The sequence below is a fragment of the Sarcophilus harrisii genome, chromosome 1, assembly GCF_902635505.1.
Source record: "Sarcophilus harrisii chromosome 1, mSarHar1.11, whole genome shotgun sequence".
In the NCBI taxonomy this organism is placed as follows: Eukaryota; Metazoa; Chordata; class Mammalia; order Dasyuromorphia; family Dasyuridae; genus Sarcophilus; species Sarcophilus harrisii.
In genome coordinates this window covers 77477304-78054019 of record NC_045426.1, presented here as the reverse complement: position 1 = coordinate 78054019, position 576716 = coordinate 77477304, and the positions used below count along the sequence as shown (strand labels likewise).

At 34.4% G+C, this 576716-nt stretch overlaps 2 protein-coding genes and 1 long non-coding RNA gene across 7 annotated transcripts; 2 read left to right on the top strand and 1 right to left on the bottom strand.

Moving 5' to 3' along the window:
- Window positions 1-180335: 180335 nt before the first annotated feature.
- On the top strand, window positions 180336-529986 carry ADCY1 (adenylate cyclase 1). Of its 2 annotated transcripts, XM_003762551.3 has the most exons (20): window positions 180336-181485; window positions 281703-281852; window positions 329368-329486; window positions 359977-360088; window positions 407281-407408; window positions 415727-415885; window positions 421842-421983; window positions 433915-434070; window positions 450338-450532; window positions 450835-450932; window positions 453902-453986; window positions 462129-462218; window positions 468646-468902; window positions 470206-470332; window positions 495518-495634; window positions 497742-497888; window positions 499483-499581; window positions 503262-503376; window positions 504073-504197; window positions 512557-529986. In XM_003762551.3, the coding sequence occupies exons 1-20, from the start codon at window positions 180856-180858 to the stop codon at window positions 512893-512895; spliced, it is 3390 nt and encodes a 1129-aa protein (XP_003762599.2). In that variant the 5' UTR covers window positions 180336-180855; the 3' UTR covers window positions 512896-529986. The 2 variants fall into 2 exon arrangements, 1 of the variants encoding a protein (XP_003762599.2); XR_004232691.1 differs by lacking the exons at window positions 504073-504197; window positions 512557-529986 and having other exon boundaries at window positions 499464-499581; window positions 503262-503373.
- An 18637-nt stretch (window positions 529987-548623) lies between these two features.
- Window positions 548624-562749, bottom strand: LOC116422126 (coiled-coil domain-containing protein 201-like). 4 transcript variants are annotated; one of them, XM_031957284.1, is made up of 4 exons: window positions 562651-562749; window positions 559373-559576; window positions 550223-550711; window positions 548624-548986 (listed from the first exon to the last, which is right to left on the bottom strand). In XM_031957284.1, exons 2-4 carry the CDS (start codon window positions 559460-559462, stop codon window positions 548897-548899), a joined length of 669 nt encoding a protein of 222 aa, XP_031813144.1. In that variant the 5' UTR covers window positions 559463-559576; window positions 562651-562749; the 3' UTR covers window positions 548624-548896. The 4 variants fall into 4 exon arrangements, with proteins under 4 accessions (XP_031813144.1, XP_031813143.1, XP_031813145.1 ...); XM_031957283.1 differs by lacking the exon at window positions 562651-562749 and adding an exon at window positions 559685-559790; XM_031957285.1 differs by lacking the exons at window positions 559373-559576; window positions 562651-562749 and adding an exon at window positions 559108-559209.
- Window positions 562750-563697: 948 nt separating this feature from the next.
- LOC116423297 lies at window positions 563698-566495 on the top strand. The gene is made up of 2 exons (XR_004233853.1): window positions 563698-563880; window positions 565966-566495. It is a non-coding gene; the product is annotated as an uncharacterized LOC116423297 (long non-coding RNA).
- The last annotated feature ends 10221 nt before the right edge of the window (window positions 566496-576716 follow it).

Sequence of the window (576716 nt, the reverse complement as noted above, 5' to 3'; positions counted from 1 at the left end):
AGAATTGAGGTGTGCGAATCCCTTTCTGGTTGGCAAGGTCCTTCATGAAAGAATTTATGAATCAGAAAAATTTTAAGTGGCAAAAAGGGAAGTTTATCATTTCACTAAGAGACTCCCTCTCTCTTAGTGGGATTTCTTAATGAAGAAATCTTGCAGAGTGGGTGGCCAAAATCTATTTTATGAGCAAATCTTGGGTCAGTTTGAACTGATTATCAGACCAGAATCTCCCAATTGAATGAAATTACTTTGAAGGCTTTTTCAGCCTGAATCTGATTGGTGTCTTCCTATCAATGGGGTGTATGTGTGTGATTTGCCTTAAAAAGGCCCAGTTTGGGAATATGCTCTCTCATAGACTCTATGGAGCCTGGGAAACCAGGAATCTCTCTTCTTTTACAGATCAAAATAGACTCAGATACCAAAATAGATCACATATCTTTCCCCATCAGAATATCAAATAACCTTCCCATCTTGGTTGCTTCCCCATCATATTATGCCATCCTAACCTGCTCTCCATTATGTCATTGTTTTTGACTCCCTATAAAGCATCTCTATATCCCACATTCGATACTGGATACTTGGAGATGAGGGTCTGATACAGTCAATTGACTTACTCTCCAATAAATTAAATTATTATAACTCACTAACCTCTATCTTGCCTCAGTTTTTCCAGCATTACAGTCTGGGGGGGGGGGGGGGGTTTTGGAGGGGCAATTATTTAATTTGGCATTTTGCAGTTTATGCTTGGCCCTCCTTTTGAATGGGACTGATTGGATGAAGCTTTTTCAATTTGATACTAAATCACATGTTCTCTATTCCCAAAGTGGAAAGATCAAGTCTTGGACCTTGGGTTGCAGGAAGTCACATGGTCTCTAAAGGTTAGACCCTCAGGAAGTGACATGACCTATGGGAAGCAGACAGTATTGGTGACCATTGGTCAAGGATGGTTATATCCTTTTAGTCTATCCAATGAAAAAGTTTGAGTTTTTTTTCTTTTTAAATCCCCAACAAGCTGGAAGCTTGTCAGATTCCAAGAGCACATGGTGGGATTAGGATGGCTCCCGGTGTGTGTCTGGGTCTCTCCCTGCAGGGACTAAATAAATGCTTTCTCTTTGTACCTGAACATGTCTCTGATTAGTTAATTTAGGAAAGGGGATGTAGCACCCATCCCACACACTTTCTCTGATAAACACTTGTCAGACAGGAGATGTCCTTTGTCGAGAAATCGTAATAAGCCCCTTTTGTTTTTTCTTACTCTGAGAGTCTGATTATTTTTGTGGACAATACTGTCCCACACAATATGGAACTCAAAACTTTAAAAATTGGATGTTAAAAATTTATTTTTACATGTAATTGGAGAAAAATAACTATTTTTTTAAAAAGAGATTAGTTTGGACAAGGGTTTTTATCCTCAGATGAGGTTACATGGAAATAAGAAGTTTATCAAGCATGTAAGGGGAATATTTGATTAAGGATTATATTTTCTCATTGAAATTAACTTTTTACCTTTCTTTGTATCCTCCCTATTTAGCATATTTCCAGGAACATTATAAGTGTTTAATGAATGTTTTAAAAATACTCTCTTATGTTATGTGTTTATATTTCTCATTGACTCTGAAATTTAGTTCTTTTCACGTTGAATAGGGGGCATAGGAAGGTTTATTGAAAGTCAGGGAATATAGGACCAAAAAAAGTTCACATGCTCAGAGCTTGGGAGACTCGGTAGGACAGAAATAAGTACCTCCCTCTTACCACTTAAGTTAATTGCTCAATTAAAAAAGAAGAAAAAGAAAGCAGCCTTTTAGCATTGCCCTAGGGCTGTATCTTCACTTGCAAATGCAGTGGAAAATTGAAGCAATTATACTGATAATTCATTTGCACATTATGGGAGGAAGTGAGACAAAGGCTGTTTTTTTGTTGTTGTTGTTGTTTTGTTTTTTTTAAGATTGGCTTATTTAGATAATTACTTAGCACCTCCTCTGAAGTTTACATGCATAGACTTTACCTAGAAAGATACAAGATGCAAAACATAAAAAGCAAGTTAACATACAAGATGCATTTATTTAACACTTACTATGTACTAGGCTTAATGCCAAGAACACTTGGGAATACAAAGAAAGGCATACAAAGAATTCATATTTTAAAGGAGGAGACAACCTTGCAAACAACTATGAACATAAAAGAGGTGCACTATGTAAATGGAAGTTAATTTCAGAGGAAAGGCTCCTAGGAGGATCTAGAAAGGATTTGGGGAGCAAAAGTAACTTAGGAAGGTTCCTTGAACTACAGCAGGTGGTATATGTGCCAAGTCTTAAAGGAAGCAAGAGGACAGAAACTGAGGAAAGAAATATACTCTCTCACAATTGTATTTACTTCTGTAACCTCTGCTTCTCTCACTTTATAGATGGCTGCTACTGATGGGGGAAAGATTCCAATCTTTGATTCCCAACCCCTCCCCCTCCCCCAGTTAATGTAAATTACCCTTTGACTCACAAATCCTGGTCCCTTTGAATTCCAATAGAAGATCCAGACCTGTCCCAGCCCCACCTGGATCTGAGCCAACTTTGGGGCTACACCCCAAAGCCCCTTGAGCTAAGTCTCCGACTTAAAAGGGCCACACTGGGAACCCCTCTTTGCAGAGATTCCAAACATGGTTGCCATGTGAGGACCCTCTGTCCACTGCACCCTCTGTCCAGTGCCCTCCTTATCTCTACCTTCACCTATCTCCTACTTCTAGACTCAGTAATAAACCTCTTTTATCAATCTAGCTCTCCGGGCCAATAAATGCTTTTATTGGGAATTCCGCGCCACTACTAGACCTCCTATACCGCCGTATCCTTGCGCCAAATCCAAGGGGTTTGCTGGGGAACTCTGTTTGACTCTCTGTACCCCAAACCTGCCACTATACCTTAACTAAACCCTAATTTCATTTAGGTACCCCAAATCTAGACATTTGATCTGCACCTCAACACTACTTCTATAATCCTTAGCCTTGAACTGTGTAAAAAACTTTCCAACTTTGAATGATTTAACATGTCACTGAATAATACTTTACACTTAACTTGTGTAAATATTCTTCTTAATCCTTTTCCTCCCCTTGAAATCAAATCTCTTTTTCTAATACTACTAAGATGTTTTAATTTCTAATATAGCAAACATAATTAGATATAACCTCCACAAACAAAAGTTCTTTGAGGTCCTCAAGAATTTCTAAGAGTGTACTAGTGTCTTTATATCCCCAAACTATTGATTTAGATGATCTTTAAGATCCCTTAAAGAGGCCTAGCTTTAAGTACTGTGGTCCTATATAGAATCTTATAATATAATGGATTATATTTAATTTTGTTGGTGACCTACTCTTTCATTACATTGTAAATAGCATGAGAACAGGTACCATGTCTTTGCTCATGCTTTGTATCTCCCCTGAGGTCTATCTCAGTACTCAGCACATAGTAGGTGCTTTAAAATACTTGTGCATGCCTGTATGCATACATGAATGAATATTTTCAAATGGACTTAATGAAAAGGTCTCTTGCAAGGACAATTCGTGGGCTCTAGAGGGAGCTTTAGTATCAATATTTTCTTCAGGTGTTACCTCCTTGGAGGGATGGAAAAATGGGGCTTTATCTTGAAGATAGGGGCTTTAAAGAGCAAGCAACACCTGCTAGGTATTAAAAAATGGAGGAGGAAGTATGATGTGTAACAGTGATTTTTAAATAAATAAATCATTCATTATCTAGGGGAAAAACTCTGAATCCTCAGAGAGAAAACAAGCTATTATCAATGTTCTTTCCTTGTGATCATGAATAATATGGTGCTTTTGATGTTATAGGGGGAAAATCTGTTATGAACATTTGTTTTTATTATAATCACTTTAGAACTATAGTATGTTGTATTTAGACTAATATTCATGATGATAAAAGCAGAGGAGGAGAAATTCTCTGAACTGAGAGCCTGGAGAAAGCTTTGTTCCAATCTTGGGCAGACCTTCAAACTTCTTATCCCTTAGCTTTTTCATAGGTGTATACAAAGCATTTAAACTAGATTGCCTTGGAGGGCCCTTCCAGTTCTATTATCCTAACAATTTGAGATTCTAAATTTTCATTCTCGATTTTTTTTTTTATTACACATGACGAGTGTTTAATAAATTCTTGGTAATTGATTGGTTAGGCATTGTGTTAAACATTGGGAATATAAAGAAATCTAAAGGTATTTCCTAATCTTAAGCAGTTCACTCTTATGTGTGGAGACAACATGCAAATAATTATGTACAAACAAGGTATAGATGGAATAAATTGGAGACAACAGCGATAAAGCACTATCATTAAGAAGAGAGCATGTAAAGCTTCTTGTAGAGGATACAGTTTAGCTAGAACCTGAAGGAAGCTAAGGAAACTGGGATGTGGGGATGAGGAAGGAGAATTTTCCACATATGGCAAAACAGTCTGCCCAAGTACATGGAATCGTGAGATGGAGTATCCCATGAAAGAAACATTAAAGAAGCTTTTCACTGGATTTCAGAATCTGTGGGCATGATCGAAGACTGCAACGTAGGAGGGTACCAGATTATAAAAAGAAGATTTTTCTTTTTGATCTTGGAGGGGAGAGAGAGCCTTTGGAGCATAGTCAGAGCTCAGTTATAGGAAAGTCAGTTTACAATTAAATGAAGGATGTTCTAGAGTGGAGAAGCAGCTTGTGATAGGCAGGCCCATTAGAAACTACTGCAATAATTGAGATATGAGGAGATGAGGACCTGCATTAAGATAGCGGCTATGTCAGAAGAAACAAGGGGTCATATGCAACATATGCTATGAAGCTACAATTGACAGGGCATGACAACTGAGGGAAAAGGCAGAATAGAATTCACTAATTTTTTTTTTTACTCCAAATTCATTATTCTTATCCCTTACAAGAAACGTCTATAATAAGAATATAAATTTCTATAGGATTAGGGGTTTTTTTTTGGGGGGGGGAAGGGTTGCTTTTATATGTGTGTGTGTATGTATATATACATATATACACATATAAAATTATATATGCATATGTGTATATATGTGTATAAGTATATACTTACATAATTTTATATATAATGTATGTCTCTGTGTGTATGCACATATATTTAGCACTCTATTGCAGTATACTATTTGAAATTGTTCCTTGATAAGCATTTATAAGTGAATTTCTGCTCATTTTCATGAGCAGAACTTTTTTTTTTTCATATACTCATTACTTTTTAGATAATACATACATGTATATATCTGTATTTATGTATATATACATATGTTTTAAAGTTATCTTATCTCTGAAATGGGGGAATCCTAAACTATGACCTCTCCTAGTTTCATTTAGTTTATTATTAATTTGAAACTTTAAAAAATTAAATTAGTTTATTGTAACATAGAATAGAAGGTCAAGTACAAAGCAATCTCTTTCTTTGGGTGTTACTTCTCCTTTTGGTGACATTGTTTGAGAAAACAGACTAGGGCTATTATGTTTCCATTTCTGACACAACCGTGGGTGAGTTTGGGAAGAAATGTACAACTAGAATGAACAAATCTGGCACTTTATGCCAATATTTTCCTTTTGTCTCCTACCTTGTTCTCATAAGGAGCTACTGTGAGCAAAAGATGTGGGCAGAAGGAACAAGAAGAGAAAAAATCATAATTAACAAATTTTGTCACAGGGTTATAAAATTTCATTGTTTTTTTGTTTCTATGTAGGCATGGTACAGTGAAAGGAACACTTGATTTGAAGTTAGAGGACCTGGATTAAAATCAGTATTCTGTTTCTTCCCACATCTATGGCCAAGTTCTTCTTCCTTTATAACTCTCAACTTCCTACATGGTAAAATTATGGGTTTGCACTATATAATCACTAAGGTCCTTCCTATGTCTAAAATTTGTGTTTCTACTTAGACAAGCTGAATGGAATGAGTGTTTTGAAAGAATTTTAGTGGATATTGGTCTAGCCGATGTGGTTCATAGAATAACATATTTAGAGAGAGAAGGGGACTTGAAGATTATCTAATCTACCTCTCCCCGTTTTATAGATAAAAAAACTGAAGCCAAACAAGAGAGATGTGATGAGGTACAAATGATAAGGATAGTGGTAGTTGTGATGAGGTGTGAGAATTGAGGTGGGGAATGCCCTCTGGTCGAGTAGATCCAATGCCAAAGAATTTGCAAACCCAAAATCTGTGTGACAAAAGAGATTTTTATTGGCACTGAGAAGCCAGCCTGTTAAGAAGACAGACTTCTCAGTGGGTAAGGTCCTGTTAGGGAGAAAACAAAGGTTAACACTGAGAAAAAATTATCTTCACCAATGGGCAAAAGTACTGTCAGGGCAGCTTGCCAAGAAGAGAGCTTCCTGGGCAAGCATAATCCTGTTTATGACTTTTGCAAAGAGTCAGAATTGTCTTTTATTAGCCATCTGAGGCTTGGGCTTTCATTCAAAATTGAATGAGATTTCACTCAATGTTCTCAATGCCCCGGGCTTAGATCTCTAATAGAAAAGAGATTACTTATTTTAGGAGTTTGAGCTACTCGGACTGGTTCTGGACTAATCTTCAACTCAATAGAGGGTGAGACCATATTTCTGGCCAGATCTCCAACTGAATGAGACCACTTAAATGGATGTTGTCTGGAAAGGTATGCTTTTCCCAGAGGAGAGCCTGAGACACTGAATCCCTTCTTTTACAGATTAAAGGGGACACAGTTTCAGTTTCAGGGTTCATCCCTGATAGATAAGATGGAGAGATTTGTCCAAAGTCTCACAACCAGTCACTTACAGGACTAAACTTCAAACCAAGATCCTCTGTTCTTTTCATTGAAATAGGCAGAAATAGTGAAACAGTTAAAGCTTTTATATCAGTATTTTCCCATAACTTCTTAATTTTTGTGTACTCCTCTATTAAGAATATCACCTTATCCTCTCTGAAAATTAGAATCCTAATGTCTTATTTGCTCTATAGTCCTTTACACATGAATATTATATAAATTCCTCTCTCCCATCTTATCCGATTTGTAGAGATGTGAGATTTTCCAGGAGTGCATTTTTTTGGGATCTGTATTGTTCCTTTATGAGGGATAAGGAGGTACCCACTACATACAAGGTACTGGTACAATAAGCACAAATATTAAAAACATTCTTGACTTCAGCAACATTCTTCTCTCACTGAATGTTAACAACTTGACATTTCATTTTCCTCTCTGTTAGCCTTAGCACTAAGAAAAAACATATGCTACATAGTAAGTACTTAGGAAATGCTTGTTGATTGATTGAACAGTAGTGAGAGATTTACACCATTACTTACCATTGAAAGACAATGTGCAAAGTGGGTAGAGTACTAAATTTGAACTTCAAAAGACCAGAAGTTAAATTCTATCTCAGGTATCTTCTGGCAGGGTAACTAAATAAGTTATTTTACTGCTATGGTCTTCAGTTTACTACAGAGGACTACTAATTAAGATCACTTACCTTGTTGAGTTGTCTGCACCAAATGAGATGATGAATTTAAGCATATTTTTCAAATTCTAAGTGCTATATAATTGGGAATTGCTCCATTAATAATAATAATGATAAAGAAGAAGTTGAAGAAGTAGTAGTAGTAAAAGAAGCAGAGGAAGAAGAAGCAGAAGCAGAAGAAGAAGAATCAAAAGTAGGAAGAGGAGAAGGAGAAGGAAGAAGAAAAGGAGGCGGAAGAGAAGGAGGAGTAGGAAGGAGAGGAGAAGGAAGAGGAGGAAAAGGAAGTATTGGTTGTGTTATGTAATGGTTATTGTTTTTGGTAGGGGTGATAGTAGAGTTCTAGTAGTAGTAGTAGTAGTAGCAGCAGCGGTGGTGGTAGTAGTAGTAGTAGTAGTAGTAGTAGTAGTAGTAGTAGTAACAGCAGCAGCAGCAGCAGCAGTAGTAATAGTAGTAGTAGTAATAGTATAGTAGTAGTGATGTATTATTCTCCTCAGAGGGACAATTCAGTTCATGGTCATATCCTGAGATAAGGGAAAATTTCTGTTCTTTCAATAATGCTTTCTACTATTTCTGGATGGGAAAAGAATGACAAGTAAAATAAACTTAGGACAAAAGATAATTCATCATTTGGGCATTGTACCAGGAATCACAGTGAATATATATAGCACTATTATCATGAAAGCAATGTGAATTAATTGGGTAAAATGCTTTCAGGTATATGGAAAGTAAAGTAAATTCAAGATATTACTGTTCTAAAGTCAAATAATAGTCATCATTATAAGTAGAGGATTGTAGAGAGAATATCAGGGCATGTTTTCATAATATTTACTTGAAGGCTTCCTTGAATAAAAGAAGGCTGCTAGTGGACAAATCCAAGACTTTGGGGACTTCCTAATGCTTCTAGCATAAAATAAGAAATTTCCAGCCTCACATTTCATGTCATCCACAATCTGGTTTTAACATATTTTTTTACACTTATCTTTTTAAAAAATAATTTTGATATATTTAAAAGCATAATTCCTTTAGTTTTAAAAAAAAAGTTAATAAGTTATTCCCTCACATACTGGCTTATAGGGTACATATACACCCACACCCACATACACATACACACCCAAGATTATCAAGAAGGCAGAAAGTTGTGAACATTGTTTTGAATCCTCTAACAGTATAGTCTGTCATATTCAATATCAAACACAATTAGAAAATATTTGATAACTAAAATTAATTTTCTCATTAAAGTTCACAATATTTTAAATTTAGTGCTATAATGGACTTTGAAATTCATGTAATATAACTTTATTTTATAGATGAGGAAATGAAAGATTAGTGTGGTTAAATGATTTATCCAAGGTCATATAGGTAAGAAATGACCAAACTAGAGATTTTTTTTTACACTTTTTTTCCTGTTCTTTTATGTTCATAAGAAACTTTATTATGAAAAATTTTATACACACACATACACATATATACACACATATATTCCACAATAAACTTTTTTTTATTTTGTGGTACAATTTGTAAGAATTAAATATAATTTTAAATGACTTGACAGAAAGGGTAACATTTTATTAAAGGTTTTGAAATAGATGCTATTTGCCAGGAGAGTCTCCAACAAGGTCCTGACTAGTGCAAAGAATGAATCCTGCAAAATGATTATATGTATTTGAATTTGTACTCTTTGCAATTATAATTATGTAAAATGTGGTAATTGGTTCTAGCACAATGGAAATATGCAGTGCTAATTCAAATAACACTGCAATTTTGTGGAATTCTTTGTGTGCATTATTTGGAATTTAGCCTTATTTTACTTTATATTTGTAATCCCTGTGCCTAGAAAAATGTCTAGCATATAGGATTTTTAAAACTTAAAATCCATTTGAATAAAGATCATCTTTTCAGAAGATCACTGAGAAATAAGAAAGTATTTATGAGTGAAATTCATAAAAGAAGATCAGAAAATATATTAGAGAATGAAAATAATGAGGTAGGAAAGAAGTTAGCATGATCATAGAAATATTGTCCAGATTCAATTCCCTTATTCTCTATGGGGTGGGGGGAAGGAAAGTTCTGCCACCTTGGATCATTAGAATGTTACCTAGTTTTTAAGTTTTCAAAATTAAAAATGTTGTCTGCACTAGAGTTCATGATCCCTTATTAATGTATTCAGTTTTATTAGTCAGCAAGCAAACATAGTTCACCAAAAATATATCTTGGGAAAGCATATTAATAAAGTAGAAAAAAATCAATAAGCCCTGCCCAAGTCTTGGGCTCACTCTCCCATTTGTTTCAATAGGAAAAGTAGGTGTTAATGGGATCATACAGGAGAAATACATGTGACCAAGACCTTTGTATGCAGAGGTAACTCATATATTTAATACTGAAGAGCTGCTGATTTGCTCTGAAGATATCATGTTGCTCTTTAATAGGCATTCTTCTTATATGGGCATTGCATCTCAATAATTAAATTTTAGACATTTTCCAGTGATCTTTATTTTACATATTTTTCAGCTATTCTGCATCTTCAAGGACACCGAATATTCCATTCAATCACCATTAACAAGGCAGAATAAATCTTTTAATCTCCTCTGGACTTCAGGTATTGTCTTTAACTGAGATACTATCTTCAAAAGCTGCTGCTATTTTGTCATTCATTTGCAGGGGATAGTTACAGGTCACCTTTATTAGCTCTCTCAATCAATGGCAATGATGCTCTCAAAGGAGTTTCTCCTAGAAGATAGCAGATGCTCTGGCGACTTATCATTGTTTTGATTCTTTGATTTTTTTTGACATATTTTTCTCTACTATTTCCTTTAAGTGCCTCAGTTCATTTTATGGCCAGAAACTAATTTTACTAGAGAGTTTTTAAATCATAACATATTGGCCAATATCCAACGAACCCTAGTTCCTTATACAGAAAATGAATTGAATACCTTCAGTGAAGAAACTGCTTTTAGTCTCTTTCATCATGTACCTTTTTTCTATGCAAATAACAGAAATCAATATGGTTGTAGGATACTGAGAAAACTCCTATCACCTTTTTAAAAATCAATATACCAGAAACTGTTTGCTCAACATGTTGGTGAGTCAGCAAAAAACCCATGAAACTGAAACAGCTTGGCCAGTCACAATGAATGACTGAATCTGTATTGTAGCATGCCACTGAAAAATTTAATCTCAAAGTCAGAAATTATTTTCCTTTGTTCCTGAAATCTTATCTCCTTAGCAAGAGCTTTTCAAGAATACTTAGAGTTATCTTCAGGGCTTTGTGCCTTAAGTCAAATATATCACTCTATCTTATGATCTATGTACTTCCCAAATTTTTTTTATCTTTGAAGGTTATACTACATCATGGATAGTGATCACTTGCCCAATAATTAAACTAAAATAAACTAACTAATAACTAGGTTTTGGAATTCCCAAAGTTTCAAATTCTAAGTTTCTTCAATCATTCCATGTATATAACTAATGGAGAAAAAAATCCAAAAAAATTACTAAGCCAAGAAGGCAAGATTATTATCTTTGCTAAATGTACTGTTGCAATACCTTTTAATATACAAATATGTTATGAGAGAAACAAACCATAGGAACTTAAAGCTAATTTACTTTTTAAAGATACATATACATTGTAATTCAAATGATTTGATCCACTGATCAATTATTATTATAGTTAATCATTATAAACTGATGTAAATGGACCAATTACATACATAAAATGGCAAAAAGAAGCACAGAATTTGAAGGGACTTCAATTTCTATCTAGTCTAACTCATACAAGAAACGAATCCTCACTATAATATATATTAAACAAGTGGTTAATTGAGTCTCTTTATAAAAATCTCAAGCAAGGGAAATCCAATACCTCTATAGACAGCATTGCTCTAATTGTTAAGAAGTTGTTTTTCTTTTCTTTTCTTGATATTGAATCTAAATTATCCTCCTTGTAATTTTTACCATTGCTCCTGGTTCTGTCCTCTGAAATCAAATATAACAAATCTAGTCCCTCTTCTATATGATATCCCTTCAAATATTTGAAAACAGCAACCATTCCCTCCTGAGTGATCTCCAGGTCAAAATGTCCAATTTTCATCGCTAGTCTTCATATGACATAAATTCAAGGCTCACATAAAATTGCTGACATACTGAGCTTATACTCAATAACATGTTCATATATTTTTTGAAACAACTGATATCCATCCATGCCTCCCTCATCTTATGCAGTTAATTTGTTAAACTCAAGTGGATGTCTTTATAGTGAATTCTGTTAAATATAATTTTATTAGAATCAGCCCAATACTCTAGTCTGTCAAGGAACAAAAGAAAAGCTATGAGAAATGTAAAAAAGTCTTGGCAGAGGAAAAGTTACAATTGACTAACATTCCTCCTTAATAAAGAGATCTACAAGACATATAAATAAGAAGGAATTAATAGATCTGAACATAATATTGCAGAGATTATATTTTATAGCAATAATTGGGAAAATTAAAAATAATTTTAGCATCACATGAGTTTTCCAAAATTAATGATTTGTAAGTTTGTGTTGAACTCAAAAAGAAATTTAATAAATGCAGTAATAATGAATGAACTCCTATAGACCACAATGCAACATAAATAATGATTAATGGAAATTAATAAGGCATATGGATGTAAATGACTAAAGAGGTAATTCTCAATTATTAGTGCATAAAAATTGTTAGAAACAATAAATAATTGTTTTAAAAAATTGTAGCAAGGAAATAGATTGAAAGGCACAGAAAATTCCTGAGGCAGGATTCAAACTTACTCCATGTCCTTATTTCATGTTGAGAATTCTACCTGCAATGCCATCTAACAATTTCATTTTCTGAACTTTGATTAAATTTATGAAATGCACAAATACAGATGAAGATACACCTAGAAACTAGATAAACAGAAATTTAACTAGTTAACTATCTTAGATCTCAAATCGACTAAATAAATACAGAGGGTCCTAAATGACCAAGGTAATAATTTTGATCAAACTTTGATCAAACCATATATGGACTAGTATCTAAGATGACATATTTTGCAAGGAAAATTAAGAAGTTAGAATGCCATTCAGCAAAGAGATTTAGGGGAAACATGAAGCTAGAATTAATATAACTGAAAAGCTACTAGATAAATGAGGAATTGGACAAGATTATGTGGCCTTGAAGGTTAGCTTAGTGCAATGGAAAGAATACTTGTTTTGGACCTAGAAATTATTCAGTTCTCATCTCTAATGCTTACTATCTGTAACTTTTGGCAAGTGTAACCTTCCTGAGCCCCAACTCCTCATCTTTAAAACGAGAAAGTTGTATTAGATGGTCTCTGAGATCCTTTTCAATTGTCAAATTAAGATCATGTGATAACAATGTAAAGATGCAGATTTCAGCTTAACTCAAGGAAAAACTTTCTAATAGTTGCAACTCTCCCCCTCACCCTATTCATCTCCTCCACTTTACTATAAGCTTGAGAGCAAGTACTGATTATATTTAGTTTTGTGTTGTGTTTGTGTTTAAGGCAGGAAAAGAAAGGGAAGGAACAAGATTTTTCTTAGTATCTGTGATGACCGCATAAATAAATCAGCCGGAGTCAGGAATTCAGGTTAGGGGAAAATCGTCAATCTTTATTTTCAGTGAAGAAAGATCGGAGGTGGAAGAGAATTGGCAATAGCAATGTGTGCAGCTGAGTCAAGAAGCTAGCTAGACCAGAAGCCATGAGACCAGCACCACCAGAGAAGAACCCAGGCCCAATCTCTCCCAGCCTTTCTTCCTGTCTCTCTGCCTCCACCCACCAAAATTGTCATTTCCTATACAACACATCAGGACTTGCACAGAGAGTGGGCGGGGGCCATTCTTTATCCAAGCATGTATATTAATAGAGTATAGTTCAATTACTATTTAGCCTCACATGCTTGGGACCTCAGTGCATCAACTCAAGCCTCAGCCCATTACAAGTATCCTCAGTACTTAGTACATTTGCCAAAAGATTTTGTTGTTGTTTAGTTGTTATCAGTTATTTCTGATTTTTTGTGACCCCTTTTGGGGTTTTCTTGGCAAAAATACTAGAATAGTGTGAAGTCTGAGTTAGCCTCTTGGAGGCCTCAAAAATGTGAAGTCTGAGAGTCCCCTGGAGGCCTCAGAATCAGCCAGAGTCAGGATAAGCAAAAGTTCTTGGGCCTTAGGGGGAGAAGGGAATGGACAAGACTGCCACAAGCTCTCCACAACTTCTCTTCTCTTCTTCCACCTCCAAAGTGACTCTGGCTCCTTTCACTCCACCCCCTAATCCTTCCTTACAATTCTCTTAACCCCAAGCATTGAGCTAGCATTAACTGTGAGAAGAGAAGTTCCAAATATGCTAATAGTTATTGTCCAATAGGTAATTAGCCTTAAGTGCTTGGTTGTCTGATTCAAGTGTACCTATTCAGAGTTTCAGCCCTTTACAGAACAGTTTGCCATTTCACCCTCTATTTCATTTTACAAATGAAGAAACTGAGGCAAATAGAATTAAGTGACTTGTCTAGGGTCATAAAGCTAATAAATATCTGAGGCCAGATTTAAAGATCTTTCTGACTTCAGACTCAATGCTCTGTGCTACAGTATCTGCTGGGCTACTAGCTGCTCTGGCTATCACATAGTTGGTCCTTAATAAGTGTTTATTGACTTGAATTCCAGGATTAGTGTTTCCCATCAGTGAAAGTTCACATTGTGACTGAATGGCTATGTTTAAAAGATGTTATTGAGTAAACTCATAATTTTCAGAGATATTGTGCTAAATAGATGAATTCCAAGGCTACCCTCTTAAATCCATTGATTGTATACTCCTCTAAACTTTAATTTTCTCACCTGTATAATGGGTATACTCAGACCTTAAAACCTAACTCATATGACTGCTGTGAAGCTCAAATAAGTGCTTTATATCTGGAAAATACAATGCAAATTCCATCTATTATTGTAGCAAATTAGATAATTGGTACTAGTAAACTCTTTCATTATTTTGATAAATTAATTATTTCTAAAGGGGAAGTGTCATTCAATTTATATGTTACTTAAATAGTCTTAGAGACTTATGTTTTATACACTGTGGCATTGTATCTGCTCACTAGTATTGTAAATACAAGTATATAAATAACATAGGATGAGATATTATTGTTGTTGTTATTAGTCCTTCATTCTTGAAGAGGACCATGACATTAGGAAGGTGATGCCATGACATGCAAGTAAATTGGATTGAAGTGAGGAAAGGGACTCCTGGAAACTTGTCTCACCAACACAGATCATCACCTATCCATTTTATAATATATAAGTTCTAGGTGCTTGAGACACCTAAATATTAAGGAATTTACCCATAATTACATATGTAATTAAGAGTCAAAGACAGGATTTGAATTCAGGTCTCCCTGATTTCAAGCCCAACAAACCCACTATTCAATATACCATACTAGTTCTAATTATATATGTAATCTGTGTAATTACCATACAACAATGAAAATAATAGCAAAGTATTTTGGATCACTGTAATTTTTCTGTGTGACTCTGTGTTTGTTAAGAAGCTTGCTTTGAGACTTCACTAGTATTTTTCTTTTTATTGTGGCTACATTATTAGTCTTTGTACCTCTGATGCAAGCTTGGAATAGTACCCCTAATTACGGGTTGTAAAACCAGCACTTTTGTCTATAACAGTCTGTACTGGGTACGAGGATACAAAGGGAATGAGAAAGTTTGTTGATTCTGTATGATATGCCAAAAACATCCCCCTAAAATTGAGCCAATGTTGATAGCAAAGAATACCTCTGTGCAGTATTTATAACCATCAAAATATTTAAGTTCTAAAGTACAGCTAATGCTGCATTCTTTAAAACTACTCATGTATTTTTTTTTAGAAAAAAGATAAAGTCTTCATTAAATTGTTCAGTAATTGTTTTGTGGGCATATGTTTTCAAACATTGATATTTCTGCATTTAGTGTGTTTCTTTTTTGAAAATTTGTAAATAGATGTTCTCAAAAATGACTTTAATTCAATGCTTCCTTTTTAATCTAAAAAAGTTAAAATTTAGGGATGCTAAATTTTTATAGATTCTTATTTTTACCCTGATTTGATAACTTCAAGATGGCAAAACCATCACAGAATCCAGAGAATCTGAGAATGTAAAAACAAGAAGTGACTCTTAAAATTATATAGGATTCATTACTTACTGTGTAGTCATGGACAACTTGCTTATTAATTACTTATTGTCCTGTTTTTTATCAGTAAATTTAGAATATTAATGAGGATTGATTTCAGTTATAAGTTGAACTTGACCACCAGTGAAGCGCCTCCCAAATATCAAACCTATAATTCTGTGATTTGACAGAATAATAATTATAATATCTATCTCACAATTTTGGTTATTTTATTTATTTGTTGTTTTGTTTGTTTTGAGGATTAGTCCAATGTAAATGTGAGCTTCTAATTACATTTTTATGATTGGGTTCATCTCCTTGGCTTTTACAAAGAAGGAAGCTGAGGTTTAGAGAAGTAAAATAGTTTGCCCAAGATCACATCGCTAGTCATAGGAAGAGCTATAGATAGGACCTAGGCTTTTAAATTTCCATTGTCCAGTGTCATTTTTACTATACCACAGTTATTTATGAGAGAAAAGATTAAAAAATATCAACTGCTCTAGTGACCCTATGGAGGATATTGGGCAAAAAAAGATATATCACAGTGGTATATTAGAAAAGACATGTGTAAGTGAAAAGAGTATTAGATGTGGAGTCAAAGAATGTTTTAGCTGGAATGGATCACTAGAAGCATCTAATTCAAACTCCTGACTTGTATTGATAAGAAAACTCAAGAGAAACTAAGGGATTTCCCCCAAATTTGTAGCAGATCAAATATATTGAACCAAGGGATTTTATGCAATTTTTCCCACTATACTACACTGTTTTCTCACCAGGCTCAACATAGGGCTAAAAAATCTTGTGAAAATAGTTAATCAACCTGTGCCTGTCTGTTCTCATGTCAGCAGCACAATGATTGGGCAACATCAGGGATTCTTAACAATTTTACATGGACCTCTGATAATCTGATGAAGTCTATAGAATCTTACTCAAAAAAGTTTTTAAATACATAAAATAATATAGATTAGAGAGGAAACCAATTATTTTAAAATATGGCATTGTAAAAATAAAAATAAGTTTATGAGCCTCACTTTAAGAACCCCTAAACTATATAATCCTCAATCCCCTACAATCTAATATTTTATTATTCTGTGATATAATATTGAACTTCAGGTCTATGAGACACAGCAAAGTCTACTTGAGAATCTTTAGCTGACAAAGGGCTGAGTTGGTTTTCAGAATATCTCTGGAGATGTAGGTCCATATTGAGTCAGAACCAAGTAAGTCCAATCTAATGTCTCAGACTGAAGCTGAGAGGACTTGAGGGAACCTCAATCCCAGTTATTCGAGTTGTTTATTTTTTAAATAGGTTGCATTATCCAACTGAGTTGTGAGTCTTATTCTGTGAAATAACTTGACATTAATCATTTTCACCTCTAGTTTAGTTATACTTTTGGTACTGAGGAGAGAATGGGCTTTAATGATTTCCTTACTCCATTCCACTCTAAATTTCTGTCATTGCCTAGAACTAATTAGGTTATTCATATTTTAAGTCACACTGATTCTGGATCACTGCCAAATATAGTGTATTATATTTTTGAATACCTTTTGCTGCACAACCTTTCCTAGGGGTGGGTTACTGAGCTCTATCGTCATGGGAATAAGAACTGCTCAGACTTCCTTTTTAAGGGTCCCCATGACCTTATTCCAATACACAACAAAGTCTCACTGTGGAGCTTGGACAAAATTGCAGGAGAAAATAGATCTAACAATAAGAGCTCCAGGCTTCCTTTTCAGAATTAAGAAATGAGGATTACACAAAACATGTTGAGAATTTGAGAGAAAAGTTCATTGGATCACAACCATGTCACAAGTTTTCTTCTATGAATTAATTTATCTGTCCATTCATTTCTGTTCTTTGCCACACACTACATTGTTTACCTCATAAAAGAATGGCTGTTTGGAAAAATGTTCATATACCAGCCAGCACTAAAAGTAGATTGATTTTGTGTAACTTTTCTTTTTTGATTCAAGTTTCAGGGAAGCCTCTAAATTTCATATCAGAGATGTTACCCCAGGTGTTCCTTGTGAATTGCCATATACATTGCTAATATTAGTAATGCTGTTTTGGAGACCCAAATCTGTTATTTAATCAGTGGAGGGAGATATCAACAAGGAGATATGTACAATGCAGATCAACAACTGTTCTACAATTGTAGAATTGAGAAATTAAATTTTTTGTCCAATGTCACTCTATCAGTATCTTTTAAAAGTGACACTTGAATCCATTCTTCTTCATTCCAGTGCAAGTACACTAACTATAATACCTTGCTGCTTCTCAATATTATGGTATAATGGGCTTCTTTTTACCATACTCAAACATAAAACACTATTCCTCCCACAGATTTAAACTTTTTGAGCTTTTTTTGGCTAAAATCTGTCTGATTTATAATAATTGTGTCATTAAATCTTTTTTTTTTTTGGTCTTCCCAGTTGCAGCAGAAGCAACAAGAAATATTGACAGACATTTCCTTGGTTAATGACACTAGAGACCAGTTTCTCAAACTTGCACAGATTCATAGACAGGATATCTGAAAGATCAGCACCATGGCCAGAGACAATGGAAAAGCTAAAGAATATTTTGCTATTTCAGTACCATTAATTAAAAAGAAAACAATGAAACACTGGCAGCTGGGTTGCATCATGAAGTTATTATGACAGTGTATAAAACAGAGTCACAAAAGGGGCATAGCAAGGGAAAATATTAAGAATTAGTCATAGTAGTACATAATAACTTCATTTTCCACTAGTGATTCTACTTCATTTCAACTTCAAGAAACATCATGCCTCCCCCAAGATAAGCTAATCACCTGAAATCTCATTACTTGAAGTTTGACTCCATTCAACATCTTCTCAATACCTCATTTGCCTCTCCATTTTGATTGGAAGACTAGAAGGTGGATCAGTCAATCCCTCCCAAAGTCATCCTTTATAAAGAGCTCAGACTATTCCAGGAAATTCCCTATTTTCAATCAGGGATTCTGTGTGGTTTCAATTTCACAAACACATGATGCATACTGGATATCTTCTCCCTGCCTCTCAATTTATTTTTATTTATTGTATTCCCCTTGTTAGATTGCAATTTTTAAAAATATTTAAAAGAGGATATTATTAAATATTTTTTGATATGTTATATTTATAATTATACTCTATATTAGTGATTACATATAATAGAATAATCAGAGAAATAAAACTTTTGGGGGGGTCCTTGATTTTTTAAGATTAAAGCTTTTTATTTACAAAGCAATTCACGCATAATTTTTCCAACAATGAACCTTGCATAATGTTTTTCCCCCATATTTTCCCTTCTTCCCTCAACCCTCTCCCGTAGCTAGCAGGTAGTCCAATACATGTTAAATATGTTCAAATACATGTTAGATCCAATATATGTATACATATTTATACAGTTATCTTGTTGCACAAGAAAAATTAGTTCAAGAAGGAAGAAAAAGAAAAACTGAGAAAGAAAACAAAATGTAAGCAAATAACAACAGAGAAAATGAGAATGCTATGTTGTGTTCCACACTCTGTTCCCATGGTTCACTCTCTGGGTGTAGATGGCTCTCTTCATCACTGCACAAGTGGAACTGGTTTGAATGATCTCATTATTGAAGAGAGCCACATCCATCAGAATTGGTCATTGTATCATCTTGTTGTTGCTGTGTATAATGATCTGGTTCTGCATCAGTTCACTTAGCATCAATTCATGTAGGTCTCTCCAAGCCTCTCTGAAATCATTCTGCTGGTCATTTCTTACAGAATAGTATTCCATAGCATTCATATACCATAATTTATTCAGTCATTCTCCAATTGATGGGCATCCACTCAGTCTCCAGTTTCCTGCCACTACAAAGAGGGCTGCCACAAACATTTTTGTACATGTGGGTCCCTTTCTCTTCTGTAGGATCTCTTTGGGATATAATCCCAATAGAAACACTGCAAGATCAAAGTGTATGCATAGTTTGATAACTTTTTGAGCATAGTTCCAAATTGCTCTCCAGAATGGTTGGATCCATTCACAGTTCCACAAATAATGTATCAGTGTCCCAGTTTTCCCACATCCCCTCCAACATTCCTCATTATCTTTTCCTGTCATCAGCCAATCTGACAGGTGTATAGTGGTAGCTCAGAGTTGTCTTTCTTTTCATTTTTCTGATCAACAGTGGCTACAAATACTTTCAATTTCTTCATCTGAAAATTGTTCATATCCTTTGACCATTTATCAATTGGAGAATGGCTTGAACTATTATAAATTTGAGTCAATTCTCTATGTATTTTAGAAATGAGACCTTTATTAGGTCCTTTGGATGTAAAAATGTTTTCCCAGATTATTGCTTCCCTTCTAATCTTGTCTGCATTAGTTTTGTTTGTACAAAAACTTTTTAACTTAATATAATCAAAATTATCTATTTTATGATCAATAATGCCTCTAGTTCTTCTTTAGTCACAATTTCCTTCCTCCTCTACAAATCTGAGAGGTAAACTATCCTATGTTCTTCTAGTTTGTTTATAGTATCATTTTTTATGTCTAGATCATGAACCCATTTTGATCTTATCTCAGTATATTGTGTTAGGAGTGGGTCTATGGCTACTTTCCTGCCATACTAGTTTCTAATTTTCCCAGCAGTTTTTGTCAAATAATTAATTCTTATCCCAAAAGGTGGGGCATTTGGGTTTGTCAAATATTAGATTATAGCCATTGGCTCTTTTGTTCTGAGAACCTAACCTATTCCACTGATCAACTTGTCTCTTTCTTAGCCAGTACCAAATGGTTTGGATGACCATTGGTTTATAATATAGTTTTAGATCTGGTACAGCTAGGCCACCTTCATTTGCTTTTCTCTTCATTAATTCCTTTGAAATTCTTGACCTTTTGTTCTTCCAGATGAACAAAATGAATTTTGTTGTTATTTTTTCTAGGTCAGTAAAATAGTTTCTTAGGAATTTGATGGTATAGCACTAAATAAATAGATTAGTTTAGGGAGTATTAGCATCTAAAGATTATATAAATATAAAGATTATATTTGCTTGACCTATCTCAAGCACTTTATAATTTTCCAGTTGCTTAGATCTGACTTTATTTCTGTGGAAAGTGTTTTGTAGTTTTGCTTATATAGTTCCTGACTTTCCCTTGGCAAATAAATTCCCAATTATCTTATATTATCAACAGTTATTTTAAATGGAATTTCTCTTTGTATCTCTTGCTGTTGGATTTTGTTAGTGACATATAAGAATGGTGATGATTTATGTGGATTTATTTTGTATCCTGCAATTTTGCTAAAGTTGTGGATTACTTCTAATAGCTTTTTAATTCATTCTCTGGGGTTCTCTAAGTATACCATCATGTCATCTGCAAAGAGTGATAATTTGGCTTCCTTTGGAAGACGAATTTTAAAAATCAGTCGAGTCAGGAATTGGTTAGGGAAAATCGTCAGTCTTTATTCTCAGTGAAGAAGGATCGGAGGTGGAAGAGAATCAGGATAGGCAATGTGTGCAGCTGAGTCAAGAAGCTAGCCGACCAGCAGCCAACAACCAGCAGCTTGGAGTCTGAACCCAGGCCCAACTCCCCAGCTTTCTTTCGTGTCTCTCTCCGCCTCCACCCACCAAAACGTCATTTCCTTCAAAACAATCAGGACTTGCAGGAGGTTTTGGGACCATTCTTTATCCAATCATGTATATTAATAGAGATAGCCCAATTACTATTTAGCCTCACATACTTGGGACCCAGTATCAACTCAAACCTCAGCCCATTAATCTCCTGCTTTTTTTATTTTAGAACACAGGTGGTCATGTCATCCCGACTCCTCAGGGAGGTCAGAGCCCCAAGGAGGTGATACAGCCTTCCTAACTTCTCAGGGAAGGAGGGGAAAGCAGAAAGGAGGTTATCACAGCCTCCCCTGATTTCAGAAAAGGCGGGAAAGCATAAAAAGGGAGATGATCACGCCCACCTGACATCTCAGGAAGGGAGAAAAAGACCAAAGGGAAATGGGGGGTTGAAGGGTTTCTGGGCTGAAGGGTCTTATTATGCAAAACCCATCAGCATGGGGAGGATTAAAAGCACATAGAATAACGCAGAGGTTTTAGGGATGCCCTCCCTCAGTCAGTGCAGCCTCTGTGGTTAAAAACATGAATTGTAACCAAGAGGGAATAGCAAAAAATAAATCAAATGGTGTTGGAAAAGACCCAAGAAGTCCTAGAAGGAGGGTATTAAACAAAGTCACAATACACCTTCTTCAGCAGCCAAGAGATAGTCCAAATCCAACTGTTGTCCATTGTTTTAGTTAGGGAACCAATGATCCCTGAGTTTTGAAGTCCTGCAAAAGTCTTTTTTATGTGTTAGGGAACCAATGATTCCAGAATTTTAAGTGTTGTAACGTCTTTTCATTTCCAGAGAATCCAATGATTCCTGAGGTTTTCCTATGGCCAGAGAATCCAATGATTCCGAGGGTTTTGAAGTCCAACAACTTTAGTCCATGAGTCAAAGCCATAACTGAACACTCTTTCAATGGTGAGCAAATCAGCAACAGAACTAAGATATTTCTGGGGTCTTCCTTTGTTTCGGCTTTCCTTCTCTCGATGGACAAGGCAAATTCGTTGGCACCCATCTGATTCCTTCCCACCTTAGAGAACAAGCAAACCTTTCCCCAAAGCAGTTACCCCATCTGGTCCTTTCCATTCACCACTTTCTGGGTCTCCACATCACCTGGGATTATCTAAAGATAGTGGAGTGCCTGCACTGACACTGACTTCCGGGGGTTAAAAACCTTCTGCCGGAGCCAGTGCATCTTTGTCAAAAATCAAGAAAAAGTATAAAGAACTAGATTTAGGTTCTCTAGGGTTACCTGTGGCCCCCTTTCTTTTTTTTTTTGAGGAGTGTCTTAATATCTCTGTTTCTCCTTCCACTACCGTCCTTGAGGATTAAAAGGTATGCCGTGGTGTGTAAAATCTATACTGTGCAAAAAGTGTGCAAAATGTTTGAAGTATAACAGGACCATTATTGTTTTTATTGCTTGTGGAACCCATAATGGCAAATGCTTGTGAGGAATTGTAACCGGGGTTCTTTGTGCTGGTATTGCAAAAGTGAATCCCGAAAAGATGTTACCAAAATGGATGAAAGACAGAGACCAAAAGATTTATAATGGGTCAATCCATTTGCCAGATTTAGGGTTCAAACCACGAGGGTTCTTCCTGAGGCAGGTGTGGAGGTGGAAAGGAAGGGTTTTAAGGCTTTTACTATGCCCTAGCTTCTCTTTGTTATTCCAAATTGTAAAACGTAAAGTTTAAGCCGGATGATATTTAGAATGAGATGCCTGAGCTTTAGAACAAAGGGGTATTGACAACATAGTTAAAAGCATATCTTTTGAAGCTCAAATATGGGACCTGAAGTCCATGAGAATGGAATACTATATAGATCTTAATAGTTTTTCACTTGTTTAAGTTTCTTTAAAGAGCTGATATATATTAGAGGTGAAATTTTATTTGGGCTGTGGAATTTTTGTACCACACCTACTGAATAGGCGAATCAGATATTATATTTATTGTCCTGGATATTAATAAGAGCTGGAAATGATGGCCAAATTCTTCTGTGAGGGATAAAGGAGTTCTGACTACCTTTTATAGTTAGATCAAGAGTAACAGCAAAATATTATGTTTGGATGAATCGTGAAGAAGTTGGTCCTTTTAAGAGGAACTTTAGAAACTTTTTTTAAGAGTCATCCCAATTATGTAATAGTTAGTTATCTTTAATGGAACCCATGTAAAAATTTGGGCCTTTAATAAAATTTGACTTGGATGGTTCCCAAACACAATTAATTTGTGTATTGGAAAAAGGGTATATCTTGTGGCTTGTCCCAGATAATTGTATCTGCTTAGTGGCCTTTTAATAAAATTCTAGCCAAGCACTGGTAGGGAAGGTTTGTTCTGTTGTGTGGGAGGTTCAACTTATCACACTGTGTCCTTGATAAGGACCGTGGGTGCCTCTTGTGTGGAAAATGATACTCCAAGGGTTTTGAGTGACTTTTTCAACCAATTGATAAAGCCAGTTCAACTTCTCAAAGCTCTTATTTTTGTAAGCGGGGGGAATTTAAAGACTGTCTCCTTAAAATGTCATATAAGGTTGTAAATAGGTAGTCAAACCTAAATGGTCGTATCCATTGGATATTCCTTTATCAATTTCTGAAAAATCATTAATGTGTTTAGCTTTTCTGTTCTTAGAGAGTTTTTGAACTGTGATTTTAGGGTAATTCTATCCTAAATATTGAAAAGGAGCATGTCTTTGAATTTTTTCTTGTATGTATAATTTGTAATTCCTTAGTGTTTCTATGGTCTTTAGAATGCCTCTAAATTTGTTCCGGTGAATCCCAAATGTCATCCATATAATGTAATAGATAACTTTTGGGAATGTTTTTACTGGAGAAGAGAGCAGAACATAATTTAGACATAGTAGGGCTGTTTTTCATTCCTGTGGAAAACTGTCCATTCATATCTTTTATAAGGCCAGCTGAAGCTGGGCACTGAAAAGGCAAATCTTTTTCTATCCTCCTTATCCAGAGGGATAGAATAGAAAAACCTTTAATATCTATGACCCAAAGAGGCCATTCTTCTAGGCAACTGAGTAGGAGATGGAAGTCCAGGTAAGAGTTCCATAGTTTCCATCTGTTCATTCACTTTTTTAAATGTTAACATCCTCCATTTTCCAGATTTTTTTTCATAAAAACACTGGGAATTCAAGGACTTAGAGAAGGTTTTATGTCCTTTGGTGCTGCTCCTTATATATCTAATAAGGTCTGAATTTTATTTTTTATTTTAGCACTGCCTATCCAACCGGTATCCGTTTTCCATTGATAGAACAGGTGAAAGTGTTGGCAGGCCTTCAAAGCAGCCCTGCTTAAAAAACCGAAGTACCATTTTTAACCTAATTGCTATAAAAGCCTTCCCCACAGATTGATGGGGATTTTTTCAATAAAAGGAGTAAAATCCTGTTTTGCCTTTCAAAAAGTCGATCTCATAGGAGCAGCACTAACTTCAGCTGCTATTGATCCTCCTAACCAGAATGTAGGTGCTGCTTTAATTTTTGGGTGACTGGGCCAGTTGGCACCTCTAATGACCGTCCGACTGCAAGTGCTACAACCTTCCATGGAAATTTATATAGATTGTGAGATAGGTTTGGAGGTTCAGCTGCTTCCAGTAAATTGCTGATTTTGTGATTGAATAGAATCTGGGTGACTATACCAGGCTGCTTTTAGATTCTGTATGGAAACTTGATGTACTATTTCTCCTTGGGGATAAGCATTGTTGCCTGTATTGGTGACTGGGATATTTCAACATTTCCCGTTTCCCACATCAGTATGTGGATGGACATGTTTTGAGTACCTTGAGGAGGTAAAATGGTGTTTACTGTGCCTGGAGGCAAGGATCCATAGGGGGAGAGGAACAGATTTCACCTTCCAGGGGGGAATCTCAGTTGTCTCAGCTGATACAACCTTTCTCCCTAATTGTAACCCTTCTGCCATCATATGGTTCCTGGCCATTGGTCATATTTTTGGGGGGCGTCTAGGAATTTTCTGGGTGACCACTGCCTATGCCCAAGTGTTTTTTGCCGTTTGGGCTGGGCCCCTCATCCGTTTCCCTGAACTTGTCACATTCTGAGGCCAATGGAAGTTTGTTGCATTTTGGAATGGGATACTGGGTCTTGTTTCTACCCTGTTTTCTACTCTGCTCTATAAAATTGGCTTTCAATGCCCTACTTTTACCACACTGAAAGCATTGATGTTTTCTCTAGAAGTCCCTTTGCCGGAAGGGACCCTGTCTACCCATGTTGGGATCTTGGGGTCTGCACATAGTCTGGGTATAAAAGGAATTTGTACCCACTGTGGCACAGCATTTATGAACCCTCTCTAAAGGAGCATCCTTTGAGTCCTAGTTAACCTTTTCTGCCACCTCATTAGATTTTTCCTAGAAGTTGCCTTATTAAAACATCTGTTGATGGATTTTCCCATTAGTTCTTGTGATAGAGTTCAACTTAAAAGTCAGAAAGGTCTTTATCTGGTTTTGATTTATTTTTTGTGAATGCCTTTACCTTTGTTTTTTTTGGAATGAAGCCACGTTTGATAGATTAGAAGATTCTTTTATGTGCTACTGAAAATTAATCTGTGCTGTGAGTTGATATGGACCTTATACCTTGTAGGGTAAGGTGATGGCATGAGCAGCATTTTGACTATTTTGTTGGGCTTGTATCCTAAGAACCATATATTCAGAAAGCCATATGTAATTTTGTCCAGGTTTTAGGATACCCTTGCTATAGATTTGTTCAGGAGTCAAAGATTTCGCCAAATTTGTAACAGATCTTAAATAAGCTGATGCAGCCCCATAAAGAGTGGTTTTTTAAGATCTTTAATGATTTCTATGTTAAAGGGGATCTTTCAATTTTTGTTGACCTGAGGATTAGACGGGAAATTAAGGAAAATATGGCAAGCTCCGGATGTCCACCCTTTTCTTTGGCTTTCAAAGCCCTTGAAGCCTACTCAAAATTGGATACTGGGAATGCTGGGGAGGTGCTGGTACTGTCACTGCCCCCCCACACTGCCCCTCCTCCCTCCATCCCGGAGGGTGGAGTTGTTGGAGGAGAGTCAATCACTTGCTCCTGGGGTGGGGCTGAAGCTGCCTCCTGAGGGGGAAGGTCACCACAGCCTTGTTCACTTAAGTCTCCATGCCCTGTGGGGATATGGTCATTAATCTCTTCATTGTCTTCCTCCTTAATATCATGGCTAATTTGAGGAGTAGAAGGAGCCATGGGTTTTTTTCTTTCTTCTAGGGATAGGGTTTCTTAGTGCTAACTGAAATATATTGTATAAATAAAATGCCTGGATGGAAATTGAATGAGGACCACATTCTCTGAAATGCATGGACATCTCTTGTCCAACCCAGGACCAGTTATCTCGAGAGATCTGCTCCTCCTCTACGAACTAAGGGGAGATGTAATTTAATATACCCACAAATCTCCCTATCTGTTCCCAAATTATAAGTAACCCATGTATTTCTATCAGCTTAAGCATGCTTTCTATAGCACCACTCTTGGGTGGGGTTGGGGGTGGGGATGGAGAGTCTTTAGCTAGCATTTGTCCCATTTTAGCCAAAAAAAAAGATTACTGGTTTAGTTTTTAAGAAAATAAGTTCCTTATTTGTCTATTAACAATACTTACCCAAGTTCCTGGTCACTAGAGCCTTCTTCAGTCCTTGGTTCCCACCGTTGGGCACCAAATATGAAGATCGCGTATTTTAAAATCAGTCGGAGTCAGGAATTCAGGTTAGGGAAAAATCGTCAGTCTTTATTCTCAGTGAAGAAGGATCAGAGGTGGAAGAGAATCGGCGATAGCAATGTGTGCAGCTGAGTCAAGAAGCTAGCTCAACCAGCAGCCACACAACCAGCAGCTCGGAGTCTCGAACCCAGGCCCAATCTCCCCCAGCTTCTCTTCCTGTCTCTCTCTCTCTCTCTGCCTCCACCCACCAAAATCATCATTTCCTATACAACACATCAGGACTTGCACGGAGAGTGGTCAGGGACAATTCTTTATCCAATCATGTATATTAATAGAGTATAGCCCAATTACTATTTAGCCTCACATACTTGGGACCTCAGTGCATCAATTCAAACCTCAGCCCATTACACTTCCTCATTACCTACTCTAATTCCTTCAGTCTTTTTTCTTTCTTCTCTTATTGCCAAGGCTAGCATTTCTAATACAATATTGAATAGCAATGTTTCACCCTGTTTTGCCCCCAATCTTATTGGGAATGGTTCTAGATTATCCCCATTACACATGGTGCTTGCTGATGGTTTTAAATAGATGCTACTATTTTAAGGAAAAATCTATTTATCTCTATACTCTCTAGTGTTTTTAATAGGAATGGCTGTTGGATTTTATTAAATGCTTTTTCTGCATCTATTGAGATAATCATATGGTTTCTGTTAATTTGATTATTGATATAATCAATTATGCTAATAGTTATCCTAATATTGAACCAGGCCTACATTTCTGGTATAAATCTGACTTAGTCATGGTGTATTTTCCTGGGGATGATTATTTGTAATCTCTTTGCTAATATTTTAAGATTTTTGCATCAATATTCATTAGGGAGATTGGTCTTTAATTTTCTTTCTCTGTTTTCACCCTATCTGGTCTAAGTATCAGTACCATACCTGTGTCATAAAAGGAATTTGGGAGGAATCCTTCATTCCTTATTTTTTCAAATAGTTATATAGCATGGGAGTTAATTGTTCTTTAAATGTTTGGTAGAATTCACATGAAAATCCAGCTGGTCCTGGGATTTTTTTTTCTTAAGGAGTTGATTAATAACTTGTTCTATTTCTTTTTCTAAAATGGGACTATTTAAGTAATTTATTTCCTTTTCTGTTAATCTGGGCAATCTACATTTTTGTAGGTATTCCTCTATTTCACTTAGGTTGTAAAATTTTTATTGGCATAAAGTTGGACAAAGTAACTCCTGATAATTGCTCTTGTTTCCTCTTCATTAGTGGATAGTTCTCCCTTTTTAATTTTTGAGACTAATAATTTGATTTTGCTCTTTCCTTTTTCTAATCAAATTAATTAAATGTTTATCTATTTTGTTATTTTTCATAAAATCAACTCTTAGTTTTATTTATTAAATCAATAGATTTTTTAGTTTCAATTTTATTGATCTCTCCTTTTATTTTTATAATTTCAAGTTTGGTATTTGATTGGGGGTTTTTAATTTGCTCTTTTTCTAGCTCTTTTAGTTGTAAGCTCAATTTATTGATCTTCTCTTTCTCTATTTTATGCAAGTAAGCATCTAGAAATATAAAATTTCCCCTTATTACTGCTGCATCCCACAAATTTTGGTATGTTGTCTCAGTATTGTCATTCTCTTGGATGTTAATATTGATTTTGTCTATGATTTGCTGTTTCACCCATTCATTCTTTAGGATGAGATTATTTAGTTTCCAATTTCTTTTTGGTCTATTTTCCCCTGGCCCTTTATTGAATATAATTTTTATTGCATCATGATCTGAAAAAAAATGCATTTACTATTTTTGCCTTTCTGCATTTGATTTTGAGGTCTTTTTGTCCTAATATATGATCAGTTTTTGTATAGGTTCCATGAACTGCCAAGAATAAAATGTACTCCTTTCTTGCCATTAAATTTTCTCCAAAGATCTATCATATCTAGTTTTTTTGTATTTTATTTACTTCTTTAACGTTTTTTCTTATTTATTTTGTGATTTTATTTATCTAGTTCTGATAGAGCAAGGTTGAGATTTCCCACTTTTATAGTTTTGCTGTCTATTTCTTCTTGCAACTTTCTTAACTTCTTTAGGAATTTAGATCCTACACCATTTGGTGCATATATGGTTAGTACTGATATTACTTCATTATCGATGGTACACTTTAGTAAGATATGGTTTCTTTCCTTATCTCTTTTAATTAGATCAATTTTTCTTTTGCTTGGTATGAAATCAGGATGGCTACCTCTGCTTTTTTTACTTCATCTGAAGCATAATAGATTCTACTCCAGCCTGTTACCTTTACTCTGTATGTATTACTCTGCTTTAAATGTGTTTCTTGTAAACAATCTATTGTAGGATTCTGATTTTTAATCCGGTTTGCTATCCACTTACGTTTTATGGAAGAGTTTACCCTATTCACATTTACAGTTAAAACTACTAATTCTGTGTTTCCTGCCATCTTATTAACCCCAAATTATACTTTTCTCTTTCCTTTTTCCCTCTTTCTCCTCCCCAGGATTTTACTTATGAGCCCTACTTGTCTGAAGCAGTCCTCCCCCTCTAGAGACCCTCCCATTTTCTTATACCTTTCCCCTATTATTTCTCTTTTCCCTTCTATTTAGTCTACCTTCCCTTTTCCCCTTTCCCCTCCCACTTTTCTATAAGATGAAAGATGCTTCTCAGTGAAACAAATTATCTAATATTCTTTCTTTGGGCCAAATCTGATAAGATTCATATAATATTCATCACCTTCCCTTCATTACCTCAATTATAATATGTTTTCTTTGCCTCTTCCTGGGATGGAATTTCCCTCATTTTGCCTCCACTTTCCCCCTTTTTTTCTGTTACAATCCCCTTTCCATCTCTAGTTTCTTTTTTATATTATAACAGTAAAATTACATTATACATGTACTCTCAATGCATACCCATAACAGAAATACAGTTCTCAAGAACTTTTTTTTTCTTTTTACTTTTTATGCTTCTCTTGAGTTCTATATTTGGAGGTCAATTTTTTTGTTTAGTTCTGGTCTTTACATCAAAAATAAATGGAATTTACCAGTTTCATTGAATGTCCATTTTCTTCCTGAAATAAAATGGTCAGTTTAGCAGGGTAATTTATTCTTAGCTGTATTTCAAGTTCCTTTGCCTTTTGGAATATCATATTCCAGGTCCTTCAATCCTTTAAAGTGGAAGCTACTAGGTCCTGAGTAATCCTTATTGTGGCTCCTCAGTATTTGAATTGTTTCATTCTGGCTGCTTTTAATATTTTTTCCTTGATCTGATAGTTCTCAAATTTAGCCATGATTTTTTTTTGGGGGGGGGTAATTTTGGGGTCTCTTTCAGGAGGCATTTGGTGAATTCTTTCAATGGTCATTTTACCTTCTGTTCCTGTGATATGCAGGCAGTTCTCTTTGATGATTTCCTGAAAGATAGTGTGTAGGCTCTTTTTTTCATCATGTATTTCAGGGAGTCCAGTAATCCTTAGATTGTCTCTCCTAAATCTATTTTCCAGGTTGGTTGTTTTCCCAATTAGATATTTCACATTTTTTTCCTATTTTTTCATTTTTTGACTGATTCATGTCTCATTGAGTCATTCATTTCCATTTGTTCAATTCTGAATTTTAGTAAATTATTTTCTTCATTTACTTTTTTACTTCTTTTTGTATTTATCCATTTGAATTTTTAAATGGGTTGTTTTGTTCTATGGATTTTTTCCCCATTTCACAAATTCTGTTTTTAAGGAGTTATTTTCTTTTTCTGTTTCACAAATTCTGTTTTTCTGGAAATTACTTTCTTTTTCCATTTTTATCAAATCTATCTTTTAATGAGTTATATGCCTTTTCCATTTCACTAAGTCTATTTTATAGTGAATTTTCTTCAGATAGTTTCTGTGTTGCCTTTTCCAAAACTTCTTATAAATTTTTCATTTCCTTTCCCCATTTTTCTTCTAGCTCTTTTTAAAGATCCTTTTAAATTTATTCTAAGAGAGGCTTGTGTGATGGGGACCAGGTTATATTGTCTTTTGGGGCTTCATCTGGAGACAATCTGCCTTTAGTCTCCTCAGGGTTTGAAATCTATTCTTTTCTTTCCCCATAAAAGCTGTCTATCATTAGAGTCCTCTTTACTTTTTTACTCATATGTTTTTTTTTAAAGTTAAGGTCTGCCTTTAGGCAGGGGAAGTTTTCCAAGTGGCCACAGTTGTGCTGGGTCAGTACTGATTCATGCCTGGTGTTGGGTGGGTGTGACCAGGTTCCATGAAATTCTGGCATTTTGAGGTTCACTATTGATCTTTTGTGTTTATGTTGGATGTTTTATAACTTCTCTGCTTGCAACCAGGGCAGAGTGGCCAACACTGCTATAGATTCCTGTAGATTCCTCCCCATAAATTCTTTGTCATGCGGGAGTCAGCAATGCTGGCAGAGTCAGCAATGTCCCGGGACTCTGTGTTGTCTGTGCTGGTGTTTGTGGTCAGCTGTTTGTGGTAGACTTCCTTCCTCCCATTTCTAATTGAAACAGACCTTTTCTAGTGATCTTTGAAATTACCTTTTGCTGATAATTTGTTGTACTCCCAATATCTGTGGGTTCTGCCAGTCCAAAGCTAATTCAGAGGCTGGGTTTTCTAATTAGTGTGAGGGTTGTAGAGAAGGTTAGAGAGAAACATGTGTCATCTCTGCCATCTTGGCTCCACCCCCAGAAGTCTAGATTGCAATTTGTATCCACAGCACTTAACATGGTACCTAGAACATGGTAAGTGTTTAATAAATGCTTGTTGACTATCTAAAGACCAAATCCCCAAAGCATATGCAGTCTGTGTTGTAGGTGAATCTCTATTTTCCTCTCAAAGATGAATTTAAACTGTTTACAATGTCAGAAACTATTCCGTGTAGTGCTATTTTTTTAAAAAATAGAAAAAAAAAGTCTGCAACGATAGATAATTTTAAAGAATAGTGGAATTTTAAAATTTGCAACTAAGGAAATAACCTAAAGACTTATTAAGAGATGGGCAAAAGAAGACAAATGATAGTGATCTTCTAGTTGTCTTCTTCAGCCATTAAATTCTGGTTGAGATTGTTCAAATTAAATAATTTCTCTCTTGGGGTAGTGATGGGAAGATTATTTCTATAGTTGTGAAAAGAGGTTAGAAATTTGGCAACCTTATCTTAGCTTCTTCAGGGAGTCTAGATGCCACCCCAAGCTAATTTGGGGACAGCCATGAGATGGAGGTGGTATCTGGGGTGACAGAAGAAGTTTACACTTATTTCCAGGGTTGAGGTATCTACAAGAACTGTGGTGAAAATGGCAGGGTGAATGTGATAGGATTAGGAAGAAAGGAGTTATGAACTTAAAGAAGAAATGAATAAAAAGAGAGGAAGTAAGTAACATCTATTTCATCATCATCCTGTACAGGGATCATCAAAAGGAGGGAGAGATGGCAAGATATTTCTCCCCTGAAGTATCATTCACTGTTTCTTCTTTCCCTTTCCACTCCCACCCAAGTTCTTGAAAAGACAAATTTTAATATTGATGTCATATCTTTATAAATATGAATATTAACTGTGAAATAAAACTAAATTCAAAGTGTTTTAAAAAGTTGTTAGGCTGAAAGGAGCTCTCTTCTTTATTGTCAGGAATCTTATTTTATTTTCTTTCTTTGTTCTTGTTTTGTTATTGTGTACCACTTGAGTATTCTGCTAATGTATATCCATTTAATTAAGCCATAATAAAAAGTAAAAGAATTTGGGAAAATCCAACGTCTACTTATTTGCTCATGGCCAAGCCTCTAGTCTAAAGCAAAGAAAGGAAGTTTGCATATACTAATATATGTATTCTATGAACATATATTAAATACATTGATTCAATTAAAAAAGACATTTACAAAAAACCAATAATGCACAAAATTTATTGAGTTCTGTGAATAAAAAGATGAAAAAGAGCAGAGACTGTCTTTAAGTAATGTTATTTATTTTAAATCATTTTTCTTTTTGAGAAGCAATATGGCAAGGTATCTAGAAGGCTGGCCTGAGAAGGTAAGTCTAGTCAAATCAAGTCAAAAAAGCATTTATTAAGCACTTTCTATGTGCCAGACCCTGGGAATAAAAATACAAGCGAAAAGACAGTTCTTGTCTTCAAAGAACTTATATTTTGGTGCTAGACCAAAATGCATTGGTGTTGTTCATTATTCATTTTCAAAGAGATCCAGTAACATGATGTAGTAATGTACTGACCTGCACATATATGGATTTAAATAGGGCAGACTTGTGCAAATAGCCTCACTCTTTCTTCCTGAGTCCAGTGGAAGGATAGAAGTCAAGACAACTGCCAAGGCCCAGGATGGATGATGACCTTTATATCTTTGATGTTTGACCAAGGTCAAATGCTCTACAGCACCTATTTTAGCCACTTTCATGGCAGTTGGAACAAATATTTCTCATTCACCATCCCATCATTTTCCACCTGCTTGGGGTAGACATCTCCCTAACTCACCATCAGGTTTGAGGTCTGTTAGGTATCCTCCACCTGACTTAGTTTGTCTTCTCACTTACGGCCACTGGACTTGTTGCATCTTGTTGAAACCATGTGTTACAAATGGAATTTGAACCCAGATCATCCTGGTTCTAAAATCACTTTTCTTCATTATGAACCATATCATCTAATATGTGCATAGATGAGCTTAATATTCTCTATGCTAAATTTTATGGGTTGCAAATTTAAATGAATCTTCCTACTTAATCTTTTAGCTTCAATTAATGAGTATATTTGATGCCTTTTTAAAATCAAGACATAATTTGTTTTATCTTTTTCTGTGATCATTCTGATTTTTGAAATATAGGACTTTAAGATGGAGTTTAAATTTAATAATAAGCAATAATAGGCATCTTATAATTTCCACTGTTTTGACTTATTCTGACCCTGTATCAAACATATAAACAATCAGTTTCTGATTGCATAAGGCTTCCAGCCAACTTCATTGACTGATGTGCTAATACCCATTCCTGAGATCCCACAATACCAACTTAAACCATAATGCAATTTCTGGTCCAATTACAAAACTTCTCCACCCAAATCTGTTGTTAATAAATGATCTGACCATATCTGGGTCTAATTAGGAATGCCCTTTCTCACATCTAGCATCAATTATCTATTTTCAACCATTCCCATCTTTCAAGTAGAAAACTGCTCTGTTCAAACCCACATATAATCTCCTTCCTTCAAGTGAGAGACTCTGATCTTGCATATATGTCCAAATCTCTGTCATTATGTCTTGCCAAATTGGGTGTGTATGCTCTCCCCTCTCTCTCTTCCTGCTTGCTGCACAACACAGTAATAAAGCTCAAACTTGTAGCTTCCTGAATGCCAATTTTTCTACAAATTCTCAATCTCAGGTTTTTGCTTTAACCTGACCCAGGAGAACAAATATAGATTTTGTGCATTTTTTGTTATTGTTATTTGTCTTGTGGGGTTTGTCCTAAGATCACATCGTATTTGGTTTCAGTGCCAATAAAATAGAAACTCTCCACTCCCCCCCCCAATAAAAATTATCTGGGCAGAGAAAAGGCTTTTGCTTTCATGAACTGCTTGATTAATAACTTTCTCACATTTATTTGAATAATAGTATTAAGTAATAAGAGAACACATATTTAGGCAGCAAAATCCATTTTTAGATCCCTCTCTATCAGAGTTTCTATGACTAATTCTAAAAGAGAACTCAATTCTCCATAAGACAAGGTATATGTGTTGTGTCATAAACTATTTTCCTTTGTACCTTGCTCCTCCCTCCAAAAAAAAAAAAAGAAAAAAAAACTTTTTTTCAAATAAATTGCATCAATTTATCTAAGATAGCATTTATTATGACCAAGTTGGATTTATACCAATAATGATTTCACATTAGGAAAATGATTGAAATAATTAATCATATTAAAAACAAAAACATTTAAAAAGCACATGATTATTCCAACAGATTTAGAAATAGCCTTTGACCAATTGAATCATTCATTTTTGCTTAAATCTTTGCAAAGTATAGGCACAGAGGAGCCTTTCTTAAATTTTTTTTTATTTTTAAAGCTTTGTATTTTTAAAACGTTTGCAGAGATAATTTTTCAACATTGACACTATGTTGACACAACATTGACACTATGGCTATGCAAAGCCTTGTGTTTCAGATTTTCTCCACTTTCTCTTCACTCTCCCCTAGATGGCAAATAATACAATATATGTTATATATGTTAAATCCAATATGTGTAAACATTTATACAATTCTCCTGCTGCACAAGAAAAATCAAATCAAAAAAGAGAGAAAATGAGTAAGAAAACAAAATGTAAGTAAACAACAACAAAAAGAATGAGAATATGTTGTGATCTACATTCAGTTTCCATAGTCCTCTCTCTGGGTGTAGATGGCTCTCTTCATCACAAGATCATTGGAACTGTCATCAGTCATCTCATTGTTGGGAAAGAGTCACGTTCATTAGAATTGATTGTCATATAATATTGATGTGGTCTGGTTCTGGTCATTTCACTTAGCATCAGTTCATGTAAGTCCCTAGGTCTCTCTAAAATCATCCTCTTGATCAAAAAAGCCCCAACTTAAAAAAAAGTTACTTTATGAAGAACATCCTGTTGAGGGTTAGGAGAGATCAAGTTTAGATAAGACATGGTGTTTAGGCTTAAGGAATTTACATTTTGTTGGGGGAGAGGAGGAGAGGTACTTCAAAACAGTACCCAAATGGAAAATAATATATAAAAATTCCTTAGAAGTTTAAAAACAAAATATAACAAGGAAGTCTGAGGAGGAGGTTGTAATTCACTGGAGGAATCAAAACTTATTGGAAAGTTGTCATTTGATTCCAGTTTCTTCCCAGACCTTAGTTCTGGAGTTGGCATAATCTAAGAAATTATCTTGTAAATCTTCATTTTACACATGAAAAAACTGAGGTTCATAGAGGAAGTTACTTGTTCAAGATCATAAAGGTAGGAAGCATCAAAGGTAGTATTTGAATCAAAGGCTCTCTACAGCCACCACTCTTTCCACTACCAAGTTGCCTTCCTATGAATAGGAAATCAACAGGGTATAAGCAAAGGGACACATAGGGAATAGCTTGCACTAAAGCACAGAGATCTATAAGCACAGCATATATTTGAGAACTTGAGCTGCTCACTTTGACTGAAGCATAAAGTATATGCAAGAGAAAAATGTCAGATAGGGCTAGAAAGGTAAACAATTCAGATCCCATAGATCCTAAAATGCCTCAGAAAGAAGTTTCTATTTGATAGGCAATAGGGAGCCACTGGGGATTTTCTAGCAGAGTAGTGACATTGACACATCTATTCTTTTTTAAATTTAATTTAATTTATGGAGTAAAACAAGTATTTCTATGACAGTACAATAAAAAAGATGATTGCATGTGAAACTGCAGATGTACTATGTACAATTTGTTATTCCTTTCAAATATACAACAAAATTATGATAAAAATTTCCTTTCTTTTTCAGAAACCTTATGAATTCGGATTAAGTGGTAGAGCAGAGAGGGGATATGAAAAATCTTACAAGGAAATTATGGGTATGTGTGAGGGTGGTTAATGATAGCAGTCAAAATATAGATAAGGAAATAGATTCCAGATGAGTTTCAGTCCTAGGACCAACAAGATCCAGTAGCTGAATAGATATGAGACCAAGGAAAAAGATGAGCCCAAGATATTCCCATGATAAAGAATATAGTTGATCTAGAGAATGGTGCCATCACTGATAGAAATAGCAGAAACATAGAGAAATAGGCATTGTGGTAGAAAAAATAGGTTTAAACATTGATTTTGAGGATGTAGTGAGCTAACTAGGCAGAAGTATCCTACAGGCAGTTAGAGAGGAAGATTAGGAGTTTCAAAGATAAATTTGAATTTGTCATTGAAGGATCAGGAGAAGAGGATGAAAGGTAGGACTTTTTGATATTAATGGCTGTTCTTGACGAGTATTGCAAAATTTTTCTACCATGAACTTGGAATTCAGAACCCTTCCCTAGGAACCAATTCCTGTCTGGAGCTTGATGACCTATAATATCTCTAACACATGGCCATCAATACTCTTCTTAGAAGCCTCTGTTAATAAGGAGTTAACTAGTTAGGTAACACATTCTACTTTGTGCCAGCTCTTAATAATTATTGGGAAATATTTTCTTATATTGGGCTAAAAAATCATAGTTCCAAATGTTTAATAAGTCGTGTTACTAGATTAAACCAGAGAGAAGAGATATTAAAGCTTGTGTCACAGCATTAAAGATCCATCAGGAAACTATTCCATTAAGGTATATTTTGCAGTTGATTACATTTTTAGTTAATTTTGGCAATTTAGGCAAGGTCTGTATTGTCTCTACTTCTTGTTCCCTCAAGCCCCTATCCTATCCCAAACACATACTTTTGAAATAGCAGTGTGAAACCACTGGTCATATATGGTAGGAAATTAAATGAAACTTTACTTAGTTAACTTACACAATAAGCACATCTGGGTTTCTAAAAAAGCATCAGCTCAAATCTATATCTGGTAGCCTGCAATTGATTTGGATTTGCAAATATTAGAAGGGAATATAGTTCCTTTACTTAACATTATCTCAAATGTGCTAATATATGTGAACCATTTTGCCAATTTTAAAGCACTAGATAAATGTCATTTGCTGTTGTTTTTGTTACTAGGCATAATCTGACAAGGGAACTTAATTTTGTGTGGGAGGCAACCAAGGATTCATATTTATTTTCCTGAACTATTCCTGGAGACAAACTCCTTTGGTGTAAATGATAAAGTGTTGATTTCCAGTCAACACAACAAGGTTTCAATTCCACATTAGACACTTATAAGCCATGCAGTCACAGACAAGTCATTTAACCTCTCAGTTCCCTCATATATGATAATAAATTTAGCATTTATTACTGTTGTATAAATTAAAATTAAATTTAAAAATTAAATGATTTTTAAACAAATTTAAATTTTACAAAGCACTTTATTTGTGTGATTTCGTGTAATCCTCATCTATAAACTTATAAGGTAAGTACCATTATTATTCCCAGTTTTTCAGATGAGAAAACTGAGGCTCAGAAATGCTACGTAATGGGTTCAGAGTCAACAACTTGTTTTTGATGTGAGAATTCAAATTCAGATCTTTCTGACTTCAAGTTACTCATTCTACCCATGTCTACCTTGCCTCATATCTGCCCCTAAAAATGTGAAATGGTGGTGATTGGAGGGGGTGGGAAAACTTAAGCTTGATTATCTCTAAGGATAAACTATCATTTATGATCCAGTTTTTCTAATAGCTCTCTTTTAAATATGTCTTAATGTGTTTCAAGCACCATATCAAAACTTTTTTTATAATAATCTCATCTCTTTAATGATTATTTTCAGTATACATATTGTTATATACTATTGTTTCCAATACTGAATCATCCTCTATTTTGTTTGACCTAGGAAATTTTACATGAAGGAAAATTTTATCAGTTGGCAGTAGGGGTATGCTAATAAACGTTTAATGACCAGCTCTTTAAAAAAAAATTACCTATGATACACTTTTGATCTGTATTCTTCACATTTTCTCCACAGTTTAGATAGGGTGTTTAAAAAATAATGAATATACTTGTTAATTCATTTCTCTATCACTTTCTTAAGTTTAATCAATCAATAAAACACTAATCAAATCCTGATTATCCTGGCAGATCCTGGCATCTGCCAATTTCTGAGGTGTAAATGCTCACAATGATGATGCTCTCATGATTCAGTTCCAGCTGCTTCCAGCAAACTGGCACTATTATACCACATCACCCTTGTCCAAGTAATCAGGCTATCAAGGATGGAACGGAGCCCTAGGAATATCCTAAAGTGGTTAAGGGAAGATGTGAGCCAACAAGATCTACTGCATTTCTCCTAATTAAATGCTGCACTTTAAACAATTGGAGACAAGCCTATTGATTTATTCACTCAGTGATGTTTCAATACTTGCTTCGATTGTCTTCATCCAGATTTACATGGGGATTTAAAAGACTGACAACAACCTACTCTGAAGCTTCTCACAGTACCTCTGCCCACTCTTATTTTTACATGTCTGTCTTTTTTAGGAGCCAGGGCACTATTCTCATGATATTCACAGGGTCAATCTTCTCTGAAGTGAAAATCAGTTCCTAATTCTAGTATGATTAAACTAAAACTTTGACCTCTATATGGTTTTTGTACATAGGATTATGATGCTCTACTATTCAAGAAAAGTTCTTTTATGGTTTCCTATTAACTACTAATGAAAGCACAAATGAGTTATTCAAGGTTCTTTGTAATGTGTGGGATGGCAATCCCTAACTCAAAATGACTACTCAGAGATTTCTCAAAGTGAAGAATAGAAGCTTTATTAGAATCTCACTAGAAGTGGGAAGTCTACTCACTGGAGTCTTAGAGAGAGGAGAGCCAATTTTACAAAGGCCAAGAGATGATTTAAATAGTCAAAAACCACAGGAACCTGTGACTCCCTCCCCTCATCTGGTTAATTTTCACTGCCTGCTTAGATGGAAGTAGCAAAGGTTTGCTTAATTCTAGTCAAGGCAGTATAGTTGACTTATTGCAGGTGTGTTTGCCTAAGTTTAGGGTGGTCAGTTTGTTATGTTTGTGTGTGTTTGCAGGTGTGTTTGAGCTGGTATGAGCACTTTGTTGTAATGTTTGTACAAAGAATTTCACTTTTCCCAAACCCATCAGACCTTCATAAAATAAAATTTAGATTATAGGTTCAATCTATTTTAGTTAATAATTTTATGAGAAACCACAATCCCTCACAATAAGGAGATTTATTTAGAGGTAAGTAATCGATTAAGTCAGAGGAGTTAAGAGGTTTCCAGAATAACCAAGGAGACTTAGTTTATTTCAGGCTTCCTCAATCAACAAATAGAGATTGCTAGTTTGGGGACTTCTAGAATATCTCCAGGCATTATATATTTAGTCAGATTCTTCTCTAAGTAGTTAAGTAAAGGTCAATGGGGTTATCTCAGATATTTCTGGTAGATCAAGTCTTTGCTCATCTTCCCAGAACCTTAATGATTAATAGATCCTTGGTGATGAGTCTTCAATTGCCCCAAATTATTATTCTGAGAAGTCCTCAGTTTCCCATTTCACTCAATAATCTATTTTTGACCTAACCTTCCAGACAATGTATATTGCTCTACGTTGTATATAGAATGTGCTAGACCATTTGGGATCTCCACTTTCTCTGAACACAACTCACACTTCCTACTTTAACATCTTTGCTCAAGCTGAGGTTAGAATACTCACTAGAATACTCACAATACTCACTAGAATGTCCTAACCCATTTCGTTTCAAAGCCCAAATTAAATCCCATCTCCTCCAAGAAGCCTTCCTTATTCCCATCAATCAGAAACACTTTTCTCTATTACTTCCCTTACATTAACTCATGTATACTTGTAATGTTCAGGCTAGCTTTCTGAAGGACCTCAGGATCAGCCTTGATGTTAGTGCAGGTGGCAGGAGAACCATCAGGAGGATGATTAAAGATAGAATATCCCTCTTCCAGTCCTTCTTAGCCCTCATATACCCTATTACAATTACATGATTACAACATACTATGTATGTTTGAACTAGAGAACCATTACATCACCATACTAAGTACTAAGTATATATATGAACTAGAGAACAACCATCTCATCAAGTTACACCTTGTTTCAAGTATACTGCTCCAGAGTTCCAGCTCTCTACATATACTTATCATACTCTTATCATAATATATTTTAAATTATAATTACATGTATAAATACCCTATTTTATCTCCTATATTATAGGTTTCTTTAGAGTTTCTTGTTTATTTTTATTTACTTATCAAAGTTTCTTAGGTGTTATTTTTTTTTTAATTTAATAGCCTTTTATTTACAGGATATAACAGGTAATTTACAGCATAAAATCCAAACCTCTTTGTTCCAATTTTTCCCTTCTACCCCCACCCTCCCTATTATCAGGATGACCAGTAGATGTTAATATATTAAAAGATAAATTTAGATACAAATAAGTATACCTGACCAAAACGTTATTTTTTGCTGTAGAAAAGAATCAGACTTGAAATATTGTACAATTAGCTTGTGAAGGAAATCATAAATGCAGGTGGCATAAATATAGGATTGGAATTCAATGTAATGGTTTTAGTCATCTCCCAGAGTTCTTTTTCTGGCATAGCTAGTTCAGTTCATTACTGCTCCATTAGAAATGATTTGGTTGATCTCGTTGTTAGAAGGGCCTGATCCATCAGAACTGGTCATCATATAGTATTGTGTAAAGTATATAATGATTCCTGGTCCTGCCATTTCACCAGCAGCAGTTCATGTAAGTCTCCAGACCTTTCAAATTATCCTTGTTGGTCATTTCTTACAGAACAGTAATATTCCTAATTTTCTATATCCACAATTTATTCAACCATTCTCCAACTGATGGACATCCATTCATTCCAGTTTTAGCCAATACAAAAGGGCTAACAAACATTCGTGACATAAGGCCTTCCTTCTTTTAAATCTCTTTTTGGGATATAAGCCAGTAGTAACACTGTTGGATCAAGGTATGAGTTTATAACTTTTTAGCATAGGTTAATACTCTCAAAATGGTTGGATTTTCAAACCACCATCATCAATGTTATTTTTCCGATTGGCAATATCATAATTTCTTCCTGTCATTTACAATCTGCAGGTGTGTGGTATCTTAGAGTTGTCTTAATTTGCATTTCTTATTAATAATGATTGGAGTATTTTGCATATGACTAGAAGTTTTCAATTCTTCACTGAGATTGTCGTTCCATTTTTGGACCATTTTCAATTGGAATGGCTTGTTTTTATAAATTTAATTAATTCTCATAAAGATGAGGTTTATAAACCTTTGACTGTAAATATTTTCCTTTATTCTTCCCTTCTAATTTGCTGTTAGTTTTGTTTGTCAAAAACTTTTTTTGGTATATGAAATTTTATGGTGATTAGATGTCTTATTTGCTTTTGTCATAAAGACTTCCCTTTTCCCGGTTGAAGGAAATTATTTCTTAATTTATTTTTTATTCTTACCTGGTTTCAAATTTGGACTATTTGTGTACCGTTAGATGGATAATGCTTAGTTTCTGTTAAGTTATTTTAGCTTTTTCAACAGTAATTCTTTCCAAAGTGGGTTTTGGTTTGTGATGGCGGCTGCCCTTGAACTTATTTTTCCACTGATAACTCGATTATAGAATTTGTTTTTAATGTGTTATAATATTTTTGTTGGAAGCTAAGCCACCATATTGTTTTTTTTTTCCCTTGAAATTTTTGGATTTTTGTTTTCCTATGAATTTGTTGTTATTTTTTCTAGGTATTAAAATAGTTTTTGGGGGTTTGATTGGTTGCGCAATAATGGTTGTTTAGGTTATTGCATTTTTTTTTGCGCCCAAAGAGTTAATTTTTTTGGTGCGATTGGTGAAAGTGGCTAATTTGTTGTTTTGATTTTTAGCGGATTTAAATTTTTATATTATCAGTTGTTATTTAAATGGGCTCTTGTAATCTGATGGTTGGTTTGTTAGGAATGAATGCTGATGATTTGTGGGTTTATTTTATACCACAATTTCTTGAAGTTGTGGTTTTCTAATAACTTTTGGAATTTTGGGGTTCTTAATATTATGTTATCGGCAAAGAGGAATTTGGCGGTTTGTTTGTTTTTAATTCTTTCAGCTTTGTATAGTAGGTTTCTAATACATTTAATAGTAACGGTGATGGTGGGCAACCTTGTCTAGATCTTATTGTTGGTTTGGTTTGTTATTTATGGATGTTATTGGTGGTTTTAAATAGTCTGTGATTATTTGGGGTATTTTTTTTTCATTTTAATGGAATGGATGTTGTTTTATAAGCTTTTGCTTTGGATGATCAATGGTTTTTGTTATTGGTTATAAATGGCCCAATTATATGATGTTTTTTGAACCAGCCTCTGATTTGGTATAAATTTTGGATCTAGTGGGTATTTTTGGGATGATTTGGGTTTTTTGAATATCTTATTTGTTTTGGTTCAATATTTGGGAGATTGGTCTATTTTTCTTTTCTGTTTACAGTATGGTTAGGTGTCTCATTTGTGTTGGAAGGAGTTGGTAGGATCTTTTTTTTTATCTATTAAATAGCATTGGGGCCATTGTTTTTTAAATGTTTGGTAAAATGCAATTAAATTATTGTCTGGGGATTTTTTTTTAGGGAGTTGTTTAATTGTGTTTTTTTTTCTGAAATGGGATTTCAAGCAATCTTTCCTCTGTTAGTTTGGGAAGTTTGTTTTTGGAGGTAGTATCCTTTCCTTGGGTTTCAAATTTATTGGCAAAGTTGAGTAAATTATTTTTATTTCTTTTGGTGGAAAGTTCTCTTTCTTTTTGATACTAATTTATTTTCTTCTTTTTTAATTAGATCCAAAGGTTTTTTTTTTGGCTTTTTTTAGAACAACTTTCTTGTTTTATATTAGTTTAATGTTTTTTATTTCTATTTTATTTCTTTTAATTTTAGAATTCCAATTTAGTATTTATGGGGTTTTAATTGGTTTTTTTTTTTTTAGTTGGCCATTATTAATTTTTCTTTCTTTTTTTCAAGTGTCTAAGGATATAAAATTTCTTTTAGCTTGCTGATTCTCAAATGGTATGATGTTCATTTTGTTTATTTTGAGGAAATTATTAATTGTATTATAATTTGCTTTCACCAATTTTTTAAGATGAGATTGTTTAGTTTCATACTTTTTTGGTCTTTTCTAACTTTTTGTTGAATAAGTTTTATTGCATTATGACTAAAGAAAGCATTTCTTTGTTTTTGATTTATTGAGGTTTTTATGTTCTAATATGGTATTTTTTAGGTTCCATGAATGTGAGAAGAAAGTATTTCTTTATCTCATTCAATTTTTCAAAGATTCCAAAATACTAATTTTTCTATTTTGTACTTTTATTTCTTTTTTTTGTTTTGTGGTTTGATTTGTTAATTTGAGAGTGGGTTGAGATCTCCTACTATTAAGTTTTTGTTGTTTTTCTTGCAATTTTAACTTCTCCTTTGGAAGTTGAGTGCCATACCACTTGGTATATGTTTTTTGATATTGTTCGTTGTTTATTTTTTAGAGGATGTGTTACTTTTATTTTTTAATTAGGACATTTTTATTTGTTGATTGGAAGTAGGCACATTTGCAAATAGATTTTCGCTTTTACCTTATCTATATGTTTGCTTTAAATGTGTTTTAAAAAATATTGTAGGGTTTGATTTTGATGTTTGTATTGCCTTCTTTTGGGGGAGTTTATCCCATTAATTGGTTAGAATTTAAATTGTATTTTGCATCTTAATAACCCAGATTGTGTTTATTTTTTTGTTTCCCAACCTTTTCCCTTTTAAATTTTATGTGTTTTTGTATGATATTATTCCTTTTATAATCCTCCCTCTTTGAGTTTTCCCTTTTCTTATTATTTTTTTTTTTTTCCTTGTTTTAATGAGGAAGGAAATTTTTTTAAAAAAATGTTATTTTTTTTTTTTTGAGCAACTTGATGAGGTAAGATTCACAATGTTATTAAATTTTCAGAATGATGTTTCTCGCCTCTTTGTGGGATGTGGTTTTTTTTATTCCTTCCCACTTTTCTGCCATTCCTTTTCCATATTATTTTTTTATGTTATATAGTACAATAAATTATACATGGTTCTTTTGTATATTCCACAAGAAATACAATTCTCGAGTTTTTTATTTTGCATTTTGAGTTCTATGTTTGGAGATCAAATTTTTGTTTAGTTTTGGTTTTTTTCTTAGAAACAATGGAATTCATTTGTTTCATTAAATTTCCATTTTTCCTTTGAAGAAATGTGTTATGGGTAGTTTTCTTTTGCTTCAATTTTGTTTTTCGGAATATTATTCGGCCCTTTTTCTTTAATGTAGAGGCAGCCAGATTTTGGGTGATTTTTTGGACCGTATTTAAATGGTTTTTTTGCTGTTGTAAAATTTTTTTCTTAATTGATAGTTTGAAATTTTAATTCCTTGGGTTTTATTTTAGGGTTTTTTCTAGGTGTTGATGAATTTTTTCTATGCCTATTTTACTTTCTGCTTTATTACATTGGGCAGTTCTTTTGATGATTTTTGTAAATAGTATCTAGGCCTTTTTTTTTCATCATAGTTTTGAAGTCCAAATCTCAGATTATTCTCCTAGATCTATTTTCCGTTTGTTGATTTTGAAGTAGATAATTTCATGGTTTTTTCCATTTTATTTTTGTTTTTTTGCTTTTGACTGATTTTGCTGTCTCAATGAATCTTAGTTTCAATTTGTTCAGTTCTAATTTTTAAAGAATTATTTTCTTATTAGTTTTTTTACTTTTCTGTATATATCCAATTGAGTTTTGGAAATGTATTGTTTGGTCTGTAATTTTTTTCCATTTCACTAATTTTTTTTAGTGAATTATTTTCTTTTCCAATTCAGATCCTACTTTTGGTGTTCTTTGTCTTTCCAATTCACAAACCTACTTTCAGTAACTTTATTTTCCAATTCGTATTTCAGGAGTTGTTGCCTCGTAGGCTTCTCTTTCCTTTCCCCATTTTCTTCTAACTCTCTTTGAGACTTTTAATGGTCTCTTCTATGAGAGCATTTATGTAAAGGAGGACACTGTGCATTTTTGCTGTTTGATCTCTTCAGGTTTGTTGACCTGCCTTTTCTGCATAAAGCTGTCAATCGTTCTTTTTCATCTTTTATTCATGTTTAAAGCCTTTGGGTAGGTCTCCTAGGCAGGGGTTACCAGCCTCTGCAGAGCAGGGAAAGTTAAACTGATTTGTCGAGGTATAGGAGTGCTCTGAGTGAGGAGTTTTCCCTTCCCCCAACAGGAAGTGGATTCAGCACTGGCCGAGCTATCAAACTGCTTAGTAGGGCTGAGTGGTTAGCGATTGCCCTCGACTAGAGACTAAGGGTGAAAGTGTCACTGCCCCAGGCCGAGCCTCTTTGGGACTGTGAGTATTAGCAGCTGACGAACCGCCCTAAACTCTGCCCCAGTTCTCCCAATGCAAATCGGCCCTGAAAGTTTCTATTCCCAGCCGAGCTCCCCACTGAGCAGACTGAGGCTAACCCTGGCTGCATCCTCCTGCCGTGCAGGATCAAACTGCCCCAAGGAAAAGCCTTACCAGGTTGGGGCTGCGCTTGTGTGAGATCTTGGCTCTTCACCTCGGTTTGAGACTCTCCTCGAACCTAATTTCTCTCCGTTGGCCGATCTTCCCCTGGCCCGAAACCAACCTTTTTTGGACTGCAGATTTCTTCGCGGAGTTTTCCTACTTTATCTTTACGAATTTAGCAGTCCAAGACTATTTTTGAAACTCGATATAATTGATAAAGAGGGTAAAGAAGACTGAAGTTGTGTCTTCCCCATCTTGGCTCCGCCCCTCAGGTGTTATTTTTTAAGATATTGAATAAACTTGTCACTTCATCAAAATTCTCTTGTTCAGAAAACTATAGTTCATAATCTTCTATTTTAGGCCATGTTCAATTTATTTTTAAATGAATGATCTGTATTTTGCTTAATCTCAACTGCCAAACCAAGCTAGATACTTTCCTTTTTTGTACATACATCTATAATCTCTCTCCCTAAACTTCTTTCAAAGGAAATTTTTTTTTCTTGAGATACCAAACTAGTGCATTCCTCTCTTTTGTTTTCTTCCTCCTTACTCATCCTTCTTTCCCTCTTCCTATTCTTCTTTCTCCTCTCTCTCTTATCCCCCCTTCTCTGTATCCACATATATTAAGTGCCCACTAAATATCTTTATAGAACTTTTACCAGATGCTAGGAGAGATATACTGTTTAGATGAGATGTAGTTTCTGCTTTCAGATAATTCAGTTGAATACAAGGTAAACATAATAAAATCGTTCTATGACAAAAGCAATAGCAAGGTACAAAACAGGTGTTCTGGGAAAGTCAGAACATTATCATAATAACATTTATGTGGCAAATGAGAAAACAAACAAATAAAGCACAACAGATTATAGAACCATCTCCACTCTTTTTATCTAATCCTTTTCTCCCAAATGCCTTTCTTTCAAATGGAAATTTAACATCTCAGATGCAATAAGATACTGTGGATTTACATACTGCCTTTGTTAACATCACTTGCTTACCATTAACATCAGAAGGTCTAATTTTGATCAGAGCTGAGCTTGATGTGGTTGCATCAAGTGATTGATGGTAGCTAAACTAATCAGAATATCTTTGATGGTGACCTATATTTTGGAATATCTGCTGAGGATAATTTTGGATCAAAACCTGGATGTTGTGACATCCCAGAACTAGTAGACATTATCTTTAATTACAAGAGCACACTAGCTAGAGACAATCATTTTCTCTATTTGGGTCTCACTTTTCTCGCCTGAAAAATGAGGGGTCTATAAAATGACCTCTAAAATTTAATTCAGCTCTACCAGTCTTGGTGTATATAATCCAATGCTAATCTGCAAATGCAGGCCTAAGGCTGTATACACAACACAAAACACACAATTACCTAGGAAACTAAAGCCAAAGGTCATCTCCTGGTTGAGATTGAATGACTTAAAAGATAAGATTGGAATTCATTTTTATGAGCTAGAAAAGTCCTTGGTGTCTTTTGAAAGACTAGTAATTAGAGTCAAATGGGATAGTGATTGTTTAAAATGTGTATGAAAAGAGAAAAAAAATGTGAGAGGGATATCATTAACCTTTATATCCCAGTATTTCCCTCAGGTCATTTGAAAACTATTCAAGTTACTCATTTTAGGATAGTGATATCAGTTTATAGCCCATGATATTAATATAATATGTTATCAAACAACAGTAGTTTTGTTGTTGTTGTTTTTAACAACCATTTCTAATCAGAATCAGTTGTAAATAATGGTAATATAACAACTCTGATCTGATCTGTATGAGACTCATTTTGAAAAAAAAAAAGTCACATTCTTTCAGATTTTTTTCTCTGTGGCAGAGCCTAAAACATGAGCATAATTAAAATTGTTACTGTTTTTATGATGAGAACTAAATACATGCCAATTTATTTAAATATATGAGTGTCTTTGATTTTAACTTCCCTAATAGGTTTCTGGATAAATAGAGCCCATTTCTTTTCTTTGTAGAAAGAAATTGATATTGACAAACTGAAGCACACCCAGAGAAATGTGACTAGGAGAGTTAAGAGTCTAGAGGATATGACAAAGAAGGATTTGTTGAAGAATTGGGGCTTTTTAGTTTTAAGGAGAAGATTTAGGGGAAAGACAATAAAGTGTTCTTCCACTTTTGGAAGTATTGAATAATGGAAAGTATACTAGACATGCAATTAAAAGACAGGTTTAAATGTCAATAAACATTTATTAGCTGTATGAACATGTACAAGTCTCTTAAATTATCAGATTACCAGGCAATTCTTTGCCATTATAAATTATAGCTGAGTGCCTAATCTGCATTAGTGGAGTTTCCACAGCAGGAATCCTTTACATTGGTGAAATCTCAAGTCCACATAAAATATATCTAGGATCTTGCATTAAAACAATAAATAGAACCACTCACCCAATGGGTCCCTTAGAAAAGGCTACTTCAGGATAAGTGTTCTGTGGATTCAGATCCACTTGAAATCATAACACCTGGGCTCCTACCAACACATTTTCAGGAGAAGACACAATTATGTTCAAGCAAAGGGACAGAATAAGAAATTTACAATAAAAGATTTCCCCTTTAAACCTCAATAATGTTTATGGCTACATGCATCATCAGTGGGAAAAGGGAACACAAGCAAGGAACATTTGTGGTGAGACAACACATCATAATGAACAACTGTGACCAGGATGCAACTGTGGAAGGGCTATTCAGAACTCTGATTCTGCAAATTCACAGCTGTCTTCAATACATATCATCATCAAGCTACCATCACTGGGCTGATTCCCCACTAATCTTACATTGTGTGAGACCTCTTCAGCTATAGTATCTGCATATGACATATAGTCTCTCCCAGGCTTTGCCCCTTGCTGCTCTCTTGTGGTTAATGCTTAAAAGTTGTCCCTCTGATCCCATGGACATTACTGACAGATGCCAGTAGGATTACACCAGTCATAATATTTTAGAGTTCCTCTCTGCTTCTGGGTCCTGACTTTAACTGGAATCCTCAGCTATGGTATTACTTCTCCCTCAAAGTGTGCATGCATGTGTGTGTGTGTGTGTGTGTGTGTGTGTGCGTGTCTGTATCTGTGTGTATGGTTCCTAGAGTCTGTGTCACTATGGCATAAAATCTGGCAGGTCCTAACAATTAGGAAAGTCTTCAAGTATGAATACAATAGAAAACAGTGTTGATGTCATTCAATGGACAATACAGCCAAGTTTGGAGAGACCAGTTGCGACAAACAAGGTAACTAGATAGGTACATATTTTCAGCCATAGCAAACTCACAAAACTTTCAACCACAGAAATGACTACCATTAATTGGCAAGGCCAACCATTTTGTTTTTCAGCCATATTTCAGTCTCTTCCAACTCTTGTGATCCTCTGCGTGGTTTTATTAGCAGAGATACTGCAGTGATTTGCCATTTCCTTCTCCACCTCATTTTACAGATAAGAAAAGTGAGGCAAACACAGTTAAGTGACTTGTCCAAAGTCACATAGCTAGTAATTATCTGAGGTCAGATTTGACTTAGGAAGATTAGTCTTCCTGATTCCAGGCCTAGCCCTCTATTCACTGTGCCACATAATCACCTCAAATTCAATCTAGTATTCCAAATAGCACCATCCAAACACGACTTATTGGTTTGGCTGGAAGTTATGGAAAATCTGTTGTGAACTTTTGCTTCTGGTATCATGACTTGGAACTCTGATATATTTTTCCCTGAAAGACTTTTATACATAATGATATGGTCCTTTTTTTTTTTTTTTTTTTTTTAACAGTTCCAGCTTGTCCATGAGTAAGGTCATAGGTCTGAAGTAAAAGTTACACACTGACTTTAGTTGAGCCTAATTTGGAAATAGAAACCTCTCAAAACCATTCCCAATAGGTGACCAACCATTCAATGGTATCCTCTATATCAAAGCCTTTAAAGAACCACATGAATGTGTGATCATGTGTGAGAAGTCATTTCACCTATTTAAGTCTCAATTTCTCCATCTAGACAACCCTTGTTTGAACTAGACAACCCTTGAGATTATTTTTCATTTCCAAAGCTATGATCTTTGTGTCCGTTATTATTATCTAGAGTTTGCTTAAAGATTCCCAAAGAAGAGGAGCTCTCTATTATGTAGCAAAAGAGTATGGATTTAAATTTTTGTTCAAATCCTGTACGTGATACTACTTATGGAATCTAGATAAATTATATGACTTTTATGGATCTCAGTTCCTTCATCTGTGACATGGTTCAATGATATTGAGCAAAACAAGCAGAACCAGAAAAATATTGTACAGAGCAACAGCAAGATGATCCACTTTGACAGACTTGGTTCTTCTCATTGGTTCAGTAATGCAAGGTAATCCCAATAAACTTTGGTTGGAAAACACCATCTGCATCCAGAGAGAGAGCTATGGAGACTGAATGTAATTTAACACAGATTATGTTCACTTTTTTTCACCTAACTCTTCTAGGATTTTTTCCTCTTGTGGTTTTCCATTTTTGTTCTGATTTTTCTCTCTCAACATGATTCATAAGAATATTTGTAAAAAGAAAAATAATGTACTTATATAATGAAAAAAATGTTTTTTTGCATGTAACTGGGGAAAATATATATTTTTAAATAAATGGATTAGTTGGATCACCACTTAATTTTATAAGGCATATAGGGAATTTCACTTGCATCAAGTTGAAATCTGCCTCCCTCTAAGTCCATTAACTAGGGAAAGTTAAAACAAACCTAATACCTTGTCCTTATGAGAAATCCATCAAATGCTTGAAGACAGGTATACTCAGAGATATGCTGAACCCAGCTTGCACTGACTTGCCAGAGTTGATTGTTAAATTTTTAGTATGAGTAATTACTCTTCAGGCAGAACAAACCTAGTTCCTTCAACCTATCCTTTCATGCCATGACTTGGCAATCTTCTTGACATGTTTATCTATATTCTCAAATAAATTTTGCTTTATCAATAATCTTCCTTCAAGGTAGGACTCAGAACTGAACATGATTAGCCAAATGAAGTATGACTGGAACAAAGTTCTGTGGAATCATCACCTTCCTGAATCTGCTTTTGCTAAGGCAGACTAAGAGCTCATTACTTTTGTTTTATATGTATGAGTTTTAACCAAAGAACACTTTTGTTAAAAGTAAGTTTGTATTGATATTTTTTGTTTTTGGCATTGTCTAAATTTCCCCTACAGTAGTTTTCCTTCTCTCCTCTGAAGAGATCTCTCAAAATAAAGAATTTTTTAACTCAGCAAAACAAATCCATGCACAGAAAAATAAAACTAACAATATATGAAATATTTCTGTAGCTTCAACCTCTATAGTACCATTGGGAAGATGGCTTCTCAAGTTTCTTTGGGGTGATGATGATTGTTCTTCAAAATTTTGCAACATTTCCTTTCCATTGTTCTGTGCTCTGTTTGTCCATTTACATTTTCTTCATTATTTTCTTGGTTCTGCTTTCTTTACTCTGCATCATTCATTCCTATCATTACAGCTGAATATTTTTTTTAAAATGTAGATACTTAGATTGAACAGAAAATCTCATTCTTGGGGAAATTGGAGGAATTATTCCAGATAATTTACAAATTTTATTTAATTCATCTCTGTTGTTATCCTTTCATGAAGCCTAGAGCTCCAACAGCACTTTGAAAAGTTCATCTTAAGCCAAAGTCACCAGCACTGTTTCTTTGAAAAAGAGTATTATTTTTTGTAGATGGAAAAATACAGAGCGGGGCAATCAGTGGAAAATTAAGCATAATGATCACAAGTCCTAGATCTGGAGGGAGGATCTCTATTTCAAGAAAAGAAGCATTGGGCTATTGATAAAGGCATACAAAAAATAAAGATGAGTTAATATAGTTAAATAAGATTTGTAAATTATCTGGAATAATCCCTCCAATTTTCAAAAGAATGCAATTGTTCAATCTAAGTATCTGTATTTATTAAAAATATGGTGTACATTAGGAAGCCAGCTTTGGAACCAAAAAAACCTCTTGTGTATCCTGACTGTAACTTTTGGCAAATTAAAATTTTTTCATTTCTCTAGACAACTATTCAAGTATATATTGTAGAGAAGGTGTTGACCCACTTTGGTAGGAGTTCTTTATGTAGAAATGATCAATAAAAGCATAGGCCTTGTCCCTATTCCCTGTCTCCTACACAGATGTAACACTCTTTGTCAGACTGTGTTTTTTAATGTCTATGAGCATCAAGATATCTGATATGAATTCCCATTCAGGACTAATTGCATCTTACTGAGCAGAAAGTGAGGCTACTGGATATAGCTTACCCTAGAGAGCAAGGAGAAAGAGGCTGTTTTCATCACTCTCTGGGATCAGTACTTGTCAACCCCTATTCATTGTCTTACCTAGTACTCAGAGATAAGAAAGGGAAGTTATGTTTTTTCCCGTGTTACAGTTGAAGAAAATCAAAGAGGAGTAAACATTTGTGAAATATTATATAATACAAAGATTTTAGGAAAAAAAGAGATGTTTATATGTAACTGATAATAATACAGCAGACCACTTAATTATCTATAAGATCTTACCAACAAATCAAAACACTTTTGAGAAATGCAATCTAATTCTTGATTGGATTCAGAAACCTCATTTAATTCATCTGTTACTACACTTTCATGAAGCCTAACCCTCATCCACACTTTAGACAATCTTTCTTAAGCCAAAGCCACCAACCCACTTTTTCTATTTTAGGATTCATGTTACCCTTTTATCTAAGAAGACTCTAGAGGGTATACACAATTTAAAAAAAAAATATATATATATATGTGAACAAACCACTAAACCAAAAGAGGCCCCTCAAAGTAGATTAAAATCTCTAGAAGAAAATAGTTTACACTTGAATCTCATTCCTCTATTGGACTGAGAGGCCAGTTCTAAATGTTTTTTTTTTTTCATTCTATATATGAATATTAGCCACTAATATCTAATTGCTTTAATTCTGGGGGGGTGGGGTAGGAAAGTCTATGCAATGAGAATGATAATATTGAGTCCTAATCTCATCAAAGCCTAAGAGATTTATCTTTTTCTCCTAACTGCCTAGCTTTTCAGGGAATCTGAGTTGATTCTAGGTATTATGGTAGATTTCAGATATACTGACATTTACTCAGTAAATTAAATTTTGCTTAAGGCCAATGTCCCATATGGTTTATTCTCCCCTGTTCTTCCAAATCTATTGAGACACTAATATTCTAATAGTCTTGTACCAGAGTAATAACTTATGAACATTATAAAATGCAGGAAGCAACACCTAGTTATCAAGAGATCAATGTTCATTCTAGTTACTTTTTTGTTTTTAGTTTGGGGGCCCTCATTTCCTTTCATTCACTTTTCATAGCCCTCTCCCTTACAATGCCATCTAGTTTTGAATTAACATGATTTGAATGTCTCCAAGATGGGGGATTAAATATATCTGATCCCTTCTACTGAGGTCATAAATACAATAAATTTCTGTGAAAAAATGCTTCTATTTGCATTTAGTGAGATCATTAAAATGAGAATGCCTTACAATGTGTAATAATCTAGAAAAACCTTTGGTTCAGGAGGATCTACTTTTTCTTCATACAACAGACTATTTGCGTCCTAGCTATACCCTTTCTTCCTGCTCCTTGTTCTGCAGTGTTCTTGCCTCTGTATCTGTATCTGAAATACTCTATGTCCAGAACCTTCCAGATAGAACCTTTAAATTCTCTAATTGATCAGCCCCTTTGCCTGAGATCTAAGTGAGAAATTAGCCAATCCCATCCTAGTAGGTCCAATGAAACACTGTCATTGCTCTGTTCTCTAAGCTGCTCTCTTACAAAGAGATTGACTGATTTGTCCAAGGTTATTCAGCAATAAACAACAGAACTGAGAATCAAACTCGGGCTGACTAACGCCAAATCCTGGACTCTTTCCCATAATGATAGGTCCAAGGTTGTACACCTAGTTAGTGACAGGGCTGTGCCTCTTTCCTTAATTCTATTAAAAAGCAACTCACTGCCTTACTACCAATTCCTGACACCATCTACCCCAGCATGGCTGTCACAATGGGACCTTCTATTGCTTCTGAAGCAAATCCATCAAAACAAATCATGAAGGCACAGACTGTGTTTGCTAGAGAGCCAGGTGCAGACCTGTTTTTAGTTCCCAAGTGCTGATATTTGGCAATTTCTGCCGACTCAGTAAAACTGGGCAAAAACAAAGCTTGCCTTCATCATTCTCATTTTTCTTACTGTCTTACCAAATGGTGCCTCTTTCCTCCTTTTAATTTTTTAGGGAAAAAATGACAATAAGATTGGTTCTTCTTGCAAAAAAATGTGGAAGCTCCCAGAAGTGCATGGAAATCAGACTTTTTTTTTTGACAATGTTAATAAACCCAAGTAAGGGAGTCCAATTCTCACACACAGCAGGACAACACTTCTAAGACTGGGTATTTGTAAATAAATGGTTTCTTTCTTTACAGCACATCCATAAAATTACTTTCAATATATTGTAAGCGTCAGTGTGATAAAATGGAACAAGAAATGGATTTAGAGCTGTAAGAAGACATAGTTTTGACACAAGGCTATTCAGACTGCATTAAGAGAGAGAGAAAGCTTAGAACTAAGGAGTTAACATTCCTATCCTAAGGTGCTCTAACCAGGTGGTGTCTAAAGTATTGGGTCAGCACTGCCACACATTTTAGGATGGACTTTGGAAAGCTGGAGAAAATATATGAGAGTAATTAGGACAATGAACACACTAGAAACTTTGGCATCTGAGGACTGGTTGGAAGAGCTAAAAAATAAATAGGCTTGAAAAGAGTATACTTAAGGGACACATGATAGCTGTCTTCAAGTATTTGTAGAGCTGATGTAGAAGGGTAAGGTTGAATTTTTTTTCTGCTTGCTGTCAGGAAGCAGAATTAGGAACAGTGGGTGATTGTTGCAGAGAAGGAGATTTAAGCTTGACAGAAATCAATTTTTCAATGAATCAACACCATTTTTTAAATGACTGCTATGTGCCAGGCATTATACTAGGGGTAGAAGATACACACACAAAGAATAATATAATCCCTATTTCAAGGAACTTTGTAAAAGGAGAGACAAGAAGTACCTAAATAAATGTAGGCAGAGCAAACATAAAGAAAATAAATATAAAAAAGTTCAATAAAGGGAGATATGAAAGGAGGACAATGGCACTTGGAAGAGGGGTGGTGAGTTAGGAAAGGACTCATGTAGAAGGTGGTTCTTAACATGCGGTTAAAGAAGAAGTCTATGAGTCAGGGAAGAGGAGAAAATATATTACCCATAGGGAGGATGATTAGTACCAAGGCATGAAGGAGAGAAATTAGAGTGAGATGAATGAGAAATAGAAAGAGGGCCTCTTTGGCTTCGCTGAAGAGTTGGAAAGGAGTCATACTGTCCAATGAAGATGTAAAAGATAGCCTAGGACCATGTTGAGAAGGGCTTTAAAAACTGAACAGGATTTCATGTTTTATCCTAGAGACTATAGGAACCCATTAGAATGTAGTGAGTACAGGAGAAACACTATCAGATCAATCCTTAAAGAAAATTCCTTTTTGTAATAATGTGGAGGAAGAGTACAGTCTTTCCCCTTCTGAGAATGAGGAGAGAACTTGAGACAAGGAGGTTACAATCATATTACTGAGAGGTGATAAGATAGATAAGCAGAGGGACAGCTAAGTGGTGCAGTAGATAGAGCACCAACCCTGAATTCAGGAATACCTGAGTTCAAATCTGGCCTCAGACACTTAACACTTCCCAGCTGTGTGACACTGGACAAGTCACTTAACCTCAATTGCCTCAGGGGAAAAAGATAGATAAGCAGAGAAGAGTGGTCATATTTGAAAAATGTGGGGTTAGAAAGATTTGGTGATTGACTATGTGGACTGAAGGATAAAGAGAAGTAGAAGATGTTTGATATTACAAACCTGGGTTACTGTAATGACAGTGGTATCTTTGATAGAAATGGGAATGTTTGCAAGAGGGGAGCTTTTTAGGGGGAAAGATGAGTTCAGTTTTACAAATGCTGAGTTTAAGATGTATCTAGGATAGATCTTTTGATCTATCCCCAATAGAAGTGAAGCTCATGGGGGAGGCTCAGGCTTGATACATAAATCTGGAAGTTATCTGCATAAAAAGTATAATTTAACCAATGTGAGCTGATAAGGCTACCAAGAGAGAAAGAATCTGTAGAAAAACAAGAAAAGATGACTTGGAAAAGAACTGTAAGAAAGACCCATGGTGGGAAGGCATGATAGCCAGCAAAAAAGATGAAGAAAGAGGAAACTAAGAAGAAAATTTCCTAATAGAACTGTCTCAAAGTGCATTTCTTCATAAAACAGCAGTTTCTTCCCCACTGCAGGTCTTCAAACGAAGATTAGATAACTACTTGTTGATTTCTGTTTAGAGATTTGGTGGATTTGATGGTCTTTGAGATTCCTTACACCTTTAAACTTCTGTGATTCTGTGAGTTCTGGATCTTCTATTTACAATGACTTTGCCCATATGATCTTGGGCAAATGAATCAATCCACAAGTATTTATTAATTACTTTTATTAAGTATTTACTTTCTATGCCCTGTGAATACAAAAATGAAATCATCTATGTCTTCAAGGAGCTTATGTTCTATTAGAAAAAATCACAATCTTTTTTTATGTTTCATTTTCTTCATTTATAAAATGGGGATAATAATAGTCCTTACATTATCTAACTTATTAGGTTGTTGTAACTCAAATGAGATCAGTATAAAAAAGTGCTATTTAAACTTAAGCAATCATCATCATTTTCTCTCTTGCTGGACTTGGAAAGCCACTTTTGTTCATGACACCTGACTACACATAGACTAGAGATTAGCAGGAGGAACAAACAGAAGGGCAGTAGGCAGCTATGGTGGTGAAGGTCATGAGAATGAAAGAGAACCTTGAAAAGAGAGAAGAGAAAGGTAAACTTAGTTTGGATAAAGGTTACACTTTGCTCCACTGTGCCTAGAGCTCAACGCAGAGTTGGGTTCTTAAGAAATCTGCAATATGAGAAGGGATAAAATTTAGAAAGCCATAAAATCATAACATTTCCTTTAATTTACTACTGAACTAATATCAATTTATGTTTTTGATAAATTATTGGCCATATCAACTCTCAAAGGCCTTCTGTTTCTCCATAGTCATGAACCAAGTTGTTAGAATGAAAACCCATGCCATCAAAACAGGTCATTGAAGTAATTGGATTATTTATTTTCCATTAGAAAGGGCTCGTGTCATTGTAATGGGAAAGACACAGCTAGCTATACTGGCATGGTTAGAAAAAGTATCATGGATTGGAATTCAAAAGTTTGATGTGAATTTCCAGCATGACCATTTAATAGCTGTGTGATCTTGGGCAAGATCCTTTATTATCTTTGAGCACTGATTTCCTTAATTCTTAACACAGAAATGCCATGGGGCAATTGTCAAGATTTAATGAAGTAATATTGTGAAGTATCAGATACCTCCCAATCAAAGGATTGTTAAATTATTTTGTGCTATGAACTTTTTTGGATGTCTGTCAGGGTGTTTTTAAATACTAAAAATAATTTGAAAAAAATACTAAATTTCATTTAGAAGGTAGTGAAAATAAAGATGTATTTTTTTTTCCTCATCAAAGTTCACAGATCTTCTGAAATCTATCCATGGATCCTTTGGCAGAATGGGAATCCCAAGATCACAACTTCTGCCTTACAAGGGGATTCTGTAAATAATCTGGAGGTTAGCCTTCAGATGACAAGCTTTTGGCATTTAATTAAGCTGATTCTTAGATAAGGGTTTCTTAACCCTTTTCCACTCATGGACCCCTTTTTACCCAAGAATTTTTTACATGATATCAGGTATATAGGTATATAAAATAAGAACACAAATGCAACATTTACTAATAATAAATCTTAATTTTGAAAACCCTGCATTTAGTTACATGACCCCATATTAAATAGTGACTCACAGTTTTTAAATTTTGCCTTAGATGACAAAGCCATATATGAAGGACTAGACTTAAAATCTTTCCCATTTGTGTGCTAGAACTTTGCTTCTATCTAAATTTTAGGAATTCAAGAACACTTCTATGTCACTATGAGATAACAGAGGAAGGTTTTAGGAGATGAATAAGCCACACAAAATTTAATCATTATTGTTATTATTGCTTAATTGTGTGAAGAGAAACTAGCAGTAGCACAGCACCTCATATAAAGTAAGTACCCAGAGATGTTTAACTGGTGAATTGATGAGCACACAAGCTAAACCTGAATGAAATTCATTTTAAAATGAGAAGCATAGAATAATTTTAGTTTTGTAAATTAAAACTTGCTATTTGAAAGCCTTGGGAGAATTGACCTTTATTTTCTCTCCTTCATCTTTTAAAGGATTTTAAGAATTAATCAAATCTGTCTTCAATTGGAATAAACCCTGAAACCTTGCTCATTGATGTCTTTATCTCCATTGGCTCAAAGGACTGGCATTATACAACTTGTGGCAGAGAAGGCAAGGCAAGAGAGGCTGACCTGGAACTGTTACATAATAAAACTGCAGCTCCATTAGTCTTTGTCTTAAGAGGAATTGGATGAGGCCATACAATCCCGCAGATGTGAAATATAGATTCAGGACAAACATTTTACTAAAGCAAGGTTAAACATTTCATCTGACTCAATGAATTAAATAGAACACCAAGGACACAAAATAACCAACCTCGTGGTCCCAATTTGAGACCATTCATATTTCTATATGGCTCTTCTTGGCAGAAGTAGTTGAGTTAATTTGTGTCCAAATTTTACTCTGCTCTGGATTCTTTAACTGGCTCTGCTCCACCCTCTTGCAATTTGAAAAATTAGGAATAAAGAGGGCCAGAGTGGATTTTTCAGAATGACAGCACTGGCTGAAGGAAAAGCAAGGGTCACGTGAACTTATTCAGAATGACTGATTATGCTCAGACAGTCCTGTTCTTCGGGGTGCTCAGGAGCTAAAGGTTGTGTCTGCAAACAAAACAAAGACAGAGCAGCTAAGATTTCTGTTGAGGAACTATATATTTATATGATTCAATTAATGGAAACGACTGTTCTTTCACCTCTTCTCTCTCATTCTGACATAGAGGTCAATAAATTAATCCATCAAAAAGCATTTATTAAACACTTAACTAATTGCCAGGGACTTTTTTGGTCATAGTGCTGTAAAAATCTAAAACTAGAAGTGACCTTGGATATAATTTGGTCTAACTTCCTCATTTTACAGAGAAAGAAATTGAAATACAGAGAAATGAAGTAACTTTCTCAAAGTCATTCTCTTTATGAGTGAAGAAGTCAGGCTTAGAACTCAGTGAATGACCCCCAAGGTTTCTGAGGATTGTCAATGGAGCTTGAGTTCTGACAGAAAAGGCTTCCAGTGTGGGTCTAGTGAAAGACTGTATCTGCCCTCAAAGTTCCAGTCTAGCTAAGAGTGCAGAAGATTGCCAAGGGATGATTGTTTTTCATCCATCTCATAAAGGTAGCCTTCAAAGGGTTTAAAGAAAGGGATTGTCATTCTGACAAAAGCATAGGCTTTTAAAATTATAATGCTCTACTCAGATAATTTTCAAACAAACAATGCCCTATAAATAATAACAATAGATCAAGTGATCAACAAAGTGACAAAATCTATCATGTGTCTCCAATTAACAACTCAGCAGTTTCTGACTGAAGCAATTTGAAGTAGGAGATGACTAAAGGACCAAACTACTCCATGTCATATCCATTTGCCCTCAATCCTCATGCACAAAATCAGAGGAAGGGAGGGAGGATGTAACATTTTATTGATAGGTTAAGGGAAAGAATTAGGTAAATTTATTGAAAAACACCTAGTAAAATGGCCAAAGTATGGGCAAAGTAACACTTGCCAATGATAAACTATAGATTAATATAATTAAACCTTCTCTATTAGGATCATTAAATGCTAGAGGTAGACAGGATTTGGAGATTATAATTTTGATTGCCATCAGTGTTATATGACTGCCAAAAAAAAGTTAATGCAGGTTTGGGCTGCATTAAGAGAGGAATAGCTTCCAGGAAGGGGAAGATGATCATCGTGTTATATTTTTATCTGTCCTGTGACATCTGAAGTATTGTGTTCAATTCTGGGAAACACATTTTAGGAAAGACACTGCTAATCTGGAGAGATTCCAGAAGAGGGCCACTAGGATAGTGAAGGGTCTTGAGGTAATCCCATATGAGGGTCACTTGAAGAAATTAGGTCTCTTTAGTCTGGATACTACTCATAAAGGGACAAGAGCTGTCTTCAAGGAGGTGAAGCAATAACATGCAGAAAAAAAAAGCTTGTTCTGTTTGGGTCCAGAGACCAGAACTAGCAGAAATGGACAGAAGTTACAAAGAGACAAATTTAGGCTTAGTGGAAGGAAAGGAAAGAAAGAAAAGCTTCCTAAACAATAAAGCAATTTAAAAATGGAGTGTACTGACTTTGGAACAGATAAGTTCTTTCCCATTCCCCAACTGGCAGTTGCCAAAAAGAAGTTGGAACGCAATGGATCACAAATGTTGTAGAGAAGATCCAGATGTAGGATTGGACTAAATGATCTCTTCTGATGCAAACATCCTATGATTTTTATGCATTCTAAGACTCTCATTTGGCAAATTAGAAAATTCATGTTCAGAGAGTTTAAATTTCCTATGAGCATACAATGATAATGACAGAGCTAGAACTTGTACTAAGTTTATGAACTTCTAAAAATTGTTATAATTAATTTTAATATTAGTCTTTTGGTGATAATTTACCTTTGTCCATTCTGGGTCTTAAACAAAGGAGTAACTTTGATGATAGGAATTTAAACCAAAGTAAGATGTATAAAGTGTGGAGGGATGTTCATTTTTGAAAAGGACCATTGACATCACAATGTGATGTTTTGACTTGTATGTGAATGGATTTAAGTGAGGCAGAATAGCACAAAGTTGGCCAATCTCACTCTCTCTTCCAAATACAATAAAATCCAGTGGCTACACAAAAGTCAGGATGACTGGTAATGGCCTGAGATGCAATGAATGACCTTGATTTCTCTGATATCTAACAAAGTTCTAAGTACCCTCACAATATCTACTTCAGCTGCCTTCAAATTGTTCTTATTCTGCCCATTCTGCTGGGGGAAGGCTTCACATACTTAAGGTAGACATCCCCCTAACTTACCAATAGGATTGAGACCTGTTGGTTACCCTCAACATGGTTTAACTGGTGTGTTGAGATTTTTTTTCAGGGTGCGGCTGCTGTGCATGCTACAGTATCTCAGAGCCTCAGTGTGAGAGTTTGTGGTGGGTAACATTCTGTCAGTTCATTATATATTGTACTCTTTATTGGATAGGTACCCATTTGCTCTGTTTAGGTATTTAGGCAGCCTTGTCAATATTTCTTTGGATAAAGAATAAAGTCTACTTGAGTCAAGGGTTACTAGAGAATTCTATGGGACAAGTCTACAAACTACATTGAGATTTTTCCACTTTTCTTTGTCTATTTCTTCTCAGAAAGGGAACTTTTGGGGTTGATTGTATTCTAGTCCAAAAAAGATGATAATTACTATGGAAAGATGAAGTTAAACAGTTTCTTTTTATGTTTAGAACAATACAATTTGTAAGCCATTCAGCACCAATCATTGAAATGTTTGTAAAAGCTTTTTAAAATGAAGTATGACTTGAATAGCCCACATTAGACAAGATGAATGTTGCTAGAGATCATGAATCAAAAATAAAGCATCATTTATTATGGTGAAAAAAAATCTATATGTTAACAGAAATTTAAGCTATGCTGCTTTGATAACAAAACAGCACAAACCTGCTTCAAATTTAACAAAAAAAATTATTTTGAAACCAAAGCATATGGAAAAATATGCTGACGTAGTTAGAAGATCTTAGTTTTCTAATCTCTCCTCTAATACTAATTTAATTATGTGTGTGGGGGGGGCAAATTTCTTAATTTATTTTAACCTCAGATTTCTTATTCATTGGATTGTGATTTCATAGGTACCATCCGTCTCTTTGTTTGTATTATACTAAAAGCTACAATTATTTGTTTTTCATTAGAACATTAATTGCCAAGTTATGAGTATTTAGCAAAGCCACAAAGCTTCCCAGTTTAAGAGAAAGAGATGTAATAATAACTGGAATTTTTGAAAGGGTGTGTCCTTTTGAGACTTTCACAGATTTGTAGTATTTAAGGGGCAATTAAGAACAAAATGTAATGACTTTTATGGAAATGTTTGCATAACTTCACATGTGGTTTCTTAATGGGCTCTAGGGAAGGGGTTAATGGAGAGAATCTGGAACTCAAAAGTTTTTTTAAAAAACAAATGTAAAAATTGTTTTAAATGTAACTGGGAGAAATATTAAATAAATTAATTAATTATTAATTTTAAAAAGAATAAGATATAAAAGTAAGGTCTCTTCATATTTGAATGGATCTTCTTTTTCTTACCCTCTAAAGCATAAAACTTGCAGTAGCCTCATTTTTGCTTTATAAAAGATGTGATCTTAGAGCAAGTCATTTACATATGAACACATCAGCAGAAACAATGAATTTGCCTCCAAGACATAAGTGCATTTTCTCTAAATATTCATCTAGCCAGACTAATACAAGAAGGATAGTTTTTTTTTTTTAAAACAAGAAATACTAAACCCCAGAGATGTTAAATGATTATTAGGTGAATGACTTGCTTAAGTATGTCTAGCCTGCAGAGTTGAAGATATGGGAAATATATTTAATAGTTATCGTAAGTTACATTGAGTCTTTTACTAAGGTTCCCCATTTTGAAGAAGAAGCAAAATTTGTGCTCTTTGAATTTATAGCTGGAAAGGAACAAATCTGAAAAGTGAGACCATAGAAGTACAGCACTCTTTTTCTATCCCTAACTCTTTCTAAAAGAGAGCAACACTTTTCTAGGTGAGATTTGCAGCTGAATTGGAGCTAGAGACTAAACAAGTCCACAGGATCTAGTTAAGCAAACCATTCAAAGACATTATTCCTCTCTGAGGTAAAAACCCACCTGAGAAACCATTATTATGATTTTCTTCAGAATTCTATAAAGAGATAAGAGTATATCAAAGACCTATAGTTCTAGACTTGTGACTTGCCTCAGTCATATATGTTCCTTCTACACATATGTTTCACTGTTTTCATACTGTGAGTATGTTTTCAAACTGAGACTACTGTTCCCATAGACATTGCAGATATTTGTAGATGTATCCTAGGTTCATGGTGGGAATTGATAACTACTGTTGTTTTTCTTCAAGTAAATGCTTTCACTCTGAGTTAATTGAATCTATCTACTAATTGAATCTGAAATGACTATATCATAAACTATAGTAGTAGGAGCAGTCATCCACATAAAACCTGAAGTAGCATTCATCCCTCTGAGGATTTAATTTGTGAGTATGAGTATCATATGAGGAAGTTGTCCCTTTAGGGTATTACATATATTAGGCTTGGAGTTTGGTAAATTGCTTTGTATACTTTATCCAATTGATCATCAAAAGCACCTTGTAGTATAGGTACCAGTGTTATTCCCAGAGATGATGAGTTCTCTAACAAGGGATGTGTGAAAAAAGCTCAACGCTGGGAGATGACTAAAAACCATTACATTGAATTCCAAATCCCTATATTTATGCACACCTGCATTTTTGATTTCCTTCACAAGCTAATTGTACAATATTTCAGAGTCTGATTCTTTTTGTACAGCAAAATAACGTTTTGGTCAGGTATACTTATTGTGTATCTAATTTATATTTTAATATATTTAAAATCTACTGGTCATCCTGCCATCTAGGGGAGGGGGTGGGGGGGTAAGAGGTGAAAAATTGGAACAAGAGGTTTGGCAATTGTTAATGCTGTAAAGTTACCCATGCATATATCCTGTAAATAAAAGGCTATTAAATAAAAAAAATATCTTATAGTTACTTAAAGGTCAGCTATTGTACAAATAAATGTAAATACTTCAACTTGAAAAAACTACAAATCAAAAAAAAAAAGCTCAATGACAAATAGTCAGAAACATTATAGAGAAGATTCATTCATTTAAAAGGGAATTCACTGACTGAGCTCTCAAATCCTAATCAATTCTAGGATGCTAAAATTCTAAAGAATGCTCTAAGTAGGAGATCTTTGAGTAGAGGACATTTTAAGAACAAATGGTATAAAAACATCCCACTAAACTCTGGGACATATTCTCCTACAAGTTCATACAGAATCCAGAGAAGATCAAGTTCTAATTTAAAGAGCACAAAAACCCATGAGTTATTTGGTAGCTCTTGGCAAGATTAAGTATTTTCTTCCTCCCCGGAGTCCTCATGAAGTTGCTCAAAGGTAGATTTTGCTGTACTCAGAGATGCAAGGATCAAAGTTCTTATGTAGGCTTGGAGCTCAGTCTTGAAGCTCACTTCTCTATGTCTTACTACTAGATTTTGACATTTGGAAGAGAGAAAAACAAAGCTTTGTTCAACTCCAAGATCTCAAAGAAGTCACATTCCCCTAAACTGGTTTTCTTCCACATTTCTAATTTATCTTCTCTCATCTCCCAACTCGTTTCATTGTTTATTATTGGTTTACTCGCTCTGATGACATGCTCAGTCGGGCAGGGATTCAGGGGTGTTCTGGTAAATATTTAACAACTAGCATCCTGAAAAAATATAATCTTGATACACTTTTAAAGTTCATTATGCATTATTAACAATTTCTCCATCACTTTCTTAAGTTTCGAAAATCAACAAAGCAATAAACCAAGCCCTGAATTAAGTTGTGGACTGCCCAAGTGTACACCCTCATTTTGAAAACTTAACAATTGACTCTTCAAAGTCTTCAAGAGTCAGCTCTAGTACAGCCCTGATGGGGTGGGAAAGTTTATTTTCCAATCATCCTAATGGCTGACTCTCTAGTTATAGGTACAAAGGTCTTACTCCTCAAAATATTTCCCATGCTTAACTCTTGAAGCAATTTCTGGAAAGCCTTTTTGAGAATATCCTTTTTAACATACATAAGCACAGAGCAGAATTTAATTCTTTCTACCATTCCAATATATTTTGTCATCTGATTTCATCCAATGGCTCAACAGATATTTCATTCCCAACTTGATTAACTGGATTGTTTGCTTTGTGTATGCCTTTAATGAACTCATTCTGTAATTCAAAGTATTTCTTACCCAATTATACAAGTTATCTGAGTATTGAACCTGAGGGCATAGATTTTGCTATTTACATTAAAAGGGGATAAGGTCTGCAAATATTCCTCTTATGAAATTTGAATATCTTTTGAAAGTCAATTTTGTGTTGGGCCTAATTCTCTGAAATCAGAAATCAGAGTATCATCTATATGAGAAAATTGTCCACTGATTTACATGATGGTGAGCATGAGGAGAAATCAATGGAAGATTTTCTTCCTTAGGAATTTTTGGAATTCATGGACTCTGCAGACTTTGGCTCTTTTGGTCCCTTTTTTTCTAATGGAGGAGAAATTGAGAGTCAAAGACTATAAAAATGCTATCCACAGAAATAAAATGAAACAATTCACTAAAGAAATCAGGAATATTTCATAGAGTTGTAGATAAAAGCCACAAAGTCTAATTCCCATTTGTAGAGGAAAAGACTGAGATACACAGAAAGGGAATGGCTACTCAAGCAGTAAATTGCAAAAATCAGATTTCATTACATAACACTTCAGATTCATTACTTATTTTCCTACATATTTTTCTAGAAATCTTTACTCTCTATATAACAACAAGAGAAGATGTTGTTAGTATGCTATTTAAGTCAAAAACAAACATAAAACCTCCCAGAGAAGTGTGATATATGGGGAAATGATTTTTAATTAGGGTACTAGGACCAAAGAACAAGAATTTAATATCAGGAGAAAATTAGCAATCAGGAATGTGATAATGAGATGTGAATCTAAATCAGCACATTTTTCTAAGCAAATTCTCTGAGGAATATGGCAAGATAACATTTACATTGAATCAAAAGTGCAACATTTCTACATACTGCCAGAAGAATATCTGTAACACCTTGAGAAAAAAAGGGCAGGGTACTTTCCCCTCTTCACTGTCTATCATTTTCCCCAAATCTAAACATAAGGATGTAAGGTTCTCATCAATAGTGACTGAATAGGAGAGAGACTGCCATTAATGTCAGGGACCTAGGAAGAGCTGTAAATAACCATTTTGGAATTCTTGGCAATTATTTTGATGTTCTAAGATAAAAACCAGAGTACTATTCCATATTGAGTCAGAGAGGTGACAGAGAGAGACATAAAAAGAGTTTCAGATAATTTCTTGTGGAGGCCATTACCAGGAAAAGTGTGCTTGGAATGGGAAAGGGTGGGCCCTAATAAGAAAGGAAGCAATCCACTTATTAGCTTCTCATTTTAGCAAATTACTCTTGCTAAGTAGGTGTTAAATTTGATGTTTATACACTGCAAAAGGAAATTAAGTGCAACTGGTACCCTCTAAATTTCATTTCACTGTTGCAACACCTCAGTCCTATTTACAACTCGTAGAGAAGATGGCTCTAACACACTGAATCTAGAAGACTCTCTTCTCTGGTATTTTATTGGAACCTGTCTCTTTGTTATCCCTGCTGCCTCCCTCCCTTTCCTTCTCTGTCTCTTGCCCAAAGGTGCTACCACCATCAAAATCACAAGTATCCCCATGGAAACATTCTCTGGACATGGTGACATTTCCTCATTGTTAGAGATCTTTGAACAGAGGGAGTATGATTACTAATCAGTGGTGTTCAAAGGAGCTAAAGAATTCAGAAATGTAAGGGATCACAAAAGTCATCTAGCCTGACCTGTAAATGATTTGGCATTGGTAACAAGAAACCATAGAGCCCCTGCTTGATGACTTCCATGAGTGGATGGATAATGTGTGCCCTTCATTCTATTTTGAGTAAACTCTCACTATGTGGAAAGTTTTCCTCACCTTCAATGAAAAACTGTCTCTATGTAACTCAACATATTGCTCCCAATTCTCTCCTAAGAGCTAAAAAGACAAAATCAAATCCCTTTTCTATCTACTTGATGGCAATAAATGCTTGCTAAATATAAATACCTTTTCAACTTTACTTGATATCATACTCCCTTGTCCATCCCAAATGAACTTCTAGCTATTCCTCAGTTGCAATACTCCACCTCTCACTCCTATACATTCAAGTCTTGGATTCACTCTCTTCTTATTCTTACCTTTCAGAATCTGTACTTACTTAAATGATTGGCTCAGTGTCACCTCTTCTGTGAATTCTTACTTTTTTTCCAGTACCTCCCAGCAGATAATATTTTCTCTCTTCTCAAATTACCTTATATTATAGTTATCCATTTACATGATTATCTACTAATTAAAAAAACCTCTAACTGAAGGGACTGTTTTATTTTTGTTTTGAGATATAAAGTACTTTGTAAAAATTTAGAAGATGGTATATGTATTAGTTATTATTATAATACTATTTCACAAAATAATCCTTCTAATACTTGAAAACAATTATCTTGTCTTAATTTTTCTCTTCTCTTATTGAAAAATACTCCATTCCTTTAATAAATCTTTATATGTCATGGTCATGTCACCATCTTGTGGATACATTTCAGCTTGTCCAGTCAAAATATCCTTGGCTCTAGTCACTATGCCTTTTAATGCAATTTCTGATAGTATTATTTGTTTGCCATTTCATTGGCAGAGAAGACTAGTAACTAAGGAGAGGAGAACCAGAAAAAGCTTCTTGGAGGAGGTTGCACTTGACCTAATTCTTGAAAGAAGATAGAGATTATAAGAAGCGGAGATCAAAAGAGAGTACTTTACAAGCATTTCTTGTTTTAATGCCCAGAATCCTGGCAAAAAACTAAAGTATTAACTAACCAGGCCAGCGTTTGGGCTCTTTTGATATCCTCTTTGTGGCATATTGATGGAATTTTTAAAAAGAACTATTGATAATTCACGTCAATGTCTTTGCATTTATCTTTCCCCCATTTTTTTAGTCAAAAAATGTATTTGTTAGTCAAGTTTTTACTGTTTAATTTCACATAGTACCTTCTCTTCTTTATCCCTTCTAATGTGTTGATAATTTTGTTCTAATCAAATGATGACATCCATGTTTCTACATCAGTAGGCAGTCATTGCTTATTTATTAAGATGTAGGAAAGCCATGAAAAGAATGGAAAATATGAAAGACTCAGGCAAAGAGGATGATGAAGGACTCTTGGTCTGTGACATTTAAGGACAGGTTATAGCAAAGCTTCTATTTCCTATATTCTAGCAAATTGTGTTTTGTGATCCCATATGAGGTCATGTAACTGATTGTGGGGGTCACAAAATTATCATGTATTATCATTAAATGTTTGATTTGTATATCTATTTTATATACCTATATATCTGTGGTCACATAAAATTTTCTTGAGTGAAAAAGGAATGGAAAAAGTTTAAGAAATCCTGGGTTAGAGGAACTGGTTATATTTCATCTGGAAAAGAAAAGATTTAGGTGATACTGAATAGTTCTCTTTGAGTATTTAAAAAACTGCCATATGAAAAGGGAAATAGATTTATTCTATCTGACCTTAGAAAGCAGAATGAACAGTAATGAGTAAAAATTGCAAAGAGATAAATTTAGGTTTTATGAAAGGATCAACTTCCTAACTAGAGTCAATGGCTGCCTCAGGATTTATTGTGGTACCTTCCTTCTTAGTGGTGATCTTCAAGATAAGGTTGAATAACCACTTGTCAGATGTTAGAGAATATTTTTATATAGCGATGTATCAGAATTAATGGCTGCTGAGGTCTTAGATTCTGATATTCTTGGATTCTTTGGTATGCAACTTCAACTTTTGTACTTATAGTGTTCAGCACATAGTAGGTCCTTAATAAATGTTTATTGATGGCTTGATGGTCAGTACTCTCCCACATCTAGTACCTTTGGTTCTCTTCTTAAAGAAACTAATCATGTTATAAATTATCAACAGAGGGCATGAGAAGCTTCAAGGTGTGGATCTGGGCTCAGGAAATATAATTTCAAATTAGGGAAGGTGTACTTGACATGGGGACTCTGAACTTTTTAAAAATTTTAATATTTTGATAACTATTTCAATATAACTGCTTTTACTTTAGATGTTTAAAAGTATCATTTTGATAAAGGGTCTCTAGGTTTCACCAGAGTAATGAAGAAATCCATCACGTACATACATAAACACACACACACACACACACACACACACACACAATTTAATCTTAGAAATAACTATAGTACAGGAAAAGGCAACTGGAGCTATTTATCATAGATCCAGTTATTTAGGACAATCATGCCCTATATTAAATATTTGTTTAACCTGGACAAACTAATCTCAAATCTTGTATGAATTACATTTTGTCTATAAGAGTATGAGACAATGGACACTAAGGCTCTGACTTGTTTGTAGTATAGCACACATATAGTCTGTGGTACAAGGTTTTTTTTTTTCTCCTATCTTATTTGATATTTTCATATGTGGGCATCACTTCTATTTCACTAAGATAGGGAGTCACTCAAAATCTCTTGGGACTTTCTCATGGTTTTAAATAGGGAAGAGCAGTTATGCATCATTCATTGTTGAATTTATAATCTGTCTTCTCCATCATTCAGGCCCCCACCTTGAACAGTAACCAAAAAATTAAAAGAAAAACAAAATTCTCAATATAAGCACAAATCATCCATAAAAGCAAAATTCCCACATTCAAAATGTATCTTTCTTTCCACTTTAAGTTTGTCATCTCTCATGGAGTGTTTCATCTTCAAGCCCTTGGACTTTCCATGATTTATTATTGCATTGACCAGAGTTTTAATGTCTGGCAAGATATTTTTCTCTACAAAGTTGTCATTGTAGATTGTTCTCCCAATTCTGTTCACTTCACTTTGCTTCATTTCTTAGATTTCCCCCCGCCCCGCCCCAGTTTCCTCTGAAACTGTCCATTTCAAAAATTTTGTGACTCAATAATATTATATTATATTCATATCCCATAATTTGTTGTCCATTCCCCAATATGAGGACAGCCCCTTACTTTCCAATTTTTGGCTTATGCAAAAAAGAATTGCTGCAAATATTTTTGTACATACAGATGTTTTCCCTCTTCCTTTGATTTCATTGATAGTTTTACCTCTTTGCATAGTTCCAAGTTGATTTCCAGAGTAACTAGGGCAATTTACATCTCCACTAAGTATATCAATGTGCCTGTTTTCCTACAGCATTTGTATTTTCTTTTTTTGTCATCTTTGCCAGCCTGATGTGTGTGAGGTAAAACCATTTCTCTATTAGTAATTTAAAGCTATTTTTCCATGTGGTTGTTAATAGTTTAGTGAATCATATTTCCTAAAATGGTTTTTATAATCCTTTTTTGTGTCTACCTCTGCATTGAAACGTCTAAGTTTCAGTGTGTAGGTTGACTTATTTTGGAACATCTTGTCACATTTTTCAAAGAATGAATTTACTTTATCCTCTTCAATAGATGTTGGTACAAGAGCTGCAATTATCTTCATTGTGATCTATTTGATCATGTTTATCTTATATTGCATAAGACAAGAAGATCAAGTATTCCATAAAATTATTGTTCTTAGTGTCCTCAGGTACTTGAATCAATTCCACTAAGCTCTTCATACTCATCTCGCCATTAAAGGCCCAAGAGATATTTTTCCAATTAGCCCCAAATTCTTTATGTCTTCTGATTTCATTTATGGTAAGAATATAAAAAATGATGTGGTTTAGTTTCTCTGATAATATATCATCTCAGTTTGTTAGTGAAAAAACTTTGACCTTGAGAACAATAAAAATTAATGTCCTTAAGCAGTCTAAAAATTTTGTGATTCCTAATATATTCTTCTCTTTTTTTGTCCTTTGCTCCCATTGCTATGAGAGCTGGACACAGCTGGACACAGGTCCTCTCATCATTTTATATTTCTCTGTGTCTCAGGGGAGCTGACAGCCCAGTGGACAGTCTACTAGTGATGATCATCTTTATACATAACTGAGCAGACACAGTCTGTTGCTAGATAGATTTTATTGGTATAAAGAAATCTTTCGTGAGAAAACTTTTTCTGTGAGTGCGACTCAATGCCTTCTATGAAATCTATAGTCTTAAAGAATTTCCCAGAGTTCTGAGGTTAGGCAGTTTGTCCAGGATCATATAGCTAGTATGTGTCAGAGGTAGGACTTTAATCCAGTTCACTCCACTTGAAGGCCAACTTTCTAGCCTCTAAGTCATACTTCCTCTCTGTTGCTGGAATGGCTCTCCAAGACTTTTCATTGAAGGAAAAATTGTCCAGAGCTTATATTCTTCTTCTGTATTCTTTAAGAACCATAGGCCATCTTTAGTCTTTGATGAAGTATAGGAGACTGTATGAAAGTGTGTGTGTGTGTGCACATAGAAATGTATATGCATACATATACATACATACATATATACATGCATAGTACATATGTAGGCTTGTGTTTATGTGTATGCATGTGTATGCATATATGCATATATTATATGCACAGTATATTTTATGTGCATATATATCCACGTTATAGACACACAGATGTATATGTGTTATATACACACATAAACACATACACAAACTATATATAATTATATATAATTGTATTACTAAATAATAAATACTCTAAAGAGATAAAAACAAAATATTATGAGTCAAAGAGGGAAAATGTCACAAATGGCCAAAGGCAGCAAAGGAAACCTTCATGGAAGAATCTACATATGATTTGCGATTAAAATTAAACTGAAATTCCAACGAAAAGGGAGAGGGAAGAAAGTTCAGGTCTAGGAATCATCATGAACAACATTATAGAAGTCAATATAAATAACATCAAGAAAACAGAAAATTGTAAAATTTTACTGGATAGTGTTAAACCTGTTTTTCTAGATTTTATTACATCTGGACAAGCAGATCATCACTATAATCTGAATTGTATAATCCAAAAATTGCCAGTCTAAATTCTGAGGCATTAAGCAATTAAAGGCATACATGTCAAGTCGGCTGATTTCTGTGAAGCAGAGGAAACAGGGCTGTGGTAGAGAAATATAAGCCTAGAGTCCAAGAATAGTAGATCTTTGTGAGAATTGAAAAGGATCTTAGTGGCCATGTAACCCAATTCTGTCTAAAGTATAAATTCTTCTCTAAGATATTAATATGGAATAAGAGTAATATAATCTCTCTTAAAAACCAGTATGGTGGGGCGGCAGAGCCAAGATGGTGGAGAAGGCACATGTGACTTTCTAAGCTCCTCTCATACTTTCATGACCAACATTAAATTCAGCCTCAAAAATAGTGCTTGACTGATAAAACCCACAAAGACCAGAAGTACAACTCGCCAGCCAAAGATAATCTGGAATTTCATTAGAAAAGGTTTGTCCTGAGGGGCTGGGGAGAAGATCAGCGCAAGCAGGGAAAGAACTAGAGGCTAGCATATTGTGCAGATCTGGCGGGAGTGGTCTCTGTGGTTAGAAAATTACAGAGATGACACTGGCATAGACTGATTGCTCTGCAAAACAGTATATAGCAGAGAAATCAAAGCCACTCTAAAAAAAACGCCGGAGCCTAATAGGAAGTGACAGCATAGATCACAGCACAACTGTGCAACCCCAACTGGTAGTATGGGGCTTTTCCTTGGGGCAGTTACGAACCTGTATAGCAAGGGGGCATAGCCCAGGGCAGCCTCTAATCTGCACAGGTGGGGGGCTCAGCTTGGGGCAAATAGAACTGCCACAGCATGACTTGCTTTGGGGCAGAGACACTTCTGGTCTGTTCCTGGCTATTCCCTGGCCAGCTGTTAATATCCACAGCCCCAGAGAGGGGGTGGGGGGTTGGCCTCAGGTAGTGACACTTTCACTGTTTAGTCTCTAGCCTTAGGGCAGTTGCTAAACCACACAGGAGGGTTCTTCATTGGACACTTCTGGTTGGGGGGAGGGAACTTTTGCCCAGAGCACTCCCACACCTCACTGCCTGAAGCCTGTTTACATCTTTTCCTGCTTTGCAGAGGAAGCTGGTAACCCCCTTGCCCAGAAGACAGATCCTAAAGGCTTTAAAAAATGAGTAAAAAAATTAAAAGGACAATTGATAGCTTCTATACAAAAAAAGAGCAGGTTTGCAACCCTGAGACTAATAGCAAACAGTCTCCAGACAATACCCCAAAGGGGAATGTTACCTGGCCCCCTTTACATAACACTCTCCTAGAAGAGACCATTACAAGTCTCAAAAGAGAGTTAGAAGAAAAATGGGGAAAGGAAAGAAAAGCTTTGCAACAAAGTAACAACTTCCTGAAATACGAATTGGAAAAGGAAAAAATTCCCAGGAAGTGCAGGGAAACAGAATTTGTGAATTGGAAAAGGTAAAAAAAATCTCAGGAAAGTAGGATTTGTGAATTGGAAAAAGAAAATAATTCACTAAAAAAAAAAAAATTAGTGAAATGGAAAAAAATTCCATAGAGCAAAACAACTCATTTAAAAACTCAATTGGACATATACAAAAAGAAGTAAAAAAAAACTAATGAAGAAAATAACTCATTAAAAATTAGAACTGAACAAATAGAAACCAATGATTCATTGAGACAGCAAGAATTCAGTCAAGCAAAAACAAAAAATGATAAATTGGAAAAAACCATGAAATATCTACTTGGAAAAATGACAGACCTGGAAAATAGATCTAGTAGAGATAATCTGAGGATTATTGGACTTTACAAAAATTATGATGAAAAAAAGAGCCTAGATACTATTTTACAGGAAATCATCAGAGAGAACTGCCCACATATAATAGAATCAGAAGGTAAAATAGGCATTGAAAGAATTCATTGAACGCCTTCTGAAAAAGACCCTAAAATAAAAACTCCAAGGAATATTGTGGCCAAATTTCAGAACTATCAGATTAAGAAAAAAATATTACAAGCAGCCAGAAAAAAGAATTCAAATACCGAGGTACAATAATAAGGATCACTCAAGATCTGACTGCCTCCACATTAAAGGATTGAAGGATCCACATTAATGGAATCTAATATTCTGAAAGGCAAAAGAACTTGGAATGCAGCCAAGAATAAACTACCCAGCCAAGCCAAGCATTTTCTTTGAGGGAAGAAAATGGACATTTAATGAAACAGATGAATTCCATTTGTTTCTAAGGAAAAAACCAGAACTAAACAAAAAATTTGATCTCCAATGATAGGACTCAAGAGAAGTAGAAAAGATAAAAGGAACTCTTGAGAATTGTATTTCTGTAGCGGATATACAAAAAGACTACATTTATAATTTGATTTTACTGATATAACATAAAAAAGAGAAGTAGAAATGGAAAAGAGATAATGTCAGAAAAGGGGAAAAGGGGGGATAAAAAGAAGAAAACTACATCCCACAAAGAGGCAAAGGAAACATCATATCCGAGGGAATTTAGAGAGGGGGAGGAACATTGTATGAATCTTACTCTCAACAGAGTAGGCTCAAAGAGAAAATAATTGATATACTTGTTTTACAGAAAATCTTCTGTCACCTCATTAAAAAGGGGGAGAGGATAAGGGAAAAGGAAAAGGGTAATAAGGGAAGAGTCAAGAAAGGGGAAGAGATTCAAAGCGGGGAGGGTGGGATCCTAAAAAGGGTGAGCAGTGTGATACAAGTGGGGCACATGAGTTTAAAACTGGGAAAGAGGGTTGGGGGGGCAAGTAAGAGAAAAGCATAATCTGGGGATAATAAGATGGTAGGAAATACAGAATTAGTAATTTTAACCATAAATGTGAATGGGATGAACTCTCCCATAAAGCGGAGGCAGATAGCAGACTGGATCAAAAGTCAGAACCCTACAATATATTGTTTACAGGAAACACATTTAAAGCAGGAAGATACATACAGAGTAAAGGTAAAAGGCTGGAGCAGACTCTATTATGCTTCAGGTGAAGTAAAAAATGCAGGGGTAACCATCCTTATCTCAGATTGTGATGACCGCATATTTTAAAATCAGCCAGAGTCAGGAATTCAGGTTAAGGGAAAATCTTCAATCTTTATTCTCAGTAGAGGTGAAGAAGGATCGGAGTTGAAGGGGGATCAGAGGTGAAGGGGGGATCATGATCGCAATGTGTGCAGCTGCAACAGGAAGCCAGCCAGCAGTTCCTTTCCCCGCCTCTCTTCCTGCCCCTCTGCCTCCACCCACCAAAATCATCATTTCCTATACAACACATCAGGACTTGCACAAAGAGTGGGCGGGGGCCATTCTTTCTCTGAGCATATATATTAATAGAGTATGGTGCAATTACTATTTAGCCTCACGTGCTTGGGACCTCAGTGCATCAACTCGAGCTTCAGCCCATTACATCAGATCAAGCAAAAGCAAAAAATAATCTAATCCAAAGAGATCCAGCCCTTCTGGAGAGAAATTTGGAACTATGCTCAAAAAGTTATCAAACTATGCATACCCTTTGATCCAGTGATATTACTACTGGGCTTATATCCCAAAGAGATCTTAAAGAAGGGAAAGGGACCTGTATGTGCAAGAATGTTTGTGGCAGCCCTCTTTGTAGTGGCCAGAAACTGGAAACTGAGTAGATGCCCATCAATTGGAGAATGGCTGAATGTGGTATATGAATATTATGAAATATTATTGTTCAGTAAGAAATGACCAACAGGATGATTTCAGAAAGGCCTGGCGAGACTTACATGAACTGATGCTGAGTGAAATGAGTAGGACCAGGAGATCATTATATACTTCAACAACAATACTATGTGATCATCAATTCTGATGGACCTGGCCATCTTCAGCAATGAGATGAACCAAATCAGTTCCAATGGAGCAGTAATGAACTGAACCAGCTATGCCCAGCAAAAGAACTCTGGCAGATGACTAAGAACCATTACATTGAATTCCTAATCCCTATATTTTTGCCTACCAGCATTTTTGATTTCCTTCACAGGCTAATTGTACAATATTTCAGAGTCTGATACTTTTTGTACAGCAAAATAATGGTTTGGACATGTATGCCTATTTTGTATTTAATTTATACTTTAACATATTTAACATGTATTGGTCATCCTGCTATCTAGGGGAGAGGGTGGGGGGAAAGAGGGGAAAAATTGGAACAAAAGGTTTGGCAATTGTCAATGCTATAAAATTACCCATGCATATAACTTGTAAATAAAAAGCTACTTAAAAAAAAACAGTATAGTGGATCTTACTACTCCACCTTATGACTCCATCCTGCTTTTGGATAACCTTGTGGTCCATGGTAATAGCTAGGAATTTTACAGACCATCAGGAACTGAGGCTGAAGGGTAATGTAGAATTCCCTGGTGCCTATATTTACCCAATTTCTTGCTATGTCACGCTACCTTTTCTGGATCTATCATTTATATCTCCTCTCCACCAGTAACCTAGTTGGGTTCCCTCAACCCAAACAGGCCAATTTTTTGCTTATATTGACAGATATCAAGTCTAATATATCACTTTTCTAACCACTCCATGTAATAGTCATCTCTCCTCCTCAGTTTCCCTTAATGGTTTTTCTCTCCTCACATTAGATTGCATGCTCCTTAAGGGCAGAACCTAGCATTTTTATTTGTATTTGAATACTCATTACTTAGCAAAGTACCTGTCATGTAATAATCATTTAATAAATCTTCTATAACTTGGAGAACATCTTTGGGTGTATCTGCTCTGACTGATTAAAATCTTATAAATAAAGTGGTTTAAATGACATTATATGTATATATATATATATACATATATATATATAAAACTACTTTATAAATATTTTATTTTTAGCATCATAGAATCCATTTGGGGTAGAGATTACCACTATTATTGTTCCCACATTATGGATGATGAAACTGTGGATCAGAGTCGTTATGTGATTTTCACTAATCACATAGCTAATGAATGTCAGAACTGAGATCTGAACCCAAGCCAACATGTCTTCAAGACAGAACTTTATCCACTTAAACACAATTCTCCATTTAATTATAAACTGTCTTAGCCATACTTATTATTAAGATTCTCTGGCCAGAGACACCTTAGAAGAAACAAGGGAACCCATTCATTGGGGAAATAAAATTTAATTTCCCCAATCTCTTCTTCATGGTTGCTGTCATCTTTCAAAGGTTGAACAAGAAGTCTAGTTGCCGGCACCCTGATGCCTTTTTTATTCCTCTTGTCAGTACTTGTTCTAAAAATCTCCACTGCTGAACACTAACACTACAAGACTGCTCATTAAAACTCTCCATTTGCTTTCAATAGCTCTTTACAACACATTCAGCTTCCTGATTCTGGCTTTCAAGCAAGCACCTTTGCAAATTTACAACTTGGTAATGTGCCTCTTCCTTCCACCTCCTTTCTCTATCTCTTTGTGTATTAGTTAATATAAAACTCTGCCCACTCAGTTCTATTCTCCAAGTTACAAGAATTGCCACCTGTTTCAGCAAAGCTCTAACTACAAATTTTGGCACTTATGAGGTAATTCACTTCGTGGTAGGAGACATGGGATAGACCGATGCTCAGACACTACCTCATAGTGAGGGAGACAAAGACTTGAGGATATTAGGTCCCATGGATAGATACCATGGAGTCCATGAGACAACTGGCAGTGCTGTCAATGAAAGGGGAAATAGGTTAGATTGGTGGAATAGCTCACCTGGAGGGTAGCCACAAGGGAAAGAGCAAGATATCTGATAGTTTCTAATTTTAACTAATAATTCTCTGTCATATAAGCACTAAATTCAATTGTTTTTCCTCCTACATTGAAGGAATGCCAAGTGTTCTCAAGTCAATCACAAAGTTTATAACTCTGCTTAAAAGATTTCTTTAGTCAGACTTTAGTCCTTTCTTCATTAAGACTCAGGGTGACTTTTCTCCCAGAAACTGTTCTTTGATTACATCAGGAAAGCCTACATTGACAACATATCTCACTATCTAACTCCATCCTTTGTGTTAGGTGCCCAAGACAACTGAGAGCAAAGAAGGTGATTCTCTTGGCTTGCTCCAAATGGTTTCCCCAATTCTATACAGAGACTCATTTATTTCTGATCTACCACTTATCTTTCTAACATGCACAGAAATCCTTGACCTTTTCCTTTTACCCAGGTAAGTTATCCTTAAAAAACTGGACTGAAATATTTCCTCTACCAATATTGTCAGCAGTATCTTTGATCATACTGTCAACATGAAGTCTGCCAAATAATAATAATAATAATAAAACTAAAATGAAAATATAAGCTTAAGAAAAAAAGAATGTCTCCATACGATTCAGTCTGTTGTCCATTTAGCTCAGGGTTTTGACTCTGGAAGAATCATCAAGAGACATTTTGCGATATAGCACAATTGTCAGAAAATGAGATATAGAACTCATCCAAATCTCCACTTCAATTATACTCCATAACTCTAACAAAAACTCTCATTTATATGATCCTTTCAAAGTATTTAAGGCACTTTTAAGGAAGTGGCTTTGTTGAGAATCACTTTTATATCTCCAGTGCTAGACATAGCAGATACTTTATAAATGCATATAAATGTAATTAAATGTACAGGGAGGTAAATAGAATATATCTTATTATATCCATTTTGTGGATTAAGAAACTGAGGTTCATAGAAGTTATAACAATACGTATTAGAATAATATACACATTCTAGATACCTGGTTTTAGATCTTGTGTTATTGCCTACATATCACCATAGATTTTTTTATCCCTAAAGAGGTAAAGAAGTTATTGTTACCAAAGTTGCCCATGTTTTCATGTTCCATATTACCTTCTGTCCTCCTGTAACTCCACGAAGTACTAGAGCTATACTATCACTCTCATCTTCTCTATCCTGATTTCCTTAGTGTGGTACAGAAATTCAGATATTTCTGTGTTTTCCCTTCAAAGATATTGAAGGAGAAATGTACTTATACATAGATACATTTATGTGTATATAGAGAGAGACTAATATATACATATATATATGTGTGTGTGTGTGTGTGTGTGTGTGTGTGTATTTTATTGTGAGTAATGAAGAAACCCAAACATTTCAAAATGCAGAAAAGAATACTATAATAAATTGTGACCTATTGTATAATATTCCCTTCCTCCCTCCCTTCCTCTCTCTCTCCCTCCCTCCCTGTCTCCTTTTCTCTCTCCCTTCCTTCCTCCCTCCTTCCCTTTCTTCCTTTCCTCCTCCCTCCTTCCTTTTCTCCCTCCCTCACTTCCTTCCTCCCTCCCTCCCTTTCTTCCTTCCTTCCTTCCTTCCTTTTTTCTTTCCTTTCATACATAATTGGCAATGTACTAGTATCTAGAAAATACAAAATAATAGTATGAAAGTTATAATTACAATCTGATACGTTGCTCAGAGACTCCCTACCCAGCAATACCACCTCTCAATGGAGATGTGATGTTGAGTTTGGATAACAACAAAGAAGCTAATTGACTGAAATATAGAGCTCCATTTTGATCAGAATTGCAAAGTGACTGATAAAGATGCCACTTGGCATATCTCTCCATCATGATGTCATGGTATGGACATGGAATTTCTTCATGCCTTAATGCACAGCTTCTCCTTGAATGTTGGAGTACTCTCCACAAAACATATTATCAGATGTCTTTGTCTCTCTATATTGACCTGGACTGGAGAAGTGACTCACTGTGACTTTTTTCTGGATTTTCCCATCAGGTTCCAGTCTGGTACATTTTCTAGATTTATTTGGAAGAGTTTTATGGAGGGGAGCTCAGTAACACCAACTAATGGGTTTTTAATAAAAGCTCATTGAATGAATGAACCTAAGGTCTAGAAAGGATAAGTGCTTAAGCCCAAGCTAAAAAGATGATTCCTGTTGAGTTCTTTCCAATATGTCATACTGCTTTCCTTCCTCCAATTATATTTCCTACTATTCAGACCTCTGCATTTCATAAAGAACTGTTTCATTTCTCTCCTGATAATACCCTTGATTATTCAGTGGCGCTCAGAAGGAAGGCAGTGGGCTGATAACCCTAGTATAACTAACAATGAATCATTACTTACCTTTTACCACATGTTACCTCAAAAGCAATCTATAAAATATAGGTAACACAATTAGAATGCTTCTCCATGGGAAGCATATTATCATGTATTAAAATGTAACCAGCTCTCTCTGTGTGCATATGTATAAAGAATACTCATATATAAACTGAGTGACACATGTAAGTTCCAGCATACAAATACAGGCATGGGGAGAACAAGACTGACAGCAATTTCCAAGAGATACAAAAAGAAAACTTAATATGAGGCAGCCATATGAGAGAAATATTTTTAAAACGTCATATTATCTAATAGAACTAGTGTCAAGAAAAAGAGAAATCATTGTTCTCTGCCCCAGTCAGATCATATTTAGGTTATTGTGTTTAGTTCTGGGTGTCACATTTCAGAATGGCTACCAATAAATGAAAGGATAAGGAGGATGGTAAATAGAGAACACAAACATTTATGATGAGGACCCTAGCATTTATAAAAGGTTTTAAGGGTTGTAGAACATTTACAAATATTTTCTAATTTTATCCTCACAACTCTGGGAAGTAAATGCTATTCTTATTCCCATTTAGAGATGAGGAAATTGAGGCAGACAGAGGTTAAATGACTTGTCAAAGTCACAAAGCTAATAAGTCTGAGGTCATATTTGAACTCAACTGTTCGTAACTCCAAGTCCAGTTCTCTATACTCATTGTATCACCTGATTATGATAGCTATCTTCAAGTAGATTTGTGACTAACAGCACCATAATTTGTTCTTTTTTTCCTGCTATTCACCAATAGGTTTATAGGATCATAAATTTAGAACTAGAAAGGAGCACTAAGATAATCTAGTTTGGTGTTTCTTAAATTTTTTCTACTCTATCCCTTTTCTTTGAAAAAATTTTACATGACTCCGGTTATATAGTATGTAAAATAGACATGCAAAGCAAACATTTACTAATAATAAATCATAATTTTGTTACCCCCACATTCTGTTATAAGATTCCATATGGAGTTGTAACCCACAGTTTGAGAAGCTGGGATCTAGTTCACCCCTCCCTCTCCAATGAACAGATTTGAAACTCAAGTCAAGTAATCCATTTTGTAGGTGACAGAGTTAAGAGTTAAAATGCAGTCCTTAGATTTCAGAGTTGCTTTCTTTACTCTAATTATTTATGTTCTACGGGCCTCTCCATCTACAGTATGATTGTAACTGAAAATAATGTCTTCTTTCAACATGACCCCTCTCTATCAAAATGAAAACAAAAACAAATATCAATCCAAGTGCAAGAATTTTTAGTGAAGGCTCCCCATGTAAATATACAAAAGTACTTTCTTGCTATTCATTTCCCACTTTCTTTTACCTACCTCATATTTGTCAAGTTCCACAAAACCGTGTTCCTATGAATTATGTAGATATCAGATATTGTCAAATTATTTTCTTTCATTCACGAAAAATAAGTGACTTAAGTACATGGAGAATATGCAGATCAGTATGCTAGACACTAGGAGAGTTACAAATTCTAGATAGGACTTCATTGCTACTCTCATGCCTGTTTATTAGACAGCTGGGTTTAATATATAATTCCAGAACCCCAAGGAAGAAAGTCATCTATTCAAATGAGGTAGATCACTGAAGTCTATACTGAGCAGGTGGCATTTGAATTGGTCTTTAAAGAATGGATTGGAGTTCAATGCAGTAATAAAAGGAAGACCATTCTAGGTATAGATATTGGTAAGAATGAAAGCATGGAATTTGGAAATTTCAGGGCATATTTGGGAGAAAGTGAGGAGTTCAGTTTGGTCAAAGTCCAAATATGCATATATATATATATATATATATATATACACACATATACATACTTTTAACATGTAATAATACTTTTTTGCTTCCTGAGTACATATATTTTTTCTATTCTAAAACTTCATATTAGTTGTAATAAGCTAATTTGTTATATAAAACATTTAAATGACAAATGTCTTGCCCCAAACCTTCTATATCTTGCAAATTTGAAACTGTATTTTTAATACCCAGATTTTTTCACAGTGCCTGACACATAGTAGTATTCTAGTTCAGGGATTCTAATTTTTTTTTTCATATCATGAACTTCTAAGGCAGTCAGGTAAAACCTGTATACCCTTTCTCAGAATGCATAAAATAAAATATAGAAAATGCATAGAAGAAAAAGAAAAAAAAACATAAAATAAAATACATAGTATTGCAAAAGAAAACTATTTATATTGAGGCACAGTTACCAATTTTTTTTAAACAAGTTTACAAACTCCAAGTTAAAGATCCTCAATCTAGTTAACCATATTTTCTTCCATAAGTCTTGACTTCCTTTGATAGATAGGTGCTTTCTTGGTTTTCCAATTTCTTTATTTTCGTATCTAAATTTCTCTAACATAATTCATATCTCAAACCTAACCCCCAATTTTTTTTTGGTCATTTCTAAAATGAACCATCTACACCTCAGACAGCAAGGGGGTGCATTGGATAAAATGCTTCTCTTCCCAGAGTCAGAGGGATCTGAGTTCAAATGTCTCCTCAGATCCCTACTAGCTGAGTGACTCTGGGCAAGTCACTAAACCCTGTTTGCCCCAGTTTTCCCATTTGTGAAATGAACTGAGAAAGAAATGGCAAATTCCTCTAGTATCTATATCAAGAAAGTTACAAAGAGTCAGATATGACTAACCAACAACAAATGTTTTATTTTGCATAAAAGCAGAATTATATGGCTTTTACCAAAAAAAGAAAGGATTAAGAAGTCAAAGGCAGAAATAGTGTAAATTTTAAAGTCAATTGTAAATATCAAGACAGAACAAATTAGAATGCACTTCAGACTACTGAGATAAAGAGCTGATTTATCAAAAGGAATCCTCAGAACAATATAGTTAAAACTCTACTGCCTAAAATAGCTTTGGTTTTGATTTTTGAAATATCCAGTATAAATAGATTCTAATAGTTATGTATGTAATTAATAGATCTAGAGATCATAAAGATGGGATTCAATCTTGTGAACCATCTCCTAATAATTATTATTTAAGTCACACCTTCACTAATGTTTCACTTAGAAACCTCTGAAAGTGATTTACTTCTAGGTTTTACTTAGGTGTATTCAGTTGCCCTGAAAGTGTAATGTTTAATAAAGCATGGTCTTTAAAAGTAGGCAAAAATAAGAAGAAATTAATATGCTGTCCTCTTTAGAATAGCATCCCATATTCAGAAGAGTAATTTTTTTACCCTCTAATACTAGAGATGCAGTTAAAAAAAAACCATACACTACAAGTAAGCGAAGTTTTTAAAGAGATAAGCATGGTATACTGGATACGGCATTGGATTTGGATTCAGAAAAACCTGATTCATGATTATAGTTACAGATACTTAACTAGCTATGTAATCCTGGGCAAATCACTTGCTGGCATTCCCCTACTACTCAGAAATTGTTTTCTATATATTCTGTGTATGTTATGTTTATGATTGGTAATAAACTTCTGGAAGGTAGGAAAAGATTTATTTTTTCTCTTCCTAGCACCATGTCCATGCTTCATACAGAGGTGTTCAATTGTTTTTCAGTCATGTGAAAATCTTTGTGACCCTGTTTGGGGTTCTTGGCAAAGATATTGGAGTGGTTTGCATTTTCTTCTCTGGCTCATTTTACAAGTGGGAAACTGAGATAAATAGGGCTAAATGATTTGTCCAGAGTCATACAGCTAGTAAGTTTCTTAGATCACATTTCAACTCATGTCTTCCAAACTCCAGGCCAGGCGCTCTATCCACTGTGCCACCTAACTGTCACTTTGGGGCATAGTAGGAACTTAATAGATGTCTATTAAAAAAGTCAAAGGATATGAACAGATAATTTTTAGATGAAGAAATTAAAACCATTAATCATCTGAAAAATACAAACTAAGACAACTTTGAGGTACTATTATTCTCCTCTCAAATTGGCTAAGATAATGGGAAAAGATAATGGTAAATATTGGAGGGGATTTGGGAAAACTGGAATACTATTCCTTTATTGGTGGACTTGTGAACTGATCCAATCATTCTGGAGAGAAATTTGGAACTATGCTCGAAGGGCTATCAGTTTCTCTACTAGGTCTATATCCCAGAGATCAAAAAAGAAGGAAAATAATCCATATGTGGAAAAATGTTTATAGCTGCACTTTTTGTAGTGACAAGGATATGGAAATTGAGTGGATGCCCATTCATTGGGGCATGCCTGCATAAGTTTTAGTATATCAATGTAATAGAATATTATAGTTCTATAAGAAAAGATGGGCAGTCTGATTTAAAAAAAAACTGGAAAAATGTACATGAACTGATGCTAACTGGAGAGATTAGAACCAAGAGAACATTGTACACAGCAACAAGATTATGTGATGATCAGCTGTGATGAACTTGACTTTTTTAATAGTGAGGTGATTTAAAGTAATTCTAATACACTTGTGATGGAAAGTGCCATCTGCATCCAGAGAGAGAATTATGGAGACTGAATATGTATCAAAGCATAGTATTTTCACCTTTTGCTATTTTTGTTGTTTGCTTGATTTTTTCCTTTCTCATGTTTTTTCCTCTAATTGTGATTTTTCTTGTACAGCTTGACGAATATGGAAATATGTTTAGAAGAATTGCACATATTTCACCAATATCAGATTGCTTGCTGTCTCAGGGAAGGGGAAGGACAAAAATTTGGAACACAAAGTTTTGCAAAGATAAATATTGTAAACTATCTTTGTATGTAGTTAAAAAAATAAAATACTATGAAATTTTTAAAAATTCTTTAAAAAATAAATGTATATTAATTCAAACTGAATTAAATCTAGCTATCTTGCTCATTATCAATCTAAATCATAAATCAGTCTAAAAGCCTCTTAAATCCCAACTGACAGCCCCCTTCCTCCACAACTAGTTTCCTCTTCTTTGTGGTGGTAATGACTTTGTACCTCAGACCTTTCACAGAAATCTTTTTAAAAATATTTATTTATTTATTTAATATTTTCCCCAGTTACCTTCAAAACAATATTTTACATTTGTTTTTAAGATTTTTGAGTTCTAGGTTTTCTCACTCATACCCACCCACAATTAAGAAACCACATGTGAAGTTATGCAAAACATTTCCATAAAAGTCAAGTTGTGAAAGAAAACATAGAACTCCCACCCTAATGAAAATTTAAACCCTCAAGAAAAATTAAGTTAAAAATAAAGAGAGAGATAGAGGGAGAAATAGAGAATGCTCCAATCTGTATTCAAACTCAATCAGTTCCTTCTCTGGATATGGATGAGCTTTTCATCCTAAGTCTTCCAGAGTAGTTGCAGATGATTGTACTACTGAGAGTAACAAACATTAACAAAGAAACAAACAAAAAATTTACATCATCCCAGAACATTGCTATTACTTTGTATACAGTATATTTCACTTTGTTCATGGAGGACTTTCTAGGTTGCTTTTTTTTTTTTTTTTTGGTGAAAGCAGCCTTCTCATCATTTCCCAGAGAACTATAATATTCCAAAAGGGAAACTTGTGTTGAATTTTTTTTTTTACAATTACTATTGCTAGTGGTACTTCTCTCCATTTATTGTCTCTCTCACTTCACCCTGGCCCTCCTCAAAAGTGTTTTGCTACTTACCACTCTCTCCCCAAATATGCCCTCTCTTTTATGACCTAGCCCCAATTCTCACATCCCACCCCCCTCCTATTTTCCTGCAAGGTAAGATAGGTTTCTATACCCCTCTTGAGTATGTATGTTATTTACTATTTGAACCAATTCTGATGAGAGTTAGGTTCACTCACTCACCCTCTCCTCCCTTTCTTCCTCTCCAGTGTAAAAGCTTTTTCTTGACTCTTTTTTGTGGCAGATAATTTGTACTTCTCCCTTTCCTTTTCTTCCCTTATATTTCTCTCTCATCCTCTAATTTCATCATTAAAAAATATTATCCCTTCATATTCAACATTCATGTCCTCTGTCTATATATACTCTTTCTAACTGCTATAATAATGAGGATGCTCTATTGAGTTACAAGTATCATTTTCCCATGTGGGGATGTAAATAGATAGGTTCCTTATGATAACACTTTCCTGATTACCTCTTTATGCTTCTCCCAAGTCCTGTATCTGAAAACCAGATTTTTTATTCAATTCTGGTCTTTTCATTATAAATGCTTGAAAATACTCTGTTTCATTGAATGACCACCTTTTTCCTCTGAAGGATTATACTCAGTTTTGTTGAGTAGACAGTTCTTGGTTGCAGTTCTAGCTTCATTGTTCTCTGGAAAATCCTCTTACAAGCCTTTCACTCCTTTAATGTAGAAGCAGCTAAATCTCGTGCTATCCTGACTGTAGCTCCACTATACTTGAAATATTTTTTTCTGGATGCTTGTGATATTTTCTCCTCGACCTGGGAGTCCTGAAACTTGGCTATAATATTCCTGGGAGTGTTTTTTTTTTGGGGGGGGGGAAGGGATCTCTTTGAGGAAGTGATCAGTAGATTCTTTCAATTTCTATTTTATCCTCTAGTTCTAGAATATCAGGACAGTTTTCCTTGATAGTTTCTTAAAAGATGATATCTAGGCTCTTTTTTTTTTATTATGACTTTCAGGTAGATCAATAATTTTTAAATTACCTCTCCTGGATGTATTTTTCAGGTCACTTATTTTCCAATATGATATTTCACATTTCCCCCCAATTTTTTTCATTTTTTGTTTCTGTTCTCTTGTATCTTGATTTCTCATAAAATCCTTAGCTTCCATTTGATAAATTCTATTTTTTAAGGAATTGTTTTCTTCAGTGAGGTTTTTGTATCCCTTTTCCCAACTGGCCAATTTTGCTTTTTAAGGTATTCTTCTGCTCATTAGTTTTTAAAAATTTCCTTTTGCATCTCAATTCTTTCCCTAATTTTTCTTCTGTCTCTATTAGTTGATTTTCAAAGTCCCTTTTGAGCTCTTCCATGGCCTGAGCCCAATACTCATTTTTCCTGGAGGCTTTGGATATAGAAATTTTGACTTTGTTATCATCTTCTGAGTGTATGTTTTGATCCTCCTTGCCACTATAACTTTCAATGGTAAGAAACTTTTTTCTTTATTTTCTGTTCATTTTCCGAGTCTATTACTTTGCTTTTAACTCTTTGTTAAGTAGGGCTCTGTTTCCAGGGTCCCAAGTTTCAGAGGTTTTGTGCAGCTGTTTTCAGAAATACTTCTAAGAATCTGACAACAAATGTTCTTTTCTGCCCTAAAGCTGTTAGGTATGTCTTTCCCTCACTGCAGATTGAAAATGTAGTGTGCTGAGCAGGGCTGGGGCTCTGCTGATCAGAGTTGCAGTTGGACTGCACACCAGACTCCCATCTCATTGCCACAGACCTTCTGAGCCCTCTCTGGTGTCCCTGGGCTGAGAGGTCCAGAAGCTTCCAACACTGCTGCTGATTCAAAGCTCCAGACTCGCTGATGCTGTGTTGGAGCCTGGGCTGGGATTGCCTGGTAGGCTCCTATTCTGGTTCCACAGACCTTTTCTGCTGACTTTCCAGCTCCTTTTTGGTGTCTTTGGGCTGAGAGGTCTGGAAGCCACTAGTATTGTTGCTGATTCAGAGATTGGATCTGGGCTGGGACCAGGGCTGGAGCTGGGGCTGGGGCTGCACCCACCAGGGCTACACAGCCAGATTCTCACCCTGGTGTCTCAGACCTTTTCTGCTGAGCTTCTAAGTTGCCTTAGCTGGAAAATAGTCTCCTCTGCCTTTTGGGGGATCTTATACTTCAAAATTTGTTCAGAGTCATTATTTAAAGAAATTTAAAGCAGTTTGGAGGAGAGGTTGGGCAAGTTCCTGTCTTTACTCCATCATTTTGCATCTCTCTCATTTCACTGCTGCATTTACTTTGCAATGTAGAAAATTATTGTTTTATAAATTGGTGTCTTCTTTTCCTTATTAGACTTTAAGTTCCATGAAGACATGGATTATTTTATCTAAATCCTATTTCTTCTCTCTGTGTCTATCACAGAGCTCTGTACACTTTTGTTATTTGAAAATATTTTCTAAATGCTGTTGATAAAAGTTAGCCTGTTGGTTGTATTATTTCTACCCAAGTTCTTGTCATGTAGATTAACACCTGCTTAAGAAATGATTTGTTATTAACAATAAATTAATAATAATTAAAATAATAATTAATATTAAGAAATAATCTATCCATGAGCCTTCAAGGATGGGGAAAAACTGATGTCCTCCATTCTATTTATGTACTCATTTCTCATAGTTCTGTTTCTGGCCACTGAATTACTTATATGAGTGATCCTCATGGGAAACTCCTTGAGGAAAGTACTTTTTACTTTGGGTCTTTGCAGCCCCAGCTTTTTGCATAGTATCTGGTTCATAGTAGATAATAAATACTTGTCAAATACTTAGATATTTAGTCCTCTATGTAGCATGTGAGCTCTTCATAACTTTATGTCTTCTTAATTTCTAGGCTTTTAATACATTCCTCCCCTCCTCACACTATAATTTAACTTCATTGCTCTTTTGTTATTGTTGCTCATTCAATTCTGACTCTTAATGACCCCACTTGGGGTTGTCTTGGCAAAGATGCTGGAGTAGTTTGCCATTTCCTTCTCCAGCTCATTTTTCAGATGAAGCTGAGGCAAAAAGAGTGAAGTGACTTGCTTAAGAACACACAGATAGAAAATCAACTAATAGAGACAGAAGAAAAATTAGGGAAAGAATTGAGATGCAAAAGGAAATTTTAAAAAACTAATGAGCAGAAGAATACCTTAAAAAGCAAAATTGGCCAGTTGGGAAAAGGGATACAAAAACCTCACTGAAGAAAACAATTCCTTAAAAAATAGAAAAGTTCTGAGACTAGTGCTTGCAATTTTTTGAGCAAGATATTTTTTATCCATCTTCATACCTTTTTATTGACTGTCTCCCATTTCTAGAATGTTCTACTTTGTCACTTTTACCTTTTCATTTCTTTGGCTGTCTTCAAGACTCAGTTTACCTCATCTTTTTCAGGAAAAAGGCCTTCCTTTCTTATATCCATAATTACTTGTGCCTTTCAAATTATCCTTTAATTACTCTATCAATGTTTTATATGTATCTAGTTATTTGCATGTTTCCCCCCATTATAATTAATTTGATTCAAGGGCAGAAAAATATTTTCTGCCTGTCTTTATATTTCCAGAGCCAGATATACTTAATTAATGCTGGTTGCCTGATTATGGTTAATAGAGTATGGGTACTCATTGAAAATAATCCATGTTATTCCTGAATTAGGTTTACCAAGGTACTGGGAGACAATGAAAAGTGTTTAGGAGAAATGATTCTGGAAAATATACAGATCTGGGATCTCATATTGATTTTGCCAGTGTGCTTCCATTATATAAAGAATTTCATTCATGTTTTTATCAGGGAAGAAGTTTAGGACTGAAGCAAATGTTCATTTCAAGTGTGATAGAAGAAAGGGTAGCTCAGTGTTGTGATTGACGGCTGATCTTAGTGGAAGAAAGATTTAGATTCCAGGTCCTGCCTCTGACACAAATTAACTATGAGTCGATCTCTTAATCCCTGGGCAATTCCCTAAAATGTAAATCTCACTTGAGCTATTGAACTTCTGGTGAAAGTCATTGCCAAACAACTAGAATTAAGTCATACTTACTTTTAAGGGTTTAGTAATGTGGTCCTTATTAATTTGATGAGTTCCTTGAAAACATTTCATTGAAACAGGCACATATAGCTATTTAAATAAATGCTATTGTTTGGTTAATTATTTATAGCTTATGAAAAGCTACTGGGATAATAAAAAACATCCATTTGGTTTTTAAATAATTAATATTTAAAGATACATTTCTACAATTGTTATTAATTATAGATTTAACTGAGAAACAGTCTCAAAGATCAAGTCCAATCCCCTCGTTTTAATAGATAGGGTAGTTGAAATCCAAGCAGATGAAGTGACTAACTTAAAATCACAGAGATAGAAATCATCAATTAGTATTCAAACTCAGACCTTTTGACTTCAGAAGCAGTGGGCTTCCCATTATATCCTAATTCTTATGGATACACATGAGCAAAGGGTAGGTTCCAGAAGGAATAAAAAAGAGGTGCTGGCTCTTAATTCTTCTCCAGTTGTCATATGTAAGGAATGGATTTTAATAGCATTTTGTTTTTCCAAATTCATGCAAAGATAGTTTTCAGCATTTGCCTTTATAAAATCTTGTTTTCTAAATTTTTCTCCCTCTTTATCCCCCTCAAGATAGCAAATAATCCAATATAGATTAAGTATTTAAAATTCTTCTAAACATATTTCCATATTTGTCAAGTCGCACAAGAAAAATCAGATGAAAAGGGGAAAATATGAGAAAAAAAAGATACACAAGCAAACAAACAACAAAGGTGAAAATATTATGTTCTGATCCACATTCAATCTCCATAGTTTTTTTTTTTTCTGAATGTAGATGACACTTTCCAGTCTAAATCTATTGGAATTGCCTTGAATCATCCCAATGTTGAAAAGAAATAAGCCCATCACAGTTGATTATCACATAATCTTGTTATTACTCTGTACAACGTTCTTTTGGTTCTGCTCACTTCATTTGTCATCAGTTCATACAAGTCTTTCCAGGCTTTTCTGAAATCAGCCTGTTCATCATTTCTTATTGAACAATAATATTCCATTACGTTCATATACTATTGTGAAGACCGAGTTAGCACCCTGGATACCTTAGAACCAGTCAGAGTCAGGATAAGCAAAAGTCCTTGGTCTTTATTCTTGGTCTTTAGGGGTAGGAGTGAATTGGATGGAGGCAGGATCTCCACAACCTCTCCTCTTCATCTCCCTCCCATAAGTGACTCTGGCTAGTCTTACTTCACCCCCTAGTCCCTCCTACAATTCTCTGTATACACCAATTATTGAGCCAGCATGGAATAGTGGGAAGGGCCATTTTCCAAGCATATGCTTACAGAGTATTGTCCAATCGATAATTAGCCTTCAGTGCTTGGTTGTCCAATGTCAGTGCATAAACTCAAGAGTTTCAGCCCTTTACATACTATAACTTATTCAGCCATTCCTCAACCAATGGGCAATGTATTTTTAAAAAAGCATTTGTTAAGCACATACAATATGGTAGACTCTATACTAAGTGCTGAGAATACAAACATAAAAAGGAAAATGGTATCTGTCCTCAAGGACCAGAGAAAAAGGCAGAGTATATGCACTCAACCAGAAGATAGTACAACAGCCTTGATAGAAACCTAGGTGATTGGATGGGGTATTAAGGTGAAACAGAGTCTGGTACTAGAGCTAGCTAAATCTGATAGAAAAAATAAGGTAGTTTTATACTCAGTCACAAAACAACTGGATTGAGTCTTAGAATAGGAATTCTAAAGAGAAGTGGATACATTTCTTGAGGGATGGAATAGTCTAGTCAGAGCCCCAATAATAATGAAACAGAAACCTCACCTTTTCTGTCAGCCAATTTCAGATATGACCTAGTCTAAAGCCAGGATTTTTCAGGGACAATTTTTTAATTCAAGTAGTGTTTATTAAGCATCTACTCTGAGGCCAGCAACTAGGATTAAGGAAACAAGAACAAGGAGCTAACATTCTAATGCAGGGGATGCAATTTGTGCACAGGTAAGTTACTATAGAACAATAATAATGCTAGCTTGCATCTACCTAGCACTTTAAAGTTTGCCAAACACTTTACATAGGTTATCTCATTTAATCCTTACAACAACCTCAAAATATAGATAAGAAAACTGAGACTGGGAAAGAATCTGAGGCAGACTTTAAATCCAGATTCCTGGCTCCCAATTCCAGCACCAACCACTGCACCATTGGATTCTTCTGTATATACATTACTCCAAGAAGAAGAGTGTTCATTATTTGATCCATGGAGATTATCTTTCTGCCTGCAGATTTCTAAAGATACAAATGGAGTTCTCCTCAGAAAAGTCTCCATTTTTCAGAGAACAAATTGATATACCATATCTTCCTAGATCCAAAGCTGAAAAGGCCAATTCCAGAGAAATCAGAATGGCTTACACTTATGAATAACAGCAACTAGCAACCCTCTCCATACTCTAGGGAGAAAGTTTTCAGTTTCCCAGTCTTAAAACCATTTCACTTATATCAGAGAAGGCAATGTGGAAGAAATTAAAGTTTTTTTCTTGACAATTATTAGTGATGTAACTTGAAAGATATCTATCTAATAAACCTATACCTGTACATGTGTGTGCATACATACACATGTGCATATATGCAATATAGACAAGTGCCCCATATACACATATAAAGAGAGATAGCAGTTATTTTGATCTTTATCTTCAATATTTCAAGGAACTGAAATTTTACTAACATGCTTATAATACCTACACACACACACACACACACACACACATACATACAATGCAGAATACAATCACTCAATAGCTCTCTAAAATGGTCTTTGAAAGTTGCTAAGGAAGGGCAGCTAGGTGGGGCAGTGGATAGAGCATCAGTCCTGAAGTCAGGAGGACTTGAGTTCAAGACAAGTAACAATTCCTAGTTGTGTGACCATGGGCAAGTCACTTAACCCTAATTATCTCAGCAAAAAAAAAAATGTTGCTAAGGACAACCTACTTTACTAAACAGTTACCTAGGATGATTATTGAAAAGTAGACATATAATGCCCAAAAACCTATACAGAAAGTCTTTCCAACTCAATAGGACCTTCCCCACCTTTCATAATGGGTGAAAACTAAAGTGGCATACACACACAAATCACAATGAGACTTTAGTGAGGTTCCAGTCTCTTACCATTTAAAAATACTATGAAATAATAACCCTTTCTCACCAGTAGAAATATCCTTACACTGTTAATCTGTGTGAACAATTAAGGAAATATCAGTAACCACTAGGCAGGAAATGATTTTAATATATTTGGTAGCAACACAGTCTTTCTAGTTATTTGCCTGAGGCCATCAATTTCTACAGTTGGGAAATGGAAGTCACTGAGGTAAGTTGGTTATAGATACTAAAAAAAAAAAAAATGCTATTTGCTTGCTCAAGACATAGTCTTCAGAATCTTACTGTAATTAGGTGATAAAAAGCTGAGCTAATTGACTGGAACTAGTCTTGAAATTCAGTTCTATTCCTGATTACGTGGCATTTTTTTTCCTTTTTCAGGCTGGGTGGTTCTACTGTTTAAACAACCTTCTAAGGAGAAAAACGATTATCTCATAGTGCCTGGGTTCAACCTGAATACATGTTGGGTTTTTTTTTTTTTATCTATACCTTTCATTTCTTCTAAATTTGATCTAGATTCTCTCCCAAGAAAGTGTTCACAGCCTCTATGTAGAGTAAAGGATTCTGTGGATGACCTTTCACTCCCCTTTTTTATTTTATTTTTTCTCCATCTAGTGATCAATTGGTGTAGGGGAGGGGATGGATAGTGGTCATGTTGGTCTCTCATGCCTCATTTATTTTAGTATCTTAACTAGCATTCTCTATCTACATGGTCTCAGAGAGAAAAAAATTAAAAAAATTTTTGATCAAGTTTGTTCCTCCATGTCACTGCCCCCTGGGATATTATCTGAATTCTCTAAAGCTCTCCAATAAGCTCTCTGTTGACTGGACTCTAATGGCTCTCTGATTCTCTTTGTGTCTTACCAAACCCTTTGCTCTTTTCACCAGATTTTCCAATATGATTTCTATAAAAGCTTATAATCAGCACTCAGTATTTCTAGTGACCAAATTCAGTTTTCAATATTCACTTTCTCTTCAAATGTGCATACCATTTTTTTTGTCCTCTGCTTTTTCTTGTGTGTTGGTCTAGTAACTTTTAACCAGCGTCTTCCTCAGAACAGTTTCTCAAAAGTTTGTTTGTGTCACTATCAAAACCTTGGCAATAAGAAGTCTTCAAGTCCCTTGAATTGTTTTCTCTTTTACAACTTGACTGTATTGCTCTTGCTTCACAATATGGTGTTATCTTTTCTTAAATCAATTATTTCTTTCTTTATTAATGGGTACCTGTTGTGATCCCTTGTTGTTTCCCTTCCTTTTGTACCTTCTCTGGCTCTAAGAGGTCAAGATAAAGAGGGAGAGTATCCCAGCAACAAGGGACAGCTTATCCAAGGCTCTAAGGCTAGGGAAGATGGACCTAAAGTGATCACTTTTGAGAATAATTTTAAGTGATATGCAAGAAATGGGCTGCTTTGATCAGGAGTGAGTTCCCTGTTATTGGAAATCTTCAAGCAGAAGCTGGATACCTGTACCACTTGTTTGAGTACTAAAGAGCTCAATTAATAATTAGATTGTCTGGATGGTCTCCAAGCTTTTGGAAGTCTGTAAATTTCTGGTTATGACCCAAATATAGGTCTTCTGAATCCTCATCCAATGTGCCAAAGCTTTCTATTTGTAATATTAGAGAAAGTTAGGGAAAAGATTCAAACTTGCCTTATTTCAAATTACTTCCACTCAACAATCTCTCATCATATTTCATTGCAAACAACAACAAAAATAACCAGCAACCATCTGTCTGGAGCTCCCTCTTGACACCTGTTCTATATTCCATATCATTCTAACATCAATCACTGTTCACCCAAATTCACCTCTTTTTCCCCATCTTGGAGGATTCTTTGCTTGCCAATAATTTTTACATTTATGCCCTTGATCCAATACCTTCTCATATCCTCCAGGAACTAACCTCTATGATCACCCTTCCTCCTCTTGCTTTTCAATCTCATCTAGGTACTGACTCCTTCCTTTCTCCTCTAAACACATCCAAACTTTTCCATTCTTTAAAATAAGAACAACAACTCTCCATATAATCTTACTATTCTTTACTATATTTCTATCCTATGTTTCTTTTCCATTTTATAGTCAAACTTTTAGAAAAAGTATTTATATTCCTTGACATTATTTTCTTGTCTCTCACTTCTCAATCGATAATTGCCTCAGAAACAAACAAAAAAACAAAAAAATTAACTTTTTAAAATTTATTTTTATTTTATTTAGAGTCTTTGATAATTTTGCTACATATTATTGTTCCAGGTTGATTATTTATTGCTACCAATATATTCTATTCCAGAAAATTGTACCGACATAAAATAATTGAAGCCAACAATGTCCTGCTTTCATGTAGGATATAAAATTTTGATCCCCACGTTGACATGCCACCACACATGAAAGTATAGACTACAAAATTGAGCCACAAGTGGTAAAAATGGAGGTTAGTTAACAGCACATGCAACGAGAAAGTTTTTAAAAAATATATGCTTAATTGCTACCAAAAAAAGTGCTGTGAAAATCAAAACTAAATTTGGACTGCAATTACTTATCCACAAAATATTATGGCAGATGTTAGAGGGGAGATTAATTGAATGAGTAGACACAAACAGGTCCTATCAATTCTATGCTTACTGGGACTTAATTAGCAATAAAATCTTAAATGAAAAGGTATAGTATGTTTTATACTTCAGTCACAATTCTAAAAGTGCTTTAGTGACATTTCTCATTATATGAGTATAGGCCTTTGTTCAGTTATTCATTTCTTTTTATATAACTATCCTTTTTGGGGGTGAAAAGAAAAGTATATTCATTAAAGTAGGAAGGAAGAAATGAATATGCATATCTGTGAAAACACTTGCTTATTAATGCTATTGACACTTCCTTATAAAACTATAAAATTTCTTATAAAATTCTATGAAATTCTAATCTTTTTTTCAAGAGGAAAAAGCCAACATTTGGCTTAAGTATTTGCTAATAATGTCCTATACCTACTGCTGGGGGAGGGAGCATTTAAGAGATTTTTCATTTCTGTGTGAAAAAAATTGGTTCTGACCAAATCGTTAATTACCACTCCTATAGAGATTTGCCAAATTGCCCAGTTTTACCAGATGTCTCTTATATATCATTTCATCTTCTCCTAAAGGTAATCTAGGGCTCTATGAACTGTGCCATGTGTCATTAGAATAGAATCTCCTTAAGGACAAGGTCTATTTCATTTTAGTTTTTTGCTCCTTTTTGCCTGGCAAAATAGGCACCACATGGTAAGCTCGGTGAATTATACACATGAGCATGTTCAACCTGTAGAGGAAAATAATTAAGAAGTTTATGATAGCTGTCTGCAAATATTTCAAAAGCTGTCTTGTTGAAGATAATTTATTCTTTGTGGCCTGAGACTTTCTAGTGGAAACAGAAAGGAACAATTAAATGGCACTTTCAGATTCCACGTACATAGTGCTATAGCACACTGGAATTAGGATTCAGATGCAAAGGTTTCAGTCTCTTTCCAGTTCTCTTCCCATCATACCAAAAGCATTTATAAATTTTATATAATTTCCTTTTAAGTGTTCAAATAGACTTTGTGGCTGATTATCGAGAAAGGACCATTAAATAGAAAAGGAGTCTGGGAGCAGTATTATCTGACTTTTCTTCTAATGCTGAGATTCTCTCATTGCTCAAACAGATCTATAATCTCATCTTTTTGATCATGACCTCTTGGACAAATTTTATTTATCACAAGAGATCCACCTAATGTTCTACAGGCTTCCTTGTTTTCTTGAGACATTGGATCAATAGTAATGGAGCAATCAGGCTGTCCTGCTATCCCTTCCTCTAATTGTTATTCAGTAATTTTAGTCATGAACAACTTTTTGTGACCCCATTTGGAGTATTCTTAGCAAAGATACTAAATCAGTTTTTCATTTTCTTCTCCAGTTCATTTTCTAAATGAGGAAACTGAGGCAAACAAGGTTAAATTATTTTTCCCAGGGTTACTTAGCTAGTATCTGAATCTAAATCTGAAATCAGCAAGCAGAGCTGATATATATATATATATATATATATACATATATATGTATATGTGTGTGTGTATGTATATGTATATACATATGATATACATATATATAACAGCTCAGCTTGCTGATGAAGTATATATATATATGTGTGTGTGTGTGTGCATATCTATCTATCTATCTATATATACTTATTTATCAATTTTAATTCTTCAGAGGCTAGAGTGTCCCATGATGCTAATAGAATTAGAAAATAGTAATAGAATATTGGTGTTAAAAATCATCTTTGGTTTGGGTCAAAGTTTAGGATAATTAAAGGAGCCTTGCATTCCCCAGAAACTATCTAATCCTTTTTTTTTCCTCTTACCTATCTTCCCTCCCTCCCCCCCGAAGCAATTGGGGTTAAGTGACTTGCCCAGCATCACACAGCTAGGAAATGTTAAGTGTCTGAGGCCAGATTTTAACTCAGGTTCTCCTGACTTCAGGACTGGTGCTCTATTCACTGTACCACCTAGCTGCCCTTTCCTCTTACTTATCTTATTTAGTTCTGTAATAATTTGCTGTGTATAACTAAGCTACTAATGATAACTAAAGGATAAGCTTTGTAGATTGTCCAAGCAATTGCATGTCAAAATTGAGTCAATAGGCATTCTTTATCCACTTGTCTTGTGGGGATAATCAGGTCATACTTTTTTGACTGATTACAGATTTCTTCCAGAAGACATTGTGGTGTTCCAAAAATTGATACAACTGGTACAATGCCATTGACAATTTATAATACTTGGAAAGCCTAACCAACCAAAGGGTCTTTTTCAACTTGAAATCTGTAGATCTATTCCTTAACAATGATGAACAATGAACAGTGATGAATTTTAGTGGGCATGGGTTGACTTTTTAAAATCCTTCTTCTCATATAAATGATGAGAAGCTAATCATATGAGGTTTCCTTTTTATATCATTAAAGAATTATTTTGATGTATGGGTAGGAGACAACTTGATGAAAAACAGATTTTAAGGCCTATTTTTTGCTACCAAATCATTTTTATAAGGAAAAATTCAATAGGATTTCTAGTCTCTAAATCTTTTAGCAAATAATGTGAAGATAAAGATATTTAAGAACACAGGAACACCTTATTCCTTTCTAATGTATTCATACATCATGCTTTTAACACATTTATAGACGATTTTCATAAAAATGTTTTACAAATGGAAATTCAGACATATAACTTAATAATTGTTGCTATTCTCTTATTTGGTTCTTTTCATTACTACTAAAGCCTGAGACTTTTCCCCATGCTTTTGGTCTATTTATACATCAATGTTCTCACAATTATATTGCAAACTAAATAAACTTGTCTTTGCAAACGTGATGCTGTTGGACTGCTTTCCCCATCTTTTTTCTTTCTCTTTAATGTCATTCTAAATCCTATATAAACATATCTAGTATTATTATGTTAGAGAGCAAATGCTGTAGATCTACTCTCCATGACGAAATAATTTTTATAATAAAAATCTGGACATGTCTTCCATTTTCTTCAGTTTTTTTCCTATTTCCTTTCCCAAATGATTTCAGAATGATTTTATATTTTATAAAGTATAACAACACTTACCACATAGTAGGTACTTAATAAATATTTATAGTTTAATTGATTATTGGATCTATTACAAACTTTCTAGAACTTTTCAAATCTTGTATTTTAACCATCTTACTGCTTTTCTGTTTTTCTACTATCTTTTCCATAAGATATTACAAATAAGTTTATATTTTTATTTGGCATTGCCCTTGGATGACACATATTTCTGCTTTGTAAGGTTAGTGCTAACTGACTGAAGCTTTTGAACTTCATGTTATGGTAATTGTTTTATGTAGATTACAGATACAGATTACATGCACTTGCAGATGAGGTCATTTGCTAGTTTTACTTTCATAACAGACTTCTCATGGAGTAGAGGAGTAATATAGAATTCTTTTAAATATAAAAACAAAACACATCTATAAAACCCTAAGAAGATTTGCAAAAGTTTAACTTTTGTATGACATTATTAGGATAAAGGAGAAAAAGATATTTGGCCATGATGCTTTTACTCAAGATTATGTGATTATATAAATAAAATTATTCACTTTCAGCACTTCCTAGGATGTGTTTAATTTGCAATTCAAATACATGTTCTATTCAAATTCTTTTGTCATTATCATTTTTACAGAATTTATTTGGCTTATATGTGTTTTATGAGATGTATATTTTATAAAATGCTTTATATAGTTATCTGTTTTATCCTTATTTATTTATCCTTATCCTATTTTGTCTAAATTTTGGATCATCCAAAAATTTCAATTAAGATAAAAACATCCTTTCTGCATTTCTACAAATGCTGATTGTTTATCCCCAAAATATCCAAAATATCAAAAAAGTTTTCTCTCTGCATGTGTGTTTTAATAGTTAGGTCTGATTCCTCATGATTTTATTTTGAAATTTTTTTTGGTAATATATGGAGTGGTTTGCCATTTCTTTCTCCAGTTCATTTTACAAATGAGGAAACAGAGGAAAATAGAGTTGAATGACTTGCCTGGGATAAAAGAGCTAAATATTTTGTAGGGGATGCCTTTGTTTGGGGTGCCATATTTGAACTCAGGGCCCATCTCTGTCTCTGTCTTTCTGTCTCTGTCTCTGTCCTTCTCTCTCTCTACACATATATACATATACATACACACATACATATTTGTATGTGACAGAGATATACACACAAAAATAGGAAAAAAAGAGAACAAAACTAATAAAAATCTAAAAAACACAGATATTTACATGTTAAATGGTTAAGAAATACAAAAATACTACGATCAGAGGCCTAGGCTGCTATTTAATCTGTGGCTTGAGCAAAGTCTGAGCAAGTTGGGCAGAAGGCACTTTTAAGGGTATATCCTCAGTCATAAGAGACCATGGTTGTTCATGGTGTGGACAAGCCTGGATCCTCATAACAACCATAAGAGGTAAGTGTTATCATTAACCTTATTTTACAGTGGAGAAAACTGAGGCAGACAGAAGTTAAATAATTTCCCAAAGTTACACTAATAGTAAGTTTCTGCCAGATTTGAATTTAGGATAAAATTCAAAATCCTCATGCTGGCAATAAAAAAAAAACATTCACAATCTCCCACCTACCCAGCTTTTTAGTCTTATTTCATATTATGTCCTTTCTGGCATTCTTCAGTGCAAGCAACCAGACATATTTATCGTTCCCTATACACAACATTGCGTCTCATAATCCTGTAACTTTAGAGAATCTGCCTCTACCTCATGTTTGGAATGTACTCTCTCCTAACTTTTACCTTTTCTGTTCCTTAGTTTCCTTCAAAATACCATTCAATTGTCTTCTCCAATAGAAAACCTTTCCTCTCCTCTCTCTCTTCCTCCTGAAAGTATTTAATATTGCTCTTTTAATAGGTTATATATTTACTTGTTATCAAATTTATAAATCTTCCAATAGAATATAACCTTCTAGAGGGCAGGGGGCATTTTCTTTTTTCTTTTTCATCCCCAATGTCTAGCACAGTACCCTGAATTTAGTAGGTGCTTCACACAGGTTTTGTTGGAATTGACTTTTATTTTCATATTCCTTTTCATTTTGGACATTAACTCCCAATTAGTTTTTCCACCCATTCTAGTCTAAAATATTATTTTCTTTGACAAATACAGTCAAAACAAGAGTTGGGCAGCTTTGCCTCTCTTATCATCACATTATCCACCATTGCTGTAGTTCTTTCTATCCCTTCTTTGGTCCTACACTTCTCTTTAATACAACTTAAAAAAACCAAACTTTCTTTTTGTTACCCTTAGTTTTCTTAAATATGCTATTATACATTCTAAGTATTAGAACTCCCAATGTTGTGCTTTTAAGACTTGGTCTTACTTTTCTCTTCATCCCATTCCTTGAGGTTTTAATTTCCTGCATTTCTTCTTAAAATCTAAGTTGACCCAATGAGATGATTCAAATCAGTTTCAATTGTTCAGTAATGAAGAGAACCAGCTACACCCAGCAAAAGAACTCTGGGAAATGAGTGTGACCACAACATAGCATTTTCACTCCTTCTGTTATTGTCTGCTTGCATTTTTGTTTTCCTTCTCAGGTTATTTTTACCTTCTTGCTAAATCTGATTTTTCTTGTGCAGCAAGATAACTGTATAAATATGTATGCACATATTGTATTTAACATATACTTTAGCATATTTAACATGTATTGGACTACTTGCCATCTAGGGGAGAGGATGTGGGGAAGGAGGGAAAAAATTGCAACAGAAGGTTTTGCAAGGGTCAATGTTGAAAAATTACCCATGTATATATTTTGTAAATAAAAAGCTATAATATAAAAAAAAATCTAAGTTGATCATATTTGCTGCACCTACCTGACAGGCATATAGTGAGAAAAGAAATTTGTTCTCTGTGAAGTGCAATATAAATTTCAGTTATCATTATTATTGACTGCAAATTGAAAGTGATAATTATTGAACTCCAGTGGGACTGAATGTTGTCATTTAGACATCTGGCTTCATGATTTAATTAGTGTACAGAGAGTTTGTGTAACCAGTAGGTTTCAAAGTTCTTTCATCACAACAACAAATTGGATACTCATCATAAAAGGTGTTATCCTGTAGAAGAATTTATGGGGAATAGATGGGTAGAGAAATGCATCCACTTTTCATTATTGATAGCTCAAGGATATATAGACAATTCATTATTTTGGAGAAAGAAGTAAAGACTATCTGAATAATAATTAATGCATATGTCGTGTTGCATATGTTATCTCAATTCATTCACCGTTATTCTCTGGCAGGTACTTTAGGAATTATTATCTCTATCTTGTAGATGTAGACTTCCCATAGTCCCATAACTGACAAATTTCAGGTTGCACTTAAATGCAGGTCTCTCTCTTGATTCCTAGTCCAATAAATTGATTACACTTATTTTAATTTCCAAAATTTTCATTTTCCAGGTCATAAAATCCAAAAAATTATGTTTTTGCTTTTTAAAACTTTTGGTTTGGGAACCCTGAGCTATTCTCTTAACCATTTCAAGACTCATTTTTCTGTTCAATTAAATGTTCATTCACTACTTCCACCAATTATTGTGATTATCTAGAATGGATTTAGGACATAAGGATCAAAATGAGATCCAGTCACCTCAATTTGCAGATGAGATGAAGAAAGCAAGGCAAATGGTCTAAGGAAACATGAGCTGAGAATGGCAGAGCTGAAATTAGAGTTTAGGGCCTCTGCCTCTCACTTTAATTCACTGTTCATGTTCTGATGACCATTGTACAAGGAAGGCTACCCAATTCCTAATTCTCAGTTTGTTTCAGCATCATTCTGAACATGAACTTGATTGACATCTGTGATACACAATATCATAGAATCACAGAATCTAGGAGTCTGAAGGGGTCCTCAGCAGACATACAGTGCAACCAGTATCTGAACATCATGGAGTAGTAAAAAGTGTACTTATACTGGTATTCAGGAGAAGCTTTAGTATTCACTATCATTTTACCATTCCAAATTTTAATTTCCTCAACTAAAGTAAGGATGTAAAGTGAGTATGATCATGCATGTAAAACCTCTATCACTTTATGGAGTTGTAGTAAAGTGAAAAATTTTTTGCAAATCTAGCACTGTGCAAAAGTCAGTTTTGCAGGCTCTGTTTAAAGTCAGTTAGAAAAAGGAGAAAAATGTATTTCTTTCCCAGGGAGTCTGTTCCATTTTAGAGAGCTCTAATTGCAGGAGATTTTCCTTTACATTGAGTCAAGATTCACCTTCCTAAAAATTTCTTCCCATGTATTGGATTCTTCAATCCAATGGGCTTGGAAAATTTTGAGGATGGCTTCTCTCTTCCACATGAAAACCCTTTGTATATAAGGTCACTTGATTTAGTGGCTAGAAGACTCTATGTGGAAGGAGAATAGACTTGGGTTCAATGACTGCTTTAGATACGTCCTAGCTGTGAACTTGGGAAGGTTACTTAATTTCTAAAAGTCTCATTTTCCTCTTCTGTAAAAAGGAGGGTTTTAATGAAGTGCCTTTGAAGGTTCCATCCAGTTCCAAATCCATGATACTGTATATTTGCAGACAACCACTATATCCTTCCATTTCCAGATTGAGTATTCCCATTTCCAAATGATAACCATTGTATGGAATAGTCTCCAGTCTCTTCATCAATGTAAATATACTCTTGTGCATTTACTGCAACTTCATCATATCTATTTCATCAAAATAAACCTCAGATGGGTTTGATCCCAACTGCTGGTTATTAAATTACAGTCATAAAATTGAGAACTTGGAGACTCTGACCACTGAACATACCCATACATGTCTCTCTCTGTCTGTTTGTGTGTGTGTGTGTGTGTGTGTGTGTGTGTGTGTGTGTATGTATTAGCAGATTGCTATAAAGTTCTGCAGTTTTTATTTGCCCTAGGCTGATGGAAAATAGTTTTCATTGATTTCAATTAAAAAGGAAATAGAGACACCAACGAATGACATTTGAAGGACATTTAATATTGTCAAAAAGAAATAGAATTTTTCTAACCCTTTGGCAAAGACCACACCCAAACAAGAATGTGAAACAGATTAATTTGCATCTTACTATGGCCCATATAAATGTAAGGCATATTCACTGTGTCCATACTATATTCTCATTGTAAATTAGGCACCTTGGGGAACTTCATTAACTCTTTAGGGCACTAAGCATATTTTAGCTTTAGTTTTTTAATCTGTAAAAGAACTACATCACCTTATAAAGTTATGGTGAAATTCTTGAATTTTGGTTCTTTTCATTGCCTTTTAATAACCAGGACATGCCCCTTATTTATGCTTTTTTAAGCACCTTTATGTAGTTAGCCCAGAACAACCTTTTGGAGAACACTTGGATTGCTTGATAATCTTTAACTACTTGATCTGAAAGATATAATGAATTCAACAAGCATTTAATTACTTACTAAATTCAAGTGAAGTAAAGAAATTATTAACTACTCTATTTTGTTTAGAGATAAAGCTCCAGAAGATGTTTGAATAATTGAAATTTTCAGATACATTTATATTCTACTAGTGACATCCCTATACAATATAAATAGTACATTTCTCAGTTAGATAGCATGAAAATAATTCTCCCCTCAAAAAAATGGACTGAGAACTATTTCATTTTTAGTCATAGAAACATTTGTAGGATTCTCCTAGTAAGCAGATATGTGTAGTATCATGTATATGTCCATTTGGGCCTTATATGTATAATTCTTTAAATCTTCAAATTATTGAGGTCACTACAAACTAAAACAGATTCTGAAGGAAGTATCTTGGTTTGGGTAGCATATGCCTGGTCAGAAACTTTTCTTCACTCTTCCTCTGCTCTGATCCTGATTCTCTGAGCTTCTGTACTATATCCCAGAATCCTTTTCAAACTGGAAGATCCTTCCACTTTTATATCTTTTCTTGGTGATTTGTTCCTGATTCATTTAAATCCAAAATGGAACATATATTTTGAAGAACTGCCCAGAACAGATAAACTTAATTTTTCACTCCTCTCCTGATTTTTCCAGCCCTATAAAAGTACCTTTTCCAAATCCCTCTTCTGCTTTTCAGCTCCTTTTTACATATTGTCATTTCACATTAAAATGTAAGCTCCTAGAAGGCATATAACATCTTTTTTCCTTGTTTCTGTATTTCTAGGACTTATTATAATATCTGAAAATAGTAAGTGCTTTTGTCATAAATTCTTTCCTCCTCCACAGATTTGAGAGGTAAACTATCCTATGTTCTTCTAATTTGTTTATATCATTCTTTATGTCTAGATCATGAAGCCATTGTGATCTGATCTTGGTGGGGTCAGTGCCTAAATTTTGCCATACTAGTTTCCAATTTTCCCAGCAGTTTTTGTCAAATAGTGAGTTCTTATCCCAAAAACTGGGGTCCTTGGGTTTGTCAAACACTAGATTGCTATAGTGATTGACTATTTTGTCCTATGAACCTAACCTATTCCACTGATCAACTTCTCTATTTCTCAGCCATTATCAAATGATTTTGATGACTTCTGCTTTATAATATAGTTTAGTTCTGGTACAGCTAAGCCATCCTCATTTGTTTTTTTCTCATTAATTCCCTTAAAATTTTTGACCTTTTGTTTTTCCAGATGAATTTTGTTGTTATTTTTTTTTAGGTCAGTAAAATAGTTTATTGGGAGTTTGATTGGTATAGCACTAAATAAATAGAAGAACAAGAGATCATTATTGATCACAAAATAGATAATTTTGATTACATTGAGTTAAAAAGTTTTGTACAAACAAATTTAATGCAGACAAGATTAGAAGGGAGGCAATAAACTGGGAAAACATTTTTTAAAAGGTTCTGATAAAGGCCTCATTTCTAAAATATATAGAGAATTAACTCAAATTTATAAGAATTTAAGCCATTCAATTGTTAATGCTGTAAAGTTACCCATGCATATAACCTGTAAATAAAAGGCTATTAAATAAAAAATAAAATAAAATAAAAGAATTTAAGCCATTTTCCAACTGATAAATAGTCAAAGGATATGAACAGACAATTTTTAGATGAAGAAATTAAAACCATTTGTAGTCATATGAAAAGGTGCTCCAAATCATTATGGATCAGAGGAATGTAAATTAAGACCACTCTACACAACTATCAGATTGGCTAAGATGACAGGAAATGATAATGACCAATGTTGGAGGGGATATGGGAAAACTGGGTCACTGATACATTGTTGGTGGAACTGTGAACGAATCCAACCATTCTGGAGAACAATCTTTACTATACCCAAAAAGTTATCAAATTGTGTATAGCTCTTAACTCAGCAGTGTTTCTACTGGGTTTGTTTATATCTCAAAAAGATCTTACATGAGGGAAAAGGCCTCACATGTGCAAAAATGTTTTTGGCAGCCCTTTTTGTAAATGGCTAGAAACTGGAAACTGAATGGATGCCCATCAATTGAAGAATGGCTGAATTACGGTATATAAATATTATAGAACATTATTGTTCTATAAGAAATGATCAGCAGGGTGATTTAAAAGAGTCCTGGAGAGACTTACATAAACTGATGCTAAGTGAAATGGACAGAACCAGGAGATCATTATACATTGTTGGAATCTTTACAAAGTGTTAAGCCATTGGAGTTGATTTAATCTTAGAAAGAGTTATTTTGGGCCAGAACTTGAAACAAAGTACTAAGTGGAACTGATAGAACAATGCTTGTGTTCACACCTTTAGAGAGCTCATAAGTATCTAAGTACTCAATGGAGTTCACAAGTGTAGGGCTTAGTCCAAATTCATACCTCCCTTGAAGTTCTTAGGACCAAAGAGCACTCTGGGAGATAACCCAGAATCCCTCTCCCTCCAGAAGGCAGAGTTAACCTTTGGGAGATCACATATATAGGGAGCTTTTGAAGCTTGGGCTTTAGTTCTTCTTGTGGGCCTGAGGAGAGAGACTCTGGAAGAAAACCTACAAGCCCTATCTTCGAGGCAAGAGAGATCCATCGTATCTTCTACCTTGGTGCTGGCTGGAAACTAAAGAAAGGAAAGTCAGAAGCCAAGGACAAAGCTGCAAGATCTCTTGGACCAGGCAGAGAGATAGGCCTCAACTAACCTGGCTGTTTTGGAAGGAGAAATAAACGTTTGCATTTTTACCAGCTGGTTGGTCAAAAGTGATTTGTCCAATAGTTCCTGTTTGCCTATTGTGTTGAGCTTGAATCCTACATAATTCATGATACTCTGAAAGCCACAACAAATTTTGTCCGGTTCTAAGCATGTTTTCGCTATGGATTTCCAATCATTCGGGGTTAAGATTTCATAAGACAAATTATCTAGCAACATCTTCACATAAGATGATGTAGCCCCATAAAAAGTGCAACCCTTTTCAAATCTTTAAGTTTTTCCAAATTAAAAGAAGTGTATTGTCTTTCTTTTTGACCTGAAGAGTCAATCTTTTCCATCACAGGATATACATTTATAAAATCAGATATATCTATACATGACAACAACAAGACTATATGATGATCAATTCTGATGGACATGGATGTCTTCAACAATGAGTTGATTCAAATCAGTTCCAATTGTTCAATGATGAAGAAAACCATATAGACCCAGAGAGAGGCCTGTGGGAACTGAGTGTGGACCACAACATAGTATTTTCATGCTTTCTGTAGATATTTACTTGCATTTTGTTTTCCTTCTCAGGTTTTTTTTTTCTAGATCCAATTTTTCTTGTGCAGCAAGATAACTGTATAAATATATATACATATTTTGGATTTAACATATATTTTAAGATATTTAACATATATTGGACTACCTATCATCTAAGAAGAGGGAGTGAGGAGAATGAGGGAAAAATTTGGAACAGAAAGTTTTGCAATGGAGTGTGTTGAAAAATTACCCATGCATATGTTTTGTAAATAATATTACTCAATTCAAATATAAGAAATTATAAATCTAATAGTCTATGAACTTCCACAAATTTCATTCATTTAACAAACAAAAGAGTTCTTTAAAAGATGCATAAGAAGACTGGTCAACTCCAAGCAACATTGTGAAATAGATCTTTCATCTCCTAATTCATTATCTTATGACTATTTTGCAACATAAAAATATCCTACTCCTCTCCCTATTGTTCTAGAAGCAATTGCTTTTCCATGTTGTACTTACTGTAACTTTAAGGTAAAAATAATAGTGAAATAGGTCAGAAACAAAAATCATGGTTTTAGATGTCTATGCATTAATGCACTAGGTGAAAATAGTTCTGAATATAATTTCCCCTTCTCAATTCTTCTACCTTTTGAAGAATGAAATCATTATAAAGTGAAGAAATTATTAGCTGCTCTATTTTGTTCAGAGAAAATCTCCAGAAGATATTTGAATAATTGAAGTCCTGCATCACAATTACATGAAGCCTGTGTCAAATGCAATTTATTTCCAAAATTCCTCATCTACTTCCTCATTCTGTACATAGAATATATAGTTATATTAATGTTAAAATGTTTTCTGCTTATCCTTCACTTCTCTCCTCCCCACCTTGATTCCTGGATTTTATCAAATGTTTCCCTTCTTAATATATCCAATTCTTCTTTTGCTTATCCTATTCTTTTCTAAAAAAAAATATAGTACATATTTATTTTTTAATATTTTATTTAAACTGAGTTCCAAATTCTCTCCCTATCTCCAGAACCTCCCAAGCCATTGAGTAACCAAACAATATAATATCAATTAAACTTATCAAATCATGCAAAATTTACTTTCATATTTACCATGTTACAAAAAATCAAGAAAAATAAATTAAGTGAAAAAATATGCCTTGATTTTTATCAGAGTTTATCAGTTCACTTGGAGTTAGAGAGCATTTTTCATCATAAGTTCTTTGAAGTTGTTTTGGGTAATTTTATTTGTCATATTTATTATATCATTCATAGTTGATCACCATTACAAAACTACTGTTACCATTTAGAACATCCTCTGTTTCTGCACAATTCATTTTGTATCAATTCATATGAGTTTTTCCAAGTATTTTCTGAAACCATGCTCTTCATTATTTCTTATAATAAAATAATATTCCATCAACAATAATCAAACACAACTCATTCAGTCATGTTTAATTGATAGAATTTTCCCTCAGTTTCCAATTCTTTGCCACCACAAAAAGAGTTGTTATAAGTATTTTAACACATACAGCTTCTTTCCCCTTTTCTCTGATCTCTTTGGGATATAGACTTGATAGTGATTTTGCTGGGTCAAAGGATATGTACAGTTTTACAACCTTTTAGGTTTAATTCCAAATTATCCTCCAGAATGATTTGATTTGTTTGTAATTCCACCAATAATGCATTTGTATTCGTATTTTCCTAACTCCTCTCTAGTGTTTGTCATTTTCCTTTACTATTGCATTAACCAAAGTGATAGAGGTGAGGTGGTATCTCAGAGTTGTTTTCATTTTCTTGACTCAACAGTGATGTAGAGAATTTATTCACATGACTATGGATAACTTTTATTTTTTTCCTAAAAATACTTATCAATTGGGAAATAACTAATATTCTTATAAATTTGGCCCGCCCTATGATCATTGAAAAATAAGGCTTTTATCAGAGAAACTTACTGTAAAAATGTTTTGTCAATTTCCCATTTTCCTTCTAATTTTGGCTGCACTGATTTTGTTTGTACAAAACCTTTAAAATTTTTTGGAATCAAAATTAATCATTATATTTCTTGAGATTTTCTATAACTACTTATCCATAAATATGGCAAGTACATTTTCTCATGCTCTCCTAATTTGCTTATGAAGTTATCCTTTATGTCTAAATCATTTATAAATTTTTACCTTATCTTGGTATATGGTATGAGATGTTGATTTTTCCATAATTTCTGCCAAACTGCTTTCCAGTTTTTCTAGCAATTTTTGTCAAATAGTGAGTTATTGCTCCCAAAGCTTAAATTTGTGGCTTTATTGAACACTTGATTGCTATGGTCATTTATTATTTTATATTATATATCTAATCTACTCCATTGATCTACCTCTCTATTTTTTTTTTGCCAATACCAGATTTTTTTTTTTTGATGATTACCAGTTTACCTTCTTTCTTTTGAATAATTTATACCCGTCCAAAGGAAGCAAGAAAAGAAAAAAAGCATTTACTAAGTGTCTACAATATGTCAGGCAGTGTGTGCTAAGTGCGTTTACAATTATCTCAATCTTTATAACAACCTGAAGAGGTGATAGGTATTGTTATTTCACCCATTTTACAGTTGAATAAACCAAAGTTTATTATGCCTGGGGTCATATAACTAATAAGTGTCCCATGTCAAATTTGAATTCAGGTTTTCCTGACTCCAGTTTATCTACTGTGACATCTAAATACTTCTGACAAGAGCTACCTTCTATTCATAAATCTTATCCCAATAGGTCTCAGTCATAGTCATGGTGTCAAATGGGCCTCCCTTTGTTAGAACCTCTATTATTATCTTTCTTGTTAATTATGAATTAATGAATTGGGTACCTAAAGCACTAGACTTCAAATATTCCTTTTTTTTTAAAGGTCAGAACTTTTAGCTGCCAAACTAAAGGTAAATTGCTAAACATTCTATATTACTTTTTCTTATGTAGGGAGAGGGAAAATAGACTGAATGGCTTCTTCTAGCTTTTGTAGTTTATGATTCTGTCCTAGCTTTGCCAATAGCTAGCTTCTATGATCTTTGTTGTGATATGGGAGCCACCTGCCAGTAGCTGCTGAGGATCCAACTTAGACCAGCAGAATGATGATGATGATGATGATGATGATGATGATGATACAAAGAACTGAGAGGCAGGGGTCCTCAAACTTTTTAAATAGGGGGTCAGTTCACTGTCCCTCAGACTGTTGGAAGGCCGGACTATAGTAAAAACAAAAACTTTATTTTGTGGGCCTTTAAATAAAGAAACTTCATAGCCCTGGGTGAGGGGGATAAACATCCTCAGCTGCTGCATCTGGCCCGAGGGTCGTAGTTTGAGGACCCCTGCGGTCTGACCTCTCTCTTCCCTCTGCCTCTAATTTATTTCATTCCCAGTTCACAAGCAACACCTGTGTCAGTAAAGGCTACTTTGCAACTGCTTCAGATATTATGATTTACAGCTGTGGAGACTCTCAGAGAATTGACCTGCCCCTTTACTTAGGCATGGTCCTTAACAGATCTTGAACAAGCCTCTTAACATTTCTGAACTTTAACGTCTTCATTTTTCAAACAAAAGTGTTGGACTAGATGATCTTGAAGGCTTCCTCTTTCTCAATAATTCTATGATGCTTTCTATAACTTTGCAAACTACTACATGGAATTATTCAAAGGATTTCATAGTTTTACCTTAGTCTCATGAGAGATCTTTAGATTTTCCTGGGGTATTTCACTCCCAAAGATACTAGCACCCCCCTCATCATTAGCCATTAAAAATCTGAATGGTAGCATCAAAAAGTGTTTGGCCGATTGTTGTTATGGAATAAGTCTAGAGGTAAGATAAGATGAAATCATATTTTTTTCAGGTATAAAACATCATATAAGAGCTTCCAACATCATCATTACTGATGTCTATAGGATGAAATGGATACTTTTCTATTCTTTCCACCATCAACATATACAGACTGCTAGGAGAAACAATTAGGATAGCTAGAGGGATTTAAAGGCTATGAGTCCTCTGATGTTTTTTTTTTTAATCAATTGGGCCTTGTTATGCTCAATAAAGCATTGAACTAGATCCCACAGCACCAGGATTTTCCTCCACTTAAGAAATAGGACCTAGTAAGGGTGAGTATCTGCTTTGTAAAATAGAGAACTATTTGCTTAGCAATCTCCTCCATTAGGGTGGTGAGGACTGCCCTGGTACAGCCTGTGTACTGTCCAGTTCAAAAATCAGAATGTTCCCTTGGAGTGGTATGTGGGGAGGGGATGGGGCAGAAGTGGATAAAAATGTGTCTCAGCAGGTAAAGCAGTAAGTTATAGCAGATCCCACAACCACCAAACCATAGACAAAATTTGCAATCCTAGCACAGTTAGGATAGTGTCTCTATCAGGAATCAAGTGCTATGGTATGTCAGATTTATTGTCACTGCAGTAGAATTGAATGTGTCTTATAAAGATATACAGCAAACAAAAGGAATCTTTTGCTCTTTAAGGAGGGAGAAAGTGGGGGATAAAAGAAAGGAGAATTGTTTACTAAATGCCTACTATATTCCAGGCTCTGTTAAGCCCTTTGCAAATATTATCCAATTTGAACCTCACAATAAACCTATGAGGCTGGTTCTATTATTATTCATATTTTACAATTCAGGAAATTGGTGTAGAAGTTGTGACTTGCCCAGGATCACATGGCTAGTGTCTGAGAGCAAATGAGGTTTTTTGTGACTCTAAGAACAGCATTCTATTTACCATGCCATCTAGCTGTCAGTATCATAAGAATCTCATTTTTGCCTTGATAACATATTACCAATTTATAAAGAAGTCAATTATGATTTCTCTGAGTTTTTGAAAATACTCCTTACATGAGAAATTTTTATTTATATTTCTGTAAGTATTTAAGATGAAACTCAATGAGGAATCTGATACTTGCCCCACTGAATTTTTATTTTTTTCCAAGAATCTGAAAAATATACAAAGAAACTGCAGGGAAAATAGGAGTTCATTGATTGGGAGATCACTGAAGAAATTGTGACATTAGAATATTACTATATCAAAAGTAATAAATGTGAGGAGCTCAGAGAAACAAGCTAAAGTTTGTATGAACTAATGAAAAGCAAAAAATTAAAAGAAAAACCAGGAGAACAATATACATAACTACAATAAAGATTATAAAAAGAATACTCAAAAAAGTCTGAACTCTGAATAACTATTAACCAGCCTTGATACTAGAAAAAAGATGATTAACACTTCCTTCCTTATGATCTGCTGGGGATTGGGAACTACCTTTGTGAAATGATGCAAATATTGTCAGTTGGAACTACTGTGTTGTCTTATTCTACTTAATTATTTTTATTTATTATTGGGAAGGATTTAAGGCTAAAGCATATGGTGTACATTCGGAACTGATTGTGATGTACCCACATCAGTAAAACTTAAAAAGCCAAGCAAAATAGAAATTTATTTTTATAAATGCTACATTATCTTTTGAAATAACATTTTCTATGTATGGTAATGTAATACCAGAGAAACTGAGGCAAGAGAGATTGGTTTTTAATCTTTTAATGTGGAGAGTTTTAGGCTAACCGACTGGATGGGACTCATATCCAAATCATTCCCACCCCAAGGAACTGAGGCAGAGAACTTATATAGGATTTTAGTTAATTAGGGTTTGCAAACAGAATACATAATGTGGGTATATAATCTTATAGGGGAAACAAAGGCAAAGAAGGGGGGCTGAGAACACTGGATGGGCGGATTCCAGGACAGGGGGTTAAGATAAGAAGGTTGAGGGCAGAAGACAGAGAGTCAAGGAGCAATACTCAAATGGAGGGGGAATTATGAGAGATAATGTACCCGGAGTTTATGACAGTGGTATGTAAAAGTGATTCGAGCTCCAATGTTTTTTCTGACTCAATTCTCCCAGTCCTAATGGCAAAGAGGGGGGAGAGAGTGGCCATAATAAATTTTTTTATTCAGGGCATATCAGTAGAAAACAGTTTATTTTTGACCTATTAGTTAACTCAAAATGCCCATATCCTTTACTGATGCTATTTACTTTGTACATAGTGCACGTATGTTACATATTTTAAATGCTGTCTTTCTGCTGAAGTTTCTGTAACCCAGAAAGCATTTCATTAGCTCTTATTTTTCTCATAAGAGATAGGGAAGATTTCTCCTGCCTCTGCTGGACTCATGCTTTCCCTTTATCTCCTTCCTACTGGGATCTACTGTCAACTAGGAAAAGTTTCACCTTGAAACAATGACAAAGCCTTAAGGTCAAGGTCATCAATGCAGCTGTGCTTCCCCACCCTATGAGAACCAGCCCCAGTAATGAAAACCATTTGTTAATATGTTTTCTCCTCAAGCATAAGAAGCATAAAAACTTCTTTGAGACATACAGTCAAAGATAATGATCCAAACTTTTAGAGAACAATCCTGTTTGTTCAGTTGTCTTTTCCCCTTAGGCTTAGAGTAATAAGTCTGGGATGATGCATGACTGGCAGAGGCTGCCAGGCCAGGTGCTACAGTGAATTGTACTCCTTGCTGATGGAGCTGTTGGTTGATACCTGTTCTGGTTTATATTAAAGATAAATTTCTTTGCTTCATAACTGTTTCCTTTGTGGTCATTTTTTTTTCATTGGAATCCAAGTGCTCATGAACTAATACCATTAGCAGCACCAAGGATTAAACTCTCTAGGATTCTGGGGGGAGAAAGGAGGTTGTGCAGTAGTATACAATTAGAATCTGGAGGATGTAGACTAGTAGAAGGGATTACTTATTCTCTTTTTGGAAGATACAGAATAAAATATAGGTTGAGCTTTGGTCTGCTTTCTTTTGATCTTTTTAGAGTTTGGTGCCAATTGAGAAGAAAGAGCATCTCCTCCACTTATGAAGAGTTCTCCTACTGTGGAGACAGGATGGCCTAAGCTGAAGATGAACAAGGCAAGATTACTCCTAGGGAGGAAAGGACAGAGCAGATGAAGAAACAAAGGAATGAAAAAAGGAAATTATTTCTCTCTTGGACTTAGGGTCCTAAAGAAAAGGGGGTGGGGAAAGGGAATACACTGAGATAAACAAAATCAAACTGCTATAGAATTTTGGGACAAACAAGGTGAGGTAATAGGTAATAGCTAAATGTAAATCTTGAAATCTGTGATATCTTTGTAATCTGAATGTTTGAAACATTGTTAAATCCATTTTGTGCTGTCCTGATACATGCTTGCATTAATCTGCCATTAAAAAGTGTGTTGACTAGTTTTAGAGTTAATTTGGATTTACAATTTGCTGTTCCTTTCTTAAGTAAACTGCCAAGGCTAAAAGGCTTTGAGAGGTTGGAGAAATTTGTTGTCAGGTTTCTGATAGTGAGTAAGGAGTGGAGCAAGTTAAAAATTTCCATGAAAGAAAGACTTCCAAAAAGTCTAACCAATTAGAATCATACCCTTTGAAGGTATTTGGATTGAGTTAAAAAACTTCCTTACTCTATAATTTATTCTATAAAACTTCCCATTTTAAAAGAGTTTCTATTTAGGTTCCCCTTTTCTACTTAAGGGCAAGTAGGTGGAAATATGGAGGTAAACTTCATCAAAGGATTCTTTATCAAAAATTGCGTAGATTTCTGTGAATTTGTGAGGACACATATATGGCAATGTAAAGAATTGCAATCCTACTTTCAGATTAAAGATTAACCTATGAAAGAGATTATAGTGAACAATTTGTTAATTTAGAGAATTAATGAAAATTAAGATGGAAAGGAAAATTCTAATTTATATCAATTGTATATTGTATTACCCTGAATTTTTGTTTTGTTCTTCTGGTAGATTTCTAGATACATCTATTATGATTATTAAATTGGGCATCCAGACACTGAATAATCTTAAAATATAACCAGGCTATATGGGAATGGGGGATAGTAGTGATATTGAGAAACAAATCTTCTCTTGATATCTTCTTACTGCTACTTTTGCCTTAGAAAAAAGTGATATACACATGGGTATGTGTATGTTTACATGTAGCCATTTTTATTTACATAAAAACACAGGTATATACCAGTAAGTACATATGTATGCACATGTACAAACATGATTTGTTACATATACATGACATATATATTTATTGCATATATTTTTATATACCTGTATATGTTTAAATATAAATATGTGTATATGTATGTATGAGTTGTGAGTACATACTCACAACTTTCAATTTAATTCAATTATTTGAATATTGAATGTGAAGTGTATATTTAAGCTTGAAGCTCGATCTTTTATTAATGCAGTTATCTACTTTTCCTTCCCTTGATGGAGAATAACAACTACTATTTTGTTTCAGCTGACATAGTTTATGGTCAAGCATGCACAAAGGCATCCCTACCAGAGATACAAAAAGATAGGCTAGGAAATGTTTCTTTTAAAGATACTAGGACAAGTGCAGAATACAGAACAGAATGTGCTTCTTAGAAACAAAGTCAAGTTCAAGAACTGGGAGTTTCTGGAATGTAAAATAGGCTGGGACCACACCTATGATTTCACTGGTGAAGGAAACTCTCTCTGCCAAGTAAGGTTGGGAAACAGCAATTTGTAGTCTTAAAGAATTTCCTAGAGCACTGAGAGATTAAGTAATACAGCCTATATGTGTTGAAGAAGGTAATGAAAAATCTAAAAGTGCTAAGTTTGAACTGGGTTAATTGATTTTTATCCTTGCTAATTATACTGTCCAGAAGTACTTGCCTATGCCATGCACTGAAATGTACACTGTGATGAGCTTTGGGTTTTGATTTCTAGACTACTGAATGCAGATTAGATAACCCCTAGTCCTTTTTTGAATTTCATAAACCATTGAATCTAAGGACCAAGTAATTGCAGAATTCTATTTTTTGATTTAATTATTTTAGCTTATTTTAAGTTCTATCTAGTTCATATTGGCAGATTTTATGATGCTATTGTTTTTATTTTGTGATTGTGTTTATGTATACTTATTGGTTGATTGATTATGTGACATATAGTATTTGAATGAAATTTAGAGATAGATTCAAAGAATCACAAAATCTCATATTTGCAATAAATTTAATCCATTTATTCTAATTTCTACCTGAATCAGAATATAAAAGAAATATCTAGAATTTAATAGTTGCAGTGTATAGAGCATCTGACAGCTCCATGGTCAATTAAAGGTACAAAGCAAATAGACAGCTAATATTGATGTAGAAATATGAGTTAATTCCATTACTGTTCTGTAAGAAATGACCAACAGGATAATTTCAGAAAGGCCTGGAGAGACTTACATGAACTGATGCTGAGTGAAATGAGCAGGACCAGGAGATCATTATATACTTCAACAACAATACTATATGATGACCAGTTCTGATGGACCTGGCCATCCTTAGCAACGAGATCAACCAAATCATTTCTAATGGAGCAGTAATGAACTGAAATAGCTATGCCCAGAAAAAGAACTCTGGGAGATGACTAAAAACCATTACATTGAATTCCCAATCCCTATATTTATGCACACCTGCATTTTTGATTTCCTTCACAAGCTAATTGTACAATATTTCAGAGTCTGATTCTTTTTCTACAGCAAAATAACGTTTTGGTCAGGTATACTTATTGTGTATCTAATTTATATTTTAATATATTTAACATCTACTGGTCATCCTGCCATCTAGGGGAGGGGGTGGGGGGGTAAGAGGTGAAAAATTGGAACAAGAGGTTTGGCAATTGTTAATGCTGTAAAGTTACCCATGTATATATCCTGTAAATAAAAGGCTATTAAATTAAAAAAAAAAAGAAATATGAGTTAATTCCATAATATATGTAACTATTTTTGATATTTCATGAATTGGCTATATATAAATAGTGGAACTTACTTTGAAGGACAGAATACATGAAAAGAGAGTTGTAACTTAGTATTTGTTAGTGATCTAAGTGGCAAAGTATATAGAGGACTGAGCCTAGAGTTAGGAAAACTTGAATTCAAATGTTCTCCCAGATACTTACTAGCTGTGTGATCCTGGATAAGTCACTTTATTTCTGTTTGCCTTAATTTCCTTATCTGCAAAATGGGGATAATGACAATACCAACTTCCTATGGTTGTTCTAAAGATCAAATAAGATAATGAAATCAAGGTGCTTAGCACAAGGCTCGGCACACAGGAAATATTGGTTTTTATTGCTGTTCAGTTGTTTTCAGTCATGCCCAATTCCTCCTGACTTCTTTTGCAGTTTTCTTGACAAAGATATTGAAGTGGTTTGCCATTTCTTCCTTCAATTGATTTTGCAGTTGAGGAAACTAAGGAAATCGTGGTTGAATGACTTGGCCAAAGTCACATAAGTATCTGAGTATCAGATTAAGTATCAGATTAAGTATCTGAGATCAGACTTGAATTTAAGAAGATGAGTCTCCCTTACTCTGGTGAAGCATTCTCTATATAGTGCCATCTAGCTGCTCCCAAGTGTTATGTAAATATTAGCTATTGTTATTTTTTGTTCTTGGGATTATACATTTGATAAGGAGGTATATTAAATTAGAAGGCCAAATTGGTGCTCTAAATTATTGTTGAAGTGTGGAATCAACCATTCAAAAAGGGGAGAATATCAACAGACTTTCCACTGGGATGTTCATGAGAGTCATATTGTAACCTTTATAATAATTCTAAGAAAGAGAATTGAATATTGAATCTATTGCAATTAGAAGCATGATAATAGAAGAAGAATCAGTCCCATGAAGGTAGCTATTTTAATTTAATTTTCTTAAGACCTCATTATCATGCCTTCCTTAAAAGAGTACCTCTTTAATCTGATTAACCACAAATCTATCAATCTGAGGACTTGGATAGCATGAAGACACATTGTATGAATTAAGAACTTGGGAATCAGTCTCTACATGTCATCAAAATGGGATTACAATAAACTAAGTCCAGACAAACTCCACATTATCATTCTAAAATTCCAAGACCAAAACTTGGGAGAATATAATTACAATTACCATATCTATGTGTTTCTTCTTCTACTACCCTACATCATTAATTCCTAATAAGTTCTTCTTATCCTTTCAAGAGGAATCCAAACATTCTATAAATTTTAGTTGCTATTTAATTTGCTTATAGAGAAAAAGATGCAATTGTTTTTAAGGGCAGAAAGACACAAGATAGAACAAAGGAGTATTTCTAAAAAAAAATCCTACCAGGGGAAACTTAAGGAAACATGAATAAAGGTTAAAGGCATGATTTTTTCCATAACAATATCTTCAAAATTCTATCAAATTTCCAAAATTTTCTTCACCCCTTTCTAATGCCTTCTAGACTTTCTAGTTTAGTCTAGTCATTCAGCAAATGGGATGAATCCCATGTGATTAGATATGATTGTTTGCTTGTTTTAAATCATTGGAACCCAGAGTACTCACAGTAAGAGAAAGTCTGAGTTCTGGGTAGTACCAGATTGAATGGGCTTCTGTTCAATGAATTGTGCTTGATTCAGACAGGACTAATGGTATAGATCTGTACCTGCCTATAATAGGTCTTGCTTTCAGAGATGTATCTTGTACAGCCATTTCGTACAACTCATAAACCATACCCAATTCCTGATTAGTTTGTACATCAGGCTAATTCCCAAAGATCCTACCTATGCCTTCTCCAAAAAAATGCATTTTTCTGAAAACTTTTCAGTAAAAGCACCTAATAGTATGATAGTGAATGATGAATGCTTCATGTTATTTTCATAGCTAGTAACAGAAAGGCAGAATGTGTATTTTTACTTTGTATGACATCAATATTATCCATCTTAGCTCAAGTGGCACAATGGATAGAGCACTGGGCCTGGAGTTAAGAATACTTGATTTCACACTAGTCTCAAAAACTTGCTACTTGTGTGACCCTAGGCAAGTCCTAAACCTTTTTTCCCTCTCCTCTCAAGGTTGTTGTGTGCATCAATCAAATGAGACAATATTTGAAAAGTGCTTATCACAGTGCCTGGTATATAGTAAATGCTATTTTAAAAACTTAATTTATCATCATCATCTGACCTAAGCTTTGTTATCTCTTAGTAAGCCTTTATTTACCTTTTAAATTGTCATTATTATCACTTTGTCTTTTTTCATTTCCTCTTTTTTTTTCCATTCTGCCTCTGTACACATGAGTGCTTCTAAAGATATTTCCTTTGCTGATATAATAGGTATATTTTAAAAATACTATTTTATTTTTCAAATACATGTAAAGATAGTTTTCAGCATTCATTTTTGTAAAGTTTTGTGTTTTAAATTTTTCTCCCTCTCTTACATTCCTCTTCCCCATGACACCAAGCACTGTGATGTAGGTTAAATATTTGCCATCCTTTTAAACATATTTCCGTATTCGTCATGCTGTGCAAGAAAAATCAGACCAAAAGAGAAAAAAAATGAGAAAGAAAAAACCAACAAACAAAAAGGTGAAAATATTGTGCTTTTTTCCACATTCAGTCTTTATAGTTCTATCTTTGGATGTGATTGGCATTTTCCATCTAAAGTCTATTGGAATTGCCTTGAATCCTCAATTGTTGATTATTGAGAAGATCCAAGTCCCTCATAGTTGAACATCACATAATCTCATTGTTACTGAAAACAATGTTCTCATGGTTCTGTTCACTTCACTTATATCATCAATTCATTTAGATCCTTTCTGAAATCAGCCAGGAGCATATTCTTTTAAATATTCTCTATGTGGCCCAGTGGATAGAGTGCTGGGTCTACAGTCAGGAAATCTCATCTTTCTGAATTTTAATCTGGTCTCATATATTTACTAGCTATTGGAGAATCACTTACCCTTAGTTTCTTCATCTGTAAAAGAAACTGGAGAAAGGAATGGTCAACCACTCCAGAATCTCAGTCAAGAAAAGCCTAAAAGAGGTCATAAAGAGTTGGATACAACTGAACAACAATAGACTTTCCTAAAATTCTTCTGTTTTTAGGTAAAGCGCCATTCTTATTTAGGCTTTTTTTTCTTCTAATTAAATAAATAAGATATTATAAACGGTTTCACATTTAAAATTTAGCATATGTACATTTGGTTCAGAGTGATCAAATAATCAGTTTTTACCTCAATTGATTCACATGAAATTATTGTGAGAGGAAAATCTTTTTAAAATTTTGTCATTTAATGAATGTTAGTTATTCCATAATTATTTAATCATAAACAGAACAAATTGTTCTATCTCAATTGGATTGTTGATTTCTTTTCTTGATTATTTAAAAGAAAATGTAAATTTATAAGTGACTTTGAAAACATGTTTTCACTAGCTTTGTAATCCAAAATTGGATGTTTGCTCTATCTTCACAGATTGTACCTTCTAGTTGAATGATAGGAAATATAAATTCCACATAGTAAATAGAAAATATTTCTGCATATAAATTTTTCTTAGTATATTTGAGAGCAAATAAAACATGACAAAGAATGTTTGGGCAATCTGCTTAAATTTAATGAATAGTAATAAGAATAATAATAAGACACATGCTAGTGACATGTCCTTATCCTTTGGCATCCATATCCAATTAGTTGTCAATTTCATTCCTACCTATCACATCTCTATCGTATCTCTCCCATCCTTTATTTCTCCACTTAGACTGCCATTGTTCCAGCTCAGGCAGTCAACTCCTCTCACTTAGAAGACCATAATGGCCCCCTTTGGAGCCTCTTGGTCTCTTTTCTTTCTAATCTCTCCCTCACATAACTGTTTAAGTAATCTTTCTAATGCAATAATCTGACATTATTCTCTTATTACAAAATCTTCAATAGCTTCCTATTGATTTAAACTAGAAAAATAAACTCCTCAGACTTGTATTTAAAGCCCTTTATAATCTGTTCCACTACTTTTCAAGAGAATCTTGCTATAATTTCGTCTTTTTCCTCTCCCATGAAGCAGCTAAGTGGTGTACTATAAAGAGTACTGGTCTGAAATCAAAAAGACCTGAGTTCAAGTCTTGCCTTGGACAATTACTAGTTCTGTACCCATGGGTAAATCCCTTAATCTTTGGATGCCTCAGTTTACTCAATTGTAAAAAAGGATAATAATAGTGCCAATCTCTTACTATTGCTTTGAAAATCAAAGAGATAATATTTGTAAAAAATTTAGTACAATGCCTGGCTCATAGTAGGTAGTTAATAAATGCTTGTTTTCTTCTTTTCTCTCTCAACTTCCATTCATTCACATAGAACATTCTCAGTGCCCAGAACACACTCCCTCTATTCTTTTGTATGTTGAGGCTTTGAAGCCCTTTTTAGATAATATATCTATCTCTTCCATAAAGCATTTCTGATCAGAATATAACAAATATTGTAATAAATAAAGGTCTGCTATTAAAAGATATTGAAATTGGAGATGACATAATGTAATCCTAAAGAATCTGTATCTTAAAGAACAAAAAAATTATATAATAGATACTTTTATTAAAGATAATGACAATATTGTGACAACATATCATAATTTTGGAGATGCAATCAAAGCAATCCTTAGGGGAAATTTATATCTCTAAATATGTACATTAAGCAAAAAAGAGACAGATAAATGAATTTGGGATACAATTAAATATTAGAAAATCAACATATTTTAAAAATCCAATTAAACACTAAAATAGAAATTACAAAACTGAAAACTTAAAACCATTAAATCAGTAAAATTAGGATTAGGTCATTTTTTAGGAAAATGTAAACAAAATGTGCTTGACCAATGAGGTGGGAGCAAAAGCAGATTTTTGCTTATTTAAACAATAGAGAGAGGTATGACAGGTGTTTTAGATGTATCATGTGAACATTCAGATAAGGTCACTGTATTATTAGTTATGAGTCCTTTCCTGGGGTGAGAAATAATTTCTGCAGTCACATCACACTCTTGTCTCCTATTAAATGCTGTTTTCTTAAATTTGATATTTGATATGATATTCATAAATGAAGAGACAAACCACTAAAAGAAATAGACAACTAAAAGGAATAAGCAAATAATTTTTGCTAATAAAATCAAAATGATCCAGAAGTAACTTTTGTACAATGATATAAATGTTTGAAGTTTATATGATATTTAGGATTTCATGATTAACTAATCAGTCAGTTAATAAGTATTTATTAAGGACCTACTATCTTCTAAGTCTAATGCTAAGGATTGAGGATAAAAAAAAGAAAAAAGAAAAAAAACTTTAAAAAAACATAAAATAATTATGCATTTTGATGGAAGAGATATTATGCAAATAATTAAGTACATATAAAATATACACCCAGGACATGATGAAATGAAGGTAATCTAAAAGGGAACCCTCTGCCTTCTTTCTTCACTGGCTTTTCTCCAATTCATCCTATATATCAAAGCCTGGTAATTACCTGTAATTACTGCCAATAAGGGGTTAAAGAACCCTTTCTCAAAAACCTCCTACTTCTTCCTATAAGGAAAAAAGTCCTAAATCAATTGGCTTTATAATTTAAGACTTTCCAAAATGTCTTTATAATCTTTTTTTTTTACCATGGCAATAAAAATTTGAGATATGAAAATTTGGAGACATCTCTTTTACAAATGATCACAAATACTATTTGTGCCCACCCTGCTGTAGAACCTTCCAAGCTCATATGGATCTGATTAGCCATAATCTGACACACTGTACACTGACCCCAATATAGTGATGTTATTTTAGTCCTCTTGGATTATGAAAGACAACCATCAACCATGACAGTTCCTCACAAACCCACTTCTCTAGTCAGACTATTCTATTTCCTGCCTTCCAGTTATGTCTTGACCATTTTCACCTCTCTTATTTTATTCATATTTGTTTAGATAGAGCATTTATTAAGTATTATGTTTCAATAGATAAGCTAAGTGCTGGAGGCATAAATGCAAGGAAACAAGAGGACTAATAGTCTCAAAAAACCCCACAAAAGTGTGGAAATTATTAGAGAAGGAAGAATGGTCCATTCTCCATTGCCCCACCTATTCTGTAAATATTAACCTTGCCTACCCACATATGGACATTATGACTATTTCCTTTAAATGCCTATAGAATTCACCAAACTTTTTTCATTCACAGAATTACATAGAATCAATTATGTTATTATTATTAATAAAATTATGATTTGATTATATTGACAATTGGCTTTCATCATTTATATCTTGTTATCTTCACTAGAATGCACAATTTTTGATGTCAGGGACATATGAAAAGACTATTGTCACTCATATTCAGTTTTTTCATTCCACTTTGGCTTGAAATTCTGACTCTGTGGACTTCCTCTCCTTCCCTTCCCCACAATTTTTCCCCCTAAGTTTTTCAGTTCCCTTGAATATGTTTTCTCCCTTTTTTATAATGTAAACTCTCTGAAGGGAAGAAGTATATTTCTTTTCTGTGTTCTCAGTGCTTAGGACTGGTATCAGGTCTTTAATGTGTACATAGTAAATACATAGCAAACACTTAAAGAATTCTTTTTGACTTTATTTCCTGAGCTCTGTGTTCTCATCATACATTGATATATACTATTCACTCCATTTTTGTCTAGTTATTTATTGATCACTTAATTATCCACTTCACTCAACTTATATACATATACATATTTTTGGTGCAATTTTTGAGGAAGAAGGATTTAGCCTTTCAGGGAACCTGGTCTCCAAATTGAGTTTAAGGTACTCCCTAATTATTATTCTGATCTTCTCTTACTTTCTAGTACTCAAATCCATGATAAAATACTTCTCTAATGTCACAATAATCAAGTATCCCCTGTCAAAATGAAAGAGAAAACAAAAGTGACTATGTGGTTGATTTTTCACAAAAAAGTCACCATCAATATAAAAAGAAGAAAATACTCAAGAACCTCCTGAATAAATGATGGATTTTCCTGAATTCTCCAAATATTTTGTCTTTTATTTCCTCTTTGGGAGTAGAAGCCTAATCTGCTATTTCTGGTGACTGACTTCATTCTGGCATGATCACAAACAGAAATATGCTAAATACTTCCATTAGCTATCATCTTTTAGGTTCTTCCCTACTTGAGCAGTCCTTTTCAAAATAAAGAAGCAGCTGGTACACACTTAACCAAATATGAACCCATTTTCAAGTGAGGAGGGAAAAAATAAAAATATTGATGCTTAAATTTGTTTGGCAATGATGGTTCATGTGATGCATAACTTCAGAGAGAAGGAAGAGTGGTACACTCAGCTTTAGTCCTTGCCAAATTGTGTTGCCATAAAGTGTTGGAGGAAAATTTGTGAAAATTACATAGTTGACCAATGTCAATATGTTTATGTAATGTAAACTTGATAGGCAGTAACTACGACTATTTTGAGAACCCCAGACTAGTTTTAACAAACTCATTCCTATTTAAAATGACCAGAAAACAATGACGGACAATAGAATTACCAAATGTAGCAATGTATATATCTTAAATATACCTTTAAAATTCATTGTAAAGGTGTTTATTAAATACTTGATTATATACAGAATTCTGAGCAAGGCTTCAAATAAATACAAAATTTGGATAAGACACTGCCCCTGTCCTCATGTAGTTTAGAATCTTTTGGAGGCAAAAGATGTGCATGCAAAGAATTAAGGATAGAAACTAGAATTGATTTTACTGATACAGAGATTTCCTGAATAAGGAAATTTCTTTTAGAATTTCAAGTCAGCACTTTCTCAGTAATGTATAGTGCCTACCTCACTGGGAAACTGTTACTCAAAGTCCTATAGATGGTGTCAGAAGCGTGACTTGAATATAGGTTTGTTATCTCATCCTGAGACCAACTTTATTCCATATAGTCTCTCACATACATATAATTGATTGAAAATACATAATTAGTTCATTAGAGAGTCTTAGAATAAAGTGCATTGTGAGGTCGAAGAATAAAGCCATTTTTTCATCATAATTGGGAAATCACTTCTTGGAGAAGTGATAGTTGAGTCCAGTTTTAAAGGATTATTGGGAATTTGACAGATTAGGTGAAAGAAAGACATTCTAAGCACAGGCAATTATTTGAATGAAAGTATAGAAGCATATAGCACATAGTTTGACTAGAGTGTAGAATATGTGGGGGAGAATAATAAAAGATAAGAATGAGAAAAGCAGGCCATAAGTTTGTAGAGGGCCTCCAATGTCAGGTGGAATTCTAACTTTATCCAGGATCAATAGAGAGTCAGTGAAGATTTTTTGAGTAGAGAAAGGACATAACTTGATCTGAAAATAAAAAAGACAAATTTATAGTCATATGAAAGCTGGATTGGGGATAAAGAGAAACAGTGGAGATGACCAGATGCTTTTAGGAGGCACTCACAATAATTTAAGTGGCTCATAATGAGTACCAGGATTAACATGATGACTTTAGGAATAGAGATTATGATGGACATGAATTATGTTAACAGAGAAAGAATTAGCATTAATGGGTGACATAAAAAAGAGATAAGGAGATGGAAAAGTCAAAGATAACACCAAGGTCCTGAATATAGTTAGAATAGATTAAAGTCATTGACAATCAATTCAGAGAAAGAAACAAGTTTTAAAGGATTGGAGAATAATAAAATAATAATAATAGCTAACCTGTGTACAGTGTTTAATATATGCCACTTTAGATTTGTTATCTCATTTAATTCTCAAGTAACCCTATGAGGTAAGTGCCATTGTTATCTCCATTTTACAGATGAGGAAATTGAGGTAAAGTAACTTATTTAGGGTCACAGAGTTATTAAGAATCTAGACTGAAGTTGGATTTGAACTCAGGTTTTCTTGAATTCAGGTGATTGCTTTATTCACTATGCTACCTAGATTTTGCTAACAATCTTGATGTTGGATAGGATGAATTTGAAGTGATGGAAGGGCATCCAGGGAGAGATGTGCAAGCAGAGGGAGATTCAGCTTTAAAGCTCAAATGATAAGTCAGGATTGGCAATGCAGATTTAGGAATCAGATGCCTTGCCAAATTAAGCATTGTCCTATGCTTACACCCTTTGAAGTGGCAGCATGCTTTAATGAAACCGTTTTTAAATGGTGTATCCAAGAGCTGGCAAGAACACTTAAAATGAAATTTAGCAAAGATGAAATATGAACACTTGGCGTTGACATAGTGCCTTTCTTCCAAAGAGCTATTTAAAAATAAATTCATGGATCTTCACAGACTCCTGTAAGTTAGGTAAAAAAAAAAAATCTCTTTTGTGCAACTGAAGAAATTGCAGTCTAAATGATTAGAAGAAAGTAGCTGAACAAATCTGCATGAACTTGAGGTTGGCACTCTATTTTGCTTCATCAATGCTAGCTTACTCCAAGGAAACCATTGTGATTTGTGAAAGGTGACTTCTCGGGAAATGTATTGCAAGTTTTCAGGGATGTAACTGAAGAAAAGAAAATAAGAGACAGCTTTGTGAGCTGTTACTCTGTGGTTTCTGATCAGCTGATAAGAATCGGACATCTGTTTGTTTTCTCTATATACAAGGAACCTGGTACTTTTATCTGTGGAAAATGAAGCATGCATTATGTTGTGTTCATAGATAATGTAAACCTCAGTTGCAAAGTCTCTTGATTTTTGGCAAGTGACTATAAACAAGAAAATAATACATATGAAACAATTTGCCCCCAGAATTAATTAGACTAACATTTTGGAGTACTTTTCTGATAATGAGCAGGGTAGAACCAGTATCTAGTAGTAATAGCTATGTGACAAGGTATGATGATTTGGGAGAAAAGACAAATTGATCAGAGATTTTATTTCCATCCCAAGGAGCATCAGTAGGTAGACTGCTCACTTAATCATATGTTTCTAGTCTATTCAAGAAACAATACAATAATTAGAATTTACTTTGCTCTTTCTGGGCCCTGATCTAAATATTTGAAATTTTCTTCAAGTTGTAACCAATCAGGCAATATATCTCTATGGTTCAATACAATTTTAAAAGTACTTAATGAGCACCTACTGTGTGTAAGGCACAGTATCAGGCATGGAAGATTATAAAGATGGATGAGATATTCTCTGTCTTCAAGAAGCTTATGGACTAGTGGAAGGAGCAAGTCTTATTTGTGAATTAATAACATGGATATTTAGATATATTTTATTGTAAATAATTATGAAAACATGTTTAATTTATTTATACAAAATAAAGTTTGAATAAAAATTCATTTTTAAGTGAGGGAATTTCTAGGGTGGTACAGATATCTCTAAGTTATATAGTCTTTGACAGTTGCCTGGGATGCTGAGAGTAAGTGATTTGTCTCTGGTCACATACTTTTATGTAAAAATGGTATTGTAGTACAGTGGAAAGAACACTTGATTTAGGATCAGAGAACCTGGGTTTAGACATTTAATAATCGTGTGGCCTTTGATAAGTCATTGTCTCTCTTAGGCCTCAATTTCTCCTTCTATAAAATGGGATACAGAGATGATCCCTAAGGTTTTTCTCTAGCTCTAAATCTATGACAATGGGCGAACCAAATCTTCTTGACCCCTAGGCCTGTCTTCTATACTTTATTCTACACTTCCTTTCATTTATATGTACTCATTCCTACTATCCTGCCTGGCATAGGTGTCAGCTTGATTAGTATTTTTTCCCAGGATCCCTTTCAGTACCGTTTTTGTGAATAAATTCATAATGTCAATCCTGCAGACCTTTAGCATAAGATCTGCATATAACAGAAGTCATGACTTTTGTTCAACAGTCCTATATTTTCATTTTCAAATTTCTTTAAAACTAGTAAGTAGAAGCCAATCATTGCTATTTAAACTTCTTGTGTTAAAAGGATTGAAGTTGTTTTGTATAATGATTAAAAGATAAAGGTATTTGAAAAATTACCTACATACAAAGATAGAAAGGAAGGAAGGAAAGAAGAAAGAGACAGAGAGACAGGGTCACAGAGAGCAACAAAGACAGAGAGAGAGAGAGAGAGAGAGAGAGAGAGAGAGAGAGAGAGAGAGAGAGAGAGAGAGAGAGAGAGAGAGAGAGAGAGAGAGAGAGAGAGAGAGAGAGAGAGAGAGAGAGAGAGAAAGAGAGAGAGAGAGAAAGAACTGGAGACAGAGACACAGAGAGATGGAGAGAAATATGGTGGCTGGGTGGAACAGTAGATAGAGTTTTGAACTTGGAATCAAGAAGACCCCAGTTCATAATCTATTTGAGATTCTTACTAGCTATGTATCCTTGGACAAATTTTGTAACCTTTTTCAACTTCATGTAGAATGTAGATGATGATGATGATGAATATGAAGGCATGAGATAATAACAAATAATAGTAGCATCTACTTCACAGGATTATTTTGAAGATGGAATGAGATAATATGTATGAACTGCTTTGTAAACAATAAGGCCCTATATGTTTGCTATTATAATAGAAAGATTAAGTATTCATTAAGTGATCAATATGTTACAAGTACTGAACTAATACAAAGCACCTTAGAATTCATTTAGGGTCTATTTTCTCCATTTCATGATTTGAATGAGGTTGACTCACTACAGCTTCTCTAGCTAGATTCATCTTAGGGATTTATCCAAAGGTAACCTCATTATTAGTTTTAGCATTTTTGCAAGGTGATCTATTTGGCATTCTTTCCTTTGTTATCATCTGTCACACTGGTGATTTTTTTTCCGACAATAGAATAAAATTTTAAGGATTCATAATTTCTTTGCTGGGAATGGATCCTCCACTGATACAGATTTTTAGCTCTCCTTCATAGATAGTCAAAAAGAGGTGATGTAGTTGAAAAAATTAATTATCCTCTGGCCTTTCTGAATTTAGCTGAACTGATTTTGAGACAACCAGCAAGCACCCAATTCATTATTGACATTGTCAAAGGTCATAATGCTGGGGTAATCTTTGAAAATCCAGAATCAAGTCCAAACTATGCGGAGATAACAGAGGAGGACTTTATTAGAGGGTGTTCTGCAATGACCTCTTTGATTTTGAAAGCGCTAGAGTTTTAAACTTTCCTTTGAGTCCCAAATTATTTTTTTATCTGTCTATCATAAATGGGATTTGGACGGCAGGAAATAGTTCATATTAAAAACGGCTAGATCTGTGAGTCCAAGCAGAACAATGAGATCAAAGGAGAGCCCAGTATTAGAACCTGGGGTCCATTTTTTCAAGTGATGGGCAAATGGAGATATTACTCGGAAGGGAAATATATAGGCTAGAACATTGCTCTATGGGGCAGGATGTATTTATCAATGGCAACAGTTCCAAATTGAATTCAAAATCCAGGCAGTCTAATTCTAGACTCAGCAGTGCAGATCATTGGCAGAGATCCAGGAAAGTTATCTGACAGTGTATCAGCCTCTATACAGTCTTTAAATGAGTATTGAGTACCTAATTTCCCAAAGGGTTAGAAATTCAGTCACTAGGAATCAGAATATCTAAGAAGGACTGGGCTAGTAAATAGAAAACCATATTGTGGATGAAAATATAAGGCAAGCTCAATAAAGGCAGGAACTAAATAAGGCTTATCTTGCATTCTCTCCAAATACCGACCACATTGCCCCCTTCACATAGCAGGTGCTTATCCAAGGCCTATTAAACTAAATTACTTGGAAATTGCAATACTAACCAGAATGGGACAACATCATTAACCAATGCTAAATTACAGCATGTCAGAATTTTAAGGTACCTTAGAGTGTGTTAGGGACAGTATCTTCAATTTTTGATAAGGAATGAATTATGGATCTTCAAATATGTATATTTTCCCTATGTAGTATATATGTCCTGCCTATAAAGTTTCTGGCACATAATAGGATTTAACAAATGCTATTTGATAATTTATTGATTGAATAGGCCTTATTGATCCCTGAGACTTGAGATAACTGTGCTTATAGATAATTCTTAAATGATTTGCTCTAAGAGTTAAGGTTATATATAAACATAAAACCAGGCATACCATTGCATTATCCAAAGATTTAAGATGGAGGAAATTGAAGGGCCTTTATAAGAGAAGATAACCTTCATGCTTTACCCATTAACCAATGTCCCTATTCTAAGTTCAAGGAGTGGTCTTGTACTTTAGACATAACTTCCTGGTTTTGCTTACTGCTAGCTCTGTTTGAGTCAAAACAGGATTAGAATAGTGTCCATGGTGTTCTCTTCCTTGTATACTGGGTGTTTGTGTCTTACATCTAACAACTATCTGTCACTAGATATATGACTAAGCCAGACTAATATTTAAATTTAAATGATGTTGTTGTTGTTCACTTAAAAGCATAATGAGAATTTCTTTTTCAGTGTCATTTGCTGGAAATCATTCATCTTTGAAATTTCTTTATATCTGTCATAGGGTTTTTGCACAAGTAGTTTGATTTTTCCAGAATGTGCAACCCAAGAGCTAATAATCATTGATTTATATAGCATGTCCCAAAAATTTTAGTGTAGTTTTAAGTTATGGAATATTAAAACTGTGAAGCTCAAGAAAATATAAAGCCTACATCAATGAAGAGGAAATTAGAGCAATAATTAGGAACTATTTTGCCCAACTGTATGGCAATAAATCTGATAATATAAGTGAAATGGATGAATACTTACAAAAATATAGATTGCCCAGATTAACTGAGGAGGAAATAAATTACTTAAATAGTGCCATTTTAGAAAAAGAAATTGAACAAGCCATTAATCAATTCCCTAAGAAAAAAATCTTCAGAGCCACATAGATTTACATGTGAATTCTACCAAACACTTGAAGAATAATTCCAATACTAAGCAAACTATTTGGAAAAATAGGAAAGGAGTCCTACCAAATGACTTTTATGACACAGATGTGGTGCTGCAAAAACAGGTAGGGTCAAAACAGAGAAAGAAAATTATATACCAATCTCCCCAATAAATATTGATGCAACAATCTTAAATAAAATGTTAGCAAAGAGATCACAGCAAGTTGTCACCAGGATAATACATCATGATCAAGGAGGATTTATACCACGAATGCAGGGCTGGTTCAATATTAGATAACTATTAGCATACTTGACTATCTCAATAGATGCAGAAAAAGCATTTGACAAAATCTAACACATATTCCTATTAAAAACACTAGAGAGTATAGGAATTAATGGATTTTTCTTAAAATGATCAATAATATCTGCTTATTTATTATTATTACATCTTTTTTATTTACAAAATATATGCATGGGTAATTTTTTCAACATTGGCCATTGCAAAACCTTCTGTTTCAAAATTTCCCCTCCTTCCCCCAATCCCTCCCCTAGATGGCAGTTAGTTTAATACATGTTAAATATGTTAAATTATATGTTAAATCTAATATATGTATACATATTTATACAGTTATCTTGCTGTACAAGAAAAATTAGATCTAGAAAGAAAAAAATGAGAAGGAAAACAAAAATGCAAGCAACAATAACAGAAAGAGTGAAAATGCTATGTTGTGGTCCACACTTAGTTCCCATAGTCTTCTCTCTCTATTTGTAGATAGTGTTCTTCGTTGCTGGACAATTGGAATTGGTTTGAATCAACTCATTGCTGAAGAGAGCCATGTCCATCAGAATTGATCATCCTATAGTCTTGTTGTTGCTGTGTATAATGATCTCCTGGTTCTGCTCATTTCACTTAACATCAGTTCATATAAGTCTTTCCAGGCCTCTCTGAAATCATCCTGTTAGTAATTTCTTATAGAACAATAATGTTCCATAACATTCATATACCACAATTTATTAAGCCCTTCTCTAATCGATGGGCATCCATTCTGTTTCCAGTTTCTAGCCACTACCAAAAGGGTGGCCACAAACATTTTTGCACATATGAGTCCCTTTCAGATCCTTTAAGATCTCTTTGGGATATAAGCCCATTAGTAACACTGCTGGATCAAAGGCTATGCACAGTTTGATAATGTTTAGAGCATAGTTCCAAATTGCTCTTCAGGATGGTTGGATTCATTCACAATTCCACCAACAATGTATCAGTGTCCCAGTTTTCCCACATCCCCTCCAACATTCCTCATTATCTTTTCCTGTCATCTTAGCCAATCTGACAGGTATGTAGTGGTATCTCAGAGTTGTCTTTATTGCATTTCTTAATTTTCAATAGTGATTTGGAGCACCTTTTCATATGACTAGAATTGGTTTCAATTTCTTCATCCGAAATTTGTCTGTTCATATCCTTTGACCATTTATCAATTGGAGAATGGCTGGATTTCTTACAAATTTGTGTCAATTCTGTAAATATTTTGGAAATAAGATCTTTATCAGAACCTTTGAATGTAAAACTGTTTTCCCAGTTTATTGCTTCCCTTATAATCTTGTCTGCATTAGTTTTGTTTGTACAAAAACTTTTTAACTTATCGTAATCAGAATTAGATATTTTGTGATCAATAATGATCTCTAGTTATTCTTTGGTCACAAATTCCTTCCTCTTCTGCAGGTCTGAGAAGTAAACTATCCTATGTTCTTCTAATTTATTTATAATATCATTCTTTATGCCTAGATCACGAACCCATTTTGACCTTATCTTGATATATGGTGTTAAGTGTGGGTCAAAATAACATCTCTTTAAAACCACCAGCAACCATCCATATGCAATGGGGATAAACTAGAACCATTCCCAATAAGATCAGAGGTGAAACAAGATTGTCTCCAATACCATTACTGTTCAATATTGTATTAGAAATGTTAGCTTTAGCAATAAGAGAAGAAAAAGAAATTAAAAGAATTAGAGTAGATAATGAAGAAACCAAAGTATCCTTCTTTGCAGATGATAAGATGGTATACTTAAGAGAATCCTAGAGAATCAACTAAAAAACTACTATTAACAGTTAATAACTCTGGCAAAGTTGTAGGATATAAATAGACCCAACATAAATCATCAGCATTTCTATATGTTACTAACAAAGTTCAACAGCAAGAGATACAAAGATAAATTCTACTTAAAAGAATTGTAGATGATATACAATATTTGGGAGTCCATCTCTCAAGACAAAGTCAGGAACTATATGAATGCCATCACAAAACACTTTCCATACAAATAAAATCAGATCTAATCAATTGGAAGAATATCAAATACACATGGGTAGGCTGAGCTAATATAAATACAATTCTACCTAAATTAATCTACTTATTTACTACCATACCAATCAAACTCCTCCCAAAATTGTTTTACACAGCAATGATAACAAAATTCATCTGGAAGAATAAAAGGTCAAGGAATTTTGAGAGAATTAATGAAAAAATTCAAATGAAGGTGGTCTTGCTGTACCAGATCTAAAACTATATTTTAAAGTAGTGTTCATCAAAACCAATTGGTACTGGCTAAGAAATAGAGTTATTGATTAATGGAATAAGTTAGGTTCATAAGACACAATAGTAAATGAGTATAGTAATCTAGTGTTTGATATACCCAAAGACCCCAGCTTTTGGGACAAAAACTCACTATTTGACAAAAATTGGAAATTAATCATAGAAATTAGGTATTGACCTATACTTAACATCTTATACCAAGGTAAGGTTGAAATGGGTTCATGATTTAGATATAAAGAGTGATACTATAAGCAAATTAGAAGAACTAAGGATAGTCCACTTCTCAGATCTATGGAGAAGGAAAGAATTTTTGTCCAAAAAAGTAGAATACATTATGGAATGCAAATGGATAATTTTGATTTTATTAAGTTAAAAAGGTTTTGAACAAACAAAACCAATGCAGAGAAGATTAGAAGGGAAGAAGTAAACTGGGAAAAATTTTTTTTACATCTAAGGGTTCTGATAAAGGCCACATTTCTAAAATATATAGAGAATTGACTCAAATATATAAGAATACAAGCCATTTTCCAAATGATAAATGGTCAAAGGATATGAACAGATAATTTTCAGATGAAAAAATTAAAACCTTTTTAGTCATATGAAAAAGTGCTCCAAATCTGTATTAATCAGAGAGGTGAAAATTAGGACAACTCTTAGATGCCACTACACAATTATCAGATTGGCTAGGATGACAGGAAAAGATAATGATAAATATTGAAGGGGATGTGGAAAACTGGAACACATTGTTCATGGAATTGTGACCCGATCCAACCATTCTGGAAAACAATATGTAAGTATGCCCAAAAGGCTATCAAACTGTGCATACCCTTTGATCTAGCAGTGTCTCTATTGGGCCTGTATCCCAAAGAGATCATAAGAAAGTGAAAACAATCCACAATGTGTAAAAACGTTTGTGGCAGCCCTTAGTGTAGTGGCAAGGAACTGGAAATGGAGCATATGCCCATCAGTTGGGAAATGGCTGAATACATTATGGAATATGAATGTTATGGAATATTACTGTTCTATAAGAAATGGTCAGCAGGATGATTTCAGAGAGGCCTGGAGAACATGAACTTATGCTAAGTGAAATGAGTAAAACCAAGAGAACATTGTACACAGCAACAAGATTATATGATGATCAATTCTAATGGACATGTCTCTTTGCAACAGCAAGATGATTCAAGCCAGTTCCCATGGTCTTGTAATAGAAAGAGCCATCTGCATCCTGAGAGACAATTATGGGTATTGAGTATGAATCACAACATAGTATTTCCACCTATTGTTGGTTTTGTTGTTGTTTGCAGTTTTTTTTCTCAATTTTTCCTTTTTGATTTGAATTTTCTTGTGTAGCATGATAATTGTGGAAATATGTATAGAAGGATTACACATATTTAACCTACACTGGATTATTTGCCATCTAGAGGATGATGTGGGGAGAAAGGAGAGAGAGAAAAAATTTGAAATACAAGGTTTTCCAAAGGTGAATGTTGAAAATTATCTATTTTTGATAGTTTTGAAAATAAGAAATTTTATATAAAAAAAGAAAATATAAATCCTAAAAGCAGACACTATATCTCCAGACTTAAGTTTTAATTTTTTTTTGGGGGGGAGGGTTTAAACTATTAAAGCTTAAAACTATACTAAAACTTTTGGTATACCTTATATAGAGAAGTTTAAAGTTTGTAGAATACTCAACATATATGACCTCATCTGAGCTTCATGATCACCTTGAGAAGTAGATACAAAAGGTATTATGCCCTTTTACATACGGAAAAAATGCTAAATGGTTTATCCAAGGAAACATAGATTATTGATTTGTCGGAAGCCAGATTTGAATGTAAGTTTTCTGCACTTTAAGTTCAGTCCTCTCCACTGTTCCTTGCTGCCTTACAGACATTCTAATGTGGCTCTTATATTATCACAGTTTGGAACTTCCCCTGTCTCCTTAGTAACTAAGTTTGAAAAGTATTTAAAATACTCGATCTACCTTTCTCTAACTTAATGATCTGTCTTTCTCTATTTGATCTATATTTCTCTACTGGCAAATGAAAAATATTTGTAAATTATTTAGCATATAACAGGTGCTTAATAAATTTTTGTTCTCTTCCTTTTCCCCTTTCCTCTTCCCTCTAGAAAGCATGTCTCATTTTCCCCCTTATCATTTCTGATATTTATCTTTTCCTAATGTCTCATTATCATTCGCCATATAATACAGAAGTACTTCCCTCCTTCCTCCCCTTTCCCCTATTGGTTTTCTTCTTCTTGTAGGGTCACTTTTCAATAGGACATGACCAACTCTCCTAATTGCAACATCATATTGGTATCAAAGTTAACAACTGGGTGAAGGATAAATAACATCATTAAGTCTAGTCTCAAAGCTTCTTAATGAGCTTTCCCCTTCAATGACTTCTTTTTACTAGAATTAGTTTTTACTTTTGCCCAGTTACATTTAAAACAATTTTTACATTTGCTTTTAAAACTTTGAGTTCCAGATTCTCTTATCTCCATCCACAGCCCCCATTAAAAAAGCACATATGAAGTTATACAAAACATTTCCATAAATCATGTTGTCAAAGACAATATAGATTAACTCCTCTAAAAAAATCTTCAAGAAAAAGAAGAGAGAAAAAAAAAGAGAGACAGAGAGTATGGGTAGGATTTTTCATCACAAGTCCTTCAAAATAGTCATGATCATTGTATTGCTAAGAACAGCAAAGTCATCCATAGCTGATCATTCCACAAAATTGTTATTACTTTATACATAGTATATTCCATTTTGCTTGAGTTCATGAAGAATTTTCCAGGTTTTTTTGAGAGTAATCTGCTCATCATTTTCTACAGAATAATAAAATTCCATTATAATCACATACCACAATTTATTCAGCATTCCATAATTCATGGGCATCCCCTCAATTTCAGATATTTTCCCTGAGGAAAGAGTTGGGATAAATATTGTTGTACATATAGGTTCTTTTACATTTTAAAAATCTCTGGGGATTCATGCTTAGTAGTGATAGGTCAAAGGATATATATAATTTTATAGCCCTTTGGACATAGTTCATAACTTTTGATCATCTATCAATTGGGGTATAGCTCTTATTTTTTATGTTTGATTTAGTTTCCTATATGTTTGAGAAATGAGGCCTTATCATAGAAACTTGCTTCGAAATTCTTTTTACACTTACAATTCTTAACTATATTCCTCTATTAATTCTATTCTTTCTCTCTTCTTTTAACCTGCCTGTCCTCAAAAAGTACTTTGCTATTGACTATTCCCTCACCCAATGTGTCCTCTGTTGTATCATCTTCCCTGTCTCCCTCTTACTTTCCAGCAAAGTAAGATAAATTTCCATACCATATTAAGTATGTATGTTGTTTCTTCTTTGAACCAATTCTAATGAAAGTAATGCTCCCTCACTCACCCTTCCCTCACCTTCTTCCCCTCCATTGTAAAATATTTTACTTATCTTTTTTATGGCAGATAATTTATACCATTTCATTTCCTACCTTTTCCTTTCTCCCAGTACATTCCTCTCTCACCTCTTAATTTTATTTTTCTAAATATTATCCATTCATATTTAACTCATACCTGTTCCCTCTGTCTATACTACTTCCAACTGCTATAATAATGAAAAAGTTCTAAGGAGTTATAAATATCAAACTCCCATTTAGGATTGTAAACAGATGAGTCTTATTAAGTTCCTTATGACATTACTTTCCTGATTAATTTCTTGTATTTTTTCTGAGTCTTTTATTTGAAAATCAATTTTTTATTCAGCTCTGGTCTTTTCATCATAAATATCTGAACATCCTCTATTTCACTGAATTTTCTCTTTTCCCCTGAAGGATTATTTTCATTTTTGCTGGATAGGTGATTCTTGGTTTTAATCCCAACTCTGTTGCTTTTTGGAACATCATGTCCCAAGCTTTTGAATGTAGAAGCTGCTAGATCTTTTGTTATTGTGACTGTGGCTCACTATACTTGGATTGTTTCTGCAATATTTTCTCCTTGATCTTGGAGTTCCAGAATTTATTTATAATATTCTTGTGAGTTTTCATTCTGATATCTCTTTCAAGAGGTGATCAGTGGATTTTTTCCAATTTCTATTTTACCCTCTGGTTGTAGAGCATCAGAACAGATAATTTCTTGAAAAATGATGTCCAGGCTCTTTTTTTGATCATGAGTTTCAGGTAGATCAGTAATTTTAAAATTATTTCTACTGTATCCATTTTCTTTTTTTTAAAATAATTATAACTTTTTATTTACAGTACATTTGCATGGGTAATTTTTTTTACAACATTATCCCTTTCACTCACTTCTGTTCCGATTTTTCCCTCCCCTTCCTCCACCCCCTCCCCTAGATGGTAAGTAGTGTTATACATATTAAATATGTTATAGTATATCCTAGATACAATATATGTCTACAGAAATGAACAGTTCTCTTGTTGCACAGGAAGAATTGGATTCAGAAGGTAAAAATAACCTGGGAGGAAAAACAAAAATGCTAACAGTTTACACTCATTTCCCAGTATTCCTTCTCTGGGTATAGCTGCTTCTGTCCATCCTTGATCAATTGGAACTGAATTAGTTCTTTTCTTTGTTGAAGACATCCACTTCCATCAGAATACATCTTCATCCAGTATCATTGTTGAAGTGTATAATGATCTGGTTCTGCTCATTTCACTCAGCATCACTTCATGTAAGTCTCTCCAAGTCTCTCTGTAGTCATCCTGCTGGTCATTTCTTACAGAACAATAATATTCCATAACGTTCATATACCACAATTTACCCAGCTATTCTCCAATTGATGGGCATCCATTCATTTTCCAGTATCTAGCCCTACAAAAAGGGCTGCCCCAAACATTTTGGCACATACAGGTCCCTTTCCCTTCTTTAGTATCTTTTTGGGATATAAGCCAGTAGTAGCACTGCTGGATCAACGGGTATGCACAGTTTGACAACTTTTGGGGCATAATTCCAGATTGCTCTTCAGAATGGTTGGATTCACAACTCCACCAACAATGTATCAATGTCCCAGTTTCCCCACATCCCCTCCAACATTCATCATTATTTTTTCCTGTCATCTTAGCCAATCTGACAGGTATGTAGTGGTATCTCAGAGTTGTCTTAATTTTCATTTCTCTGATCAATAGTGATTTGGAACACTCTTTCAATATGAGTGGAAATAGTTTCAATTTCATCATCTGAAAATTATCTGTTCATATCCTTTGACCATTTATCAATTGGAGAATAGCTGTATTTCTTATAAATTAGAGTCAATTCTCTATATATTTTGGAAATGAGGCTTTTATCAGAACCTCTAACTGTAAAATGTTTTCCTAGTTTGTTGCTTCCCTTCTAATTTTGTTTGCATTAGTTTTGTTTGTACAAAGACTTTTTAATTTGATTAATCAAAATTTTCTATTTTATGATCAATAATGAGCTGTAGTTCTTCTTTGGTCACAAATTCCTTCCTCCTCCACAAGTCTGATAGGTAAACTATCCTATGTTTCTCTAATTTATTTATGATCTCATTCTTTATGCCTAAATCATGGATCCATTTTGATCTTATCTTGATATATGGTGTTAAGTATGGGTCCATGCCTAATTTCTGCCATACTAATTTCCAGTTTTCCCAGCATTTTTTGTCAAATAATGAATTCTTATCCCCAAAGTTGGGATCTTTGGGTTTGTCAAACACTAGATTGCTATACTTATTGACTATTTTGTCTTGTGAATCTTGTGATCAGCTTCCACTGATCAGCTAATTTATTTCTTAGCCAATACCCAATGGTTTTGGTGACTGCTGCTTTATAATATAGTTTTAGATCACGTGCAACTAGGCCACCTTCATTTGATTTTTATTTCATTAAATCCCTTGAAATTCTTGACTTTTTGTTCCTCCGTATGAATTTTGTTGTTATTTTTTCTAGGTCATTAAAAATAGTTTCTTGGGAGTCTGATTGGTATAGCACTAAACAAATAGATTAGTTTAGGGAGTATTGTCATCTTTATTATATTCTCTCGGCCTATCCAAGAGCACTTAATATTTTTCAATTATTTAAATCTGACTTTATTTGTAGGGAAAGTGTTTCATAATTTTGCTCATATAATTCCTGACTTTCCTTTGGTAGATAGATTCCCAAATATTTTATGTTTCGACAGTTATTTTGAATGGAATTTCTCTTTGTATTTCTTGCTGTTGGATTTTGTTGGTGATGTATAAAAATGCTGAGGATTTATGTGGATTTATTTTGTATCCTGAAACTTTGCTAAAATTATGAATTATTTCTAATAGCTTTTTAGGAGAATCTCTGGGGTTCTCTAAGTATACCATCATATTATCTGCAAAGAGCGATAATTTGGTGTCCTCATTACCTACTCTAATTCCTTTAATCTCTTTCTCGACTCTTATTGCCAAGGCTAGCATTTCTAATACAATATTGAATAAGAATGGTGATAGTGGGCAACCTTGTTTCACTCCTGATCTTACTGGGAAAGGTTCCTGGATCCATTTTCCAAGTCAGTTGTTTTTCCAATAAGCTATTCCACATTTTTCTATTTTTTCATTGTTTTAGTTTTGTTTTATTATGAATTTATTTTTTATAATGTCATTAGCTTCTATTTGCCCAATTCTAATTTTTAAGGAATTGTTTCCCTCAGTGAGCTTTTACATAGCTTTCTACATTTCCTTTTGTACCATTCTCAATTCTCTTCCTGATTTTTCTTCTATTTCTCTTACTTGTTTATCAAAATCCTTTTGGAGCTCTTCCATGACCTAAACCCAGTTCTTACTGTTCTTAGAGGCTTTGGATGTAGGAACTTTGACTTTGTTATCATCTTCTGAATGTGTATTTTGATCTTCTTGTCATCATGGTAACATAATTATTTTCTGTTGTCTGCTCATTTTTCTAGTCTATTACTCAACTTTTAACTCTTTGTTAAAGTAGGGCTGTGTTTCCATAATGGTGGGTGCTATGTTCCAAGTTTCAGAGATTTTGTGCAACTGTTTTCAGAGATTCTTGTAGGGACCTGATTTACAAGCATTTCTGCCCTGGAATTCTTAGAAGTGTCCCCAATTCTCTGAAGCTGTATGATCTAATGTGCTAGAGCAACAACACAGAAGGACATTTATTGGATCTAAATGACTTGAAGGAATAAAAGCCTGTGTAAGGAAGCATTTGTGGAGCTTTTGGGATAATTTTTGATATATCCATAGCAAGCTACAGAGCCTAAGTTATATATTATATAAGAGAGCCCCAGGAATATAGGAAGAATTTACTGGAGACAGAGTCAAGGTTGAGAAGAGCTGGAATGGAGGAAATGAGGTTTAAATATTTGTCCTTTTTAAATTCCTTCTTCTACACATATTTCCCTTTGTATCACAGCTTGCAAAATTAATTGTCAGTTGGTCTGTACTGGGGAAATAGGCAGTGTGTTGGTTGAGATTTTGAGAAATTTTGGGATTCTGATGAACCCTACAATTTCTGAGTCACATTGTACCCTTCATATCCTCAAAAGAATGTGATCCTTAAAAAGCAGAAGGCTGAATTGGACTTAATGTTAGGACTGGGTCTACAAATAGGCACAGAGGATCAAGTAAAGTCCAGGGAGCAAGATATACCTGGGAATAATATGAAGGATCAGCTATTCTAGAATAAATATATGAGCCATATATGATAGGTCTAAAATCTGGATATGGTTATGGTTATGGATAGAAAGAGAGAGGTAAACATTGAAAAAAGCAAAATACAAAAATTGATTGATTTCAAGAAACAGAATATCTAACCAACCAAAGATAGCAGAGGCAAGCCGCAGAAGCTAATTAGACAGTCAAAAGAAAAGTCTTACTGCACATATTAGGGATGTAGTCATGGGGAACTATGACTGGGACTATAGCCCTGGAGAAGGAGGAATGAATGGTGAGAGACTAAAGTACCATGTAAAAAGTAGTCACTATATAAGTAGTTCTAGTCAGTGAGAAGCCAGATATAGCCTAGGAAATAAGTTAAGAATCCAATTATTAGAAAATCAAAGCACTTAGGTTATAATAGAATCAATAGCAAGTCTGTCAGAAATAATAATAACAATATAATAAAATAACTAACATTTATATAATACATATTATATGCCAGGCACAATGCTAATTTACAATTGCTATCTTATTTGTTCTTCAAAACAACCCTAGGTTCTATTATTATCTCCATTTTGCAGATGAAGAAACAGGCAAACAAGAGTCAAGGGACTTGCTCAGGGTCACACAACTAGTGTCTGAGACTGGATGTGACACACTCAGGTTTTTCTAACTTCAGGCCCAGCTCTCTATCTACTGATCTATTGACATCTAGCTGCCCCTTAGAAATTGAATAGGTGAACATCTTCCTGCCAGAGAAATATTAATATCTTTTCCTTTTTCCTGTTGGAATTGATCCTGTAGTACTAGAGTTGGAGAAGGGTCTCTCTTTTTACTTATGGAAATTATGAGAATAAAGACTGGTAGAGTTGGAAGAAACTGAAGATTTCCCCCTTACACTTTCCCTGAATACAACACCCTCATTTTCCAATTGTTTCTGACTTGTGGGAACAGGTAACTCAGTCCCTAACACCCTACTCTCAAATCTGCTGAGTTTTGTGTCTGCATGACTCTGCTTACCAACATGCAATGTGGTCTAACACTCCTACAACACATTAATTAAAATGTTTGTGATGTGCACAGCTGATATATTCAGTGGGTGTTTTTTCTTTTTCTTTCTATTTTTTTTTTTTTTTTTTTTTTTTTTAGCACTTTAGGGACATTAGGCTGTGAGCAGTTTTTTTTTTTTTCTTCCACAAACATTTGCAACAAAGCTCATTTTTTTCCTTAATACTGACATTTGTGCTTAGAATTGGACCAACTCTTGGCATAAACTTCCATCGGCACTGTGGATCATATATTCTATTTAGAGATGCAGCTGGCTCTGCTTAGTCTGACATGTCGTGTGAGGAACACAGGTGCTTTTATGCTATAATTAGCAGCATTTTTTCCTAATGGTCAAGTCACAAGTGAGAAAAGGGGAGATCACTGAATTGAAAGTCAGAAGACCTTGAGGTGGGAGGCAAGGCAAACCAAGGCTTGATAACTGCCAAGAAAAATTTTAAAAAATCAAACTAAAAAATCAAACATTAATATTAATTAAAGTTTTTTCAAAAGTAAAATGTAGAGCCTTAGGAAACAGTATGTTGTTTCTTTCTACAGCTGGGGCTGGATTGGTATGAATAAAGGATTTTGCAGTGATTGTGTTATTTGAGTTTGCATCTCCTATTTCCATTAAACTAGAACCAAAGGCAGAGGCTGTTAGAGTATCAGTGAATAAAACACTGGGGCTGGAGTCGAGACTATCTGAGTTCAGTTCTGGCCTTAGTCATTTATTAGCTGTGCCACTCTAGGCAAGTCACTGAATTTCTTTGGGTCACAATAGATATAGCACTGGTTCAGAAGTAAGGAAAACCTGAGTTTAAATCTTGCCTCAGGTATTTCTGTGATCCTGGGCAAATCACTTATTCCTTTTTGTCTTAGTTTCCTCATCTGTAAAATGAGTTAGTCAATGAAATGACAAACACTCCAGTTTCTTTGTCAATAAAACCCCATATGAGATCCCAAAGGATAAGACATGACTGAAATGGTTGAACATCAACAAAGCAACCAAAGATCATATTTCATAAATGTTGCAACTTTGAATCATGTAAATTCAAATTAGTGTTACCACTTTCCATGGAACTCAGTATTCACATTTATCAGGAGCTAGCTATTATCCTTCAAGCAAAAGCTAACTAATTAACTGATCTGTAATAATGAAGATTTTTTAAGAGTATGATTATATATCTATAATCTCTGAGGTCCCTTATTAACTTTGGGAGTCTGTGGTTCTGCATCATATTCTGACCCTGCCCTTAGAAACTGGGCAAGTCACCTAGCCTCTTTGCTCCAGCTATGAAATGAAAGGACTAGACAATATAGTATCTTACAGTTTTAGATTCTATAAGCTCCTACATTTAGCTTGCTTACCTTTTTGAGAAATTTTAGCAAAACACTGGGTTGTCTTTCACACATTTGCACTGTGAATAAAAATAGCTGCCTGATACTTTCCATAGAGTATCTAATTTGCTCCTTATAGCAACTCTTTAAAGTAGTAGATTATATTTCCCAATTTACAGATAAAGAAACTGAGGTTCATAAATGTAAAATGATTTTTTAAAAAATTGATTTCCAAATTCTCTCCCTTTCTTTCTCCTATTCCCCACCTCTTGGGAAGGCAAGACATATGATATCAATTACACATGAGTCCCATAAAACACATTTCTATTTTAGTCATATTGCAACCAAAACACAAAAAAAATCTCAAAGAAAACTTAATCAAGCAAAAAAAGTAGGCTTCAGTCTGCTCTCAGAATTCATTAGTTCCCCACCTCCATTGCTCAGAAGTGAATAGTATTTTTCATCATGGAAACTTTGGGATTATCTTAGAGCATTGTATTGAACAGAGTACTAAATTATTTACATTTAGCCATTAGACAATATTGTTACTCTATACAATGATCTCTTGTCTCTTCTCACTTCATTCTGTATCAGTTCTTATAAATCTTCCCAGGTTTTTCTGAAATGATTATGTTCATCATTTCTTATACCTTAACAGTATTCCATCACAATAATATACCAGAATTTATTCATCCATTCCTAAACTGACAGGCATCCCTTCAATTTCCATACTGATAGTTTTCCTAATATTCCCAAATTCCTTGTATAAATCCCACCTGGTCATAGTGTATGATCTTTGTAATAAATTGGTGTATTCTCCTAATCAGGATTTCACTTAAAATTTTTACATTGATATTTATTAAGGAAATTGCTCTATAGTTTTCTTTCTGTTTTTGCTCTGTCTCATTTAGTGTCATGAAAAGAATAAGGTAGAATTCCTTCACTTTTTTGTAATAGCTTATATAATTTTGGAATTAGTTGTTCCTTAAATATTTATTAGAATTCACTTATGAATTAATCTAATCTTGGGGCTTGTTCTTAATTTTATTTTTAATTTGTGGAATAAAACAAGAATTTTTATAACAGCACAGTTAAAAAAAAAAGATGATTCTTCATGAAACTACAAATCTACTATGTACAACTATGCTATTCCTTTCAAATATACAACTATATTACCATGTAAATTATTCCTCCTCCACCCAGAGTATGGCCACTATTGGACAAAAATAGGCATATGTGTATGTATGTGTGTGTATATATGCGTGTTTGTATAAATTATTCTAGATATACTTCTGTTTAGCAGTTTTTTCTGTTTGCAGATAGCATCTTTCTTCCTGTGTCCTTTATAAGTAATTTGAGTATTTATAATTAACAAAATGACTTATTTACTCAAAATCATTTTAAAACATTACTGTTGCTATTTATCAAAGCTTCTTAAACTGTCATATATGGTCATATAACTGAATACGGGGATTGTGAAATTATGATTTATTATCAGCAAATATATATACTTATCAACCTGGGGTCATGTAAAAATTTCTCAGGTGAAAAGGATTGTGAGGGGAAAAAGGTTAAGAAGCCCTGCTGTATACATGTACTCTTGATTCTGCTTATTTCATTCTTCATTATTTCATACAAGTCTTCCCATGTTTTCCTAAAATGATTGAGTTCATTATTTCTTATAACACATCAGTATTCCATCACAATTATATATCACATTGTGTTCAGTCATTCCTCAATTGATAGGAATCCCCACAATTTCTAGTTCCTTGCCACAACAAATAGAGCTGTATAAACATTATAGAACATATAGGCTCTTTCATTCTTCTCCCTAATAATCTTTGGTGATAGACTAAGTAATGGTATTTCTGGATATAGATAGTTTAATAACTCTTTGGGATCAATTCTAGATTGCTCTCCAAAATGGTTGAATCATTTCATAATTCCATAATGAATTAGTGTTCCATTTTTTCCACATCCTCTCCAACATTTGTCACTTCCCTCTCATATCATTTTTGTCAGTCTGCTAGATATATAATGAAATGTCATATCCTTTGCCCATTTATCAATTGGGGAATGATTTGTTTTCTTATAGATTTGGCAAAATTCTAACTGCTATTTATAAATTTTCTCCATTTTATTTTTACTCACTATTTTCCTTTTCAGCCTCTCTTTTTTCCTCATCCCTGTTGCTTTATCTTTTCTTCTTACCCTCTTATTTCTTATTTGATTCTTATTTCATATTATTTATATGTTATATTATTATACCTTATTTTATTTATGTATTTTTTCTTAGGGAGCTCGTTGATGGCTCATCAATATCTTTTTCTAAAATAAGGGCATTTAAGTATTCTACTTTCTTTCTTGTTAACCTACGCAGTACATATTTTTGTAAAGATTCATCCATTTCATTTCAATAGTCGATTTTGTTGGATACTATTAATTGCAGTAATTTCATTCTCATTGGTTGTGTATGCATCCTTTTCATTTTTCATACTATTAATATGGTTTTCTTTTTTAAAAAATAAATTAAGCAGTAGCTTACTTATTTTTTAATAGAAATCAGTTCCTAGTGTATATATGATTCATTATTTTTTCTTTCAATATTATTAATCTCTCCTCTGATTTTCAGGTTTTCCATTTTTCTGCATAACTGGGGATTCTGAATTTGTTTTTTCCCCCAGTTTTGTTGCTGTTGTTGCATACTGAATTCATTTATCTTTTTTTCTTTTTTACTAATATATGAATTTAGAAGAAAAAAATTTCCCCCTAAGTACTGCTTTGATTGCATCCTACAAATTTTATGTTGTCTCATTGTTGTCATTCACTTTAATCAAATTATTGCTTGTGTCTATGATTTGTTCTTTGACCCACTCATTCTTTAGGATTAGAATATTTAGCTCCTATTTAATTTTTAATTTATCCTTATGTAGTTCTTTATTGAAAGTAATTTTTGTTGTATTGTATTCTGGAAAAAGTGCATTTAATATTTCTGCTTCTCTTCTGTGAAGTTTTTCTTTCTAATGCTTGGTCAGTTTTATGAAGACACCATGTCAGCTGAGAAAAATTACCCTCCTTTCTGTTCCTATTAAATTTTTTCCAGAGGCTTATCATATCTAATTTTTCTAAAATTCTATTCCTCTTTTTCACTTCATTCTCATTTATTTCATGATAAAAGTTATCTACCTCTGAGAGAGAAGAGTTCAGGTCCTCCATGAGTATAGTTTTATGTCCATTTTCTCTTGTAATTCCTCTAATTTTTCCTTTAAGAATTTAAATAGTATGCTGTTTAGTGCATATATATTTAGTATTGATATTATTTCATTGTCTATGGTACCTTTAAGCAAGATACAGTTTCTATGCTTATATCTCTCAAGTAGGTTTATTTTTGCTTTTGCTTTGTCTGAGTCATGACTGCTACTTTGCTGTTCTCATTTCAATTGAAAAATATAAGATTCTTTTCCAGCCTTGTTCCTTTTCCCAATTTTTTTTTTTTTTTTTGGCGAGGCAATCTGTGTTGTGACTTGCCCAGGATCACATAGCTACTCTGTATCTAATATTTAAACCTGATTTGAACTCAGGTTTGAACTCAGTCCTCCTGACTCCAGGGCCCATGCTTTTCCATTTTACCACGTAGCTGCCTCTCCAGCCTCTTATTTTAAAAACTTGTTTCAAATGTGTTTTTGGTAAAAAAAAATTATTGGATTCTGGTTTCTCCTCCATTCTTGTAGAGGGCTGAAACTCTGAATAATTGTATTTAAATCAGACAACCGAACACTTAAGGCTAATCACCTATTCGATATGAGACAATAGTCTATTACCAAAGATTATTAGGGAGAAGAATGAAAGAGTCTATATGTTCTATAATGTTTATACAGCTCTATTTGTTGTGGCAAGGAACTAGAAATTGTGGGGATTCCTATCAATTGAGGAATGACTGAACACAATGTGATATATAATTGTGATGGAATACTGATGTATTATAAGAAATAATGAGCTCAATCATTTTAGGAAAACATGGGAAGACTTGTATGAAATAATAAAGAATGAAATAAGAATGAGACAATGAGACTCTATTTGCATATGTTTGGATAAATGGCTCTTCTCACAGTTGATGCGGACTCAATGTTTAGTGCTAAGATAATTATAGGCAAGGATTAGAGGGTAGGCTGAGAGAGGCCAGATTCACTTTGCTACAGGACAAGGAGCAGAGAAGTTGGTGACATTGGACTGGAGAATCCAGGATACATCTTTGAAGAGCCTCGTGGCAGCTTGCCTGCTTCTTTCACTTTCATTTCTTTATTCATTTTTTCCTCTACTGCTCTGATTTAAAAAAAAAAAAAATAAAGCTTTTCTAGGAATTCTTGTTTGGCTTGTGTTAGATTTACATTTTTTTTTTGAAGCTTTGTGTTTGTTCTTTTTTTAAAACAGCATTGCCTTCTTTTGAGTTTGGGTGTTGACATTCCCCATTAGAATAGAAGCTTTATAAGTTCTTTTGTGAATATTGTTGGGTTTTTGCTTATTTTCCCAGGCTATTTTTTTTACTTTGAAGTTTATAATGAAGTTGAGCTCTATCTCTGGCTTTTTTTTTTTTTTTTTTGGTGAAGGTGTGGAGGTGTGAACACTATCCCAAGATCCCCAGGATTTCTTGAGCAACCATTTTCAGATATATTTCTGGGATTTGGGGAGTTTTAAGTACTTCCAAGGTGGTATAATTTATGTAGGGTTCTAATCTTTGCTCTCTTGGTCTGAGCTCTAGTCCTTAGGCAGGAAGGGTCCATTTTTCCTTGCAACTTTCCTTGCAACTCTTCCTCATAGTCCCTTCTCCCTTGGAATGGAAAGTGATAATACTCATCAGCACCTCTTACAGCCTAAAGTGATACTGCTCCTCAGAGCCCCTGTTCCCTCATGAACAAAAAAACTCCTTTCTTTCCTTAAACTGTGACCCAGATGTGGGTTTGAGCAATGGAGTTGCTAAATGATATCTGGTTCAGTGCTAGCACAGGAGTCCCAGTAAACTGATTAGTTGCCCAATTTTTTAAAGTCTCTGGCTTGACATCTTCCAAAGCAGTTGCTTCACTACTACCATATCCCATAGCATATATTGCATCCATGTGGATTCCAGGCCAATCTCCACTCAATGTCACTGAAATATCCTTCTAGCCTAAGTTGCCTTGGGCTGGGTTAGAATTTCATCCTAACCTTTTGTTGGCTCCACTACTCCAAAATTCTACTTGAGACACTATTTTAAAGTTGTTTGAAGGGAAATATTGAGAAAACTTGGCTATGTGCTTCCTCTATTCCCTCATCTAGGCTCTACCCTCACTCCCTCCCCTTTCCCTAGGCCTAATCTTCTGTATAATGTTTTATACTATCTCTATAATGAGGTATTGCTAGTGATATTGACCCCATTTTATAGGGAACCAGCTCAGAGAACTTCCCAAAGATCCTAGAACAGTGATGGCAGGTTAATTAAAGCTAATTTTATAAGAAGAAACAGCATACTAGGTAAAAATTTTGCAAAATACCATTATATAATTTCAAATGTTTTGAGTCCCATTTCTATCTCTGAAACCAAGCCCCATGTTGAACTTAGTGAGTAAGCAAATTTATAGATATCTACTTTAGGGTCTCTCAGCAAGTAAAACCATGCTTGTTCTATCTGTGCCTTTCCTGTGGCAGTGACTTAGCCTGAACCTTCAGTGGCAGCAGGTATTGATTCTGCTCACCTATGTGATGGAAATGGAGGGTAGCTGAAAGAAGATAATAGGAGACATAGGCATAGAAGCCAGGAAACACAGGCAGCATGAATCATAGAAAAAGCAGCAGGCAGATGGGCTTTTACCCAAGGGAAAGGGAGCTAGAAAAGGAGATGAAGTGGATATATTTTCCTCAAAGTGTACTTAAGAGCACAATCCATTCTAACATTTGGGTCAGTTTTTCCTCCTCAGACCAGTAAAGCCTTAGGAGATAGGAAAGAGGTTGAGTTCACCACTTAACTCAATTCTTATATAGCAAGTCACAGGTTCCAAGTATAAAGCTTCATTTTCGGTTCAAGTCTCAGGCACCTGGATTTTCAGGTCTTACCTGATGAACTGGCTGGCTGTAATACCCAATCTGGAATCCTGGCTTCAAAGTTTCCATTTGGGTCATGTTAACATTTAGAAATGAAGAAAGACATCAAAGAAGGAAAAAAACCCAGGATGGTTTCTCAGAACCATAGGGTACAAGGGACTGCAAGGAAAGGAAGTAAATCTTTTCCCTTTACTGTTTCAATTCATCCTATGAATTTCTCCCTTTGTGGCTAGAAGGAGAACATGGGGGAAAGAGGGAGAGAGAGAAAGAGATACAGAGACAAAGAGATAGAGAGGGACAAAGACAGAGAGAAGAAAAAAGAAAGAAAGAAAGAAAGAAGAAAAAGAAAGGAAGGAAGGAAGGAAGGTAGAAAGAAAGAAGGAAGGAAGGAAAGAGGGAAGGAAGGAAGGAAGGAAGAATAGGAGGGAGGAAGGGAGAGAGGGAGGAAGGAAGGAAGGAAGAAGGAATGGATGGGGGAGGAAATGTGGGAGAGAGGGAGGGAGAGAAGGAAGGAGGAAGGAGGAGGGAGGAAAGAAAAGAAAGAAGAAGAAAAAAGAAGAGGAAGAAGAAAAGAAGAGGAAAAAGAGAAGAAAAGAGGAAAGTAGGTGGAGAGGTGGGAGAAGATAAAAAAGACATATAGAAAGAGTTAGAGATAGACAGATAGATAGAAAAAGTCAGAGTGATGTAGAGAAAGACAATTGCAGTGGGTGATTTTAAAGGGACATACTGTTATAGCTTTGTAGCCAATCAAAAAAGGATACTCATATCCATGTGGTAAGGAAATGCAGTATGCCTTCTCTCAGATATAGATATTTCCATGTTAGACATATCCAAAGGCATATGTTGAGCTTAAGCAAAACAAATTCTAGTTTCTTATATATCAGTGGAAGTAGGAAGGCAAAGAGAGGAGAGAAACCAGAAACATATGAATAGAAATCTAAGAGAAATAAAAGATCAAACGATGAAGGGAGAATATCTAAGTAAAACTCTAATTAGTAAAAAAAGGTAAGGAAAAGAAACTTATAAAGAGAAAATAAAAATAGAGAAATATTCAAAGACTAAAACATTATGAACAATTATTGTATCTTACAAGAAAATAAATTTAAAGGAAACATATGACCTCCCTAAAGATTATGAAACAACAGTAAAAGCTCAACAAGATTGAAAGAAAATATTAGTAATGAAATTAAATCAGAAAATAACAGAATAAAGAACTTAGAAGACAGAATGGAGAAAAGCTCTGAAAGAGAAAAATGACAAATTATAACAACAAATGGAGAAGTAGAAGAAAATTACACAGAAGCAAAAGGCAACAATGTTAAAGGAATTCATAAATTCTATACAAAATAGGATATTGACCTTGAAGAACAGATAGGCAGAGATAACTTTCAGATCATAGACTCTTGAGGAAAAACATGCCAAAAATATGAATGCCACAATGAAGAAAATAATTCAAGAATGTAGTCCAGAACTTCTTAAATTTTTAGGCTTATTAATGGTTAAAGTCTTAAAATTTCAACAAAAGATTTTTGTGGGCAGCCAAGAGAAATATCTTTAAATATGAAGGAATAGCCAATTTGAAAAATCAAGAACTAATCTATATATATGAGTTTAAGTAAAATGGAACTTCAACAAATATGAATCTTTTGGTGAGGTGGAAAAAGGAAGAGAGAATGAAACAGAATGACAGAAACAGAGACAGATATAGAGACAGGAGGAGGAAAAGAAAGTAGAGTAAAAAGAGGTGGAAGAAGAAGAATAAGAAGGATATTTGAATTGCAAACAACAGAAACACAAGAAAAATACAGAAGTACAATTATCAAGAAAAGATTAAATAATGAAATAAATTGTCCTGTTTATATATTATATCCTTTTTTAAAAAAAAAATGGAAGTGTAGTATAAAAGAAAGTACAAAAAGAGATCATTAGGGGTTGAAAATAGCCTAAAAAGCCAAAGATTTAAGAGGAATTTTAAAAATCAAGAAAAGGGAAAGAAGAGGAGGAACATAAATAATACTCCAGGACCTAGGAATTTTCCTAAGCTTTGACTCACTAATATGTTTATGTCCCAAGAAGGTTAAGAATGTAGAGAAAGTTCTAATATATAACAAACTATTGACATCATTACTTTTTGTATTATCTAATAATTGTAAACAAAGCAAAACAATTGAAATGTCTAAAATAATTGTGGAACATTACTTGGATTGGAGCTAACCTTGGCTATTATGGTTATATGAAAATAATATATACAATTTCTACAAACAGTGTTAGTAGAAAGAACTACAAAATAAAAAGTGAATCCTGTATCACTATAATAGCCAAGGTTAGCTCCGCAAAATAGATTTGAAAATGTTCCTCCCTACCTTCTTTGCAGAGGACTATAGACTATGAATATGAAACATCTCAAATGAACTTGAATGATGTGTTCATTAGTTTTTCTAACATACTTATTCTTCAATTTTCTTTTTTATCCTTTGCTATAATAGATGGCTCTCCTCACTAGGAGGAGCCAGTAAGAATTAACTAATTATAAATTTTCAATGGACCCGTTACCTCCTTTCAGTGATCATTGTTTTTTGTGAAAGAGATATATCAGTAGGAAATCATTTGAATAGGGAGAGTGAAGGTAAAAATCATAGGGAGATGAAAACGCACTGTTATCCAGTTCATACAGATAAGAGGAGTGGGACTTCTATAATGAAGGGACAGAAATGGAATATAGATATTAAATGGGAAGTATTAGTCAAGAAAGGAAAAGTAAAGAGTGCTGTTAATGAACATTTCTATGGGGGAGGAGATAATATGTCCATGAAAAGAGTTAAGGCCCTGATAAAAGATTTCATCTGAGGGTAATGTTCATTAGCAGAAAACTTCTTCTGAGAAAATGCTGTATCTCTCAAGAATGCATCATACTCTAGGAGAAGAGATATACGAACCTCCAAGAAAAGCCAGAATCCAGAGTGATACAGAAATAGAACCAGACAGGTTAATCTGGCCCTAGGAATGATGAATGGTACCCCTTAAAGGAAAGGGATAGGACCCAGCCTAGAGACATAGAATGATACTCACCATACAAAACTATTTCCATTCAACATTACTTCTTCTTGAATTAATATTTGTAAGGGGAGGGAGGAGGGAAGGATAGCAGAAAATAGAGAAAATGTGGGTAAGTTCTCTTCATATAATAACAGAGGAAGAAGGAGAGAGTTCATTCTTCATAAGTTCTATCTTGATGGAGAAAATTGAGAACAAAGAAACCATCTAAGTCTTATAGCTTAATGATTTGTGAGTAAAATTCAGAAAAGACAAGAAAAATGATGAGGAATACAAAGCAAAGGAATACTTGGGCAGAGAAGAAACACAAGAACTGAGAGTCAGGGGAAGTAGTGGTTTTTATCATGTTTAATTGGTTAGAAAAAAAAGAAAGGTCATAAGAGGCTGAGATGAAAGAAAGTAAAGGAGGGAGGGAGAAAGGAAGGAAAGAAAGAAGGAAAAAAGAATGAAAGAAAGGAAGGAAGAAGGAAGGAAGAGAAAGAGGGGGAGAGAAGGAGGGAGGGAGGGAGGGAAAGAGGGAGGAAGGGAAGGAGAGAGGAGAAAAGACAGAAGAAAGGAAGAGAGCAGAAAACGAGAAAGGAGGAAAGAAGGAATGAATGAAAGGAAGAACCATCTGGATCCAATGGCCAGATATCAATTAGGATGACTGGAGATGGCTCAGGATGTAGTGGGAAACCTAGATCTGTTTAAGTTAAGGTCTTTAATATATGATTAAGTTTAGGTAAGAAATGAGGCAGATTTTACCTAATTTGTTTTAACTAATCAAAAACAAAATCAATCTGGGAGAGGAAAACCAGCAGGTTCTCTAGACAAAAGAAATAATTTCTATTGTAGTTTATGATAGGAGAGATAAATGGGAAGTGAGAGGAGAGCCTGTAGGAATAACTGGCATCAAAAAAGTGTAAGCAAAACTAATTGCTGGGACAAAGTGCTGACCTAAAAAAGGGGGAAATCAATAGAAAATGAATAAATGTAGGAAAACGAAAGCCTAACAAACATAATCTTAAATGTGACTAGAGTAGGCAATTTGGTAGAATGAAAAACAATGGCAGAATAGATTTTTTTTTTAATCTAAAGCTGGTAAGACGCAATCAGAATTTAAATTCATTCCCCAGTTCTTGATGTAATGTACTTTATACTAATAGATGATGCAACCTTTCCAAGCATAACCTCTGGAATTAAATATCTGCTTCATATGTTTGTTAGGATCTAATGAGTAATGTATGTGAAAGTACATAAAGTGAATAATATATTATTACTTTACCTGAAGACAATAATTTTTAAATTACATATTACTTTCCAGACCAGCCTTATGATATATTGTTTTTTATGACTAGAAGATTACTACTGGGCTTGTATCCCAAAGAGATATTAAAGAAGGGAAAGGGACCCATATGCGCAAAAATGTTTGTGGCAGTCTTTTTTGTAGTGGCTAGAAACTGGAAACTGAGTGGATGCCCATTCATTGGAGAATGGATTAATAAATTGTCGCATATGAATGTTATGGAATATTATTGTTCTGTAAGAAATGACCAATAGGATGACTACAGAGAGACTTCAAGAGACATGAACTGATGCTAAGTGAAATGAGCAGAACCAGGAGATCGTTATAAATTTCAAAAACAATACTGTATGAGGATCAATTCTGATGGAAGTGGCTTCCATTTGTTCCAATTGATCAGTAATGAACAGAAACAGCTACACCCAGTGAAAAAACACTGGGAAATGAGTGTGGACCAGAACATAGCATTTACACTCTTTCTATTATTGTTTGCTTGCAGTTTTGTTTTCCTTCTCAGGTTATTTTTACCTTCTTTCTAAATCCAGTTTTTCTTATGTAGCAAGACAACTGTATAAATATGTGTACATATATTGTATTTAACATATATTTTAACATATTTTACAAGTATGGGACTACCTACCATCTAAGGGAGGGGGTAGAGGGAAGGAGGGGAACAGTTGGAACAGAAGTTTTTGCAAATGTTGAAAAATTACCCATGCATATGTTTTGTCATTAAAAAGCTATTAAAAAACACTGTTTCATCAGTCCTAAGCTCAGCTAACCTAGTAAATTCATTAGAAGAGGGGGGAAGAATAGTAAGGATCACAGTTCTTTAGAGGACATACAACCCTTGTCTAATGGAAAATCTCATGTTTCTAGTTAAAAAGCAAAATAGATCCCTAAAGCATCCTCTTAGTATTATTTTTAATTGATCTGGAAATATTGTGGCTAATAAAATGAATAGAAAAGTTTGGTTTTAGAATGAAATGGAGAAATTAGTATGTATGTTTCACTAATTCTTCAGAAATGTGTACTTTTCATTTTCCATAAGAATATTCTAGCGCCATGCAAATATAACTACTTTAAAAGAATGTGAACCCAGCCATGAATAAAGTTATTCATTTCAGAAATATTTTTAGAAAAAAACTACAGATTCCTGATCCCCCAAATCCATTTTATAATCTACATTATCCTACTCTTGTCTGTAGTATTAAGAGATTACTATTACAGATGAATCTAGGGTAATAAAGATTAAAGAATCCATATTAATATCTCTATCTATTTATATCTCTCTATCTCTGCACATATAGACTTCAGATTTGCAGATCCTACTACTGAGTCTCTTAATTATCCTTTACCTTTGTGTTGAACTATTAGTCTATGCATATATGAATCTATATATTTATGTGTATATATTTTATATAATATAGTCTGCAATGTCTGCAAGAATCTATATATCTATCTTACTCTGTCTTTCTGAGATTGTTCTCTGCTTGTGTTTCTCTGTGTGTGTTTATTTTTGTGTCAGTCTGTCCCTCTGTTGGTCTTTGTCTTTTCTGTTTCTGGTTATCTGTATTTCTGTCATTGTGTCTATCACTGTCACTCTCTCTGCTCCTGTGTCTATGTTTCTGTCTGTTTCTCTGTGCATCTTTATGTGTCTGTCTGTCTCTTTCTCTGTATGTAGCTGGCTTTCTGTCTGTTTCTTTGTCTAGTTAGGTATGTCTTATTTTGCCTTTTTTCTGTTTCTCACTCTTTCTCTTCCATTTTGTCTTTGTCCCTCTCTTAATTTCATTCTCTTATCTCTGTAAATTCTTTGACAGCAAGGATTGTTTCAATTTTGTCTTTGGATCTCTTGCTCCTAACATAGTATCTGGCACATAGCAGATTATAATAAATGTTTACTAATTGTTATATATTTATAGAGCAGAGATCTAATTAGGTCCAAGTCTGAGCTCTTATAATTATTACCTATATAATTTTAGTGGAGTCAATTTCTTCTCTGAACTTCATTTATAGTGACTGTAAAAAGAAAGAGTTAGATTTGATGCTATTTATTTCCATCAATCTATAATCTCAACCTTGAGCTACCAAGTCAGACATATTAACCATGTTGCATGTGTGTTTTTTTCCATTGCTTGGTCATTCTTTTATTTATTTGTTGACATATGTGATTTTGTTCACTGTGTGTGGGACAGTGATCACTAAAAAATAATTCAAATAGATCATTCTCAGAACCAGAGCAGAAAGCAGTTTATACCAATATCTTAATGAAGGAAGGCAAAGCACAGGCAGCAAAGCTTGTTTTTTTTAAATCCTAAAACAATTTTTACTTCATTTGGGGCTCTAGCTATCACTGACTTCATATCAAGGTTCACAGTCTATCACGGGAATCCAATCCACCCTCAGGTACAAGAACAGAAGACTATAGATTATCTTTTTGTGTGAGATTAATCAAGGGTACAAGCAAGGAGACATTTTCCTGGAATTGTAGCCCTAAACTATGGCAAGGGTCAGTTTTCTGAGAAGACCTCCCATCAATCCCACTTAATCCTTCCTCATTTGGGTTCATTTGAGAATTTTTCATACCAGTGCTGATACAGTTCCTCAACCTCTACATCCACTTTGCTCTCAGGACTTCCCCTATCTTCCGGACTTATGAGTTCCCACCCTAAACTTTTAAGGACCATCAGTTTTATGGATTCTTTGGCCATACCTTCTAATGTGATCATTTTTGAGAGAATTTTCTGGATAATGTTAGTAATTAATTGCATAATTTACTGGAGACATATAGGAAGCAAAATGATGCAATTTAGGGCAATAAGCTCAAACCATAGTATCTGTCTCCACCAAGTCCCTTCAAACTAGGATCACCAGGAAGCATTAAAAGGAAATGACCAAGTCTGAACAAGGATATAGGCTAGTTTTCTGATGTTCTGGGTAGTCTTTTTCATTGGTTTCCCTACATCATCTGTTTTCATACAACAAGTAGACAAGTTGAGCCTTCAGCAAACTCAAATACCTGCCTCTGCTAGGAGATAGTCTAACATCAATTGGTGTTGCAGTATAGTTTCCGTGTTCTGATCTGCAGTTTCAGAGGATAAATTGAGCACTTCAGCCATTTGAGTTGCAATAATTTCTACTACAGCCTACAGTCTTATCATTCTATTAAGCATATATATTGGAGTTTAATAACCTCTGCTACCATCCTATACAAATGGCAGGACCATTCTCCTTTACAATTTTCTCCAGAGGCCATGTATCCCCCTAACCACTGACTTGTCTGGTATTGGTAAGAGATGTATCTACACTTCTTTTACTCCTTTTTAAGTCATTATATAATTGGACACCTAGACAGTTTCCTTCTTGTCCATAAAAAGAAAAACTTGGGCCAAATTAATCCTATGTAACAGGACTCCATCCAATTGTGTGTAAGCAGTAAGGCCACAAATCCAAAAATGACCTTTCAGGGCTGCTTGGCTGATGTGAAAGATATAGGTTTGATTGGGGACTCTCAGGTAGTATTGTTGATCTTGGTATCCCAGAGGACTACCATGGTGAATTTGATAATTCCATTGGCAGCCTCAAAATCCTACTATATTGTTTCATTTGTCTCTGATCGGCCTAATTAATCTTATTCCTAATAATCCAATAGGTGGGGAAATGACAAGTATAGAAGCTGTTAATCCAGCCTCACTTAGTTTAGGGTTTTCTAATTATTCCTGGTGTTTGATTGGCACAGCTGCCCATGCCACTCAAATAGGTCATTAGGCAAGATGGGGTTCTGATTGTGTGGTGACACCCAAAGGAATTAAGTATTCTGACATTTGACCCAAGTGCCATTCTGGAATTGCACATGGGTTTTATTAACTTTACTATCTATGTCACTACAGTTATAGGTAATCATATCTTCTTTAAATTAATAATTCCATTTACACTTACTAATCCCCCACTCTGTTTTCCCTTCCTCCGATTCAGATAGTATTCCCCCTTTTCATTATTCTGACAACCACCATGAATGTTCCTCCCAATCTCCCCAGAATCCCATTCCATTATGTACTATTTCCCTATTACTCAGGATCCAAGCTGGACTTAGTGGGCCACTGGTATAGCCTCTGAGCCCCCCACAAATTCAGCAGTTAGACAGATTAAAAGTTAAATCCACAGTTTCCATCAACTGCTCAAAATTATTCCTCTGAGGTAACCAAGAGATGGGAGCCTAATGGTTAAAAGGTATAAGAAGGAGTACAGAGGCTAAGGAAATCCCCATGGTGTGGTTCTGGAGTTACACTTCTGGAGGAGAGGCGGGCAGCATCTCTTAGAAAAGTATATAACCCTATACAAATAAAAAGGCTAATGAACAAAATCAGCAAAGTAAGGATTACAAGAATTAAACCACCCAGAAATTTCCAGTCACAGTCCTTTGTGGATCATAAGGCCACCTGATGGGAGATCCTGATAGGAGACATGGGGTTTCAGGTTCTCAGGCTTAATTGATTCCACTGTCCACTCTTAGGTAGGTGGGTTGACAGGTCCCTTTACTTGGGTATGGTGAGTCCAGCCTCTCTCTCTAGTCTGGAGGTCAGCAGGATCTGGAATGGCCCTTCCCATACAGGATGAACTTCTCTTCCTTATAAGTCTTAATCAGGACCTACTCTCCTGGTTGGAACCTATGGACTGGAAATCCTAACAGTGGCATTTGGGGAATTAATCCTTTAAACTACAAACTCCAGAGGTGTTTAGCTAATGAGGCAACATATGTCTTAAAGAACTTATTTTTCTGATCATGTAGAGGGTCATATTCCCTCCCACTACTCCGAGTATGGGTGCCCCAAAAGGAGCTCATAGGTAGAGAGCCCTACATCCCTTCTGGGTTTCACCCTGATTCTAACCAAGGCAGAGTCCAGGGGAGTTGAGTTTCCAAGGACAATTTTGTGAGCTGTCTCTTAATCTCTTGACTTATCCTCTCAACTTTGCCAGATGAGGGAGGATGCCAGAGAATATGAAACTCCCAGGTAATGTCCAAGGCCTAAGCTATGGACTGCAGAACTTTAGCTATAAAATATGTCCCTTGGTCTGAGTCTAACTGTTGAGGTTGGGAAGGGGACCTAAAAAGTTTGGGGTCACAGATAGATCTCATGAGGTGTCTCAAAAGAATTTGTAGACTTGAGCCCATATCCTAGTCAAGGGGCAAAGTTTTTTGTAATTGTAATGCCATTACAAGTGGACTAAGTCCCAAAAGAAATTAGCAAGGAAACAGAAGCAAAGAAACACATTTATCCAGCTTTCTATCTCTGACAATTCTATGGCCCAGAGGAGTGGTCTCCAGAATTTGGTTATTACTGACCAACAGATTATCTATGTTGCTGACAGTCTATTATCTGTGAGTGCTGACAATCAGCAATGAACTGAGGAGTGGTCTATTCACTATTGTTTCAGGAGTTTGATCTGTGGGACTGTTCTGAAGCCAGAATCTATTTGACTCAGGAGTGGTCTATTCAGAATCAGACAGGTTGGGCATGGGAGTTTTCTGAGGCCAACTCTAAAGCAAGAAGATTTCCCAGGACCAAAAAGGAATCTGGTTTTAGGTTGTTATCCTGGAGAGGATCAAACCATCCTTTTCCAATAATATGTCTTATATTTGAGAATCTGTGAGCCGCCTCCCTGTCTTCGGGTTTAGAATGATTTGAACTTGATGGGGGTTATTGACAATCCAACTCCCTCCCAATGTCAGTTTTCTACTTTCCTCTACCAGGAGGGCAGTGGCTGCAACAACCTGAGCACAAGTTGGCTAGCCTTGAGATACTGGATCCAATATCTTGGATAGAAAGGCAATAAGTCTCTTTTGTCCTCCTCTTATTAGTGCCAGAATCCCTAACACCACTCCTTTGTCCACATTCACTAATAAATGGAACAATTTCTCAAGGGAAGGCAGCGCTAAAACTAGAGAGGAAGTCAATACCTCTTTCAATTTATTAAGCCCATCCCTGCTTTCAGGCTCTCACTCTATCTGGTTCAGCTTTTCCTCTAATAAATTTTGATACATTAGTTTTGTGAAAGCAGTATAAGGGTCAATCCAATTTCTATAATATCTCACTAATCCTAAGAATTTTCTATGCTTCCATTTGGACCGGGGCAGGAGTGTTTGAAAGATCCCTGCTAACGGTTCAAGGGCTAATTTCTTCTGTCCTTCATTAATGAAGTATCCTAAATACTTAACTTCTCTCTCCACAACTGTAATTTATTCTTCCAGATCCTCAAGCCATCCTGGCCCAGGTAGTTCAACAACTTGATTGAAGCTTTACTAACTGCTTCCCTTTTCCTCTCAGTAACTATTAAGTCATCTACATATTGCAACACTTGAGTTTCTCTAAAAGACTTGAATACTTCCAGTATCCTTTCAAAGACTTGGCCAAACAATTTGGAAATTTGATATGTTCTTGGGGAAGAACATACCAGAATATTGCTCCTTTCTTTCTGTTTTAGGGCGCTTCCATTCAAATGCAAATATGTCTTGTCTTTCTGGGTCTAAAATGCATCTTTGAGATCTATCACACTAAACTATTTGCTTCCCTCAGTTATCTTCCTTAAAATGGTATAAGGATTTTTCTCAGGTTTTATACCAGTTTCTATGTCCCTTTCAGATTGGCAAAATAGAAGTATTGTAAGGAGACATACAGGGTTCAATGAGTCCTCCTTTCAATAGTCCCAGAATCATAGGTTGAAGTCTCTTCTTTCTCTTCTAGGGAAATAGTAATTGTTTTACCCTCACTATGGGGATGGGATCCCTGAGTTGATTCTAATGAGGGTCATTCTGACTCTATTTTGGTTGATTGAGCTTATCCATATATCAGGCCAAATTTGATCCTGTTCCTCTTCCTTCAAAATCAGCATCTTAGCAGGGATAATTTAGGTTCCTTCTGTAGTCAATTATATGGTTAACTTAGTAATCAAATCCTTCCCAGTAAGGGTGGAATCCCTGAGTTTGATTCTAATGGGGGTCATTCTGATTCTACTCTAGTTGGTTAGGCTTGCCCATACATCAGGCCAGATTTGATCATGTTCCTCTTCCTTCAGAATTAGCATCTTAGCAGGGATAATTTGGGTTCCTTCTTTAGTGAATTATATGGTTAATTTAATAATCAAAGCCATTCCCAGTAAATTTGTCCTTGCCTCAGGAATCAGAAGTAATCTAGTTCCTTCACATTTAAATTCTAATTCTTCAGTGAAAGAGACAGTAAAGTTTTCACTCAACTGAGATTATAAAACTATTTTGGGAGAGTTTAATTCCCTGGGGTAACCAAGACGGGCATGAGCAGACTGCCCCCATGTCCATCAAGAATACCAGCTCTTGTCTCTACAATTCCACTCTCCAATTTATCAAGGGCAGGGGGTAGGGTGCTTCTACAAGCCCCTGACACCCCTAATCCTCCAATTCCAAGAGCAAAGTAATTTCCTTTTCTACCTGTTGCTGGGGGTAGTCTCTCATAATGTGTCCCTCCTTTTTGTAATTCTAATGAGTGAAGAGTCCTTTTTCCTTTTTCCCCACTGTCTTTGTGGTATTCTCTTTTTCCCTTGGTGGGCCCCTTCCATGGTTCCTTTTGTCTCTTTTGATCCAGAGACTGGGTGACACTTTGCATACATAGTTTGGACCATGATTTTGATTTTTGCTTTTGCTTCCCATCACCTCTCCTTACATAAACTTTTGTAGCTTTCTCTATCACTTTGTAAGATCCTATTGTTCCATCTTTCTATCTTATCTTCTTACTTATGTCTGGCCAAGCACTAGTAATGAAATTTAACTTCAGCATGTCCTGTGTTGCAAGATCAGACATATCCAGGCCTGAGTATTTTCCCATTTTTTCTTTTAATCTTTCTAAAAAAGCTGAGGGGGATTCATCTTGTTCAAGATTGAAGACTTTTTTAAGGTTCTGGGGTATTGGAGCTACACTTTTGATCCCTGCAATCATTAATTCTCTTAGGTCCTACATATGAATTCTATGGCCCTCATTGTGATCATTCCACTGGGAGTCTTGGGAGGGATATTTTTGATGGGCAAGAACTACTCCCACCTCGGGAGGTTTCTCCTTTCCAATTCTGCCATAACAGCCTTTCTTATTATTCTCCTCTCCTCATGGGATAAAAAGGATGTTCAGGATGGACATACACTTACTCCAAGTATAAATACTGGGCCCCAAGAATTGGTCTAGCTATTCTGATAGTCCCCCTAAACCTTGCATTAGTATTCCTTTCTAAAGTTTCTTTCCTTAGTAGTACTGAGGGAAACATTAACAAATCTATTTTCCTCAGATCCTAGGGGCACCTCTTGGAGAGGAAACATTCCAAAGGTTGTTTTGTTCTAAAACATTGTATTCTTTTGGTCCTGTATAAGTTGCTTCAATTTTCTCCTGTGGGAACCATGGGGAGACTCTCTAAGAGTAATTAAAATTTCCCCATTCTCAATAGGGGCCTGGGAGGCAGGAATTGCTGAAGCAGAAGTTGGGGGTGCTTATGTAGGTGGGAGAGACAGAAGCAGATCCCACAGTTGGGGCTTCTGTTCCTCTTTTTTTTTTCACCTTCCTTCTGTATCAGCAGCTGCTGCTCTCCCGGCAACAAAAATGCTACATAGGAGCTTTCTTTTGGATTGAAAAGGATTTACATATAAATTTAACTTTTGACATACCCAATTTTTGGAGGAGCCATACTTTAGCCAAATGGTGCCCCCTCTTTTATCATGTCCTCCCCATGCAGAGCAACAGTATTTTACCATTTTCCTTTTATCTCTCCCCTTTATTTTTAGGAAGCCTATTCAAATTCTGAAGTTTACCCCAAGGAGCTTTCTGCGGGTATCTTGGGTTTAGACTACGACTTAATGGGCTTAGATTGTTCCTTGCCCATCTTATGAATTTGGCACAAGCCAATTATGGAGAGGTCATCTCCTCCCTCAGTCACCTGGAGAAGCTTACTAATTATTGTCCCTTTTACTGGATCACTATTTTTAATGATCCCAGGACCCTTTCAGCTTGGCTTGTTTTTGGATTATAGGAGTATATTTTGTGTAACTTTTCCTCTCTCTGGTCAGCTGGGCTTTCTCTTTCTTAGTCTGTCAGAGTCTCTTTTGGTTTTTGCTCTTGCGAGGACATCTCTTTAGGTTCCTATTTTCCCAAAGCAAACTCTCCCCTGTCAAGTCTAAAGATTATCGCTGTTTCTCCAACAGGTACCTGCCTTTGGAAGTGATGAGAAAGAATCACCAATGAGAAAGCATAAATGCCAGACAAGCCCCCAGAAAACTGTGTGGGACAACAACTAGGAACCCCAAATAATTCAAATAGACATTTCTCAGAGCCAAAGCAGAAAGCAATTTATTCAATTTCTGCAAGGAAAGGGCATCACCTTCACCAATATCTTCATGAAAAGAGGCAAAGCATGTTTTGATTTTTTATATCCTAAAGCAGTTTTTACCCCATATTGGGTCTCAGATATCTCTGACTTCATATCAGTGCTCACAGTCCATCATGGGAATTCACTTCACTCTCAGGAACAAAAACAGGGGTCTATAGATTACAAAGCTGTTTGTGTGAGATTAAGCAAGGGTACAAGCAAGGGGGAAAGAGGATTCCTAAATCTGTAGCCCTAAACTATATGGCAGGGATCAGTTTTCTGAGAAGGCCTCATGTTTATCCCACTTATTTACTATAAATGTATGATTTCTCAAAAACCTCACTTATGTCCTTTTAATCAGATTTATCATTGTTACTTTTTCTTTCCAGGAGTTCTTGTGAATAGGTTATTGCTTTAAGTTTGCCACTGGATATTTGTAACATTTTACCAGTGAGCATTTATAATATTTCTTTTGTCCATTGAGCCCTCAAGTAGAATCATTCAATATTTTCTTTCATCTAGATCAGATCTAAAGAATCCCTGCATCTTAAAAAAAAAAAAACAAAAAAAAAAAACAAAAACAATCTTTCCCATTGCTAATTTAACAAGTTTGAATAATGAAGGTGGGGGGAGTGTATCCAATTATTTAAATTACATTTAAACCAAACTCATGGATTAGTTTTTTTGGATTCTTCCTCTGGAACCACTCTGAGTTCTCATAGGCTGGTTTTCACTTTGTCTTCTCCAGGACCAGGCCTTCTTGTAATTTAGCAGCCACTATCTGCAAATCATGTTCTATAATTAATTTTGTGCCCCAAGGGTACTCCCTTTTACGTATTGCCTTTCCTCTTTAAAATACAAGCTTTTTGACGGCAATGATTGTCTTGCTTTCTTATATTTGTATTCCTAGGTTTTAGGACGTTCCCAGTTGGTACATAATAATTGATTATCTTAATTAATGCTTTGTTTATATATTATATATATAATTAAATATATAGATATAAATAAATATATAATTAATTTATAATTCTTTAAAATATTTTAAATAATTCCTTGTGTTTTTACACTATGGTTATTTGTCTCTAATCCTAATCCCACCACTCACTAACCCTTGTAACACAGAGTAACATTTAAGCCAAAGCAACAGATAACATGACTGGGTTTGATTTTTTTTAATCATACTCTGCTTTATAGCTCTTATCATCTCTAGCTCCCTGCTGTAAGGATCACAGTGCATTTTATCTGTAATTCTCCAGAGGGGAATTGGTCATTGCAATTAATCAGATGTGTCATTTCTTCACTTACATTGTTGTAGTCATTCTGCATCAGTTCACATAGTTCTTCTCAAGTTTCTATGAATTCTTCATAACCATTGTCTTATGGCATCACACTCTCCTATTTCTTTCATAAAACATACTTAACTCAGACATCGTCTAGTTTGCGAGCATCCCATTTATTTCAGACTTTTGCTGTCACCAAAAAAAAACTGCCAGGAATATTTAAATGCACAGTGGAATCTTTCTGATTTAGAAATCTTTAAGCTTCAAGCAGTTTTCCTTCCCCCCTACTCAGAATCTCACTGCAATGTTACTGTTTTCCACAGAAGAAATTAAAAGGATTAGAATTATAGGTCAGAGCCTTAACTGCAGAGATAAGACAATTGCTGGAGGCTCCCTTTTTTGAATTCTATACTCTCAACTAGGCTATGCCTAGGGCCATTGTCCTGTTTATTCCATTCTAGTTATATCACTTCAAGTGAATGGGAAACCTGCTTTCAGATATTCTCCACTGTTGTTCAGTCATACTAAATTTAGTTATTACTGGTATAAATATAGATTAAAGGATGTATGATTTCTTCAAGTTTGGGAACTCTCTCTACCAAAGCAGATCTCAGCTAATCAATCAATCTATTAACAAATATTTTTTAAAAAATATTTTATTGAAGTTTTTTATTTACAAAACATATGCATGGGGAATTTTTCCAACATTGACCCTTGCATAACCTTTTGTTGCAAATTTTCCCCTCCTTCCCCCCAAACCCTGCCCTAGCTGGCAGGTAGTCCAATACATGTTAAATATGTTGAAATACCTGTTAAATTCAATACATGTGTATTTATTTATATAATTATTTTGTTGCATAAGAAAAATCAGATCAAGAAGGAAGAAAAAGAAAAACTGAGAAAGAAAACATAGTGCAAGCAAATAACAACAGAGAGAGTGAGAATGCTATGTTGTGGTCCATACTCTGTTCCTATGGTTCTCTCTGGGTGTAGATGGCTATCAGCCATCTGCAGAAGTGGAACTGGTTTGAATCAACTCAATATTGAAGAGAGCCACTTCCCCCAAAATTGATCTTTGTATAGTCTTGTTGTTGCCAGGTATAATGATCTTCTGGTTCTGCTCACTTCTCTCAGCATCAGTTCATGTAGGTCTCTCTAGACCTCTTTGAAATCATGCTTCTGGTCATTTCTTATAGAATAATAATATTCCATAACATTCATATAGCAGAACTTATTCAGCCATTCTCCAATGGATGGACATCCACTCAGTTTCCAGTTTCTGGCCACTACAAAAAGGACTTCCACAAACATTTTCGCACATGTGAATCCCTTTCCCTCCTTTAGGATCTTTTTGAGATATAATCCCAGTAGAAACACTGCTGGATCAAAGGCTATGCACAGAACAAACATTTATTAAGTACCTAATGTGTGCCTGGCATTGTGTTAAGTGTTGAGAATACTGTCTCCCTTCCTCTACCCATACACATACAAGTAAAAGAAAAAAAAAAGAAAAATCCAGTAGAAATACATGTTCACATGTAAGCAAAGAATATATATGTACACATACATATATATGTATATTAAAGTAAATGGAAGATCATGATTGTGTAGGGGTTAAGGTATTTCAGTTAAGCTTCTAAAGAAGTTATAAATAAGGGTGGGGAACCTCCAGCCTGAGGGCAGTATAAGACCCTTGAAATTATTTGTATAATCAAAGGTAGTCAGTGACATGCTGAAAACTAGATAGAAAAATCTCCCAGTCCTTGAGTTCTGTAAGTTGATCATTTTGTGTGACTTGAGAATGATGATATACATATGCAAATGGCCATTGGCAGAAAAAGGGTTCCTCACTCCTATTTTAAATTCTAAGAGCCAGAGCTAAGGAGGAAGTTCATTCAAGGAACAGAGAAAGACATATAAAAAGTCTATGAAAAAGGATATGAGGAATGTCAGAAAGGAGAGTATATAGGCACTTTGGCTACAACTGAACATAAAGGGGAGTTTAGGTAATAAGTCTAAAAAAGTAGGCCTTAAATGTCAAACAGAGGACATAGTTAATATAGAGGGAGTAGGTGCTTCCTGAAGGGAACAGGGTAATCAGGCTTGTACTTGATAAATATCAATAAGGTTGTGGAACACCAACTGGAAAAGGAGAAACTGGGGGCAAGTATGCCAATGAAGTGGCTATTACAATAGCCCTGATGAGAGATAACCTATGTTTGAACTATATTGGAGTGGAGAGGAAGTAGATATGAGGGACAATGTGATGACTGAAATAATACCATTTGGTAACTGACTGCATATGGGGAGTGTTGCTGGAGGGGAAAGAATTAAGGGTGACTCTGTAGTAGATAGCCTGGGTAATTGGAAAAAAGATGGTACCCTCAATAGAAACATGGAAGAAGAATGAATTGGGATAAGGGTGAGATTTTCTGAATAAGTTCTAGGGACTTGCCCAAAACCACTTATTAAGTATGAGACAGAACTTGAACTCAGGTCTTTCTGACTGACTTTCCATTCACTATGCTATACTACCTTTTAAAATAGGACATCCCAAAAATCTTAGTGCAGTTTAAAAAAAAAAACTATATTAAACCTATATCAATAATATAGATACCCTATATTATTGTTAATCATGGAAAATTTTCTATTTATAATTTTTTAAAGTTTCTTATTTTAACCCATAATTTATGATATATTTAGTGTCATACTATTTAGCATACTTTCTCTGACATATCACTTATGACAGGGGGGAAAAAGGCCAAACAAAAAGAAAGAGTAGGAAAGAAATAATTTGTTTCCCTAAGCTGAAGATTTAATTCATTTATTTATAGTAACAGTGGGGCATAAGGTAAATAGCATTACATGGATTTAGGCAAATCACTTAGGGTGAAAGACAACAGGAAAAGATTAAACAAAAAGCCTCACCTTGGAATCCAATGGAATTATGCCTTAGGTATGAAGAGTATGACTAAGGGAATCCTGAGCATAATTTAAAGTGAGCTTTTACTGTCATTGCCTGAAAGGCCAGGCTAGCTCCATCTGGAGGACTATTGCTGAAAATAGAAGTGATAGCATATGTGCGGTTAACTTGACCCAATTAGTTATTAACAGTTTCAGGAATTACTAGAAAAAAAACTTATTAAATATGTTATATATAGTCAAAAGCAATTTAAAGGGCCATTAAAATTCAAAAGGAATCTCAACCTTTCAGAGAGATCACTTGCACTTCTTAGATGAAAAGATGAAAAAGGCACAAATGGTAGAGTAGTGGTAGGTACCCTTATTGTCTGAATTTCCCATGTTTCTTAAAGAACTACTATTACTATTAGTAGTAGTACCACTACTCTTTCTACTACTATTACTTACTCTTCCTCCTCCTCTTTTTCCTTCTCCTTCTGCTACTTGTTCTCTTCCTTTTCTTGCTCCTCCTCCTCCTTCTCCTGTGTCTATCTCTTCCTCCTTCTCTGCTGCTTCAGAGAAATAGTGGTACTACTAGCACTAGGCTGCTGTTGCCATTTCTATAAACACCAGCTGCTATTTGTCAAGCCTTTAAAGATTTGCAAAGCACTTGACCTACATTGCCTCAATTGAACCCTGACTTCTTTCATGACCTAGTTAAAAATTTCATCTTCCATAGGGAGCTTTTCCTGATGCTTCTTATTGCTAATGTCTTTCCTCTGAGATGATCTCCAGTTTATCCTGTATATAATATATTTATGTGTAATAGTTTTTCATGGTGTTTTTTTTCCCTATTACTACCATGATATCTTTGAGAACAGGGACTTTTTGTCTTTCTTTGTCCAGCTCTTAGCACAGTACCTGGCACATAACACTTAGATGCTTGTTGACTGACTAATTGACCGAGACACATAAGTTATTTTACATATATGGAAACTAAAATTTAAACTGTTCAAGTGACTTGGTCAGAGTCATAGAGCTAATAAGTATAAGAGATGGTATTCTAACCCAGGAATCTCCTGATTTCAAGTTTAATACGTATTTCACTATACCATGTAGTTATATGAGCAATAACTATAAGAAATGACATATTACATTTCTACGGTATATAAAACACTTTCCTTCCAACAGCCTCATAAAGTAAGTAGAACAACTCAATTCAGTTTAATTTTTAAAAAATTAGAGATATACATAGAATATCTACATACATAGAATGTGAAAAATTCTATGCTAGATGGGTAGAGATCCAAAGATAAAAAAATAGTCCTTTCCCCAAAAGACATCACATTCTATTGGAATAATCAAAATATACCTAGGTTTAAAAAAAACAACAACAACAAGATGATTTGAAGAGGAAAAAAGAATTAAAAAGTAGGGCAATCAAAGAAGGCTTCATGGAGGTGAAAATACCTAAGGTGAGTGTTGAAGGATGAAGATTTCTGGAGACAAAAATGAAAATTTTGTGCATTTTAGATATGGGAGACAATATATAGAGAAGGAATATTGGATTTGGTAAATAGTAGTTTGGTTGGTTGGAATTTAGTGGTTGCGGAGGAATGAGGTGATATGTGACTGGAAAGGTATTGGAGTAGGAGGAATATCTACCAGAGTCTTATGATATGTATTTCTTTTCCTTACAAGATCTTCAAGACTTACTTAGCTAAAGAAACTAAAGGCTTTTAACAAAGCTTTCTAGTCTCCTAAGTACAAAAAGTCAGAATCTTCTTTCTGATGTTTGATCCTTAAAACTTTATGGCCAACTTAGAGGTACTGGAAGTGTGTTCAGCTGAATCAGTGTGATATCTTCACTGACTATACTTGTTGAGTATACTTCTGCTGTGGTTAAGGAGAGCTCCATTTGTTGTCTATTAGGATGTGTTACAAATTTCTCATTTGATTACAATCTTCAACAATCTTTAAACTACCAGGGATTGATCTAGGTAGTCAAGGTGTGCTTGGCACATCTGGTTAAAAAAGAAACAAAAACAAAAACATTATGGAGGACCTAAGGTTTAGTTTTTTTCCCCCAGAGACAGTTGGGAGGTATTGAAAGCTTTCGAGCCTTCTGAGTGACAGGACTAGTCCTATGGACAAACTAATTTGACATCTGTGTAAAGAATAGAGAGAAGAGGAACACAGCTTTACCAGTTGCCTTGACAACTAGATCAATGACTATGGTTTAAGATTTCAGTCTTTTCATTTCTTGATCTTCTTCCCTGGGGCCCTAAGATTTGGCACTGGAGATTTCTTTCCTTGGCCTACTATCCCGGGAGATGCAGACAGCTGTCATTTCACACTCTATTCCCCAGGTATCTCACCATCCATCTTATCCATTCTTAATTCCCTTCCTCCCACTTCAATTCAAGAACTACAATCAAATCAACTCTTCCATTATTCTTGGAAAGATCTTGTCTGTTTACTACTCCATGTAAATTTCTGGACAAAAGTCTTCTTCAGAGCTATCATTTCAATTAAAATGAAAGTTTCTTGAGGTAGAGTCTCTTTTTGCTTTGATGTTTATTTAATCTCCAGTACATAACTCAGTGCAGAGTCTGCACTTAATAAATTTGTTTCATTCACTCATTCATTCACCCATCTACTCATTCAGTCTAGTTGGGAAGTGAGAAGAGTCTAAATTAGATTAACTGTCATTTGAATGGTGTGAAATGAGAGAAATATTGCTGCAACAAAGCAGACAAGACTTGGCAATTTACAAAGCATTTTATATAAAGTGTTCAGGTAAATTTAAATTTTTTACCAGGTTGGAAACCTATACCACTTTTACCAAAAGTATACAACTTTTAGTAAACTCTCCTTTAGCAGTTAATCATTTGGTATGTTTCTGCCCACACTGATTTGGTATATGTCTCTATTTCTCAGTGAGGTGAGGAAATTGGATTGTTGAGGAAAGAAATGGCACTATTCTCTCCTTAATTTTTCCCAGATCACTTTGTGTGGGTCGCCCTTTTATGGAGTAGTACACATGGTATCTCCTAAACAATTACTTCAGCTATGATAACTTTCTGAGCTCTTTTGAGGGATGCTTATCTATCTTTGGTCTTAACTGGTCACTTACTTCTCTCCTGTAACTCTATTTTTTTATTATAGCTTTTTATTTACAAGTTATATGCATGGGTAATTTTACAGCCCTTGACAATTGCCAAACCTTTTGTTCCAATTTTTCCCCTCCTTCTCCCCACTCCCAATAGATGGCAGGTTGACCAATACGTGTTAAATATGTTAAAGTATAAATTAAATACAGAATAAGTATACATGTCCAAACAGTTATTTTGCTGTACAAAAAGAATCAGACTCTGAAATAGCATACAATTAGCCTGTGAAGATGTGAAGAAAATGCAGGCAAAAATATAGGGATTGGTAATTCTATGTAATAGTTCTTAGTCATCTCCCAGAGTTCTTTTTCTGGGTGTAGCTGGTTCAATTCATTACTGCTCTATTGGAACTGATTTGGTTCATCTCATTGCTGAAGATGGCCATGTCCATCAGAATTGATCATCATATAGTATTGTTGTTGAAGTATATAATGATCTCCTGGTCCTGCTCATTTCACTCAACATCAGTTCATTTAAGTCTCTCCAGGCCTTTCTGAAATCATCCTGCTGGTCATTTCTTAACGAACAATAATATTCCATAATATTCATATACCACAGTTTATTCAGCCATTCTCCCATTGATGAGCATCCACTCAGTTTCCAGTTTCTGGCCACTCCAAAGAGGGCTGCCATAAACATTCTTGCACATAAAGATCCCTTTCCCTTCTTTATGATCTCTTTGGGATATAAGCCCAGTAGAAACACTGCTGGATCAAAGGGTATGCACAGTTTGATAACTTTTTGAGCATAGTTCCAAATTGCTCTCCAGAATGGCTGGATGTATTCACAATTCCACCAACAATGTATCAGTGTCTCTGTTTTCCCACATCCCCTCCAACATTCCGCATTATCTTTCCCTGTCATTCTAGCCAATCTGACAGGTGTGTAGGGGGATCTTAGAGTTGTCTTAATTTGCATTTCTCTGGCTAATAATGACTTGGAGCATCTTTTCATATGGCTAGAAATAGTTTCAATTTCTTCATCTGAAAATTGTCTATTCATATCCTTTGACCATTTATCAATTGGAGAATGGCTTGATTTCTTATAAATTAGAGTCAATTCTCTATATATTTTAGAAATGAGGCCTTTATCAGAACCTTTGACTGTAAAAATGTTTTCCCAGTTTATTGCTTCCCTTCTAATCTTGTCTGCATTAGTTTTGTTTGCACAAAAACTTTTCAATTTGATATAATCAAAATTTTCTATTTTGTGATCAGTAATGATCTCTAGTTCTTCTTTGGTCATAAATTCCTTTCTCTTCCACAGGTCTGAGAGGTAAACTATCCTGTGTTCCTCTAATTTATTTATAATCTCATTCTTTATGCCCAGGTCATGAACCCATTTTGATCTTATCTTGGTGTACGGTGTTAAGTTTGGGTCAATACCTAGTTTCAGCCATACTAGTTTTCAATTTTTCCAGCAATTTTTGTCAAACAGTGAGTTCTTATCCCAAAAGCTGGGGTCTTTGGGTTTGTCAAACAATAGAGTATTAAAATTATTGACTGTTTTGTCCTTTGAACCTAACCTATTCCACTGATCAACTAGTATATTTCTTAGCCATTTCCAAATGGTTTTGGTAACCACAACTTTATAATATAGTTTTAGCTCTGGTACAGCTAGACCACCTTCATTTGATTTTTTTTTTTCATTAATTCCCTTGAAATTCTTGACCTTTTGTTTTTCTATATGAACTTTGTTGTTATTTTTTCTAGGTCATTAAAATAGTTTTTTTGGGAGTCTGATTGGTATAGCGCTAAATAAATTCATTAGTTTAGGTAGTATTGTCATCTTTATTATATTTGCTTGCCCTATCCTCTCCTGTAGCTCTAGAAAAGCTGTAGAATGGATAGTACCACACCTTAGTAAAACTGCCTTGGAAGACAGGCTAAACCAGGTGGCTAATAACTGACAGACCTCAAACATATTGGTAAGTTAAAGGGATGCCTACCCCAGCTATGTAAAGAATTTGCCAACCTCCCTCTACCTTCTTCAGCACAATGAATGGATGAGAACAATCTGTTCCAAAGACCATGAAGGTAGCTGAAGCAAGTTCTATGGAGATTTAGGTTTGGTTAGACATGAATTAAGTCAACATCATCCACTACATCCTGGGCTATCATTAGTCATCTTGGTGATTTTTGTCCTTTAATGACTCAGGGAGAAAAAGTAAGGTGGACAATTTGTGCAACAATACCTCACTTAAGTTCAATTCATAAGAACATCAAAATATTATGTTGTAATATCATTGGTTCTCTTTGAAAAAGAACAAAAACAAAACAAAAAACAAAAAAACAAAAAACCAACATAGCTCCCACCAGTGGAATATAATTGATGGCAAGAACTCAATTATTTTGCATCTTTGTATTCAGACCACCAGACACAGTCCCATTCACATAGTAAGTGCTTAATATTAGCCTGCTGTTGCATAGATGAGCTTTTAAAAAACTCAAATTGGGTATGCTTGTAGCTTCCTACATAGGAGACTGACAGTGGTGGATTGCTTGAGCTGCAATAGGCTAAGCAGATGGCATGTTATAGAAATGTTTGTTTTATTTGATAAATTAAAAATTAAATTAAATTTAAATAATTCATAATCAACGTTAAGTTTTCATAATGGATAACCAGGCTGACTAAAGAGGGGTGAACTGATCCAGGTTGCAAACAGAACAGGTCAAACTTTATTACTGATTATTAGTGGAATTGGGTTTAAAAGTGGTTGCTGTTCTTTCTACCTGAGTGAGATGGGGGAAATAGAAAAACTGGGATCAGACTTCAAAAATTGTATCACATGCTGTGACCATATGTCCCAGATTTTCTGGGATGGCCCTGATTTCAGTAAAAGAAGAGAAAGTACACTTTTTAATGAGGTTTTGCAAAGGGAATATCCCTTGTCCCTATTTTCTTTTCCAAGAGTGTTACCATGCTTATATATCATTAGTAAAAGTCACTGCTGTGAGAGAATGCTTCCTTTTGGGAAGTTAGTTGGATATGTAAGATATATAAGATGTAAGATATATAAGATATACAAGACAGGCTCACCAATGAGTAGTTTAAGGTTGTGTCTTTTTTTCATTGTGAAAGAATATGGGTCACCCCACTTTCTACCTCACCCAAAATAGAAAATTTATATTTTATATTCAAATAGTGTTCTTATATCTTGAGTGACATTCTTACTAAAACAAAAATAAAAAAAAAAAACTTCTAACTGAAATGATATACAATACATCAACTATTTTCTCCTTTTAAATTTAGGCATATACTTATACATGAATGTCAGAATCAAATTTTGGAAATATCAGATGAGTAAAGTAGGAAGGGCACAGTGTTAGATGGCTCAGTGGATAAAGCACTTGGCTTGGAGTCAGAAAAACCTGAATTCAAATGTGATCTCAGATATTTGCTAACTGGGTGACCTTAAGCAAGTCATTTGCCTCACTATTGGCCTTAGTTTTCTCATCTGTAGAATGAACTAAAGAAGGAAATGGCAAACCACTCCAAAGTTTTTACTAAGAAAATCCCAAATAGGGTTATGAAGAGTTGGGTACAAAACAGCTAAATAATCACTAGGTAGTAAAAAGAATACCTTTGGGAAGCAAATGGTATTTTTATGATTTACTTCACATTAATAATCAATAAGATGTCTATATATCTATATCTATATCTATATAGATATAGATATAGATATACACACACACACACACACTCTCTTGGGGGAGAAATTTAAGGTGGTATTTTGTTTAAACAATGAAATATATCTTTTAGAGTCAACAAACAATAAAAACAGTAGAATTTTATATTTTCTATATCACAGGTTTTTAATCTGGGGTCCACAGACCTCGAAAGAATATTTGGAATAGATTTTAGGGGAACAAGGAACTAGAATGGAGAAAAAGATACTGCATCTTTATTTTTACTAGCCTCTAATTGAATTTTACCATTTCTTTCAACTATGAATTAAAAAAAATATTCTGCTAACTGGTTTATAGTTTTTCCTTGCCATAAATCTTTCAGGCAATTATGTGAATTTAAAAATGTACTTTACTGTAGAATATCATTTATTAAAGGCTGGTTGTTTCCTTTTCATACATTAATCAAAGATATTCACAATACATTTTATATAATTATAATGAAAAAATTATAGAAATGGAAAATAGTCATATGGATCAGTAGCCAGGGAAAATATTTCAATGAAAAACCTGGAGATGAAAAGAACATGTGTTTTTTTAAAAAATTAACAAAGGTTTTGTAGATACATATGTGTATGCATGTATATATACATATCTATATCTATATCTATATTTATATCTATCTGTATCATAATATTGTGATAACTTAACTGGAAAGTGCATGTAAAAGTTCCCTTCACTCTACCCAAATCCAGAGAAATTTTAAATTAAAAATAACAACTTTTATATTGTTGAATCAGTAATACCGTATCTTTGTATTTTTATTTTCTATTATGAAAACAATAGATAAATGTTGTATCAAAAAAACCCAACCATCTGAGAAATCAAAGTATTTCTGTCTTTTTGGTATTTCTGTACCACTTTCATATACCTATTATATTGTCTTTATATACTTACCAAACTATTGAAAAGAGCTATTAGAAATTAAGCTAAACTGTGTGAATCTGGGCAAACCATTTAATCACTTCGTGCTTCAGTTTTCTCAACTATAAAATGGTAATGTTTGTGAGAATCAAAAAAGTTAGCACATACAAAGAGTTTTACAAATGTTTACGTGCTATATGAAGACTATTATTATTATTATTATAGTTTATAAAGTTCAAATATATGTATATATACATATAAAGAATCTGAAATAAAAATGCATCTATGTATATATATATATATACAGAATTTGGAATATATATTTAGAATTCATTGTAAGAGATAATTAGGAATTCATGGAGTTGGAAAAGTTATCACAAAATAAACCTAAGGCAAGCCATATAAAGCACCCTCGGTTAATTTTGTCTGGGAGTAGAAGGAGTTGGTGTAGAGACAGAAGTCAGAATGTTAGTGTGAGGCTGCCTTTAGGGATGCTTTTAGAATAGGGACAGAGCAAAGATGGAGATCATTACACTCCATTCTCTAAATGTCACACCCCAATGCATAACTCTGAAAAAAATTCTATATATTGATACCTAGTTATGGCTCCTTTTTATGTTGTTCTTTGTAAAGAATTAATTATACTTTATAAGAGGTATTCACTATACAAGGTAGTATATCAGGCATAGGATGTATTTGTATTTCCTCTACCATAAAATAGGTTTAAAACATAAAACAACTGATAAATGTGCTTTAACAAATACTTAACTATAGATCAAGAATCCATCATCTCTATTCTTTTCTCTTGAGAGATAAGACTCCTGGGAGATGGAAGACTTGTTGAATTACTAAACAAATATTTTACTTTCAAATTGGATTTGTAACTTTCTGAGCAATTCACAAAGTCTCAGTCTTTTGATAACTAAGAAATAGTTTAGACTTTTATGGGTTTTACATCTGTAGCAACCTTCTGGAATCTATCTTTTCCTAGAAGAAATATGTAGTTGCCCCACATCCTTAAGGGAAAGCAACTCTACCTCAAGAATTCCAAATATCTTAGACTAACAAGATAGCCAATGAGAACAGAAACTTTCTTCTTTCTGGATTGTTGTATGGTGACCTGTTTTCCAGGAAGAAGAAGTAAAACACAAGAGGCAGATAGGGATTTAAGATCTATTTTAGCCATACCCAAGCAAACACTTATTACTATTGCCATATGTACATATGTACAATGAGGGCCACTATGGTCACTGCAGTGGGGCAGGGTAGAGCATCTCTTAGAAGCAAATGAGATATTTCTTTTCTCCTCTTCCTACTGATCCATGGGAGAGTTGAATTTTATGTGTCCTCAAAAGAGCCCTGAACTACCCAGATGAATTAGAGCTTTTTTATACCTTTTGTTCTTGGCTGAGGGAAGTGGTTATTTCTTATTTGGTTGCCAATTATCTTCAATATGGTCCTCAGTTCCGGAAACATATAGTGACTAAGCAGGAGCCATTGGTCACCCATACTCTTTAGCAAAGGACCAGAGTATGCTACTCATTGGAAGGGGTCAGAACTCAAGTCCTGATTTAAGTAGAGCAGAACATGGTGGCTCCCCCGATTACCTTTTTGTAGGTGTCTAGAACAATAGATTAAGAATTAGTAGACTTAAATTCCAATCCTGGCTCTACTCTTTAAGGATCCATATAAAGTTGGGCATATCATTTAATGTTCAGTCTATTTGCTCGTCCACAATTGTGTGATATACCTTTCCTCTCCTCAAAGAAACAAATAACACCAATCACAACAACTTAGTAACACATTTTTCAAAAAAATAAGAAAAACTACAAAATGTTTCAGTACTATTTCTGCCTATCAAAAATATAAAAATAAAATAAAGCATCCATAAAATTATACAAAAAAGCTAAGTTTTTTCTTTAAGACAAAATCCCAAAATAAAAAACAAAACCCACATGTTACTTGCCCTCATATGACTTAAATGAACTATAGAGGGCCTATCACTTTAGATTTATCATAATTTCTATGGACCATGTTGCTGCAGAGGGCTACTACAGTTCCATTCCATTTTTCGAGTAATAAAAATTCACATTCCTGTTACACCTCATGTGAAGTTTCTTCACAGCAGTTCTGTGAAGAAAGTGATACTGGTATTATTACCCTGATTTTTTTTTTAACAGATAAAGGGATCATAGATTTGGAACTGAAAGTAGAGTTAGAAGTCTAGTGAGTCCAACAACCTCATTTATGTATATGAGGAAACTGAGTCCCAGGGAGATTAAGTGACTTGTTGCTTTTAATAGTTTACCAATATCTGATATGGGTTTCCAACCAAAGTCTCCAGTGTTCATTGCTCTCCCTGGTGAGCCACAATAGCTCTTGGTAAGTAATTGTATGGGCAATTCTTTCTTAAATTTATTCTTATCCGGTACTTCTCTTCCCAAAGAAATTTTTTTCATAAGATATTACAGAAAAATGAGCTAACAATTCACCAGTCAAAAAGACAGTCCTAGTGTAGTCACAGCAAAAAGTTCATTGGATTAAATTCAACAAAACTAAGGTAAGCACCTACTGTGTATGCCAGGCACTGCTATGGCCTGCTCTTCCTATATTAATTTTTAGCATTATCTAGATACATGTCCACAATAACTAGATTGATACATTTAGTTCAATTCAAAAGATTTAATAACTGAAACAAATCTCTAAGGCTAAAATGTGTTTATGCGTTATACTGTTATTACTTCAATTTATTAAAGGAAGCATACAGCCTTATTTATTCAAGTTGATAAGAGATTATGGTTCTCCTAAGTCTTCTAAATTTATGTGTCAAGATTATACTGCTTATTGATTTTTTTTTTTAAGCAAAAGGACCATGTATGTTATAGTTACAGAAGTGAGCCAAATTTAATTGTTGTTGCCGGCAATGCATGCCATAATGCAATTAACAATGATATTAATGCTTTTATATTTGTTTAATCTTTGATAGCAAGAGCAGATGGTTTCCCCAGTAAAGCAGAACACACTTGTGATCACGTATAGCATGTTTTTTTTTTTTCTCTTAAGGGTTGTTGTTATTCAACATTTACTGACTGCAGGCACCGGGTGTGTATTCTCCTGGACAGGGAATCCAACAAATATAAACTCTTAATTGTTGTATGTAATTGCATTCTAATAATTTTGTATTTTAAAGGAGATGAACCAAGTAGTTCAAAATGAATTGGCAAGTTCTTCTGGCTCTTACCTTGACCTACAAAAGCCAGATTTACCAAATTTCAGATACTGCGGAAATCTAGACAGCTATTGTTTACTTCGTATATTTTTCAATTCAAGATTCCTAAAGAGAAGGCAAATTCCTAGAGAATCGGAACTATTACATTTTAAATTTTTGTATCTATAGGTCTAGGGCTTTAAACATAGCACATAGTAAATCTTTGATAGAACTAAAGGCATAATTAGAGACAGCAAAATCCCACTAAAAAAATTAACCCTATCTTACTTATAAGACCTCTGGAATGGGGGGGAGGGAAATAGTAAATACAAGTTTTTTGAGAACAGATATTATACATACATGTATATATGTGCATGTATGTATGTATATGTGTATATATATGTATATATATATATATATATATATATAGTCATAGTCATAGTTTTTGTATCCCTAGCTTCCAAGTTACTGTCTTGCACATAAGTGCTCAGTAAACATTTGTTGAATTAAATTGTAATAAAATATATGGTTTTTGTGGGGGTTTTGGCGCATTAATTTTTGTTCAGTATTTTCATCTTTGTGTTTTAAATATGTTTGGATTTTTCAGCTTTGCTTTTATAAACACAATTAGAGCAGAGTATTATATTTTATGATTTAATGAGAGGATGTAGCCACAATATAAAATAATGAGGAAGTATTCTTCCTTATTGTTAACATTTAGGAATGCATGTACATAAAAATTAAACCATGAAAGAATAACATTGCAGAAATAGCTAGAGCTAAATGATATTTAGGTAGTCTTCTTTCCCAAAAGAATAACTGTATCTCAACTTCTTAAAACATTTGAGTTTCCAACCAAAGTCCCCTGACTTTAGGTCATTACTCTTCCCAATGAGCCTCTGTAACTCCTAGTTAAGTAATTGTATGAAAAACTCTTCATTACATTTATTCTTATTTAGTACTTCTCTTCCCAAAGAAATTTTTTTTCACAAAATATTACGTAAGATAATTACTGTTAGGCCATAATTTATATGCTGGCTTTTCTTTTGCGGGACACGATATCATTGGGGGACTGATCTGTTCTCATATTCAAATAATCATCTTTCTGATTTGATAGTCGAGACAGGTAATGATGTCTAAGAAGTTAGGGAATATGTGAAAGTAAAGAATCTTGAAGTGTGTGGAATTTATTTGAATATTTTCTATAATTAAATGGAGCATTTCCTTCCTTTCTTTCCTTTCACTCCTCATAGGGCCAATGGAGGGAATACTCCATCAGTACCACACCTATCACTGGCACTTGTTCTCTAAGATGAGACCATTAGGACTTAGGTGGTCTGTCTTCTTCCGGGCCCAAGTAAGTTATACAGTCAAAGATCTTTTTGCATTTGTCCTCTGTTTTGGATATTCTTCGGACCTCCGAGTTAAATTTTTGTTGCTTCAGAGAGTGAAGGCACTACAATAACTTTCCTTCCTCTTACAGAATTCTTGTCTGAGTAGATTTTGTGCTTTTCTTTCCCGAAAAATCTAATTTATTGCATTCTTTTCTTTCCTTTCTCTACTTTTCATTCTCCCTGAATTTCCCTAACTCCTCCTAGGTTCAATCCATTCATTGCACTAGGAGAACCATTTTCATTTAATGGTCCCTCCACTCCCCTCCCACCTCCCACCAACCACTGGCACCACTCTAATTTTCATCTCCCCTCGTAGTCCAGGGAAACGAAATTCCTTGAAGGTCTAGACTCCTGAATAAAGGAGACTGGACTGAGGTGTATGGGGGTAGTTTTTTGCGCTGCCCCGCTCAGACAGGATAGCTTTAGAGACCGCACGCATGCAAGGGCATTTTGCTGACTTCTTCCCCTTTATTGGTATGAAACGCACAAGACTATTTACAGTAGGCGCAGAGCTGCTCCCGTGGTGCAAATGCTAAGTGGAAAGCGAGGCAGCTGGAGAATGGGGGTGTGTGGGGGTAGAAGGTAGCCTAATATGTGTAGCCGGGAGTAGGTAAGGGAGGAGAAAGAGGAAAAAAAGGAGGAGGGGTTGGAGATAAGAGCCTAAAACGGACTCCAGCGTGGTCCTGTTGTCAGATCTGTGTTTTTCTTTTTTATCTGCTGGGATTGGGGAGACGTGTCTGGGTTCTCAAGCAGCCAGTGCGCAGGCGCAGGCCAGTCGGCGCCCCAGAGAAATGCTCTTGAACGTAGGAAGGAAGGGGATCACCCTGTCTCCCTGCTTCCCTCTCCCTAGCTCCTTTCCTCTGTCCTCCTCCTCCTCCTCCTCCTCCTCCTCCTCCTTCTCCTCCTCCTCCTCCTCCTCCTCTTCCTCTCTCCGCTTCTTCCTGGTCCTTGCTCCTCCCGCTGCCCGTTTTTCAGCCCTCGCCCTCTTTGCCTTCCTGACGCCCAGACTTTAGCCTTGCCACGGTTAGCGCGCAGCCCGCTGCCCGGAATGCTCCCGGACGCGCGCCTCTTCCTCCGCAAGGATAGGATAGGATAGGAGCGGAGAGGACAGGGGGCAGGCTAGGCTAGCTCCGTCTGAGCTACCCCGACTCTCGTCTCTGTATGACTTTTTATCTGTCTGGCTTTGCTCGATTCCGGCTTTTTGGATGGTGTTGGGGATCACCGGGAGCATATTATCCTTTGGGTCCCGGGGAAACAAGGGGGTGACTCTGTAGCCCTGGTGCTTGGCTCTTGGAGAGGCGGCGGCGGCGGCGGCTTTGGCAGCGGCTCCTACCTCGGAGGCGCCCTCGGAGCCCCTCTATGAGCTGGAGAGGAGCGGGGGAGGAGGGGCCCTCGGAGCATCTCTTCCCTGGGGTTTATGCATGGCACTGACATGGAGGAAACACCGTTTCGGAAAGTCAAAACGAAGAGGAGGAAGTGTCCGCCCTGCGGCTGCGCCCCCCCGGGGGGCTCCCCGGTGCTTTTGGAAGCCATCGCGTGCGAGGATGAGTTCGACTGCACGGAGCTCGAGGCCCTTTTCCGGAATTACAACCTGAAACTGGAACAGACCTCCACGCTCAAGGCGCTGGCCGTTCTCATCGTCCTGACGGGCACCCTGGCCCTGGGGGAGCTCATGTCCGGTCCCAGCTTGACCATCTCCAAGGGCTCGCACCCGGTGCACTGCATCATCTTCCTCTCCCTCTTCATCGTTACCAATGTCAAGTACCTACAGGTCACCCAGCTCCAGCAAATCGTCAAACTCATACTGCTCTTCAGTTTCACCTTCGCCTTCCTCTGTTGCCCTTTTTCACTGGGGGCCTACGGCATCGAGCCTCCCACCTCCCCAGAGGAGGGAATGTGGCAACTCATGCTGGTCACCTTCGTTTCCTATTCCTTGCTGCCTGTGCGGAGCCTGCTGGCCATCATCTTTGGGATAGTGGTGTCCGTCTCCCACCTCATCGTCACGGCCACTTCAGTGACTGCCAAAAGACATCGACTCTGGAGGACGGTGAGTCCATAGCTCTCCAAGTTGCCCCGACCTTTCTTCCCCATTTCTTCCTTTCCTCTCCCTTTTCTCCCCAATTATGAAAGGGAATAGACACCATGTGTCCTACTGTAGGGTCTGCGGAGCCCACTGAGGAGACAGGGTCGTGTGTGTGTGTGTGTGTGTGTGTGTGTGTGTGTGTGAAGACTCGACAAGAGACTCGTGCGCGCGTGTGTACACACATTTAGGGGAGGTGGTAAAGAAGGAGTGACTATGTGTGTAAGTGTGTAGGTGTGTTCCTAGAGGCTTCCCACTAGTCCTAGAATGGTAGCGTGTCTGCCGCGCGGCAGCTTTAGTACGTGTGTACCTGTGTGCGCCTACTCGTTGCAGCTGGATCGCGGTCGGGCTGCTGCTTGTCTGCGTCGAAAGCGACTTTACAGAGACCGCAGACCACTCGTAGGCTTGGGGAGGTTGACTTGGAGGTTGCTCTGACAGTGAATAGACTGGTTGCATGGAGTCAGAGACCATCGGAGTTTAGGCAAGCAACCCACAAAACCCAATGAGCCTACTTTCCTCTGAGAAGTCAGAGGAGCAAGGTTGGCGAGTTTTGGCAGGCTAACCCCACATTGGGATATATGCGTGGGGAAATGGCCTCGGTGAGGTCTTGAGAAAGGGATGGGGAGGGGACTCCCCGAAGCTTGTGGCGGGGGGGGGGTTGGAGAGCCAGTGAAACTCCTAAAACCTGGTCCGGGTATGGCAGGATCCGAGTTTCATGCCTAGAAGGAACTTTAGAGCTCATTTTGTGAAAAACCTTAATGTTTTTACACATCTGGAAACTGAGGTCCGGAGCGGCAAAGTGAACTTCTGGGACTTTCCCTTGCTCTATTCCTCCTGTCCCGGCATTTGTTTCCTCCAGTTCAATTGCGCTTACTCCCTCATCCTTCTGGCTTCACGCAGCTCAGAGCCCGCGACTTAGCACGCCTTCCAACTTTCCACCTGCCCAAGAACGCGAGAAGTGTTTCCTCAGCTCTGCACCATCCCGGAGATGGGCCCAGCTCGGTGGTGGCAGCTACAGCTGTTGTGGATGTTGCTGTTGCCACTGCCTCAAGTGCGGGGGCAGCCTCCACCACAAAGTCCTTTCCCCTTACCCCCAAGAGCTGCTACTGGTAGCTCTTCTAGACTTTCTGGATGGAGAGTCTGGTGTGTGTGTGTGTGTGTGTGTGTGTGTGTGTGTGTGTGTGTGTTGGGGGGGGGGTGTCTAAGGATTGAAGAAGTAGACGAGGAGCGTGTATACTTGTTTGCTTGTCTACAACCAGATGCTAAATCTGTTTTGATCTGCGTTACACCCTTTCCAACTCCCTTACCCTCAGCTTCATTTTGCGTTGGACATGCTCCGCAGTTGGGAGACATTAGGGGCTTTTAAAAGGGGCGGTGTGGAGAGTAATGGGTAAGAGTGGAAAAGATCTAAATCTTTTCCGATCAAATGTGATGCTTTAGGAGGGGATCTCGGCGACGTCCGAAAAGACAAAATGAAGAGTAATCAAGAACTGGGAGGTGGATCTCTCGGGTTGTTGGCTTTGCTTTCTTTGGCGGGTTTGCTTGAACCCTTCCAAGCCAGTGGGTCGCAGTCGCCCTGGCGGGCACTGGCCAAGTGACTGACACCGAAACACTAGTTCAGACATAGGAAGTGTTGCCCACACTCGCATGCAAGAGTGAACTGAACGCATTCACTACAATTAACCTGGGAATCACAGCTGCAGAGACTTGCCTAGTAAGGATTATTCGTGGGCACACGGCCCTGAGCTGGGACCGAAATACGGTTTTCAAGTGGGGGCAGGGAGAAAAAGGAAGGGATAATCTGGCTTTATAATGCACCCTAATAAGCCAATGCTCTATTTTTAAGTGCCCGGTTAGCATTTGCCTTTTAGAACATTAGAGACACCATATGTGTAAAATGAAAAGCATTTTACTCCTCTAAGAAAAAAAAAAAAATCTCTAATTCAGCATCCCTTTTACTGCATCAAAGATTCCAAAATAAGGAAAAGATAGGACTAAGAAATTTATCTCCTGTATAAGAGAACGTTCCCTAAATGGCATGCCTAGGACCCTTGGTGTTTTTGGTATAGGTGAAAATAAGCAAAAGCTATGGAAGGTAAAGCAGCCTGGTGTAATGTGTGTGTGTGTGGAAATCATTGCACAAGAAACCAAAAGGCTTTACTCCCAGCTGTGCTGCTGACTAGCTTTTTGGCTGTCCCTTAACCTCTTTGCAACACAGTGAGTCCACTAGAATATCTCTCAGGTTTCTGCGTCCTTTGGAATTCTGTTTTTAGTGATAAAACGAACCCCCTTGTTCCTTTACTGTCACATCAAGGTCCTACCTATTAGATCTGTAGCTATTAGTTGACCCCAGGCTTCAAAGCCTTCTCAACCATTTGACAGTTATCTCCACTTATACTTCCACCACCCACCCCTTTCCCAAACCATATGTAGCTTTTTTTTTTTTTTTATTCCATGAAAGAAAGTGGCCTACTTGCATACGTAGTTAGTTTGATAGTGTGTTTCTCAAGAAAAAAATGTTAGGAACTAAGGCAGATACCCAGTGAACTCTGTATTTCTGAAGTTGAACAGAAATTCAATTTAATTGTCAATGTAAAGGTTCAATATGTGTGTGAATTAAAGTAAACATTTGCTTGCATATAGTATCCCTCTAAGACAAAACTCTGTGTTGAGTGAGCTTATTGAATAAATAGATATTTCTTTATATAATGTTTTGGGTGGTATATAAAGGCAAGATATTTTCAGTGCAATTTTTATCTAATGTAATGCAAAATTAGGATGGTTATTAATGAGTTGTTTATTAGATCTTAAAACTGCTTTCAATAGGTTTCACATAGAAAACAACACAATAAAAGTTGCTATCACCATTGGATATTTTTGAGTTTTTAAAACTGCTTTATTTGTGAGATTTTCATTTATTCCTTTCCTTGATCTTTGGAGTTCCTAAAGGAGGAGAAGGGAGGAAGTGGATGTTGTTGAATGTAATTATTCTTAATTAGCTATGTAAACCTTGTATACTTGAGATGAGATCTAGTCCATTAGTATGACAGAATATGATGATTGAGATGTAAAATTAGCACAACTGCAAATAACTCTGCTCCCTCTTGCTGTTCTGTTCCCCTATCCTATTTCTTTGTGTAATTTAAACATTTGGAGTCATTAACTGATTCGTGATTGTTTTCAGAATAAAGGCGTATATCTTGGGGAATCACCTTTAAGGAGAGGGAAGAATTGGGGGGGAATCAACTAAAACCATTTGACTCAGTCGCTTACGTCTATCTCCTCCCATTCTAATCCTCTGTGAAATTCAGCAGTGTGTGTTTATATATACATGTACATACATAATACATGCATGCATATACACTTGTATAACTTTTGTTTATATAACACACAATACATGTGTATATATGCCCCTATGTATAGTGCATGTCAATACACATATTGAATATATGTATATATATATATATATATTAAATATATATACACATATACTTTCAGTGGCTTGAAAAATGGAGATTAAGTTAAGAGGTCTTATTACATAGAGGAAAAGTCAGTTGTTTTGGAGTTGAAAGACCTAACATTGAATCTGATTCTGAAATTTGCAAGTTGAATGATCTCACAGTAATCATTTTATTCTTTTGGATCTGACCCTGCCTTGCCCCATCCACTGCTGGCTCTAAATCTATGAATCTGTGACAACACTCATAGACGGTTTAAGCTAGAAAAAACTAGTTTATTTTGTCCCATTTTACAAAATGAGGCTTAGAAAATGGAGTCACTCTAACTTGAATCAGAACACTAGCCTGGGTCTCCTGGTTTCCAGTTCAGTGCTCTTTCCATCATATCACCATGCTATCTCTAGTAGGGCTATTATCTCTTTGGATCCTAGGATTTGGTGTTTTGCCTCAACAGTGATGGTTTTGCTATATGGTTACTTTCTTTTCTGAGAATAGGAAGATTGACTTTTTAGGGTTGCTTCCACCAATTGCTTGTGTGGCAATGAATTTGGATCCAGATAATGTAGTGCCAGTATTTTTCACAATCTCTGATGGTGGGGTCAAGTGACACCCTCAGATTGCTTTTTCAGTTGGTTATGACTCCTCTGTGTTATACAATACTGGATAAAGCTCTGCTTTTAGATATGCAGATATCCCAATATGCCTGGGGTGTGGCAGGTGTTATATTTGCAGGATTTTCCATCTTATTTAGCTCCAACCCCATCCAGAAACTTGGAAAAATCCCTCCAGTGCATAAGCTAAGTGGATAAAACACCGCATCTGAAGTGAGGAATTTCTGAATTCAAATTCAGTTTTAGATGCTTCCTAATTGTGCAATGCTGGGAAAGTCATTTAATCTCTGCTTTAGTTTCCTCAAGTAAAATGGGTATAATAATAACACTCACTGGATATGATTGTTGTGAGGATCAAATTACATAATATTTACATATAGCAGGCACTTAGAAATACTTGTTCCCGATCTCCCGAGGCATAGTAGTTATTCTGAAGATATGTCTTTTGTTTTCTAAAACAAAGAAAGCTCATATACCATAATACTCTGTCTGACAAGTGAATCATGATCTCATAAGGATTATTGCCTTTTTGCTACTTAAAGTCCCTGCATAATATGTCTTCCAGAAAAGATACTGCCCTAGGGAATTTACTCTTTTGCCTCCGGGAGGTGGCTTTAAGGTCTGAAGAGCAAATGTGGCCTATTGTTCCCTCATTATTTCACTGCTTGCACTGCTGTATTGCATGTGTTGTCCTAGCTGGTAACTCCAGTCATCCCTCATGTTCTCTCTGCATTCATTCTTGTACACTAGGAGATCTCCAGGTAGAATTCTTTAGATGCTAGTGGTAGTGATAAGAAGTTGGGGGGCTTTAAGGTTTCCTCACCTGATGGGGCAGAGGTTTAATTTGTACACCAGTCTCTAGGAGAGCTGATAGCTCTTGTATCATGGCCTAAGGTAAAGAATAGTGAATTTGGGTTTGAATCCTGACTCTATTGCTATTACTTTTGTGATCTTAGATGAGTCATTTCATCCATTTATCAATTTATCTATAAAATTAAGGAATTGGCTTTCAGGTGGCTTTATATGGTCCTTTGAACTACGACTGTTTGAATCCCAGAAGTTGCTCCTAGGGATTCTACCATATTCCTTCCATATAATCACAGAGATTCATCAAGCATATTTTCTTTGAAATGTCACCCTAAGGACTCATTTCTGTATTTGGTTGGATGAGGCTGGGGAACACTGACTCTATTGAACAAATGAGGTGGCAAATGAGGTAGTTGCCCTTTCTGCAGTGTGAGGTCCTTCCCAGCTCTAAATCCTACAAATTTATGATCTTTTCTCCAAGTCTTCTATCTGCTTTACATCTAAAAATAAAATTGGAGAACCTTTCCTGGAAAGTGTTTCCTGCCCCCATTAGTTCAGAGACTAACAAGAAATTTTCATTCTTCCTTGATTTACTTCCCCAAAATATTTAGGTGATTTCAATGCTTTCCCACAGACAAAGTCCATGACACCTTCTGCCATGAAGTCCTTATCTCTCTCTTACCTTTCCATCATCTTTCTCTCTCCTTCATTCTTTCTCTTTCCCCTCAATCCCCCAACTTTCTGGTACTGTGCTTCTTCCTTAGGGTTTCAACTCAGTGTTATCTGAGTGATAACATTGTCCTTTGTACTGATTGTTCTCTGTACATCTGCTTGATCCCATAACAGAATTTACCCATGAATGTATTACTAATTATGGCTTTGAGACAGAATAAATGTGTCTCACACAGTTATTTTCTCAAATACAAACACACACAATGTATGATTTTAAAAAATTCAGATTCACTTAAATCAATATTGAATTTCTATCCTGTTTTTGCCATCATATATTTTCTCAGGCCATAGCCATTAATATATACATACTATTATGCGAGATCCTTGATAATGTTCACTGTTAAACATGTGATCCTTATACTTTAAAATGTTAGGAAGCACTGACTTGGTTGCTGCTCAGAAATCAAGATTTTCCATTGGATAGTCAAAGGGATATGAATGCAGTTTTCAGATGAAGTAATCAAATCTATCTATAGGCATATGAAAAATGCAGTTTTCATTATTTACTACAGAAATGCAGATCAAAAATAACTCTGAAGTACCATCCCATATCTATCAAATTGGCTAATATGACAAAAAAAGGAAAATGAAAAATGTTGGAGGAGAAATGAGGAATTTGAGACTAAAGTTAGTAGAGTTGTAAGCTGATTTAGCTGTTCCATAGAGCAATTTGGAACTATACCAAAGGGCTAAACCATGCATACCACTATTGTATCTGTATCCCAAAGAAATAAACAATAAAAAAGACCTATATGTACAAAATTATGTGTTGCTACTATTTTTAGTAATGGCAAAAAATTGGAAATTGAGGGGATGCCCCACAATAGGGGAATGGCTAACCAAGTTTTGATATATGATTAAGTTGGAACATTTTTGTTATTATAAGAAATATGAGCAGATTGCTCTTAGAAAAACCTGGAAAAACTTATATGACCTGATGCAAAGTAAGCAGAACCAGGAGAACAATGTACATATTAACAGCAATATTCTTTGATGATCAATTGTGAAATACTTAGCTATTATCAGCAATACCATGACCCAAAATAATTTCTAATGATGTAGTATTTAAAAAATGCTATCCAGTTCCAGCAAAAGAATTGATAGAATCAATGAAGATCAAAATGTGCATTTTTTATTCTCTTAATTTTGGGGAGGAGGGTGAGGGGTATCAATGTCCTTTTATAACATAACTAATATAGAAATGTTTTGAATGATTGTACACTTATAATTTATATCAAATTGCTTGACTTCTCAATGATGGAGGAGAAAAAAGAGGGAATGAATTTGGAACTCAAAATTTTAAGAAATGATTTTTAAAAATTGTTTTCACATGCAATTGGGGAAAAATAAAATAAGATTTTCCATTAGAAATGACTAAATAAAATCAAATTAAAACAACTTTTCGGCACAATCCCATCCACATGCAAACCCAGGTAAAAAGCAATGTAACTCATTGTGGAGAAACAGATAGTATTATAAAATTTATATAATTTATTATGGAGAATAATCTAATTATGCCCAATCAAATTAGAAAATAATGATACACTTTGTCCCAACAACTTCACTGTTCAGTGTATGTTCTGAAATTGTGATTAGAAACAAATAATTTAAAGAGTAGTTATCTATTTGTGGAAATTTATAGTAATTTTATTGCAAAATTTCAGAGGGGGAAACTGGAAGCAATCTAAATGTCCAGTGATAATGGAATGATTAAATAAATTATGTTATATTGATGTAATGGAATACTATAATGCAATTAAGACTGCATGCAAATAAGGTAAGAATGAGGAAGATAAAGAATCTTTGAAAGTTCTTTTTGAAATAATGTAGCATAATAAAAGAATCTCATTAATATCATATAAGATGGAAATAAAAAAGATTGCATGGACAAAGCACTGGAGACATGAAGGAAATGCTTAGAGTTTACTGTAATACTTTAGGTCTTGAAATTAATAATTTAATATGTAAATAGTTACAAAAGTAAATTTAATTAGTTCCATTGATGTTCAATGTTCAATTTATAAGTAATTTAAAATATTTTCACAGTGGAACAGGTCATTGTGACATAAGTATTAGGATAGAATTTAATGCCAGGATCTTTGGGCTATGGGTTTTAATTACATTTCACTTCCTATGTACTTAGATAAATGATATTTCAGTAGAAATGACAAAATCCATACACATTCTGGTATAAACTGAAGGTCTAGTTCAGCCCACTCCTTACCTCTAATATATGTGGTAGAATCATTCAGATAACTAAAGCAATTGAGCAGGAGATGTCTAGTGTAGTGTTTAATAGTAATGTAGGAATCTACTTCCACATCAATCTAGAGGACATTTTGGAGGGTTCTTAATTGATATACTAATGATTGGATTTATCAAACATTCTAATGTACTGGAAAAGATTTTAGCTTAAACCATTATTCATAGGATCCATAGACAGCAGATCTTGGTAATCTAGGAATAATTCAGTCACTTTTTGTATTATGAAGTTTTAAGTCCTTCTTCATAAAGGACTTCTATTGGAATATTAACCCAGCCATGATTTACTGAAATATTAATTGATATCATGAAAAGGATCTAGAAAATATTGCCTGAATTTTAGAATATAGAGTAGAATTACCTCAGTGCTAAACTTCTTATTGGGGATAGTCAATTGTATGAATAAGATGCCTAATATGATATGCTCCAAGGTACCATCAGGGTCCTCAGACTGAGCAAAACCCTCGAGTTCCCTGGTTACCTTTATGCCTTAGTCTTTCTCCAGGTACACTTTTATGATAAATCTGATTCACGAACTGGTAGAAATCTTTCTTGTTTTCACTTTGATTTATACCCTGAGGACTAGGCCAAGACTTGGCCAGTATCTTTGGGAGTTGGATTGGAAGGAAACCAATTGCTCTACAATATTTACTGTTAAACTTCAACATTTGCATATTCAACTTTTGTGACTTAAAGCATTCAAGTGATTTTATTAATAATCCCATTTTTATTTTTGTATTGGTAACTGCACACATTTATGTTGGCAATTGTGCACCTGTGAAACTGTGTGCAATAGAAAAAAAATGAGAAATATGATGCATGCATGTTTGTGGAATGGCTTGTGTCCTAATAAGTAACAAGGTTAATTTGTCTCTACTATGCTCCCATCCTTGAAGATCTAAAAAAAGCACACAAAACATACATAGCTAGTGTATTTTTTTCAAGATGGTTCTTCTCTACTGCCAAACACCACCATCTCATTGTGGTGGTTTCCTAAGTCGATTCCTGCTTGAAAGCCCTTGTATCTTATTAGCACCATTGTTTCATCCATGATACTTCATGGCAAGAAATCAATAGAATATCAGGATCCCAGCAAAATAAAACCCACAAGTGACCCACAGTATGATAATGTGATGAATGTTGAGTATTAATAAAAAACAATATATTACCAAATTGATTTACATGTGAAAAGTATTGTAAAAGACTTGCAATTACCCATATTGTTAAATTGGAGATAACACACGAACAGCTTGATGTGCTGGCATTCACAAATTATCAAAAGAACCAGAGGAAGGCCTTACTGGGGAACTCCTTTACGCAGGATTTATTGAAAGACATGGACAAAACAGAATTAGAAGGTATGGGTCAATTGTGATCTGAACTGATGGGAAGAGTAGTTGGAACCCATGAAACTTTTTCAACTTTTATGAAGTTCATTAATTCATCATAAGACTCCTATTTTCTTCTTTGATATAAAGGTGATCAAGTGCTCAGAATCAATGCATTTCAAAGTTACTTCAAAGTCCAGGAGATTGCCATGTTTAAATGACACTACTCTATAAATTTTTGTAGATAGACATAGCAGTCACCTCATCCACTTTATAAGGTAAGAATGGATCTTATGGACTGATTTATTTATGGAGAACTTCATAAACTTTAGCGTACCTAATTTGCATAGATTACCTCATTTATCTTCATCACCTTCATCTGAAAGTGTGATGTAGTAATTTCAAGTCTTTTACAACATATGAATCATTTTGTTAATATGTTGCTTTGTATTAAAACTCAACATTCATCCAATCATCATACTGTGGGTCACTTATAAGTTTTATTTTTCTGGGATCACAATATTCTATAATTCTTTGCCATGGAGCATCATGGATAAAACACTGGTACTAATAAGATACAAGAATGTTCATAGAAGGACTCAGCTTAAGAGTCACTAAAAACATAGGGGCTTTGTGATACTTGGTATTGGAGATTTTGAAAGATGAAGCCTGGAATCAGAGGACATGGATTCAAGTTCTTTCTCTAATTGTATCTACCTGTGTGATCCATGGCAAGAAATTTCTCTGAATCTTACTATCCTTAACTCTAAAATGAAGTAATAAGATGAGATATCCTTTCTAGCTACAAACTGTTCTCTCATCTGGAAAATGAACAGAATTAGATTTGAAGTTTTAAGATTTGTTAAATCTTTTTCTTTTTAAAGTCTTATTGATACTATATTTTTTTTTTACAAAATAAACATTTATAGATTACCTATGAGTAGGAACTTAAGACTTGCTTATCCTAAATTTATAGGTAAGGACACTGAAGGTCAAAAGTTAAATGACTTGTCCATGATCACATAGTAACTATTCAAGGAAAAGTTTGACTTTTGATCTTTCCTGACTCTAATCCCCATCATCCTTTTTGCCTTTCATAGCTCTGTTGTTTCTCAATACTCACATTAAATGATTGATGGTCATAGGTCACAAAAGCATATAAAAACTGAAGTTTTGTCAGCACTCCATCTCTATGTATGTTTATAAGTGGCAGCTTGAAAAAGCATATTTTTCAGCCTTGACTCTGTTCCAAATCAGATCTTGATTTTGGATAATGATTTTGGGTGACAGAATTAGTAAAGAAACTATATTTGTCTTATGGTCATTTTAGTGGGGTTGATTTCATATGAAATGTTCTAAATGTAAAATATCTTTTAATCTTGCTCTATTAACATATCTGTCTCTAGACTTTGGAATTTCTGTATTATTATGCATGGGTGGACAGGAAATGTTATACTTTCCAATTGTGTTCCCTCTCTCCTCATTTTCTCAAAAAATATTGGTATTTAAATACTCTCAAATGTCCACCATTTCAGGTAGAATTTTTAATATCACTACATATTTCTGATGTTACAGCTTTCCCGTGGTGTTCTTATACATTTCTACAATTAGTCAGGTTTTGATTTCTGGAGGCTTGGATTAGATTATGAGATTCTTGAAGGTGAATACATTAGGATATTCCTTTTTTTCTTTAAATAAGTTTAAATTCATTTTATGTCTCCTAATATTACTTAAAATATCAAATTCTAAGCCTTCTTATTTTACAGTTTATATGCTTTTTCTTTTGATGTTGAATCTGGGAAATATTCTTTTGTGATGACATGGCGGTATGCAGTTGGTTGCCTATCTGTGTCAATAAACTACATTTCCATTATGCTGAGTTCTCTATAAATAGTAAAAATCAGATAGCCATTGGCAACATACAGAATTCATAATAATAGGAAGAATATTTTAAAAGAAATTCCAGCTAAGTTCTTGTCTTAGAAATGTGAATTTTGCTGAGGCAAAGATAATTGAACTAACATTAAAATAGTGACCTATAAGAACATTTGGCAAAATAAAAGAAAATTGCTTATTTGTGTTATACAAGTAAGCTTGAAACTCATTCTGAAAAAAAAAGTGTGAAAGAATTCAACTCTACATTTGGTGTCTGGGGACACTGACTGGAATTCTATCTATGTTGCTTATTCTGAAAACTAAAGCCTAAAGTTGCTTAAGGTTGAGGTTTAAACTCTTCTAATTGTGGGCTAAACCATCATCCCCTGGACAATATAAGTATCCAGAGGGCTAACTACCTGTAAGAAAACTCCATGTGTGCTGGTGTGCATATATGAGATACCTAGATAAGGGGTGTATCATTTATGCGGGTACTGATAATAGCAAAAATATGGTAGGTAAGTAGGTAAATGCTGGAGAGAAGGGGAAAAACTCCTTATCCATAAGCTAATAGAACAATTGGTTCAACACCATGACATATCTTAAGCTTCTACAAGTAGGAAAGTCATTTAAGCTCTTTGGTTTTTAGTTTGCTCATCTTTAAAATAAAAGAGTAGGACTTGATCTCTAATTCCGTTTTATTATTTAGCTTCTAGTATTGGAGACAGAAAGATAAAAATAAACACCAACAAAAATTAACCTTGTATTTAGGGAGTTTGCATTCTAAAGGAAATACTATATATATATATATATATATATATATATATTGATGAGAACATACCACATACTTGCAGGAGAGAGAAAGCCATAATAACTAGGGTGATCTGAAAAGACTTTGGAGAAAGGAGTATCTGAGTTGACCCTTCAGCAAAGCTAAGAATTGAAAGAGGTAGAGGGAAAGGATGAAATCAAGTGGTACAGTGTTTTCCAAGCATAAGAAACCACTTGAGCAAAGGCATAGAGATGGAATACTCTCCAAATATGTTGATTTGGCTGGAGTGGGGAGTATGGGAAATAGTTTTGGTTGAGGGAAATAAAATGAAATATTATCTGGGAAAGCAAGTTTGAGTCAAATTGTGAAAGGCTTGAAATGCCAAGCTGAGGAGTTGATATTTTATCCATGGCATTATTAACACAACTGAAGATATCTGATCAAAGAACTGATACAATAGGACATATAGTTTAGGAAGACTATTTTGTCAGCTTGATTGAGGGTGGATTAGAAGGAAGAGGAAAAACAAGAAACAAGAAAAACCAAAAGGAACGCATTGCAAAAGTTCTGGCAAGACCTTTCAGACAGGGGTCTTGTCTGGTACCTGGATAGGACATGGGACCCAGAGTCAGAAAGACCCGAGTTCAAATATGACCCCAGAAAATTACTGTGTAACTTTGTAAGAAGGATGTGAAACTCTTTGTTCTTCTGTTTAAACATATAATAGTATCTCTGGTCCACCAAAATTTTTGGTCAGTTTGTTTGTCAGTAGATGTAGAATACAGTAGAAATTACATGAATAGAAGGATCTCATAGGCTCTTTAAGTCAAAGGGTTCACTTGCAGAGATAGAAATGAATTACAAGTAGCCATGGTACAGGGAGGGAAGGATGAGGAAACAAACCAGAAAGAGATCCTTCTGGAGCCTAGGAAGTACAAGAAGAGAACATTTTTTAAAAGCCATATTTTGAGTTTGAGCTCCTGCCCTCTTTCACATAGTTGTTATAGTGGTGCTGTGCTTTATTGAATAGTAAATTCAAGTTTCCCAACCACAAGAAAGTTTATACTGTTGCCTACCTGTGCTATCCAGGAACAAAAATATTAAATATTAAATGATAATATTCATGTTTACAATAATTTCAAAAGAATTTATGTTTATTCTGTTCACTACCCAAACTTCCTTCTGACCTGTAAAGGAATAGGATTTTTTCATGTTTATAGATGAATACAAACATTAAAAAGTGAATTTACTAGACAGTAATTTACTAGACAAATTTAGAGAGTTTATCACTCTGATTTTAAGATTATATTAAAGAATCATATTCTTCACAGTATAAGAGAGGGCTTAATCCTTTTGACAGGTACAAAATTTAAATAAGAATTATTGATATGTAGGAAGTTTTGAGATAAGTAGCGCTATAACTAAGAATTCTGGGGCTTTTGGTAGAAGCCCTAAGTGAAGATTGGAGCAGTTGGTTATGTCTGTGCTAGGAAAGATTGATGTTCCAATTCCTGTGGCACAGTTGACTCCCAACCTCCCCACTTTGTTAGGGACATTATAGTGGAGGAAATCAGGTCCTTAGAGAAGAATAGAACCCTTTAAGGGATTGTATAAAGGTTGGGGCAGACAGAAAACTGTCAGGGAGCAAAATTTCTGACCCTTCCCAAAGTTTTCAGGACAAAACCCTACTTTCTATATCCTAGTTAAGACTAGTTAAAAGTAATATTCTGATTAGACTACTTTCTTGCTTTATATAGCTTCATTCAAATATTGAATCAGAACATTTTCATCCTTTCAAAATGAAAATTACTCATGAATGTTTCCATAAAGATGAAATAAAAACAAAAAACAGTGTAAGTACTGTTATGTACTGTCAAACTAATAAGTATAAAAAGAACATTCTGCTTAAAGATCATTTATCTTCAATGTAAAGTATTATTTTTGTAAAATTATTCTTAAGGTTTTCTTCTGTCTCTTTCAAGTATTGAGGCAGAAAAATAATATTCTGACTTAAAATTTATGAAATTGACTATAATTAAAATTGTAAGCATACTTTAATGAGGATGTGTCTTTCTAGTGGTTTTATTCATGGAATATTAAGAGCTGTTGGACTGTTTAGAAAAAATGGCTCGTTCACTTAAAATTATTAGTAGGATAAAGGCAGATTCAATGGTGCTCACACATTTTGTTTTGTTTAAACCATAGTTGTTTTGATCAATTTATCTTTCAAAAATCTACTCAGATTTTGAAATGATACCTATTACAGGAGAATACCATATTCAAAAATGCATCTTTTTTAGAATATTTATTGTTGCCCTGTTTTTTATTGAAATGAAACATAGGGAAATCAGTTTCAACAAAGGTGGATTTAGATGTTTGTAGGAAACGTTTACTTATAATGTATTTACTATTATATGTCCTCATTACTCCATAGAATTTGTAATTACTTTGATATGATATTGAAAAAAATATTTCTCAAATGGTATTTTGCATATATACTGAAATTCCCATTTGTTTCTATTGACTATTTTTTTTTTAGCATATTTGAGTTTTACTGGTTGTAGGAAATTCTTTTCATTTCAATGAGCGTTTATGAGATAGACACCACTTTCAAGGCACTATATTCTAAGTGTTTGGGATGCAAAGATGAAATCAGACTTTATACTTATAAGACACAGTATAACCACAACAGAATAATAGCATCAATATAATAATTGCTATCATTTTAAAATATTAAATAATAATTTACTAATGTTTATAGTTCATATTTACTCACTAAATGGCACAGTGGGTAAGTAGAACATTGCATCTAGGGCCAGGAATATCTGACCCCAAATCCAACCACAAACACTTACTAAACTGGATTTCTTTGGGCAAGTTTGCCTTGGATTAATTCATATGTAAATTGGAAATAACCATTATGCCTACTTCCCAGGGTTTTGGTGAAGATCAAATAAGGTAATATTTACAAATGCTTTGAAAACTTTAAAGCTCTCTATAATAGCTAGTGATTGTTATTAGCATTTATGTAGCCCTTTAAGATTTGAAGTGTGTCTTACATTTGTTAGGAAAGAGGATATAATATATGAGACTATCAAAAAGAACTGTCTCTTGCCTCCCATTACAAAGTATCCCACTTTCTAAAAAAGGGTTTTTATCCTTTCTGTGCATCATGGATCCCTTTGGAGTCTGGTCAACCCTATAGACTTCTGTATATTGTCTTAAAATTCATAAAATAAAATATATAAGATTATAAAGGAAATTAATAATTATGAAATATAGTTATCATTGTTAACAAAAAATTAGCTTACAGATCCTAGGTCAACAATTTTTGAATAGTATCCTCTCTTTGTCGTAGTCAAAACTAACCTTTCCTCGGTGCTAATGTTTCAACCACAAATTATGAGAAAACAATCTCCCATGGCCCTTAATAGATGCTGACTTGAATCAAACTAAGTAATATTAATATATGAATTACTGATTCAATCCAAGAAGAAATATTTGTGTTTTTAAAAAGAAGGTGTGTTAATACCAATCATATGCTAATGTGTGGAATTTTGAACAGTGAAAACAAGAGCAGTATTTAGGAACCAAGTTTAGGCTGTCCTTGGGGTCAGAGAAATAATCATAAGTAGGTCAACTGTTTTTAAGAGACTATGTTTGGCTGTCCCCTCAAGTAATCTTGCTTTTTTCAGTTTTCTTCTGTTCTTGGACTTTTGAACCTATAGCTTCTCCAAAATTTTCTAAATAATTTTCTCAGTAGTATTCATGGCAGTTAAGTCATGGTGACATGAAAGGGATGAAACAAGACTGGCAATAGCTTTTTATGTAAATGTACTACTTCCAAGTAAGGAGGTAGATATTTTGAATAAAGTTCTATGAAAATAAAATGAAATTTTGCCTTCTAGTAATAGGAATCCACTCTGATTGGGGTCATTCACATTTTAATCTTGGTGAAATTTTTCTTTTAGAATCAGACTATTCGAATATTCTTGAACTCTTCCCCCTCAGAATGGTAGAGAATAAAGATAGCTTATATAATTTAAGTCCTATTTCTAGTTAGGGATTTTAGCTTTTTTCTTATTAAAGTTCTTTTAAAAAATAAACAAAATATTGACTCTGGTTGTCATCATTTTAATGGTAGTGCTAGACACTGAGTGAATGATCTAAGCAGACAAGGAATAGATAGAGGAGAGGAGAACCATGAAGCCAATTTTGGCTGATCAATGAACATTGAACATGGTCCTTGAATCATTAAGGGTGAGTTCTAGTAGTTTTGAATGAACAGAGAATTATTAGTGAGATTTCCAAAGTGGTCATCATGGCATAGCATAAAGAGCCTTAGATTTGCAATTGAAAATGTGGTTTGCTGCCCAACTTTTGTGCTTTCTGCCCATATGACTTGAGGAAATTTCTTTTACAGTTCCAGGGTTCAATAATATGAGTTTGACTAAGTATGCTATAATGAAGAGTCTTTCTCTAAATTCTATAATCCTATGTCCTCGAAATCATCAGAAAATGTATGGGCTTGTTTGAATTAATTCTAACTTCGTGGATCCTAGAATTTATTAACTGCTTTCTATATGTTAAGTGCACTTTAAGTCCTGAAAGTACAAAGAAATACAGTAACATAGTCCCTACTATTAGGGAATTTGTAGCTCAAAGGAGGTGATTATATCCAAGAAATATGCAAAGAAGGTAAATAGAATGCTATTTCAGAGGGAAAGCACTAGCTCTGGGGGTGGGAGACCAATAAGAAGCATCTTGTGGACATTTGAATTTGAGTAGAACTTTGAGGGATGCTAGGAAGTAGAGATAAAGAGTCAGAAAATTCTATGTGGAGAACAGATGATGAAAAGATATGGCATCAGGAACTGTATCGTGTGTTATTAGCAATAGCAAGAAGACCATTTAGATCTTATCCCTTGTAGAAGAGAAGAGAGTATTATAAAACTGGAAAAGCAGGAAGTGAACAGGTTATAAAAGTCCTTGAATGTCAAGTTTAACATTTTATGTTTTATAGCATATGTAATAGGGAGCCAGTGGAGTTTATTCAGTAGGGGTGTGGCATGGTGAGATTTTAGAAATAGCACTTTGGTGGCTATGTAGAGAATGGGCTGGATTGGGGAAGAGACTTGAGAGAGGAAGATCAACCAGAAGGCTATTATAGTAATTCAGGAATGAGTTTGATGAAGTTGTTCAATAGGATATAAATAATGAGTGAATTGAAGATAATCCATATACAAAATATGATGATGGTAGAAAGGGCAAGACTTAACCATAGTTGGCTATGTGGAGTATGAGAAGCTGAGCATGGCACTAAAATTCTGGGGAGAAAGATAATGAGTTCTGTCAATTTTGCTATATTTATAGGGCATCTAATTTGAGATGTCTAAAAGACAGTTGGTAATGTGAGATTAAAGATTGGGAAAGACTAGGATGATTATACATACATACACACACACACACACACACACACACACATATCTAGAAGTCATCTGTGTAGAATTTGTTATTAATCCCATGGGAGCTGATGAGATCAGCAAGTAAGATAGTACAGAGGGAGAAGAGAAGAGGATCCAGGAAAAAGTCTTGGGGGACACCCAAGATTTGTAGATATGATAGGGTTGAAGAACTTGCAAAGAACCCTGAAAAGGCAGGGGTCAAGTGGTCAGAGAGGAACCAGGAAAGAGTAATGTCACAAAACATGGCAAAGAGAGAATATCCAGGTGACATGAATAATTGATTGTATCAAAGTCCAGGGAGTGGTCTGTTACGGGAGCCACCTGCCAGTGACTGCTGGGGATCCAACTCAGAGCAGCAGAATGGATCCTTTCATGTGAGAGGATGATAACGATACAAGGAGACTGAGAGGCAATTGCATTCTCTGACCTGCGGTCTTCTTCCCTCTTGCCTCCACTTTATTTCATTCCCAATTCACAAGCAACATCTGTATCAGTAAAGTCTGATTTGCAATTCCTTCAAGTGTATTATGATTCACAGCTCTGGGGGCTTTTGGAGAATTGACCATCCCCTTCACACTTAGGCATAGTCCTTAATAGAGGTCAAGAATGATTAAGATTGAGAAAAGGGCATTAGGTTTGGCAGCTAAAGTATCATTAGTAATTGTGGACTTGAATGAAGTCAGAAGCCAGATGGTAGTGGATTTAGAAATGAGTGAGAGAGGAACTAGAGGTACCTACTATAGAAGGTTTTTTTGAGGAGTTTAATAAGGGAAAGAAGGAGAGTTGAAGGATAATACTTAAAAGTGGGGATTGTGGGATTAAGTGAATTTTGCCTCAAATGACAGAGGCCATAGGGAAAGAACAAGTAGATAGGGAGAGATTTGACCATTAGAGAGAAATAAAGTGGGAAATATAGAAATGTTAGAGAAGACAGGATGGGGTGGGATTAAGGGTATATGTTCAGGAATTGCCTTGGTGAGGAGAATTTCCTTTTCCTTTTCATCATGGGTAAAGAGGCTAGTGGGGAATGATACTTGAGCACTATGAAGAGGAAATGAGAGGACCCTCTCAATCAACTCTCATTTTTTTGAAAGTATAAAATAAGGTTTTTATCTATGGGAATGGGAGGAATAGTGCCATGGGAAACTTTAGGAAGGAAACAAAGATTTGAAGTAGCCATAGTTGCTATAGCAAGGAGGCCCAGTTGTGATTATATAATATGTATTTATAGTGAATCCAGTACATATAGGTTTATCATTTTTTTTCTAGCTCTGTTTAATAGTGGGCAAAGGTTGAACAATGGTAATAATCCAAGATTGGAATTTGGCAAAGTATGATCAGTGGTAGAACAAGGAGACAATGGATTTGAGTGTAGAATTAAACTGATTAATCATGGTATTGAGATAAGAAAAGGAGAAGAGTGTTGAAAGTACAAAAGTGGTGGCCTTTGAAAGAGCTGAGGGATTGGAGGTTGCCATGAAGATAAAAAATAAGATTAGTATTCAAAAGGTATAAGGAAAGTTGGAATAATAAAGGATAACCAGATAAAGGAATTGTGTAGCTCACAGACATGGAAATGGCACAATTGTGCCAATGGCAGTATCAAGGATCTGATGATAATGTTTGTAGGTAAGATGGAGTGGACAAGTAAATTATAAGAAATGAGAAGTCTGAGGAACTACCAAGTTAGGGTATTTGAGGAAGGTTGAAATCTCCTAGCACGAGTGATGGAATTGGGGTAGAGAGAAAGACTCAATTATTCCTTGTTACAGGACCAGTATTATGGACAGGCTGAGAGTGTGTGGGGGGTGATAGTTAGGCATGAAGTGCTAATAACATAAGTCTTTGTCACAGAAGAAAAAAAGAATACATATAAATCTCGACCAAATTACTATCACTAATTATCATTGCAGTGGGACTAAATAATTTACATCTGCTATACTCAAGGTACTATAATAAATGATAATACAAAGACACAATGAAATCATTTTTGCCTTCAAGATGTTTAAAATACATTGAAAAGAACCAACTGCAAGAGATGTGAAAGATCATAGCTAATAGTTAATATCAAAGATCATAGCTAAAGATCTAATATTCCACATTTTACAGATGAAAACACTTAGGTTTAGACAATAAAGCAATTTGTTAAGGAATCTTTACCTTGTTAATGGTTTTCCTAGGACTAGAACTCTAATTGTCTGAATCTTGCTGCAATATTCTATTCTTAGGTTCAATTCTGCAGACTATTAAACTGTGAAAGTACATCCATTTTACAAAAACTTTTCAAATAGTAAAAGATGATCTGTTCAGAAGAGATATGAGAAGAGAGATCATACAATATTACTTCCTCCAAGGGCACCTTTTAACCTAAGATTGGTCTTGGCTGGAAGGAGGAATGCAGTAAGTAGAAAATGAGGAAAGAAAGAAGGAAAGGGTTAGGAGGTTTAAGAGTTGAATAATGGCTAAATCATACTCAAGCCCAAGAAAATAAGGAATAACTTGGGCAGTATTACAAGGCAATAATATAATTGATGTTGGGGCACAGACACATCATTATCATCACCCAGTCTGTAGGTATTTTCTTTCCATTAGACCTAAGCAACTGCTACACAAAAGGAAGCCTTTCTGGAACCTCACAAACCCAAAGCCACATTTCTCTGTCCCCCAGAACTGAGTTCAGTTCTTTACCTTTTGTAAAGGTTTTGAATAGAGACTCACACAACACTTAAATGCAGATGTAGCAGGAATAGCTTACCTTACTTAAACCCAGAGCAAAGAATTAACTTACTTTCTCACCATCATCCAAGCTATTGTTCGATCATTTTAGTTATGTTTGAGTCTTCTGTGACTCCATTTTGGGGTTTTCTTGACAGAGATACTGGAGTTCTTTACCATTTCCTTCTCTAGATCATTTTCCAGATGAGGAAATTGACCAAAAAGGGTTGAGTGACTTGTCCAGGGTCACACAGCTAATAAGTATCTGAGGCCAGATTTAAATTTAGGTCTTTCTGACTCCTGCTCTGGCAATCTCTTTCTTCACTATGCCATCTAGCTGCCCAAGTGTCTATGAATTTATTTTAAATTTTTTTATTATTATATTCCAATATAATTATTAATTAATTCAATATAATTGATTTCCTTTGTAATATTCTGTTTTTGTTTTCTGCATTTAAAAACATGATTCTGAGAAGAAAACCATGCGCTTGGCCAGACTTCCAAATGCAAGAGTTTGTTGGTATTGGCTCAAACTGGCCATTTAATAGTCAAATGTTCAGTGTGAACATTTATACGTTGGAAATGGGCAAACAAATCAGAGCTTGATTTATTGTTTTGATATTTCTAGTATTGTGAAAATATTAGAGAAAATGTTAATAATGCATATCATACTTTAAAGTGCATTAGTATATTTGTGAGAACTGATAGTTAAACATTTTCCTGTATACTCCTGAGCTCACATCACAGAAAATAGGAAAATTTCCTGTGTTAAATGGAATAGATAATTTTTTATACCTTTTAAAAATATTGGATTGCTATTTGTCAAGGCACAATGTACAAAACTGTTTCATAGTCTCTTCATATTAAAGTGATTTTGTAGAAAAAAATTGGGTGTTCTCTTGTTATTAATAATTTCTTGCTAATCATAATATTGGGGACAGTCTTTTAGACTTTAGCTTTTAGCTTCTAATGTATCAACTAATGAAATGGCTAGACATTGCCTAAGGCAAAGAATAGGCTTAAATTTTTTTTTTTTAAATAAGGATTTTTTTTCTTGGTTTCGAAGGCCGAAAAAGCTGAAATCATCATTTTTTTTTCTTTTTACTCATAATGTTAAGATTACTTCCTATTACTTCATAGAAGCATAGGATTTCAGATTTGGAAGGCACCTTTATGGCCTTTTAATCCATTATACCTTTAATCCAATGCCTGAGAAAACTTCCCTTTACAATGCACTCAGCAGCCTTTTCTTGGAGGCCTTCAGTGATGGCGGGATCTGATACCTTCTGTAGCAAATCATTCCACTTTAGAAAAGCACTACTTATGAAGGATTTTCTTTTTGAATCAAACCTAAATTTGCCTCTCTGAAACTTCTACTCTTTGACCCTTCTTCTGCCTTCCAGGATCAAATATAACAAATCTAATCCCCTTCCCATGTGATAATCTTTAAAATAGTTGAAGACAGTTATTATTTTCTCTCTGAATCTTCTTTTCTTCAGACTAAATAAATAAATAAATGAATACCTCCACTTCCTTCATCTGCTTCTTTTGTGGAATGAGCTATAGGTATTTTCCTTTCCTGGTTTCCTTTTTCTAATATGCTTTCTAGCTTATCTAGATCCATCTTTTATTTCAATGAAGTTTGGGATAGGAAGAAGTATCATTTCTGTCAATAGAAGCACCAACTTATTCAAATTATTATTAGTAATTACTTGCCCTCTAAGCCAGAAAGGCCTACATGCAGATCCTGTCACTGCCATATTATTGTGTATTTGTGGACAAGTTTCTTAACTTTTCATTACTTCAATGAACTTTTAAAGGCTATGTGATTTGTTGTTGTTGTTGTTTAATTTTGTCTGATTCTTCATGGCTCTTTAAGATGTTTTCTTGGATAGTGGAATGCTTTGCCACATTTCCTTCTCCAGCTCATTTTACAGATGAGGAAACTGAGGTAAACAGGATTAAGTGATTTGCTTAGGGTCTAGTAAGTGTCTTACTAGTTTTAGAATAGTTAAGTGTGAAATGCTAGATTTGAACTTAGGAAGGTGAGTCTACTTACCTCCAGACCCAGTGCTCTATCCATAGCCTCACAGAGCTGCCCTATATAAGGGAATTTCCTTATGTCAATCAATCACAGTTCCAGTGCTTATGCTGATCTCTAATCAAGAGAGAATATGCATTCTTATGAAAAACAATGAAAATAATTCCAATTTTCTCATAGAAGAGAATGTCTAAGGATGCCTCAGGATCTGGGAGACAAGAAAATCACCAGAAGGCTACAATGGTGTAAACACAGAAGATACCTGATATGAACTCATTTTGTGCCAAAAGGTTACAGTTATGGTTCAGTGTCCTCAGTGTCATGTTTAAGATGCTTTGAGTCCCTAAAGGTCAAAGTCAGAATTCTCAAAGATTTATTTCAGTCCTTTGTTATCCTCTGGAAGATAGTTACCATTATGTTGTTGATGGCACTGGAATATCATGGTGAGTTTAGGAAGTGACTAATATGAAGGTATATGTGTACTTTCCTTTTTTTAGAAGTTTATGGTTAAAAGATCTTTTAATGTTAATTTTAGCACACTTATATACTATGTATTTACAAACATATAGAAAGATATTTATTATATAATTTTTAGAGTACAGATACTACTGATTATAAAGATACTATAAATGGAATAAAGAAAGGTGTATGACATCTGATAATTTGGTCAGCTCCCTGACTCCCCTATGTCATGTCTATTGAAATGTGCTAGACATTTTTACATGAAAAAACAAAAAGCAAAAATCCCCAAAACACAAGCAACAAAACCCATCACTATTTATTATTTACTCACTGAAAACATAATAACATATGGTACTCAGTGAAGGGATATCAGGAGTAGTTTGAAAGGGAACTATTGTGTTTCCTTTGATGTCTCAAAAGACATCAAAGGCACTATTTACTCAAACTGATCACAAGTGAGGGTTCCCCAAGAAGAAAGAGATGAGTTGATAAGGGAGCCTTTCTTTCCAAGGCTAGCTATTTAGCAAACAAACCTCTTTCTTTTCCTTATAGTGGAGCATCACTGTTTGATGTAGGCTCTGACTCACTGGAGTTTGCCCTCTTTAAGATAAAAAGCTAAAGTAATACATTCTGAGAAGTATATTCCAAAGCTTATATGAACATAACTAAGGTCATTACTTTGTCTAATTCCTCCCATTTGGAGGATATCATCACTATATTATAATTTGACCACAAATACAGATTAAAATTGTATAATTGTCAATGAGCAGAGCAGGCTGTTGCCTATATAATATGATTGGAGTAATTTTCCAGGGAATTAAAGCTTTTTAAAGAACTTGAATGCATTTTCTTCCTAACAACTCTTTAGAATGCAAATATTTCCCCAGGGATGGAGCAGTAGAAAAAAAAAATCTGGACTTGCTGTTTTATTTTGACTCTTTTAATATACTAATCCAGTAATTTTGGTCAAGCTAATTTAGCCTCTCTAAGCTTCGATTTCCTCATCAATAAAATGGGGCTAATACTATCTGCTATCTCCTTTGCAGGGTATTAGGATAACATGAGAACAGGTGTATTGAAAACATTTTGAAAACATTTAATGTTAAATAAATATGAGTTGTGGAGTATTTTACCTTTCCAAAAGGCTTGATATCATATCACCCACCCACATATACTAGGCCTAAATTCCCAGTCTTTAGAGTATCATCAAGAAAAATGAAGGCATTGTTTTCAGAAGGCCCTAGCTGGGGAAGGGTGATTATTGGGCGAGTTCTCATGTTTTATCATATTAGATAATAGCCTTTCTTGGCCCTCAGAGTGATGAAGATACAGTTAAGCAAATTTTAGTATGTCTGTTTGTGTATTTGTGCGTTTAGTAACTTTGTACATGAGGGGGATTTGGAAGTGTCTTTTAGAAATTCAAACAGCTACCATTTGAAAGTGGTGAGCCAAAGACAAAATGATCACTTCACAGTTTTGGTTTGGGGTAATCCTTTATACTGGACAACTCTTTTAACTGGTGACTAATCAAACTATTTTTAAATGTTATTTACATTTCATTGACAAAAAAAAATATAATCAATATCTTTAAAGCAACCTCTGTTTATATTAATCATTAAAGTAGAGTAAAAATAATTGGCAGATGTCATTGGCCAACCATCCAGAATATCCCCAGGAAGCTGAAGAACCATTAGACACGGACTCTGGGCAAGTTCTCTGAAAAGATATTAGCTTACACAATTGGGATATTTTTGAGACATTGAATTAACCCAAATATTTTAGAATTAAAATTTAGAAAGAAAATGAGCAGGCCAATTACATCAATTTGACATTATATATACCTATAGGTTTAATCTAGAAAGGAAATTGAATAGATATTGTGTAGAGCGCCAGAACTCTGGAGAAGTATACTTGAAACAAAGATATTTACAACAAGGTGTTAACTCAGTAGAATTGATGAGATGATGATTCTTTAGTATACTTATACTTAGTACTTAGTATGGTGATGTAAGGGCTCTCTAGTTCACACATACGTAGTGTGCTGTAATGATGTAATCATACCAAGGTATTTAAGGGCTGAGAACTCGGAAAATGAGACATTCCATCTTTGGCCATCCTCGTGGTGGCTCTCCTGCTTCCTGCACTCCTCCACTCAGACCAAGATTAGGTCAGACTGAAACAGACACTGACTGTGAAGGAGACAATAAAGACTTTAGACTATCCTGACTATCCTCGTGGTGACTCTCCTGCTAGACCAAGGCCCGTCTGGAGGACCTCTGGAAAGCTAGCCCAAACATTGCAATATTTAATATAAATAATTCATTAAAATTTTGTTATGTCATTTAGTTTTTTGATACACAACATATAGTATAAAATCCCATTTTATAAGTACATCAACTATTACTTATTGAGATAATAATGGATCTCAGAAGAGGCCTCACCTTGAAATAGACTGAGCAAATGTTCACTACTTCATTTGTTCAGACTTTCACATAAAATATTCATCTGTAGAATTAACTTTGTCTTTTGTTAGTTGACATTGTCAATATTAATGATTTCATAACCTAGGCTGTTTTTAGAGCAAACTCCCATTGTGCCTAAAGGTATTCTGCAAATGTACTCAGAGATGTTGAGCAACATAACCTTTGGGTTTTGTTTCATTTTCCTATACCACTCTTTAGAATTCTAAAAAAGTGGATGTTAGAAAAGAAAAAAATTGGAAGTCAATTATGCTAAAAAAATTCATTACATACATAATTATTACTTCAGATAATCAGCTAAAATGACAATAAAATGAAAGACTAGAAATATCCAAAGTTTAAGTACTACTTGTCCATGTTGATTCTGGGGCATTAGAGCAAGATCTTACTCTTCTCTTTGTGAATTTGATTTGATCAGTGCCCTAGTATGCTTCGTCTCCCAATTGTGTTTCCAAGGTAGGTTTGCTATAGAACTCTACAATTACTTGGAGGAACCCCATAACCCAGAGTCATAGCTACTACATTTACCCTTTCTTCTTTCTCTCTTCAGGCTTCAGGGACTTTAAGGAAGGGAAAGAAGACAGAAATTTTGTTTTGGACATTAAGTGCATCTGTCCACATATTTAGGCTATAGAGTTCTTAAGGCACCATCAGGCACTATGTTTGAGATAAGAGGCTGTCATATAAACTGAAATATATTCTTGATGTGAACCTTGTTATGTGTGATTTTCAACATATTTGTTAAAAATAACCAATAGGTATATATGATTTTTTTTGATGAGGCAATTGTGGTTAAGTGACTTGTCCAGGGATACAGAACTAGGAAGTGTTATGTGTTTAAGGTCACAGTTGAACTCAGATCCTCCTGACTTCAGGGTTAGTACTCTATTCACTGCACCAACCAGCTGGTATATATGTACTTTTTTAGAATTTTTCCTACTCTCTCTTATCTTCCATTCTTCCTATCACCAACAAAGAATCTCAGATTTCAAAGGATAGTCACCTAATCAAGTTGAATTTAAATCTTCTAGATGCAAGTGTCCTCAAACTACGGCCCCACGGGCCAGTTGCAGCAGCTGAGGACGATTATCCCCCTCACCCAGGGCTATGAAGTTTCTTTATTTAAAGGCCCACAAAACAAAGTTTTTGTTTTTAACTATAATCTGGCCCTCTAACAGTCTGAGAGACAGTGAACTGGCCCCCTATTTAAAAAGTTTGAGGAGCCCTGTAGAGGGTAGGAACTATTTTAGCACACCTCTTAGCATAGCATTAAGCACATAAGTATATGTAATAGGGAAGTGTAAACTCTAGTTCAAACTTTTACTGATTTAGGAATATAAAAACTTTTCATAGGTGATTATTTAGTTTTTTATTTAACACATAAAGATCTCTCTATCTCAGAGGGCCCATACAATTTTTGAATGATTACACTCATGAAGAATTCTTTATTATATAAAATTGAATAGTTCTTCTTTTTAGTAGCTTCTACCTGTTAGTGTCAAGTAGGGTACCATAAAGAGTAATCATTGCATAAGGAGCTTGGAACTATATATGCTGAGTTCAAACTAATTTTTTCTCCATTGTCTCCTTCCCTGGAAGGAAAAAAAACAACAAAACAATAATTTAAAAAATTATGACAAATATGCATAGCAAAAAAATCACCAAATTGTTATGTCTAAAAAAAAAAGTATACCTTATTCTCTATATTAGTCCATCATTTTTCTGTCAGGAGGTGGATTGTATATTGCATATGTATCTTCTGGAATTATTATTGGTCATTATATCAGCCAGAGTTCTCAAGTCTCTTAAAGCTGTTCCCTTTTTGCAAAGTTGTTTAATTTTTGATTTTATATATTGTTTTCCTGGCTTTTCTCACTTCGGTCTACATCAGATTGAAACTTTCACCTAAAGTTTCAGTTCTTATTGAGACTTCCCAGGTTTCACTTGACACATATCCTATTGGACAAGCCAATGGAAGTAATATTTTTGAATGGGAAGAGGGGGAAGGGATGGGATCTTCCCAGTATCTCTCAAATAATTTTAAATAGCTGACTATCTGCTTTAGGTTCTTAAGGTTCTGATTCTTTCCATTTGAGATGTCGAACTTTACATAAAATTGATATTTTTAATTTGATGTTCATAAAGATAGTTTTATATGCTTTCTATGCAGCTGCTTTATATGATAGTTTCAAACATGAGGAAATGGCTGGATGTATGCAGTTTTACACATTGTTCTCAGTAACACATGTCACTGTTTATGAACCTATCAGAAAGCCTGATGGAATTGCAGTAAGGTATAATAAAAATTAATATTGTACATGGAGACAGAGCAAATCCTGAGTCTCAAAGTTTTGTGCTGTGTGGCCATGGGGAAATTTCCTAACTTTTTGAGCTTATTCCTTTTACATTTTCTGGATAATGGAGAATAGTAATGCTTGTAATGTTTCCCTTATATTACTGTGAGATTCAAGGAAGATGAAATGGATTCTATGTTTTGCAATGTTAGGGACCAGAGAAATATCTGCTCATTATTCTATTGAATAGGTTCTTAGCCTGGGGTTTGTAGATTTGATTAAAAAAAAAAAGATTGATAACTATTTCAGTGCAATTGGTTTCCTTTATAATTTTTTAATGATTGGGTGTTGTAGTGGAAGGAGTGCTAGATGGGTAGAGCTGAGTTAAAATCCAGCCACAGACATTTTTTGGCTGTGTGGTCCTGAGCAAGTCATTTAACTCTGCCTGCCTCAGTTTTTTCATCTGTAGAATGGGAGTAGCAAAAAACACACCAACCTTCTTAGTTTTGTTGTGATGATCATAATATTTTAAAGTGATTTTTCAAACTCCAAAGCACTATATAAATACTAGATTATTATTATTGTTGTTATTTCAGTATTTAAAAGTATTAGTCAGAGAAAAGGTCAATAGGCTTCACTATACTGCTAAAGGGATTCCTGGCACAATAAAGATTAGGAATCTGTCTTTTTCATTGATTCTTGTCACAGTTCCCAGGATTCCAATATTAGTTCTTTATTCAGTATCATTGAATTAACATTCAAACTCTCTGTTGAAACATAAAAATTATATGACCGACAACACATCGAGCCATTTTCATTTATTAAAAACTTAGTTGGATTTTAAAAAATCAAGTGGAAGAGCTCATTGCCTGGCAGAACACAGTGAAAGTAAGACACAGGATAGATAAATTAGGATGAGGGAAAGTAGGGCATGATCAGTCAAAAACATAAAACATTTCTAAGGAAGCCAGGGCCAGCGTGTTACACAAAGGGATGGATGTGGAAAGAAAAACTTTCTGTATTTCCTAGTTTTGCTTTGCTTTCCTTGCTTTGGCTTTCCTTGTTTAGAGTATATATGAAAATATGAAAAATGATAAATATCAGGTTGAAGGTCAGTTCTTAAAGGTAGGAAGATTATTAGCATCCCAAAACTGTCATGATTGCTTGTCTAAAAGAGACAGAGGAGCATTGTTGTCCATCTATCTGTCAGGACCTATTGTTTTACTTTGTGGAACCTTGTTATTAAACATTTCATGACTCATGAGACAATGAGATTTGTGTTGTGGTTAAATCAGGCTTGCTAATGAATTTCTTAGAAATCATTAGTGCATTTTTCTTGATGGCTTTACTTTTCAGAATGCAAATATAGGTTATGGTTGCCCTTTTTGTTCAATCAAAACCATTGAGGATTAAGGAGAACTATCAGAATAGTAATCCCAGCCTAACAAATGTGCTTTCCATTCCTCTCAGTGACTACTTATATAACTTATATATTTACCTTTATTTATTACATTTGAAAAACATTGTTCATTTTTTAAAAAAATCACACCAGAAATTATTAGATTCATGAAGGTTAGGTTGAAGGTCTATAGCTTAAATTCCAAATTACCTTTATACTTCAATATCATTATATATTATCAGGAGAAGACGTGGTAATGGAGAGAAACAGAGATGGCGACAGAGAGAGAGACAGCATGAGCACACACACACACACACACAGAGCCAGAGCCAAAGAGTCAGAGACAGTGAGACTGCAAGAGAGAGATATACAGAGAAAAACAGAGAGAGAGAAAGAAATTATAACATTAAAAGGAGTAAAAGAAACATGAAGTAGAGAAACTCAGGAATTATTGTAAAATTATGAGTGACAATATGAGTTTGTCTCCTTCCTAATTTTAATGTTAAGAAACCATTTATTCAGACTGATTGACAAGTATAACCTATTTCTTATTCTTAGATATTTATTGATGTCATTTTGGCATTTGCAGAGAATAAAGGGGTCTTTTGGGGAGGCATATTAACTCTAATGGACAAAACATCATTTAAAATGCTGAAGCAATATGTAAAATTACCCCTAGGTGATGAGAAAGAATTAATGTCTCTACAATAAAAAAGAAATTACCATGTCAAGAGAAATAAACAGAGAAGCTATATTATGCTTAAAGGCATAATAGACAATGAAACAATATCATTATTAAATATACATGCATCAAATGTCATAAATTCTGAAAGTGCAAACTAAGTTAATGGCAAATAACATAGAGCAAAATGACATAAATATTGACACCATCATTGTAGGAGGCTTTAATGACATTTAGGTAGCTGAATATTTACAAGAAAAGAGCAAAAAAAAAAAAGGAAAGCACAGTTTCAAAGATTTAAAAATAAATATGAAAGATTTGTGTCATCTTTTGACTTAGAACATTAGCGACTATCCATATAACAAAACATCAATTATATCTAATCTTTAGAAAACTTGATAGTGTCAGGACATTAAGGAGCAAAAAAGGCAGAAATATTAAACATTTTCTACAAGACATAGCACAGTACAAATTGCAATTAATCTAGCAACTATAATGAAAAGACAACCTTAAGTAGAGATTAAGTGAAAATATTTTTAATGATGAAATGTGTCAAAAATCATAGAAACAATAATTGGATGTCCATGTTAAAGAGAGTGACGAATTCTTGTTATTCAGTCATTTTAGTCACATCTGACTCTTTGTAACCCTGTTTGGAGTTTTCTTAGCAAAGATGCTAGAGTAGTTTGCCATTTCCATCTCTAGCTCATTTTACAGATGAGGAACTGAAGCAAACTGGATTAAGTGACTTGCCTAGGGTCACTTAGCCATTAACTGACTGAGTCAGATATGAGCTCAGGAAGATGATTCTTCCTGACTTTAAGCTAGGCACTTTATCCACTGTACCATCTAGCTGCCTTAAGAACAGGCAGACAGCATTACAAATTTATGGGCTGCATTTAAAGTAGTCTTTAGAGAAAAATTTATATCTCTGAGTCAATGAACTTCCAACCCCAAAGTAAATACACAAGAATAAATTTCAAAAATTAGAGGTGAAATAACTACAATTAAACAGTAATGGTACAAAATAAATCACATAACTCATTAGCATTTCTGTATAATACTGACAAAGACCAAGAGAAAATTATAGAAAAGGAAATTCTACTAAATTAACTACAACATACACAAAGTATCTGTAAATATGCTTAGCAATATATACCCAGTACTTACATGAATACAATAGAAGAAGCTTTATAAACATAAATTATATTTAAATAATAGGACTTTATTGTCAATTTAATTTTTAAAAATATTAATTACAGTGTTATTCTTATTCAAATATCAAGTTGTTGCTTTATAGAAGGAAGCACAATACTAACAAAATTAATTTTAGGGAATTGATAGTCTCCAATTAGCTCATTTGTTTTAGGTAGTTTTTATTTATGATTTCTTGAAATACAGTTCTGGAAAACTAGACTTTGATAAAGCCCATTGGGATTCAGATGGAGATGTGGACCTTGAAACACAAATAACTCTGGTTCTCACAGATTGGCATTAATAGCTCTGAGTCAAAGGCTCACTTGCCCATTATTTGGGTTTTGGTGACTCTGAATGAGTGTAAATAGCAATTGTTTCTGTTCTGGACAGAAATCCTGAGGGTCTTCCTCTCCCAGATTGATTTTTTTTTTTTTGGAGTAAGTTAAAAGAGCCATCTTTTGCCTCAATTCTTATCTAGTCCTAAATCACTGAATGGGTGTTGCCTCAATAACTGAGACTTGGGAAAAGACCTTTGCTTAAAAATGCCAAGGTCTCCCACTGTATTCTGGGACATAACCAGTTATCTTGACCTTTGTCTTGCCACTAGAATCAGATGACTCTGAAGGCGAGAATGAAGCATAAGTCTTGCACAGCCCTACATCACTTAAATCCAATTCACTTTCAAATCAAGACATCACCCTCCTGAGGTCCTTGGTCCTTTTTAAGAATAAAATAAAAACAGTTCAAATAATGAAAGCAAATAAATAAACCAAAACCCAGAGGTTTGCCATTTCTAGATTTCAAGCTATATTATGAAGTTATAATCTTACAAACTAATCCTTTTTCTTAATTTTCTCATTCTTTTGTCTTCTCAATGATTATATCTGGCCAAATACCAACCTGGATGACCCCCACTATCTTACACCTTTTCTCTATAGTCTGCATAATGGATCTGGAAGAAGCCAGAAAATTACATATCTGAGTCTATTGTCAAATTGTTTTCCTGTGCTCACAACTCTTACTTTTGTCTCTTTTTCCTCCTTCATTCAGCTATCATCCTAATTCAAGTCCTTATCACCTCTTACCTGGACTATTAATACAAGGGTCTCCTCCCCTCAACCCTCTCTCCATACTATTACTACTCCTATGAAGTGAATTTCCCTTGAAGCATAGAACTAACTGACCATATCATATATACAATTCTTTGACCATTCAATAAAAGAGTGACTTTCTGCTATTTCAGGAATCAGATATAAACTTAGCTGGTGAGATTTTAAATCTTTTTGCTCCTTCCTATTTTTGTAATACTTTTAAGCATTATTTTCATCATACTTTCTAGATCTAATCTCACTGATCTACTTGCTGTTCCTCAGTGTTCTATCTCTTTGTGCTTGCTATTCCTTGTTCATGGAATAGCTTCCTTCAAATCTCAATACAAAAAATTATCTTCTGTAGGAGATCATTATTGGCCATCTGGGTCCTAAAGCCTTCCCTTCTAAACTTATTTTTTATCTACCCTGTATGTACCTTGTATATAAACTTATGTATGTACATGTTGTCTTCCAGGTTTTTACTTGGTATCACCAGCTCTCAGGATGTGCCTGATATATAATATGAACTTAAATGTTTATTGACTAATTTCTCTTTTCCTTTCCCTCTCCTCTTCTCTTCCTTTCTTTTTATTTTCTTTCCTTCCTTCCTTCTTTCCTTTTCCTTCCTTCCTTTCTTCCTCCCTTCCTTCTGTTTTCCCCCCCCCCACAGATCAATGGATGGAGGATATATCAGAAAATGACCATAGTTAAAAACAAAATGGATCAACAAGAATTAAAGGAAAACAAAGGGTTATTAACTGATAAACATAGGCATCTCAACTAAGGGCATTTACATGTATTTTAAAAGCACTTTTTTCTATTTAAGATTATTCTCTTCAAAACCACATGGCTAATGAGAAACAAAAAGTCTTTAAAGTTAGATTTACAAGGAATCGAGGCATTAAGAAGTACAATTAAAAAGGGGACCTTTGTGTCAAAATTATCACAAATAGGATCCCTGGGTCAGAAGAATGATACTATATTCCCCCCGCCAACTGAATATTATTATTATCTTGAGTAATGATATGGACAGATCGTCATATTATTTTCTTGCTTGCTTGCTTGCTTGTTTTCTTTCTTCTTCCCTCCCTCTCTTCTTCTTCTTCTTCTTCTTCTTCTTCTTCCTCCTCTTCCTCCTCTTCCTCCTTCTCCTCTTCTTCCTCCTCCTCCTTCTCCACCTCCACCTTCACCTTTATCTCCACCTCCACCTCCTTTTTTATCCTAGATGGGATCCTACCTGAGAATCATTTTCCTTCTGGAACTAACTAAAAGTATGACTGTATGTAGGAAAAAGAGAGATTGACAAGTTGAGATATCTATAATAGAATTTATTCTGTTGATGAATTAGATGTTTAGTTCTCTGGTCATAAAACTTTTGTTACTTTTTAAGTTTTGCTAAAGCAATTGTAGTTTCCTTCAGTGTCAGAAAAATCAGATCAACATTTGCATTTGTTAAATAACAGATTAAATGAAAGAAGACTTGCCCAAATTTTTGCCCAGAGAACTATTTGTTTTAATCAAGGTTGTGTTCCAAGGGAAACTCTGAATATGTCCATTGACCTGTGGGATAATCTGCATTCTTGACATCTCTTGGCGAGAGTAGAGGAATGGAATCAGCCTTTACAAAGCTCTTTCAACTGACTTGTCATCATGATAATTTGCCTACCTAGCTTAATGAAATTAACCTTATGTTACACCTCTAATATTTCAATTTTAACTCAAGGAATTTCAATATTACCTTGCATTTGCAGCTAAGTTGTTACGATTTTCTTTCACCATCAGGCATCTGCCTCCATCCACTAAGACGTTAGCTCTCCAGGTTAATAGTACTGGAGAGTGAGCCCCAGCAGCTTTTACTAACATGGAAAGGTTTTGAGTATGGCCTAGCAGTGGATTGTACAGCTATCATTTGAGGGTGAATCTAGTTGTTTATAGAGAGATTCATCACTAGAAGATGGGCCACCAGGGGATAATTTTGTTGCACTCCAGTAAATTACAAAGACCAATTACCAAGGTCTAGTGGAGTTTTCATTTGTGGTAGTGGTGGAAAGACGGATATGGATGAAGTGACAGATCCTTAAAGGTTAGAGGTAGCAGTGATTCACAACTATTCAGGACAACCTTTTCGGTACAGTGGGAAGCTTGTATTCCTTACCATAAAGGAAAATTGGACTCTTGGGTTTAGAATGGCTTAGTAGAGAGAGTGTTCTACAAAGAATGAGGAAAACATCAGTTCATATATTGCCTCAGACACTTATAAGCTGTAAGACCTTGAGCAAATCATTTAGACCCTGATCGCCTCAATTTTCTCATTTATAAAATGGGAATAATAGCAGTACATTCTTTGTTGTAGAGGTAAAATGAGATACTTTATATGCAAAGCATTTCACTAACCTTAAAGTGTCATATAAATATTAGATATTGTTTTATAGATGGATGGCTTAGTATAACACCTTAGTATGTGTTAAGTGGGGGTTCCAATCTAGCTATCTCCTTGCTCCAAGTTCATGAATGTAAGTTTATATCAGATAAGCAAGTATTGTATCAAATTTGTATTCTTTAGATTATGTAACATTATTGGAGTTGAATAATCAATGAATTATTATTGTTGAAATAATATTACCATTAGTAATAACAATAATATCATTTATATGGTGCTTTAAGATTTGCAAAGTACTTTCCTAAAATTCTGTCATTTGACTTATATGAGTATTAGTTATTGAGACATACTGAAATTAAATGACTAGTTCAGGGTCATAATGAGTATCTCAGGTTGAATTTCAGGATTTTCCAGCATTCTATGCACTCTACTGTTTAGCTGCCCAAATCTATGACTAAATACTGAACCAGTACCTCTATTTTCATCCCAGCCACTGTATTTATGAGGTCACTGGAAAGTTACTTGGCTCAGTGGATAGAAGGCCAGGGGTAGGATCAGGAAGACTCCTCTACCTGTATTTAAATCCAATTCAGACACTAATTGTGTGGCTCTAGGCAAATCACTTACTCCCATTTGCTCAGTTTCCTCATCTGTAAAATGTAGAGAAGGAAATAGCAAACTATTCCACTATCTCCTTCAGGAAAAACCCAAATGGTGTCATGAAGAGTTGGACATGACTGAAAAATAACTCTATGGAGTAAAACTAAACTTTTCCCTCAAGATCTGGAAGGGTCTTGGAAGGTCACTTACTCCAACTCCATCACTTTGTAGATGAGTAAATTAGACATAAAGGTAAAAATGATGTGCCCAAGGTCACTCAGGCAGTAATTATTAGGGTAACTATTCAAACTAAGATCCTATAACTCAAATTCTTTCCAATGAGCCATATTGTCCTTCACCCCAAAGGAAAATGTTCACTGGAATAACACATGTATGCCTAGATCACGGGAAATAAAAGCATTGTTTAGATGTGATTTTCACAATCTTCAGTGTGTTGAAAAATGAAAAGTTCAATTTAAAGCTATATCACTTGAAATAACACTACTTCTAAAAGGATCACTGTGTTCATACTATAAAATTATGAAATTTCTAGAGATGTTCCCCCCACTAGTACTATTTTAAGAAAAAATTCTTCTTATGCTTTAGTTCCAAAATAAAGATATAATATTACATAAGAACTGAGTAAGATATAACATGGCATTATTTGGCACAGGAACACTTGGTGAAGAAAATTGAGGAGAGAATGTAAGAAGTACATTCAATGACTTTAGTCCTCTCCCCAAAGGATACTTTAGTTGATATATTATTGACCAATTTGGGATTTTTCATGGTAGTATCATTGTTGTTTGTCACACAATCATAGCAAGAATATTATGATTCATAAAACATAGATCTTATTAGCATTCTTCTGTGGGAAGAGTTTACAAGTTTCATTGTGTTTCAAATAAAAGACTTTTGTATCCAAAGTAATAATATACAGTTCCTAGAAATGCATCTCCTAGAGAACTTAGTAATAAAAACACAGAACTTCTTTTTTCATATCACTCTCAGCACAGGAGCAATGATAATAGTAAATCTGTTAAATTTTAAAAATGAAAGTAACTTTACCTGACAATGTAATTTTTCAGTAAGAAAAACACAAGGCTCAAAATTCATTTCTGTGTATTTCCTAAACTTTAAATATGATTCTTTTTGGTCTCTGTTAAGTTCCTTTGTGAGGAGGTACTGCTTCATTCTTTGTATTTTTATCTCTAGTTCTTAGTACAATGCCTGAAATGTTGTAGGTGCTTAATAAAAAAAAGTTGACTGGTTAATTAGCAAGCTTAAAAATAACTGATAGACAACATCCTTTTGTTGTCAAGATGATTGAAAAGGAGGTGTGATGATAAAACGATGTAAAGATATTTGTGAGTATTGTTCAGTTTTGATTTCCTTCCCCTTACCTTATGCAAATACTTTTTAGAATTAAGCCTAGACATCAGGGGTGCTACAAAAGGAATCTTAATAATGGCACACGTACATAAACAATGAGAATAGGATGACCGATAGTCATGGCAAAAGATACTTACTATAGGGGAAACTTATCTTTGGCAAGGGATAGTTTGCTAAAGTGCTTCCAGTTCAGAAATGTAATGATTTTCTTGACGTCAGTGTTTAAGGGTACTGAGGATTTCCACTTTCTTTAATTAGAGTCATTAAGAGTACTGTGGAAGATAATGATAGAGCAATGATTTCTAGACTTTTTGTTCTTAGAACCTTTTACAATCTTAACACTTTATTAAGATTTTTCTCCCCTTCCAAAAGGTTTTATTTATGTGACTTATATTTACAAATACTTAGTATATTTGAAATCAAAACATCTTTGTATTATTGTGAAAATAGTTTTGATCTCATGGACGCCCAAGAGGGTCTTGGGGGCCCCTAGGGATGTGCAGACTAACTTTAAGAAATGCTATGTTAAGGAATGGTAGTGTCAGTAAAATAAAGGACATCAGTATAAACAAAACAGTTTGGAATTATAGTCATTTAGTTGAAGGCCTTATTGTCAGATCACATCTCTACATATACTAAGAACGTTGCAAATTCCTATTTCCATTTTCCCATGTGCTCTAAATTCTTAACAAATGTGTAACCTCAAAAGTTAAGAGATGACTTAAAAGCTACACTTTCTTAATAACTGCTATTTGTAAAGTGATAAGGGAAAATATTTCTAAATAAATTATGCTGCCCATCTTGAGGTGATAAGCTTGAAACAAGTTTGCATTCTTTTTGTCTGAGGCAGCTGGAGGGAGAGTATATATGAAGTTATTTCTCATGACGAAATATTCTCAGTTATAATATTCATTGTGTTCTAGAATGATATACTGCCTTCCAGTCCAGCCTAACCACTTCCTTCCGTTTTTTGGCCATATTTTGCTTTATGAAACAAACAAACATTATTGTCTTATCTTAAATTCTTCAAATAAATGCTGTGACAATGCTTCATTTTTTAGTACTTTAGTAAGATCAAGATTACATCATTATGGACTTCCTTAAATATACTTTTTTCCTTTTTTTATACTTTTCCTTATAAATTCTCCACAAAGAGGCAACCTGTATAGTGGAGACACCTTTTAATTCAATCTTTTGTCACTTTGTGATTATCAATACAACATTCAGACTATTCACCTGTTCTCCCTTACCAGGTGACTACTTGGAGGATCTATAGATTCCCCAGATGATGTCTTTGAGGTTATTCCTTGTATTTTAATTGCACACTGGTTATATGCCACAGTCTATTTATATAACCATACATCTAGATTACCTTTTGAATGACTGAATGTGTGTTTGCATCCATACACATACATATACAATTACCCATTTGTGTTACCCACCATATCTACCATATATACTTAAAATAATCATATAACTGTGATCTTGTTAATTTTGTAGTATTTTCTAATAATGTAGATACAGTTCATCTTTGTCCACCCATCATGTGATTTTTTTGTCCATGCCCTGCCATAAATGTAACGCAGGTGGTCCCTTTCTGTGCTAGAAATTTTTGATTTCTCCCAATTGGATGAGATTACCAATTGATCCCTTGAATTGTCTGCCTGTAATCCTTCCTCCTTACCATGTGACCATTGCATGCTCTCTCTCTAAAGATATATTTTCAGATCAGACCTATTTTCACAAAAACATTAATTATAAGGGTTATAGGACTTAGAAATGGAAAGGACTCTAGAATTTATAGATTTAGAACCAAAAGAGTTCTTGGATAGGAGTTATCTATTCCTCTTAATTTTAGAGGCCAGGAAACTGACTTGCTTAGGATGATATAATTGGCAGAATGGTAAGGCTAGATTTGAAGTCACTGCTCCCAGGGTTCAAATCTCATCTCTTTCAGGTACTACTAGTATAGTCAGTCATTTGCTCTCTCTTGACTTCATTTTCTTCAATTGTAAAATGAAAGGATTGCACTGGTTTGCTTCTTTAAAGTTTCTTTTGAACTTAAATCCATTATTTAAAGACTGATTACTTATTTGTTTCACAATTTAGTCTCAGTTAAAACCTTTTTGTGTCACCTAGTGAATAGTGTCAACTAGTGAATAGTGTAGGCACCGAATTGGGGGCTCAAGTCATATATTTTCTCCACATTACAATTGCATATGAGATTATAAGTAGTACAGCCAGATTTGGAATCCATCACTCACTCTTCCATATGATGCTGCCTCTGTTCCAACCTCCTATCACTATCCAGGAATCCCTTATATAAGAAAGAGTAGAATTATGAAATCTTTGAATGGGACAGGATTTCAGAGATGAGTAAGTCCCATCCCTACCTAAGTCATGAATCATGTGTACCATATCCCTGCAAATGGTTAATTCTTTTCTGGATGAATGATTCCAGAGATGGAAGAATTACCACCTTCCAAAGCAACAAATTACATTTTCAGATAATTCTGATTATTAAGAAAGTCATTCCTGTATTGACAGCGAACTATTCAATTTATTTGTTCCATTTTTTCTTTTTGGAGCCACAAAGAATGTTAAATCTTGCTTCCACAGGATAACTCTTAAATTATTTGAACATAGCTACCATGCTTCTCACAAAACTTATTTACTGCTTAAACATTCCCAATTTCTTCTGCTTTTCCTCATATGACATGTTTTCAAGTCCCATCAAGATTTTGGTTCATTCCAGTTTGTCAATGTCTCCCTTAAAACATGATTTGCAGAGACACAGTTCTCCCTATGTAGTCCAAACCAAAGCTTCTTAAATTGTGGATCACAATCCCATAGAGAATCATATAACAGTGTAAAAATTACAATTTGTTATCAGTAAATGTTTTCTTTATATACCTGTACATCTAGGGTTGCACAAAGTTTTTTTCAACAAAAAGGGGTGGCAAGTGGGAAAAAGTGGTCTAAACAACAAGAAGAGCCTAAAAAGAAAGATTGGATCCTAGATTTCTGTTTGGAAGGACCTTAGAAATCATATGGACAATGATTTTCAGGTTACTTGCTTCATCCCATACCCTACATTTCTATTAATGCAGTCTATTTCCATTATTGTCTTCTGCAGCAATCATATTATATTGCTGACTCTCCAATTCCAGTCAAATTAAACTTCCAAGTATCACCTATATGAACTGCTTTTAAGTCACATAGGTTAATCCTATACGTATATAATTGAAGTTTTAACCTAAATACAGGATTTTGCATTTATTCAAGAATGTGTGTGTTTTGTTGTTGTTTTTTGTTTTTTTGTGTATTTTTGTTAAAAGACTGAGTCTCTCTACCTCACTCAGGCTGGAAATGGAGGGGCTACTCAAGGGTCCTGTCCCACTCTGATCATCATAAAAGCTTTTTTCCTATTCTTCTCAAATTGGGGAATCTAATAATCCCTTATGCCTAGATGCTAATCAGATTAATAGTTAACTAATGTGGACACTTGATTGACTCAGCCCATTACAGATTGGAATTCCCAACCTCAAAAGATCTCCCAGTCTCATCTTCCCAATCATTGGACAGTATAGAAGTTTACCACTGACCTGGCTTTCAATTTTGTCTTGTTTGATTTAATCCAATATTCCAGATTACCTCATTTCCTATATTTAATTGTTTTCTACCTTTTTTCCTCATATATGAGTGGGTCTAGACTAAAGTTGTTAATTGTAGGTAGAAGAAAATTCTAGATAAATCTTGGTTCTGGCTGGAGATAAAGATATATATATTCTAATAAGTCCTGAGCAGTCCTCATCACAAACAACCAGGCCTCTATAATACACATAGTTCTTTGCCTCTCAATAGCTTAATATACTTTATCAACAACTAGAATATTTTTTTTGGAATAGGGATTTTAAAAGAGGGAGAGAAAAATTTCCTCTTTATTTCTTCTAATTCCTGCAATTTATATTTACTTTCACCAAATTCACCAGTGGCCCAGTCAGAAATTCGGAGGGTTTTAGAATAACAAAGCTTCTTGTAATCTGTCGCAAGAATATCTAATCACAAACTTTATGAAACGAGTCCTTCTTTAAAATATATTCTAGAAGCTTCATACTTTTAAAAAAGATGAACTAAAAATAGAAACATACAATTAAAATAAATTAATTTTGCTGTGTATATGCTACGGTATAATGTAGTAAGAGTGATTGCTTTGACTTCCATTTTTGGGTAACTTTGAGTCACCTTAGAGGAAGGTTGTAATATGATTCAGAGATGGGGTTTTTATCAGAGGCGTTCTGCAATAATTAAGTCTAGTCATGCTGAAGGCATGCTCATTCCTTGCTTGACAGGGATACCTGATTCAGCATTTATTTTGGCAACAAGGATGATATCCATGCTGTAAAAACTGCAGGCAATATAACTATTCTCACAAATCTGATATACAATTAAACATGGTTCCTATTCTAGGGAAAAATGAATTGTTATGGGATATATTGAAAAATTTTATGTCAGTTATTGCTTTCTGGAATCCGTATGCAAAATAGCCATTCTTTTAATCTGGAAGCAAAGTAAATGCCCGAATAAAAGCATATTCTTCTGATGATCAGGATGGACATTGTTTAAACATATGGTACAATAAAACCCGTTATTTAACTCCGCTTCAAAGTATAAATCATTTGATGAACATATGGATTTATTGGACATATATCTCAATAGTCCAAGTTTTCAGACATTTGAATTTCATGTTAGAAATCCACACTTTTGAGAAAATTTTGTTGCATAGAGCTGGGACATCTGTTTCAATGCTAGCATTTCAGATGCTAAATGCTAGAATTTTTCGAATATCTTAAATGACATGTTTTAAGACACATAAATGGAGTTTAAGTGTAAGTTTTCTAATAGTGCCTTTTTGTTGCATTAAGTTGGATATTTAGAATGTCTTAAGAAAAGATGGTAGACAGTAAGAAAAGGTCACTATATTACAGAGATTAAAGGAGCATCATTTTTGTCCTTAACATTCAGGCAGTAGTTATGCCAAAAGGCTCAGCAGAACCCAGGAGGAAATCCATGTTCTACACTGTCTGCTCAGGCCTAGCTCCTTTTTCTTTCTTAAAAAATTTTTTAAAGCTGCAGGGGAGTGAGAAAGTGGGCAGAATATCACACAAATTAATGAAATGCAGAAAATGGGCCACCTTGAAAGCATATGACATTCAGGAATCCATCAGAAGAAAGGCCAGGAACTGTCATAGGAGTTTATATAATCTGGGATGAAATGATATTGTTTACATATGACAAGAAAATCCTGCAACTGTATGGAAGGATGCCTCAGGATACTGATTCTACTACTTACTGGATGATCATTTAGGTCCCATCTAGTCTAAGGCTCTGACCCTGAAGGAGAATTTCTAGATATAACTGGTATATTTATGGCTTCGATTTTCTGGCTCTTTTGCAGGTAAAAAGAACTAAAAATACAATTGGAATTTGAAAATGAAGTATTTTAAAGTAAGAATTTAAAAATGAAAGAAACTAAGTGGAAAAGCATTTTTAAGTGCTTATTATATAGCAAATACTGTGCTATCAGTGGGAGTATGATAACAATTTCTGCTTTTCCTCCCACATATTTCATTTATTTTTATAATATATGCAAAGATAGTTTTCAACATTCACCTTTGCAAAACTCCATGTTCCAGATTTTTTTTCTTCTTCCTCTAGAAAACAAGCAATCCAATATAGGTTAAACATGCGATTCTTTAAAACATATTTACATTTATCATGCTGCACAAGAAAAATTAGATTAAAAAGGGAAAAAATGAGAAAGAAAAAACAAGCAAGCAAACAACAACAAAGTAAGTCTTTTGGAATTAGTCTAAATCACCTCATTATTGAAAAGAGCCATGTCCATCATAGTTGATCAGATATTTCATTTAAAGAAAGGACCCAGGCTAGCCATCTCTTCATTTTCTACCCAGCTGTATTTGTCTTGCCTTTTCCACATGCCCATGCATTGAGTCCTTTCTTTGCCTTTTACCCACTTTTTCAGTTTCATTGTGTATGTGTGTGTGTGCGTGTGTGTGTGTGTGTGTGTGTGTGTGTGTGTTTTCCTCTGTTGAATTCTAAGCTCATTGAGAGTAGGGATTGTCTTTCTTTTTTATATTTATAGCTTCAGTACTTAGTGAGGTGCTTAGCATATGATAGGTGCTTATTATTGTTCAGTTGTTTCAGTCATGACTAACCCTTCATAATCCTGTGTTCAGGGGGTTTTCCTGGCAGTGATATGGGAGTTGTTTGCTCTTTTCTTCTCTGGTAGCCCACAGAGGTTAAGTGGCTTGCCCAAGTTCATACCAGTATGAAGTCTTCCTGACTAAAAGCCCAGCATTCTATCCACTGCACCACCTCCACTGTTCCTGATAGAGCTTAGTAAAAATTTCTTAACTCTTTTCAAGGAGTTCACATTCTCATTAGGGGTATCCATATTTGTTGGAGTTTAGCTTCAGGACATATGAAAAGAACTGGCAATTCTAAGAGTGCAGAAATCTGGACAGATGACAAAGCCCAGAAGTTCTTATGTGTAATAACAAGTGAGGAGGCAATGATTAAGAATTAGAAAGACATCACAACAGGAGAAATAGTAAAGTCCAGTGAGCCTTATGCAACAAAAGCAGGAGAGATGGGAAAACCCAGTTGTCCACCATTTTACCAGAAGGATTATAGCTGCTGATTTCTTGTTTGTCTATTTTTCTTGCGATGTCAAACTCCTCCCCTCCCTTTAATTCCTGTCTCCTCATTCTCTTTCTTAGAAACTTTTAATTTCCCATGTAATCTATTCTAGGACTTCTCTTTCTCAACTTTGCCTGTTTCCACTCTTCCCTAAATTCAAAGATCTCTTTTTGGCTCCATTTCTATGATGGCTGGTTTCAGTTTGTTGATACTCATTGTTGTATTTCAACAGAATCAAAGCTATCATGGTTTTACCTGAGGCTAAGTGGCCTCATTGAAATTGTAAGTATGACCTGGAAAGCCATATCTGGTTGTTGTGAGGTTGTTTACAGAGCACTGAGATCCAAGAGATTGAGACAGGCTGCTGGAACAAAGATTCAGAGTCAGGGCATTCACACTAGAATAGGGATTCCAAACCTCCCAGAATAAGAACCGTGAAGTGACTAATTCAATTAGCTTTTCTTAATTTTTAATCTTTTTAATGAATATTTCTGTTCACTCTCCCTTTGAATAGAAAGTTGACCTTGACTTTTCAGATTGTAAGATATCAGAGCTTATGTAGCAAAAGGGTAGGACTATTTGCAAGGGTCTTGGATCAGGGCTCCAGATAAACAAGAATGGCTGAGCAGCTACTCTAGCACTAGGGATGTATATCCACACAGGTCAGTGAGGCAAGAAGAATCAGGTAGGTGTTTTAGATCTAGAAAGATAAAGTGCCAAGAATAATGAGCTAACAGCAGGCAAGGAGGAAATAGATATTGTAGGCGGATGAAGTCCAAAGTCCTGGAAGTCAGGTATCAGAGGTCTGAAAGATAGTCATCATATCCCTTCTAATTCATATCTTATCCGGAACAAACTCTTTTCAACCAATCTCTACATGATGTCATTTTGAGTTATTTTCTCTAGATGATCCCTATCCATTTATGTCCTTCCTGTTCATCCTCAAAACTGAATGCAAGTATTGTAGGCATTATCTTACAGGGGAGAAACATATTAGAACAATTACTTCACTTGTTTTATATATGACATTTTTATTAATCGAAAGACCCCATTGACTTTTTGGAGAGCCCCATTATATTGTTGATTAATATTGAGCTTTAGATCAACTAAAACTACCAGTTCTTTTTTGTTGGACTTGAGTAAATCAACAATCAAGTCAACAAGCATTTATTGAGTACCGGCTATGTGCCAGATGCTGTGCTAAGTTGGGGGAACAAAAGTGAAAGCATGAGGTAGTCCCTACCTCAAATAACTCATATTCTATTGGGGAAAGACAACATGTTAAAGGAAGCTGGAAAATGGATAGAGGGGAAAGTCAGGAGTATGAGTTGGAGAACAATTAAGACACATATGACTTAGGAACCCGCCTTAAAAATGGAGGTTCTAGAAGGAGATAGTAAGAGAGAGAGCATCAAGAGTAGAGGAAATTTTCATTATGTGAAATCAGGACTAGAGTGGGCTTTCAGAGTGGAGTGCTTTTTGTGTCATTATAGCCTGGGGCTGAAAGCTTTTGTGCCTCAGTTTCTCCTACTAGCAAAATGGAAATGAGACTCATTTTGCCCTTCAAAAATTCTATTCTTCAGCCTTGCTCTTTCTCATACACAATATTTCATCTTCCATTTCCATATTTCTACATAGACTGTTCCCTGCTCTTTAAATAAACTCCTTCATTCTTAGAATTTTCAAGTTCCTTTAAAGTATAGCTCAAATATTATCTCAATGTTAGTTCTTTTCCACCAGTCATGCTTTCTTTTACACTCTCATTCACTAAGTTTGTATGTATCTGTTTTGCATATCATTTGTAGGTGTTTTTTTGTGTCCATGTTGTTTTCTCCAGTAGAATGTAAGCCCCTTGAGATCAGGAATTGTTTCATTTTTGCCTTTGCCCTCAGATTCTAGAACAGTAATCTGCACAAAGACAGTATCTCTCTTCTGCCTAGGTTACAAAGTGGCTACAGTGTTTGAAGGAAGGAAAACTTAATTACAAATCTTGCATCAGATATTCATTGACTGGGTTACCCTGGGCAATCATTTAACCCCTCTCAGACTCAGTTTCCATCTCTAAAATGAGGACAATAATAATAGCTATCTCCCAAAGTTGTTGTGAGGATCCATTTGTGAGAGAACATATGTGAAACACAATTGTAAACTTTATAGTGCTATATTAATATGACCTCTTATTTGTAATAAATTCTTATGAATTTGATTGATTAACCATCTTCATGGCTTGTTTATGAAGAAAGTTTTTTGTCAATATCCCATTGCTTTAGAAACATGAGTTATGAGTTATTATCACAATTTCAAAGTCTCAAACTTATTTTAGGAGTATGAACCCCAAATGGTATAAATAGTGATGTCAGAGGAGAGGAGTCCCCGACTTTCTGCGGGGTGCCAATTGAAGTAGTAGCAATTAAGAAGAGAACACAAAGTTCTCTCTTTTGTTATTTGCTGGGTAGCCTATCCATGTAGAAAGCTGCAGCTCAGCTCTCTGACCAGCAAAGACCTCAAGCTCAGCATCTTTTATTGTTCCAACTTGAGACTTCTAAGAAAAATGTGGTTGTTGGTGACACAGAGCAAAGATGCCCATGGTGGTGACAACTCTCTTGTTAATTAAATGAATAATTGTTTTCATCTGCTAATTCTGGGGAAACTTGATTTTTACAAAGTGAATATTTGAAGGTGATAGGTCAACAGTCCTGAACACTGTATCTTTTCCCAGAGAAGTCATGGCTTAATCCGTTTTGCACTGCAGAAAATGCTACTCTGAATTTTGTTTCCTTCTACATTTATAAACTCTGCGTTATCAAGAAAAATGTTCTTACTTCCAAACTAGAGGCTTTTGTTACTGTCCATTATTTTGCTATTAAATAACCGAAGAACATGAATACTCAAAATTATATAAGTGCTTTGAAAATACGGGCTATTTTCTAGTGGTGATTTTTAACTCTAACAAAGACTACTTTATATTGACCTATGCTAATTACATAGTTAGGGTGAATGAAATATTCATGAGTGATATTTTTTTTCCTAGAAAGCTTACATACTATTATTAAAAGCAAATTTTTTTCTATACATCTAGTTGTCCAATTAACACAAGCTGGATTCTTGTTGCCTTAGAAACCACTTTTCCTTTGTCACATCAGTGCAAATCAACCCGGATGCTTCTACCAGCAAATTCTAGATCCAAAGTCCAAGCAATGGAGGACTTAGGCATTTGAAATTACTGAATGTATCTGGAATTTGTTTTCTCCCCTGGTTAGTAAAAAGCTTGGTAATTTGGTGTGCAATGTACTATACAAGAACCATCTGTTCTGTCAAGTTTCTATCTCACTCCTGATGGGCAAGGGATTAGTTCAAAGTTTTGAATAATCTCTAATTTAAATTTAGATATCTTTTTCTTTTTTCACTTCCTCTCTGGTTTGTCTACCTTTCACTGTTACCCCATTAAATGATAAATTCTTTGTTCACAATGCTGCCAGAGTAATCTCACTTGGGCAGAGGCTGGATCTTTTCATGCCTTTGCTCCGAACTACTAAGGGCTCCCTTTGTTGCCTAGTGCATTGTCTCAATTTCTTTACTTAGGATTCAAGACCTTTAATAATCTGACTGCACCAATTTTTCCAGTCTTCAGGTACCCTTTATTCTAGCAAATAAGGATATCCTTTGTTTTTACAATATTTTTCTATGCTTTGGAAACCTCTGATTTTTACTAATGTCATTTCTTAATTGATTCATTAATTTTATCTCCATGACTGGAATCTGCTTCTTCCAAATCTACCTTTTGAAAATTGCTTGAGAGCATGGACTGACTATTTCCTTTATTTGTTTTTTTGTCCTTTACATCCCCTGCACCTAGCCCAGTATTATAGAAAGAATTTAACAGATGCTTGCTGAATTATTATGGAAAGACACAATTGTAATTCCACATCTTCCAGGAAAATTTTCCTGGTTCTCACAATGATCTTTTCTCCTTTAGAACTTTTTTTAGAACCAAGCTAAATATAAAAAAGTTTCACACCTTCACTTATCAAAAATTGAATGTTTCCTAAAAGATTTATTGAAAGAATCAGAAAATGTAGAATTTTAAATATTAGAGATATGAAGAAAGCTTTCAACTCATCATAATTATTTTAGTTTTAGCAATTTGGGGAGAGTTCCTATTTATTAAAATTTCATAAGTAGAGATTAAATAAAGCCTCATTAATTTGAATTAATTGGGCAAGGGCAGTCTTAATTAGTGAACAGTGTGAATTTCAGGACATTTAAAAAAATAGAAATGTCACTTTTATTATTTTAAGTTCATATGGTGTCCAAATAAATAGGGTAGTCATAAGACATCCATCATTGAATAATAATCTATGCAATTATAAGAATATAATAATCTATATAATTATAAAAATATAATAATCTATGTAATTAGTATGTCAGGTTTGTATTCTTGAAAACAGAAGGTGCTAATTTAGGAGCAATAAAAATACAGCTCACATTTGTATAATGCTTCAAGGTTTATAGAATGCTTTTTCTTACCCATGCCTGAGATGGGTATTGAAAGAATTATTTCCCATGTACAGTTGAGGAAATAGGGAATGGTCATCCAGACAGTAGACATAAAGGCAGGAGTTTATTTATTTTGACTACAGTTCTAGCATCTATTAAATTGAAAATTTATTTGCTTTTGCCCTCTTCTCTCTGTTTCTTACTTTCTGGACTTCCCTACATTGTTATTTTAGCTATCTCCTCACTATGGAACTTTCCTTAGAATTTAGGATCCCCCCTACCCTGGAATCTTTCTATAATGTGGCCTTTCTCTCTTAAATAAATTAAAGATGTTGACTGTCCTTCTCTCATTGCTAAGTTTCTCTCCTGGCTTCTGTTATGGGGAGGGGACCAAGCTGAACAACCTGCTTTTCTTTTTTGGCTCTATTTCTCACTTTCAGGTTCTCTATGTATGTTATCTTCCTCCATTAGAATGTAAACTCCTCAAGGGTAAGACTTTCTTCCTCCCACTACCTGAATTTATATGTCTAGCACTTAGCACAGTATAGCATATAGTAGTACATATTTATTGTCTTGCCAGTCTCTATATTTTCTTAGTAAATCTTTTATTTTTTCATAAAAGGTAAAAAAAAAAAAAAGTAGTATAGTCCTTGAATGAATAACTCAAAATTGTATGGTCTCTGTATTTTTGTTCCATTAGTGATATCTAAAGTATAATTAGTGATTCAAAGAATTGTACACATATACTATCCATGATTTTGTATTGTATGCAGTTAGATTTAATTTCACTTAATGATATCTTGAAAACAAAACAAAATACAGATAAAATAAGACATTAATGGGCTGAGAAACCATTGATTACTTGAAAATACCAAGAGAAGTTTAACTCTAGGTATAATCAGCTGTAATATCTGAGACTGGGGAAAATTATAGTTTATTATTATTCTAGATATTCTGGAAGTGTACCTTTGGAATCTCTGGCCTTGCTTAGGATATACAATTTTTCTATTTATTTTTTTATTTCTATATTGCTTAGATTCTTTCCTTGTGTTCCTCCCCTCCCCCTTTTCAGAGAGTAATTTTTATAGCAGGTAAATATTTTTTAAAGTAAAGAAGAAAATTATAAAAATTAACAATAAATGCCAACAGAGTCATTTTTTAAAAAAATTATCACTATATAGCGTTTCACACTTGTGGAATTCAAGAATTCAAGGCAGTACCTTCTCATAACCCTGTATTGGGACCAGTAATTTTTCAGACTTCATTTTTAATGTTTTGTTGTTGTTCTTTCTATTTATAACATTATAATTTTGTGTGTTGTTTTCCTGACAGCTCACTTTTACTTGGCATCAGTTCATGTAAATCTATGCATGCTTCCCTATATTCATCAAATTTGATTTTTCTTATACTAAATTTGTGTACCACAGATTGTCCAGCAATTCTACAGTTGATAGACATTTAACACTACTTGAAATTTTCTCTTTTTTTACTTTTGCTTTTTATTTACAAGTTATATGCATGGGTAATTTTTCAGCATTGACAATTGCAAAACCTTTTGTTCCAATTTTTCCCTTCCTTCCCCTCACCCTCTCCCCTAGATGGTAGGTTGACCAATACATGTTAAATATGTTAAAGTATATGTTAAATATAATATGTATACATGTCCATACAGTTACTTATTTTTTTTATCAATGACCTATTTGGGGTATATAACTTGTAGTAGAATATCTGGATCAAGGAGTATGAACATTTTAGCCCTTTATTTAGATCTCAAAGAGCAAAATGTCTTCATTTTGGCAGATGAGATTCTCTTGTCCAGAGAAAGGACCCACTCCCACTCCCTATCCCAGCATGACTAATCAGAGGGTAGGATGATGGGGTTTGCTCTGTTCTTTCTGTAATTTCTCTTTACAGTGGTCATTTATGGTTTGGGGGCTTATCTATAACATGATCACATCTACTGTTATCCCTCAATACTCCATCCCCTCCATTTGATATGGAAGCTCCCAACCTCCCAGCTTATTAGAGTGTCAGACTCTCAGGATTGGTTTAATCTTATCCCAATCTGGTTTTCCATAGCTTCGGAGGTTTCAGTGGGAATCTCTCCCTTCCCCAGCTTATTATCTCCTGCTTATAAGTCAACTTTTAGTCTATATCAGGCTCTTTTGAAAGATGGGTTCTGTGGTGACTGTCAGAACCTTCCCTCTTTCTCAAACCTTTGCTTTTGGTGGAATATAGTGAATTAGCTGAAATGAGTAGGCTTGGAGGATTAAAAGTCATTATTGCAGATCTTGTCACATTATCTTTTCACAAATCCACCCCTCTCCTAAATTTCAAGTTTATAACTGTCCTTCCAGCCATCCAGATTCAGAAACTCATTGTCATCTTCAGCTCTTCATTGTCCTGCACTACATATATCCAGGCAACGTCTTGTCATTTTTGCCTTTGAAGCATAGCTTACATCTCTCTGCTATCTATCCACAAAGCCAATAATCTATTTCAGACCTTCATCACCTTTACCCTGACCTATTATTATCAGAATCCTAATTGCTTTCTCTGCCTCAAGCCTCTTCTCTCTTTAACCTATTCTGCTCACAGCTGGCAAAATGATTTTCCTAAAGCCCAGATCTGACTTTGTCACTCCCCTGTTTAATAAACCTCAATGACTCCCTGTTGATTCTAGGATCAAATATTTCATCTTTGAAATCCTGTAAAAGAATTCTAGTTTGTGTAAGCTTAATAATGTATAAAATTATATATATGGGATTATGTGCTCAATTCTTTTTTTATTATTAGGGAAACAGAATAAAAATGTCAGATATCATTAGCATAAACACAGGTCCCCAAAAGCCTATGCGATATCTAAATTTTAAAAAGAAAACTGGAAACTACTGCTGTTGCTGCTATTACTTCAGAAATCCATTTATCTGATCATAATCTAATAGGCTCTCCCTTCCTTACAATTCCTTTGTCTATACTTTGACTTTCAATCTCTCCACCTCTCATTTCTCTCCCAGGCTATCTTTCCTCTAGTAGGCACTCTTGTCTCTTTGCCCCATCTTGATTCCTTGATGAACCAATTGAATTCTTCTCCGTCCTCCTGTCTTAATTTCTTAAGTTCTTTATATCATGGATAACTTCCGGTGAAACCTCAGGCTTAGATAATTCTCACTATTTGTCACCTTCACTCCTGTACTTAGATTACAGAAGAAAAATGGAGAAAACCATGCAATCATTCTGAGTGTGTTCATTGCATATTTATATTACACAATCTCAAACGGGCCCTCATTATCAAGAGGTAACCCTACTACATTTTGCTTATCAACTTATTTTCCCACTGTCCACAGCAACTCTTCCAAACCTTTTTTTTATGCTCACCCTACCCCCGCTCGCTCAGTTGAGAACCTTGATTCATATATTACAGAAAAAAATTGTGATGATATATTATTATGAACTCCTTCTTTTATTATCTTCTTCATCTGTCACTTAGGTGCCTTCTGCCTCTTTCTCTTCCTTCCCCCTTGTATTACATGGTGAAATGACCTTCCCTTGACCAAGGCTAACCTCCCTACCTGCCCAAGCACCTCCATGCCATCCCATATTTTTCAGTAGATTGTCCCCCTCTGTCGTTCCCACTCTTTCATTTATTTTTAACTCTTTTTGTCCACTGACTCATTCCCTTCTGCCTACAAATATCCTGTCTCTCCCATCTAGAAAAAAAATCTTACTTAATCATTCTATCCCCACTAACTACTGCCCTATATCTTTTCTGACCATAAAGCTAAACTTCTTGAAAAGTCCAATTTCTCTCCTCTTAATTTCTTTTTAACCCCTCATAATCCAGTTTCTGGCTATATCATTCCACTGAAACTGCTTTTCCCAAAGTTATTAATGATTTCTTAGAATTAATTGATCTAAAGATCAAACAGCATTCATATCCCAGGGCTATTGTGAGGATCAAATGAGATAATAATTGTAAAGCACTTAGTACAGTGCCTGCAACACAGTAAGCATAATATAAATGTTAACTATTATAAAACCTACTGGACTTTACTCTATCCTCATTCTCTTTGACCTCTCTGCAACCTTTGACACTATTGATCACATTGTTTCCCCCCTGAAAACTCTCTTCTTTCAAGTTTTGGGAAACAGCATTCTCTCTTGGTACTCTTCTGTCTATCTGACTGCTCCTTTTATCTCCTTTGCTGGGTCTTCTTTTAGATCATGCCCTCTAACTGTAGCTGTTCCTTTAGAATCTGACCTGGCCCTTCTTCTCTTCTTCCCTTTTTATCTCATCAGTTCACTTGGCTGAACTGATTCAGCCATCATTTGTGCTGATGATTCTCACATTTGCCTATCCTACTCCAAACTCTCATCTGACTTTCAATTTTACATTATATCCTTCCCTTCCCCTACTCCCACCCCAACACTTCACACTTCTATCTTTCCTATTCCTGTAAAGGTCAAAACTATGTTTTATTCTTTGAGCCACCTAGGTACTTCCTTCCCTTCCTTCTCTATCTCTGTCTCTGTCTCTGTCTCTCTCTGTCTCTCTGTCTCTCTCTCTCTCTCTCTCTCTCTCTCTCTCTGTGTGTGTGTGTGTGTCTCTGTCTCTGTCTGTCTGTCTGTCTATATCTCTCTCTCTCTCTCTCTGATCTCTTTGTGTGTGTGTTTCCCTCTGTTTATTTCTCTGTCTCTGGCTGTCTCTTTCTCTGTCTTCTGTTTCTCTTTCCATCTCTGTCTCCGTGTCTCTACCTGTGTTTCTGTGTCTCTGTCTTTTGTCTCTCTGTCTCTCTCTTTCTTTGTCTCTGTTTCTCTCTCACTCTTATTTCTATACATAAATATGCATATATGTCAATATCCTACTATGTTCTGGCTCTGTATTAAGCTTAACAAATGTTCACTGACTGACTATAACTATTTGAACTTCATTATTTTCTCTCTCCTCTACATCTGTTTAAAGTGCCCCACCACCATTCTTTCTGTTATTCAGGTCTAAAAATTCTTCCTCAACCTGAAGATCCTAGCACTTGCTAAATTGTGTCACTTCTAGCTTTACCATCTTCTTAGCATCTCTCCCTTTCTCTCCCCTCCTCTGACCACTCTCTGGCTCTTCTGACTTCAGTCTCACCCCTTTCTAATTCATTCTCGACACATCTACCTACTTTATATCAGCAAAGCATAAATCTATCCAGGTCACACTCTTGCTCAAGGAATTTTAGTGACTCCTTTTTACCTCTAAGATAAAATACTGACTCCTCAGTTTGGCATTTAAATTTCTTCATAATCCCACTCCCATCTATTTCTCAAGAATGATTTTGTAGCACTCCTCCTTAGATGCTTAAAGGCTTCCTTACATATATATTCCACTTAACCTGGTCTGTTTACTCATCTCTATGCACAACATACTATTTTCCACCTATGAGCATCTGCCAAGCTTTCCATGTCTAAAATCCACTCCCTCTTCACCTTTGCTTCTTAGAATTCCTAAATCAAATACCAACTTTTTAAAATAGTATGTCTCCTAATATCTTTAGTTGTTAGCTCCCTTCTTCCTGGAATGCTATTATAATGTAAGTTGTATTAACCGATATCAATATATCTTTTCCCCTCTCCCATCCCCATCAGAATGTAAGGTCCTGTATGGCTGTTTAGTTTTTGCTTTGGCATCTCCTGCCATGCTATAGCACTGTAGGCAATTAATATATGTTCACTGAATGAATGGATGTTCTTGAAATTCCCTTTTTTAGTGACCAGCCTTTTGAAATACAATACATTGTCAGGACATGTCCCCAGGGTTTATAATGCTTACTAAATATTACATACTAGAGTAAAATACTTTGAATATATTGCCAAAGACAAGACTTCCCTTTTATCACATTGTACAAAGAAAATCCCATCTATTCTCTTTAAACACTCTAAACCACCTCAAGAAGGATCTCAGTGAATAGTCCTTAAAAATTGTCCAAATGTAAGGTCTTTGTGCATGTTGTCAATTGCCTACACAAAGGAGTCGTATTCATGCTAAAGATGAGTGGAGCTCCACAATAGAGATACTCTTGACTCTCTTTCCAAGTGCAATCATATTGTACTTCAAGTTGAGTACAGTTCAATCCCAATTGACATTCTTTGAAGCCTTGGGTTTATGCCTAGAAGACTCAAAAATAACTCAGTAGCCCCTGAAAAATTTATTATGTACAACTCCTCATGAATTTTACAAAAGGATAAAAGGGATGCTAATGTTTCTTAGAGTCTGTCATTGCTTATTCAGGCTTGATGAATGTATATAGGATTAATGAATTGAAAGCATCACCTGAAGCTGTGAAGAGAGTTTTCAGGCTGACCATTTAAGCCTGTTGAGAGGATCTAAATCTTTTTCAGGTCATTCTAGAGAAAATGTATTTGAAAGGAGGTATGAAAAAAAGCTAATCAATTTAATCTAGAAGTAAGCAGCTAGGAAAAAAAAACGGAGGAAGTACTGACTTGAAAAGAGACTAGAATTGTAAATAACTGATCAGTTTAAATTAGAAAAATGGAAAAGTAGGTATTGATTCTTGTGCTAAGAAATACCTTTTTAATATGAATAACAACAGTAATAAAATTAATAATAATTTGTCCTAGTAGAGGAGTCTACCTTATAACTAAATAATTGTTCTTGAGTATCAGATATGGGTTTGTAAAGAGATAATGGAGTAAAAATGGGATATATGTAAAGAGCTTTGCAAACATGAAATTGCTATGTAAATTATGGTTATTATTTTCTTAAAATGTAAGCGTTAAAATGTACGTGTTTTTGGCCATGTCTTCTATGAGATTAAAAAAAATAGCTAATAAATACAGCGATCTAGTCTAATCCTGTTAATACCCATATTTTCAGGTGAAAAAAATCTATAGATTTACATGTGCTTAAATTTATTTCCTAATAATTACTCTTATCTTTGGTGAACTCTTCCTTTTTCTGAAAGAAGCAGGGTTAAATTTGCTGTGGGTATGTGTAAAGGGTGGGACTGTGGTCAGTGGATAGAAACTGAAATCTGATAACATTCATTTTAAGGACAAACTTTCTAACAAACTACTGACAGGAATGGTGATCAGAAGTCATAAATTATGGAATGTAGAGTTTGAAGAAACAAGAGGGGACATCTGATTCAACTTCCCTCTGAATTTTACACATGAGGGAAATAAGATTGAGTATAGTTGTCATTTGCTTAAATTTATAAATGAATTAAGTTGCAAAATAAGGATTTGAACTCAGGTCTCTTGTCTTCAAATGTGGTGTTGTTTTTTTTTTGAATCATACTTTGCTATCATAAAGGGGACTTACATATCAGATATGTTTACTCATATATTTGCATAATTATCAATTAATTTCTCTGCCATGTTTAAGAATCCATGATTTTGGTAGTATACCTCTTCACCATGGCCCAGACGCCAGGTTCACAGTGAATGAACTGGGTCTACTCATTCCTGACTCACTGTATTCCTAGTACTGGAAACTTTGTGACTGGAATTCTCATTGGGCATCATAGATCATAGCTTTGCAACTCCCTGTATTTACTGATTTGTCTGAAGACTTATGGTATTCCCCAGTTAAAATAGATCTCCCACTGTCTTTTGTACCTAGTTTGACTTCTGTTCTTTTCTCATTTCTCCTGCTTGTTACCTAAATCCTGGCATGGAAGTAAGTATTGAAAAACTGAATTTTTTGATCAGTCCAAGAGTGGATAATCCCAAATATATTTCAGCTTTAAAGTTTTACCAGGTTATAAATATAAGGTAGCAAAACTCATCATTTATCAAAGAAGGCTAAATCCTTGAGGCAACATTTAAAGATGATTATCTTGTCAGTCAATAAGCACTTATTAATTTCTTGATAGGTAACTTTTTTCTTTTCTTTTTTTTTTCCTTTGGCAATTGGGGTTATGTGACTGCCCAGGGTCACAGAGCTAGGAAGTATTCAGTGTCTGAGGTCAGATTTGAACTCAGGTCCTTCTGACTTCAGGGCTGGTGTTCTATCCATTGCATCACCTAGATGCCCCTGATAGGTAACATTAACAAAAAAAGGAACTAGTTTTTGACATCAAGGAGCTTACATATGAGCTGGGGAGACAAACAGGCATACCTAAGCATCTGTAAAAGAGAGGAAACATATTTGGATATGGGGATGGAATAGCAGCTAGTGATAGTCTGGGGAGTATCCTGAATAGGACTGGGAACAGTGATGATGTTATCTCAGAAGAAGAGAAAGGAAAAAGTTTGTGGAGCAGGTGATATTTGAAGGAAAAAAAAAGAGAGTGTAAGATGGAAAAATGAAAAGAATTGTTTTACATTCCAGGCATAAATGAAAGCCAGGGCAACTGGTAAGTTGCAAAGGACCTAGGTTGTGGTGGGGAAGCAAAAAAAAAAAAAAGTACTTTGAAAACCTTAAAACAGCAGTAGTGAGAAGATGCAGAGTGGAGCTTCAGCAGATGGCAGCCAAAAAGCTGAATAGCAGAAGCTGCTCACTCGCCAGAGAAGCAGTAGAACAGCAAGCTTCAGAGCCTCAAGTCGGGGCCCAGTGGAAAGCAGCTAGAGAATTCTGGGCCATGCCAAGAAATGGCAAGAGACAGATTTGAGAAACATCTAGGCAATAAGAAATGGAAGATGGAGCCATGGCGAATCAGGCAGAAGACAATTTCCTCCCATTTCACAGGGAAAATGGTGCTGAAATTGAAACTCTTCTTTGCTAGTGGAGTATGGGCTTTTCTGAGATTTGTGGCCCTCCTCACCAAGGTATATACTCAGAAATTATATTCAGTTGCATACAAGGGCAGAGAATATTTGAATCCAATGCTTGACTTTTTATTTATCAGAGGATATTGTAAGGTATGGAGGCAGCTTAGGTCTCAGTCTCAGTCTCAGGAGTGCCGAGTTCAAACACAATCCTGGGCAAGTCACTTAGTCCTGTTTGCTTCAGTTTCCTCATCTGTAGAATGAGCTAGAGAAGGAAATGGCAAACCATTCCAGTATCTTTGTCAAGAAAACTTCATGGACAGTTTTTGTTTGTCTGTGGTTCATGGCATCATGAAGAATCAGACACAACTGAAGAGCAACAATCACAATAGTAAGACATAGTGAGAAAGGTGCTATAGTTGGAACCAGAGGCCTAGAATCCCCATATCCTGAATCAGAGGAAAGTAGACTATAGCCCAATAGGCCAAATCTTGGTCTGCTTTACTAAGTCATGAGCTAAGCGTGGTTTTTACATTTTGAGGTAATGTTTACCCCTGTACTAAATTAATTCTGAAGTTCTTATATCTACGCCCATTGTAAGACTGGTTGCTTATTTATCTCATTGTTTTAATTTTGTCTCAATTACTTTTTTTCTCATCTACCTGATTTGTAGATAGAGTTGACACTGAATGAAGGTTCAAGGTCATTAGCTGTCACCCCACATTATTCCCAAATAATATTTTAGAATTGAAGGGATAATGATTAAATTTGTTTCCCCTCCCACACTTTATATTTGAGAGGAGAGCTATTATTGCTAAGATCTTTCCTTAACCCTCTTCCCCATACCAATAGTAGCCCACATAGTGTCCATTCCTTATCTATCCTCTCATGTTTCCTTCCTCTTTTTTTTACTTCCTGCCCACACATTGACTTCTCCATCCTCACTTTAGTCAGAGGAACCCCAGTTCTTCTCTTTACTCTGATCCTTAAGTCTACTCTCCTTTTCTCACTGGTGGTAGGCTGATTCCCTTGAGAAAGGCAGACACCAGAATATACCCTAAGAAAAATTTCTGTCTTACCTGAAACTAAATTAAGCTCTGTTCTTGGATCAAAGAGTTAGAAATTATGAGAGTGAAAATTGCAATTTTAATTCCTCCTGATTCAAATTGCTACACTCTTTCCAATAAACTTCCTTGTTTTATAAATATGGGTATATATATATATATATATATATATATATATATAAAATAGATTGGAACTTTGGGCCAAATGTAATAAACTTTCTAAATCAATAGCATAAGCCTTATATTTGAGTTCATTTTTTTTTTCACAAGTATAAGATAGGTGAGGCATAGGGCAAGATAACAGTTTTCCAAAAAGAATCTGGGAATCTTAATGGACTTAAAGCTCAACTACAGTTGGCATTATGGTATAATAGCCAAAAAAAAAAAAGCCAATATAATTTTGTTCTTCAGCCATTTCAGTTGTTTCCAATGCTTAGTGACCTCATTTGAGATTTTCTTGGCAAAGAGACTGGAGTAGTTTTTCATTTCCTTCTCCAGCTCATATAAGTAAATAAATAAGTAAATAAGTAATAATAAGTAAAGTGAGGCAAACCGGGTTAAGTGAGTTGTTCAGAGTCACACAGCTCGTAAATGTCTGAGACTAAGTTTAAACTCAGGAAGATAAGTTTTCCTGACTCCAGGTCTTCTACTCTATCCCTTGAACCACCTAGCAGTCCAAAAACAGAGTGACTGTCTTTAAATATTTAAAGGTCTATGACATATCTAGATGTGTTCTTCTTAATGCTAAAAGGCAGAAATTAGAACGGTGGATATAATTCTAGGACAGTGTGAGATCCTTGAGGGAAGAAACTATGTACTATTATCCCTCTTAAACTGAAACTTTCAGTATGCTGTATTTAGTCTTACACCTAGTCAAGACTTAGTCGAGTCACTTAAGTTTTTCAAGGAAATGACTGCTCAATTCATTTGATTTGTCAGTCTCTTTTATCATTTTAAATTAAACAGAAATCATTCAAACCTAAGATAATTGCATCCAAGATTATAACAACATGATGATGAATCAAAATCTGTGTACTATAGCAAAAGAAATCCCTGGGGGGGTGGTAACATATACACCTAAATGAATTTATCAGCAAAAAGGAAAAGCAACACATCAGTGTAAAACATCTAACAAAAAATATAAGTGCAATAAATCAGAAAACTTTAGATAAACACAAAAATAGATATCCTAAAAATAAGAGATGAATGCAATTTAAAAAAGGTATCAAATTAATAAGTACATAATTAACTTTAGAAGACCAATAAATTAGACAAACTGTTGTCAATTTGATTTTTAAAGAAAAAAAACAAATCATTAATATAAAAACAAACAAGGAATAATTATAATAGAAGTTGATAAAATAAAGTAAACCCCAATCAAATATCCACAGTACTAAAAAAAACCCATAATATTTATAGAAATTTAAGCTATACAGATTAATGGGAAAAGAAAGGTAGAATTCAAGTAACCCAGTCTAAAACAAGTAATAGAACAAGACACAAATGAATTCTCTCTCCAACCCATAAAGCAACAACAACAACAAATCCATAAATAAATAGATTTACATGTGAACAACCAATTGCAATACTAGACAAATTGTTGAGGGAGACAGAGAAAGAAGATATTCTACTAAATTCTTCCTAGAAAGTAAACACAGTTTCCATATTCAAAGTGAATAGAAACAGAAAAAACATATCCCAGTATCTCCAATGAATTCCTAAACAAAACTATTTACTAAAAAGTAAGCAAAGAGATTTGCCCACTTTTTGAAAATATCCTTCATTAAAAATAAGTTAGATCCATACCAAGAATCAAGAATGTTGGAAAATTCTGAATATGCACTGGAGTACTGAGAAATCAAAGGTCACATAACCAAGAGCTTTAAAGGGCAGGTCTTGAAGCCACATCTTCCTGCCTCTACATCTCTCTGTCTGCTATATGACCTGATAACATTCATTCAACTATTGCATTCCAGCTGGGAAGTTTCATCTGCTATATGATCTTGGACCACTCATTTCAATTCTCTGAGTTTTAGTTCCTTCATTTGTCAACTGAAAAGATAGGGATGTACTCTCTAAGGCTTCATATGGCTCTTAATGTTTCTATTAGTATTATTTTATTATATATACAGGCTTTCCACCATCTGATGAGTTTATTTTGTCTTTGAAAAACCCCTCATAAGTCCATTTCTCATAAATACAAAATACAATTAGCATTTATGTAAAAATGAAGTTTTTTACACATTCCAGATTCCCCGGATTAAGTTATTTAACACTCACCCTTGATATTTATGTAATTGAGTTTTTAATGAAAAGAACAAAAAACAACAACACAAAAAGAGCAGAACAGTAAAGACAGTGAAAGCAATACAAATCAAAGAAACCAATGTATATGGCATCACATTTGTTTTTAGGAATTACTCATTTTCCTTTTATTCAGTTTTATTATACCATTCCTCCTAGAACATTTGGCTAATTGAAGCCTGTTTCCTTTTAATATTAAACTTATCTGGCTAAAATCTATTTCATGGAAATTTAATATTAAAGGAAGACCCAACTAAAGGAAGAAGGGAATATCCCTTAAGAATTTCCTTGCAGGTAAAACTTTGGTTTTGACATGTAAATAAATCCACCCAACCCCACCCCAACTAGTTGATTATGACTTCATTAAAATGTAGCTTTGTAAATATAAGACTTTGAAAACTCAGTGTTTAAATATGTATTTATTCTGTTTACTAATTTATTCTAACTTTGTTCAACCTTAATTGAAGGAAGCATGACATAATAAATCTGTTTGACTAGACTTGGATAACCTAACAGATCATAAAGATTGTTATATATTAAAAAATAAATATTTCTCTGCTCTCTGATGTAATTTTTTTCTATAAAAGCTTTGTCAGAAACTCCAATGTTTGTTCAAGGTTATTTTTTTGCCTTTCGAACCTATGCTTAAGTATAATAAAACCTAGATTTTTAGCTTTATAATTTTTGCATTGTGGTTTTACTCAGCAGCAGTTACCTGCTGTATGAACTCAGTGGAAGATATTTTTCCTGTAATACATTCAACAATAAAGTTGATTTGGCATGAAAAAAACAAAAAGACAGGTGAGGAAGACTTGAAGGAAAATCAGTTTAAGCATTTTTTTTTCCATTTTCTCATATGATGGATTTCTATAAACTAAGAAATCATCAGTATTCTGAGGGGAAAGTGACATAATATATGCCAATTATGCTATTTTGAACATGACCTCAAGGTGATTCTCTAATCCGTTCAAAGCTTGGAGGTAGGATAAAGTACAAATTAATCCCTAAAAATATAAAGTCCTAATAAGCCTAAATAGAGATATTAAATGAAACTACAAGAAAAATCAAAACTGTAATTTGAATGGATGTATTTTAGGATATGACTAGATACATGTATATGTGAATATATATGAATATACATATTCATAAATAAATGCTTACTAAAATAACACAGGTGAATGAATGAATGCATATACTACATGTACATTTATATTCACATAGGCCAGTACTTATACATACATACATATTTATATAATATAGACAATAATAGGCAATTAATATCAGTTAGTTTTTACAAGGAGATATTTATTGGGAAAATGTAGTAAAAATAGAAATATAAACCCATCCCTGTAAAACAAGGTATACTTTTTTCTTTACTTCCTAAATTCCTGAGAAAAGTGGGCTCAAACAACATGACTGCTAATACATACATATATATATATATATATATATATATATATATATATATATATATAATTATATATAGCTTATAAATAAAATATATAAATAATTATATATTAACATTAATATATAAATATATATTATAAATGTATGTAATTCCTGCCATTAAGTTAATTTCCAGATGTGGAATAAAGTTATTCAATTGCTTGGAAGACAATGTCTCAATTATCAGGTTCATTCACTGCTAGTCTGAGCAACTCTTTCTCTCAAAATTAACTGACTACTCTCCCAGATTGGCTATGGTGACTAGGGGAGTCTCTTCTAGGGACTCTTGTCACCGGTCTACAAGTGGTTTCTCAGCTTTGAAGTTCACAACTTTGTGTCCAGGTCTGATCCATCCCCAGTGATAATTTGCCTAAAATCAAAAAAGAAGGAAAAGAAATAACATCATCTGTTCACTACCAAGTCTCAGCCCTGGTGGAAAAAAGAAATACAAAGAGTCTGAAACTCCTCCCCAAGCTAGGGCCCCTTAAAAATTCTTCTTTCTTGTCACTGAACAAAAGAGAGAAGGAGAAACAAAGTGAGGGGAAAGAGAAAGGGAGGGAAAAAGGAAGGGGGGAGCGAGACAAAGACAGAGACAGACAGAGAAGTAGTAAGATAGAGACACAGACACAGAGACAGAAGCAGAGACAGAAGAGGGAAAGGAGGAGGAGGAGGAGGAGGAGGAAGAGGAAAAGGAAGAGGAAGAGGAGGAGGAGAAGGAGGAAGAGGAAGAGGAGGAGGAGAAGAAGAAGAGAGTTACATAGAAAGAAACAGAAAAAAACAAAGGCATACAGAGCCAGAAAAGCAAAGAAAAAGGAAGGAATGAGAGAGAGACAGGGAGGGAGAGAGACAGATGAACCAACAGAGACAGAGAGACACACAATTTTAGTTTGTTAGTGCAAATGAGTTGACAGAAATTAGATAATCCCTGATATGTTCTTAATTGGGGGACAAATCTCCTTTATATTAGACATTCCCAGACTTTTGGAGCTGACACATTAAGCCTTTCTTTACTTAAGAGCTGGCCACTGGCTAAAATCATAGCACATGCTCTCAGGATTGGATTCCCATTAGTTGTTCCTGTTACATGAGTGTTTGTGTTGTAGTGTGTTCTATATTTTGTTGGTAAAATCTTTTATGAGCTTCCCGAGGTCAGCAAGAATGCTAAGAGACTAAATGATGACTGTATCTAGTGGCATAACTAGGGCTCAGTGACTTGGGGCTTTATCCTAAGGCAGGCAAATGACCAAGGGTGAGAACTTTGACTTGGGGCCAGATACTTAAAGGACAGTTGGCAGGCAGCAGCTGCCCTTCTCTAAGAAGGAAAGCAGGACAGAGCCTGGTGGTGGGGCTGTGATCAGGCAAACCTGGCAATAAGATAGTGGTTGTGGGTACAGGAGTAGCTTTGCAACTAGGATTTCTCTTTTTGAGTTTCTCAGGCATGCCCAGAGTGCCTAAAAACTGCTACAGTCCAAGAACAGGAAGGGATGTGGTAGGCTTACCCAGAGAGCCACTTCCCTCTGTGCCAACAGGCTTGCATTCTTTTGCAGTTTACTCTGGGAGAGGAGACATCTTAGATCCTGAAAAGGGTTCCTGCCCCCATTTGCCCATGAAATAGGGAGACCCTTTGGGTGAGGGTCAATTGAAGATGTGCTGGTAAACATTTAATAACTATCTCAAAAAAATCTCCCCATTAACACATATTTGACATGTTTTTAAGTTTAATCTGCATTATTTCTCTGTCATTTTAAGTCTAGATCATCTACAGAACAGTAAATCAAGTCTTACTTTGTAGCATTGATGGATTTATGAGGTGTAAATACTCACACTGAAAATTAAGCCATCTGTGTGAGCCTGTTTAAGTTGGCTTCAGTGTAGCCTTCTCAAAAGAGGGATTGAGACAAGGAGGAAAAATGTCTCTATCCATCCTCTTTTCACATCTTGACATGTCTTCTTGTGAACCTCCCTTACTCCCCATCCCAAGGACCTTGCCCTTGCCCAGCTTCGCAAACTTTGCCAAGTCCAGGTTAAAAACATGGCTGGAATTTGGAACTATGCTCAAAAGGTTATCAAACTGTGCATACCCTTTGATCCAGCAGTGTTACTACTGGGCTTATACCGGGAAATGTATGTGCCAAAATATTTGTGGCAGCCCTGTTTGTAGTGGCTAGAAGCTGGAAAATGAATGGCTGCCCATCAATTGGAGAATGGTTGAGTAAACTGTGGTATATGAATGTTATGGAATATTATTGTTCTGTAAGAAACGACCAGCAGGATGAATACAGAGAGGATTGGCGATACTTACATGAACTGATGCTGAGTGAAATGAACAGAATCAGGAGATCATTATATACCTCAATAACTATACTGTATGAGGATGTATTCTAATGGAAGTGGATTTCTTTGACAAAGAGAAGATCTAACTTAGTTTCAATTGATCAAGGAGGGACAGAAGCAGCTACACCCAAAGAAAGAACACTAGGAAATGAATGTAAACTGCTTGCATTTTTGTTTTTCTTCCCGGGTTATTTATACCTTCTAAATCTAATTCTCCCTAAGCAACAAGAGAACTGTTCGGTTCTGCACACATATATTGTATCCAAGATCTACTGTAACCTATTTAACATGTATAGGACTGCTTGCCATCTGGGGGAGGGAATGGAGAGAGGAAGGGGAAAAATCGGAACAGAAGTGAGTGCAAGGGATAATGTTGTAAAAAATTACCCTGGCATGGGTTCTGTCAATAAAAAGTTATTAAAAAAAAAAAAAAAAAAAAAAAAAAAAAGCATGGCTGGTTTAAATGAGAAGGCAGAGCCCTACAGGGATTCTGGTATGTCCTTAGGAGGGAAAATGCTCCCCCCAAGTTCAGGGAATTTCCTAGCTTCAGTGTGTTATTCTTGCCAGGAGGCCATAAAGATATCCGGCCTTCAGATAGGGCAAGTTCTCAGGAAAGGGACAACCTCTGGGTGCCCCATTCTCAGACTTTTTCTTTTTTTTTTCTAAGCTCTGTACACCAGAGTGGCCAAAAAAAAGTGGGGCAGTGAGCTTGGGGCCAAGTTGAGCCTGGAAAGGCTAGTACCCATCTCCCCCTCCCTTCTCCTGTTTAGCTTCCTGTGCTGCATCCTAGCCTAGTCTGTTGACCTGGCAAGGCTAACTGGAAGCAATAGACTAGGGAGTTGGGTGAACTGAGATTCTAGTTCTTGCTCTTATCCTAACTTTGTTTCTATCTCTGAGAAATAAGGGAATTAGACAAGATTTTTTCTAACTAAAGTTCCTTAAAAATCTGACAATTTGCCTTCTCAGAAAATGGGAATCCATCTAATCGTGCCTTAGGTTAGCCTCCTTTTTAGTAAGAGGACTATGAGCCAAAGTTGATTTTTGACTTTGGGACTACAGTTTTCTCTTGTGTAATCAAGTTCTTATACCGACTAAGTGATATCTAAAGAAATGCTAGCTCTAATATGTGTTAGCTGTAGGATTTTTTTTTGCCATTATAGGGGGACAGATAGTAGAAAGAAAGAGGGAAGGAAGGAAAGAAGGAAGGAAGGAAGGAAGGAAGGAAGGAAGGAAGGAAGGAAGGAAGGAAGGAAGGAAGGAAGGAAGGAAGGAAGGAAAGAGAGAAAGAGAAAGAGTGAAGGAAGGGAGGAAGGAAATAAGAATTTAAATAACCCTTACTATGTGCTAGGCACTGTGCTAAATTCTTTCAGATACATCTCATTTGATCCAAACAATCCTCAGAAGTAGATATTATTATTATCCCCTTTTACAGAGAAAACACTGATTAAGTGATTTGCACACTAGGGTCACACAGCTAGCAAGTATCTGAGTCTGAGTTTGAATGCAGTTCATCCAAACTCTAGGCCTAGAACTGGGTCTACTCCTTACTTCTTGAATCCCCCTTCCCAAAAAAGTGATTTGTTCTTTATTATAAGGTTTACCATTCCACCTCAGCTTCATGTTTTCCAGGGGTCTCTTCTCCTACTCACTATGTCTGTCTCTTCCAAGTGTGGGTGATGTTAGTGCTTTTGGCTTTAGCACTTGTCCCACTTTAAAAAAAAAAAATCTCATTTAAGACTCTATCTAAAATTTAGTGAAGGCCATGTCCTTGATATGGACATATCAAGCCTTTTCTGCTCTCTTATTTGTGATTTTTAGAGGTCATGAACCTCTAAATGGCTTCAGGATCTTTACAATTTTTCCTGATCCTGGAAACTATTAATTATGTATTTTTAGTTGATATCTCTATGTGGGGAAATCCTTACAGGAGTTTGAGGTAACTTTCAGTGACATGGATAGCATGGTACAGTGGTTATTCAACATGTTTTAGGGTTAAAAGACCTGGGTTTGAGTTGAAGCTCAAGTACTTAGCTCCTTGTAAATTGCTAGGCAAGCCCCTTACTTCTCTTTTGTAATGCCTGAGATAATAGGACTGTACTAACTACTTCCCAGAGTCATTATAAAGAAAACAATCATTGGATTAATCAACTACATTTTTTGCCAGACTAATTGTCCACAATTTCCTTTAGGTCTCCAGAGGTGATGGAGAAGGAGATTTTTTAAACTCTATTTTCCTAGAAGCTTTTTCCTTAGAGTGGTCAGTCAATTTTAGAATCTTACAAGAAATGATCAACTTCTCAATTGAGTTTCCAAATGATCCATCTGACTTCCTTCCTTCCTAAATTGACCAAAAGATCTTCCCTGTGAATTTCATTTTGATCTAAACCCAGTGGGACTGTTGACTTCTTCTTTTCAGTTGATAATAATTGGTCTTAATTTTTTGCCTGGGTAGTGAATTGAATAGATGGAAAAGGGCAAATATTTTCCAAACACTAATAGATCTTGTTCCATTCTAAGCTTTTTAGCCTTTTGATAAACAGGCTATTAAGTAGAGTTTTTTGTTCATTTATTTTTTGGTTTTAAAATTTCAAGTTTCAATTTGCTACTGGGAGAAATAAATTAATGTTGTAGGTTGCAGTTGTGGAAAGCAGTGGTGGCTATTTTATTATAAAAAAAAAAAGAAACTGATTCTTTTATGGCTCATTATTTTAATTTGGAACCTATTAGGTAGCTCTAAATGCCTGCTATTTGCTTTTCCCTAGAGTACAGATTTACTGGTGAAATGATTTGGTGATCTCTGATTTCCCTGGGTGATTTCCCTGACATTCAATTCAATTTAATTGACCATTCTCCTGTACTAGACACTGTAAACTAGACATAGAATAATCAAAATAAAATTCTTTGCCCTTGAGGAATTCATTTTTTCTTGGGGCACACAACTTATCTACAGGTAACCAATACAGGGTAATTTGTATTTGACTCAGGTGGTGTCCCCTGAACTGAGATTTGAAGGGAACTATCATTTTTAGGAAACAAGGGTGAAAAGGAAATACATTTTAAGGCACAGGGGATAGCTTATGCAAAGCCACAGAAATAGAAGATGACATGTTGAGTTTCTAGGAATAGCTAGGAGTATAGTTTGGCATGTGAAAAGGAGTGATGTAAGTCAGTCTAGATGGGTAGGTGGGAGCCAGAATGTGGAAGGCTTTAAATATAATATTGAAGAGCTGATATTTTATCCTAAAGACATGAGAGACATTGAAGATTTTTTAGCTAGGGGAAAGATCTGAATTTTAGTATTAATTTGGTAGTTATGTTGATCATATTGCTGTTGTTTGTCCTTTGTTTTCAAAGGGGACCATGACATCAGGGAGGTGATGTCATAACATGCAAGTAAATTGGATTTAAGTGAGGAAGCGTTGTACAAAGTCATCAACTTCATTTTCTCTTCCAGAGCCATTTGGATCCATTGGCAAGATATTAACCTGCTTGAAGATAGATTAGAGGTGAGAGGCTGGAAGCAAGGAGACAAATTAGGATTCAGTTGTCTTCAAATGAGTCACCTTATCTATAAAAGGATTAACAAGGCTGGAATTTACTTTGTATTACAAAAAGAAGAAAATATTAAATATAACAGACATGAATAATTCTATTTGAATAGCTTAACTGGTCAGATAAAACTGTTTTACAAAGCCTTCACCATATCTAGGACCGAATCTGTACTTCTGGAAGTAGATGTCTCCTAGACATCTAAAATTCATGTCCAAAACAGAAGTCATTATCTTTCCTTCTAAGCCTTTTTCTTTTCCTAACTTCCCTATACTGCTGAGGACACTACCATTTTCTCAGGCACTCAGAGACAAGCATCTTCCATGTTGTATTGGATGCCCCACTCACATTCACCCCATATTCTTAATATTGTCCAGTTCTATTGTTTAGAGCTTTACAAAATCTCTCATGTATGTACCCTTCTCCTCATTCCCACAGCCATCTCCCTCAAGTACAGCCTTATCACTTCATACCTGGTTTATCACAATACCCTTCTGGCTCCCCCCTCAAGTATTACTCCATTCCAATGCATCTTAAAATAGAGGCCTGACAGTATCACTACACTCTTCCCTGCATAATCTCTTAACTCTAATCATCCCAGTTACCTCCAGAATAAAATAGACATTTCTCTTTTTGTCTTTTAAAGTGCTCCATAACCTATCCTCTCTGTACCTTTGCACTTATTGCACAATGACATTGGTCTTCTTGCTGTTACTCTCTCTTTCATAAGCAACCCTCTCCTAACCCACCAAGCTCCCCCAAACTTCTATATCTCCCAAACTTGGGATGTTTTTTCTCCTTTAATTCTGTCCCTTGACTTTTCTGGTTTTCTTTTCCTTTCTCTCTTAGTCATTGTGAGTGATCTTGGGGGTTTTGCTTCTAAGAGGCATGTTAAAATGCTCTTTCCTGTTTGAGAGTTCTGGAATGTTTTAAAGACCTTTTCCACAATTCTTGTCTTTATTAACCTCTCTATATCCTCCCACATTGTCAGCAATAGTCCATATGTTTTGGACTCTCCTGATTTTCTTCTTACCTGTCTGACCATCTTTTTTTCCCCACTTTCCTTTGCTAGATCTTCATCTAGGTCATACTATTCCTCTATACTCTTTTACCTTGTTATCGAATTTCTCCCTAAAACTTGATTTTCTCTTGCTGCCGTCTTGATTTAGACCCTCAACATATTACCTAATGCCTGGACTACTGTAATAGGCTTATATCATTGTTTGTGTTCTTGGAGACTCTATATTTATCTAGTTTGCAAGGGTATAGCTGTGGCTACCCTTTGCAGCTGCTTTTTCCAAGGTTTCTGGAATCCTCTCTTATAGGAGGACTTTTTGGAATACTTGATAAACTTTGTTTTAAGAAGATCTTCGGAGGGTCAAGGGTAGTTTAGCCATATGAACTTTATTGTAGTTACTGCAATATGAGACAATGATAGAATGAAGGCCTTTTGGCCTGGGGAATAAAGCTTAGGACCCCAGAAAATGAACATTGATGCCTTGTCCAGGATGCAGTAGAAAGGATCTACTCATAACATGTACAATATTCTCTTGTCTAAAAATTATTTCATATATCTCATTCCTTTCTTCTCTCTGGAAGAGATCATGGAGATCATTTAGACCAAACACCTCCATTTATCTTTATTTATTTGTTTATTGTTGAGGCAACTGGGGTTATGTGACTTGCCCGGGGTCACAAAGCTAGGAAGTGTTAAGTGTCTGAGACCAGATTTGAACTCGGGTCTTCCTGACTTCAGGGATGGTGTTCTAGCCATTACATAGCCACAGAACACCTCCCAAACACCTCCATTTATAGGCAAACATGATTTAAATTGAGATCTGGTGTTATTTTTAAATTTTTTTAGTTTTTTTTTTTTAAAGGTTAAATGAATCTGATTTGGAAAACAATACTTAACATGCTTTAGAATAACTTCTTTAAGTCTAGATCCATGTCAGTGTAATGGAATACGACAAAATGACATTATTTTAAGCATTAAAATAACTTTGTTTAATTTTAAAACTGTCTAAGATATCCATAACCTTTGATCCAGAAATTTTACTATCTAACATATTTCTCAAGGAGGTCAATAGCAAAACAAAAACAAAGAAAAGTGTAATATATAACAAAATATTTTTAGCAGTACTCTTTTATGATAGCAAAGAACTTGAAACAAAGTGGATGCCAATCTACTCGGGAATGGTCAATTAAGTTGTAGTATATGAAATTGTAGATTATTACTTGGATGTAAAAAATGATGAGTTTAATGAATATAGAGAAGCATGGAACGACCTTCATGAATTGATGCCAAGTCAGTTAATCAAACCAATCTGCTTAATGATAATTATATAAATGAAAAGAAAAATTGCCATAAATTTATAAAAAATAAATGCTGCAAAATTACAAATTGTAAGCATGTCTCCAGGAAAGAAATATGTGAAGACCCCTCCACTACATATACTCCAACTTTTTTGAATAGTTGGGTGATCTTTGGTGTAAAACATTGCATATCTTGTTAGTCTTTTAAAAATATATATTGCAAAAACAAAAAACAAAAAAAATATTGCTCAGTTTTATTGATTACATTATCTCTTCCTCTTTTTTTCATTTAAAAATTCCTTGCTTTATGGTCTTCTGAAAGGATCAAGAGGGAGGGTACTATGGGAAAATTTAGATGATGAAAAAACATGTCAATAAAATTTATTTTTAAAATAGTTAACTTGAACTTAGGAATTGTTTATAATATACTGCATAATTCATTGGAAAATACAATTTTGACTTCTTTGTGAAGTGATTTGTAAGTAATTCAGAAACATAGAATAAATTTTTTTCAGCAAAAGTGTAGTTGATATGGAAAAAATGCACTTTTATTTCTACAAATAAAAACAATGTGGGGAAAAATGATAAGTGCTTCTGAAGAAGGAAGTCTGCATTTTTTTTGCCTTCACAATACATTTTCTTGGTGACTATGTATGAGATGCCAAGTCCACAGTTTCCTCACCTAAAATCAAAACATTGCATTACTTTTCTAGCTGTGGGTTTCACAAATATATTGCAAGAGGTGAGTGCTTTGAGGTCTTTGGATGATGAGCCTCTGTAAATAAAATACTAAACGAAATGGATTTGGGCATCCCAGGATATTTTATATTAATTTAGACATTTCAATACTGTGCTAATGCCTGGGGTTTATAACACTCTTTGTCCCTTATTGAAATAGAAATGTTGGTTATAGCATTGTATCTCCAAAAGGTTAGCTATTTCTTCATTTTCTTGATACCTTAAGATTGTGATGGAAGAGTTCAATTTCCAGCTAAACATCACATCTCTGCACATTTAAACTGGCTGAAAATGAAATTCCCTTCTTCTCTCCAAGACTGGGGAACCTTCATTCTATCTGATGTAGTCTACCTTTTTTTTCCTAAGAAAAATACTTCATATTAATTTTAGTAATTTCTAATTTTCTACCAGTTTTTTTTAAAATGTTTTCTTGTTGTTAGACTTTTAAGAGACAACATAAGAGTCTCCAAACCTTCACAGCCCTATGGGGCTTCAGTTTCTCTAGCTGTAAAATATGCTTAATTATATTTTTATACCAACCTGTCTCATAGGAATGATGTGAGGATTGATGAAAGAGTGATTGCCAAGCACAATATGATCCTTGGAGGAAAAGTGTTATATAAACACAAGCATTACCCAGTATTCTTTTATGGAAAGAGAAGCTGCTTTTCTAAAGGAAGCAAAAGAACACCAGCAAAGAAAAACACTTAAGTGAGCTGCATGCTTCTTCAGCACTACAAATTGGTGATTTCATCAGCATGAGTACTTCCTCACCTACCCAGATCACAATCATAATAATCACAACTGGCATTTATAGACTTCCTTTTTTCATTTTAAGACTTATGGCAAATAATGTGCTGTAGAAAGACTTTAATATCTTTAATTTACAGGTAGGTAAGCTGAGATCTGGAGAAATAAAGTGATTTGTCCATTGTCCTACTGCTACAAAGAATCTAAGGCTCGATTTCAACTTAAATCTTTCAAACTAACATTGCATTCTATCCCCATTGTTCATTGCTTTAATATATAGTCTTGATGAGCTCACAAGTTAAGAGAAAAATTAATTATGTACCAGAAGGGATCTCAGTAGTCTTAGTTTAATGCCCTCATTGGAAATGTCCAAAGTCATACAGATAGCTAATATCTAACATATCTTTTAACTCCAAAGTCCACCATCTTTCTACAATATACTACCATTATTATATACAAAAAAAAACCCCACAACAAAATAAAAATAACAAGAAAAGAAGATAAACAAAAACCAAACCTGATGGACAATTAATTGATGAACTTAATTACTGTCCATTTTCAAAGAGGACCAAAATGACATCATTGTATTAGAATTGAGTTATAGTGTATCCAACTATGGCTAATCAGACCCAATATGAGCTTGGGCATAAATAGTCCATATGAACATCTGGGGTAGTTTCCCTGTGAGAAGATTTTAAGGGACTTTTTCTATCTTATTCCTCATGGCAGGAGGTAAGCAGTGACAAACTTAAAAGACTGCTCAGACACAGGGGACTGCCAAATCCCATAATTGCTTCCAGTGATACAGCCTAAGACTTGGACCTTTTATGTGCTGTGGGTTTCACAAACATATTGCAAGAGGTTAGTATTTTGAAGTCTTTGGAGGATGACCCTCTGTGAGTAAAATAATACTAAAGAAAATGGTTTTGGGCATCTCATGATCTTTTAATATTAATTTAAGATAGGTAGAAATGATAACATGGTATGGGTGATGTGGTTCGCCAATAAGAAATACCCAGTAGCATGTTAGACTCATACTCAATGCCTTTTTTTTTCCCAAGCTTGGCAGCCTTTTTTCTTTTCTTTTCTTTTCTTTTTTTTTTTTTTTTGACCCGGGGCTTATGTTCTCTGGGCATAACTTTCAAGAATTCAAGGTCATCTCCATGAGACATCAGAATAATTAGAGGAAGTGAGCCACAATATGACTGCTAAAAGGTCAGCCTCAATACCAATAAAGGATCTATTTTCTCAAGATATTATTCAGTGTATAACTAGTACAAGTAACTCAAAGATTAGAGACTTTGAATTAAAAAGTAATTTTATGTATATGTGGCTTTTGGTATTGGTCATGTTTTTCATACTTACAATTTATTCCTTGAGCTTAGCAAATTTTTAGCAGCTTTCTTTAGCAGAAATAAGACTCTTGGTTTCCTCATTATTTATTTGTGTGTCATATGTGTTCTAATTTGATAGTAATGTAGCACTGGCTCCCTAACATTTTTAAGGAAACTACTTTCCATTTTTCAGCCCTCACCAGGTATATATTGGCTACCCCAAATATTCTGATCACAGATATTCCTCCCATTGAAATTATCAATCATTGATCTAACCTCTGGGACTTCTGGCATTCCAGCCATAGCTAAAACATAAAACAGATTTATTTCTGGAGATATTAGATAGCAGACCAAGTGTTAGACAGAAGATTGTCATTAGCAATGCAAGTAAGAAATACTGATAATTACTCATTTCAGACATTATTAGCCAGCAATATAAGTGAAAGTACAAGAAGTTTGAAAGTCATACTCCTATGGAAATTTTAGAATATAGGCTAAAGCCACAAATTGTAATATATTTTCCAACTATTAGATGAATTAATATATATTTTTATAGGTTATAGCAATCAGGGTCTGGTTACAGTTCTAAGTCAAGCGAAGAAAGAGGATTATTCAGAACTCAGAACTAATGTATTGTCTTTGGGCAAATGTCCAGTAAATCAATCAATATTACAGTTGACAAAACCTTAATCCTATTCCACGGTGGAAGACCCCCTATGGCTTTGCTTATAAATACCAGTGAAGAGTTCATGGAATTGCTGGTTAATATCAGATTTCATCCAATATGTTGGAAGATCTTGTTCAGTCATTTTTCAGTCATGTCTCACTCTTCATGGTCACATTTTAATTTTCTGACAAAGATACTTGGATTGGTTTGCTATTTCCTTTTCCAGCTCATTTTACAGATGAGGAAACTGAGGCAAGGATTAAGTGATTTGCCCAGGATCACATAGTTAGTAAGTGTCTGAGGCTAGATTTGAACTCTGGAAGATGTCTTTGTACTCCAGACTTGGCACTCTTTCCAGTCTGTCCACTGCCTTAGCGCCTTGAAAGTCTATCAGAGTGCATTGAGGCATGGATATTATGAATGAGCTCTTGTGGCAGCTAAATTTTCCTGAAATTCCTGTCCTAACCTGTGCAATCCTGCATTGTGTCTGTGTGTAAGGATTCTAACCCCTTTGCAATGTTCTGTCTATTATCTTTGTTCCTCAGAGAAGACATGATTAGCCAGTCCCTCCTTTTAGACCTTCTGCCTTCTGATTTCTGGGATGCTATTTTCTTCATAATGCTCTATCTGACCACTTCTTAGTCTTTCTGTGCCTGAGAATAGCCTATCTTGGCTTCTTTTCTCCTCTCCCCCTTTCTCTCTACTTTCCTCCTTGGAAATCTCATCACTTCTCAGGGGATCATTTATCATTTCTTATGCAGATGACTTAAAATTCTTTTTACAGAGCCCTAATTTGTCTCCTGAAAGGTACAGAAAATACAATATCCCATTGTACTCACTATTTGCTGACTATAGAAAAGTATCTGATTCAGTAGAGAAAAATTCCACTTTTTAAGTTTTCTCTCCTAACAATATCTCTCCTATAAATATGCCAGAATCACATAAGGTTCCTCAGAAGATCTAACAACATGTATAACTCCCTGATTACTAATATCAAGTTATTTACAAAACAAGATGATTGGTGCTCACCAAAATTATTTTCCACTGCAATGGAAAAGGTCCAGCATAGGGTCTAAATAGAAATTGAGTTCCCTATAGATGGTGATTTACTCTAGAGCCTTGTAGATGATGTTATGCTGATTGTATTAGCTTTGGAACATGGTAGAGCCTTCTAAGTAGGATGCATAATCAATAGAGTTTACCTAATTATCTACACAGGGAAAAAATAAAGAAATGAACATTGTAGTTATTTCATCAACCAATCAATAACCATTTATTGAACACCCACTATGTGTTAGGCTCTGTGTAAGTACTAAAAGAATGCAAAGATAAACCTTGCCCTCAATGAGCTCTTAATCTAATGGAGGAGACAACATGCAAATAAATAAATACGATAAGCTATTTGTAGAATAAATAGGAGGTAATTAGTAAAGGAAAGACATTAGAATTATAAATCTTAATCAGAAACAAGGAATGGGCAGTCTGCTGGGCTCTGACTTGAAAAATTAGAAAAATAAATTGGGAAATTGGATGATAACTCTTAATGATCCTAAACTTCTGCTTTATCCAAAGGCCCATATTTTAAAAATAGGTATCCTTGTGCTGGTGTCACGTGGCTGTGAGTTGAGATGTGGGAAAATCTCTAAGGGATTAAACTTGCAGAGTTAACCAAAGGAAAATGATCAGGCTCATGTTGGGTGTGAGTAGGTGTAACATGACCATTGAAGAATTAATTACACATGGGATGATGTTTCAGGGATATTGACAGTAAGAACAGAAAAGACTAATGAGGTAAGTGGTGCAATGGCTAGAGCTACCAGCCTGAAATCAGAAGTACTTGCATTCAAATTTGGCCTCAAATTTTTATTGTGTGATTATGAGTAAGTCACTTAATTTAAATGAGAGAGAAAGAGAGAGAGAGAGAGAGAGAGAGAGAGAGAGAGAGAGAGAGGAGAGGGAGACAGAGAGGGAGAGAGAAAAAGAGAGACAGAGAGAGAGAGAGAGAGAGAGAGAGAGAGAGAGAGAGAGAGAGAGAAAGAGCGCCCAATAGTGTGCTGAGCTTTGAATAAAGAAAAGCTAAGTTCAAGTTCTACCTTAGATACTAGCTGTGTGATTCTAGGCAAGTTACTTTATCTTTCTCAATGAGAACATAAAATAATGGTGCCTACCTCAAAGGGCTCTTCTGAGGATTAAATGAGAAAACACATGTATTATATAGTGTATATAATGTTTTTACATAATGTTTAAATGTATATTGTTTATGTGTGTGTGTGTGTGTGTGTGTGTGTGTGTGTTATTGTTGTATTGGTATGTGACCTCATGTGGGATTTTCTTGGCATATGTTGGAACAGTTTGCCATTTCCTGCTTCAGATCATTTTATAAATGAGGAAACTGAGACAAACAGAGTGAAATGACTCGCCAAGGCTCACATAGTCTCTGAGTGTCAGAGGTCAATGTCTGAGGTCAGATTTGAATTCAGGAAAGATTCTTCCTGATTCCAGACTCAGTACTCTGTGTACTGTGACATCCTCTACTTTCCCTGAATACGTAATGTATTTTGCAAGCCTTGAAATTCTATATAAATGCTTGCTTATTATATATATTATGTGTATATAATAAATGCTTATTATTATTAATTTTGGATGATTATTGGATAGTTGGAGGATAAGATGAAAACTGTCAGAAGACGTACATTGTAATTTTGTTGTGCACTAATGCTTATTACTTCTTTGTTTTCCATCACTTGTAAAATCAGTCCTTAGCTGCCCACATGCCTCAGTGGCATTGGAGAGTGGCAGTGCATAAAAATGAGATGTTTCTTACAAGGCAGTTTCACCAGGCACTATCTGATATTTGTCAAGCAATTCGGGGCCTATTGTTTTTCAGGAAATTCATGTTTGTGAAATATTACTGGGCATTGAAAATATAAAATGAGTCCTAGTCCTGATATTATTCTCAGCAATTTTGGAGTTTTTATCAAAGAGAGGTGGTGATTAGTCATTGTGTAGAATTAGGATCTGTTCAGGAAGAAAGCACATGCATTTCACTTCTCAGGCACCCAAACTTGTCTTAATCATCTTTGATTCGACCTTACCTGGACCGGAGAGTTTGCGTTAAAGAACTTAACCTTTTCAGATCTGTATTTCCTGCCCTGGGACCTTTACCCTGGGGACAGGGAGAGAGCTAACAATCTCTTCTAATCCTAAATCCTATGATCCTTTATTTGGAAGAGACATGCACAATAAATTTATTGATTCAATTCAGTGAGCATTTATTGGGCACTTGTGTGCAAGGTACTCAGGGTACAGAAGAAAAAAATAACCTAGTTCTTGAGGAGCTCACTTTCTATCATTGACTAAAGCAAATTTCTAACTTTCGGCATTTATAAAGTTGAATACTAATATAATTGTAGAACCCGAGGCCTTATGACATCTGTTTGATAGCATCATTGACTAATGATGATTACTGACTAGTCTATTAGACACCACATATGTCCAGACACAAAGAGAAGGGGGTGTGACATCCCAAGAGATTTAGATTTGTAGTTAATGGAATCCTACACTTGAAGAAGATGCATATATGTCAAGATAAAGTAACATATGCAAAGGTAGATTTTTTTTTCAAAGAAAGTTTTTATTAAGATGAATCCTGAGGAGGAAAAACATGGTTAGAGTCAATAAATTCATGTTATATGGATTCATTGCATGTGGTTGGATTAGGAAAGGATGGGGAGGAGTTACCTGCCTGCAGAGGGTTGAGCTAGAGGAAAGAGATACTCCATAATTCTACAAAAAGACTCCTGGAAGTATAACAGTCAGGGTGTTATTACTTCTTTGACAAATAGCATATTAGATTTCTTTTTTCCCTTTGGGAAAATATTTTCTTTACAAGAAGCTTCTCTGAATCATATCTATTCTAAAACATCAAGGGGTTGTTTAAAAAGCTGTCAAGAACAGAGATTTTTCTTTAGATTTAACAAGATAGGAGCTTTTATGCATCTTGAAACAGAAAGAACAATAGATAGACACAGGGCAGCTACATGGTGCAGTGGATAGAGCCCAGGTCATGAGTCAGGAGGACCTGAGTTCAAATGCAGCCTCAGACACTTAACACTTACTAGACCCTGAGCAAATAACTTAATACCACTCGTCTCAGGGGAAAAAAAAAAAAAAAAACACACTCAATAGATAGATGGCTAAATATATACATAACCAGGTTTCAGTTGCTGCAACAGTTCTGTAATATTTTCAACTACAAATAGATTTTAAATAGCTAGAGTTTGGACAAAGGAAGGAATACCTTAAAGAGAGGGGTTAAGGAGTAAAGGATGAGATTCCAAATTCTCTTTAAGATTTAGAATGAGAGGGGATCTTTTCTAATTTATAGGTGAGAAAATTAAGCCCAAGAAAAATCAACTGATTTAATAAGGGTAACACAGATAAGAATTACCAAAGCCAAGATTTGAACCATAAACTCTGCATATGAAATCTAATCCTTTTCCTTCTTACTGTTCTTCCTTCTCTTTTCTCCCTTTATTTAAAAGGAAATGCTTGAGTAGAACTCCAGTTTGCTTTCTATTGTGGTGAACTTATACCCACAATATCACACAGATACATACAAATATATATGTATATGATATATATATACACATATATGTTTGTACTATGTATATGTGTGTATTTATACATATACATATATTTAATCATTAAAAAACTAAATCTCATTTTAGTCAACTAGTTTCTTATTGTTATTTGTATTAGGGGAGGGAATAATCACTTATATAGTGGCTATTATATGTCAAACACTGTGCTAAGCACTTTTACAAATAATATTCATTGTTTTTCATATTAGAAATAAAAGCAAGTGTATAACACTGAAGACTAAGAAATATCTAGATTTAAGTGACTGAAGCCCTAGATAAAAATGACTAGCCCCCAAAGTCTCAATCTTTACTAAATATGCAAAAGATGGTAATTCATAAAATTGATGTAAAATTTGGTTTTAAAACTATAGTTAGCTTGTTCTGGATATGCTTGGATTTTTCTTTTTTGATAGATAGCTATTATCCATAACAATCAAAAGGCATGGTCCTGTAGGATTATCATAATAAACTTAATTTTCATCAAAAACCAAAACAAAACCAAAAAAACAAATATCTCATTGATAGGTAGTTGTTATTTTACAGTTGAATTAACTGATGCAGATAGAGGTTAAATGAATTACCCAAGATATTGCAGCTAGTAAGTATCAGAGGCTGGATTTAAACCCAGTTCTTCCTGACTTCAGACCCACAGGTAAACTTTCAGTACTAGCAGTAACCAACTTGAAAAGGCTGAACCTTTTCAAATACAAATGTAACCATGTACTTAAAGATGTCTTATAAACCTATACATTGGATTTCTACTGAGGATTATTGATTTAGGAAGTTTTGGTGGACTGTGATGTGGGTATTACTGTTATGGACTATTTGGAACAATACATATATATTTATAAGTATATGCATATGTAGAAATATAAATAGGTGTATGGCTATATATCTATCTTTCTATATATCTATCTATCTAGGCAGCAGAATGTAGATTGAGGATTCAATTTCTCCTTTCACAAGCTTGACAAATACATGCTCAGTTATTCTTCATTCTTTTGATTTTCCATACAAATTCTCCCTTTCACATTTTTCAGTCATCAACCTTCATTGTGTTTTACAACAAAAAATTGTTTGGAAGGAAGTTAAAATCATGACCATGAGGCATAGAGATTAGGAAGTTTGGGAGGTTTTTTGTTTTTTTGTTTTAAGTTTATTTTTATGGGCTAGAAACCAGTATTTGCTTTTGTAAAAAGTCTAGTATTGGTTTCCAAATTCAAACTGAGCCATGAAGTTTGAGGTTCAATTACTAGGGTGGGGCCACTGGGGTAGGGCAAGGAATTTAGGGGCTGTGTTGTTCAGCTGTGTAGTTCTTCCTTTTGGCAGTTACATCCTTTCACTTTTTCCCTGCTACCTTCCTTCATTTCTTCTCTCTCAACATTACCAGTCTTTTAAGTAGAATTTTTCCCGCTCTAGTCAACACCTCAGGTGAGGCTCCTCGTCTTACTTGCCCCTTTCCCAGGGGGGAAAATTATTTAAAACTCTTTCTTTGAATACTTGCCACTTTTCATTCAGGGTATTACAAATATTCAGTCTCATTCCCACTGACTTCATCAGATAAGGCATACTAAAACTTTTCATCCTAAACTTTGTATGGGAAATCTTATCCAGGCTTATTGGGGTTTTATGAAATACATCCTGAGGCTCTCTCATTACAAATATGGCCTGTAATACTCCAGATAAGGATTTCTTGGTAAACATCCATCTTGATGCTATAGTCCAATTTGCTTTTTGTCCCTAACCATATCACTTGTATACGATAACTCTTTGTCAGACTCCACACTCTACCAAAATGTCTCTGTTCTCTCTCGACATCTTTTGAAATGGACCAGATGAAGTCACTTCATGTAGCCATTTTAGGCTTTTTTTCTTTTATAAGCAAAATAATTTTTGTGACTGCTTTTGCAGTACAAATGGTATCTATCACCAGACTCCTTGTTCTTATTTTTTAGCTTCCACATGTTTCTTGTCCAGCCTGAGAGATGATTGTATGGAAAGTTAGTTAGTGAAGAAAACCATCTTGCTTTTGGCTAGCATAGAATTAGGAGAAATCAGTTTCCTTTCATATGAGTATCAGAATCCTTTACAAGTAGAGATTATTAATAAACTGACTATTAGATAATTGCGGTAGTTTTTGCATTCTCTAAATAGAAGATACTGGGGTAATTGGTTTCATTCCAAGTAAAAGATGCATGAACATTTATGTTTGAAGAATGTTAAAGATGTTTGTCAGATGTGGGTTAGGCAGGGTGAATTTTAAGTTGCTTTTGGATCTGAGATTTTTGGATTCTAGGAAAAGAATGGATTTTTCCAGAAGTGTAGTTTAAGTTCTGAATCACAACTAAAATGCTTAGGACTACAGCTTTTAATATCAGCAACATATTTGATTAGCCATTTCTACCCAATAAAGATTTAATTTAGTAAATTAATCTTCCTTTCTTCTACTCCACCCACTGTTAAAAGCTTGAACCAGATGTCTTAGGATTTAGTGATTTGAAAATGATGGACAAATATTTATATAATAGTAATGATCTTGATTATGATGATGATACCCTTACATTTATAAATAACCTTCCACTTTGGCAAAAGTAGTGAATAGAGTTGCTGATCTTGACATTTAGAAAACCTGGTTCCATTTCTCACAGTTTTGTAAGTTTGTGAAAAACATTTTAACTGCTTTGAGTCTCCATTTGTTCATCTGTAAAATGAAAAAGATAAAAAATAAAAATAAAAATAAAATGAAGAAGATAAGAATAGCTCTAGTAGATACTTAATAGGTTGTTGTGAGATTTTTTTGGAAGGGGTCTAGATTCACAATTTCATCAGTTAGGGATCTTCCAATGTGGAAATTCCCAGTAGCGCAGGTGGATCAATTCATCTATAACTTTTAGTTTTGAAGAGTTGCCTGGAGGCTCTGAGATGAGGTAACTCTTACCCATAGACACATACCTAGTATGTTTTAGAATCTAGTCTTGAATTTCTGTCTTCCTGACTTGAAAGGTTGTCCTCTATTTATAATGACTTGATTTTTCTTAAATGAAATAAAATATGTGAAACATTGTTTATGTGCCTGTTGCTATTTTCAAGCACTGAATAGTTTGCAAAGCAAACTTTCACATACATTATTGGTTTCAGCAACAATCCTGAGAGTTAGGTTAAATAAATATTATTTCCACCAATTCACAAATTGGGAAATTAGGGTTCCAAGATGTAGTTTGCATAAAATCATGAATTTTCTTCAACCAAGGTTAACCTTCTTTGCCCTAAGCCACATTGTATAGGGGGTATTTTAGCAGGGTGATGAAAATTAGGGCTTTAGAAGGGTTAGGCTAACTTCTAGTGGATTATGTTCTAAGGAGAAGACAGAATTTTTTTTTTTTTTTGCAAAGTAATTGGGATTAAGTAACTTGCCCAGGATCGCACAGCTAGGAAAGTTAGGTGTCTGAAGTTAGATTTGAACTCAGGACTTCCTGACTCCAAGGTTAGTGCTCTATTCATTGTACCATCTAGCTGCTCCAAGCAGAGAATATTCTAAAGATCCAGTGAAGGTACCTTTTGGGTAGGATTCTGGGCAAGGAAAGGCTGGCTCTATCCATTGCTGCTTTTTTTTAAAAAATCTTTTCTAAATGTGGAAATATGAATAGAAGAATTGCACATGTTTAACATATACTGGATTATTTCCTGGCTAGGGTGGGAGGGTGGTAGAAGGGAGAGAAAAAATTGAAACACAAGGTTTTGCAAAGGTGAATTTATCTTTGCATGTATTTTGATAATAAAGAGTTATCTTTTCTAAACATTCATTTTTAAAAATTGAGTTTTAATTTTTCTTTCTCTCCAGTGCATTTCTAACCTATTGAGAAGGTAATGCAAGGTGATACCCATTATACTTGTGAAGTCACTCAAAACATATTTCTTTATCAGCCATGTTGAAAAAAAAAAAAAGAAAGCAAGTGAAAAACATTATGCTTCAGTTTGCATTCAGAGTTTATCAATTCTCTCTCTGGAGGGAGATAACATTTTTCGTCATGAGTCTTTGGAATTGTCTTGGATCATTGTGTTGACTAGAATAGCTAAATCTTTTACAATTAATCATCATTAAAATATTGCTGTTACAGTGTACAATGTTCTTATTCAGCTCATTTCATTTTGTACTATTTCATGTAAATCTTAATAAGTTTTTTGAATTTATCTTCCCTCATTATTTATAGTATAGTGGTATTCCCTCACAACCACATATCACAGCTTGTTCAGCCTTTCCCCAACTTCTGGGAAAATTTCTAGTTCTTTGCTACCACAAAAAAAGATGCTACAAATATTTTTGTAAAATAAATCCTTTTCTTGTTTCTTTGATTTCTTTGGGATACAGACAAGTAGTGGTATCACTTAATCAAAGTTACACAGTTTTATAGCATAGTGCCAAATTGTTCACTAGAATGGTTAGATCGGTTCACAACTGTACTATAGTGCATTAGTGTCCCTATTTTTCTACAGTTCCTTTAGCATTTGCCATTTTCCTCTTCTGTCATGTTAGCCAATCTTAAAGGTTTGAAGTGGTACCTCATAATTGTTTTAATTTGTACTTTTCTAATGAATAGGAACTCAGAAAATTTTTATATGATTATTGAGTGTTTTGATTTATTCTGAAAATTGTTTATATCATTTGACTATTTTTTTCATTAGGGAATGGCTCTTATTTTTCATAAATTTGGCTTAGTTCACTCTATATTTGAGAAACAAGTTTTTTATCAGAGAAAATTGCTATAAATCCCCCCTTTATCAAAACTATGAAAATTTAGGACTCATTAGATCTAACCAATTTGAAAAATATTAAGTGCTCTTGGATAGGTTGAGCAAATATAACAAAGATGACAATACTACCTAAACTAATCTATTTATTTAGTGCTATACCAATCAGATTCTCAAAAAAAACTATTTTAATGACCTAGAAAAAATAACAAAATTCATATGGAAGAACAAAAGATCAAGACTTTCAAGGGAACTAATGAAAAAAAAAATCAAATGAAAGTGGCCTAGCTGTACCAGAACTAAAACTATATTGTAAAGTTGTGGTTACCAAAACCATTTGGTATTGGCTAAGAAATAGACTAGTTGATCAGTGGAATAGATCAGGTTCAAAGGACAAAATAGTCAATAACTTTAATAATCTAGTGTTAGCAAAGACCCCAGCTTTTGGGATAAGAATTCACCATTTGACAAAAACTGCTGAGAAAATTGGGAATTAGTATGGCAGAAACTAGGTATTAACCTACACTTAATACTGTACACCAAGATAAGGTCAAAATGGGTTCATGACCTAGGCATAAAGAATGAGATTATAAATAAATTAAAAGAACATAGTATAGTTTACCTCTCAGACCTGTGGAGGAGGAAGGAATTTATGACCAAAGAACTAGAGATCATTATTGATCACAATATGGAAAATTTTGATTATATCAAATTGAAAAGTTTTTGTACAAATAAAACTAATGCAGACAAAATTAGAAGAGAAGCAATAAACTGGGAAAACATTTTTACAGTCAAAGGTTCTGATAAAGGCCTCGTTTCTAAAATATATAGAGAATTGACTCTAATTTATAAGAAATCAAGCCATTCTCCAATTGATAAATGGTCAAAGGATATGAACAATTTTCAGATGAAGAAATTGAAGTGGCTATTTCTAGCCATATGAAAAGATGCTCCAAGTCATTATTAATCAGAGAAATGCAAATTAAGACAACTCTAAGATCCCCCTACACACCTGTCAGATTGGCTAGAATGACAGGGAAAGATAATGTGGAATGTTGGCGGAGATGTGGGAAAATAGGGACACTGATGCATTGCTGGTGGAATTGTGAATTCATCCAGCCATTCTAGAGAGCAATTTGGAACTATGCTCAAAAAATTATCAAACTGTGCATACCCTTTGATCCATCAGTGTTACTACTGGGCTTATATCCCGAAGAACTCTTAAAGGAGGGAAAGAGACCTGTATGTGCAAAAATGTTCATGGCAGCTCTCTTTGTAGTGGCCAGGAACTGGAAACTGAATGGATGCCCAATAATTGGAAAATGACTAAATAAATTGTGTTGTATGAATATTATGGAATATTATTGTTCGTTAAGAAATGACCAGCAGGATGATTTCAGAAAGGTCTGGAGAGACTTACATGAACTGATAGCTAAGTGAAATGAGCAGGACCAGGAGATCATTATTTACTTCAACAACAATACTATATGATGATCAATTCTGATGGATGTGGCCCTGTTCAACAATGAGATGAACCAAATGAATTCCAATAGAGCAGTAATAAATTGAACCAGCTACACCCAGTGAACGAACTCTGGAAAATGAGTATGAACCACTACATAGAATTCCCAATCCCTCTATTTTTGTCTGCCTGAATTTTTGATTTTCTTCACAGGTTAGTTGTACACTATTTCAACGTCCGATTCTTTTTGTGCAGCAAAATAACTGTATGGACATGTATACATATATTGTATTTAACACATACTTTAACATATTGAACATGTATTGGTCTACCTGCAGTCTGGGGGGAGGGGATGGGGGGAAGGAGGGGAAAAATTGGAATAAAAGGTTTTGCAATTGTAAATGTTGAAAAATTGTATATATCTACTGTATGAAGATGTAATCTGATGGAAGTGGATTTCTTTGACAAAGAGACCTTAATTCAGTTTCAATTGATCAATGATGGACAGAAGCAGCTACACCCAAAGAAAAAAACACTGGGAAATGAATGTAAACTGTTTGCATTTTTGTTTTTCTTCCCGGGTTATTTTTACCTTCTGAATCCAATTCTCCCTGTGGAACAAGAAAACTATTTGGATCTGCACACATACATTGTAGCTAGGATATACTACAACATATTCAACATATATAGGACTGCTTGCCATCTAGGGGAGGGGGTGGAGGGTGGGAGGGAAAAATCGGAACAGAAGTGAGTGCAAGGGATGATGTTGTAAAAAAATTACCCTGACATGGGTTATGTCAATAAAAAGTTACTATAAAAAAAGAAAAATTGTATATATCTTGTAAATAAAAAGCTATAATAAAAAAAGAAAAAAGAAAATTTAGGACTCATGATGCCAGGGCATAGTGTAAAGAGTGCTAGGAAATGGATTGAAATACTGATTCCTCCACTTGCTACTACTTGTTGACGCTGGGATATGTAATTAAAGCCTTAGTTTCCTCATCTGCAAAATGAAAGAGTTGGGCTAGGTAATCCACAGGAGGGGTTCTTAACCTGGACCTAGAAACTTGTTTTTGAAGTTATTTTGATAAGTGTATGTCTTCATAATTGGTTCATTTTGTAGTCCTATGTATTTTATTTATTGCATTTTAAAATGTGACACTGGGAAGTGGTCTGTAGGTTTCACCAGATTGTCAAAGGGGACTACAACATAAAAATGATTAAGAATCCATCCTATAAAATCCCTTTTAGTTCTATGTTGATGATGTCACAATTCTGTGATACTGTTATCCAAGATGATAGAAATGGAGGAAACTCTTCCTGAGTTTCCCAGATCATAGACTTTAGCATAAATAGAGGGAAACTTTAAAGACCATATAGTCAAACCCATGATTTTGTAGGTAAGAAAACTAAACTGAAGGCTAGGAAACTTGACAAGATCACATAGCTAATGAATCCAGGAAAGGATGCAGAAGTTTTCGATTTGTGGTGGTATCTATTTTTTGGTTGGCACATAAGAGTAAACTGAGAGCTTTTCCCCAAGTGATAGGGCTTAAATAAATATCTGGATTCAGATGCAACCATGATACAGCTCTGGTCATTAGAGAGATCTATTTCTCTATCCTAGAACCTTTCTAAACAGTAGGAACATAATCAACTAACTTGGTTGTTGCCATTAAGTAAAAAATAAAAGAATCTTGGAGAGATTTTTTGATAGAACAAACATTCTTTCTCTTCTTCCCCATTCTTTGATCAGGGTATTTTTTTCCCTAGGGGTTTGCATCTAGATAAGAGACTCATTATTCATTGATGTCTCCCCTCAAATTTTGATAGGATATTTCCCATTGATATGCTGTCTTCCCAACATGGGGGAAGGTAAAAGCATCAAAGTAACCTTTTTCAGATATTTATTTGAAACTACTGGATGGATACTTTTCTACTTAAATTCTTAAGGTCTTTGTTTAAATAGTTTCTTTTGGAATTAGATGGAGGAAATATTCTAGTAATCTCCATTTCTTTTTATTATTTATGTTTTTCATTATTCTTATTCTTATTTCTTCTAAATAATTTAGCAGGGCAAAAGATCTATTTCCCTATCTTCATTAAAAACAAACAAATAAACAAACTAAAACCACACTAAATCAAATCAGATCATACTAGAACAAAACAACAAACTCAACCTTACCGTTGTTGGAATGCAGCTCTTGGTTGTGGTCTTTGCTTTTTTTCCTTTTTCTTTTTTTCCTTCTGATTATCCTCATTTATACCTATACATTGCATAGTTTTCGCATGCCATTTCACATTTCAAAATCATAAATTATCAAATTTTCAAATTATTCAAATCTTGAGGGATAGAATATTCCTTGGAGAAGAGAGTCAAGATCTCCCAGAATATGGAAAGGCAACATGGGTATATTTAATGAGGAAAAATTTGAGAGAAAAAAAAAATACAGTACTGTACCTGGCAACCTTCTAAATTAACTACTAAAATATAGGATGGGGGAGGGGAAATGACTAAAAAGTAGTGTTAATAAAAATTACCTTGAAATTTTAATGGACTACAAGTTTAATTTACCACACCCCTGCTCCCCAAAAGCTATAGTAGGAAGAAAGGGAGGGAACAAGTATAAGCTATGGGCTAGGAACTTTATAAATATTATTTGATTTGAACCTAAAAGCAGTCTAGTATGGTAGGTGCTGTTATTATTCCTAGTTAGCAGTTGAGGAAACTTATGCAGAGGTTAACTTGCCCAAGGTCACATGGTAGTAAATATCTGAGTCTGGGTTCAAACTCGGTTCTCTCAGACTCTAGACCCAACTCCAGATTCAACTCTCTATTCATTGTACTGCCTTAACTGCCTCTTAGACTAATGAATTGATGTTTCAAAGAAGTAGACATTCTTGTTGTTAAGTAAAAATCCCCATGCACTTTCTCAAAGTGGAATAAATGGGCCACTGCAAGAGGTGGATGGGTGATCACTGGGATGTAGTGGAGGAAGTTCTTAGGCAAGCACGGGATGGACTTGTTACCCAGGAGTTTCTTTCTAACTTTATGAAAACATGATGTAAGATCTCTAGACTGGGAAAATCACTGGAAGCAAAGAAACAGCTTCTAGTTATGTTTTCTTCACTGCTATAAAGAATGCCTCTACATTGTTAAGTGATCATCAGGTCTCCATGTTATTATACAGAAAAAGTGGTAGTAAGGAACCTATCAGCTCTTTAGATACAAATCTAAGAAATAATCTCGTGCCATAAACTTACTAGAGATCACTCATTCTCCAATTGTGTAATGCATGGTCAGATCTACCTCAGTAGATCTGTCTTTGTTTCTGTCTCTGTCTCTCTTTGTCCCTCTGTCTCTCTGTCTCTCTCTTTGTCTCAGCCTCTGTCTTTGTCTGTCTGTCTCTGCTTCTATCCATTAACAGAGTAGCATAAACAGTATTGTAAAGGATCCTTTTCAAATACCAGCACTGGATATTCTTCTCTCTTTTTCTTGTTGAAGTTGGCTCTAGCAAGGATATCAGATTGCTACATTTCCCTGAGGCACTGGCTTGGCTGCCCCAAGAACCTCATATCTCTGCCTTCTCTTCTGTGCTAATATGTGGCCACCAATATGACCAATTATGACCCAGACATCAGTCTAACAAACATGTTTGCTCTGAAAAGAACCACCACAGTAGACATGAAATATAAGAACAGTCTTTCTATTTCCTACACCATCTTTTCCCCCTTGATATCATAGTGCCTTTCCCTCTCAAACAACAGTAAGAAGAAATTAAAAAAAACAAAAAAACAAACAAAAAAAAACCAATGTATTAAAGAAAAATCTGATCCTAAGGCTCTATTCCCAAATTCTCCCTTTAGCAGTAGAAATTATTTTGACTTTTCATTTGATTTTATGTTTCCTGTAATCTCAACTACCCATTTTAGGCCCTATAATTTTTATCCACAATGGAAACTTAAATTTTGTACTCAGATAAGAGTGATGGTTTGTATGAAAGCTTTAATACAGCTGCATAAGTGCTGAAGAGGAAAACCAGAAAATAATTCATTCAATTATACCTAGTTCAAAATCAATGAGTCAGATGGAGAAGAATATTTCTTATTCATATGATTTGGTCTGAAATGGAGAAAGGAGCCAAAAAAGTGAATTGTTATGTATTTTATTTTGGGCCTTTTTTTTGGAGGGAGAGGGGATGGATTTTAAAAAATACAATACCTGTTTCCACCACTTATGGTGACTTTGGGCAAGTTAAAAATTCTATGAGTTTCATTTTGCCTATCTGAAAAATGGGGATAATAATAATAATATCTTAAATTTAGCAAAAAATATTTTACAATTTACAACATTTTTTCTCATTACACTATAGCAGACAGATAGGTAGATGGTTGCTTTATTTGGTTGTGGATCTGTATGGGGTATGGTCTCTTTACTGGGGCAGATCACAATCCCTCAGCCTATCCAGATCTAGATAATGCTCTTCTGGGTTATCCTTTAACTTCTAGTGTAACTTCTTAGAGTTCCCAGTGTGTTTTTGCCCTGATACTTCCAACATGTCCAGTACCAGTGAACTAGTCAAGCTGCCCAGCTTTTTCCTCTCATTCTTGTTCCATAACTGACTCACTTTTTAATCTATAATTCTGGGTCAGAAATTGTTTTCAAAAAAGTCACCAGAGTTATTTAGCATACTCTAGCCCACTTTACAATTTTCCATTGTATTTTTCCTTAATTGCATTATTAATAATTCTAAGATAGATGGGATGAATATTATCATTTTTATTTTGTAACTGATGAAATTTGCCTATGGTCAACTACCTATGGGATGTAGGCTTCAGTCAGAGAACTCTTTCATTTAATACTACTGTTCTTTATTCTACATCATGGTACCTATAATATTTGTATAAACATATTTTCCGAACTTCAAAGTTCTCTATACATGAAAGTAATTATTATTATTGTCATAATTTTGCTTGTTTGAAAGGCAGCATATCATGATGGATAGAGGGCTAACTTTGGAATTAGTCAGAACTTGTTTCCAGTATTTGCTTGACACAAACTAGTTAGATGAACATGGGGAAATCACATAACCTCTCATTCACAACTAACCATCAACATTGGTGAAGGGTGCTACTGTAGTGGAAGTTCTCTATATTTATGAAATTATAGGTTGACTCCCCACAAAAAGGTCATTTTTTATAGTCTGCTTAATTCTTAAAACAACCAACCCTGTTATAGTAAGTTACTATTATAATTTTCCAGGGAAGTTAGAAATAGAATCCACAATTAATATGATTATAGATCAAGGGATAACTAGGTGATATTAATCTATGACACTTCTCTGTTATTTTCCATAAGGGCACTAGGATCATTAAATTCCCACCTCTTTCATTTGCCTCTTTATCAAATGTTTCAGCTCATTGAACTTTACACATTGTCCTTGTAATATGTATACTATAGAGTACTTCATAATTCTCCTCAAGCAGTGTGATATAAAGGATAAAAATTTTGTCTTAGAAGACCTTAACTCAAATTATGCCTCAACACAGACTAACTGTGTCACCTTGGATAAGTCATTTAAACCTCCCAGTGCTTGGGGTGGCTCACTGTACTCCACATTACAAAGTTGTGAATCTGTAAATTTAGAGAAAGTTTCTACAAAGAAAAAAATTACAAATCTGATCCCTAAATCAATCAAAGAAACAAACTCCCTCTACATTGAGGAGTTTTGCTTTTCTAAGTATATTCTATTGATCATCTAACCAATATTCTCTACCCAATAAGAACAGAGAAGTAAATTTTATGAATCTATTTAGAAGCATGAATAAATACGCGTACAGATAGCAATAGTTATTGTTCAGTTCTGTCTGACTCTTTGTGACTCCATGGACCACACTGTCCATCAGGTTTCCTTGGCAAAGATAATGGAGTGATTGGATTCTCCTTCTCCAGTGGATTAAGGAAAACTGGTTAAAGGACTTGCCCAGGAGTGAGTGTCTGAGACTAGATTTGAATTTAGTTGAAGTCCCACTTTTTGCAAGATGCTTTTTCCATTTACCTTATATATTAGTGCTTTACACCTTAGACTTATACCCAAGTTATCATGTGTTCATATACACCACTCTATATAAATATGTATATATGTATACATATGTGTATTTACATTTATATAGGTATATATATGAGAGAGGGAGACCACTAGCAAGCTAATAAAGTAGTGTAAGCATAAGGTGATGGAGCCCTGTGCATAGCACAATAGCTAGCACATAATAGATGTTTAATAAATGCTTATTGATTTGTGGAATGGTACATCCTGGTGCCAATGTTAGGTAGAGAAGGAGGCATAAATGAGGTTATGAAGGTAAAATCAAAGTGTCTTTACAATAGATTGGATATAGGAAGTGAGAGAAAATGAAGAGTTGAGGATGATCTAACTTTTGAGATGGGGGATTGGAAGTATGATAGTACCCTCAGTACTAAATATATAGATTTGATCATTGTCATGATCTGTGACTTCATGGGAGATGATGAACTCATCAAGTGAAATATCTAGAAAGAAGAAGCTCAGTTCAGAGACTTGCAGGACACTTGTGCTAGTTGGCATGTTAAAGCACTGAGGATATAAATACAACTGAATAACCTACATTTTAATAAAGGAATTATTAATATCTGAGCAAATCTGCTACACTCATTAAATATAATATTAAATTTTTATATTTTTATTTTTACATATATTAATTTTTTTAATTTCATGTAAAACTAAGGTCTTCTCTAGTGGATTCTTGATTTGTAAAAAAAATATAAATTAGGTTGGCATATTTTGAGAATTTATATGCAAATAGGAATCTGAATATTGCCCCTCTTTTCCCCCCCCTTCATTTTTCTTTTTTAATGAACAAGATATAAAATTGGCACATCAAAAAAAGGGAGACATCAGCACAATATTCTATCTTGCAAGAAGCAGACATGACCCAAATAAAAAAGTCAAATTAGTAGGAAAAAGAGATATTTTTCTCTCCAACTTATTCCTGTGTTACAATTGGAAAGGTAAAGTGTAGATCATCTATTTTTTAAAAAAAGTTATTTAGGGAAATCTTTTGGGAAGTGGTCATGAATAGATAGAAAACTGTCAGCAATTCTTAGCCCAAGGAATCAAAAGATACAGCATTCTCTAAAGGTTATACCTGACTAATCTCACCTAATAAAGGCATGTCAAGCTTAAGAACCAATTTTGCTTCTGAAAAGATCTTTTTTGATTCTTAATAGAATGTTATGTATATCATTCTAGTCATCTAAAGTACCTGACAAAAAACTCCTACACATCCTTGCTCTCTCATCTGAGTTCATAATTTTGTCCCCATTTACCAAAGTTCTGAGACACAAAGCCCCATTTTTCTGTACTTCTGTAGTGTGTTCAAAAAAATTCCTTTTTTGACTTGTAAAACACAGATCTTTTCCTACATCCAGAAAAATAAGAAAATATTACCATCACTGATGTGAGGCCATGCTGAGCCCTTTGGTGTCTACCTGATTCACCCAACTTTCACCTCTTGGGGAATGTCTACTCCAACCATACAAAAGACTTTTCTCCAGCAGAATGGGCAGTTGAAAACAGTTTGTTCTAACATTGGCTGAATCAGGTGCCAAAATTATCCCCTGCATCCTGGGCCATCTAAACTCATCTTGACATCTTTGTTGCCATTGCACTTTGATAACTCAGGAAGAAAGATTGAGGCTGTTAGCTTTGTGCAACTCTACATCACTTAAGTTCAATTCATGTATAAATCAACATACCACCCTGAGATATTATCGGTTCTCTTTGAAAATGAAGGACAAACTACAATATTAAGCCTGCATCATGTAGAATGTTCTGAAATGCTGGAAGAGACTAACAATGAGGTAAGACAGGAACTTCTCTTGAAGAACTTTAGGTTTGGATAGGGATTTTAACCTGAAGGTTATGAACTTGTTAAAAAATTGTTTTCCCAATTGTATTTTTTTGTAGTTGGTTTTCTTTGTATTCCTATGTGTTTTAATTCATGTATTTAAAGACATTCTATATTATTATTCTGTAAGAAATGACGAACAGATTGATTTCAGAAAGGCCTGGAGAGACTTACACGAACTGATGCTGAGTGAAATGAGCAGGACCAGGAGATCATTATATACTTCAACAACAATACTATATGATGACCAATTCTGATGGACCTGGCCATCCTCAGCAATGAGATGAACCAAATCAGTTCCAATGGAGCAGTAATGAACTGAACCAGCTACGCCCAGAGAAAGAACTCTGGGAGATGACTAAAAAACCATTACATTGAATTCCCAATTCCTATATTTTGCCCACCTGCATTTTTTATTTCCTTCACAGGCTAATTGTACAATATTTCAGAGTCCGATTCTTTTTGTACAGCAAAATAGCAGTCATGTAAAAAAAAATAAATAAAGACATTCTAGGAGGGAGTCTATAAGTTTTTTCAGACTGACAAAAGGGTTCCCTGACATAGAAAGCAGCCTATAGACTAGGGAGAAATGACAATAACCCAGGTAACTGATAGACAATATTACATGATAAATATAGTAGAGAGATTCAGAAGGAAGGTATTCCACGATGTCTGATGTAGCAGGTACATGAATAGAGCATCAGACTTAGCATCAAAAAGCCCTGACTTATAATCCTCACATATAAACTGTGCAATCCTAGACAAAATGCTTCAATCCTCAGCCTCAGTACTAGTCAGCTAGGTAGTGCAGTGGAAACAGTGTTAAACCTGGAATAAGGAAAACCCTTCCTTCCCTTCTTAGCCTGCACTACAGAAGGCTATCATTTATCATACAGACATATACACTTCTGTGTGTGTGTGTGTATACATATATATATATATATATATATACACTTTTTTGGGTGTATACATACTTTATATACCTCTATTTTTCAGGTCTTTGTCTGGAGGAGTATAGCATCTTCTTCATAGGCTCTTTGTGGTTGATTTGAGTACTTATAATCCCCAGAATAACAGTCATTCACAGTTATCCTTCTAACGATATTGTTGTTACTATATACAATGTTCTTTTGGTTCTGCTCATTTCATACTTCATTATTTCATGTACTATGAATATTTCTGACACCCATTGCTACTCCTGATCAATTCCCCTTACATTAATAAAAGGCCAGCCATTGGAAAAGTCAGCGTTACATTTTGTTCTAGCTATGCAATTCCAAGGGATTGACTGATTTTATCAGTCTAGTCCCCAGTTCATCATTATAGACAGTTCTGCTTTTTGGTATTATGTACCATGCTATGCAAAATTGTATATATGCACATGCACACACAGATATACACACTAAAAATTATAGGGAAAATGGGATTTGAACTTAGTGTTAGTAGGTAAGAAATATGTATACAATGATTTCCTTTCATTTTTTTTTGCCTGTTGAACTCATTAAACAATATTATTCAAATATCTATTAAGCATTTACTAAGGAGAAATCATTGCTAACAAATGTACAAAGATAATTCACTTCCTCTTCTTGGAAAGCTTAGAGCACAATAAGTCAAGATTGTTCTTTCCAACTCTACAATTACGTTGTCTTTCCATCTACTATTATGATTTTCTGTGCTCCAATGAAATCCCCTTCTATTATGAATAGCATCTTCCTTACTTTACCATATCCATTGCTTTTATTTCTTACTTTTTCCTCAACTATTTTTTTCAACCATTGCTTCTTCACTGGATTGATTTGATACTGAAACTCTTCTCCCCTCAAAGATGTTGTATTCCTTATAGTTTTCTCCAGTGGAAGGGAAGAACTCAATTTTACGCTGCCTTAATAAAAGCATAGTATCCAGATTGCTGTAATCTTTTACACATCAAAAAGTGTTCAGTTCTAGCCATTTAGGAAAGGTATTGGATAGATGGAATATATTTAGAGAAGAGTGAAAAGGATGGTGAGGCAATATGAAAGCATGCTACCCATGGAATGAATGTAGGGAAACTATGTAGACTGGAAAAGAGAAGACTTATTTATAAACATAATATCTGGCTGCAATATCATTTTGCTTAGCCCCAAAAGAGGAATTTTTAAATGGTGGGTATAGGCTGCAAAGAGACAGATATTTTGTATGGTATTAAGGACAAGTCTGCTACTAATTAGAGTGACACAAAAGTACAATTTCCTTGGGAAAAGTAAAGTTTCTTTGGGAGAAAATGCATTTCCCAATGCCAGAGTTCTTCAAGCAGAAGCTAAATGACCCTTCTTCAGGAATATTGTGGAATTTATACTAAGTGAATTCTGTTGTCCATCAGAAGTTAAAAATCCGTGTTCCTTTTCAGTCTAATTTTATTTTACTTCACCCAATATACTTCAGTGGTTCTCAAAGTATGTAGACGTGTAGAGAATCCTGGGGAGCTCTGAAACCCTTTTAGAGGGTTTCAAATTCAAATTCAAAAATAGTTTTTATTTCCAATATGGTAAATGTCTATAAATATAATCCAGATAAACAAAAATGCTTTGGAGAAATCCTCAATAATTTTTAATAGAATAAAGATACTGAAAACAAAAGTTTGAGAACCACTGGTCTATATTTTAATAAAACAAGGCTACTGACTATCCTCTACTAATCCCAGTACTTTCCCTACTTTTGCACATTAATTTTTAGGCCTGTGGCATCATCATTTCATCTTTCTCTGTTGGCATCTAACCCATCCTTTAAAGCATACCTCCAATGTTTCATTTCCTCTAATCAAGTCTCCACCAGGGAAGCATCTTTAAAAAAATTAATTTGATAATACTTTCACCTGCATTTATACACTGTTTTATATATTGACCTGTGTATATATGTTACCACTCACTATATATTCCTTGAGACCAGACTGCATTTGTCTTCAATTTTCTCACAGTGGCCGTACACTATGTGTACTTAATAATATTTGCTGAATGGGCAAATATATGATAAATAACTAAGGCAAAATTAGTATGTGGCATGTATATATTCTATCTGGGCATTATTCCATAGTGACTGTGTTCATTATCATTAGGAATTCTTGAAATTGTCAGAGGACTTAACTCATTCTTCCAGAGACCCACCCTTTATACTTACCCTAAATACAAGTAATTCTGAAACTTCAATCACATTCAGAACAAATGTCTAACCGGCTTAGTTATCATTTGATATGAAATATGAATGGGAAACAGGGTCTTCCTGGACTTAGAAACAAATTTTCAATAATAAAATATCTGGCATTCAATTATAGATTGTAGATCTTAATTATGCTTTGGGGGTCCTAAGGGGAAAAAATACTTTTCTAAGATTTTCTCTGTCATTCTACAGGAGTAGTTGAAATCTTTAACTATGATTGTGTGTATGTATCTGTAAGAGAACTCCACTGGTGAGAATAACATCCACAGAGGTAATCTCAAAGCAGCACTTTACTAAAAACAGCACTGACAGTGAGAAAAAAGAAAATATTAAGCAGATTGCTCACAGGTTAAATTTTGTGGATTAGGTTGGGAATGAGAGACCCAACAATCATGATGGTAGGAACCACACTGACACCCATGTTAACTAGGAGAGCTCTTGTGTAGGAGAAAACATTTGACCTGAGAATTGAAGGGAACTAAAGATTCTGAAAAACAGAGCTGAAAGAAAGCATTTCAACCATTGTGGACCTTGTAGGGAAAAGGAAGAACTATGAGAAATAGATTCTCTTAAGTCAGCAAAAGTAAATAGAGTGTGTCTTCTGAATTCTAGGATGGGTAAGAGAAAGTAGTGTAAGAGCAACCTGGAAAGATGGATTGGAGTAAAATCATGAAAGGTTTGATATCCTAAATTTAAAAATTTTATATTTTTTCCTGGTGACATGAAATGGAAGAGATGGTGTTATTCAGTGTAGGATATAATTTACATCCCAAGACATCTTTACAGATAAAGATAATAAGGATCAATGCAAGTTTTGTGCTTAGGTTCAAAATCATACAAGAATAGGATGAGAGAACTTCATTTGTCTTGGGAGTTTTAATTGTTTACAAACTCAACATTATTCAACAATAGACTTCCAAAAATATAAAGTGATCTTTCTTTTTAGACTCATCAGACAAAGAAAGTATCCAGATTGAAGGAGATTATGGTTATATTCCCATTAATTAAACCATGTCTTATTTTAGTTATATTTGTGTCCGTATGCCTATTTTTTAAAAGAGCCTTCAGGAATGTGCTTATGTGAGAGAGATTTAAATGGTAAGATAACTTGAAACCCTACAAATAAGGAATATTTTTATTTAGTAATACATTCCATTGCTCTTCAATCATTTGGGAGTTTATCATGTAAAAAAAGTGATAGTTTTTTGTTTGTTTGTTTCTTTTACTTTATGGAGGGAAGGGGCAGAATTCTTAGAGTCTAGAAGGGAAGATACTACAGAGGCACTGATTTCTGTTCAACATGAGAATTTCTGAACAATCAGAAGTCTATAAAATGAAAACTTCAGTTAGTAAGTAATTTTTCTTAGGGGATAGTGATGTAGTATTAAAAAAAGAATCCTCAAAAATGTCTAAAATGTGATAAATAAATATAGAAAAGACAGAACAAAAATAGTTGAGGAAATTGAATGAATAATATTGTAGTATTATTATGAGAATAGTTTTGACCACTTAGACTCTCTGAAAGTATCTTGGGCCTGAGGATCACCATTTCAGAACACTGGTTACTCTATGTTATATCATTCTGTGTTACTTCCTTTCACACATCCATTGATCTAACACTACTGAACTATTTCCTATTTCACACGTATAATTCTTTATTTTCCGTCTCTTTTCCCTTGCCCTTGTAGTCTCCCAGACATTGCTTCCTAGCATTTGCCTCTCTTAATTCCTGGGAGGTTTTTTGAGTCTTTTTTTGGGGGGGGTCTGTTTTTTTTTTTTTTTTTTGAGTCTCGTAGAGCAAGACTCAGCTCGTGCTCTGTTATCATGAAGACTTTCCTGTTCCCCACCCTTTGCCATGCTGCTTTCAAAAACTAAGTTGTTGTATTCATTTTGTATATATCAGGTATGTACTATTATCCATGTTGTCTCCCTGTTAAAATGTGAGCTACTTGAGATAGGCTCAGAAATGGCTTCTCTTTTGTTTTTGTATTGTGAAAATGTATTATGGTGTTTGATAGATAGTAGATTAATAAATGAATGTTTAATGATCAATTAGTTGATTTTTAAGTCATTTGATCCTCACAACCATACCACATGATAATCCTGAGATAGGCTGTTATTCCCATTTTACAGATTAAAAAGTTTATACTCTGAAGTATTAAATGGCTTTCCCCAGGTGGCATGACTAGTGCTGGAGATGACTTTTTACAGCCAGAACTGAAATCAGCAAATGCTACTAATCACAGCTTGGCTTCTGTTCTGTTCCTTGATTGTCTAGACTTAAGAAGTTAATCGAGAACAATCTTAATAAGTCATACTAAATTAAAAGTATGCTGGGTACACATTTTATTTTATTGCTTTGGGAGAACTTGTCAAACATGTACCAACCCACCCCTGCTAAGAACTGACTAAGCCAGAGCCTTCAGAAGTTAGGTTTTCAGAGCCTTAAACCACTCCTCTTTTCAAATACCTCCAATGGTTAGCTTTTCACAGTATTAACAATTGTTTGTGTGTGTGCGTGTGCATGTGCGTGCATGTGTGTGTGTGTGTGTATGAGGATGGGGCTAGAGGGTGGGGGTGGAGGGAAGTAGAAGGTAGTATGTGAAGGAAACATTTCCTATGGATAGCCAGTGCCCTGAGTTGATTTTGTTTTATTTTTCCTTTGCTGACTAATATCTCTGTCAGATCCTCGCTCCTTAATGAAGAACATTGCAAGACTGCCTTTCCCTTAAGCCAGATTTGATTCCAGACCATAACATCTTCCACGTTTGGCTTCTAGCACTTCAAGAAAGTCCATTTGTTAGGCTGACAACTCCTGGTACACCTTGTCCATGATGAACTTGATGGACAAGGTCTGCCTCTTCTTTGGGTTACTCATCTAGGGATATTTAATAGGGCCTTAGAGCAGCCTCCCAATTTCCTGCTTCCCTTCTTCTGTCATGTCTAAAAGGAGTTGATTTGATGCTTTCAAAGTAACAGATGTTAGTGACTTCTATATACTGGTTACTTCTTCCTCTTCTTCTTCCCCAAATGATCAAACCTATACAGAACCACCTGAGGACTCCTCATCACAGCTTTGTCCTTTCCCTGCCTAAACATTTCTGCTAATGAATATGTAACTCATAGGAATTTCCTTATACATAGCCAACTTCTGGCACTTTGACAGAATACGACACCTTATAAATTATGGACAGGGAGCCTGAAAGTCGTAGCAGCGGCATGTACCACCCAGGATTCTTCTTAGGATACTTAAAAAACAAGGTTTGGGAGAGTGAAACTTATGAACTAGGGAAAGGACTTCTCATTTTTTTCTAACTATCTGAAATGAGACTAGGGCCTGTCCTGAATTTCTTATCCTTAGATTTCCCTCTGCCAGATTTCATAAGCAGAGCCAGTAGGGATAGAATCTCTTCAAGAATATTATTTTTAAATCACAAAATAAAATATATGTAATTAAAAAGGAAGTAAATATTGAAATATAGTTATCAAAATATTTTTAAAACAATAACTTCATGATCACCTCCTATTCTCAGGTTAAAAACCTCTTCTCAAAATAATGTTTTTAAATGAACAAAATAAGATAATTATTAAATATAATTAAAAATAGAAACCAACTATATGGAAACATCAAAATATTTTTTTTTAAAATGCATTTATGCACCCTCAGGGTAAGAACCCTTGCTAATGTGTCTCACTAAGTTGGAAAGTCTTCTAGAAGATTTTCTAGTGTATGTCTGATGACAGACAGCACAACTATTGTTTTAGATCTACCTCTCTGGATGTAAAGAAACCAAGAATCAGAAAATTGTCCAGTAGGAGTTTGGAGGTAGTGTTTTTCAGAAGTAGATGGTCTGGGTTGGACACACACACAATCCTTGAAGTGAACTTGCTGTTACACTATCAATATCATTGCTAATTACATTTATTAGAAAGAAATAAGACCTGTGAGTCTACAAAAGCTTTGGACACAACTCTAAGATCTTATGGGACTAGTTCTTTTCCTCTTATCTATATATCTATATATACCCTCCTCTCTCTCTGGCTCTTTCTCTCTCTCTCTCTCTCTGTGTCTCTGTCTCTCTGTCTCTCTGTCTTACCCTCTTGTCTCCCTCTCTCTCTTTTTGTCTGTCTGTCTGTCTCTTTCAAATAACTGATGTAGGAAATGAAAACTCTTTTGCCCTGTTAACTATGATTTCAACTTAACCATTCCAATATTATTTTGAACTACTTATGTCCCCTACTGATTTTCCTACGATCTTTCCCCTCAAACATATTTTTGCTGTTTCTTGAACAATGTTCTTTTATATCTGTACATTTTGGTGTACTATTTCTTCAATTAGAATTCATATTCTGCCATGCCAGTCCACTTAAAACTATTATAGTAAGTTCTATATCTCTTCTCCATTCCAGTAGAATTTCATCTCTATATACCATTGATTTGGCAACCAGCCACATACTCCTTCTGATCTCATCATTTTTTTTTTTACTGTTTTCATTTTTCTATTACTTAAGTATTCACAAGTTTACGCATTGATCACATTCTAAATTCTTTAAAGTTAAGAGATCAGGTCTTAAAATGTCTTTGTATCATCCACAGAACCTTAAACATAGTATGTATCTATTCTGAGTTGAGCCTGATAAGGTTGTTCCCTTGATACTTTTTAGGTTAAACATTAGATTACAAAGTGAGATACTTGTAAATCATTCACCATTTGCCAAAGGAGATTTACTTACCTATACCATGAGAAAAATATTCATTAAGGATAGGCTCTGTGTACATCTTGAATTGATTCAGCTGAGAGAAGCTCATTTGCCTGCATCACGATCTTCCAGCCACACCATTAAGTACCCCTGGAAGTTCTTTTAACTGCTTTGCAATCAGATAATTGGGAAATGATGTCAAGAGTCTTGAACCTTTGAGCCTACCAATTGTCATGGAATGTTTAAATTCCCTTTAAGAAAAATTAGCTTAACTTGTAAAGAGAGAGAGGTTAGGATATTGCTCCTATCATAGCACCCAGTAAATGCATATTGATTGACTGTAAATCTAAAAGACTGATACTTCTGGATTCCTTATTATTTATGGAACCAGAGAAGGGGGTGAAATAATCACACAACCACTAGAAAGATCTGAGGATGGTCTTTCTCCTCTCAGCTTTGAAAATTATGCTCCATGTGTGACTGTCCACTAGAGGTTTTTAGCCTTCTTTGTAACATGTTTAATTAGACTTATTACAAAATAAACGTTTACCTTTTCTGAGAAGTAGTATTTTGCTGGCATTATTCATGTATCTAAAAAAAAATCTCACCCTCATATTCAAGGTTGGCTCTTGTTTTGGCTTAATGTGTATTATATCCTAGCAGATGGCACACTACCTTATCTACCACTCCCTGGAATCTATTTTAGTGAATCTGTCCCATAAACGGGTATTCCCTCATGCCTGATCCTGCCACTGGGTTGTAGGCTGAGCCATGAAATCATTCAAATGTGAAGGTTTCCTTACAAAACCATAAACAAAGAAGTGCCCTATTAGAATCTATCTCTTTTTAATGTGAGCTTGTTGAATTCTAAGAAAATATTTTGGAAATAGAATTCCTGGGTCAAAATGACCACATTCTTTATGTGAGGAAAGTAGAGGGAGAAAGAACTGAAATGTTGTTAAAAAAAATCTGTACATTAAAATATTTCTTTTTTTTTTCCTTTACAGCTTGGGGCAAATGCTCTGCTTTTTGTCAGTGTAAATTTGTATGGGGTCTTTGTGAGGATTTTGACAGAAAGGGCTCAGAGGAAGGCTTTCCTACAGGCCAGGAACTGCATAGAGGACAGGCTGAGACTGGAAGATGAAAATGAAAAACAGGTCAGTTTCCAATCACTCTTGCTTTCTTAACCTTTTTTTTTTTTGGCCTTAGTATCATGAATGTATGCATTGGGTGCTCATGTCTTAATCTTTAACATGTTAACATGCTTTAGTTTAACTCAGTTTCATGGCTTCTGGGTACAAGATTCACTTATATCCTCTTCTGGAAGAGAATTAATTAAATAATGGAATTAATTTATTCTATGTAAACTTCAGCCATGGAGCATGTATTTATTTTGGATTTATTAATTCATTTATTAGGGTCTAGTTGTGTAATTTTGTGGTAGAAACTTGCAATGTAGAAATGCTCCCCAGCAATATAGATTGATAACACTCCTGCAACTTATATTCTTATAGTTATCTAGGGCATGGAAAAGTTAAGTGACTTACCTAGTTATATGGGTCAAAACCAGCACTTGAGTACCAGACTTCCTAACACCATGCATGGCTAGTCCTTTATCTACTATACGATGTTATTTATTTTATGCTCATTTACTCCACTTAGACTGTATTAGCTATCAAGTTTAAAATAGAATAGAATTGTGTAGGAATTAAAAGAATTAAAAATAACACCTTATAATACAAGTAGTATATATTTCTTATTCTAATAGAAATATGGGTTATCTTTTATATATGCATATATACATATATGTATATATATATATATATACATATATGTATATTTCAGGGAAGAGGTAAAATTTGGAAGATTCTCAACACCATGACATTCAGGTTAATTTTACATCACACCTTGGGTAGGAAAGGGAGGAGGGAATCAGTTTGTCCACTATTTTCATATTAGATGAGTTTGAATAAGAATAAGACAGTCCAATTTTTCAGTATAGATGTGTGAAGGAATCCAAAGGCAAGAATGATTAGAACAATCACTTCAAGATAAAGCTTTTTATTTCCAAAAGTTTAGCTGGATTGCAAGTGGCCATTTGCTATTTGGAGAAATTTATGCTAAGCTGAGAGAAAAGTTTCCTAGACAACTTTTTTTTAAGTGATTATTGCTTATTATTTTCATGGAAAGAAAATAGGTAGCTAAGTGGCTCAGGAAATAGACCTGGAAGTATCTCTACTGAGTCTGTATGTATGTGTGTGTGTATATATATATATATATATATATATATATATATATATAATATATATAATAGAGCTGGAGTCAAGAAGAGCTTCAGATACTTCCTAACTCTATGATCCTGGGCTAGCCTCTTAACTCTATCTCATTTTTTCATCTGCAAAATTAACTGGAGAAGGAAATGGCAACCCCTTCTAGTATCTTTGCTATGTGAATCACAAATGGGGTCATGAAGAGTCAGGTGTGACTGAATAATTTCTAAATAATGTACGATTTCTCTTTATGTTGACTGGGTATGTTTGACTATAAAGGAAAAAGGCCATAAAGCCTGCTCATATGTGAAAGTTAAAATGATGCATATTTTAAGGCTTTGATTTCAGTAGTACACTTCTAATAATAAATTAAAAGTCTTGACCCAAATTCTCATTTGGTGCTTATTTATATTTCATTGTTTTCATTTAATTAATCTCCCCCAGACTCCAACAGTGATATGTGTTTTGTTAGGTTGAGAGGAAAATGGAATGTGAAATATTATAATATATTCTGTACTTTTGCATCGCATTTAATTTGAGAAAAATTGCAAGGTAAAAAAAAAAAGATTAGCATATGCTTATTATCTTATACTTTATTATTCCAAAAACGTAGGGCTTGAAAGAATATTAGTAGCTTACTTATTTCTTGCCTTTGTTCTTTCCCTTTCTCTCTTTCTGTTTCCCCTCTCATTTTCTCCTATCATCATTCTTTCTCTTTCTTTCTCTCTTTCTTTTTCTTTCTTTCTTTCTTTCTTTCTTTCTTTCTTTCTTTCTTTCTTTCTTTCTTTCTTTCTCTCTTTCTTTCTCTCTTTCTTTCTCTCTTTCTTTCTTTCTCTCTTTCTTTCTCTCTTTCTTTCTCTCTTTCTTTCTCTCTTTCTTTCTCTCTTTCTTTCTTTCTTTCTTTCTTTCTTCTTTCTTTCTTTTTTTTTTTGTTCTTTCTTCTCACCTATTATCTTGGCTCCATAGAAGTCATGCTTAGCCTTTCTGCTAATCTGAGGCCCAGAATATTTGACAGAGCCCTTGCCAAGAGGTTAACTCCATATCATAGGTATTTACTGGGAAAATGGAAAACTACCATTTTTTTGAGCTTTCAGAAAATAGTTCATGAATTCACTTTTAATTTACAAAAGCTGAATAGGAAGAAAATAATTTGAGAAAATTATTTTTGTGCCTATGGCAATTCAATTGCTAGAGGTCGAATAGGGAGATTTTGAGCAAGTGCTGAATAGAGGAGCAAGAGTAGGAGGAGCTCATCTAATATATAGCCATGGAACAGAAAAGATTATTCTTGCAAACTCATTGTTAAACTCATTTGTCTTATGTTGGAGAAGATATGTGAGTACTTTGAGTACTTTCTAAATGTTAGTTCCCTTCTACAAAATTCCATTTTTCCTAACTTAGTTATACTTCTACAGAATGTAGCCCTTCCTTTGTTTTCTCCTATTTTTCTTTAATCTTTTATATCCTATGATTGCTATTCTCTCTAGTTGATGTCCCTTGATTATATACTAAGGTGATCATTTATAGTATTAATTGGAATGAAATAAAATAAGTGTATTGATTTGCAACAAATATTATGCCCACATATATAGTTTCCTTCCCATGGTTGATCTAATCTATAGGAGAGTAGTTTACTTCAAAGGCCCATTACATTGGGAGACTAGAAAGAAGGTATATTGAGATTCTATTCATATTCTGTAGGGTTTTTTAGGTATATTTTAGATATTTAGTGTTTTATATATCAAATTCTGTTGAAAAAAATTAGAGAAAAAGTCAATGATTGTTCTTCATGCCATTGCTGGGAAGAGGAAGTGAGATCTTATTATTGTGGTGTGTTTGACTTCTTCACTGCTCATTTCTTGACTCCGCTAAAGCAACTAGCAATAGGACATTTGAAGTCATCTCATTGTGTTGTCTCTACGGTGCTGTTTGTCAGTTTGTTTTTAGGCTGGACTACTGAACAGAGAAAACAACAGAGCATTCCTCTGTCAGCTTGCTTGTCTTTGAGAATTTCCCTTTTTTGCCTTTCTGTAAGAATGAATATTAGGCTCAAAGATCCTGCAGCCAGAGGTGCTTGTGAAGCATGAAAAATTCATGGCCACAGTGCACTGGGGACATTTTTTTTTTTGCTTTCTCTGTGTTTCTCTGCCAGTTTTTCTTTACTTTGCTTTTTTCTTTCTTTTAAAGACTCACAGCAGGAGGATGAGAATAAAAGGGCGTTATGTTATTACTAATTATATTATGTCTACTCCCCAATTAAGCACATTAGCTTGATAGAATATTATCAGAGGACTGTAAAGTTACATCACTCACATAATTTACCTCAAATTAAATCCTATCCATGCAAATACTGCATTTAAAGGATGAAAGTGAGAGTGATAGTGGTTGCATGGGGTGAGAGATATGTTTACTTCATAATTTTTTTAAAAAGTAAGCAATGGAGTTTTTGCTTGAGGGAATGGAGTTAAATCTTGTGATACCATGCTAACATTTTACTTTGAAGGATACATAAGCTTAGTTCAGTCAATAATGAAGCTTTTTTTCCCTTTTCTTTATAATAATGACAAAAGATTTGGGGAGTTAGGAGTAGACGGTCAACAGGGATGTTTGATTTCTTAACTTCATATATTTCCTTACCTATTGGGATTGCCTTGTAATAATGTCCTCAAAAACTTTCCTGAACTGAGTCAGCTCTTCAGGAAGGTCTTCCAAGGAATATCATCTCAAAAGACCCAGAAGTACTGACAAACTAGGCCCAAGTCTTGTATTATAAATTTCAATATGGTCATCACCAATTTCTTACAAATGCCAGTGACAGACATTACAGATATAAAAAGTAGCGAATTTAATGTATAAGCAGAATCCTTCCAAAAATAACCTTAGACATCATCTAGTCTAGTTCATCTATTTAACAGATTAGGAAACTAAGACCTAGAGAGGAGAAATATTTGTTCATCTAATAAGTATCAGTTGTGACTCAAATTTAGATATGCCACACTATTATACAATAATGTTAGCTTTGCTATAGTGCTTTAAAGTTTATAAATATATTATATTCACAACAATTCTGGGAGACAGTGCTATTATTATCCCCATTTTATAGATAAGGAAACTGATTCAGACTGTTTAAATGGTGCCCACAGACAAAACTAATGTTAGCCTGAACCTACTGTCCACTCCCCTACTTCTCTTCTTTTTTATTCCTTCTTTCCTCTTGCCTTTTGTTCTTTTCATTTGCCTGCATTCCTCCCAGAACCTTATCTCCTGGCTTTCCCTTTTCTTTCCCATCTCTTATAGTTTAATCTAAAAAGGAGTCATTTTAGATTATACTAAGTAATATAAAGAATGATTGAGGCAAAGTAAGATTCCAGTCTTAGAAAAGGAAAACAAAGGACATATTTCTTATTCCTAGATTTACTAGAAACTGGTAAGGACAAATAAAAGACATTTATTTCCCCTAATTTCTGCTTAAACAAAGAAAGAAAAATATAGGGAAGGGAATACCTGCAGGGAGGTAGATAGGCTTGAGGGTGGAGTAGCTGCACAGCAAGCAAAAGGCTGATGATTATTGGGCTACTTGATTGTTGTCCTCTGAGAATTGTTATTCCCATTTTATATTGGTGGCAGCAAAGGATCCTCAGAGGAGTTAAATGACTTTCATGCTCATAGAATGAGCAGTAAAAGCAGGAATTAAACATAGATCTTAACTCAAATCCAATACTCTTTACTTTCCCACTCTGCTTTTGTATTTTCTCAAGTGTGGCCAGCTAGATTTCCATTAGGGCACAGGAGAAGCTTAGAATGCTTTTCTGTCAGGGAGATGTGCTTTTCCTTGTGTCCTACTTAATGATTTGTCTCATAAGGAGTGTCTTAAAGTGACAGATGCATATGGAGCTTGTTGATGGCAACCTTTTCTGAATGTCTTGCCAAATGTAGGGTATAAAGAAATGTATTTTTAAAAATTATTGGTTCTTTTCAAACAAATCTTACAGATAAGAGAGCTATTTGGGAGGGGGAAGAAGAAAGATACAGGGGGAAATTTAGGAAATGGGAAAACAAATGGCATTAAAATCTTATTTTGAAAAAGTTTAATTCTTTCAAATCATTCTAGTACAGTGGAAAGTGCACAGGATTTCAAATAAAAAAACTTTGATTTTTGAATAAATTCAAACCTGGCTTTGAATTACCTTTTTGGACCTCAATTTCGCCCTCTAAAATTAAAGGACTGGAATAAATAATATCAGAGTTTAATTCCAGAATTCTATAATTCTCATTGTTTGATATTGACAAAATGTTGTAACTTGTTGGGAGTCTTTTATCAGGCTTTTTTTTTAAAACTGAGGAGTATTTCTTTTCTTTCCTAGTAAATTTATTTATTTTGAATACACATTGCTTTATGAATCATATTGGGACAAAAAAAAATCAGAGCAAAAGGGAAAAACCTGTTTGGAGAGATTAAAAACCATTGGAGAGATAAAAAAAAAAAAAAACCAGAAAAAAGAAGTGAACATAATTATGATTTATATTTGTGCTGATTTATATTTAGTCTCTTTAATTCTTTTTCTGGATGCAGATGATATTTTCTGTGCAAAGTCTATTGGGGATTGCTGTGGATCACTGTGCCACTAACAAGATCTTTTATAGTTGATCATGGCACATTCTTGCTGTTATTATGTACAATGTATTCCTGGTTCTGCTTGTTTCTCTCAGCATCAATTCATGTAAATGTTTCCAGGCCTTTCTGAAATTAGTTTGTTCATCATTTTTATAGAACAATAATATTCCATTGCCTTCATATACCATAGCTTATTCAGCTATTCCCTAACTGATAGGCATATACTCATTTTCCAATTCTTTGCTACCACAAAAAGAACTGCTACAAACATTTTTGTACATATGGTCCTTTCCCCTCCTTTATGGTTTTCTTGTACCCATTTTGACCTTATTTTGGTATGGGGTATGAGATGTAGGACTATGCTGAATTTCTGACATTATTTTCCAGTTTTCCCAGCAATTTTTGCCAAATAGTGAGTTCTTCCCAAAAGCAGGAGTTTGGGGTGTTATCATATCAAATGCTGCATTATTATAGGCCAAGATTATTGTGTGATGTATGTCTAATATTTTCCACTAATCCACTCTATTTTTCATCCAGTACCAAATGTTTTTGATAACTGCTGCTTTATAATATAGTTTTAGGTTTGGTACTGCTAAGCCATCATCTTTTGTATTTTTTTTTTCATTAATTCCCTTGATATTTTTGAATTTTGTTATTATCTTTTCTACTTCTATAAAATAAAATATTGGCAGTTTGATTGGTATGGCACCGAACAAGCAGACCAATTCAGACAGAATTATTATTTTTATTATATTATTTAGCTTACCCATGAGCAGCTAATATTTTCCCAATTGTTTAGATCTAACTTTATTTGTGTGAAAAGTGTTTTGTAACTATGTTCATATAGTTATTGTGTTTGTCTTGGCAGGTAGACCCCCAAGTATTTTATTTTGTCTACAGTAATTTAAAATAGAATTTCTCTTTCTCTTACTGATGTATTTTGTCAGTAATATATAGAAATTCTGATGATTTGTGTGAGTTTATTTTATATCCTGCAACTTTGATAAAGCTATTAATTGTTTCCTAAAGGTTTTTAGATGATTTTCTAGCATTCACTATGTATATCATCATATCATCTGAAAAGAGTGATAGTTTTATTTCCTCGTTACCTATTCTAATTCTTTAATTTATTTTTTCTTATTGATAAAGCCAGTATTTCTAATACAATCTTGAATAATAATAGTGATAATGGGTTTCCTTTTTTCACCCCTGATCTTATTGGGAATGTGTCTAGCTTCTCTTTCCCTGGCTTTTTATTGAGGTAATTTTTATAACATCGTGTTCTGAAAAGAAATCATATACTATTTCTGTCTTTCTGCATTTGATTGTGAGCTTTTTATGCCCTAATACATGGTCAATTTTTATGTAGATCCCATGTACTACCAAGAAAAAAGTATATTCCATTCTGTCCCTATTCATTTTTCTTCAGAGGTCTATCATATCTATATTTTCTAGGATCCTCTTAACCTCCCTAGTTTATTTCTTGTTTATTTTGTGGTTAGATTTGTCTGATTCTGAGAGTAGAATGTTGAGGTTCCCCACTAGTATAGTTTTGCTGCATATTTCTTCCTATATCTGGCTTAAAATCTTCTCTAGGAATTTGCCTGCTCTACCACTTGGTGGTACTTACTACTTCCTTATTTATAGTACCCTTCAATAAGATGTACTTTCTTTATCTATTTTTAGTTTTGCTTTATCTAAGATCAGAATTGCTACCCCTGCTTTTTTTTTTACTTCAACTAAAGCATGATAAATTCTGTTCCAGCCTTTTACTTTTACTATGTATGTGTCTCTCTGTCAAATGTGTTTCTTGTAAACACATATTATAGAATTTTGTTTTTTAATCCACTCTGCTATTTGCTTTTGTTTTATGTTCATCCCATTCACATTCACAGTTATGATTACCAGTTCTGTATTTCCCACCATCCTATTTTCTCCCCTGTATGTACTTTTGTTCTCTCTTTCCACCCTGTTGTTTGTAATGTGTTTTTTATACACTCCACGCACTACTTTATCTTTTATCACCCTTCCCCCTTCTCTTACCTTTTACCCTAAGATTTTCTGCCCTTACTTCTATCCTGTCTCTCCCTTTTTTCCCTCTTTCTCCTCCTACTTCTTTATAGGGTTAGATAAATTTTTATACCCACCTGAATGATAAAGTTATTATTTCTTAGAGCTAAAATTGATGAGATCCAGCTTCAGATAATGCTCATGCTCCTCTCTTCTTTTTCTTGATGATAAGGGGTCTTTTGCACTTTTCATGTGAACTAATTGTCCCATTATACCTCCTCTTTCCTCTTTTTCTAGTAAAGACCTTTTTTTCAACTCCTAATGTTTTATTCTTTGATATCATCACATCAGAGTCTATCTAAAACCATACTCTCAATTTCTGTGATGTCCCTCTATATATACTCCAATGACAGATACAGTTCTCAAGAGTTTACAGATATAATTTTTCCATATAGGGATGTAAACAGTTTGACATTTGAATTATATATATATATATATATATATATATATATATATATATATATACTTTCCCCCATTTACCTTTCTATGCTTCTCTTGAGTCCTGTGTTTGTGTTTTAAATTTTATATTTAATTCTGTTTTTTTAAAATAAAAATTGTCAAAGTCTCTTACTTTATTGAAGCTCATAACTTCCCCTGAAAAATGATGCTAAGTCTCACTGGGTAGTTGATTCTTTGTTGTAAACCTAGGTCCTTTGCCTTCTGGAATATGGTGTTCCAGGCCCTCCAATCTTTTATTGTAGAAGCTACCAGATCCTGGGCAATCCTGATTGATGCTCCTTGATATTAAATTGTTTTTGTCTGGCAGCTTGCAGTATTTTTTCCTTGATATTATAGTTCTGGATTTTCTGAATAAAGTTGGGGTTTTCCTTGTGGGATCTATTTTTGAAGGTGATTGATGGATTTTTCAGTGAGTATTTCCCTCTCTGTTTCTAGAATATTGGGTTAGTTTTCCTTAATGATCTATTGAAGAAAGCTATCTGGGCTTTTTTGGAAGGGCATAGCCTTCAGATAGACCAATAATTTTAAAATTGTCTCTTCTCAATCTATTTTCCAGGTCAGCTGTTTTTCCAATGAGATAGTTCACATTTTCTTCCATTTTTTCATTCTTTTTAGTTTATTTTATTGATTCTTGGTGTCTCAGAGAGTCAATAGCTTCCATTTGCCCTGTTCTAGTTTTTAATGTGTGATTTTCTTCAGTTATCTTTTGTATCTCTTTTTCTATTTGGTTAAACTTTTTTTTTTTTTTGGCTGAGGAAATTGAGGTTAAATGAGTTGCCCAGGGTCATACAGCTAGGAAGTGTTAAGTGTCTGAGACCAGATTTGAAGTCAGGTTTTTCTGACTTCAGGACTGGTGTCCTATCCACTGTGCCAGCTAGCTGCCCCATTCTACTTTTTAAGGAGTTGTTTTTGTCAGATAGTTTTTTCCTTCCTTTTCCAAGCTGTTGGACTCTTTCATATATACCTCTTATTTTCTCTCTCATTTTTCCTTCTACCTTTCTTATTTGCCTTTTAAAGTCTTTTATGAGCATTTCCAAGAAGTCTCTTTGGATCTGAGTCTAATTCATATCACATTTTGAGATTTCATCTGTGAACATTTTGTCCTCATCTGAGTTTGTGTTTTGCCCTGTCACCATAGTAGCTTTCTATAGTCAAGGTTCTTTTCTGTTTCTTGCTCATTTTCTTTCCTTTTCTTTTGGTATTTCCTCTTTTTTATTTTTATGGTTGAACTCTGCTTCTAGGGTAATGGGGGTGCTGTCCTAAATTTTCTGTGCAACTCTGAATCTTGACTTTGAGCACAGGGACTCCTTGTATTTTTAAGGGAGAGCTTTGCTTACTCTTTTCAGGAAGCAGCCCAATTTCCCAAAGTTTGCCTTCTGAGCTAGGACTGGAAGCTGCCCCACTTATTTGCTCCTTTACTGTGCCAGGACTGAGGGTCTTAGTTGCTGATTTGCTGTGATTAAGACCCTCTCACTGGCTTTCTAGAGCTGGGCTGACATCCTTTTCACCACAGTAAGACTGACCTTTCTTGAAGTTTTTCAAATGTATCTTGAGCTGGGAAGTGGTTTTATTTCATTAGATTCTATTCAGAGGCTCGGTTTCATGTGGTTTTCAAGGTAAATTGGAAAAGCTTGAGCAGCTTCCTGGCTTTACTCTACCATCTTGGCTCCATCCTTGAAGTCTGCCTGAAGAGTATTTCTCAATGGATTTGGAGAAAATGTGAGAAAAATCATCCAGCTCTGCATCAAAAGAAATAGGAAGCATATACAGATTTATTCTTCAAAAGGTTTTAGATCCTCAGTCTAAGGGCCTGAACCATGGAGAATTCCTACAAATGGAGTTAATAGAAGGTTCCAAAAAATAAACATTTATTAAGCACTTGCTATGCATGGATGGTCTGCTGGGTGCTTGATGAAATACAAAATAGACATGGATCATTGATAAGATCATACATTTAGAGCTGGAAGGGTTCTTAGAGGTGATCTAGTCCAATATTACATTTTATTGCTGAGAAAATAGTTCCAGAGATGTTAAATTAATTGCACAAGATAGAATAAGTAGGAAATGGCAAAATTAGGATTGAACCCAAGTTCTCTGACTACAAATTGAACTTTTTTTGCACTGTGCCACAGTAAGAAAGGAGTAGAATGGCATGGGCTTATACTATGTCTAAAAGATGAAAGTTTATTGCAATGATGACACAAGGAAGAAGATACATTCTGTTCCATCTTAGCAAATAATATTTATTAATATTTAATTAATATAATATATTTTATTATATTATAATAAAAATTTATCAATTATTAATTAATTAAAATAAAATATATTAAGTTCTTACAATGTGCACTTTGTGCTTTGTGCTTTGTGCTAGATACTTGAGATACACTGGCAAAAACGAAACAGTCCCTGTCCTCTAAGAACCTACATTCTACATGTACATCTCTGGTGTTTTCTTAAAAAAAAAATCCTCTGCTATATACTTTGGGTTTTGGTTGTGGTGTTTTTGCTTTGGTTTTTAAAGTAACATTTTGCTTTAGTGCAGTCGTTCTCAAACTCTTTTTCTCAGTATCTTTACAGTATTAACAATTATTGAGAATATGTTCAAAGAGTTTTTGTTTATATGGGTTACATAATAGATATTTATCATAAATAGAAAAAAACTAATTTTGAATTTTGTAGACCCTCTGAAAGGATTTCAGAGACCCTCCAGGATTCACTGCACCACACTTTGAGAACCACTGCTTTAGTGTATATATCAATGGGCATGGAATTATCATCCTCACAGCTAGCATTTATACTATGTTCCAGACATTGTTTTAAGCATATTTCAAATTTGGCTTCAGAAATTTATTAGCTTGTGAACTTGGAAATGTCACAACTTCCAATTACTTCAGTTTCTTCAATTATAAAATGGGATTCTCTTCCAAATTATCTCTCTCATGAAATAGCACCCACCTTCCATTCCAGGTGAAGAATTAGCAGGGAAGTAAAGTATCAATATGAAGGAATGAAGTATTAAGCAAGCACCAGACAGTGAGAGAGAGGTTGGAAAGTGAAGAATTCACATTAAACATTTATCATAGTCACAAAAGGTATCTTTTATTGACAAGAAAAGGCTCATAGGCTAAATTTAAATGATTAAGCAGCATGGTTTAGGTGAAATGGCTTTGTAAAAGTTCAGAGGGAAAAGGGGCAGGTAGTTTAGAGGGAATTAGGGTGACTCCTAGTCTAGAACAGACTAATATACTAGCAACTGCTGAATGATGAGATTGGATGAGTTGAGTATTCTAATAATTCAGTCTGAGGAATTCTGCTTACCTTTGTGTATGACAATGGTAACTGGATGAGTTCATTAAAATTCTTACAATGGAGGCTGGATGGACTGATTAAAGTTCCTGTTCCACATCTTAGGATTATTGTGAGAGTAAAATGAAAATATGTTTGTAAAGCATTTAGAAGTAACTGACAAATCTGAGTGTTTAATAAATGTTTCTTTCTTTTGCTTTCCCTTGTCAGTTAACACACTAATATTTATTTCTTGCCTTCTTGTGTCTAGCATGGAGTTAGGTATAATCTCTACCTTCAAAGAACTTACAATGCAATTGAGGGGAAATATATTATCAACTGATTAGTTTTCTGTGGACACAGAAGGCACTTCTATTCTACTCCTTCTTCCCTCCCCTGCCCTCAAAAATTTTACATTTCTACACTTCTTTAGTCACATATATTATTATAGAATTATAATATTCGAAGAGATCTATCCTGTAATTTATTCTAACTTTCTGCGTATCTGGATCCCCCCTGTTATAATGTTGATCTATTGGTCATTCAGCCTCTATTGCCATTATATTATATTTATTAAATGACAAAGAACACACTATTTCAAAAAGTAGCTTGTTTCATTCTGGAAAACAAAGCAAAACAAAACAACAAAAAAACTAATTATCATAAGCCTCCCTTACACCCCATATTCCAAGCTATAAATTGCCTCCCTGAGATACTAAGTTATATTCCTTGATACTAGTTTTTGCCACTTGTAAAGCAAATGTAATTCTACTTTGTCTTTATGACAAGTGTTCAACTGTTTAAACTATTATATCTTCCAAATTAAGTATGTCCATGTCCTTCAGTTGTTCCTTACAGGATGGAGGTGCAGACCCCTTACTCTCTAGTTGATTTCCTCTTTGTCAATTTCTGCTTGTCAATGTTTTTCTTAGAATCTGAGCCATAGAATTGGGTTAAATGCTACTAATATGATCTGGCCAATAAAACAAGGAATGTGGGAGTCTGAGTCTTCTTAATCAACATCAGTGTTTTATGGGAAAAACAATGCTCACATACACCTATAGCTTCTAGATTTTAATCAATTTTATTATAAATATGTTTTTTAAGTCAAAGATAACATGACACATTGAATGAAGTGCAAATTTCAGAGTTAGGAAAAAATGGTTTCAAATATTATACCTCTGGCTAAATAAGCTTGGAGCAAATCATTTAATCTGTCAGTATCACAGGCAATTCTCTAAGAGTGTAAATCGCAGAACCATTCTTGATACTCATTATTAGAGGGAATTTTCTCATTTGGAGTTCTGTATACAACGGAAATCAGAGATCTGGACCCAAAACAAAACAAAACTCCCTCATATCCATAATTATTGTGTCTTACTTTGGTAAAGGGTTTTTTTTTTTTTATATCAATGCTAACAACCATTAAAACACCTCTCTCCATCTCTGTCTCTGATTTTGTCCCTATCCTATGTACATGACTTATGGCCTATGATTTTCAATTTTCTTTCTGAAGAGTTTATATTATAAATTATGTTTTCAATATATCATCACCTTCCTTTTTTATTTTTTTATTAAAGCTTTTTATTTACAAAACATATGCATGGGTAATTTTTCAACATTGACCCTTGCAAAACCTTCTGTTCTAAATTTTCCTCTCCTTCCACCTACTCTCTCCTCTAGATGGCAGGTAGTCCAATACATGTTAAGTATGTTAAAATATATGTTAAATCCAATATATGTGATTATATTTATACAGTTATCTTGCTGAACAAGGGAAGTCAGAAAAAGAAGGGAAAAAAACTAAGAAATAAAACAAAATGCAAGCCAACAACAACAGAAAGAGTGAAAATGCTATGTTGTGGTCCACACTCAGTTCCCACAGTCCTCTCTCTGGGTGTAGATGATGCTCTTCATCACTGAACAATTGGAACTGGTTTGAATCATCTCATTGTTGAAGAGAGCCACGTCCATCAGAATTGATCATCCTATAGTCTTATTGTTGCTGTATATAATAATCTCCTGGTTCTGCTCATTTTACTTAGCATCAGTTCATGTAAGTCTCTCCAAGCCTCTCTGTATTCATCCTGTTGGTTGTTTCTTACAGAACAATAATATTCCATAACATTCATATACCATAATTTATTCAGCCATTCTCCAATTGATGGGCATCCATTCAGTTTCTAGTTTCTTGCTACTACAAAAAGGACTGCCACAAACATTTTTGCACATATGGGTTCCTTTCCCTCCTTTAAGATCTCTTTGGAATATAAGCCCAGTAGAAATACTGCTGGGTCAAAAGGTATGTATAGTTTGATAATTTTTTGAGCATAGTTCCAAATTGCTCTCCAGAATGACCACTTTCCATTTTCTAAGGAGAATTTTACTTCAGTTTTTGTGGCAAATTTTGTTTTTCATTTTATTACGACAGTTTTTTTCATTTGGGAACTATTTCACTGGGTCTTGGGGTCTCAAATCATACAAACTTTAATACTGAAACCCAGAATCCCTCTTCTATAACTTTCTGACTAGTTATGTAGTTTGTAGAATATTATATATGCACTAAGCTACTTTACTTTTTCATATCCTGAATAGTATAACTTAAATATTAAATCTAATTTATACTCATCAATGAATGAAATCACTGTTTATCAGAAGTATGTAATTATCTAGTCAGGAGTCTAAAGGTCATTCCCTAGATGACCTACCTTATTCCAGTTAGAGTTAGTCTGGTAATTCTGTCAATTAGCATTTCTCTGGACCAATGCAGGATGTTCTAATATCTTCATCTTGGAGGCAGATCTGGTGACTGCACAGAGGCAGACTGCTGACTGGGGTCTTTGGTGGATTTTTATGCTTTTGGTTAATGGTGTTTACAAGGTACATATAAGTTATGATTGCTGATTAAATACCCAAGTTTATGATGCAAGGAAACTACCAATCAAAGCTTATCATTATCAGTTATCAGTGGTTTACTAGGTTTGAGAAGCACAAGCAAGTATTATGGAAGATTTGGGATAGGGAGAACATAGAAGTTTTAGCAAGAGCTTATTTTATTACAGAAAAATCTCCCACAATTATTTCACCACAAAATGTAGGCTTTAAACAAAATTAAATTGCTCATGCTCAGTTAACTTACTTATTTTCTTTATACATGCTCTTAAATGCCTCAAAGAAAAGGCAGCTCCCTAATTTCTTATAGCACATTCCACTTTGGGACAACATTAATTGTTATTATATTTTTTTCCTTACATGAAGCCTAAATGTGACTCTTAGCAACTTATTCTTAGTTCTGTCTCTGGGACCAAACTTTATAAATCTTACCATTCCACATGTCAGCCCTTGAAATATTTAAAGATGGCAATTTTGCTGCCATCAAATTTTCTCTTTTTCCCAGAAAACCAACCCTTTTTTGCCAAATGATCCCAAAATAGCACAGTCTGCAGGCTTTTGGCAGTACTGATCAACCTCCTTTGAATAGTCCTCAGTTTATCATTGTCTTTTCTAAAATGTGTTGCCTAGATCTGAACACAATACATCAGATGCAATCTGGTAAGGGTTGAATCAGTAAGATTATTACATCTGTTGCTTAGAACAGAAAATCAGTATGAGGATAGAGAGCTCATCAGGAAACAAATTGGGATCAAGTCCTATGATCCTGGATACTGTACTTATTACTCTAATTGTTCTTACTATCAGTTGCTTGAAAAGGTGCAGACTTATATGGGCAAAGGGAAGTGGGAACTCTACCAATAAAATCATCAGTCTAATGCCTATATCTTATTTAGCACACAATCCTCTTTAATGTTCAAGGGGAGGTGCTTTTGAAATTAGTCTTATGAGGCTAAAAGGTAGGAAATATTGAAATATTGAAATAAGTGAAAAGTCCTTAAATACAATGAAATATTTTGTTCCTAAGGGAGGGTAGGAGGTTTGAATAGGTCAATTGCACATTGAAAAGTCCAGTAAAAGGTAAATTTGACTCCAGGGAATAGGTTGCCTTCAACCAAAAGGTTGTCTTCTTTGCCCCTAGGCACTTATTTCCATAATATTGCCAGTGGAATAGGAACTTTTGAGCCAGAAAGGCTTTGTGTAAGAGGAGAGATCATCTAAGGATTTTTACCCTAGCTAAAAGAGTTTTGTGGCATTTCAGTTAAAAAGAACATGGTAACATTTGAGCTGAAGCACAGTACCACACAGCCAAATTTTGAATGTGGAAAAGCTTTTACTTGTCCATTGATGAATGGAGTAATGTAGTGGATAGAGAACAGGCCTAGAACCGGAAAGACACATCTTTATGAGTTCAAAGCTGGCCTCTGGACACTTACTAGCTGGTAATCCCAGGAAAATCACTTAACCCTGAGTCTAAGTTCACTATCTATAAAATGAGCTGGAGAAGGAAATGGCAAACTATTCTGGTATATTTGCCAATGTCAGCGCTAGTTACAAATGAGGTTTTACAACTGTGGTTAATTCCAAAATATCAAAGAGTTTACACATAAGAAAAAAAGCTTTCTTTATTCCATTGGGAAAAGAAATTAGATACATGTGTCAGGGCCTCCTCTAGTAATAGACCCAACGCAAGTGGGGCTTATTTATATTTTTGTAACTAGATAAAGACTCAAACAATGCAGCTAAGTACCAGTAGTGAAGCATAACAGCAACAGTGAGGCAAGGTTAGCTAATGAGAAGAAGCAGGGCTTCATATATTGGCTTGTTGATGCTTTGCTGAGCTCAGAGATCATCAGTTCTGTGATTTAGTTTTAGCAGTGAGCATCCAGAAGATGAGGCACAAAAGATTGTTGTTATGCCAAGCTTAAGGCACAGCTTATTTGCTGGGCTTTAGCTCTGGGAAACAAGTAATCTCCTGAGAAAAAGGAGATTAGGAGAGAGATAAAGAGAGGGAGAGAGAGAAAGAGAGAGAGAGAGAGAGAGAGAGAGAGAGAGAGAGAGAGAGAGACAGAGAGAGAGAGACAGAGACAAAGAGAGGGATAGAGATACAAAGAGAGGGATAGAGATACAGAGAGAGACTAACACAAAACACACAGAGAGAAACAGAAAGAGAGATGTAGACAGAGAGACAGAAGGAGCAATAAAAAGAGAGACAGAGAGAAATATATAGAGAGAAACAGAAACAGATAGACAATTAGAAATAGAAACAGAAAAAGACAGAAATAAACACACATAGAGAGCCAGAAAGAGAAACAGAGATAGAGAAAGAGAGATAGAGACAGAAAAACAGAGAGAAATGAGAGAGAGAGAGAAAGGGAGGAAGGGAGGGAGGGAGAAAAGGAGGGGAGAGAGAGAGAGAAAGAGAGAGGGGGGGGAGAGGGAGAGAACATAGAGAAAGAGGAGTAAAAAGAGAAGGGTGGTCTTTGATGGGGATCCTGATATTAAGAAAAACCCAAATGGAGTCATAAAAATTCACAAATGACTGAAATGACTCAATAGCAATAGCAAAATTGATAAGTGAGCCAGAAAATCTGTTAGTCGATTAGAATTTATTAAGTGTCAACCATGTGTTAGGAACAGTTCTAAGTTCTGGGGGTACAAAAAAAGAGGGAAATAGAACATGTTTTGGAAGAACTCCAGACACCTGACCCAGAGAACAGCTTAGTAACAGAGTACCTTTCTTGGTTCCATGAGAAACCCACTGTTCATCAGGAGTATAACTTACATCTATTAGCAGCCGACCTTGTTGAGTACTATTGTCTTTTAATTACATGCATATTGTCCCTCTCATGGATGCTAGATGTGCCCATGGTGGGGAAAATGCTTTAGAAGTACTGTTCTTACTCTTAAATATATGGAAGAGACAAAGATGAAGAAGACATACTTCCTTCTCTCCTAGAGCTGACAGTCTAATAGAGAAGTGCCCTATGTACCCTTGTCAAAATCAAAATAGTTCTATCTTTTTTATGTTAGTATTTACCATGGCTTTGAGTCGCCAGTATATCATATGACTTACTTTATCACAATCCAAAATTTCTGTGCCATAGAGAATAAAACTCTCTATCATTGGACCTATGTATATTTATAAAAATAATATTAAAAAGGGTGCTCATCATTTTGTATTGGATCCTAGGCAGTTAGTTCCTCCAGTCCCAGCTCTGAAAAAGATCTATTACAAAACAATATAAAAATGATTTGTTTAAAAAGTGATAGAATAAGCAACATGTTCTGAGTGTTCCAAAGAGGGAAGCACAAATTGTTAGTGGGAAAATTTTGATGGTGATTTGTAGCATTTGAGACAAGTATTGATGGAGGGATAGGATTCCAGAGACAGTGACTAGGGGTGAGAGAAATGGGAAATCTGGGATCATTCTAGGCATGGAGAATGGTAATAAAAGCAAAGAAGCACAAAAATACAAGTCATGTTTGAAGAATAGTGAATAGACCAGTTTTGTTGGACATGGAATATATGAAAAGACATAGTAAGAAACAAAGCTACTGGTATAATTTGGAACCATCTTTTAGAGCAAAGCTTCTTAAACTATAGGTTGCAATCTCATATGGGGTCATTTAACTGAATGTGGGAATCACAAAAAATTTGTCGATATTAAAAGCTATCAAATATTTTGCCAAAGTTTTATTCTTTACGTTAAAAATAAATAAGCACATCCATCTCATTAGTATGCAAATTTGCTTTCATTTTTAGTAAGTGGTAAAATTATATATTTACTAAGCAATTGTTTTAAAATAAATTTCTTTACAAGTTATTATCAGTTAATGTTTGATTTGTATACCTATTTTATGTACCTATATATTTGGTGTCTTGTAAAAATTTGTTGGACAAAAAGGGGTCATGAATGGAAAACATTTAGGAAGCTCTGTTTTAGGGGACATAGACTCCTAGGCTAAAGAGTTTGATTTTTCTTTTCAGTAAGTAATAGGGAGACTTGCAAGAATGGTGAATATTGGCCATTAAAATCAGATCTATATTCTGGGGTGACTAAACAGGCAACAGCCTGAGGAATGCATGAAGACAGAAGAAACTAAAGAATAAGAGATATTTTGATATATATGAGTGACTAGTTAAATTAATAAAGGCCTGGACTTCAGCACTAGCAGGAACTTACATGTGGGTAGCAATGCTGTGGAGGCTGACTTGGACACCACAATGCTTGCTGGCTCATTAATATACTTCTCAACTAATTCTTCTTGGCATCCTTAGTAACTGGTTTCTAATCTGAAAGGGATTACAATCAGAAAAGTTCCTTAAATATATGGGACACAACAGCAGAACAAAAATGTGTATAGACTTTAATGGAAAGACAAAAAGTTTTACTAACTAGTTAATTAGTCTTCTAAATTCAAGATTTTTTCTGTCATGATTGAACTCCCAGTTCTTTAGTTAATGCAGTTGATGACCTTAGATAATTTAATTCTCTGAGTTTCAGTATTTGTAAGATTTAGTTTTTATCTCTATATTACTTGATTTTGCAATTTGGGCAAATCCTTTAGTTTATTTGGACCTCAATTTCCCCATATAGAAACTAAAAAGTTGGCTTAAATGATCTGTAAGATTCTTTCTAGATCTAATATGCAATGTCTCCTAAAATGGACAGAGAAGATTGTTAGAATTTCAAGGGGAGAAGGATGAGGGAAATTGAACAACTTCAAGAAATTCTTGGGTCAAGTCCTAAAAAGATAACTTCATAATTTATTTTGAAGGAATTCCCAGTACTTACTTCAGATTCACCCATATCCAAATTTAAAAAAAAAAGAAACTCAAAGTAAAATAGAACTGGAAAATTTTGTATATGCCTTTTGGGAGAATGTATTTTATGACCTTTCATTAGTGCAAATAATTGAGAGCTAATTGTATTTGCTGAGTCCTCTGCAGACATTGATTAACCTAACATGTTTCTCCATTTGCACTCAGATGCTGTGTTATATAATAATCCCAGGATCTCAAGGGCAAGTGAAAGTTTGTTTTGTTCCCATTTTATTATTGTTAGCTAAACCAGGAAAGCAAGGATTTTACTTGGCCATAGTGCTACTGGAGGTTTGGGGAAGAATTTGACTTTGAGGAAAGTTATCTTTCCCTTAAGAAGTGTTTATTAAATGCTTGTTAAGTGAAACACTTGCTAGGTACAGGGAGAAGTACAAAATTTAGATAAGATGTGGCTCCTGTCACAAAGATATTTGCACTTTATAAAAGAGATAGACACAGATAAATATATTATAAATGTATCTGGGTAAGTGCATTTGGGAAGTACAGGAAAAGAATCTGCATGAGAACTAAAGGGGAAATGGTTTCTGGTGGGAAATTAAGGAAAGCTTTGTGGAGGAGATAGTCTGAATTTATCTGGAAAAATTGGAAAATCATTCAATATGTAAAGAAAAGGAGGAATGACATTTTAGCCAAAAGGATTACTATGAATGAATATCTGGAAGAGAGAAAAGGCAGGACATATTTCAGGAGCAGAAGGCTATCCTCCTTAGGTGTAAGATAAAAAATTTGGAGGATAGCTAAATTGGGATAAGACTAGGAGAGTAGTTTGTAGTTGGATGGTAGAAGACTTTGAATGCCAGATAAAGAAATTTGAACTTTATGCTGTAGCCATCTGGGAGTTACTGAAGAATATTAAATAGGAATGCTCTGACAAGATCTGGGTATGAGAAATTATTCTAAAAGCTATGAAGGACAGCAAGGAAGATGTGAAGCTCTCTTAAGATGCCATTATAGAATTCCTGATGGGTGTTAATGAGGACCTCTATATCCTAGGATAGTTACAATGAGGTACAAGTTAGAAAGGGGAGTTATCCCGAATGAATTCACAGGCTCAAACAGTTTTCAAGTCAAGGGTGTAGTTTTATTGTGATTTTTAGCAAGTAGGCAAAGTTCTTAATGAACTTGCAATTAACAAAAGGGAAAGTGGAATCTTTTATGAGAAAACCCCCTAAATAAGGTATGTTAACTATGCTGTTGCATACATCAGCAAAGTAATAGATTATCATAGTATAGATGAGATTTATATGAAATAGCTCTTGAAATTGACATGTATTGCTTGACCTCCTGAATGTATATATCATCGATAGAAGGTAGCTCTCTCTGTATAAGATAATTTGATTAAAATAAGAAATTCTTCAGGGTCAGAGGAAATAGGAGATAGCATTCTTTGCTGAAACCCACTTGGATACTGGGTTATTGCCAGGGACATAGTATTTTGCTTGGGTCCTATTCACCTTGTCAGTAATAGTGATACCTCTAAAGATGTTCCACCTTTTCTACTGGGTGGCAACAGATGATGTTAATAAAGAGACTTCCTGCAAACATTAGGATTTGGTAACTAATTTCATATTGGAGCAATAAGTACAGGATGCTTCATTTGGCAAAATGGTTCAAGATCAACATTTATATGCAAGGTGCTATTCCAAACAATGGAAATGCATGAAACATGTCATTTGCCCCTACCACAAAAAAACATCAAGGGAAAGGAAGATGGTCCAATGGAAAGACAATTGAGTATAAAGTCAGAGGAATTTTATTCAAATCTTACCTCCAAATTTCAAGTTTTCCAAGATTCAAATCTTGTCTGCTTCAGAATTATATCACTTGAAATGAAGCAATTGAATTAAAGACTTGTTGTTTCATGAGTATATAATCCAGGCATAATAAATCATGTGTTGTAAGTATTATTTAAAACAAAATGTGGTAATGTAAAAATCTGAGAACACTTTGAGAAATTTGAAGAAGGACAGATTGATGTTAGGAAAGATTATAGGGCAGAGGTCATCATTAATTCATTCCCAAATATTTTTAAGTGCCTACCATGTTTACATTTTTAAGTATGGGAAACAAGCATAGTATTTTGTCTCTTTCATTGCTCTGGACTAATTTTTTTTTCCTTCTATTTGGTCATATTTTGAGCCTAAGGCCTCAAATGATGAGGGGACTGAAAAAATGTTTTAAAAAAATCCTTTGATGTAAGTTTGGGTTAGTTGAATACTTTTATAAGCTGCAGAGAATCTCTTATCAGAGTTCTTTCAAATTCTGATGAGCTCTCCAACATTTATTTTAAAATACCTGTAATCCTTTTTGCACTGTGTGGGCATTGGCTCTTAGAAAGCTCCTCTTTTATCTTCAAACAACTTCAAAGTTTATTTATTAAATAAAGGCTCAGTTTCCAATGGAATTCCTGAAGGTTTTGCACTGTATATATGAACTAGCATTTGGGGCTTTTAGAAGTTTCTATTGGGACTTAGAGATATCTTCAAATTGCAAACTCTTCATGATAAGATCCTGCTAACATTCAAAAGTTGTCAATATATTTAACTTTATTCTTTGGGAGAGTACATTGTCTGCCTTTGAAACTAGAACTGTCTTATATGATTTGGTTGACTCTTCTTCTACCCGAACAGAAATGACAAGGAGCATCCATAGGATGAGATTTTTATTAAACATTGGAGAAAACTGAATTTACAAGGGTTACTTTTGTACTCTTCATATATTCCATTGCCCTGACCTCTTGTAAAAGTATGATCTTCTCTTTTAATTAAGCAGCAAGGGAACTCCACCAACATATTGCATGACCAGGTCAGAGATTAGAAAGTGTTGTCTTTTTCCCATGTTAGAGGCAATATGTTCCCAGGTGCCAAAGCCCTAGTAATTTGTCAGGAAAAGTGAGTGCTAATAGCATTTGCTTTAGGTCTAGACAGAAGAGAAATTCATAAAAGAAGCTCTCATGTATTAAGTCATTGATGGGAGATGTAGCGATAGGGAAACCACATAGTAAGGATATCAGCAGGCAAACCCATGTTAGTTCAAGCAGGGTAAGCTATTGAGAGAAGTAGTCAAATTTAGAAGGGATAGTCAATGGCACAATCACAATAGAATCATCAGAAATTTTTTTAAAAAAGTAGGAAATAGGCAGAAATATAATACCATTGCTGTCAGTGTAGATAGGGTGGAAGGAATAATTTCCTGCAGCTATCTTTCAACAAAGACTATCTACTCACTATGCCTATTCTCTTTGTTGTTGTTCATCTGTCATTTTTTTAGCTTTTTATTTTCAAAAATATATGCATAGTTTTTCAACATTGCAAAACCTTGTGTTCCAAATATCTTCTCCATTCCTTCCCCCCACATCCTCTCTTAGACAGCAAGTAATCCAATATAGGTTAAACTTGTGTGATTTTTCTATACGTATTTCCACAATTATCATGCTGCATAAGAAAAATCAGATCAAAAAGGAAAAAAAAATGAGAAAGAAAAGAGAAAGCAAGCAAACAACAACAAAAAAGATGAAAATACTATGTTGTGATCCCCATAGTCCTCTTTCTGGATGCAGATGGCTTTCTCTATCACAAGTCTATCAGAACTGGCCTGAATCACCTCATTGTTAAAAAGAGCCACATCTTGGAAACTGAGTGGATGCCCATCATTTGGAGAATGATTGAATAAATTGTGGTATATGAATATTATGGAATATTATTGTTCGTTAAGAAATGACCAGCAGGATGATTTCAGAAAGGTCTGGAGAGACTTACATGAACTGATGCTGAGTGAAATGAGCAGGACCAGGAGATCATTATATACTTCAACAACAATACTATATGATGATCAATTCTGATGGACGTGGCCATCTTCAACAATGAGATGAACCAAATCAGTTCCAATAGAGCAGTAATGAATTGAACCAGCTACACCCAGCGAAAGAACTCTGGGAGATCACTATGAACCACTACATAGAATTCCCAATTCCTCTATTATTGCCCGCCTGCATTTTTGATTTCCTTCACAGGTTAATTGTACACCATTTCAAAGTCCGATTCTTTTTGCGCAGCAAAATAACTGTATAGACATATATACACATATTGTATTTAACTTATACTTTAATATATTTAACATGTATTGGTCTACCTGCCATAAAAGGGTGGGCAGAAGGAGGGGAAAAATTGGAACAAAAGATTTTGCAATTTTCAATGTTGAAAAATTACCCATGCATATATCTTGTAAATAAAAAGTCATAATAAAAAAAAATAAAGAGCCACATCCATCAAAATTAATTATAGAATAATCTTGTTGTTGCTATGTACAATATTCTCTTGGTTCTACTCACTTCACTTAGCATCAGTTCATGTCCATCAGTCCAGGCCTTTCTGAAATCATCCTGCTGATCATTTCTTACAGAACAAATATTCCATAATATTCATATACTATAATTTATTCAGCCATTCTCCCTGATGGGCCATCCACTCAGTTTCCAGTTCTCTGCCACAAACATTTTTGCACATGTGTGCTCTTTTCCCTTTTTAGGATCTTTTTGGGATATAGGCCCAGTAGAGACACTGATTGATCAAAGGGTATGCATAGTTTGATAGCTCTTTGGGCATAGTTTCATATTGCTATCCAGAAAGGTTAGATGAGTTCACAAGTCCACCAACAATATATTAGTGACCCAATTTTCCCATAACCTCTCCAACGTTCATCATTACCTTTTACTGTCATCTTAGCAAATCTGAGAGGTATGTAGTGGTACCTCAAAGTTGTCTTAATTTGTATTTCTCTGATCAATAGTGATTTAGAACATTTTTATATGACTAGAAATGGTTTTAGTTTCTTCATCTTAAAATTGTTTGTTCGTATCCTTTGACCATTTATCATTTGGAGAATGGCTTGTATTCTGAGTCAATTTGGTCAGTTATATATTTTAGAGATGAGGGCTTTATCAGAACCCTTAGATGTAAATTTCTTTCCTAGTTTTGTTTCCCTTCTAATCTTATCTACATTGGTTTTGTTTGTACAAAAACTTTTTAACTTAATATAATCAAAGTTATCCATTTTGCATTCCATAATGTACTTTAATTCTTCTTTGCCCACAAATGCCTTCCTTCTCCACAGATCTGAGAGAAAGACTACCCTTTGCTCTTCTTATAGTATCACTATGTCTAAATCATGAACCCATTTCAACCTTATCATTCTGAAGAAGATAGATGACATCATGAATGATGTTCTTGATTTGCAAAAGAATTACATTTAAGTGAAGCAGAGTTGTGCATAGTCATCAGCCTTACTTTCTTTTCCAGCATCATCTGAATCCAGTGGCAAGACAAAAGACTGGAGATGACCCAGGATTCAGTGGATGATCTTGATCTTTGATATGTGATCAGAGTTCCTACTTCTGTCACCTTCATGGCTATTGAAGCAAATTAGTCTCACCCACTTATTCTGCCAAGGAAAAGTTTCTCATGGTTGCATAGATCATTAACTGATGGGTTTTTGGTCCATAGGTTACCCTCAACTTGGTTTAGTCCATTTGTTGAAATAGTTTATTGAGGTATGGCTGCTGTACATGCTGCAACTTCTTTATATCTGTGGTGAATAAAACCCTTGAGAGATAGTTTCCAAATCATTAATGATCAGTTTATTAATTAAGGTAGCTAATCAGTAAATTGATGGTCAGTGGTTTCTCTTAGTAATCAAAGATGCCAAAAAAGACCGAAATACCTTAAATCAGATGTGTAGTTTTTGACAAGGAACTCCTCTGACAAGTGAAACTCAACCCTGACTGTGGACATTTAATAAGGAGATGGACTAAAAGTCTGCCATTCCTTCTTGGAAAATGACTTAATCACGAGGCTCATCAACCTCAAGTCAATCTAGGCAGGGGAAGCCATTTCCATCCAGATGTATCTGACTAGTTTCCTTTATGAGCTGGGTGACTCTAAACTCCAATAAAAGGGATCAAGGACAAGGAAGCATGTGCCAGGGAAAAGTTCTGTCTGAAGCTGGATTTTTAAAAAAGTAAACAAAAGAAGAGTTCTTGCCTAGATTTGGGAGATTTCCTTACAGTTATACCCTTCTAAAACTTCCTGATCTTTTCAGGATTTGAGTGTTAAAAATAGGAAGAAAAGAATAGATCACAATTTAGTAACTAGTTTTAAAAATAATTGTATGATATTAAGCTCGATTTTATCTTAAAGGAGATATACATTAAGACTTAGGAATCCTACCTGGATCTGGATGATGATTCAAAATGTGCTCATTAGCCCTTTTCTCCCTTTCTCATTCCCCCTCACTTTTCATCACATTGACTTCTATTTTTTTTCTCCCTTCTCCCTTCAAGCTTTTCTCTTCTTTTTTTTTTTCATTTCACCAGACTTTTACTTTCCTTTTCTTCTTTTTCCACTCCTCTGTCTTCTGCATTTCTCATATTTAATTAATGTCTAAATTATGTTCATTCTTCTTCATTAGTATGTCTGGGATTCATCCTTTCCTTTTCCATTGCTATTATCCTATTTTAGAGCTGATGTTTTTCTTTTATAACAAGCAGTAACTTCATGGCCCTTGCACAATTTGGAACAGCTAAGGATAAGTCTATAGCCTTTCTTAGATCAACATTTAGATAATATTGAAATGTTTTGTAGGTCTTTGTCTATAATATTTTGAGATCTTTGTCTATATGATTTGAGGAGCCTTTTTATAGCTATTTAATTTTTATTTTGTTACTGCCATTAGGAATCTGGGCGCTAGGACTGTATCCCTATTATAATCATAATATTATATCATAATATAATATATCATAATATCATAATATAATATAATCCGGGTTATAAGCTAATAATGGATGGATGACCAACAAAACACAAAGCCTAAGGAATTTGAACCCTCAACATGAGTTCATCAACTATGTTCTTTTAGAAGAGGTTCATAACAAATCCATTACCTTGTTTCTTAAAATTATTTTGATGCTGATATGCCAATGTAATTGATTTCCCTTGAAATATCACTTATTTTGTTTTATCCATTTAAAAATATTATTCAGAGAAGAAGTCCATAGATTTCACCAGACTGCCAAAGAGCGATCCATGACATAATTATAAAAGACTAGAGGCATAAAGATTTTTAAAAATAATAGTCATCCACATAAAAAGAGATTACAATATAATTGGGGAAAGGATAGTTAGTCACAAAAAAGTTTTTAAAAATGGGCTTACATTTTGTGTATTAACATGATCAACTGCCACCTTCATATTTCTGCCCATTGAATTCTCTCCTAGCATCAGAAAAGGAGAGTTTATTCTGAGTTTGGTGGATAATAATGAGGAAGATGGTGAGGGAAGAAGGTGTGATAAAATTAGGGGCTTGAAGTGAATAGTTAGACTGAATTGTACAATTATAAGGGATAAGACAGGAGACATATATTGGAGAGAGATTGTAGAAGACCTTGAATGCCAGGATCAGTATAGATTTTATTAGGCAGGCATATTTGAGTCACTGAACTCTTGGTTGTGTCATGATTTCTTCAGCCCTCAGTTCAAAACAAATGGACCCATTTTGGAATAAAAGAACATGGTACAGGGTTTTTTTTTAATGCTGGAATTGGAGCCAGAGAGCTTTAATTAAAATTTCAGCTTTGCCATTTTACTTTGGGAAAATCATATAACCACTCTGAACCTCAATTTTCTAATCTCTAAAATAATCATATTAGACTAGTTTTTTTTCCCCAGAGGAGAGGGTGTCTTTCCTATCTCTATAGTAAAGATGCTATGATTCATGTGATATGACTTTTGCATTTAGAAGAATTACATATAGATTTGATGAAATGGAGTAAATGTTATAGTTATTATTATTATTATTACTTTTATTGCTAGGCACATCAACTTCACATTTTATTATTTTCTGTATATTTACTGTTATTTGAATTTCAACAAATTGCTGTGTGTTAATTGGTTCAAATAACAGTAATTAAACATTCATTAAATACTTACTATGTACTTAACACTGTGGTGAGTGCTGTGAATACAAATCTAAGCAGAAGGAGCAGTCCCTGTCCTTTGGCAGCTTATATTTTAAGGAGGTTAGGCAATATGTAAAGGAAAGGGACAGGGGAGGAAAAAGATAAAGGTGGTAGGGACATGGTAGAGAAAATCCAGGAGAGATTCAGGAGTAGAGAGAAACGAAGACATTTGTTTTTGACTTAGACTTCTTCCTACTGAGAGGAACTATGTTATCAGAGGGTAAAGTCACAGCGAGCCAAGATACTTCTTCCAATGTGTGAATTTCAGGATTGAAGAAAGCTTCCATGGTGGAGATTTAAACCATCATAAATTTAAAAATAACACTATCATATTATAAATCATTCTTTAAAAATTGATTATAGACATCCCAATGCCCTTGGCAGAGATGAAGCATTATCAGTTACTCCAGATATTAGTTCTGATCTAGTTACTTATCTTTTGAACATTAAGAAAATCTTTATTTCAGACAAATAGTGAGGGTGAAATCTTATGTTTTATGCCTCAGGATTTCCACCAAAGTTCCAAGGATCAAGGATTCTTTAGTTGTATATGGGCACAAAAAATCTCTTCTATTTATGTACATTACTATAACCTTTCTGCACTTGAAAAGATCTGTGTTATGTTTATGAGTACATACTCTCAGACTCAGTAGGTTTCCCACTAAAAAATAGAAAGAATGGAACAGTCATGGAATAGTCTTGGGTTGGAGTTCTAGCTACACTATTTATCTCAGAATTCTTGGGAGAAAAGTGAGTGTATGAATGTAATTAATAGTTACTACTAGTTGGGAGAGTCATTAAACATCCCTGAGGTTCAGAAGATCTCAGAAGAGATCCAGAGAGACCATCTACTCTAGTTATTTCCCTTGTCAGAGGAGGAAAATGAAGTCTGTGCAGTTAAAGACTCTCAAATGCCATTAGTAACTGAATTCCCCATCAGGAAAAAATAAATAAATCTAAGTTTAAATCCTATTTCAGATACTTCCTAGCTATGTGAACTTGGGGAAGTCATTTAACTTCTCTCAGGCCTGGTTTTCTTATCTGTTAAAAAAATTATCTGGAATAAAAATCACAGCTATCTTATAGACTTGTGAAGATCAAATGAAATGACATGTATAGCACTTTGCTAATCTAAAAGTGCTAACTGCTAGTGATTGTTAGCTATTGCTACTTCTATTATTTCTACTGCTACTACCACCACCACTACTATTAGTGCTACTATTACTACTACTACTACTACTACTACTACTACTACTACTGCTGCTGCTGCTGCTGCTGCTGCTACTACTACTACTACTACTACTACTACTACTTCTATTATTATTAGAAGTATTATTTGCATCAAGGGCTTTTGACTCAAGAGTTAGTGCTTTTTCTATTACACCCTAGTTTATCTCCTCTCCCCTACCCTCATCCTGCCCATACCCCACCGTTCAACCTGTGGCTTAATGAGTATAGGTAATCCCCAATGAAGAAGCTCCTACTGCCAATGCAGATTGGTGCCTGCTGTGTGATTTACTGTCTTAGAACATTTCCCTGGGCCCTGAGAGTTAAGTGACTTAACCAGGGTCACACTGCTGGCATAGATCAGAGGAGATACTTCATCCCAAGTTTACTTGACCTCCTGTGCCTCAGGGTCCATCTCTAACTAGTCTAACAGGCTGCCCTTTCATTTCTATATCCACTAAATAAGGATAATCATACTTGTGGTACCCCTGTCAGAAAGTATCATGAAAAAGCTGCTCTGCAAGTAGGAAAAACTAATGTGGAGAGGGGGAAAAATCAGACATTATTGTGCTCTGAGCTATTGATTCTATGTTAGCAACAGCTGGGTTGGTCCTCTGGCTGATTGCATCTGTGTCTTTGCTCTGGGCTGAATCTCTCAGGATTCTTCAGGGAAGGTGGTGATGGGAACATGGCCTGTGCAAATCCTCAGCCTGGGCAGTACAATTCCTTGTTTACAGAGAGATAGTGTACAAGAAATGAGGGAGCTGAGGAGCCAGGTTGGTCTCTCAGGCATGGTTGAGCACTGCAATTGCAGCAGGGCAGGGGGTGATGGGGGTGTTCCAGGAAATACATCTCTTATCTATGTCAGTGCCTGCTGATCACCTTGTGTTCTGGGAATGGTTTTCAAGGGAGTGTACAGCATTAGTGTTCCCTGGGTGTCTTGTTATTCTGTGACTATCTCAGGTTTTTTCACATACACTTAGGGAAGGAGCAGTGATCTGTGATAACCCCTGGATCTGGTAGTCAAGAAAAACTACTGATTTTCTAGACTTGCTTTACTTTTTAATTTTAATTTTTAGTTTTAGTTTTTTTATTTTTATTTTATTCTGAACTTAAGAAATAAAACAAGCATTTCTGTACTATAGCAGAAAAGAAAAAAAAAGATGATTGCACACAAAACTGCAAATCTATTATGTACAGCTTGCTCTTCCTTTTAAATATGTAATAAAGTTATCATGTAACTTTCTTTTCCTCTTCCTTTTTTTTCCCTTCTCTTACTGCCTTCTCCTGTCCTCCCCATCTCTTTCCCATATGGTTACCATTAGGCTTTACTTGTGAACAGGCCATTTCTTGTAGACTATCTCCCCCTCCTGTCTAGTACTGCTGACCTTTCCTTTTCTGCCCCTATACGAGAATCTTCCAGGTTTTTAGTGAAATAGCACCTACTTGCATGTGACATCAGAAGTAAAAAAAAAAAAATCAGGTAACATTTGAGTGAAGCCCTTTCTCTAAATATATAATATTTGGCCCTCTACTATATTATGTATCAGCCTTGTTGACTGGGACAACCAAAGAATATCTATGGAGAGGTATGAAAAATAGTTAGTGCTGATTATGGATAACCTGAGTACTGGGTCCAGAAGCAGTCTCTCACAACATGACAAGTCTCTTTTCTGCCTTAGAGTATCTTCAAAATCATGTCATCTAGGGCCAGAATTCCTTTCCTAGACAAGTCATTGAGATAGTCTGCTCCTCCAAGATCCAATTGTACTCTTGGCTCTTGAATGACTGTGTCTCAGATATAGTCTCGCCTTTCTTCCCCACATGCTCCTGGGTTTGTCAAGTTAAAATTTGCCCATGATAAAGGCCTACTGCTTTGAGCATTAGAAGTTGGTTTACTTTTTTGTAGAACTTTTCTAAGTCCCCTAAAGCAAATATAGTATAGTGAAATAATCTTGGATATAAAGAACTATAACTCGCTGGAATATTATGTCAATATTCCATCAAAAAGATACTTCCACTTATGGGACAAAATTGATGACAATATTCAATTTTCTTTTAAACTAAACATTGATAATTTTAAGCCAGTTGGCATCCTTTTCTCATAATGTTACTCTGCTTAATAATATTAATTTTTTTTGGTCATTGCACATTCTTTTTCTTATTGTTATTTGATGAATAGGAGTAGCACATTATCAAAACAAAGGCACCAAAATCCCAGAATGCAAGCAAAGGGTAGCAATTGTTTTCAGATAATAAATTGTTTCTTTTTTTGTTATTCTTCATCCAAAGTTAGGACAAATATTATGCTCAATTATATGTAATCATAGAGCTGAAAATGACCTTGTTGATAATGTAATCCAATCTACTCACTATAAGCAGGGGAAAAATAAGCTCAGAGCATCTGAATTCACTCACTTGAAATGATATATAAAGTAAATAATAGAACCAAGATTAGAATATAGGTTTTCTGACTCCTAATCCAGTATTCAAGCTATTGTCCTAATTTTTCAAATTTCCACAATTCTATTATTCCCTTATGAACTATAGATCAGAATTTCTATGTGATATCTTTGATGCTATGTAGTCTTTCTCATAATGCAGATCATAAATTGTCTATGACTACTCATCTGGAGATGTTATTCTTTTTCATATTCTTCTATTCTTTTACCCTATTCGATCTTTTACCCTATTTGGTGGGAATTCCACCTAATATTCTAGGTACCTTCATAATATTCTCTTAACGTTTTGTTGATTCCAGTGGAACATATGGTCTATCATTAAATATCCTTAACTTACTCTAGGTAACAGTCCCATCTTTGTTTTCAGTTTTATATTTTACTAATAATGTTTTTTTCATGATTTCTCATACATGATTCCTCATTAATAATATGTTGCAGCCTGTTATATTCAATTACTTGTCTGTAGTATTACATGACTCTAGTATGCTAGCTTTATAGCATACACTTCTTCTTCTTTTTCTCTTTTTACTGAGTCAATTAGGGTTAAGTGACTTGTCCAGGGTCACATAGCTAGAAAGTATTAAGTGTCTGAGGCTAGATTTGAATTCAGGTCCTTCTGACTTCAGGGCAGGTGCTTTATCCACTGTGCCATCTAGCTTTCCCTAAAACATATACTTCTGAAGTAATGATGGCAGAATACTGGGAAAATGTTGGGGAGAGGACACAGGATAACTAATAATCATAGTATTTAGACTGTTTGTAGAGATTAACTTGGTCTTTGGTACTCAAAATGAAGGATATTATTAATGCCAAAATTTAAGATGACTACTTATATTAAAGTGAAGATAGTCATGTATAATATCTGTTACTGGAGAAGCTAGAGATGATGGATTACTATCTATCTAGAACTACCCCCAAGATGCTGATCATGGTACTGAAAATAGTACTAACAACTTATTTCAGTTTTTCAGTAGATTTGTGATCGCCTCAATGATGATCTAAACTTTACTTATATAGATAGTAATCAATCCACACTATCTTATTATATATGTTTTTGTTTGTTTTTCCATATCCATAGGAGATCTTATCAAAATATTGATGCTTTCCTCTAGCTCCTAGAATATTTACTGGAGAACAGTTCAATACTTTGACAACCTTATTGCATTTTTTATTCTTATGGCTTTTGAAAGACTCTTTTCAATGCCTTATAGGTGATAATTCATATCAATACTACTTATAACCTAGCATAGCAATCATACCACCAAATATAGCTCCATTCTTACATAGTCTGTCTCTGCCACTTACAACTCATCACATAATTCTCTTAAAGCAATGCACCCACTCCTTCATTCAGAATGGTTTTCTTTTACATAAACTAGAGTTTCTATCTCAGACACCTCATTTCCCAGCTCATAACATGGGGACTTTGGTTGAATTAAGGTTTTATGGATAACATATATAAGCAGTGAGTTTCTGCTGAAATATAAACAGAGTACAATCTCTGCAGGAATTTAGAGTAGCCCATTTAGTTCATGTGCCTTCTGGTTATAATGATTATCTTTAGTCTTTTGTGGCCTCCTCACAGTGCACTCACTGAAAAATGTAAAGGAGAATGGCTTGTTCCTTTTGCTTTTTGCCAATTCATTCCTGATCCTACAGAGAGACCTGGAGCCAATGGCTTTGAGACATGGGTTGTGCCAGCCTGTGTAGGACCCCTATTCCTTTTGTTCCAACCTTGGATCTACTTCATTATTAGCATTGAACACAAATTTACACAAGTCATTTTCTAGTTCATTATTATTCAAAGAATACCATATTCACAGACAATCCAACTAGAACATTTGAAAATCTCTCACCCATATTTTTCTGTGTCTTCTTAAACATGTGATATGTAATATATACTTTGACATAAAACCAAAAGAACTCTAGTATAAAATCAGTATTATGTGGTGGCAGAAAAAATATTAATTTGGGAGTCAAGATACATGAGATAACAGTGCCAACTCTGTCACTAACTAGTGGAATGATCCTGGGCAAATCATGAACTTTTTAATTCTATTATCTCATACTAAACGCTGAATTTCATGGCAGAGAAGTTGGATTTAAATTGCATTTCTGCTACTTACAGCCTTTTAACCTTGGGCAAGTGACCTTTGGGCAAGTGATCTCTGTGCCCAAGTTTTCTCATCTGTAAAATGAAGAAAATAGGACTAGGAGATGCAGACATCCCTTATGGTTCCAAGTTTGTGATCTAAAAAATGTGGGATTGGAATATATTTGCGAAGTTTCTGCCAATTCCAGAGTAACATTTTCATCAATCTAAGGCATATTTGTCCTAAATTAAATTAAATTAAATCCATTTAGTGTTTATTAAGTACCTATTATGCACAAAGCACTATTTTTAGGAGCCAGGGATCTAAAATTAAACAAACAATAGTCCTTGAATTAAAAGAGCCTCATTGTATTGGGGTGGGAGGGACATCTATATACACAAAACTATGATTGCAACAGTTAAAATGTAGGAAGTTGAAAAGGTAGGCATTTTCAATTATTTTATCTTAGCAAGAAACACAAAACTCTTAGAATTATCTAGGGGCAGGTGTTCTCCCCACATGATATAGGAAAGCTGACCTACAGTGAGTGGGTTGGATCCCTCATACAAGGTCACAGTCAGTGACAGAACTGAATCTTGATCTAATTCTTTATCCACAATGCTGCCAAGAAGAAAATTAGGTGGTTGAACAATAGATGCCAACACTGCACAGCAATAAGTAGGGTGATTATGGTAGAAAGAATATTTTATAACTCTGCTGAAATAGGACAGATATTTTTAGGAGGGAGAAAGTAGGGAGGTCAGTGATAAAATTCAAAAGAGAGCTGAACTGTCCAAAAGTGGAATGGAAGTAGTGGATTTGTTACCTTCAAGAAAGACTTGGATGGCCTTGTTTCTTGAAAATCTTGTAGAGGTGTTTCCTGTTGTGGGATGGGTCTCTTCCATTTGTAAGATCTTATGATTCTGTCACCAGGTGGGTTATCTGATGCACCAAGAAGGAGATGCACATTGACACTGCACCATATCTTGAGAGTTTAAAAAAATCCGCTCACCTATTTGATTCATTCTATCTCATAGAAATCACAACATGACTTAAAGCCTCCATTTATCAAGTTTATGAACAGGTGACAAGGAACCAAGTTTCTTATGAGAAGGAAAACTGAATAAGCAAAACCCAGTTTCAAAAAATCAACTCCAAGTCAATAAAGAAAGATTTCAAAAAAACAAAAAAAACAAAAAAAACTATGGCCTAAGCAATTTATCACCACCTTGTTTAATCATTGAGCAGAAAGGAAAGGAGAAAGGCATCTCATCATTTTCACAAGATTGAGGTACCTCTTTTGATTCTTCCTTTTCTTTATCACTTCTCACACTGGATCAGTTGTCAGCTCCTCTAGATTCTGTGATGACCGCATATTTTAAAATCAGCCAGAGTCAGGAATTCAGGTTAGGGGAAAATCGTCAGTCTTTATTCTCAGTGAAGAAAGATCGGAGGTGGAAGAGAATCGGCGATGTCAATGTATGCAGCTGAGTCAAGAAGCTAGATAGACCAGAAGCCACATGACCAGCAGCTACCAGAATAGAACCCAGGCCCACTCTTCTTCAGTCTCTCTTCCTGTCTCTCTGCCTCCACCCACCAAAATCGTCATTTCCTATACAACACATCAGGACTTGCACAGAGAGTAGGTGGGGGCCATTCTTTATCCAAGCACGTATATTAATATAGTCCAATTACTATTTAGCCTCATGTGCTTGGGACCTCAGTGCATCAACTCAATCCTCAGCCCATTACAAGATTCTACCTCGATAAATCTTTCTCATTCGATCAGTGCCCTTCTCAGAGGCAGCATGGCATAGTGGATAGAGGCTTTGGATTTGGTGTCAGGAAGACCTGAGTTTAAATACTATCATAGATATTGAATGATTTTGCAATCCTAGACAAGTAACTTGCCTCTTAGAGACTCAGTTTCCTTATCTATAAATTTATGAGAGTTGTCAAGACCAAATTTTACATGTGTATATATGTGTATGTGTATATGTGAGAGAGAGAGAGAGAGACAGAGAGACACACACACACAGAGAAAGAGAGAGAGAGAGAGAGAGAAGAGAGAGAGAGAAAGAAGAGAGAGAGAAGAGAGAGAGAGAAAGAGAAAGAGAGAAAGAGACAGAGAGAGAGAAAGAGAGAGCGAGCATGTATGTGTGTGGAAATCTGTATGTAAGTGTTAACTATTATTATTAGTCTTATTTCTATTATCCCAATAGTAGTCCTTATTAGGACTTAATAAAATATCTTTCTGCTTTCCCTCTGTTCCTGCTATAATCTATTCTTCTATCAATTCTAAATTAATTTTCTGTATGCATAGATCTGGTTATTTCACTACTATGATCACAATTTTTCTGTGAAATTCACACATTTTGGCTAGGGATACCAGGCCCTCCCTAGTCTGATGCCACTTTCTCTTTTCAGCCTTATCTCATACTATTCTTTGCCATTTACCTCTCCATTGTCAAACTGAACTTGTCTCTGTCATCCAAACAGTCTAAGCATTTTTCATGCCCTCCCATATCCCTCAAATGTCTCCCCTTTACCTCTAAAGTCAAACTTAATGGTTATTTCCACCATGCAGGATTTTTTTCATCCCTATTTGAATGACACTCTCACCTCCCCCATTTCAGACTCCATCGTCTTTTTGCTTCTCTAAAGGTCTTAATGAGAGGCAGTATGGCTTGGACTCAGGAAGACCAGGGTTCAGTTTCTTCCCATGACAAATATTAACTGTGACCATGGGCAAATAACTTAATCTTAATGCCCTAAGAACTCTTAAATAACCAAATGTTCTCTAAACTAAGGAAGTAATGAAATCACAAATCCATAAATTTATGAGTGTTGCCAAGACCAAATTTTACATGTGTATATATATGTATGTGTGTTTGTGAGAGACAGAGAGAGACATAAGCTTTCTCTGCTTTCTTCTATTCCCTACCATGTAATTCCTTATCCGTGTATTTTAATTCAATTTTTATTTATGTATCATATCTGATCATAAACTCCCAAGGTCAGCTACTATTTATTTCTTTCCCAACACTTGAAACAAGTATACTCTCCAAACACTGCGGGCACTAAAAAGTGGACGTTGGATCCTGAAATGCAAATAACACATTTCTGAATGTTACCATGGTGAGCTACATGGGGGTAGGGTGGGGTGGTCAGAGTATTCCACAGAGGAAAAAGAATTCCTAGTGGTCTAGGTCTCCAAGAAGCTTCTACAACTTGTACAAATCCCCAGTGGCCACAGGTTTTTTCAATGTTCCTTTTCTTCTTGAATATATTTTATGTATTTGGTTTTTCATAAGTTTTAATATTTTCTCCTTTCCAAGCCTTACTAAATGGACTGGCAGGAGCATTCTTTTTTCCTTTTAGAATGTAGTCTATAAATAGACCACCAAACTCAAAGCTGGCCTCTTCACAAACATCTTTAAAACATGTAGGTTATATCTGAAGTTGGGGGAAAAAAGATGTTTATTTATTTATTTAGATCTTCAAATTTGAATTTGATCTGTTTCTGTCATAGGATGAAAGAGCTAGGAAACAACCAAGTTAACATTCCTAATACAAGCAATGCTGTTTTTTTTAACTGTTTTTTACTCCTTGCAATCTCAGGAAAAATCAGAATGGTGCGAATGTATCATGGCTTTGATGCAATTTTGATTAAGTATAAATCCATGTTTGTACTTTGTTATCACTAGAAAACATTTGCTCACAGGGTAGGGACAAGACTATATTAGACACATAATTTTGATGTTTTAAGAAATAAAAGAAAAATATATGCATGTTGTATTGCATGTTGATAAAAAATGAAAATCAGAAGTTAAGTTGGAAGGCTAGATCTGCAAAATGTGAACCATCCATGTCTACCATGCTCCTATAATACTTCCTTAGAGTATCATAGAGCTATATGTGACTTTGAGAAATCACCTCATTTGTCTGCAATAGAAATACTCCATCTGCTAATAGAAAGCTCTCCTTGTCTTATTTTTGTATTCAAATCCTCAGTGCTTAGCACAGAACCATAAACATTGCAGATGCTTAATAATCATTTGTTGAATTAATTTAGTTGTAATTGTTGCTTATGTTTTCTTCAAAACTTTACATAGAGGGCATTCTAATGAATTGAAGGCTTTCTTCTCATTCTTTTAATTCAGTATTTCTGACTTGCAAATACATCTCTAAGACTATAAGCTCTTGTCTCTAAATTATTAAATAAAAGAAGAATCATAATGTAGTTATATAAAAACAGGTTTAAATAGCATGATATAGTAGAATGTCTATTGGGCTTAAAACGCCTTATCAATTCCATATCAACATATTATGTTTGGCAGTTATGTAAAATATGAACTGAAGTGAAGAGAGACCTGAAGCAGGGAAACCAAAAAGTATTGCAATAACACAGATGAGAGGAGATAACTTGATCTAATATGGTAACTGAATTAAGAGGTCAGATGTGAGCAATGCTGTTTAGAAATGCAGCAAGATTTGATAGCTGATTGAATATGTTTGTTGAGAAAGAATGAGGAATTGAGGGAAAATATCAAAGTTACGAATGTGGGAAATTGGAAGGGTGGCATTGGCTTTGAGAGAAATGAGTAGAATTTCAGAGAAAGAGTGAGTTTTTGTTTTGAATTATGTTTTAGACATCATGTGTTTGAGATTTCTCTAGAACATGAAATTTAACATTTTCTATAGACAACTGATGATATGGAATTAAAACACAGAGATAAGACTGGAGATGGGTCAAGAAGGAATCATTAGCAAAGAGACTATGATTAAGTCCATAGAAGCTGATGAGGTCACAAAAAAAAAGTTTATTGGAAGAAGAATTGGGAGCCTATGACAGAATCTTTGGAAACACCCACAGTTGGGAGGCTTCTTAGATGATGAGCCAAGAAGGAAGACTGAAAAGTAGTTGTTTTACAAATAGGAAAAGATGTGGTAGAGTGGTGATATGACAGTATAGAGAGGAGAGAGTAAATGTGAGGAAAGGTGACAAAAGAATAAGCAATTAATAACTGCTTAGTGATTGATTAATTCTTGTTTTAAACCCAGTAGACATTCTACTATATTATGCTATTTAAACCTGTTTTTATATACCTACAATATGTGATTCTTCTTTTATTTGATAATTTCATATTTATATAAAGCTTTATGTTTTGCAAAATGTTTTATAGGTGTTAACTTATTTGGTATCTGCAAATACATTTACCTCAATTCATGAAATAATAGGTGGCATAGGATTTATAAAACTGTCCTCTGACTCTGGAAATTGATATGATGTGACACATTGAAATGTTCATTTCCTCAAAGTAGTGTTTTTCCAAAGATGTTAAGATAGTTCTGCTTGGTATATTAATTTCCATCCTTACATTTTTCATAGATTTTCATTTTTAGAGAATCAAATTCTCAGACAACGTAAAAGAAAATTTTATAAATTTTGTAATATAGAAAACAACATTCTTAAGTGATTATTTCCCTTCCATTTATCATTATTGTACCAATCACAGTATTTGACATCTCTGACTAGTTTAGATCAGTTTTTAAGTAAAAATGACTAAAGATTATCAGTAGTTAATTGTCTTTTATTTATTTCTATATGACAAGAGATACAAGCCTTTATTTTCACCTAGGCTATTATTGTCTCTTGTCTTTGCACTATCCTTCATCCAAATCACCCATGTAATGGCATACTAATCTTACATAGATCTGATTATTTCTCTCCTCCAGTCAGAATTCTTCAATGATCCCTTATTATCTTCTGAGTAAAGTTCAAGTTGTCCTGAGACTTGATGATCTTAAGGTCCCTTCTAGGTCAAAATAATATGATCTCTTTCCTAGCATTTTTTTAACAATCTGAAAATACTTCATCCAATTTTATCTCTTACTTCTTTTTTCATATAATCTCTCCTTCAACTAAATTGAACCACTAATCATTTTCATACATATCTTTTATTTTCTAGTGTCCATGTCCAGATACTTATTAGCAATATGATCACTTAATTTTTGTTTATCTGAATTTCCTCAAGTATAAAATGGTGATGATAATAGTACCTATCTTTCAAGGGTTTTGTTAAGATAAAATGAGATATTTGTAAAATGTTTTTGAATTTGTATTAGAACACAAGGAAGGATTGAAATACTGAGAATCTTGAGACAGGAAGACTAGTTGAATGGTTCTTATACTAATAGTTCAGATGAGAAGGATATGATTGTGTGAATGGAGAGACAGGAACATATTTGAGAGAAGTTGTGAAAGTAGAAATCTAGGTTAATAGGTAGTATGGATTGTAAAATCAAGTAAGTTTTGTTCATTGTTTGTTAAAATTGGAGAAAACAGGACCAGCTTGTAGATGGCAGAGAAGCAACTTGCAAATAGAAATTGGAGATAAACTAAAGAATAGAGGTAATAATGGGGAATTTCTGGAGATATGACAGCTAGTTTGATATATGGAGTGAGAGAATGAGGAATCAAAAATGAAAGGAGCAGTTGACTGGAAGAATGGTATTTTATGATAGAGTGATAGAGAAGCCCAGAAGGAAGGATAGTTTAGGAGAGAAAGATGATGAATTCTGTTTTGTTAAGTTTAAGATGTCTACAGAACATCCATTTGGAGACATCTAAGAAGCAGTTGATGCATGATTGTAACAACAAAAAATTGGGTGTTGCATTATAGATCTGGGAATCATTTGTATAACGGTGATGGTTGAATCTTATGAAATAAATCAAAAAGATAAGATAAGGAAAGATGAGGATTGTCAAAAGACCATTAGAATGGACAATTATGAGACCATTGGTAACTTTGGAAACTGTACTTTTAGTTAAAAAATGAGTTGGGAAGCCAGATTTCAGAGAGTTTAGAAGAGAATGAGAAGAGAGTAAGAATTGTACATCATTTTCTTAAAGAGTTTAGCCATGAAAGACCTTGGACATCTTACTCATATTTTTTTGACTAGGTAAAAGAAGCCATTCTTTTTCCTCCTTTTTTACCCAGCCTTAATTACTCCTTTAAACAAACTGGGACTTGTTAAAGACCTTAGCTTAAAAAGACCCCTGCATCCAGGAACAGCTCTAGTCAGCCTAATCTATATTTTACATTGGACCCAAATGGTTTGGGAGGAGAAAATGAGACTGGCGATCTTGCATAACCCTCATTCACTTAAATCTAATTCACCTGTATGTCATGGCATCACCTCCCTGATATCATGGTTCTTTTTGAGAACAAAGGAGAAACAACAATAATAATAGTAGCCAAAAAAGAGTAGAGTCATCTAGGTTAATAGGTAGTATGGATCGTAAAATCAAGTAAGTTTTGTTCATTGTTTGTTAAGATTGGAGAAAATAGGACCAGCTTGTAGATGGCAGAGAAACAACTTGCAAATAGAAATTGAAGATAAACTAAATAGAGGTAATAATGGGGAATTTCTGGAGAAGTCTAGAGAAGCTGCAATCAAGGAAAAGAACCACTCCTTGATCGGAAAGCAGTGGCCGGGGGGGGGGGGGGGAGGGAAGGGAGGGCAGGGAAATGAGACAGTGGAAAATGATGTTTTTTTATGATGCAAGGAGGAAGGTAAAAAGAGGAACTCTTGGAATGATGTCATTATTTTCCTATGAGATATGAAGCAGGATCCTTGGATTAAAGAATGGAGAAAGAGGGAATATATAAGACAAGGATAGATGACAGTGTTTGAAATGGCTTCAGAAATGACTACAGTTGGAAGTGAATCCATTAGAAGGACTGAGAAATTTTTATTTTGTCCTGATATCAATAGGGAACTCTGAAAGCTTTTTGAGCAGGAGTGACATGGTTAGACTTGCATATTTGGAAGCTTATTTTAGCAGTTGTGTGGAGAATAGATTAATGGAGGAATAGCTAGAAGCAGAAAGATCAATTAGGACATTTTTGCGGTTATTTGTATGGTAAATTTTATGGTATATTGAAATAGGGAGGAGGAAGGGTTTCTAGATGGAGTTGCTTATTATTTTAGTTTCCTGGGTTTTAAACTTAAAATCATCCCAATGAAGATAGAGCCTCACTAGAGGCTCAGCAGAGTGCAGATCTGAATTTGAAAGATTTTTTGAAATTTGCAAACATGAGAATAGTTTGAATGTTATTTGCTTTGGGGATTTTTTTCCCTACTAGATGAGGGGGAAAAAACTGTTATGAGAGATCTGAAAGTCAGGAAATGGGTCTTTCCTCAAAACTGACTTTAGAATCCATTTATACCTTGGACTTAATGGAACTCATTTGCATATACACATGCATATAATAGTGTTGCAAAATAGAGACGTGGCCTTGGAACCAGGTCCTGCCTCTGTCAAATATTTTCCTAATAGCCGTAGGAAATTTAATTTCTAAAGCAATTAACTAAATCTATAAATTTCAGAAGATGCCACATTGGTAATGATATTTCTTACATGGAACTTCTACACTGATTTAGCTACATAAGGAGTTTTTTTTTTTTTTGTTTTTGATAAAATCAATCTCTCTCTCTCTCTCTCACACACACACACACACACACACACACACACACACACACTCGATCTATTAATTTGTCTGTTTCTCCGTCCCTACCTCCTTATATACACATGAACATGGACGAGAGTCTTTGGAATGCTCAGGATCAGATATATTTACATTTTTATCATGTATCTATCTGTCCATCTATCTATCTATCTATCTGTCTCTGTCTTACCCATCCATCTATATATCAGTGTGTATGTATGTATGTATGTATATATGTAAGCATCTCTCTCTCTCTCTCTCTCTCTCTCTCTCTCTCTCTCTCTCTCTCTCTGTCTATCACCAGCTCTGGGATAACTTGTTAGCTCTTCCAGACTCCATGCTATCTTATCAATTAAGACTTAACCTGTATCAAATTAATTTTCCCATGTACCACTATCCACCATTGGGTATCCTAATAACATAAGTCACTTATAGTTTGTTGAAGGTGTTTCTCAGCATTCTGCAAACCTTAATTTGTGCACAGTTGCACGGTTTCTTTGAAGAGAATAGAAACCACACCTCCACTTCCCAAACTATGCTTAAAGATATTGTTTGGTTGTATGGTAACTAATGGAATAGCTGATGGAGCTGATGAAGTTTGTTTTGTTTTTTAACTGAGTAGTAGTAGGAGCATGGACTGAAGGAATTAAAGAAGAAATGATTTTGTGGGAAATATTTTATTTGTATTCCTTTCAATTGAAGGGATGTTGAAACAAAATGTTAAAACTGTGACTTTTTTAGCAAGGGAAAAATAATGTATGTAATGGAAAAATATTATTTCTATTTCTCAGCTTGATCATCTCAAACAAAGATTTTTCATATTTGGTTTTGAATGTCTTTGGCATTTATTTAATATTAGCCATTCAAACATTATTTTCATCTAATATTAGCATTTCTTTCTTGATAAATTTCAATTAGGAGACACTTTAATGGTTTTATCTAACTAGTACTTGATGACATAAAAGATGATTTGAAATTCTGGAATTCAATCTAAAACACTTGTCTGAAAAACCAATTCAATGGCAACCTTTTGTAGCTGTGCTCTTGTTGAAAGCATCAATGTCTGGATTTTTTTTCCTCTTCTTTTTGGGCTTTGAGTCTGACTGGGAAGTGAATTTATTTTAGTATGTGAAATAAATGCTTCTTTGATTGGTTGACCTCCAAGTAAGGTTACCAAAATAAAGAAGAAAAACAACTGGACATAACAAATGCCTCAATAAGAAGTGACCAGGTACTGTGATAAAACACTAAGTAAAGTTGGTTGAATTTTGACTGTTTGGTCCCTTCAGCCATACAATTTCTTTTAGAATCCACTGTTTGATTCAGTGAAGCAATCCTTCTATAACATCGAACCTATCCTTGTATATCTCACAGAGGGCACCTATATATAATAACTGGAAATGCTGTCGGTTAGAATTTTCTTACTTAATTGTCATCAGCTGAATAGCTTCAGGGTTTTAGATATAGCACCACAGAAGAATTGTTCACTTATGAGAGTTCTTCAAGCTTCAAAAAGAGGATAATAGTATAAAAAATTTAAAAATGTTCCCAGGGTTAAGAAAAGAAGTTAGTATACTTCGTATGTCTTGATGCCACTTGCAGACATGCTCTGCTTTTGCAATGTGCTACTCTCTCCTCCTTTGAAGTTTATACTATTTTGCCTCCATCTTTACTTTCTCTTCATCTCCATACTATCTTCTCGTTACTATTTTGCCTTTATCATCAATGATTTGAACATCTTAAATCTTCTTCTTCCAAGTCCATGCTGTATTCTAGATCAGGAAATTCTTAATCTTTTTTTTTCATGAACCCCTTAGATAATCTGGTGAAGCCTATAGACCCTGCATCAAAATAATGGTTTAAAATCAGTCAAAGAAAATACAAAGGACTACAAAGAAAACCAATTATATTGAAATTGTTACAGATTATCTCAGAAGTGTTTATGTTCCCAAGGTTAAGAACCCCTTTTCTAGATCAATGCAAAATTCAAAATCACTGTGTTAGAAAAGACCTAAAAGATCATCCAGCATAACCTTATTTAAACCTTGAGTTTTTCAAAATCCTCTAAAATTGATCATCCAGCTTATATGTAAATAGTTTCAATAAATAAAAATCTTCAATGAAAAACTTGCTGCCTCCTGTGATAGCTATCTTCACCTTTATACAGCTTTGTTGAGTTTTTTTTTCCTTTTTTTCCCCCTTAGCTGTAGTATAATTCTCTAACTTTTCCATTTGCTCTTAGTTTTGCCTTTAGGAACTAAGTAGAACAAATCCTATCCATCTTCTACATGTCAGTTTTTCATAAATTTGAAGGTAGTTATTAATATTTCTTAAGCCATCTCTTCCCTAGACTAATCATCTCAACATCTTTCACTGGAGCAGGTTATAGTGGTATCTCCTGTCTTCTCATTATTCTTGCCCTTTTTGTTGTACTACAACTTGTTAATCATCATAGTAAAATATGGTAACTAGAATTACTCTTTATTGTTCAATCCAGATGTAATACGACTAAGGTAGAGGACAAGAAGAATCTTACTATTTTTGTCTAACAAGAAGAATATGGACAAAAACTACATAGGAGTGAAGGATGTGTGGGAAAGGATTAAGATCACAAAATCATTGAATTACAATGTATAAGTTCTAAATTCTAAATTCTTAGAAAAAAGTAAATTGCACTTCTAGAAGATGGAAGAAATCTGATATATTTGTTTCATAGTCCAACTTTGGTAACTTTAGGGAAAGAGTTAATATTTAATGATTAACTTGCTAATAAAATTCTCCTGATTTAGGTAAATTGCTTCAAAGACAACAAATATCCTTTCATTGGGGCTGTAATCACAGTCTTTCTCTCTTAAACCTTTTATAGATTGCATTATATGTTAATAGTTTATAACATTCCCAGGATCAATTCTACACTTTAACAAAATGGACTTTGTGAAGGATTTGTGTGTATGTGTATATATATATATATATATATATATATATATATATATATATGTGTGTGTGTGTGTGTGTGTGTGTGTGTGTGTCTATTAAATTTCATCTCGTTGAATTTTGGCCCAATTTTTTAGCTTCTCAATACAATTTAGAAGTTTAACTTTTTCATTCTTTGTGTTGGCTATTCCTCTGAATTTTGTTTCATCTGAAAATTTTAATAGCTTCATTTCTTTTACCATCCAAATTTTGAAATTACATGTTGATTTGGATAGGGGCAAGTATCATACTACTGGATGATTACTTTTCATTTTTATATTAATCCACTACTCAGAACTTTATGGTTAGAGTAGACTGTTAGATGGCATAGTGAATAGAGTGCTAGGTCTGGAGTTAGAAAGACCTAAGTTTAAATCTGATCTCAGATGCTTAGCAGCTGTGTGACATTGGACAAGTCATTTAGCCACTGTTTGCCTCAGTTTTCTCAGCTGTAAAATGGAAATAATAATAGTAACTACTTTCTAGAGTGGTTATGAGGCACAAATGAAATAATATTTGTAAAGTACTTAGCACAGTGCCTGGCATAAAAAAGATACTATATAAATCCTTGTTATTATTATTAATGCTATTTTTATTAAATTAGCTACCAATATGTGGAACTTTGCTATTATTTAGCCTCTGTTGTATATTTTATGTATAAAAATAATGATCCAAATATGTTTCCTCCCAAATCTGTATTATATAAAATTCAAGTATGGTTTAAAATTGTTTAGATACGCACACACACTTTCAAAGACATCTTATTTAAGGACTACAATCAATGGTTAATAGTTGCCTAAATTCAAAACAGTATAGTTTTTGACTTTGTCAAGTGTCTTGACAACTTTCAGACAATCTCTAGCATTATTCTAGCTGAACATTCTTTTAATCCTGTACAAACAAAAATAAAAGGTACTTTAAATTTGGCTTTAAGATGACTTGGAGAAATGAGATAATGAGTAATCAGTATAGTTCTTTAATAGGACTCAAGGTCCTGGGGCTAAACATGAGGTGGGGAAGTTTGGTGACTATTGTCTTGTGATTATGTTTGGAACCCCATAAAATCAGTTTAATATTTTTTTCCTCGACTGAGCTATGGGAAGGCTACATCTTTATGAGTATCAGGAAATTAACTGCAAATGATTCTCAAAGTTGCTTGTTTTAAAATCCTGTATATCCACAATGGTTAATAGGCTAAGTATTATCTATTTAGTGTATACTTACATTGCATTTTGTATCATATTTTTGAGATTGGTTTTCTACTAGATATTAAATGCACTGAAGATAGGGACTGTCTTATTTGTATTTCTGTCTCTTTCAGAAGATAATACACTTTGTACATGTAGTAATGCTTAAATAATGTATGTTTGCTGCGGCAATTGGGGTTAAGTGACTTGCCCAGGGTTACACAGCTAGGAAGTATTAAGTGTCTGAGGACATATTTTAACTCAGGTCCTCCTGACTTCAGGGTGGTGCTCTAACCACCACGCCATTTAGCTGTCCCAAGAATGTTTGAATTGAAATTAATGCAGGCTCCTTTTTTCCTGTCTTCAAATATTGAAAAACTTATCAGAGATCATAAGAGAGCAGTATACATCAGAAACAGGTCTAATTTATAAGTCCATACCCTCTGGACTGATGTCTTGGCTGTGCCATTTAAACCTGGGTTCATTAGACAAGCTTCTTTTTATTAAAGTAGCCTATATACCCATTTCTTCATCAATAAAATGTTGGGCTTAGACTAAACTTCTCACATCTCTTCTGGCTTTAGATCAACATGATCCTAGATACAAAGATGGGATCACCATAATTCTAGCCCTGGGAGAACTTAGAGACATGCCAGGGATAGAAGTAATGATGTACATTAAAATGTGAAGTTTATATTAGAGCCATATAATTAAAAGGATATGAGAGATTCAAAGAGAAATTATTTCCTTTTGGCAAAATCAAGACTTTATATAATAAGTAGTCTCTATACATAGACAGAATCAGAAGGGTTTCAACCAATTAAGAAAGGAGGAAGAAGAATTTAGCATGACTAGTGGTACAAAGGCACAATTAGATGGAATGCTTTTAGGGAATAGAGGGATTAAAAATGTTGAAGTAATGTCTTGAAGCTCCCATTCATCTTTAACATTCATCTATGAATAAATGATGCTGGTTATGCCATGTTGTCTAGATCCCAGCTTCTTAAACTGTGGGTCATTACCCCATATGACAGGGGTGGGGACCCTTTTTTTATTTAGCCAGGGGCTATTTGGATATTTATAGTATCATTTGGAGTTCATACAGAATTATCAAGTTGTAGAACTCAAGCAGTGGGAGGTTGTTCTACTTAGCTTTTACTTCATCACAGCCTGTAGTTGATAATACAAATGATTTTGTAGGTCTTACAAGGCCCATGGACTGGACATTCCCCACCCCTGCCATATGAAATCTTACAACTAAATGTAGAGGTCATGAAATTATTTATCGTCAGCAAATGGTTGATTTGAATACCTATTTTATGTACCTATATACCTGGGTCACATAAAAATTTATCAGTCAAAAAGGGCAGAGAGTAGAAAAAGTTTAAGAAGCCCTAGTCTGGATGGTCATTGTGTATAATTGTTGACTGCTGAACAAAACAGTCTAGTGTGCTATTGATTTTATTTTTATTATTTAAAAAGTGATATTTATAATGAGATATTCATTTATTAAATGGTTAATATACACAAAGCACTGTGGTAAGTGGGAGTGCAAAATCTTAATAGAAATTTTCTTTATCCTCTACAGAGAAAAGAGAAAGATTAGGGAAGTTACAGTTAAATACAACAGAAATTCTCACATTAATTTGTGTCAAAAACAGCTCAAAATACCTAGAGGAAAAGAGAAAAAAATAAATGCAAGCTAATATGTCTTTATTATTAATAATAATTATCATTATTGTTGTGATTTTTATTTTGGCCTATAGGAACGGCTCCTGATGAGTCTTTTGCCTAGAAATGTTGCCATGGAAATGAAGGAAGATTTTCTGAAGCCACCTGAGAGAATTTTTCATAAGATCTACATTCAAAGGCATGACAATGTCAGGTAGGATCAATCCTGCAAAAAAAGATAACATTTAATATGCTTATACGAATATGCACTGAAAAGTGCTGGGATAGAAATAGGAATGTTGAGAAGTGGGACACTGCATTAGTTTAGCAGTTTAAAAGTCTTGTGTTCATCAGATGAGAAGAGAATCTATGATATCACACAGAGAAAATTTTGAAAGATCCAGGTATGTTGGCCCTTTACTGACAGTGAATCAGCAATACTCCACAATTCATGAATTGCCGTGGCCAACACATTTGTCATCTCATGGGCCAACTTCGTGGTAATGAGCCTTTTCCATACTTAGACTGGTCCTTGGATAAGAGCCATATGATCCATTATAAGATCTTTACTTGAAACTTTCCTAACTTGATCAATCTAGTAATTAAAGCTTTACAAAAGAGGGTTAGGGTTCTACAAAAGGTAATGTGTTCCTCTTCCTTGAAGGTCTTCAAACAAAGTCTGGCTGTTATGGAGGGAATTGAGGTTTGAATGTGTGATTTTTGTGACCTCTTATAATTGATAAGCAAAGCCTTTGAAAAATTGAGAGCACGGAGGCCAGAGAGGATATATAATACTTTAAAAAGAAGTAGATAATGGCAATGGTGATTATGGAATACTTTGTAAATCAGATGAAATCAGCCTTTGAGAGAATGATAACTTTTTTCATTTTTGATAGGAGTGCTTATCTTCACTAAACAATATACAAAATAAATATGGACCAGTTAAACTTGTCTACTAGCTATTTCCTGAACTAAACATTCTACCTTCCATTTTCTTGTACATTTGCATAAACCACTCACTATACCTAGGATGCTCTTCCTCTTTACTCCGTTTCTTAGATTCCTTATGTTCATTCAAGGCTAAGATCAGGTGCCATCTATTCAATAAAGCCCTCTCTTAACTGTTAGTCCTCTTTCTGTACTAGAGTACTGTACTTTTACACAGGAAGATCTGAGTTAAAATCCTACCTCAGTTATTTATCAGCTTTGCAATCATGGGCATGTGATTAAATCTCAGACTCAGTTGCTTCATCTGCAAAATAGGGATAATAATAGCACCTATTTCAAAGAATAGTTAGGATCAAATAAGATATATATTCAGTGAAAATGTTAAAGTACTACATAATTGCTAGCTAGTATTTACTTATCTGCAAATATATTGTTTCTGCCCAATTGATTATAATCTACCAGATGTCCAAGAACATTTTGGTTTTAACTTAGTGTCCCCAACTCCAAGATACTTAAGCACTTATCCAGTAGTAGGTACTTGACCAGGAGTCAAAGATTTATAATTTGAGGCCACCTAGTCTTATTCCCCCAGGAAAATAAAAAAAAAACTCGCCCAAGATCACAAAGTAATAAGTGTTAAAGGTGAGATCTGAATGCAGAACTTCTGACTCTCAAGCCAGTGCTCTTTTCACTGTACCAAACTGCCTCTTTTGGATAATTCAATTAAACAAACACTAATAAAGGACTACTAGGTGTAAGGAAGAGACACAGTACAGTAGAAAAGAAAATTCATATTTGGAAAGAGAAGATGAGTAACTTCTAGCTGTAGAAACTTTGATATCATTTAGTTACTTGGGGACTCAATTTCCTCATATGTAAAATGAAGGTGTTGGACTACATCTCTAAAATTTATCCCAGCTCTAAATGTAAAGAGGGATGAAAAGTGATTCCTGCCTTAAAGAGCTTCTAATAATTAGGGGAATAAGCAAGGGATACAAGTAATCAATGTATATTAGAAAGGTCTAAATGCCTGGGAGAAATAGAGAAAGAGTACTCGCTAAGAAGAAGAGATGTTTCCAGTTGGGAAGGTTTCATGTAGGCGGTAGTTCTCTGTTCTGTTTCTAGCAGAAGGATTAAGGATTTTCAACAGGCAAACAGGGGAAAGAACAGCATTCCCAGTATGAGCTGAGGCATGGGAGTAGGAGAGGGTAGAGAGATTTTTGTGAAGTGGCAGACTGAGAAGCTATTGGATGTTTGGAAGTTAGATTGCCCTAGAGGCTAGATAAGACATTCTGGGAAGAATAGGTCAGGGATGATTTTTTCTGAATGTGGGTACTCTGAAATCCCACCAAATTTTTGCCCCCATATTTTCATAAATTCACCATAGAAACATATTAACTATTTTTTTCTTCTACAAACTTGGAAGTTTGGATTAGATGCTGTCTAAAATTAATTTTACTGTCAAATTCTGTGATCCTATGATTATCCAGTAAGGCACTGTTGTAGCAACGTACTATTTTGAAAGACAATGCATTTTCTGAGTGTGCCTGACTTTCCCTAGGGGACTAAGATAGATTCCGGGAAAATGTGGTGGGACTGATAAAATCTAGAGCACTGTTCTTGAAAACAGCATCTAGGGTTATAGTTTCTTTAAAGCCAAAGACTCTATCTTGTTTTTTATCCCCATGTGATGCCCACTATTGTGCTTTGTACAGAGGGGACATTCAATAAAGAGTCATTAAATAGTCCCTTATCTGATGTATCTGTTGACATCAAATATATCTCATCTCACTTGTGGGACAAGCTTTAATTCTAGGATAGTGAGAAGAAAGGGAAAGCTTAAAGGCTGGAGGGAACAAGGATGAAATGATATGGGGCATGGAAGGAACAGAAAAATCCCTGGTTATTAGAAAGGTAAATAAACTTTTGGTTATGAGTCTAAAAAAAGGAAAAAATCTTATTTGTCATTTTCTTTCCTCCTGAGTGCCCTCTTCCCAGCCTGGAGTTATGGACTATCAAAGACAAAAGGGGCTGTGAAGAACAAATTTTATGCAAAATCATAAGAGGTGTTCAAGGTCACACCAATAGCAAGTTAAGTGGCAAAGCTTGATCTCTTTACTTCAGTTTCAGTTTTCTTTTTAATATATCATACCATCTTTTATCTTTCAATGATAAAATCATTTTGTTGTCAAAGAGGTACAATGTCATAGCATTATTATTATGGTTTTCTTAAATTTAAACTCGTACAAGGAGAAGAAATGTACCTCTCCCTACCTTCAGTGAAAAGATAGTTTTCAAGTTGTTCCCTCTGCCTCCACTACACCCCCATTATCCTGTGACATTATCTTTCTTTAATCATTGCTTTCATTAGTTTTGTATGATAGGAAAAAAAAACACCTCAGCTTTGCTGCTAGTCAAGTAGTATGTTCTTACAGAAGTTACTTGCACACTCTTGACCTCACTTTTCCCCATCTGAAAATGTGAAATTTGAATAACGTCTCCTGTTCTGAAATTTTGTCATGTCCTTCAATTCACTGGATCAAAAGTTTTCATTCCTTACTGATCCAGTTTAAAGGCCACCACATGTTTTTCAAGATATTCATTCATGCTGTTTCTTTTTCATAGAATGTACTTTCCTTTCCTACTCTCCCTCTCACTCGTTTGAATTTTATCTGCCAACTCTCTCATCCCTGTTGAATTCCTTTTTTGTCATTTTTCTTCACAGAAGGAAATGAAATATAGATGGGGAGATAAAGTATACACATGTGAAAAATGAAGGTCCTCAGTTTCCTCTTATATAAACTGAGAGAGTTGGACAAAATGATCTATAAGTCCATTGTGAAAGCAAGAAATATAAGATGAAATGTTAATTTTGTGGTGTGGGCAAGAAGATTTTTTTAAGCCTTACAAAGTAAGGGAATGTAGGAAATAGTATGAGTGTCTCAGAAAGTTTCATGGAGTACATAGATCATAAATTGAGCTTTGAAGAATGGGTTGAATGTGGGAAGGTGGGAGATAGAATAGGTAACAGAAGAAACTTCATGAGCAAGAATCAAAAGAGGGAAAAATAAACATTGTTTATGAGGAATATATTGTGTTGTATGCAATAACTTTTATTTATAGATGCCATGATGATGTAAAATATGGCATAGGTTTATGGTTCCATTCCAAAGCCTGATGGATAACTCTTTTAGAATATAAGCTGGCCTTGCTTTTCTTGTTTTGTGTTTTTCGGAATTGTGTTGTAAAGTGGATTGTAGTAAAGGAATCCTATTTTCCTAAATGGAAAATATTATAACTAGTTGTCTGAGGAATCATCTTTAAAAGAATCATGGCTGTATCATAAAAGCAGATATATAACAGCTATAAACCTCCATAATCATTTAGAAATAGTAAAACTTTACCATAGTCATATAAAATGAACTCCAAATGCACTGTACATATTGATCATAATGGGGGCCCTACTGTGTAATAAAGTACATAGATAGCCATCACATTTTGCTACATCTATAATCTATCATAAATCTTTTGTAAAACACATATGCTAGCAACAATCAACCCTAAACATTTAATAACCATAACTGAACTTGTTCAGAGCATCACGAAGATTCTGATTTACTTGTTTAGAAAGGCTTTTACAGGTTGATTTGAGTAGTTCAAATGAATTTCTCATTATTCAGTGAAATTGAACACACATTTATGAAGTACCTACTATATGCCAGATACCATAGTAGGCACTGAGAATATAAGGACAGAAACAAAACAGTCTCATTCTAAAGGGGCTTATACACTCAAGTGGGGAAGGTAACATTTAAACAGAAAAAGTACATTCAGAATACATAGAGAGGAAATATGAGATACTTGCATTCTATTGGAGAATGAAATGATATGGAGCATGGAAGGAACAGAAAAATGTATATAGAAATAATAATAGAAAATAGTAAGTAGAAAATACATACAAAGGAATGTGAACAAATTAAAATAGGAAGAGGATATCTTTTTTGTGAGGTTATTTTTCCCATTCTTCTTTTCTCTTCCTCCTACTTATTTCTGGTGCATTCATCTTTCTCATGCCTTTGTTATTTTTTTTTTGAGATCATATTGACATAATGGATTCACATCTATGCCCTCCAGTTAGGTAACAACTTTCTAATTTCCCTAATTATGATAAAGTTTTTAGGAGTTACATGTACCATTTTCCCATATAGGAAATGAGGGAAGGAAAGGAGAAAAGGCCTTGGCTAGAAAATGGCACATTTGAATTGTGTTACAAAGGAGACATATGATAAGATAGAGAATGGGAATACAAAAAGATGAGAAAGGAATATATTTCAGATATGAAGGGTCACTTGTATAATATTATGGCAATGTGAGATGGACAGGCATGTATGCAAGAAATAAAAGCAAATTTCAGGAAAGTCAATTAGTGAGTCAACAAGCATTTATTAAGATCCTATTGTGATTTGGGCCCTGTGCTAATTTAGAATTCATATATTCTTTTTCCTTTCATTAATTTCTCTGGAATTACACATAAATGTTTATTTTTTTAAATTAAATTTATTCAGTTACCTACTCCCACTTTTGGGTGAGTTTATTTTATTCATGTTCATACACATAATTCATGTGATTATTAATAGTGTGCTTCCTCCCATCCTATTTTCTTCTATTTATCTTTCTTTTTATCCTGTCTCTCCTCAAAATATCTGTTTTGCTTCTGACCATCTCTCTTAGTCTGTCCTCCCTTTTGTCACTCCTCCCCACCTCACCTCTCTTTTTCTTAACTCCTTTTTATCTTACTTCCCTATTGGGTAAAATGAATTTCTATACCCAAGTGAGGGTGTACGTCTGTGTGTGTATGCACGTGTGTGCATGTGTATCTATATTTGTTTGTCAGTCTGTCTTTCTCTTTCCTACTTTGAATCTATTCTGATGGAAGTATGATTCAAGTTTGTCTGCCATCCTCCCCCATTTTCTCTTCCATTCTAAAAGGTTTTTTTCCCCACATATATCTTTTTTGTGAGATAATCTTTTTCCCATTCTTTCTTTCCCTTGTCCCTACTTCTGGTGCATTAATCTTTCTCATGCCTTCATTATTTTTTTGTAATCATATTGATATAATGGATTTCATAGCTATGCCTTTTATTTATAATAAAGTTCTTAGGAGTTACAAATCTCATTTTCCCATATAGAATGTGAACAGTTAAATCTTATTGAATCCTTTATGATTTCTCTTTCATGTTTACCTTTTTATGAAAACTTTTATACTTTTATACTCAAGAGAAGACTCCCTTGAGTCTTCCATATCCAGAATGTATTCCTTCTTCATTTTTCTGTATTCCCACTCTCTATCTTATATGTCACCTTTCCTTCATAACACAATTCAAGTGTGTCATTTCCTAGCTAAGGCTTTTTCTCTTTCCCTCCCTCCATTTCCTGAATGGGAAAAATGACCCATGTAACTCCTAAGAACTTTATAATTATTAAGGCAAATATCAGATTTTCTATTCAGCTCTTCCTCTTTCTCCCCCCAATCAGGAATACTTGAAAGTTCTCATTAAATATCCATTTCCCCCACTGTATATGCTATTCTTGTTTATAATCTTAGTGCTTTTGGTTTCCAAAATATCATATTTCAAGCTTCTTTAATGTGGAAGCTGCTAAATCTTGTGTGATACTGACTGGTTCCATAATATTTGAATGATTATGTTCTGGGTCCTTGGGAGCTCTGGAATTTGGTTATAATATTCCTGGGGCTTTTCATTTTGGGATCTCTTTCAGGAGGTGATTGGTGAAATCATTCAATCAATCGTTCTCAGACTCTAAAGTATCTGGGCAGTTTTTCTTTATAATTTCTTTTAATATGCTATCTAAGCTCTTTTAAAAAGTCATGTCTAATAATTCTTAAATTATCTCTATTTGATCTATTTTCAGGTCAGTTTTTTTTCCAATTTCATATTTTCTTCTATTTTTTTCCATCTTTTTGAATTTGTTTTATTGTTTCTTAATGTCTTGTGGCATCATTAGTTTTCCACTTTCCCAATTCTAATTTTTAAGGAATTATTTTTGTCCCTCTTTAAAAAATGTGTCTAACTTTGCTTTTTAAGACATTCTTTTCTTTAGTGAAATTTTGTGTTTCTTTTACTATTAGACCAGTTATGGTTTTAAGTTGTTATTTTCTACCCTATCTTTTGTATTTCTTTTATCAAGCTGTTCATATTTTTCATAATTTTCTTACCTCACTCTTACTAAATTTTCCCCAATTTTTCTTCTACCCTCTTTAACTTTTCCATAAATTCTTGGTAGGCTTGTATCCATTTTAGCATATTTCTTGAGGTTTTATTTGCAGCCATTTTTATGTTGTTGTCATAGTCTGAGTTTGTATCTTGGTCTTCCTTACCACCATAATAGTTTATTAGGGTTAATTTTTTTTTCTTGTTTGTTTAGTTTCCAGCTCATAACTTTACTTTGAATTTTATGTTAAAGTTAGGTTCTGTTCACTTTGGAGTATGGAGACACTGTCCCAAGCTGTAAGCTTTTTTTATGCAGCCTTTTTTTTAAAAAGAACTAGTATTAAAATCTATAAGTTTTTTGGTGCTTCCAGAGTGGTATGATTTAGGCAGAGGTAGGGTCATTGCTTTTCTAATCTTTACTTTGGAAGGGCCCCTATTTCCCTGCTACTATAAGCAGTAACGCTACTCTTTGCTTTGGAACTAGGACCAGGGCCCTTTCTCCCTTTTGATTATTTATGGAACTTCAACTCAGAAATGTGACTCAGAATTGTATAGGGAGCAATAGAATTGTGATAGCTCCCAATCTTGTACCCACTGACAGCAAAGGGTTCTCTGTAATCTATTCCTGACCAGTTTTCTGAACCCCATTATGATCTCTGGGCTAAGAGCTTCCCAAATTGTTTCTGGTCACTATTGTAGTGATCTCCTTGACCCACCACTGGTGGGCTGCATGTAATCTAGACTGGATCTCATCCCAATGTTACAATTTGTCCTGCCAAGTTGTTTTTGGCTGGAAAAATGTCTTACCCTAACATTTTGTTGGCTCTACTACTTTAGGATTGGATCTGAGGAAGTATGTTAAAGTTGTAAGAGGGGAATTTTCATAGAGTTCTATTGGATTGTTGCTTCTACTCCACCATTTTGATTCCCATAAATATTCATTGATATAGATTACAGCATTGATGGCAATTCCCAAATTAAACAACAGTTTTAAAATTATAGTTAGGCCCTCATTTCCATCCTATTTCTTTTGCTTTTTAATTCTTGCTTAATTTAATTTAATACAGCATGTACTGTAGCTGTGTTGTAGCAAGTTATGGCAATGCCAAGCAAAGACCTTTGGTGTCCAAGTCACTCACTCTTTGGCAGTAGCAGAGGGCTTACTTGATGCTTTGTTGACATGTTATTTAAACACCTCATCCTTCATTAGTGGACTAATAATAGCCCCAGATTCTTTTTTATATAATGTTGTTTTCTTGTGAAAAAGATGAAGAAATGTGAGATAGAATCAGCAGTCAGGTAGATTTCTAAACTTGTTGAATGAAAGATCTTTAAGAGTAAGATTAGAGATAGATTTTAAAAGGACTTTAGAGGTCATTTGTTCTAACCCTCTCCTTTACCTCTGGGTTTACTAAGACCTAGAGAGATTAAATGACTTGCACAAAGTCACATGATGGCTAAGCCAAAAATAAAATCCAGTTTTTATCACTCCAAATATAGGATTTGGAGCAACACTGATGCACCAAAGCGCCTTCTTGTCAAAAATGGTCTGATGTCAAAATGGAAGGAACTTCTCTTGTGGAATGTCCCAAGATCTTTTTTTTTTACTTTATTGTTTTAAATGCTTTTATCAATGATTTTTATAAAGGCACGGGTGGAATGCTTATTGAACTTATATGTGAGACAAATCTGGTTGGGATTTTTAACATACTGATCTTTGCCCATACTTTATGATGGGCAAGTTATAAAAGGATCTTTATATGCCAGATTTTTTATATTAGACCAAATCTAATAAGATGCAATTTAATAGGATGCTTGTCAAGTCTAACATGTTAAAAAATTAGTTGATTAAAAACAAGATGAGAATATTTTTGGATAGCTTTTCATTTATTTATTTTAAAAATTTAGTGGTTTTCATAGATTGTAAGCTTAGTATGAATCAATAGTCTTTTATATCAACAAAACAAAACAAAACACAATCCTTAGACTATATTGAGAGATATAATATTCAGGACTAGAGAAGTCAGAGTCCCACAGTACTCTCTTGTATTTAGATCAGATTTAGAATATTATATCCAGTTCTTGGCATTACCTTTTAATATGGGCATTAAGGAACTAGAGAAAGTACAGCACAAGTCATTCATGACACTAAAGGACTTTGAGACCATGTCATAAGAATATCAATTTAAGGAATCCATGATGTTTAACCTGGAGGAGTCTTATGGGATTATGGCTATTGTCTTCAAGTATTTCAAGACTGTAAATTGGATGAGGATTTAGAATGATTCTGCTAAGTCCTAGAGGAAAAACAAGGATCAATGGTGGAAGTTACAAAAAAGTCAATTTAGACAGGATAAAAGGGAAAGCATACTACCAGTTTCAGCTAAGTAAAAGAGTTCTGTCTTTATAGTAGCGAGTGACTGGAAGTCCCAAAGGAAAGTTTAGATGACATCTGATAGGTTGTTCCTCTGGAAGTCTTGTAGAAAAGTTTGAGGATTGCTGGTAGTTATTAGAAGGAATTTTTGTTTAGCTAAGATGTAGAACAAATGATCTCTAAAATATTTCCCCCTGTGAGATTTTGTGGTTCTCATTGTGACTCACCATGGCCAAAGAACTTATATTATTCAATCTGATGGTGATGAGCTTATCTGTACTTAGCTTAGTTAGCTTTCAAATGGCAATAATACTTTTCTGGAAATCTTATTTTATAGCTTTCTAGCTTGATGGAAACTGTCACCCAAGACATTGCTCTGCAGGCATAGAATTTGAGTACTCAGGATTATCTGTATGTTCTGATGAATCTTTGAAATTGGCCATTTGTATAGTAATGGGCTAGTTTTGACTTTATTTTGCTAAGGCCAATCCCCCATGCCAATTCCTGGTTCAATGACATTTCAACTAGTATCATCATCCTGCCAAATCCAGGCATCCTTGTCACTCCATGCATGTGCCTGTCTCTCCATTGCTTAAGAATAGTTGCCTTAAAAATTAAAATTGCTCAATAGATTTTCCCTCCATCTCTTTCTTCTTCTCTCTGTCTCTGTCTCTGTTTGTATGAGTATGTCTTTCTTCTTTTTATCTATCTTCTTAACTATCTGAGGCAGGATTTGAAGCCAGACCTACTTTTTACTATTATCTTTCATCTATTTTGTATAAGTCTTGCATTTGCCTGTTTCTTAAGATATTATCTCTTCTATTAGAAAGTAAGCTGCTGGAGAGTAGGAACTATTTTTGTCATTTTTTTATAGGCCCATCTCTTAGCACAGTACTTACCACATAAGAAATGCTTAATAAATGCTTTTTGGCTGACTGAAAATAAGAAGATGAAGATGGTCTAATAGGAAGGACTAGTGTATAATGAGAGATAATGGTAGGGTAGAAGGAATATTGGACCTTAATATCCTAATATCTAGACTTAGATCCCACGTTGTACCCCAACTAGATGTATGCCCATTGGCCAATCTTAGTTTTCTCTTCTGCAAAATGGAGATAATAGTAGCTTATATGAACTGTATTGTCATGTGGAAAACCATTTATGGGCTTAAATATGCTATTAGAATGTACATGGGCCATAGCATCCACCCAAACAGAAAATCTCTTTATACTTTCCCAAACCAGTAATCATTCAACCTCCGCTTGAAAACTTCAAGTTTTTAAGTGAAAATTGCTGCATCAGTGAAGATATACATTTTTGGGGAAGTAAGACTAGAGTTATGATATATTCAGTATTGTTAAATATGTATTTGATACATAATTAATGGACCCTAGTTTAGAGATTAAATAAGTATTTGATGCATAATTCATAAAACTATATTTTAGAGATGGAAGGGAAATATAATTCAGACCTCTCATTTTTCAGATAAGAAAATGAAGACATAAAGAAATGGTTAAGTGGTTTGCCCCATACCCAAAGAGTTATAAGTATATGAGGTGGAATTTGAACACATGCCTTTACTGAAATCCTAATTCCATTTATGCTCGTAGAGTGGAAATAAAAGTGTACTTGACATTTTCTCACAGAAACTCTATTATATCCTATAACATATGATCACTTTGGAATAGATCAGTCTACCTCTAAGTAGATCAGCCTATTCCCAGGAACTCATGGTAGACATGGCTAGTGAAATCGATTTGAAGTGAATTTATTCATTAGCCATTTTACAGAAAAAAAACTTTCACAGGTCTAAGAGAAGAAGGGACCTTATGAAACAAGACTATGACCCTTGCTTTATAGATAAGGAAACCCAGGCACAGAAATTAATAATTTTCCCAACCTCAAATAGCCAATGTGAAGCACAACTAGGATCTGTTGTGAGAAAGACTCTTTAAATCAAGGGGTCTTGTCATTAGACTTGTGCTCACCATATCAATTGACTTCTATAGTCCAAATACTCTGGGGATACAAAGATAAACATCACATGATACCTGCTTGAAAAGAGTCTGCAAAATATGAGGGGAGGGAAGGACAAAGTTATAAATAACCACTATAGGAATACAGTTGAGACTAAGTACACACTTTTAAGGTGCAAAAAGACATGAAGTAAAAAATTATTTTAGATTGGGAAGATAAGGAAAGACATCTATGAATAACTTGTTTCATAAAGCTGCATCAATCTTAAACCTTAGTTTATTGGGTTATCCCACTGGTGACACAGTAAACTAGACCTGAAGTCAAGAGGACCTGAGTTCTAATGAGGCATCAGTGTACTTTCAAGTTGTATGACTTTGGGTAAATCACTTAATTTCAGTCTTTCTTGGTTTCCTCTACTGTAAAAATAGAATTAATAATAGGATTTAGGTTATAGGATTTTGATGAGGAACAAATGAGATTATATTTATAAAATCACTTAGCTATTAGATGTCTTGTTCACAGTAAGTACTACACAAATGTTTATTTCCTTTTCCTCCCCACCTAAACTGACATCTTTGCAAATTCAAATTGTCTCTTTGATAGTACAGAGGACACAATATCCAAATTCCTATTTAATTCTTGCACCTATTCTGGACAGAAGAAACAATGAAAGATGGAGGTCAGATTGTCCCTTTCATTATCTCCATATCATCTAACTCAGCAACAGTCTGAGAAGTTCCTGATATTCCTGATTTGTGATTTTAACATTGTCAAAACCTTTCTTTTTCCAGAGGTCTTCAGCTTAGTTACAAATGCTCTTCCCATCATAAATTTCCTGTTTGATACTTCCTTGGCTCTCTATTTGTAAGCTGTTTACATGTCCCTAAGTACAAATTAGTGAGTATGGAAAAAGAGAACCATGGTACTTGAAATATTCTTTTAAAAACAAAATATCTGATGTCTGTTATATCTAATTTATTTGAACATACCAGAAAGAGTGAGCACTTCATTGTAATTTAGTTCCCTTTAAAAATGACCTTCTTATCCTTAAAATCCTAATGTAATACACACCAGTCCTTTAGTTAATACAGAATCTTATTCCATAATATAATAGAGGCCAACATCTTGATGGCAAAATGGACAAAGTTCCACCTCCCTACCCCCACTCCTCATAAGCTTATTTTCAAAGGAATAATTTCTGCTTATTTCTTAGCCTTTTGGGGCTCTCTTTGATTGTCTACATTTGTACATCTAGTTTTCCAGCTGCAGGTCCCTTAATACTTACTGCTTCAAAGCTAATAGCAGTTAATTCTTTCTGCAGTGCGGCACAGGAAATGCTCACTAGTCTCAACAGGAATTAAGCATGAGGGAAAATGCACTGAAATCTCAAAAACTATCTTTCTCAATTTTCCCCTATCAACCTGTGACTTGTTTTCTGATCTATTTAATAGTTCAAAGAGTTCTAGTTTAGTTAAGGGAAAGAATTTGTCCATCATCTTCCATATAAGTAAAATGAAGGAGTTGGGCTTCCATATATGTAAGATGAAGGGCTTTTTTTTTTTTACTGGGATTCATTATGTTTTAATATTTTGACAAGTGTACATCAGTATAATTTTTTTCTTTTTTAATCCTATGTATTTATGGGAGGGAGGGGCAGCTAGAGGGTACAATGCGTAGAATGGTTAGATGGATAGAGTTCAGCTGTTTAGAGTTCCTCGAGCTCTGGCTTGAGACATTTATTAGCTGTTTGATCTTGGGCAATTAAGTCCCTTAACCCTCTTTACCTCAGTTCCTCATCTCTAAAATGAGCTTTAGAAGGAAATGGCCAACTACTCCAAGATCTTTGCCAAGAAAACCCCAAATGGGATGACAAAAAGTAAGATATGACTGAAATGACTGAACAGCAAAAATACTCAGAGAAGGGGTCTATGGGTTTCACTGGACTTCCAAAGAGGTACATAACACAAACAAATTTAGGAACCTCTTGACTAAATGATTTTTAATGCCCTTTGCAACAGTAAATGGTGTGAGTGCTTGAGAGCCACGTGAACAAATATTCACTCACTGTGGCTGTTTTTCATGTTTCATGCAATGGTTAGGATTAAAAGCTAGTGAAACCTAATTCTATTAGATTCTTCCCAAATCTCTTCTCCCTCACACCTGTCATCTCTTCAGGATAGGAACAGTTTTTGTCATTGTATCCCCAACACCTAGTACAATGCTTAGTACACAGTGAATGTTTTGATGGATTGATTCCTAGTATCACATAAGATACTATTTTTTAAAATTATTTTTATCAATACCCAACATGATTGACCGAAATGTTTTTTAAAGAAATTTTAAAAGGACATTGGCTAATAGTGGTGAAAGAGTAGGCATAGGGGAAATGGAAAACATGAAAAAAGCTGGCAAGATATGCTTGAATTGAATATAGCTCTGCCTTATAATTTTGTTTTAGAGTAGAAATCATCATTTGATACTGTTTACAGGTGACAGATCAAGTCATTGGTTATTTGTTAAATGCTTATGGTGGATCCAGGAATGTTTTATATACGGTAGTGGATTGGAAAGGAGGAAAAGACACAACTCATAAGGAGTTTAAGGCAATTTTCCTTAAAACAGGTAGAAAAACGTAAATAAGATTTGTTTGTTGTTTTCTCACCCATCATGCTATTTTGCCTTCCATCTCAGGATTTCCTGGGCATTATTGGTCTTACTGCCAGGAGAATACATGAGTTAGTCTTTAAAATAAATAGTAACCCTCAATGGTAAGGAGTAGCACAACTTTATGAAAAATGGAAGAAAGCAAAAAAACCTTAAAAACAACAAAAAAACAAACAAAAACAACAAAAAAAAAACCTGGACTACTTCCAACCTCCCTGTTCATGAGAGGTTTTAAATGTTTTTTTTAAAAATTAATATTGCTACTGCCTTCCTTCCTTACTCCAAACAATTTCATGCATTTACTTCAATTTCTCACAGTTAGTCACTTAATGTTGGGGTAAAAGCCTTTGACCCAGGGGCAGCTAGGTAGCGCAGTGGATAGAACACCAGTCCTGAAGTCAGGAGGACTTGAGTTCAAATCTGGTCTCAGACACTTAACACTTCCTAGCTGTGTGACCCTGGGCAAGTCATTTAATCCCAATTGCCTCAGGGGAAAAAAACATAAAAAAGTCTTTGATCTGGTCAGGAGAAGCTGAATTTCAGATCTATATAAGCAAACTTCATCCATAATTTTCTTATAAATAATGGGACAATAATACGTCTAGTATTTTCTCTCACCAGAAACAGCAACATTACATAAGGATTGAGGGCTGGCTTGGCCATAGGAATAATTGGATTTCATTTCGACATATATTAGTTTTGTGACCATTGACAAGTCATTTGACCTTGTCTCAGCAAACTCTCCAAGACAAAACATTCCTCACAAATTGCTGATCTACATCTCTATCAAATTTTATGTTTATTAAATGTTTCAGCAACCTTAAAGCACTCTAAATATAAATTATGATGATGTTCTAGATGATAGGTGGCATAGTGGATAGACCACTTCATCTATTTCTTCCTTCCTTTTTCTTCCTTCCTTCTTCTTCCTTCCTTCCTTCCTTTTTCTTTTTCTTCTTCTTCTTCTTCTCCTCCTTCTCCTCCTTCTCCTCTTCCTCCTTCTTGTCCCTCTTCTTTTCTTCTTGTTCTTATTCTCTTGTTGTTGTTCTTCTCCTCCTCTTTCTTCTTCCCCTTCACCACCTTTCTCCTCTTCTTCTTTCTACTTCTTTATTAAATCTAAAAAAAACATCTCAAAGCTCATTTGTTCAGCTCCTTTATTTTAAAAACAAGGAAACTGAGACATTAAGAGAGGCCAAGGGACCTACTCAAAAGTTATTTAAGTAATAATTGGGAAACTTCAGATTCACCCTCAAATCCCTCAACTCAAATGTAGGGCTCATTCCACAGCACTGATGAGAACAGTTATAATGTTAATTGAATGATAATAAAATTATTCAGTTATAAAGCTCTCTTCTAGATTCCAAAGCAATGTCTTGCATTCTACTATTAGGTATAAAGAACCTTTCTTTGTCAATTTTCTTTTGACTTTTTTCCCCCTAAAACTCAATAGGACATCCAGGTGATACAGTAGATAAGATGCCATGCTTAAAGTCAGGGAGACTTGTTACTTTTTAACTGTGTGAACCTGGGCAAGTCATTAACCCTGATTGCTTTAGTTTCATCATCTGTAAAATGAACTGGAGAAGGAAGTGGCAAACCATCCTATTATTTTTGCCAAGAAAACCCTAAATGTGTCATGAGTCAGACAAAACTGAAATTATTGATCAATAGGACTCAATAAGAGTTCTCTTAGTTGCTTGTTTTTACAACCCAACAGCCTGACTCATTGAGTTCCCTACTGGACTTGCTTGTGAATGATGATTCCTGCCCTTTACTATCATTCTATTCAGTCACTATAATTTCATGTTTAGCTCTAAAACGAAATATATTATTTGTTCCTGATTATATTCAGGATAGGAGAAGGCAGGTGCCAAAGGAGAGGTACTCTTAGCATTCACTTATTTCTGAGGTTGACAGTTAGCCCTAGTCACAGAATCTGAGTTAGCAGGATCTCTGAGTCCATTTAGCCCTCCTGATCCCTTTTACAGTCTCAATGATACATGGCCATGCAACCCCAAAATAAAGAAATCTAGTGTTGGCAAACCCATTCCATCCCAAAGCAGTCTATTTCAATTTTGGACAGTTAATTGTCAGGTTTTTCCTTACAGGAACTAGAAATCAGTCTTGGTGCTACTTTGATGACCTCAAGTTCTGACCCCTCTTGCTAAACAGAGGAAGTCTTCTACATGGTAGCCCTTTATATACTGGAAAATGACTGCCATGTTGAAGCGTGCGAATAATAAGACGTGGGTCAGAAGAAGCAGTGGGATCAGTTAGTGGAGTAGGTAGAGATATTTATTTGTGGGAAGGTTGAAGCAATGAGGCGGTGGTGCTCTCCTCCTTATGATTAAATTAAAACACCATCCCAAATTGAATCAGCCCACCAAGTTTTGAGTTAATGATGCATTTATGATTCAAGGTAAGACAAAGTGGACATGACCTGGGTTCTAAGTTTGTTTCCTATGGCAAAAAACACTTCTACAGCTTTGGTGTTTTTTTTTATCAAATGATATAATCTGTTAATAATTACAACTGATATTTTTGTAGCAAGTTAAAGCTTACATAGCACTTAATATACATTATTAACTCATTTGACCCTTGCAGCAACCCTATGAGCTAGGTAATACAGACATTATTATCCTCAGTTTGCAGATGAATAACTTGGATCTGAATGAAATTAAATGAGTTATTGATGGTCACAGGGCTAGTATGTGAGGTGCATTTAAAAATTGAGTTCTGAATGGGACTGATTGGAGGAAGTTTTCTCAGTTTATGAGACTAGACCTAAGCCAAATGATCCCTGTTTTCAGGGTCTTGGACCCTGGTTTGGAAGAAGTCACATAATGTCTAAAGATCAGACCCTAAGGTATAGGAAGTTATGTGACTCACAGGAAGCAGATAACTTTGGTGACCATTGGCCAAGGATGATTACTTTCTTTTAGTCTATCCAAAGAAAAGGCTTGGGTCTTTTGCTATTTAAATCCTGAAAGCTTGTCAGGTTCCATAAGCACATGGTGGGAGCTAGAATACCTCCCAGGTGTGTGTCTGGGCCTCTCCCTGCAGGGACTAAATAAATGCTTTCTCTTTGTACCTGAAGATGTCTCTGATTAGTTAATTTGGGAAAGGGGGTCTTGCACCCCTCCCACACAGTTCTTAATGACTAGAATTTTACTACTACTTCCATTTAGTGTAATGCTGGAGAAACTGAGGCAATATAGAGATTAGAGAGTTTTTAATATTTTATTTGACTTTCTGGGAGGGAGAGACGGTGCTGGGGGCATGTTGCCCCTAGGGCTGATGTCTCTAAGCATCCAGCAGGGACTGTGAGTTCTCAAATGGCATTTATATATATATATATATATATATATATATATATATATATATATATATATATATACACATGTAATTCCAACTTGGGTAGCTAAACAAAGGGGGAGGGGTGGAGTCCAAACTCTGGTGAGCAGGAATCTCCAGGAAGGGACCATCTTTCTGGTTCTGACGGGTTCGGGGTGGGACCATTAAATTCTAACAAATTGGGAGGACTTAGGAGGTGTCCAACTAGAGCCAGGAAGTCTGAAACTTCGAGATATAGACAATGCCAATTAGGTATCTGAGGTAGGACATCTAGAGCCTTATCTTCTGGAATGTCAGATCTCTATAGCCTTCATTATCTCAGTTCTAATGAGCAGAAAAGGGGGTTTGCAATCAGGGAAACTGAGGCAGAACAATTCAGGGAAACTGAAGCAGGATAATTTAGGAAAAATGGAGGCAAAACCATTTAGGGAAACTGAGGTGGAACAATTTAGGGAAGATGAGGCAGGATAATTTAGGGAAACTGAAGTAGAACAATTCAGGGAAACTTGAGGCAGAACAATAAAAGGGAACTGTGGCACAACATTAGTACAAATGGGAGACTATTTGATTTGTATTCCCAATATCTGTGATTTCTTCAGCATAAGGGGCAACAGATATGGAAGTCTCTACTTAAACAAACTACAAATTGGCTATGACTTAAAACATTATTTCTAGGGCTCTGCCTGAGGCACATTTAGGGTAAGTAATTTATCCAAGATCACATAGTAAAAAAGTGTCGGAAACAAGATGTGAATCAAGATTTTCCTGACTTTAAGCCACATCCTCTCTCCAGTGTGCTTCATAGTCTCTGTTACTAATGGCACAATTTCAAAAAGGAAGATTTGTAAGATATATGGGCTTAAAATAAGCTTCTGCTCAGCTTCAGTGAACATCTTTGACCCCTTGTCTTTCCATGGGATGCTGGTACAGATTGATCACAGTAGTGAGAGGGAAGGAGCTTCAGGGGGAGGAATAATTGTGGGGAGACAGCATGTTGGTGTGAAAAGGATAATGTATTTAGAGTTCAAAATTTAGGATCAAATCATAGTTTCTTCTACTTAGCAGCTATGTAGAACTAGAGAAATCACTTCATTTCTCTGGGGTAGAGTTTCTTCGAATTTAAATTGAAGGACTTCATTTAGATAATTTTTAAGGTCTATTCCAGCTCTAAATCCTGTGATATTGTCTTATCAGTAAAGGACTGAGAGTAAATACTACAGAGAGCAAAGGACTGAGGTAAGAGAAGTTGACAGAAGCTAAGACTGAGGTTCACAATGATATAATTTTCTTCTCTCTCTCTCTCTCTCTCTCTCTCTCTCTCTCTCTCTCTCTCTCTCTCTCTCTCTCTCTCTCTCTTTCTCATGGAGGGAGGGAATTCTGTTTTCATAGAATCATCAAATTCAAGAGTTGAATGGGACCTAAGAATCATCTAGCTCAATTGATATCTGAAAGGAATCCCCATTATTATATACTCAGCAAATGGCCATCATCCAGCTTCTGCTCGAAGACTTGGTGATCTTGAATCATTTGATCTTAATCTCCAATGAAAGGGAATCCACTACTACTGAGGAAGCTTACTCTACTTTTCAGACAGGTCTTTTTCATGGAAAGCGTTTTGTTTGTTTTGATTTCCCAAAAAAAGCAAATTCAAATTTCTTTGCATGTTTGTTAGTTTCACCTTCTCAGTTCAAATAGAACTAGACTAATTACTTTTTTCATATGGAAGACCTTCAGATACTTGAAGAGAATTGCGATTTTCCTTGAATACTTTCCATATCTTTGTGTGAATTTAACAATTATCAACAAACCTTTCAAAATGCTCAGAATGATTTAGAAGACTAGCAAAACTGTTCTACTTGTGTTCCACTTTGAATTTATTTATTTTTATTTTCCTCTGTGTATTTTCTAAATAAATGAATAAATAGAAAAGCATTTATTAAAAACCTATTATGTGCCAAGAATTGGGAATAGAAAAACAAAAGTACAAGTATTTCTTACATTCAAGTAATTTTCATTCTAACAGAGGAAAGCCAGTCAGGACCATGTTATCCAGGGCAAAAAATTGGTTTAGGAATTTGTGGGGAAGATGAAAATAACTCTAGGAGAGGAGATTGACATACCAAACATATCAGTATTGATTTGATTATGATTTCATAATTGGAAAGTGTGTTGGAGAAGTAGGGTTGGGAGAGTATAATTTGAAGTTTTTAGGACTTGGCTAATTTTTCTTTTGTTTGACTATATCTATTATGTGAGAGCACTTGTATAGGCTATAGGATTAAGATAAAAGAGATTTTTAAAAATTATAAAAGAAAGGAAAGAGGGAAAGAAGGAAAAAAGGAAGGAAGGAAGCAAAGCAGGAAAAAAAAGTTTTTGAGTTTACTATTCTCCCTTGTAAAATATGCTCAACTTCTTCAACTGATTGTTATAGGATGTAGATCTTCACCGACCTGGTTATTGTATTCCTCTGAAAAATATTCTACTTATCAGTATCTTTCCTAAAATGTGGTACCTGGGTACATTGAATATAATATTGTCTGATCAGGGCAGAATGCTGAGAATATCACCTTCTTTTTACTGAAATATGTTTATCTCTTAATGTAGCTTGTAATTGTATTAACTGTTTTTGATGGCCACATCACCATGTCCATTCATATTGAAGTTGCAGCCCACTAAAACCCCTAGGGCAATTACTGCACTTTCTCATTTTGTATTTCTGAACTGATCCAACCATTTTGGAGAGCAATCTGGAATCACGCCAAAGAGTTATTAAATTACCAATAATGCTTTGACCCAGTAATACCACTATTAGGTCTACTTCCAAAGTTGTTTAGGGAGAAAGGAAAAGATCCTATATGTTCTAAAATAAATGGCAGCTCTTTTTGTGGTGACAAAGAACTACAAATTGTATAGATGCACATCAGTTGGGGAATGGCTGAATAAGTTGTCATATATGATAATCGTGGAATACTATTGTGCTATAAAAATGATGAGTTCAATAATCTTAGAAAAACATAGAAAGACTTGCATAGAATAATGAAGGGTGAAATGAGCAGAATCAAAAGAATGTTGTGTACAGTAACAGCAAAAGAATGATTTTGAATGAATGTTATCTTGACTATTATAAATAGCTAAATTAAGTATAAATGACATGAAGAAAGATGCTATCTGCCTCAATAGAAAGAATTGATAGAAGTATGTATAGAATAATTACATATATATATATATAAATATACACATTTACACATACTCGTTTATATTTAATGGTAGTCATTTTTAGGTCAAGGTTGGGGAAGGATAAAAAAATAAAAAAATTTACATGATAATTTTCATATATATTTGAAAGGAATAGCAAGTTATACTTAGTAGATTTGTAGTTTTATACACAATCACCTTTTTGTTGTGCTTTGTTATGGAAAGTTTACTTTATTCCATAAATATATGTTAATGTAAATTTTTTTAAAAGAAATTGATTCATTATTCTTAAGTATAAGACACCACAAGGATAGAATCAGACTCCAAAAAAAGAGCTGAACAGGCTAGAGGATTGGAGCCTGCTTCTGTCCTTACCATTTTAGTTATCACTCTCAGCTTTGTTCCAATGACAAATATGATAAAAATTACACCTTTGCCTTAATTCAAATCATAATCAAAAATTTTTAAACAGCAAGTAGTCAAATGCAGATAACTAGGACATTCCATTGAAGGCTTCCTGTCAAGTTGACATAAAAGTATTAGCAGATTCTGAAGTCCCAAACCAGTCTTCAATACATCTAGTTATATTGTTATCCACTTTACATCTCCTGTTTCATTCCCTCCAATAATTGTGTGACTTGAATATTTTATCAACTGTTGTAAAATCAGAGAATTTCAGAGATAGAATAATACTCATTGATCATTCCATCTGATATTTGAATAGTTTTTCTACTATACAACTGACAAATATTTTCACCAAGAGTAGATAATAATGATCAGTAGTAGTAATAATGATGATGATTAATAATAACAATAGCCAAGGGGATGCTGGTAAATGTTTAACTGACTCTTGAAATGACATGACATACTTTTAAGGTTATCCATGTGATTAACATTTTCTCCATCATTTATTAAATCCAGACAATCAACAAAACGATAAATCAAGCTCTTGACAATAAATGAAGTTTGCCATTTTCCAAAGTGCAAAGCTTTCTAAAAATGTTAACAAACTATTTTCCTGAGCATTATGTAACTCCTACATACCCTGATACTTATTATTTTAGTGCCTTCTATTTATTATCTCAGGGTGGCTAGGTAGCTCCATAGTGCATAGATGCTGGGTCTGGAATCAGGAAGATTCACTTTCTGAGTTCAAATGAAGGGTTAGACACTTATTGGGTGAACCTGGACAAGTCATTTAAGTCTATTTTGCTCAGTTCCATATCTGTAAAATAAGCTGAAGAAGGAAATAGCAAACAACTTCTCTTTCTTTGCCAAGAAAGCCCCAAAAGTCAGTGAATAACACCACCTCCTATTATCTGTTATTCCTCACAATAACCATATAATGTATTGTCTCCATTATGGATGGAGAAACTAAAGTTTAGAGTTAGGTTTTGTGACTTGACCATGTGTCATAGTTGGGATTTGAACCCTCTTCTCTTTTGACTTCAAGTCCATGCTCTTTTCATTGAAAATGGAATTTAACTGCCTGCCTACAAAAACCCTTTCAGCCTTATGATTCTGATACTTAATTTAAAAAAAAAATCTTTCTTTGCCTTATAATCACATCCTCATGCAGATATTTTTAACACATTCAGCTGTCACAATTTAGTTCCTTTATGTGGGCCTGCCACTCAGTGAATTACATTACCCTGAATTTAAAATTGGGTAATGAGGATTGTGCTACTACACATTCTCCCAAGTCTCTAGGAAGATATTTTGGTTGAAACTATTTTTAATTCCAAAATGAAGTGCCTTTTTGGCATTTCGATGTTTGCTTACACCATATATCTATATATAGTTAAGAGACTGTGACAACAGGGGGCAGAGGGGGAAGATCTTTGTAAATTCTAATTCTAAATATTTTTGTTATTATGAGACTCTTTAGCTAGGATTACAAATGTGGAATTTCTGTTTCAGAATAGAGATAATAAAAATAACTCACATTTTTATAGCATTGAAAGATTTTCAAAAAAACCTCCCAGCAATCCAATAAGGTGGACAATACTAGTTGATCATCAATCAGTAAACATTTATTAAATACCCACTGTGTTCCAGGCACTATACTAAGCACTAAGGATGCATAGAAGCAAAAGACCACCCCTGTGCTCAGGAAATTCACAGTCATGATAGAAAACAGATATGTACAAACAAGCTCTATATGCCATAAATAAGGTAAATTGTCATCTCTATTTTACAGATAACTAAATTGAGGCTCAACTTATCCACTTGTCCTTTATCATCATGTGAATGTCAGATCCCAGATGAAAGTTATAAGAATTGTGCTCTGGCTGACCATCTCATCATTCAAGATGCAATTTAGATGTATGGGGAAATGGTATAGGGTAGTAGAAATAACACTATACCACGTGTCAAAAATTCACATCTCAGTTTCTTATTAGATCTGTGACTTTAGACAAGTCACAAGATCACAATGCCTCTCTAGGTCTGAAATTAAATCTCTGGAAAAAGAAGAAAATAGATTGAAATTGTGTATATGTATCTATTTATACATACACAAATATATAGATTGAAATTGTGTATATGTATCTATTTATACATACACAAATATATGTGCATGTATATATATATATATATATATATATATATATATATATTAAGTCTCACTTCTAGGGGATAAATCTTTAACTACTGACTGATACACAGGACAGTTTAATCTGCATTATTACCATTTTCTTCTTTACTTCTTAAAGTCTAAACAGTCAACAAAACAATAAATTAAGCCCTGATTTATGGGATTACTGGGCTTCTTTGGTTATTTTATAGAAATTGTAATTTCCTACAGGGATAGCCATTCTGAATTGCCATTTCATTGTCCCTATAATTAACTGATTTCCAAGGTGTGATGCTCATATTGGAATTTTAATTATTTACTAGAATACCTTTAACAATCTATCAGCATCTGCAGCTTCCATGCAGAAAGTAGTTTCCCTCCTGTATCATGCCAGTGTATTTATCTATATACGATTTCTGAATGGTGTTTATTTCAATTTTGAAAATTTGTTGTATTTCATGGACTCATGTAAGTGGCCTTTAGAAATCACCATTATTCCCAATGTTGTATAAAACTTTTACTAATTTGAGTTTGATTTTGCAGGCATGATCAAGATTGTGTGATGCAGTTTAAAAAACTGTGTTAGCTTTGTCTTAGAACTAAGAAAACCCAATATGTAGAAGGGTTAAATTCTCTGGATTATGATAAAATCATATATTCAGAGCAGGTACAAACATTAGAGGTCATTTGTTCAACCCCTACATCCTCCTTGGCAAAAATAAATATATGCTCTGATAGGCTGAAAAGTTTTCCCAGGTTTTTTACCTGTTATAGAAACTGATTCATGTCATGAGTTGCTTTATTTAATACTCCATCCTTTCATTATCTGGGGATTGTACTTTTTTATATTCTACTTGAATTTTAAATCCAGGTAAAGGAATTAAAAATAGACCTTTTTTGTAGGTGAGACTGTGTAGAGAAAAGACCCTACCCAATTATTGGACAGGATATGGAGGTATTGGAATATGCCTATGAATTTTGGTCTGTAAATAATGAAGGCAGCATGGTTTAGGAGACAGAGAGCTGGATTCAGGATTAGGCAGGTATGGGTTCAAATTCTGTCTCTTAATGCTGGTTGTGTGATTCTGGATAGATTAGTTAACATCTCAAGTAAGTCCTAAAGCAATGAATTGTATTAATACTGATGGCCTACACAGAGAGAGGAAATTTCTTTTATCTGAGTTTCCTGAGTTCCCAGAGACCAAGAGCCTCTAGTTCTTGATATACCTTCCCTATTTGGACACTGATACTTCAGGGCAAGTTGGGGAGGGCAGCTGGGGAGACAGGGGAAGGGAAAAGGATCTGAGCCCTGGAAATCTGGGGCCTGCTTGTTGAAAGGTGTCTAACTCTTAGCAGGCTTGAAAATAACCTAGAAGAAGACACCCTTACTGGATACGTTGATCTATTTGATTTATTTTTTCTTCTAATAATATGTATGAACTCTGCAGACAGTTTTGCCTTTGTTGAAGGTCTACACTAACATTTAACTAAGAAACCCACACACTAGGCAAGGGGAAAGTATATTATGGAGATAAGAGCTGATTGGGTAAATTCAGATCAAACCTTTAGGCTAATAACTGTAACCCTACAAAAAATTTAGGGTAGAAAGGCAGCAGGTTCTCTTGAGTCACAGATGGTTTCACAGTAACGCCATAGCACCCTCTGGTGTTATGGGTCATGCATAACACTTGGGGAGAACATATGATTAATTTTAGGTCAGAGATCTTAATCTGGCCTCCATGGACTTGAAAAAATATATATAATGTGTAAATTTAATAAGTTTCCTTTTTAATACCACGATTTTATTGTATGTTTTTAAAAACATTATTCTGAGAAAGGGTCCATTAGCTACACTAGATTGTCAAAGGGTCTATGACACAAATGGGGTAAAAACCTTTGGAAAGGGTTGTTCCATAGTATTTCTAAATTGTGACACATGGTATAGAATTGCTGGCCTAGGTGAAGGGGTATGGCTGCATTGACTCAAACTATACCCAAGACAAAATTTTAAATTTAATTTACTTTGTTAACATTTTCTCCATATTTTTCTAGACAAGTCTAGACAATCAATAAAATAATAAACCAAGGCCTGATTTGTAAGGTTTGTCAATTTTTGAGGTGTACATACTCACATCAAAAATTTAACAATCCATTTGTACTTCACATAATGTTATTTGGGAATTATAATGTTTGGATTTATATATCACTTTTGATATTTACTAGTAAGGCACTTAAACTTTCTGAGCCTCAGTTCCCTCATCTGAAAAAAGACAAAGTTGCAAGAGATCTCTAAGGGCCCTTTCAGCTCAAAATCTTGACATAATTTGGGATCATTTTTTTTAATATAGATTTTCGGTGTAGTCCAGGCATTTCCTATGACCAAACTTCCTTGATTATTTTACAGAAATTGTGGTTTCCTGCTGAGCCTCCCATTTTGAACTGCTATTTCATGGCCCCTCTTATTTTATAATAATGCTTTTTAAACTTATGCAATATAGACTTGCTTATTGATTTTTCATTATTATGGGCTTAAGTACTGATATCTTTAGCATTACTGCATTCACTAGTAATCACACCTTAAGCTAAAATTAGCACCATGTCTATCTAACAATTGTACTGCTAGTGAAAAAAAGATGAAATTCAAACCCCACAAGGGATTTCCGGGAATGGGTTTGCCTAATACACAGAGGGCCATATATGTTGGAGGAAGCTCTTTAAGACATCACATAAAATTTGGCAGAAGAGTTTCTTTCCAGAGTATAGAGAGGTCCAGACACTGTCTATAGTATCTAGATTATTTTCTCTTTCTGTATTTCTTCTCTCTTTTTCCCTCTCACACACATACACACACCTTCCTTCCTTTCTTTTTTCTTTCCTTCCTCTCTTCCTTCCCTTCTTCTCTCCCTCCCTTCCTTCATCCTACCCCCCTTTCTTTCTTTCTTTTTTTTTCTTTTTCAGTTTTTTTTTCTATCTCTCTATCTCTTTCTCTCTCAGCAGCTAGGTAGCTCAATAGATACAGTGCTGGACTTGGAGTCAGGAGGACTTGAGTTTAAATCTGACCTCGAACACCTAATAGATTTGTTTTGTCAGGCAACTAATTTAACCCTATTTGCCTCAGTTTCCTCCTCTGGAAATAATGAAATGACTAATAGCTATATGTGTATATATGTATGTATGCATATGTATATACAAATATATGTACATATACATATGCTCACACTTACTTTATAAGATAAAATAAGACTTGGTTGGGCCTATGACTGCCATGTGTTCGCATAACTATGTCCAAATGGCTTGAATTAGGGCCATAATCTCTAATGCTTCTTTCTAGAAAAAGGAATGGGAATGGCTAAGGCTGCAGAGAGATTAATACAAGTGATCCTGAAGAAAGATTTTTGAGTATCTGGTCTTTTTTTTATTTTAGAAAAGAAATCTTTATTAGAAACATTGTCTGTAGTGATTTTTTTCCCAACTTTGTATTTGGTTTTTAATCTTGTTTCTGTTGGATTTGTTTGTGCAATTTTTTTTTTTTGGCTGAGGCAATTAGAGTTAAGATTTTTATTTTCAAAATATAAGCAAGGATAATTTTTCACCACTGACTCTTGTAAAACCTTGTGTTCTAATTTTCCCCCCTTTCTTCCCATCCCCTCTCCTAGATGGCAAGGAATTCAATATATGTTAAACATGGTAAAAAATATATATGTAAATCCAATATAGGCATACATATTTATACAATTACTTTCCTGCATAAGAAGAACAGATCAAAAAGGAAAAAAAATGAAAAAGAAAATAAAATTTAAGCAAATAACAACAAAAGAAGTGAAAAAGCTATGTTGTGATCCACACTCAGTTCCTACAGCCCTCTCTCTGGGTGTAGATGACTCTCATCATCACAAGATCATTGGAACTGGCCTGAATCATCTCATTGTTGAGAAGAGTGGCTGGTCTTAATAGACCTCTTACCAAGCTAAGGCTAAGACATTTTTCAGGTGGAAGATCCAGGTATTTTTGGGAAGGAAACATTTGACATGAATATGGTGGGCCAATCACTGAATGGCTACAATGGTGGTATAGCTCACTCCTTTTCATACATAACTCTCCTCCCATTTACATGATATTGTCATGGCCCTCCCTGTACCCTAAATGCTCACCTCCACCTCTTAGAATCCCTGGTGTCTCTTGAGAGTCAGCTCAAATGCCATCTGTAGGAAGCCTTTTCTGACCCACCCAGTTCCTATAGCCCTCCCTTCTAAACTATAATATTAGGAGGTTTAAACATTAATAAAGCTAAAGAATTTCTAACAACAACCTACATTCAAAAAGCACTTTGATTAACCATATGAGATGGGGAATGAGGTGGGGAAAAATTGGTATTGTTATCCCCATTTTACAGATGAGGAAACTATGGCTCAGAGGGATTAAGGGAAATAGTTATCAGAGACTGGATTTGAACTCAATGTATTGGTTGGTGCTGTTCTTCATTTTGCAAAGTCATTAAAACTTTGGTCAGGTCAACTGAAAGATTATATACTTATTTTTGGTTTTATCCATTTGTTTCAGTCACCACCATATTGGAGGCTTTCTTGGCAGAGATGCTGATGAGGCAAACAGGGTTAAGTGATTTGCCCAGATTTGAATTTAGGAAGATAAATCTCCCTGACTCCAAGTTCAGCACTCTATACATTATTGCACCACCTAGTGGCCTACTTATTTGTACTGTGATTCAAATATATAAAAATAAAATAAACTGATTCACAGAAATTTGTGTGATAGAAGATAATTCTGATGAAATTGGCAGATTCCTTTTGGAATTGTACTGTAACCTGAAAGGTTTGTGAAAACAGTATCAACTATTTGGCAGAATTTAAATCCCCAAGTTTCTAGTTTGTGTCATTATTTTACCTTTCCTGTAATGAAGCATTAAAGATTAAGGAGACTGTGATTCAGGCCATTTGGACGTTGTTACTGGGCTAGTGTATTAGAAAGTTTTCTGGGTATTAGAATCTGGGAGTTAGAGAGACTCATCTTCCTAGGTTCACATCTTGCTATAGATTTTTCTAATATTGTGATTCTGGGCAAGTCACTTAACACTGTTTGCATCAGTTTCCTTATTTGTAAAATGAACTGGAGAAGGAAATTACCAGTCCCTAAACTATCTCTGCCAAGAAAACCCCAAATGAGTTCAAGAAGAGTTGGACATGATCGAAAAATTACTCAAAGCTCATAGTTATAGGAATCCTTGATAATGGTAAGCCCAAACCAAGCCTTCTTCTTAATCTTTTAAAGTGTGTATGCATTCAGAGATGTATGTATCTATGGGGGAAAAAAGAGCCTTGAATTTGGAGTAAGGGAACCTGAGTTCAAAGCCTTTTTATTAGAATGACATTAAGCAAATCACTTAATTTTCCTGGGCTTCTCACATAAAATGAAGGAGATGGACTAGAGAGACTCCAAACTTCTTTCCCATTCTATTCTGGAATCCAAGAGAGAAAAAGAAAGAGAGATAGACAGACAGACACACACACATAGAGGAAAATTCAGCTAAATAACATGACATCGGGGAAACCATTGGCATTATGTTAATAATAGAACTAGAACTAAAGATAGAAGAAAATGCTAAAAAAAGAAAAAGTGGTATGCCTGTGAAAATAATTAGTCATTTACATAAATTGCTTATTATTTATGCATAATTATCATATGACAGACAATTTTCTTTATCATTAAATATGCCAAATTAACTAGTGTACATTCTACTTAATTATAACACCCAAGCTTATTCCCCATCATTTGTAGCCCACATAACATGGTCATCTGCTCACAATTAAAAAATAACATAGAAAAAATGACAATTAAGGGAATTTAAGAAATCTCCACTTTTATTGACTAGGGGAAGTTCATAGAATTATGTGGAACTAAAGGATGGGGAGTCAAAGACACTCTCCCATAATATAGAATCTGGTTCTGAACAGTTTAAAACTTGGCAATGGATTCACTTAACACGTGCTTATTAAGTACCTGCTGTGTACCAGGACACGTAGATGTGTGGTCTTCACCAAGTGTCTTCACCTGAATATGGCTAGATGCCCAGTTTTTTTGTCGTATTGCTTCTTAAATGCATGAGCATTTATTAAACTTCTATTGTGTGTAAAGCATTTTACTAGTTGATGGGGGTTCAAAGACAAAAAAATATATAAGCTATAGTGAATGTTCTGCTCCCACAGTGGCTGAAGTTTGACATACAGTTGGATTGGGGAATGAGTAAAGGAATCAGTCAAGTATGTCAATATTGTTTCATGATAGTGCCACAGTGTTTCCAAAAGCATGTTGTAGGAATAGAAAGTTAGTATATGATCCTTTGTTTAAAGGTTGGTAGGGCACTGGGTAGAGTCAGAAAACTCTAGTTCAAATCTAGCTTCAGATACTTCTTGGCTGTGTAAACTTGAATAAATCACTTAAATCTCTGATTATCTTACTTTCCTCTTCTGTAAAATGATATGGAGAAAGAAATGGCAAACCATTCTAATATCTGCCAAGAAAACCCCAAATGAGTCACAAAGAGTTGACATAACTGAACAAAAACAACAAATAGATGATTTTTTTTAGCTATAAACAAAATCTTAAGGACTTTGCAGTTTAAATGAGCATAATAATAATAATATGTACTTCCTAATATAAATGAGTATAATAATAATAGTATATACCTACCAGGCTTGTGTTATCAAATGAAATAATGATTGTAAAGATTTAATATAGGGTCTGACACATAGTAGGTACTCAATAAAAATTAATCAATTGATTGACTTTATACATCATTTAATCTAAAGATTCTTACTCTGGGGTCCAAAACATTTTCTTTATGAAAATTAGTTAGTTGTACTTCCACATAATTAGTTTTTTATAATCCAATGTATTTTATTTTATATATTTAAAATTTTCTGGGAAGTGATCCATAGGTTTTACCAGACTGACAAATGAGTGCATCACACACAAACATGTTGACATCTTAACAAAAATATTAACAACCTCTGATTTAGTCCATCCCCCCATTTTATAGATAAAGATAACAGATGAAGAAACTGATATTCAGAGCGATTCAGTGACCTGATCACCCATCTAGCAAGTAGCAAAACAAAGATTTCAAATGCTGTACCTCTGACTTCAAATTTAGTAATTTCCCCAGTATTCCAAAGGACGAAGTTTTCAGAACTTGGAGTAGACCTTCATTTTTTTTTGAAAAAGACTGTTACAAGCATATTGAATTAGAGCTCAGAATCCTAAGTTGTTCAGGATTCTCCAGTGACTTTGTGTGCATTTCTGACTGCAGTTGGGAGTATTTTGAGTATGGAGACTACTTCCGGCACTAATGTTTCCTTCTTTCTCTTTGCAGCATTTTGTTTGCAGATATTGTGGGCTTCACTAGTCTGGCATCCCAGTGCACGGCTCAAGAGCTGGTGAAGCTTCTGAATGAACTCTTTGGGAAATTTGATGAATTAGCCACTGTAAGCATATCTTTTTTCTCCCTCCAATTCGATTTGAATTGCTTTTTGAATAATAATGTCCCAGGTGAATTACAAATGTTTGAAATAGGAAATAGACTGATTGCTAAGCACTGTTGGACAGTAAGACCCATAAATCATGAATTTTTAGAGCTTAAAAACTGCTTAAATTCATTTCCTTGGTGCTGAACAATGCATTTACTGGATAAGAAAAATGCATAGGTTCTGTGTGTGTGTATGTATGTGTGACACGTGCACACACACAGAGAGAGAAAGAGAGAGAGAGAGAGAGAGAGAGAGAGAGAGAGAGAGAGAGAGAGAATGTTGAAAAACTAATGTAGCTTTGATTAAAAATTATTTAAAAGCAAGAATTTTAAATATATCCTATTCCTGATGTGTGTGAAATAGTCCAGTAGAAAAAAATGAATATATTTTTTACCTATAATTGACCAGACAGTAAAGCTATCTAGAGCAATCAGACTCATGGTAAGTAGGAGGATTCTGTTGTCATCTGTTGAGCAAAGTTGGAATTGATACAGAAATATCAGCATCCCAGAGTCTGAGACAGGATAGTCACCCTCCTCCACATTTTTGCTAGGCTTAGGTAAATGTCTCATTGAAATGTGTCTAGTCATCATAAAGACATCATTTTTGATAACTATGATAAAACAGTCCAGTGGCAAAGGGATGTCTAGTTCCATATTTTTTGGAGACAGCTTATTCACTGATTTAAACCATTTGAAAAACAGTGTCTAAAACAGGAAATTAGCAGAAAAAAAAAAAGAGTTCCATGAACTATCAGTAATAGCTATCACAAAGCTTTGAAACTGAAAAAACACAGTTCTTCATTTGGAACTTCTTTTTTTTTTTCTATTTAAGACATAGCTGTAACAAACTTTGTTTTCTGTTTTTTGCCAATTTCTAATATTTTAATTCTCAAACTGAAAATTTAACAAGGGATCTCAAAAATTGTTTCAAGCTGGGTTCAGCACACCTTTGTTTTCGTTCTTTTTGGAGAGTCTAAATAAAAAATTCAAAATAGTTAAATACAGTATTATTTTTAGATGGGGGACATTAAAAGGTGACGGTAGTGTTTTAGGAATTTTAGAAATATCTCCCTCAATAATTGTAATTTTTAAAAAATGATAAATCATGGAAGTAAATTTTATTTATGTGGAAAATTCATTCATATGGAACAGCTTTTTACCCAATAATACTACCTGGATAAATGAGGTGCAATGTTTGATAGGTAAGAAATCCTATTGGGAGGGGGAGTCTATGATTTATAACAATTGTGTGGCAAGGGGATAAGAAACAAAATAAAGGAAAATGATGGATTTATAAAATGGGCAAGTTAGAGTATAATTATTCTTTCTATAAAAAGGGGCTATATAATTCCTTTGAGTAGCAACTTCCTTAAAGCAATTCAAGAAAATATAGTTCAGAATATGTTTGCATGCCTATGATGTAGGCACTCTCAAAAATAGCAAAGAAAAAAAGGTATAAAATGAGATCTTGTGAGGAAGACAAGGTTTAATTAGCTGAAGCAATTGATTATATATTACCTTGGCTTGTCAATAGAATGGCAGAAAGATTAGAAAGTAAAGAAGGGAAAGCTTCATGAATGATGTTGAAATTGGTTTTGAAGAACAGGTAATATTTGGATAGATGAAATACTGATGTTCCATTACTGGCATGAAGAACAACAGCAAGAATAAAGTTAGGGAGGTAGAAATATAGAGGTTAGCACTAAAAAGGATATTAACATTGTTGACTAGTGAAAGCTAAGCCTGGAAGGGTAAGATCATTGAGGTTCTTGAATCCTGGTCAAGAATTTTGTACATTAGCCATCTGGGCAGTCATTAAAGTTAGTAAGGCAGGAAAATATTATAATTTAATTCAGCGAATATTTATTAAGTACCTACTTTTATGAGTCATTGCCATATGCTGAGAAATAAAACCTGGTCCCTAATCTTAGAAACAGTGTGACACAATTTGTATATGAAAACACATTTATCAATAATTAAAGCCACAAATAGAATGTGAGTGAAACAGTTGTACCAAAGGCTAAAGTTCAAGGAAAGAAAAATAATTTTAAATTAATGATGAAAATGGATTAATCTGGGTTAATAAACCAGATGGATTGTGGTGAGCAGTGAAGCGAGTTAGTAGTTTGTTAAAAAGAGTTTGCATGATGAAGGTCAGGAATGAATTGAGAGTGATTGTCATGCAGAATAAGACTGGATATTACAAAGGAATAATATTGATGATGATTTTCAGGTCATGGGGGAAAGATGGAATTAAAAACTTTAATGTTTAGGCTAGGGTGATCAGGAGAATGATTGAGTCATTGATAAGAGATTAAATTAGGATATAGTCCTGGGTTAGGAGAAATGGGATAAGTTTAATTTGAAGCACATAGACTGATGTAGCTATGGAGTCTGGAAGAGGATATGACCAACGTGTGTCTGAATGCAATGAAACTTGATGAAGCTCCAGATTCCAAAGTATAGAATAAGGAAACTCAGAACACATTACAAAGCAGAATCATTAGTGAGAAAATGAAGCAAAATTTCTTTATTGAGGGGGAATTCTTACCATAAAAATGGATAGTCAGAGGATGGGAGCCACAGAGATAACAGGGCATGCTGAAATTGCCAAAATTCAGAAGGTTTGATAGGATTCACATTTGGATCAGGTAGAAATAATAGTGAGGTAAGGGGATAAGCAGCCAGTTACTAGTGCTAACTCATGATGGGGGAGAATGCCTAGAGAAGTGACTATCAGTTGACATTGATTTTCCTGGGCTGCATGAAAGGGGGCTTTCCAGAGTCATTGTAGACCTTATTTTAACAGGGTGTCTCAGGAGATTTGAGCTTCCCTGGAGGAATCTTTATTTAGTCAAGGTGAGGAGTCTTTACTATGGGTAATTGGAGATAGAACTGGAACATGACATCAGAGTGAGAAATATAGTATGTTTTGGTGGAGAGAGAATTGAATTAGAGGGTCTTTTAATAATTGTTGACTTAAAGCGACCCATGTTTTCAAAGTGAAGAGTTTGAAGGCTATCTCTCAGGTCCTTTCCAGCTTAAATCAGATTCTAATAGTGAGTCATCTATTAAGATGACAAGAGAATAGATAGAAGATGATTCTTTTGTAAACTTTCCTAAAGTTCTTATGAATAGATAGAAGATCTGATAGTCATAGAGAAATGCTCAAAGGCAAGGAAAGAATTGAAAGCTAATTCTTTGAGACAAATGAGTCCAAAAGTAACTCATTGTAGTGAGAGAATGATGAAGAAGCAGATGCTGAGGAATGGTCACTAGAATGGAGAGGCATGTGAAGTTTAGCTTTTGAGACAAAGAGATAGAGCAAGAAGATAATTTAAACTTGTAATGTTAAAGAGTACATATAAATGCATTTTATCATCATATATATATGTGTACTACATGTAACTGGGCATATTATTGTGGAGGCTAGCTTTAGAAAAAATGAAAGATAGAAAAACAATCATTTTGGAGACAGTACACTATGTAAATATTAAGAATTGTTATTTTAAACCTCATCTTCTACTATCAACTTCTAACTATTGAATAAAGCTGAAGGTCTTAAATTTCTTATAATTTACTATGTGGATGTAGTTGTGTGTAGGATAAAAGAAAGGAAGATAAAACAGGCACTTGGTTTCGAGGCATCAGTGACTTATGGTAAATGATTAGGAATTTGTATAATGGTACCTCATTTCTATCAACTTTTAAAATAGGCAGAGAAGTGAAAATCTATAAGAATTTTCCTTATAACTTCAATCCTGATCTATGATGGGTCAAATAATAATATGTAAGATGATTAAGGTGTGAGGAAAAATTCATAGTAGAAAACAGGACTGGGTTTAACCATTGATCTTAAAATATGTATGTGATCTTGGACAGTTGACATAAATGGACCTCAGTTTCTTCATTGATAAAATAGGCCAGATGGACTAGATGAAAATCACTAGATTTTCCTTATAATTCAATCCCATGACTCTATGAATGGAGTCAAAATAATTAAATAATTAAAGATAATTAATGGGCGTTGAGGGAAAGAATTCCAATAGAAAACAAGGGTGGGGTCACCATTGATCTGAAAGAATAAGTAGTGTACTTTGTTAAATCAGAGCATCTATAGAAATTAAATTCCAATACAATGTATGGAGAGATGGTTTTACTTATTGATTTTACTTTATTTTTCCTTGCAGGAAACTAAAGCTGAGGGAGCCAGTACATAGTCAGAAAGGACACCCCATAGGAAGGAAAGAATATGCATTGGTGAATTGAGGGTTTCCATTTCATCTCTCAACTTTTCTGTCAGAGGTGTTCTTTTGTGATGGATCATTCTAGCCATGCCCTCCTTGCTCTAGATTGATCCATGGTTCTCAAGCCCAATCACATAGAAGAAGGATCCTAAGTTATTAGTGAGGGAAATGTGATGGAGTGAACCTATGCAGAGTAAAACTACCAAAGATGATGTATAGTTAAGTAGTCTGGAAATTGGGGTGAGGGTGAAGAGCAGATTCAGTATCTTTGGAAAGTGTGAGAAAGCAGTAAAGGGGTTGAAGATTAAGACCTCTCTAGGTAATAAAAATATTGGTTCCTTGGACCCCAAAGAGTAAGATTTATTGCTACATAATACAAGGTAATATAGTATAACTCTAACAAGTAACCATGAGGGAAGCAATCATAGCTATTTCTTGTAATGAATAAAAGTTAATACCTATTAAGATATTTAAGGATCTATCAGTTAGTCAATGTGCATTTGCTAAGAACCTGCTATGTGCCAGGCACTTTAAGTCTTTGAAGATGAAAAGAAGTCAAAAACATAATCCCTGTCCTTAAACAAAGAAGACTGTCTTCTAATGTCTAAAGACATTCTTCATTCTAATGAAGACAATGTGCAAATAATTATGTATGACCAAGATTCTACACTATGGGAATGGAAAGTAGTCTAGAGGGAAGGGAGGAAGGAAGGAGAATGGGGAAAGGTTTCCTTTAGAGGGTGGGCTCTGAACCTAATCTTGAAGGAAGCAAAGGAGACAAAGGAGACCTAAAGGGCCACCTTGTTTGTCTATAATTGAGGAAACTAAAGCCCAGAGAGGTTAATCTTAGGGATACATAGAAGTTGAATCTTAACCCAGACCTCTGACTACAATCTAATATTATTTTTCAAATTTTATTATACTTAAGTAGCACTTTTCTGTTTAAAAGAATGCATTCCACACAAAAACCTTTTGAACAATGCAAGCAGTACCAGATGTTGATGTGATTCTTGTTTCTTTCCTTCTGGAAAGCCATAACAAAGGAGTCTTCCTAATATGCTATGCACATTCCTCTGGATCAAGAGTTGTGAACTTTTTTTTTTTTTTGGTATCATAGACTTCTTTGGCAGTCTGAGGAAGCCCATGGGCATTTTCTCATAATAATATTTTAAATGAAATAAAATCAACTACATTATATTACAAAGGAATCTAACTACATTGAAATAGATAATTTATTTGTACGTACATATGTAAAATATAATATATTTGTGGATATGTATATATATATATATATATATATTTGTATATACATATGTGGATATATTTCTCAGACCCTACATTAAGAATCTTTGGACCCTTTGCCAGTGGAACATGAGTTGTCTTATCATTATTCCCCATTCTTTCTATGTAACAGGCTTATATTTTCCTCTAAACATCCATTTCTCTGACAAAATGTTTTGTACTTCTCCTCTATAGCCTTTCCTTTTTACTGTTTCAGCCCACTCACACCAAGAATGCACTTCTCCTTTGCCCTTTGGATGATGCTGGATTCCATTTATTTGGAGAATGTGGCATTCCATGAGTTATAGTCCAATAATACCACTAGAAGAATATTAGAATTAAAAAGATGGGTTTCTGTTTCAGGGAGTATCTTCAGATCAGTAAAAGAACTATGAACTATGCACTGTCTCAAAGGAAATCTAGGCAACTCTTTTTCTGTTCATTTTTGGGTATATATTCAGTCTTAGATGCATGTACTAATAGATTAGTTTTATGGGCTATCCATCCAACTACATATCATAGATAGTACAAGAGTTATTCCTCATCTCCTTTGTGTTTGGAGAACTTCATGAATGAGAACCGCCATCATTCAGAGGAGGTGGGGGTAACTATCCACAAAGGAATTTTTTCTTAGTGCTACAGTTATTTAATATCACTCTCATTCCTGTGTCTTTGCCAAAAATCACTGGGGATTGTTGAACTGTCAATTTTTTTATAACTAAAAAAAACTCATTGTATCTTTTAAGATTTGGAGAGTTTCATAGTGGGTATGATTACTCTAAAACATCACAACTGAGGGACTGAGTAGGAGAAGCAGTCAAAGGATTTCATTCAAGATCCCTTGATAGGAAATACCTATTTTTAATTTAATTAAAGTGATTGTTCTTTTTTCAAGAATAGAGATGTTTCAAGGAAAGCTTTAATAATGTGTTTCAATGAATAAAATAAAATACAAGGCTTATAAAGGAAACCAATTATTTTTAAATAGTTATCAAACTTCATTTTTAAATAGTTCACTAATTCAGGGGGAATAATCCCATAATGGATTGTAATTATATCAGAAGGAGATGAGGATAGAGAATCCATTTTTTGAGGATATTCAGGCTATTGCAAAAGAAAGGCTTTAGTTTCTCTAAAATTTACCCTCAGCTTGAAGAATTAATGAATGGTTAATGAATAGACATTTATTAAGTACTTACTGTGTATCAGATACAATGCTAAATAGAGAACTGGAAGTCAGTATGGGAATAATATTGGCTTAGTAACCTTGACTTTAAAAACTCCACTGAGCAGAACTGACACACATAAAATAAAAGAGACATGTGGCTGATGGGTCAGTGAGCAAAGCCCATCTTCCTGTGACTAACATTATTCCATTTAACTCTCGTCATTTGAACTCAACCCATTTCACATTTTTTTTCTTGTGATAGCCCTCTTATAGTTTTGGTTGTCTTGCCTTTCTCTTATGAATTATGCTTCCTAAGAGTTCCTTTGTGAAAGTCAGCCCTACTTTATTTGCAAATATAGCCTTAATTCTGTCAGACAGAAAGTTTCTTTTTCTTTGCCTAGTTCCCAAGCTCTATGGATAATAGATGTAAGAAGCAGGAGACAAATGCATACTGGAGAGTAATAGGCCCGCAAATAAAGAATATACCTTGAAGGTAAGGGGATGGTTTCTAAAAGAGATCCAAGCAGGTCAGCAGACCTAGCTAAAGACGAAGCCCAAAGTTCCCCAAAACAAAAGATCCATAAGACATAAAATTATGGACCAAGTCCATAGTGGGAAAAGTCCAAATCTGCAGAGAAGTCCACACACAAAACAATCAGGATAATACCTCATAATGTGCTAAGGATTAAGGACCAACCATTCTCTACTATCTCACTTGAGTAATCTGCCTAAGTTTATTCTTTGATGGTCCTTGCCACTTTCATTGGTGAATGAATGAATGCATGAATGAATGAAAGAACATTTATTAAATGCCTTACTATGTGTAAAGCATCATGCTATGTGCTGGAGATATAAATAGAAAAGTAAGATAGCCTCTGTTCTTTTTTTTCCCCTTTTTTATTAAAGCTTTTTAATTATCAGAAGTTATGCATGGATAAGTTTTCAACAGTAACCATTGCAAAACCTTGTGTTCCAGTTTTTCTCCCCTCTTCTCTCATCCCTTCCCCTAGATAGCAAGTAATCCTATATATGTTAAACATTGTAAAAATATATATTAAATTCAATATATGCATATATATATATATACAATTATCTTGTTGCACAAGAAAAATCAAATTAAAAAGGAAAAAGTGAGAAAGAAAATAAAATGCAAGCAAACAAACAGTCCTGTCTCTGGGTGTAGATAGCTCTCTTCATCTCAAGATTATTGGAACTGGCCTGAATCATCTCATTATTGAAAAGAGCCATGTCTATCAGAATTGATCTTCGTATAATCCTGTTGTTGCTGTGTATAATGATCTCCTAGTTTTGCTCATTTCATTTAACATCAGTTCATGTAAGTCTCTCTACATCTCTCTGAAATCATCCTCTTGTTTGTTTCTTATACAACAATAATATTCCATAACATGCATATACCATAATTTATTTAGCCATTTCCAACTGATGGGAATCCACTCAGTTTCCAGTTTCTTGCCACTACAAAAAGGGCTGCCACAAACATTTTTGCACATCTGGGTCCCTTTCCCTCCTTTAAGATCTCTTTGGGATATAAGTAGAAAAATTTCTGGACCAAAGGGTATGCACAGTTTGATAGCCCTTTAGGAACAGTTTCAAATTGCTCTCCGGAATGTTCACAACTCCACCAACAATGTATTAGTGACCCAGTTTTCCCACATCCCCTCCAACATTCGTCATTGTATTTTCCTGTCATTTTAGCCAATCTGAGAGAAGTAGTGGCACTTCTTAATTTGCATTTCTCTGATCAATAGTGATTTAGAGCACTTTTTCATATGACTAGAAATGGTTTTAATTTCTTCATCTGAAAATTATCTGTTCACATCCTTCTACCATTTATCAATTGGTGAATGGATAATCTCTGTTCTTAAGAAGCTCACATTCTAGTGTAGGAAACAACTCAAATAGTAGGTTTTATCTTCAAGTCAAATGGTCCTATGAACCTGTTATGGTGGAACACTGTGTAGTTAATATTCATATATCAATTTATTTAGCAATGCAAGTAGTTGTAGAAACACATTGGATTTGAGGTTTTGAGTAGCATAAAGATCCAGAACTTTGGTTTCTGCATTTATTATATAACTGAAGGAATTGGAAAACAAGATTATAGGGTTTGAGACACATAATTTCTTTTTGTTGGTGGAGATCAGGAGCCAGAAGTGAGAGTAGTAGTCTTGCAACTTTCTTGCTTTGTGACTTTTCTGTGATTAGGTGACTTACAAAATTTGGAACTTAACTTTTTAAAATGTCAGATAAAGGAAAATTGGAATCACATGCAATTTTTAGTGTAAAATCTCCACTTTGATCCTGGGATTTTCAATTGCTAGGATCACTTATTTAAACACTTTATGTATTAGAGTTTTCTGGACTGAATGATAGTCTATTTTAAGGTGCATCAAAGGGGTGGGCTGAAAAGCACAAAGAGTAGAAGCAAATTAGTAATCTCATAAATATCTTAAGCAGCGAACTTTGTTAAAGCCTATTTAGATAAACTAAGTCAGGCTGCAGGTTAAACAATTTACAGGATTTATCACAGACTCATTTAAGAAGGGAAATTTATGTGTCACCAAAGTGACCAAGAAAATTCAGCAACCATAAAACATCATGAAATAAAAAGCTGAAGCACTACAATGATGATCAACGATGTTCAACATCAGATCTCCTTATAACCTGGCAACCTACTCCCGATGTCCATTTAATCAACACATTTCATCCTGAGACTCAGATGTTCTGAATATAGTTGGTCTAGTCCCTGGAAACATTTTCCTTTGAATATTCTGAAATACAACTAATTCTCAGGATAGTTCTGAAGGGGGTTTCTCCTAGTCATTTGCAAACACTCCTAAGTAATTCTGCTAAAATCTTCCAGTAACAAGACTCAATATAATTACTCCAACCTCCTAAATTTGGTTTTCCAATAATAAATTCACTTGTTAAAAACTAGCTCAAGCCTTATGGAAGGTTCTGATTCTATTAACAATAATTAACAGGAGCTATTAACCGTAGTACTGCAAGAACATCATGTTAGGAATCCATAATTCACAGAAAACAGAGAATTTCAGTTGCCATATACCTCTTGTTTTTATTTTTATCTAGATCCTATGCCTCATATGCACACTGCCACTCAGAGTCTGAAGGAAGAATCTTAAAAAAAATTCCTGAGGGCCTGATTTGGAAACTGAGCCCTTTATCCTTTAAAACTATCCAGGATTTCAAAATAGGAAAATAATTTCACTTTCTTTCCACTTATGAAAACTTGCTATTAAAATATATTTACAGCCTATAATATATCCCATTAGAAAAAAATTGTTTAGTCAATTAATCTTTAAGACCTCATTTGGTGCTTTCTTAAAGGTTAAAGGTATTGGAGTGGTTTGCCATTTTCAGCTAATTTTGCAGATGAGGAAACTAAGGCAAGCAGGCTTAAGCAACTTTCTCAGGGTCATACAGCTAGTAAATATTTGAGAACTTGAGCAGATGAATATTCCTGACTTCAAGTTTGGCAGTTTTAATCCCATAAAACCCTCAGCCTCACATTCCCAATCCCCTTGCTTTGGAACCTGGGAGACGCTAATGGTTGGATTATGCTTTTCAAATGGTCCTCCAAAGAAAATGTTAAGCAAGGCCATTCAAATAATTTACTTCTAAGATTTCCATTTGGTAAATGTTATAACTTGAAAGAACAGTATCTGTCCAAAATTGTGAACAGGCATTTTTCTATGGGATCAAACCTTTCTCAAACCTTTTCCCCAAAACTCTAAACCCTTTACTTTCAACCCTTCTCTGTCTCCCATTCATATTGTTAGTACAAACAGACTTTAAATTATTTCATCTTTTCTACCCCTTCTCCTCTTATCCCTACTTCTTTCTTCCTCTTCCTTTTATATCCCTCCAGTGGTCTTTGATAAAATTTATCAACTTTCAAACTAACCTTTCATTTTATGTTCTGATTCCTTACACTCTTTACCTTCAGTGCTTTCTTAAATCCTTCTCATCTTATTTCTCATTTTCCCTTAAACCAAATTCTACAAAGTGGTATCCCAAATTTCAGTAAGCTATTTCAACAGTTATAAAACTTTCAAACTACAATTTGAAAATTTATGGTAGAAAAAACATATTTATTCTCTAGTTTATGTTGTCACAAATATCTACAGACTAGACTAAAAGATTATTTTCCCTATTTCCTGTCTTTAAATTCACAATCTCCAACCTTCTGAGGATTTTGAAAGTTCCTTAGAAAAGTTTACACTCTTTGCACTCTTCTTCCTTTGGATGATTAGGCTATAGGAATAAGTTAGTTTGATTTATGAAGATGCAAAACACAGACAATACAAAATAGACTTATAAAAACATTTGCTGGTGAAATTTTTCCTTATTTCCCACTGAAATTTTAATCAAAAAGTCAATGTGTACGTTTTTCTAAAAGCAATCTCAAAGACTTTTATTTGCAATAATTTAAAGTCCTTCCTTTAGTCCAAATTTGGGACTTTTTGAGATTCTTATCTATCTTAGAACAGTCTTTACATAATTTGAGAGCGCTAGTTTTTGTTATCCCCTTCTGAGGGGGAAGATTTCCCTGATCCCAGGCTAATAAGAAATTATTTAATAGGATATTGGTTGGCTTACTAGAGCTGGTAACTATGGTATCTTAGTCAGGGACCACTCACCTTTAAGGAGGTAAGCTATGGATATGGTTTGAGAGGAAGAGGAGTTTTGGGCATGAGATGTTCTTGCCAAGGAGGTTCATTAATAGAAATATTATCAGAATGGCCTAGGGTATTCCTTCAATGAAGGTCTGGTCATCATTGGAAGACCCTCAGTCTCAGTCCCTTCGTGGTCACCATAAAAGTTATGGTAGAATAAAGACATAGCCTGGTTACATCTAGACATTCATTTAGCATTGCATGTGGTTTCAGAAACAAATTGGTTCAAGGATCTCAGTATCACAAGGACCAAGAACCTTGACTTTTACAATTATTATATAATTGAAGGGAGTATAAAAACAGGATTGTAGGAATTGAGACAGATTTCTTATTAGTGGAGGGGATCAGGAAGCATTGAGATAAAGTGGGGAGGGTAGCATTTTTGACTTTCCTGTCTTGTGACTTTTCCATGATCGGGTGATTGACAAGAAGTAAGAATTTAACTTTAGAAAATGACAGATAAAGGCAAAATGGAATTAACTGTGCTATTTTTAATGTATTAGTCCTAAGAGTGCAGTGGCAAAGTAGATAGTAATTGCTTTTCTTTAACACCATTTACAGTGGTAAAATCATATCATATTCCTAAAAGGATTGTTTTTCAGGACCAAAAACATTGGTATTCCCAATGCTTTTGAGCCCAGGATGTGGGCTCCATTGAGATTTCCATTGGGTCTGAAGGAAAACAATGTTTAAGGTGTGTGTGTGTGTGTGTGTGTGTGTGTGTGTGTGTGTGCGTGTGTGTGTTTGTAACTCAAATTGCCTAACATGATAGCTCACTATGGCCATACAAGTACTGTGGGCCCAGATAGCTAACTAATTCAAAGCATCACTGATCCATTCCCAGACATATTCAGCGTGAACTTTGAATGACTGTGATCTGTCTTAACTGTTACCTTGTTCTGATTAACTCATGAAAAGGAGAGGATAGATTTCCAAATGTAGATAGCCCAACTTTGATTTTGATCGATTGCTTTAGTTGTTCTTATGTGAATTTCTTTAAAATTATATATAAAATGAAATTTCTTAAAACTACAATGCATTTACACAATGGGGTGCTATCAATAGATAACCTGAAGGCTACAGATACTCATGGTGTTCACTGAAATCCAAATGAACATGAATCAGTTGTCATACTGTGATTTTCCTAGAGCCTCACACCAATGTAGGGGCAGCCCTGCCAAAGATTTACTAATAATAAATCATAAAAATAGTCACTTTTCACGCAGAAAATAGCAGATTCTTTCTTCTAATTTACATATGATTCAGAAAGCTTCTAGGCTTCCTGAAATTTCTATTAAGAATTCCAGCTGTCTCAGTAGTAAAGTTCTAAAACTACCATTTCAGTGATGGTATATACCTTCATTTTTGTGAGCGATTTCAAAAGCTCAGGACTGCCCTAATTTTTATTTGACAACAACTTAGTTGCTTTTTTGGTTAATTCTTCTAAGGTGACATTGAGAATGTCTCAAATTAAATATTTTAAATAAGTAGACATGACTGCTATGAATTCTCTAAGATTAAGGCAGTCTATTCTTTTTTTAAAAAAAATAGTTTCTTTTATATTTCTTTAAGAAACAAATTTAGTCATTTCCCAGTGATTTTTCCTCCTTGGGCTCTAGTATAATCCTTCTTTGTAACAAAGAAGTGCAGTTAAGTAAAATAATCCAGCATATTGGCAGTGGTTGACAACATCTGCCTCATTTTGTATCCATGGCCCTAGTCCCTTATCTTTCTGGTAATAAGAGTGAATGAAAAGAAGTTGGCATTGCTTCATTGGCTTGAGAGTAGAAGAGTAGCAGCTTTGTCCATGAGAAAAATTGTGAGAAGGGTTGCAGCTAGCCGAAAATCAACTTCATATGGTGCAAATTTTCTGTTTCTGCAGGGACCAAGGAAATAAAATCTTGTAGAACAGGATTGTAAGTTGCTCCAGCAAATGGATTTCCTCATTTATGTATTTCTTTTTAAAGTTTCTATAAGTGTGTGGCCACTCTTCCTCAATAACATATTTATTGTTAGGAGAGCATGATCCAGTTTTATGGGGAGTCAGTAATGTGTTAATTATTCTTAAATTTTTCTGTAATAAAGTATTAACAATTTGGTTATTGTTGCTTTTTCATTAGACTGAGTAAATGCAACTATCATGCTTTTGCATTGTCATTAATAATTTTTTCAAAAAATCCATCATTGGAATCATGGTCATGGATTGCTTGCATTGGAATTCAGGAGATACAGGGGCAAATAGGAGTAATGAATCTTCTCTCTCCTTCCTCATCCCCCATAGAAGTATTACTACTAATACTCTGAGAGAAAGCTTGATTTACAGCAATATAGCAATAGCACTTCCCATGGCTCATTGGGAGTAAATAAGTCAGCCAAAAAAAAAAATAGGATATACTATCCAGGATATACTATCTTTCCATAGGCCTTCCAACATTTATCTTTTTTATCTTTTCATTTTTCCAAGTCTTAGAGTTACTTTAATGCACCTTTTATCATTTAGAATATTCTTTTATGTGATTTTTGACGGTTTGAATTTCTTATTTTGAAAAGGTGCAACTCACATCCTTTTGGACATACTTAATAGTAAATCTACCCCACTAGCTTGGGATTAGGGTCTTCAGGGAAAATTAGTACTCCTGGTATGAGGGCTGCTTTCCACTTTTGGTATCTATTTGATTTATTTAACTAATTTGTGGTTCCAAAAACTATATCTCAGTAGCTATACTGAGGTAAAATGTTTTGACAGATGGACTAGCCCTAGTTGAAGGTAACTGAGAGGTCTCACAAGTTTTGGTGAATTAGGGATGTGTCAACCTTAGGTATATCTTCTCCCAGCAGAATGGGTAGGTGAGAACAATTTATTCCAATGACCACAAAAGCAGCTAAAGCAGGTGCTATGGTGATTAGAGATTGGTTAAATGTTGAAGACAGCAGGGTCATCCATTGTGTCCTGCATCATCAACAGTTGTATTGATTTTCGTCTTGTCACTGGGAACAGATGGCTCTAGAAGAGAGAATGGGACCATCTTTGTGCAATTCTGCCTCACTTAAACCTAGGTTATCTGGAACTTAAAAGACACCACTCATACCATTTCACCATTTTTCCCTACGTCAAAGGTCTGCAGGGACATCCAAGTGATGAAGAAGCAGATGCAGATGCATTGGAAACTGTCGTCACAACCTTACACACAAGAGGTCCAGGCCATAAGGTCATCTTCTTACTGAACTGAAGTATCAGTGGGAGCCCATTGGGAGTCTGAACAACCTTTTTGAAGGACCCCACTGCTCACCTTCTGGCATAAGGAATAGGCTAGAAAAAAGTGACCCTAAAATACCTTGGCTTGCTTGTTGTGGCAGGCAGGGATCCAAACCTGAAGTTGAAACACAAAAAATAAAATGTACAAAACATTTTGTGAAGATGATTCCATTCACCATCAGTACATGGAATGTGTGTACACGTATAGACAACATGAAATCCAGTAGACTTGAACATAGGGGATGACATGACATTGTCACTGGCACTTGCAGAAAGCTTCCACACCACCATTATCAGCATATGTATTCTCACAATGACAAACTCTGATGAGATCAAAGAAAAATTTTGTGAAGATATGATGACCCTCATCATCAATTTGCCAAAGGAGGACAAGCTTATAATTCTGGGTGACTTCAATACTAAAGTAGGCACAAACTATCAATCATAGCTGGGACTCTTTGGGAGAAACGGAGTTGAAAATAGCAAAAAGAAGTCACTACTGCAGATTTGTGAGTCTCATGACTTCATCACAAATACTGTGTCTTCCATTTACTTAAATGAAATAAAAAGCTTTGTGGATGCACCCTTACAGCAAACATTGGCATTTAATAGACTGCCATTGTAAGGAGAATAAAAAGATAGTATGTGAGAGTGATAAAGGGGATGTGTGGCAGAATGCTGGGCTAATTGTCAACTTCACCTCTCTAAGCTAAACATTCTCATTCGATAAAAGTCATGGCCCCAAGACAAGATGACTATCAGAAAACATAATGCCAGTAGAGCAGAGGACTTTGGAAATAATTTTTTGATGACTTGGAGAAAAAGCTGAGCCAAGACACAGTTGGCAACAGTGGAGCAGAAAAGGAGTGGGCAGCTTTTAGAGATTTTATGTACAGCACCGTATTTGCTCATCTGGGTCCAAACTTGCAAACACCAAGACTGGTTTGATGAAAATATTGGGGAAATTTAGAAGCTACTAAATGAAAAATGAGAATTCCACAGGGTATACCAGTAGGATAGCTCATCCATCTCTAAGAAGATCGCATTTAATTCCATTAAAAATAAAATACAACTAGACTTAGAGAGAGGCAGGATTTTTGGCTCAATAAGAAAAAAAAAAAGATGAAATTCAGGTTTTTGGTGATAATAACAATCCAAAATGCTGATACCCTGAAGGCTATTTATGGGCCAAAAAACTTGATACACCTCAACTACTCAGTGCTGATAAGAGTCATTTGATTAGTGATAAGCCAAATCTTTAAAAGATGGGCTGAAAACTTCCATAGTGTTCTCAGCAGACCAAGATCAATCAATCAATGCTGAAGCCACTAACTATATACTTCAGGTTGAAATCAGTTCATCTTTAGCTAAACTTCCATCTGAAGAAGAGGTTTTGAATGCCATTAAGCTCCTCTTGTGTAGCAAAGAGTATGGTACAGATTCTATTCCAGCTAAGATTTATAAGGCCAGAGTGGCACTGCTCATACATAAGTTATGAAAATTAATACTTAGTTTTGTGTGTATGTTTGATTCTTGACTGTAGCCCATGTTATTTGCCATTTGGATTATCATATTCTAAGTTATCCCTTCTTTTATACTGGTGGCTGCTACGTCATGTGGAATTCTAGCTGTTTCTCCTTGAATTTTTTCTTTATAGACATATGTGTGTATATGCATTTATATGTGTGTGTGTGTGTGTGTGTGTGTCTGTGTGTGTGTGTGTGTGTGTGTGTTTATATAACATTTTTTAACCTGGAAACTCTAGATATGGTTATAATGTTGCTGATGGTTTTCTTTTAAGATTTTTTTTCCAGAAAGTTACTGGTGGATTCTTTCTATTTTCACTTTGCCCTCTGGCTCTAAGAAATCTTTATATTTCTTGAAATATGATATGTAGGCTTTATTTCTTCTTTTTTTCTGGCATTCAAATCATCTAATTATTTTGATTTTTTTCTACTCAACTTGCTTTGCAGTTTAGTTGTTTCTGCTATGAGATATTTCCCATTTCTCCATTTTTTTTTGTTTTGCCTGTGTTTTAATTTTTTTTTTTTTGGTTCTTTTTGGCTTCTTTTGGGTTCATTATAATTTCTATGCAATGTGTTGCTAAGAAAAGTTTTGTACCTTTTTGTGTCAAGATATTAATTGCCTTTCTAATTGTTTCTTCCATAGCTTTTATTCATTTCTACTTTTTCTCAAAGATTCTCATGTAAATAATTTTTTTTTAATGAACTCTTTAAGAAAAATCTTCCCTGTATTCCTTAGGAATTCTTGTTCAGTTTGTGCCCAAGCTATGGTGTTATTTTTCTTTTCTGGGGGATTTTTTGAGATGTTCTGAAATCATTCTCCTGTCTTTTTTTCTTGAGCACCAAAATAGTTCATTCTAATGAAATTCTTTGGCTTGCTTATTCTTTCAAGCTACTTCCTGACTTTAGTCTTGATGCTAAGGCTGAATTTTGCCACACTTCTTGGATGAAACTCTGGGCTGGTTCTGTTGCTGCTTTTTCCTGTTTTCCCTATTCCCCACCCCCACCCCACTGCTTCCCAATCCTTCTTGGAAATTAGAAACAATTTACTAATCTTAATGATCTACTCTTTTTCTAAATTTACTAATTTATCTCCTCACTCACACTTTCCCTGGTAATTGGAGGAAATTGAAAGTAAGCTGTATAATTACATGTTTTTCTTTGAAAGATATTTCATTTTAGCCGATACTATGTGTGAACCAGTTGGCATGCAGTGTTTATTTTATGAATGAATGAATGAGGAAGAGATTTAAGGTTTGTACTTAAGATATTAAGTGGGAGTCTTACAGAAGTGAATTTCAGGCATTCAGAAAAAGCAAATAGATAAGACTGTCTCTTTTAAATTGTTAATATTGGTGATCTTTCTATGGATGAGCCAATTAAATATAAATAAATACATACATATCTATATAATATTCTTTTTATTTAAAAAGCAGTTCTAAATTCTCTTCAAACATTGGTTCACAGATTACTTTTAAAAAGGGGGCTCTTAATCATTTTTGTGTCATGAGCTCCTGCTTAGAATAATGTTTTTAAATGGAGCAAAATAAAATATATAGTATTATAAAGGAAACCAATTATATTTGAATGCAGTTATCAAAGTATTAAAACATTCAAGTTCATAGACCATAAATTTATAAGGATTATGTTCTTTTTCAGGTGGAAAAACAACACACATTTAATAAGATAAGCAAATTTTATAAATTCATACTGAGAAAAAGCTATAAAAATGAAAGGACTGAAACTTTGACTTCTTTACTAACTACTATTCTGTAATTATATACCTGTCCATACAAATCCTACATTTGTATCTCTCTGCCTAAAATTGCTATATCAAATATAGAGCAAAATAATAGATGTATTTGATTTAATATTCAGGCATCCATAATTTCATCTATGTGAATAAGATTCCTTCCACTTGTGCTGATGGTAATCCAGATATAATTTAGTAGATGGTCTTCAAGAATTTCTATGATTGATTCATTATCCTTCAGCCAATTCTAGAATGAACCTCTTTAAATACAGTTAGCCTAGTTCCTGAAAAATAGTCAGACATTCAATCATGGAGCTCATATTCAAAATTTTCCAAATCAATAGGGTCTGCCAGAGATTATGGTTTACTTTCACAGTCTTAGGGAATACACATCATGACAAATGAATGGAATAAGACTTGCATGAAGGAATAACCTAGCTATAAAACTAACTTGAAGAGTTGGTTCCATGATTTAGGCAGGCTTTTAAAGTAATTGAAGTGAAGCCCAATTATAAGGTAGATAATGGATATAAAGATCATGACCCATTCAAGCAGAATTTCAAGATTCTGTGTTAATTCTTGTCCATGACTTTCCATAAATTCTTCATTGAGTTTCTATAGAATGCTTAATTGTTCTGGATCTTTTTTAAAAAGTGTTTCTGGATTACCAGAGCAGTACTTAGGTTGTTCACATGTATCTCTCTGCTGCTACATGATCAGTTCATCTACTCTTCTGCAGGTTCATAAGATCTAGAACTTGAGATTTTAGAGGTTTCCTAGTTCAATCCCTTAATTTTACTGATGAAAAAACTGAGCCATAAGGTCTCTATGCCTTTAAGACTCCTTTTGGTGTATGAAGCATCATGATACATTTGAGATTGTGTGGGTGCATATGTCTGTGTATATGTATATATGTGCAAGCATATATATACATACATAGTATGTTTATACATGTGATTGTGTATATATATCTATACACATATAAATATATATATATATATACATGTATACCTTCAAATCCCCTTCAAATTTTGTTGTTCTAAGATCATGGTGAATCTAATTAAATTCAATTTAGCAAGTATTTATTAGCTTTCTATTATGGTGAGCTAAATGTTGCAGTGGATAGAGTGCCAGGCTTAAAACAGGAAGACAACTTCCTGAGTTCAAATCTGGTGTCTAATGTTTTCTACCTATGTGATTTATATCACTTAAACATGTTTTCCTCACTCACATTATTTATATAATGAGCCAACAAAGGAAAGGTCCAGCTACTTCAGCATCTTCCCCAAGAAAACTCCAAATGGACTAAAAAAAGAATTGTACAGGACTGAAACAATTGAACAACAACAGTGATAAGCTGTTGTGATTGTAACAGGAATAGGGGATAAAAGTACAAAATGAGAAACAAAAACTGTGTGTTCAAGGAATTTATATTCTATTTACAACATGAAAGATCCATTGAGCAGTAAAGCTAATGATAAAAACTAGTGACATACTAGTAAGGATAGTCTCATTTTGTGCATAGAGGACGAGTTGAGTGGTATACTCTATAGAGTGTCAGGTCTAGACTCAAGAAGATCCGAGTTCAAGTTCAGCTTCAGACAGTTACTAGTTATTTTACTTTGAGGAACTTGTTGCTCAAATTGTTTGCTTTAGGTTCTTCAATTATTAAAATGGGGATAACAGTGGCACTTGCTTCCCAAGATTGTTGTGAATATCAAATAAAATAATAATTACAAAGACCTTAGTATACTCCCTTGACCATAGTAGGTTCTATATAAAAGTTAGCTATAATGACGATGATGATGATATGACATAAGGATCATGAAAGAACTATAGGCTAGTGTGCTTTTAACTCCCAACTATAGATATATTATAAATAATTTAAGGTGATAACTTTATCAAAGATAAGACAAAATTCAAAAGACTTGGATTCAGCTTCTGGCATTTGCTAGCTCTGTAACTATGTATATGGCATTTATAACCTCTCTTGGACTCAGTTTCTTCATTTGTGAAATGGAGATAATTGTATTATCTACTTCATACAGTTATCATGAAGCTCAAATCAAACAATGTATATTTTGGTGTGCAGATTTTAAAATAATACTTAAAATATCAATTTTTTAAAATGTCCATATTTTTTATCTTCATAAGAAATTTATGAAGTAGGTGTTATTTCTATTATGTATATTATAAATATATTCCTATTTTATAGATATGGAAACTGAGGCAGAGAGCAATTAAGTGACTTGAGAATCTTGTCTAGGATCACACAATAAATAAACATTAGATGTGGGATTCAAATTTAGATCTTCCTGACTGTAAACACTCTATCTACTACTATGCCTAGCTAATTATAACAAAAATTTTAAAAGAATTATACCTATTTTATGTATTTTCTATTATTTTATTTTTATTTTTGGTATAGAAGCTCAACAGCAGCTAGGTGGCACAGTGAATAGAATTCCAAGCCTGGAGTCAGGAAGACTCATCTTCTTCAATTAAAATTTGGTTTCAGATACTAGCTATGTGACCCTGGACAAGTCAGGGTCTTGTCTTAATTGTGTCTTATTTTCTCCTCGTAAAATGAGTTAGAGAAGGAAAAGGCAAATCACTTCAGTATTTCTGCCAAGAAAATGATAAATGGGATCAGAAATGCTTCATTTAACAAGTGAGAAAACAGAGTATAGTTATATCCACATGAATCTATTGAAGGATAAATTTGGGACTTTTAAGGAAAGAGAGAGAAGCAAACGTTCCCTTTAATTGTCAGTATTTGTTATTGTTCCTCTCCACTTTCTATGCAGATCCTTGCGGAGAGGAATTCTTCAAGCCCCTAGTTTCTTTTCTCTCTTTTTGGCAATGTGAACTATGAAAAAATGTTGGCTGCTTTATAGGCTTATGAATCTGTTCTTCTAATTCTCCCTTATTGTATGCTACAGGTCCTCTTAATGGGGGTATAGTAGGAAGAATGCTGTATTTTAGTCAGGGAAAAAATGGATTTAAATCTTAGATCTGCAATTTTCTATTTGACTTAGGCCATCCTACTATATGGCAGGCATTGTGCTAAGTAAGAAGTGGGAATACAAATGAAGAAGGAAAAAAGATAATTTTTGATCTCAAGGAGTTTATAATCTAATGGGGGAAGATAATAGAAAGGCACAACTATGCAGGGGAATGGACAGTGTGATGAACATGGAGTTAGGAGGTCTCTATTGGGATTTCAGCTTCCAGAAAATGGCCAGAATTCTGGTTTAAGGGGTATACCTGACTATTTACTGCTTATTATTGGATATTTTTTTAAATTGAATACTAAGGGCTTTAAAATGACTACTTGTTTGGTTCTACTAAATGTGATGTAAAGCTACATGCTATTTTCAATAAATAAATAGTAGTATGGGCAAAAATCTGTATAAAAACACATCAAGTGTATACATACATATGCATATAAACATAAGGCAGTTAGGTCGTGCAGTAGTTAGAGTGCCAGGCTTGGAGTTATGAAGACTTATCTTCCTGAGTTCAAATTTAATTTCCACTTACAAATTTTGTGATCCTGGACAAACCACTTAACCCTGTTTTAACCTTATTTTTTTTCATTTATACAATGAATTAGAGAAGAAAATAACAAATTATTCCAGTATTTCTGCCAAGAAAACTCCAAATAGGGTCACAAAGACTAGGACATGACTGAAAAAAGATATACATGCAGCATGCACACAACTCAGGATCAGAAGACTTTGTGAGGAAATCCAAGTATTTCAAGTTGGAGAGTTGAGGAGAGAATGTATTCTAAATGGAGACATAATGTTCTGTATTTCAGAAGACAAGTACTTAGATTGGAAGATGAGATAAATATGGAAATATAGTTTGGTGCCAGATTATGGAGGGCTTTAAGTGGCAAACAGAGGAGTTTTAGCATTGAGAAGGCAATGGGCAGCTGTATTTATTTCAAACTCTAAAGCTTTCTTTTCTGGCCCTGTCTTCCTTGTCATACTTTATGAAGATGTTTATATTTGCTTCTATTTCCCAATAGCCAAAACCCAATGTAAATCTCTGGTCAGATTGCCTGTTTCATCCATTCCCACTCTTATCCTCTTAAGTTGTGCAACTTTTATATCCCCAATGCATCACTTGTGTGCTCCCATATCTCCCCTTTCTGACCAAGTCAGAAATATACCTTTTCCCTAAAGGACCAATTATCTTGGAAATTTATAAACAACAGCACAGTATGATGGATTAGGTACTGAATTTGGGAATCAGAAAGACCTGGTTAAAATCTTACTTAGCAATATGACTAGCTGTTTGATCCTAAGGAAACCACTAATTTTTTGTGCCTCAATTTCCCACTCTGTAAGATGAAGAGCTCAGCTTCTAGGTCTTATTCAACTCTAAATCTGTTTGTGGTTTGGAGGAAAGGAAGTAGACAAAGGTGAAAAGAAAGCAAATATGGATTTTAGGAAGATAAAGAAAAGAAAAGAAATCCAGGGAAAGAGAGGATTTGCATAGCATTCACAATTTGAAAAAAATATATTATTTATAGAGAAAGTATAGGCAGTTGTGTAGCACAGTAGATAAGTTCTGGGTCTGGAGTCAGGAAGATTCTAGTTCAAATCAAGCTGTAGATGCTTACTAGCTGTGTGCAAATCACTTAACCTTTCAGTTAAGTTTCCTCATTTTTAAAATAGGGATGATAATGGTACCTACTCTCCTGAATTATTTTAATGATCAGATGAGATAATATTGGTAAAATTCTTAGCATATTATCTGATAATAGCAGACATTTAATAAATGCTTGTTTCTTTCCTTTCTTTTCAAAGAACTATGATTTTTTTTCTGAAGACCTTCCTTTTGCAGATACAGATCACAACCCTGTGATTTAGTATATATTTTCATAAGTTCATAAGGTTAGTCAGAAAAAATGCATAGAGAAGTCCTTTGAAAACTAGAAAACATTATATGACCATAAGGTATGATTATTAGATGATAAACAGACTTTAACTGAATTTAAAAACTCCACATTGAAAACATTCTACCAAATCACAATAAAGGATATTTGGAACTATATTTCCTTCATTCTGAGTAGTTACAAATAACCTGGTACAGTGGGCTGGAAGCTTACATTTTTAAAAAATATATTGAAAAAAATTTGTATTTAAAGAATTTGATTTTCTATATGTATACATATGTATACAATACATATTTATATATAAGTATATAAACATTTATCATAATATAACATGAAAATATATACACAAATGGGTGAAATCCCTCCAGTCATCTTTTTTTATCTTTAAAGAAATTCAGAGAAATAGGAAGGATGATTTGGGCATTGTTAATGTTCAAAGATCTTTGTACTGAGAAAAAAAAGCTTTGCTCCTTCACAGAAAGTTGCCTTGTGGAAAGAAAACAAACAAAATAGTTTATTACATCTTTTTAAAGAAAAAGACAGGGATATTAGATGCCCACATACATTCCTCCTCATCCTCTCATTTACCTTCCATAATTGTTTAAAAATATTATTTGCATTAACAAAATGACAGTCTAGTTCCAAAGTCTACAATCAGGGTGATATTTGAGGCACCTGGATAAAGCAGAGCTAACTTGGGATAAAGAAAACAGAATTGAAATCCTAGTTGTAGTGCTTTTTAGTGTAGACCCATGGGTAAATCATAAGATAATAGATTTAGAGCTAAGATGGATATCTTCTTCAAAGTCCTCATTTTTTTTCAAGGAGTAGGCTGAGGTCTGAGGAAGAAAAGTGACCTGCCCCATAGGTGGTCACTGATGGAACCAGGACAGAGCCAGGTTTTGACCTATATTCTGTGCTTTTTCTCCATTGCTTCTCACTTTCTCTTTGTTTTCAGTTCTCTTAAGGGAAAAGTAACTCTCAAAGTACTATCTGAATGTGAATCATTATTATTGATTTAATAAGGCAATGGATTGTTCTCAGTTATTTTGTACTGTGAAGGGAAGGCTGGGAAAAGGATATTCAATCAGCTCTGTCAGCTGCTTCATAATCCTTAGTCTTACTTTATATAACATGGAAGAATTTGTCCATAGAGAAAGAAGGGATTTTAATTGCTGACTTAAGCTGCAAACTTTTGAAGCAAAGGACCAAAACTATATTATCTATGGGCAGTACTGTATGGAATTATGCATTTAATAAATGCTTTTTGATGATAATAGGCTAAATTGTTAGCAGAGGCATCTAAAAAATCTACTTTCATGCCAATTAAATTAGTTTTGAATAATAATGGGAATGTGAGCACTTTCTCATCCCCATCTCTCATATCTCTAACTGCCAAAGAATGATTTAACTTGGATGTTCTGTTATCATCTCACATGCAAAATCTCTATGGAAAAATTTCAAACTCAAGTCTCCTTTTATTTCTTGCTTATCAGTTCTGTCAGCGCCAGAGAGTGTAACGAGCATCCTCCTCTTTAAATTGTGACCTTGGTAATTGAGTGGCCCATGATTCCCCATTGGTAGGAAGTCACTTGAAAGTAGGACATTCTTCATAGGACATTTAGATTATCTAGGGAAGGACCTCAGGGCAGATAATGTCTAAAGATTAAAGGGCAGCTATTCATTTGAAAACCAGAATCAAGTATGGCAGTTTCCTAAGTTTGAGAGGTGTACTGAGAAGAATATTGGACATAGAGTTAGATGGGACCAGAATTTGAAACTTGCCTCTGATATTTACTTATACAAGTAAATATTTACTTGTATAACCATGCTTTACTTCTTGAACTTCTGTTTTTCTTCTGGAAAAATGAGGGTGATATCACCTATCTTAGTGTGACTGTGCTGGAACCAATTTAAATCAGATCTTTCCTAGCTGATTGCTAAATTTTCTGGTGGGGCATTTAAATCTCAGAAATTGACAGATGCTACAAATCAGGGCTTGGTTTATTGTTTTGTTGATTGTCTACCTTAAGAAAGTGATGAAAAAATGTTAATAATGAGATTAAACATAAATGTATGTTCTGTGTACATTCTTCCCCTTCCCTTTCCCCCCAGAGATGTGGTTGTTAAACATTTCTCTACACAGTTTTCAAAGCCAAATGAGATGATGTATATAAAGCACTTTGTAAATGTTACATTTCATGAAAACATCAATTAGTATTGTTGTTATTACTCTGTGAGAATTTTTAGTGTCATCCTAGGTTTATCAAACCCAATCTCTTAGTCCTTCCCGACCCTTATAGAAAATGTCTCTTTCTGAGTTGCAACTTCCAACTTTAGATTGCAGCTGCTTTCTTGGGAACCACTTAACATTATAGCTAATTACTTTTTCCTCTGCATCCCATGCCTCAGAAATGCCTTAACACTTTACTCCCTTAGACTGAGATCAATGTCATAATTGATTCTCTGATAATAAGAATGTTAGATTTATTAGGTTTTTCTTTAATTTGTTAGGTTTTATTATTTTTTGTCCATCTGCTACTCTCTCACCCCATTTGTTTTGTTACCTTCTGTAACCCTCAAAGTTCTGCCCCCCAAGTTCTGGGTTTAATGGACTTGGTATAATGTAAGAAATATAATACTATGTCTTTTAGCTCTTTAGGCTGCTACCCAAAATTGAGTCTGGGAGAGTCTTTGAACATAGATTGTGTCTAGATTTCTACAGATATGGGGAAATCAATCCTCAGTTCATATAAACACACTTAAGGCAACATCTAAATTTATTAAGTATAAAAAAATCTCCATTATATTCCCTGAAGAAAATGTAAAAAACCCAAAGGATACAGAAGAACCTTAAACAAAATCAGAAAATATATAGTGAACTCACAAAAACCTAGTAATACAATCTTATTTCCTGCTGAGTGGTTTTAAATTTTCCCCAGGATCCTAAAGTCTTCTAGACCAAACCTTCTTAAACTGTAGGCTGTGGCCCCATGGGTCCTGTAACTGAATGTAGGGGTCATGAAATTACAATTTATCATTAATACATCAAATGTTTGATTTTTTACCTATCTTATTTACCTATGTATTTGGCATCACATAAAAATTTATCAGATGAAAAGGGACTGTAAGTGGAAAAAGTTTAAGAAGCCCTATTTCAGACTAATAGCAACATCAAGTATGGTGGATACCCTTCAGCTGTGAACAAAACTTGGGATTGCCCCAGGAAAATACCTGACATTCCAGTTATTCTCTCATTCCACAAGGATGTATGTAGTTTTCCCTGGATCTGTAGTACAACTTATGTTGAAATATCCCTGAAAAAAGGAAATGAACATAGAGCTACTAGACAAGCAATACTCTAAACAATAAATTGAATCCCATTTTCAATCCACAGAGGCTCACATTGACATAAAGGTTGATGCTTCTACTTTGAGGACTTTCACTTCCTTAAAAGGGAATTGTACATGGGACTGCTTGGCAGGGAGCTTCTTTCTCATCTGACACATGCTGCCTGAATAGCTCACTGTAATAGCTTTAAGAGATGGGATTTGAGCTACCCAACCTGTAAGGATCTGTAAGATTTTGACAAGTAGAAATGAAGAGGAGCATAACAGGTAAAGAGAAAAGACCCTCAAAAAGAATAGAGTAGAGAAAGAACAAGGCATGTGTTTTAGGTTGGGGAAGGGAAGGTTTGTAGAATGGAAATTTAGAAAAATATTTTAACCAGAGTACAGAAAATAGAAGGTGATAAAACTATAAATATAAGTTGTTCAGTCACTTTAGTCATGTCTGACTCTTCGTGACTCCATTGGAGTTTTCTTGGCAGAGATACTGGAGTAGTTTTGCCATTCCTTTCTCCAGCTTATTTTACATGAGGAACTGAGACAAACAGGGTTAAATGACTTGCCCAGGATCACATAGCTAATAACTAAGAATTGATTCATAAAGAGGAATCTTCCTAACTTTAGATCTAACACTGTGCCACCTAGGAGCCCTGTAAATATAAGTAGGAGCAATATTGTGATGTGTTTTGAAAGATAGGTTGAAAATTTTAGATTATAAATTATAGGAAGTAGGGAGTCATTGTAGGTCTTTCAATAAGGCTCATGATAAACTATTTTATTATGTTTTGCTTGGTAAAGTTGTTCAGAATAAATTGAAAAAAAGAGATTAAAAGGAGAGATTATAGGAGTGATTATATATTTTAGGTAATATAGGCAAGAATTACGGAAGAAGCTATGCAAAAAATGAATGGAACAGGGATCATTAAAATAGAATTAGAAGGACCTGATGACTGAACATGAAAAGAAATTGAAGAATAAGAAATGATTCAAGATATCCCGTCTAGGTAACGGGGAAAGTGGTAGAATTAGAAATAAAAAAAAAACAGATAATGAGGAAGAGCTATGTTTTTGCAGTTGGTAATTTTTTAAGGATGAGGTAGAATGAGTTCAATTTGAAACATGCTGAGTTTGATGGCAGGACATCTAGGTGAAAATGTCCAACAGACATTTGAAAAATATGGGATGAAAGTCAGGTGGAACAGATGAGATATCCAGAGAAGAGAATGTAAGAGAAAAAAAGATGTGTTTTGACCAGCACAGAGTACATTGGGCTTTTTTTTCCCTGCCTCTCATCAAGCTGGCCTTGGAATCTGGCCCCAAATTCTGCCCAACCTTTCTGTGCTAAGCAGAGATTAAATTAACTCTTATTGTGTTGGACTTTTTTGTTATTGTGACCTGAATGGCCACAAGTTACTATTTCCTGGGCATCGTACTGCCTCCTCAGCCGTGTCCCCAAAACAGCTTCCACAAATACTGCTGAGTCTTCTGGTAAAATGAAGGGCTAAAGAAGTCATTGGCTCATTCTCTAGGCCAAAATTTTTTACCATTCCTTTTTGTTCACCAACCTTATCCTCAACTGTGTGGAATTTATAGGATTTAGTGTTAAGTTTTAATTTGTTTTTTTTAATTCTTTTTGGATGATTTCCTCTCCCCTTCTCTCAATTTCCTTTTTTCCGTTCCTTTCCATATCCTCTTTTTTGTTTTTCTTTCATGCTTCTTATTTCTCAACTCAGTAATGCTTAATAGTAGAATAGAATAGAAAAAGGGCTAGAAGTCAAAGACTCAGATTTAGGTCTTGATTATGTTATTATGTGACCTCAGGCAACTCACTTCACCCCTCTGGGCTGCAACTTTCTTATTTATTAAACATGTGTGTATGATGGGATATGGTGGCCTCGAAAGTGATCACTCTGAAGTCTTTCATAGCTCTAAATCTTTTGATTCTGTAAATGTAAGTGGTAGTTACATCTAGAGTTAAAACAGAGAACAGTTCACATTATTGCTTTTTCTGTGCCTGGCATTCTCATGAGGAAAATGAAGTGATTTATTGAGGGAGAGGTGAGCTAAGAGAAAAATTTGGAGCAAGCTCTAAAGGGAAAAACTGCTTTTGTCCTGATAGGGGAAGAGATAGTGGTGACAGAATTTAAGAGGAGGTGTGGCCAGCCAGACTGAGAGCCAATGTAAAAGAGACCACATCCAGACCAAAAGTTCTTAACTTTTTTGTGCCATGGACTTCTTTAATAATCTGATGAAGACTATGGAGCCCTTCTCAGAATAAATTTAAAAAAAACTAAATAGTTTTTCCCCTGGTTACATGTAAAGACAGTTTTCAACATTCAGTTTTATAAGATTTTGAGTTCCAAATTTTTCTCCCTCCCTCCCTTCCCTTTCCTCACTCCAAGATAGTAATCAATCTAATATAAATTATACATGGACCATCATGTTAAACATATTTCTCAAGCTATATTCAAAGACTCTCTCAGACTCAATTTTGGGTAATAGCATAAAGAGCCAAAAGGCTCAGTATGTATTCCTTATATTATATCAAGTCCATTAAACCCAGAACTTGGGGTTCAGAACTTCACAGGTTCCAGAAATATAAAGATCAGAACAAAAGAGAAACAACACGAAAAAGAGAACAAAAAAAGTGATAATCTACATCTAGATTCCATAGTTCTTTCTCTGGATGTGACCAGCATTTTCCTCCATGAGTCCAAAATAAAGTTTTTAGATGCATAAAATACAACAATTAAAGTCATAGTGGAAGCCACTTCTATTGAAGTGTGATTGTCAAAATATCTTTTAAAAAAAATTTGGGGCCCTAGGTGAAGAACCTTTGTCCTAGAGAAGGCAGACTAAATAAAACCAGATTTAGCCTACTGGCACTACTATTACTTTAGTCCCTGGAAAAGATACTTTGATAATGGGAGGAAAAAACAACAATAACAACAACATAATAGACTTGAGTACCTGAACGATTCAACCTTTCCCTCACCTAGATTACTAGACATGAGATTGTGGTACAGGAGCTTCCAGTGGAAGCTGGAATTTTTATTTCAACTCTGCATCTTACTAGCTTTGTGACTTTGAGTAAATGACTTCATTTTTCTGGATCTCTTTTCATTTGAAAAATAGAAAGAAATGGAGGAAGAAAGGAAGGAAAGAAGAAAAAAGAAAGGAAAGAAAGAAAGAAAGGGGAAAAAGTAAGGAAGCAATGATTAAACAAATGAATGAATGCTATCCTAGATGGGATTTGATGATCTCTGAGGTCCTTTTGGCTTAAAAAAAGTTAGGATTCTATGACATTTGATCAAATATAGTTGTGCATTTACAATTATTATATCAATTGGAATAATATGTAATTAACGAATCATTAACATCACTATTGGTCATTGACTTGCTTCCTTGGAATTTAATATCTTCTAATAAAATAAATAGATACCCTGATCTGCTTTCTTCAATAAGTTCTTACTAGTTTTGCTACCCAAAGTAAGTCACCACTCTCTGGATTTTTGTAAAAGATCTGTAAATCTTTTTACATCTGTAAGATTGGGTGGTTGAACTCAGTAGACCCCAAGGATTTTTATATCTCTAAGTATGTTTCTTACTAAAATGGCAGGGAGAAATGGCCAGATCAGATGATCAGTATCAGAGATACTTTAGTGTTAGTTCAGGTTAATGCCTCCAGCAAGGATGGCAGGTGATAAAATGCTCTAGTTATATCACATGCATGATTGCTCTCTCTTTCTCTCTGTAACTCTCTCTATTCCTACAGTTTGTGTGATGTAGTTGAGTACAGTTGAATTGTGTTCTTTCTTAGTCTTAAAGTATTTCCTTAAAAAATGTATGCTGCTTTTTGGGAGCTTTGTCTTTCCTGATAATAAACCATGTACTACAAGCTTAGACTAAATCCTTCTTTCTTCTTCTCAGTTGAACACTATCTTTGCTTAGATTGGTTTTCTTCAAAATATTTCACTTATTTCTTCATGTTTATTAAAGATTAGGACAATGTAGACACTGACAATTATTAGGAATAATGATGAAATGTAGAATTGATTTAAAAAATAGCTTACACATAATATATCATTCAACATGCCATGTATATATCGCACAATTGTGTTTTGTAAAGCAGTGTGACTGTTGTCTCAGATTTCATAGTATGTTGCTTTGATTAATATGATGTAAAAATCAGTGAATCAACAGGCATATATTGTACACCTACTATGATTAGTCACTATGTTAAACACTATAGGGGGCACTGACATTTTTTGGAAACTCCAAAGGTCAGTGGGATAAACTAACTGAAGATCTCTCATAAGATTGTGGCTTGATTTATACCCAATATTAGTATTAAGTATATTATATATATATATATATTATATACTATAATAATTATACTAATATAATTATGTATATATATATATATTAGTATATATATATAATATATATATACTATATATATATAGTATATACTATATGCTAGTATAGCATATGTAGTATAGCATATATTAGTTTTTGGGTAGATTTCCACATCTAGAATGGGTGTCTAGACTCCCTCAGCTAATGGGAGAAAAAGGTCAGAAGGGATTGAGGTCTTCCATGATAGGGTCTCTATAATCCTGTATTTGCAGCTTGTACTTTGCACTTATCTATTGATGATAGCTTATGTGTTGAGAGTTTCCCTTTCTCTGAGATTGTAATAAGTCCTTTTTGCTTTTTACCTAGAGAGTTTCTGATTTGAATTTGGATAAAGGTCACTGTCCCACACAGAGGAGAATTAGCATCCAGGCATTTTTCAGAGGCTCCTTATTAAAACCTTTCAATTCTGATTCCTAGATACTTTTAAGTAGAGAAGGAATTCTGGTGCTATTTTTGAAAGGAATAACCTGAAAAACTATCCAAATTTTCAGCTGACAATGAATTAGGCAATGAATATGTAATTTTGTTTTAGAATTTTAATTTGAACCTCTGTTCCCAAGTAGATATTTTTTCTACATTATATTTTTCAGAATTTTGGTTTTTATATTATAAATGTTCCAGAAAGGAAGGACAAGTAAGTTTGTGAATTATACTTAATTTTATTTTGGTTTCTTGTATTTGAAGTGAACTGGTAGTAAATTTAAATGTTGAGGGCTCATAGGCAGCCAATATGATTTGGAAGACTTGGGAAATTCACTCCCAATTAAATTTCAAGTGTACTTTCTTTGAAAAAAAAGTTCTTGAATAAAGGTTAGGACCTCATTAAACATTTATTTGGTATTAGTGTAGAGAGAGACAACTCCATGATCTTATCAGCCTTTGTTTCTGCCTCCATATGTATTAACCATAACACATATTCATACTCATGCTCATGCCCATGTGAGTGTGCTTGCAGTTCTTTATATTATTTTTGATAATGTTCTTTCATAGTAAATGTAATAAAAGAAAACCATGTGTTGTGGGCTTATTGGGTGGCCACAAAATGGCTGGTTCCTAAGATTGTATTGTATTGTAGGCAGCAGAACACTATGTTTTGTTTTGTTTTTCCTTGGCAAAGCATTTCATTAGTACCTTTTGTCAGTTCCAAAGGTTGTAGCCATAAGATTATTAGATCAAAAGATTTTGAGATGGAAGGAATAGTAGAAATCATACATTTCAACCCCCCCATATTGCAGAGGAAAAAACCAAGACTTGGGGAGGTACAGAGTGTATTACCTAGTTAGTTGCAGAGCTAGATATTTCAACTCCTGAGTCCATTTATTTCCATAAGACATCATCTAGGGCAAGTGTACCCTTCGCTCTGTACAGAGGACATAGCTGTTGTGTGCTTTCCCAAGAAATGTAAATTTTGATTGCACAAAAGGGTTACTTCATTAGATATCTTAGAGTTTGCTCTTACTCCAGGACTGCTCCATTGAGGTATCTTGGACTTCTTTTCTTTCTTAAGAACAATACCTTAACCCCAAATCACTCTCTAACAATAGGTCCCAGCTCTAGTGCAGGTCATTTTCTAGGTCCTGATTGCTAAGAGTGAATGTAAATAGCCATTGTTTCTATTTTGGCCAGAAATCCTGAGAGTCTTTCCCTTCCAGATTTTTTTAGTGGGTAAAAGAGGCCATTTTTTAGCTAACCTCATCTTGAATGGGCCTGAGACCTGTTAAAGACCATAGTTTAAAAAGGCCAAGGTCCTCCATTGCATTCAGGGCTATCTCCAGTTAATCCTAATCCATATCTTGCCACTGGATCCAGATGACTCCAGAGGAGAGAGTGAGACTGGGGACTTTGCACAACCCACCCTTTTAAAAATCCAATTCACTTGCATGTTATGACATCACCTCCGTAATGTCATGGTCCTCTTTGAAGATGAAGGACAAACAACAACAATCTAGTGAAAAGGCATCTGGAACTAAGAATGTACTATATGTGTTATGCAATGTGCATCAGTCAGTCAATGTACAAACCAGACATTTGAACAATTTAGCAAAGTTACAAAACAACTTGAAAATTGTTCTTTGTTGGTACTCAGAATTCTGGCCACCACCTGATTCTGACTAACTGTTCCTTTGCCTTCCGGGAGTTCAGCAGTTTATTTTAGTAATCTCTCAGTGAGACTCCTGCAGGTGGGCAGCCTGCCTGCCTGATGCAGTATGTTGAAAATGCTAACAGACTGTGAGCCTTTTATTATCCCCAAGGGACTGATGTGTTCAACTATTTTTAAACAGAATCTGCTCAAATCAAATGAATTGGATCCATTGCTGCTGCTGATAGGACTTTTGTTGTTGGAAGTTTGTTGTTCAGAATTTAAAAGAGAAGTGAAAGGGGGAACAGGAACCTAATTTGTCTCAGTTATGAAGAAAATTCTTCACCTATATGAAATGCATCAGAACCTTTTTGTCATTTTAGTGTCAATGAAAGAATGAATACCTATGTTTTAAGAATAGATTTTGGCAATATTTACCCACTTTTTAAAAAGTGGTAAAAAAGGTAAAAGGGCAAAAAAAAAACTTTGAAAAAGTTGCATTGTTTTTTCAAAGTATGAGAGTATTGATAAATTTTTGGTTTTGTTTCTGAGGGATTTCATAAACACTAACATTATGTATCTCTTTGCTTCTTGTACAGGACTTCTTTAATTGGACATAATATGCATTCAAATACATTTTTAAGTTAGAGTACATTACATTTATTAGAGATTTATGTTACTTGTTCTCAATAAGAAGCAGATATGTGTACTCATATTTCTTTCTCTTTAAGTTAGTTCACTTTTTACTTGTGTGTCCTTAGATTGATATTTTCCCCGAGGGGTAGACCCTTCTATGGGGTAGTGGGGTGGGAAATGCTGTTTTTCTATACTTTAGGATAATTCAGCAATTTAGTGAGTCTCCTTGGATCTCAGCTTTCTAACTGTAAAAAGAAGGATTTGAGTTAATTTGGTATCTGGGATCCCATTTCAGTCATATATCCATGATCTTATTATCCATTACTCAGTGGTCCAAATCTTAGCACATACATGCCCTTTTTTATCCACTGAAATTGCTCACTGCTAGGTTACAGTGATCTCTTAATTAACTAAATCTAAAGACCTTTTCTCGATCTTTATCCTTCTTGACCTTTCTGCAGTCTTTCAGTATGTTAATTATAATCTGCTGAATACTCTTTTCATGCTAGGTTTCTTTTCTTTTTCTTTTCATTGAAAGTCTCTTGACCTCTTATCTCTGATTTATTCAGCTTTATACAGAACATATATATTTTCTCTCTCTCTCTTTATATATATATATATATATATATATATATATTTCAGCAAGATTATTATTGTTTAAAGAAAAGCATACATTATTTTGCATGTAACATCTGTATCAGTAAAGTTGTCCAGACAGATATCTCTGACTCTCTCGGTTATATTAGTCTTTCCTTGAGCCTGTCAGCTCTACTCAAAGAATAAAATAAAGATTGTAATAACAAAATAGTCCTTTATTCTCTCTAGTGTGCTGTGATTCGCAGCTGTGGGGACTGGGATTCATAACTGTGGCAGAAGGCTTTGGAAAACTGACCTGCTGATGTTGATACAGTGCTCTTTAACCTTTTTACAAGCTTTCTGGGTTTCACACTTAAGTGTGCTCTGTTGGAATCTTTACAAAGTGTTAAGACATTGGAGTTGATAGAGACAATAATTATCTAATTTGGCATGGTTCAATATGATTGATTTGATCTTAGAAGGAGATATTTTGGGCCAGAACTTGAAACAAGGTACTAAGTACAACTGATGGAAACAATGCTTGTTTGTGTTCACACCTTTAGAGAGCTCATAAGTATCTAAGTACTCAATGGAGTTCACATGTTTGGGAGAATTCAGGCTTAGTATGAAATATCCAAATTCACACCTCCCTTAGGGCCAGAGAGCATGCTGGGAGATATCCCACAATCCCACTCTCGGAGAAGTAGCATAAATACAGCTCCAGTAAGCCACTCGAAAGAGTTACTTGGGAACAGTCCCAGGAGTCGGAGAGGAGTACGCTGGGAGGAAGCCTACAAGCCCTATCTCCGAGGCAAGAGATTTCATTGCATCTTCTACCTTGGTGCTGGCTGGAGTCGAAAGGACAAACCTTTGGATTTGGAGACATTCGGAGGGAGCTCTTGGAACCAAGCAGAGAGATAGGCCTCTGAGCTAACCGGACTATATTGAAGGACACAATAAAAGATCTGAACCTTTTATCACTTGACTGTGTTTTGGAAAAAGAAACACCAACAGTGCTCCTCAACAAATCCTCCTTTTTGTTTTAGAGAAGCTAAACAATTTGGGTGCTAATTTGACTGACAAGCCAAAGTAACACTTTCAATAACCCTGGCAATCTTGCTAGGTTTTAATGGATTGCTCTCTCCCACCTACCTCTTTTACTCTTCCATCTTAGTCTTCTTTACTAATTAATTCACCGCTAACCATGGGCTTTCTTCAATTTTCATTCTCTATTATCTTACTTATTGAACTCAACTTCCATGAGTTCAATGATAATCCCAATGGAGATGATTTTCAGATCTATAAATCTATATATCTGAGTCTCTCTTGAGTTCCACTTAAGCATCTTACCAACTGTATTTTTGGCATCTCACATTGGATATACAATTTCAAACTCAACAAGTCCAAAGCAATTATTTCCCTTCAAACTTTCTCCTCTTCTAGACTTGTCTAGTACTGTGAGAGTACCATAATTCTCCCAATCACCTAAACTCCCAACTGAGATCCCATTCTCTTGCATGACCTCATATTCAATCTTTTACCAAGTCTTGTCATCCTTACTTTCACTACATATTGTATTTATTCCCTTCTCTCCAATAACAGGTCCACCACTGAAGTTTATGATCTTTTTATTTCTGATCTGAACTTCTTCAAAAGACTTCTAATTGATCTCCCTGTCTCGAGTCTCCTACAATTTAAATCCATTTGCTACTCAGCTGTCAGGTGATTTTCATAAAGTACAGATCTGTTCATATCATTACTATTCAATGACTTCAGTAGATACATGTTGCCTTCAGGATCAAAAATAAAGTACTTTTCACAAGCCCTTCACAATCTGGCCTTTTTTTTTCTTCCAGTTTTCTCATACTTTCCTTTTCTCCATGCATTCAGCTATATAGTTATCTGGTCTGCTTGCTAAAAACTCTCCATTTGATCTTTAGTCTTGTACTGACTATCTCTGTTTTGTCTACAATGCTCTTGCTCTTCACCTCTATCCCTTAGTTTCCCTGTCTTCCTTCCAGATACAGCTTAAGTTTCAATCTTTTGTAGGAACAGGTCTCTCCCAGATTCCTTTATCACATATACACCCTAGATACTAGTGCCTCCTCTTCTGTGATCACCACCCAGACACTCTGTAGATATCTTGTATGTACCTCTTATTTAGTTGTGAATTTCCTGAGGACTATGACTTGAACTTAACACAAATTCACAGCCGATCTTTCTAGTCTTTTTTGACTACCAACTTCTTTGCATTGAGTTCTAACCAAACTTACTTTCTCTTTATTCCTCACACATGCCACTCCATCTCTCATCTCCAAGCTTTAGCTTAAGCAATGTCTTCTATATGAAGCCTATTCAAATTATGTTTGTTTTATTTACTTGTTCATTTTATATTCATGTTGTATACATTTACATGCATGTATTTCATACTCCATTCAATATGATTTCCTTGTGAGTTGGATTATTTCATGCTTTGCACTTTCATCTTCAGCACCTAAGGATCATTATTGATTTGGTTGATTAATAAATGCATGTTGAATGATAAATTCATCCATTCATTGACCCTTTCTCATGTCTTCCCAAGCATCTTCAAAAAAAAATCCTCCTATTGAGGACCCTTCTCTAGTTTTCTTAGTTCTATACATCTAAGTGAAGCTCATATACAGTATTGTCCATTGGCTATCCCTTGCTGCTTAACTACTTTGCCTCCTTTTTTGAGCATGCCTTTCCTTAGTTTTTATATTTTAATGTCATTTCTTATATGTGTGCGCGTGTGTATCATTGTTTCCTATATGTTTTAGCCTGTTTATATCTACTATATAAACACCACATTTGAGAATATGTTGCCAAATATTCCATGTTTAGATTTAGAATTGAGATGAAAATAAAAATTTCTGCAAGTACATGTCCACAAGAATATTGGAACAGGTTGATATAGTGGTAAGTATTGGTCTTGGGATCAGAATATTTTGGTTCAAGTCCAGGTTCTGACTAGTTGTTCTAACCTGAGCATATCAGTTCATCTTTTCTTACTCCATTTTCTCAACTATAAAATGAAAATACCTAACTTAACAGGATTCTTTTGAGGAACATACTTTATAAACTTTAAGTCTCTGTGGATATGTGAGTCCTCTGAGTGCAAGGAATTTAGAGTATTTTGACAATTAATGCTCCTGATTTTAGTGATTTAGCCATTACAAATAATCTGTACTAAAATAGGACTTTGTTAGATACTGCCTAGATGTAAAGGAAAATACCCTCAAGGGACATGTTGATGCTCAGAATAATTTGTTATGACTCATGTTAGCACAAGAGAATATTCATTCATCATTTATTAGTTCCTTATTGTGTGAAAGGACTGTGCTGGGTTCTGAGGGATATAACATAATTAACAAATTGCTTTTGTTTCATGATGCTCACAGTTTAGTCAAGGAGGAACAAAGCAGATATATCATAAGTATATGAATTTGCTATGATAATGAAGAATCAAATATGTTAAGAAGTATGCAAAAATGTAATGTGCTATGTGAAGTTTAAGAAGGAAATAATCATTCCCCATTATTATCATTAAGAAAAGGCTCATGGAAAAGGGATATAATCTTAAAGAATAAATAATATTTCAGTAACCAAAGGTATGGAAAGGAAAACATCCTGCTAACAAAAGTATGCAGGTAGCACAGCATTGTGTGTGTGTGTGTGTGTGTGTGTGTGTGTGTGTAAAAAAGAAGTAATAGCCTGGATTTACTGGAATGTGAAGTAAGGAATAATAGAAGTAAAGATTTAAAAATAATAGAATATTGAAATATCTGGAAGATTAAGAGAGCTAACAAATTGGAGTTTGTTTAGTAATCAATAAAATGCTATTTTCCAGCATTTATTCAGGGAGTAACAAACATTGGACTACTTGTTTCCATATCTCAGTGAATCTACAATCATCTGTTATCTTTTGCTATACTATTTGTTCATTTCATTTGTCAATCATATATTATCATTAATATTATCTTAATGTCTTTATTAAGTTCAAGTGATTTTTTTCAAAATAAATTCTAGTCATCTGGTGTTCCATGAATCACAACCATGCATTCTTTCCAGGAAGAATTTGGTGTTTAAAAGATAGGCTTTCATTTTCAGGGAGGATCTTAGGGTCATTGAAAGTGACATATACTTTCCCAAATGCTATACAGCCTAATTTGCATTTCCTATTAAATTCTGATCCAAATTCATTGTTTATCTGCAATATTTTTCCACAGTATTATATATAGGGAACTTATTCAATGGCTGCCTGTCCAACTGAATATCATAAATTAGAGAATATGTATTCTTCACCCCCATATTTTTGTTCACATGGTTTTTTATAAGGATTTCTGCGTTAGTCTTTGAAATAGCTGTGACTCTCTATGAGTAGATCCCACTGTATTCTTAAACGAAAAGGAATATTATCTCAGTAGTACATGAAGGACTCTTGGGAAGGGAAACCAAGCAGTCCTTTTAAGGAAGCTATTGCAGTAGCTCAGTCAATTGATATTGAAGGTCTGTTTCAAATGATAGTAAGAATAGAAAAAAAAAGTATGGAAACATATATTATGTATATGAAACTTGGTAATTGTTTGGAAATAAGAGGAGAAAGAACTAAATATAAACTGTGAAGTTTCTATCATAGATGACTTTCTATTAATCAAGAAAAGAAAAATTACGAATTGAAGTAGAATCAGTGTAAAACATAATATTTGGGGAATATTATATGAAAATTTGCTTATATACCCAGGGGGTATTCATCAGGCAATTGGATGTATGGTTCTTAAGTTAAAGGAGATTTCAGAACTAGAGATAATGTCCTGGTGAACCATGAGTGGAGAATCCTTTTCCATTCAATTAAGGAACAAAAGGTAGAAGTGAGAAGATTTCATTGAACTGAAAGGAGCTGGAGAGAATATGATTGCTAAAAGAATCAAGGGGAAAAAAAACAAATATTTGAGGATCAGGCTTTCAGGAATGACCACATTAAAGGTATGAGAAGAGGATCTGGCAATGGAAATAAAGCAAGTGTAATAGTAGTAGTTGGAGAAGACAAGGAATGAATAGGAAGTTCAATAATGCCCCAGGCCTTCAGAGAGGTCAAGAAGGATATAGACTGAGAAAATAATATTGGATTTTTTGATAGTGGATCACTGTTGACCTTTTGAGAATGCACCTTCCATAGTGTATTGAAAATATGATCCAAATTATAAATAGCCGAGGAATGAGTAAGTGTTACAAAAATAGAAATATAAAGTAAAGACTTCTTTTCCTACCCTCCCTCACCAAGGAATCTGGTCTTAAAATGGAAGAAAGAAATGCAGTAATAATGTTACTGATTGTTCCTGCTAGCCAGAGAGGTGGCTAAGGTCACTGAAAAATTGGAAGTAGTATTAGTTTCAGGAATGAACACTGATAAAAGACTATTGGTAGATGTTCTTGTTTTTCCCCCTGAGACTGAGTCTATCTCACCTAACTAGACGTTCAGCAGACACTCATGGAGCCAGTCCTATTATTGATCAACAAAGTTTTGTTTTGTCTTTTTCCCATTCTGGTCCAGTATGCTTTTACATGAGTAGCCTAGTGATTCTTTCACTACCCAAGCTCTGGACTTAGTTCAGATGTCTAATTAGTTTTCACCCTCTTCAGCTCAGAATTTCAAAGTTCAAATAATCTACCAACATCAGCCTCCCTATTATTAGGGATTCCAGGCATGTACCATCATGCTTGGTCAAATGCCTGACTAGGTTCAGCAAGCATTTATTAAAAGCCTACCTAATGTACAAAGCACTGTGTTTTTCAAGTTTATTTTTATATATGTAGGGATGACAATCCTCAGCTGGAGCTGATAGATTATTTATGGACAAGAAAGGGAGATCTGAATATACAGAATACAATATAATGGAATAAATGTTGGACCTGGGTCAGGTAGTCCTGGATTTGAAGCCCATCTCTGACACTTGCAATGGGCAAGTCTCTTAATCTCTCTGATCTTTAGCTTTCTAATCTGTAAAATGTGGGAAAAGACATTTCTCATAAATATTTTATAATATTGTAAAGAACAAATTAAATAATGTATCTAGGGTGTTTTGTAAACCTTAAAAATGTTCTGAATAATTGTCATCTATAGTAGTAATACATTTGGTTCTAATCATATTTGTATCTGTTGTCGTCACAGTTATAGTGGTAGTAGTAAGGGAAGGAGGAAGAAGAAGAAGAGGAGGAGGAAGAGACATATGAAAAATAGTCATGGGAAAGAGAGAATGATATGAGGAAGAGGAGATGATTTCTGGCTGGTATGGAAGGAGAGTGCTATAAGGTCATGATCATACAGTGTGCTATAGAATTAAGGAAATAATGGGGAGGAGGATATAGTATCAGAGTATAGATCCTTGCTAATACCTAGAGAAATGTCACCCCTTTCTTTAACACAGGAGAGAAGGATATATGAAAAGGAAGAATATGCTGAGAACTTTTGAAATGTGAAAACTGGAAGTTGAGGGACCTTAATGAGAGGGTCTTGATTACAGTAGTGAGTCAGAATCACATGATATGAATCTGGGTGTAGCTTAAGAAAAACAAAATAAGTTCAAAATAGTCAATTGAGGATATGAGTTAGGAATTCTCTAAAATACAATAAAAGGATTTCAGAGCACCAATGAGGATCTTCCAGAATGTATGAAGAAGCAAGAATATATAGTGAATGATATCAGCCTTTTTTGAGGCTATCTCTAGCAATGTTTAGCAGCCTAGGAGACAAGACTAGAAAAGTCAAATGGTGGGAGTTACAATCCTATATTTGAAGTTGAATTTTGGGCTGTGTTCATTTCATCTATAGCTTGCTAAAGATAGTTTAGCTATATGTGCCTGTTTTGTGTGTGTTTCAAGCAGATGGTTCTAAATGTCAGTGCAAATATGCAGCTTCTTGGAGGGGATTCCATTGTTATATCTGTGATATGAACATTTGGTGCATAGAGGAAACCAGGAGTGTTCTCATTGAGCTCGGGATTACACTTCTCATATATTTTTTTCCTTTCAGACACTTTATATTATCTTTTCAATTGTGAGAAAATATGACTTGCATCCTTTATCTTCTCTTACTTCTTCCATAGCTGGCTACTTGTGTTCTCAGATCTGTTGTGAAAAATTTTCATGAGCAGGCAAAGAAATATGAAATACTATTGAAAATTGAGAAGATGAACATAGAGATTAAAGAAATGTTGTCATGTTCAAGCTCACAAAGACCATGTATGGCAATTGATGAGTAGCTTTGTACTGTATAAAGTAAGTTAACATATTCAGGTAAAGAAGGTGAGAATAATTTACCAAGATAATGTCCACATGCTTTTTATCAATGAAATACTAAAAGGGGTATAAGTAAAGGGAATAAGATATAAGCAAAAAAAAGGGACTAAGGTATAAGTAAAAATAATAAACACTTAAAAAGTTGATCATGGTCACATGAATATAAGGTTATTAGAAGGGATTAAACTGAATACTCTCTAATATATCTAATATTTAAAGCTAGTTACAATCCAGCAATAGGAAATAAAACAAGTGTAATAGTAGTAGTTGGAGAAGACAAAGAAGGAATAGGAAATTCAATAATGTCCAACCCTTCAGAGAGGTCAAGGAGAATATGGACTGAGAAAATAATATTGGATTTTTTGATAGTGGATCACTGTTGACCTTTTGAGAATAGACCTTCCATAGTGTATTGAAAATATGATCCAAATTATAAGTAGTTGAGGAATGTGTTACCAAAGTAAATATATAAAGTAGACATACACATATATATACACACAAATACACATACACTCAAAATAGAGGGCCCATATATCATATGTGCAAAAGGGAAGTTTTTAGGTATGCAATTATGTCTCCTAACAAGAGTTATCCAGAGAAGAGTAATATTCACATTTCTAGAGAATATTAAAACTTATAAAACATATTCTTCATAATGACAATTCTTCATTATACAGGTGAGGAAACTGAGGTTTAAAAAGGTTATGTGATATATCCAAGACAGAGCCAAGATGCTAATCTAGATAACCATAACTAACAAAAATCTTCTTTGACAATATAATTGTTTGGACCTTTATCATTGACCAGATTCTTCAGATATGGAGACTCCCTCCTTTCTACTTGTGTCTCTGTATTTGAAATAACCTGATCCATTCAATAAGGGAAAATACTTTATACATTCCACAGCTAAATCATATGTCATTTTAGATATCATTAAAATGATAAGAATGCAATGATTACAGAAAATTATTTTCATATTTAATACATCTGAGTCTAATGGAATTGTGTCTTAATTTTAAAAGAATTTTTAACTGAATTGCTAAAGGATATAGATAGAAAATATGATAGCAGATACATATTATGGTACTTCATTTTCAGATTACAATTAGTAAGATAAATGACAAGGAAATTGAGCATACAACAAAATACTAAAATAAGAGATGAAGAGAATCAAGTAGATATGTTTGAGTATTCACTTTTTATTTAAATAATACTCAAATTTGAGTATTTATGATTTCATGTGGCATCTTTTACATAAATTACTCTTCGATTATAAAGAATATACATAGATTAAAATTTAAATATTTTTATAGAATGTAAAAAATTAAAATAATACTAGAAAGAAGAATATTATTAAATGATGAGGATTTTCTCAAGAATGATTGGGCCAAATATAAAGGTAATGACAATTCCAATACAATTTATAAACATTTATGTATTAAAGCATTTGCTTGACTATATTAATAAGGAAGGAAAAAAAATATGTTTTTATTGCAGATTATATATTAGAAAATCTGGCATATTAATTCAATCACAATAAGCAGAAAAGAAGACTTTATTACTATAATCAAATGGCAAATTAACAGAATTGAAAGGAGTAGAAGCAATATTAACTCAACACTGTTAAATTAGTGAGCAAAACATGAAGGTGTTTTATTTTTAAAATGCCACCACAATTTGCATACTATTGGCTAATTTAACTGAAACAAAGTGAGAAGAAAACTAAATCAACAAAAATTAAAAACAAGAGAGGAAATAGATACCATAATAAATGGTAAAGAAGGTTTTTTCATAGAGACATGACAAGCAAATTTCATTAAAACAAAAAATATAAGAGAAAAAATGATTATCAATAAAATATGAAATACTCATATTGTCAAAACAAATAAATAATTCCAGTAATTTAATATAAAAAGTGGAATACACAATTTGTGAAATGTCATGATAAGAAGACTGATTTATTCATTACTGAATTCTGTCAAACACTCCTATGCTATATAAAGAAAGAATTTCAAAAATGGACACACACTATTGTATACATTTTTTTCTGTGAGCCAAATATGGTTTTTGTTCCCAAAGTAGGAAAAAATAGGCAGAAAAAGGGAATTATATACCAATATCATTAATGAAAACCAAAGAGAAAAAAGTAGAATGCTGTCTAGTAGGATATAGTAATACATTTTTAAATTTTCATTCTGATTAAGTTGAATTTATAGCAGAAATGTCAGAATGGTTTGATATTATAAAGTAATTAGTATATAAATCATTAAAAATAGCAAAAATTCTGTGATTACATCAATACATGTAGGTAAAAAAAACTTTGATTAAATACAACATTCATTTATGTTAAAATGCTAATGAGTAGGAATATTAAAAAAAAATACCAAAGTATTGGAACAGAAAGATTTTTTCTTATCACAATAAATCATGATCCTTAATGAAATATCTGTATCTATGTGTGTTACATACACAATCATATACATACCCAGATATGTTTTCCCTCAGCATTATGGATAGATATGAGGTTGAGGTCTGGATATGATTTTAAATACCTGGATTACTGTGTCCCAATCTCCTGAGGGTCAGAGCTTGAAATGGGATAGTTTCTTTTATGTTATATGAAGCCTAAGTATAGCATTGTATCTCATTCTCTTGGCAACTGTGTGTGTGTGTGTGTGTGTGTGTGTGTGTGTACACACATATATGCCTGGAATTGGACAAAATCCAGTGATATGAGGTAGTCTATTTTTCTAAGATAAATACTAAGACAAATAGAGTTAGGTGACATAGAGAATAGAGCACTGGTTTTGAATTAGAATGATATGAGTTCAAATGTGGCCACACTCATTAGCTATATAACCTTGGTCAAGTAACTTAACTTCTTTCTGACTCATTTTATTCATCCATAAAAAATGACTGGGTGGGGGTGGAGAGAGAAATAATACCCCCCATATCTTAGTATCTACTTAAATGGTTTCTCCCTCCTTTCCTCACTTACTTTCTCCTTCCTCTTCTCTCCCTTTTCCCTTTTCTTCTTTTTCATCCCTCATTCCTTCTCTTTTCCTCTCTCCTCCTTCTTTCTATCCTTTCCTTACTTCTTTCCCTTCCTTCTTTTTATACCTCTATCCATTGTGTTTTATTTTCTTTTCAAGACAAATTATTCTGAATGATTATAGTCAGTTTTCTGGGGTCATTTATTCTTGATTGTAATTCTAGCTCTTTTGTCTTCTGTAATATCATATTTCAAGTTCTCTGCTTCTTTCATATGGAACCTGCAAATCTTATATATGATTTTGACTGTAGTAGCATCATAATATTTGAATTCTTTCTTGCAATATTTTCTTCTTGGTGTAGAAGCTCTAGAATTTTTCTACAATATTATGAGGAGTTTTCATTTTGGCATCTCTCTTAGGAGGTGATTGGTAGATTCTTTTAATTCTTCTTTTACCCTCTCATTCTATCTAGGTTATCAGAGTAGTTTTTTCTTTATAATATTTTGAAATAGGCTCTTTCTTTGATTATGGATTTCAGATGCTCCAAAAATTCTCAGATTATTTCTCTATGATCTGTTTTTGAGCTCAATTGTTTTTCCAATGAAATATTTCAAATTTTCTTCTCTCTTTTCCCCATTTCTTTGGCTTTGCTTTATTGCTTTGTAATATCTTATGGAAGGCAGCTGGGTGACATAGTGGATAGCATGTTAGACCTGATGTCAGGAATATCAATGTTTAAACCTGGTTTCAAACACTAAATAGCTGTATGATCTTAGGCAAATCACTTAATTCTATTTGTCTGTTTTTCTCATCTGTATATTGAGGTAAGGAAAGAAATGACAAATCACTCCAGTATCTTTGCAAGAAAATTCCCAGAGGGGTCATGAAGTATCAGACATGACTGAAAATGACTAAATAACAACAAAATGACTTATGGACTCACTTAGCTCCCACTGATCCAATTTAGATATTTAAAGAATTATTTGCTTCAATTAGTTTTGTACCTTTTTCCATTTGGCCAATTCTTTAAAAGATTTTTTTCTTTGTGAATTTTTGTCTCTTACCATTTGGGCGATTGTTCTTTATGGTGTTATGTTCTTCATTGTGTGTGTATATGTGTGTGTGTGTGCATGTGTGTGTGTGTACTTCTTTTACCAAGTTGTTGATTCTCTTTTTATGATTTCCTTGCATTACTCTCATTTTTTCCCCAACTTTTCCTTGGTCACTCATCACTTTCTCTAACTCTTCCAGAAATCCTTTTTTTTTTTGTATTATAACTTTTTATTTACAAGATATATACATGGGTAATTTTTCAGCACTGACAATTGCAAAACCCTTTGTTCCAATTTTTCCCTTCCATCCCTACTTCCTGTACCCCAGATGGCAGGTAGACCAATACATGTTAAATATGTTAAAGTATATGTTAAATACAATATATGTATACATATCCATATAGTTATTTTGCTGCACAATAAGAACTGGACTTTGAAATAATGTACAATTAACCTGTGAAGGAAATAAAAAATGCAGGTGGACAAAAATAGAGGGATTGAGAATGCAATGTAGTGGTCCATATTCATTTCCCAGAGTTCTTTCATTGGGTGTAGCTAGTTCTATTCATTATTAAACAAATGGCGCGGATGTGTTTCATCTAATTGTTGAAGAGAGCCACGTCCATCAGAATTGATCAACATATAGTATTGTTGAAGTATATAATGATCTCCTGGCCCTGCTCACTCAGCATCAGTTCACGTAAGTCTCTCCAGGCCTTTCTGAAATCATCCTGTTGGTCATTTCTTACAGAACAATAATATTCCATAATATTCATATACCACAATTTATTCAGCCATTCTCCAATTGATGGGCTGGATGACCCATGTCCAGTTTCTGGCCACTACAAAGGGACTTGCCACAAACATTCTTGCACATACAGGTCCATTTCCCTTCTTTAAGATCTCTTTGGGATATGAGCCCCGTAGTAACACTGCTGGATCAAAGGATATGCACAGTTTGATAACTTTTAGAGCATAGTTCCAAATCACTCTCCAAAATGGTTGGATGTATTCACAATTCCACCAATCATGTATCAGTGTCCCAGTTTTCCCACATCCCCTCCAACATTCAATATTATCTTTTCCTGTGATCCTAGCCAATCTCTTCCAGAAATTCTTGTTGGACCTGTGTGTTTTTCATATTTTTTTTTCTTTTAAGCTTTGCTTGTAGCTGTTTTCATGTTTGAAGTTGCTGGTTTATACTAGTAGAGTTTTCTCACTGGAGAGTTCCTTATATCAACAAAAATCACAGCTTCTATCCCTCTATCCTGGGTAGTTAATAACCTATCCTGTGTACCTTTGACCAGGTCATCCCTCTTTTAAATAAGTGGTTGGACAGCAAGATAATATGATAAGGTAGGCAGAGAACTAGTCCTGGAGTCAGCGGACTTGGATTCAAATCACACCTCTGGTATTTGCTCCTTCTATGACTTTAGACAAATCATTTGACCTCCACTAACCTCAGTTATCTCACCTATAGAATAAAGAAGTTTTTCTATATAACTTCTTGAGGTCCTTTCCCACTGTCAGTCCATGATTCTGTATTGACTGAATGATTCCAGTGTCTCCTCCAATTATAAATTGTATTATTGTATGTCTAAACTTAAACAAAGACTATAGAATATGCTATTGATTTTAATATTTCTCCTTAAACACCAGATCCATTAATGCCAATGTTAACCTAATTAACTTAGAGGCTTCATTGAAACTAAAGAAAAAAAAAAGATTAATGATATAGCTGAAAAAAAGCAATAAGGCTTTGTTCAATTTTCCTTGCAATTGTACCCAGCTTGGGGTAAAGAATTTGTTATGGCACATTGTCACTTCTGTCACAATCCTAAGATGTATGTTTCTGTTCTTATTACAAAAGGAAAACCACTGCAGACGAATTAAAATCCTGGGGGATTGCTACTATTGCGTGTCAGGACTGACCCAGCCCAAAACCGACCATGCCCATTGCTGTGTCGAAATGGGGCTGGACATGATTGATACCATCACGTGAGTATCTCAGAAGGGGAGCTATGAGGACTTCATGGGAGAAATGGCCCCAGTGCTTAGAGGATGACATCATTTGGGATAATGAGTTTTGCCCAATAAGAGATGTCTTCTCATAACAGATGGTTCCATTTAATATTTTAATGGATTTTTCTCTTTCAAATTCCATTATTTATCTTCCCTCCCATTTTACTTCCCCATCCCCATGAGGCCTCATGGAACAGTTTCTGCATTCTAGCTGACTTCTAATGATCATGTGAAAAAGATGTGAGAATTTGAACCCTCTGTGCCATAAACTATTATTTTAAGTCTTTCAATCTCAGATTATATGCTCTGAAATTACAATGGAGATGACTTAATAGTTCCTGGTTGCCATGATAGAGAGTTCCATTTTCAATAGAAAATAACCTTTCTTATTTAGCCTGAGAAGATATTTTGCTGAAATGTATTGGACAAATTCATTGGGTCTTTTAGGTCACAGTTGGATTCTTCTATAAGGGAGAAAATACACTCTAAAACAGCAAGGATTTTCTAATCACTTATTTGCTACTTGTGAAGATATTGGGAATGGAATTTTGGATCTATTGGCAGGAGATATTTAGATGTAAAAAGACCTATGAAATTGCCTGATTAGATTATAATGTAGCTCATTGTGCTTCTGGGTTCAGTTTGACCAAGTCCTTTGAATTTGAAACAATATGCATCCTATTTAAATCTCCTATCCTAAATTTAGAAGCCTGCTCCTAGTAGAGTGGCTCTGAGAAGCCCAAGTGATACCATGCTCAAATCTATTGGTTTGATTAGAACTTAAAGACACATAACATGGCATTTAGCAAATATTAATTTTAATCCATTTAATTCTCTCTGAAATTTAGAAAATTGGGAAATACTGACAATTAGCATTATGACATGATATTTTAAATTTCTATTTTTCAACTAAAGTTATTTTTTTTCTTCCTCTGCCTCCCAGTTTAAGAATAAATATGTCTGTAAAAACTTTGCAGGGTCAAGCAAAACAAATTCCTTGATTTGTCCATGTCCTAAAACATATTTCTCATTCTGCATTTTAAATTAGAACATGCTCTTAAATTTAACATATTTAAGAAAGGATTTGGTACAAGAAAGTGTACCAAATTTAAATACATCACTCTGTAAGTGCATACATAACTATACACACCAATACATTTATAGATCACCATATGCATTTATGAGATATATGTAAATATGTACAGATTAACAACTTGTCTATCACTTTTAAGTTTTAAAAGACTTCCTGTGGCTTTAAATAATTAGTCAGTGGTAAAACATACTAAGGAAGCCATGGATCCAGATTCTCCAACATCCTTGGCTCCCTGCCCTTTTCTTCCTTCCCCAATAGAAGAGTGTATTGAAATCTATATACATAAAAACATATTAAGCTGATTCATAAAAATCATGTTCATGCTTCACACATTCTCCAGCATACTACAGAAAATGAAGGAAATACTCACTACCCATCTTCCCGTATGTCAGTATTTGACCAACATTTTCAGCCTTCCATTGTAAGCTAATGGCTCATTGACAACACTTTCATAACGATATCTTGTTTTTCTGAAACATGACAGTCAATTCAGATGCTTTCAAGCATTATGCAGATTTTTATGAAAGGTAAGATGAATTTCCTATCATTGCTTTGAAAGAGAAATTGAATGAAGCAAATGTTAAAGTGGAGAAATTGTGATAAATGCTTGTGAATCATGGGCTTGTGTTGACTACACATTTGAGTGTTTGAATCAAGCACATTTTTAATATTTAACCAGAATGAAATGATCTTCTGTCAGAGGATTCAGATGCTCATTTCTGGGGAATGTGTTCATAGAAATATTTAGCATTTCTCTTTCTCTAATCTTAAAACACAGGGATATTCTCATACAAACCTAGTAGACTGACTTGTGGGAAAATAGCACTAAGCATGTCATGTGTAAAAGGAAGATAAGTAGAGCAGGGAAAAATCTTCTGGGATAAATAAGGTATGGGGGAATTAGGAGAATTTTGATTACTAAGGGATTCATGTGAACAATGTACAAATGGAGAAATGTGAGCACGGCAGAATGAATACAGTAAAGCTTTAACCTTTCTCTCTCTGGTGATTCTTACTTATATCATCTCAGGTCCCATAAGCTTTAGGATTTCCCTATTTCATTCCATTGACCTATATTGTGCTTATCACATTAATTGCTAATTACTATGTCATGATTGAATGTTATTTTTAACACTTGAAGAACTTTCTCCCAGTAATAATCCTATCATAGAACAAGTTCATATTTTAACAAAAATTACCCTTTGCTAAATTAGCTGTACAACAACTACAGAAGGAAATTTGTCTTAAAACTGCTGAATTGGGGGTGTATATTTTCCCCCAAACATTATGCAGTAGTATGAGCAACTTCATCAGCAGGGCTATAAGAGAAAATCAACAATATTTAAATATAGTGTATGTCTTTTCAGATAAAGGTTTGCTTTAAAAATATTACTTTAACAAAATTATAATTAAAATTATTTTTACAAGTCACATTTGTATAGAACTTTAAGGTTTTTGAAAGTTTTCTTCATAAAATGCTGAGACAAATGTTGAAAGTATTATTATCCAGATTTTATACATGAAGAAATGAGGATGAGACATGGAGTCACTTTCCCATTCTCATATAATATATGTTTCAAGGCTTCCAAGTTTAAGGGACAGGAAGTGAGGGATACATTTTTTTTCAGGATATATTGAAAAAAATGTAAGCCTGATGGGATTTCTCTTGGAAATAGTAGTTATTTTAACATGTACTTCATCTTATTTTTTTGTAATCTGTGTTTATGGCACTTCTCTTTAAAAAAATAATACAAGCTTTTTATTTTTGAAAATACATACAAAGAGAGTTTTCAACATTCACCTCTGCAAAATCTTGTGTTCCAAAATTTTCTTCCTCCCTCTCCACTCCCTGCCTCCCCTAGACCGCAAACAATCCAATATATATTAAATATGTGCAATTGTTCTAAACATATTTCCACATTTATCATGCTGCACAAGAAAAATCGAATCAAAAAGGGAAAAAGTGAAAAAGAAAAAAATAAGCAAGCAAATAACAATAACAACAAAAAAGGTGAAATTACTATGTTGTGGTCCACATTCTCTGTCTGGATGCAAGTGGCTCTCTCCATCACTGATGTATTGGAATTGGCCTGAATTATCTCATTGTTGAAGAGTCAAGTCCATCACAGTTGATCATCACATAATCTTGTTATTACGGTGTACAATATTTCCTTGGTTCTACTCACTTAGCATTAGTTCATGTAAGTTTCTCCAGGCCTTTCTGAAATTATCTTGCTGATTGTTTCTTAGAGAACAATAATATTCCATTACATTCATATACCATAACTTTTCCAGGTATTCCCCAAATAATGGGTATCCACTCAGTTTTCAATCCCTTGCCACTACAAAAAAAGGCTGACAGAAGTTTTTTCAATCATCCAATTCCAATCTCCTATTTCACATTTTATATTGAAGTTCTGCATATGGAAAGTTTATTGAATCTTAATAAATTTTAAAAAATAAATAACAGCTTATCATTCCCCCAAGGAGGCAGCTAAACCCTGAGCAAGAAGGAAAAACAGAAAGACTGAAAGTTCTAGCAATCTAATGAAGTCTATGAACTCATTCTCAGAATGTTTTAAAATACATAAATACATAGAATTGCCAAGAAAATCAATCATACTGAGATATGGTTATTAAAAAATTAAGTTCACAGATCCCAGGTTAAGATTTCTGCTCCAAAACTATAAAACTCCTAACTCCCAATGAGCCTCTGGAATTTTTCTGCTTTTACCTGCTAAAAAGTCAGCCTCAGTCAGAAGCATCTTATATAGTAATATGCTTCTCCAAGGTCCTAGTTTATTGATCTTCTAACCTCTGTGTAGATATATGACTTTTAAAAAAGGCATTTAAAAATCTAGTCTAATTAAAATTAAATTTTGTGCTTAGATACCTAAATTATTGATTGTCTAATATAGAAGAGGCCACGGAGATCATTTATTATTAACCTAGATCTGATTAGCATCTCCTCTATAATATCTCTGACAAATAGCAATCTGGTCTCCAATCAAAAGACTATCAGTAATGGGGAAATCATCTTCTTCTAATGCAGCCTGATTCCATATTGGCTAGTCATTTCCCAACATCCAAGAGAACCATTTTTTTTTCTGTTTTGCTCTACTGCTTTTACTACAATCTGTACCTGAATAGGAATCTTTCAAGCCCATCCAACTTTTGGGTCATCCAGATTCCTTTTAAGGTTCCTATTACCTCTCCAAGTACCTCACACTTCTCTTACAATTTCCACTTATTCCTCTTAGTTCTGTGTCCTATGCTCAAGTAGTCCCTCATCTACATAAGAGCATTTCAAGTATTTTAAGAAGCTGTTTTGTTCTCCTAAAAACTTCTCTTCCCTGAGCTAAATAACCCATATTCCTTCAAACAGTAGTCTCAGAGCATGGTTTTGAGGCCCTTCACTATTCTGGATTTCCTTCTCTAGAAACTCTCCATATCATTGTCTTGCTTTAAATGCAATATCCATATCTGGATATAATATTCCAAATATTGTCTGACGAGGGCAGAGTACAGTAAAGTACCCTCCTGAAAAGGTTTAGACACATATGAATTACAAACTAAGTATGTCCCACAGTACCTGTTCTGTTTATCTTCAGATTATATTTGATCACCATACTCATATGGCATGTTTTCATCATGTATAGATGGGAAATGTATGAATTGTTTGTTATTGGCTACATTTAAAAAAAATAGCTTTAAGTCCAACTTCCTTTAGACTTATATATTGATTTAAAAACTAAAGTCTCTGCTAAAGTCACTCCTGTCAATATAAATCAAAACCTGAAGCTCAGTTCTTTGAGAATTCGAGTACTTCAATCTGCCTCTACTATGTTCTTTTTTCTCATCAATATGTAGCAGCTGCCACAGCAGAAAGGCTTATGGCTTTGAAGCCAAGGCAAATGCCTGCTCGTTTGCCTTCTTATTCATCACATTTGGAGGTCCCAGATGTTCTTTTTAAAGGATGTCTCACTCAAAAGCTAGCAACTTTATTTTGAGAATCTAAGGTGTTAACAGTATCAGCTAGTTGTTAAAATTACTTCATGGAAGCATGGATGATGGTAATCAAAACACCCAAGGATTGGACTGGAAGATTTGAAGTAATACCTTGGGCAGTTGTTCAGTTATTGTGGGGAGTTGGAGGTGCAGGATCTATAATTACTGTGTTGAATTGTTAATTTCTATTTACAGGTCAAATATTTCAAAGTTTTTATACTGTACAAATTCCTTAAATAATAATTTCTTCTAATTATTCCACAATTCTGGCTATAAAAATTTGAAGTAAAATAAAGAATTGGGATGATTATCTCTAAGATGTAGCTTATAACATATTGGATTTATGTAAGCTCTAGAGTACAGTAATAAATGTGAATTCATTGAAAAAAATTGTATTTTCAGGAAAAAAAGTGTTTTGATGATTTTCTTTGTTATTATATCCTAATTTGCAGTTTTAAAAAGTCTTCTTTGCTAATAGTTTCTATTACAAATATATATATATATATATATATATATATGTATGTGTGTGTATACACACACACACACACACACACACACACACACACAAATATATGCACACATATTTAGGGTAAACTGGAGATTAAAAAAAACACTTAATTTAAAATAAAGACTCCATACTGTGATTTCTGATTGAATTTCTGGCCACAAATGTTTATTCAACAGGAATCTATTAAACCCCTGTCATACCTATAGCTCTCTTACTGCTATAAGGGAAGATGCAAAACTTATGTTTTACATAACCTGGCTTATCATCTAGGAAAGCAATAAGATGTAAGGTACAGGCAATATGATAAGTGCATTAGGAAATTATAAAACAAGGTGTAAGATATAGGCTTCATAAAATTGGTAGCATCATTTTAATGAACTTTTAAAATGTAGATAGACTTTAGCCAATGAAGAGGAGGAGGAAGCAAATATCAGGAAAACAAGGTCAATCAGAATAATGGAGATGGGAAAGCACAAAGTGTGTTGGAATTAATGAATGAAGCACTTATTTACCTCATATGTAAAACACTGTTGTAAGCATAGGGGAGACAAATAGAAAAGTATGTCAGTTCTTGCTCTCAAAAAATCTTCATTCTAATAGGGAAGACAACACATATGAGCAGAGGGGTAGCATATACACACATATGTATAGACAAATATGAAGACCCACCAATAGCAACCTTTATTTTTAATAATTCTTATGATATTTATTTAACACAAAAACAATTAAAACAATACACTGCACCCATAAAAAGTTGCAGTTTCTACACAAAACAGTGTTTTGCATACTGCAGAATCTTAACATCCACTGCTATAGCTGTGGAAACTGCTTCATGGATTTCATTTTTCTACAAAAAGTGCACAATATAAAGATCACTCTGGGTAAAAATCACATGACTGAATCTGGATGTAGAGAGCCAAAGAAGAGGTATTCCCAAGTAGAAATGTGTAACCCATAGTTCTTTAGCACACACTGAAACTTTTAACAAAATGTAATTGTTTATAATCAATTTATGTATACTTATGATAGTAAATGATAAAAACATATTAATAATGTGGAGTACTTATGCATTTGTGAATTATTAATTTTTAGTTATCTTTATATGTGTGTCACCTGTAATTTCTTCAGTGTGCCATGAATGTCCAAAAGTTCTCAGGTAATTATTGATAACCAACCTATGAATAACCAAAAGTGACAATGTAAAATACACAAATGTTGAGGGAGGGAAATACATACATATATACATATATATCCCTCAACATATATATATATATATATATATATAGATATAGATATAGATATATATACACACACACAGACACACACATATAAAAACATATTTACATATGCATGTATGCATATGTGGTTTCACATAGGTACATTTGTAAAGAATACATACACATGCAGCTAAATAGTAAAGAAAAGAAGTTGCTAGAAGTCTGATTAATGGAAAGAAGTAGAAAGAAATAAGAGGTAGCTAAAAGTCAATTTCTCCTTCCCATAGGCAACTGAAAACCTTTTTTGCATTAGGACTTTGACAGGAATTTACTAATTATGCCCCAATTTTGTTCTATCCTAAGGCAAATATCACTGTAATTTTTTTTCTTAAGTAGGTAAGATGACCCCAGAGGAACTAAAGAATGTGGCATTTAGAGAATAATTGAGTATTAGAGGAGAATTGAGTATCTTGCTGTTGTCACCAGGTGTAGAAGGCAAGGGGAATTTTACAGAAAGAGAATTATGTTTGTTTTTCTGCCTATGTCAAATAACAGCTATATGCAAGGAAATTCAAGATAATCTTCCAAATGGAGAAGATGATAACTGACCAGAGCGATGTATATTTATTCTATAAGCTATCAAGAAAATTGAAGAATCCTTTGAAAGAATGAGAGATGACATAGAGAAGAAAGGGAAGAACTGATAAAACTTTGGAGCTATATTATAGATATATATGATGTTTTCCTTGTAGTGGTGTGTGTGGAGAATCTCCTGGATTCCCTGTGGAATCCTCTAAAGAGATAAAGGAGGCACTGGAGTTTCATTGTATATAATAAACATAAAAAGGTACACTCATGCAAAGACATTTAAGAACTGGAGGAGTATAGTTGGAGAACATTTTGGTTAAATAATCCATGAAGAAACAGATGGAAGCAATATAATCATAAGAATATGCAATAAACCTCTTATCTAGAAAGAAAAAAATAGATGAGGAAACATCACACAATGTATCATGAAAGCATGATATGATAATTTATGGGGATATTAAAGATTTAATGCTTGCTTTTTTTATGAAATAAGAGCATTTGATACATTTTAACTTGTCTTTAATAGTAGTTCTTTTAAAATTGGAGGAAGAAGGAATTGATTTCTGAAGTAGACATGATAAGATCTTTGGGAGGAAATAATGAATCTTAGGAGCTGTGATAAAGAGAAAATTCTGTTAATACAACCTAGATTTTATGAGTGAATTTTGAAAATTTCTTTGAAATATATAATCTCATAATTTAAAGATCCTGGAGGAAAATTTGGTTCAAAGGGGAACTCTCAAGAATGAAATTCTTACAACCATGAAACAATTTCTATAATTCAATATCTCAGAAAACATATGATACTGAATCACTATTCCATAAGAATTAAAGTTGACATGATCTGGAAGGAATTAAGAAGTCTTCTTTTCCATTTCAGGTCTGTTGCAGAAGCCACAGAAGTTGACCTCAACATGAGAGTGGGTCTTCATACAGGCCGTGTCCTGTGTGGGGTGCTAGGACTTCGAAAGTGGCAATATGATGTCTGGTCAAATGATGTGACTCTTGCAAACGTAATGGAGACTGGAGGATTACCTGGGTAAGTCTGAAAAAGCTATACTGATTACAATATTTCAAGATTGTTAATTGTGGTTCCTTGATAGTATTTCATGTATAAGTATAAAGGTTATTTTACAAAAAAATTTGTATGAAGCTAAATCTTTACATAAGGGATGAAAACACCCTAATAAAACATATAGAAGTATATAAACACATATATTTAATATCTATGTATACATGTATGTATATATGTAAATATATATATAAATTGTATTTATTTCTATACTTTTATTTATGCTATATGTATATAATTGATTTTAGAAATTAATTACAGGCACATTGTGCCTTTTAAATAAATTAAAATTCATTCCCAAGGACTTTCTAAAGTTGTTTTACTAATTTACTTGTTCATATAAATTCAATCAATAATCATTGACTAAATGTCTACGAGGTAGCATAAATTGCACCAAGATCTAGAAAAAATAAAATAATGATTTATGCATCTCATTTTAACATCTTTCCTTTAGTCTCAATTATCTTTTGATTAAACAGAGAGCTTAATATAATAGAGCACTGGCCTTAGAATCAGAGAGATAAGTTCAAATCCAATCTCTTACCCATACTTTGTGACTGGGCAAATCATATAATCTCTCTGTGCCTGAGGCAGATGTCTAAGGCAGAAGAGGTATAGGTCTTCATGAAGTGAGAATTATATGAAGTCTCTTCTCTCCTTTTTTCTCCCCCCCATAAATAAATAAAATACTTTTGACAATGACAAATTCAAAGTGTTTACATCTTTAAAAAGCACACATACAAATATATAATACACATACATGCATGTGATTAGAAATATAATCAACTTGTGTTCCAACTTGCCTTTTCAGGTATGCTGTAATCTGTGTTAAATAATACATGTATGTATCCTGATGCATATGCCCTTCTCACAGAGACTGCTTTCTCTGTTGTGATGCTTTCTTTGACAGTATGTGTAATCCTATCCCTAACATTAATAAAAATTCTTAAGAGCAAACTGCCACTTGGGAGAGTGCATTAACTCTTTCTGCTCATGAACTACTCAGTATAAATTTGAGTGCCCAAACATGATTAGTCATCATTTAAGGGTAGGGATAAAAACAGAAACAAGCAGGGGGCGGGGGGGGGGGACAGGTTTTGGTTTGTTACATTATGAATTAGGAAAATAAAACAATAAAAAGGCATCAGCTGTAGCTGCATGCATTAAACCTCCCTAAGCAAACATTCTGAATGATGAACACATTAATACCCAATATTGAATATGCTCCAGCATCCTTATTCATTTAGTTTACTATGATTGAATGAGGAGGAAGGAATCTCAAGTCCTCTCAGAGGCTTTGCCATTAATTTTCCACGTGACCTTAAGCAAGTTCCTTTATCTACTTGTGCCTCATAAAAATGCCAAGAAAAAGTATAAGTACTGAGATAAAGATGAATATAATTTTAATTCTGAATTGAATAGGGAGCCTCCCCTTAATCTATATTGACCATTTTGGTCAGAATAAACAGCCTGAAAACATTTATGTCTTTGCCTGTTTAAAGGAAAGTCATGGGGATCAGGAAATTATTGTTCCATTCTTGGCTTATGTCTATCTATAGTTTTTTCATGGAAATAAATCCACGCATGACAAGTACAAAATTTGCCTCTGATTTATGTTTTATGGGCCTGAAGATATTGAAGTTAGACTAAAAATCCTTGGAACTATTGGATCATTGAGTTTTGGAACTGGAAAATCTCTGTATTTCCTAGAAACCATCATCATGTGGCCCTTGTCGGGACAGATGGTGATTCCTTGTTTAATTCCTAACTCCTCTCTACCCACTACTTTTTCCCTAAAGGGGTTATAGGTTTCATAAACTCCTCCTTCATGCTTACATTCTTCTATCTCCTTCATGTTTTGTTCTATCATTGATCTTCTTTTTCTTCTAACTCAACTAGGTGGGAACAATGTGTAGAGCCCTGGATTTGGATTGAAGAATACTTGAGTTCAAATCCAGCTACATACCCTTACTAGCTGTGTAACTATGATTAAATTATTAATAAATATGAATTATGATTTCCCAGATTGGAGCGCATGAAATTTACTAGCAAAGATTTTTGTAAGAATTAGAGAATATGGTTAGCAAAAGTAGATTTCCATTTAAACAGCCATATATTTATCTCATCAATTGATCACTGAGCACAGGAGCACATCTTTAGTCTTCTAGACAAATTCTGGGCTACACTTGTGTCTTTATCAATCCTTTTCTCCTCCTAACACAAGTCCTCCTTTCTTCATAGAAAAGCTGTATATAGTTACACAACCTATCTCTGAAGCTGGCTCCTTGCCCGCCTCAGCTTTCTCAACTGCAAAATGGGTGTCTTAATGGCATGTACATTCTAGGATTGTTGTGAGGATCATCTGAGATAATATTTGTAAAGTGTTTAGCACAGTTCCTGTCACATAATAGTAGTTGATTTTTCTCTTCCCTGTTCTCTTCCCTCCCCACATCTTACAGAGCAATCTCTACTATTGTCCCAGCATTCTCAGATGAAAATAGAATGGGAGTAGTCAAGCAGAGAATCTTCATTGATATTTATTAGAATGATAGAGCAGGGGATGTACATATTCTTGCAAGGTCCTTGGATATATGTCTGAGTGGTTTGTGTTATCCAAGGACACATTGGGATTGAATTTGGAATTTCATTTTATAGAATGTATGTATATGTTTGTGTGTGTGTGTGTGTGTGAAATCTGTGTGTGTTTGTGTGTGTGTGTGTGTGTGTGTGTTGTCAATATTTGAATCCAGTGAATACATTTTCTCTAGAATATATGTGACATCAATATTTCATTCAGTGGGCAATATTCATCGTAGGTGGATATAAATTAGGATTTCCCAGACTGGAGCTCATGAAATTTACTAGCAAAGATTTTTGTAAGAATTAGAGCAGAGGTCCTCAAACTATGGCTGTGGGCCAGATGCAACAGCTGAAGACATTTATCCCCCTCACCCAGAGCTATGAAGTTTCTTTATTTAAAGGCCCACAAAACAAAGTTTTTGTTTTTACTATAGTCCGGCCCTCCAACAGTCTGAGGGACAGTGAACTGGCCCCCTATTTAAAAAGTTTGAGGACCCCTGAATTAGAGAATATGGTTAGCAAAAGTAGATTTCTATTTTAAACAGCCATACATTTGTCCCATCAATTGATCACTGAACACATGAGCACATCTTTAGTCTTCTAGACAAATTCTGGGCTACACCTGTGTCTTTATCAATCCCTTGCCCCTCCTAATACAAGTCCATTTTTCTTCATAGAAAAGCTGTGTATGGTTACACAACCAATCTCTGAAGCTGTCTCCTTTCCTCCTCTCCCTAATTTTTTATTATATTCAATCTGCAAGATGGTAGAATTATAGATTATGAAACTAGAAAATGACTTAGAGGTATTCTGTTACTAATCCCCTAATTTTATAGATGAAGAAACTGAGGCTCAGAAATAGTAAGTGAATTTGGTAAGATACATTAAGTAATAAATGGCAAAACCGGGATCTGAACACAGATTTTCTGACCTCCAAAAACATTGAATTTTCAACAAGTGTTAGGGCTACTGTTCATTTATTTTGATTTTGTCAGCCTCTTTGTGACCCCATTTGAGATTTTCATGGCAAAGATACTAAAATAGTTGTCAAAGATACTGAGATAATTTGCCATTTTCTCTTCCAAATCATTTTACAAATAAGAAGCTGAGCAGACAAGGTTAAGTGATTTGCCCAAGTTCATACAGCTAGTAAGTATTGGAAGGCAGATTTGAATTCATGAAGATGAGTCTTCCTGACTCCAAGCCCAGTGCTCAATCCATTTGTGCTCTATCCTAGGTGCTGGGGCAATTACCTTTATTCCTTACCTTCCATCTTTCCTTGAATTGTCTTATTCTCATCTCTTTTTTCTTTTTTTCTCCCTTTTTCTTCTTTCGTTTTCTTTTTTCTCTACCTTCCTTTCATCTCTCCCCTCTGTGTTCCTTGTGTACCTATCTAATGTTACTTTGCTTTTCCTCTGTTCCTTCATTTTCCTTCACCTCCCTTATCTTCTCTCCTTTCCTCTGTCCTGCTTCCTTTCCCCCTCCCAATTCTTACCCTTTCCCCCCTTTTCTACTCTTTTCCTTTCCTGTATTCCTTTCTTTCACTTATGTCCCTTAACCTCTTCTTTCATTATTGCTGTATTCCAGGCCCTTTTCCTTATCCCAAACAAAAGGGGCACAGAACAAAAAGCATGAGAACCAATGGCTTAAATACAAGTTGCCAGACTAAATGATTTGGAAGAAGGATTACAAGGCCTGAGTATTAGAGGGTTAGGGAGAAATGTTTCTGTTAGCCAAGTTGTCCCTTAGTGCCAAAGGAACTGCTTAGTAGTAAGTTGGGTGATTGAAACTGCAAATAATCACACTTCAGGCTGCTTAGATAACAGCACATCCAGGGCTGCCTTCCAGCTCTTTCCATTCCTTAGCACATAGATGAATCTGTGAATTGATTGTAGCTCTCTTTTTGGCAAGCTTTTGGGAGTTAATCCCAACCCAACAAGATGAAAGACCTTCCTCATCCTAAGGGAATGTAAAAATAAAGACTAATTTTTACTCTTTGAAATATTTTCTTATACAATCTTGGACACCATAATGATTTGACCATTAATAAACATTTTTAGTTTCTCAAAACGAAAAGAAATGTTAGCACTAATTCTTTACCCTTCACTTTTAGTCACATCTTCCAGAAACAAATTTATTTAATTTCACATTATTCTCAAAGCATATGAACTCAGATTGAGTTATTCTAACTCAGATTGAGTTATTCAAACTGACATAACCTGTTCCCCTCCTCCAACATGACTCAGCCCTAAGATGATTCTGGGTAACATGAATAGGAATCTCAAGGTAGAAACAATATATGTAAAAATATAGCCTGGATTAATATTCAAGAATATTTAAATACCCAAATTAGTTAGGTCACCGGTCTCTTTCCTGAAAAATACAAAAGGACTTCTCTTTCATAGATATCTTAGCTCTTCTCAGTGGAGAGGAATAGGTCTTAGCAGTAATGAACAGGACAAAAATTACTCTCTTAAAAGATTAGGTACCATCTTAGATATCGTTTTTTAATGAATTTAATGATATATTTTATATTTAAATTGCCTAATCTCCCAACATTCCTTTCTTCCCCCTCTGTTGTTATTATAGGTGGAAGTAAATTAGTATTTCCCAGACTAGAGATAATGAAATTTACTAGCAAGGATTTCCATAAGAATTAAAGAATATGGTAAACAAAAGTAGATTTCGATTTTAAATAATCACACACTTCTCCTCTCATTTGATCACTGATCATCTGAGCACATCTTTAGTCTTCTCCTAGACAAATTCTGGGCTGCACAGGTGCCTTTCTCAATCTATGACAAAAATCAATCTGACAAAGTCATTCCTTGTAACAGAATAATCATATAAAGAAAAGAGGAAGAAAAAAACAATTAGCAAAACTGATCAACACACCAAAAATATCTCAAAACATATGTAATATTCTCTACTTGTGGAGTAGGGTAGGATATCTTCTTATATCTCTTCATTGAGGCCATGCTCAATTTTAAAAAAATAATTCTGTAACATTCACTTATTTTTGTTCCTTCCTTATATCATATTTTTCCTCTTTCTTTTCTCTATTGCATCTCTTTCTATTTTACCTACCCCTCCTCTTTCTTTAAGGTGATTCACCTATGTATTTATGGAAAGATATATACTAAACTTATTGATTATCATGGCCCTTCTATGAAAGTAATACAAAATATGGACCTTCTTACACAAGGTAAAGTCTTGAAATGTTTTGACCTAGCTCCAATAATGTTTCTAATGGAGCATTCAAAATAGTGAGAATTGAGTTTTGAAATATCCAGGAGCTCTTGTAATATTTTTCCTTTCAGAACATCTGCCTCCTTTTTTATAGGAAGGTTCATATCACAAAGACGACATTAGAGTGCCTAAACGGGGACTACGAGGTAGAACCAGGTTTTGGACATGAGAGGAACACTTTCTTGAAAAAGCATAATATTGAAACCTTTTTTATTGTACCATCCCATCGGAGAAAGGTAGGCAAATTCTTGCCTCTTCTATTCTATAATGTTAAAGTGCCAATTTGAAGCTGAGTTGGAGTTTTTTTTTTGTTTGTTTTTTAAAGAATGTGTGTGTCTCTATATTTTCAAATTTGTAGTTCTTCCCCACTCTGAACAACAAGTCTATGTATGAAAAAAGTACTGATGATATCCCCAAAGTTCAATCTTTCAGATTTCTTTTTTTACATATATGAAATCACCACATCTGGTACCCAACAGAAAACCTATTGAAAGGTCTACAACTAGGCATAATGGACTTGCAATCACACATAACTAACTGGATTACAATGGACAAATCATTTAAACTCTCTGATCCTCAGTTTCTTAATTTCTAAAGCTGAAGTTATAATTCATGAAGGTAAAATTATAAACATTAAAATTTTATCAATATAATAGTATTAAATATGTATATTTATTATATTTATTTTACCAGTAGGAGTAAAAAATGCTGAGTAACAGCTATTCATTCTTCCAATAAAAATGATGTACAATGTATTTCTAATGAAGTGCAGAATCCATAACTAGAACTGCCACCAAATGACTCTTTAATCTTAGACAACTCACTTAAACTCAATCAATCTGTATTTCTTCATCTGTAAAATGGTGACAATAATACTAGCTTGGTGGAAGTTTGTAAATCTTATCATGCTAGACAAATATTTTATTAGGTAGTGTAGAGAAGTATTTTTACATTGCAGCACAAATTGTGGTACACTGACAAAATCTCTGGCTGATTTAGACCACATAGTATCATACTTGCCAGAGGAAATAAAACTTTTATATTTAAACTCTAGTGAATGGCAAGTTAGCATCTTGCTCTGAAAACCAAATGCTACTTAGCTTTCTTATTAGACAAACCCTCTCTCCTATGAAGCATTTTCCCAAGTGATATGATTGCACTGCCATATTGTGATTGGCAAATACTTCTGCAGCTTATTTCAGATAGTTCCTTTTCACAGATACCCTTGTCAATATACCTCTATTTATCAGGAAAAGTAAGCAGAAGCTCAATAGACACTCATCTATTTGTACTTTGAAACTTGTCCAATAGTCAGATTTACTGATTGACTTTTCATGAGACTACAAAATGCAAGTTTTATCTTCCCCATGAAGCTTTGTGTCAGAAAAGGTAAACATTTCTTTCCAACATATCTAATGACCTGAACAACCTGTTTTCCATTCCTGAAGAATGGCAAAATTCCTAAACAATGGCAAAAAAAAAAAATCTGCATGAATTGCACTCCCATCAATAGCTTTTACCAGCATGGTCACAGACTAGTCAATATGTCACTTTGCAACTCACCACTGAATGATAGATATTTCCAGTAGTATTATGCATCAGTCAGGACATTGTTTCATCCATAGACTTAAAAACTTCTAGAGAGTGCCTTACATTTAATACAGAAGAATACCTTAGACTTAAAAGAAGCTCAATAAATTTTTATTAATGTATACACATAAAGAGCTGGAAGGAACATTAGTCCCCTAATCCAAATTTCTAATGCTTATAATTGTGGAAATTGAGACTCAGAGATGGAAAACAATGTGTCTAAGTTTACATAGATAAAAAATAAATAAAAATTCATTCAATTGATTGTCAGTGATAAAGGGAGGAAGGGTTATAAAAATCTAGAGAATTTATCTAGCTAAATCAAGATGTCATCTGTTATTGTTTAATGTAGAACATATTCTTCTTTTGCCTCAGCTGTTGAATACTTTTGGAAATTATATTCATACCACTGAATGAAGAAGAATCTCCTCAATACAAGAGATATATCAGTTAAACATGGCGTAGTAAAAGAAAAAAAAAGCTTCCAAAAGTGTTCATTTTAATGATTGGGGAGTGGATATTTATGGATCAAGATGATTCATCATATCTTTCTATCCAATTCTCCACAACTAAAATATGATCATTTAGGAGAATTCTTTTTTATCTGTTGCATATTTCTTACATTTACCTAAAATAGGAGGAATGATGTACTACCATAAAGTACAGAAAGCCGTGCAGAGATAACCAACAACTTTTATGTTTTGGCAATGTGGAACTTAAATTAACCCTACCTTCTCCCAAAGAGAATTAGAAAATGTCTAGTTTTCCACCAGAATATTTTTGTGTTTCAAAATGGAAAACTAGCACGTTACAAATGAACCATATACCAATTATTCTAAAATTAGATGTCAGATGTCAGGGTTTTTGTTTTTGTTTTTGTTTTTTCTTAAGCCATTATTAACACTGCAGTTTCAAATGTTTTCTATGTTTATTATTTCAATATTTACTCATGGATACATAGAATTGTAGGCAAATTCACCCATATATCCTGAAGAAGAGTTTTCTTTGTTCTTTTATTTTCAAGTTCCATATACCAGCAAATTACTCATTTTGGTCCTCTCCCTAAGGAAGTGAAATTCCTTTGGAAAAGCCATCTTCCATAAATACCCCAAAGATAAGAGATTGGATATTGATTTTACTCTTTTTCCTATAAAGGCCCTAAGACAATTTTCCCAGCATGACCTAATTATTAGTCAGAGCAATGAGTTTTTTCCAAAGCATTTAAGGAACTCCTTCGATAAACACTGAATTAAATTTATTGTCCCATTCTAAACCCAAGGCTTCAAGTTTCCTGATTTTGTTAATGTGGAACTATTCCACTTTTTTAAAACAAAAAATTTGGGGAAAGGAAGTGTGACCTAATCTAATGTTTGGTTTTCCTCAAAAATGAGAACATTAAAATTCTATCTCCGTTTGAGGAGTTTGGAAACCAAATGATTCTCCCACAGGATTTTAAACAACCATCTCTTAGAAACTCAGTTGCTGTAATTTGGACTCCAATCAAGGCAGTTTAAATACGCAAAGGGCCAATTTACACCGTTTCCTCAAAGTCAAGTCAATGAACAGTTATTAAGCACCTCGTGTGTGCCAGACATAATGCCATAGAAAGAAGAGCTAAAACACAGTCCAATCCTCACAGCCTAATGGAGAAGATAGCATGCGGACTCTGTGTATAGCCAAGAAATATATAGTATAAATTAGAGATAATCTCAGGGGGAACACATTACCAATAAGGAAAATCAACAAAAGGTACTTGTAGAAAATGAGGCTTTAGCTGAGGCTTGAAAGAAGCTAGAAAAAACAAGAGATAGACCTGAGGATGGAGACATTTAAAGCAAGAGTAGCTGGGGAAATTGCTTGGAGTTGGGAGATAGAGTGTCTTTTATGAAGAACAGAAAAGGGGCCAATGTTGCTGGCTTGCAGAGTATGAAGAAAGTACAAGGAAAAGAGCAGAAAGAAGGAAGGCATACAACAGATTATAAAAGGCTTTAAAAGTTAAATGGAGGGTTCTATATTTGATGCAAGAAAACCACTATAGTGTTCATTCTGTTGCTTTGTACCTTAACCTAAGGTTCATTTGGCAACAGTTCTTAGAAAGATGGTACTGTTACCTATCTCTGATTATTATGTTCTTACAACTGGCAGAAATAGAAATAGATTTTCAATCTGCCACTAAGTAAAGGATATTAAGGAACCATTTCACGTACAATTCCTCTATTGGAAAAGGACATTATGCTTTTTTCTCTTTCTAAATATGAAGACCTAGAAAATGAATATACCTTATGCCAATGAGAGAACATTCTAATTTTGCAATCACCATCAGATGTTCCACTAAAAGAAGGTATTCCTGGAAAATTAAAGTGAAAAGAGAATTAGATGATAGTATTAGATGATAATCAAATATCAAGTAGTATTTATTCTACGATGAGAAGGAAATGAACAATTGAAATTATTTTCCACAATATTGTTGTTAGTATATCAGTGCCTAGCAAATGGCTAGAATTCTGGATTAAGGGGAACACAGGTCATCTACTATCAGTTATCAGTGGTCATTTTTCATTGATTCATAAGGACTTTCAAATGACTGATTCTAGCATATAACTAGAGCTACAAACTATTTGTAAAGCTATGTGTGTGTGTGTGTGTGTACATATATATATATATATATATATATATATATATGATTCAGATATAAGTAGTAGTATGAGAAAAATCTATTAAAACCACATCAAATATGTATGTGTGTATATACATCATACATACACATACATTTGTATGTATAAGGCAGTTAAATGAATCAGTGGATAGAGTTCTAGGCCTGGAATCAAATGACGCATCTCCCTGAGTTCAAATGTGGCCTCAGACACTTACAAACTGTGTGATCCTGGGCAACTCACTTAATTCTATTTGCCTCAGTTTCTTCATATGTAAAATGAACTAGAGAAAGAAATAGTAAACCATTGTATTTTTGCCAAGAAAATACCAAAGAGTCACAAAGAGTCAAATATTCATGAAAAACAAGCAAATAACAGCAAAAAATATGTATGTATACAATACATGTATATATATTCATTTGTAAATATATATGTGTGTATATATATATTTGTAGACCTCATCATGTGAGAAAAAAATTATTAGAAAAAATAAAATTGAAATCAGTATAAGAATTAAAAAGAGATCAGGAGAAACACAATTTTAAATGATTTAAATTTAAATGATTTGAAATTATTTAAATAATCTACCTTGAAATCCTGCATTATTTCTGATCATCTGAGCACAAAAAAACAAATGATCTGTTTGAGATGTTACTTAAATCCTCAATGGCATCCCAGCATTAAAAATATATTTAATATAATATATTTATATACATACACAGACATATATATATATTTTAACGGAATCATGAATATAGTTCATTTTTGTTTCACATTTTTATTCATAACGAAGACTATTATCAATGAACTATTAATATATATTAAATTGGCAGTGAAGTCTAGTAAATGGTTCTTTGAAGACCCACCAAAAGCATTATATAACAAGACTACATTTGTAAAACAAATCTGAAATTTAATAATGAAACTAGTATTTTTATTGCACTTCAAAATTGACAAAATGATTTTATAAATAGTTTGCTTAATCCTGAGAACAACTCTATAAAGTTTGTGCTATTATTATTCTTATATTATAGATGAGGAAACTGAGGCAAGCAAAGGCTGTAACTTATCTAGGATCACTCTGAGGCAAGATTTGAACTCAGGTTTTTCTGACCAAACCCCAAGTCTAGCACTCTCTCATTTGTGCCACTTATAAAGGATACTGTGTAGAAATACATACCAATTTACTACATACAGTCCTCAAGTAAAAATACCAGAAAGAATTTTGTTATGTGAAAATAAACAATTTTTTACAATCCAGGAATCCTGGGAGACTGGGGTTCCAAGTCACATAGAGTGTGTTTAGTCTGTTAATTCTTAGTAATACACACAGACATCTATGTGTGGGTATGTATACATACATATGTACATATATTATGTATACACATGCATATATGCATGAGATGCATCTACGTGTATGTCTGGGTAAATGATTCCCCAAGTTAATGTTGTTTGCAAAACATTTTGCATAATAACTTAAAGATTTTCTCTATCAAAAGGCAATTTCTTTGATTTGTGTTGTAATGAGATCCTTAGTCTCCTAATATGTGTTCTAAATTGTTTCATTCAATATAGTTTCTGGGAATTAGAGCCTAGTTAAATTGAAAGCATCACTCATAGCTGAATGTTGCAAATCGAATGAGTTTTGTACTAAGTTCCTGGAGCCAATTAGGAATTGTTACCTTGGTGAGTTAGCCAAAGCCTGGGCTTTCCAATGGGACTCCATTTCATTTGGCAGTTATAACAAGTGGGTCTAGACTAGCAACTCTGTATTCTCTTAGTCCCAGACAGGTTAAGGTGCCAAGGAATTGGGGTAATATCTCAGTTGTTCTCAGATCAAGTTTTGACTAAGAATGACTAGACCCACAATATCATGAGAAGCATTAACCACACTACTTCCTTCACTTATGTATGACTCTTACTTCATTCTCAACCTCCTGTGTACATACATAGCACTGGGAATGATTTCATGCTAGCTGGATCCTCTACTGCTACACTCACGAATACACCTTCTCCCCCCCCACACACACACACATACCCTATACATTATTGAAAGGGGATCTTAATGCTAGATATATTGACTGGAAACATTTTTTTTCCATTTGCTGACTTGTGACCTGTTGATTACCAAGTACAATTAATCTTAATGGCTTATAAAGACCTCTGCTGTGAAAATCTTTTGTTCCCAAAGTAAAATATATATATATTCAATAATTAATAATATCCACAAATTATCATAGGGAGTATTTGAATCCCATTTTACATTAATTATCCATGATAGATCATTTATTAAGCACTTACTATATACCAACCACTGTGCTAAAGTGCTAGAAATCTGAAAACAAGAAAACCAAACAAACTCTACTCTCAAGAGCCTGTATTCTAATAGGGGAAGACAAATTTTAAAAAACCTACAGTGATTAAAAGTAGGTGGGGGAGAGGAGAATACCTACAAGAAGGCAGGACAACTGTTGTGGGGAGAAATAGAATAGTGCCATATATAAGTGAAGGGAGCAGTGTGATTTGTGCTTCTCATGATATTGTGGGTCTAAGTAGGGACTCACAATTTAGTCTATAGGCTTCTTTGGGGATAATCTTCAGGGGAACAAGGCAGTGAGTATGAAAAGAGACTAGGAGAGAGAGAGAGAGAGAGAGAGAGAGAGAGAGAGAGAGAGAGAGAGAGAGAGAGAAAGGGAGCACTTTAAGTAAAACAAGAAGCATGGCAGGAAAGCTAGAACAAGTCACATACCCCGTGGGCCTCAGTTTCCTTATAACAAAAGTGTTGAATTACATATTCTACTAAGTTGAGTATGTGATATGGTATCAATAGATCTTTCATCTCTCACTCCTGTGATTCTGATATCTTTTCATCTCATCCAGAAATGATCTGATCAATTTATAAAGTGATTTATAAATAAAAATGCTGATAGCATACTACATTCAATTTTGCCTCTTAGTGAGAAAAGGAACTTTTCTGTTAGTTTTATTGTTGAGTTGTTTTTCAATCCTGTCTCAGTCTTGTGACTCCTTTGAGGATTTTCTTTATTAGAGTGGTATGCCATGTCCTTTTCTAGCTCTTTTTACAGATGAGGAAACTAAGCAAACAGGATTAAGTGACTTGCCAGGATCCGACAGTTAGTAAGTGTCTGAGCCTGAATTTGAACTCAGAAAGATGAGTCTTCCTTTAGGCTCTGTCTCTAGATTTTGTCCATTGTGCTACCTAATTGTTCCTCTCTGTTACAGTGGGTGACAAATATCATGACATGTTCATATCATGACATGTTCATAAGAGGTACTCTGTAACAATCTTGCCTGCTGCTGGGCTGGCAGCGACCATAGGAGCCTCAGTTATCTCCTCAGTAATAAAAACAGACAGGTGTATAGCACTTCAAAGGTTAAAAAAAAAGGTTTTGCTCATATGCATGTCTCATCACAACCTCAAAGGAGAAGTCACAGACATTATTCCTCTCATTTTAAAAATTTTCAAGGCAGAACTGAAATCAAGGTCCTCTCTACTTTCTGATCCTAGAGATATGTAAATAAAGACTTGATGACCAGAAGTAGCATAGAAGGGATACTTGCACTGGAGTGAGTTCTAAATTAGGTCATATTTAATGTCTCCAACTTGAAGAATCCATAATTGCGATATGGCTATACTGATCCATATCTATTTCTTCATTTACTGATCAATCAGTCTTTCAAAGTCTTTGTTGGATAGCTTGCCCAGGGTCCCTTTGTGTTCTTACAGATTGGACCTAGAAGCAAGTTCAGTTGTACAGTTGAGATAAGCAGAGTATAATATCTGATCCCATAATGGATCACTATCACTCAGTCCCACAGTGATATGTGCTGGATGAAACTAGTGTAGCCATGAATTCCAGTGGAAATAAGTACTTATTACTCTTACTTTCCCTTCCCTTCCCTCTCCTACACACACACACACACACACACACACACACACACACACACTGGAAGGAAATCCAAGACAAAAGCTTTAGTACCATTTGGGTAGAATCTCCCTTATTCATTCACTCAATTTTGGGCATCCGATAAAGCCAGGCAATTTATTTAAATTATTATATCTTTTTTTGTTTTCCTGGAAGAATATAAAATAAAAACAATTCACAAATATTTGGGATCATAGAATTTAGAACTAAAAAAATAAAGATCAATTAGTATGATAGTGATTTTATACATAAGGAAACTAAGACCCAGAAATAGAAGGTAATTTGTCTAATTAAGATTATAGTCATTCAAAAAGATTGGTGCTATAAACTTAAAACAAAAAGATCATTTGTGTTTGACAACACTGGCCTAGTTCTTTATGATTTCTTCCTTCTCTTATATTCCACAATTCCCTGATATTTCTATTGACTTTGACAGAATACTACACTCTGTCTCTTTCCCCAGGAAAAATATCCTATGTACCACCCTCTTCCTATTGATAGGGCAAGTAGGTGGCATAGAGGATAGAGTGCTGGGTCTGGAATCAAGAAGACCTAAGTTTCAATCTGGCGTTGGATATTACTCACTGGTGTGACCTTGAGCAAGTCACTTAACTTGACTCTATTTCTTCAGCTGTAAAATCAGCCATAGAAGGAATAAAGCCACTCTACTATTTTTGCCAAGAAAATACCAAAAGGGATCATTAAGAGTTAACAAGTTGTTAACAACATTTATGAATTCATTTGAAATAGTTTTGTGATTCAGATTATTCTTCAATATATTTTTCATCCTGACATCAAGAAACTCCCAAGATCTAGACTAAGATGACTATGAACACTGATTTTACATTTAGATATGAGAAAAAGAGAATAATTACAGTAAACAAAAGAATCAATATCATTTGATCATGTGGATCACATGTCATCTATCATCATTTAGTAAATAAATACCATATTCAACAACTGGGGTATTTCTTTGGGGAAGAGAGAATACTGAATTCAACAAGATAAATAACTTTGGATTTGAAGTTATAAGACGATTTCAAGTTCTGAATCTGCCACTTGTCAGCTTTGTGACCCTGGACAAATCATTTTACCCCTCTAATCCCCCATTTTCTCATTTGCAAAATGGAAAAATATTGTACTATCTACTAACAAGATGGTTGTGAAAGGAATACTTTCTAATTCCTACAGGATACTTCATGTTAAGAAATGACTTGGGTAAAAATAGTATTTGTGAATTATAATTAAAATGAAGCAGTAGCTTGACTGATAAACATTCTAGAAAGAATATTCCAATGTATTAAAATATATATTAGTAGTCCTTGTTTCTGATGGGCAGAGGTGCCCATTGTTATATTTGCCATTTCTCCAAACTGGAAAACTCACTCATCCTTGGACTGAAATTTAAAAGTTACTGAACTACAGAATGTAGGGAACATGTGAATAAAGGGTTGCCTTTTAGCCACAGGAATCATTTCTTCCCTCATAGTGTCCCCCCAAGTCAATTTCAGAATGAGGCAGTCAGTAACAGAAAAGTCACTCCATTGATCAGCTGGAACTGTACCTTTAAGAAGGTGACATCTGAGATGATAGACCAGTCCACTATGATGCTGGGTCAAGCAGACTTCTTTACTGTTGCACAAGGTCCTCGTTGGACTCAGATGCTGCAATTACTAACTGACTCTGGCTCCATTTGCTAGGTATCTGATGTGTCTTGCCACTTTTCAAAGCCCCCAAGTTGGTTATTTAATCTATTTCATTTCTGAGTATGCAGTCACCTACAATCAGAAAAGAATGACTACAAGAAACAAAAGAAAGAAGTATCATTCATTTTGTGGATCCATTCATTTGTGGTGGTTGGATGGAGGAGGGATTTTCCCATCTAGTAACTCACATTAGTACTTGCTTTGCCTTCTTTCAAGCAAGAAAGTTATCATTCACTGAAACATTTTGTGTAGATACTAAATTCTGTTTCAATCTCTGTTGAGCAAGCCCAAGAAACTTTGAAGTCAATTAAAAAATTTATCATTAACAATACAGCACCATTCCCTTCCTCATTTTTATCTGAAGAAGGCTCATCGGGTACCCATGTATTAGAGTGGAAGTTAGTAGGGAGTATTGCTCAAGCTTTAAGGACTAGATCATCATTGACCATTTTCTCATTACACCTTTATATTTCTTTTCCTTGTTCACTCCCCTTCCCTTTTCTGCACTCCAATTGATGCACTCAGTCAACAAATGTTTATTGAACACTTACTATTTGCCAAATATTGTGCAAAGTGCTGAGGATAAAAATAAAACAAAATAAAAACAAATACCAGTCCTGAAACTGACCCTAGGAAAAAATGTAAATTATATTTTCTGTGTTTCTGGCCACCATTTCCTGGAACTGTTATTTTCCCCTTTTTTCATTCATTCTTTTTCATTTTAACCTATCTAGACAGAGAACATTTTCATTATTGAACTATGGTATTGACTATTTCATTTCAACTAGCTTTAACTCAATTCAATAAACATTTGTGAAGGATGTACTATTAACACTGTGATATTGAATTTGGATATGATAACACCCCATCTTCTTGATGGAAAGTCTGGTCTGATAGATGGATGAGACTCATACTGTACAGAGAAAACAATAACATATCATATATTATCCATGATAAGTATCTTAGAAACACATGGAGCAGAATGTTTGGATTACAATCAGGTGCATTTATATGGGTATATTTTATAGTACATACCTTAATTATCATTTGTGGTTTAGCTTTCTTATCTATATTTACATGGTTATTGATTACTCTATAGATCTGTACATTTTATCTTTTAAAAAGTATTTATAGAAACCAACAATCAGGTGCAAAAGAATTTTTAGGAGTGGAGGGTAGCAGCCCATTTAAGAGTACACAGCTGGATTATCACATCCTTAACTCTCTGGTTTCCCAACTATTACTAGAGGCCTATTCACAGAAGCTACTGGGGTGGGGGTGGGGGGAAGGAAATGTCCCTTGTCAGTCATTTTTTGAAATGTACCCTTTTGCCTGGAGAGACTTGCATGAACTGATGCTGAGTGAAATGAGCAGGACCAGATCATTATATACTTCAACAACAATACTGTATGATGATCAATTCTTATGGACGTGACCCTCTTCAGCAATGAGATGAACCAAATCAGTTCCAATACAGCAGTAATGAATTGAACCAGCTACACCCGGTGTGAAAAAACTCTGGGAGATGACTATGAACCACTACATAGAATTTCTAATCCCTCTGTTTTTGTCCACCTGCATTTTTTATTTCCTTCACAGGCTAATAGTACACTATTTCAAAGTCTGATTCTTTTTGTACAGCAAAATAACTGTTTGGACATGTATACATATATTGTATTTAACTTATACTTTAACATATTTAATATGTATTGGTCAACCTGCCATCTGGGGGAGGGAGTGGGGGGGAAGGAGGAGAAAAGTTGGAACAAAAGGTTTTGCAATTGTCAATGGTGTAAAATTACCCATGCATATATCTTGTAAATAAAAAGCTATAATAATAAAAAATAAATAAATGTACCCTTTAACAGACTTCTTGATAGCCATTTAGTCCCTTCCTCATCATTCCCTGCTTATCTATTTGAGAGCAATTTGACTCTGACTTTTACATAAATTCAAACTCTGCCTTCCTCTGTCCTAGTACTCTCATATGTGGATTTTATATTCATCATTTGGGGTATTATTTTTGTTAGCATTTAATGATATATTTGCCTGATATTTTCCTTCCTTATCTGATATTCTAGAAGGAATGCATTAATATTGTTTCATGTTATTTTTTTCTTCTGATAGTAAGGTTTCTGACAAAGATGTGTCTTTAGAATCTATTTTTATTCATGGAGAGATTAATGTATTACCTATCTACATTTTATCAATGTGACTGTGGTTTATTTTAATGTTTCTTTTTGTATTTTATCTTTTGTTTCTTTGCACAGATATTTCCTGGACTTATTCTCTCAGATATAAAACCAGCCAAAAGGATGAAGTTCAAAACGGTCTGTTACTTGCTGGTCCAGCTAATGCACTGTCGGAAGATGTTTAAAGCAGAAATCCCGTTCTCCAATGTCATGACTTGTGAGGATGATGACAAGGTAGTAAAGAGCCTTGAAGTGATCTGTCTAAGGGTTTCAATTTCTGCTTCATAGAACACAGAGCATACTAAATAATCAGATTAGAAAGAAAAAGGAGAACTCATTTCTAATCATGAATGTGCATAAGGTTATGATTAAATATATTTATCTCATTTTCAAAGAAAGAAAAATTTCAGAAAAGGGGATTCAAAAATGCATTTTAATTTTTTTCTTAAAACTTTACAGATTTCCCCCCCCCCCCAATTTGCAGTTAGGAAGTTCTTTTTGTATCCTTTAAATCTGAATTTCAGTCTAAGTTTTAAGGCCTTTTTGTTGCAATTATATGGTTCAACTCTATTTTTCATGGATTTGGATTCAATGTAGGGTGATTAAGATGAAAATCATTAGATTATATGGCTTGAGTCGATATCTCACTTTGAATCTGGAAACCTCTAATCTTAACTCGGGTCTAGATATACATTTTACTACTATTAAACAGATCAACTAGGAACTATACATTGAAATAGTGAAATATTTAATTGGTATTGGACCATAAAGAAATAAATATAAAGAACATTTCTTAATTTTTATTTTTAAATTAGTACAACTTCATTATTGATTTTTAATGCAGCTTCTCTAAGACTTGAGACTCAAGTTGTGAAAGCTTACTTGGGCTAAAGATTTTGTCTCTGGGTATCTATAAGGTATTATTTTGTTGTCCCTGAGGCAGAATATTTCAGTGAAAGATAGACTTGGCTTAAGATTGTCTTTTCCCTTCACTCATCTCAGCATGCCTGGTTTTATAGGCAGTTTCTTTATCCTGTGGCTCCCAGTCATGCTGTCTCCATGTAGACATATTATTAATGTATAAGGGAGGGGAATTCTCAAGTTCTTTCACTGATAAACTGACCAGAACAGAAAACCTCTTTGATTTCTTCTGTAATGAGAGGTGGGATAGGGTTAGTAGTAGAGAATCTCTTTTCTGGTTTTTCTATGCCAGAAGGGGAATACATTTTTTCCTTCTAGCAGGAGTCCTCAAACTTTTTAAATAGGGGGCCAGTTCACTGTCCCTCAGACTGTTGGAGGACCGGACTATAGTAAAAACAAAAACTTTGTTTTGTGGGCCTTTAAATAAAGAAACTTCATAGCCCTGGGTGAGGGGGATAAATGTCCTCAGCTGCTGCATCTGGCCCATGGGCTGTAGTTTGAGAACCCCTATTAAGGGAAAGGAGTATATAACAATCTAGACCATACTCTTGAGAGCTGCCAATTAATTGTTCTTATTATACTATCTGAAGAAAAAACAGGATGACAACAATAAATATTATTAATCATCTATTTTTTAAAATTGTTTGAATCATATCATAAAGTCTTTTAACTTCTCTAAGTAAAACTATTTCTCTTACACTTTCTTCATAGGGAGTTATTTCCAGATTTTAAATAATTGTTCTTCTTTAATCTTTCCACAAATTATTCTTCAAATCATAGAACCCCAAATTGTGCAGAATATTATGTTTAGAAGATGACCAGAGTTAAAATCTTGCCTCCAGGACCACAGACAAAGTCATCTAATATGGCAGCCAGGTGGCACAGTGGATAGAGAGAGCATTGTGCCTAAAATCAGGCAATTTTCATGAGTTCATATTTGATCTCAGACACTATGTGACCCTTGGGAAATCACTTATCACCTTTTCCCTCAGTTTCCTCATCTGTAAAATGAGCTAGAGAAGGAAATGACAAGAAAATTCTAGTACCTTTGTCAAGAAAACACCAAATGGGGTTATAAAGAGTCAGATATGACTGAAACAACTGAATAAAGTGAGGGGGGGGGTTATTTATATGATGTCCACTTTTTTCAGCTCTCTTATGCCACTATAGAATACATAAAGGCCCTTTTAGGTGATAAGCTCTAGAAAGATATATTGAAAGACCAATGGACTTTGTTCAGAGGAGCTGGGCCTTGATTTTAATTTACAATCCAGTGCCATGGTCAGAATCTCTTTGGGTCTCATCACAAAATGAGGGAGGTAAAAGTGAACTACTTCATCTATAAAAGCCCTTCTAGAAATCCCATTTTTTAGATTGCTGAGGACCTGTAAACTTGGGTATTGGTAAGATCAATCTTCAAATTTCTAAAATAAAAATCAAGAGCTCAATCAGTGTAAGTGTGTGTGTGTGTGTGTGTGTGTGTTGTGTGTGTGTGTGTGTGTGAGAGAGATAGAGAGAGAGAGAGAGAGAGAGAGAGAGAGAGAGAGAGAAAGAATAAAAGATAAGAAAGAATGGAGGGGGCTCATTTAAAAAAGAGTAAGAACTACTTTTCTCCTAGTGATAGAAGTATATGCTGTATTCTTCTATCTTCTTTATTCTAACCAGAATGGCAGAAAAGAACTGATTGGAATCTATTGGAGTATAATGTGTTAGATTAGGTTATACTGGTCAAGGGGGAGTAGACTGAACTGTGGTAATCAGAAGCAAACTATGATTTACAGTCTCTTCCTCTCTACTCCCATTTAAATTCCCTCTGCCCCCATCTAAAATAAAGCCCCAATATCATAATTCAACCGTTTACTACCTATGTTGTCACACTTGCAACAAAGACAGATAAATGATCTTCATATCAGTCTGTAGCATTGAAGAGTATAAGGGAAAGAGTAGTGATCTTGTTTTGGTTATCTGCTTTCATGCCTTACCTTTCTTCCTGTATGTCATGGAGCAAGTCATTTATGGGTCATCTAACATATCATAAAACTTAAAGTGCTAAAATGTGAAATTATTATTAATATCAATACTTATAACAATTAAATCCAACATCATATATAAACACTGAATAATATTGCAAAATAGGGATTTTATTTTTCCCTCCATAATCTACTTTTTTTCCCTCCCATTTCTCTAAAGGCCCAAGCACAGAAAATATTTGGTGAAATTTTAATTTCATTTGCGCTTCTGAAAGTTCTTATCTTTAGGAATCTCATGGCTTTGGAAATAAGAACTTCAAGCAACAAACCTATATTACTTAACATTTTACAAAGTTCTCCTGATGTGCTGTCTGCTAAAATATCTTCCATAATATTTCCCACTTCTCACAAAACCTCTTGTATGCTAGATGGCTTTCATTATCCCTATTCTGATTATTAAGGGAATTTTCATTAGAACATGAATGATATTGTTTTAACCTTCCCTATAGTATTGCATCTAGAAAGAAAGCCCCTTAACTGAAATAAATCTCCGAGGGGCATAATTTTGAGCCATCTTATGTCCATGAATTATTTTATTTCCTATTCTAGTTTGCCAGATTAAAGGATTTAGAATTGATATTATTTAGAATGAAATAAAAGTAACTTGGTATGATGATAGCTAACTTCAAAATTAAGAAACCCAGTGAAGCCATGTCTCTGGACACATCCTGGCTATGTCACTGGGAGGAAGTCAATTATTTTATCATTAGCTCTGTAAGTCTATAATTTGCAAAGAGATTTGCAAAATCTATAATTTGCAAATATGCTGACCTGCATAAACAAAGAAATCCCTTCAAGTGGGATTTCACCATATCAATGAAATAATAGATTTACCTCTACCCAAGGGTAATATAGTCACATGCCATTCACTGGACCTTCCTCATATTTTCCAGTGATTTTATACCTGAGTAAAATCAAATAATAACTGTTAATGAACGAGCACATGAATCAGTACAATTGGTATTCAAAAGAAGTAATGCAATAATAATAGTTATCATTTAAATGGCACTTAAATGTTTATAAGGTTTATTTATAAAGCAAAACTCTAAGGTTTGCAAAGCACTTTATACAGATTTTGTCATTGGATCTTTACAACAACAATGTAAGTTAGATGGCACTATTATTCCTATTTTTACAGCTGAGGAAATGGAGGCTGAGATGTTCAGGGACTCTAGGGTCATACCACTAGTATCTGGGTGATGTGAACATGTGAACTCTAGTCTTTTTGATGCCAAGTTCAACTAGCCATCTTGTGGAAAAGGAAGAGGTGACATCCAAATTCCTTGGCTCCTATACTCAAAAAAGGATAAAATTGGTATACAGTGAGATGAAATGTTATCTCTGGGTCTGTGTGATACATTCAAATCCATATATAATCTTCCTTGTTCCTACTCTTATTTACATTATTTCTGATCTTCTACATGAAGGCAGTTCTGCCTTGTTTAATATATCTTTAACATTTTCTCTCTTGCCTCAAGTGCTAATTCTTCTCATGTAAAGTGACAAGAAGACACAAAATCTTATAATATGTTTTTGAGTCTTGTGTGGGATAGTCTAGAAATCTAATTACCATTTGTCTTATGAATTTCGAGCAATTGATTATCAAATCAACTTTTGAAACAAAATCCATTCCTATTTAGGGAGTGTTGATATTAGCATTGCAGCCTCCTAGCTTTAATATCAAAATTTTAATTAGTGCTTTCAATCTTCAAGATGCTGGTAATGCTATGATAAGATGATATTAATAAGAACATAGATCTTACCTTCAAGTAGCTTTCAATCTGCTGATGGAATATGGCGTATACACATATTTACGATGCAAAATAGAATGTGCATGATAAAGGCAAAAGAGAATTCCAAAGTATGCTTAGAAAAATTGTTTCATGAACATTAACCTAACCAGAAATTTAGATATGAAATTATGGCTGGAAGAGTCCAAGATGCTATCACTTCATTTTCTATGCCAGTAGATGGGGTTGTTATATCATCTGATGCATGACTTCTGAGCTATAGAGGCAGTATTTGAGAGTGCCATAACAGATTCTATTCTATTGAATGCCTAATTCTATTGAAAGATTTTGAAAAGTATAAAATGAAATGGCTCAATTTATCAGTGTTAGGATTTTCCCAGTTAGCAGGAGTATTAATAGTCATTGGACTTTTCATTTTATGGAGTTTAGCGGTTCTCAGAGCAAATTCACCTAAGTAAAAGTGGTTTAATATTCATTCACGTTTGGGCTTTCTTTTTCCCATGTCTTCACTAAACTTTGTGATTCTCTTAGCTCTTACCACATAGAATGCTATATGTAATAAGCACTTAAAATATTGACTGAATTTTAAAATTCCACTTACTTATCACTTATCCTTAGGGATTCCATGGCTTTGGAAATAAGAGCTCCAAATAGTAATCTCTGCATTGGGTTTGATGTTCCTAGTGTCTAAAGAAGGTGGTCAATAAAATCACAGTCCAATGTCACTTCCTTCACTAGAATTTGGACCTCATTTGGCCTAAGGAAAGATTTATAGGATCCTGGAAGTATCCATAACTGACATTAACTCCTAGGACTGTCTGAGGATTGAAAGATCATCTCATTTAACAAAAACTTAAAGAAGAATTTATTCTCTGATATTCCCCAACAAGTGATCATTCAGCCTTTATTTTAAGATGCCTAGTGAGAGGAATCTTACTAATTCTAAAAACAGTTCATTCAAGCTTATGGAGAACTTTGTTTCTCTCTAACTTTTAATTTTCAGTGGCTCTCTGAAGTTACACAGAATAAATATGCTAATAATAATTACCAACATTTATGTAGAGTTTTAAGGTTTATAAAGCACTTTACATATGTTAACTCACTTGAATCATCACAACCACTTTGTAGAATAGATATTATTATACATTCCATTTTATAGATGAAGAAACTGAACATAAAGTGGTTAAATGTCTTGACTAGTGCCAAAAAAACAATATATATTTGAGACAGGATTCAAACTCAGTTCTATCTGCTCCACCATCTAGTTACTTGCCACTCTCTGACTTCCAGGGATGACAGAATCTCAGTCTTTGGAAGAAAGGAATCATTTCTGCTTTCTAAATTCTTTCTTCTCTAAGCTAAGCATTTTTGCTTCTCTCAACGATTTCTTATATGATTTGGTTTTGTGCTTTTGACCCTTCTTTGAAAAAAAAACTTTAAATTGCCAATGTCTTTCTTTAAGTATGCTCCCCCCCCAAAAAAAAAAGTAGACCTAATACTACAGATAAAAATATTGGGTGTTCTATATATTGTTTCCCATTATTAATTTCAGGGGTCTATAACTTCTGGATACTATATGTCTTTTTATGTAAAGTAACCTGAGGTTATAAAAATTACTACTTATACTATTAGCTTTTCAAATCTTATTTTAACTTGAACTCTTGAGTCTTTTCACTTGAATAGCTGCAAATATAAGATTTTCTTATGCTATAATAACAGATGGTTGAGCTCATTTTCAAATTCTTGTAATAAAATTCATTTCTCATATTTCCATGTCCCAAACTGGCCTATATCTTTCTATAAAACTGAAAATTCTCATGATCATTACAAGCTGAGATAAGAATCTGTTCACTGATACTTTTAAACTAAAAAGTGATAGCAGCCAGTGGAGGATGATGGGAAGGTACAATGATGGTCTGCATCACTGCAAAGATCTTCAAGAGGGTGATTAGTCCCTAAGGGAGCATAAAAGAGATCCTGGTTTAGAATTGAAATGGACCTATAGAATCATCTACTCCTCCCCTTTGATTTTGCATTTGAGAAAACTGAGATTAGAAAAATAAAATGTTCAAAGCCATATAAATAGTAAATACTATGTCAGAGAATGGGATCCAGGTACAATTCAGAAGATCATATATTTAGAATTGGAAGGATCTCAAAGATCCTTGATCTCTAAAGATCATGAACTCTAATCCTTCTTAATTTACAGTCAAGAAAACTGAAGAGTAGAATGGTTAAGTGAATTATTCTGGGTTTCACAGCTAATAAGCAATTTGAACCCAGGCCTTCTTTCTTCAAGTTCTGCTATAATCTTTGGTACTCATGAGGAATCCAAGTAACTCAACCAACTCCTTTATTAGTTTCTCTAAGGTGAAGATGCTAAACTTCCTTCCTTTTGAATGGCTTCTGGTTTTATTAATACTGAGGACGTTACTATGGATGAAGTTTAATTTCTCCAAGAGTTTCAGTTTGGTTATTGTACAACAATTATACATTGAATAGGAATATTTAAATTATTCATAGACAGCCTGAGAAGTATATAATGAACTTGCTACCCTCTACTCCTATATCTTACATCTCTACTACCAGTATTATTGACATCCAATGAGGTCACTTAGATTTGAAGCCCACTATGTCCAAATGAATGGGAAGTTGCAAAATGGAAAATTTAGGAATGTTTTGTCATGTACCAGGGAAAGAAACATAGGAGCAAATTCAGGAAGTCAAAAGGAGCTAGAGAGAATGGAGAGAAGGGAGAAGCATCAACATAACTTATGGCTTGTTTGATGACCTGCTTTTAATTTTGTTCTGCTTACACTAGATCAAGAATGATCTGGGTTGTAACTAGATTGTCACAAGTCACAGTGTCAAAAGGCTAAATAAAAATGTGATATAATAAAAAAGAGCCCTAGATTTGGAGTCAAAAGAATCAATTTTCAATACTAATCATCAAATTAACTATTTAAGTGACTCCTGTCAATTTTCTATTCCGAATCAGTTTTCCTATCTTGAAAATGAGGTTATTAATAATTGTAACATCTATTTCACAGAGATATTGTCAGAATTGAGAAAAAACTTATAAAATACTATATAAACCCTCAAGTAGTATAGACATATAAGCTATTATTAATATTATTTCTTGCTCTGTTCCTTGGAAAAGGCTCTTATGCGTCTCAGAATTGTTTAAATGATTAAGATGAACACTTGTGAGTAGGTAAAACAGCATTCTGTAGAGGGCTGGAACTCTGAAAAGGTATACTTAAGATACTGACAGCAGGGTACTTATAGTTAAAGCAACTACTCAGTGTGATTAATTCTCTAGTTAAGCACATACTTAGTGTGATAATGATATAATTACTTAGTGTAATATGGTAATGTAATGGCAACAGTTGGCACATGCTCAGTGTGCTGTAGTAACGTAATCATACTGAGGTACTTAAGAGAGAGTCTCTCTCAGACACAGACACAGAGAAGATTCAGGACTCCATCTTTGACCACCTTGTGGTAGTTCTCCTGCCTTCATCACTTGTCCACTTAAAGACCAAGGCCCATCTGAGACTCTCCAGAGAGCTAGCCCAGAAATTATAGCATTCAGATGTGGATAATACATTGAGCCAGGAAGGGTGATGAATTAGAAAGCCAGGATGTTATGAGAGTACATCAACATTGAATCAATCATTCATCAGTCAACAAGTATTTGAAGTCCCCAGGCAAAATAGTTAGGGATTGTATGTAGAGAAAAACTATGAGCCAGGTACTGGATTCATTGAGAAAAGAAGGAAGAAGGTCTTGAAAGTCAGCAGATGACCATGGCAAGAATATAGACAAAGAAAAACTTCTTCACTTAGGGCCCATATGAATTCAAATGGGGAAAAAAATCAGCTTTATTTTCAATAATATCTAACTGAAATTTTTCATTTTCTTGAATTATAATTTTAAGAATCATTATTCTTAAAAAATGAATCTGTAGGCTTCAACAGAATATTAAAGGTCTCTTCCTCCCTTTTCACTCTTTCTCCCTTCCTCTCTCTCTCTTCCTTTTCTTTCTCTTTTGTTAAAAACCTTACTATATAAATGAATGGATTGAGTGTCAAAGGAAGAATGTTCACTCAGTTCCGGTGGCAGGGAATAGCATGAATAGCAAGGGGTCTTTGGCTCTTTCTTATTCCTGTTCTATTGTTTCAGATATCACCAGTCTGAAAGGTGGGGGGGGGGGGGGGGGGGGGGGGGGGGAAGGTGCTTTTAATTCTTGAAACAGTGTCCCAAAAGACATTGTTTTTTTTGCAGGGAACCAAGTTTCCATGAGTGCAAGAACATGGAAGGTAGTATCAGAAAACAGGGTCAAAGGCTAAAGAAAGTTTGTAAACATAAGGATAAGATGTAGGGAGGAGGAGAATGTAGCAGAAAGGTTAATAGAAAGAGAGGATAGAATTGCATGGAGATTCAAGAGCAGTATAGCTAGGGTGGAGTAATGAGAGCATGAGAGAGTAGACACCAAGAAGAGGTAAAAGGGAATCACAGGGATTAGGAGAAAAGAAGGTCAAAATTTGCTAGGCATAGGATGATAAAATGTTGTTTGAGTGGTGCTATTAAAGTAAACAGAGATCTTTTGGGGGTCCCAGATCCCCTTCTGGGGAGGTCCCAAACCCTAGGAAAACCATACCTTTCCCAGACAAACCCTTCTCAAGTTAAGTGCTTTCATTCAATCGGTATGGTCAAGTCATCCTCCATTGAAACTGAGATCTTTTGGGGGTGGTCTGGATCCCCTTCAAGGAGTTCCAAGACTCTGGGAAAATCCTTCAAACTCCCAGCTAAGTGATTTTATTCAATTAGAGATCTAAGTCCCAGGCAATGACAACGTTGAAGGAATCTCATTCAATTTTGAATGCAAGAAGGATTTCAGAAAGGCCTGGAGAGACTTACATACACTGATGCTGAGTGAAATGAGCAGGACCAGGAGATCATTATATACTTCAACAACAATATTATATGATGATCAGTTCTGATGGACGTGGCTCTCTTCAACAATGAGATGAACCAAATCTGTTCCATTTGTTTAATAATGAATAGAACCAGCTATACCAGCAAAAGAATTCTGGGAACTGAGTGTGGACCACTACATAGCATTTCTAATCCCTCTGTTTTTGTCTGCTTGCATTTTTATTTTATTTTCAGTTTAATTTTACATTATTTCAAAGTCCAATTCTTCTTGTGCAGCAAAATAACTGTATGGACATGTATACATATATTGTATTTAACATATTTTACATGTATTGGTCTACCTGTCATCTGGGGGAGGGGGTGGGGGGAAAAATTGGAACAGAAGGTTTTGCGAGGGTCAATGCTGAAAAATTACCCATACATATATCTTGTAAATAAAAAGTTATAAAAAAAATTTTTTGAATGCAAACCCAAACCTCAGATGGCTAATAAAAGACAATTCTGAACTCAGAATCTTTGCAGAAATCTGAAACAGGATTATGCTTGCTAAGGAAGCTCTCTTCTTCACAAAACTGCATGGCAGGACTTTTGTTCACTGAAGATATCCTCTTCTCAGTGTTAACCTTTGCCATTTTCCTAACAGGACCTTGCCACTAAGAAGTCTGCCTTCCTAGCAAAGTTGGCTTCTCCGTGCCAATGAAATTCCCTTTTGCCATGCAGTTTTTCGAGTTTGCGAATTCTTTCACATTGGACCTGGGTCTCCCACCAGAGGGGATTCCCTATCCCAATTCTCACACTTCTTCACTACCACTAACCTCATCACTATCATGCTTATAGAGTTCTGTAGACTATGTCACAACTCCCTCCCCCAGTCAGAGATTCTCATCACCTACAATATCAAATATAAATTTTTCTGACTTTCAAAGCCCTTAACTTAAATCCCCCACCCAGCTTTCCATTCTTATTCAATCTTAGATCACCCCTGTTTCCTTATTCTTGGATCTAGTGACATTATCCTCCTTGCTATTTTTCATTAAAGACATTTCACTTCTTGACTCTGGGTATTTATACTAGTTATCCTTCATTCCTAAAGTGCTCTCCTTTCCTCATATTTTCCTCCTGGTTTCCCTGACTTTCTTTAAATTCTAGATAAAATTCCCCCTTCCACAGGATGCCTTTTTTAACCCTCCCTTAGCAAATTATTTTCTATTTCTCTTGCATGACAGCTTGTTTGTACATAGCAGTCTACATTTTGTTCCCCCCCATTACATTATAAGTTCCTTGAGGACTGGGATGGTCCTTTGCCTTTGTGTCCCCAGCAATTAGCACAATGCCTAGCTAGTACAAAGTAGGCACTTAATGAATGCCTATTGAGTGACTAATTAATGGAGAATTTATTCTCTCAAATGTCTGTGGAAAAGGGAGATCCATCTGAGCATCTGAATCAGTAAAAATACCTGATTTTTGAATTTTCACATATCTGAATAGAGGAGTCTGTTCTCAATTCCCAGTAACTGGCAGTTCTGAAGTTCCTGCAGATGCTTTAATATCTCTGGCTCCAAAAGACCTAGGATCTCTGATGGTTCTTAAACCTTATATTCATAAATCATTTTAGTGTTTATGACTCCTGGAGACTTACCAAATAAAATGTCAGTCACAAAAAGAGATTTCCCTACTGCAATAACTCTATAGATTTAAATCTGCACCACCCCTGCATCTCATATAAACAGATTTTTTTTCAGTGTCAGTTGTCACCAAGGTTATAACCTCTTCTTTGGGTTGGATAATGAACACATCCAGCACAAATAGAAATGGAAATGATTGATCTTATCGAGCTCATTGTGCAATTAGATTATGAGCTCTGTGACTTGCTTCTAGGGAAAGATCCTGGAAATGAATGTTCACCCTAGAGCTTTTTTCCTGCCTTATTACCATTCTCATTTCCTTTCCTTTCCTATAGATTGCCTTTAAACTTTTTACAGCTTCTTGTCTTTGTAGAAAGGTCTGGGTTGACAGATGGAAGGCAGCCCTGTTTTAAATAGGTAGTTTACAGGCAGACACAAAACAGGTTAATACTTAACACTTCCACTTTAGAATGTGTCACACAGGGACATATGTACATTTATAATGAAAGGGAAAGGGAAACCCTAATGAAATGCTTAACTATGAAGCCATTTTTATTTTTCTCTCTTTCTTTAGATTTCTGTGCACATGGCCTATTGATCTTTACATTCAGAAATTGCTTTGATAGATAGTATTCTAAGAGAGAAGGGAGAGCAGCAGCAGAGAAATTGCAGAAAACCAGAGGGAGCTAATTATTTCATCTCCAGTCCTAGAAGCCAGAGGCTATTAGGTGATTGTAATAAATCTACTCTGAAAATGGAGGTACTTCAGATACCAAAGTTCTTTGACATTCCTTCACATGTGAAGGTGATAATAATGTCTTCACAGAAGTATTTTGAGGAAAGTGGGTCCTAATGTTCTATAGAATGGAAACCATTATTTAGAAGAGAGAGGTAGCAATTGATTTTCTAGCCTTTCGAATTATAACTTTTCCCTAACCCTCCAATATCAAAGAGAGTAGCAATAAAGTGAGGCTAGTACCTGAATCCAGAGCCCAAGATAGTCATTAACTCCTCTCCTTCTAATTCTTTTCTTATTGATTCCTTATGTAGAACCTTTTGCTGGTTTTTTTTTCTTTTTTTTTTACTAACAATTGGCCACAATTTACCCATGGTAATGGGTACCCACTGACATATTAACTCACATATTAAACCCTTCAGCTTCAAAGTGTTCTATTTGTCTTATTCAAGGATGGACTGAAACCATCTTATATTTGCTTGGGAGAACTAAATGTGAACTATTCAGTTTGTGTTTATACCTTAGAAATTGGAAAATACTTGCAAATCAGGGCTTGATTTATTCTTTTTTTTTGTTTTGTTGATTATCTAGATTTAAGTCATGGGGAAAATGTTAATAATACAGATTAAACTTAATTGTAGATCATTCAGAGTTTCAGTTGTTAAACATTTAGTGGCCGTTAAGCACTGGCCTATATCCATCTTCAAAAACCATTGGTTAGGACTGCTATTGATGTGTTTGTCTTTAGTGGTCATCCAGAGAATCCAATTAATTCCAAAGCATTTAATGAAAGAGCATAATAAGATAAGTAACAATAACCCATTTCCCCAGAAAAACAGGGGTACACTCTCCCACACATTTATACTCAAGTGTAGATATATACCCAAGGATTATATCAGAACTCCAACAATTTAGAGCTGCGGATGTTTTCTGATGTGATGGCACCCTATATTCCCACTAGGTCTGCTTCCTGATGATCTACTCTCCTCTGGATACTACTCTAATGGATAGTATTCTTTCTACTAGCTGTTTTTTAACTCATCACACTCTTTTCTAGAATCCGTTTAGCATAACATTGCTAGTTGGGATATGTAGCTCCTTCTGGACCTGCTCTGGTAAACATCTCTTCACTGTTTTTCTGGATGCTTCATTGCTCCATGGCTCACCTTGTAGTTTCTGACAGACGCTACTTGATTGAGTGTTTCTCATTTGGATTCCTCACTTCCAGCTTTTATGTCAACTGAAATTCTTTTCTATGCTTCCTTGAGAGGTGTAGGTACTGCCATGACCTCTTAGCTTAAAGCTCACAGGCTTTTTTTTTTCAATTTTTTAATAAATAATAGAAACTCATCTGGGACTAAGAAAAGTCTTCCCTTATTTTCTTCCATCTTGTTTCTTAAAGAATTATGGCTGCCAAACCTTGCATCTCCTTGGCAGGAGATTCTCAGCCACAGGCATCATATCATGTTCATTAAAATAAATGGCATGTTCTTCCCAATAAGCTAATGCCCACCATCCAGTCTTTTCTTTGGATTCAATTTCCTGGTCCCTTAGCTAAGGATCTCCAAGGGTAATAACAGTGCTATAGTTCATGGTAAATATTCCATGCCTCCTAATCTCAATATTTCAATTAGGTTATTTACCTAGTTCTTATCAAATATCTGAGAGTTAGTCTCCTGGTTTTCAAACCCTAAGCTTTTGTTGTTGTTGTTGTACAATATAGTTATGTGGGTAAGAAAAGGCAGATACAATGTCAAGTCCAGGCAACAAAGTCACTACTTCCTCTTCTTGTATAGTCCCATTTGTGGCCAATTGTTAGTAAAAAGGAAAAAAAAAAAAACATCCAGCAAAAAGTCTTAGAATGACTGAGACATATGTTTGCCCTTAAATAGATAATTTGATGTGGAAATGACAGCTGAATTATCTCACCCATTTCTACCTCTAACATAACAGAAATGGCTCTCGTTGTTCCTAAGAGTTGTTTTCAACTCAGCTCCAAATTGACTACAAACAAGACTCTGCATCTATTTAGCTACATCTATGTCTATATCACCTATCATTGTTCAGAGCCAGGTTGATATTTGGATAATAGTAGTTTTGCCATATAGTTTCGCCCAGATTTATCCATTATAGCTGCTCCTTATTTACTTAAGAGAAAAAACAAACAAATAAATAAGAGAGGAAAAACAAGAAGAATCTTCTGCTGTGGAAAAAGTAAAACAACAAAACAAAAATCGGAACAAAAGGTGAAATCCCAAGCAGGGAAAATCCTTTCCCATAGAATGTAAATTGACTTAAGATAACATCTTCTCTTTGTTATTTGAGATTACAAATGTTTATTAAATGGTTACTACTAGTAACTAGGAATAGTGGGGCAAAAACAAACAACCAAGACAACAACATTTTTTTTTTTTAATATGGACTATGTTTTCTGGCATTGTGTAAGCACAGGGAATACAAATATAAGCAAAAAGAAAGGCGATTCATGCCTTCAAATAACATTCTTATGGGGGAAGATAATACACAAAGAAAACTATGATAAAGGTGGGGAAGTGGGATAGATTCAGATTTGGAAGGAAAATATCAATATCCAGAAAGTCAGAAACAGAGCCAGGAGAGGAATAAAGGTTGACTAGCATGGTCAAAGACAGAGACATAGAGAAAGACAGAGAGAAATAGACAGAAAGAGACAGAGAAAAGAGAAATATCTGGTGGGGGGGAGGTGCTAATTACCTGGAGTACAAATGTATTTGTAGCCTGTGGTAAAAAGGGGGAAGAGAAGAGTAAGGGGGGCCACAATGAAGGAGGAGGAGGAAGAAGAGGAAGAAAGGGAAGAAATGAAGAGCAGGGAGAGACAGAGACAAGGAGAGAAAATGAGAGATACACAGAGAAAAAAGATGAAATAAAAATAAGAGAATAGTGGGAGCAGTTAGTTTAGGCAAGGGTGACTTTTCTTCTGAAACTGAAGAAAGAAAGATATAATGAGAGAAGACACATTCAATAATTATATCAACTTGTAATGTCATTGGGGTAAGTATGTTTTCCATTGATCCAGATTATAATTTAGTTATACCCTTTCATCTTGGCATGATCATGGCATAAATTCTCCTTAGAGAATCTAAGGAGAGGTCTTATATCTAGGTGGTGCCTTGGATAAAAGTTGGACTGAAATCAGGAAAACAACTTTAAATACTACCTTTGATGCTCACTAGTAGTTTTCATGATGATGGATCAAATTATTGAAACTCTTCCAGTCTTTCTTTCTTTGTAAAAATGGGGATGATAATGGCATCTACCTCACAGGATTGTTGGGAGTATCCAATGAGTTAACATCTGTAAAAAGCTTTACTAACCTTCACATATTCGATAAATTAAAGCTATAATTCTAATTCCTCTAGATTTTTTATTCTTTCAATTATACCAGTGCAATGCTCTGGCTATCCATTAAATATAATACACTCTCACTTTCTGACTGACTTTATGACTCCATTAAAATATTTCTTTCTCACAGCTCATCAGGAAATGGAAATGGCATCCAAGAAAATGTTCTGTTAATAAGACACAGTTGTCAACCAGATCTAGAACAGAGATATGTCCATTCACTTTTGTCATGGATGATGTATTGAAAAAAAAAAAACAAATTTAACATGGTTGATCTCTAGATTATGATTCATAACATCCTTTCTGACTCTAAATCTTAAGATTTAATAAAATTCAATCATATATTATGATTGTCATATTTATGATAGAGCATCTCAATGTTGTTAAATATTTATCGGTGCTCTCAAGTAAACATTTTTTAAAGATACACATGTTAATTTCCAGGTTGATTTCTAGTCACCTCTGTATTGCAGGTTTGTTTTCATACCTATGAAGAAAAAAAAAGAATGAACTGGCTAGGGCTTTTTTTCTCCAAATGTCATTGATATCACCATTTATGCCATTAGCCACAGCCACATAAGTGATTATCTTAACATACTGTATAATCGATTCTCAATGAAGAAACTTGAGCAAGTATGGTTCCTGCATGTTTGATTTGGGGAATATTTTGACGTGGTTATAAAATGTTGTATTCAGACTCAAAGAACATTAGTTTGAATCTCCCCTCTGCCACTTAGTATCAGTGTCACTTCATTTCCGATAATCTTAGTTTATTCATCTATTAACCAGGTATAATGATGATACTTGTATCACATAGCTTGTGGGATTGATTTGAAGTCAAATGAAAGATTAACTAAAGGAGTATTTAAATATAAACACAATATGTAGGGAGTATAGAGACCAGAATATTTTCTGATTAGTAAAATATATTATTGGTTTTTGGAGTCAGCTCCTTGACATCTTTAGCATTTCTGAACCTTTAGTTTTACTAAGACTGGACAATCTAGTGATAACTTTTCCTGTTTGTTGATGAGAAAATAAACACATGTTCTGTCAAATGAGAATTTTAAAAATCAAGATTTTGACTAAGTCTTTTTGTTTCCATTGATACTACAGAGGAGAGCATTAAGAACAGCCTCTGAAAAACTCAGGAATCGATCCTCTTTTTCTACAAACATTGTATACACTACTCCAGGAACTCGAGTAAACAGATATATTAGCCGTTTGATAGAAGCCCGGCAAACAGAGTCTGAGATGGCAGACTTGAATTTCTTTACCCTAAAGTACAAACATAAAGAACGGGAAGAAAAAGTAAGTGACTAGTTTAAAATGTTGATCTCAAGGGCCCACATGAAAGTTATTCAGTATTTAAGGTTTGATTTCTCTGTGTGTGTGTGTGTGTGTGTGTGTGTGTGTGTGTTTTTCTTTTTGGCTAATAAAGCAGTTATACAAAAGGAAGGGTTTAAGTAAGAGGAGATATTTTTCTTTCAACATTTCCAAAATTCCTGAGACAATAAAATATTTTCTTATTAAACTTCCTTAATAAATTATTGAGGCTCTGTTTCTCAGTGCATTTTCTCAGCTTCTAATTTCCAACATTTCTTCTTCCACAGTATCACCAGCTTCAAGATGAGTATTTCACCAGTGCTGTGGTCCTTTCACTGGTTCTAGCTGCCTTATTTGGCCTTGTCTACCTTCTAATAATCCCACAGTAAGTAGCTTTCCCGACTTTAATATAGTTGAAAACCTTGTTAAAGTATTCTGGTCCCTTAATGCACTCCTCCCAATCAAAGATTAATTACATTGACTGTGACTTTACTTTCTCAAGTGAACCTTGTGACTCCAAAGCAATAAATCAACATTTGTGAAAGCAATTAAGCTGAAAGATTTCATTAATGCTTTTTTATTTCAAATTGGACCCACATGTGACTTTAAAACTTTAAATGTAAATATTTTTCATTAAAGTATTTTTAAATTCACTGCTACATGTTTACATGTTTCATAAAGTAAGAAATATAAAGAAAAACTTAAATAATATTGCATTTCCTGAAGGATCAAATACAAATTGCAGATTGACATTCAAAGCCCTTCCTAACCTAGCCTGCTCTTACCTTTCCAGTCTTCTTACATGCTACTCTTCAACCTATACTCTTCAATCAAGTGAACCTAGCCTCCTAGCCAATCCAGGAACTTCATCTCTGAACTCTGGTCATTTTCTCTACCTATTGTCTGTGCTTGAAATGTTTTCCCTCCTCCATCTGGTTAATGATGACCTTAGTTTCCACTTACAGAACTCTCTAATTTCCTTTAAATCTTAACTAAAATCGCATTTTTTTTACAGGAAGCCTTTTACAACTCCTCTTAATTCTATTGTCTCCCTTCTGTTAATTATTTTCTATTTATTCTGTATATAACTTGGTTTTATGTATTTGTATTCCCATTAAATTATAAGTTCCTAGAGGGTTGCCCCTATTTTTTCTTAGTATTTGGCACAGTTCCTGGTTTGTAGGAGATGCTTAAAAAATATTGATTGACTGATCATAAGTAATGATTAGAAGCTGCTTGGAAAGGAAATTTCCCTCCTAGCTGTATTCCTGATTGAGAGATGCTGGGTAGAGGCCTAAAATGAACATCCTTGTACTCTGCCAGCATTTTATCCACATAATGAAATATGAACCTTTGCCCTAGTGGTATGAGAATTTCTAAAGGGAAGGGTTGGTTTTTCTCAATTATTTGGAGCCTTAGGCAAGACACTTTTCCTTTGGGAAGCACAGTTTTCCCATCTCTAGAATAATAACTTTTACTATTTATCAGAAAAGACTGTTTAGAGGATTAAATGAAAAATTGCACATTAAGTATTCAATATAATATTAACAGCTCTTATCCATATAAAGACAGCCACATGACACTATGGATAGAGTGGAATAAGCCTGGAATAAGAAGCACCTGAACTTAAACTTGGCCTTAATACCGCCTAGTCAGTCAACCTTGTTCACTTCAGTTTCCTCATCTCCAAAATGAGCTGGAGAAGAAAATGGCACACCACTCCATTATCTCTATCAAGGAAACCCCAACTCAGGTCACAAAGAGTTGGACAGGACTGAAAAGTAATTAAACAACAACAAAAGCCTTTAAGTAGAGCTTTAAACTTTGCAAAATGCTTTACAAATAGTTCATTTTATCCTTAAAACAATTCTCAGAGATAGATTGCCCTCTTTATCCTCATTTTACAAATGAGGAAACTGAGGTACACCGAGTTTAAGTGAAATGCCCCAGGTATCACAGGTAGTATCTGAGACTTCGTCTGAAGTCCTAAATCTAGGTCCAAGGTTCTGTCCACCTTGCCACCTAGCTGCCTATATTTTTTTTAACATATTCAAGGTTATAAATTTACTAGTTACTATTACTATTATTGGAAGTCAGTGTAATATAATGATTAGGATTGCCTTTTGAGTAAAAAAAAAACTAGGTTTAAGTCCTGCTTATGAAGCACATTTTCTTTGTGATCTTTTGCAAGCCACTTAAACTTTGGGTACTCTGAGCAACACACTAAAATTGTAAGTTAAAAGAAACTTCTGATCAACTATTGTGGAAGGGAGGGAATCTCCAGAGAGCTCTCTACTCCAATAAAATCATAGGTCTAGCCTTATTATGATTATAATCTACCAAAATAGATCACAGACCCTCTACATCTTAGAAAATTATCTTCATAATTGCACATGCTTAACATATATTGGATTTCTTGCCAACCAAGGGAGGAACTGAAGGGAAAAGGAAGGAAAAATTTGGAATACCAGGTTTGCAAGGGTCAGTATTGAAAAATTATTCATGCATATGTTTTGAAAATAAAAAGATTTCATTTAAAAATGCCAAGAAAAAAGAAAAAAAAAGAAAATGATCTTTATAAATTACTGTGGCTGAAAAACTTTACCTTATGGTGACCAACCTTCTGGTGATTAGCTTATCCATATTTCTATTAGACTGAGACGTGGATACTTATCAATCAATCAGTGAATATTTCTCAGGCTCCATGCATTATGTAAAGCACCAGGCGTACAAGTTGAAAGAATGACATTCACATAATTTATCATTATGTTGACATAGATTTTGAGATCCCAAAGTCATCTTATCAATAAGCATTAAGTACCCATTATTTATCATATACTATTATAAGCATTGGGGATGAAAGAGATAAAAATGAAATAGTCTCTGCTCTTTAAGGTAGAAAAGGAGGTGACATACGAATTAAATATACATATATTTTTAATTTTGAAAATCTCTCTCTTTCTCTCTCTCACATACACACACACACACACACACACACACACACACACCACGTACATATTGAGGATAGAAGTACAGTGTCCACTCATGGTCCCAATCCCATCATTGATTAGCACAGAATTTTAGGCAACCTAATGTTCTTCCCTTAGGGGCTTACTATATGGATGCCAGACTTATTGCAAATGTCCACTACATCTGAGAATTACAGACCTCAAGAAATCTGCCTGCTTCAGCCTCAAAAGGGCTGGGACCAGCAGCCTATGCCATCATGCTTAACCTTGAGCTGGACATTAAAAGGAGTTAGGGAAAAGAACATGACAAGAACATGAATGGAAAGAACAAGTATAGAATTGCTCACATGACTGAATCAGTGCCCTAATTCATTTCTCTCCCTAGGAATATCATCGTCCTGGTTCTCCTGGTGTTCTGCATATGCTTCCTAGTGGCTTGTATTATGTATCTACACGTCACACGAGTTCAGGTATACACATATTCTTTGATATTATATTAATCATTTCAGTGATTTTGAATTGTTAGCTGAAAAGATTTAGTAGAACCTTCATAGATTATGCATGAAGTCAAATCCATGGGGGAAGTTGAAGCAGTTATCTACATATATCACATCAAGAACTCTCATCTCAAAAATGAATGGAAAGGTTAATGTATATCAAAAATATTCATAGCAGCAATGTTTGTGGTAACAAAGAACTGAGAACAAAGTAGATGTTTGTTGTTTGGGGAAATAGCTAACAAATTGTGATACATGAATGTAATGGAATATTACTGTTTCATAAAAAATGATGAATATGAAGAATTCAGAAAAACACATGGGAAGAGAAATGAACTGATATAGAGTAAAGTAAATGAAACCAGAAGAATAAAATATACAACACTGTAATTAAAAACAATGACAACAATAATGATCGAGTTTGTCCTCAAATAAGGGAAGAGGAAAGGTCCCTCCATCCTTTTTTTTGCCTAAGTGGAGGGCAATGGGTAGAGAATATTATATTTACTGTTACAGTGAAATGATGTGGTTTTTAATTTTGCTATGTTGCTTTTTATCTTTTTATTTTGGTTATAAGAAGTATTGGTGGGTAGGGAAGTGAAAGGGGGATATTTAGAAATGTGATTTTAAAAAAAGATATCAGTACAGTTAAACAAAAATAAACAGGATTAGACTACATGATTTCTAAAATCCCTTTTAGCTCTAAATCCTAAGATCATCTTTCCCTTAATGTCTATACTGGCCTAATTTACTAGGGTTTTATGTTCCACTTTTCCACTTTTTTGATTTTTGCAGTTGTGGGATTTTGAAATAGAGTTGAACATCTGAGCCCCATATATTTCTCAAATATCTTCCATGGCATAGTATAAAAGAAACATCTTTATCCCACATAGTTTGAATTTTGCTATTTGCTTTGTTGTGGATAACCATAAAATCAATCAAATGCATGTCAACAAAGTCTGGACTTGAAATGCTATATTATATACACATATATTCAAACATGCTTATAGTTCTGCCATGATTAAACAAGTTTTCCTTGGAGCTGAAACATGTGAAAAGAGCATCCCTTGATGATTCTATAGGAATTAGTCACTACTAGCTTAGCAGAGTTCTTTGACAAGTGAGAGGTAGCAATGCCCTTATCAAAAAAAAAAAAAAATATGGGAATCTTGAATGGGTCTTTTGATTTCATATTCTCATTGTGACATTAGAACTCTGTGGTATGTGGGCTTCACTCTTCAGAGAATTAAGTAGTCATTTTAACCACGTGGACTACATCTGCTTGTTCAGAGATATATGTGCTGAACAATTTCCCAAAAAATTTATCCAGATCCAAATCACAAAATCATACAATTTTTGAGATATATGGAGATAATCTTATTATAGTTTCATCATTTTTCAGGTAAGGAAAATAAGAATCAGGTTAAATAAATTTGCTCAGGATAGGTAGATAAGAGCAAAGGAGAACCTAGAACTGCTTGATTCTTGGCCTGATATTTTGTACAATTGTACACTGTCTCAGGTTCTTGTCACAAAGATTGAAATTTTACATGAATTCTTTTCAATGAACTCAAGTAGACTCATAGTGATGATCACCTCACTCTCTTCTAAAGTACAAATGCCATTTGTTTTATCATTTGTTGAAGAATTTTTTCAGGGATTAATGTTCAACTTTCTAGTCCACAGTCTATCCCCCTCCCCCACAACCTGCCCTCCTGCCCCAACCTCTTCCATTTTAAATTGATATTCAATTTAAATAAACATAGATTTATAGCTGAATGGGATGTCAGAAGTCCTTTTGAATCTTATTTTATAAACAAAGAAACAGAGTCCCAGAGAGACCTAGTGTGCATCTCTTTCCCAATTTTATCTGAATTTTCCTCAGTTTCACTCAGGCAGAACTGGAATTTGAACACAGTTCCTTTCCCTTTAAACCTAAAATGTTTTCCACTATTCCATATAATCTCTGGCTTCTCTCCAATAAATGAATAAATAAACAAATTAAAGGAGAAAAAAGCATTCATTAAGCCCTCATTATGTGCCAATCACTGTAGTAAGCACTGAGAATACAAATAGCAAAACAACAACTTCATTGATGGAATGCTAATTCAAAAAAAAATTACTAAAAATTTATTATGCATAAAGTACTAAACATTATTGGCAGTATCTCTGAGATCACACCTTCAAGTGCTTTTGGCATCCTGGGATATTTGTAACTTTATAAAATCTGCCTATATCAAATCTGCTTTTACATGAGTGGATCTGATTCTCTCACCTCCCAACTTGATTATCATGACCAAAATATTGTGCAAATATAACAGGAAGACACCTACTTCTTTTTCCCAATCAAAACAGGCCAATGAAAATCTGATAACATTTCAAATATTGTTTCCTTCTTTGCTAATATTAAATTAATCTCTTTTATCTTAATTTCACAAATAAATCATGAACCAAAAAAAGTATGTTCTCAAGTACATTTCACTGAAACTGGGATTGCCCTTAGAGTATGCAGAGTGAAAATATGATGGAGTTGATTCCCATTTCAAAGAATGATCTCTTTGTGCTCTGCAATATGCCCTCGGCTCTGCTATTCTACTTGTACAGCATTGCACAATAACCTTTTTTCTATAAAAGACAGGTGTTTTGTTCTAAGATTGAAAACTCTTTCCCCAATTACACTTTATCATGTTTGTCACACTGTTGACATCCTCTTCTTAAGGTTTCCAGCATGTTTTGATCGCCATTTGTTCTCAGTTTCCAGGTCTAGAATAGTGACATGCCATTATTTCAGAAACTTTTAAGAATAGTGGTGGTGTCATTTCTGCCTTTGTTGAGAATACGCTTAGAAGCATGTTCTCAGCAACCTATTGTGTTGATGTTTAGGTAATTGTGGCTCATATTCCTGGGGGATTTTCCTTTTCTACATTCTAAAGAAGGCTGCCCTTTTTCTCCACAGTAGCATATTCTGGTTCCTTTTAAAATAAAGAATATCTTAGTATTATATGTTATACAAACAGATCCAAATAAGCAATCAGTCATTAAAAAATAACAATAACAACCTTGTATTATATTTCCCAGGATAGTGGAAAGAATATAATCAAAACCTCTGAGTTCAGATTTCAGCTCTGCTACTTACAGTGAATTGGAATGATAAGTCACTTATTCTTCCTGGTTATTAAAAAAAAAAAAAAAACCTGAGCTAGACTGTCTCTAAGGATGTTTCCTCTTTTAAATCCTATGAAATTATGCCATTTCCTTTTCTACTCATTTTACATATGAAGAAATTGAGACAAATAGGGTTAAATGATTTGCCCAGGGTCACACAGTTATTAAGTGTCTGGGGTTACATTTGAAGTCAGATCTACCTGACTCCAAGCCTGGTGCTCAATCCACTACACTACCTAGTCGTTTAGTTGCTTCTTTCCCATCCTTAATTTTTATCTTATCATTACCCACAATATACTAGATTTATCAAAACATGCCACTTTCTACATTACTTTCATTTTTAAACTAGGTTGGTATTTCTCAAAAGGAATTTTATAGGGTGGCCAAGGGATTAAACATTATAAAACAAAATATGGAGATTTTATTCTTCAATTAATCTATACTTGGGCTTCAGTGATATACCTCCCCAAATACCTAGTTTTCCTCAAAGTATAAATAAGAACTTGATAGAACATCCAACAGGATTATGTCAGAAAGTCTGCTTTCATCTCTCCCAAGCTCTAGGCCAACATTTTTACCTGTCCATTTGTCTTCTCCATCTGAAGACAGCATTATACTATAAACCCAGCAGGTCCCAAAGTGAATTCGTCTTTTCCCCCAAAGCAAATATTTCTCATTAGCCTATTTCTATTAGGCTTACCAACTTTACTCCAGTCATCCATAATTTGAACATCACTAATTTTTTAACTCTTCTGTGTTCTTTGCTTCAATTCTATTCAGCCACCAAATCCTATAGATTCTCCTGCTCAATATTTCTTCATTATTAAATCCAGAATTTATTCCTCTTCCCATTTCTATTGTCATCTCCCTATTTCATATGGCTATCATCTTTCTCCCAAGCTGTCATAACAGCTTTCTTACTGATCTTCCTAGCCCTGATCTCTCCTCCTATCAGATATATATCATATATATATACATATATAGATAGATAGATATCACATTAATCTTCATAAAGCAGTTATGATATCATTTCATTGTCCAAAACTTGTAATAGCTCTCTGCTGTCTTTTGAACTATATCCAAATGACTCATTACATTTCACCAAACTAGAATATTTCAAGACCTGTCACAGAGTTTAGCACTTTGGGTCATGTACTATATAATAAGTTCTTTAAAATTTGAGTTATAGAGGCATCAAGCTTACTTCTAAGATTCTTTTTCTGTTGCAGTCAGCCACCTAGATCTTATACAACTCTTTACCAACAAAGATCTGTAGCCTGATAACCAGGCCATTGGACCCAGTCAACATACTTCAAAGTAAGCCTCCTAGAATGACAATAATGAGACAGCATAACAAAATTTGTGGGATGCAACCAAAGTGGTAATAAGGGGAAATTTTATATCTCTAGATGCTTACTTGTGTAAAATAGAGAAAAAGAAAATCAATGAATTGGGCTTGCAATTGAAAAAGCTAGAAAAAGAACAAATTAAAAACCTCCAATCAAATACCAAACTTGAAATTCTAAAAATAAAAGGAGAGATCAATAAAATTGAAAGTAAAACAACTATTGAATCAATAAATAAAACTGAGTTGGTTTTATCAAAAATCCAGCAAAATAGATGTCTTTAATTAATTTGATTAGAAAAAAGGAAAAAAGAAAATCAAATTGTTAGTCTCAAAAATGAATAGGGAGAACTATCCACCAATGGAGAGGAAACTAGAGCAATTATTAGGAGTTATTTTGCCCAACTTTATGCCAATAAATTTGATAACCTATGTGAAATGGAGGAATACGTACAAAAATATAGATTACCTAGATTAATAGGAGAGGAAATAAATTACTTAAACAGTCCCATTTTAGAAAAAGAAATAGAACAAGCTGTTAATCAACTCCCTAAGAAAAAATCCCTAGCACCAGATGGATTTACATGTGAATTCTACCAAACATTTAAAGAACAATTAACTCCAATACTATATAAATTATTTGAAAAAATAGAGAATGGAGGACTTCTACCAAATTCCTTTTATGACACAGATATGGTACTGATACCTAAACCAGGTAGGACAAAAACAGAGAAAGAAAATTATAGACCAATCTCCCTAATGGATATTGATGCAAAAATCTTAAATAAAATATTAGCAAAGAGATTACAGGAAAATCATCCCCAGGATAATACACCATGACCAAATAGGATTTATATCAAGAATGCAGGGCTGGTTCAATATTAGGAAAACTATTAGCATAATTGACTATGTCAATAACCAAATTAACAAAACCATATGATTATCTCAATAGATGCAGAAAAAGCATTTGATAAAAATCAAAATAAGCCTCATAAAGATACAAAAGTAAAATGGTCTCTGATGATTTTATCTATGCAGAACAAACCTAACAGGAAAACACAACAATTTTGTGTAATTTTATCCAAAAAGAAAACTTCAGAAATTCCTGAGAAATGAAGAGCATTCACTTAAAAAGAAAATATTAGCATTTGATTTGAAATATAAGAAACTAGATATTTATGTAAAACAAAAGGGACAGTTTGAAAACATTAACTAAAGTAATTTTAATGTTTTGAAAATTAATGTCACCTGTGTTTCTTAGTATGTGCCCCCACCATGGCTCTGCAAAAAACAAACAAACAAACAAACAAAAATTATCACCAAGAGAAAAAAAAAATCTGTTGAGCTTTAAAATGCAGGAGCAAAATTAGTCATCTAAATGTTCCTTTGGATTAATTTTCAAATAGACTCCTTTTAATTCCCAAAATATGACAATTTCTCCCTTTCCCAGATCTAAATTCTAGTTTCTATAGGCATGCATAAATAGCAAAAGGTTTGAGAAATGTTAGTTAAGAGTAGGCACACATATTATCCCAGTATTTGATCATTTATCTTACTTTAATTTCTTTCTCTCCAGTATTCAACCTTGGATTTTTTATGTAAAGCAAATGTTCTTAAAATCTTTGTTTATTTGTGTGTGTGTGTGTGTGTGTGTGTGTGAGAGAGAGAGAGAGAGAGAGAGAGAGAGAGAGAGAGAGAGAGAGAGACAGAGAGACAGAGACAGAGAGAGACAGAAACAGAGACAGCGAGAGAGAGAGAGAGAGAGAGAGAGAGAGAGAGAGAGAGAGGAGAGAGATATGGCAGTCTGGTAAAGCCTATGGACATCTTAAAACAATGTGTTATAATGCATAATATAAATTAGGATTATAGAAGAAATCAATTATATTGAAATGTAATTTTCTAAAGATGCTTTAAAAGGCAAGTCCACACAGCTCTGGTTAAGAATTCTAAAGCTTCTGTTGCTGATTGGGATCTGTTTTTCCTTATTCTAGATAAGGAATAAAAGCAATTTTTGATTATTACATCAAAAAAACAGCATTATAGTGGAAAAATGCATTTAGAGATGGAGAAATTGGGTTGAATCTCATCTCTAATAATGCCCATCATAACTAAGACATTGATGACTCACACCAGTTTTCTGAAACTGTTTCTTTATATGCAAAATGAGTAAGTTGGCTAAGGAAATCAAAGACAGAAATAAAGGATTAATATGATGAAAGGTGATTCACTGGAGAAGAAATGACAGACTATTCCAGTATCTTTGCCAAGAAAAATCCATGATCAGTACTTGCCTAGTGTACTGTGGTCTATCCAATTTAACAAAATATTCATAGCAACACTTTTTATGGAAACAAATAATTATATATAATGCTGCTACACATAGGGAAATGCTAAAACAAAACAAAACAAAACAAATTATGTTATATTTTCTTCTCATTTTAAAATTTTAGCTTTCAAACTTCAAAAATCATGCTTCTGCCTCTGTCAGTCTAGTGCTTCCCTCAGCAACTTAGAACATCCATCCATCTCTATGTTTTTACAATTTGTAATATTCTTCTGAAAAGCCCTTCTCTTTCTTCCATTGTAGAGTTCTTCCTGGGGCCTCCATTTTATGGAGGAAACCAAAGTGGCCCTCATTCCCCTCCTAGTTTTGTTTTTGCCTTCCATACCTTTACATTGGGTAAATTCATTTGCTTTCAACTGGGGTGGCAGAGACCTAATTGGAGTGCCAGCTCCTCTGTATATTTACATCTTTCCAGAGTCTTTTTCTCCCTCAGAGACATCTCCTCAAAGATAATCTAGTTCCATGTTTCCTTTTTCTGTGTACTGTAAGTCATAAACCTAATATCTCTCCTCTTTCAAGTTCTTGCCAACTCTACCCCTCACATAATTGGAAGTCATTGAGTAGTAAGTCTCACCAAAGAGAAGAGACCTATATAAATGGGTTTTGAGGCTTTGATTACAATATGATGGACTATTTGCCATAAGAAATGGTAGGGAATCATTAGAAGATGTACATGATCTAATGCAAAGGAAATTAAGGCAAAACCAAGAGACAATAGATATGTACAATGTAAATAAAAAGATCACCAAAAGGAAGTTGAGTTTTAAGTTTAAAAGACAATAAAATCCTGGAGAAGAATATTGCTCATAGAATAAAGGCAGGGAACTACTAATTCAGAATCTCGCAGACATCAAACAAGATTTGATTTTGTTTTTTATTACAAATATATTTGCTTAATTGTTTCTTGTCACAAGAAAGAGGGAATGGTGGTATAGGGAAGAATAATAAAGATAAAATGTAAAGGCAAGAGACTTCAATAAATATATTTTCCAAGTTCACATGAGTAGAAAATGGATAGCTTGTGATTTAAATCTCTATGCATGTTCTTTCCAAGATACCGCATTGTTGTTTTCAAAAATATGTGCTTGAAAATAGGGGATAAAAGAATATCATTCAGGAAGCTGGAAGTTAGCTTAATGGGGGAATAATTAGCTAGAAAGATGGGAAATGTTGGCTTCCTTCTATGTGCTTATTTATAGAATATTTTAAAATAAGGTTAAAATAATGTTTGTTGAGAGGAATAATTTTTTTGTTTATGTAGTGTTTTCCAGGGTGCCTGACAATTCAGATTCGTACTGTTTTATGTGTTTTCATTGTGATCTTACTTTACTCCGTGGCACAAGGATGTGTGGTGAGTATTTAACTTTGTAATGCAAAGGCAGAATTTCAGCAATATTGTTATAAATAGAATTGCACGTTTTCAGTAACTACTCAAGTCTAGTCTTTAGTCAGACCACTATAGAGTTTGATTTTTAAAGTTCTACATAGAGTTTTAATGAATATAAAGATTCATACTCCTATGGCTTTATTTTCTTGAAAATATTTTGATTTCTTAAGAAATAAAAACTTGTAATCTCTGCCTTTTGATTCCCTAAACAATACTGTACATTTTGATCTACCTAGTTCTAGGCAGGTAGATCTACTAGCTAGTAGTAGTATTACTACTACCTAGTAGGTCTAGTTCCATTTCTAGAATTTTTTAAGGAACATGCAGCTTTTAAAACACTGGGCTTGGGGTCAAGAAAACTTATTTTCATTAATTCAAATCTAGGCTCAGACATTTACTAGATGTGTGACCCTGGGCATGTTATTTAACTCTGTTTGCCTCAATTCCTCATCTGTAAATGAATTAGAGAAAAAAATTATAAACCACTTTAGTATCTTTGCCAAGAAAACCCCAAATGGAGTCATTAAAAACAAGAACTTCCCTGAAATGACTGAATAACAGCAACAAATCTTTCTTTAGTTTGCATGTACTAAACTCTAAATTCAGCAAAACAAAGAAAAGGAACAGTACTAACCAAAGTAACATACTTCTTCATAAAGAGTTGGCATAAAAAAATATGAAGATGACCAACTTTCAAGGAATTACAATAAAAATACACTCAAGATTAAAATATCCCCAATATGTGTCAATATCACATGATGGTTTATTGGGTAAATTCAGCATCTGAAGGATATCATTAGAAATATCAGTGAAAACAAGTCAACTAGGTGAGTTTTCTGTATGGAGTGAGTTCATACAGAAACCTGAGTTCAAATCTTGATTCAGATGTTTCCTAGTTGTGTGACTGGACAAGTTATAACTCTCAGTCTCAGTTTTTAATCTCTTAGACAGAGATGATAATAATAGCTTTATATATTATTTTATGTGTTGTAACAATCCTATAAGGTAGAGGATAGCAACTATTATTGTTATCATCATCATGTATGAGTGAGTAGAGAAATGGGTAGAAGGTTAATGGAAATTTAACTTTCTCTTCTCCATATTCAGGAGTGTGTGTGTGTGTGTGTGTGTGTTTGTGTGTGTGTACAAGTCTATGTATATGTTTTAAAACACAAATGCAGCTCTAACCCTAACTCTATTATAAGATATAGATGTATGCAAGGAAGAGAAAAAGAGAAAGAGAATAAGTATTTGTTAAGTGTTTACTGTATACCATAAATGTATCAACTCTTTGTGCATATTATCTCATTTGAACTAGGGGGTAAGTGCTATTATAATCCCTAATTCACAGGTGTGGAAACTAAAGCAAAAAAAAAAGTTAATGAATTGCCCAGAATCAAACAATTAGTAAGTTTCTAAAGCTGATTTTGAATCCATGTTCTTTCCAACTACCTGTGATGGAAGGAACCAAATCTTTGTATAGGTAGACCATGTAGTTGTGTATTTACTAGCTCTTAGGCATCACTTCTTTTTTTGAATTAATTAATTTATTTAATATTTTTCCCCAGCTACATTCAAAGCTAATTTTTAAATAATTGTTTTTAAAATTTTTGAATTCTAGATTTTCTCCCTTATCCCTACTCACTATTAAGAAACCACATTGAAATTATGCAAAACATTTATATAAAAGTCAAGAAAACAAAGATATCCCACCATAATGAAAATAAAAATCCTCAAGAAAAAAATGAGTTAAAAAGAGAGAAATAAAAAAATGCTTTAATCTATAGTCAGACACAATCAGTTCCTTCTCTGAGTGTGGAGAGGATTTTTCATTATAAGTCCTTCACAGTAGTTGTGGATGACTATACTGAGAATAACAAAGTCATTTACAACTGGTCATCCCAGAACATTGCTATTACTTTGTATATAGTATATTTCACTTTCTTCCTGGAAGACTTTCCAGATTTCTTTTTCCCTGTGAGCATCCTGCTCATCATTTCCCAAAGAACAATAATATTTCATCACAAGCAATTAGCACAGTTTATTGAGCCATTTTCCCAATTGATAAACATCCCTCAACTTCTGATTTTTTGGTCTTGAGAAGAGAGCTGCTATTAATATTTTTGTACATATAGGTCATTTTCCTGGTTTTTTTTCTGAATCTCTTTTGGTATTCATGCCTAATAGTGGTATTGTTAGGTCAAAGTATATGCATGAACTTGTAGCCCTTTGAGTACAGATCATATGTTTTGTTAATTTATCAATTGATCATGGCTCTTATTTTTTTATATAAATTTGATTCAGTTCCCTTTATGTTTGAGCAATGAGGTCTAATCAGAGAAATTTGCTTAATTCTTTTTTTTACAATTACTATTGCTAATTGTATTTCCCCCATCTATTCTCTCTCCTTTTAGCTTGTCCTACTCAAAAGTGTTCTGTTATTGAGCACTGCCTCCCTCAGTATACCCTCTTTTTTATCACCCTCCCCCTCTTCCTATATCTCATTCCGTCCTATTTTCCTGTAGGATAAGGTAGATTTCTATACCCTATTGAGTGTAGGCATCACTTCTCGGAACATAATTTTAATTCTTTCTAAACAATTCCAAGCAATCTGCATGTACCAGTTTTTAAAAAAAAAATTAGAAGCAGTATATGCACTGATTTTATGACTATGGATAAACCATTCAATGTCTAATTGTCTAATATCAATGTCAAATATAAAAAAAATGAGGAAACCTTGGTAACCTCTTCTATCTGTGTAATTAAAAATCTGTAGGCAAGGAACATTTTGCCTTGGAAGCATTTTCACATTCTTATCAAAATAACAATCCTCCTCCTTAGTGATATAAACTGCACAATCAGAAAGACTTGAGTTCTGTTAGCACAACTCCAGAACCGGCTATCTTTTGACTTTTCTCTATATTGGCCTTTTCTTTGTACTTCTGTCACTTCACAAAATGCCTGATATCTAGCAGGCTCCAAATAAATTTTAATTGACTAATAAAAAAAAAAGGAAAGAAAGCATCAGACACTTAGCTGTGTTGCATTGAGCAAATCACTTCACTTCTCTATTCTGTTACCACAGCTATAAATTTGATCTAATAATATAACTTTCACCAAAGGTTATTGTGAGGATCAAATAAGATTATGTTTGTAAAGCTCTTAGCACAATACCTAGCTATAAGGTGCTATATAAACCCTTGTTTTGTTAAAGGCCATGAATTTTGTTAGCAATATTATAGGTGGGATGACACTATTCATGTCAGCCCTAATACTATAAGCTATTTTGACTACTCTGGAGTCAACTGCAGACTCAGGAGATTTTATAGAGCTCCAAACTATGAAAATCATTAAAAATTACAAGATTAGGTAAAAATCATATAGTGTATTTTCAAATTCATTTTGTTCTTTCCATGTCTATTTTCTATGCCACAGATTCTGCAATTTTAAAATGCTTTGCTTATTTTTTTTTGTTGTCACCTGCCTCACAACAATCTTCAATTGCTTAAATCCTATCAAATATCTAGAGTAAATTTCTCTGTAAGTAAATAATAGAAATAAAAGTAAATTAAAATCTGATTTTCTTTCACTGACAGATATATGGAAATTATATTTTATGCTAAAGTTTTATAAAATATTAATCCCTACTTCAAAGTTATTTTTAATGACACAGTTTGAGTTATACTGTGGGTAAGAATCTTTCCCTAAGCATATGTAGATGTGCATATCAAATCCATAGGACTTATTATAATACAGAAAACCTGGGATGTCATATTTGATTCCCTATCACCAGTATTATTGCACTTCATTATTTATACATGTTTATTATTTATGCATATTCCTTTTTTCTTGTTCTAAAATTGGATTAACTTGACAACAAAGAATTATGAAAGTGGAAAATATATCAGTTATATTTTTTAAAATACATTTTTACTTGCTCAAAGGGTATCAGTGGAGTAGACACAAAAACTATCAAGAAGTCTAAAACAAGTGAATTAAGTAAAAAAAAATCTACAATGAATAACTGATACAGAAATAATAGCTTAAGATCTCCATAGTTCTTTCCTTACAATAACTGTGTAAGATAAATAGGTAAATGATGTTAGCAGTCTTATTTTAGATATAAGAAATAGTTTCAGAATGGTTGTGACTTTTGGTAGAGTCACACAGCAAGTGTCTAAGCCAGTATTCAGACTCACATTTTTAGTGAAGCCAATTCCACAGTTATTTCCAATATCACCATATTATGAAAATATTTTTTGCTTTATTAAGGCAAAAGAACCAGTTAATTACCATTTAAATTTGTCAATGCATTATTTTTGTATTAGCAGGATTATGGATGGTACAATAATGAGAGTGAAGTTACTGGGATTCACCCAGTTCACAAGGCTCTAGCCTTGAGTTGGGAAAATCACTTATTCCCCATGGAGGTCTCCCATCCTTTATCTCAAGGTCTTTTGCTCACTATACTGTCAAAGTGTTGTCTTTCAAGTTTATGCCCTCTTTTCTGGGAAGTACCATCCCTGAACAACTATACCCATATCTTCCAAGAGGTTGGCCATATTTCAGGGACTAGGGCCAGAATATTCAGTAGATTGTCAATCTTTCTAGGGTATAACATCATTTGATTAGGGAAAAAAATCTTCCATGCCCATTTTCAAACTGAATTTGTCCCAGGTCCCAGAATTCCTACCTAAGGCCAGTCATAGAGAACATAATTTTATATATAATATGCCCATCTAAAAAGAAGTGAGGACAAAAAAAGAAAGACAATTCTATTATAAAAAAGGGATTTTTATCTGCTAAATATCCAATTTTAAGATTTCTTTAGTTTCTGGAATCTTCTATGCAAATGAAAAAAGTACTCACCATTTTTTGGTTTTACTGAGGTAATTGAGGTTAAGTGACTTGCCCAGGGTCACCCAGCTAGATTAAATGTCTGAGATCAGATTTGAACTCAAGTTCTCCTTACTTCAGGACTGATGCTCTACCACTGAGCCACCACCTAACTGCCCCCTCATCATTTCTTTTTAAAATTATTTAATCAATTTCCATTCTGGCTAATATTGAGTCAATTTTTATTGAGCTATTTTCTATGAAAGGGACTATCCAAGTTGTTGTTTTGTTACAGTGGATATACAAATTTGAAAAACATACAGTCTTTCTTTTTTTCCTCAATAGTATTTTATTTTCACAAATACATACAAAGTTTTTAGTATTAATTTTTGTAAGATTTTGTATTCCAATTTTTTCTCCCTTTCTCCCTTAACTCTTCCCTTCTCAAGACAGTAAGCGATCTTATAGATTATATACATACAATCCTTTTAAACATATTTCCACATTTGTCTTGTGGTGAATACAAAAATCAGACCAAAAGAAAGAAAAATGTAAGAAAAAATATATCCTACCTCATGATTTAGCATAGCAAAGAGTCTTATCTTTAATTCTTTTTTTCATTTTCTCAATAATCCCTTATAAAGAAACAAAAAAACAAAGGATTTTTGTAGTAAATTTTCTCAAAGATGACCTTTGGGGATTGTACAGTAAACAAGGTAAAACAAAAGCATATATGTGTGTGTGTGTATGTATGTATGTATGTATATTAATCTTGAAATGAAATAATTAGATCCAGATGATTTGAAGATGTTTTTGAAATATTATTTCAATGAAAATTTAAGATATCTTCACTCCATTCACAAAACAAGCATAGACAGTTATTTAGAATCAGTAGATTCTGCCCTATTTAGCCTCTGGAAGAAAGATGGGCAGTGAGAACTGGTTGTCACCATGGCTTTCATGTAAAAAGGACAAGAAATTAGCAAAGAGAATGATATTCTACTAGTATGTCTGAGAAGGAGGATAGATTTCACTGAGTGGAACAGAGACTGGCAACATGATGTAGTGTGTATTTTTATATGTATGTGGGGGTATGTGTTGGGGGGGGGGGTTAAGCAAGAAGTATATTCTAAGAAACATTTGCTAACTATGAAACACTGAGAAAATCAGTCTGAGCTGCATTTGCCTAATCTGTAAATAAGAATAATGATGTTTGCCCTATGTGCCTCACCTAGTTGTTGAAAGAAAAGTCTTTTGTTAATCTTGAAGCACCGGATAAATATGAGTTCCTTTTGTTTTCCTATTTCATCTGTAAAATATGGATAATATACAAGTTTGTCATTTCAAAGGATCAAATAAGACAATATGTGCAAATGTGAATTTTTACACATGAAATGTGAATTTTGTAAATAATCAAAGCTAGATGCGTATTCTAAACTAAAATAATTTCAACAGATAAATGCTGGGACTGTATTTGATAGTGTGTGTATGTTCAAAATGGATTATTACTTTACAAGGTTTTCTTTTCTACACTCCTTTCTTCCTACTCTCCTAGGTGGGCTGCATGTCTTGGTCATGGAACACTAATTCCAGCAGCTCCTTAGTGATTATTTCTTCTGGAGGAATGAATAAAACAAGAAATGTCCTGCCCTGTGACACAGCTCATCATGCATTTCTTTCCTGCATTGTGGGGACTTTGACACTGGCAATATTTCTCCGTGTCTCTTCATTGCCAAAAATGATCCTTCTCTTTTTGGTTACAGTTTTATATATACTTGTTTTGGAGCTCAGTGGGTACAGAAAAGCAGTGGGGTAAGTAAATTTCTAAAGGTTTATCTTTGGAGGAGGTTATCTGTCTTTTTTTTTCAATAATTCCGATGTAGTTCCATCTCTTGGCAATAGTTTTTTAAATTAAAAAAAAAATTTTCAGCTCTGAATTCTCTCTCCCACCTCACTTCTTCCTCCTAAGAAAGCAAGAAAAACACAAAGCCAATTACATACATGTAGAGTCAAGAAAAACAAATTTCCATATTATTCAGATACCTCCTTTCCCCCCAAAATTAAGATCTCTATATGCACTGAGTCCATCAACTTTCCATCTGAAGTTGGTTTATATTTTGAATCCTCTGGAATTGATGTTGATCATTAAATTGATCAGAGTTTCTAAGTCTTTTAGTTAAAATTTTTGATCAGTGTAATGCCAAGAATTCCAAAAGATGAACAATGAATCAGGTTTTCTGTCTCTCTCAGAGAAGTGATAGACTTAGGGGGAAAATTATTAATTTATTTTTTATATATAACCAATGCTTGAATTTATTTTGTTTGACTATGCATATTTGTTACAAGTTGTTTTTTTTTTTTGCTTTGTATTTTTCTTGTTCCCTTTCCTCCTCAACAGTGAAAGAAGAGGATAAGAATATATATGTTTATTTATTTAGCAAAAATAATTTAAATTGCTAATGATTTTATTGATAAACTAATATTATATTTAAAGAAGTATGTTTCAGGAAAAATGTTGAAATAATTTGAATGCGTTTAAAGTGAATTGGAACATATTTATAAGGAAAAAATGTACTTTGAAGGGTTGAGGTTTCTTTATTAAAATTCATATGTTTAATGTCTTTAATATTCTTGGTTAATTATAAGTATCATTTTCAAAAACAGACCAATATTTTTAAAAGAACAAAAACAATTTTCAAGATGCATTTAATCTGTTTGGCCACCTTGTCCATTGTCAGTAATATATTCTAAATTCTATAAGAACAAATTAGTGCTCTTAAGCATTTAACCATAGTGCCTGGCTCATGGTCAACAATATATTTTGATTGATTGATTAAAGTTTTGAATGATAAAAAAAAATTAACCAGGATATGTTCTTTTAAATACAAAATCTCAATGTGGATAAAACTGAAACAGTGGAACATTGAATAATAGTAAAGAAAAAAATAAAACAGAATCCTTGAATTAAGGAGAATAGTCTATCTAAAATCTATAGCAATAGTTATCTTTTGAGTAATTGCAGTTATGATATTATTCAAAGTAATTTCTTTTATATGAAGCTGAAGTGTTGTCCTCAGGAACCGATTACTGATTTGAGTTTGTCTTTTCTCCTAAGGGGTGGCACCTTTTACCTCCGTGGATACGAACCCATATTGGCAATTTTGTTGTTTTCCTGTGCTCTGGCCCTTCATGCCAGACAAGTGGACTTGAAGTTACGTCTGGACTACCTCTGGGCTGTTCAGGCAAGAAGCCTCTTTTCCCTTCCCTAAAATTGTTTGTATATGACAAACCATTTGCTAAAAAAAAAAAAAAAAAAAAAAAAAAAAAAAAAAAAAAAAAAAAAACTTCATCATGAAGGGCAATAATTGTCTTTAAACAAAGAAAAACCATCACCAAGGAAAAATAAGAAAAATAGATATAAAGAAAGACAATTATGGTCCAAAAATTCAAGAAACTGACATTTTAATGGAGAAGATGACATGTAATTAACTAAATACATATAAGCTGCATACAGAATAGATAATAAGTAATATGATAGGGACATCGCTAAAAAAAAAAAAAAAATCTTCTGGCAAAAGGTAGATTTTGAGCTGAGTCCTGAGGAAAGATAGAAAACTAAGGAAAACTAGGAAAAGTAAGAAAATTAAGGGAATAGAGTATTCCAAATATGATAAATAACCAATGCAAAGACACTCAAATGGGAATTGTAATGTCATGTTTAAGGAACAGCAAGGAAGTTGATTGTAGAGGATGTGGAAGGGAGTAAGGTACAGAAAAAGTTCAAATGTAGGAAGGAATTGGGTTGAAAAGGGCTTTAAAACCTCAAATGAAAGCTTTATAATTGATTCTGGAGGTAACGAGGAAACACTGGAGCTCACTGAGGAAGATGATTTGGTCAAACTTAGATTTTAGTAAAATCATTTTGGCAACTGTGGAGAATGGATTGGAATACAGAGAGGCTTGAGGAAGAAGGACAAGTAAAAGGTATTATTACTCTAGCAAGGCAAGAGATGATAAGAACTTGAACTCAAGTGATTGTTTTTTATGCAGAGAAAGGAATATATATATTTATATGATGTTGTGATATAATTTGCATGAATTAGATATATAATATAAGAGTGAGGATTCAAAGATGACGCTGAGACATTGGGTTACTGAGAAGATGAGCTATTATGATTGAGTTGAACATAATAGAATGAAGACATATATATATATATATATAGAGAGAGAGAGAGAGAGAGAGAGAGAAATTCACAGACATAGACATATATATACAATATACATAAAATACATATATAGATATATGTACACATATGATATACACACATGTATACATATACATACACAAATATATGTATATTTGCATAGTTATCTGAGAAGAAATGCAATTATTTTCTAATAACATGAGCAAAAACATGAGTTTATAAACTTTTTTATGAATAGATTGCATTTATACTATGGACAACATTAAAATGCATACATGAGTAGGCTATCAGAATGTCCTAACCTATTGCTAAATTCCCAGTCCAAATATTTGTCTGACTAATGATTTCCTGAAATTTTTTGAGAGGTTAAAGAATGTATAAATAGATGTTTATATAATTGCATTCTCAACCTTTAACCAAAAGCCAAGGGATTTTTCCCCAGCATCATTATTCTTTAAAGTCCCTAATTATGTACATGGATAACTTTGATATTCGGTGGCCCTTAGTGGTGAATTCTTATCAATGCAATGCAAAAGTACATAAAATGCATTAACACGTTCTTGAAGTTTCCACCATTAAAATTCAGTGACTTTGACAGGTCCCTGATTTCATGCAAAAACAATTGTTTTGTTCAGTAGTGTCCTATTCTTTCTGACTCCATGTGAGATTTTCTTGGCAGAGAATTGAGGAGGTTTGTCATTTCCTTCTCTAGCTCATTTTATAGAAGAGGAAACTTTTATAGATGAAGAAACTGAGTCAAATAGAGTAAAGTGACTTGCCCAGGGACATACAGATAATAAGCATCTGAGACTAGGTTTGAATTCAAGGAGATGAGTCAGTCTGACTCCAAATTTGGCCCTTGAGCCATTATACTACCTAACCACCACCTAACCACCTAAGATCAGGTAGTCTTACAAAACTATAAAAATGTAGAAACATATATATCACATACTTCAGCCCAGAGAGAACCTGTTGACAATGTCTGGTTTGGCTCCCCATTTCCCTTTAGTGCTCTCACCTTTCCTGAGAAGTCAGAGAGGGGATGATCACCTGTGTTCTACTTGAAGCAAGGGATACTTACATTAAGGAGGCATTTATATATTAATAGCAGGGTACTTATAGTTAGCACTTGCACAATGTGCTGTGGTGATGTAATGGTTCTCTAGTTGGCACATGTTTAGTGTGCTGTAATGATGTAATCATACTAAAGTATTTAAGGGCTGAGAGGACTTGAAATAAAGGACTCCATCTTTAACCATCCTCATGGATCCCCTGCTTTCTTCACTCCTTCACTAAGACCAAGGCTGGTCCTGAGATCCTCCAGAGAGCTAGTCCAGATGGTACATTTTGGCACCCCAATTTAGGGTCTCTAAAAGGACACTACATTTTGGTGCCCAACATGGGGCATTAGAAAGCAGGACACTACAAGTGCTAATATTAATCATTTATTAACCACAAAGTTTGCCTTATAAATACTATTAATAATTAGTAATAATATTAATATTAGTGTGGTCCTGATGATGCACTATCTGTTGATAAAGGATTAGATTAAATAAAACAGATGGAAGAGGGTGGTCAGGTGATGAATATTTTTGGTTACTTGTAGAATTCCTTGAGTCATAAACACTAGAAAGATTTATGGCCTGAAACCTCTTTCTCCTCCGCCTCCCACCAAAAAAACAAAAAGAAACCCAAAAAAAAATCCACTTATCAGTTAGTGATCTGCCTCTTAGTCTCTTATTGACAGGACTAGTGCAAACTTCAGTAGAATCTGCAAGAGCATGTCCATATCTTATAGATCCTAGATCCACTTCTGTATATTAGGGGAAGATTTATTAGAAGAATATTGAACAATGAATATTGAAATTATGTGCAACTGATCATATATTTTCTTGAGACAATGTTTTAGAGTACTTTTTAAAATTTTAAATTAAATTTTCAAAATTTTTAAAATTAATTAGTGTCATTAGTCACAGGATTTGATTATAATACTATTTTTTTTCTTTGTCACCTGTCCAGTTCTTTAAAGGATTCACATTGTCCCAAGTTATTTTTCTTCTACTTGTATGAGTTTTAATATTAAAGTTGTATATCCACTTAGAAAGTATTAGGATATGTGAAATAAGTGTTCATCTAAGCATAATTTCTACCAGACCTGTCAAAGTTTTTTCAGCAGTTTCTTTTCATGGATATGGAGTCTCCTTATCCTTACTCCCCACTTCTCAGGTTATTTCTGTTTTCCACTTTATAAAACAGCAATTTGTTGAGTTTTATGTCTGTTTCTCTCTTTCTTAGTCTGTACCAATGATCTATTTCCCTACTTTTTAAACCAGAAAGGTTGTAACTCAAATGGGCTGCTTTATAATATAGATTTAGGTTTGGAAGTGCTATTCTCTTTTTGTCCTTGCTTCTTTTCATCCTTTCTCTTAAAGTTCTTGACTTTTTGTTATCTCAAAAGAATTTTGGTATTATTTTATCAAGTTTTATATAGTACTTTTTGTTGTTGTTCCCTTATTTTTCAATCATTTGGGGTTTTCTTGGCAAAGATACTAAAATGGTTTGCTATTTCTTCAGGTCATTTTACATAGGAGGGTCAAGTGTCTTGCTTGGAGGACAAATTTGAATTGAGGCCTTCCTGATTCAACCTGATTTTCTGTCCACTATACCAGGGCTTCTTAAACTTTTTTCCATCACAACCCCATTTTAATGACCCCAAGTTTGTAGGTTTATAAAATAGGTAAACAAATCAAACATTTACCAATAGTAAGTCATAATTTCCCAACCTCCTCCTCAATTATGACCCCACAAAGGATCATAAACCACAGAGTGAGAAAGTAACCCCTTGGTAATTTGAATTTCATAGCCTTAAAATTATAAATTGATTTTGGTAGCAATGTCATTTTATTATATATATTTATATATATAATATATAATATTATATATTATATTTTATTATATGGCCATGGTTTAGCTATGAGCACTGAATATTACTCCAGCTATTTAAATTTTTCTTTATTTCTTTAAGGAATACTTTCCAGCTGAATATATACAAGTTGGTTTTTTATGTGTATTTTGTTAGATCAATCCTCAAAAACATTATGCAAAACATTGTATGCAAATATGTATTTGGAATGAGATTTTACTTTTGATGCTTGATGTTTCTTATGTTTTGTTATTATTATATAGAAATGCTGCTGATTTTTTAGGATTTATTTTGTAGGTTGCAACTTGTTGAAACTAATTGTCTCAATCAATGTCTGCTGATTTCCCGGTATTTTCCAAGTAAATTATCATATCAACAGCAAATAGGGATAGTTTTAGCTCCTCTTAACTCTCTTTAGCTTTTTAATTTCTTCTCATCTTATTGTTATTGCTAGCATTTTGAGAAGTATGTCAAATAATAATGGAAAGAGTAGGCATGTTTACTTTATTCCTTTTATTGGAAAATATTTTAGTGTATCCCCATTGTACAATCTTTGCTCTTAGTCTTAAATAGATGCTTTCTAAGATATTAAAAAAAGATCCCTCTCTGCCTATACTTTATGACTTTTTAGCACAAAGATGTATTTTGTCAAAGGCTTTTTCTGTATCTATTGAGATGATAATCTACTTTTGAATGTGTGGGCTTTTTATGTGATTAATTATATTGATTGTTTTTCTAATTATGAACTACTCTGACATTCCTGGAATAAATAAATCCCACTAGGTTATTATGAATTATTTCTTGAATACATGTAGTCTGAATGACAGAATTTTATTTAAAATTTTAGAATCAATGCTCTTTAATGATATTAGTCTATCTCATTATTTCTCTCTTTATCTTTCCCCAGTTTAGATATTAGGACTTGATTGTCTCAAAAAGAAACTGATTTTGTTTTCTCCCTCTCTCCATCTCTCTCTCTCTCTCTCTCTCTCTCTCTCTTTCTCTCTCTCTTTCTCTCTTTATATATATATTTTTTTTTCTTTTTTATAATTATTGTTTCAGTGATTTTTCTTTGACCTATTTGTTATTTAGAATTCCATTGTTAAGTTTCCATTTTTTGGAATCTTTTGTTTGTGGTCCCCAAAATTGTTATGATTTTTACTGCATTGTGATCTGTAAATTATATATTAATGTATTCTTCCTTTTTACATTTATTTACAATATATCTGTGCCATGGTGCATTATCAATTTTTATAAAAATTTTCTGGTCTGGTAAGAAATATTCTTATAATATATTCTTTTGCTGTTCTGTTCAGAAGATGACAAGCCTTTTAACTCTAGTTTCTCTAGGAAATTGTTCAGTTTCTTATTTCCCTTTTGTTTATCTTTCTGAATGACTTATTCAGAATGGAGAAAGATATTGAAGTGTCCTGTCATGTACAGTTTTACTATCTTTTTGTTCTTGTAGCTCAGATAATATTTTCTTTATGATTTTGGGTGCTAGGCACATGGAGCATATGAGCTTATTATTGATAGAGCTTTGTATATGTCAGATCTTAAACTTTTTCCACTTGCAACTCCTTTGGGGTAGAGAAATTTTTACATGATCCTGGGAACATAAGTTTTTAAAATGGATACACAAATCAAACACTTACTGATAACAAAGAGATCCTGTATTCAGGTAAATTCTATATGGGATTGCAATCCACACTTTAAGAAGTTTTGATACATATCATCTCATCTCAATTAAGCTTCCCAAGAACCCTTTTGATAGCGTTCTTAAGAGTTAACAAGTGTCAGTGATAAGATTCAGAAACAGAATTTGCTGGCTTCAATGCCAGCATATCCATCCACTTTACCATATTGTCATTTTTGCATGCAAAATGTCACATTTAGTGTTAGAAGTAGATGGCTAGGCAATGAATATTTCTTAAAATTTCAAGCTAATAGTAAGTTCTCTCAACTGAATTTTTGAAAAAAAAATAGCATCATTAGCATCCTGATTGATAAATTCCATGATATCACATTTCTAAACTATCCTGGCCAATGTAGTGACCTGCCATGGAAGTAGGGCTAGATAGCCCAGAGTACAGTTGGCATATTTTCTCAGGACTATGCAATGAAATGATATGCAGTTTGAAAACTTTTCTAGGGTAAAGTGGAATGACGCAGTCATCTGTGGGCCTTGGAATCTCTCTCTACTAATATGGCATCATGGATCCTACGGGGTTTATTTTGTAAAGGTCATCCAAATGGGGATAGAAAATAGAGCAGATCAAAATCAATATGTTTGCATGTTTGTTGTTTTGAAAAAAATCTTTTTGTAAGATAGGGAAAGAATCACCAAATAATATATAAATAAGCTTTTGATTTAGAATCTCTTAAAGCTCAAAGGGATCAATGCAGAAAAAAAAAAGTTTAAGCTCTTATTCTAGGTTATTTGATATATCATAGGAACATGATCTGATCAGAAAAATTATTTCTTCAGCAATCATTTATACAAAATTTACTATGAGAACAATATGAATTGAAATGTGTAGAAATGCAAAATTTATTTAAAGCTTGATCCCTGTGCTCATTGACTTTACTTTAGGAAAGAAATAACCTACAAATATGCATAACTATTATGTTCAGGGAAGTGATGATTATTTTGGCAATGTAATGAAGGATTTATTGGATAGAAGGAACAAAGGAGTAAGGAAGACATAAGAAAATTGCTGTAATAATTCAGACAAATAGTAATGAGTAACCCACATCACAGTCACTTACCTTCTCCATTTTAAAGATGAAAAATTTAAATTATCACCAGATTCAGTTAGTCAACAAATATTTCTTAAATGTTTACTATGTGCCATGTACTAAACTAATGTTGGGTATACAAAGATAAATGTGAAAAAGAACTTCCCTTCAAGAAATTATATTCTGGTGGGGTAAAGGGAAAGAAGGATAAGATATGTATACATAAAAGTATATATATATATATATATATATATATATATTATATAAGATGAATAGGAGGTGGTCATGGGAAGGCAATCATTTGGGAGCAGCAGAAAAAAAACTATATAGTAGATTGTACTTCAGATGAAGTTTAATGGAAACTAGACATTTCAAAAGTCTGAGTTGAAGAAGTGCATTGTAGGCACTGGGATAGAAGAGAAGGAATATCATTTGTAAGGAACAAAAATAGGACAGTATGGCCAGAAAGAATACATGAAGAAGGATAATGAGTAACAAGTCTGAACAAGAGCTAGATTTTGAAGGCCTTTAAGTACTTAATAAATAAGTTTATATTTGATCTTCAAGTTACCAGAAATTCTGTTTTTGTTTTTTGGAGGGGCTGGTGATGGTGTATTTAAACTGATGCTTTAAGAAGAGTTATTTTAGTGGTTATGTGAATTCAATAATTGAGACTTGAGACCAGTAGACTGAATATGAAACTGTTAAAATAATCTAAATGAGAAATAATGAGGCTCTGAACTAGGGTGATAGTTCTGTGAATGTAGAGGAAAAGCTATATATGTCAGAGAGTTGAAGATGTAGAATGGCCCATTCTAGCAATGAATTGGATATTTAGGGTGAAAGAGACCAAGGACATAAGGATAACACCCAAGTAGTAAGTCTGGGTGACTGGGAAGATGGCCCTAGAAGAAAATAGATAAGAAAAGATCTCAGAGTTACAAGGGACATGAGAGGATCTCAGAGTAAGAAGGGGCATAGGAATCTATTTATCTAGCCTCTAAAGGACCTTGTAAAGCTATATGGCACTACAGTGGATAGAGCTGTGGTCCTGGAAGCAAGAATATATATATATTATATAAGATGAATAGGAGGTGGTCATGGGAAGTTCAAATCTTACTTCAGACACTTGCTAGTTGTGTTACCCTGAGTAAATCATTTAATTCTGATTGTCTCTGTTTCCTCATCTATAAAATGAGCTGAAGAAGAAAATGGCAAACCACTCTGGCAAACAAACCCAAATGGGGTCATGAAGAGTTGGACACACTTGCAATGATGGAATGACAACAAGAGAGACCCATAGGGATTAAAGAGTCCAACGCCCTTGTTTTATTCCTGAAGAAAAAGGCCCAAAGGGGTTATGTTACTTTATCAGAGTTACACAGAAAGTAAATATTTCTGGAAGATTTTGAGCTAAAGTCTTCCTAACTTTGTGTCCAAGATTGTGTCAATCTAATGCCATAACTTCCCAAATCAACTACCAGCATAAGATTACCTTCAATGACATATGAGACAAGTAGTCAGATGACTCAGTCATGATCTCAGTCATCCCTTCTAATTCTAACTCCTAAAATTGTACATACTGGCAAATTTCCAAAGATGTGTTTGTATGGCAAACTTTAATAATAGTTCTCATTAAGTAGCTATCATTCATATAAATTTTAATTACATGTAAGATAATTCCACAAATTCATTTGATTTTTTCAGAGGGATAAATGTATAAAAATATTGAACTTTTAGCTTATTGAAGTCTTAGAAGTTTAAGAAATTAATGAAGGACTCCCCAAAACAGTGATATCTATGAAATTTCTTCACTTTCAGTGATGACATAAATTAATATTAGGGGAAAAAAAAGTTGTGATTTTGCTTCTAGCATATCTTAAACTTCTAATTCAAAAGTTGGTAACAACTTCTGGAGCATGCAAAGGCTTGTAAATCAAGAGCTGGGAAAAAAAAAACATGATTGTCATCTAGTCTATCCTCTGAGGTACACCTAAAAAGGTGAAATTGTTGGCCTGGTGTCACATAATTAGTAAGCAAAGCTGTGTCTAAATCTCTCTTTTTTTACTGTCACAATGTCATATCATCTTGGCTAACTGAAACCAAACACAAATTTTCCATTTGAAATTGACAATTATATTTGGTCCTTTCATCTTCTTCAAATTAGCATTTTCAAACATTGTGATGGAAGAAGTAGATGGGAAGGGCAGGATATAGAGTCAGGTAATTTTTGAACTTTAAGGTAATTTATTTTAGATTACTTTTGAAGGAGAAGATAGTTACTATGAGACAGTATAATATAAGATATAAGAAAAATGGATTCAGAAAGAATTGAATTCAAGCCCTAGATTGGCTTTGTGATCCCAAAGCAAGCCTCTAAGACTATAAGTTGCCAAGCAGAGAGGGTATTTCCTAACTTGGAGGTCCTTTTACCAAAAGAATCATTATTGGTCTAATACTGTTCTAATTCCAATTACTTTTTGAAAGTAATCTATATTAGGTAAAACACATACATGCACACACAGAGAACTTTCAAATATGTAATTAATAATATTCAGATTAACCACTAATTTACTAATTCCTGTTCTGTTTTAAATTAGAAAGGTATTGGATTGGTGGAAAGGCATGAAGCAATTTATAACAAGCACAAGAAAGAGACTGTATATCTGAGTTTCTTGAGTCATGTATTATTCCTCATATTATTCCATCCAAATATATTCCAAATAATATTCCATGTTATTTGGGGTCTCAGCATCAAAACACATATTTCAATACTACATGGATACATTTTTATCAAATTTGTAGATTCAGGAATTGTGTTTCATTTATATGTGTGATGGGGCCCAAGCCAACTAGGACAGGGACAAAAAGAAAAATTTTGGTATAATTAACTCATAGACCTGTGGAGAAGTAGAGAACAAAAAAATCATCACACTTCTTACTTTGGGATATTAACTTTTTTGGCCATCCAATAAATAATGATACCCTCATAAAATTATCCCTATTTTTCTGTACTTCTAAAAATCATGAGTAAACCAAGAACTATAATCTATCATATCAAATTTTCATTAGATTTTTGACTCAGGATTTCCAGAAAACTGCACAGGATGGTTTTGCACTAGTGATAACAACCAATTATAGCTGGCTTCCTATTTCCATAGGATGTCAGTTTACAAAGAGCTTTCTACACTGTATTCAATTAGGTTAACTTTTGTGAAATGACTACTATGGGCCCAGCACTGTTCTTGCTGCTGGGAATACAAATTAAAAATAGAAAGACAATCTCTACCCTCAAGGAATTTACAATCTAATGGTGGAAAACAATATAGAAAAAAAAGCTTAAAAAGTAGAACAGGGAGAGAGAAAGGAAGGCCACCTGAAGTTACTTTCTTGGAGATATGATGTTCTATGAAATTGTGTACCTAGAAATGAGCAATGAGGAAATGTACATCAAAAGACCTGGATACAGTTCTTGAGTCTGCTAAGTACCAGTTGCATGAAGGATCAAGTTATCTTTGAGAGTCTTAGTGTTCTCATCTGTAAAATGGGGATCAGAGCTGGTCTTGGAGACAAAGAGACCTGAATTCAAGTTCTACTTCTGATACATACTGGTTGTATGATATGGCTTGTGTAATGAAATGCATTCAGAGAAGTTTAATGCTTCACCCTCCAGCCCTCTAATCTAAAAGAAGAGGCAACTGAGGAAGTTGAGAACATATTGATTAACAAAAACTGAGTCAACCTGCATGACAATGAGTTTTCAAATTATTAGTTTATCCTGTGGGACCCAAGATATTTTCCATAGAGGGGAAACAAAGTAGATGGTGGAAAAATCTATAATATTTCATTTGATACCCACAACAATCCTATAAATTCAATAGTTCAAGCATTATCTTAGGGTAGAGATAGGTACTGAACCTGTGGTTTCTTTTTTTTTTTCCTGAGGCAATTGGGTTTAAGTGACTTGCCCAGGGCCATGCAGCTAGGAAGTGTTAAGTGTCTGAGGTCAAATTTGAACTCAGGTCCTTCTGACTTCAGGGCTGGTACTCTATCCACTGTGCCACCTAGTTGCCCCCTATGACTTGGCCAGGATCGCATAGTAAGTGTTTAAGGCTGGAATTGAACTCAGGTTCTCCTGACTTCAGCATGAGTGCTCTGTCCCTACTGGACTGCCCACCTGCCCCCCATAGACTCTTTTCAAAAGCTAACTTTATCCTCACATTGAAATTCACTGACATCTTCTATGAATATTTATTATAATATCTTTGGAATTAGTACGATATACTGAAAAACTAAAATTTAAAAAAAATTTGATCGAGAGCTTCACTATATTTTGATCATATTTAAACAAGAGTTCATTAACCCTCAGCTCTGTTACCTTGGTTAATCCAGCTACTGTTGTGACATCATTGGAGTAAATAACAGAACTCCTAAGGGACTGTTTAAACTTGAGTACAATGAACTTGGAGACAAAATAAATAGTGAAAGTGTTTGCTTAGGTCCTTTGATTTCTTGGCAAGGAAGATATAAGTGCTTAAAAATCTTTCCAGGATAGTGGGATCCTTGAGTTTTTATTTGGGGAAAAATCCAAGTAATTCATTTTGAATTTTGTCTTACCTTTGTAATGTCAAAAGTCAAGAAAAAAAACTTAATAATTGGAAACACTAAAAAAAAATTGAATAAAACTTTGCTTCCTTATTGAAGAAAAGGAAACTGAAACCACATGTAAAGAACAAAATATAACTTTGTCAGTATATTTGGAAAGTAAATAAATAGGCTGTAAACAGCTAATTGAAAAATGCTATATAAAAAAAAAAAGAAAAAAAGAAAAATGCTGCCCTAACAACAAGGTCAGCTTGATAGATAAAACTAAGCTGGGCCCAGGTCAATAAACTGAAGCTCTACAGCCTTCATTTTGAGAAAAAATATCATTGTTAAATCCTAGTCTTGAAGCCCCGGTTAATGAGGTACATCATTGTGTACTAAGGTGAAGTAGAAAGGAGGCTGAACCTGGAATTCAAATGAAATTCCTGATGCCAGGAAGTTCAGTAGCCCTTTGTCCCTTCCCTTTTCATCAACGTGGATAAACTTGAGGAAGTTACTGCATTGTCTCCATGGAAATGTCCCTTTCCCCATAAGCACAAATTGAAGGTAGGTGGAGAAAGAGATCCTGTCAGGACTGATGTTGGGAGGTAGGGAGGGAGAATCATATCTGATATGAATGACCACCAGCCAATTACATTTCATTGGTTGGGGTTCCTTTATGTATGACACATTATTCTCAAAGATGGACCTCAGAGATAGAAAAAAAAATGATAGTAGCCATATAGGAATTCACATTTACATAACTCTTTAAGATTTATAAAATGCTTTATTTTTCTTCTTTGAGGTATAAAATGAAGGAGCTAGGTAGGGCCCAGACATGTGGGTGCATTTCCATGGTCATCCAGCTAATGTGTTTCAGAGATTGGGTTTGACCCCAGGTTTCTTTATTCTAGGTTCAGCTATTATGGACAGATAGGCAATAAAACCTCAAACCTCCCTCTAAGTTCAGACTTGCAATTTTAGTTCCTTTTAGTTTCCAGAAATGCCTTATCTTAATATTAATGCTATGATCAGTCTACAGAGACATATTGGCAAATGTTTTAACAACCAATATAAAAACAAATGAAGATAATGATAGCTAACAATAGCTAATATTTCTATATACCAATCAGTGTGCTTTACAATTATGATCTCATTTGACCCTCATAACTGTAGGAGGGTTATTATTATTATCACCATTTTACAGTTGATAAAATTGAGGCAAACAGTAATTAAGTGACGTTCAAGATCACACAACTATGTCTGAAGCTGGATTTGAATCCAGAGCTTCCTGATTCTAGACCCAGCACTCTAAATATATTCTTGATTCATCTTTAAGTTTAATTTGAATGATTAACATTTTCTCCTTTAGTTTCATCAGTCTAAACAATCAAAAATAATGTCAATGCCTGAGCATTTGCAGATATCTGAAGTGAATGTTACCACTGATATGAATGAATGACTATAGCATACTTCTTCAGGTTATTCCAAGACATTCCCATATTTGGAAATGATATGAGGGGGCTAGATCCAAGGTTAATCCTGCATCCCCCCAACAAAGAACTTTCTCATCAGCACAGTCCAAGGACATAGAAGTCATCCTGGCCCCCAGACTGGAGAACAGCATTATTTCACCAGCCTTTATTATGAGAAGTTTTTTTTTTTATTTATTCCCATATTTGGTCCATGGCATGTGTATCCCTAGATTGACAATGTTTGTGGGCTGAAGCTTTTAGTGGCTTATTGCCCCAAAGCATTCTAGGAGGAAGAGGAAAGAGCCGGGGGAGGAAAGAGCAAAGTTAGGGAAGCTGTTGCACCCTTTTTGTTGGCATTCTTCTGCCCTTTTCCCACCATGCCAATGGAGTAGGCTCCATATAGAACTGGGAGTTAATCCTTCAATCTGCTCAATCTATCAAGGACTCCCATTCACCAGGGAGAAACTGGGGGGGGGGGGAACATCCACCCAGAACCCTCCCTTTCTTTCCCTTCCTAGCCCAAGTTATTTCTCTTTCTATAATTAAACATATTAAAATAAAATAATTATTCTTGTCCACCCCTCCAAAAAAAATTTCCACAACTATACTACACTGAAAAACATATATTTCAATAGAGGGAAAAATAAGGTTCCTGAGTCTTTCATAGCCAAATTCTGAATGCATGTGGCATGAAGTAGGAGTATAATAAATGCTTACTGATCCTCTATTGAATGCTTGGAAGGAGCCTTGGAGGTAGCATGAGAGCCCTAGGTGTTGGTGGGAGAGAAGTTTGGAATCAAAGAAAAGTACCCAAATGCATATTTCACTGATTTCTTACTTTGGGTGAGTGGTGGTCCAAATTGAGGCCCTTGTAGATCAGTCCAGGGCAGGCCATCAGCAGACAAAACATGGCACAGATTACTTCCTGCACCATTCAATGATTGCTACCACAATGAATTTTTGATGCTTTGGAATTTGATTTCTTTAATTTTTGCCTCACTGTGACTTCACAGGGACAGATTCTATGATTTAACATCTACAAAGTACTTCACAAATCCAAAGCACTGTATAAATATTTGCTATAATAATACTATTATTATTCCCATGAGTCCTCTATGCCTTTTTATCATTTCTCCTCCTTTCTGACCAGGACAAAATGCAGAAGAATTATCAGTTCTTTTGCTTTGGAGTCTATATTTCTTTTGAAAAAGCCTAAGATTGCATTTGCTTTTTTGAATCTCATGTCATACTTTGGACTCATTTATTAGTTTATTAAAAACTCTAAATCTTTTTCATATTAATTCTTGTCTCACTCTGAAGTATTTATTCTATAGTTAAATCATTGATTTTTTGGAGTCACAAGTAAGACTTTACATTTATATATGCAAAATTTCACCTTCAATTTCAATCACTGGTCTAGCCTAGGAGTTTTATATTGGAGGTCTAAGATCTTGAACTCTTTAATATTTTGGTACACATATTTCAATATAATTATTCTCCTTTGTAATCCTGTGAATTTAAAAATATATTTCTTAGAAGGGGTCCACGGACTCCATCAGACTAACAAAGTATGTCCATGACACACATAAATGTTCAGAACTCCTAATCTAGCCTAGTGATAGATCTTTGTTGACTGATTTTGCTTTCTGCTACCTTAGATTACACCTCCCAACTTCATGTCACCTTCAGATTTAATAAGCATGAAGTCTGTTGCTTCATTTCTTTATCTAGGTTGTCATGTTTAGAATATTATTTATATCATCATAATGAAAACCGAATCCCTAGGTAAAGTTGTGAAGGAGGTAGTTTATCTCTGGCACTCTTCCCTTACAGATATTACTCTTATCCCATATTTATTAACTGGATTTATCAACTTGAGGCATTACATTTCTAAAGAGAATTATCTTTTAATAGGAGCCTCCTAAAAATTAAAAATCCTTCAAAAAAGAACTGATCCTCACTGATAGAATTTTTAGCCAAAACTGTAGGTGTTACAAGGTGAGGATGGGGAGTGCAAAGAGAAAAAAAGTGTTGGAAGGACTGGCCTAAGCCCTTTTGATCCACATTACATAAGAAGAAAATGTCCACATGGTGCAATAGAGGAAAGGAACATAACAGGAGTCAAAAGACATGAATTTTAGTCTTGGCTTTGACATTAATACTCAGTATGCTTCACAGTGTAAGGGGTTTCATTCAATTATATATATGAATTTGGTCACTAGATGATCTCTAAGGTCCACTTCATCACCAACATTCTGTAGCTCTAACCCTTATTTTTTTTTTTTTTGGAAATAATGGGAGAGCAAAGATCAGAGGTATCACAGAGAATGTTTTTAACAAACAGGTTATGGGGAAAAGAAATGCATTGCACAATTTTTAAAAATATAATATTATTTAATATTATTCTGTGCTTCCAATTCTATGCTAAAAACAATTTAAAACTTTTTTTAAAAGTTTTTGAGTTCCAAATTTTATTACTTCCTCTCTCCCTACACTCCCCCTTCCCTGAGATGGTAAGCAATCTGGTATCATTTATTCATGTGCAATCATGTAAAACATTTTCATATCAATAGTATGAGCAGGCTTGAAAAGGAAGGAAAGAAAGAAAAAAAGAAAGGAAAGAGGGAAGGAGGGAGGAAGAGAGGAACTGAAGAGGGGAGGAAGGAAGGGAGGGAGGAAAAAAGAAAGAAAAAGAAAGGAAGAAAAAAGAAAAGAAAAAAACAATTATGCTTCAGTCTGTAGTCACACTGTATCTGTTCGTCCTCTACAGGCAGATAGCACAATTCATCATAAGTCCTTTGGGATTTTCTTAAATCATTATATTGCTGAGAATAACTAAATCATTCATAGTTCTTCACTATACAGTATTGCTTTTAATGTGTACAATGTTATTCTAATTCTGCTTATTTCACTTAGCATTAGTTATGTAAGTCTTTCCAGGTTTTTCTGAAATCATCATTCTTGTCACTTCTTATAGCACCATAATATTCCAGTCACAATCACATACCACAACATATTTAACCATTCCCTTATTGATGGGCATGCTCTCAATGTTTAATTCTTAGCTACCACAAAAAGGGTTTTGCTATATTTTTGTACAAATAGATCCTTCCCCCTTTTAAAATTCTTTGGGATAAAAGCTTACTAGATCAAAGTTAGGCAAATTATAGTCCTTTGGCCATAGTTCCAAATTGCTCTCCAGAGTCATTGGCATACAAACTTTTAAAATTAATCTGCATTAACACTTTGAAAAACCTGTACCATCAAAAAACAATAAATCAATCCATGATTTATAGATTACTGTTTTTTTAAGGTATAAATTCTGACACTAAAAAATATAACATTTTGTTCTAAGAAATTGGTTAGTGCTGCTGCTACACACTTCTATAGGGTTTTTATTGATATTCCCTGGTAGAAATCAGTGTGTATCTTGGGACATGCTTAACCTTAAAAAATGTATTATGATGAATTCTTATCAATGCTTTTCCTCTGGTGGTAGATGGACATTCTTAGATAATGTTATGAAGTGTGATATTTCCTTTATATTACATTGACAATCCAACACAGTCCTAATTTCAAGAAAATAAAATTTATATTTCATGAAACTTTATAAAAGGAATATCCCCTGTGAGGTCATATCTCCACATTTTTACTTCAGGAAAAAAAAAGTTGTCAAAGATATAATTTATTCTTTTTTAAAAGCAATAACTTTGGATTTGGAATTGGATGACCTAAGTTTATATTCCAGATCTCGTATTGATCTTAGGGTTATCATGTCTTCTTGAAACCTCAGTTTTCTTATGAGCAAAATGAGAAGATAAAACTAAATGATGTCTAAGGTACCCATCAACTCTAGCATTCTACAATCTTATAATCTCTAAGTACTGTTACAAAAGTCCTGAAGTTAAGGGTAAGGAGAAATAAAAAGTATCCATTCTAGGCAAAGAGCTGCAGTCTCCTTAGTCCCCCAAACTTCTATCTCTTAAGTCCAGTGTCTGTTTAATGCTTAGAATCAAAATTTCTTCTTATTTTTTTTTCATGAAATGAATTTACATCACCATAGAAGTCCAATTCTCATGTTTTTAAAAATATATTCTGAAACTGAAATATAGCATGAAATTGAAATTAATGTCAATCGAAAGGGAAAATATTGCTTCAGGATCCTATGAGCAGGCTGCAACAAACTAGAAAATAGGAAATTACAATAGAGAAGTGAAGTTATCAAAAAGAAGAAGAATAGAAAAGAAGATGGGTTGAGCATGCTTTATTGGTATCCTAATGATCTCAAGAAAAAGCCAGAAGACTCAATGAATGTTAACTTACTGCCCTTTGGTACATTTCAGGGAATTGAATAGATTTTGATATATTTCAGTCAGCACAGTTGGAAAACATGCTCACATCAGTAACCCTGTAAACCCATTGGGGTGTGAGGGGAAAAATAAATTAATTAAAAATATTTTATGTGATTGAAAACATGGAAGTTTTATCTGTAAGCACTTCTCAACTGACAGTAGTACTTTAAGCCTCTTCAGTTTAACTCAAAGGCTTTATTGGTGAGTTCATTTCTCTGACAAATCTCTTCTTCTAAATCAGGCCTTTTCTTGAAGGAGAAAGGGAAGATAAAAGTATCTTATTACACAGTTTTCTTAGAAATCCTCTTTGGAAAATACACTCCACAGTCAATAGTATTTTCTAAGCTAAAAGTCAGAAAAGGGGCTTGTTTCAATTGTTTGTATTCACACAATATATTATGGCCACATAGTTTCAGATCTTATTTGTGGTTTTCCTGCCCTCTTGTGGTTAAAAACTTACTGATAAAGATACAATACTATTATGCCTTTAAGCTTATTTTCATTGATAACCTTGGAAGTTTCATAGAATCACCCATTCTTAGGCAAAATGGTTAAGTGGAAAAGACCAGCATCAAATTGATTAATTAGCTAATTATTGAATTAAAAAAAACAAGCATTATAACTCAGATTTCACTATATTTTGAATATTAATGCTACCAAAGTGTTCTATAGTAGCAAGTGGACTCCACTAGATTTGGAGTCCAGGAAACACAGACCCCTGTAACATCCTGATGCCTATAACAGCAAGTCATTTTACCCCAATGAACCCCTGTTATGGGCCAGAACTTGAAATAAGGTGCTAAGTCAGTGGAATGATAGAGACAATGGTTATTTAGCATGGTCCTTAACAGTTCTTTAGTTCAGTACATGTACTTAATACTCACTACAATTCTACAAGATTCACACCTTTAAGAGAGCATATATAAGTTAGGAGCCTCAACCAGGATTCAGTTGGGGAGATTCAGAAGCCAGAGCTCAAGCTCTAAGAACCAAGGAGAGAGATAGAGGCCTCTAAGAAACCTAAGTGAGCCCTGGAGACAAGACTTTGAAAGGAGACAATAAAGGATTTGGACTTTAACTCCTGGCTGCACTCATGGTGATTACTGAACTGAAACAAAGGCTGCTTCCAGAGACCCCAAGGAGACCCCAACAAGAGAACATTACATTTTAGAGAAGAATATTACAAACCTCTGTTTCCTGATCTGTAAAATGAATGGATTGAGCTAACATATCTAATCTTACTTCTTATAATACTAATGAAGAAGATAATCAGTTGGTATGATAATGAAGACAATGATGATAATAGCATTCATTTCCTATTTTAAAATCTGCAAAACACATGTTATAGATTGAAGTTTCAGAACAACCCTGTGAAGTAGGTACTACCCATTTTGGAAATGGGAAAATGGAGATTCAGCTTAAATGATTTGAGTATGATTATATAGCTACTAAATATCCGAAGATTCATACTCAGTTCTTCTTGATTCCAAGTCCACATTTCCATCTGCTACGACACAAATGTGAGTTCAAGAGTGCAATAGTTATTGTGAATATTTTGTAGAATATTAAATATTTGTAGTTTACATAATTTCTCTACTATAAAGCCATAAGATCAGTGACCAAGTCTTAATGATACCCTAGCATCTAACACAGTACTATGTATGTGGTAGGTGCTTAATAAATGGTTTACTGAGTGAACAAATGAATCACTGAATAAATAAATGAAATGATTTCTACCTGATGCATTGATTACATGTATGCATATATATGAAATGACTATATATATACATATATTTATATATATATGGTCCCTTCTCTCTTCTTCACATTTTGTTCTACTTTCTTCCTATTTCACTCTCAATGGGCTATTTGAACATTCTGATACCTAATTTTCTTTGCACTTTATGATCAGAGCTATAGAATCCATGACCCTCAAATAAAAATTAATGGGCTTTACTTGTATCTCTTAGGGGAGTACTCCACACCATCTCTCATGTTTAGTTCCAAGAATTCCCTTTTTTTTCTGTCAAACCTGCTCCATTTAAGTGGATGTTTAATGTCAATGGATAAATATTGAGCTCAAACCATGTGGAATCACTGCATAGTCTCCATGGTTATTGAGGGCTCTCTAATAATTAACAGAGTGAATTCTATGGAGATCAATCAAGAGGTCCCATTTCCCTTCTCCCAGGTAAATAGTAGATAGAAACAACATACTTCAAATATGCATTTAGAATCTTTTTCACTTCATACAGAAGGCAATTTACAAATTGAGGATTAAAATCACTCATTTTAGAAAGTAAGTATTATTATTTTTTTTTCTTTTTTGGAAGTGACCAGAGTTAAGTTGGTTAACCAGGATTACACAGCTAGTAACTGTCTGAGGCCAGACTTGAACTCAGGTCCTTCTGACTCAGGGCTGGTGTCCTATTCAGTGTACCACCTAGCTGTCCCCAGTGTTTGGATTTTAAAACATCACAGTACTTCCTTAAGAAATGACATGTTTCAAAAATAGGGTTAGTTCAGAAAGAATGGTGAGCCATGTAATATCTAATTTTTCTAGGAGATTTCTTACCTGACAAATAAGGATCCATCTTTTACTTAAGGATTCTCAATGATGAAGCTCCAACTTCCTTCTAAGATAATGCATTCCTCTTTTGGACAATTTCATTTATTAATAATATTTTCTTGACATTAAACTTACCTTTTTGTAACTTGTACCTGTTGCTTCTAGAAGGATCAAGCAAAACAAATTCAATTCCTTTTCCAAATGAAATAACTTACTTGAGGATAATGAGCACGATTCAGAATTGCCAGTTAATTCTTAATTTTATCATTTATTTGACATTGTTTTAAGGGTATATATTGATTTCCAATCTCAGATTATATGAGAAATGCATGCATGCCCTTCTATTCAGAAAAAAAATTGATGAATAATATATGTAAAAATTATTTAACATATAAAATAATATATTTGTGTCTAATGGTAGCCATCTCTAGGGAAGAAAATAGGGGAAAAAAGAAATTTACATGATAAATTTATTATATTCTGTATAAGTAATATCCAGTTGTATGTAATAGATTTGCCGTTTCATATGTGATCATCTTTTATTATTTTGCTGTTATAGTAATGCTTTTTTTCCTAAATTTTTATAAAAGAAATAATTTTTTTTAAAAATCGCATGCCTTTGACCAAAAGAAGATAGAAAAAGAGGCATCTTGTCAGTAGCTACACACAGGTGAATTTTGATAAGAATCACAGTTTTTAGCAGTATTCCCTTTTGTGTGGGTGGAAGAGATATCAGGGATATAATAGATTTTCAGTTGTTCTTGTATGGTATATGGAAAGACCATTAGCCTAAGAATCAGGAAGTGTAAGTGATTGACACAGCCAGTCCAGTCCAAATTCTGTTAAAATTAAAATTATTAAAATACCACTAATGATGCTGCTGGTGAAAATTATAATGATAATTGGCATTTATTTAGTTTTATAATTATTAAGCACTTGGCATACATCTTTGCTTTTGATAAGTGATATCAACCTGATGATGTAAAATAATGTTCATATTTTACAGATGGGGAAACTGATACCCCAGACTTGTTAAGTTATTATCCATGATGACATTGCAGAAAATGGCAGAGTTGGGTTTTAAAGAAAGTGTGATTTTTCTATCTCCAACTATAGTACTTTCCATTAAACCACAGCTAACTTCTCTATATTATTACTGCCCCCCCCTTAATAATCAGTAACATTATTTTTTAAAGGTGTTTCCTTGGTATCTTTTGTTTCTAATACTTATTTTCTTCTATATCTCTGTCTTCCCTCTCAAAAGACCAACTCTTTTTTAAAAAGAAAATCAGGAAAATCAAACAATAAAAAACACCTCTGAATTATAAGCAATGTTGTACCTCCACATTTCTTATTCTTGCCCTTTACATTATTATAGTCATTTTTCTATGCTTCTCTGTATTCATCATATTCTTAAAGTACAGTAATATTCCATTGTGTTCATGTGCCACAATTTGTTTAGGCATTCCCCAGGATAAACATCAATTTTATTTCTATTTCATTGACAACAAAAAAATAGTCCAAATATTTTGGTGGGAAATAGGTAACTTTTCATTTTGTCATGATCACCTTGGATTTTATGCCTCAAAGTTAAATTCAAACAATATGAGCATTTAATAAATTGTATACTGCCAAAATATTAGCTTCTGTGTGAAAAAAGCATGTTTGATTCTGAAACATTGGATATTTCCTAGAAAATTAAAAAAAAAATTTTTTGCTACTATATGAATCAAAACTTTATGAATTGTTCCTGGCATGTGGTGATCACCTATCACAAAAATATCATAAATAAAAACTATATTCTCTTGGGATGATGGCTATGTAGATTTAAAGCAACAAGAGCATTTAGCATCTCTCAGGGTCATCTAGTCCAAGTCCTTCATTTTACAGATAAGGAACTGAGAACCTATAATTCCATGATGGGCAGAAAAGGAGGAGGGAAGAGAAAGATTCTCTATTTCTGTTTCTTGCTTATATAATTAGACACCCTCTGGCCAATTATATATTTTTTGAGTGTATGGACTATTTTGACATGTAATTTCCGCAGAAAAATATCAGGTGACACTGAAGCATTGGAAATTATGACAGCTAGAGCAAGCTTATAGCCTTTGAAACTAGAAATAGAGTGTTATATTTAGAAATTGAGGCATTGTATGTCACCAAGGTAACCTTCGCCTGGGCACATATAGTCCAGTGGAAAAAATGTGGGAAGACACAGAATTGGAACTGGCTGATATCTCTGAGTTCATATTGAAAGGCACATAGCCATTGCAATTCAAACAGGACACATTTCAAAACTGTAGCAGATCTCTTCTTTTTTCTGCCACAGAAGTGACAATAAGACATACAGTTACCTTCCCTTTAAAAAAGGCAGAATTCCCCTAATATATTTTCTTTCTTTCATTTTATTTGGCACAGAATTTCCTGAAGCCACATTTTCTTCCTTGCCCTCACCCCCACCATTTAGATTAAGATGTAGGTAATGTTATAAGTTCATTTAGAGTAATGGTTTTCTTTGGAAGTAGTCTGTTTTCTGGCACTGGCATTTGTCTTAGGTGTATGCAGTTGAATTACTGAGAAACATTCTGTTGACTTGATGACATTTTATAAAAATCTGTTAACACCTACTCATTCTTACTAACAAGTAAGACCTTTTTTAGCATTATGGAGTTGAAATATGTGCTGATTTTTAATAAAGATGTCCAGTGGAACCTGAGGTTTTGATTTTTTAAAAAAGTACTACATTGAAATTCCAGATTAGAAAAAAAAGTGATTTCATTTGAGGTTTACATTTGAATTTTGAGGATAGCTTTAATTTCTACAAGAGCATGATGTTGCATTATTTTAATATCAAGAAAGCTTAGATATTCAGTGCTAGAGAAAGGCCAGTTAATATGTACAGTAAAGTCATGTTTCATTTCCTGTGATTGAATGAAAAATTCTTATATTCTAATGGGAACATAATCAGCTATGCTTTATTTAATACCTTCAGTACTTCAATGATAAATGGATTTTTTGGCCTGGGTACTCATAAAATTTCAGAACTGAAAGTGATGTCTGATCATCTAGGCTAGGGGTTCTTAAACTTATTTCATTCATGACCACTTTTTACTCGAGAAGTTTTAATGTAACTCCACCATTTATATATGTAAAATAGGCATACAAACCAAACATTTACTGATAATGAATATTTAGTATAAAATAAGTGTAAAAATCAAACCTTTTCTAATAATCATAATTTCATGGCCCCACATTCATTATAAGATCCCATATAGGGTCACAAACCACAGTCTAACAAGCTGTGATCTAGGTCAACCCATTATAGGAAAGAATCTCTTCTGTCACCCATTTGATAAGTATTCATGCATCCTTTGCTTCAAGACATCAAGGGAAAGGTAATTCATTTTCTGTCAAAGCAGCAGCCACAGTATTTTTGAATGTTATTCATGATTGGGGAGTTTTTCTCTCATGTAAAACCCTAATTTGTTTCCAAAACTTGTGCCAAACATAACTCTAATTCTTTCTCTATCTGATATCCCTTTCAAATGCTTAAAGGCAGCTATAATGTCACCTATCAAGCCTTCTCTTCATTTGGCTAAACATATCTAGTTCATTCAGTCCTAATATGAAATGTATAGTGTAGCTTGGTAGATAGTTTTCAAGAATTGTGATATACAAAAAAATGCGTTGCCTATAGACAACCTGATAGTGAACCATTCCATGATATATATATATATATATATATATATATATATAATACATCACTGATTTGCCATGAGAAGATAGTATTTCATTACAATAGATTTTAAGAAATAAGGATCATTTCTATTATTAGATGAGGCATTGGGACAAAATTTTAGTGAAAGTTTCTTTAGAATATATCCCATAATTTGGGATTCATACTTTATCAGTAAATTAATCTTTCATATAAAATATTTAATATATATACAGTATATATATATATAGTATATGTAGATCCTTTTAAAAATGTTTTCAACATTTACTTTTATAATAGTTTGATTTATATTTTTTCTTCTTCCCTCCCTCCCCTGTTTCCTCCCCAAGATGGTAATTAATCTGATAGAGGGTATAAATGTACAATCATATTAAATATATGTCCAGTTATATTTTGAAACAAATACATGTTTTGAAACAACAGAATGGAAAGACTATGAGAAGGAAACGACAACAAAAAATGAAAATACTATGCCTTGATCTAAATGCAGATTCGTAATACTAGCATATTGGAGCTCTAGTTAGAATTCTAAAATTATTGTGCATAATGTAAATTACATATAGAGAAAGTACCAAGCATAATTTTTGCATGGTATAGGTTACAATACTTCAAGGGATATCTGATCCCATTGATATGGTTGTATTCTCCATTAGTGCCAGTCATAACTTATTCTTGACTTGTCATGATGTATGATTATTATTCATGAACTGCCATAGATTATTCACAAAAGAGTTACTCTGGAAATTTTCTAGGAACTTTTGTTTATTTATTTTTACATATCTCAGAATAGCCCCTGAACTAAGCAAACTTTTTTGATCAGGTCATGTACCTAAACAGTGAACTTTTTATACAACTGGTTTTGACATTTGTAAGCCAATAATACTGACCTGTTATATTTTTAAAATAACCATTACTATTATTACTACTAGCAATAATGACGATGTATATAGTAATTATAAAGCTATGACATTTTGAAAAGTCATGGGAGAGATTTATGTTATAATAAGTTTTACTATTCTTATAGAGAAGTAAACAGGGCCTAGGGAGTTTATGACTTGTCCAAAGATGTACAGGAAGTGGCAGAACTAATATTTGAATGAGGGCCCAGTGACTCAGAATCCAACTAGCTTTCCATTTTTACTGCTTGACAAAATACTCTGCTTTGTATAATAAATGTGTCTGAAAAGATTTATATAAAGTAAACATTAGAAACTCAAGTACATTTTTCTAAACATGCTATTATGCTTTCAAAGTTGCTTTGGTTTTATTTTGCAATGACCATTGATAAATGGTATCTTACCCATTAGTTTTATTTGTCCATTAGCCTCTCTAGTCAATGAGTTACAATCTGATATTTAAAAAATAAGAGGATACATTTATTTAAAGAGATGCTTCCTTTATCACATAATTTCTGTGTTTTAGAAATTCACATTTTCACATCAGAAAGACATACTTGTAGAATAAAATAGATGGCTATCAACTCACCTTTATATAGCACCTAAAGTTTTAAGGAGTGGGAGAAGAAAACACTTTTCCTTATAATATTCATGTGCAGAAAACTGTATCATTATTTCCATTTTATAGATGAAATAAGTACGGCATAGAGTAAATAACTTGCTCAAGATGGTAGGATTTAATGGTAGATGTTCCACCTCTTGGTCAAGCACTCTTTCAAGTATTTAGTATAAATAAGAAAAAAAATTTGCTCAAGAATTTGCTTTAATTGGCACAATTATTCTTCAGTGGTTGTTCAATGGTGAGACAATACTCATAAATACTGGGCCTGAAAAAAATGCATTGAATGCACAAAAATGAGAAATGTCACCATATTATTCCTAACCCAGGCAGAAGAGGAGCGAGATGACATGGAGAGAGTGAAACTGGACAATAAGAGGATTCTCTTCAACCTTTTGCCAGCTCACGTTGCCCAACATTTTCTAATGTCCAATCCCAGGAACATGGTAAGAAATGAGTACTTGGTTAGATATATATCAAAAAATTCTACACAAATGATGCAAACAACATAGGTAGCATCATTCTGGGCCATATAGCTTAAGATGCTAAAATCAAACTTAGACTACTCATGACTACAACTTGGACTGACCTAAGGGAAGCCAAACAGAAAAAAAATTTTTAAAAACCCACCAATTGTCCATGGAACAGAGAATGAAATCATTTTTCCTAGGAAAGAAGTTGGATTTCTAGGTTAAAGGGTTTTGAACTTTCTCAGATGTGGTTGGTGTTTTGGCTATCTTGGTTTAGCTTTTTTTTTTTTTCCTTATAAAGGAGAACTCAATTTGGCCAGTATTCCTGCTGGTATTTGAATGAGGATCCAGTGGATCCTCCCAGTGGGGAAAGTATTTCTAGAAATGACTGTAATGTAAAGATATCAAAGAATTTAATTTTTAAAATTTAAATTTAAAAAGTTTTTAAAAGTTTTAAAGAATCTACTATGTGCAAGTCATTGTATTAACCACATTATCTCAATTGATCAAGTAAAATTCCTACAGGGATTTTAATTCCCACTTGTTATTTATTTTTTCCTCCTTATTGGCCCTGCCCTTAAGGTAGGATCAAATTCTGTCCATTTACTAAAAGTTTCCACTGCTATTTGTGATGATTGTGATACTGGTAATGGTGACAGTAAGGATCATAATCCAGAAGATAATGGTGGCAAGGATGGTAGTGATCATATATATTTTCATAGATTCATGCATTTTACAATTTTCCTTGACATTTGATTCTCACAACAATCCTGTTGATTCCTTTATGTGTAGTTTTGGGACTGGAAACTAACATTAAAACAAACACATAGATCTATTAAAAGAGAGGGTTGTTTTTTGTTTGTTTGTCTGTTTGTTCTTTTAGAAAAAGACAGCTAGGTGGTATAGTAGACAGAATACCAATCCTGGAGTCAGGAGGACCTCAGTTCAAATCCAATCTCAGACATTTACTGATTATGTGATGCTAGGCAAGTCACTTAACCCTGATTCCCTTCTAATCTCCCCCCACCAAAAAAAATCACAATGTTAAAAACAAAATTTGAAAAAAAAAAAAACTTTTGCTTTCCAAGTTAATTTGGGATTTCCACATTTTAAAAAAATCTGTGTATTATTTAATTTTTAACAAGTTTTATGTATATTATATATTTCCAATGACATATGCTTATTTATTAATGCTAAATGCAATCCAAGGAAGCATATTTTTATCAAGCATCTGCTATGTGCAAAACGTTGTGCTGAATGCTAGAAATCCAAGGGCAAAAGAAGCAAAACAAAATAAAAACAACCCTGCCCTCAGAGGGCTTACAGACTTCATAAGAATATACAGCATTTATTTGGATAAAGAAGAGGGTAACACGGAGGTAAGAACGATTATTCTTGGGATAATTCAGAGACTTCCTGTAGGAGATGACAACTGAGTCACTACTGACTATACTTTAGATGTTATGCTAAATCACAGTTTCTTAACTTTCCTATGACTAATGATGGTCATGGAAGGGCAACTTGGTCAAGATTTTTAAATTTGAATGGGCTGATTCCAGTATTCTGACAAGGGGATAAAGATAGAAGGCAATAGAAGTGTAATAAAGGAATTAAGCCAAAGAAATATATCATTTTAGAAGAAAAGTGTTTCTGAATCAATACTGTGATTATTTTAAAACACTACCTAGATTGACAGGTTGGAACAAAAAGGTACATATTAAGTCCTGAATTAACATTTGAATTGTTTGAGTTTTGTGCATTTTTAAATGCTAATACTGAATCCAACAGCACTCATATATATATATATATATATATATATATATATATACACATATATATATATATATATACACATACACACACACATGCCCACATAAAATCAGTATGTATCACGTGTGTATGTATAAACATATATACATATAAATACATATGTTTATAAGTTCACATACATACACACTAGGATGCCCATCCTTATAGAAGCTATGCCTTTGTATCTTCATCATCTCCCCAGTGATAACAAATTGCCTACTGTAATGCCTTTTTTATTTGTTATGCAAAATAAATCATGATTCTAAAATTACAGGACCTTTATTACCAGTCCTATTCACAAGTGGGCGTGATGTTTGCTTCCATCCCAAATTTCAATGATTTCTACATTGAACTGGATGGCAATAACATGGGAGTGGAGTGTTTGCGTCTCTTAAATGAAATTATTGCCGATTTTGATGAGGTAATGTCTCTATTTTCAATCATTTAGATATTGTGGATTCCGTGGAATAAGTTTTATTGGGGAGAGGGGAGGTCTAGGTCTCTATAGTAATGCACTGAATCACTTTCTCAATTGACTATGTAACTTCTTTTCATGTTAAATCCTGCTACATATCAACTACATACCCAGGTTTCAACTGATGAAATTGAAATGAAAACTCCAAATGGGAAAGAAATGCAGGGTTAAGTAGTTACTCAGATCCCCAGCATTTTAGTCTCAAAAAGAGATCATGATTTTGAATGAAGCAGTCTTCTTTGAAATGGCTTAGGTCTTCTAATTCATTCTGATATAGGAACAAAAGGGGTGCCAGAAAAGGAGTGCTCATTCAGTCCAAAATTTTCATTTTAAAGATGAGAAAACTGAGCCTAGAGGTGAGAAGCATAGAGAGGTCAAAAATATCTGATTCCAAAGCCAGCCCTCTTTTCCCCCATACCATTCTCTTTGAGCAATAAGGAAACTACCTTTCCTCAAGCTTTTACAATCACAAATAATGCTTATTTATGAGGAATTTATTACTGATAGCATGGACCACCCTGTGTTTGACAGGCTGAAGTTATTCTATCTCTTCTGCTATGGTCAGCATAAAAGAATGCTGAATTTAGAAGTAGGAGATCTGAATTTAAAACTCAGCTATGCTATTTATCTGCACAGCTTCAATCAGGAGAAGTTATCCCATTGGACCTTAAGTTTTCTCATCTGTAAAGTAATAAGGTTATACAAAATAACCTGTAAGATCCCTGTCAGTTCTAAATCTGTCATTTCAGGAGCCTTTCTTTCTCCTGGACTCTTAACTAACCATTCACTTAATCCCTCACTAGTTTTCTCTTGATGTTGTTGATTAAATTGTATCTATCTTAAGAACTTTGCTTAGCTTTATCTCAGCAGTCAATTTTGAGTTAGTGGGAAGCATATAGGGGAAATTTCCATAATGATAGGATTTTTTTTAATGATGGGGGAGTGGAGAAAAATGTTAATAGTTTCTTCTTTAATATAATATCTTTACTGCTTTCCCTTGTCAAATTTTCAGAATCAGTATTCCCTTCCAGTTCCCTCCCACAGCTGCCATCAGATTCTAATTTCAGATTCCTTTTCAAATTTGACAGTCATTTTTTTCAGAATATATTTTTCAGAACCGGAATCAGGAAATACCCTGATTTTTCCTTTATTTTTCCTAGTCCACAAACTTTTAGTCCCAAGCTATTTTTAAATAATTATAGAAGCACAAGGAGAAGCTGTATATCCTTCCCTTCTCAATTTCTTTTCCTAACAATATCAACAATAGTGCATATTATCAGCTACAACAATAAATCTCTGAGATCTCTGTTCTGTCAGCTGTTTGAAAAAAATCATTGTGATCATATTTTTCTAGTTCACATACTAAGCCCATTTTAATTCCTCTAATCCTTCAGAAGTCATAAGTTGATAGACCTTTCTACTAAAATTTGATTTTCATAATTTGTTTAATATACTATACTTTAGCACATGAGAACTGATAAGTGTGGTATCTTTTCTAAAATGTTATGTAATATTTAACAGTTTTATGTTTTAAACAAAGCTCATGGACAAAGAATTTTATAAGGACCTAGAAAAAATCAAGACAATTGGAAGTACGTATATGGCTGCAGTGGGATTGGTGCCGACCACAGGGACCAAGGTGAGCCTCAGAAAGCTTGCTCGTTATTGAAAAGGAATGTATACAGGTCTCTCATTTTGGATCCCACAAGATACACTGAAGAGCTAGGATCTCTGACTAGACATGCTTGTTTTCTAAAGTGATAAACATTTTGTTACATGTAGTAGATTAATCAATAGCTTATTAAAATCAATTCAGCTCAACAAACATTAAATACCAATTGTAAACAGAACCCAGCATTGGGTGCTAGGAATAAGACAACTTAGGTAAGAGATTTTTCTCTATCCTTTGTTTTCTGTTATGATATAATAGTTTAGAAAAAATGATGAGGCACAAATCATTCCATTTTTGTTTTCCTTGCTTCCTTTCTTCAAATGGCTTAGAAGACAGATGATGCAATGGATAAAGCTTTAGACTTGAAGTCAAAAAGATCTGAGTTCATAATGCTATTAAATAGCTATATGACCCTAGGCAAGCTCAGTCTTTTTCAGTCTCAGTTTTCTCATAAGTAAAATGGGAGTAATAATAGCACCTGCCCCTCAGGGTTGCTGTAAGGATCAAATGAAATCATATATGTAAAGTGCTTTGCAAATCTTAAATCACTTTTCAAATGCTAGGTGCTACATGAATGCTAGACATTATTTTTCCTTTGATAGATTGAATTGTTATTTGTTTCCTCAAATCCCTTGACTTTTGCATGAGTATCCTTTCAGACAAATAAGCTGGTTGCCCTTTGAACTATGACCCCCAACATGCACAATATTAGATCATAGAATCGCGGTGCTGCCAGAGTGATGGGTACTAGTGTATATTTGCCCTGTGTGCTTTTGAGTTGGTGGTTGCAAATGAGTGCAGGTGAGTTCAGAATTAAAAACACTTGTTTGAAAATTTTATCAGGATGTGCTGAGGACGCAATGTATATTTACATAACACAAGTAGATTGCAACAGTCTAAATTCCGTTCTTTGGCCACCCATCTGATTTCTTCTATATATTCAGCAATCATCCAAATAGTTCAATTTTTCTATTTTAACTGCAACCAAAGTTAAAAATTAATGTTAGTAATCAGTGAAAAACAGAATACTTTCTAGTTAACCCCACTCCCCCCCACACACACCAGTGGGATGGGAAAGGGAAAGATACATTTACCAGCAGATTTTTCGCAAAGATTCTTTTGCTATGAAATAAAATAGAGGTATTAAAATCTTGACAAAATCATTACAAACCAAAAGGTAGAACCTATGAAAATTATAACTGACATTTATAATTTATAAAGTACTTTATATATATTACCTCGTTTGATATATATATTATCTCATTTATATATATTATCTCAAAGGCTTAAAGCAAGCCTTTGAGGGCCATAGTAAAGATATTGTTTTCTCCATTTTGCTGATGATGAAACTCAAACTCAGAGAAATAAAATGATCTGACCAATATTTCATGGAAAGGAGAGAGGAAGAAGATTCAAATCCAGGTCCTGTCTAATACCAGTACAGCTTTCTTTTGATGTTAAATTTTTATACTTCTAATTCAAATGCTATACAGATTTGTACACTATTAATTCATACAAATGAAAAATCAGAGGTCTAAATAATTTTAATCTGAAACTATACAAAATATCTTCTAAAAATCAGATAACTGATACTGGCAAAAGTAGGTTGGGGAGGGTTGACTTTTCAAGCTGATTGAGTTTTTTATTCCCTCTATTTAAGATAGACAGAATCAAATTATGATCATGATGCTTCAGGCATGGCTGGTCTTTGACCTCAACTATTGTGACCAAGGCCAAAACAAGCTTTGTGCTATTTACTTTTATCCCTGACCCCCTGCCTAAAGCTATAGTTTATACACAATACACCTTCCAGCTCTCAACACAGAGAGAAGAAAATCTGAACATCTGTTTTCAGGGAAAAGGCTGAAAGTACAGTGCTGGAATTTTCTCTTGTGAAATCCGGGCTTAAGGAGTCTTTCTAATACCCATGTATCTGCCTACAAAGATTCCTGAGTATGTTGGTGGCTGTCTAAAGCATTGTCACAATTCCATATAACCTCCTTTAATATATTATTTATTTACACCTTGTATTTAATACACCTTGCAAAGGTGAAGAGATCATATGATTGAAAAATGGAAGAACTCTAGAAACTGAGTCCATCCTCTTGGTTTTGCATATAAAGAAGCAAAGATACATGGAGTTTATGACTTGTATAAGTTCACATGGGTGCAAAGTGGCAGAACTGGGGTGATTTAAGGAGACCTGAAGTTCAAACCCAAAACATTTATTTGGGTTCAGGTCATTGTAATGGACAAACATTTTGATTTTGCCATATTATTTCTTTAGGGAGAGTTGACTGTGGGAATAGAAAGAAGGTCAAATAAAATGAATGTAACAGAAGAGTGTATGGAATTCTTCAGATTATTGGAACACAATAAAGAAAATTTATTTCTCTTGCACATGATAGTTTCACCCCTAGCAGTTCTATTGACTGTAGCAAAACTCAAAGAATATAAAGTATTAGATCCAATATTAGTAGAAATCCACATATAAAAATTTGTACTAAAATGATAATTTCATTTTAAGGATTTTCTATCCTGGATAATAATGTTTCTTATCTTAATGTAGTTATAGTTACATTTTTAAAAGTGATATAATTGCAATTCTAAATTTTTTGCTTTAGAAATACTTACGCGCTTAGCTGCACGCGCACACACACACACACACACACACACACACATCAAACCCAAACAATTTACATTGCTTATTTGATTAAATGAATAACAAAAACAAATTTATGTAAGCCAAGGTCATAGATTCATCAAGGTCATCAGCTAAAGAGCAGTGAAAGTCATTCTAAGATGGTAAATGACCTCTTCTATAATTTAGTCATTCATTGGAAAGGAGAAATAGGGTTTTTGTTTGCTTTGCTTTTACTTTCTACAAAGAAATTAGAAGAGCTACTATAAGTGTGAATCTTTGTTAAAAATTTAGAATCCCAATGATTCAATGTATTTTTGAATTTACTTTAACTGCACAATGAGCCCAAGCTAGAAAAGAAAAAAAAAAAACTACATAAAGAGCTAGTAAAAGAATAACAACAACTGATATCTATATTGTCCCTTGAGATTTACAAAACACTTTATGAATTCCTATCTCATTTGATTTTCATAACAGTAAGGGGAAACAAGAAGAACTATTATTATTTCCATTTAATAAATAAATAAACTAAATTTCAGGGTAGGTAAGTACTTGCCTATTATCCAAAGGAAAAAAAATGCAGATTCATAGTTTTCCCAACTCCAAGTCCAGTGCTTTTTCCAAGATATGCTACTACTCTAATAGCTACATCAACTAACATTTACATAGCACTTTTAGGCTCATGAAGAGCTTTCTTCACAACAAATCTGTAAAATATGTAATACAATAAAGAATTTTTTCAGATCCTTACTGAGGTATATAAAATCTCACTGTAAAATGTAGGTGTGAAAAAAATCCAGAGAACCACATGAGCTGTCTGCCATCTGACTCAGAGTATTCTATGTTCAACCATTTATTTCTCAGGATATGAATAGGATATGAATTCTGAACCTCATTGGCAATTCACAGATTAGTTGCTAATCAACAAGCAAAATGTTTACATGGCTGACTAGCTAGCTTTCTCATATCAAGAGCAATTGTAAAAATATGATTATTTTGTACCTAGGCCAAGAAATCAATTTATTCACATCTGAGCACATTAGCTGATTTTGCAATAGAGATGTTCGATGTCCTTGATGAAATCAACTATCAATCTTACAATGACTTTGTCCTCCGTGTTGGTAAGCTATGATCCCAAAGTAAATTAAATATATTGAGCTATATCTCTTTTTTCTAAACCTGATAGTCATCAAAGAATTGAGAATATCATGTAATTATAAATTAATACCATATTTATAAAAGTATGTGTTTGGAATCTCTTAAAATATGGGAGAGGGACTACAAGAAATGGAATCCTGAATTGAAAAATATTTCAGAGGTAATCTAGTAAAACTCCCTGCATAGTATGATATTTTCCCCAACAAAATTCCTGACAAATATTTCAGATACCTGCAGTAACAAGGAATTATCTATCACCCCATTTCTCTTTTTTGGATATATCTAATTGTTCTTAATGTAATAGAATTTGTTATTCTCTGGGATCTTAGAGATCAGAAGTCTAATTCTACAAGCTGGTTCAATCTCCCTCAAACTGAGTCCTAGAGACATGATTTTTCAAGGTCAAAGAGATAGTGATTAATAGCATACTCAATCTTACTACTCACATTCTTCAATTCCAGATCCAGGACCCTCTTTGTTATACCATGGAAATTCTCATTATAGGAAATAGGTTGAATAAAAGTCTTAAGCTAACAAATGCTCATCAACATAACAAGGGTAACATTAATAGTATTTTAAATTAATAAATAATTTATAGCAAGATTAGTTTTGTTCTCTTTTTAAGTGAAGGATTATAAAAGTAAAACTTTTTTTTCCAGGCATTAATGTAGGGCCAGTAGTGGCAGGTGTTATTGGTGCCAGAAGACCTCAATATGACATCTGGGGAAACACTGTAAATGTTGCCAGCCGAATGGATAGCACTGGAGTGCAGGGGAAAATTCAGGTTTGTTTATTCTAAAGAGTTTGAAATATGTTCTACAATGTTATTGAGTTTAAGATATTTATTTTGAATTTTCAGTCACTAGTGTTGTGTTTTAAACTTTGTACAACTGTAGGGACATTGTCATTAGACAAGAAAGCGTATTTTAATTAATTCATCTTTCATAGACTTTTAAAGTGAAAAAAATATGAATACACTCTTTCTGGAAGAATTTCTTCTTTTTTTTCCTCTTCTTTGTATAGCTTCAACATACTGCCATATGCTACTTATCCTTGCTTATTTGCTCTCTCTCTCTTTCTCCCCATCAGTCTCTCTTTCACACATATACATACACACACATGTAAAAAATTACATGATAATTTTATTTATATTTAAAAGGCATAGCAATTTATATATACTAGATTTGAAGTTTCATGTGCAATCATCTTTTTTTAAAAGAAATTCTATTTTATGGAAATGCTGTTTTTATTTCATAAATTAAAAAGAAAAAGAGTTTTAAAAAATAAAAACTACTGTTCAAACAAAAACTGTACAAAAAATTGTAGGTAACAAAGAATTTCTTAACTTAAAAAAAAATGTTCACTTTCTAAACATAATTATCTGTATGATAGTATTAGAAATCTTTCCCCATACATTTTTGTCAACTTATGTAAAGTAATTGCATTGTTTATAGCAATATAATTCATGTAGCAAAAAAAAAAAAAAGTCCTTACAGTATGTTTGGCTTGTTTTGCATTTGCACCCTTTTGATTTAACAAGAACTCTGAAGAAGCAAATGTTATAAAATCATTTAAGCTGATTTTCCATTCTAGTTTTACAAGGTATAATTACTTCTGGCTTTCTCTCACCTTTTATATCCTCTACTCTTCCATCCTTTATCCCAATCCCAACTTATTGCCAAGAATGTTTTGCCTTCATTCTTTTCCCAACTTTATTTATAAATCTATGGAGGTTTTCACCCACCCAGAAGTCTTTGATTTTCAAATTGTTCCTTAAAGGATCAGTGTAGAGTTGTTTTTTGTTTTGTTTTGTTTTGTTTTTGTCGCCTATAAGGCAGACCTATAGTTTGCCTAGGATGAAAGAAACTATTACTGAACATTTTGAGTTTTTTGATTCTTCAAGGAAATGACTATATTGTTTAACTTAGATTTAGTGTCTGCTTCAATGAGTTATTTTGTAGATCTAAGCACTATATAGTTGTGAGTAGGTATGAATATGGAAATACACAAAAGGTCTATAATTTTACCAACATGGGAGAACTCTCAATATGAAAAACTTCTCTGATAATACCAGTCTTAAGTGTCTGTGACTTAGAATATGAATCCTAGGGAATTGCCTAATGCCTATAAAAATTAAGTGAGTTTTCAGGCATCTGGGCTCACTGTGCTCAGTGGCTAGAACATTGGGCCTGCAGTCAAATAGACCTGAATGCAAATATGGCTTCAAATACTTTTTAGCTACATGACCCCAATCAATTTACTTAACCTCTTTCTGCCTCAGTTTCCTCAAATGTAAAATGGAGATAACATCATCTATCTCCCAGGATTTCTGAGAGGGACAAATGAGAAATATATGTAAATATTTGGCACATAAAAGATGCTATATAAATGTTACTAAGGATTTCTTCTTTCCTCCTTTCCCTCCTCCTCTTTTTCCTTCTCCTTTTTTCTGCCATTTAGCTTCTGATATTATGATTCTTACCAAAGCAATATAACCTACCCTAATGCCTACTTTCAGTGTTATTGAAGTAACATATATTCTTGATAGCTGTTTTTTGTTTTAATTTTTTTAATTAAAATTTTAATTGTAGTTCCAAATTCTTTCTCCCTCAGTTTCTCTCCCACACACAGGGAAGGTAATAAAAAATGCAATGTCCATTATACATATGAATCCTTGCAAAACATATTTCCAACTTAGCTATGTTTTGAAAAAATAAAAGCAGGAAAAAAAATTTGGAGTGGGAAACGTTTCAGTCTGCACTCTGAGTCCATCAGTTTTCTATCTAGAGATGGAAAGCATTTTACATCATGAGTCCTTTGGAGATCTTTGTGTTGATTAGAGTTACTAGTTGATTCTAATGTCTGTTTTGATAAAGCATAAGTTCTGACACATCTTTCCAGAGTAGAAAAACTGGGTCCAGAAATGGAATGTCATTTGAAAACCAATCTAAATAATTTTAAGAGATTCCTCAATAGGTTGGTTGCAATGCATTTCTGCCCTTGGCAATCCCCAAAAGCCATCTAGTAAGGCATAAATGTATTGCAATCTGCATTAGTTGAGGGAGTATTCCTACATCACATATCCTTGAAATCTTGAAGTAAATGTTATTTAACATGATAGAATTGAGGCAGTTAAGTAGCACACTGGAGAAAGCACTGGATCTATATTCAAAGACCTGAATTCAAATCCAACCTCAGATTTAGACACTTACTAGCTAAGTGACTCTGAGTAAGTCATGTAAACTCGGCTTTAGTTTCCTCAATTATAAAATATGTTGGTTTCCTTTTTCCTTTAGATCATGACCAAATATTTGTCCTCATGGATCCTGGCATATATATTGGTCAGCACTTTGAATAGGACTCCCTTGTATTAATGACTCATTTTGATGGGCAAATCCTGCTGGCACACACACAAAAAAAAGAATCATGATTGTGACTCAGCCTCCTCTCACTTCCAATTGACTTCATAGTTGCTCATTCTGAGATCAGACAATATATAGAAGTGACTCAAATTTTGCTATTATTGAAGTAACCAACACATATCTTTTATCCCATTGGATATTAAGATAAATATTCCCATTTGTTATCAATAGAAAATATGTGGGACTTTGAAAAACTTTTCTCTACTTGCAATAAACAAATAGTTATACTTTTATGTTCCCTAATTAGTTACTTCTAAACATTATAATTGTCTCTTTAGCTCCTTCTTATGATCCTAGTTCGAAAGTTAAACATGTCTATGAGGAAATGGTGTGTGGTGATGGGGGGGGGCGATGTTGCATATAACACAAATGATATATAGAAGATGAGCTTTCTCACAACTATATGTATATCACTGTTATTATCTCAGATTTAAACTCTGAGATTCCAAGGGTACAGCACAGATTAGGAGGTATTTCAAAATACCAAATAGTTTCATTTATGTACAAGCAGAGCTCTCTCCATTTCTACCTTAGTCCATGAGTCCTAGAACCCCTGACCTTTTTTTTAAGTTATAGTTCTTCTAAGTGATCAATTTTTATTTTACCTTCCAGTCATGTTATAGTGTTCCTCTCCCCTTCCCCATTCTGGTACTGTTTAAAATTAAAGTGTGTCTCTATTGACTTGTAGCTGAAACTAATGCCATTTATTTCCTTTCCCTATCAATTCATCCAGTTTCCTTAGCTCTACCTTTTGGAAATCCTTCCCCCCAGTTCTTCTTTCCTACCTTGTGATCTCCATTTAATTATATCTATTTCTCTTTTTTTCTTGGACTGTTTTTCTAAACTTCATTGCCTGATCCTGCTTGCCTTATTTATTCCATCTTCATTTTGAGGATCTAAAAGTTCAGACTAATAGGAATCTTTGATATGATATAGTTCTATGTTCTTATTACAGAGACTAAAGTAGAGAAGGGTTAAATTAGTTGACTTAAAGACACATATTTAGCAAAACAGAGAGCTGAGATTCAAACCTAGATTCTCTAACTCCAAATAACAATTCACTACTACAAGCCATTCTCATGTTTCTTCTGCATACCTTCCCTATCCCACCACCTAAGTTTCCTTTATTCTTGTCTCCCTCCCTTTTTTCAAGGGCAACCCATTGACTATCCCTTTAAAGTCATCATCATAGAAGACTTGTAGTCAAGAAGTCACAATTATATGCAATGTGTAATATGGTTGAGTCACTGTTAAGCTGCAGTTACCATGGTTTACTGTTAGATGGTGCTCCATAGTAAATATTAGCTAAACAGTCCTTGATCCCTTTGTTTCCTTCAGCAAAATCTGAAAAAAATACAGATATCCTCATATCTTCTTAAGTAATCAGTCTTTAATAACAAACAATGCAATGCTTAAATGAGTTATGAATGCTCTGCTAAAATAAAAACAAGACATTATTTAAAATCAACAGACATTTGCACAATTAAGAGATTTTTCTAATGCATTTTTATTTTCCTTCTGTCATTCAGATAAGACTCAACTTTCTTTTTATTCATGCTATTTTTACATGTTCTTATCTGAATTCAAAATATTTCACAATAGTCTGAAATTCAAAACAGAATAATGAAGAAATATGAGCAGTGACAAATATAGCAATATGAGGTAGTCATTACCATGTTATATGTATTTACTTACTTCATTGCCCCACCTCATCCTTTCCCCCTTAATCATTTCACTCCAAAACATAGCATAGGGAGGATTATGCAAGTATCTAGTTGCTAGTCCATTCATCACCTTGGAAATCCTTCATTGAAAGAAACTACTCCAAAACCTATTCAAGGTTCAGTGACATTCTTAACCTTTGTTATAGTTCAAATACTTCAAGAATAAGAATTCTTTAAAAAAAAAAAAAAAAGAAAGAAAGAAAGAAAGAAAAAAGTTTGAATTAGTTGTTGGTACAAGATCAGTATGGAATGCTTTGTCCCTAGGAGGCTAGGCTGACTGCCTTGATTCGATTTCTGGTTTCAGTTCAGTTTCTAATCAGTTTCAATTCCCAGTCTTTCTCTGAGTTGGGCTGAGTTTTTCTGAGTTACAAAGTAATTTGGGAAATTTTTTTTTTATTTTTTGAAGGGTTAGCTCTAGGATACTGATACTGGAAGCTTTTATTGGTCTAAATATCATTACAAGTATATTGTGGTTCTTCAACTTTAAAATGACCCATCCGTGCTGGAAAGCCATAGACTTCTACTGCCTTAGGACGAAGACTCAATAAAGAGGGCAACTCAAACTAATGGAGCTTTTTCTAGAGTAGGAAACTCATAACCCCACCCATAGTTTTCTAGGTTTTTCAAACACTTGAAACTTATAATGCAACTTAAAAGTTTTTATGAAGACCTCTGTGACTTCCTGCCCATCATCTTTACTCTCACTCCTTTCCTTTAATGGACCAGAAGTATGTGGACATCTGAATTTAGAAAAATCACCATTCTTTTGGAGTTCTTTGGGGAAAATAAGTGGAGACATCTTCTTCCACATCACTACCCCTATGGTCACTGCCTCTGGCTTCCATTATACCTCTGCTATCTAGTTAATATAATTTCAAGTCTCTATCTTCTGTTTTCTCATTATGCCTGGAGGTTTTCTGGTTTTTTCAAAGACTATGATCAAAGTATTTAAAATTCTGACATGGAATCTACTATTTCAGGACCAGACTCACTAAATATGGCCATGGGGGTAACATTTTTTTTTCAACAAAAGCAAGTCACAAAGACCTTCTAATAAGGCTTGGAAAGGCTGCCATTTGTCTTGATAAAGAGAGTTTGCTATTGAAATCCCAGATTCTTTGAAATATTGGAGTGTTCTTTATAAGTTTTCTTTATCTGATGTACCTTAAGAATAAAATAGCTGCTTGCTGCAACTTCTTTTGAACAAACCTACCTTGCTGGTGTCTCTTGAATCTGATGAAAGGCCCAATTTGTTTTTAAATTCATCATACTACAAGGGTCCTTGCTGATGACTTATTTCCATTTGAAATATTCTCCCTCATTTGAGGAAAATATTTGAATCATCATTCCTTCAGCTTGCCTTCTAAATTTAAGCTAACAAAAACATGGCTAATTTACCACTTTTCCCTCCCAACATAACTTGTTTAGTTCAGTCAGTGATCTTCAATAGAACCAAATTCATTTCTGCTCTGATGGTACTCTTCTATTTAAAGCTTGACTGAAATTATTTGGAATACATTCTGATAAGCCTCAGTTGCTGCCTACTAGTTTACATGTAAATACAGTATAATAAATTGCTCATTAACCTCAGCTATGCCTTGACCTCACAGGCTTAGTAGGCTAAAAATGATGATTTTCCCCCCCTAAGTAACATACATATAGCCATAGTGAGAAAAGCACAATTTTTTACCAGATTTTACTATTTGGTGTCCCCCTTCCTCAGTGCTTCATAAACTCCATTCCTAAGTATCACATATTACATCTTGCCCTACTAAAATGATTCTTTACTCCTCCCAACAATAACGAATATGAAAATGAGACATCCTCAGTCTTGATATTCTTGTTTTTCTCATGGAACAATCCACTTATAATTTGACAACATATCTTCGCATTATAAAGGCAGCTGAAACCTACTTCTTCAATGCTTCAAGAACTTGTGATGTTTGTAATGTGATGTTGTATTCCCTCAACCAGAAGATGGCAGCTCCTCTACAACTTGCAAGGTGATCTCTGAAAAATGTGATCAATTTGCAACCTTATCTGGATGGGGAAGAGTATCTTCAAACTTAGCTAGCCCCGCGCCCCTTGATTCCTACCATGTTACTAAGCCCTTACAATCCTATGTTTCCATTTTAGCAAATAGATCAACTACTTGAGCCAAATTTATCATTAGGGTATATAGTAAATTAAGGCAGTTGCTCTGATATTTGTACTTTGATGGAGGGCACTGTATTGCCATTAGTTAGGAAGACAGTGACTGGGAGATAAAGTTGGTAGAGAAGAAAAAAGCAGCTCCTTAAAATGGTATTGAAAAAAAAGTCAGGATTTCATGAAAATAAAACCTCTTCTTATTCATCACTTTAGCAAAAGATGACTGACCATCACCTTTTTCCAATAAAATATCCTCTTTCATGGTAACCTTGAAAGATTTCTGGACTCTTAAATAGGAAATCTTAATTTGTGGTTTAATCAGCATTAAATGTAGGAATTTTTAACCATGGTTTCCATTGTAATTCTAATTAATTTTTGCATATAAAAATGTTATTTTAGGAAGAAGTCTAGAAACTGCCAAAGTGGTCCATCTCTCTCACACACGAACACACATATACACACACACAGTTAAGAATTCCTCCATTCAATGCTGAGCTTAATTGTCATGTTGTCCTAATTTTGTTTTCTTTAAAGTTTTGTCAATAAGGTTGAACCACAATGTTGGTTAAAAAAACAGTTACAAACTAGAGCTCACCCTAGGCCCTCTAGTCTTTCACAATTAGAGGTATCTTCCAACATTCTTACTTTTTTTCCCCAACATTCTTAATCACTTTTTTAAAGATGGAGCATTCAAATGGATGCTGACCATAACATAAGAAACTCCAATTGATATTTGTTTTCTAAAATAAATTTTCAAAACTTTGTAAAATTAGCCTTAGAGATCAATAAATGTTCATGAATAATAGTAACAGTGCCTCCCCATTTACTATGCAATTTCCTCATCTGAAAAATAAGATGATGGGCTAGAATCCCTGTCCCAGAGGAAAATGTTTTTTAAATTACATAAATTTTCTTACATTATATGATTTTGTCTGGCTCTCTTCTTTTCATTTATCACATTGTATCTAATTTCATATTCAGGTTTATACTTTTATGCCCCATTATATTGTGAATGTCTTGAAAATAAAAACTGATTTTTGCCTTCTCATCTTTGCATCCCCAAAGCCAAGTGAGTGCAGAACCTTCCATAAATGTCATTTGAATTGAATTAACTTGAAGAAGCACCTTCACAAATTGGTAAAAAAAAAAAAAAAAATTCCTTGAAGGCATACTAATGTCTTGTTGATGGAGTTGTGAATTGGTCCAACCATTTTGGAAAGCAATTTAGAATAATCCTGAGAAAATGACTAAAATGTTTATGCTCTTTGACCTAGAGTTCCCACTTCTAAATATATATCCCATGCAGATCAAAGACCAAAAAAAAGGGTCTTATATGCACCAAAATATCCTGACCCAAAGTTTCTTTTTTAGTAACAAAGAATTCTAAGTAAAGCAGATATATATATCAAATAAGGAATGGCTAAATGAAAAGTATGTTAATGTAATGGAGTATTGCTATAACTTAAGAAATAATGAATATAAAGAATTCAGAAAAAAGATGGGAAGACTTTTTTTTTACTTTGTTTACAACACATGACTCTTTAGAGAGCGAAAGCAATGAATATTTTGAAATAAGATTGGTATTTTTAAAAAAGCTAATAAAATATTAAGATGAGTAAGATAAAAATGGGTACTTTCTCAAAAAAGCAAAAGCAACTACTTTCTCAAATTGTTTTGTGCTTATTTTGCATTCACTTATCTGTGAACTTGCAGTCTGCTCCCTCAAGTACAATGCAAGCTTGTAAGTGCAGACACTTTCTGTTTTGTATCCCCTGGGTCTAGCATAGTGCATAACACATAGTAAGCAAATGTTTGTTGAATAACACTTGATTCTTTTTGCCTACAGGTCACAGAAGAAGTACATCGGTTATTAAAGCGGTGTAGCTATGAATTCACATGTCGAGGAAAAGTCAGTGTCAAGGGAAAAGGTGAAATGTTGACCTATTTTCTGGAAGGAAAAGCAAATGGAAGTAATTCTCAAACCAAGTCCTTAAGCTTAGAACGGAAAATGTATCCATATGGGAAATCAAACATTCAGACAAAATTGGGTACCAGCTGCCCTTCTGTCTCATCTGCGGCTAGCTTTACAGTCAAAGCTGGGACCGGAGCCCTGCAGACAGCAGGCACCCACACTAATCCAACGCTCCATTACCTTCCTTCTGTGCCAGCTGTGAAAGAAACCTAGATGAGTGCCATTGCAAGTGAACTCAGTGAGCATGAATACTTGCCAACAGAGTTTAAGGTCATAGGTTGCGGCATCAACCACAGATCCAATCTAACACAACCAAAGAAAGCGGGAAGCTCCATAGAAGAAAACTTGGAATGGAAGCGATAAGGGCTAACAATTGTGTTAGGACAAGAATAATGCAGATTTTCTGAAAATAAGGAAAAATGTCATGGAATTTTAAAAAGGTAAATGGTATACTTAAGAGATGTGTGTAAATGATAATGTATGTGTGTATATATCCTAACTCTATATAAACACATATACACTCACACTTCTATATATAGGCATAAAAAATTTATATAGATACATGTATTTATTTAAATATTATTTGCAATGGCATAAGGGAGCTATATCGCATCTTCATATTCATTATTGTTTGGACCGAATTGGGTCTAAAATTGTGATGAGGGATACAGGATCTTAGGAACATATTTTGGGGTTATAGCAAGAACAATGAAAATTTTGCTCAGAGTTTGAATTAATAAACAAGCCTAAAAAAGTCAAAAGCTATCCAAGATTGAACTAAGCCAATTCTAAAACAGCTGCATCTGCTCACTCTAACTTGCCTCTTCCAACCCTGGAAAATATCCAATTAGCATCACATTTAGTACAATAAGTCAAAATTAGGTTTTAAAAAGTCTGGACTCAAGATCTAGATGGAATATTGACAAATACTTTAACCATCTCTAAGTATCTTTGCCTCCTCGATGTTGCCCCATGACTTATCACAGGGTGTAGATCAAACCAGAGATTCTAAGCTTCAGGTAGAGCAATAAGTCAATAACATATAGGAACCCTCTTTTCTTCTGCATGAATATTTGTAACTACTGGATTTCTTCCAAATGAAGCTCTTTGCTAAGGATTAAACATTGAAGGGCTTCATACCAGTTCATCAGCTTTGATGAATGTCAGTAGTAGTACTTATATGCCTTGCCAATGACTTTTTTTTTACTTTGCTGACTTTTAGCTTCTTGTAAAACTCTCCAAACTCATTTTTAAATGTTCAGTGTTATTGTTCAAAGTAAATAAGGAGACAAATCTCATTTCTCATCTTTTTCATGTATGATTTTTAAGTTCCTATGAGTTGAACAATATGTTACTTTGTTTTGTTTTGGAGAAAAACAAACACATAACATTTAGAAAGTTTATGTTATCAGACATCTTGTTTGTCTAGAATTCCTAATCTTTCTGAACAGACAATTTTAGATTAAGGAAATTATTTTAAGACCAGAAATCAGAGCTGTATCCCAAAGTTACAGAAATCTATGTTGAAGTCCAAAGTGATGAGTTTATTTCTGTAAATTTGATATATGTATCTTTGTTGAATTATAGAATTCATTAAAGATCAGAGATTATTCAGGACATAAACTAGCTAGGAAGGGTACAATTGTGAGTAATAGAATGAACAAATTAAGTAAAACAGATTGAGGCTTGTCTAGGTCTAAATCCAAAGAGATTATCTAAATTAGGGAGCATTTGGAAAATATAAAAGGTGAATAGAGTTAAGTGGGTCTAGAGTTATTGAGATTGAAGGTTCTATAGGAAAAGCACCAGCAAAAAGGATTGTGGCAGCCCTGGTCCCAAGAGATTTTAGTTTTATCCAGAAAGAGGTCAGAGGTCTACAGGTAAATCCTACTACTTATTGAGTCTAAAATTCTGCCATAGAAACTTCTGTTCCATCTACTCTTTGGAGTTCTGTGTTTTTAGGATAGATACAGTAGAAGGCCTAGATTTTTGCACGAATTGTATTCATATTTTGTGGGTTCTCAAGATTAGTTTTTTGGATTACCACACTCCAGTTTTGTGGCATTAGAGACTCTATTGTATTCATTTGTTTCTAAAGATATCTTTGACTCTTCTGCTGACCCTTTGTTAGGAGCAACGGGAGGGGAAGGAATGATGTCCCTCATGACCAAGTTGTTATGGTTGATAATGAGGAGACAAATGATCTTGGAATGATTTGGGAAAGAAAGGAATTCAGGAATACAAACTTAAAAGCTACAAGGAAATTATGAAAACAACCTCATCATGTAAAATACCATTATGTGATAAAATTGTTATGAAAGTAAAATTAATCAAAAAGGCATGGAATCAAAAGGAATCATAGAAAATGGGATTGCCACTAAGTGCCAAATGTCTACCTGGTTTTTATAAGCCTTCTTGAATTTCCTGAGTTTCTAAGTAGGCCGATATAAATCAAATACATGAGATTACCCTCTTTAATGATATTTACAATCAATGAAGGTTCAGGATAGGATTTATGCAATGAGTGGTATACAACTAGTACAAAAGGTACTGAGAAGGTCAATATGAGGGAAGTATTTATTTTATGAAAATTCTTTGAGAGATGCTAAAGAATTTCTACACTTGCCAGCATACTTAGACACACCTGAGGTACTCCAGGAAATGCCTGACTGAACATTTAATTTACCTTCTCTATCTATCCCTTAATCTTTGGCATTAGTTCTCCAAATATGGTTTGAAGACACATAAAGTCATAATAATTTTTACAATAATACTGAGATGTCTTTATTTTTAATCATTCATCATTAGATATAATTCACAAAAGCAAAAGCTTGAGGGGGGAAGGTACTCAATATTTTTTAAGATTGTAATGGGATTCAGAAATCCAACAGATTGAAAACCACTGACAGGGTGGGGGGCTTATTAGATTTGTGCTGATCAGGCCATAGGCAAGTAATTTAACCTCTGTGACCTCTCACAAAATTGCTTTATTGCTAAAATGATGAGGTTGAAATAAAAAATCTGCAAATTCCCTTCAGTTTAAGATCTGTGAATCAATGATTTTATAACCTTCTAAAAGCAGATTGCAAATTAATGGTCCCTGATGGAAAGGAAACAGAAAGAGAAACTGTAAATTTCAAATGTGATGTAACAGTGATATCACAATCTAGACACATTAGATTAATGTTATAGGATAAAAAGTGGGCCAGAACAATGGACTCATTGGCCACTACTAGAATCAATGTAATGAATGGAGGAATCATCAGAAATGATCAGATTCAACTCCCCATTTTACAAAAGAATGAGACAAGATTGGTGATTCACACAGCCAAAAAGTTAAAATTTGAATCCAAATTCTCCTCCAAACTTCTCTGTAATAGTTACTTTAGTTGGGTAAAAATACTAATCTATTTGGAGGCACAGGAAGTGATGTTAAGTCCCTACGAAAGATATTATGTTCACAATAGTAATTTGCTTTGGAGTCATAGTAATAGAGTTATGCAACTTGGAATTACAATGTCATAAGAACATATTCTTATTCCACCTAATCCACATAATTCAAGGTGGAATTGTAACTTCAATTGAAGCTAAAGCTCCCACCCAGAGTTCTCTCAGGCTCTGAGGAATAGTGGGATCCTAAAGCAGAACTTGGCATGTTTGTATGTAAAGATGGGCATCCTAAATGGCATCTAGAAAATTGACAGATATCAGGAAGCACATGGATAGTGTATTATCTACAAGGTGACTTTCCATTCCCCAGCCACTATTACCACCCCCACAACTCACATTCCACTGTCAAAATATCACTCATCATTCTTGAAAAATCAGGTAATCAGGATACCACTGAAAAGTTAAATTCATAAAGAAATATGATCAAATACATGAGATAGGAAGGAAGAGGGAAAGGAACTTTTCTTATGATGGATTTTTCTATTGATGATTCATGATAATTTAGACTATATGCTGTGTACCTTATTCTTGAAAACAAATTTTAGCTGGGACACTTGTCCCAGATAGCTAGTCCTATTATTTAGTAGATAAGGCATGTTCCTGGGTAAAACAAATCAAAGTAATCATTTCTTGATAAAAACAGTTTTACCTTGATAGTTCATATTTGATTGTTCTGTCCCTCAACACTGGGTAGAGAAAATTATAATGTGGAGTCGGGTGAAAATAGAAGTAGTGCTTACTAAATTGTAAATTCTTTGAGGGTATGGACACTGTCATATTCATCTTTTTATTCCTTACAGTGCCTAGTACAGTGCCTTGCATATCGTAGGTGCTCAGTGAATGGCTGTTGAATAAATAATTCATCATAGAATTGAGCAAAGAAAGTTAGTTCATTAGAGTTTATTAAAAATGAGCATCTTCAATAAAACCACAATATGTTCCACAATTCAGGAAAACAACAACAACCTCTCAATAGAATGTTGAACTTCACAAGAACAGAACTTTACAAACCTATGTTAACTGATGCATGCTGTCCGTGGAAGTATTTGTCCTTACTCTGATATATGGCAAGGTGTCATCTTTAGACACTAAGGAGATATTTCTTGAAGAAAGAAGTGTCATTTAACTGGACTTCATTTTCCTCTGGAAACATATGGGTAAAAGATTCATTTGGACCAGAAAAAGACTTTAGGGATCCAATCAAGGACAGTTCATATATGGCTTAAGTATAGGTACCAGCAGAGCTTGTCCATGTGAGAAATTACATGAATAGATGGAGAAAAGAAGCATTAACTAAGGCAAGTTATTCGGGATTCCATTAAAACAAATAAAATTACTAATTTCAAAGCCAAGAAATTTGATCCAAAGTCCAACAGAATAGGTAACAGATGGCATATTTGTACCAAAGCATAGTCTGGTTAAGTATGTGTAAGGGATTTCCAGTAAAATCTAGGGAATTGGCCCAAGATACTTCAATTAGATGATACTTCAACATCAGGGAATGAGCTGTAGTAGGATAAATCTGATCAGATAGAGCCAAAATTGGAATTCAGCTAAGCAAGAAGGGTTCAGCAGAGATCATAAAGGTGCGTTTGGAACCAAACAAGTTTTATTTTTCCTAAGAGGTATTGGCATATCATTTGAGTTAATGCAGATGAAGAGTAGAATTAATATTTGTTATTTATTTTATATGGTGGATCCCTCTTTAGACAATAGTTCCTTATATTGCTTTCCCATTTTATTGTTCGTTTTATTTCAATAATTTAATTCTTTTCATCCATATGGTCTTTGGTGTTTTATTTTTCTTTAATATTCTTTCCACCTAGAATTCATGTGAACTGTATTTATGAAGAGGATATAATTACAATGAACAATCTGACAATTCATAAATGCATGAATTCATATCAACATTAAGGAAACATGACATTTATTATAATACCTCTATTAGCAAAGAGGATATATTTCAATAACATTTTAGTAGTAGAAATTTTGTAATCAGAGGTAGGAAAAATCTAAGACATGGAGATATGAAATATTAATTTCTTTCCTTCTGTTATCCATTGGGAACTTCCTACCCCTGTTCTCTTCTTGGGTTGTTCAGGGTCACTCCTATATTTCTTAAGATGGTCCCAAACCCCATATTATGAAGCAGATAGCAACTTCTCTAGGCAGTGAGACCTGAGTGGCACAGCCCTTCTGTAAGTAGGGTTTGGACTCAGGGTCACACATAACAGTCAACCTTATCTCCTTTTCTCACCTCAATCATCTAACACCAGCAATCTAGCCTTGGGGCTTAAATTTCTTCCATCTTTTTGTAGCACCTAATTGTATCATCTTTCCCCTCTTCCTCTCCCCAACCCAGCCACTATACACTGGATTTTTGACAGCTCTTTGTAATTCAAACTCTGATTTAATGAATTGGTTCATCTTGCTATAACCCCTATCAAAGGGAATGTTCTTTTTCTTATAGGTATGACATTTAGATCATTCAAAGAAGAACAGTAGTAACCCTTCTAAGTTGATCTAGATTCCTGAAATCTAGACAACATTCCAGTTTGAGGAAACCCTCCCATCCTCCCCAAATAGGTGCCAATTCTGATAAGAGTTTTTTTTTTTTTTGTAGGATTGTCTATTGTAAGCACAATATTTTACTCCCATTTGCATGATTTTTTTTCCAAATGATAGTATGATGAATATCTTTATATCAGAAGATGAGAAGAGCACTTCAGACTAATATTCATTCCACTATCCTTCCTGTCCCACTTCCTTCTTCCTTAGATTTGGAACTATTTGCAAACCATTCATATCTCAGTATTTTTTCCCACCAAGTTTTTATAATCTTGAAACTGCAAAATAATATTCAATGAAGTTCTTGAATAAATAGTTCCAAGAGTTTTATATGCTAATCAAAAATGAACAAAATACTTCAAATACATAAACTCTATATATTTTCTCTACAAATATCTCTCATGAGCATTGGAATAGCAGCTGTTGTTTGGCTGAATACATTCACATCCCCTTACAATTTCATTTTTGGTTTTACATTTTAGCTCTTCCTAAAATCTCAGAGAGCCTGTTCTATGACCACATTGGATGTGTGTATGTTATTGTTGTTATTGTTTTTTTAATATTTTGCCAATACAGAGACTATGGTAGTGTCTTTAAAATAACTAATTCAATCATTCTGAGGACATGTAGCTATTAATTCTAGAAAAAGGGAGGGAAAGAGGGAGAGGGAAAAGGGATGGGTGACAGAAGAAAGAGAATGGGGGGAAGAGGTAAGAAGATGAAAGGAGTTATTCATTTAAAGAAATAATTGGTAGTTTGATTGAATTTATTGGTCAGAGAGGCAGTGTGACATAATGATCAGAGAGATGACTTCAGAATCAGTAAGATATGGGTACAAATCCTGCCTCTGGAGCCTGCTGGCTGTGTGATTGTGGGCAAGCCACTTTACTCCTCAGTGCCCCTAGTCGCTTTCAGATGAATAGTCAGCATTGGGAGAGAGTTTTGCTAGGAGTTCCATATGCCAATGAAATCACAGTTCTGTTCTCCCTCTTCCCTACCCTCCCTACCCCATTGGTTGTGTGTGTGTGTGTGTGTGTGTGTGTGTGTGTGTGTGTGGTGTGGGTGGGTGTGTGGGTGGCCACTGGTGAAGAAATGAAGAAATCTTGTAAAAAATGTCACTGAGAACATGTTGATTCCATTTTTGCTAATGTTTGTAGAGTTCCTTAAGTATATCTTGGGACATTTTTTTTGAAGCAAAAAGAGCTCTTCTAGTAAATGACTGTTCTAGGGTACTACAACACTAGCCTAGTGACCCTGAAGAGTGAATTTAGCCTTAACAGTTAATGGGGGCAATGATGTCTAATAGCATCCTAGAAAAGAGCCCAAGTTGTTATGGAATCTGACCAATATATCATTTAGCCTAGAATGTTTGCAGACACAAAGCCTCTTGACATCACACAAGTAGGTGCCACAGACCACAAGCTCAAGGTTGTTGAGCATAAACACTAGGATTTCCATTCCTGGAAAAGGGTAATGTGTATCAGTGAGTGATTCGCACGAGTATGTTCACTTTAACAAACAACTATTTCCTTTATCATCAGCAATTCCAAGCTCTGTATGGGCCCTGTTGTAACAGGAGCACTATTTAGCCATAATGTCCTTTGGAGTTTTGTATTGCAGTGATAAGCAACATTTTTTAATTTGTTATAAACTTGTATGATATTGCCTTATTTATTTTTAATCTTGTACAGTGTTAATGTACAAATGCTGGCCTTTAATGTATTATTCACTTTAAAAAGTTTATTATGAAGAAATTGTAAATAGTTTATCAATTATAAGTAATTGCATGTCCACTTGTACCAAAAAAAAAAAAAAACACAACATAATAATGATATCACACACACACACACACACACGCATATGCACCTGGCACACTTTTAATGGATGTTGATGGTTTTTTATAACAGAGGTTTTACACCTGCATGATGATGACTAGCTCTTTGGAAATGGCCGTCCTTTGTGCTCCTTTTTGCAATCTTTTGCATGCTACTCATGCCTGATGTGACAAAGCAAAACAAAATCCAGGATGTCTCTAAAGTGCTTGAACATATCACTTTTGACACTAAGTGTCCCCGTCTGTGCATGTGCATTTAACTGAGCAAATTTTGAATGAAAATGCTAGCCCAGGGAAAAAAGCTCCCCTGCTGCCAATAATTTCATTGTTACATTCATATTATTCATAGTGTAAAAGCCATCTATTCAAACTCCATACCTTCAATCATTAGAAGCAATAAATTTAATTCTATACACTGTAACATAAAACAAATGGAAATGTTAATCATGTAAACATTGCAAATATTCACTGAATGCTGAGGACTCCTTCATTTGACATTGGACAAGTATCAGAAAGAAGCAGGGATGTTACCCAAGCACTGCTATTTCAAGAGGATGGTATAATTATTGTATCTGAAACAAAAACATAGCAGAAAGATTTGATTCATTGCGTGACACACAAGTATGCATACTGACATACAAATATACACTCATCAGTTCCTCTGTAGAGAAAAATTCTGACCTTCTGAGCACAGTTCATATTAAACCAATTGCATGGATTGTGGAAACTAGAATTTGGTTTAGAGTTTTCATTAGTTGTTCCAATTTAAATTTCCATTGAGAAGCTTGCATTTGTAAGCTTCCAAAGTCTCTTAAATTAACTTTCCAACTTGCTTCCAGTCGAAAACCACATGAAAATATTTTGGCATCATTTCTTTTCCCCAAAAGCTGCAGTCTCTCTACTATTCCTCATGGCCCTCTGATTTTAAGCTGATTATGAAAAAATGAAAATACTTTTATCATAACTTTAGCAGGGTAAGATATAAGACCAATCATAATATAGAATGGAGGTTGGAATTTAAAAGAGTAAAATATTCTCTAGCAAATATAACTAAGTTAATAGAGATTTCTTTCTTGATCAAAATAGTTTTGAGTTTATTGTGAAATATTGATTGTGTTACACTGTAGTTCATTTTTTTCTATGGATTTAAAGTATTTTAAGTGTTTCAAAGTATTGAAAGTATACCTGATAAAACAGGTATTCTAGAGTGCCTCTGTGGTTCAGTCTATTCTTTGCCAAAAGCTCTGAAATATTCAGCAATAAATATTCAATTATCCAAGTTCAATCTACCTGTTATGAGATAAGGTGTTAGAAAGTGGTTGCTTAAACAAAATACTCTGTTTGTCTTTGGTGCCTCTTTGGTGCCTTGTTTATCGAATTTTAGAGCTGACAAAGACCTTAAAGACAATAGTCTAATATTATTTTACACATGAAGAAATAGAATTCCTAAGGGACAAACCTCAGGTCATGTAGTTAGCAACTCAATCCTTATCTCTAAAGTTAAGATAAATGCTCAAAGAAGCTTTGGACTCTATTCTTGGCACTGGCATATATGTACATATTATTATGATATACAATCTAAATGGCATTGCTTAAGATGCCTTGAAAGATTTAATATATCTTTCTTAATTCTTAACTTAATAAAAATATGAAGGTAAGCTAGGAGTGAAGAATTATTTTGGATTTGGCCTTGCTTAAATTAAGCCTATTAACCATCGTTCTTGCTATTGACAAGTCAGAAACTTTTGCTTTAGGAAGTAAAAATCATTGCATCATAAAAAATAAATGAAATATATGTTTAAGCCATATGCTTTAAGACTATACTTAAAATTTCTTCATTAAACTAATCATAAAGATTGAGTTTTCAAAAAAAAGTATTGTCCCTCAAAGTAGGAATCAAAGTAGGTAGAGTGGAAAGAAGTAATGAATTTGAAGGATCTGGATTAAAATCCCAACTCTATAGTTGACCTGATTTGTGTGATCTCATGTTAATATCCCTTTACCTCATTAGGCATAAATTTTCTTATTAGTCAAATAAGGAGAACAGTTCAAGATGATCTCTCAGACTCCTTCTAGATCTAAATTTTGGGAATTCTGACAGGATGGACTTCACAACCTGTGGTGAAAAACCTACATAGGAAAGTTAGTATCATCAGTTGTACCTCCCTTTTTAAACTCCAAATCCCTTGCTAAAAAAAAAAAAAAAAGTACTTTCCAGTTTGATTAACCTCATTAGTCAGTATCATCTTTGATTTTTATCTGACTCATATAACAAAAATGTATCCTCAAAGATTGAAAATTTGCTGCCTTTGAGGGTGTGTTTGAGTTTTTCCAAAAGATATAATGTAGATTTTTAAATCAAAGAGTTTCAAAAATTGTTTACAGCAATAGAGGCACAGTTACATTAAGATTATCACATCTCAAGAGGACAACATTGAAAGGATAACTTATTTATACTTATAACATTTTGTTAACTATTTTTTAAAAATCCAGTCAATGTACTTTTTAAAAAGAAAATATGTATTTCAGAATTGATTAATATAATGTAATGTGCTAAAATTAAGTTATATAGGGTAGTTAAATCAGGGTATGATTTTTTTAAAAATAGGGTATCTTTTCCCTTGTTAAGGTACCTAGCTACATGCTATGGTTTTATTTATTTATACATTTATTTTTGTGCCTCTAGGTAAAATCAAATACTGTGATACTCTTTGGCCTTATAGTCCAATGTATGATACCAACAAGTTTTTGGAGGGACAGTAACATTTCTGTCTATGCCCCCAAAGAGTTTTTAAGACTTTGTTATCTTAGAACTGTTTTTGAAGTTGGGCTATAATTAGGCAATCCAAAGAAAATTACCACTCCAAGAGACACTAGAACACAAGTATATAGGTATATTCAGACATTGGATATTAGAAGTTCTGCAGAATATATAGAAATGAATCCTGCAAACTTCCCCCACATTTTTAGAAGAATCTCAGAGCTATCATAGATGTAGAAATCAAATTCCTACAGTTGTTTGGTATAAATCAAAGTGGTTACAACTATTCATATTACTATATTGACTCAAGGCCATCTTGACTATTTCATTCTTTCCCATTTCCCACTATTATTTACTCTCCTCTCCCACTTGAATTTTATGTTTCCAGCAGTGCATTTGGACTACTCAAGCATCAGGGGTATGAGTATAAGAGAGGAACACTGATGATGAAAGGGATGAGTACAAACCAAACTACAAATGAAAGTTAGCTCTCTAGTCTCCAAAGAAACTGTTAAGGATAGAAAGGTCCACCCAGATGGATAAAGGAAGTAATGAAAAAAGTGTGAAAATTTTAAAAAAAAAGCTGTTCTCTATGAAAATCACAAGTAAAAGGTGAAAAATCTCAAATCAGGATTAATCTTTTTGCTTGTCTTTGAACATAATTTCAATTTCTTTTAAAATCCTGAAAAATGCAAAAATCCCAATAATACTTATAATGGGGGCTATATTGGCCAGAAGATATTCCTATAGCAAATTGTGCCTCATTTTGATTCCCTCATCCCCTTAGATATTAATAAAGACTACAAGCTGTCTTACTGGATTGTGTAGGAAGTAGTTTTTATCCCAATTGTTCATCAAAAAACAGCTGGAAGAAAAAAAGAATCAAGCAAATACTGTAAATAATTTTAAAATAGTGAGGGAAACCACCCTCTTTCTTTTTTGGAATGTTGGCTAAAGCATTTTACATCTGTCTAAAATTACCTGACAGACTGTGATCAAAATAGAAGGCTCTGATCTTTAGGCTTTGGCTATTTAATGGATGTGTAACTTTTAAATATTTCAATTGGAACAACTTATGCCTTTCAAAATTTCAAATGTTCCATGTTGTGGTTATGCATTGTATACACACTGTCATTCTTAGAGAAAGAATCACAGTAAAGGTGCTATCAACATTTTTTTAATTCTACAAATTTACACATCTCTTGGCTATGCAGTTATATTAATCTAGCATTTAAAATGAGCTTTCCTAATGGAGAGTAAAACTGATTATGGGGCTTCTTTGCTCTGAATCTATGATCAATCTGATGGCTATATGATGAAGTACATTTCTCTGAGATAAGATAATAGGCAGTGATAACTATTTAAAAATTGGAATAGGATTGAAAAAGCAACAGAATCAAGAGTTTTAGGCAAAATGATTTTTATCTCCATCAGTATGTTAAAATGGTAAATGAAGGAAGCTGACAATTTCAGTCCCTCAATCTGTGCTTAAGGACACACAAGGTTTAGGGACATAATTACTCATATTAACTATAATTGATTAAATGAATTAGAAGATTGCTCCCCTACTCACTTTGACTTGATGGTGTAGATATAGATGGTAAGTTCATAGGAGAAAAGATAATGATCATATCCATACCTGGTTTCCAAACTAGCTTATGACAGAGCAATCAATCTTAACCTTTAAGCTATCTTCATATTAATGCTGATCACCAGCCAGACTGAATCATGCAACAACCTGTAAGGGAAAGTAAATGGGTTATCTGTGATTCATTAATTCAATGCATTCCCTCTCTATATCTTAGCGGAATTAGACCTGAGCCATTAGTATAGAAACAACAATGGTAAGGTCATTTACAAATGTTGCTGAGAGAAGAGGCTAGGATCTTAGAGAATATAAAGAGGTACAAAATTATCCTAGTAGATTCTGCATTAAAAAGACAATGCTAGATAATGGCTAGAAATTTAAATGAAATTAAGAATATTTTGTAACAAATCAGGTTATATGACCCAAAGCAAACTTATGTTTTCAGTATAATTATTTTTAAATTGTGAGTTCCACAAATGCTAGAAGCTTTATATTTAAGTGCTTTTCTTGTTAAGAAAACCTATCCTACACAGAAGTAATAATACAAGCTGTATATAAAATGCTAAATCAAGGGGAAGTAAAAAAAAAAAAAATCCATCCATTCTTAGGATATTTTATCTCTGTATCACACCACTGTTTGCATATTTGAAGACATTAAAGACATTTTACTTTTTTCATTTCATAAACATAGCTTAAATTTTTAAACAAATTTTAATAAAATTCAATTTTAACAGATTAAATAACAAATTTTAATAAATATGAAATATTCCTATGTTAAAAGGTATAAATAAATGTTCATCCTAGCTTCAAAATGCAATTCAATTCAATTAAACTATTGTGTACCATGTACATACCAGGCACTGTGCTATCTGCTGGGGGATAAAATGATAGAACAGAACAAAAAAGTCCCTACCTTCAAAAAGCTTATATTCTCCTACTCAAAATGCTTTTTCATTTAAGGAATTATACTGTGAGATCAAAGTGATGAGCAGTTTCTCTCAAACTCTGTTTTTTGTTGTTGTTGCTTGTTTGTTTGTTTGAGGATGAACCCAATTCATATTTTAACCTATGAAAAATGATCACCTTTATCTGTATGATTTGTACGAATATAATTTACCCCTGTCAGTGCCTTTCAATTAGTATTCTGGAGTCATTCTTCTAAATGAAATGCTCCTCATGCATGCTGTATGTGGTTAGCAAAATAAGATAAATTGTTTGTTACTTTGATTAAAATAGATTTGAGAGAATTATTTTTAAATAAGATTATGTCTATAGAAGCATTCAACTTGCTGAAGTGATCATTAAATTAACCTGGTATGTTTCTATCTGAAAAAAATAATTCCATTTAATAAAAAATTTAATCAGTTGTTGAGTGGCATATAAACCCAACTGTAGTTTCTACTTTTTGATTTAGCCTCCTCCTCAGTCTTTTAGCCCAGGCAATTTAAAAAAAAATGTTCTAAAGGATATAATTTTTTTTAAAAAACTACCATGTATTCATTTTTACCACCATGTATTTTTAACTGGCATTTATTGCTAACTGGTATTGTTTTGTTGCTAACTGGTATTATTTTCCTTTTTTCTACTTTCTTTTTTCCCTCAATGCTAATTAGGGAAGATAATTTTGTTCCATATGTATTTATAGTATTAAAATAATTTCCAATATTGCTTGAGCCAGCATAGAGGAATGGACAAAAGGACTGCCTTGGATTTGACAGGATATGAGTTCAAACAGTGCCTCTGAAATCTAGATATGTTACTCTGGGCAAGTCACAACTTTCTAGTGGCCCTAGGCAATTCTCTAAGAATGTAACCGACTTGAAAATTGCTGATAAAATTGAGCACAGAGAATTTATACTTCATGAGTTAGGAATTATCTTCATTGAGATAATCACAATTTAATTCACAAGTCAAAGAAAGAAATAAAAATCCAAATATTTGTTGTATATACCAGAGCACAAAATGAATATACACACATATAACTATATACATGTACACACACACACACACACATATATGCACAGGACAAAATGAAAGGGTTCCTCTTGAATATTATATCCATTTTGAATACAAAGATAACCCAATGTCCTAAAGAAAATGAAACAACCTCCACATTCATTTTATTATCATAATAGCCTAAATTATAGATTATAGATCTAGATCTGGAAAAGACCTTAGAGGTCATTTAGACTTCATGTCCCCTATCCCATTTTGAAAGTGAAGACCCTGAGGACCAGCAAGTACCTTGCCTGAAGTCATAAAAGAATTAAGCATCAGCAATGGTATTTGAACCCACTGCTCCTGATTTCAGAGCCAGTAAGAACTCTTTCCAGTATATCTCACTGCCTTTTGTGTCTAATACATATTAGATTACTTTGAAAGAAGGCAGAGATATATTTTAGTTTATTGGTCTCACAATAAAAGTTCATGAAAACAAAAAAGAAAATCTACTCAAGAGCAGCCCAGCCACTTCCTAGATTACTCAAAAACTGTTAACTCACTTAAATTTTTGAATGGGTTTACTTATACTTAAATGGCAAAACTGAAATAGAACTTTTTTAGCTATTTGATATACAATTTTCAGAAGTATTCTCCTATAACAATGATTCTCTTTGGTAATCAAGAAATTAATAATGGGAGCAATACAAATTGACCCTCCAGAAAATCACTGTTCCTTTGGAAAAGCACTGAGCACAAAATTGACTGTTATTATGAAAGGATATCCACAAAATTCATCACATCTCTTATGAGCCACCTTAGTACATTTATGCTCTCCAGAGGCTACTCTGTTGATACCCTTGGACCTGGGCCATGTTCACATTTATTTCAAAATACAACATAGCATTTCCTCTACCTCCTTGTTACATATAGAAGATCTATCATTCTAAAACTCATCATTTTTCACAGAAGAATGACAAATCATTTGAATATAATGTATATATATACATATGCTATACATATGTATGTATACACATATATAATGTTCTTTAAACTTTCTTCATATATAATTTAATTAGATGCTATTAAAGCAGAAATTTTCAGTTATACATTTAAGAAAAAAAACAAAACAAAATTCTTCTTAGAAATGACACTTTCCTTCTCATCTAAGCAAACGATATTCTAAAATAAATGATTGGCCTACTCTATTCAGATTCCATATGCAGCATAGCCATACTTTTTTTACCCCAGTGACATAGGGGATGAAAAGCATCTAGTGGAGGGACCTATCTATAGCAGTGCTAAGAGGGAAATTCTACACTCATTTCAATTTACAGAGGCCTTTCAAGTACAGATTTATAGCACCTTAACATCCAATCCATGAGTTAAAGCATCAAGATTTAACTTTTTAACTTTAAATTTTTAATCATAAAAGTATTAATTATATATTCTTTGTGCTATTTGTTTTTTCTCTGTTCCCTTTCCTTACTTTAGTCTATAAAACATGAAAAGAAAAACATTTTTGCCAGATTTTTTTTTTCCCCTAGTACTGAGGAGGTAGAAAGCCAACAAAGAGAAATGAAGATAGATATAAAATGATACAGGTCTATAGCCTACATTTTGAATTGAAGGAGAGTTCATCATTTAGTGAATTTTTTTAAATACTGACTTCTTCTGTGAAATAATTTAACACCAATCCCAAATTCCAAATTGGTGATAATCTATGTCAGGCATTTAGAACTTGGAACATCCATTTACATAGAAGTTATTATGTAAATATCAGTTAGATCCTAAAGCTAGCCACAAGTCTATTTATTGCACATATCTGATAATTTATCTGTCACATTATGGGATAAACTGGCTCTCAGAGACTCATATGGGAACCTAATCATCCTCTCTAACCTCTTAGCTGTCAGAAAAGTCATTCTACAACACAGGTTAAAAGGAAACAATAAAAGCATGACTAAAACTCTTTTGCTCCTACTTCTAGCTCCATGCTGCCTTCCCCTTTAGTCTCTGAGATACCTGGTCCCTCAGCAATTGGTAAGAAAGTACCATGATGACTTAGAGAATACATCTTCTTTTCTGGTAGAATGCACATGTGGCACAATCTGGTCTAGACATTCTTATGTGGGGGCTGTTCATTATTGCGGTATATCTGCATATTCTGAATATCCATACGAGCACAAAGCACTGGGCTTTCCTAGAGGGTCACACAACTCTGCCTTTAGCAATGTTAAAACCTAAATTCTTGTGCATGCTTTGATGCTGACAGATGCTGAAGGTTTGGGAACAATTTCACATGTTGGCATTGAATTATAGTGAAATTTTAGATTCATTTGGAATTTGGTTTGTTTGACTTTAAGAATATATAGCATGTGCAAAATAACTAAGCTATTAATTTCCTTTCATCATATGAAGGTTAGTTTTTTTAATCAGGGCAATGATGCTATTCTCCTGAACAATTTATGGTCAAGATATCATAATTACAACATTTCATGAGTCCAAATGAATGTGGATTTTAATAGATTTGGAAGGAGGTTTAATTAATCAGTACTTTATATTTTGCCTAATTGTCAATTCCTTTTGTTATTTAATATCAATCAAAAACACATTAATTTAAGCAATTTATGTGACATATCCACACATTACCATGTTAGAGATTAATTTCATTCTCATTGGAAGTCAATCCATTCTTATCTCCCTCCCACCTCTATAGAATAGGTATGGAAGTTTTGGACTCTTTAAATATTCATTTACAATATGAATTGATATTCATAGCTTTAAAGAAGAGAATAGTGGGCAAAATGTCATTTTCCAACTATTGTAACCCACTGCTGTTGCTTATGTATAAGAAAATAATAGAGATCTATTCAGAAATACAATAATTTGTTATCACTGGGTAACTTCTAATGATAGATTTGCATAAATAATACGGGTCTATTTTTATGTAAATAGAACACTGTAGAGTATCTTCCAGTCTTTTTCAGGATTGTTAAATTGAGAAGAGCATATTTGTCCTATTTTTATGTTAAAAAGTGAATGGACTGAAATGTTAAATGTGAATGTACATTTCTTATTGCAACTTTTATACTGAGTGTTTGCACTATTATAATTTCTGGACTCTAACAAAAATAAAGGAAAATCTGCTTGAGTAAAAAACAATTAGTTATTTTCTTTGGGGAAATAAACATTTTAAAGGATTTCTCAGAATTACTAGCTGGTAGAGGCTTCAGATGCCATCTAGGGCAAGGTGTTTTGTTGTAGTTGTTTTGTTGTTTGTTGTTGTAGTCTAGCCTTTCTCATTTTGGCAGTGTGGTGAAGACTATGGGTTGCTCAGAATAATAATATTTTTAAATATACAAAATAAAATACAAAGGATTATAAAAGAAATCAATTGTGCTGAAATTATGATTTTTAAAAATATTTTCAAGAATAAACAAGTTACAGACACCAGGCTAATAACCTTTTGTCTAGACTAATCTCTACCTCAGTAAGTGTCCCTTCTCTATTCTCCTCAGCAGCCAGATTTGCTTGAATGTTTCCAATGATGGGAGCCCATTATCTCTCAAAGTTTCCACATTCCATTTCTTATTGGTCTTCCATTTTCTGGATCCACTAGTAAATGTTTATTTAATTTATTTTTGAAAAAAAATGTTGCTTCCCATCCTTTGTCATTCTCAGATTATATAAATAATGACAGATATTAGTGGAAAGACAAACAGTGAATCAGGAGTGGGTTTAACTCACAAATTTAAGTCACCATTAACTTGCTATGTGATTTTAGGCAATTTAAATTAAGCTGAAAAAAGAGATGATAAAATTTTTAATAAATATTAATAATTGTTTTTCAGGATTAAGTGAAATAAGATAATATTTTGTAATAATAAATTATTTATACTATACTTTATACTATATGAAAGTTTATTTTCCTGAACAACTAATGTCAAAGCCCCATTTGCCCTAATATAAAGTATACATCTCTCAGCCTAATATTCAAGGCTCTCAATAATAGAGATCAAATTTTATTTCAGCCCATTTCACTTCACTCAGTCTAATTTGTAAATAGCTCATTTCTAGTGCATTTATACTAGCTCTCTTAATTACCCTAGCTTCCTCAAGAGGCAATTCAAACCTCTTGTTTACATATCCAGTCTTTAATGCCTTCCCTGCTCAGATTGCCTTCCAACTATTCATATATCTCTTATGTATATCAAGTTTTTTCCATATTATCTCCTTTGTTAGAATCGGAGCTCCTTGAGGGAAGGAACAGTTTTCCCCTTTTGGTTGACTTTTTGCCCTTCTAACATACTATTATTTTAGTATGGAATTTGGCACATAATAAGCACTTAATAAGTGCACTTAATAACTTGACTGCATTGGTCTTAATCATCCTTGACTCAAATTCAGCTCATTCTTTACCCTTTTGCTAGAATAATATTGTTAATAGATAGCCTTGCTAAAAATCATTCTTCTTCACCAGAATATTCAATGACTTCTGTTAGACCTAAAAATATGACATTGAATTGAAAAACAGAAAAAATTATAAATTTCTCATCATAGTATCTGAGGCCCTTCACAATGTGACTCTGAGCTCATAATATTCTCATTTCTCATAATGTTTTCCATTGTATAATTATAATTTATATTTTATATTAATATTTATAAAGTATGGTTCTCAAAACAACATGCTGTATGGAGTACAAATGTCTTATATCACACTTAATGTACAAAGACAATACGTTTCTAAAGAATTTAATGGCCTTTTTCCTTTTTTATTTATTTATATTTTTTATTAAAACTTTTTATTTTCAAAACATATGGATGGAAAATTTTTTAACATTAACCCTTGCATATATGGTCTCGTGTTCCAAAATTTCCCCTTCTTCCTCCACCCCCCACCCTACATGGCAAGCAATCCAATATATGTTATACTGTAATGCCAGAGAAACTGAGGCAAGATAGAGATTAGAGAGTTTTTAATATTTTATTTGAAAGGGAGGGATTTACTGGGACCAAATGGATCCATGGTTTAGTCCCAGGGCTGAATGAGACTATGGTCTCCAAGAATTCAGATTCAGCCAGCATCCAGCAGCCAATTCAAATTCTCAATGACATATTTATACACGGTAGCTAAACAAAGGCAGGGGGGTGGAGTCCAAACTCTGGTGAGTGGGAATCTCCAGACAGGAATCATAAATCCAGTTCTGACAGGTTGGGGGGTGGGACCATAAATTCTAACAAAATGGGAGTTAAGAAAGTGTCTGACTACAGACACAAAGTCTAGAGTCCCCCTTTCTGAATTTACACATTGACAATTTATAACCTTATTGCAAATAGCCCTGAGTTATATCAGTCTTCATGGGGGAGTTGCAACTAAAGGGATTGAGGCAGAACATTTAGGGAAACTAAGGCAGAACAATGTAGGGAAGCAGACAGGACAATAAAAGAGAACTGTGGCACAACAATATGTATTAAAATTATCTTGCTGCATAAGAAAAATCATATCAAAAAGGAAAAAAAATGAATAAGAAAACAAAATGCAAACAAATGAACAACAACAAAAAGAGTGAGAATGTCATATTGTGATCCACATTCAGTTCCCATAGTCCTCTCTCTGGGTGTAAATAGCTCTCTTCATCAGAAGATCATTGGAATCAGCCTCAATCATCTCATTGTTGGAAAGAGTCCAATCAATGACCTTTTCCCACATGTATTTATTTCTAAAGACAGAATTAAACTCAGTTTTCCTGACTCCAAAATTCCAATTTCCACTATTCAATCCTGCTTCTCTCTTCCAGATAAAACGCTTGTATTAAAAGCTTCCTCCAGACATGGATGGCTCAAGTATAACTTGGGAAACTTTCCAGTTTTCTGGCTCATTGTTTCTATCCAAATAATTCAGGATCTTCAAGATAGTAACCACTTATTTTTAAAAGCAATCGCTTCCTATGAACAAATATATTTATAAGTTAAGAGGGAAGAGACAAAGAGAAAAAGACAAAAACAAAGAGAGACAGACAGATATATAAAGAGAGGAAGATAGAGACACAGAGATACAAAGAGACACAGAAAAAAACAGAGAGAGAAGCAAAGACAGAGAAAAACAAACATAAGGATAGACAGACTTCAGGCCCTTCTTTTGGGATTTGATGAATTCTAGTTGCAGATCTTGTTAATTAAAAACTAAGAGCATTCTTCCCCACCAAAATCCAAGAACTGATGAACTGATGGTCTTTCATGGTGAGATTGTAGAGTGGCCAGGGGGACTAATGTATTTCCCCTGGCTTGCATTTAAAGAGGGATTATCTCAAAGCTCCTATCTAGGTTAAGCTAGTGGACAATTTCCTGTCCTTTGAAGATAGATGTACTCAGTGAGAGATGCTGATTTTGCCTTCATAGCCGGCAGCTTAAGCATCTGGTTCCTTCCTATCCAAATGTACTGTTACCCCCATTGTTTCCTGTCTCCTTTTGCTACCATTTTTTCCCCTTCTCCTACATGTATATTAAAAAGAAACTTTTATCTGATATATTTAATGTTTGGAACTTGTAGAGATTCAAAGAGAGGTTGGTATCTATGTGAAGAGAAGAAAGACAAATCTGTGCTTCAGTGAGAATGAGGTCTGAGGAGGAGGAAAAGCAAACAATGACTCTATTTGAAGTCTCAAATGTAATGGAGGCATAGTAGAATTATACAACAACAGACAATCGCAAGTTTTCCTAACTTGTAGAAAGTAATTTCCTAACTTGTAGGAGAGTCTACAAGTTCTACTGCATAGCTCTACTATACATACACATCTATCCATCTGTCAATCATCATTTGACTTGTAATGACTATAAAATGCCTCCCAAATAATAATATGAAGAAATGATGGAATAATAGAAATGGATGGAAATGTTAAGTCATTTCAGTTATGTCCCACTCTTCATGTCCCCATTTGAGGTTTTTTGGCAAAAAAACATTATTTTCTTCTCCAGCTCATTTTACAGATGAGGAAACTAAGGCAAAATAAATAAGTGACTTCTTAAAGATCATACTCCTAGTAAGGTCTGAGACTGTATTTGGATTCACAAAGATGGGTTTTCCTGACTTCAGATGCAGCATTCTCTTAACTGTCTCATCTTGCTGCTCCAAAGTTGGTTATTGCATATTCAGAAAAAGCAATTATAAAGAATAGATATTCTTTATAATAGAATTCAGTCTTTGATTTTATCTACCCCCTTCTACTAATTTCTAATCTTTTACTTTCCTAGATTCTCAATTGCCTCTTTTTCTATCACTCTCTTTCTGTTTTTCCTTTCATCTCCTCTTTCCCTAATTTAATTTGTTTCTTTGCTCCTACATTCTCTCTCATATGTCTTAAACTTCACTGGTTGTAGTATGGTAATTAATGTTTTTTTTTTAGCTTTTCCATAATTTTTGGATAGAATTTTAAGATCCTTTTTCTTAATGTTTTTAATTTTAGGAGATGATTTGAATGTTTCATGATGTTGTAAGGAAATAAATAATTAACTAGAATTGCTTTTTATGTCTGTGCAGATTTTTGATTGATTGTTTTGTTTTCCTTGTGATTATTAGAAATTTGACTAGACTTCAGATCCCAACAGTTATACTTAATTGTAATCTCATGACTTGATACCAGTATAAACCACTTTAAGTAAGAAAAAATAATAAAGGAAATCTACTACAAGTATCACAGTCTTGGAAAGCAAAAGAAGAAAAAAAATTATTTGTTTTGTTTCTCAAGCTATACTTTATCATTCTTCATAGGACAAACACTGATTCTGTACTTCCTATACTTTGTCCACCTCCTTTTTAGCTCCTCTAACTGCCTTATCATAGTATGTGGATCCTTCTCTTTCCTCTTAGCATTTCCTAGTTTCCCAAGCCAGTCATTGAAATCAATCTTAGGCACCCTCTCCAATCACCCAAATTCCATGATCATCAGTTTGCATGTGACAGGCATGACCTACCACTTAATGACCACTCCATCACTTTCTGACATCTAAAATCACTTTAACTCCATGTCAAACCTCTACAGGCAATGATCATCTACTTAAACTTATTCTTTAGTGTTTAATATTCTCCCATCCCATTATCCACTTCATCCCAGTGATTCTAAACTCTGTCACTGTTCATATCCCCTTCTTGCATCATTGGCTCCAACTCCCTTATTCACATCACTGTCAACCCAATCCCACCAATGTCACACTCTCCCATTCCATTATGCTCTGTGGTGTGCCTTTTCCACAGGTAACAAACCAACTTTCATTTTAGAACTTTTCTTTTCCCACTCCTTCCCTTTTCTTGTTCTGAGATCTGGCTTCCTCATGATGATGTTGCCTCTTTAGCCACTCTTTCCAGCATGGATTTCACTTTTACTTATATTCTGTGTCACTGGTAGTGATGGGGGAGTTGAAATAATCCTTGTTCCCCATTAGCACCTTCTCTATCATCATTGCTTGGTACTCTACCATCATTGCTTGGTAATCTCTCTTTGACATTCATACTATCTATTTATCAATGACTCAAGATTCTGGTGGCTATGGTCTACTGACATCCAGAATATTCTTCATTCATCACTGCTGGTTATTGTCCTACATCTCTTCTCTCTTTTTTGGCCAAAATCCTTGAAAAGTGAATGGCTTCACTTGCTTCCCTCTCATCTTCCTAATTCTCTGCAGTCTGGTATGTGACTTCATCATTCAATTGAAAATTCTATCTTCAAATTTATCATTTTTTAAATAGTAAAATCTAATAAACTTTTTATGAACCTTCATCATTCTTGACCTTTCTTTTGCCATTTTGCCATTTGCCAAAAGGAACGCTTCTCTTTGAATATTTTCTTCTAAGTTTTTGTGATTTTTTTCTTCTGGTTCTTCTCCTACATGCCTGTTCTCAGATTCCTTGCATCGAAAAATTTATGATTCTGTGAATTGAACTACATTTTAAATCAAAATTCTCACCTAGCAACACCCTCCCTGGATCCTTCCCCTCAGCATGATCTGGGAAAAGGAACAGCACCTTTTATGGGATGGGATATTTATTCAGCCATTCTAAAATTGATGGACAGCCACTCAGTTTCCAGTTTCTAGCCACTACAAAGAGGGCTTCCACAAACATTTTTGCACATGTAGGTCCCTTTCCCTTCTTTAAGATCTCTTTGGAATATAATCCCAGGGATTATATTTTGGATACCTATTAACTGGGAAACAACCAAACAAGCAGCACATGACTACAATGAAATACTACCAAGCTACAAAAATAATGAGTAGGCCAGTCCCAGAAAAACATGGAAAGAGTCTATGTTTTAAAATATTTGTAGTAGCTTTTTTTGTAGAGGCAAAGAACTGGAAATTGTGGGGATGCCTGTCAACTGAGGAATGGCTGGATAAGTTGTGGTATATGATTGTGATGGAATACTAATGTGCTTTATGAAATAATGAGCTTGATGATCTTAGAAAAAACACTGACAGATTTGCACAAAATAGTAGAGTGAAATGAACAGAATCAAAAGAGCTTTGTAGATAGTAACAGCTATATTGTTTTAAGAATATTTTGAGTGACAGTCATTTTGATTATTATAAATCCCCAAATCAAATACAAAGGACATATGAAGGAAGATGATATCTGCATCTAGAGAAGGAACTGATAAATAGAAGTATGTATAGAATGATTTTACACATATATACATATAATTGTAGCCATTTCTAGAATTAGAGGGGGGAGAAAAAAAAGGAAAAATTTACATGATAATTTTATCATCTAGTTAAAAGGAATAGCATGTTATACATAATAGATTTGGAGGTTCATATTCAATCATTTTTATTTCACTATATTATACAAATGCCTGTTTTCCTCCATAAATAAATTTTTAAAAATTCTTACCTACTACAATTCTTGGCATAATATGGACAGAATAAACAAACAAAAATGTTTAATAGATATTTGTTGCTTCAATTTGATTTAACAACTCAAGAACATCTTCTGCCATTATTATCTTTATAAGCATCAATGGAAACTATAAGATAGTAGATTTGTTCACAGATAGAACAAGTTCTTTTGGGGGTTTAATTTAACTCTACAGAATCTGCATGGTGGGCTTAAAATAGAAAACATATATTATTTTAAGAATCAATTAACACCCCTTCTAAACTGAAAGATAACAGGTGATAGCTTGATTCAGGAAAGAAGGGTGGAAAGAGAATGGTCTAATCAAACAAACCTGAACAAACAAACAAATCTGAAAATTCTTGAAAGAAATGAATAAACATTTATATAGCACCTGCTATGTGCCAGGCACTCTGCTGAGTGCTTTATAAATGTTAATTCAAGCCATTTTCTAGTTAAGAAATGGTCAAAGGATATGAACAATTTTCAGATGAAGAAATTGAAACTATTTGTAGTCACATGAAAAGATGCTCCAAATCACCAATGAACTGAAAAAATAAAAATTAAGACAACTCTGAGATATAGCTACACACCTCTCAGATTGGCTAAAATGAGAGGAAAAGATAATGATGAATGTTGGAGGCGATGTGGGAAAACTGAGACACTGATACATTGTTGGTGGAACTGTGAATGGATCCAACCATTCTGGAAAGCAATTTGGAACATACTCAAAAAATTATCAAACTGTGCATACCCTTTGATCCAGCAGTGTTTCTACTGGGATTATATTCCAAAGAGATCTTAAAGAAGGGAAAGGGACCTACATGTGCAAAAATGTTTGTGGCAGCCCTTTTGTAGTGGCTAGAAACTGGAAACTGAGTGGCTGTCCATCAGTTTTAGAATGGCTGAATAAATTGTGGTATATGAATATTATAGAATATTATTGTTCTGTAAGAAATGACGAGCAGGATGATCTCAGAGAGGCCTAGCGAGACTTGCATGAACTCATGCTAAGTGAAATGAGCAGAAGCAGGAGATCACTATACAAGGCAACAACAAGACTATTATGACAGTCAATTCTGATGGATGGAGCTTTCTTCAACAATGAGATGATTCAAACAAGTTCCACTTGTTCAGTGATGTCATCTACACCCAGAAAGAGGACTGTGAGAACTGAGTGTGGACCATAACATAGCATTCTCTCTGTGTTGTTTGCTTGCATTTTGTTTTCTTCTGCAGTTTTTTCTTCCTTCTTAATCTTATTTTTCTTGTTCAGCAAGATAACTGTACAAATACGTATACATATATTGAGATTTAACATATATTTTAACATATTTAACATGTATTGGACTACCTGCCATCTAGGGGAGGAGGTGGGAGGTAAGAGGGGAAAATTTGGAACAGAAGGTTTTGCAAAGGTCAGTGTGGAAAAATTTCCCATGCATATGTTTCGTAAATAAAAAACTTTAATAAAAATATTATTTAAGTTGATTCTCGCAATTCTGGGAGAAAGTGTTATTTTAACCCACATTTTATAGGTAAAGAAACTAAAGTACTCAGAGATAAGTGACTTGCCCGGGAATACATAGGAAGTATCTGAGGCTAGATTTTGAACTCAGGTGTTCTGACTTCAGATTCAGTACTCTATGCATTACTCCACCTACCTGGAGAAGGAAAGAAAAGGGAGAAAGAGAGAACAAAAGAGAGGGAGGAGGAACGGAGGGGGAGGAAAAGAGGAAGGGAAAGAGAGCGGGGAAGAAAAAGAAAGGGAGGGAAGGAGAGAGCAAAGGGAAGTGAGGGAAGGAAAGAGGGGAAGGAACGAAGGAAATGGAAGGAAAGGAAGGGAAGGGAAAAGAAGGGGAAGGAAAAAAGTAAGGGAACAAAGAGAAGGAAAGGAAGGGAGGGAGGGAGAAAGGAAGGGAGGGAGGAAAGAAGGAAGGAAGGAAGAAAAGAAGGAAGGAACAGAGGGAGGGAGGGAGAGAAGCAGGAAGAAAGAAGAGAGGGAAAGAGAAGCAAAAAGAAAAGAAAGAAAACAAAGGAGGAGGGAAGGAAAAGAAAGAAGAAGGGGAAGGAAAAAGGAACTAAAAGAAAGAAAGAAATAATAAAAGGATAAAGAGAGAATCTATATTTGAGTATGTATGCATAAATATATAATACAGGTCATGACTTAGAGATGAATGAGAATTATGTCCATCAGTCCCCATCTAAGTTGGAAAGGCCAGGCATATGGATAGTAAGGTGAATCTAGCTTTGAATCGCTGGAAAGAATGACTGAATCATATTTCAAAAATAATTTAATATGTTCAATAAGTTCAATCTCCTTCCCTAAAATAAAATACAACTCTTTTACCACCAGTACTCTCCAAGGGATGTTTTGTGTTTATGAATTCTAGGACACCATGATCTCCAAAGAATCAAAATCTGGACAAATTAAAAGGAAACGGAGCAATATATGTTGGATATACAGAGGTGCATGATACAAATTATAGCACAACCAAGAATTACCATTGAAAACATCATTAAAGAAATAAACAATTAGCAGAGAAAATGGTTGGACTGGATTTTCCAGTGCACTGGAGGATTTCTTTTAGTTCTTTCAGCATTCCAAAGGTCTCTCTTCATGTTGTTTTTTGAGTAAAGAAGAAGAAATAATATGTATTCTTTTTTTTTTTATTTAATAGCCTTTTATTTACAGGTTATATGCATGGGTAACTTTACAGCATTAACAATTGCCAAACCTCTTGTTCCAATTTTTCACCTCTTACTCCCCACCCCCTCCCCCAGATGGCAGGATGACCAGTAGATGTTAAATACATTAAAATATAAATTAGATACACAATAAGTGTGAGATTGATGAAGAGTCAGCCTTTCAGAGTGTCCTACAGAACCACAGTAAATTGTCCCCGCAATCCAGACACCATGTCCTACAAGCAATGCAATAACTTGTCTATCAGTTTTGCTAGAACCAGAAGTGAACCTGGTAGGAGGAATGTTTTGAAGCAATCATTAATTTTTGAACCCACTCTCCCCAGAATGGGTGTGTTTGTGGTGGGCTGGGAGGAACTATTCATTGAAAGGGGGATATTTTTGTACTTCTCTCTTAACTACACTTTCTCAACAAATTCTCTGGGTACCAGTGCAATATTCAGTGTTTTCATTTTTTGTTCAACACTCTTTCTACATTGTCAACTCACTTTTTTTTTCTTTTTTTTTTTTTGCCAGTCAAACCTATCCCTGGGAGCATTTTTTGTGCAACTCTGTATGCATGCATGGCATAGTTGGGAATATACTACAGTGTGATTATCCACCACATGTCTTTCCATTGTCCCCTGGGTGATCTCAAATTGAGATTTTTTTCATCAGATATGTTATTACATATTTTGTGGCTATGTAGCTTCTATGGGGAAAATCTTTCAATTGTACTTCTATTAGGGTTGGGTAAACTACATTTCTTAAAAGTCAAGCTATTCTTCAAATATATTTAGATGAATGAATAACACAAGAATCTTTAAAAATGACCAATAAGCAAATAGTAACTTCATGAATTGTAACAAGGCTTAGCTTAAGCCTTCAGTCCACCTGCAACAAAAAAAATGAATGAAATATGCCATGAGAAATAGGGGCCCCTGGTGTTTTGTAAGATTAATAGATTTTTATCCAGATTCTTATCCAGATTTTATCCAGAATGTTCCAGGAATAAGTAAGTAATCAATTTGGGGAAGGGCTAGAAAAAGAGGGCAGGAGACATGTCCATTCAAATGATGTTTTAACTGAATTCATCGTCCCCAGAACTAGTCAATTACTTTGGTGGGGAGAGAAAATGAAAGCAATCTTCATTACTTGGATAGAAGTGAATTAGATTGGCTCTTTCAAAGATGTGTAGATCATTGTGACTTTTAAAGCCCCAGGAATGTAGCATGCTTGAATAATTACATCAGCAGCTATGTGCATAAACTCCAGGTACCATGAGCCCTGTTCCAATCTTATGCCTGTTAAAGAGGAATGCCACAATACAGAGGGTTCTAAACAAGCACCATGCAAGCATTCATTTGGTCTCCACTATAACTTATACACAGAAGCTATGCTGGAAGTATTCAGTTGTTCCCTGATAAAGTCAGTTAACATTCAGCAAGTTTCTTTCTCTGCCACTTGCTAGCTCCTATTCATTCCTCTTGTTGTGCAGTGTTCCTCTTATTAGGTTGGCAGGATTATTATGGGGAGCATGAGTTACCAATACTGAAGTTCAACAAACATAGTAACCATAGAGACCAAGCCAGGAAGGGCTTGGAAGGCAAGGATGTTTGCATGACCTTTGCCAATTCTAGGAGCCTGATTTGATTTCTGTCAAATAACTGTCATCACCCAGAGATCTCCAGTCACTGAAACCAAATGGCCAATGGTTACTCAAAGAAGCCAAATGGCCAATGGTTACTCAAAGAAGCCAAATGGCCAATGGTTACCCAAAGCTATTGGTGATGCTACCCATATCTATTTAGGGAAGAGACTCTAAAGCCATCAATGTTGTTTCCATAGCCTATTCTGAAAAAAAAAAAAAGAAGTGAATGGCCAAGACAAGACAAGTCCCTGAGAACATAATTCTCCTTCTTTACTCAGGACCTTCTTAACTCTCTAAAATCTGTAACAAGATATTACTCCACATCAGATGAGAGAATTTCTTGTAAACTGAAAGTAATATGAGAGCCAGTCTTTGGAACAGAAAGATCTAGCTTCAGATACTTACCAGCTCTATGACCCTGGACAAAATCCTTTAACTTTTCTGTACCTTAATTTCATTATCTGTGAAAAGATTGTCATAATAGTAACTACTTCATAGGGTTATTAGAAAGATAAAACCAATTAATATATATAATAATATAAGGAGCCATTCTCATTATTTTCTTTTATATCATCATTAGATTAAGTTATGGTCACATTATGGTCACAAATCTCTCCTCTACTAAAATATACTATAGGAATTGGACCAATGATTTCATTGATAAAGGAAACTTCTAAATAAGGAAACTCCCTCTTCTGATGTAAGTCAGCATATTATATGACACCTACTTTGTGAAAACCAGTAGCATCAAACTGAAATAGAAACAGGGGCCTTTGATACTCTGTTGGTTATATATCAACTTAGTTTTAAAATATGTTATCTATGTTTTATTTAATTTTTATTTGTGATAATTATTTCTCAATTACATTTTAATATGGTTTAATCTGTACTTTTAGAAGTGCTATGGACCATATGAAGCTCAAATGGTTGACACTTTTGATCTAGAGACAGGAAAGGTAAATAGCAAGGACACAGTCAGTATATGTCAAGGCTAGAATCCAGGTCTCCCTGACTCCAGAGCCAGGTCTTTATCCACTGTGACATGATGTATTTTACTTCTATTCAAAACCCTAAATAATAATAATAAATTCCTTCTATATCTCAATGTAGATATGATCTTATTGATGTTATCCCTACTTCAGAGTCCAAACAAGAACAAGTAAATTGATTACCTTGTGACTGATACTCCTAAAAAATAAGCACATACACAGATATTCTTGAATAATTCATGTCCAGATAAATTACATTCTATGATACATATTTATAAATCTTTACAGATGTGATGGTAAGCCATTTTAAGTGATCTTTGAGATTACTTTGAGAATTGATATGGTTATATCAATAGATGAGGAAAAAGTTTTTGACATTCCTACTTTAAACACTAAGAAGCATAAAAATCAATGAAATATTTCTTAAAATGTTAAGTGCAATCTAAAACCAAGAGCAAATATTTTTTGTAATGGGATAATCATGAAGTTTTCCCAATGAGATCAAACATGAAGGGTACTTATTACCATCACTATCATACCATATTGTACTAGAAATGCTAACTAGAGTAATTGAACAAGGAACATAAATTTAAAGAATAAAAATTGTCAGTGATGAAACAGAACTATCAATTCTGCAGATGATATGATGATATACTTTAGAAACCTAGAAAATCCCTTTCAAAATTTGTTGCAACAACTAACAAATTCAGCAAAGTTGCAGCATATAAAATAATTGTACATAATTCATCAACATTTCTCTATATTAGCAACAAAACTCACGACAAAGGGATAAAAAATAAAATTCTGTTTAAATAAGTGTAGACAATATAAAACACTTGGAAATCTACCTGTCAAGACAAATTCAGGGATTATATGAACACAATTATATAATATTTTTAACACAAATAAAGATATAAAAAGTTGGAAAAATATTAATTGCTCATAGGTTATGCCAACATAATAAAAATTACAATTCTAAATTAAACTACCAAAGAATTATTTTATAGAGCTCAATAAAGTAGTAACAAAATTCATTGGGAACAATGAAAGATCAAGAATAACAAGGAAATCAAAGATAAAAAAGATATTAAGAAAGGCAGCTTCACAGTTCCAGATTTCAAGCTATATTACAAAGCAGTAGTCATTAAAATAATGACATTGGCAAAGAAATAGAGTGATGGAACAGTGGAATAAATTAGATAAAAATATACATTACTAAATTACCACAATAATGTAGTGTCTGGTAAACCCAAAGATCGAAGCTTTTGTGTAAGAATTCAATATTTGACAAAAATTGCTGGGTGTGGCAGAAACTATATATAGAGCAATATTTCATACCCTATATCAAGATAAGATCAAACTGAATAAATGATTTAGATATAAATAGTGATATCATGGGTAAATTAAAAGAGCATAGGAAAATATATCTTTTAGAACTATGCATAATTTATGTCTAAACAAGCAATAGAGGGGATTACAGAAAGTAAAATAGACAATTTTTATTAAATAAAATTAAAAGACTTTTGTACAAACAAAACCAATGTGGCCCAAATTAGAAGGAAAATAGGAAAGTGGAGAATTCTTTTGGTAACAAGTTTCTCTGATAAAGGCCTAATGTTTCAAAAATGTAATAGAATTGAGTCAAATTTATTTAAATAAGAGCCATTTTTCAGTTGATAAATGGTCAAAGATATGAACAGCCAGATTTCAGAAGAGGAAATCAAAGCTATCAACAGTCACATAAAGTGCCCTAAACCAATATTTAGGACAAGGACAAGGTCATTCAGAAGTATTGATAGTAACTTTCCTAGCTTTTATTTGAATCCTATATTATTGAAGGAATTTTTTTAATGATACAAAAGAGACAGGATGGAAAAGGCAAATGGAGGTCTAAAATGAAGGTCCTTGGAACCACTACTATAGAATTGGCCAGACAACAAGAGAAAAAAAATTATTACACAAAAATATACAAGCAAGGGATCTCTAGTCAGGATAACTAGAGTATGAATTTAACCCCCAATATGCAACTGAAGTAAAATTGTTTTCTGTACAGCTAATGCTAAGATTGAGCATCAGTAGAATGATGCTAATATATGTTCCAAAAAAAAAAAATGTTTGATGGATAAACTACCACAAAGTCAGGATGAGTTTGATGTTTGAAAGTACTTTGGGAAGTGCTGAGTAAAGAGTGATGTGTTCATGTGTGAAGAAAATGGTGATAATTGGAGAGCTAGACAAAGGGAACTTCAACTTGGACTACATGTAATGCTCAAGAAACTTTAATTTTCCCATACCTTTTAAATAAAGCTAAATCAAGTATTTAGTATAAAATCTTTCATTCACAAAATATTTAGCTTAATCTATATTTATTTTCCATTACCTCTTAGGTAAATACATTGGATGATATAGTTCAGGGATACACAGAGTTAATGTTCTCAGAAGACCAGTACGAGACCAGTATTTCATTGAATTGCCTACTGATGATATTTTCTTGTTAAATGGTCCCATTAAGTCTATGTTTCTAAGTTTGTTTACTGGAAAAGGTCTTAGTGAAATCATCTGATCATAATCTTATGTTAACCTATTAACTAAAGCATTTAATTCTCTGAAAACCAGACTATAAGTGAGATAAAGTTTTATTTTACAAAAAAAACTCCAATGAAGAAATGTGGATACATATTGAAGTTCTTAATCATGAAAATTTAAAATAATTCATTACATGCTATACACAAATAAAAAAAATTTAATGACCAAATATATTTTTCTATCTATTGTTGTTCTGGACTAATTAATCTAGTACAATTCCAGAAATCTTGAAACTGCCTTATCTAATTGCTGAAATCCCCATAAAGTAGGATGGATATTTGAGAAATTAAATGACTTCTTAGTTCCAAACAGAGAAATATATTGATGCAGATTTCCTTTCAATTTAGTACAAGAACACCAGATTCAGGCAAAAACTCATAGTTAGAGACTTAATTCTGCTAATTTTTGTGTCATTAGGCAAATTCCTCATCTAGACCTTCATTCTTTCATTGATAAAATTAATAGGTCTGAATGGATGACTTTAAAGCTTCTTTCCAGTTCCTGTGGTACTATCAGAATGTGACCAACATAGATAAATTCTACTAGAAAATATTGTAAACATGTCTCTAAAGTGAATAAATTACTTCCTTTGTAATTTTTTTTGGTAAGGCAATTTGGATTAAGTGACTTGCCCAGGGTCACACAGCAAGGAAATGTTAAGTGTTTGAGGCTGGATTTGAAATCAGGTCCTATTGACTCTAGGGCAGGTGCAATACACACACACACACACACACACACACACACACATTGATATTATCTTTATGTAATTAGGAGGCATGTGTGTGAACTCATCTGGCAATATGTGAAAGAAGTGGTTTTTATATTGGGAGTCCCTATATTGAATATTTCAAGACTTTTGAAATCAATGGCATATGAAATCACACATGTATGTACATATTTGGCAAAAATCTGCGATTTAATCCATGTGGGAAACGTCAATGTGGAAATTTTCCATTAATACAAACTTGTAACAAAAACTAATCCGTCATTTATAATTTGAGAAAGGTGCCTAAATCATTGAGAAATAAAATAATTTATTCAAAATCATCACAACTAGTATGCATCAGAGTCAAGACTTGAATCTCTTTTTCACTGTAAGAAAAACCCCTTTCCTACTGATGTGGTGCTAGTGGTAAAGAAGAGGTGTGAGAATTGGGGTGGGGAATCCCCTCTGCTCCAGCAGATCCAATGCGAAAGAATTTGAGTGCCAGAAAAGAGAAGTTTATTGTTCACTAAGAAGAAGGTCTCTTAGCAGGCAAAATTCCTAATGAGGAATTTGGCAGAGGTGTGTTAACATACCCCTGGTTATGTTATTGGCCTGGAGCTGGGAGCTATCTGGACTAATCAATAAAGGATCATCAGACAGATCTTCAATTGAATAAAATCGATTAACTGGGAGTTTGAAGATTTTTCCCAGAGTCTGGGAACCCCCTGAAGGGGATCCAGGCCACTCCCAAAAGATCTCAGTTTCAACAGAGGATGATTTGACAAAGATCTCTAATTGAATGAAGCCACTTAACTTGGGAAGGGATTGTCTGGGAAGGTATGCTTTTCCCAGGGGAGAGCTTGAGATCCCAATCACCTTTCTTTTACAGATTAAAGGGGACACAGTTTCAGGATTCACTCCCATGACTACTATGCTACTCTGCCCTTACAAAACAACAATAAACAGTAGTGCTATTGGTAGTATTTGTGGAACTGGAAGTTAGATATCATTTGATTTTTTTCATTGTGTCATCATTCCCTATCATTATGGCTGGCACACAGTTAATACAAAATAGTTGTTTATTGAATTAGAATTAAATATTTAATAATTACCATTCTTAATATTTTGTCCCGATTTACAATTTATTTGTACTGGTCACACATTGCCAAAGAAGTCAAATCAAATCAACAAGCTTTATAAAATGTTTATTATATACCAGACTCTAAGACAAGTCCTTAGAATGCAAAGAAATGCAGGAGGGAGAAAAGAAGAGAAAGAAGGAGAATGGGAGAGAGAGAGAGAGAGAGGGAGAAAAGAGAAAGGGGGAGAAAGAGGGAGAGAGAGGAAGGGAGAAAGAGAGAGAAAAAGATACAGAAAGACAGACCCAGAGGAGGAGGAGGGAAAAGAGGAAGAGGAGGAGAAGAGGAAGAGAAAGAAAGGAGAAAAAAGAAATAAGGAAGAGGAAAGAGGTAGGAAGAAAGAAGAGAGAAAGAAGGAAGAAACAAGAGGGGGAGGAGGAAGGAGGAACACATCTCTCTCTCCAAGTTGTGGCCAAGGCCTGTCCATTTCACCTTTACAATATTCCTTATCAGCCCCCTTCTCTCCTCTGACATCACTATCCTAGTGCAGAGCCTCTTCATTTCACACATCTGAACTATTGCTGCCTTCTACTCTCCTCTCTAATCCATCCTCCATTCAGCCACTTAAGTGATTTTCTTAAAACACAGACCTGATCATATTACATAACACTCTCCCCTATTTAATAACCCCAATAGTTTCCTATTGCCTCCAGGAACAAATACAAAATGCTCCGATGAGCATTGAAAGACCTTTATGACCTAGTGCCCTCCTACTTTGCCAGTATTTTTTCACCATACTCTCCAAATTCTTACTCTTTAATTCAGCAACATCCTCCTAGCTGTCTCCTAACTTTCCAACAAACAAGACCCCCATCTCACATTCCTGGGCATTCTCTCAGGTTCTTCCTCGTGCCTGGAATGCTCATCCTCCTAATGACCTCTATCAACTAAAATTCTCCTTTTTACGGGATGCCTTTTCCAACCCCTCTTAATTCCAGTGCCTCCCCTTTTAATCATTACATTTTTATTCTGCATGCAGCTTGCTTTGTATGTGTTCGATTGTTGTTTCCTCCCTCAGACCAAGGCCTATCATTTACCCCCTTTTAAAAATGCTCAACATTGATTCAATTCAATAAACATTAAGCACCTACCTCAAAGAAGAAAAGGTACATGAAAAAAATCATCTAAGATATTATTGCAAAAGTAGTTAGGGCACTTACAATTATGTAGGCAAAATAAAAGAATTCCTAAACATATCAAGAGAAAGCAAATTGCAGTGAGATGTAACCTGTTCCTCACCACTATATTATCTTATGCAACGTTATCTTGACACCATTATTCCAAGCTATCAAGTTGAGAAATTTGTCATTAGAAAAAAAATTACTCCTTTTAAAATCTAGGTAATTCAGAGCTCTGGTTTTGCTCATCAGCCCCAGCATCGTTTACAAAATCTTTCAAAATTCTTGAACCCATTTATAATTCAGATAATAAGGGTAAAGCATTCCTCTTTTGGAAGGAAAAATGCTCTCCTCATAAGGCACTTGAAAAGATTTAACACAATGTGAACCAAAGCCTGTTGCATCTTTTTCTTCTTTAAAATAGTCTGCATGTCTTAAAACATTTTTACTGCAGACAATGTTCTCTTGGTTCTGTTCATTTTGCTCTTCATTATTTCATGCAAATCTTTTCATATCTTAAAAAAAATCATTTAGATCATCATATCTTCTAGCACAATATTCCATTGCAGTCACATAGTACAACTTATTCAGCCATTCCCTAGTTGATGGGCATCCCCTGAAATTTTCAGGGTTTTTGCCACAGCAAGTTGCTATAAACATCCCATTCAAAGTTATTACTATTTGTAAATTACCCTTCATCTTATTTTTACTCATTTTCCTTCTCATCCTTTCAGTCCTATTCTGGTTTTTTTTCTTCTGACTCTTACATTCCTTATTTTACCTATCTCTAAGAGTCTCTCCTTTATCTTCCCTTCTACCTTTCTAAATTTTAATCTATACATTCTTTTTTTAAAATAAAGGATATGAAGAGGCTATCTGCATCAAGAAAAAGAACTGATAAATGGAAGTATATAGAAAAATTTTACACAGACACGCACACCTATTTGTGTAATGGTACTTATCTTTAGAGGGGAGAGAGAAAGGGGGGGGAAGGAATAAACATAATTTTATTATACATTTAAAAAGAATAGCAAGTTGTACATAGATTCACAGCTTCATGTGCAATCATTTTTATTGTATGTTAATTAAACCTTGATTACTAATATGTTTGTAAACTTAGATCTGAGGATTTCTGCATTTCTAGAGTTTATTCAACCAATGTATTAAACTAAATTCAAAAATAAAAGTATGCTTTTATGCTACAAATAAGCTCATTTGTTTAAGTACAACAAAATGCAGCATTTATTATTTATGTGGGAAGAACTTATAGAAGTTTCAAACAGAATACATTTATAGGTTTTCTTGAAGATTATCTTGTGACTTCAATAACTAATTCATGATGTGTAGCTTCTTCAATGTTTTGAAGTTGAAGAAGTTCCCATGGGCTCAAGTCATTTGCCTATTTAAGGAAAAAAACATTTATGTAAAATAGTATTATAGAATACGGGACCAATTTAGGCAAGATAACGTTCCCAACATATCAACCCTACAGCTTTGTCATTCTTAGAAAAGCAGAACATCTCTTAGGATGGGATGTTGCCTTCAGACAGTTCAAATACAAGTTTTTCTAGATTCTTGTACTCTATAGTGGTAATATCATTAGGAACAAATTGATTTCACAGCAACCAGTATAATTTGGTGACTTTCCTCATCTGCCAGTTATGGCAAGGTCATCAGGAAATTGGTTCATTCAATGAAAAAATCAAACTTTACTTGTGTTCCTGATTTCTTGCCCAGGTCTTGAATGTAACTAATTTAGATAACCACTAATTCAACTTTAATAGTTATCCAATATTTCCTAGAATGTCTAGACTCTTGAAATGACTGAATTTTTAGTTCTAATCTGTAGACATAAGAAGCCACCTCTCTAATCCTGGAATATCAGATAAAATTCTACCTAGGCTAAGATGCTGCATTGAAAAATGGGCTGATTACCTTCTGATCATACTTCTAATAATGTATATTTGGAAACTGCTTTGACATTTGAAAGAGATCCATAGAATATTTATATTTCTTGGTCTTCAAATCAATTTCAACTGCTATAAGATTAAGATCTTACAATTTAACCCTTTTTGATGTCCCCATGTAGACAATTTCCAATGAATGATGACAGGACATTCTTTTACCATCATTCTTCCCATAATAAAAGGGGAAAAACAAGAGAACCAAAAGTAGGAAGTGACTTCTGTGGGACTACTATTTATTGCTAAGTCCCAAATTCTCATGACTATGTATCCTTGATGATATAGACATGGGGATAGAAAGAGGCATGAAAGCAGATTATTCTGGAGGAGGATAGAATAAAAAGGAAAGGAGAAATTGGTATTTATGTTAGCCACCAAAGGTAAAATGGCATCACAGAGTAAAGGGCGGCGGGGCGTGGGCTGGGGGGGGGAAAAAATCAAGGGGCAAAGTCTCTCTACTATTAACATCAGAGTCTCTCTCTACATAAGATATAAAATTCATAAAGTCATAACACAGGGATTGCCTATATAGAGAACAAAATTAACTCTTGAAAGAAAATAGGCCTAATAAAATCAATGGTATTTAACATTCAGTGGAAATTTAATACTAGAGTTTTTAAAAGCCATAAGTGATTTGGTTGTAACTAAGAATATTTGGAATGGTTACATACCACATGTCTCTTGTTAAAACGACCTTTTCTTTCAACAGGGTCCTTTATTCCAGGTAATCCATAACAGCACCATTTTTTGAAAGATATCTTACTCTTTTTCTTGAAAGATATCTTACTCTTTTTCTTGGTTAATGGATCAGAAACTTGATGTCCCTGCTTGGCTGAAGAGAGGTTCAAGCTGTTTTGTACCTCTGCATTGGATTCCTCAGAAGCAGATACTGTAGAAAGTCTCTTCCTTTGACCAAAAGGTTTGAGACTTTTTGTATCTGGATGAGCCGAAAATTCTAGAAATGGTGTTTTGGGCAGGGGAGACTCCATAGGAATTCCCCTTTCACTTCCAGCTTCTTTTAGGTAGGATATACTGTCTATAGAAATCATGCTTTTAGACAGTGTGGCATCCACAGGTGTGCTATGTTTTATTAATTTGCTGGTTGAAGAATTGAACTTTAAGGATGAATTCTCTTCTTTGGATGTCCCTGAATCAAATATCTAAAATATAAAACATCATGGATTGTTTTCTATAAAATATTGGCATGAAGTCTTAACAGCATTTGAATTAATTAGAAAGTAAAAACTATTTCAATGGAAAGAATCTAATACTTCAACTTGACAGATTCATCCCAGGCTAAATTATTTAGACAGTAGAAGTTCCTAATTGAAGAAGGAGAAGTATAACTTGCTAAGAAACAAGTCTTGGTTTTTTGTTGTTTTTTTTTTTTTATCTCGCTGCTGAATCCCCCAACATTTGTTGGGGTGAGGGTAAATGACATATGACCTGAACAAGGGATCAGAGATTTAGAACCAAAAATAACCTTAGAGGCCACTGAATTCAACCTCATCATTTCACATGTTACAAATATATGAAACAAACTTGGATTTGCCCTTCCAGGTAGATTTTCTAGAGCATGTGCAGATATTTCCCCATTTGCTTCAAAGCTCATCTCTGAGGACTTCGGTTAATAGTATATTCCTCCAATTACTTGTAAAGATAGTTTTCAACTCATGTTTTATAAGACTTTGAATTTCAAACTTTTTCTCCTTCCTTCTCTCTCATCTCCCCTCCTCAAGATGGCAAGTAATCTAATATAGGTCATACATATGTAATTATAAAAAACATTTCCATATTAGTTATGCTGGGAAAGAAGAAAAAGGAAGTGGAAACAATATTCTTTGATCTACATTCAGACTCCAGAGTTCTTTCTCTGGATGTAGTTAGTATTTTCCATCATGACTATTTTAAAATTGTCTTGCATCAATGCATTGCTGAGAAGAACTAAGTTAATAATAGTTGAACATTGCATAATGTTGCTGTTACTGTTTACAATGTTTTTATGGTTCTGCTCACTTTACATACCCTCAGCTTGTCTAATTCTTTCCACATTTTTCTGAAATCTGCCTACTCATTTCTTATGGCATAATTTATTCCATTATATTTATATGCTACAACTTGCTCAGTCATTCTCCAATTGATGGGCATCCATTCAATTTCCAATCCTTTGGCAACACAAAAAGAACTGCTATAAATAAAGGTCCTTTACCCTTTTCAATGATCTCTTTGGGATACAGATCTCATAGTAATACTTCTGGATCAAAGGGATTTATAGTTTTATATTCCTTTGGGCATAATTTCATTTTTTTAAATAATGGTTTGTAAAGGGCTGAAACTCTGAATAGGTGCAACTGAATCAGACAACCAAGAACTTAAGGCTAATTGCCTATTGGACAATAACTATTAGCATGTTTGGAATTTCTCTTTTCACAGTTAATGCTAGCTCAATGCTTGGGGTTAAGAGAATTGTAAGGAGAGATTAGGGGGTGGAGTGAGAAGAGCCAGAATCACTTTGGAGGTGGATGAAGAGAAGAGAGGTTGTGGAGAGCTTGTGGCAGTCTTGTCCATCCCCTTCACTTCTCCCCCTAAAGACCAAGGACTTTTGTTTATCCTGACTCCAGCTGATTCTGAAGCCTGCAGGGGGCTAACCTTGACTCCGGAATGGTTGGATCAGTTCATAACTTCAATACATTAGTGTTCCAATTTTCCCACATATTTCTCCAATATTTATAATTTTATTTTTCTGTCTTATTAGCCAATCTGATAGGTATGACGTGGTACCTCAGAGTTGTCTTTATCTAATCAGTAGTGATTTAGAGCATTTTTTCCCCACATGACTATAGGTAGCTTTAATTTCTTCAACTGAAAACTGCCTGTTCACATCCTTTGACCATTTATCTACTGGTAATAATTTGTATTCTTATAAATTTGATTTAGTTCTCAATTTATTTGAGAAATGAGGCCTTTATGGGAATCACAGGTGTGTAAAAATCATTTATCAGATTTTTGCTTTCCTTGCATTGGTTTTGTTTGTGCAAAACCTTTTTAATTCAATGTACTCAAAATTATTCATTTTTCATTTCATTATGTTCTGCAGCTCTTGTTTGATAATAAATTCTTTCTTTCTCCATAGATCTGACAGGTAAACTATTCTTTATTCTCCTAATTTATTTGTCTAAATAGTGTATCCATTTTGATCTTATTTTGAAAATACAGTATGAGATGTTACTCTATGCCTAATTTCTTCGATAATCTTTTCCAGTTTTCCCATCAGTTTTTAATCAAATAGTGAATTCTTATCTCAGAAGCTTGAGTCTTGTTTTAATCAAACCCAAATATTATGTTTATTAAACTCAAAGATTAATATAATCACTTATATTCTATTCTGTGTATATAATCTATCCTACTGAGCCATCATTTTATTTCTTAGCCAGTACCAAATAGTTTTGATGATAATTCCTTTATAATATGGTTTTATATCTGTTATAACTAGGTCGCCTTCCTTTCCATTTTTCATTAATTCCCTCTATAATATTGACCTTTTGTTTTTCCAAATGAATTTTGTTACTTTTTTTTCTAGCTCTATAAAATATTTTTTTTGGGGGGGAGGGGGGCGGGGGAACTGGGTAGAGCTCAAGCAACTTCCTGGCTTCTGTCATCTCAGCTCTGTCCTTCCTCCCCCCAGCTCCCCAATTTCCTCTCTCATCTCTTATAACTTCAGAAGCCTACTCCTGGCCATACCTGACAAAGGTGTGTGTGATAAGGTACCCTGTAATTGTCTCTAAAAACAGAATTTATTAGCTATTAAAAGGGACAACCTGTCCCTCCCTCACTCTTTCTTTGGGGGCTATCTTCCTCTGCCTCATACAGGGGCAATGGTTGCCTTGTCTCCTCCCCTAACTATGTTAGCACATGACTGCTTCTCTAGACACTTTGATGGGAGGGCCCCTGAAACTGTCCTGACTTTGGAGAAAACACTTGAGAAACTCTCCTTGAACTCTGGAGAAACTCTCCTGGGAGAGGCCCATCCCAGAGAATCAAGATAAAGTGGTTTCATTCTGTTATCTTGGTGGGACTAGCCACATCCTCTATTGAGTTGAGTCCAGGACCACTCCTACTTAGTTCAAACTTAAGATCTCATTTAGCTGGAGATTTGGATTTCTATTGACCTCTATTCAGCTGAAAATTGGCTTAAGACCATTCCCAGTAAATGCTTTCATTCAACCAGAAATCTAGGCCCCAGGGGCAGTAATTTCATTCAATGGAAACTTCAGTCCCAAATCTCTTCAGCAACTTTGGGGCTCATTTCTTTGCAGGGAACCTAAAAGCAGGACCATGCCAGGCCAAGGGACCTCTCCTTGGTATAGCTGCCTGTGAGGACCCCCAGCCCACTGAGAAGACATTTTCTTTTCAGTATTAACCCCTCTTTATCTCTCTCCTTTACTTCTGTCAGGACCTGGCAAAGGGCCAAAAGCAGGAATTAGTCTTAGTTTTCCTGACATCCTTTGAGATTTTGTTCAAATCCCAGTCTCTGTAGAACAGAACATTCAAGGCTTGAGGACACTTACTCCAGGTTAGGGACAAAATGAACACTTAGAGGTCTGTTCAAGAAACAGCAAATAGACCAATATGTTGTTCATTTGCTTCAGGTGTATCTAACTCTTCATGACTTCATTTGGCGTCTTCTTGGCCAAAATACTGGAGTGGTTTGCCATTTCCTTCTCCAGTTCATTTTACATCAAGAAACTTTAGGAGAAATTCATTGTACACTGATTTTGACTTCCTCTTACCACTCTGGTCATCCTCCTCTGGATGTGCTCTACTTTGTCAATATTTATATTAAAATGTGTCCCAGAACAAAATATTCCAGATGTCTGACTTGGGATGAGCATATTGAAACTATTGTCAACTTTGTTCTAGACACATTTTTGCCTAAGGTTATTAGCAATTTGCACTGACTAGTGCTTTAAGATCATGTTAAATCATGTAAACATGGTTAGATTAAGTATTTTTTAATTAAACACCCTTGGATAGTTATACACTAGAACATAAACAATAAAAATCCAAATAAGAGATAGGAAAAATGGGTCAGAAGAGCAATATTTTGTGAAAGGTTAAATACATACAACCTATACAACTTTGGGAATATCAATACCTTTGTGACCTCAATTTCTTCCTTTATAAAAGGGGAAGAACAAATGATCTACATATTTTGACATTTGTGAAAGAAAGAAAAGGAAGCAAAGGAAATAGATATACACACTGAAAATTTGAACAAACATGTTAAGTTTCTAAAGAATTGATAGCTACTTGTCATACTTGATCTTAGCCAAAAGATGGAGAAACACTAGGTACTTGTAATAGAAATAGGTAATTAGAGAAGAATTATATACATATAATGTGAAAATACCTTTTCTGATAGGGCTATGGTGATCATATTTTTATAATGCCAATCTTTTGAAAAGGACCAAATACTCTGCCAGTGTAGAATGTTGCTATTACTGGACATCTCAAGGCTCTTATTTAATAATCAAGCCAATAAGAATTCCGATTCTTTGGAATCTAGATAGAAAGCAACCTGCAGCGAGTTACAGTTTGAAACAGATATGTTTAGTCTATTAGGGTCATATATTTGACCTGAAAGTGATCTTTGAGATTATTACAACCACAAACACAACCACACCATCACCATCACCACCACCAACAAAACCACCTTATCATTCTTCATTTAATTTATTGCTTTAGGTAACTACTTAGATGTTACAAATAAATCCTTTGTCTTATTCACATTGTATGGATATAAAAAGGATGCTTTGTTTGACCAGATTCACATAAATAAATAATTAGCCTAGTGATTTCTTAAGTAAAATTCAGAACATCAAAAGACCTATGAATAGAAAGTCCCTTTCCTTCCCCCCCCCCCCAGATATTTGGTTACTGGAAAGTTACTAAAGTCTTTTTATGGTGGTCAAAAAGACTAATGAATGTCTCTCTAGGGGCAATCATTGTTATTTGATTTCTAAAAGTTTGACATTTCAGTCAATTATTTATATTGGACTCTTTCTATGTGGAAAAATTGTGCTAAACACTGGGAATATAAAGAAAGCAAAAAAAAAAAATCTCTACCTTCAAGAAAATTCCATTCTACTAGAGAATACATGTAAATAATTGGGCACATATGATATATAAATATACATGTCTGTACACAGAGTGGGGGAAGCAATTTGAAAGAAGGCATTGGGAGGATTGTTCAAGAAACAGCAAATAGACCAGTTTGTTGTTCATTTGCTTCAGGTGTCTAACTTCATGATTTCTTTTGGATTTTCTTGGCCAAGATACTGGAGTAATTTGCCATTTCCTTCTCCAGTTCATTTTACATGAGGAAACTTGATAGGCAACTGAAGAGGTGACATGGTCAGGGTCACACAACTAGTAAGTGTCTGAGATCAGATTGGAACTTGGGGGAAAATGCATTTTCCTGACTCTAAGCCTGTCTATTCAACACACCACCTAGCTGCCTGATATCGCTGAATCATAACGTATATAGAGATTAGAGTTTAGGAATACTAGGAAGGTAGGCAGGTGCCCAATAATGAAGAGTTGTGACAAAAAAAAAATGATCCTGGAGCTAATGGGGAGGCATTTAATTTTATTGGGAGACATGAGATTTTAAAACTAATTGTTTAGGGAGATAACTCATTTTAGTAGTTAAATAAATGATGGATTGTAGGGAAACTTGAGACAGTGAGACCACTTAAAAGAGTGAGGAATTAAGAATGACATGAAAGTTTTGACTGTTGGTGAGACTGGAGGAAGACTAGTGGGAAGAGAGGAGAGTTTGGATGAAAGAAAAAAAAAAAGGTCAGTTTTGGATATTGTGAAAATAAAATAGCCATGGGACATGCAAGTTGAGATCTCCAAAATATATTTGGCAAGTTGGGACTCAAGAGAAACTCTAGGGTTAGATATATAGATCTGGGAATCATCTTCATGGAGATGATAACTAAAGTTATGGGAGTCAGTGAGATCATTTAATAAGATAGTATAGAGTAGGAAAAGAAGACTCAGGACAGGGACCTGGGGCGATACACAGTTATTAGTTATAGCAAGGATTTAAAAAAAAAAAAAAAACAGGAAAGAAGATTGAAGAGAAATTAGGGAGAGGGAAAGGGAAAAGATGTGTCATGAATCTTAGAAAGGAGAATATTCAGAAAAAGGGGATTGAAAATACCTTTCTGTAGCATTTGACAAGAAAGATGAAAATTGAGAAGAGATCGTTGGTAATTTTGGAGAGGGAAGCTTTGGTTGAATGATGAAATTGATAGCCAGACTGGAAAAGGGGAGGGAGAAAAGAGAATAAATGAATTAGTATTTGTCTGAGATAGAGGTGAAAGAGAAAAACAGGGGAAGATATTCAAGTAATGAAATGAGTGGAGAGTAGAACTTAGATCTCAAATCTTATTCAGGAAAAGGAGATCCATAGATGCTTTGTATTTTATATTTAAAAAGCTCCATTGAAAAATTATCCTTCTTATGCCCTCAGCATCCAATTCAGTTATGAAACTTAAATGTAGGGGCAATTTTCTTTCAGTTTAAACTATTTGTGCACACATATACAAGGGCCAGTGACACCAGAGATCAAATTTTGCTTCTGACTATAATACTGACTGTATAATTCTAGGTAATTCACTTGATCTCTCAGTTTCCCAAGTAACTCAAATTATAAGCTACACAGTAAATACTGATCAACATTTCCTCACTAAAAATCACCCATATTAAATCATAGGTCCAATATATTTGTGTAAATATATATATATATGTGTGTGTATGTTTATAGACATATATACATTTATATCTATGTATAGTGATACAAAATAGCTCAGTGCTCTTGGGTAAGTAATAACTTTTTAAAAAAAAAAACTATAGATGTTTTTTTTGGCAAAGCAATTAGGGTTAAGTGATCACAGCTAGTAAGTGTTAAATATGAGGCCAGATTTGAACTCAGGTCGTCCTGATTTCAGGACCAGTAAGTACTTTATCTACTGCACCTTCTAACTACCCCAAGTCTTAAATTTAATGTGTTCCAGGAAACTCTTAAGATTAAACTGCAGAAAGTCCAATTCTTCTTGTGCAGCAAAATAACTGTATGCATATATTGTATTTAACATATACTTTAATATATTTAACATGTATTGATCTATCTGCCATCTGGGGGAGGGGGTGGGGAGAAGGAGGAGATAAACTGGAACAAAAGGTTTTGCAATTGTCAATGCTGAAAAATTACCCATGCATATATTTTGTAAATAAAAAGCTATATAAAAAAGAATTTTATCATAAATGCAAAAAAAAAAAAAAAAGATTAAATTGCAGAACTGTTCTTGACTTCTGTAGGTGCAGAGAATCTGGCCACACTAAAATTTCAGTCGGACTATGAATACAAGGCCATACCATGGCTTTGAAAATGCTTGTTAATTGGTTCCTTTTACAAACATGTTTGAAGTGCCTGCTGTGCTGGGCGCTGAGGCAGCACACAGTTTAAATAAGAGAAGATCACTGTACAATCCAATAAGGAGAAGGACACAAACTCTACAGACATTACTTGCAACATTGCTCAGTGAATGTATGTGGAGAAGACCAGTGATTTCATCAGTGTAGAAAGTCCCTCTAGTGATGTAGTTCAGTAGTTCTCCTTTAATTTACCTGGGGGCATCCAGGGTTTAAACGACTTGCACCTGACCACACAGTTGGATATGATTCAGAAGCTGATGTCAAGACCAATGTTTCATGTACCATACCCCCTGCCTCACCATATTTTGTAGGCCACAATCTTTATTAAAATATTTTCCCCCACATTAAACCCAAATCCCCACCCACCCCCCAGCCAGACCCAATTCTCCTTTAAGAAATTTCTGGGAGAACAAGATTTCATTTTCACAACAAGCCACCCACTTAAAGAAAAGCTAATTCTTCATTTATTCATACACCGAGTACAAGGTTGATATCTATTACCAATGACCCTTCAGAATACAAGATATGGGTTCAGATTACATAAAAAGAATTGGCCACACAGGTGAGCATCCAAAGATTTGTGCACTGAGGGAGGAAGAAGACAGAATAGATACAATCTTATAGATACAATAACTATCCTTTGATGGTTTGTTTAGATAGGAGAACAGCTAACTAATCTATGCATTTTTTTTCCCCAGAGCTATGTCCAGGAGCTAAAAGATTCAGGTATGAAATCCCAGTACCATGGATTATTTTGCAAGGGATGTCATTCAGAGTACTAACCTACAGCACTTTATATCTTAAATTTCACTTCATTCAACATTTAAATTGCTTATTCTAAAATAAGTGTGAAATATTGGCAGAGCACACAGTGAATTATTAGCAATGAAATTTACTTATAGGCTTGAAGGGTTTTAGCATGTGAAATAAGACAATTCCCTCAACCTCCAACCTAAAAACTTTTTAATTTTTCTTCATACCTACCTACCACTGCTATCTACTCTCCTCCTTTTCCCTAAAATAAAATTAAATTAAAAGCAACTCTTACCGCCCCTTTCAAATCCATTCTTTTCTCTCAGAAACCTGACTTGGCCTTCACTGACAGGGTAAATTCTCAGCTTCTCATTGAGAGAAAAAAAAAAAAAACAAACAGGAAACCCTTGCTGTTGCTTCACCCTTTCCCTGTGAAGAAAAGCAGTAGATATACAACCCCCTCACCTGTTTGCAATAAAGCAAAAGAGGCCAATCTAGGCCACAGGTGGGTCTTTTAAGAAATCTTTTCTTCTCAAATTTCAAATAGACATTTTCCATACCTGCTTTCTACCATGTTCAATATAAGTTGTTGGATTCCACCTGTGTTTAAGCTTCAGTATTCTCGTGGATAAAAAAGAAGTCACATCCATTCTGTGAATCTCAGTTCTTAACTTGTAAAATGATGGGATAGGATTTGTCGACCTCAAATTTGTCTCTAAATCTTGTCAGTTCAGATACTAATGGCAGGATTATTCTGCTTTTCTCTTTAAAAACAAATCAAAGGGACAAACAGTTAGAGAAGTGGGGAAATCACATTGCAAATATTAAACAAGAATTTATATCATTCATTAATCTCTGGCAATTAGTCTCACTTGTATCTCCTTGATTTAGCATTTGAGAAGGTATTTGTTAACCAAGGTGCCTGGAGTCCTTTCCTCTCCTGTACACTTCATTGAAGTTTTAAAAGCATTTCTCTCCTAAATAAAGACAAAGCTTAACTGAGAACTTAAGAGGGTGAATCTGAGAATTTCAATCAGTGGGAATAGTGCCAGATCCACATTTATCCATTTAACAAACAATAGGCACCTGGTAGAAGCACTTTAAAATTTGCAATGACCTTTGCTCTCTCCTATAAACTTTCATTTGATCTGGATCCTCACAATGACTTTTGTGAGGTAGGTGCTTTTATTATCTCCATTTTTACAGATGAGGAAACTGAGGTAGAGAATGGGTAAGTGACTTGCCCAGTATCACACAGTTAAAAGAAGTCTTCTTGACTAAGTCCAGTGTATTATCAATTAGTAACATTGAGAAGTGGGATTCTCACTTCTGAATTTGGAAGTAGAAAAACATAAGAATCTATCATCTCTCTCCCATGAACCAAGGGCTTTATGTGATGAAGCTGGAATGATGCGTCCTCCACTGGCCAACAGAAGTCTATTAATGAGTCAGTTTATGATTTTTTAAAAAAATTGATTCATTGGACTACTGGAGACTAGCCATAGGAGGCAGCTAGTGTTATACCACAGTCTCTTTGAAACTGTTCTACCTCAGTTTCCCTGCACTAGTTTCCCTTATTGTCCTGAGTTTCCCTGAATTCTTCTATCTCAGTTTCCTTAATTGTTCTGCCTCAGTCCCCTTAGTTGTAAACCTCCCTCTCTGGTCCATTAAGACTGAGGACCATTTGCTTTAAGGTTATAAATTGTCAATGTGAGACTCAAGATGAAGGGGAGATCAGACTTCCTGACTCCTAACTCCTTCTGCCTTCAAGAATTTATGACACTAGCCCTCTAAAATATTCCAAAAGATAAGACTATCCTGGATACCTCATTGACATCTCTACTTCTGTTTATTCAGACATCCTGACTCTGGCTTTTAGTAAGAATTTATAGTCTTCCCCCTCCTCTCCCACATCCTGACAGAACTAAATGGGTCTGGGAAGAAGTTTCCTGCTTCTTTCCCCTTCTTTGTTTGTAAAAGATATATAAGGATTTGGGATTCTCCCATTCATCGCTGGATACTTTGAGACAAGAGTCCTGTCCAGTCAATTATACTCTCCAATTAATAAAATATCAAAAACTCTCTAATCTCTATCCTGCCTCAGTTTGTCTGGCATTACACTAGGTGGTTTAGTGGATAGACTTCTGGCTAGTCCTGGAGTCAGGAAGACATGAGATCAAAACCAGGCTTAGACACTTACTAATTATATGATCCTGGGGTCATTTACCTTCAATTTGCCTCAGTTTCCTTAACTGTAAAATGATGATGATAATAGCACCTATCCCTCAGGGTTATTGTGAAGATCAAATGACATGATATTTATGAAGTACTTACAATAATGCCTGGCACATAGATAGCATTTGATATATGCTTATTTCTTCCCCATAACTGAAATAATAGGAAAGCTCAATTTAAAGACAAGAAGAGTGGATATACTAGTTTAGGAAATGTCAGTGCATATGTTCATTTTTTCTGTTGGATGAGGAAAGGGGCATTTATCTCAAAAGGATAAAACTGTTACTTAAATGCAATAAATTGCTTGGAGTTTAAGGGAGGGATGGAGAAGGAAATGATGTGATTTAAATTAATAAATACTACTTTCTTAATAATATCCTATACATACCAAGTCAGTCAATCATTCTATCTTTCTAGCCATTATCTCATTATTTCAATTATGATTTGTAAACAATAAGTGGCAAGATGTGTAGAGTTATTATTGGGAGGCAGGCCAATGATTGGAAGTTGATGTAGAATAATGGGTATCCTTATGGATGTTGTTGTTCAGTTTTTTTTTTCTCAGTCATGCCTGACTCATTGTAAGTCATTTGGGGTTTTCTTGCCAAAGATATTAGAGTGGTTTGCCATTTACGTTTCCACCTCATTTTACAGATGAGGAAACTGAGGCTAACAGGGTTAAGTGACTTGCCCAGAGTCATAGGGCTAATGTCTGAGGTCACATTTGAACACAAAGTAAAATCTTCCTAACTTCAAGTCCAGCACTCTATCCCCTGAACCCTCTAGCTGTCAACAATAAAAATGATATAATAGAAAGAATGATAGTTTTATGTTCAAATCATACCTCTGTCACATAGTACCTGTATGTCCTTGCAAAAATCACTTAATCTTGTCAGTCCTCTGTTTCTTCTGGTTAATAAAGGGGTTGATTAGATGAAATCCAAACCCCTTTCATCTTTTAATCTGTTACCCTAAGATTAGCAAAGAATCAGAAGCTATGGATGTGTTATTCTCTATATTTTCTATACTAGTGAAGTAGTCTGAACCAGAATTTCATAAAATGGCATTTCATTTTTTTTAATTCCCTTGATTACAAATAGTTTGTATTTAGTTAACTAAGTTAAGAAGAGATCAGTGCCAACATAATAAATGAAGGAGATCAAACCCAAATATCTCTGAAGTCTCTTCTTATGCTAGATCCAATTCTTCTAAATTACAAAAGTTCCTATTAAAAAATCAACAACTCCAGGGAATTTAGTGGACACCAAGCTGAAAATGAGTCAACAATTTGGCATGGAATTCAAAAGAGCAAACTATCTCAGTTTACATTAACCAAAGCAATGTCTAGAAGATTATAGTCTCATTGTTCATTGTCCTGGCAGATAACATTTGGATTATCTGCCCCAGGCTTAGTTTACTTCCAAGACTACCAGCTCTGCTTCCTCTTCCCATTTCATGATCAACTTGGGAAGCATCACCCCACCTTCATGGAAAAGGGACCTGTCATTCTTATCACTTTCACTGGCAGCAGCCAATCAATTGCCATGGATGGGCAGCAAGGGAACTGCAGCAAAATATTTCCCTCCCAGATTCCCCGCTCTACCTTCAGCCTTGCCATTAATGCTATCATCCAGGATAGCAAATCCTGGAGAAAAGGCCGACCATACTCATTACCACCTACACCAACTGCCAACCAACTGCCAACTGCAGGACAAGTAAACTCAGGAGCCCCAGAAATGGCAATGCTCCTTCCTCTACTCCCATGGGCTGCTTCCAGACTTTCCGCAACAATCATTATACAGAAAAGCAACTTTTTTTGAAGATGTGACCTCAACATTGCCTCTTCAGGTGCTGTAGCCCCATCTCCTCAGCAATAATAGGTACAAAAGACCCAGAAGAAAAGAAAAAAAGTTCTCAACACAAAGTCCTTTGAATCATCAAATGGTTCAACAACAACAAAATCAATATTTTTATTAATGCAAATGATAGGTGTAAGATCATCTGCTTTGCTACTGCATCTTAAGGACCACTGGGCCTTGCCATCTGACTTATACCTGAAATCACTCATATGTCAGGCTACCAAATTAGTTATATGAAATCCTGAAAAGCAAAGAATGTCTTCCTTTTCTATTTGAGTCCTGAATACTTAGAATGTACTTTGCACATAGTAAGTACTTTTCATACATTCATTACTGTGTATAATTCTGGGTACCACATTTTAGGAAGATTATTTATGTTACTTTATAAGCAAGTTGAATGGAAAGTGACCAAGATGGTGAAGGAAGGATACAGTTGAAGGAAGTGAGGATGTTTAGAGTAGAGATGAAAGCATTTAAGGGGACACAGGAGAGCTATCTTCAAATATTTGAAGGACTGTTTGGTATTTGAAAAAAAGCTTGTTTTGTTTGAACAGAGATAGCAAAATGAGGAGCAATGGGTATAGATTACAACAATTTAGGAGTGCAAGGTCAACCCAAGGAGAAGTCCATTGTACTGAAGTGGTGCTGAGATGGAAAAGGGAAATGGGGGAGACAAGAAAGGGCCTACAGTTTCTAGGAAGGGCAGGACACTCTCTAAAAGGGAAATCTCAGGGAGGAGGTAAAAGTTGTGACAGTCATTCCCCAAACCTTGGGATGGTAGATGAACTACCAATGGTGACACACTGAAGCTGCTGTGTATATAGCTCTCTGTGTTTCAGGTGGCTACTTGGACAAAAACCAGCCTAAAGTCTACGGCTCTGAAATCCCTTTGGTAGGAACCCCGGGTCCATTCCTTTATTTTTCGAGAGCTCCATTCCTGACTATCCAGATTTATTTCTCCACTATGGCCTAAGGTGGGTACCTTTCCTTACCTTCTATTCCCAGCTTCCTTTTTGTGTTGTCTTTCTCCACAATTCCTTGGGATAAACTATCTTTCTTTCTGATATTTTTATTCATAGTTCTTAGTATAGTACCTGACCCATTGTAAGCACTTCAAAAATGCTTTTTGATTTGATCTGCAAGAGACTACTCCAACAGTAGCAGCTTGAGCCACAGGAGAGAAGCCAACACTCTCAAGAAATAGTCCTCTATTGAATGAAGAATTTAAGGATCACAAATGCTCAGAAGTAGAAGGGACTGACTCAACAGGTTCAATTCATTGGAGAATTTCAAGCAGAAGTTGGTTGAATATTTTGGGGCTATCTGTGTGTTATGGGAAGGATTTCTGCTAGACTACATGACTACAGGTCCTTTCCAACTCTGTGATTCTATGAGATTAAGAGAGCATATTTGATGTACACAGCCTTCTCCATTTCCTGGCTAGAGACCATATTTCTAAGCAATCATCTTTCAAATAAAAGTGATTGTTGACAATAGGGAATCAAACAACACACATCATGGCACATGTCCTTCTGCCTGATGATGTCATGAATGACTAGGTAAAGCTTTAACAGACCAATTGCAATCCCATACAGTAGAAATTATGGCTTTTTCACTTATTAACCCTTTGCTCTGTCCACTTGTACTAAAAAACGAAGACTAAATCTTTCTCTTGACCTTAAAAAAAACCTCATGAAATGTCAAATCTCCAAAATTCCAAAATTCTTGAAAGCCTAGATTTCCACTGTATCTATTCCCTCACTTCCACTGGTTTCCACTTCTCTTCTGCTGGTTTCTCTACTTTCCATCCCATAAACTGAAATCACTTTCTCCAAGGTCATCAATTATTGCAAATTAATGAATCCAATATCATTTTTTTAGTCTTCATCTTCTTTGACACCTTGGAAGCATTTGACTATTGCTTCTATTTCAAGACTTTCCCTCTCTTGAACTTCTGTAATATTCTTCTCTGATTGCTCTCTTATCTTTTTTATATATTTACAAGCATTACTGGCTGCTTTCTTTATTTATTTTATAATATAGCTCTGCCACTATGTGAATGAAGGAGGTAATGGTGGTCATGCTCGAGGAAGGGATGGGATGTAGGATGATGGGATATAATGGAGTTCTGAAGCAGTAGAAAGGAGGTCTGACTCCTACCTGAAATTCAGAGTAACTTAAGATAAATCATACAAACTTTCTGGGTCTTTCTTTACCTGTGGAACAAGGAAATAGATTGGAATTAGAATCAGCTATTAGATCAGTAGTTGTATGTGTGTGTGTCATGTATTCCTTTGGCAGTCTAGTGAATATTATGGACCCCTTCTCAAAAAAAAAAAAAAAGTTTTGAAATGCATAAAATAAGATACAATTACAAATCATTGTAACACATCATATTGAATCACAGTTATCAAATATTGTAAATAAGAAAAAAAGTTTATAGACCCACATTAAGAATCCCTAGACTAAATGATTTCTAAGGTTCCATCTAATTAAAACATGCTATATGTGGAAAGTTGGGAAATACAGAAAGTTATATAAGTTTATATTTCAGAAAGTATAGCTTTACATCAACTCCCCATCTCTCAGAAATTATGTTTTATTTAGCACACTTTATCTTTTTCTTTTAAAATAAAATATATTTATCTATCTATATATATATATATACATTTACATATATGTATGTGTATACACATGCATGCCACATACATTTATTTATTTATTTACATCACAAGAATTTCTTCTCTGTTCCTGGTCAGTTCCTGGAAAATGTTGGCTTACATTTAGGGAACAATAAAATAATCTCATTTATCACTATGAACACCCCACAATCAACAGCCTCTTCCTAACCAGGTCCTGCTAAAGTGAGTCCAGAGAATTCTAGAATACCAATAAAATTTTTCAGTCCTAAGCAAATAAACTTGAAATTGTGCCAAATTCAGACATTCGGGTGACATGCATGAGTTTCCAAAATAGGTCACACTAACCAGAAGGGATTGTTTCTTTATCTAGAGTAACCAGAAATGATGCAACATAACATGTGTTTTTGTATTTATCAGGAAACATGAAGAAAGAGTAAGAGACACTAAGGGATACGCTACTGATGGAGATCATTTTTTATGAAAAAAAAAAGCTTATTAGAATTTGAGATATTGTTCCCTAGAGGACTTCCATGTGCCCTTGCTATTTGCCAAGTATTCTTCTTGGACGGTTGGGGAAAAAATATTTCTATCTTTTTCCTTGAGCTGTGGAAGAGAAGCTGAGAAGCTAAAAATTCTCTGAGGCCAAATCTTCAGGCCCCAAATGATGATTGGGATGAATAATATTGAAAGTTATCACCGATTCTTAGCAGACCAGTCTGAAGATATATCAAACCTGCTGCCTCCATTATAAAAGGAAATTTAGCATCAGGTTAGAATGAATGCCAGAAATTACCATGAACATTCCTAGAGCCTACCAGGAAGAAAACATAAGTCTAGGATTTTTGAGAATTTTAAGGAGTGAATAATCTTTTTTGTAGGTTTGTAAATGGGTTTGTAAATGTAGGTTTGTAAAATATAAATGTACAATAAACATAATTTATAACTGGTGTATTCTTTGGCTCAATTTGTTTCTTCATACTTGACTTTGTAGCCCTATTTGGAGTTTTCTTAGCAAAGATACTGGATCCTGGTTTGCCATTTGCTTCTCCAGCTCATTTTACAGATGAGGAACTGTGGTGAACAATATTTAGTTTTGCCCAGGATCACACAGCTAGTAAATGTCTAAGATTAGATTTGAACTCAGGAAGTTGAGTCTTCTGGACTCCAGGCCTAGCACTCTATTCACTGTACCATCTAGCTGCCCTGTATTCCTTGAACTGGACTATTTAATACTCAGTCTGTGGCAGAAAAGAATATGTAGGAAGAAGGAATCCTATTCAGTTTTAAACAAACCAGGTAGTTAATTCTTCCCAATACATGCAGTATCCAGAGCGACAAAAGATCAGGAAAGGGTTCCTGGAATCATTGGATTTAAATCTAGGAAGGGACCTTGGTAATCAAAGTCAAAGTCCCTTGTGTTTTATAGATGAGATAATTAAGATTCAGAGAGATGTTTGGAAGATTTTGGAAGGTTACTAGGATTCTCTTAACTTCAAATCTACTATCATTGCCTCTACTCTTCATAGAATTGCACTACTTCTAAGATATAAGAAATTTCAGAAGCTATTTAGGCCAACCCATTCCTGAACAAAATTCATCTGCAATATTCCTGACAAATGAACCTTTGCCACCAAAGAGAGAAAACATTCCCTAATGAAGTATCCTATGCCTCTTCTGAGGAGCTTGAATTATTAAGATAAACTTACATTGAGCTGCCTCTACTCTACTTCTGTCCACTGTTTGTAGCTCTATATTGAAGCCACACAGATAAAACGTAGTCCTCTTCCATTTAACAACCCTTTATATACTTAAAAATGGCTATCATATGGACTTGGCTCACTTCAACAATGAATTGATTCAGAACACTTTCAATTATTCAGCAATGAAGAGAGCCATCTACACCCAGGAAGAGGACTGTGGGAACAGACTGTGGACTACAACATAACATTTTCACTCTTTCTGATGTTGTTTGCTTGTATTTTTGTTTTCCTTCTCAGTTTTTTTTTTCTTTTTAGATTCCATTTTTCTTGGGTAGCAAGATAACTGTATGGATATGTATACATATATTGGGCTTAACATATATTTTAACATGTATTGGACTTCCTGCCATCTAGGGAGGGGATGGAGGGAAGGAGGGGAAAATTTAGAACAGAAGGTTTTGCAAGGGTCAGTGTTGAAAATTACCCATGCATATGTTTTGTAAATAAAAAGCTATAATTTTAAAAAAAGAAAAAAATGTCTATTGTACATCCCTCCTCAACATTTTCTCTTTTCTAGGCTCTCTATTTTTCCTTCAGTAAATCTTCTTTGACATAATCTTAATGCCCTCCACCACATTAGTTGCTATCCTCTGTATGATCTCCAATTTATCAATGAATCTTCCTCCCCAAAAAGCTTCCAGAATTAAATCACATATTCCATATGTGATTGGACTAAGGAAGAGTGTAACGGGTTTAACTCCATTCATATTCTAGGTTCTATGTCTCTCTTCACACAATAAAGGACTACATCAGCTTTCTTAATTGGTGTGTTGGCACACATTGAACTTGCAACCTACTAAACTCTTGTCTAGGTGAAACTCACTTTATATTGTACTTGCAAAGGTGACTTTTATATACACATATAGGACTTTTACATTTATCCCTATTGAGTTTCAAATGGTTCAGGGAATCAAAATATGGAAGGACCCTGATTCTGTCATCCAATGTCAACTCTTTTTCTCATATTTTTGTCATCTGCCAGTTTGATAAGCATACTATCTGTACCTTCACCTAGGTCATTGATAAAAAATATTAAATGGCAAAGAGCCAAGGACAAACCTCGAGGGGGCAATTCACTGGAACCCTCCTTCTAAACTTGGCATCAATCTATTAATGATTACTCTCTGAAATCAGTCATTTAATCAGTTCAAAATCCATCTAACTGTATTATTGTGGAAAACAATTGTCATCAATGGTTAGCCCATACTTTTCATCTTTTCCACAAGGATAGAGTTTGTGAAATGCTAAAATTGTAAATTGTTGTTTGTTTTTACTGTGGTAGAAACAGAAAATACTATTTTTGAAAGAACCTGTAACATCAAAGGAATTTAGGAAATCTGTAACATATGACAAATGTTTTTTTTTTTCTGTAGTTTCCTGTTAAAAGCATTGCTTTGACTGTGTGACAGGGTCACAAATGCCCTTTAGCATTTCTATTGTGCAACAGAACTGGGACAGAGGACTAAAATCCAAAGGAAATATTGGGGGAAAACATCAAGGCAAAAGCGTGGGTGACCACAGATGAGATATGCTATTTTCCACATGTGTACAGATTTAACTCGTGATTGATAATGTATATCTCTATTTTCCAGAGCTATCAGTGGAGCTCATTGTGGATCTTCTTTCTGGGTCAGAAGGCTTTAGCCATGCAATTGCCCAAAGATGTCCTTTAAAATTATGCTAGAAGACCACTATCTTCTTCTTATGGGTGTTTCTTAATCATTGTATCTCTTGAAGGATATCATCACAAACTTGGTTTAATTAGGACACATTTTTGACCTGTTGACTATGATTCTTGCTTTTGAGTATTGAGTTGTTTATGCATCCAAATGTTTTGGAACTCATGAAGGAGAGAAGGGCATAACACAATGAGAAATGACAATTTTCCCAAGATATATCTTAGACCAAGATAATGCCATTCTTTTATAGTACCAATCTTTCATTTTTATCAATCAATTACATATCTGTTAAGTATTTACTGTGTGCAGAAACCCCGCTAAGTACTAGAAATACAATGAGACATAAAAACATGAAAATAGTTCCTGCAATCTAGGAGTTTACATAAAAATGTGGGATAAAACAATTAAATAGATATATGCAAAATATTTGTAAAATAGTTATAATATTATCTATTTCTCATATTCACTCAAATCTATCAGTGATGATTTTGATCTTACGGGCAAAAATTCTATAATCTGATTAGAAAGCATTTCAATTGTAACTTGTAAAGAAAATTTGAAGTGCCTTCCCCCACTCTTGTTTTTTCTATTAAATTTTCATAAATTTCTCTGTTTTTGCAAGGTACGTGATTTAATGTGTTGAAATTATCCAAAATGACAAATAAATGACAGACAAATTCAACACCAATACATAGCATTTATTAAATGCTTAGCATTATTAGAAAATAATTGTAGTATAAATGTCATAACTGCAGATATATTGGGCTTGATATTAGATAATTTCGGTTAGATTCCAGCTCTGCCATGTAAAAGTTGTGTGACTTTGTTAATGCAATCAATGTGAAAAGGTTTTTTTCTTTAAGGATGATTCTTACCAGACACCAGAGCATTCACATTGGAGAGAAACCTTATGAATATAATGCATGTGGAATGATCTTTAGACAGAAAATTCACCTTATGAAACATCAGAAGCATGGTATTAGATAGAAATGATATGAATGTGATGGTTAAGGATATATTATTCTTTGCAGCCAATACCATCCTTATCAGTATATCATATTGGAGAGAGAAATGTAATGATTTTGTGTGCTCTTGGTACATGAGGCTCTCTGAGCATCACTTTGAAATATCAATTTCATGATATTTAAAATGGGTCAAATGGAAATGGGAAACATCACCTACTTGGGCTGTGGTCTAGAATTAGATGATGCATGAGATGGGTATTGTAACTGGATCATTATATAAAATGAGTCCTTGAATATAGATATAATTCATTATAACACAATCATGACTCTATAACTGCTTCTAGTGACAATACAAATGACAAACAGAAGGGATCTTTTCTTTCTTGATATGGTTCAGAGAAGTCTTGGAGACACAGCTCTATAGCATGCCTTCTTTCACTGAGTCATTTTTTCTCTCTCCAAATATCTTTATTCATTATCTGCTAAAAACTTTGGGAAATCTGAAAAATAGTCTGGCCAAAATTAAGCATAAATCAGTATCTTAACACCATTTACCAAGATATGGTCAAAATGATCAGTTTCTTCACTTAAAAAAAGCAAAAGCAAAATAAATTATCTCAGAAATTCTTTTTAGCTATCATCCTTGAGCTATGTCCCTGTAGTATCATACCATCTTGCTGATTTGTGAAGCAATGGAGAATAATAAAAGTTCCTGACCTATCAAATTAAAAAAAAAATTTACCAAGTACTTTGCTTCATTATTCCATTTAATCCTCATCCAAGTCCTAGGAACAGGTCTGTGATACTATGATTGTCACCACCATTTCCACATAGACAGCTGATACTTAGAAGATTAGTGAGTTTGCTCTTGGCTTCATTAAGTAGAATAGTAATACCACTATCATTGGCTTAGAAGGACCCTCCTGACTCCAACTCTAGTGCTTATTTCTTTACAAAATCACTTAACTTCCATAAGCCCCAGACTCTTACTCTATAAAATGGAAAATGGAAAAAATGCATGAGACGCTCTAGCAAAAAGTCATTATTAAATGGAAAAGAAGGAACATTTTTCTGTTATTCTTCCGTCATATTCTTTTTGGATCCAATAAGCATAAGAAGTATAGTTTCTCTATATGCCCAAAGAGCTATAAAACTATGCATACCTTTTGACCCAGGAGTGCCATTACTAAGTCTGTATCCCAAGGAAATCATAAGGGAAAAAAAAAGGACCCATAATATTTGTAGCAGTTCTTTTTTGTGATAGCAAAGATCTGGAAAATGAGTAGATACCCATCAGCTGGAGAATGGCTGAACAAGTTTTAGTATATGAAGATAATGGAATATTATTGTTCTATAAAAAGTGATGAACAAGCTGATTTTGAAAGGCTTGGAAAGATGTACATGCATTGATGCTGAGCAAAACAAGTAGAACCAGGAATAGATTGGACACAATTACAGCAAGAATATGTGACAAACAACTATTAAAGACTTGTTTCTTTTCAGTGGTTCAGTGATCCAAAGCAATCCCAGTAGACTTTGGCTAAAAAATGCCATCTGCATCCAGAAAAAGAACTATGGAGATTGAATGCAAATCAATACAAGCTATGTTCACTTTTTTTTTCCTTTTTTTTAATCTTTCCCATGGTTTTTTCCCTTTTGCTCTGATTCCCTCTGATTCTCTCCAAACATAATTTATAAAGCAATATATATTATTTTTTTAAATATGAAAAAATAAAATATAGTTTCTCAGATATAGAAACAGACAACCAGCACTTCTGGATTTTCTGGCTACTTTTCAACAACTGGTTGCCATCATTAGAAGCAGCATCACCTCTTATATAACTTCAGAGAGCAGACTGCCCTCATCTCAGATAATAGCCCTACCATGTACATAAAAACATGTCCAGGGAAAGCATATCATAAAACTTTAATAATTACACCTTGGAGATGACCAGATCAACCAAGTACTGGCATTTTTCAGTGTCATTATACTCTAGACCCTACACTAGATGTTAGGGAAGAAGGGGAAAAATAAAGGAAAAAAATGGTCTTTGCCTTTAAGGATATTTCATTATAACGAGGAAACAATGTATTAATAAATATATTTGTTGTACCAAACAGCACAGTGTACAAGCAGAAGGGGAAGGGGAAAGCACTAATCGAAGGCAAGGATCAAGGCAAGAATCAGATAAACATTGCTTAAAATACTATATAAGTTACCTACAATTACCCTATGTATGGTCTTTTACATTTATTTCTACTAATGCCTCTTTTATTATATATTTTTGTGACTTTTTAATCATTTCTCTTGTGTCTGATTCTTCATGACCCTTTTAGAGGTTTTCTTGCCAAAGATATTGAAGTGGTTTTTCTATTTCCTTCTTTAGTTCATTTTACACATAAGTAACTGAGGCAAAAAGGTCAGTGACTTGCTGAGAGTCATATTGCTAGTAAGCATCTGAGGCTAGATTTGAATTAAGGAAGATGAATCTTTCTGACTCTGAGACCAATATTCTATCTACTGCACCACTTAACTTCCCAACAATTTTTAAAATTTTCATTTTTCCTTTTATTATTCTGTGCCTCTTATTATCCCAATCCCATTGAACAAATAAAACAATTAAATAAAATCCTTAATAATGAATACATACTTTATCAAAACAAATCCCCTTATTGGTCATGTCTGAAAATATATGCCTCTTTCTGTATTTTAAATTACTACTTCTTCAGCAGGTGAGTGATATTTTTCATCTTTATTCTGATTTATCATTATATTGATTAAAATCTAAATTCTATGAGGTTATTGTAAGTATATATATAGTTTTCCTACTTCTGCTCATTTCTTTTTGCATCAGTGTATACAGAACTTTCCAGTTTGTTTTGAACTATTTTGTCACTTCTTGTAACATAATAATATTCTATTACATTCATAAACCACAATTTGTTTAACTGTTTCCCTATAGAAGATATATTCTTAGTTTCCAATTTTTGGCTGTAATGAAAAAAGCTACTATAAATATTTTCATTCACATAGGTCCCATTTCTTTTACCTTTTTAAGGCTATAGGCTTAGTAATGAAAACTATATCAAAGAAATTCAATCTTTTATTAAGGACTCTAAGGCCTGTCTCCCACTATCCCTCCCCCATCCCCTAACCCATTCTTATTCCATTTCTACATAACACTATTCTAATCATGTACTACTTGTGTAAACTTCAATAAGATCTTAACTGTTCTGAGCTTTATTTGTCATTTGTAGTACTCTTTCCTTAGATGGACAATCCATGTCATGTAGAGTAGCTAATTATCCATTTGGGAATACATTTTATTATTCTTACTAATTTATAATTTGACTGTCATATTTTCATCAGGCATATTAACCTCAAAGGTATAATAGTTGTATTTCTTCAAAATTCATATTTATTAATTTTTATTTACATTTGGTACAGTCCTGCCAATGCTTTTAAAAAAATCTTTAATAGTTTTCAAAATGCTTTATTTATTGATCCCAGACTTGAACTTTCGATTCTCCTAATGTCACATTTCTTGCCATTTGGCAAGATTGGTTCCAAGCCTATGAAGGTCAACAGCAAAGAAGGACAAAGGTGAGTACTATACAGTTGGGATTATAACCAATTTCAGAGTCCAAATCCCTACATGGACCAATTCTTGGCAGATAAAACTGAAGATGCTGGATTCTGGAATTGCAGGGTGTATTGTTCGCTTATGGCACTGATACTCTATTGCTATTACCTTGTAAAAACTGCGGCAATAAATATAGATGTGTGGATCAGAGAGAAGGTTAAATCTCTTAGGTAAGACTTTTTTATAGTATTCATCACAATATACACATATATGCACCTACAAATACACCACATACACTTTGCTATTTGTAAATTGAGGGATAGATGGATGTACAGTTATAACATATACAGTTTTGGACAGGTGTCAGGAGGTCACAGATATAATGCCAGCCACGTACTAATATTGTATTTTTCACCAATGCCAAGATGAGAAAGTTTTCATAAAGAGATATAAAGGACAAGATGGAAGTAAAAAGGCAGGAATTCACTCAACTATTTCCCTCCAAACAACTTTAGCATCTTAAAATTAATTCTGGGGAAGTAGAAATTACAAAAGGAGAGAGTGAAATAATTTTCTAAACCAAGACAATGCAGAAGGTCAGCAAGAATAGTTTGTTATACCTGAGCATGGCCATAGTAGGGTGTCAATGAAAACCCAGCCCTAGTAAACCAGAAGTAAACCTTGGAAATAATTGAATCAGCAGGGGTAAAAATGGCTCTTGACCTACAGATGGTAAGAAAGTGAAATAACAGTAAAAAGGAGATTACAGGGATCATTTTGCTGGCACTGAGTGTAGGTTTCTTGCATGGCTTATACATGGATATGATTGTAGAGATAGGTCACAGTCTCATGGTGAGGAGGAGCACTAGCATGCTAGGGGACTGGGGAAGTTGGTCACAGTTCCATGGTAGAAAAGACTGTGGTTACTCACAGACTAGAAGATGGGCTAAGAGAATAGATTCCACACCTCTTTTTAGTTCATATTATTTTGGAAAAACTAAAAAATTACAGACTCCTAGAATTGACTCTCAAAAGTGCTGCACAAAAACCAAACTAAAACAAACAGCAACAACAACAAATACAGATCTGGAGATAGTGGCTCCTCCACCATAGAAGCAAAGCCTCACATTAACATAGAACTAAAAGTCAAGATAAAGACTGGAAAAGCAAGCAAACCGCAACAACAAAAAGAACCTGATCAAAGAAAGTTACTGTGGTGAGAGAGAAGATGAAAATACATCTTGAAGAAGACATCAAAGTCAAAATTGTTATGTCTACAATTTCAAAGAAAAATGTGAATTGTTGTCAAGTCCCAAAAAAATTTCTGGAAGAGCTCAAAAAGGATATTTAAAATAAAGTAAGAATTACAGGAAAAAATAGGAAAAGTAATGAGAACAATTATAGAAGAACATTACTTGGCTAAGGAGTCTTAAAAATACTGAACAAAATAACACCTTAAAAAAACAGAATAGGTCAAAGGGTAAAAAAAGACACAAAAATATGCTGAAGAGAACTCCTCTAAAAGCAGGATTGAACAAATGGAAAAAAATGCACAGAAATTTACTGAAGAAAAGAACTCCTTTCAAAAGCAGAATTCGATTAATGTAAAGGGAGGTACAAAAGCTCAGTAAAGAAAATAATTTCTTAAAAATTAGATTTGGGCAAGTAGATGCTATTGACTCCATGAAGCACCAAGAAAAAATAAAGCAAAATGAAAAGAATAAAAAAATGGAAGTAAATTGTCATTTCATTAGAAAATCAACTGATCTGGAAAATAGATCAAGGAGAGAGAATTTAAGAATTATTGATCTGCTTGAATTTCATGATCACATAAAAAAAGCCTCAACATCATCTTTCAAGAAATTATCCAAAAAAAAAAAATTCCTGATAATCTAAAAGCAGAGCATAAAAATAGAAAATACAAAACCCAACAAACATTTCCTGAAAGAGATTCCAAAATGAAAACTCCCAGGAATATTTAGGTAAATTCCAGAGTTCCCACATTAAAGAAAAAATACTTCAAACAGCAAAAAAGATACCATTTAAATACTGTGATCAATAGTCAGTTTCAGACAACATTAGCTGCAACTAATGATATAGCATCCAAATTCTTAGAAGAAAACTTAAATAATTACAGGATGAAATAGTAAAACCATACTAATGGGAAACCTAACTTTCTGACAAATCTAACCAATAAAAGAAATTGGTAAAAAGTTGAAAAATGAATAAAACTTTAGAAAAGTTACATATGCTAGCCTTCTAGAGAAAATTGAATGGAAATAGAAAGGAATATAATTTTCTCAAATGTAAATGACACCTTGCAACAATTTAGTATGTATTCAGACATAAAACCCTCTTGATCAAATGCAGAAAAGCAGAAATATTAAATGTACTCTTTCAAGACCATCTTGCAATAAAAGTTACATTCAATAAAGGACCAAGAAAGCTACATAATCTAATTCTAAAGAATAAATTGGTCAAAGAATAAGTAGTAAAAAAAAAATCAGTAAATACATTAAAAAGAATGACAACAATGAAACAATTCAAAATTTATGGGAAGCAATGTATATCTCTAAATTTATTTATCAAAACAAAAGAGAAAGAGCATATCAGTTTGTTAGGCATCCAGTTAACTAGAAAAAGAACAAAATAAAAACACATAATTAAACACCAGAATGGAAATCTTGTTAATCAAAGGATAGATTGATAAAAGTAAAAATAAAAAAAATGAGCTAACAAATATTTTATGAAAAAAAAACACAATAAAATAGATAAAGTTTTGGCTAATTTGATTAAAAATAAGATCAATGAAAACCAAATTACCAATATCAAAAATGAATAGGGTGAATACACTAGCAATGAAATTGAAACAATTACTAGAAATCATTTTATCAATTATATCCCAGTAAAATTGACAGTCTAAATTAAATAGATGAAAATTTACTTTTCCAAAAAATACAAATTGCCCAGATAAACAGAAGAAAAAATAAATTCAAATAATAATCCTATTTTAAAAAAGAAATTGAACAAGCCATAAATGAACTCCCAAGAAAAAATATCTAAATCCAAATGGATTCACAAGTAAACCCTAGCAAACACTTAAGCAACAATTAATTCTAATACTATACAAATATTTTGGAAAAAATTGGTAAATAAGAAGTCCTAAAAAATTCTTTTTAT

What these genes read in the sequence shown, in the direction of transcription:
- ADCY1 (XM_003762551.3), top strand. Translation starts at nt 180,856, where the DNA reads ATGCATGGCACTGACATGGAGGAAACACCGTTTCGGAAAGTCAAAACG. An exon ending in AATTTGATGAATTAGCCACT is followed by an intron (nt 360,089 to 407,280) that starts GTAAGCATATCT and finishes TTATTACAAAAG; the next exon opens with GAAAACCACTGCAGACGAAT. An exon ending in TACCTTCTAATAATCCCACA is followed by an intron (nt 450,933 to 453,901) that starts GTAAGTAGCTTT and finishes TTCTCTCCCTAG; the next exon opens with GAATATCATCGTCCTGGTTC.
- LOC116422126 (XM_031957281.1), bottom strand. Translation starts at nt 555,060, where the DNA reads ATGTCCAGTAATAGCAACATTCTACACTGGCAGAGTATTTGGTCCTTT. An exon ending in CCATAGCCCTATCAGAAAAG is followed by an intron (nt 550,712 to 554,961) that starts GTATTTTCACAT and finishes TTTATATTTTAG; the next exon opens with ATATTTGATTCAGGGACATC. An exon ending in GTTTTAACAAGAGACATGTG is followed by an intron (nt 548,987 to 550,222) that starts GTATGTAACCAT and finishes TTCCTTAAATAG; the next exon opens with GCAAATGACTTGAGCCCATG.